This window comes from Ascaphus truei, chromosome 8 (assembly GCF_040206685.1).
Source record: "Ascaphus truei isolate aAscTru1 chromosome 8, aAscTru1.hap1, whole genome shotgun sequence".
NCBI lineage: Eukaryota > Metazoa > Chordata > Amphibia > Anura > Ascaphidae > Ascaphus > Ascaphus truei.
The window spans coordinates 70080752-70657467 of NC_134490.1; the positions used below are offsets into that span (position 1 = coordinate 70080752).

The following is a 576716-nucleotide window of genomic DNA, read 5'->3' on the forward strand; positions in this document are numbered from 1 at the left end:
CTTTGTGTCTGAGCATCCTGAGTCCCCACTGTGCTGGAGGAACTATTCCCCTGGCTGCTAGAGGAATTAGTCTACCCCAGCCTTGCCATTTCTGCCCCAACATTCCCAATATCTTCACTCAACACGGCAAATCTATTGGGATGTGTCAGCTCAGAAACAACCTGCCTCTCCCTATTGCCCCTGCTTCCCCTTCTAACTGTCACCCAGCTGCCTACCTGCTCCTCACTAACGGCAACCAAGCTACCTATCTGCTCCTCACTAACAGCGCCACCATCTGCACCACTAATCGAAGCAAGGGCCTGCTCAGTGAGCTCTAATTCCCTTTCAAGATTTCCAATGTCCCTCAATATTGCAAGTTGCCTCTTCAGATCAGCAATCTCTGACTCTAAAGAGACCACCCGATCACACCTCTCACATCTCTCACAGCAGTTTGCTCCTTGGACCAGCTGCTCCAAGTGCACATACATGTGGCAAGATGTGTGTGTGTGTGTGTTTGCTAACTTTATTCAGGAAACCTTCCCAAAGGGTACTGTATATTCCAGAACATATTTTGAGTCAGTTTGCAGAGAGTGTCCCCATGCCAAGAGCCTAATAATGTTTTTTTTTTATCAAGTGTTGTTACCAGACATCAAACAAGCTGACCCATGACATGTTATACAATGGGAAACCGATCTGGGTCAGCCAACAGTCCCAGAAACATGGAACGACATATGGGAGGCCACAGATTCAGTATCTATAAATATTCCAATAAAAGAGAATAGTTATAAAGTATCATGTGTCTGGTACTTGACCCGAGAAAAACAAAATAAAATATTTGGGCAAACTATCCCTCTGTGCTACAGAGGCTGTGGTCAAATAGACAATTTCCTGCACATGTGTTCCAAGATTGTGAAGCTCTGGAGATCAGTGATATATATATATATATATATATATACACAAGAACAAACAATTATTATAATTATATGATAAATGCCACATTAGGACTTTCACTGATGCCTGATCCACCGGAGAGCGCTATTAAACAAACACATTCCAGGTATCCAAATAGAAAGTGTAAGCTCACCCTTCATACCTTCTCAGCCACGAGGTGTAAAAATAGCAACTGTGTGGAAAAAAATCAGCTCCCAGTATTCAGCCGATTATTGATCAAATATGGCAGATCCAAGGCTATGAGGAAATGACCACCGGAGAGATTCTTAGAAGTCTTTTACCCCTGGTTGAATGCAATGAGCACAACTGGTCCAAACACTAGTCTCCTCATATTATAAGCAAGGGGGCTAGCAGAAATATATATATTTATAGAAATACAGATAGCATTACACGAGATATTGTTACAAGAGTATACGCAGATCTGTTTGAATCACTTTAACCAACAAAGTCAATGAGGTCTGTATTAATGATGATGCCAAAAACAAAGTACCACCCCCTTCCCTTTATTTCCTTTCTGTATCCTACCGACCCCCTCCCCGTTTTATTTTCTGTACCCCCCAATGCAATAAAATAAACCGTGTTTACATTTTGTTAAAATAAATGAAAGAAGCTCAGAGAGAGCGCGAGAGAAAAATAATCTTCCACAAGAGCACAGCGTTAAAAGGGAGAAAGATTTTACTAGAGTACCCAGTGATTTGAATAGCTCCCTGAACACATCTTTATGCAATGTGGATAGGTACCTGTGCACAAAAAGGAGAACACTAGGGATACCTGGGATATATGCAAAGCATATTTAAATGGATTAAATTGGCAGGTATCTCAGGCATGCTTGTGCACAGGTATTTGTCTATGTATTGCATAAAGATGTGTTTTGGGAGCAATATATGTCACTGTCACTTGGTACAGTACTGTAGCAAAATTGTTTCTCTTTCTCCCTCTCCCTCTATCTTATTTGAAGCTAACTTAGGGCAGTGCTAATTTATCCTGATGTTAAGCTTGTGATAATGAGTTCCACAATAGCCATATTTTTCCATATAATTAACTTTGAGTATATGCGCTAAACTTCAGGGAAAATAACGCCTGTTACTAATTTAAGGCAACCTAACGTTATTTGGGCTGATTTAACGGGGCCTAGTGTATTTATCATCCAATTAACATATTATGTGCATGTCAACTTACCGTGCACCCCACAACTCTCACAGCCGCCACCAGGCTATGTTCTTTCAGAACTAAGGCTGTCTCACATTTTAATCTGGTCTGTAACTGTTACATACGCCTATAACATATGTTATCTTTAACAGTGCATGCAATGTCTTGTATATAATGTAAAACCCTTTACACTTAATGTAACTATGTATTTGTAATCATGTGCTTGTCATCATAACTCTATGCCCAGGACATACTTGAAAACGAGAGGTAACTCTCAATGTATTAATTCCTGGTAACACATTTTATAAAAAATAAATTAAAAAAAAATGTTTGTCCATTCTGACTATATATAACCAGGGACAAATACAAAACTCGTTTTCAAGTACAGTATGTCCTGGGTACAAAATAATCATTTGAAAACATTATTTACAGTAACAAATATGTTTAAAGTATGAAACAGTCAGTCTTAAAAGGACGTAGACTGGAGGCGGTTCTAAGAGACTCGGGTAAATTGTTCCAGATGTGAGTTATTTGGTAAGTAAAGGAAGAGCGAACCGATTCTTTATTGAACCATTAGCAGGTTTTTGGAGGTGGATCTAAGGAGATAAGTGCTGTGTACAGTAGGGATGAGAAGCCTGCTCAGATGGTTGGGGAACTTGTCTAGAAACTATTTGATCGCAAGACAGGAAAGATATTTGTTGTGCCTAGACACAAAGGGTGTCCAACCTAGTCTAATTAGCATATCACGATGGTGGGTATTAAAGTTATATAATAAGACAAAGCAGCATATTGAGTTGTAAAGAATGTCAAGTTTGCCAAGGTGAGTTTGGGGTGCTGTACCATACACTATGTCACTATAGTCAATAATTGGCATTAGTATCTGCTGTGCGATACACTTTCTGACCAATGGGCTTAGGCAGGATTTATTTCTATAAAGAACACACAGTTTGGAATAGATTTTGGATGTCGGATTTGGATCCTTCTCAGCTCGGCCAGTTCCTTTGAGCCGTGGATTTCTGTGAATCAGTATCAAAAAGGGCAATTCATCTTCTCTGGATTTTTTATATAACCAACAACCCAATCTGCAGATTCTGTAATCCGCAGGTGGATTTTAACAATGCAATCCACAGATCCGCTGGTGGATTTTAACAATCGAATCTATGGATTCAATCCGCAGATTGCATTATTACTATCCACTTGTGTATTGCTGAATCCGCAGATTGGATTGTTAAAATCCACCAGCGGATCCAGTGGCAGTTTTTAATTAATCCGCACGGATTGAAACTGGAACAATCCGTCATTGGATTTTACACCGCGGAACAGATTTTGAATGGAAAATTCGGGAAATTCTGCAAAACGGATTTTGACGGTTTTCGTCCATCTCTACTGTGCGTGTTCCAATTCCATACTGGATCTCATTGCAGATTCTTAGTAGGGTCAAGTTACGAGTTTCAAGTTAAGTTGAAGCACAATCTTTTTTTGAGGTCTTGACTCTTGCATGCCATTCCCGACTTATGTGTGTACTGTAATATTTGCATTTTCAATCCAATTTTTTTTGGGGGGGGGCGGGGAAGCTTGAAGAGACATCCCAACTGAACTAGTCTCAGTAGTGTTATATACAATTTACTTGCTTGTTTACCAATAACAAAAATGTCTACATTCATTTAAAAAAACTGACACATCCAGTGTTTGGGTTCATATGCTAGAAGGGTATAAAATGCAGTTTGGAGATAAATTGTAAGCACAGTGAGCATGTGACACAGATTAGCTCACCCTGATAACAAGAGGCCTATTCATTAAACTTTGATACTGACAATGCACAATCGCCTGAGACGGCGTGCACTTCTGTTCTATCCAGTAAGAATGATCTAAACATAGAAAATGCCCGATTTGCATACAGTATGAATGGAAATTGTCAGTACTACAAAATTGTTGTGCAACACAAAATCAATTAAAAATATGCGGCAACATCGTCCACCACCTTCAATTTGACGTAAACCCTAAAATGTTATACATTGAAAATATGCATAATTCTGTTTTCATTGATATTATATTAATCAGAGATTCTACCTCAGGGATGCATCAAAAATAATTTCAAATAATAAATTATGTGTCATATGTACTGTATGAAGTCTTCATACGTCATTATTTTATATAACATTTTTTTTGTGCATCAAAATTGTAGTGCTAAAAAGTAACACGAACCTTCAAACAAAATTGCTAATTTTTGAGGGTTTGCATTACTTTTTAGGTCTACAATTTTGATGCACAAAAAAAGTTAAATAAAACCTTAATATGTAGACCCCGAGGCTTTTGCACTTGATTTTTCTATAAAATGCGGAATATGGCAAAATACTTTAAAAACACAGTCATGTTATAACAAGACACAAGCCCATTCACACACACCACATGCAATATTTAATAGTAAAAAATTCTGTGTCTTTAGGCAACTTTATGTAGGAACAGTTTGTACATTTCTTTTGATGTCTTCTCATTTTGTGGCACAGTTTTGATGTTATCAGTGTCAGTGCTTCCAAAGAATGAACTGTCTCTCTTTTTTTGAAACAAGGAAATAGGAAATGTGAATCCGGCGTTTTGTTCTGCCTTTTTCATGTTTTGTAAAAGATTATATTGCTTGAATGCAGCTATTCTAAGTTATCTAGATTTAAATTTCAATGGAATATAATACAACAAAAAACCTTCACAAGTGTTCAGACAAATACAGTTGCAGATGTAATTATCACCTGTGCAACTCCGCTGCTACAAAGCACATTAAGTAACTACAGTTTGCAAGCTAAGCCATAAAAGTATCTCACTCCTGTAAATGTATGAATACACATAAATATACATTTTGTGGCTTAAAGTATTATAAACAAGTGATAAATTCACTCTAATTCCTTCTTCATTTTTATTTAGGTACTTTTGCTGTTGTGTCCTTGTGCTTGATACTGTCTCATTAAAGGAGCACTGATGGCAACACTATGCTTTTAAAACAAAAAAATAGGATTGCAGGGTCTCCGGAGCTGATCCGCGTTGATTTGAGCTCCGGAGACTCCGCGCTTCCCGAGATATGCACCTCTGTAGGGGCTGCTGGTATCTCTGTGCAGTTTAAAGCTTCTGGATACTTGGGCCAATAGGAAGTGACGAGGGATGACATTGTGGCTTCCTATTGCCCCGCAGGACCCGGGACTTTTAAACCGCCACATTGAGCGCCCAGCCGGGACTCCAACAGGCAGCACCAATGGAGGTAAGTATATCTGGAAGCAGGGGCCCCCCGAGCTGAATTCAATGCGGTTCAGCTCCGGAGATCCTACTTCATAACTATTTAAAAAAAAATGAAAAGCATAGTGTTGCATGAAGGGCCCCTTTAAATGCTGCCATATATCTAAACATCGGTATGTTTGTCGGTATTATCTTCCATATCATATCCATGATTTTTCTCCGGGAACAGTTTTGCTTTGACATGATGCCGCAGAGTGGGGTGATTCACGCAGAGTGGAGGTTTGCTTTGGTACCACGATTTTAAGAGGTTGTTCACCTGCTCGTGGTCAGTGATCCCGTGCAAATGATCTTCTTCATCCTCTTTCTTCTTGGTGTTAAAATGCCCTATCTTCATTTCATTGTGCATGCTCTCAAAGAAATGCAGGATGCACTTGTGGGCAAAGTCCCGGGCGTGCTCGCAGCAGGTCTCGTCAAAAATCTTTTGCTCGATATCAATATAGTTGCTCCAGTAGCGTGTCTGCAGGAAAGCGGTCTGGTCAAAGCAGGGCTTGAGGGTGCGGGCAAGAAAAGCTAGAACAATGAGAAATAACAGGATGCTCCATCCAATGGCCTAAACGAGAAAAACGGAAATAATTAGTAAAAACCTAGTATCTCGCATAAAAACTGAGATATATATATTGTAAGAGACATGTGTAGAGGTACAACCAAGGAGACAGATTTGGGCAAGTTAAACCATGGTTTTTATTCAGCCCATCACTTTAAGCAATACATTTTAAGGAAGCACACACATAAATAAACATCCTATCCCTTTGTAAGGGCTAACTCACTTTCCCAGTCCCTCTCTGCAGGGCTGGGAGGATAAGCCTCTTTCCAACCTATGACCCCAAAGTCCAAAGAGGTACCTGTAAGTTGGGAGCCCTTTATGTCAATGTCTGGGTTGGTGTCCGTTGGAGGGACACCCTCTGGGGGGCTCCAGAGCCCGCTGTGCCCTGGAAGAGATCTGGTTCCTGATGTCTTATGGGCAGCACAGTCCTTCTGTGCTCAAGACAATGTTTATGTGAGTCTCTTACTGGCAACACAGCCCATCTGTGCTCAGGAGATCCCATTCATTTCAAGCAGGAGGCTTTTCAACCTGTCTGATGAGCCAGGTGGTGACTGGTTAATTGTCTCTAGCTGCAATTAACCAGCTCCCTGATGGATTCCTCAGACCAATACAGGCTTTCTATTGAAGCCCCTTTAGACAGGATTAAGGCCAGTTACATATATATTTACTAAGTATTGTGTGTTCGAAATCTGAACTTAACGAACTTCGAAGTTAGTTCATTGGATATTAGACATTGGGGCCAGGACCTGAGAAAGACTCACCCTCGGATTTCTTTTTTTAATTTTTTTTTTAATAAACTGGGCAAATGTTAGAGTTCATGAATGACAAAACCCACACAAACTTTTGCAAACATTTTCAAATTTGGAAAGTTACACCCATTTTTTTTCAAAGTGTCGTGTTTATTTTGAGGGGTTTTTCCATCATTTTGAAAAAATATATAAACCAAAACCAATGAGTTTGAGCAAAATCAAAAAAGGTTTTTTTTTTTTTTTAGAACTAGAACCAAAATACCGGGAAGGTGCCCGCCATTAATATGCACATTGATCGGGCTGCCATTGCTTTGTCTACACCAGTGGTGCTCAACTCCAGTCCCCAAGAGCCCCCGACAGGTCAGGTTTAAAGAATATCCCAGCTTCAGCATAGGGATATTCAGTTAAAGACTGAGCCACTGATTGAGCCACCTGTGATGAAGCAGGGATATCCTGAAAATCTGACCTGTTGGGGAGTCTCGCGGGCTGGAGTTGAGAACCCCCGAAGGGTAGCTCAAGGGTGTGAGCAATTTGTTGCCGTTTGCTAATGTTTGGTAATGTTAACACTGCTCTATTTTAACTCACTAGCCCTTTTATTCCCTGTACCCAATTTTCCAATTTACCTGGCCTTATAGATTGTAAGCTCCATGAGACAGGGCCTCTTCTAACACATTGCAGGCGTATCCTACCTCTTCTAACACAATTTTAATCTTGTCTGTAACTGTTACATATGCCAATAATCATATCTCTGCAGCATTTGATACTGTGGACCACCCTCTCCTCCTTCACATTCTCCACGCTCTTGGTATTCGTAACAAAGCTCTTACCTGGATCTCCACTTACCTCTCCCATCGTACTTTCAGTGTCTCTTCTGCTAACACCTCCTTCTCCTCTATCGAGCTCTCTGTGGCGTACCCCAGGGCTCTGTCCTTGGACCCCTTCTCTTTTCTCTGTACACACTTTCTCTAGGTGACCTAATCACATCTCTTGGGTTCAAATATCACCTCCATGCTGACGACACACAAATGTACTTTTCAACCCCTGAACGTACACCTGCTGTACAGACCAAACTTTCTGAATGTCTCTCTGGAATATCATCCTGGATGTTCCTCTGCCGACTTAAACTCAACATGTCAAAAAAAGAACTCCTCATATTTCATCCCAAACCTGGCCCCACTACCTCCTTCCACATTATTGTTGGAAGTTCTGTCATACACCCAATAGCGCAAGCACGCTGCCTAGGGGTCAGGGTCACACTCGACCCCTCTCTCACGTTCAAAATGTATCTAAAATCTTTTTTCTCTGCAGTATTACCAAGATACGCCCTTTCCTCTGTTGCTCCACTGCTAAAACTCTGACTCAGACCCTCATTCTCTCCCGTCTCGATTACTGTAACCTCCTGCTTTCTGGCCTTCCTGCCTCTCACCTGTCTCCCCTACAATCTATCCTAAACGCTGCTGCCAGAATCACTCTGCTCTTTCCTAAATGTCTCAGCGTCTCCCCTGCTGAAATCCCTCTCCTGGCTTCCTATTAAATCCTGTATCACACATGCAATTCTCCTCCTCACTTTTAAAGCTTTACACTCTTCTGCTCCTCCTTACATCTCAGCCCTAATTTCTCACTATGCATCATCCCGACTCTTGCGTTCTGCTCAAGGATGTCTCCTCTCCTCTTTGTATCGAAAGCCCTGGCCGCCTTTAACCTTTCTCACTGACTGCCCCACACCCCTGGAATGCCCTTCAGCTCAATACCCGACTAGCACCCTCTCTATCCACCTTAAGACACACTTGCTTAACAAAGCATATGAGTAGCTCCATGGCTAATACTATACATGATACATAAAGCTTGGCCCCCTGCAGACGCACTTACCAGAACTCCCTCCTACTGTCTCTGTACGTTCTTCCTACCTACCAATTAGATTGTAAGCTCTTCGGAGCAGGGACTCCTCTTCCTAAATGTTAATTTTTATGTCTGAAGCACTTATTCCCATGACCTGTTATTTATATTATTTATTTATATGATTGTCACGTGTATTACAATAGTGAAGCGCTATGCATATTAATGGCGCTATATAAATAAAGACATAATACATACATGTCTCTAACTTACCATGAAATGTCTGTGAATTGAATGTATAACCTCTGTTCATTTAATGTAACCATGTAGTGTTAGCATAACTCTGTGCCTAGGACCTACTTGAAAGCAAGAGTTAACTCTCAGTGTATTACTTCCTGGTAAAACATTTTAGAAATAAATAAAAAACGGAAATGCATAACTATGCTTTGGCCCCAGGCGTATGTGGTCAATTCTTATGGAAAAACAGTAATTTTTTTATATACAATTTCTCTCGCCCTTCTACATTAATCCCTGAAACCTAGGTTATTGTATAACATCATACAGCACACGATGCCTCTATTTACATCAGTTTAGTTCACTTAGTTATTTCTTTGCCATATAGCAGCGGTGCGCAAACTGGGGGGCGTGGGATTTTCTAAGGGGGGCTTTTCCCCCAGGCATGTCATTTAAATGCCGGTGGGAGGCGCGAGGCCTCTGCAACTTCACTTACCTGTCTCAGCCGGCTCTTCCCTGACACGTCGCCATGACAACACGGGGGTCAAATGGCAACGCGTCACATGACGTTGTGCATGGAGCCCGAGAGCAGGTAAGGAGGGGGGGCGTAGGCAAGGGGGAGCGTGAAATTAAAAGTTTGCGCACCCCTGCCATATAGGATCAGCTAAATTATGGATTAGGGGTTCTCAACTCCAGTCCTTAAAACCGCCCCTCCTCCACAACAGGTCAGGTTTTCAGGATATCCCTACTTCAGCACAGGTGGCTCAATCAGTCCCTGCTTCAGCACAGGTAGCTCAATGAGAGCCACCTGTGCTGAAGCAGTGATATCCTGACCTGTTGGGGGAGTCTTTAGGACTGGAGTTGAGCACCGCTGACCTAAATAACTAACCTACCCTGAAGTATTCTCCTGTTTGCCACTGACCCCGGCTCTGACCCCGCAGGAGCTCCACGCCCCACCTTCCCCAGCCTGTTTATTTTACGCATGCTTATATTATTTAGATCCGTAAAAGAGAGCTACCGCAACCTATCTGTAACAATCCTTGCACGGTTTGGGAAGGTACAGTGAGCAATCTTAGCCTGATGAGCTAAATATTTCAACATGTCGGGCATATGTCACACAAAACTGATCACAGCATCTTAGTGAGCCTAAAGGTGTTATACATGAGGGGGTATGGGACTGTGTTGTTGAAGATGCATCAATTACCTGTGACCAGCATTTCAGGTATCTGGAAACTGCTTTTCTCGAAGTGTTATTTCTCATCAGTTCATCCTCCTTACAAGGCACCCTGTAGAGCAGGAGTTGCATTTCTGGAGAAGTATTATTTGCAAAGCCGGGGAATTTGTCTGAATCCACCGAGCCACTAAATGCACAGACAAAGCACTTCCCATCCAGGAGGGTGGTAAGAATCCAGACCACAGGAGCGATCATAGCCCTCTGGATGACAGAGGAGCACATGTACCTGTCATCAGTAACAAAAATACAAAGTAATCACCTGTGTGCATCGGTAACAGCATGTTCAACCCTAGTGTCAATAACACTACACATGGGTGACCAAGCAAGCTTACAACATCATACTAAAATACTGTAGCATAAAGCAACATATGGCTGCAAAATGAGATTGAAAGTGCAACGTGGTTACAAAATTACTATTTTACAACATGGCATGGCTGTGAAAATACAACTTGCGTTATTAGTGCATGTCTTGCCTCACACGCATAGGCCCAGATTTACTAAATGGTGCCAAGCTCTTAGAGACTGCATGCACCATTGAGATGCACATAAGGTGCGCAATGGCATAGCATGTCTAACAAATCTGGGCCATACAGAAGACGTCATGCCCACCTGTTCACTACCCTTTGATTGTGTCACCCTCTAAAGTGTCTGTTTTGTGTGACCCTCTTAGAATTTTTAATTCTGTTGTATAATAGATCACAGGTGTCTTTTTTTACATTTTTTACGATTTGATCTATGAAGATGATGGTTCATGAAAAGGTCCTACAGCAAACCTCCCTAATGTAAAAATATATATCTGTTTAAACAGCAAAAAAGTCTCGTTAAAGGTTAGTGTCAAAAGTAGAAGTGAACAGGATCTGAGATGCTATTGATGGGTTAATCAGGAATCTACATACTACATAAATATATCACACTTCAGCCAGTATACACATACACACATTGCACACATACAGTATATATATATATATATACACTGTATGTGTATTTTATTTATCAACTGTATATTAATAGTATATATATATACTCCCCTTGATAAAGATCTCTCTCCGGGATCGAAACGTTGTATTGTGCAAGTATACCTGTTTTACAATATATTTCTTTATTTTGAATTGCTGAGTGCTGTTGCCTTATTACCTATTGATGGTATTGATATATATATCAATACTATCTCAAGGTAATAAGGCAACAGCACTCAGCAATTCAAAATAAAGAAATATATTGTAAAACAGGTATACAGTACTTGCACAATACAACGTTTCGATCCCGGAGAGAGATCTTTATCAAGGGGAGTATATATATATACTATTAATATACAGTTGATAAATAAAATATATCAAACTCACTGCAATGTTTTTTGGGAGACTTTGCAACAAAGATACATCACATAAAGACACATTTAAAACACCTACTTGACTATAGCCAGATCTTTTTTTCTTCTGCCAGTCGGTCTTTTCCACTCTTCTATCATTATCACAGATTGTCTGTTTACAATGAGACCACAAAGGAAGAGAGCCACTGGTGGGACAAACATGATCCCCATGCCATATATCATGTTATACATGGGCAGACAGGGGCAGTTAAAGTCCAAAATATTGTAAATCTTTACACTAGCCAAGGCTAAGATTGCGCAAATCCCATTCGTTACTGACTCAGAGTTGGACTGAAAGTACTGAAATATCATTTTAAACCGATCCATGGTTTGCTGATTTGGTATCTATAAGCAAGAAGTCTCCGGAAACAGCCTGTTTCACTCTTCACTGGAGGCCAGGTGTCCCTTTGTAGTACGTTTTATTTCATGAACTAAATCTCCAACATCAGAAAGAAAATACAGTAATATTTAAGTGATGGTCCAAAGATTGAAATGTTTGATAATTCTTTATTAAATTCTTTAGCCAAAAGGTCTTGGTACGGTTGGAAGAGTCCTACGGCAAAGTAGGCACCTGTTTGCCGGAGATGGTACCATAAAGGTTTGCTGCAGATCTGTAAATAAAGTTTTGAAGGTAGAAGCACTTCTGCATCTACTGTGACCTTCTCTTATTACCAATGGGTTTTCTTTTCATTAAAGATGCCTGTTCCTTTGAGTTTGGGATTTGGTCTCGGGAGCATCTAAATTCTTGATTGTTCCTGTAGTCTCCTTCCTGGAGAAGGATGTTTCAGAGGATGATGCTGTGGATCACTTGCTTGTTCATTGTTATGTAAACTTCATGGGCTGCGCTAGGCTTTTGAAGGTAAATGAGCTAGTCAAATATAGTTGTTTGCTTATCTGCCTTTATTGGCAGCTGTCTTCAAAGGGTTATTATTATTATTATAACCAGCATCAGAATGAGTCTTTCCAGAACACAAATACACAAGTTCTAATTATTATTAGAACAATATTAGCTATTTAATGAAAGTATATGAAACTTCATATAGAAAACAAATGTATGCTTTCTGTAGTACAAAAATAATAATAATAATAATAGCATGTTCTTGTATAGCGCTGCTAGTTTTACAGAGACATTTTTGCAGACACAGGTTCCTGCCCCGTGGAGCTTACAATCTATGTTTTTGGTGCCTGAGGCACAGGGAGATAAAGTGACTTGCCCAAGGTCACAAGGAGCTGACACCAGGAATTGAACCAGGTTCCCCTGCTTGAAACTCAGTACCAGTCAGTGTCTTTACTCACTCCTACAAGAAAAATTGATCAAATAAAAAAAACACACAATTATAGAATGTATCTCCCATTAGTAAGCGGCTATTACTCATGTAAATGTATAGCAGTCACCAGCCCCTTCATATAGAAATCTATAATGTTCTGTACACATTGTTCAATAATAGACTTCCTAATGTTATCCATTGATGGCGTAGAATATTGTAATTATTATTACATGTCAAATGACCAAGTTAAATGAACTGACATGTAAATATTAATGTATAAAGAAGAGATTTTTTGCAAATCTCAGCCTGTGGGGAAAACTCAACCACACACACGCACACGCACACGCACACGCACACGCATACACACCAGATACATGCACCATTCACACACCATACAACAGAAAAGCACCATACTGGTGTAGGATATTTGGTCGTGGGCCGCTTCGCTGTGACCAAGTGACCGTCGGTGAACTTGCCCCCAGGACATTTACCCGTCGGCTGCTTCACCACCAAGGTAAGTCCCCAACGTTATCCCTTAGCCTAAAACGCCCTAATGTTAACCCCTAATACTGATGCTACCCCCTACCCTAAAAATCTTCATATACATATAGACACATCATACATGCACCATATAAACGTGCACACACCATACAGGCTACATGAATACGCATACATGATACATACACACGCACTATATACATGTACACAGATTTATCATATCACCGCTCTTCCCCCCACGTGTGTGTGTGTGTGTGTGTGTGTGTGTGTGTGTGTGTGTGTGTGTGTGTGTGTGTGTGTGTGTGTGTGTGTGTGTGTGTGTGTGTGTGTGTGTGTGTGTGTGTGTGTATACAGACACCAGTGAAAGTGCCCATCCATACTTTTGAGTATTTGTCATACATAACAAAAATACTTCTGTTTTTTTTTTTTTAACAATAACATGGGTCATAGCATAGTGTTGTGACAGTAAGCAGTACAATTGCTGGTAACTGGTGTTGAGTACATATTGATTTAGAACGCAAAAAAAATAAAAAGCATGTTTAAACCATAATAAGTACTGTATATACTTTTAATGAAAAGAGGTAACAAAAATAAATACGACGACTATTTTTACCATTAAGAATGTGTTTACCTTAGAATTCTCTTATACACAGTAATATTAAAGTTTGTTAAATTCTCTGCATTTATTACAATACATACAGTAGATTTGTTAGATTTCTAAGGAGAGAGCCCTCAACAGATTAGCATTATTTTCCGAATGAACGGAGTCTATCTAGGTAAATTTCCTATTTCTTGAAAAAAAATGTTGGAAAAACTCTGAATATCCCTCACACCATCTAATCTATCCAAAGAATAGTTTGCACTATTTCTAATTTCAGATCCTGCATAAGTGGCGGGTTAGGAGTTATCCAGTTTTCCAAGCTCAATTTCTTGGCCTGGGTTAAAGTATGACAAAATGTAAGTGGGGGTTTGGATGCAAAGTTAGGATTGTACCATGATTCAATGTTGCCATGCAGAATTGGTCTGTAATCCAAATGTAAGTTTAATGTCAGAGTTGAGTTCATTAATTGTTTTGCTTTATTCCAAAATGTTACCATTTTTCTACAGATCTAGAAGCAATGAATGAGATCAGTTTTGGAATGTATGCATTTGGGGCCTCGACCCTCCTCTGACTTAAGGTAAAGAGACCTTTGCCAAGGGGAGGTGTATGCTCTATTAAGCATTTTAAGTGTATTTATTGAAGAGTCACTGAAGACAAGAATTTCAATAAACTCCAAGGCTGCGTCCAGGGTGAGGAGACGCACACGTGCTCGCTCACGTTCGGCGAGTTTAAATAGCTTTTAATTGATGCAAGCGTCCAAAGTGCCGCTTGGTGCGCATGTGCACGTGTGCTCGGGCCGGAGCGGTGCTCGGGGAGACAGTTACATTGTTTTCCCAGCGATATGGCACGTCACGCGACCAGGTAAGAGCCAATGAGAGCACAGCAGTCACAATAACCAATCAGATGTATCTGAGGATGTGACGTCACGCTCCACTCCAGTCTGACACGCCCCCTCCCGTCTGTGGCACGCCCTGCCCTCGCTCGAGCACGCAGTGAGCAGGACAGCGAATCTCTCCTGCTCGGGCAGATGCTGACATCACGCCTCGTGCGCATCAGCACGCGTCTCCCCACCCTGGCCACAGCCCAATCATCTCCTACCCCAGTGGTGCTCAACTCCAGTACACAAGCCTCGCCCCACCCCCCAACAGGACTGGTTTTAAGGATATCCCAGCTTCAGTATAGGTGACTCAATCAGTCCCAGCTTCAGCACAGGTGGCTCGATCAGTTACTGCTTCCGCATAGGTGGCTCAATAAGAGGCTCAGTCAAAGACTGAGCCTCTGATTGTCACCTGTACTGAATCTGGGATATCCTGAAAACCTGAACTGTTAGGGGGGCTTTAGGACTGGAGCTGAACACCCCTGTCCTATAGGGTCAAAGGGAGGGGTGGGGGGCCATTGGGGAATTTCAGCTGAAAATGGCCCAATGGTCACTCAGTTAGTGTTAGGTTCTCCCAGCCAACCATGTCAAAAGCCTCTTCTGGGTCCAGGCTTAATATAAAAGAGGAAGAAAGACCATAACATACTAATTTAAGGACGACCTTATGTAGGTGTTTAGAAAGTTCAGTGTAACATGATTCAGATGCTTCTAACAGACATAAGATTACATGTCAGAATTAAATACCTCATGTCATAAAAAAAAGCAGCATGGAGCCCTTCGGCACCGGGGCACCTGACCACTGGGGCTAGGCTCCCCTCCCTTCTCTCTTCTCCCCCTCCCCTTTTTCCCCTCACCTTTGGTGCTAGATCACATGCCACATCCCCTCCCCCTGGGTGGGAAAGCAGTCTGTTCCCTGGGAAAGAAGTCCCGCCCGGCCCTTTGTGTGATAACATGACAGTGGTATTATTATATTGTATATTGTATTGTATTTGTTCCCTTTCAATACATATATATAATATATATATGTACATGGGAAGGAAAGACTTTGATGTCTGCCATGTTTGAGGTGGGCATTCCAAGGCATGTGTTATCTTCGTCGCCGCGGCTGTTGGGTGGGTAAGTGCACGGTAACCTTACCAGCAGGGGCTCTATGGTGTGGAAAATCCCTGTGGTGGATGGGGTTAGCGAGAGGGCAGGGCTCATTTGTGCGTGATTCTCTGGGACCAGTCTCGCTTAACGGCCGGGCCCGTGGGTGCCCGGCTTGGCGGGTCTTGTGGGCCATGGTTGGGGTGCCATCGGCCATTACCCGGGGGGGTACACGCTGGCAGGGTTTATTATTTGTGTAAATAAAGCTGCGGCCTTTGTGTTTTTATTTATTTATATGTGGGTTGGGGGTGGGAGGGGAGCTTTCTCTCAGGCTCTGAGGTCACGTTCCTTGTACATGGCATTTGTGACTTGGATATCAAAGACTTTCTCTTCTCACACACGAGGCAGGATGTGGTGACTCCACTGACTAACAATGACTAACGTCTTAGTATAAATATGGGTCTTAGATAACCAACAACGATCACTGATGATCATTCATCCGAATGGTCGACTTGTTAATGTCTGCCAATGGCTACAGAAAGTTTGTGAATGGAGTTTGGAATAAATACATACATTGAATTCTCCCCTGGCTACTAATAACTTTGATTACCTTCGACGTTTGAAATAGAAGCTTTGACAGTGCTGAGCAATTACAAATTCCCACATCTTTGATATTAACTATTTACATTTTTGGAATAGCGCAGGAGTGGCCAACTCCAATCCTCAAGGGTCTTCACCAGGTCAGGTTTTAAGGATATCCCTGCTTCAGCACAGGTGGCTCAATCAGTTGCTCAGTCAATGATTGAGCCACTGATTGCAACCTGTGCTGAAGCAGGGATATCCTTACCACTTGCCCAGTTGGTGGCCCTTGAGGATTGGAGTTGGCCACTCCTGATGTAGCGAGCTTTGCTTTTAACCTGTTGCGGGGCCCTCTGTGTATCATAGTGGCTGTTCAATCACAGCAAGATTCCAGAAGAAGCAGTAGCGAAACGCGTAGAATCGTTTGCACCCTGAGTGCTGGCAACCGGAGATACCCTTTCCAGCTTCATTCGCCCACACAGCTGACATCACAGGAAGTGACGTGGGAACCAGTAAGGAGCACAGATAGGACTGGGACCGGCTGAGAGACCAGGGTGTTTTCATACATCGAGATGTGCATTTTTTGTGTGCATGTGAGTGCACACTTGTTACCTGTTATGTGATTCCACATGATAAGTACAGGCATACAATACTATTGTGAGTCTCCCCTTTTCTTGAGGAACCCTGGAGAAATTGGCTTCATTTCTGGCTACCCACGAAGTTGCATCCCACCCTGCTCCAGTCAGAGAGAGACTGGGTCTCTGACATGCCAACTGTATAGAGGGAATTTGTGAGCGTAACACTTACCCTGTTTATAACACTTTTGAATTCATCCATCACTATTGTGCATTTTTTATTTGTTTTTACATATTATTCACGGGAACATCCACGCTCCCCTTATTTGGAAGAAATTGTTCAATCACAACTATGAATAATTTGCCAACTGGTCCAATAGAAGGGATCCCATATATTAATGCTGTAACCAGGGCCATCAACAGGGGGGACAAAGGGTACAGGCGTCCCGGGCCCCGTGAGTCAGGGGGGCCTGGCCGCTGGGTCCCCTGCACGGCCCTGCCCGTTTTTTTTTTTTTAAATGGTGGCGATCCCCAATGCGCGTGCGCTCAGGTACCGCAGGGCAAGCAGGGTGTCCGGCCTGCTGCCTGTGGGCCCGCTCCCCCCTCCCGCTCCCAATGTGGGACGGAGGGCAGAGAAGCGCCAACCCAGCATCCCCCGCGCACGTGCGCCAACCCAGAATGCCTTGCGCGCGCCTCCTGCCCCAGACAGCAGCCGCAGGGAATGCAGCAGCCGCCCGCAAGTCTCGCGCCCCGCCCCCCGTGCCCACCTCCTGCGCGCCAACCCAGCAGCAGCCACGGGGGATGCTGCAGCCGCCGCCAGTCTCGCCCCCCCCTCCACCCGCCCGCCAGTGTCACGCCCCCCCCCAGCCGCCCACCTCCCGTGCGCCCCTGTCACCCACCCAGTCACTGTCACTCACCCAGTCACTGTCACTCACCCAGTCACTGTCACTCACCCAGTCAATGTCACGCAGTTACGCACTGTTACTAACCCACCCAGTCACTCACCAAGTCACTAACCCACCCACTCACCCACCCAGTCACTAACCCACCCACTCACCCAGTCACTCACTAAGTCACTAACCCACCCACTCACCCACCCAGTCACTAACCCACCCACTCACCCAGTCACTAACCCACCCACTCACCCAGTCACTAACCCACCCACTCACCCAGTCACTAACCCACCTACTCACCCACTAACCCACTCACCAAGTCACTAACCCACCCACTCACCCAGTCACTAACCCACCCACTCACCCAGTCACTGTCACGCAGTTACGCACTGTTACTAGCCCACCCAGTCACTAAATGTCACTAACCCACACAGTCACTCACCAAGTCACTAACCCACCCACTCAGTCACTAACCCACCCACTCACTAACCCAGCCACTCACCCAGTCACTAACCCACCCACTCACCCAGTCACTAACCCACCTACTCACCCACTAACCAACCCACCCAGTCACTAAAGTCACAAAGTCACTAACCAAAGTCACTTACCCACCCACCCAGTCACTAACCAACCCACCCACCCACCCAGTCACTAACCCACCCACCCAGTCACTACAGTCATTAAAAGTCACTAACCAAAGTCACTAACCCACCCATCCAGTCACTAACCCGAGTCACTAACCCACTCACCCACCAACCCAGTCACTAACCCACCCACCACCCAGTCACTAACCCGCCACCCAGTCACTAACCCACCCATCACCCAGTCACTAACACAACCACCACTCAGTCACTGTCACCCACCACCCAGTCACTGTCACCCAGTCACTGTCACCCAGCCACTCTCACTCACCCAGTCACTGTCACCCACCCACCCCCCCCAGTCACTAAAAGTCACTAACCAAAGTCACTAACCCACCCACCCAGTCACTAACCCACCCAACAGTCACCCACCAAGTCACTAACCCGAGCCACTAACCCACTCACCCACCCAGTCACTAACCCCTCCACTCACCCACTAACCCACCCACCCACTCACTAACTCACCCACCCACTCACTAAAGTGTCACTAACCCGTCCACCCACCCAGTCACTCACCCATCAACTCCCTCACCCACCCAGTCACCCCCCAGTCACCCACCCAGTCACCCACTCACTCACCTACTCACTCACCCACCCAGTCACTCACCCACCCAGTCACTCACTCACCCACTGAGTCACTCACCCACCCAGTCACTCAAGTCACTCACCCACCAACTCCCTCATCCACCCAGTCACCCCCCAAGTCACCCACTCGCTCACCTACTCACTCACTCACCCAGTCACTCACTCACCCACCCAGTCACTCACCCACTCACTCACCCACCCACTTAGGCAGACAGTCACCTGTATTTTGTTGAAAATATAAAAATAAACAGGTTGCATTGTAATGTTTTTTTCTGTATCACAATAAGAAAACAGTTAAGTAAAAGTTGCACGCTAAAGAATATTTTTTCGTGGTAGGTGCGCTATGGGTTCGGGTGGGTTTCATTTGTCCTGGGCCCCATGATTTCTGTTGGCGGCCCTGGCTGTAACTCTGACTGACACCTAATATAAATTGGTGGCCTGCAATTGTACCATATGTCTAAGTAATCCATTAGCTGGTGTGGAAATGGGGCCTGGTGTCCTTCCCCCACATTCACGGCTTCATGGTGAGCCCCAGCATTTTCGAAGTGGTTCTTTAGGTACTTTTCAGCAAACATATGGTTGTACTGTACGCAGGTCACATGAACACACTTCTCTTCTATGTCAGAATACCGACTCCAGTAACGGCTTTGTATAGTTGCAGGACCACTGAACAAGGGAGCGATAACACGAGCTGCAGCGCCCAGCACAATCAGGGTCAGCACCGTAATCCAACCGATGACCTAAATGGGAAAGAGCAAATAGAAAGCACTGACACATGGGACGGCAGCGTTCTTCTTTACGTCGTTTTAATAGCATACGCTGTAGCGCTGAGATACTGTAAGGCTGAGTCCCCGCTGGCGCTGAGCGCGCTCATGCTTGGGAGAGCGATCCAAGCATGAGCACCGGATGTCCTGCATGTACGCGCGCGTGTGGGGGAGGGGAGGGGGGCGTTGCGGGTAGCTGAGCGCTGGTAAGTATAGTTTTTTTTGTTTACCTAAGCACCGAGCGAGGGTGAGCGTGTGTGCCCGTGCACGAGCACCGCGTGAGCGGGGACTTACATATATCTATTATGTAAGTAGCCGCCGCAAGCGCCGCCCGATCAGCACCAGCGGGGACTCAGCCTTATGCTGCGAATGTCAGCGATAGCTCTGTCATAGAGAAGCAGCTTCACAGCAGATTAAATGAGGTACTTAAAAGCCTCTAGTGGACCTTGGGTGCCCCAACTTATTTTTAGGACCTAATCCTACATACGCTGAAGCGGTGACCGGCCATTGTCACCGGAATATCCAAACAGACTTCAATGAGGATTTTCGTCGGAAAATGCACACGGCTACTCTAGCCAACACCCCTTTCTCCTGCGCAAGGTACTTTCAGTGAGTTAATATTAACCCCTTACTCAATAGCAATCATGTCTATCTGCAGCCACCATTATGTCCTGATTAGCAGTGTTCGACAAACCTATACATTTGCACGCCCTGGGCGAGTGGATTTAACATCGTGGTGAGCTCCTATTGGCCCAAGCAGCACACGTGTGGTACTAGGCGGTGAGTAGATTTTTTGGTGATTTGTCAACCACTGCTGATTAGTAATGACTCTCAGTGTGTTAAACTATCACAAGTGAAATCACAGAATGAACCAGGCCACCTCCTGACTCCGAATACAGGGTTAATCAATTGTTTCTTTTCTTTCTTTTTTACAGGTTCACTTTGTATGGCTCCTACAGTGTGCACATACAGGAAACGTGGTGTGGCTCCTACAGTGTGCACATACAGGAAACGTGGTGTGGCTCCTACAGTGTGCACATACAGGAAACGTGGTGTGGCTCCTACAGTGTGCACATACAGGAAACGTGGTGTGGCTCCTACAGTGTGCACATACAGGAAACGTGGTGTGGCTCCTACAGTGTGCACATATAGGAAACGTGGTGTGGCTGTATTTGACAATAAACTAGCCTCTAACAGGAGGCAACATGGATTGTGGCTTAAAAAAAAACAACCTACGCTTTAGTTGTGGCAAATGGATCCTAAAAGTCAAATCCTGTGATGGCAATTTACCTGTGACAGACATTTGAGGAACCTGGATATTGCTTTTCTGGTAGTGGACATACGCAGCAGGTCAAAGTGTTTACAAGGCACTTTGGCCAGTAATAATTCTGTGCTCATCCCTGAGAAGTTGGCGAAGCCACCAAACTGCTCGGCATCGACTCTCTCACTAAAGGCGCAGACAGCGGGCTTCCCGTCCAGAAGGCTAATGATGATCCACACGATCGGAGTCACCATCGCTCTCAGCATCAGTGACTGGAACATGTTCCTGATTTAGGGAGAACACACATGCACATGAGACAACTGAGTTTCTTCTATACATTAGAATCTGTCGCCTAATGTCTGTACTGTACATTGTGTTGAAAAGTGCCAGTGGTGGCTCGGTAAGATGAACTGTCTGATATTAACCGCACGCAGGCGTTGCAGGTTGACAATGAAGGGGCTGAGAATGGAATGGGCCACAACAATGGGCAAATATAATTGAACAGCTCAGCCAATTGCATTTATTGGCAGAAATCATTATTATTTCCTGAGTTAAGTAGAAATAGCCATGGTAGTCCAGTAGCTCTGCGTTATTATTTCCGCAATCTTTTTGTGTTTATTTTGACAATATTCTTACTAAAACGTTATTAAATCATTTTTATACTAGTGCACTAAAGCAATAGACCCAGTCCGGTATTAGAGACGCACCAGGTATTCGTCATGGAATGAGCATCAGGTTGGACTTGGGTCATTCAGGCGCTATAACCGTGGTCGATCCATAGCGCTGCACTTCATGGGCTCTGTCAGACAATATGCACAAGACTTGTAAAGATGTTATTCACTAGTTGCTTTGTCCCTGATGTCAATGCCAACCAGGGGAACCAAGATAGTGGGCCTTCCTCTCTGTGTTATAATAAAATCTATTTTATATTTAAGCTACTTTAGTTTTCGTTTGGACAGTGTAATCTTGAGTACATTGCTCTTCTGCTTTGTTGTAAACTTTACAGCGCAATGTACTCAAGATTACACTGTCCAAACGAAAACTAAAGTAACTTAAATATAAAATAGATTTTACAATGTTAAAGTATCTAGGAAGTTAAACAAACCAATTCATTGGACTGCAAACCTATGTAATTATTTGATAACATCATATATTTTGATCTCCAGAACCCCTTAATAGCTATAGACATTTTCAGACATTGAAAAATAATGTTCATTGTGTACTGTTTGTGTCATACAGGTATTTGTTGAATGTCAATGAAGGAATATACAGTTTAGTCAGATAGGACTTGGAATAACATTATGTTGAATAATGTATTTAATTCATTCTAATTGTTGTAGTCTCATATATGGATTCCTTGATATGGTGCAAATTAAGCAATTATTTCCTTCTATTGATGAAGCAATGATATTCAATTTTTTAGACACAGATCAGGTTCTGTTATGGAGAATGTATGCACTTGGCAATGAAATGAACGCTTTGATGTCAGATTAAACTGTGTGCATTTCTAATGATATTTGCTTAGTAAATAATCTTTAAGAGTATGTGAGTCATAGTGTGTTCTATTGATACCAATCTGAATCAAATTTGGCTTATGGATCTATATATTTAATATCCTTCTCATGGACACAAACACTCTGTTCTGCTAATAAACACTTACACTCTTGTTATGGCTCATTCTAAGCAAACTATAGAAGCAAATGCATTGATGTGGGTAATATGTATCTTAGTTATGAGACAGTTACAACCAAAACACATCAGTAGTACATACAGTATACTAATACTTTAGCAAATATATCTGTATAATCAGTCTATGATCTATTGTGTTTGGTAAAAATCCAACAACCTTGTATTAAGTTTTCTGAGCATCAGCAACCTTCAATCTAATTTTCATAAGCTCTGATGAATGAGCCTTAGGGGCCTATGCTATAAGCGTTCATAAGCCACTTATCGAGCACTTATCAGCCAAAATGCTTTCTACGATTCTGTAAGCGTCGATAAGTGGGCGATAAAAGACTGAATCAACAAAATTTTGAGCCTTCAATGAAAGAATTGCAGAGTGAGCAGCGATAAGCCAGTTATCGGCAGGTTCTGAAACTCGTGCAATTCTAGTAGCCGTGATTAGCTTATTGAGTCTTATCGCGGCTCTAGAATGGCGAGTTTCTCCCCAAATCCTCAAGCCAGGAAAAGTTGGCGTGAAGGTGGTGAGAGCCCGCTGAGAGCCCGCTGAGAGCCCGCTGAGAGCACGCTGAGAGCACGCTGAGAGCACGCTGAGAGGCCGCTGAGAGGCCGCTGAGAGGCCGCTGACAGCCCGCTGAGAGGCCGCTGAGAGGCCGCTGAGAGGCCGCTGAGAGGCGGCGAGACAGGACTTAGGGAAAAAATGCTTTTTTTATGCATTTGATGCTGATTGATGCTGGGGGTCTCCAGCGCTGATACCCATTAATATCAGCACTGGAGACCCCCGGCATGAATCCTATGCAATAAAAATGCATTTACAGGCAACTTTATTAGCTTAGCGGCTAACCACTAAGGTAATGAAGGGGTTAACCCCTCCGGCTACCCACCAAGGGCCAAATATCCCCTTCACCCACCCCCGCTATCCACAATAAACACTAATACCCACATGATTGATAAGAGAGGCCGCAGGTGTCCGGGTGTCCTCAGGTGGTCCCCACGGTGTCCGGGGGCCCTCAGGTGGTCCCCGCTGACCTGCGGTACCAATCCTGTTTCCAACATTTTTTTTCAATACTTTTAAATACATACCCCCCCCCCCTCCCACATCCCCCTATACATACAGTACAGTAATGGGCAAAATAACTATTATCCAGATATGGATAATAGCTCATTTGCCCATTATTAAATAAAACATAAGCCAGCCAGCATAAATAAAGTAAATAAACCTTTCTACATACCCCTGCCATCATGAATGGCGTCATCGTCATCATTTAAATGTCCCACGTCATGTGACCGTGGGAATAAAATGCATAGGAGATACCGGCACCCCATAACGGGGCCTGTATCTCGGGAAGCAAGGGGTCTCCGGACCTCAAATCAACGCAATTCTGCTCTGGAGACCCCCCGCTCATCTAAACTAGTAATACAATTTATATTAAAAAAAATAATTTCAGGTGAGATTTGTGCACGGAGAGGCGGCTCTCTCTGAGCAGCTCTCTCTCTCTCTGCCGCTGAAAGGAATCGCCAGGTGAGCCCTTTTCAGAGAGGTGATCATCACGCCGCCGACTACTCGCCCGTTTTATGAATTTTGCTATCACAGGTAATCGAGGCTTTCTGATACCGTGATAGCAACGCTAAAAAAAATGGCGATTTAAATGGCCCGGTGATTTTTTTTATGAATGCTTAGAGCATACAGTAGGCCCCTTAATCTTTTACTCGGTGAAAAAAATCTATCTTGATCCATGAGTATTCTTAATGAATTATACCTTCCAGAACCCAACATGGAATAGCGATATTGTACACAACTTACTCCAGAAGTACAATTCACTGTTACAGTGGCTACAATATTTCAGACATAGAATTTCATATAGCTCCTGATAATACAGTATGTGCATAGAGTAACTTCTCCTTAACCCCACCTACAACCACTCTCCCACTTGATACATTGACGCTTAGAGACACAGATGCTTCTCAAGAGCCAAATGGGCAGATAGGTATTTTGTTATGTATAGCCTCTCACTCCACACGTTGCCAATATGTCATAGCATAACAATATTGACAGAATGCTCTGTCCCGAGACGTCTTTATATGGGATTGTGAAATCTACTGTATGTACAGTGGCCAAGTATGCTGAAAATATCTTGTGTGCAGTGGGTGGCACACTTTGGGGTCACACTCAGTACATTGCATATAGGGGATGTCATGGGAACCAAATATAGGACTGAGCAGCGGACTCATGACTGGTTCCAACCATGTATACCTGAAAATGTGTTTTACTTTGTGCTGCTTGTTGATGGTGGTGTTAGCACTACAAAGTAGCCAATGGAAGCTCTTGCTTGTCAGTTGCCCACTTTGCCAGTTGGAAATGCAGAGAGAAGGAGGGGGATGTAGCACTGTATATTGCAGAAGCCTTAGCACCCAAAGTTCCAGCCCTATGATATTGCCTTACATCCTGCCGCTACTATATAAAAGTAACTTTTTATACCAGGGGACCACAGAAAATGCTAGAAGAATACAGATGTGGCAGTATATATACACCATGGTAGAAATCAGCACTCCTCCTGTAGACCGGAGAAAAAGTTTTGTATAGGTGCATGGAGCCCTATATACTTCACAATAACATATATACACTAGAAAGGGGGGAACCTGCACTCAAAAAAGAAAAAAACAAGACAAAAAATCAGAATAAGTCATTTACTGTATATACAGATGCAGTCAGCTTTACTGTTGCCCTGCCCCGAAACATGAGCTGGTGAACCGTGGACCACACGTGGTGTGATCACAGCCAAGTGCGGCTCAGGGGGGAATTGCATGCAACAAGCCAGCACCATATACTACGTGCAACCAAAGAGGTGCAACTATGAGAGCTAAGGACAAAACAAAATAACAATGGTAGCAACAAGACAAATGCAATGGATAGAATGATAGACAATGCTTATCTAAGCTCCCAGGCAAACAAAAAAACTAAAACATACATAACCAGCTACTTGTTACCGGACAGCCGGGAAATCAGCCAAAAACGTTGTTTCTCCTGTTTTGGTTGTGCACCTGGTACATGGTGTTGGCTTGTTGCATGTATACAGTACATTATTTATTATTTCTTAATAAAGTGTTTTTACCAGGAATTAATACATTGAGAGTTACCTCTCGTTTTCAAGTATGTCCTGGGCACAGAGTTATGATGACAAATACATGGTTACCTTTTAAATGAGCAGAGGTTATACATTATATTTAAAGACATTGCATGCACAGTTACAGATAATATATGTTATAGGCGTATGTAACAGTTACAGACCAGCTTAAAATGTGAGACGGCCTTAGTTTGGAAGGAACTTAGATTGGTGGCGGCTGTGAGAGTCTCCGGTAGACTGTGAGGTGCACGGTAAGAGAATGAGGAGCGGCCGGATACTTTGTTGAACCTTATTCTGATGTTTTCCTTTTTTCTCTATTTTGAGTGTGAGTTCCCCCCTTTCTAGTGTACCGATGTAGCAGTTATATTACCGGTTAATGCGTTAGGACAGGAAATTTCCATTCAAAGAATCGTAACGCACGCCAAACCTTATGAGGAAAATCATGTCATCCATAATCTGTATATAACTGTTACAAATGCAGAAACTATTTATTTTTTTAAATATGTTTAAAAAAAAATATTCGATCAGTCTAATCAAAAATATCAACAACAACAAAAAAAACATGTTAAATTGACTCTTACCTTAAAACTAACCTGTTCTTTTCTCTTTGGCCTTCAGGTCTAGAATACTCCAATGCCAATGAAACACAATACTGGTTTACAATGATCCCAACGAAGAAAAACACTAATGGTGGGACGAGCATGACACATAATCCATAGGGCATATTGTATCCTGGCAGGCATGGGCAGGTAAAGTTAAACATCTTATAGATCTGCATGCTGACAATGGCTAGGACCAGGCATATCCCATTCATTACGGACTCTGGGCCTGATTGAAAGTACTTTATAGCTTGTTCCATCGTGTCCTCTAGATTAAAATAAAAGAAACATCAGCAAATTAGGATTGTATTTAGTTTGACCATTTTTTTTATATACGGTTTAATGTACTTTATATTTTTCTTTCAAATGAAGACGGGGAAAAACAGAAAACAAAGCTAAGCTCACAACAGAGAATAATATTGTAACATTTGACCTTTATTCCTATTAGTTGGTGTTATGCCCTTTAACTCGTTGCTTCAGCCATGAAGGAGTTATTTAATTTTATAGTTACAAATAGATTGTTGACACAGTGCAGTACTAGTAAAAGATTGAAACGGATTAAATGTGTTCAATTCGCAGTGTCAGCAGCTTTGTCCTTGTGTAAATCACATCTAACTGTGTCTTAAAGGAGCAGCCCATACAATATTCAACATTTGTGTGTACTGTATTTTAGATCTGTTCTGTAGTATTAGATAACACTTAGTACCATTTTTTTCCAACGCATTACTATTTGTAATGAGTTTTAATCATCCTTTGATTTTTATAGCAGGCTTTAGCCCACCTCTCCAACAGATGCAAGATCTTTGCAACATCTTTGTTTCATTTTGTGATCATTTGTTGCCAATATCCCCAGCAGTTTGAGCTGCAAACTGTAACAATAGATAATGATACCTAAGTAATGTAAGAATACATTGTAGCTGCTGAGTTACACTGACTGAAGGATTGAGTGAAACAGAAAGGCAGCCATTTAGTGAACCCTGGGAAGCAAGATCTACGCTCATCGATCAGTTGAACTAGTTTTCAATAAAGGTAATCAAAGGATGCATATACTTAAACAAAAACAAATACTTTTTTAAAGTGCCGTTTGGAATGCCTGTTTAAACACCAAATTTAGATTGTAAACTCTTCCGTGGTCACAGACTATCTGTGACTGCAACATTCTACAGTACGCACTGCGCAATCTACACTGTCTATATACAGTATATATATATTATAATTATGAGCATTGCTGGTCCCACTGGCAGTCAGGTGGTCATTTCTATCGTCTATAATTATTTCAGACAAGACACAAAAAGAACCCACAGTACCTCACTTGCAGAAATTCTAAATAAATAGAGCCTCGGAAAGACCCTTCTCGGTTTTCTTATTCCGCCCACCGGTCCGAACGCACACGGCGAAGACCGGCTGGTTTCTTCATTATTTCTTGGCAACCGAAAATATTTTGAGATGTTCTGTATTTTTCTGTACTTGTCGAGGGAAAGAAACAAGAACGTATTTCGTCAAAACGACAGCAACCATATCACACCTTTCAGGCTGCTGGCGCAACTGGTTGTGTTTCTTCACCGCGACAAAAGAAGAAAAATGTCAAAAATGGTAATCCCGTGCAATATTATTTCAACACGTTTGAAATATGTGTGAGATGTTCTTACTTTGAAGATTAAGAATTAAGATATATATCATAGTAAAACATATTAAATGTGTGTTCATTGTAAAGCTTAGTTATATGGACAAATCAGCCAGTGAAACAGGTACACCATGTTACATAGTAATTGTGATAGAATTAGACACAAGTCTTTTCAGTCTTTAATGGCACAGAAAGGGTTAATCCTTTAACTGCGCTAGTACCAAGCAGGGCAACGGAAGTTTCTATGCACTACTGCCCCGATCTTCACTATTGCACTTAAATGAACAACCCCCGGTGAGTAACCTACTTATCTTCAGTGATGTTTGTGTAGTGAAAAAATGGGAAGGGACAATTTTCAAATAAAACCATGTTTATAGCAAAAGTACAATACTGTACACAATTATGCTCTCAATAAATAAATGTGGAAGATAAAACCTCTCTCTACTTCAATGTAGTGTCCTTAATCATTTTATAATCACTAAAAGGAGTTTCTTGTTGATCTCTAAAAACAAACAAGGGGTCCCCTTAGTGCAACCACAAAACTATCCCTGCTGATGTTTATTTATACATGTGGATAAGAAGTAAAGAGTGACTCACTGAGTGTGCTCACTTGCATGTCATTACCCAGAATCCCCGGCTGCAGCGGAAGCATTGTATGCCAAGAGATAATGAGGAAAGACAGGGCTGCAGACCTGTCTGAGACGTGCGAATGGGCTCACTAGTGGTATTTTTATTTGCTGTGCACTGGAGGGATTTTTGTCACTTTATTCTACACACCGGAACTTTTTTTTTTTTTTTACAACTTATATTTTTATTGTCATTTTGATATAAACATAACACATATAGGAGGGAAGGGAAAGGGGTACAAAAGAAAAAGCCTTTACATCACAGGAGAAGTACATTGTGCATAATACATTATACTTTTTGGTCAAATGTCAACCGTCTTGTTTGGGAGAGAGCTCTACCACTGGGTGTTAACTCTCTTTTCTGTTCGTCCTCTATCCTGGTCCTTATAGTGGAGGTTAGGGGGAAAGCCTGGATTAGGTGGGAGGCTTATAAGAGGATTGAGTTGGAATTTACATGTGAGGTTCCTGCGTACGAGAGACAGGGTTGCCATACTTTTTGGAACTTATGGCAGGTATCGTTTAGAACAGGGGGGCTCAACTCCAGTCCCAAAGACCCCAACAGGTCAGGTTTTCAGGCTATCCCTGCTTCAGCACAGGTGGCTCAATCAGTCACTGCTTCAGCACAGGTGGCTCCAAGTGACCTTGGGCAAGTCACTTTATCTCCTTGTGCCTCAGGCACCGAAAACATAGATTGTAAGCTCATCCAGCCAGGGACTGTGTCTGTAACATTCCTATGTGCTGTGCTGTACTGTCATTGTGACGCGCTTAGGAAAAAAGCGCTATATGAAATAAAGTTATTATTATTATTATTATGAGTAAGCTGGTGGTAATACACACGCCTGTGAGTTTTTATGACATATGCAGAGCTGTGTCAGCTCTTACTGATTTGGAATTAGTCTTGGCATCAGTGATCTTATAGGGGTAATTGAAGCCTAACTCAAATTACTTTACATGTCCATTAAAATACAATACAATTTTGTGGGCACAGAAAAAAGTTCCCCTCTGAGTATATGTGGAAAGACATTTGGCCTAATTACCTAATGTGCATCTCGAGTTAGATTTTAGAGCAGAAAATACAATATATTTGCAATTGTGAGTAATAAAAAACAAATCAGGTACTGGAGTAATAAGCATGAAAACTTATGTAATACAAGTTGAAAATGCTATACTCCGTGTTTAAGCAAATAACAGACATGCATGTGTAATTAGCCCCCTCTACTGTTCTGCACATGGCATTGCTGCTGTTACATTTTGTACACAGATGCACATGTGCTGATTGTGACACAACAGAACTAATTAAAGAAGTATTCACTTTTATCAAGAGCAGAGACAATGTCTTCATATCAAAATATTGAAAATCCTATCAATTTGCAATTTATTTACATGATGGCCATAGGTTTAATAACAGGCTTCTCTGACATGTGCCATCCGGCACGTTACATACTGTAGTTAAATAGTGATGAGGTTGAAAAAAGACATATGTCCATCAAGTTCAACCTATGTTGAATATTTTTTTTTAATTACGTTCTAATTCATTGTATCTGATATATAAAGATGTTCCCAGCTTAAAGCAGCAGTCCAGGCACCATTTTTTATTGTGTTTTTGCTTTTAATATGTGCATCAATACAATCCACACAATGATAATTAATTAGCTAAGTTGCCGATCAATCTGTTCTCCTGTGATCAATCAGTGAAGATTCGGCTCAGGGGTTCCCTAAATGGCTGTCAGTGCAGCAGAAGAGGACCAAAGATGCAAAGTTCTGTGGGGAAGATCATGTGACCAGGTGGTCACTAGATACAATTGGTGCACTGCTAGAGTGAGGACAGGGCTCAAAAAGGGTGTGCCAGAGCCTGTTTTATAAGAGGAAGGGAATGTGACTTTGTGAATGGTTGCTATAGAGACAAAAATGCTTGTTATATTATAATACATTAAAAATGTCATTCAGGGTTGTTTTAAACGGAAAAAAAGTCTACAAGTATTTTCTCATAGTACAGAACTGATTTATTAAAAAACACACTTGCAGTTTTGCAGCTTTAACATTGGTTTCTTTCAGGGGAGCCGTGGAGTCCCAGCAAAATACAAACCTAGAACCAAGAGGCTCATCTTATGATGGCTTTTCCTCCCCTATAAAGTGGGCCAATATGGAATTTTGCAAATTAAAAACTTATGAACATATTATAAACATAGAAAAGTTAAAAAAAAAAAAAAGTTTGCCCAAATGTTTAGAAATATTTTTTGATTTTTTCCATCATTTTTTCACAAATCCAAAACCAAAACACGAACCTTTTTCTGACCAAACCAAAAAAGAAAATGGCAGTGAAGGTGACCACCCTTAGGAGTTGTTTGCATCAGAGAACTCTGATAACATGGCAAACGTGCTACAAAACTGCTTCTTCCCGATCGGTCATGCTTCTGTTCAGAGAAACTGAGCGGTGGCTCAAAAATGCTCAAACGAATCGAGCTATTCAGGTAACTGAGATACACATCGCGGCTGCAACTCGCATGTTCTGATCTGTGGCGACATGGGATTTGCGATATGCATATGAAGCAGAAAATGTATTGTTACTACATCAGATTGAAGTCGGGGGTCTCCGGAGCTGACCCACATTAATATCAGCTCCGGGGACCCCCTACTTCAATCCTATGTAATAAAAATATGTTTACAGGCAGCTTCATTACCTTAGTGCCTAACCGTTAAGGTAATTAAGGGGTTAAATACCAGTGCCCAGTTTGATTTTGGTAGAGAGGGTGGGTGAAGCTTGTACTTGCCCCAGTGTGGGTGTTTAGGCCTACTGGGAGGGTTGCAGGAGCAGTTAACTCCTTCATTACCTTAGCAGCTCCTACTGCTAGGGTAATGAAGGGGTTAACCCCTCCTGCTAGCCACCCGGTAGGCCTAAACACCCACCACGGGCCAAATACCACCTTCATAGTTTCCAAGGGGTGTGTGTTTAGGCCTCAGGGGAGGGATTAACTCCTCCCTTACTTTAGCAGTTCCAAACGCTAAGGTAAGGGAGGAGTTAATTCTTCTTGGGAGACCTAAACACCCACCCGGGGGCAACTAACCCCTTCACCCACCCCCTCTACCACCAACACCACACAGGAATGGGTAAAACTGCTATTGGTGGTAGAGGAGGGGATAAAGGGATAGTTCCCCCGGGGAGGGTGGTTAGGGCTCGTGGTGGGGGTTAACCCCTTCCTTACCTTAGTGGTTGTATCCACTAAGGTAAGGAAGGAGTTAATCCCACCCGGGATGCCTAATCACCATCCCTGGAGCAACTATAACTTTCAGCTACCCCCTCTACCAACAACAAACCGTGTAGTGGTGGTTAACCCCTTCATTACCGTAGCAGTTAGCCGCTAAGGTAATGAAATTCTGTTTTTATTTTAATAACATATTACTGAAGCAGGGGGTCTCTGGACCTGAACTCCATTAATTTCAGGTCCGCGGACTCCCTGCTTCCCGAGGTACAGGACCCGGTATGGGGTGCTGGTATCTCCTGCAAGTTTAGTTCTCGCATGTTACGTGACATGGGACATTTAAACTTGCCGGAGATACCAGCACCCTGTACTGGGACCTGTAGCTCGGGAAACAGGGAGTCCCCGGACCTGAAATTAATGGGGTTCAGGATCAGAGACCCCCTGCTTCAGTAATATGTTAATAAAATTAAAATAAAAGCCGATCGCCTGTAAGAGCTGTGCAGGGAGCTGCAGCTCTCTCTGAGCAGCTCTTACTGACTGCAGGCAGATCGCACAGGCAGAACTCTGAAAAAGACACTACTAAACCAATCGGTGTGGCATATTCCTACCAAGCGGTATCTGACTTGCGATAACTCGTTACCGTGATAACACAAAAGTCAGACCGTGAGGTAGGAACATGCCAACCCGATCGATATGGCAGCGAGATTATCGGAGCGACCTGAATAGGTCCCTTAGTCTGCAGTTATTAGCTGAACATCCATGGACAGGCAAGTAGCAGAGGTGGTAATGTTTTATGTAATTAATGTTACATGGGTAACGTAGCATTCCATACTGGGGCCAAAAGGCAGGAAAACAAATCTGACCCTTTCAGTAGGATAGCACACAGGGGGTTATTCATTCAACTGCAATAGTGCCGATCGGGGCACTATCACAGAGACACTTCCGTTGAAGTTAGTATTTCCTTTTGTATAATGTCATTTTATCAAGTGGGATCTGGCATCCTCTTCCGCAGCACGGTCCTGACCCTCTTCTGCTTTGGATCAAAATGTCTATTTTCCAAAGAAACCAAACAAATAAAAATCTTCCTTTAGTTTTGTTAAATTAATCCAAATACATTGTTATATTATTCACAAAATATTTGTGTGACCTAAGGAAACATGTTCATCTAATATTTTCTGAAATGTCCCTACAGTTCCTCTTTTTAAAGTAAAACAATGTTGTGGCAAAAGGGGAAAAGAAAGTACAGAAAGTTAAATCACGATGGACTAGACATTTTAATGATCAAGATCTCATATGTACTTTATAATTTAATGTAGATTAGATGGCTCATTAATCTCATTAATCTATGTTGTTAAAAGATTATAACAATTTATAATAATCTGGTTCCCATGGGAAAAAATCTGTAGATCATGGGGGGCCAACCTTTTTCTCCAGCATGCTAATAAATGGGCACAATTTTTGGGGTGTGCCACTGTCCTACTGCCCCCCCCCCTAACCCTCCCCACATCACTCTCAACCCCTCCTCTCACTCACTCCCTCCTCTCTCACTCATCCCCCTTCTCTCTCGCCCACCAATCTCCTTGCTCAATCACCCTCTCTCTCACTCACTCGCTCTTCTCTCTCACCTACCTCCCTACTCTCTCACCCACCCCTACTCTCTCACTCACCCGCTACTCTCTTACTCACCCCCTCTCCTCTCTCACCCACCCCCTACTCTCTCACTCACACCACATCTCCTTTCTCACTCACCCCTCCCTCTATTACTCACCCCTCTCGCCCACCCCTTTTTCTTTCACTCACCAATCTCCTTGCTCAATCACCCTCTCTCTCACCCCTAATCTCTCACCCACCCCCTTACTCTCTCACCCACCCCCAACTCTCTTACTCACCCCCTACTCTCTCACTCATACCACATCTCCTCTCTCTCACCCCTCCCTCTCTTACTCACCCCTCTCATCTCTTATTCCCCCCTCTCCTCTCACTCTAATCTCTTTCACCCTCTCCTCTCTCACTCACCCACCTACTCTCTCACTTCCTCACCTACTCATCTCCTCCTCTCTCACTCAATCCCCCTCCTCCTGTCTCACTGTAAGGAATTGGGGAACCTGTCCTTTGCGACGTGTTCCCTCCTTACCTAGTGCTGCTGCTGCTCCACTCTCCGCGCATGCGCGCAACCCCGCTCTGATTTCAGAGTGCGCGCGCACCCGCAGCTCTTCAGCCCCTGCCACGGAGCTTGGCTCCGCCCCCCCGGACGTGCCGCACTGCTCTCGCGCACGGCACGCGCACATGACGACGTGCAACGATCCCCAGCTGCGTGTCAAGCATCATTTGTGCCTCTTGTCTCCTGCAGCCTATCCCAGCTTCTGCTGGGGCCGCGCCTCCGCTCCACCCCCTGCCCAGTGGTGGGATTCAACATTTTTAGCAAGAGGTTCTCTCTCCAGGGGGGGGGTAGGGGGGGGGGTAGGGGGGGAGAGGAGAGACCGCACCATCCTTTTATAGTGAAAAATGAAAAACAACAATATTTGATTGAAATAAATCATTTATTTGCCTTTCGTAAAATATTTACATATTGCTACTTGATTGTCATTATACTGTTTCTTTTGTCCAGGGCAGAGACAGACCAGGGAGGGCAGAGACAGGCCGGGGAGGGCAGAGACAGGCCGGGGAGGGCAGAGACAGACCGGGGAGAGCAGAGACAGACCAGGGAGGGCAGAGACAGGCCGGGGAGGGCAGAGACAGGCCGGGGAGGGCAGAGACAGACCAGGGAGGGCAGAGACAGGCTGGGGAGAGCAGAGACAGACCAGGGAGGGCAGAGACAGACCAGGGAGGGCAGAGACAGACCAGGGAGGGCAGAGACAGACCAGGGAGGGCAGAGAGAATCCTTCTCACATCTCCCCCAGTCCCTCTCACACCTCCCCCAGTCCCTCTCACATCTCCCCCAGTCCCTCTCACACCTCCCCCAGTCCCTCTCACATCTCCCCCAGTCCCTCTCACACCTCCCCCAGTCCCTCCCACACCTCCCCCAGTCCCTCTCACACCTCCCTCAGTCCCTCTCACACCTCCCCCAGTCCCTCTCACACCTCCCTCAGTCCCTCTCACACCTCCCTCAGTCCCTCTCACACCTCCCTCAGTCCCTCTCACACCTCCTCCAGTCCCCCTCACACCAACCCCAGTCCCTCTCACACAGACCCAGTCCCTCTCGCACAGACCCCAGTCCCTCTCACACAGACCCCAGTCCATCTCACACAGACCCCAGTCCATCTCACACAGACCCCAGTCCCTCTCACACAGACCCCAGTCCCTCTCACAAAGACCCCAGTCCCTCTCACATCTCCCTCAGATCTCTCCCTCCCCACCTCCATGCCTCCTGGCTAGGGTAACCATATTTGTGCCGACAAAAACTGGGACAAAATGTCACGCATGCGAAGTCGTTTAGTGGATGCTCATGCGCGATCGGAGCTTGCCAGTCGCATATGCGCACAAGCAGTCGGCAAATGTCAATTGTCGATCGCGCATGCGCCGTTGGCGCTCGCCAGGGGTCCAGAAAACCGGGACAGCAGCCGAAAAAGTCAGGACAGAGCCTTAAAAACTGTGACTGTCCAGGCTAAACTGGGACATCAGGTCAGCCTACCTGTCTTCTATCTCCCGGTTTTGCCGAATGCAGAGAGAAAAGCAGGGGCTGACAATTTCTCCTCCAGCCATTAGTTGGTGCTGCGCTGATAAATGGCTGTGTCCCTGCGGCGAGGCCGCGGTAAAACACCAGCGGAGTCAAAATGTCCCAGACTACCATCAGATTGCTATTTTCCAACTGCAGAGTCTGATCAGAGAAGATCAGAGAAAAGGTCCTCAAATGCTGCACTCAACCTATTAAAGTCTTAAACCTGGTATTGGTGTCTTATTCAGAAGGTAAATATCTACCATGGGCTATATTAGGACCAATAAGAGGGACCGGTCATGATAACTACTCTAAGGGGGGTAATAAAAAAAAAGAATCAAATTTGATTAACATATATACTTGATTCATAATGTGTACATTATTTACAGTGTGTGAATATTAAAACCCCGGTGGTGAGGACCGGACAAACTCATATAGAAAAAGAATAAAACAGCTAGCTAGGTGCTAGGTACCCCCTGTAGAGGGAGGGGGGGTTGGCCCGGTATTAAAGGGGTTGCACCCCATATGGCCACCCCCTGACCTCACCAGAGAGGCAAGGGGTTAACTGGACTGCGGTCCAGGAATGTGGTTTACACCTTGTCATGTCATGAAAATGTATGTTCCCCTGTTCCATTATAATCCTGTATTTTAATGTTTTAAAGTGAATTTCTGCATCTCCAGTTCTGGAAGTCGCAGAGAGTTGATATTTGGCCAATATGTGGAGTCACTGTAGGCATTAAGAACTGGCAAATTTCGACCCACTGAGCCCACCAGAATGGAACTTATTAATATGTGTAGATATTAAAGTGTATATGTATGGTATTTTGGATCTGCCCTGAAAATGCATACTCCATCTGCTATGCTAATAGGTCATGAAGGGCAGCCGGCTGATTGAGCCTAAGCACTGTAATCAAAAGTTAACTGCCTGATTGTTTACACTAAGTACTAATCAACAGATCAAGTACTAATCAACAGACTCTGCCACTCTAATTGTTACCTGAGGGTGGAGAATCATCAAACTGGAGTGGTTTGTAAGTGTTATGTCTACACCTACAAACAATGCAGATACTTCATTTGATAGACTGGTCGCCGCCCCTGATTTAATTATGGTGCTACCCATAGAGCCCCAGTACACATGGGCTAATTAGCTGGGGGGCATGGGTTAATCTGTGTCTCCACGTTAGGGATTGGATACAGATAATTGATCACCAATAGTCGATATTCAAAGTTAAGATTAGGGTTACACAGTTATATAAACTGTGTCAACCCTACAGTTTTTAGTTGTGCTTCTGATTCCACCTGGAATGTCACCGGATTGCTGGAGAATTGCTAGCTGATACTTCTCCATCCCCCAACCCTAAGTAAGTGTTACCTTCTTGTCTGTTAATTGTACTATATTGCTGTGTTCACCTTTTTTAAGGAATAAATATATTTTATTATATCTAAGCCTCGTTCAGTTCAACCCAGATATTTGGTGTTCATTATATCTTGTCATAAGCTACCGTGACACCCACTGCCGGCTGCCCCCCCCCCCCCCGCTGCCGGCACATTTCCCTCCCCCCCTACCCTCCCCCCCCCCGCTGCCGGCACATTTCCCGCCCCCTCCCCCCTGCTGCCGGCACATTTCTCCGCCCCCCCCCCACTCCCTCCGTTTTCTCCCCCCCCACTCCCTCCGTTTTCTCCCCCCTCCCTCCGTTTTCTCCCCCCCCACTCCCTCCGTTTTCTCCCCCCCCACTCCCTCCGTTTTCTCCCCCCTCCCTCCGTTTTCTCCCCCCCCCACTCCCTCCGTTTTCTCCCCCCTCTCTCCGTTTTCTCCCCCCCCACTCCCTCCGTTTTCTCCCCCCCTTGTTTGTCATGTAGGGGAGTCTTAATATTTGGGCAGTGCTTAAAGGTATCACCACCTCAAATACACTAAGGACAGTGTCCCCAATAATGACAGCATGATTAAATACCACAAAGTTATTTCAAACATATAAGGCAGTTCAATGCAAATGCAGTGCACATATCAGAGTAATCAGCGCTTACTGTAGCATTACTATTTCTGTTGACGAAAGGCCATATTCCGACTTGCCCTGAATGGTAGCAAAGTTGTTATAATCAGCATCCAAGTATTTAGATCGCCATAGATTGAATTCAATAAAACAGCCGTTCACAATCCGGTGCATATACCAGTGTACTCATAGCATCGCATCCATCAGTCTTTTAACTGGAGCCGACATCACACTGCACTAAATTATTGCAGTGTTGTTGTACTTCAAGCAGCAACCACATTTTCCAATAACAAAGAATTATAATAGATCATCGCGATATGACCAGTTTCCGATATGCCAGGCATGTACTCCGTCTGCCCCCGAATCGTAAGGGTCCGTCCTCTACTGCACATGCGCTAACTTCCTGCGCGTGCGCACTAGGTTCCATCCATTACCACACAAGCGCCGTAGAAGGCAGCCTTCTAATGCCTTAATCTTAATTCATTACACATGCAACCTACGTCCTTCTTCTACTGCGAGATTTATTCCTGCACATGCGCTACTTTTATTCCTGTATATGCGCACTAGACCGCGCCTTCTACGGCTTTTATTCCTCGGCAGTAGCATAGGCATACATGCGCAAAACGGATCCTATGCTACTGCGCATGCACGACTTTATATTCCCGCGCATGCGCAGCACGGACCATATGCTACTGTGCATGCACGGGTTTTTATTCCCGCGCATGCGCAGAATGACCCTATGCTATTGTGCATGCGCGACTTTATATTCCCGCGCATGCGCAGGACGGACCCTATACTACTGCGCATGCGCGACTTTTCATTCCCGCGCATGCGCATAACAGACCTTATACTACCGCGCATGCGCGGCTTTTTATTCCCGCGCATGCGCATAACGATCCATATGTTACTGCGCATGCGTAACTTTTTCCCCCGCGCATGCGCAGAACGGGCCCTGTGTTACTGCACATGCGTGACGTTTTATTCCCGCGCATGTGCCGAACGGGCCCTGTTCTACTGCGCATGTGTGAAATTTTAGTTTACTTGGTGTTGCCTTCTACTGCGCGTGCGTGAATTTTTTTAAAAATATTTTATTTTTTTATTTTTTCCCCCTCTCTTGCGTTTGCGCACTAGGCCCGTCCCTCTTTCTATTCATTTGTATGCGCACTGGAGAACTCCGTGCTGTCAAATCTCCAGCAAATGGATAGCCCACTCGTGATTTCAACTGCCCCATTAATGCAAGAAGCGGCAGCACATACTTCCGTTTTACACATATTATTCTCCCCTCCGCACCATGCACATGGAAATCTCAGGAACTCACCAGAACTTTAGGGAATATAAAAGCTGAGAAGCAACAAAGCAGAGGCAGACAAGCGGATTCTCCAGAATATAAAAGCTGAGAAGCAACAAAGCAGAGGCAGACAAGCGGATTCTCCACAGCTGAACTCTGACAAGAAGCTATACACACACCACACACACCACACACACCACACACACCACACACACCACACACACCACACACACCACACTCACCCCACACACCACACACACCACACACACGTCAACATTTTAAGCAACAGGTTCTCTCTAACGGGGGGGGGGAAGAGACAGGGGGGGGGGGAAGAGACAGGGGGGGGGGGAAAGAGACAGGGGGGGGGGGAAGAGACAGGGGGGGGGGAAGAGACAGAGGGGGGGGGGAAAGAGACAGGGGGGGGGAAAGAGACAGGGGGGGAAGAGACAGGGGGGGAAAGAGACGGGGGGAAAGAGATGGGGGAAAGAGACAGGGGGGGAAAGAGACAGGGGGGGAAAGAGACAGGGGGGGAAGAGACAGGGGGGGAAAGAGACAGGGGGGGAAAGAGACAGGGGGGGAAAGAGACAGGGGGGGGAAGAGACAGGGGGGGGAAGAGACAGGGGGGGAAAGAGACAGGGGGGGAAAGAAACAGGGGGGAAAGAGACAGGGGGGAAAGAGACAGGGGGGGAAAGAGACAGGGGGGGAAAGAGACAGGGGGGGAAAGAGACAGGGGGGGAAAGAGACAGGGGGAAAGAGACAGGGGGGGGAAGAGACGGGGGATAGAGACAGGGGGGGAAGAGACGGGGGGAAAGAGACAGGGGGGGAAAGAGACGGGGGGGAAGAGACAGGGAGGGGGGGAAAGAGACAGGGAGGGGGGGAAAGAGACAGGGGGGGAAGAGACAGGGAGGGGGGGAAAGAGACAGGGAGGGGGGGAAAGAGACAGGGGGGGAAGAGACAGGGGGGGAGGGACAGGGGGGGGGAGAGACAGGGGGGGGAGAAGAGACAGGGGGGGGGAAAGAGACAGGGGGGGAAGAGACAGGGGGGGGAAAGAGACGGGGGGAAAGAGACTGGGGGGGAAGAGACAGGGGGGTGGAAGAGACAGGGGGGTGGAAGAGACAGGGGGAAGAGACGGGGGGGGAGGGGACAGGGGGGGGGGAAGAGACAGGGGAAAGGGGGGGGAGCAGAGAAACCAGGGTAGGGGGGGGGAGCAGACAAATAAGGGCAGAGCAGAGAGACGGGGGGAGGGCAGAGAAACCAGGGGAGGGGGGGAGAGCAGTCAAATAAGGGGAGAGCAGAGAGACGGGTGGGGGAGAGCAGAGAAATCGGGGGAGAGCAGAGAAATCAGGGGAGGGGGGGAAGCAGAGAAACCAGAGGAGGGGGGGGGAGCAGAGAAACCAGGGGAGGGGGGGGGAGCAGACAAATAAGGGCAGATCAGAGAGACGGGGGGAGAGCAGAGAAATCGGGGGAGAGCAGAGAAATCAGGGGAGGGGGGGAAGCAGAGAAACCAGAGATGGGGGGGAGCAGAGAAACCAGGGGAGGGCAGAGAAACCAAGGGAGGGGAGCAGACAAATAAGGGCAGAGCAGAGAGACGGGGGGAGAGCAGAGAAATCAGGGGGGAGAGCAGAGAATTCAGGGGAGGGGTAGGGGGAGCAGAGAAACCAGAAGAGGGGGGGGGGAGCAGAGAAACCAGGGGAGGAGGGGAGCAGAGAAACCAGGGGAGCAGAGAAACCAGGGGAGGGGGGGAGCAGAGAAACCAGGGGAGGGGGGGAGCAGAGAAACCAGGGGAGGGGGAGGGGAGCAGAGAAACCAGGGGAGGGGGGGAGCAGAGAAACCAGGGGAGGGGGGGAGCAGACAAGGGGAGAGCAGAGAGACAGGGGGGAGAGCAGAGAAATCGGGGGGGAGCAGAGAGACCACGGTAGGGCAGCAGTGGGACCCAGTGCAATGCATTTTCCAAAGTGCAACTTGCAAGCAGACAGTGCAAGTATATATTTGATAAATTTTATGTTTTTCTCTCTCAGCTAAAACAGTGTGCCGGGAGGGGGGAGGGGGGTTGTGTGCCGGGAGGGGGGGTGTGTGCCGGGAGGGGGGGTGTGTGCCGGAAGGGGGGGAGAAGGGGTTGTGTGCCGGGAGGGGAGAGGGGGGGGGGGGTTGTGTGCCAGTTCAACTGAGCGGCTGCCTACAACACTTACCAGGTGTGAGACCGTTTTGGAGCAGCCAGCAGCAGCAGCAGGCAAGTTCTCTCCTTCAACTTCTTATTGGAGTGATGCCAGCTTGTTTAACTGGGCATACTCTGACCCCCTCTCCCCCTCACATGAGTGGCGCCGTGAAGGTGTTACAGGGAGAGCGGAGGCTGAGTGCTGCTCCACACGGGGTCTAAGCAGCAGCAGGGCACAGAGGGGGGAAGGCAGCCGGTTCTAAGAACTGAGAAAAGTTTAGGCACCAGTTCTCACGAACCGGTGCGAACCGGCAGAATCCCACCACTGCCCCATTGGTTCTGTCTGCCTACATATACCCTGTGCCTCTTCTCAGTCAGTGCTCAGCATAATTCGGTGTAGCCTCGTTGCTTCCTACAGTTGTGCCTTGCCTTGTTCCAGTCTCGTCTTTCAGATTAACCTCTTGTGTAGCGACCCGGCTTGTAAGTGAACCCCTCTGGATATTGACCTCGGCTTACCCTCGACTACGGCGACTTCTCCAACCCCTGATCACGGCTAACGGACCTGGACTATCCTACCATCTATAATCCCTGACCACGGCTAACGGACGTCTACGATTTTACTCTCTCCAATCCCAGGACCTGCAAGCATACCGCTTAACCCTCTCTCTCCAACCCAGACCCGGCAACGCTAGACAATCCGCCTTCCAGGCACGCTCCCGCTGCTGTGGGTGCGTGGCTTTGTACCTTCCCACCTTAGTACCGGGGTCTCGCCTTGTTTGTGGGTAGAGCGAGCGTTACACTCACTCAATGCCCCCCTCCTCCCTTCATATCTCACTCTATCCCCTACGCCTCTCTCACTAAATCCTTTTCCTCGTCTCTCACTCAATCCCTCTCCTCTTCTCGCTCAAATATTGGGTTGGGTGAGAAAGAGAAAGGGGAGGGGGTGTAAGAGAGAGGGGGGAAATGAGACAAGAACGAAAAAAGTATTACAAACTTGGATATAGCTGCCATGCCAATCTAGTCCCAAAACATGCTTAACTTAAAATTCCCAAAATTCCCTTTACCTCTGAGACTCCCTTCTCACCCCCTTATGCTGACTTGAATTCATGTTTGTTGTATTTATAGAGGCAATCCAAGCTGTTTTTTTCTTCATTTTTTTTTAAATACAGGAATAAAGCAGGGGGTCTCCAGGGCTGAACCCCATTCATTACTCCTCCGGCTGGACCCCTGCTTCTTGAGGCATTTATTTCCGTAGGGGTGTCGGTATCCACTCCAGGGTTCACTATATATCTCCTTTTCAAAGCTCCGGAGCCCTGCGGGCCAATAGGAAGAGGTGACATCATCGGGTTCGACTTCCTATTGGTCCATGTGACGAGGAAGCTGAAACTGCAGGAGATACAGGCACCCCTTCAGAGGACTGTGTCTCCAGAAGCAGGGGGTCCCGGACTGGAAAAGAATGAGGTCCAGCTCCGGAGACTCCCTGATGAAACCTGTATTAAAAAATGAAAGGGGGGGACAGGGACAGCTTGGATTGCTCCTTTAAGTGTAGCTTTGTCTTGTTATCTTGTGTTATAATAAAAAATGTTTCAAGAGTAATTCAAGATGCACACTTTTTTATAAATAGACCTGCTCCAATATACAAATGTAACCCCGCCCAAGCTCCTCCATACATTTCTCATATTGTCGCAGGCAGACGCACACATACCCAAATATTACACAACTAAGATTAATACATAGATGCTGCCTGACGCAGGTATACTTCAATATGAGTTGCACCTCCCAGTCCGACTGTTCAACTTTATGACCCATCTCCATAACGGAGCATATGAGTACCTCTGTGGCTGATACTTTACTCCTCATGCATAAAGCTTGGCCCCTTGCAGACACACTTACCAGAACGCCCTCCTACTGTCTCTGTACGTTCTTCCTACATACCAATTAGATTGTAAGCTCTTCGGGGCAGGGACTCCTTTTCCTAAATGTTACTTTTATGTCTGAAGCGCTTCTTCCCATTATGTGTTATTTGTATTATTTATTATTTATATGATTGTCACGTGTATTACTGCTGTGAAGCGCTATGTACATTAATGGCGCTATATAAATAAAGACATACATACTAATTCCTTCTATTCATGGGGGCTCAACTCCAGTCCTCAAGAGCTACCAACAGGTCAGGTTTTCAGGATATCCCAGTTTCAGCATACAGTAGGTGGCTCAATCAGAGGATGAGTCTTCGACTGAGCCTCTGATTGAGCCACTTGTGCTGAAGCAGGGACTGATTGATTCACCTGTGCTGATGCAGGGACTGATTGACCCACCTGATTGAGCCACCAGTGCTGAACCACAGACTGATTGAGCCACCTGTGCTGAAGCAGGCACTTATTGAGCCACCTGTGCTGAAGCAGGGATATACCTGACCTGCTGGTGGCCCTTGAGGACTGGAGTTGGCCACCCCTGAATAGAAGGAATTAGTATGACAGACTTGTCTGACTGGGAGACAGGAGATTAGTAATACATGGGAAGCACATGGGAGCTGAATAAAACTATTCTTGTTAAGCTCTTGCATATAAAATTAGTTTCACCGACCCATTGTATGATACAAAGCAGCAACCGTCTCTGGTATTAATCTTTGTGTGTACACACAACCCCATACAAGAGCCATACCTTGGCATGGTTACAAGCTTAGCATACTTTGGCCAAAGAATGTAACTAAAGGACCCTCACTTATGAGAAGCAAGACAGATAAGTATTTAACTGTATAATTTGTCACATTTGATGTTGCATTGGCGCGTTTTGTCTTTTGTCGTTCTTCTTAATTAATTGGGATCCCAGGGGTTTCTTGGAGCATGACCATGCTGGCCATGTACGTGTGCAAGACCCATTCCATCCAGGATATAAGCATTAAAGCCATCACCACCATCAGAGAAGCCTTGCAAAAGGTGGTCCATTCACTGGAAGCATGGTCATTGCACAGCTGTTGGGATGCATGAGCTTCTTTAGTGCTGTCACTGACCACCAATGATAAACAAGCATGCAATGACCTCCACATGAGCAGCTGTGCATGGCCAATGCAGACATGTACTTGATGACGCCCTCCTGCAGATGGCTGCTTTAATGGACATTTCATGGGGATCAAAGATATAGGAAATAGTCCTACAAAAACACATATTCAGAAAAGGACTTCATAACAGAAAGGATTAGAGCAGGGGTGGGCCACTCCAGCCCTCAAGGGCCACCAACATGTCAGGTTTTCAGGATATCCCTGCGTCAGCACAGTCTGAGCCAATGATTGAGACACCTGTGCTGAAGCAGGGATATCCTGAAACCCTGACATGTTGGTGGCACTTGAGGACTGGAGTTGGCCACTCCTAGATTAGTGTCCATAATGCCGGGATTAATCACCCAGACTCTTGTATACATTGGAAAAAAATAAGCAAAACGTAGTTCACAATCAAAAGCATGACAATATGGCCCATATTTACTAAGTGGTGCTATGTTATTAGACACCTTCTGACCTAATTACAGCTGTTCATCATGCCATGTAAAACATAGAAGTCGCCATATTTGTAGTTTTATGGTTGCATGATGAAGATTAATTCACACATGATAGCAAGATATCAATCTGTATATGAAGACAAAAAAGCAGCACTCAATGCAAAGAATATGATCATTAGACAGCTCAGTTTCATAGAAGTTACAGTATAAGAAGTCCGACCGAACATACATTATTGAAATGGTTTATCGTCTCAAACCATAGGGAACCAACACTAATTCTCAAGGAACCTTCACCAGGGCAAATAACAATATGCTTACAGTATATTATGTTACTATTATTTTAGTGCTGTTTTCTTCTTCCCTGCATGGGCTGTGATAAACTTCTCATACTGTATCTGTAAAACTGTAATATTGTCATCATTAGATCCCCTGGGGTGTCATCAATCTTTTAGAAATATTCACAGATTCTTTTGCAGGTAGTGCTATCTGTTAATAAGGCCTTATCATCGATCAAGAGATTGCAATACCTCTCAAGTCTGTTTTTTTTTTAGGTACTTTGGAAGATATTACCCGTTCTTGTGTCAATATGTAACATGCCATGGGATTCATTTTTACATTCTGTTGGACACGCACGTTTATGGTTCAAACAACAAATGCTGAAATACTTAGTGTATAATACCCAAAAGATTCAGTATGAGTCATTGGGGCCTATTCTAGTAGGTTTGATAACCAACTCATCGAGCTTTTTGACACTTCCCATACGATTTGGCAGATTTGCCATTTAGAAAGCTTTGATGACCTGCCAAACTCGTCCCTGCGCATTCTCGCTCCTGGCAAAACACACCGAGCGGGAGCTTCAAAAGCAAAATACAGCCATTTCGATAAGATCACGCTATTCTAGTAGCCTCGAGAATCTCATCGGGGCTCTGAAATAGCGAGCTTATCACAGATCTCATCTCACCACCCCAAGGCTGGCAAGAAAGAAAAAATAATGCTTTTTTCCTGCATCGGATTGATGCCGGGAGTCCCGGAGCTGATACACATTAATACCAGCTATGGAGACCCCCGACTTCTATCCAATGCAATAAAAATACATTTACAGGCAGCTTTATTACCATAGCAGCTAACCGCTAAGGTAATGAAGGGGTTAACTACCAGTGCCCGGCTTATTGTGTGTAGTGGGGGTTGGTGAGGTGGTATTTGACCCATGGCGGGTGGTTAAACCTTGCGGGGGGGGAGGGTTGCAGTAGGAGTTAACCCCTTCATTACCTTAGTGGTTACTACCCCTCCCGCTACCCACCCGGTAGGCATAAACACCCACCCCCGCTACCCACAATAAACATTAAAACAAAATACAAACACAATACTAAACAATACACCCATTAATTGCCAGTGTTGTCATCCATGCCCTCAATGGGAGCAAAGATAACCCCAATGGGAATGCATGGGCACCCCCTCTCCCCCCAACAACCATTACATTACAGTACAGTAATGGGCAAAATTACTATTATCCAGATTTGGATAATAACTAATTTGCCCATTAAAAATAAAACAGTATCCAGCTAGCATTAAGTAAATAAAGGTTCTACTTACCTCTACCAGGATGAAGGCTGTCCTCAGCACCGTCCTCCGTGTCCATGTCCTCCGCAGCAACAGTACAATAAAAATACAAACTAATGGCCACTAACCACTTAATCACCTTACCGGTTAGTAACCGTTATAGTAATCAAGGGGTTAACCGCATCCCCCGCTACCCACCCGGGAGGCCTAACCACCCTCCCCAGGGCAACTATCCCCACCCTCTACCCATTGATTGGCACAGTGGTACATTATGCCCATATAATATGGGCATGATTACCCCTATGGAAGTCAATGGGCAACTTTAAAAAAACAGCACCAAAAAGACACAACAATTTAAAAAACCAAGCACCTAAATAACACAACAATGAAATAAACCAAGCCCCTAAACAACACAACAATTAAATAAATCAAGCACCTAAACAACACAACAATTAAATAAATCAAGCACCTAAACAACACAACAATTAAATAAATTAAGCACCTATACAACATAACAATTAAATAAATCAAGCACCTAAACAACACAACAATTAAATAAACCAAGCACCTAAACAACACAACAATTAAATTAACCAAGTACCTAAACAACACAACAATTAAATTAAACAAGCACCTAAACGACACAACAATTACATAAAACAAGCACCTAAACAACACAAAAATTAAATAAAAACAAGCCCTACAAATACATAGCAATTTACTAAAAACAAGAAACAAAAATACAAAACGACAATTAATTAAAAATAAGCATTTGCCAAAAAATGCATTGTCTGTCAGTGTATTTATCTATTGCCCGAAATAGGCATAGACAAACAAATTGGCAGTCAATGGGCAACTCCAAAAAAACAGCATAAAAAAAACAATTAAACAAACCAAGAATAAAAAAACACATCAAAAAAACAGAATTCGAAAAAACAAGAATAAAAAAAGCACAGAAAAATGTTTTTCTTACTTTTGATGTCTTCACCCTCCGATTCTGAGTCCATCAGCAACAGCAGGAACCTTTTGAGAATTGACGCAATGATTCTCAACAGCTGGTAAATCCATCTTTATTTTTGTAATCCATTGTAATCCAAGAGGCGGATGTTGTCCCGTCGGCCTCTTAAAGTCAAATGAGATGGCACAGGCCTTATATAAGGCCTGCGACATCACATTTGAGTGTTAGATTGTACAGCTCCAATCCGATTGGATGCTGTACTATGTGACAGGGTTCTCACCAATATCACCAATATCACCAATATCCTACATGTGTTTTTTTTTTTTTTAGAATAAATCCGTTCTGTACTATGAGAAAATACTTGTAGCATTTTTTAACCACTCTGAATTACATTTTTTATGTATTGTAACAAGCATTTTTTGTTTCTATAGCAACCATTCAAAAATTCACATCCCCTTCCTCTTCTGAAACAGGCTCTGGCACACCCCTTTTTGAGCCATGCCCTCTCTCTATCAGTGCACTAATTGTATCTAGTGCCTGGTCACATGATCTTCCCCACAGAACTTTGCATCTTTGGTCCTCTTCTGCTGCACTGACAGCCATTTAGCGAACCCCCGAGCCGAATCTTCGCCGATTAATCACAGGAGAACGGATCGATCGCCAACTTCGCTAATTACTTATCATTGTGTGGATTGCACATATTAAAGGGGGGGGGAATGAAATAAAAACAGCAGCTTGGACTGCTGCTTTAAAGCTCCAATTCAATTTGATATGATATGATTTATTCACTACGATTTGCATTTACTTTCCTTTTCATCTTGATTACGTGCTGTACTTTAACAATCCCCATTTTAGAGATATTCATTTAAAAACATAGTTTGCCGTGGATTGCTAAACAATGCTTCCTACACTGCACTCACGGACTGACCCCTGTAGCATTGGAAATGCTACTGCATTCCTTGCAGCCAATCAATAACCCCTAATAAAAACAGTATGATTTGTACAGTATAATCATTGTCATACGTTGATATGGGTCTACATTTGCAGCACTGTTAAACATATTAAACTATTTAAGAGTTATTAGGAATCACAAAGAATAAGTTATCCATGTGACTGCTTTCATTGTCCAATATCCTTTGCTAAATGTTGTTTTTTTGTTTGCCTTCCTCTGGATCAATAAGTAAGTATAGATATAGGATAAAGTATCTGTCGTCGAAATTTAGCACAGGTTGAACTTGATGGACGTACTGTACGTCTTTTTTCACCCTCATCTACTATGTAACTATGTAAATGGAAAATTAATTTTTCGAATATTACCATGCGGTCTAGAAGAGGATTTTAAGAGAAAAGCATCATCCAGGCAAAATCACGTCACAAAACCTGTCCCATAATCCCCTTTCATTGTACCAATTGAAATGCTATCCCTAGTCTCACACACGCCACTGTCACACACAGCAGGATTTAATCATCATTTTCTTCCCTAAAGGAAATCGGGGTAAAAATGTAATTAGCTACCCAGAGGATAATGTGAGACATAATTGCAAGTAATGGAACGTAGGTAAACCACAAACCCCCCTGCGATACTTCAGGATTTGCAGCCTTTCCTCGCTGTGGGAATTTGATTGCCAATAGATAATCCTGTTTTTAAACAAGTGATTTGCCACAATATAATCCATAGGAATCACTTTCCAAAATATGCAGTCGGTGCTATAATCGCCCGTGTAGAATGATTGAAAGCTATATTGCAGAGGATCTAACCATTAGGGGCTTCCATTTACAGCTGCTACGTTGTTTTATTATGGATCAGAAATACAAAATAAAATGTTTTTTTTTTTCAACTTTCATTTTTATTCGTGGAAATCAGATCTACAGAAACGCACCACCCATGGGCGTACATTATGGTCAATCCACTTTTTGTGGAAAACAGCTGTCGACACTAACAGCACCAAACGGTCACTATGTAGGGATTTAAGACAAGACGTACACGACTTACAGGACTGGGGAGGGGACACATGTGGTGGAGGGGGAAGAGGGGGGGGGGGCGATCTTGCGAGGCTCTGGAGAAGGGTCGAAACGACCACGAGTGGCTGGATATTTACTCTACTAAACCTGCTGCTCGGTGTAGCTATTGGGTGGCTCTAATTAACGTTTCCCTACGTCCGTGTCCCGTCTATCCCATCCAAGGAGGACGCATTTTCATATTATTAGTGCAAAATTGAGGCGGCGTCCACCCCTGGGATGTTGGTTTGTTCCAGCCACGGGCCCCAGACTTTTAGAAATTTGGTGCCAGAGTCGTTGACCCAACTCGTCAACTGTTCCATCTGGCAAACGTGCCAAATTCGGTTCCTGATTTTGGGGATAATTGGGATCTCCTTCTGCTTCCACAATGCTGCGATCTCGCATCGGGTGGCGGTCGCGAAATGCATGACCAATTTGTGTGTCGTTCTAGACATGTCCTGGGGCCGCCTGCCCAAAAGGAACAGCCACGGGTCCAGGGGGATCTCTAACTCGAGAATCCCTTGCAGCCAGTCACGAATTTTTTCCCAAATCTGGGCCACCCTTGGGCACGACCACAGCATGTGTTTGAGGTCAGCTAATTCCCCGCACTGTTTGGGACAGAGCGGCGAATAACCCCTGACAAATTTGGATAATTTAGCTGGGGTATGGTACCACCGCATAAGGACCTTATATGCGTTCTCCTTCAATGTGACACATATTGAGCTTTTCGCAGCCGCTTGCAATATGTAGTCCCACTCTTTGTCCTCTAACGTGTCCCCTAACTCTGTCTCCCATTGTCGCATGTATCGTAGTCGGGGGTTGTCTACTTTAGCCGGACAGACTACCTCCCTGTACATTCGAGAAGTCAGTCCCCTTTTGTCCGTTGGATTAGAACACAGCTGTTCAAAATTAGTTCGTGCGGGACGAACGGGGAATTTGTTATAAAATGCCCTGACCTGGAGGAATCTAAATAACTCTACATTTGGTAGTTTTGATTCGTCTTTTAGCATATCGAACGTCTTGATAGATCTTTTACCCTCCAGATCCTTTAATCGATTGTACCCTGCTTGCGTCCATTTTATACATTTATCGCCTACCAGCCCCGGAGCAAAATCCGGATTGCCCCATAGGGGGGTCATTAGTGTTTGAGGTGAGGTTAGGTTAGCTTTCAGTTTGGAAGTCTCCCACACCGCTAAGGAGTTCGCCACAGCGCAGAGCGGTGTCCCAATGCCTTTTTTGCATTGTTTTGGTAGCCAGATCAGATCATGAAGCGCCACTGGAGCACAACATTCCCTTTCCAGCTCTGTCCATCTTCTGTTTGTGGGGTCCGCGTGCCATTGAATGATTTGGCCTAATTGTGCCGCTTTATAGTACGCCATCAAGCAAGGTACAGAGAGTCCTCCTTTTACTACTGGTTTTGTCAGTAGGCTTTTTGCAATTCGTGGGCGTTTTTTATTCCAAATAAATTGGATGATGTGAGCTTGAAGGGCTTGGATCTCAGATTTAACTAATGGTATTGGTAGGGTCTGAAACAGATATAACATTTTGGGCAGTAAATTCATCTTCACGCTATGAATTCTGCCGAACCATGATATCCCGTACCCCGCCCACACCCTGAGATCCTCCTTGAGCTTCTTCATCATCTTGGGGAAATTTGCCTTATATAAAGTATTATAATGCCTGGTGATATATACCCCTAAATATTTAATAGCGGAGGATTGCCACTTAAAATTGAAATTTAGTTCTAATAATTTTTCGATTGGTTTTGGTAGATTGATGTTGAGCGCCTCGGACTTGGCCTGGTTAATTTTGAACCCTGAAATCATGCCAAAGGTGCCCAAGATCTCAAAGACATTGGGCAGGGTTGTCAGCGGTTTAGAGATAGTCAGAATCACGTCGTCTGCATATAACGCAGCTTTGTGATGCTGTCCCCCCATTTGGATTCCTGATATATTAGGGCTTAATCTAATGTGGGCTGCGAGGGGTTCGATACAAAGGGCAAAAAGTAATGGGGACAGCGGGCAACCCTGACGAGTTCCACTTCGGATATTAAATAGCTCAGAAGGGAAGCCCTGATGCCGCACTTTCGCTGTGGGACCTGAGTATAGGGCCATTATTGCCTCTAGAAGGCGGCCTCCAAACCCAAACACCCCCAGCGTCTCTCGGAGGTAAGACCAATCGATACGATCGAATGCCTTCTCGGCATCCAGACTCAACACCATGGACGGAATGTGTTTTTGTTTTGCCAAATCTATCAGATCAATTATCCGTCTGGTGTTATCTGCCGCCTGTCTGCCTGCAATAAAGCCTACTTGATCCGGATGTATCAGGCCCGGAAGGACACTACCCACCCTGTTTGCTAATAGTTTGGAAAAGATTTTTATGTCCGAATTAATCAGGGAGATTGGCCGGTAGCTCTTGTAGTCTGCCGGGTCCATACCAGGCTTGTGGATCACCGAGATAGTCGCTGGAGCATCTGGGCTGGGAAGGGTTCCCCCTCCAGGATCCCGTTAAATAACTTCAGAAGATGAGGGGCTAGGGTCTTACAAATTTTTTTATAGTACAAATTAGAGTATCCATCAGGACCTGGGGCCTTGGCTGGTTTGAGGGACTTAATTACCTCTGTGATCTCTTCCAGGGTGAAATCACCCTGTAGGGCCTCCTTCTCTACCCTGCCCAGGGTCGGAAGCTGTGCCTCAGACAGAAACCTCTTTAAGGTAGCTGATGTTTTTTGGTTATGGGTAACCTTATCTCCATCGTATAGTGTAGCATAGTATTTCCAGAATGCTTCCACTATCTGTCTCAGATCGGAGGTAAGGTCACCCTGCTGGGTTTTAATTGCCGCTATCCGGAAGTTTGGAAGCTTGTTTCGGAGCTTGTTGGCTAGTAAGGTATCTGGCTTGTTGGCTTTTTCGTAGAATCTGCGTTTGGACCAAGCTAACTCCTTCTCGGCCTGGGATGATAACACTAAATTAAGGGCCGCCTTAGTGTCTAACAATTCTTGCCACGTGTTTTGATTTTTGTCTGCGGAATGTTGTGCAGTGAGAAGTGTTAATCTCGCCTGCAGCTCTTGTATTTTAGATGCTTTCTCTCGTTTCCGCTTACCAGCTATGTTCATAAGGAACCCCCTGAGAGTGGCCTTATGGGCTTCCCAGAGCATGGCCTGCGACTGTACGCTTCCCTTGTTTTCTCTAAAGAAATCTTTTATCCGGTCGCGTATCGCCCTTTCGGTAGCGGGGGCCTTAAGAAGAAGCTCATTGAGCTTCCAGTTTGCTCCGGGTCTGTCTAGCCCTACGATCGTGCACCTCAGCTCTATAGGCGCATGGTCGGACCACGAGATCTCGTGGATCTCTGTGTGGCCCACCACTGGAACCACTCTGTTTGATACTAGGAAGTAGTCTATTCGGCTATATCTGTCATGGGGGTGTGAGTAGAAAGTATATTCTCGAGTCACCGGGTGTTGTTCTCTCCAGATATCCGTCAACTGACAGTCCTGAAGGCCCTTGCGTAGGGTTAATATGTCCTGTCTGTGGGCTGTGTTAAGTTGGGTGCATCTGTCAAGGTCGGGGTCCAATGTGCGGTTCAGGTCTCCTGCGAGGAAGGTATTTCCCTTAGCCATTTTATGTAATATGGCAAAAAATTGTTCAAAAAAAGCGGGGTTTTGTTCACACGGGGCATATACTGACGCTAGTGTTACCTGTTGATTTTGTATTGTGCCCGTTAAGATTAAGAATCTACCTTGTAGGTCAGAGTATTATTTATCTATGGTCAGGGCAAGCCTGTTATGTGTGATTATTGCTACGCCCCTTTTTTTAACATTCGCAGATGCTAGGTGGAATGTTTTATAGCTTTTATCTAGAAATTTCGGGTGGTTTACGCGGGAAAAATGAGTTTCCTGTAGGAAAATAATGTCGGCCTTCCGACGGTTATATTCCCTAAAGGCAATTCTCCGTTTAACGGGACTGTTGAACCCCTTCACATTATGTGAAATCATAATAATCTCATTACTCATCTGAGCAGTATATCGTGAACCATCTACGTAACCGCCGTTGTTGGACGAGTTGGTATCTTGTCTCCTGTCGTCTTCTTCGCCGATCAATCTCCCGCCTCTCTCTCTCCGTGATCCAAGCGTTTGTCTCTGGGATTGAAATCCAGGGGGGGCTGACACAGAAGGGGGGTGGGGAGGGGAACATATAGACAAACAACAAAGAAAAAACAGATATCAAAACATTGGTCACGTGACATTGGCACCCTTACCGCAGTCCCGTGATCCTTGCCCCTGGGTATTCGGCGGGGGGGGGGGGGTTCCCGCACTCCCTCTTGGCGTCCCTCCCCCTCCCCTGCCGCCCAACCCATCCAAGGGACTTTGTCGGAATCCACTAGCCTAAACCCGGCCAGTCCCGACTCGGAGCACATGTGGAGATCAGGGCAGGTCTATACCCCCCCGCCCCTCTCCGGTTGCTTCCCGTTATCCCTAAATGAACGAACAACTACAACTTTAACTTTGACTAGTAACCCCGTGTTGCACCTCACCCCCAACCTCTTGTGCTGCCCTCTATCTGACCCTCCTCATTTCTCTCTCAACCTATGAGGACTTCCTGTCTCCGCTTGGCTAACTTCGCTCCCACTGGCTCGACCTGTCCCTTCTTTTTGTGCTAGCCTGCTCCAGCATGTGCCGTGCCTCAATCATCCTAAGTACTCTGCTCGTCTGCAGCTAACTTCCGTGAGCTCCCTGTTGTCCTCTAGCTACCCCTCTCTCCTCTTTTTTCCCTACGTCTATCTAAATACTCTGCCGCCATTAGGCTTCCCCTCACCTCTCCTCTTCTCTCGCCTCTCCTCCCTAACCTTCCCGCGTCCTACAACTTGCCTCCTCCCTGTACACTCGCCTATACCCATCTTATTATCACTTACTTTTCCTTCTTGCTCCCTTCCCTTGCGTCACCAACTCCTCCCCTTCTACGTACACTTCCCCCTGCTTTTCCTTTCGTGTATGCTCCTAGCTCTAACCTCTTCCTATCACTTACAATCCCTTCTCCCTATCAGCTCATTACTTCCGCTTCCTCAAACTCCTTTCTTCTAAACTTCCACTCGCTACCAGCTACTCTACCTACTCACCTTCCGGTTACTCCTACCTCTCTAACTGCCCTTGCTAATTTTCTACAAGAGCCCGTATTGTCCATAATTGTCTCTTCCCTCCCCCTCCCTCCTTCTAATTGCTGCTGTGCCGCTCTTCCCTGCGGCTCGTTACGGCTTTCTGCGCGGCCTCATCTCTCCGGCTGCGCTCCTCTCTCCGGTTCTCTCCCTTCTCATTGTGCCGCCAATCTCCGCTGCTGTGCGGCTGTCACCGCCGGAACCGCGTCGACTTCCGTGCGCTATGTCCTTCGATGCTCTTCCATGTTCCACCCCACTCAAGATGGCCGCCTTTGGGGACGCCCCTTCCTGTGACGTCTCGCCTCCTCCGCCATTTTGGAATAGGCGGTCGCACGAGGAAGACGCAGCCGAAGCCGCTCCTCTTGCCTGGTCTGTTTTCCCGCTTGGTGAGCTCTTCCCGCCCTCTCCTCTTCCGTGTCCTGCGTTCCAAGCTGGGGGGCCGCCATCGCAACCTCGGCCGCCATGACTGGACCACGAGGTAAGCGGAAATTTTTACAGTCTCCTTTTCCCTCCTTAGGGCTCAGCGCCATGTGGATGATTACAGGGACTGTCTTTTACCGGTCCCATGTCGTGGGGAGCCCCGGTATATGGAAAGTTTGTCAGCATATTCGCTGGGGCTGGTGCAACCTCAAACCAGAAACTTTAAAAACTTTTACAACTTGGGGGTTTTATTTTAACTGTGGCAGAAGAGTAGTTATCACCTTAGGCGACCCCTCCTCTGGCTGGGCTTCCAACTGTGTTCCACACTGGGCTCACCGCCGGAGCTTCAGGCTCCTCATTGACAGCGCCAGGTGCTGTTCCGAGTCCAAGTTTCTGGAGGAACTTGTTCCCTTCCTCTGGAGCTTTTAGATGGATAGGTCGCCCATTGCGGATCACCATGAGGCCGAAGGGGAACGTCCACCGGTACCGGACCGCTTTCTCCCTTAGCACCCTGGTAATAGGCCACAGGTCCCTCCGTCTGGCCAGTGTGATGGGTGACAGATCTTGGAACACCGCAATCTTAGCTTCCTCAAACGCCATGAAGGGGGTATTTCTTGATTTTTGCAGGATCTCTTCTCGTGTGCGGTAATGATGTAGACGCACTATAACGTCCCTGGGGAGCTCGCTGGGCTGGGGCCAAGAGCGCAATGCCTGATGGCACCGGTCCATCACGAGCCTATCTTTTGGGGACTCCGGGCAGATATGCTCCATCCAGCGCCCTACAAATTCCTCACAGTCCACTATGTCCTCAGGGATTCCGCGAAGGCGCATATTATTGCGGCGGTCTCTGTTTTCGGTGTCCTCTTGCCGGTCCCGTAATTCATTAATCTGGGACTGTAGATCCGCCGTTGTTTTAGCGCCCTTTTGAATTGCTTTGGCGTTTGTGTCGACCCTCACTTCTAACTCCTGCGTCCGGGCCCCCAGACCTCCCACCTCTTTGGCCAAGGCTCTTATCTCTGCTTGCAGAACATCTTTTAGATCTTGGAATAGCCGCTCAATATCCGGCAGCAGCCCCTGGTCATCTAGGTTCCCTTCCCCCTCTGACTCAGAGCCTGTTCTGGATGCGGGGGCCATTGCTGAGGCCGCTCTGCGGGATCTGCTCTCGCCGAAATATGCCGGTAAGCCCCGCTTTCCTGGGGTTTTCGCCGACTTCTTCGACATCCTGGAGTTATTGTGCAGCGTTTGTGCTTTTTTTGGTGTAATTTGGTGCAGTTATTCGTCCGTTGTGCTTATTTATGTTGGAGAGGGGCATAGAGCTACAGGATTATGCCTCCATGCTCTCCAACCTCGCGCATGCGCTCAATAAAATGTTTTTTAAGGTAAGCACTTTGGCAGGAGTGGCCAACTCCAGTCCTTAAGGGCCACCAACAGGTCAGGTTTGAAGGCTTTCCCTGCTTCAGCGCAGGGGGCTCCTGTGCTGAAGCAGGGATATCCTTAAAACCTGTCCTGTTGGTGGCCCTTGAGGACTGGAGTTGGCCACCACTACAGTATGAGGTTCTTGCACACGCCTGATTTGGGGTAAATGACTTTAACTCCTGTGCCTTACAAGAAATATTTAGCAATGGGCCCCCAGTAATGTGGTAAGAAGCTGTTAATGCAAATAATACATTCTAATTCGTCATCAATTGGGGCTAATGGCTTCTCACCGAACTAAAAGAGGGAATGCTAAAAGGATCTTATTAAAAATGCTGCACCTTGTTTAAGAAACAGTTTTACCTTCACCTTAAAATAGCTAAGTGTGCTTGTGGCATTGTAGCACAGTTTAATTTATTATAAGCTAGAAATACTTTACTCAACATCAGGCTCGATGAAGAAGATACCACGTTATAGTGATCAATAAATAATTGTGTTGGGACACGCAAAATAATCAACGTTTTGGTCCGCTGTGGGACCTTCCTGAATATTATTTAAAGCAGCAGTCCAAGCTCCTTCCCCCCCCCCCCCCTCCCTTTAATATGAGCATCGATACAATCCACACAATGATAAGTGATTAGCTAAGTTGCTGATCGATCCGTTCTCCTGTGATCAATCGGCGAAGATTCAGCTCGGGGGTTCTCTAAATGGGTAGAGAAGGGTTAAACACCCCAAAGTCCAGTGATCAGAAGGCCACATAATAGAAAAGGATGAACAGCATGACCGTTTCAAATGTCCTTAGTATTTCAGCAGTAGTCAACAAAGACAGAGGCGGACCCGTGGTGTTAATATATATATCTTAGTGTTGGAACCACTTCGCAAAGGAGGGAGACCGCTGAAGGCGTCCCGCAAGAACGGAACAACCACACCACACCGATGCAGAGAGGGTTGTATACACTGTAGAGATCAGCTGGCTTGTTCTAAAGCACAATAATGTTGATCATGCTGATAGTACTCACGGACCGCTTCGAACGACTCCTGTCAGGAGTGCTCCCAGGCAAGGGTAAGTAGCAGGAGGAGATCCAATCAGGAACAACCGGTGCACAGCCGAAAATGAAGCAACATAGGACGTGGTGCCTAAAAAAGGTATGTAATGGATAAAAAACATGTAGAAGAGTAGTGCTGGCAAACCTCTAACGCGTTTCACACATAGAGTGCTTTGTCAAAGGTTCACTAAATGGCTGTCAATGCAGCAAAAGAGGAACAAAGATGCAAAGTTCTGTGGGGAAGATCATGTGACCAAGTCAGTCACTAGATACACTGGTGCACTGCTAGAGAGAGGACAGGGCTCAAAAAGGGGTGCTCCAGAGCCTGTTTCATAAGAGGAAGGGGGTGTGACTTTGTAAATGGTTGCTATTGCAACAGAAATGCTTGTTACATTATAATACATTACATAATATAATTATAATGTCATGGGGGGAGGTGGGGGGGCCAAGACTCTGAGATGAGCAGTTGCATGCTACTGTAGCTCAGCTCCGTTAAAAAAAGGCGAAATAAAGAGCTAAACCCGCCAAATAAGAGCCCCTTCTAGATCTGGACCTTAGGGCACAGATCTACAAACAAGCCATCAACCCTGCAAACCGATCTGGAACCCCTCCTGTGACCAACCACAGCTGAAGAGACACCCGCACGGCCCAAGAGAATTATTTCATCGCTCCACAAGGAGCTCAAGATGGCCACCGGACACATGCAGTTTCCCTAACCTGTAGACCTGCCGTGGGGGTTGGATGGGACCCGATGTCGATACAGCAGATAGCGGGTAACGGGTAAGAGGTGGGGGCCTTCTAGCCGAGATCGCGATCAGCGGTGCGAGGGAGACGGCCTAACGCCTGTGGAGACTAAGGAGAGGCACAACACGGCGGAGGGGGGAGGCTTCACCCCAGAGCAGCAAGCATCAGACGACATTCGTAGGATCATTAATATCATACACAACAGCAACACAAACTAAAGACCCACACTGGTCCTGGGGTTAGATGCAGAAAAATAATTTGATAGGATGGCCTGGCCTTTTATGCTACAGATACTTAGGGATGTGGGCCTCCATGAAAATGTTATCAATGGTATTAGAGCAGGGTTTCCCAAAAAAAATTTTCCGTGACCCGGTTATTTTTGAACTTCTCCTTTGTGACCCACTAAAATTTTTATCGCCTATACTGGCCTATAGGGCCTGCACAGACACACACACAGCCACTGATACACACACACACAGCCACTGATACACACGCAGTGACTGACACACGCAGCCACTGACACACGCAGCCACTGACACACACACAGCCACTGATAAACACACACACGCAGCCACTGACACACGCAGCCACTGACACACACACAGCCACTGATAAACACACACACGCAGCCACTGACACACACACACGCAGCCACACAGACACTGCTACACACACACATACTGCTACACACACAGAGACACTGCTACACACACACACACAGACACTGCTACACACACACAGACACTGATACACACACACAGACACACACACACTGATACACACAGACACTGATACACACAGACACTGATACACAGACACTGATACACAGACACTGATACACAGACACTGATACACAGACACTGATACACAGACACTGATACACAGACACTGATACACAGACACTGATACACACACACACACTGATACTGATACACACACACACAAACACACACACTGATATACACACACACACACACACACACAGCCACTGATACAGATACACACGCACACAGCCCCTGAGACACACACACACACACACACTCACACTCGCTCTCCCCTATACGTACACAGACACAAACAGTGAATTACAGGCAATGACGGATGTGAGTGACTGGAGGGGGGGGGGGCAGGGACTGGGTGGGTGGGAGGAGGGGGGAACTGGGTGGGTGTGAGGGGGGCACTGGGTGGGTGGGAGGGGGGGGGACTGGGTGGGTGGGAGGGGGGGGACTGGGTGGGTGGGGGGGGTACTGGGTGGGAGGGGAGAGGGGGGACTGGGGGGAGGGGGGACTGGGACGGTGGGAGGGGGGACTGGGTGGGTGGGAGAGGGGACTGGGACTGGGTGGGTGGGAGAGGGGACTGGGACTGGGTGGGTGGGAGAGGGGACTGGGTGGGTGGGAGGGGGGACTGGGACTGGGTGGGTGGGAGGGGGGACTGGGACTGGGTGGGTGGGAGGGGGGACTGGGACTGGGTGGGTGGGAGTGGGGACTGGGTGGGTGGGAGGGGGGACTGGGACTGGGTGGGTGGGGGGACTGGGTGGGGGGACTGGGTGGGCGGGAACATGAGGGGGGACTGGGAGGGGGGACTGGGACACTTGGGTGGGAGGCAGTGACTGGGTGGGTGTGTGGGAGACGGTGGGTGAGTGACTGGGTGGGTGGGAGACGGTGGGTGGGTGACAGTGACTGGGTGGGTGACAGTGACAGTGACTGGGTGGGTGACAGTGACTTTGACAGTGACTGGGTGGGTGACAGTGACTGGGTGGGTGGGTGACAGTGACTGGGTGGGTGACAGTGACTGGGTGGGTGGGTGACAGTGACTGGGTGGGTGACAGTGACTTGACAGTGACTGGGTGGGTGGGTGACAGTGACTGGGTGGGTGACAGTGACTGGGTGGGTGACAGTGACTGGGTGGGTGACAGTGACTGGGTGGGTGACAGTGACTGGGTGGGTGACAGTGACTGGGTGGGTGACAGTGACTGGGTGGGGTGACTTACATTGAGGCCGGACGCTTTCCCCTGCTGCCCCCGATATCCCCTGCTGCCCGGGACGGGAGGTGGGCTTGGGGGCACGGGAGGTGGGCTCGGGAGGGGGTGCCCCGGGAGGTGGGCTCGGGAGGGGGTGCCACGGGAGGTGAGCTCTGGAAGCAGGTCGCGGGAGGAAGCGGGCCGCAGAGGCGATAGTACTTCCGCCTCCGTCCCACGTTGGGAGCGGGGGGGAGGAAGGGAGCGGTCCCTGCTTGCCCTAGTATTGGCCCCAAGAATAAGATCAAATCCAGAGATACAGGGAGTCCCCATAGGAGACAAAATATACAAAGTATCCCTTTTTGTGGATGACATTTTACTCTATATCACAAAATAGAGAGTATGGTGATTGGACCCCACTCTTTTGCTAGAAGCTCATTTTTGGATGCACTCCAGGACTACTAAAACATAACATTTAATGAATAATATTAAAAAAGGTTTACACACTGATAATTAATAATAAAAAAAAAACATGTGTGGTGTATTTAAAAATAGGGTGGGGATGGACCAGGATTGGTAACGTGAACCCAAAGGTGTATTGCCTAGTAGAGGTAGTTGCCACACTATAGTGGTAATTTGATGTGCAATGTAACCACCAGAGGGTACCTAACAATTAGTAGGATAATGTATCCGGCTGCATAACTCAACAACCAATGTCTAGAGTGTAGCTTGCTGGTGCTGTACTAGAAACAGTCACTTACACAGCATACCCATCAAGCCAACCTATGATTGCTATCTGGTGAAAACCATCCTGTTAGATGTAATGAGTAGTTGTCTTGGCCAGAGTCAATAGTAATGGGTACAGTATATATAGAGAAATCTTGTCATAATGAAGATCTGACCCATTAATAGATAAAGACACCTGACTACTAAGTGGCAAGGAATCAATGTGAACTCAGGTAGGGTAACACACAATCATAGGTTGGTGGTATGTGGATTGAGCATGTGTAGGACTGAATCTATATACTGCTGTATTGTGCAGTGTGATGTAAACATCGCTATCATGCCGACAATAAACTAATTGCCATATCAATTCCTTCTCTGCAATGTGTGGTATTATAATGTATCAAGTCTGTAGTGGGAATATCCCATATAAGTATGACAGCATAAGGGTACAGCCCATTCCTACAAATATGCAATAGTATATAAAGTATATCTGCTCAATTGATCACACAATACTGTTAATGAAGTGGTGACGAGATACCAATAATATACACAGACATCAATGCAGTGCTGGCTATATAATAACCTCTCCGTATATAGTGCAGTGTAACAAGATATACAGTGCACAGTAAATCAACAGAGAGGTGTAGCCACATATGGTATAATCTGCAATACTGTAACAGAGCCTGATGTAATATAACAAAGCCTGTTCAATAAGTCACAGAATAATATTGGTGTGTGAATGGCAGAAATCTAAAACCATTGCAAAGATAGTAATGTAATAGTGGAGTACTGGCTGTATAGTCTCCTGCTGCCACTATATTGAACCACAGAGGATGTAAAACGCAGAGCAATGGAATAGGAATCGATGACAATGTAACGCTCCAAATACAGCAGAGAGTATATATAGTGTTAGCACACGGCGGTGCTTAACAGGGAAATGCACTGAAGCACACAGAGAAAACCAGCAAACAGCAAGCTCGTAGCAGCCTCGTGGAGGATACAGTTACCACGGTACACAGTGCCTGGTCTCCTCCCAGATGACATCACTGCGTCGAACGCCCTACGCGTTTCCCTCCTCAACGGAGATTCGTCGACATTTTACTCTCCCTGACTAGCACAGAAACATCCCTAAAGAGCCTGTTCGACACATTAGATGCATTTGGTCAACTTTAAAATCAACCATACCAAATCAGAGGTCTTAAACCTCCATATACCCAAAGAAATAGAGATCGAACTGAGAGAAACTCCATATAAAATGGAAAATAGACAAGATAAAGTACCTAGGAGTGTTTATCACAAGGTCATACGAGGACACCTATGGTGCGAACTACCCAAACCTTATCAAAACTTTGAAAAAAGATCTAACGAGTTGGTCGGGGTTCCAGATTTCATGGTCAGGCAGAATCACTTCAGTTAAAATGAATTTATTATCCAGATTGTTATATCTATTTCAAGCACTACTAGTAACATTCCCAACACAAGTCACCAGGGATCTAGAGAGAGAGATAACTAAATGTATCTGGAATGGCAGGAAACACAGAATGAAGAAAAAGTTGATGGTGCTTCATCTGACCCAGGGGGATCTGGGACAGCCGAATTTAGTTAAATACTATGAAGCAGCTAGGCTGAGCTCGCTAATTTATTGGTCTACAACCCCGGACACTAAACCATGGGTGGATATTGAGAGGTCGGAAGCCCGGACAACAGATATGGCGACCCTCTTGTGGTTAAAAAGAGAAAAGAGGCTAACACTCTATAAGGAACACCCAGTCCTAACACACTCCCTACATATATGGGACAAAAACTGTAAATATAAACAGATCTCGTCTATCCCATCGCCTCTGACACAGATCAGGCTCAACCCTGATTTGCCCCCAACATACGCTCAACTGTTTTTAAGAGTTGGGACAAAAAAGGTCTATCTTCTATTGGAGACATGCAAAAAGGAGGCAAGATTAAGACATCCCCTGAACTAAAAGAGGAATATGGAATCTTGAATACGCAAATATTTCAATATATGCAGCTTAAACACTATGTCTCCTCGATACAACCAAACAATGTTTGGAATAGATCCCTTACCACTTTTGAGAACTTGTTCCAGTCAGGCGAATATCACAAGGGGACAATCGTCCAATTTTACCAGATTCTAATACATCAATATAGGGGGAAAACAAGCAAAAATATTTCAGACTGGGAAAGAGATATAGATAGCCCCTTAGAAGACGAGTATTGGGAGGACATATGAAAGAAGCCAGGGCCTCTCGTTGCTCAGCGGTTAGAGAAGCGAATCTGAAAATCCGGCACAGGGGGTACTGCACACCTGCGCACCTATATTAATTTTTCCCACTAACTTCCCCCATGTGTTGGCGTAACTGCGGCCAGCTGGGCACGTACAAACATATATGGTGGTCCTGCCCCAAGATAATCCTTTACTGGGGAACGTTCAGGAGAATGATAAAAGGAATACTAGGATTAGATCTGACATGGGACATGGAAACCGTGCTTTTTTTTTTAAACCAATAGAGGGTTTGGAGAGGAATACGGACCATTTAATAACACAAATTCTGTTGGCAGCCAAAGTAATGATCGCAAAGTACTGGAAACAGAACGACTCCCCACCCATTACATCAGTAAAGCACAAAGTGGACCTTAGAGACTCACTAGCCTAATCCATGACAGGCACGACAGATTTCTGACAATCTGGGACCGCTGGGAGACCTATGAATGGCAAAACCCAACCTGACTCTTGCTGGATAACCAGGCCTGGCCACTACCCGCACAGACTGAAAAGACACTATCATGGGTTTATGTATGTATAAAACTGACTGTAAGCTCCCTGCGCGGAGACCAAGTGGATGCAACCCCCTCACCTCCCCCCCCCCACACCTTTTTGTTTTCTGTACCACTCCCCCTTACTTTTATGTTTTGCAAAAATAATAAAATAGAAGTTGAAAAAAATGGCATTCAGAATTGTTTTTTTTTTAAATGCTGCAATGCTATTTCCTCATAGTACAGAACTGATTTATTAAAAAAAAAAAACACACACACACATGTAGGATATTGCTCGGTCTGTAGCTTTAACACAAAGTCCTAATGCGGTGGTATTACACCCCAATAAAATTAGCCAAATTTGTCAGAGGTTACTCCCTGCTTTGCCCGAAGCAATGCGGAGAACGAGCTGACTTACGCCATATGCTGTGGTCTTGCACGAGGGTGGCTCCGATTTGGGCGGAAATTAGAGATTGGCTTCAAAGATTGATTGGAGTGGAGATCCTCCTGGACCCGTGGCTGTTTCTGTTGGGCAGGCGGATCCAGGGGCTATGGAACGCCACTCATAAATTGATAGCACACTTAGCAACAGCCGCCAGGTGCGAGATCGCAGCATTGTGGAAGCAACAGGAAGTACCAATTTTACCCAAAATTAGGAACAGAATTTAGTTTGTGTGCCGGATGGAACAATTGACGAGTTTGGTCAATGACTCCGGCTCAAATTTTCTAAAAGTGTGGTCGCCCTGGCTGGCCCAAACAGACATCCCGGGGGTGGATGTCACCACAATCTTGCAATGATAACCATAAATGCGTTCTCCTCTGACCAAACGGATTCTCGGCCACACAATGACTAGGAAAACCCAAGGTTTAGGGGAGCTCAGGGAAGTAGGGCCACTCCGATAAACTGGCTGATGACGTGGCACACTAATACCAACAAGATACCGATGGAGCGAAAAGTGAAAAGAGCTGTATCCGCCCAGCTGTGATCTAGGTCGCGCTCTGGACCCCCCCCCTTCCCACCCCCCCCTCACCCCGTTACCCTGCCGTCATGTTCGTTGGTCTTTTAAGTCTGTCATGTGAGTCACGTTTAGTGTTTGGAAACAAAGAAATGGTGAAGTTACGATTGCTAATGGATTGTGTTATAATGTATGCAGCAAAACACCTAATAAAATCAAAGTTATAAAAAAAAAAAAAAACACAACTTGCATTTGTTACATTTTAAAGTATTATTTGTTTTTAATCGGACACCTTAATATACTTTAAAATAATTTTAATTTTTAATTAATTTGTAAGCAGGATGAGCTGAGACTTTGGGAGGGATTTAATTTCCTCTGGCTGCTCCCTTTTGTCTGATGTCATTGTGTATTTAATGTGAATTTGCACAGGTTTGTGCCTTCTCTTATTGCTCTCAGATAAGAAAAGTGTGTGATAAGGGTAAAGTAAACACCTAATTGAAAAACACTCCTCTCTTTGGGTGGTGGTGGTGGTGGAGAGGCGGGGGGTCCGGAGAAAAGGAAACTGTGCTTAATTGCCCAAGAAACCAAAGCAGCCAAATATTTGCTATACGCAAGGTTACATTTGTTTAAGGAAATCTGTTACATTTTTGCAAAATGTGGTTCTTTCTCAACTACTAGGGATTGCACCTTTCCCATGCCTAAATATTGGCAGATATCCTGTATATTGGCATTCATAAAACAACAAGAAAAGCATCAGAATTAATCAAAATTGCGCTCAGAACTAGAACTGCACACAATGTTCACACGAGGTCGCGCACTGAGCTAAATTTGCCATTTTTAAGTTGCAGGAAAAAATGGCAGCTCAGCCAGAGTTACTGTAGGGCTTTGTGCGAGAGAGAGATTTAAATAATGTTACTATACTTTGCAGATTCAAATGAACATATTTGCAGGTATATCAGGTGTGTTCACAGGAACGTCTCTCCCTCCTTCTTTGTCTCTCCCTACCTTTCTCTCCCTCTCTCTATTTCTCAATTAATCTCTCTGTTTCTCTCCCCATTAGGCCATGCGTAGCGCCGCCGCCCAAAAACAAATACATTGCCGTCGCGGCATGCGCTTATAGTAAGCGCGACGGCGGCAATGCGACGAAGCGATGTCGTGTTGCGGACTTTGGAAGCCGGGAATATTTGATTTTTCAAGGGCTGTCGCCTCATGTGACAGCCCCTGAACAAATCAAATGCCCAGAAGCCCACGACGCTGCCGCAAAGCAAAATATAACTTTCGCTGGCGGCAACGGGTGACGTCACCAGTCCCGTCACCGGTCGCGGGCACTATACGCGCGGCCTTATTCTCCCACTCCCTCTCTCTTCTTCCCCCTCCCTGCTTCTTCCCATCTCCCTGCTTCTTCCCCTGCTTCCTTCTTCTCCCCCTCTCCCTTCTTCTACCCCCCTCCTTTCTTCGCCCTTCCCTCCCATCTCCCCTATCCTCCCTTCTTCTCCCCTCTCCCTTCTTCTCTCTCCCTCCTTCTCCCCCTCCTCCTTTCTTCTTCCCCTCCTCCCTTCTTCTCCCTCCCTTCCTCTCCCTCCCTTCCTCTCCCTCCCCTTCCTTCTTCCCCCTCCCTTCTTCTCCCCTCTTCTTTTCCCTTCTCCCCCTCCCTTCTTCTTCTCCCCTTCCCTTCTTATCCCCTCCCTTGTCCTCCTTGTTTCTTCATCCCTCTCCCTTCTCCCCCTCTTCTTCCCCCTCCCTTCTTCTCCATTCCCTTCCTTCCCCCCCTTCTCCCTCCCCTCTCCCTTCTCCCCCTCCCTTCTTCCCAGCTCCCTTCTTCTTCTCCCCTCCCTTCTTCCCCCCTTCTTGTTTCCCCTCTCCTTTCTTCTCCTCCCTCTCCCTTCTTCTCCCCCTCCCTTCTCCCTCCCCTCCTGTCCCCTCCCTTCTTTCCTCCCTCTCTTCCCCCCTCGTTTCTTCTCCCCTCCCTCCCTTGTCTCCCCCTTTCTTCTTCTTCTCTCTCTCTCTCTCTCATCAACCCTTAATATTAACTAAGCAATAAGGCATTTGAGGTTTCGCCTTATTAAATTCCATGACCTTAAGTCCCACAATGATTAGTGGTGTAGTGGTAAAAACAAAACATTGACAACTAAATGCAGACGCCCAGATGTTTCTAATCCTATATACCTGGCCATTAATAATGTGCTCTCTTTCAAATTGCTACAATACAACCCCAGAAACAGAAACAGGACAGCACCTCTTCCAACTAGATGGAGTATCAGGGCAGACCTGTTTCTATCTCTCCCTATAAGAACTCTGGGATATGTAGTCCTGTTTAGCACAGAGCAGGTCACATTGGTACTGGCACATACTATCCCTGATGGATTAGGGTAATTAGGCAGGTGTAGGGGGGGGGAGCATGGGTTGTCCAGATCAGCATCTTATTATTTATTCATAGTGAGCTGAGACAAAGCTTGGTGACCAGCAGAGGCTTCTGACAGCCCCATACATTAAAAGCACAGGGGCCAGGCATGGATCAGCTCCTTCCAACAGAGGGATCTAAGCAACAAGCAGCATAGAGCGGAGGAGAGGGTGTCCCAGACAGGTCACAGCGGAGGAAGCAACAACCCAAAGGGGGGGGGGGAGGAGTGAGTGGGGGGGGGGGGGGGGGTGGAAGTCCCTCAGTGACATAAAGGAAGATAGTGCAGCAGGCTATGCTCTCATTCAATTAGATGCCATGGGTAACAGCTTCTCCAGCAGCATCCCTGCTCTCCCCCGAGGAAGCCAGACCAGACTCCACAGGGTCCAGCAGCAGCAGCAGCACGTCAAAGGTAGGACATCAGACATGACAAAACAGAGGACCCCCCCATGCCATGTTAATCCCCTTCACTGCCGGAGCCTCGCTGCCCCCTCCGGTGCTGACTTTCCCACTCCAGATGTTTGCCTTCCCCAGATGTGTACCATTCATTTCATTATGGGAACAGGGGCAGCTCCAATGGTTTCCCCCTTTCAGAAGATGTACTCCTGTTCTATATATAATTCGTGTAAATCTCCTGGGTATTTATCATGTATTTCTTATTTTATTATCTAATGACATAGTTGTGGGGTGATGGATTTAATAATGCAGTTATTTACATTAAGACAAACACTGACATACATACTATAACAGTCTTCTCATTATATATTATTATTAATTATTTTATCTTGTAATAAGTTACCCCTTTTAATGCCAAAGTAATGTTCTGCAGACCTCTCGGGCATTGAAAGTGTTAATAAAGTGACTATATTGAAAAACGCTTAGAGGCTATAGACTCCCTAACACATTTGTGATAAAAATGGCTTTATTTGTGTATGCTCCAATTCATAACAGGCTTTAATCATTAAAACTGTAACTGATTAAAGTTGTACTGGCGATTGGTTATCTGTGAAATAGTCTTTGTGACAACATTTCTATATATTCTAGAAAATGTGAGTGACAAATGAATTATTGGTATTTTTTCAAAGTCCATCAAATGTAAACCAACCAATCTTTCAAATTCTACTAAGAAAGTGTACAAAAAGTAAAATCTTTCATTCAACATTACATTCTTTCCACAGAGCAAGAAGTCTTGTCATTTTTGAGAAAATTTATGATTTACTCCTGTGAATGAATTAATAATTGATATTTCATTTGCTATTGTATTTCATTATATAGAGTATAGAATAAACTGTGCACATCTGTAAAAAAAAAACATATATATAAATATATATATATATATATATATATATACAGTATATATATATATATATATATATATATATGAATAGTCATGTTTTAATTATTCTAAACAAGTATTTGAATCATGCAATAGTATAAGTACTGTATAGTGCCATGTGTTACCATTAGGGATTTATAATGGGAATAATACCTTTGGCTAGAAATCTTTCTAGAGCATTGTTAAGTAGGTAAGAGTTTGATGTTAAAAGCCAGAAGGAACGCTGTCTTATCTATTAACATTCGCTTATTGGATTTGTAGATGCTATTTTTAAAACAATTAATTTTGTTTCTTTTTAAGTTTAGTTTAGTTTGGTTTAATCTATAAATAAAGGGCAACAAACTATTTTGTTTTAAGTGACGTGTGCTAAATAAAATATTTGCCTGTGTTATAAACCAATACTATTTAAAGAATTATATGTTTCTTTGCTGAAACCTTGAAATGCCGTAGGTTTTTACATTTACATACGGAATAAACGAAGCTGATCAGATCTGACAGGTTCCAGTAAAATGTTTGGAGGCTCAGCATGAATGTCAAAGTGAAATGGCTCATATTTCAATAAAAAAACAATATATTTTATAGCACAGTTTATAAACCTAATGATACGAACACACATTTATAATGCTTTTTTTAATTTTTTTTTATTCAACAGTACCATAAATCACTTTAAAGTCCTAGCAATTTAGAAACATATCTCTCATCCTTTTATTGATGAGGTGGGAATGATGTTGAAGGTAAATAAAAGCCAAGGTCTCTGTAGGAACATCCGGAGAATTAGGATTTAGTCATATGGACATAGCCTAACAGTTAGCTTAACTCTTAAGTGTGTGAGTCATCTTGGTTCATTCTTAACCTTATGTGTCCTTTATATCAGAGCTCCGTTCAGACAGTTAACACAACGTTAACCCAGGGATGGGCAACTCAAGTCCTCAAGGGCCACCAACAGGCCAGGGTTTTAGAATATCTCTGCTTCAGCATAGGTGGCTCAATTAGTGGCTTTCTTCGACTGAGCTACTGATCGAGCCACCTGTGCTGAAGGAGGGATATCCTGAAAATGTGACCTGTTAGTGGCCTTTAAGGACTGGAGTTGCCCACCCCCTGCGTTAACTTACGTAAAAGTGATGTCATGCCTTAACGGGACTCTTTAACGCTCAATAATGTAACATTAAGTCATGTTTTGGGCCAGAAAGAGTTTTGCATTAATTATAACGGACACGGGTCCGCCAACAGCTTGTATCGAGGCCCAGGACAGTGTTGATCTGGATCCCACGGTTGTTGAGCGGGGTGAGGTTAAGGAAGGGGGAAAGATCAATGTCCATTACTGACTTAGGTAATGTGATGTTATGAGCCCTCAGTTGACAGAGCTCTGTGGATTTGGTCCTGAGTGACTTACCTAGAACCGAGCACCTGGAGACAATGACTATAAGATGAATGTTTCTCACTGATTCTCCCCTATCAGTTTAATGGCAAGATTGCTGTTTTTACAGATAGTTAAAAAGGCCCAAAGTTGCTTTGTTCGTGTTCAGAATTTCTTCTTTAACCCCGTGCATTCCAAGCTCCTCTGACAGAGTTAAAGTTATCTTTTACATACCAAGTTCCTTCTTTCCTCCCTTCTTTCATCTCAGCGGCGTGTCCATGACCCAAGTGGCTGCACCACCATGTATGAATACCGACTATTTAGTGATTCTGTAGAAACCTGGAGTATGTATGAGTCACACAAATTGAATTCAGCGTGATGTCATTCACTCAGCTTCCTTCTTTTATCTTATTCTTCTCAACTCCCACGGTGTAATCCACTTTTCCATTTACAAATCTACATCTGCAAAGGTTGCCAATGCTTTCCTGTGTAACATGTGGACCTTGTACATCATGTAAAAGAAAAGGCATTAACTGCTATGCGTAGTGGGACCTAAACAGTTGTGACCACAGTGTATTTAATGGCTGAAGGAGCGGCTCAGAGAGTAAAGATGCTGACTCTGACAACATTGACACTGAGTTTGAAGCAGTGGAACTTGGTTCAAATCCTAGTGTCGGCTCCGTGTGACCTTGGGCAAGTCACTTTATCTCCCTGTGTGTCTGTCACCAAAAATAGATTGTAAGCTCAACAGGGCAGGAACTTGTGCCTCCAAAAAGTCTATGTATGGCGCGGTGTACACTGTCAGTGCTCTACGGTTTAAACACAGAAATCGCGCGAGACTGACTAATCTGTGAGCACCGACAGGTGTGTAACATGGAAGGTGTATGATCATTCTCATGTGACCATTTACAATAGGGTACTGCTCATGTTTTCACGTATGAAATAAGCATTAAAGAAAAGAGTGCGAAGATTTAAAATGTTCCTATGGGTCATCGGGTGCCAGTGTCGCCGCCGCCATCTTTATAGAGCCCACGTCGCATCTTGGACTCTATAAAGATGGCGGCGACATTGACCTCCGATGCCCCATACCGGGGCATGTAACTTGGGAAGCAGGGGGTCCCTGAGCCACAAATCAATGCGGTTCAGCTCAGGGGACCCCCTGCTCCCGCACAATATTATTAAAATACATTAATGCTGCTTCATTACCATAGCGGATAGCTGCTAAGGCAATGAAGGGGTTAAGGCATAATAGCATGTTTATTGGGGACAATTGCCCCCCAATAAACATTGCAATAAACAACATACACCCCCTGTGCCCCCAACAACCCCTATACCCCCATTACATATATTACATTTTTTGGATGCACAGCAATGATACTAGAGGCCGGCGGTGGCCCTCGGGTGTTCCCCACAAAAAAAATCCAACAACACAAATACTTTACAATAAATACACCCCCCCCCCCCTAACACATACAGCACAGTAAAGTGCAAAATTACTATTATCCAGTGAATGTGCCCATTTTAAATACATAAAGAACAATAAATGCATTAAATACATATTGCACTCACCCATGTCCGGCTGCCACGATGAAGGCCATCCTCATCTTCATAACCGTCCATGTCCCCTCCGATGCTGCAAAACATAAACAAGAATAAAAACATCCAGTGTAATGTCCCCTAACCCCTTAATCACCATAGCGGTTATTAATCGCTACAGTCATTAAGGGGTTAACCCACCCTCACCCACCACTCGGGAGGCCTAAATACCCTCCGCCACTACCCCCCCCCACCCCGTGAGGCCTAACCACCCTCACACACTACCCAGCCGGGAGGTCTACCCACATACCCTTGGGGCCAATACTCCCTTCCCCCACCCACAGTATCCACAATAAAAACAATACACAGCCCCACAATAAACATCATTATATTTATTACATACATAACCCACCCTCTGTGCCCCCCCATAAATACATGATTTATTATTTTACATACAGGGTTAATACCCCAGGCCCACGGGAGTCCCTGGTGGGCCTGACTGGTCACCCCACAGACCTACAGTAGCCCAGCACCTGGTTTCAAACAGGGTCTGGAGGGCTGCGGGTGGTCCCCGCCAGGCGCCATGGTCCACCAGGTGGTCTCCGCGGGTCACCGTGGGCCACAATGGGGTCCCCACGGGTAGGCCCGCGGCTGTCTGGTGGGCCCCAGGTCAGACCCACAGGTGTCTGAGGGGCCTCGGGTGCTTCACACGGGGGTCTGGGGGCCCTCGGGTCCGCGGTGCCCCCACAGATGTGGGGCCACCGGTTCTTCCCCGCAGGTGTCCCCAGTGGACCCGGCAGCCGTTTACCCGTGAGAAGTCCGAGGAGACCTCAGGTGGTCTCCAGAGGTCCCCCGCAGGCCTGAGGAAACAACCCTGTATGTAAAAATAAATAAACATGTCCTATACATTAAATACATCAATTCCCCTCCCCCCCCCCCCCAACACATACAGTACAATAATGTGCAAATTATCCCAGATAGGGATAATAGATTATTTGCCCATTATTAAACACATTAAGTAGCATAATAAAAGAAATCAAGTTCTACTGACCTGATCAATATGAAGCCCCCTCGACAGCAAAATCCGTGTCCTCCATTGCCAACAAAATACATAGCCAATACATTGCTATTACATTCTGATATCAATTAACCCCTTAATGACCTTATCAGATAATAACTGCAAAGATAATTAAGGGGTTCACCCACCCTTCACCCATTCATTTGTACAGTGGCTACATCATGCAACTATATATATATATATCTATATCTATATATATAGATATATATACATATATATATATATATATATATACACACACACACACACACACACACACACACACACACACACACGATGAACCAATATACAAAGAAATGTTTAAGGGTTTAGTAAAGCATGCATAAATAAAAATACCAGTTCTCCATATCTGCCACAGTAAAACAAAATCCTATTTCCTAATAAAATCATTCTCATGTGGCAATCAAAAGCATCAAATGCCAATCAAAAGATTGAATTGACATTGTATACATGATGCATAAAATCTGTGCACCAAGTGCACTCTGCCAATCAATGTTAACAATAAAATATTCAAAAGAAAATACAATGAAATCCAAACAAGTATACTATTTAAACCAAGCAAGGCAAGCCAAATAAATTACCATTAATTAATGACATCCCAAAACAATTAAAATACCATCCAAATCAATTACACAATTAACTCTTTTAATCGTTAAACAAACCCATTCTCCAAAAAAGTTAACATCTGACAAAATAGTAGTACCAAAATAAATCCACTATAACAAAGCAAGCCTCACCCTGACCTAAAGTATACCATAGAACACCAAAAATTACATATATCTAATTAAACATTACAATACACACATTTAACAATAGCAGCATATCAAAATACATTTAAATAGTGCAAAACAAGCATTTCCAACCAAATCATTTCTTACCCTGTATGTATATGTAGCCCTGATGTAAATTTTCTCTTTCTGGCCCCCCTCCGCGAGTGCCGTGCGGTAGCGGGTGCCGCCGGAGGCTTTGACGGACCCGCCGGCACTTCGCGAGGGTGGGGGCCAGAACAGGGAGCAGATCGGAGCTGTGGTTGCCGGGGACGCGATCGGGCCGTCGCTAGGGCCGCGATCGCGTTGCCACCGGCTGGGCGGCTTGTGAGGAGAGTGCGCCGCCATTGCGCGTAGGTTCGCGCATGCGCAGGAGGCGGCCAGCGCGCGATAGGACTCCAGGGCTAGGGAGAGATCGCGTGAGAGTAGGGAAGAGGACAGGAAGGTTGAGGCGGCCATTAGGGGTTCGCGCATGCGCGAGGGAAGCGCGCACGCGGCCCCAATGCATTAGGCAGCCCCTGGGAACTACAATTCCCAGGAGGCTTAGGGAGGCAGAGGTCAGGTGCTCCCTAGTGGCCAATAGGGCTGAAGGAAGCTCAGCCCGGGAAAAGAGATACATTTCCCGGGCTTTGCAACAGCAGTCAGGGAAGAAGCAGAGGAAGGAGTAGGAAGGGTGCAGGGAGCGCGTGGCTCCTGCATCAGGTAAGGGTCCTCCCTAGATTCCCAGGCAGGCCCCAATTCCCGGGTAAAGGGCAGGGGGTAACTGAAGAGGGACGCCTTAGCTAGGGAGGTGACCCTTGAGTGTGGAAGGTGCTGGTTTGGCAGTGTCGCAGCGGAGAGAGCTGTGGGCACTGTCAAAGAGGCACAGTGTGCTAGCAGTGTGTTTGCTGCGGGATCCAGGGGCTGTGTGTGATTGCAGCTGCCTGTGAGTAGTGTCGCTGTATGTGCTGGGCACAGTGCGTGCAGTGTGTGTGAAGTGTGGATCCCTGCAGGCTGACAGTGTGTGCAGTGTGTCAGCTGCAGGTGCTTTGGGAGTAGCTAGTTAATAGCTAGCAGCAGTTACAGTTAGGACTGGGTAGCTAGGGGAAGGGGGGGCAGGTTATTGTCCACAGGCCCTAGGAGTTTTCCCCAAGCCATCCCAGGTTGCGGTTCTTCAGGGACAGGCCCTAGGTTAGGGTTGCTGTCACTCTAAGTAGTAGTTAGTGATAGGAAGGCGGTTGCTGTTCCCATGCGGTTGGTGTTGCCGTGGTCCGGTTGCAGTTCCCGTGAAGCGGTGGGACCCTCGTTGGGGTCCACCGGCAGAGTACCTGGAAAGGATCAGACGGACGTCTGACCCTTTGAGAAGAAAGTTGCGGTCCCGAGCATCGGAGTGCTCGGAAGGTATCTTCAATATTATAAAGTGCACCAACTGGGCCCTAGCTTAACATAGTGACTGCGCAGTCACCCACGACCTCCGTAGGATTTACGAGACATTGGGTGTGGGGTGATCACAGGACACTTGGTTGGGGAACACCAGACATTGGGCTGAGGTGATGCGGGTAGAGCATCGGGTTATGTGATGTTATGTAATGTGTTATGTGTTCTTAAGTAAAGTGTTAGTTATTGTTTTATCATATACGAGTGTCATTGTATTTCTTACTCAGGGCTATCTTTCCTAACGGGGGATCCTGGGTAAGTGGAGGAGCTGCACCAAGTAAGGGTAAGGGTTTCCCCAGGCTCCCAGCTAGCGGAGGCTCAGATCTCCTGGAGCCGCAGGTGTGTTTCAGTACCAGTAACCCTTTAGGAGCAGGTGTGTTGCAGGGAAGGGACCGGTTAGACCACGAGGGGCCAATGTGAGATTGGGTGGGTCGGCCGGTTCACAAAAAGGGCTACATTTGGAGGCGCTGCTGAGATATCAGACCTGGGGTGCCCTGTACATGTTTTTCTAAATTTGTGTCCTATTTTTGTTCCGCCATGGGGAAGCCCTCAAGGCGGAGGAAGCCACGTGCTAAGTTCCCGGCCGCGCGGGAAAATGTTGCCAACAGTCATCCAGGACTGGCGGGAAAACCCGAGCCCCGCCCCCACACTGTGAGTGACTTAGTACAGAGCTCGCAACACTCCCTGGAAGAGAGTACTGGATACAGAGAGAATTGCTCGCCGTCGTATGGATCCTGGCAGACCAAGGCTGGGAGCGTATCCTTTTTGTTGTGTCCATGTACAATACAAACATTGAGTATCTGGGGTAGTATGGACCTTAATGTTTTGGCGTGCATGGTAAAAATGCGGTTGGAAGACGCGAACGAGGAGGGGTACCTAGACTGTTTTTGTAACCAAGGTGACTGCTCGTCTTGTAAGTTGGCTTGGGGGCGTATATGCGGCTACTGCAGGGTACCGACCCTGCAACCCAAACTGCCGCAGCCTACAGAACGGCCAGTGGGAGGGGACACTGTTGTAGAAATGGAGTGTCCTTCCCCTGAGGAAGAAATAGACTGCCAGGGGTTACACCGCAATGTGTATGTGTCCTGGCGAGCGCCAGGAATAGATGAAGTTGTGCTAGCGTGTCCCTGCCTGCAAAAAGCCTGTGCCTCGGGAGCAGCCCTGTCGCAGTTACCGCTCGACTTCAAGGACATTGAGTTGGATGGAGAACTGGGTATCCAGTGTTTTATGCCAAATTGTGACTGTCCTAGGGAGGCACTGGAGTGGGGGCCTCAATGTGAGTGTTGCGGGGCCTGGTTCCTACAGCCTATCCTGCCCCAGGCGGCGGAACCAGCCGATGAAGAAGAGGAGGAGCAGGACCTCTCTCCTGAAGTAAGTGATGCGTGTCCCCAGTCTGTTCTACTTCCAGAGGCCGCCGGGGACCCGTGTGTCCAGACCACCGTGGCAGACCCTCTCAAAGGGGACGTGCAAATGGAGGAGCAGGAACCTCTGATGGCGGAACCTGCGGAGTAAGAGGCGCCTGATGGTGCTACCGAGGTGGGTGAAGCCGCTACTGGTTTGTCCATTTCAGCCATGGAGGTGGTGGAGGGCCCGTGTGCCCAAATTAACTTTCTAGACGCTGAGCCAGAGCCGCTGAAGGCGGAGCTCCAGATGTCGGTTCCAGACCCGGTTCCCGAGCAGGAACCACCGAGACCAGAACCACAGATTCCGGAAGGCCAGGGTAAGGTACTTGTACCCCCGCCCATGTGTGATGATTCTAGCGACCCACCGAGCGTGGTGATGCGCCTGCCGGCGGACCACTCCAGTGAGGTCACCGAAGCGACCGTCTCAACTGATCCAGACCATGATGTGGGCCCGTGTGCCCTGCAACTGCCAGTCCGGCCTATCAACGAGGCACCAGCGGTCCCAGGCTTGGGATCAGTACCTGCCGACAACGACAGGGGTAAGTTGACTGCCCCAGGGGTGTCGGGTGTGAGCTCCCCGGTGATCGTGGGGCCTGGTGACTCCAAAGGTAGGGTCACCCGGGCGATGGGCTCACCCCGTCATCGCGTCCTGGTGGAGGTGTCTCCCCCAGAAGATCTCTGCGGATTATGGAACGAATCCGACCTCATGAAGGTATCCGGTGTAGCGGACCGGAGCGACACATACTCCTGCACGAGGAGTCTCCAAACTTGGCCTTCCCAAGACCCGGGCCTACCCGAAGAAGTTGTACAGTCCACAGAAGGTGTCACCGTTAAAGGGATGGTTGGAGCGGACAAAGACTCTGTTGAGACCGCTCTGGCAGTTGTGGCCTCTCCCAGGTGCGCAATGGAGCGCTATGTTCGCCATGTGGTGGACCGAGGAAAGAGACTGAGCCTCCCTGTCTCCCGTGAGACGAGACCGGAGGATCCGGAATGGGTCAATACCCCGGACCCCTTACTATTTTTTCTGCGAGGGGGAGAAGGTGGGTTGGTGCAAGGGACAGGTCTTGAGCTCCAAAAGACTCACAGGAGTCAAGGTGGGATACCCTCACCCAATCTGTTAGGGGCACTCCACTCTGAGACTCAGCTGGCCTCGGGTATCCATATGAGGATTGATGACAAAATGCATGTTACATGTGATGTGATTTATGCCATGTATTTTCCATTATATAATTCTCTGTACGGTTGCTACCCAAGCGAGGGCATTGGGATTCTGCGAAGGGGAGAATGTAGCCCTGATGTAAATTTTCTCTTTCTGGCCCCCCTCCGCGAGTGCCGTGCGGTAGCGGGTGCCGCCGGAGGCTTTGACGGACCCGCCGGCACTTCGCGAGGGTGGGGGCCAGAGCAGGGAGCAGATCGGAGCTGTGGTTGCCGGGGACGCGATCGGGCCGTCGCTAGGGCCGCGATCGCGTTGCCACCGGCTGGGCGGCTTGTGAGGAGAGTGCGCCGCCATTGCGCGTAGGTTCGCGCATGCGCAGGAGGCGGCCAGCGCGCGATAGGACTCCAGGGCTAGGGAGAGATCGCGCGAGAGTAGGGAAGAGGACAGGAAGGTTGAGGCGGCCATTAGGGGTTCGCGCATGCGCGAGGGAAGCGCGCACGCGGCCCCAATGCATTAGGCAGCCCCTGGGAACTACAATTCCCAGGAGGCTTAGGGAGGCAGAGGTCAGGTGCTCCCTAGTGGCCAATAGGGCTGAAGGAAGCTCAGCCCGGGAAAAGAGATACATTTCCCGAGCTTTGCAACAGCAGTCAGGGAAGAAGCAGAGGAAGGAGTAGGAAGGGTGCAGGGAGCGCGTGGCTCCTGCATCAGGTAAGGGTCCTCCCTAGATTCCCAGGCAGGCCCCAATTCCCGTGTAAAGGGCAGGGGGTAACTGAAGAGGGACGCCTTAGCTAGGGAGGTGACCCTTGAGTGTGGAAGGTGCTGGTTTGGCAGTGTCGCAGCGGAGAGAGCTGTGGGCACTGTCAAAGAGGCACAGTGTGCTAGCAGTGTGTTTGCTGCGGGATCCAGGGGCTGTGTGTGATTGCAGCTGCCTGTGAGTAGTGTCGCTGTATGTGCTGGGCACAGTGCGTGCAGTGTGTGTGAAGTGTGGATCCCTGCAGGCTGACAGTGTGTGCAGTGTGTCAGCTGCAGGTGCTTTGGGAGTAGCTAGTTAATAGCTAGCAGCAGTTACAGTTAGGACTGGGTAGCTAGGGGAAGGGGGGGCAGGTTATTGTCCACAGGCCCTAGGAGTTTTCCCCAAGCCATCCCAGGTTGCGGTTCTTCAGGGACAGGCCCTAGGTTAGGGTTGCTGTCACTCTAAGTAGTAGTTAGTGATAGGAAGGCGGTTGCTGTTCCCATGCGGTTGGTGTTGCCGTGGTCCGGTTGCAGTTCCCGTGAAGCGGTGGGACCCTCGTTGGGGTCCACCGGCAGAGTACCTGGAAAGGATCAGACAGACGTCTGACCCTTTGAGAAGAAAGTTGCGGTCCCGAGCATCGGAGTGCTCGGAAGGTATCTTCAATATTATAAAGTGCACTAACTGGGCCCTAGCTTAACATAGTGACTGCGCAGTCACCCACGACCTCCGTAGGATTTACGAGACATTGGGTGTGGGGTGATCACAGGACACTTGGTTGGGGAACACCAGACATTGGGCTGAGGTGATGCGGGTAGAGCATCGGGTTATGTGATGTTATGTAATGTGTTATGTGTTCTTAAGTAAAGTGTTAGTTATTGTTTTATCATATACGAGTGTCATTGTATTTCTTACTCAGGGCTATCTTTCCTAACGGGGGATCCTGGGTAAGTGGAGGAGCTGCACCAAGTAAGGGTAAGGGTTTCCCCAGGCTCCCAGCTAGCGGAGGCTCAGATCTCCTGGAGCCGCAGGTGTGTTTCAGTACCAGTAACCCTTTAGGAGCAGGTGTGTTGCAGGGAAGGGACCGGTTAGACCACGAGGGGCCAATGTGAGATTGGGTGGGTCGGCCGGTTCACAAAAAGGGCTACATTTGGAGGCGCTGCTGAGATATCAGACCTGGGGTGCCCTGTACATGTTTTTCTAAATTTGTGTCCTATTTTTGTTCCGCCATGGGGAAGCCCTCAAGGCGGAGGAAGCCACGTGCTAAGTTCCCGGCCGCGCGGGAAAATGTTGCCAACAGTCATCCAGGACTGGCGGGAAAACCCGAGCCCCGCCCCCACACTGTGAGTGACTTAGTACAGAGCTCGCAACACTCCCTGGAAGAGAGTACTGGATACAGAGAGAATTGCTCGCCGTCGTATGGATCCTGGCAGACCAAGGCTGGGAGCGTATCCTTTTTGTTGTGTCCATGTACAATACAAACATTGAGTATCTGGGGTAGTATGGACCTTAATGTTTTGGCGTGCATGGTAAAAATGCGGTTGGAAGACGCGAACGAGGAGGGGTACCTAGACTGTTTTTGTAACCAAGGTGACTGCTCGTCTTGTAAGTTGGCTTGGGGGCGTATATGCGGCTACTGCAGGGTACCGACCCTGCAACCCAAACTGCCGCAGCCTACAGAACGGCCAGTGGGAGGGGACACTGTTGTAGAAATGGAGTGTCCTTCCCCTGAGGAAGAAATAGACTGCCAGGGGTTACACCGCAATGTGTATGTGTCCTGGCGAGCGCCAGGAATAGATGAAGTTGTGCTAGCGTGTCCCTGCCTGCAAAAAGCCTGTGCCTCGGGAGCAGCCCTGTCGCAGTTACCGCTCGACTTCAAGGACATTGAGTTGGATGGAGAACTGGGTATCCAGTGTTTTATGCCAAATTGTGACTGTCCTAGGGAGGCACTGGAGTGGGGGCCTCAATGTGAGTGTTGCGGGGCCTGGTTCCTACAGCCTATCCTGCCCCAGGCGGCGGAACCAGCCGATGAAGAAGAGGAGGAGCAGGACCTCTCTCCTGAAGTAAGTGATGCGTGTCCCCAGTCTGTTCTACTTCCAGAGGCCGCCGGGGACCCGTGTGTCCAGACCACCGTGGCAGACCCTCTCAAAGGGGACGTGCAAATGGAGGAGCAGGAACCTCTGATGGCGGAACCTGCGGAGGAAGAGGCGCCTGATGGTGCTACCGAGGTGGGTGAAGCCGCTACTGGTTTGTCCATTTCAGCCATGGAGGTGGTGGAGGGCCCGTGTGCCCAAATGAACTTTCTAGACGCTGAGCCAGAGCCGCTGAAGGCGGAGCTCCAGATGTCGGTTCCAGACCCGGTTCCCGAGCAGGAACCACCGAGACCAGAACCACAGATTCCGGAAGGCCAGGGTAAGGTACTTGTACCCCCGCCCATGTGTGATGATTCTAGCGACCCACCGAGCGTGGTGATGCGCCTGCCGGCGGACCACTCCAGTGAGGTCACCGAAGCGACCGTCTCAACTGATCCAGACCATGATGTGGGCCCGTGTGCCCTGCAACTGCCAGTCCGGCCTATCAACGAGGCACCAGCGGTCCCAGGCTTGGGATCAGTACCTGCCGACAACGACAGGGGTAAGTTGACTGCCCCAGGGGTGTCGGGTGTGAGCTCCCCGGTGATCGTGGGGCCTGGTGACTCCAAAGGTAGGGTCACCCGGGCGATGGGCTCACCCCGTCATCGCGTCCTGGTGGAGGTGTCTCCCCCAGAAGATCTCTGCGGATTATGGAACGAATCCGACCTCATGAAGGTATCCGGTGTAGCGGACCGGAGCGACACATACTCCTGCACGAGGAGTCTCCAAACTTGGCCTTCCCAAGACCCGGGCCTACCCGAAGAAGTTGTACAGTCCACAGAAGGTGTCACCGTTAAAGGGATGGTTGGAGCGGACAAAGACTCTGTTGAGACCGCTCTGGCAGTTGTGGCCTCTCCCAGGTGCGCAATGGAGCGCTATGTTCGCCATGTGGTGGACCGAGGAAAGAGACTGAGCCTCCCTGTCTCCCGTGAGACGAGACCGGAGGATCCGGAAAGGGTCAATACCCCGGACCCCTTACTATTTTTTCTGCGAGGGGGAGAAGGTGGGTTGGTGCAAGGGACAGGTCTTGAGCTCCAAAAGACTCACAGGAGTCAAGGTGGGATACCCTCACCCAATCTGTTAGGGGCACTCCACTCTGAGACTCAGCTGGCCTCGGGTATCCATATGAGGATTGATGACAAAATGCATGTTACATGTGATGTGATTTATGCCATGTATTTTCCATTATATAATTCTCTGTACGGTTGCTACCCAAGCGAGGGCGTTGGGATTCTGCGAAGGGGAGAATGTAGCCCTGATGTAAATTTTCTCTTTCTGGCCCCCCTCCGCGAGTGCCGTGCGGTAGCGGGTGCCGCCGGAGGCTTTGACGGACCCGCCGGCACTTCGCGAGGGTGGGGGCCAGAGCAGGGAGCAGATCGGAGCTGTGGTTGCCGGGGACGCGATCGGGCCGTCGCTAGGGCCGCGATCGCGTTGCCACCGGCTGGGCGGCTTGTGAGGAGAGTGCGCCGCCATTGCGCGTAGGTTCGCGCATGCGCAGGAGGCGGCCAGCGCGCGATAGGACTCCAGGGCTAGGGAGAGATCGCGCGAGAGTAGGGAAGAGGACAGGAAGGTTGAGGCGGCCATTAGGGGTTCGCGCATGCGCGAGGGAAGCGCGCACGCGGCCCCAATGCATTAGGCAGCCCCTGGGAACTACAATTCCCAGGAGGCTTAGGGAGGCAGAGGTCAGGTGCTCCCTAGTGGCCAATAGGGCTGCAGGAAGCTCAGCCCGGGAAAAGAGATACATTTCCCGGGCTTTGCAACAGCAGTCAGGGAAGAAGCAGAGGAAGGAGTAGGAAGGGTGCAGGGAGCGCGTGGCTCCTGCATCAGGTAAGGGTCCTCCCTAGATTCCCAGGCAGGCCCCAATTCCCGGGTAAAGGGCAGGGGGTAACTGAAGAGGGACGCCTTAGCTAGGGAGGTGACCCTTGAGTGTGGAAGGTGCTGGTTTGGCAGTGTCGCAGCGGAGAGAGCTGTGGGCACTGTCAAAGAGGCACAGTGTGCTAGCAGTGTGTTTGCTGCGGGATCCAGGGGCTGTGTGTGATTGCAGCTGCCTGTGAGTAGTGTCGCTGTATGTGCTGGGCACAGTGCGTGCAGTGTGTGTGAAGTGTGGATCCCTGCAGGCTGACAGTGTGTGCGGTGTGTCAGCTGCAGGTGCTTTGGGAGTAGCTAGTTAATAGCTAGCAGCAGTTACAGTTAGGACTGGGTAGCTAGGGGAAGGGGGGGCAGGTTATTGTCCACAGGCCCTAGGAGTTTTCCCCAAGCCATCCCAGGTTGCGGTTCTTCAGGGACAGGCCCTAGGTTAGGGTTGCTGTCACTCTAAGTAGTAGTTAGTGATAGGAAGGCGGTTGCTGTTCCCATGCGGTTGGTGTTGCCGTGGTCCGGTTGCAGTTCCCGTGAAGCGGTGGGACCCTCGTTGGGGTCCACCGGCAGAGTACCTGGAAAGGATCAGACGGACGTCTGACCCTTTGAGAAGAAAGTTGCGGTCCCGAGCATCGGAGTGCTCGGAAGGTATCTTCAATATTATAAAGTGCACCAACTGGGCCCTAGCTTAACATAGTGACTGCGCAGTCACCCACGACCTCCGTAGGATTTACGAGACATTGGGTGTGGGGTGATCACAGGACACTTGGTTGGGGAACACCAGACATTGGGCTGAGGTGATGCGGGTAGAGCATCGGGTTATGTGATGTTATGTAATGTGTTATGTGTTCTTAAGTAAAGTGTTAGTTATTGTTTTATCATATACGAGTGTCATTGTATTTCTTACTCAGGGCTATCTTTCCTAACGGGGGATCCTGGGTAAGTGGAGGCGCTGCACCAAGTAAGGGTAAGGGTTTCCCCAGGCTCCCAGCTAGCGGAGGCTCAGGTGTGTTTCAGTACCAGTAACCCTTTAGGAGCAGGTGTGTTGCAGGGAAGGGACCGGTTAGACCACGAGGGGCCAATGTGAGATTGGGTGGGTCGGCCGGTTCACAAAAAGGGCTACATATATATCGATAGAGACATACATACATACATACATACATACAGTGGCAAGAAATGAGAATGGAAAAAAATTGTATCACATAGAATAAATGACAAAAAACAGTCATTTAATGGCAGTGACGCCAGCCAATCAGAATGGCTGTGCTTCAATTGCCTTTAAGACAACCGCTAAGGTCATGAAGGGGTTAAGTCCACCTGCAACCTCCCCGCAAGCCCTAAACACCCACCAAGGGCCAAATACCCCCTTCGCCCACCCCCGCTACCCACAATAAACCTGGCACGGCTGGTTAACCCCTTCATTGCCTTAGCGGTTAAATGCTAAGTTAATGAAGTGGGCTTTAAATGCATTTTTCCTGCCTCGGATGCATGCTGGGGGGCTCCGGTGCTGGTATTAATGGGTATCAGCTCCGGAGACCCCGGCATCAATCCCAGCCAGGAAAAAGGCCTGATTTTTTCTAAGTGTCGACCTTGCCGATGCTTCTCCACCACCAACTTGCCAACTTTAGTTGGCGGGCTGGATTGGCGTAAAAATCTCAAATCTAGAGTGCCGATCACCAGCGAAAAGCTGATCGGGGCTACTAGAATTCAGCCGACTTCAAAAAGTGCTGAAAAAGTGCTGAAAATTGGCTTATCGGCGCTTACTGAATCGGAAAGGCTATTTTGCCGAGAAAATGGCGAAAAAAGCCTTTTCGGCGCTTACTGCATAGAGCCCTAAGTGCCTAACCAGGCATTTGAAAAGGTATCAGAAAAAGCTATTTTTAAGTCTAGCTGCCTTTACCCCATGACTGTCAGAGGACCTGCAACCAAGGGGTTAAATAATAAGTCTTGTTCCAAAATGATAAGACGTACATTACATTATATGACTATATTACACAAGTTCCTGCCACACGCGTCCTGCTGTAATATGTACTATTCAGTGGGGTACTTTATCCGTAATGAATCGCCTTTAAACACTGCCATTTATCTTCTTTTTATCACTCTTACTCCATAAGCCAGGGAAGATGTGAGGCATCGTTACTGGTAATATGATTTCTGAATGATGCGCGGTTGCCGGAGCTTAGCTGCCTTGTCACTGTTACCATTTTAGCTCCACCATTTGCAAGTTAACTTTGCAGCTTCCGGGCATCGGTGCTTATCTTGGTAACACATTAAAAACGGCATTGAAAGGGGAAGAAGCAAGAAATGCACACACACATGATGAAAGGCTGATACTCTAAAGAGGAAACGCTAATATGTTATTCACGTATTTCATTTCACACTGACAGTGTATGTAGTGCTGCACATTACATTACCAGGCTCAATGAAATCCTAACCCACAGAGCGTACAATTATTTGGGTTCCTGGACAGAGACAGAAGGAACGACCCGGTGAAGATTACAAGGAGCTGGCACTGCAACCGATGTCTACTGTAATTGGAAGACAAAGGCATTCATTGATTAATCCTCCACTCTTTTTCTCTGTTAATTTTATTATCTTTACCATTCATTTATAAGCACCAACCTATTCTTTCTAATGCATGATACAATGGGGCATTAAGGGTCATGACATGGAAAATGCTGATGCAGTAAGAGTTTGAAACATCTTATAATCTAAGGCTAAGATTATACGGAGCGCATAGCCTCGCGCACGCCTGCAGCTCCAGCGATACGTGAACTGAGCTGCAGGCGATTGGGGAGGCGGGGTGAACGCATCACGAAGCTGGTTTGCCCTCATTGGCTGAACCACTCACGTGACGAGGACGTCACGCAGCCGCGCTTGCAAAGATAAACATTTTTGTCTCTTCAAAACGCAGTCGCGCCATCACGCTCTCTCGAGCGCGCACTAGGGGCGGCCCCATAGGCATTATGCAATTTGTGCTTGTCGCGCGCATGCGCTAGCACAATCGCGCTGATTGTATGTTCAGCCTAAGGCCGAGTCCATAGAAGGACAGGCCGTGCTGAGGCGTGCGGACGCTCCGCGCTGAGCCCCTGCATCCTCAATGAGGATGCCTTGAGAGGGGGCTCACGCGAGCGTCTGCAGGCGTGCTGACGAGATGGAGGTTTCAGCCGAGCGCCAAGCTGTTTTTCAGCGCGCTGTCGGCTGAAAACCTCCAATCCCAGCACAGCAGTGTTGACGTCACGTGGGCGATTGGCCCAGCGACGTCACTGCCCCGCCTCCAACCACCTCCCCCCGGCTCCGATCGCGCCCGCTGGCTCGCCTGTATGGGCATGAAATCGCCCAGATTTCAGCAGGCGAGCCTCAGCGTCAGCGCGGCTCGGATCGCCTCACCCCTCTATGGCCCGGGCCTAAGGGTGATATAAGGATTGCACCATAATGGTAAAAAGCTGATCTTCTGTTGAAACAAGTGAATATGTTGGGATGTCACTGACAGGGTCACTTTTGCCCACCTCCAATAAAAAATGGAGATGTAGTAACCAAAAAGTCCTTCTGCAAAAGTTTCAAACATTATATTACTTATTAAATATTTCACTGCAAAGGAACCAACGGGAGGAACTGTAACATTTATGAAATGGTACAATTTCATGCATATTGTTTTGCCATCGGATATTCAAAGGCTAAGAGGAAGTAGTTATTATTCCACGGGTGCTGTCTTTGGTCGTGCAAGCATTTCTGGAGTATTATAAACAAGGAACAGCACTACCTCTCACACTGCTTCCTTCTCACCTTATTATTAGGAATCTGAGATAAGTAGGGGTGAGATGATAACAGATTGGAAACAAATGGGAAGAAAACAGAGGAGAGAGAGGGAAAAGAAGTCATAAAACAAGGAATGGGTCAGTAGGGTTTGTTGTTAGATGGGAGATAGACTGACACAAAGGAATTAACATGTAAAGGTTTGGAAACTTGGAAAATAGGCGTTGGAATGGATAAAAGATTGAGAGGAAATATAGAGGAATGGGAGTATGTAAAAAGGGCCAGAAATTGACTGACAAGACAAGGGGGGGATGTACACGTACGGAAGGATGAGCGGAGATAGAAGAGAAGAAGCAAAAGATACAAGCAATAGAACTACAAAAACTATTACACATCGTGACTCACTCTTAGCAAAACGTGCACAGCTCATGTTAATAATGTGCTCTGTGCCATTTCTAAAGAACATATTATGAATAAGTGATATATTAACGCAGAGTTGTTCTCTTGGTTGAAGATGACTAGAATCAGAGTCTAGTGATTAGAGCCATTCTGCCTGTATCCAGTACTGTGGGAAAAGAGCCAAACTAATGTCAACAAGTATCGTATATAATGCGTAATGACATGCCAAGTGAGAATAGTGGGGTGTTACCAAAGCTCATTTGACACCTTTCTTAAGAAAATGAGTGTCTTCAGTGTGTACAATTCTATTGAAAAACAGGAGAAAAAAAATTTGTACTGGAGTAACCATTTCCCAAAAGCATCGCAGGCAGAAGGGGTTTTGTGAAGTCATGATTTCTTTCAGAAATACCTTTGTAATTTGCACACGTGGAGCATTATACTATGGGATATATGGTGAAATGATGTGGTAGAGGAATGGAAAGACACATCGCTTAAGTGTCATCACAAAAATATACTATGGGGGTTGGTCACCAAGGTCCATTGTGGGACAACACACCCGATCCGGTGTTAACTGCCAGTGATGTGAATAGCAGCCAATGCCAGATCGGGTGCGGTAACCCACACCGGACCATAGTGAGTAACCCCCTATGTGTACTGTGCTCTCTGGAGCAATATAGGAAACAATGTAAGAACAATTGTGGAGTCTACAAGTATTAATTGTATAAACGAGCCTTTTGCACTTATTCTTATTGTACATTGGCTTGTCACAGGTCTCTTATTTGGATATATGAAGGTGCGTAAAGTCAAGATAAAGGGCTGTTACATGTACAGTACGACTGTATGACAGTCTGACTAGGTCCTTTGCGGATGAAATCATTGTGCAAATATACAGTACAGTAGTTATTAATAATTACTAACACTGTATTAATGTAACATACTGTCATTTGCATCTTTTGCTTTGTATATACCCAGCCTTTTCCGTTTATAAGTGCTAAAGTATGGTTTATTTGTTTCTTTGTAATAGAGGTCATGCTTATGGATTTTATTTCAGAACAGTCTCAGTGTTCTGGAAAAACACACACTTCTGTTTCTTTGCTTTCAATGACAAATATCTTACTTGCTGTGCTGTAAAAACCTTCCTAAATTACCATCAGAAGCTACTGGAGGGAAGTTCAAGATAAATAGTGTTTTTCACACCACTTTTCTTCCTAGGAGTCCTAATGTCTGCATGTAACATGCAGTATTTTTCCACACTTTCACCTTGACTTTAATCTCTGCCTTTTTTCCCACGTAGGAGGTAATTGCTGTACTTCTGTTTGACCTTACCCCAGGCGCTGCATTTTTGTATATACTGTATCTGAGCTAACTTTTAAGCACACATTTAGTTGCCACTATGTTCAACGCACTGTCATTCCTGGGCGGCAAGCATCAGTAACACAAAGCTTTCCACTACACTAGTGGTGTTCAAATAGTGGTGTTTTTTTGTTAATAAACCTTTTAATTACATTGTGAAATTCTGAGGAACCCCAACCCTCTCTAATAGCGCGTCTGAGATCAGATGCATTGTAAGGAACCCCAACCCTCTCTAATAGCGCGTCTGAGATCAGATGCATTGTAAGGAACCCCAACCCTCTCTAATAGCGCGTCTGAGATCAGATGCATTGTAAGGAACCCCAACCCTCTCTAATAGCGCGTCTGAGAGCAGATGCATTGTAAGGAACCCCAACCCTCTCTAATAGCGTGTCTGAGAGCAGATGCAATGTAAGGAACCCCAACCCTCTCTAATAGCGCGTCTGAGATCAGAAGCTTTGTAAATTCTTCTGTATTTGGAACAATTTTCAAATTACCTGCACATTTCAGGGAACCCTTTAGGAATACCCGTAGAATAGGGTTGCCAGTTGGCTTCTCTAAAAATACTGGACGCAATGGTGAAAGGTGCGAGACACGCACACACACATGCTCGACACACACCTCTCTCCACTCTATGCTGTTTCCTCCTCTCCTTGGCCCCACCCCAAGGCTCCAGACACCTCCTCCTGATTGGCTGCATTACCCAGCAGTAGCTAACCAGGATGGAGGAAGCTACCTAGCCCTCTAGCAACATCTCTGCTCTCTCCCTGCTCCGGGAAATCCCGCGCCCCCCCAAGCCGGTCAGGTCACTATGTCCAGAGAGGTAATACCGGGCACATACATGTCCAGTAATACCTCTAATTATTTTACTGTACAGTGTCCAAATACAGGACAGTCCAGTTCAATACTGGACACCTGGCAAGCCTACCGGGAACCCAAGGGAACCCATTCATCCAAGGTTTCTTAGGAGACACTGTTGAAAAACACTGCCTTACACACTGAAAGGGTTAACAGAATTTGCGGTTCCTATTAATTTAGAAGCAATGAACATTTTGAAGGACTAATGCTATATTTACACGTATGTCTGTAACCTGTGCATGTGAGATCATATCCCAATGTAAGAGAAGGTCATCGTCTTTGTTTTAAGGTGTATTGATGGCCCTCCAGGCGCAGCGGGAGTGAGTGACCTGAAGTCCTGTGACATTTAGCGTACATCATAATGGCCCCACCTGTGCCAGTCTGTAAAAGAACTCAGCGCTCCCGAGGAGTCAGCAAAGCGTGACTGGCTGCATCGCGTCCGAAGCAGCCATATCCCCATTGACTTTAATAGCCGGTGTGATGACTCTGGGGCAATGTGTTAAAGCAACAGTATCCTCCAGAAACCTATACAAATGTAGCGGTCATGTAAAATGCCTACAGTCATCTCTCCTGTTGGCAGTAAGGCCTGGTAAGTGTGGGCATGCCAGCAGTAATTATGGAGGTTTCCCCTCACACCCTGGTGGGGTGCTCTGTGTATGGCTGGGACTGGTCACATGCTCTGACTCCATGGTTAGTGATGTCAGAGATGTGTCAGCCTCAGAAGCTTACATAAGGCACGGCACTGTGTCTAAAAGTTGTGTTGCTGGAAAGTTGCTGTCTAGTTAGTTGTTCTGCTGAGAAAGGAGTTCCAGCTCTTGTCAGAGCTGAGGAAGGAGTTCAAGTTCTATCAGAGTGTCAGTTATGTTATAGTAACTCCATGGGAGGCTGTGTCCAGGGACCTGGCACAGGACAGTGATTCCTGCGGGAATAAGTGAATCCCTGATCTAGGTGACATACCTAACTAAAGGGAGCACTGGCGAGATGAGTGGCTGAAGATACTCCTTGTGGAGGGCAGTTGCCCTGCCGTGTCAATAAAGATGAGTTCAGCCAGAAACCCTCTCGTGTATCTATCTGGAATGAGTGTACAGAGAGGAGCACCACGGAGGAGTTCCTCGCCAGGATCATCCCCTTGCGGACGCAGGGACCCTGGTGAGGTGGAGGCGCTGCACTGGAACTAGGTGAGACTCAGCACACTACCTCAGCTGCCTGTCTGACGGGTCCTCCCCACACACCATCATGCGGGAGACTCAGGAGTCCTGTAGCCAGCAGGTGCACCATCAGGCATATTCACACTGTAATGGGGTCCGGTTAGACCACAGGGGCCAATGTGAGATTGGGTGGGTCAGGCCGGGCCAGAAAGACCGTTACATTTGGAGGCGCTGCTGAGAGCAGATCCGTCAACAGGACAGGCTTTTAGCTAGGTCACTGGGAAACAGGGAGAGTGTCTGCTGCCACTTTGTGCTGCGTAGGGACGGACCTAGGGGTGGTCAGGGGGCTGACGGGATATTGTCAGTTTGCAGGGACAACCTAGGGGCCTGAAGGGAGTGAGGGGTCTGGAGCGGGCTATAGCTGACCGAGTCACCTTGAGGCAGTGCTAGTTGGTAGGATGCCAGAAGGGACAGCCTGTTAACTTGGTCAGGAGTCCTGGAGAGGGTCTGCGCTAGGCTGACCAAGACAGGTAGACGCCCCAAGTACTGCATGGCAGAGCCAGCCAGAGTACCTAGCCATTCCAGACACTCACCGTAGGGAGCACAGACTGGGAGGAAGGAGTCACAGCAGACACTGAGAGAGTGAGCCTAGCCTGAGGTAGTGCAACACTGAGTCACACCTAGATAAGGTACACATGTGGTGGTGCATCTGAGCTAATCTTTATTGTACCGGTGTGGTGGCTGCCCCGCAGAGTGGAGCCTCATGTACGACAACTGTTATGAGAGAGTGGAGGAGCCGCGTGGCGCGGAGAACGTAAAATGGCGGACAGAGGCTGATGGGGAGGGCACCCGTGGCGTGCAACCCACTGAAGAGCAGACTGTCGCCGAGTTGTCATTGACCAGGCTGCTCTGGAGCGGAGCGAAGGCTATGGCTGCCCCGTTTTTATCCTGTATGGGACAGCGAGGGGCCACCCTTGAAGAGTGTGAAGAAATTGTTATAATTGGGGGAGAACCCCGTGAGGAGAGCGAACGAATGGACTTTTTGGGCGCAAAAACCAACCAAAATGGCGGTTCCCGCTTGCTAGGGAAACCGCATGGGCCAGGCGCCGAAAAAATGGCTGCTGCAGGACTTGCACAGAGCTGGCCGGGAATGGCGCGAACAGCAGAGCCCCGCCCTGAAGGGGGGCATGGCGCGAAAGCTATGGCTGCGCCGGAATGGACAGTGACTAATTCAGCCCCTGTGCTGAGTCAACCGTTGAGTCTATGGGACCCTCCCCTGATTTCTACCAGGGGGAGTGACTTTCAACTATGGCCTGTGGGAATGCACCCACTGGGCCCAGGGACTGATATCCAGACGGCGCCACTACAAAAAGTAGTTCCGGCCGCGGAGGTGATTTACAAAAAAGAAGGGTACCTTGCACAACAAGCTGCTGCAAGGAGAAGGCGGGAACTAGCCGCGGGAAAAGACTCCAGCTCTGAGGAGGAAACTGGCGCGAAAACGCAGACCGCGCCCACCAGGATTGTATTAAGGCCACTGAGGTGGAGGTGTACTATTGTGATCGAGTTGTCTGAGGGAGGAGCTGGGTGTGAGCTTCCTGTCCCACAGTTGCGAGCTGGTGAACAGGAGAGACCACTGTGCAAAGTGTCTCCCGTAACCAGCACAACAAAGAGCGAGATGGACATTGGGGTATATCCCTATTTATTGCCAGGAGGCTCCCTGGTAGTCAAGGCGGGAGCGGACACAGCCATGCTGACGGCTGAAGCCCCGCGTGCGGCCTGCACCGAACCAGTTGATCCCGGAGAATGGGGATCGCTCCTAATGACCAGAACGGAGCCTGAAGAGAGAGGGGTCTACAACCGCGGTGAGAACCCGGAACCTCACCGTCGGTCCCCTGCGGCAGTGCCACTCCCCGAGTCGGAGTTCGGCTCCTCGAAAGAGGAACAAGCGATCCTAACGACGGTGGTGATGCGCCTACCGGCGGACCACTTCAGCGGTGCTGGAAAAGAACCGGCACTTACCTGTGTCGCGGCGGAGCGGAGTCTCGTGTCGCCGGTGCAGAACCAACCCGAGAGGCGGAGTCCCACGGCCGTGGTGACTTACAGTGCGGAAGGAGGAGAGGATTCCATCCCGAGCCGACGGAGCGGTGAGATACATCCTTACCCTCCCCAGGCGCCGGTGGTGGCAACGGCGGAGGAAGGCCTAGCCCAGGCCCGAGCGGAGCGGAGAGCAGACCCATCACTTCCGGCGGCGGATGTCGTTGTGGAGGAAGAGATCCCGCTTGGGGATCCATCGCAAGATGGCGGAGTATCCGGTTCCGGTGATGACGTCACTTCCGGCGGAGGTAGCGGAACGACCAGAGAGAGAACCACAACGCCTCGGCGATCGGGCAGTGCTTCCCGATCACCTGTGTCAACACAGAGCTGGCAGGCTGCGAGGAGAGCTGAGACGGGTGAGGCCCAACCAGCGGCACGTCCGCACAATGATACGGGACTATCCGAAGGCAGAGAGCGGGTCGGAACCCCGCGGGTGCCCATTCCCTGTCCCTATGCCCAACCCCACGCCCTAGCTAATGCCCCTGTCCCAGTCACCTGTTCCCGGGGATCATCATCCAGTTTGGGGGTGTCGGAAGGATCTTTGGGGGTTGGTGAGAACCGGACTGGGGAAAGACTGAGCAGTTTTGATTCCGGGGTATGCTCCTGGGGGAATACAGAGGAGGGGGACTCACTAGAGCGGGGGCCTGGGATATTATCTGACCCCGTGGACACAGACGAGCCCCTGTCATGGGTGTTGCCAGGGAGGGCAGGGAACGCAGAGCTGACTAGGAGCAGCCGGGCCGAGAGGGCTATTATAGCTAAGTACAAAGCGCCCCACAGGTTGGAGTACCTGTATGTCCCTGAACCCCTCATGGAAGGAGAAATTGAGTTTAAAATGGGTTCCACTGGTGAGGATAGGGGATATGGCACTGATGAGGAGGCAGGATCAGGGGAGAAAGATTGGGATCCTGGCGGGTTACATGAGAAGTGTCGCACAGAGGGTTACAGCATTGCTGCTTTAAGCCCCGTGGACCATGCTGTGCGCAAGCCACCGTAAGAGGGTATGGTAGTACCACTAATGGATACTCCATAAGGGAGTAACCCTGGTTGTTATACATCTATGTTAGGATGTATCTGTAATGTTTATGATGGAGAAATGTACTGAAGTCATGTTTACAATATGCTGAAAATTTGTATGGATGTTAACCTAATTATGTTTTCCGTTACAGTGCTTCCTGGAAAGAGGTATACAAATTTAGGTCCCAGCGAGGATGATGGGATTCACCAGGGGGAGAATGTAGCGGTCATGTAAAATGCCTACAGTCATCTCTCCTGTTGGCAGTAAGGCCTGGTAAGTGTGGGCATGCCAGCAGTAATTATGGAGGTTTCCCCTCACACCCTGGTGGGGTGCTCTGTGTATGGCTGGGACTGGTCACATGCTCTGACTCCATGGTTAGTGATGTCAGAGATGTGTCAGCCTCAGAAGCTTACATAAGGCACGGCACTGTGTCTAAAAGTTGTGTTGCTGGAAAGTTGCTGTCTAGTTAGTTGTTCTGCTGAGAAAGGAGTTCCAGCTCTTGTCAGAGCTGAGGAAGGAGTTCAAGTTCTATCAGAGTGTCAGTTATGTTATAGTAACTCCATGGGAGGCTGTGTCCAGGGACCTGGCACAGGACAGTGATTCCTGCGGGAATAAGTGAATCCCTGATCTAGGTGACATACCTAACTAAAGGGAGCACTGGCGAGATGAGTGGCTGAAGATACTCCTTGTGGAGGGCAGTTGCCCTGCCGTGTCAATAAAGATGAGTTCAGCCAGAAACCCTCTCGTATATCTATCTGGAATGAGTGTACAGAGAGGAGCACCACGGAGGAGTTCCTCGCCAGGATCATCCCCTTGCGGACGCAGGGACCCTGGTGAGGTGGAGGCGCTGCACTGGAACTAGGTGAGACTCAGCACACTACCTCAGCTGCCTGTCTGACGGGTCCTCCCCACACACCATCATGCGGGAGACTCAGGAGTCCTGTAGCCAGCAGGTGCACCATCAGGCATATTCACACTGTAATGGGGTCCGGTTAGACCACAGGGGCCAATGTGAGATTGGGTGGGTCAGGCCGGGCCAGAAAGACCGTTACACAGGCATACCACGGTTTAAGGACACTCACGTTAAGTACACTCACGAGTAAGGACATAAATCGCCCAATAGGCAAACGGCAGCTCGCGCATGCGCCTGTCAGCACGTCCTGAACAGCAATACCGGCTCCCTACCTGTACCGAAGCTGTGCGCAAGCGGGGAGACTATAGAGCCTGTTACACATGTTATTTACATCAGTTATGCACGTATATGACGATTGCAGTACAGTACATGCATCGATAAGTGGGGAAAAAGGCAGTGCTTCACTTTAAGTACATTTTCACTTTACATACATGCTCCGATCCCATTGCGTACATTAATGCGGGTTATGCCTATATATATACATTTGACTCATATAATGTTAGTATCCTGCCCCCTAAGCATTTTCTGCTCTTTTAAAGGAAAAGAAAATGTATTGTTAAAAATCATTGTTTTCTTAATGTCTAGCATCTGAGGTTACCATGGTAACCTCAGGCTGCTCTGCCAAGACATCCATTTTGACGTTCTGTGGACACCTAATATTTAAACTGCTCCTATCTCCTGAATGAAGTGTAACCCGTGTTACCCCACCCTAAGGGAGATTTCCTGCGGTTACCTGGTGACGGTGCTACCTGTATGGCTCACAGGAGGTTCTGGGCATCCGCCGGTGTTGTTTGGGGATAATCAGGACAGGCTTTTAGGGATCTTCACAGCTTCTTACTCGCTGTTGCAGTGCCTCCATTCCCACAGGGCCTATAGGAATAGGTGCAGTCCCCTGTGGAAAACACTAACTCCCTCCCTGAAGAAACTGCAGCCTCGGGCAGGAGTATAAAACAAGTAATGGTTCTTTATTGCAGCAAGTACACAGCCACACCTCCCAGCATACGCTTTACTTTGGTCCCTGGACTCAACCCCCAGGGCTTGAGGCCCCAGAGGTCTATCCCTGACTCCCATACTCCCTGGTGGAGTATGGGGTAGTTGATCCCACTCCACTGAGGGAAGGGAAGTGAACCAGAGCCCTGGCTGCACACTTCCAAGAACCCTCTAAATTTGGATCTGAAGCCCCTTTTGTACCCAGGGGAGGGTCCTAGGTCTGAGCCCCTGATAGGACAGTACCCAGGCCTTAGGCCCACCCCCCCTGTCACTCAAGGGAGTTGTTTACTGCAGGAGCAAGGAGCATGGATTTAACCCTAACACTGCCTACGCTAGTACCAGGGCTTACGTGTTAGGTAGGGCAGATTAATAGCCATGGGGTTCCTGGCTACAAAAGCATCAGATTTTTTTTTAATGTAAAAACATCCCTGAAAGGGCAAGAATAGATTTGATAAAGTAAATATAAAAGACATATGCAAAAAGAAAAACCAGAGATGATTGCAGACTGCAGCTTTAAGTAGCTGAGAAGGGGAACTGTAGGACGTGGGCCTGTTAATAAACATCAGCCTATTTAAGGACTATATTATAACCCTGAGGAGGGAAGCCATTTCATTTTATTGCAGCTGGGGGCAACTTTAAAATGGGGTTTTGAGGCCAGTTACAGAGAGGCCTGGACCTTTATATATTAGAATGTAAACATGAAGCTATTGTAACAGCAGGTAATGTGATTAACTTGCCATCCTAACAATTACAAGGGAAACAAAGTAATCCTCTTGCATCTTGTAAAGGTAGAAACAAATCTGTCCAATGATCCAGTGGCATTGCTGCTTTAAAGGCGCCTTTTCCTTTATAAAAATAATAATCTATGAAGGGGAAAATGGGGACAGCCTTACAGATACCCTGATTATGACTTCGGGCATATTTTGTTTAGGCCAGGAAATATTTAAAAGTAGGCCAGTATACTGTAAGTGGAAAAAAAACAATTATTATAAAATGAGGATTAAGGTAGCAATGCATAAAAGTGACCAAAACAGAATGCAGAACTGAGACCATATTGCAATCATCTTCTTCTATACCGCTCCACAATGATTCATGTCCATCTTAGAATAACAAATCCGAGCGAGGGTGAGAGAGACCGCGAGGCACATGTCCATTATCATAATTAAATCTATTCATGAGGAATACATCTGTCTGACCCCAAAATAAAATGAATGCAGAACACTCAGTTGCATTTGTGTGCAGTGTGCTAGGTTATAGCTGCAGACATTCCTCCCTGGAGGGGGTTCTTGAATTCGGAGCGCAGCTTAGTACTAAGTGGAGCCATTATTTGACATTCAAGCAAGAAAATACAGGGTCCTAATGTTTTCTCCTATTGTCGGTATTCTGGCCTAAGCACACTGAGGCAAGTGAGTAAGGTCAGGTAGCTAAACTGATCTCCTTTAAATGCACACAGAGTCCTTCTATTTTCTGACACTTTTATTGGAGGGGGTATGCAGAGTAGCAGGCAGGTAACATTTGTGGGGAGAAGGTGAAAAGGGTTTTTTTTCTGGGGGAGCAGTGGAAGGTGTATCTACTCACTGTGTCTGCTGATGGTAAAAGAAAGCATGCTTTCCTGTCTAAACAGGAACAAGCCATGGGGCATACCAATAAACAGAGGGGGAGAAAAATAAACCAACAGCTGAACCAACTCACTGGGAAAAAAGGGGCGTTGCCATGGCAACTGGGAAACCACAAGGGGTAGCAACATTGTTGCAACTACACTGAGGATATATGGCTGCCTCAGAACAGAGAAACCAAACATGCATAGAGGTCTATTGGGAAGATCGTTGTGTATATAAATCATTGTCCTAGCTGTTTCAGTTACGTAGAGGACTGTGTTGTTAGCTATTTGTTTACATAAGGGACTAAATAAACACTCTATGAAATCATACCCTTATGTAGTTGGTGGGGTGGAGTACCCCAAAGTTTACTAATGACATGGATGTCTATTTCCTTAACACTGTACCAACTCAGATTGACTGTGGCAGAGTCCACCACCATTGGATGCCTTATTAGCATAAGATTTACGACAAGGATAAACTAATTGTATTCATCACGATGGTCAGGGCTGCCGACAGGGGGGGGGGGGAGAGCCAGGACAAGTGTCCCGGGCCTGGCAGCTGTGGACCTCTGGCCGGGCCCAACTTCCAGCATCGGCCGGCCAAGAGGCCTGGCGCGGGAGGAGATTGAGAGAGGCTCGGCACAGCTGGGGAGAGAGACCATCCCCAAGGTAAGTGTAAGAATGTATCTGGGGGTGGGTGTGGGGTAGTGTAAGAATGTATGTGGAGGCGGGGGGTAATGTACAAATTTATCTGGGAGTGGGGGGGGTAGTGTAAGAATGTATCTGGGGTGGGCAGTGTAAGCATGTATTTGGGGGAGGGGGGTAGTGTAAGAATGTATTTGGGGTAGTGTAAGAATGTATTGGGGGTAGTGTAAGAATGTATTTGGGGTAGTGTAGGAATGTATTTGGGGGTAGTTTAGGAATGTATTTGGGGGTAGTGTAGGAATGTATTTGGGGGTACTGTAAGAATGTATTTGGGGGTAGTGTAAGAATGTATTTGGGGGTAGTGTAAGAATGTGATTGGGGGGTAGTGTAGGAATGTATTTGGGGGTAGTGTAAGAATGTGATTGGGGGGTAGTGTAAGAATGTATTTGGGGAGTAGTGTAGGAATGTATTTGGGGGGTGATGTAAGAATGTATTTGGGGGGGGGGTAGTGTAATAATGTATTTGGGGGGTAGTGTAAGAATGTATTTGGGGGGTAGTGTAAGAATGTATTTGGGGGGGTAGTGTAAGAATGTATTTGGGTGGTAGTGTACGAATGTATTTGGGGATGTAGCGTAAGAATATATTTGGGGGGGTAGTGTAAGAATGTATTGGGGGGTAGTGTAAGAATGTATTGGGGGGGTAGCGTAAGAATGTATTTGGGGGGGTAGTGTAAGAATGTATTTGGGGGTAGTGTAAGAATGCATTTGGGGGTAGTGTAAGAATGTATTTGGAGGTTAGTGTAAGAATGTATTTGGGGGGTAGTGTAAGAATGTATTTGGGGGTTAGTGTAAGAATATATTGGGGGTAGTGCAAGAATGTATTTGGGGGGTAGCGCAAGAATGTATTTGGGGGATAGTGTAAGAATGTATTTGGGTGTTAGTGTAAGAATGCATTTGGGGGGTTTGGGGTAATGTAAGAATGTATTTGGGGCTGTAGTGTAAGAATGTGTATTTGGGGGGTGGTAGTGCAAGAATGTATTGGGGGTAGTGCAAGAATGTATTTGGGGGGTAGCGTAAGAATGTATTTGGGGGATAGTGTAAGAATGTATTTGGGGGATTGCTTAAGAATGTATGTGGGGGGTAGTGTAAGAATGTATTTGGGGGGGGGGTAGTGTAAGATTGTATTTGGGGTAGTGTAAGAATGTATTTGGGGTAGTGTAAGAATGTATTTGGGGTAGTGTAAGAATGTATTTGGGGGGGGGTAGTGTAAGACTGTATTTGGGGGGTAGTGCAACAAATGTTAATTATCAGTTCAAAACATCTTGAATTTCAGCCTTCTAAAAAAAAGTTCTTGAAAGTGACCAAAGCTTCAGCTTAATTTATCAACAATACATAGGCCCACATTTACTCAGGGTTGCTACTCCAGAGCCGAAAGATCACATACAGCCTATTCAGTTGAATGGGCCATAAGGTGTGTTATAGAATAGCACCGCTTAGTAAATATGGGCCACAGAGCTGACCAGGCTCAAGAACACATTGAACTCTTTTGATCAGTCAGGTGCTATTTCAGTGACCAGTTGGACGACAGAAGAAGAGCTTTTCCAATTACCCACTAGGTGGCATTTTTTGATAACTTCTTCCCAGGTTGGTCTAATTCAATCTTGAATCTTGAAATACGTGATGGAGGCGCCACCTTTTAATGGCGTGACGATTACACCGTGAAATGCGCGAGGGGTATGTATAGTTGTAAGCTTGTTTCCGCCCACACCATGCTGTACATTTTTGAATGTTGGAATGAGGAATGTTTTTTAATGAAGATTTTGTGGACACTGTCTCACGTATTTCGCGTGTGAATATTACAGAAGGGGAGGGTGTTAAAGGATTTGATCTTCACTCGGAGCCCTTTGGAATCTGCCATTTTCCTAAAGGGGACCTCATTTAATGACTGCCTCTCCGTCCATTGACAAAGCAGCTAAGAATTCCGAAATGAGATCAAAGTGTGACAATGATATGGCCGTGCTAAGAGCCCACTGTCCCCCCTCCCCCTCCAAATAACGGCAGACACTATGTGGGGAAAAACAAGGACACAGCTTTATTTTTCTGATTTACCTACTCTTTTCCATTACCTCCCAGGCAGCCTGACTGTAGTTCAGAGCCCACCCGCCATGAGACCCCCTGCCTGAATACAGACACCGGCTTTATGTGCAGGCCACAGTAGCTAAATAATGAAAATTATTTGCATATTCATATTGTAAAGCCAAATCTTTGCATTAGGCATAGTTACATTTAAGGAAAATAATTAGATCCCTCCCCCTCGCCCCCCAATTTTTTAAAATCCGCTCTCTAAGATTGTCCCTTTTCCATCTTCTCCTTATTTAGAAAGTTGGAAGCCTAGCAAGGAGAAGATGGATATTTAGCCTATTGGTTAGGGACCAACGAGAGACACAGTTGTCAACTCCTTTACAATTTCCAACAGTAAGTCAATCGCTTCACCCTCCTGTCCCATTCGATCAATATAGCAATATTTGAGCTTGGTATGATCAAATGTGAAGTTATTCTCTTTCTATAACATATCCAAAGGTTAAAGGATCCTTATCAATATTATCGATGCTGTTTTCCAACAAAAGAACTATTTTACTTATAGTTTCAATGAAGTAATCAGGGGTGGGCTCCACTAATTTCCCATTTCTAATCTTGGGGGGGGGGGTGAGGGGGGTTTAACCCTTCCCCTTTGTGAAAGGTGCAGCATCAGAGAGCTTTAGTTTAATAGTTAAGCAATAGTCTCATTAAAACAGGATGGAATTATCCTTGCAGATTCTCGGCCAGATGTGTTTGCTAAAGCTCCGTGCCTTACAGTATATACTGTATTTGTAGTATGGGTTTTTTCAGCAGACCGAAGTACTGTATATATGTCTAGTATTTATGTTTTCCGTGATATATTATTACTCACATTTGGACCAAATCTGTCAGGCGATTACAATTCCCAGTGTCTTAGAAATAGTAAGAGAACCCTGTCTGATTTTTAAAAAGATTCAAAATGTATGAAACATTAGAGCAACACTCTTCGAACCTTACTTTACAAACATTATTTATACAATGAACACAGAAAAGGAGAAATAACTCCTTCTTTCAATAAAGTAGCATCACATACAGTAAAAGCAGCACCTTTCCCAAAGTAATGTGACAAATTCTGTAACAACTCCACCATCCAGTTAGCATCCAGCCTCCGTGTACTGCAGTCTGCATGACACGCGGCTCGCAGACTGACCCAGTAAGATCAGTCTTCACATTATACTAATCTTTTCTCATTGATGCTGTCTCCCCATGTCAGCGGAAGGCTCTTATTCACTAGGCATATTCAGTGCTGCCTGGTAGTTTTATAAAGCTTTATTGTTGTTGTTATTGTTACTATAGCTGGACTATATGTTGCATAGTATTTGATAGCATTTATCCACTCACCCGAATTTTGCCCGGATAAATATCATGGAGCAGGGGGCTTCCTGATTTACCCTTTAATGAGAACGGCTGTGACGCAGTCATGTCCTACTTAATATCTAGATTCCAGCACTATTTCCCAAGATCACTTCGAAGCTTATTCAAATCTGATTAATTTAGCATTATGTCCTTTTAATCTGGGTTTTACGTATTTAAGCAGCTGATATCACTTTATTTTATGGGATTGTTGTGTAAAAAATAGAGTGACAGTTGCTGCTATTAATTGTGCACTTTATTGTTGCCGGTGTCTTTTTAAGGCTTTTTAAAGATGTAACCCCTTTTGAGAAAGTACGATTCTACCTGTTAAGCTCCCTGTGCTGTGGCGACAATGCTAGCCATATTTTGCCACCATTATAAAAATGAAAAATGACATCTCTTATATAATAATTATATTTTATTTTACATCATGCTGACAATGTATGCAGCCAGGGTCGGTTTTAGCACTGGGCGACCTAGGTGGTCGTCCAGAGTGGCGCATTTTGGGCGGCGGCAGAGGGTGAGGGAGACGACAGGGAGGGCAGCGGGAGCAGAGGTAGAAGCGTGTGGTGGAGGTGGGAGGCTGTGGTGGAGGACAGCGGGGGCAGAACCCGCCACGGAAGTTGTCTTCCGCCAGGGAGGACCTCCCAGGGAGGACCTCCACCGCTCCACTCCACAGCCAGGTATGGAATTTTAACTGGGGGGGGGGGAGGGGGGGGGTAGAGAATTGATGGAGGGTGAATGTTTTTAGAATTTGTTCCCCTGAATATCGATTGAGGGGGAGGCTGCAGGACTGAAGGTTCGCCTAGAGTGCCAAATACTTTTGCACCGGCCCTGTATGCAGCTCTGTACATAGAGAAATCTGCCAGCTCTCCGATGTCCTAAACTTTCCTGGCTAACAATTTGCGTCAAATGTATGAAACACTTTCTTAATGTTGATACACTGACTCCCCCCATTGTGTTTTCAACCCTTTGGGACTGTACCAGGGGCTAATCCTTTAAAAATCTAATTAGGGATACTCTATGTCAGAAAACAACTTATTTTTGTAACCCTTTGGGTGCCAAAAGGTTTGCGATCTGCCTCAGACAACAGGAACGGAAGAGGATGTCCTTCTCTTTCCCTCCAGTGCCAGCTGAGAATCGAGGTCCTGATCTTCCCTAGAAAGAGCTAAATGTCAATGATGGTAGGCCCCCTTGGTCATAAGGCTCCCTTGGTGCCAGGTTAAAAGAAGTTACCCCAACTTCCTCAGGCACTGAAACAGTGGATATCCTCCCCTTCCTGAGTTATATATATATATTGTGACAGAAACCAGGGGTTGGTAATAAACTCCATATACAGGGCTCCCAGGATACTGAACAGTTTCTGTCCTGTCTAAGCTGAACAGGGCAGCCTCGTGGTACAGGCACTCAATTCCACAGTTTGTCTGCTGCCTGTTTTCTGTCACCTGTCATGCTGATTAGAGTTCAGGTATATAAGACCTGTTTCCTGTTTCCTCTGGGCCCCGCCCAAGAGCCTGGAAGGCTGCTGAACTGCAGAGGGGTGAGAAAGCCTCTTTCCCAAATCGCTTCATTCATTCTGTTAGTTTGTCTAAAGACTGCAAAGGTACTTATTTTGTTGGTGGAAGTGGACAAGCCACTTCCAACTCTGAGTCAGGGACATCTAAGTTTAAGTTATCGCTCAGACGAGCAGCTTTTTGTTTGGCTTTGTTTTCTGTTTAAACTGTGGCAGTCTCAGTGCCTGGGACTGAATAAACCAGGCATAGCCTGTTTAAAGGAACAGTACGTGACGTCTCATCATTTAACCTACCCTAAAAGACCATGTTCTAACAGTCCCGGACAGACGGCGGAGCCCCGGAGTAAGCCGTTTGTCACATATGGTGGAGAATGCGGGCAGAACACTAAAAGGTCTGGGGGTTAAAGAACTTTAAAGAAAAAAAAAAAAAAAAAAAAAGGTTTTTTTCTCTCTCTCTCCAAACAAGATGGAAGACGTGGTGAGTGCGCTGGTACGCAATGTCGCTGTCCAGAGAGACGCGAATGAAGCCCTGCAACAGGCGAATGCAAACCAGCAAGAGACAAACCGCTTGCTGAAAGAGGAGCAACAGCGGTTCGCTCAGGGCTTACAGCAGGAACTCGAGATCCTGAGGGAGACTATCAGTAACCTTCCACTGGCAGCGGCAGCCCCAGTTCCGAAAATGACCAGGGCAAGCCACTACCTTCAGAAGATGGGACCCTCGGATGATGTGGAAGCCTATCTTCTCACGTTTGAACGCACGGCACAGAGAGAGGGATGGCCAGAAGCTGAGTGGGCTGGTCTAATCGCACCCTTCCTAAGCGGCGAACCCCAGAAGGCTTACTTTGATCTAGAGCCAGCCGAAGCTAACGTCTATGCAAAATTGAAGTTCGAGATCCTCGCCCGCCTCGGCGTAACCACGGCTGTTCGCGCCCAAAGGTTTCACGCATGGTCCTTCACGATGGATAAAGCCACCCGAAGCCAGATGTATGACCTCATCCACCTCGCCCGGAAGTGGCTACAACCCGAGATCAACTCAGCAAGCCACATCGTGGAACGGTTGGTCATGGACCAGTTCTTGAGGAAACTTCCCTCTGCCTTACGCCATTGGGTCAGTCGGAGTGACCCCCACAATGCGGATGAGCTTGTGGCCCTCGTAGAAAGGTACAATGCAGCAGGAGAGCACCCGCAACCCACAGTCGTGGAGCAACCCCACTACCCGAGGTTCCAGGACTCTTCCAGAGACGGTAAAAGGGTACCGGGGTTAAGGGGAGCTGAAGAGCGGCGACCACCTTCACGCAGCACCAGCAACAGTGGTTCGCACACTAAGGGCAATAGCCAACATGGGGAGCCGGGAAAAGGCTCTAAGTGGGACACAGACTATGTACCTAAATGTGTAAATTGTCATGAGAGGGGCCACACAGAAAAAATCTGCCCACTAAATGATGAGCCCATGCAATGCAACAGCGTGGAACCTTATTCGCTGTTGTCCCAATGTATGGGCCCTAGCCCAGAGGACCCCTTGAATAACCATCTGTGGGCATTTGTAAAGGTTAATGGTAAGAGGGTTCGGGCACTTCTTGACTCTGGGAGTATGGTCACACTAGTGTCCGAATACCTATTGCCCATTAAGAAGAAACAGGTAAACAGTTCACAAAGAGTGGCAATTTGTTGTATACATGGGGATAATCATGAATATTCCACTGTTGATGTTTTTTTTTAAACAGAATTTGGTTCTTTAGATTTCAAGGTGGGTGTTGTACCCAAACTGGCACATGATGTGTTAATAGGGACCGACTTTCCCCATTTTCTAAAAATGTGGTCCCCAGCTCAGAATAGCGCCCAGAGTTCAATAGCAGACCATAACGAAGTGTTAGAAGAAACAAATCCTTTCCCTTTTTCAGAAATGGAGGTTGACGAGGGCCCAAATAAGAAAGGGGAAAAGGAGGAGTGCTGTGAAATTCCCTTCCCCATCACTACTTTGGTAGGGAATACCCCAAATCAAGATGTTGATCAGGCACTTACCACCCCAGTACAGGATAAGACCCTCGCTGACCTAGAGGTCAGTCCTGGGAGTTTTAAGAAGGCCCAGTGGGAGGACCCCACATTAGCGGTAGCAAGGGGAAATATACGGGACCAGAATAGTACTCATGGCCAACCAGATAGGTCACTTGCTTACCCCTACTTCGAGGTAGAGAACGACCTAGTATATCGGGTTGATAAAAGAAAATCAGTTACAACTAAACAATTGTTGGTACCACGGACATTCCGTAACGTAGTATTACACCTCGCACATAGTCATCCATTGGGGGGACACCTAGGGGTGGAAAAGACAAAAGAAAAGGTTCTCCGAAGCTTTTATTGGCCTGGGGTTCTGGCAGAAATTACAAACTATTGTTCCTCATGCCCAGAATGTCAGATCACCGCCCCGTTCAAAGCATACCGCAGCCCATTGGTACCCCTTCCCATAATAGAGGTACCATTTGACCGGATTGCTATGGATCTAGTAGGACCCCTAATAAAGTCTGCTAGGGGACATCAGCATATATTGGTAATATTAGATTATGCTACCCGATATCCGGAGGCAGTTCCCCTACGTAGCACCTCTGCTAAAAACATAGCAAAAGAGTTAGTACTTCTGTTTTCCCGGGTCGGAATTCCTAAAGAGATCTTATCTGACCAGGGAACACCATTTATGTCCCAAGTAACAAAAGAGCTATGTAAACTCCTAAAAATCAAGCATCTCAGAACCTCAGTCTATCATCCACAAACAGATGGTTTAGTGGAAAGGTTCAATAAAACCTTAAAGAGCATGTTACGCCGGGCGGTCGATAAGGATGGGAAAAACTGGGACTGTTTGTTACCATACCTGTTATTTGCCATTAGGGAAGTTCCCCAGTCATCCACAGGCTTCTCCCCATTTGAACTATTGTATGGCCGACATCCAAGGGGCTTACTGGATATAGCCAAAGAAACTTGGGAACACGAGGTTACCCCTTACAGAAGTGTAATAGAGCATGTTGCCCAAATGCAGGACCGCATTGCTGCAGTCCTACCCATAGTGAGGGAACACATGGAGAAAGCTCAAGAAGCACAAAGGAATACGTATAATAAGGGTGCTAGGGTCAGAATTTTTTTTCCAGGTGATAGGGTACTAGTTCTGGTTCCCACTGTGGAGAGTAAATTCCTTGCTAAATGGCATGGGCCATATGAGGTCTTGGAAAGAGTGGGAGAAGTAAATTATAGGGTAAGGCAGCCAGGTAGGAGGAAACCTGAGCAAATTTACCATATAAACCTACTCAAGCCCTGGAAAGATAGAGAGGTCTTGTTAACCCTAGTACCCCCAGGTCCGTCAGAGAATCAAGAAACTGACCCAGAGGTTAGCATAGCTGAAACACTGTCCGTGCATCAGAAACGAGAGGTCCAGAGTTTAGTGAGAAGGAACAAAGAAATCTTCTCTACACAGCCAGGTAAAACTAACGTAATTAAACATGACATAGTCTCTGAACCGGGGGTCCGAGTTAACCTTAAACCGTACCGAATCCCAGAGGCCAAGAGAGAGGCTATAAGTTTAGAGGTTAAAAAAATGCTAAAACTAGGCGTAATTGAGGAATCCCAAAGTGGGTGGAACAGCCCTATAGTTTTAGTCCCAAAGCCAGACGGTACAACAAGGTTTTGTAATGACTACCGGAAACTAAACGCGGTGTCAAAATTTGATACTTATCCTATGCCCAGGGTGGATGAAAAGGGTACTGGCAGGTTCCCCTCACAGAAAGGGCAAAAGAAAAAACAGCCTTCTCAACCCCAGACGGCCTCTTTCAATATAAGGTGCTGCCTTTTGGCTTACATGGAGCTCCCGCCACATTCCAAAGAATGATGGATAAAATTTTAAAACCACATGTTCGGTACGCTGCCGCCTACCTGGATGATGTGGTAATCCATAGTGAAGATTGGCAGTCCCACCTTCCAAAGGTCCAAGCTGTGCTCGACGCAGTTCGGTCTGCTGGACTAACTGCTAACCCCGCTAAATGCACTATTGGTCTGGAGGAGGCCAAGTATCTGGGGTATTCTATTGGTAGAGGGTTACTCAAACCACAAACACTCAAAGTAGAGGCGATACAAAATTGGCCAAGGCCAGTCACAAAAAAACAAGTAAGGACCTTTTTGGGGTTAATTGGCTACTATAGGAGGTTTATTCCCAATTTTGCAACTAAGGCAACCCCACTAACCGACCTCACAAAAGCAAGAGGACCGCTAATGGTAAAGTGGTCCCCCGAAGCCGAACAGGCCTTTAGAAGCCTGAAAGAAGCTCTCTGTGCCCAACCAGTGTTGGTCACACCTGACTTCTCCAAAGAGTTCGTAGTCCAAACCGACGCATCTGAGGTAGGGCTGGGGGCGGTACTCTCCCAGGAGTCTCAAGGGGAGGAGCACCCCATCCTTTATTTAAGTAGGAAACTAAATCCCCAGGAGAAAAATTACTCCATAGTCGAGAAAGAGTGTCTCGCAATAAAGTGGGCTGTAGAGACACTCAAGTATTATCTGTTGGGGAGAAAGTTCCGATTGGTCACAGATCATGCACCCCTTACCTGGATGTGTCAAAATAGGGAGAAGAACGCTAGGGTGACCAGGTGGTTCCTAAGCCTACAGCCCTTTAAATTTTCTGTGGAACACAGGTCGGGGCACAAACATGGCAATGCCGACGGGTTGTCAAGGATGCACTCCCTAATATCCATGGTCGCTCACCCCTCGAGGTCTGAGCTGGGGGGGAGGATATGTGACAGAAACCAGGGGTTGGTAATAAACTCCATATACAGGGCTCCCAGGATACTGAACAGTTTCTGTCCTGTCTAAGCTGAACAGGGCAGCCTCGTGGTACAGGCACTCCATTCCACAGTTTGTCTGCTGCCTGTTTTCTGTCACCTGTCATGCTGATTAGAGTTCAGGTATATAAGACCTGTTTCCTGTTTCCTCTGGGCCCCGCCCAAGAGCCTGGAAGGCTGCTGAACTGCAGAGGGGTGAGAAAGCCTCTTTCCCAAATCGCTTCATTCATTCTGTTAGTTTGTCTAAAGACTGCAAAGGTACTTATTTTGTTGGTGGAAGTGGACAAGCCACTTCCAACTCTGAGTCAGGGACATCTAAGTTTAAGTTATCGCTCAGACGAGCAGCTTTTTGTTTGGCTTTGTTTTCTGTTTAAACTGTGGCAGTCTCAGTGCCTGGGACTGAATAAACCAGGCATAGCCTGTTTAAAGGAACATTACGTGACGTCTCATCATTTAACCTACCCTAAAAGACCGTGTTCTAACAGTCCCGGACAGACGGCGGAGCCCCGGAGTAAGCCGTTTGTCACAATATATACACACACACACACACACACACACACACACACGTAAATACAACTGTATGCTCATCTGCATGTCTTAGGCAGGTCTGCAACCCCGCCTTTCACCATTATCACCCAGCACACAGCACTTCCACTGCAGCAAGGGATTCTGGGAAATGACATGCAAATGAGCACACAGTGCCACTTTTTGCTACAAAAACCATTTTTAACATGGTTCCCTTTAGGCTTAAGCTTGCTGCATGGTCACAGCTTTGAACACAGCCAGGGTTAAGGTGCATATATATATATATATATATATATATATATATATATATATATATTATAGTATCATATCAGTTGAATTCAGCAAATCTAACATGAGCAAACAATGCTTCATGTGACACTGCTAAGAGTAAAGAAGATTTATTGCGACCTTTATGTTAATCTGTCGGTAGTTAAAAAAAAAAAGATTTACAATTATTTTTTTACCCCTGGGAAAATGTTTGTAATACACAAAGAACTGAATTGTTTTCTTTGGGGAGATAAACAGAGTCAGCGGGAAAAGAGAATATAGTTCTCCTTTGAAAGGGTAAATCCATTTGAAAAAGTCCAATAGCAGGTTAGCATTTTCTTGAATTTGAAATTTAAATGTAAATGAATTTCAAATGATAAATGCTGTCCTTCTAGAGCTTCAAATTTGATCTTAAAGAAGCAATCCCCCATAATTAATCCCCATTTTTTTTTGGCAGGCTTGGAACTGCGGCATCCTTTAGAAATTAACGACGCCATTTTCAACTCTATTTTCGACCACAAAAGGGCATTGCATTGACTATAGAGTTAGTGCTAATGATATGCACACAAAAAGGCGTTCCCCCTAGCAATGCATATCCACAGAGGTCTGTTAAACCATGGGTGCGCAAACTTTTTATTCTGCGCCCCTCTGCCTGCTCTTCGCCCCCTGCTCGCGCCCCCTCCTTACCTTTTCTCCGGCATCTTCTGACATCATGTGACTTCATTTGACGCCACGTTGCCATGGCAACGTGTCACCAGAAGCCGCCGCAGACCAGGTAACTGAGTTACAGAGGCCTCACGCGCACTCCCCCGGCATTTGAATTAAATGCTTTGGGGAAGAGCGCGGGACCTCTGTAACCGTCGCATCCCCCCCCCCCAGTTTGCGCACCCCTGGTTTAGTGCAACTGCTAAGCCATTGATTGAGCCACCTGTCCTGAAGCAGGGATATCCTGAAAACCTGACCCGTTGGTGGCCCTTGAGGACTGGAGTTGGCCACTCCTGATGTAGGGCAAAAAAAGATAAATCAGAACAAACAAATGACCTGTATGGCCCCTGAAATTGATATTATGGAGATATTATGGAGATAAAGAAAACAAGCTCAGAATGGCCCCTGGGTTCACAGACAGGCCACAGAAGATGGGTTGTGTGGAGCTGTGCCAGTGAGGTACTAAAGGAAAATGCTGAGTGTTTTTACTCTATACCCTCACCTTCAATAAACTTATTTTAGAAAATGACCTCTGTCAGCTTCACAATTTCAGCGGAAATTCCCTCCACCTAACTTGGTTATTTTAAAGAGAAACACATCCAGATTGTGCCTGATGGCTGGTGACAGAGAATCTGGTAGGGGCAACATCGGGTGAAACGCATAGGGTTGGAGAGCCTGTCATTATCTGGAGACGTAGAAGAGAGGTGTTTTGGAGATCCGCAGTGAAGCCACAGCAAATCAGCCCCAAGTATCGCGAGACGCGAGCTCCGTGACATCACCAACCAGGAAGTAACTGCCTACTGAGCAAGCCGGCGCTCCTAGGCGTCCATCCGAGCAACGGAGCAGGGGAAAGCTAAAACGGACACTGAGGGACCACCAACGCCAAAGAAACCCATACAAAGCCTGTATTCTGAGTTTTAAATGTGAGTTTACATTCTAAAACTCTGTTTGACCCAATATACTTTTATAATCTGCACCATTGGATTTGTTTCTCTTCTATTTTCCTTTGATCCTGGGAGGAAGACTGAAGCTCCCTGCAGGCACATGAGAGAGAGAATTTTTTAAGCGGCTTAATATAATCTTTATTCGCATATAACTTGAATTTATGCATTTTTAGAGTATTCTGTCAGTTTGGGAGCTCCATCACAGACCTCTGTAATGCAGTTGACGCACCCTGTCCTACCTGGCACTGAAGAGTTAATACGATCTGGTACTAGGTGTATGTACTGCTTCTCCTCAAAATACAGCAACTCTATCAGGCCGGCCATAGTGCGTGTGACCACACATGAGGAAGCATGACGACGTGACAGTTTTTTGAGGAGACAACGAAATTAGATTTTTCACGAGACGGCCGCATCACGTGAGCGCTTGAACCAATCGGGGTGAACCAGCCTTGTGACGTCACGGCCACGCCTCCCAGGTCGAGAGCGCATCTGAGTCAACAGATCGCTCAGGCGACAGGCACGCGCGGCTCCATGCGCTCCGTCGCGCACGCCTGCACTATATCCAATGCCTAATGGTCCTCATTAGCGTTATGGAAATGGCTTCACATTTTTTGCAACATTTTACATGATTTTCTCCTTAATTTTTCCGAAAGGTCACATTGCTTGCGCACTTAGTGCAAAATATTGTGTCTTCCGCCATCATTTATCTAAACTGGTAGTATAAAAAGGACTAAAGGCTGATCCCACGGCCCAAGACGGGCAAATGTTTTGAAATGTGCTTTGCAACATTTTTCTTGAAAGATTATCAACACATTTCACCTGGTTCGCAAACGAGTGAAAAAATTGCACATCTCGGCTTGCGGGGCATTCTCTAGCTTCCCTTTGTTGGACATTAATTGACTTTGACCACAAAATTTAATTATTTTTATTTCAGATGAAAATAGATTTTGTCAGTGTAATGGTTTGTCTGGTTATTACATGTGCAAAGTTGTAATTCTGAATAAAAATAAAATAAATAGCAAAGTTGTTGGCAAAGTAAACAGCATAGTCTCTCACATCTTTAGCGTATATGTTTATAAGTCTCCTGCAGGATCAAGAAGGAGAAAGGGCACTGTGAGAGGGCGAATTCAGTATCACAGACCTATGCCGGGCAGACAGTCCAACAGTGACCTGGTTAAATCCCAGATTTAAAAAGTCTGGGTTAATTAACCAGGTCTCAGCTGCCTCGTTAAGGGGTAAACAAGACCGTTTACTTGTGTTTGATTCTGTCCAAACCAGGAAGACACGCTCTGGACCTCTGGAAGGAAAGCGCTTGACTCAAGGTCCGTTTCTTTGGGGCATTTATCCTTGCTTTGGGTTTATATTCGGGACTTGACCCGCCCTTGCTGGGAAAAGGGCAAAGCTCTGCTCAGGAGTTATCTTTCTGTTTATATCTGCTGAAGAAAAGCTGTGTTATTTTGTGTGCTATATTTTGAGGCTAAATACACAAGCCACCTCAGAACCCCCAAGTATCGTTCCATTGTCCCTGTACCATATGGTGTTTGAAGTGGGATTCTGAGCGGCCCCTGCAATTGAATCCGAAGGGCAACACAAAATAAAAAATGGAACTATTTTTAAAAGCGTTTCTGTGCGAGCAGGCCAAACAGAGGTATTAATGCCGGAGCAGGCCAGGAAAAATTAATGACTACTGCAGCAGCAAGCCCAGCTCCAAACCCAGCAGCAGGCAGTGCAGGATGAACGGATGGCCAAACTACTGGCTCTGTCCCCTTGGTTTGCCGGTCCAGCACTTCTGAACAACTCCCCAGTTCTCTGTTTATATCTGCTGAAGAAAAGCTGTGTTATTTTGGGTGCCATATTGTTTAGGCTAAATAAACAAGCCAACTCGGAACACCTGTGTTGTTGCATTGTCCCTAAGACAGGCACATATAAAAAAACCTCGCGCCGAAAACAAGGGGCAGAAAGGCAATGCTCATGTCCATAGACCGCGCACACGAGAGTGCCGAGGCGGGCGATGCGTGGCAAGACAAATTTGTTTGAATTTGCCGCGCAACGGCCGAGTCACTTGCGCGGTTCAGCCAATGAGGGCAAACCAGTCATGGGCACGCCCCCCGGCACGCCCTCACCACGCCCCCCTGTGCAACCCTGCAGGCCACAGATCGCTTCAAGTACAGGCGCGTATGATGTCGCACGCTCAGTCGCGAGCATGCACGCACCTACTATGGACCTGGCCTTATGGAGAACTGTGAATAAATAAGGGGCGCTAAAGTGAAATACCTAACAATAATAAAAAAGTGATTATTAAATTATAATCTGTAAAGGTTACCCGAAACAAAAAGATTTGAGGGTCCTTGAAGAAAATTGGTGTTCTGCATCCGGAGTAATAGGGGATCTCGATTCCCCTATAAACAAATTGGCAAATAAGAAAAAACTATGGTGCATAAACCCAATTATCTCTAACGACTGCAGAGATACTTTGCCGAGGCGCCTAAGGATGAAGCATTCAAAACAAGTACAGTATATAAAGTATGAAATACACACTTATTAAAAAATACACAAACAATAAAAATATCTAGAAATGTACTTGAGATACCTGAACCTTACATGAGCTGAATGATATATAGCAATATTATGATCTAATTTACATCCTACTTAATATATGTCCATATATCCTTAATCCATAGTGATAAGAGGTTAATGTTGTGTAGACAAGTAGGTATGGTCTTGAGACTCTAACAGGGGATCCCTGAATAACTTCAATGGTTGGTCGAATAAAGCGCTTTATTATAATTCCGGAAACTGAAGCAAACAGAGTGTCCTCTATCTCTCTGATTAGAGTTGGGTTCCCCTAGTTGGTGTACAACTACACAAAGTTGCATCACTGAACTTTCAACAGGTATATGCCCTAATCAATTTTTAAAGGGATATCGTAAAAAATACTTAAACACCCTGTAGGTGTAATACATAGGAAGATATATATGCACGTACAGTAGCTCGCTGGATATTCTAGCACATGAAAAATTCCTCTTAGCACAAATATGTCCTTGTATTTACCTTGGCTTCTATGCAGTGTGTTATCCCAGCGTGTAGGTTTTTCCTTTACTTAATGTAACACCGCTGTTGCCTGTCAGGCGTGTGCGCTTCACGGCTTGCCCGGTCTAACGTGGGTTAGATCTGTGGGGTGGGTGTTAATGATGGAAAATGGAGGGTTCCTGTGCCACGCTGGCAGAGGTGATTCTCCACAGTATCCGTGTTGCAACTGGAACCTAGTGCACCGGATCTCTCCTCCCTGCTCTGCCGCCCTGATCGTCCGTCCGGGTCCGAGCACACGTAGCTTGCATGATTATATTTGCTCTAGGGAACAAACACTGCTGTGGGAAGCCAAGGATACCTGTGCATTTGTATATAGGGCGTTCCTCCTTTGGGTTCTTCACTCCAGTAATACGGTGCAGCGAGAACCGCTGTTCCATGTCCCAGTCAGCCTCTGTCCATCCGGGTTACTCTTCCTCCAACTCTGTATCCACAGGTGATGTTCGGCAGGATCAAAGTTTGGCGCCAAGACAGAGGATGTGTATCTGATTAGGACTTGAGCTCAGTGGTTCAGGATCTTTACCCTACGCGTTTCACCTGTATGCAGGATTCCTCCTCCTTATGGAGGACAATAACCACTATTCAATTTGCTGTAAAGCTGTATTTCTCGGGAGAAGATTTTAGTCCCATTCATTTGAGCAGAGCTGAGCTCTTCTGTGCAGTGAAGCAATCTAACAGCGTACAGAATAGCGTCCTATGCCTCTGATCCATAAGGAATTACCAAGGGTCAGAAACAGATCTGTCAACTGTCCGTGAATCTCACTAATCTTCAGTGGAGCCTCGCTGATTAAAATCCGTACTTTTTCATTAAAATTAATTTTTTTTTAAAGTCCATAAACCCCAAATCGTGATGATTTTGGTCTTGGAAGCTGGGACTCTATACACAATCCCTGAAAACTCTAACTGCAACACCCACCACACCATATCATATATATTTATGTCAAAGGCGTGCTATTGCGTGTGACCAAATGTATACATATAGCATTCCTTTGAACATCAATATATATGATATGGTGTTGTGGATGTTAGGGTTTGAGCTTGCAGGGATTGTGTGTTTGTAAATTGTCAACTGGTAACAGTTGTTTGGAGGTTAGTGACCCCTCCTCTCTGGGTTTAAGCGCACTCCTCCCCACTTTTTAAGTAGTAAGATTTTTTCATGCACCTGTGGAAGACTATTGACTATTGAGACATTTCTCCCTCCATTACAGAGGTAAATGAGAATACTCACCGCTAGTGTTAGGACCTGCAAATGGGCCATGCCTTTGCTGGGCTGCAGGATTATAACGCTTTGGCCAAAGAGTTTACCTAAATGACCCTTACTTATAAGAAGACATATAGTTAAGGATCTAACTATATATTTTGTCCTATTGGATGAAGGCTGACATCTCTGCATATCAACGTATCATTATCTTCAGTAGATCAAGTTGTATTCTGTATTCAGACAAACCGCTAAACAAAGCCAGGTAGGCGGTGCTACTGTTCTACGTACTTTAACATACAAGGCGTTAATCTATTATTGACAAGTCTTATCTATTCTTAGTTAATCACGTTATTTATGTGCTCATTTTGCCATCGATACAGCGTCAATGTTTTCCATGACATTCTGTCATTTTAAGTTTCCAATAAAATCATATTTGGCCATCTAGTTTTACAGCCAAAGGTGATCCATGTTTATCAGTAGTACCTTAAAACAGCGGTGAGGTCTCTGATTTTATCTACTGTAGTTCAGACCATATTGTCTATTTAATTGAATGCCCCTGTGGCCTACATTATGTGGGGCGCACTAAGCGTCCACTTAAGGTACGCATTCAAGAACATATACGCAACATTAAAACTGGTTTTATTAAACATAGTCTCTCCAAACACTATGCTCTGCATCACGATAGGGACCCCTCCTCCTTGCTCTTTAAGGGCATTAAATATGTCCCTAGAAACAGAAGGGGCGGTGATAGGGTAAAGGAATTATCTGTCCAAGAGACCTTCTGGATACATAAATTGAGAACTTTGTATCCAGGAGGTTTAAATGAGAACATTGATATTTGGTCCCTTTACTAACCAAATAGGGTTCATTATCATGATCCTCTAATCTAGGGTTAAATCCCTTGTTATTTACCTGTTTCTTTTCAGTACTGAGTTGTCATTTGTTCTTTTAAACTTATGATTTTTAAATTAATATGTGCTTCGTGCTTCTTTTTCTAAGATCTAAATGCCCTGTATACTGTAAGCTCAGTTAAGTCTGCAGGTGCTTACAATACTATATTTGTATATTCTATTACTTTTTTCTCTTTATTTTAGAGCCGTCTTTTTCCTATGTGTATTAATGCATTATTGTCTGTTTAATGAAAGTTTATTTTGCTGTCAATTGTTGCCTATAGCAAGCTCCTTTGTTGTTACCCATGGAGCCATTTGACTCCTCCCCGCTTCCTCTGTATTGGCTGAAACATCCGATTGATGGGCAAATCAGATGTAAGCGTGGATATATTTCAATGTTGTACTGATTAACCATCCATTAATCCCTGATGAAGAGACCGTACTGTAAGGTTTCGAAACGCGTTGGATTAAAGGTTCTAATTGTTTTAGCCTATTGGACTCTCTACTACACTATTGCGGGCTCACTCGGTGATTGAAAAGATCGCGACGTGCTGTCGCTTCCGAGTGACGTCACAAACCCGGAAGTGCCGGATCGGTGGGTTGAGAAGCGTGTATCCAGCTATTGCAGGAACTGACTGATACCACGACATTACTCGTGTACACCACGAGCTCGTTGGACTCTCCACCATTGCGAGTGGGACTATCCAGGCTCTACCTTGGGACCGAGAGGCCGAGACACGGGGAACTGCATGTATCTTCGTTGATGACATCTGAATTGGCGTTCTGTCTGGTGCATGGGTAACATTAACCCCTGACATGCCTGTTTAATTTTGTTTTGATGTACGCACAATACTTACCCTTATTTGTTGGTTATTTTTAATATATCTTTTAATACACTATGAGCGTTGTGCGCTGTGTTTTTTGTGTATTTTATTTAAATTAAATACTGGAGGATCACGTGAGGCCTCTGCAACTCAACTTACCTTGATTCTGAAGGCTGCTATGACATGTCGCCATGGCAACGCGGCATCAAATGACGCCACAATGCCATGTGATGTCACATGACCGTCGCCATGGCAACGCAGCTGCAAATGATGCCGCAGGGTCACTTGACGTCACGTGACCCCGGGCGTCATTTGACGCCGACACGAGGAGAGGGGGGCGCGAGCACAGATGGGAGAAGGCAAGGGGGGCGCAACTCTAATAGTTTCTGCAACTTATACATACAGATGTTCATTTTAATGTATTTCTTATCACACAACAACACATGAACAACTAAATTTAGAACAAATACATTTCAAGAAATACATTAAAATGACTGTGTGTATTAAGGTACTACTAATAAACCTGGATCACCTTTGGCTGTAAAACTAGACGGTCAAATATGATTTTCTTGTTTATGTATTAAACTGCTTTATTTTTAGGATCAGTAATAATCTTATTTCCTAAGAAATGCAAATTTGCAACCACAGCCCAAAAGCTGCATCTCATTTAACACTGTTGCTTTGGCAACAGACTGCTGAATACATACAGTTTCCCTGGTAACGCATCCCAGAGGTCTGGCATAAAGGACTATATTACAGGTGGAAGCAGATCACAATAAGTACCAATTACAGTTTCCTTTCATAGAGCTACACGCTGATTAGAGAAATAATTGGAGAAGAGAGTGCTTCTTTTAAATGTGCTTGGCAATACAAATATTTATCGTGTATTCATTGGAGCCCGAAGATATCACAATTGTGTTAATTGTCCAAACAGGAAATGGATTAGCAGAACCAAAGTGGTCAACGGAGGAATACAATATAAGTATCAGCGTATATAAAAAGACATGTTATGTTTGTTAGAGATATCTCATCATGATCTTAGAAACAGCATGCAAAATCCATTGCTGTCTACTTTGGCAAAGACCCTAAGGTACCTCCAGAGTTGGACCTGCAGATTGTGCATGGGCATGCCTCATCCGATTTAGTCCCAGATTCACAAAAGGGTGCTATGCTTCAGCACGCCTTTACTCCCATGCCTGTGAAGCTGAAGCTTAGCGCCCTTTTATGGATCTCGGACTTCAGTGACTACCTGTAAGATGACACATCAAGAGGCATCGGTGACGTGTGCACTGCAAGGCTCGCTGTCATGACTGGAAGTGCACAGTAAGTGCTACCACATATTCGTAAATACCCCCAAACTCAGAGATGAGAAATGACAGGTGGCTGCTGGGGAAGAGAGGATTTGCCATTACTCTCAGCCTATAGATTCACCTGTGTGGGAGATTTTTTAGAAGGTCTAGACTAGAGGGTGATCGTATTAATATATATCTTTCTCTCCCTACCTCTCTCCCTTCCCTATCTCTCTTCCTACCTCTCTCCCTTCCCTACCTCTCTCCATTCCCTATCTCTCTCCCTTCCCTATCTCTCTCCCTTCCCTATCTCCCTTCCTATCCTATCTCTATATATATCCCTGTGTTTACCAATCGGTGCTGTTCCATAAGACATTTTCCAGCGCTACTTAAAAGGGCCTAAAGTGTCTTGTGGAATAGCACTGCCTAGTAATGATGGATCATGATGTATGCAAGATGGTAATACTGACTTAAGAGGGTGATATTTCTCTCTAAAAGAATAACCACACTGGAATAGTCTTGCTCAACCAAAGTATAGAGGTATGGGTGCTACCTCGGATACATGTCATTGGTAACCACTAGGTTTGTGCAGGCACAGCAGAGAAAGCAATCCTATAGTGGCACACACCTCACAAATGGTAATGACATGAAATAAAAAGTTACTTTTAATATTAATAAATAAATTTGAGACGGATTGTTATATTTGAAGTGCTCTATTTATAAGTGATGCCAGACAAGCAAACACATAACACACACACACACACACACACACACACACACACACACACACACACACACACACACACACACACACACGTATTGAGACCCCACAGTTTGAGTGAACATATAGTGAGATTAAAAATAATAAAATCTGAGCTGCCTCTGATGTGTGTTAGGCCCAGATGGCTTGTCCAAAAATACTGGACACAATGGTAAAAGATGCGACCCCCCCAATACATATAAAACATACCCCCCACCCCCCGAATACATATAAAACATACCCCCGCCCCCAAATACATATAAAAAATGTCCCTACGCCCCCGAATACATATAAAAAAATGCCCCCACCTCCCCAATACATATTAAACATACCCCCACACCCCACGAATACATATAAAACATACCCCCACACCCCCCGAATACATATAAAACATAGCCCCCGCCCCCGAATACATATTTAAAATGCCCCAACCTCCCCAATACATATACAATATACCCCAACCTCCCCAATACATATACAAAATACCCCCACCTCCCCAATACATATACAATATACCCCCACCTCCCCAATACATATAAAAAAAATACCCCCACCTTCCCAATACATATACAAAATACCCCACCTCCCCAATACATATACAATATACCTCCACCTCCCCAATACATATAAAAAAAATACCCCCACCTTCCCAATACATATACAAAATACCCCCACCTCCCCAATCAAATCAGACTTACCTTGGGGATGGTGTCAGGTCGGGCACAGTGGCTGCGGGGGGGGGGGGGCTGGCTGCGGAGGGGGGCAGTGGATACACAGGGGGGGCAGTGGATACACGGGGGGCAGTGGATGCGGAGAGAGGGCAGTGGATGCTGGGGGGGGCGGTGGTTGGTCAGAGCAGTTGCGGGGCGGTGGTCGGTCAGAGCAGTTGCAGCCATGTCTGGCTCTCCCTCGCTGCAGGCTTCTCTCTCCCTGTCTGTCCGACGCCGAGGTGTCTGAGGCTGACGCACAACGAGCCTCCCTCACACCGGCGCGCACCAGAAGCCAAGCTGACTTCCAGCGCTTATGTCAGAGGACCCGGCGTGCGTCAGACACCTCGGCGTGGGACAGACAGGGAGAGAGAAGCCTGCAGAGGTGGAGAGCCAGGCATGACGGCAACTGCTCTGACCAGCCGCCGGCCACCCCGCATTTGGAGAGCGGTAATACCGGACACATACATGTCCGGTATTCCCTTTCATCTCATACCGGACGCAGGGGCAAAATACCGGGCTGTCCGGTCCAAAACCGGATACCTGGCAGCCCTAGTTAGGCCGTGCCTGCAATGGGGCGACTCGCTCACGTGATGTCACGGCCCCACCTCCCGATGCCTCTAGCCGGCAGTGCAGGGTTCGTGTGCACCGCTCGAGTGACGTCATGCGGGCACGCTCACTGCCGGCTGTACTATAAACGAGGCCTCAAAGTGTGATTCCAATTAATTGCTATACACTTAAAGCAAGAAACTGAACATGTTTACATCCAGAGCTGTCTAAGTATAGTTCTCATGGGTATTGCGTTATAGCAGTCTTTAACCTCCCTGTTGTACTTATTTAGTAAGTTGATGCTGTATTAGCACAGTTATAAAGTGTACAGCGGAGAGAAATTACTAAGGAATAAGGTGGATGTATAAAATGGAGGACACTCCACTCCAGGACACTGGAGGAGAGAGTTCCTGACAGGAGGAGAGATATCTACGCTAGTAGTATAAATAAGTAAAGTCCCACAATATACTGTAATATCACAGTGATTTATTTTATTTATTACTATTAAAAGTTACTTTTTTTTCCATGTCATTTGAGAGGTGTGCGCCACTATAGGGTTTTTTTCCTCTGTGCCTGCACAAACCAAGCATTCGATATTACTCTCTACAGCAGGGGTGCGCAAACTGGGGGGGCGAGATTTTCCAGGGGAGCGCGGTGGTTACAGAGGTCCTGCTCTCTCCCCCCCCCCAGGCATTTAAATTAAAAGCCGCGCGAGGCCTCTGTAACTTTCTCCTACCTTGTCTTCGGCGACGTGTCGCCATGGTAACCTGGAGTCAAATGACACAGCGGGGTGATGTCATATTGCCATGGCAACGTGACGTCACATGACCTTGCGGCATCACGCCAGAGCCGAGCAAGGGAGGAGAGAAGGCAGAGGGGCACAGGGAAAAAACTTTGCGTACCCCTGATTTTAAACCTTCTAAGAACTGTGGAACCCTTTTAAAATATATTGTGACTCCATGGAACCCCAGAATTCTTATCCTATGTACATAAAAATACTTGTAACCCCTCTTTATTTCCCTAGATATGTTAGAGGCAGTCCCAGGGGATTATTTATTTTAATCGTTATGAAGCAGGGGGTCTCCGGTGCTGAACCCCATTAATTTCAGCTCCCAGGACCCCCTGCTTCTGGAGATACTTACCTGCGAATTAAGTTCTCTCCTCAGCAAGCGGGGATCTCGTAATGGCCGCTGTTCATATATATCCCGCCCTGCGCACCAATAGGAAGCTTTGACGTCATCGGTGCGGCTTCCTATTGGCCCATGTGACTCAGGAGCGCCAAACCCGAAATCTCTGCTACAAGAACTTTACAATGCAATTGCCGCACTTACACAAATGTAATCAGACTCAAAGCATATATTTCACTGTTCTAATTTCTTTAGAAATGAAAAATAATTGCATTTTCATCTGGGCCCCAAAATAGGGCAGTTCTTGTCAATCAAGTGTTTACTGAACTGCTAGTCTCACCCTGTCCTGAGCCTGTGAGAGAGGGGGCTATTCTCTGCAAAGTCCTTTTCAGCACCAAGAGGGTTATTCGTTAAACTGCGATAGTGCAAATCAGAGCGCTGGAAACGCCAAATGAAGTCAATGGGAGTTTCTGTGCATTACAGCCCCGATCGGCACAATTGCAGTTTACTGACTAACCCTCATAGTGAGATTACAGAAAAAGGAGTAGCTAGTAGAGGCAGTCAAACCCCATCCCATGTCTCGTCTCACCAGGTTTACAAGATCACCTTAAAAGTATTTACAAATACTGGTCTGATTTTTTTTTTTTTTGTGGGGGGTAATAACCTAAATGTATCTCCTTACACATATCACCCCATATCATTTTGGTCCTAAGAGAGACTAGACCAATGGTGGGCAACTGCAGTCCTCAAGGGCCACCAACCGGTCAGATTTTGAGGATACCCCTGCTTCAGCAGAGGTGGCTCAATCAGTTGAGCCACCTGTGCTGAAGCAGGGATAGCCTGAAAACCTGACCTGTTGGTGGCCCTTGAGGACTGGAGTTGCCCACCCCTGGACTACACATTCAGGTTTCATTGCTTCCTTTGTGGTATCTTCCATCGTTAATTAAGTAGACTCTCGAAAGCTGGCCTTATAATATCTAGTCTAAATAAAAAAGGGTATCTCCTAATATTGAGGTATTCACTCCCTTGCTGGCAATCTTACAAACAATTCCAATGATAATTATCACTTGTCTCAAACTCTTAATTATTATTCTTTACACAACATTCTTTATAACCAACAAAACATGACTCATACAAAGACATCTCCAATTTTCATCATTTTTGTCCCGTGAGATTTGTGTTGTTAATCTAGGGGGGAAAAAAATAACAAATATTTCAACGAGCAGCCTTCGACGGGAATTCTTTCCAATGCAATTAATGTTATCAGTAGATGGCATATCACCTGTGTGACGTAACCTTCTGAGAAGTTTGGGTCGGGGCCAGCAGCGTTCAATGGGATTTCAGCAACAAATAATTAGCTGGGAATGTGTCCGCTGTTATCTTTTCCCCGTATCCTTTCCATTATTTTTCATGTCAGCAGCGACTTGTTTAAATCTGACCTTCACGGTAGCGAGAGAACAACACTGCGGATGCAAGAGGGGCACTTTCTTGGCATAATGCATTTGGTTACTTGGCTGCCTGGGAACATTTTTAACCCCTTCACTGCTGGAAGTGCCTGCCAAGAAATTGTTGCGGGGGCCATCTGGCAGCAAAGGGTTAACGAAAAAACTTTGAAGGGTTAAAGGAAGTGTGAGGTTTAAATGAATACTTGTGGAATCCCTCTACCTGTGGTTACTCATTTATACAGGCTATTAATGGGTTACTCTAAGTGTGGACTATGTCCCTCCCTATAGCCTAGTGTCGGTGAAGGGGAGGGAGGAGTTACTGTATGTCCCTGGGTATAAAAAGCCCAGTTCCCTTTCTTAGGCTTGTTCTTAAGTTCTAGTTTGCTTTCTAAAGCTCTCTCCCACCTAAAACCTCTCTAACTCACTGTCCCACACCTCTGGGACGTCCTCTCTCCCCACCTTAAAGCTGCAGTTCAGTCTTTTTTTTTAAATTTTTTTTTTTACTTCAATAGTTTCATGTGGGCAATAAAGAACTGTGTAGCTGCAGGTCAATTCGTTCTCCATGTATTGATAGGCGAAATTTGGTGACATAATTAGTGAAGGGATCTGTTTTTCTTCTGCTTTTGTCTCTCAGTGGAAGCTCATAAATATTCATGAGCACTCCTGCACTGACATGTGCTAGAGGGAGGGCAGGGCTGACAAAGGGGTGTGCCAGGGCTTGTGACAGGACATGAAGGGGCAGTGCCTTAGCAAATGGCTGTTAAAATAGAATACAAGAAAATTGGTCTTTCAAAGTTGTTTTTTTAAAAACAGAAAATGCTAAAAGTATTTTTTCTTACTACAGAACTGGTTTATTAAAAAAACCACACATGCAGGATATTGACTGAACTGCAGCTTTAAGACCTTTCTTAACACACACATCTTTAACGAACATCTGGGTAGCTCAGTGGCTGATACTGTACACCTCATACATCGACCATGGCCCCTTGCAGACACGTTTACGAGAACACCATCCTACTGTCTCTATATGTTCTCCCTACTTAGCAATTAGATTGTAAGCTCTGAGGGGCAGGGACTCCCTTTTCCTAATGTTACTTTTATATGTCAAATGCTTCTTCCCATTATGTGTTATATTATTATGTGTTATATTATTATGTCACGTGTGTTACTGATGTAAAGCGCTATGTACATGGATGGTGCTATATAAATAAAGATATACATACATTTACTGTTCTTAGATGATCCTGTAACTGTCCTATGGGAGTTCTAAAGACCGTGGGAGGTAGTCCCAGCAGCATCCAAGCAGTGCCCACATGGTTTACTCAGGACAAGAGGTTCCAGGGGTGACCAGGTTATCTGGAGAATGGAACTGACGGGCTTAGATAAGGTACACCCTAGTTCTCAACTTTACTAGAAGACTCCTTCCTATGTGATGTCCCCCCCTTCACTCCTTAGAGTAAAGTGCCCCCTGAGGTTGAGGTCGGGAGTTCACCTGCTGGTAGAAGTTTGGTGTGGAAGTAAGTGGCCCATTATTACTACTGCGGCTGCTGTTCTGAGGCGAGCGGACGCTGAGGCGAGCCTGCAGAAGCTGGGCGATTTCATGCCCATACAGGCGAGCCAGCGTCCGCGGTCGGAGGTGGGGGGAGACTGTAGGGAGGCGGGGCAGTGACGTCGCTGGGCCAATCGCCCGCGACGCACTGACGTCGACGTCACGGCGCCGACGTCACGGCGCCGTGACGTTGACGCAGCCCCACTCTCATTGGAGGGTTTCAGCCGACAGCGCGCTGAAAAACAGCTTGGCGCTCGGCTGAAACCTCCAACTCCTCCGCACGCCTGCGGACGCTCGCGTGAGCCCCCTCTCAAGGCATCCTCATTGAGGATGCAGGGGCTCAGCGCGGAGCGTCCGCACGCCTCAGCACGGCCTGTCCATCTATGGACACGGCCTTAGGCTGCGGTCCCAGTGACTGCTACAGCGCACGTCTCGGCGTGCGCTGTGCGTATAAGCACCGCACCCTCAATGGGGCTGGGCCCAGTCCGCACCTTCCCGCTGAAGGTGCAGCCGCGACGTACTGCCAGGTTTTTTTAAACTAAATGAAATTGAGTTTAGAACTTGCGACGGAGGCATGGCCACGCCCCCGCCGCCGGTTCACCCAATGAGGGCAAACCAGCCACGTGAGGTCATGACCACGCCCCCACAAAACCCCCATCACGCCCCCTCCTGTTGCAATCTCCCTCCTTCTCTGGAAGATCGCGGTTAGCGCTTTGCACGCACCGCCCCCCCGCATGCCACAGTGCTGACTGGGACCGCAGCCTTAGCATACAATGCATCCACTGCAGCCAGGGATTCTGGGAAATGACATGCAAATGAGCACACAGTGTCACCTTTTACTTCTAATACATTTTAACATGGAGCCTTCTAAGCTTATGCCTGCCGTATAAAACTCCCTGGTGCCCATTTCTTGCCACCATCTGCTCACTGCCACTTCAAGAGCTTGATTGCCATCTCCCCTGAGATAAGATCTAGCCATGTGAAGGCTGTGAGCAGCTAATAAAGGACCACTTTTACATGAACCCCCTGCCGGTTGGGTAACATCTGTATGACACTTCCATTATTAAGGTAACAAGGCAGATGTTAGTCAGTAAGGATAGATTATCCGTGGCAGCAATCTTGCTGAATGATAACATGGCATTCTTTTGAGGTTTATGTGGCTATATGATTTGAAGAGCTGAAAATAAAAAAAGGTCCCAGATGAAACATTTTAGGATTGCTTTGATTTTTGAAGATTTACCAAATAACTTCTGGAGAAGACTGGTATTGTAATACACAGGTCAGTGACATATTTGGATTGATTCTTTATAGCACTGTTCCACATAACTAGGAAAACCACAGCTGAAGACGTGACTTGATTGCTGTTTGGATATCCATGTCCTTCTCACAATAGCACAAGTTTGTTCTGTATAGCGGCTCCCTATAAATAAATGGCAACTTTAATCAAATATCCCTGTTAGTTTTCCTTTAATGCTTTTACAAAAGGAATTTGTTTGCTGCCTCCTACCTGAAAATAAACGTGCTGCCGTATACAGCGGTACTGAGTGTGCTTATATATTTTGAGCTACTTAAAAAATCTTCTTGGAGAAAGGAAAATGCAGTATTCTCTAACTTCCTTATACTGTAGTTGGGTGAGATGACCATCCAAGAATCATTGAGGTTAGGTGGGTGGTCATGAATGAAATCATGGTACTAATGTGAATGTGATGACTTTTGTCAGTGAGACTCCACTGAACAGAGACTTCTGATACAAAAAATCAGTGAGACTGAACCCAGATCAGTGAGACCCACAGAAAATAAGTGACGTCTGTCATGAATTATACAGCAGCACCGGGCTAGAGAGTATCCAGAGCAGATGTACAATACAGAAGGGTGAGCTGGCAATGGCATTAGCAAGTAAGTGGGGCCTTCTTCAAAGTCATGTTTTCTATATAGGTGTAGTCACGCTTCGCTCACACAACTAAACATTTGGCAGACAATAGGATCAATGCCATTGACTTCCTCTCTAACTAACCATTGTTTTCCTTACCTGTTTGTAGCCCTCTTTCCTGCTTATCTAGAGCGACTACTAGTGCTGCATGTACCTCCTGGCTCAGCGAGATCTGAGCCTCCGCTAACTGGGAGCCTGGGGTAATATTAGAGTCTTGGCAGCGCCTCCACTTACCCAGGATCCCCAATAAGTGAGATTCCCCTAGGCAAGAATAATAATAATAACACACTTCAACTTGGTAACCGTTTACTGATACGTAATGGCAGAACCTTATCTTATATCTATTAAAGATAACACACATATAATGATGCCTATAAATGGCCGTTAGGCAATAGATATCTCGGTGGCTCGGCCACTCTCCTATAGAGTAATGTCACTTCCCACCACCGCGTGCACCCCACACCGTGTCCAGTATATATATATATATATATATATATATATATATGTTTATATATGCGCAGCCTTTTGGTCACTCAACCCAGTGTCCCCAAAAAGTCCTCCCCCAAGGCGGGATCAGCGCCTGGGTACCGGTGTTGGTGCACTTATTAAATACCTTCCGGCTACTCCTGCAGCCGGTAACTGACTTCGAAAAGGATCCGCCGATTCAGCGTAGTCTCTCACGAGTTGGTGATGTTCAGCAGCTTTAGCCCGAACCACTGTTCACACACACCGCAGCTCCGCGACACTGTGTCCCTATCTGTTGCTACAGTAAGGGAATAAGGGCCTCTCTCTATAGGGCGTCCCTGCAGCACCACAAGCTTATGGTGACTCAGGGTATACACTTGGGCCTGAGGGGGAATCTGGCCTGCGCAGGTGGGTCACTGACCCCCTTGCTCCTCCGGTGCCCTCTGCTAGCGTGGTCTCTCCCCCTCGCTTCCCTTTCCTGCCTGCCAGCAATTCCTGCACTCCTATTGGTTCCCTGGTGTCAGGTGGCTCTGCTGAGGCTCCTGGGAGTTGTAGTTTACTGCGGGGCATCCTGGCGATTGGCCAGCCATCCGCACGCTTTGCACTGCGCATGCCTAACTCTCTCCGCTTCTGACAGTCGCGCCTGACTACAGCGCAACAACATGGCGGCGCCCTGTGCTACCGGGCCGCCGCGGAACCTCCGAACGCTCCCTCAAGAGGCACCCTGCAGCGGAGGTAGAGAGGCAAACCAGGACACCCCTACATGTTCATAAACTGTCCTATTTTCCTTGGTCCTTTCTGAGTCCCTCTGGAAATCCTGAGGATAAAACATTATGGTAGAGAGAATCTGATTTCATTTCTGCTAATGTCAATAGACTGCAAAACGGAACAAATCAGTGCAAACATATTGCACCAGATTTGGTAAAGGAAAAAAAAATCTAATTGCTGTCAACTGGATTCCTTTACTTTGAAAATCTGGTGCTGTTTTTATTTTTTAACTAGACTTGCCCGGATTCGCTTTTTATCTTCCTATTTATTGTATACTAGCTGAGAAACCCGGCGTTGCCCGGGTGGGTCGCTGCTGCAGTTTGCAACTTGCACAACAAAATCCCGGGTTAAGAAAGTACATTTGGTCATAAAAGCTGAAATAGACAATATATGTCTATCAAGTGATTTCTCTACTTGAAACATACTTTGCCCCTGTCAGATAAGAAGGGGACGCAGACAATGACACCAAATAAAAGACAGAAGGTAATGGGAGTGAAGCCCTGCTAAGTTTGAGTTTATCATGTTTACAAATTAACTTTAAAATACTATTTAAAAATACCTGCAGGTATGTGATTTTCGCGAAGCAGAGGAAAGGACCTCCCAGCCCGACGCTACAAGCCTGGTAGACAGCGTGTATCACGCGCAGGCTAAATTAACCCTTAGCACAACGGAGACCAACCATATAGGGATAAGCACTGTAGCCGTAATGAATACTTGATCACATTGAACGGGAAAACCCTGGACACGATGGGCCCTTTGTCCCCCTAAGGGAACCGACGGGTCTTCGCCTGAACCAGGTAAACCTTTAGTGATGCAGGTAACAGCAAACAAAATCCAGACGGCGTACTCACATCCAGAATCCAGGTGGGTTGAAGTCTCCGGTGCAGGCAGCATGCGTCCAGGGATAGCAGGGACAAGTAAGCAGGAGGAAAAGACTTGGAGCACAACTATTAAAGAACGAGAACTGGAGGCTAATAGAAAAATAACAAATTATTTATTGGGACATATCTAATTAAAAAGAGAAACCTCTAACGCGTTTCTCGCATGGTGCGCTTTATCAAAGAGGTATGTGATTTTTGTAAAAAGATGTAAACCACAGCACTCAGATATCATTCATCATGTTTCATATTTCTATCTGGGCGTTTGCACTTTTAAGGCCTCGTTCAGGGTGGCAGAGACAGGAGGTGGAGGGCGCGCGTCCGCGCGTCAGTCTGCTGGGCGATGTGTGCTCATCATCCCCAGCAGACCTTTTCAAGCGTTCAGGAGGCGGGGGTAGAGACCTGAGGTTAGGGATGGGTGTTGCTCTTCTCACTACACTTGCCCGAATGATTTGATTGGCTGCCGAGGTCCCAGTGACGCTGCTGCAGGTTCAAAAAACGACTTGGGCTGTTTATTGAAACTGTAGCCAGCGTCAACTCCGGGCTTCGGAGACAGGGCAGCTGCTACCCTGACAACTGATATTTACTTTAAACACTTTGTTTCGAACGTGCGCGCGCACGTAAGCACACGAACGTCGCGAAGCAGGCACCCTGAACAAGGCTTAAGGAGGGGAACTACAGTATAGTGAGGCCTAAATGATCTTAATACTCATCGTCAGCCACTCCGCTGTGTTGTTCTCCATAGATCATTTGTATCCAGAATTTGAACTCGTGCAATAAAATTTACAATGTAGAATAATTTATCTATCATCATTTGAAAATAATACATACGGGAGTGTTTAGTCTGGATAACACAAAGTGATAAAGGAATGGCTGAAACTGATACATGCAGCAGAGTACAGTGAATAATTAATATACTTGTCACTGTTAAGATTAGTTACAGACTGTTGGATAAGCTATATGAATCCGTCTTCGGCAGCTCATAAACGGAGACAGTTTGGGCCTCTTTGACAAGAACAAATAAATTGTCATCATTGTTAAAGGAGCAAGCCAAGCGCTGCTTATAAAAACAAAATTATTTTCTTTTTACGTGGGATTGAAGCAAGGGGTCTTCGGAGCTGCACCCCATTCATTTCAGCTCTGGGGGCCCCCTGCTCCCCGAGACACTTACCTCCGTAGGGGCTGCCTGTATCACTCTTCTGTTTAAAGGTCCTGGTCACGTGGGCCAATAGGAAGCCGCACTGGACGATGTTATTACCCAGCAGCAGCCAATCAGGATGGAGGAAGCTGCCCAGCCCCCTTAGCAACAGCCCTGCTCATTCCCTGCTCTGGGGAATCCCGTGCCCCCCCCCCCCCCCACCCTCCTCCCACACCCCGCCCCCCACCCCCCAAGTCGATCAGGTCACTATAACTAGAGAGGTAATACCAGACGTACATGTCCAGTATTACCTCATTTTTTTACTGGACAGAGTGTCGAAATACAGGACAGTCTGGTTCAATACTGAACACCAGGCGTAACCAGGCCTAGATGTAATAGATTGTAATAAAAAAATGAGCCTGTTTTTTTTTTTATTACATATTGCAGACAATAAAATCTGCTACTCATTTAATTGGATTAATAATACAGTTAAATTATATTTTGGGGTCCGATTCTCATGCCCCCCAACCTGGATGCTTTGGCACTAGATTAATAATAAAACAGGTCATTTTAAATATGTTTCCTTTTACCATCAATGCATTGAATTATCTGTCATCAGTTATACTCCAGCCAATAATATGAGGAGTGGTTACATGGAGGAAGAGGAGGATTAGGGAAGAATTGTATGACACACGTAGGGTTGCCAGGTGGCTTCTCCAAAAATACTGGACACAATTGTAAAAGATGCGACCCCCCCCCCCCCACAATACATATAAAAATATTGGACATACATTCTTAACAAATCCACTGGACTACAGTTACCTTATGTAAGTTACTCTTTGCATTTATTTGTTCTGTACATATCTTTTACACCCGGTGCGCTTTGTGCTCTGTTTTTCTCTTATGACTGGTTCACCTGTGGCGTTGGACATTTGTGTAGGAGGGTAACACCTCCACGCACAGGAGCTGCAAGAGGGGGGAGTTGATCAACTGAAAGATCCTTAGGAAACATGAGCGCAGATCATATACAATTCAGACTTATCTTGGGGATGGTCTCAGGCCCGGTGGCTGCGGGGGGGGCCCGGTGGCCGGACAAAGCAGTTACCACCGGCCTCGGCTCTCCCGCAGTTGCGGGCCTCTCCCACACTTTGTCCCACGCCAAGCGCCGGAAGCGGATCCCAGCTTTCTTCTGGTGTGCGCCGACGTCAGAGGCCCGGCGTTCGCCAGCATCAGACGCTCGGCGTGGGACAAAGTGAGGGAGGTCCGCAGCTGGGGGAGAGCTGGGGTGACTACTTTGTCCGGCCACCGGGCCCTGCGCAGCCACCAGGACACTTGTCCCGGCTCTGCCGCCGCACGTTCAGAGAGGTAATACCGGACACATACATGTCCGGTATTACCGCTCATTTTTTACCGGACGCAGAGGCAAAATACCGCTCTGCATGGTTCAAAACCAGACTCCTGGCAACCGTACAATATATATATATATATACATCTAATTTTAATATGTGTATCTTGTAACTCATATTTTTACCATATCTTGCCATGAATGTCCTCCACGTTGTATGTGTCAATTAAGCCACAAAGTCTGTTGTGATGTTGCAGGCGGTAGCACTTGGTGGGCCACTGGATGTGAAATTGAGTTGCAGCATTTGGTCAACACACTCACCACAAGTTTAAAGACTAAAAGATCCTGCTTTATTGTTGCACTCTTGTATGTTTTTTTTTACCCGTGGTCATTACATATGAAAATGGTGAATGTTAATCTCCCGGTAGGTCAATCTTACCGTTTCATTCTCCGTGTTCAGTAGGACATTTTAACAGTTATTTACTAGGTTGCTGATTAATTGCAGCGGAAGCTGTGGGGCTGTTTGCGTGAAATTGATCCCACTAAGGTAGAAAAGATCACAAGAAGATGCCCTATTGTTATTCAATAGAAAAGCGTCCTTCCCCCATCCCTCCCTTTCTTACTTTTTGTAACCCTCACCCTTACCCCTCAACCCACACAACAACAAAAAATCAATAAACTTTGAGTTATTAAAAAAAATAATAAGAAAAGTGCAAACTTTGTTCATTTATTCATTTGCAGTGTTGCACTTTGGAAAAAAGACAGCATTTTATTGACTTCCCTTCCATCAACGTATGTTATCTAGCAAGAGAAGCACTTACACACACATCTTCTTTAAGAGGTTGGTAGAGCTGTGTGCCAACTGGCAAAGCAAAGGCTGGACTCTAGTAGGAAAAAAAATGTCTTTAGACTATATTGTGAGTGAGTAGCATTGATAAAATACGATGTATGTATGCAAGTGGTTTCAATGTGACTGTCTACTCAGTCACTTATCTAAATGCTGTCCTGATGTATAATGTACGTTGTATGATGGACTACATAAGTAGTGTTTAGAAACACTGTGCTTGTTCAAGTAGAGCCATCAATTGACAACAACCAAAGACTCTCTGAGGTTCCTGTATAAACATTCCCAAAAGTACCATGTGGAGGATGACATGAACCCCACATAAACAGTGCACCGGATTTCCCATTATTTTATGAAACTGCATCTGTATTGTATGTTTTGTAACCTTTCGTTTCTGTATCGAAAACTGCACACTTTTGTAACATTAACTCTAAGTTTTAATATGTTCTGCCTTTGAGCTCAAAATGTCACTTATTACCTTCTTGAAGAGATTAACCGCATTTTTGGACACGTTTTGCAAAATAGTTTTTTTGTGTTAATTACATATTTTTCTAGCATCAGGGAGAGAGAGGACTCCTGAGGTTTTAAGACCTTAAATTATTCTTGGTGGTGCTGGCAGCGCAATTGAGGTGTAGTATGATGATTTTTGGGATGTTAGTGTTCAGTGTTGTGCAGGGATATATATGATTGAGCTGGGTGTTATAAACGCCTTACACACACACAAACACAGTGCCACAGACAGCTGTCCGGGGGCGCAGGACTAGAGTTATGAACGGCCCCTCCATCCCCCGTGTCGGCGGTCTTGCGAGCCTCCCCATTTCACACATCACGAGCCCCCTCCTCCCATGTATTTCTCTCCCCTCCGTCTCACCTCTCACTCTCCCCCCTCCATCAATTACCCCACTCTCACACAATTCCTGCCCCCCGCCTCACATGTATTTCTCTCCCCTGCGTCTTTCTCTTACTCCCTCTTTTCCTCCATCACTCCCTCACCCCCTCTCTTACACCTCCTCTCTTCTATCACTCTACCCCCACTCCGTCAATTACCCCACTCTCACTCAATCCCCCAACAAAAACCACTCCCCCAAATACAAAAAACCTTCCCAGTTTCTCCCGGGAAGGATGCAGGCTTCTTTTCAGATATGGAGAGACACGCGGATTAGCACTCTGGGCCAATTGGTGGTTGGGAACAATGGTAGGTTTTTGACGTTCCAAGAACTGAAAGAACAAATTGGACTGCCTCAGACACATCACTTCGCTTATATACAAATAATGCATTATTGCAAGAGTGTGGAATGCTATAAATCAGATCTATTGGGAATAGATATTTTTGAGGCTTTATTTTAAGGATGCTTATACAGCTCAACCCCGTTATAACGCGATCCGTTACAACGCGAATCTGCTTGTAACGCGATGCCAGAGTGGCTCCCAATTTTCGTATTTATGAATACTTTACAACACCATTATTGGTATCTTAAATACTGTATTGTACAACGCATACAATTGCACATTATTTTTAACGCGATCCGCTTATAGCGCGATGTGATTCTTTGGACCCCAAGCACAGCGTTATAAGGGGGTTGAGCTGTATGACCAAATATTCTATCTCATATTTATATGATTGGATTAGGTACAAGGACTGAGAAGGATCTAAGAAAAATGTTCACTGGGTGGGAAATAGATTTCCCAGGAATTGAAGGATTTGATCTGTTACTGGAAGGGTTAACTTGGGTTAGGAAAATGATCATTTCTGAGGAGGGGAGAGACATGCAATATAAGATACTGCATAGGGCTTATTATGCTTTCGATATCAATTATAAGGGGATTGAAAAATCTAAAAAGGGCCCCACGTGCACCCAGGAAAGAGCAGATTTAAAACACTATTAGTGGGATTGTCTGGTTATTTCTGATGTTTGGGATACAGTTCTGCGGTATGTACAAGAGGTTATTGGGGTAACTACAATAGAAGAGCCCTTAGTCTTGCTCTTTGGAAATTTGGACATTTGGAAAGAGGTTAATGTAAGGAGCAATGTCCCAAGGCTAGCAGAGATCGACTTGCTTGCAGCAAGGAAAACAGTGATGGTGAAATGGATAAAGCCTGAACCCCCCACTTCAGATATTTTAAACGATTATCTGAATAAATTGATGATGAGACGAATTAAGAACCGAGAAATGGTTTTTAAAAAATGGGAAAAGTTTATTGATACTACTGTGTCTCGCAACAGGATAGGGATTCAATCATACAGACATTTGAGCATACCTCTTGGGGTCTCTTCAGACTGATTGCGATGGGACACAGGAAATATGATAGTATTTTGTTGGTGGGGGAGATAGTGAAAGGGGAATCGTATGCCAGATTATGTTAGGAGGATGTGTGGTGATAGCTGTGATGTTAATCTTTGCTATTATCTGTTTATTCTTTTTATTATTATTTGTGTTAATGTGTTGAATTTTGAAATTATGAGTATGATGAGCAATACTAAAAACAATTTTGTGTAAAAGTATATTTTTTCTGTGTTTCTTATTATATTTTTTTCTGTATTGTATTGTTATAATGTTGTTCTTTAATGTTTATGAGCCCAATAAAAAAAACTATTATAAATATAAAAAAAACCTTCCCTCCCCCCAAATACATACAAAATAACTCCACACCCCCTCAAATACATACAACCCCCAACCCCCCCAAATACATACAAAATAAATCCCCACCCCCCAAATACATACAACCCCCACCCCCCAAATACATACAAAATAAATCCCCACCCCCCAAATACATACAAAAAACCTGCCCCCCAAATACATACAAGCTACTCTCACCCCCAAATATATATATATATATATATATATATATATATATATATATATATATATATATATATATATATACAGTGTTCGACAAACCTATACATTTGCACGCCCCGAGCGAGTGGATTTAACATTGTGGCGAGCTCCTATTGGCCCAAGCAGCACACGTGTGGTACTAGGTGGCGAGTAGATTTTTTTGTTCGGTGAGTAGATTTTTGGGTGATTTGTCGACCACTGTATATATATATACACACCTCAAATACATACCAAACTTCCTCCACCTCCCAAATACATATTTAAAAAAAAAAATACATATTAAAAAAAAACACCTCAAATAAATATAAAATATAGACTTACCTTGGGGATGGTGTCAGGCCGGGCCCGGTGTCTGCAGTGAGGGCTCAGTTGCCGGTCCCCAGCAGCGGTGCCTCCCTCACTGACTGTCCCACGCTAAGCTTCTGATGCCGGCGTGTGCTGGGCCTAGTTCTCATGCCGGTGCGTGCCGGAAGCTGACCCCAGCTTGCTTCCGACACACGCCGATGTCAGAGACCCGGCGCGCACCAGCATCAGAAGCTCGGTGTGGGACAGTCAGTGAGGGAGGCCCCGCAGCTGGGGAGAGTCGGGCCCGGCGGCAACGAGAGGACCGGCAGCCACCAGGCCTGGGACACTTGTCCCGGCTCTCCCCCCGGCGGCCCGGCACACATACACACAAGGGTAGCGGTGTACGTGGCAGAAGAATTAAATAAATAGTCTCCTTAGAAGTTATTCTACTGTATATAGTCTGAAGCTCTGATCAACCGAAAACTCCCTCTGATTTAAATGGTGCGAGTGGCTGATTCCATCTATACAGAGTAAGCCTCATAGCTTTGTGATGCTTTGTTGTGTGTTTATGGTGTGATGCTCTGTTGTGTGTTTATGATGTGATGCTCTGTTGTGTGTTTATGGTGTGATGCTCTGTTGTGTGTTTATGGTGTGATGCTCTGTTGTGTGTTTATGGTGTGATGCTCTGTTGTGTGTTTATGGTGTGATGCTCGGTTGTGTGTTTATGGTGTGATGCTCGGTTGTGTGTTTATGGTGTGTGGCTCTGTTTCTGCTGTGCTATCAGGTCCCCTCTCCTCACTTCTTTAACATACAATACAATTCTAAAAACATGATTAAACATGATTTTACATTTGCTTCGTTGTAACTCCAGGTACCATTACATGTGACAGTGCCATTCACCTTTGCTGTAGCAGCCCCTAGGGGAAACCCAGAGATATAGCACTACAGACAGCTCCTTTAGATTCTATGACAGTTTCTGTAATAATGAGAAAATAAGATTATTTTTTTTTTTTTAAAGAAAATGCTAATGGTTGAGTGCAAGTTCTTTCTTTGTCTTTAATACATCTGGTTCATGTCCTTTGCAGGGGTTTTGTTACAGTTTTAGTTTTAGTAAATAAGCCTCTTAATGTCATAAAGAATCATTGTAAGTATAGTATATAAGTTTGTGTAACATCTCGTGAAAGGAGGAGGAGAGGTTTTTAAACCTCTCCGGAGGCCTGATAATAACAAGTCTTCATTTATATCTGGAAACTGTCTAAGCCAAGTGCTTATCTGGCCCTTTTTATACTGTATGAGTGTCTGAGTTTCGGAGAGCATATTTTATAGAAGGAGGATGTAGAGGGGCCTGAAGATTTTCATGCTATGAAGTGTGTGTCTAACTCTGTACGAGGTAGGTTCAAAGGGGTATTCTTGAGAATCTCCATGGTATAAAGTCTAGCCTGTATGTACAGTACATTAAAAAAGATCTTAATTGGGGGCATTACATTTATCCTTGAAGATCTGGAATGAGTGTATCTCTCCTGTTAATATATTTATCATATTTTTTGTTCCCAAAGTTGACATGATTTATCAGCCCTACCATGTTGCATGTGAAAGTTCCCCCCTAAAGGGTTTACTATTCAACCCCTGACCTCACACCTGCTGTACAGACCAAAGTCTCTGACTGTCTCTCCGCTATATTATCCTGGATGGCCCTCCGCCGACTCAAACTTAACATGTCAGAGACGTAGCGCTTCATACTTCCTCCCAAGCGCATTTACCCCCTTTGTATCTGAAGCCCTCTCCCGCTTAAAACCTTTCTCACTGACTGCCCCACACCTCTGGTATGCCCTTCCCCTCAATATCTGACTGGCATCCTCTCTAACCATTTTAAAACACACCTCTTTAATGAAGCATACGGGTAGCTCCTTTGGCTGATACTATACATCTCATACAACGACCTTGGCCCCCTGCAGACGCACTTACCATAACACCTTCCTACTGTCTCTGTACGTTCTTCCTACGCACCACTTAAATTGTAAGCTCTTCAGGGCAGGACCTTTTCACTAATGTTACTTCTTAATTATGTGTTATATTATCATGTCATGTGTACTACTGCTGGGAAGCGCTATGTACATGGATGGCGCTATATAAAGATATACGTACATTAATAGATTTATAACTGGGTGCTAGTATAGTGCATCTAGATTATTGCCAGGCTTTACACGCCTTTAAGAGCAAGGGATTTATTTTACAATGTTTGGGTATTTTTGGGATTGTCATATGTAACAAGTACCATCTAAGCCTGATTATAAGGTGATGGTTTTTAAAAAAATAAAGTTAAGTTGAAAAATCCGTACTCGTCTTATAATCGGGCCCCGCACATTTCGGAGCTTACTACCAAGACAGCAGCAGTCTGCGCATGCGCTCCACGTGATCAAAGACATCAATGTTTTGTCCGATTGATCCTGGTGAGAAAGAAAAAAAAGGAGTGACCACATTGAAAGACGGAGAACAAGAAAGGGCCAAATGAACAGAACTGCGAAGGAGTTATGATGCTGGTCCGTGTGGCAGAAAACACAAAACTTTGGACGTTGCCATAAGAGAGGATAATGTGATGCGATGGCGGAAACAAAAGAAGGAACTCCTAAATGCACAAAAAAATGCATTTCGATGGCCTAAAAAAGGCCGTTATGAAGAACTTGATGGACATGTTGTTCAGTACATTAAGAAGATGCGTGATGAAAGATTTCTCGTAACGAGAGAAGTTATCCAGTTCAAAGGATGTGAAATTGCGAGAGATTTAAAGATACCAGAAATGGAATTTATAGCAAGCGTGGGATGGTGTAGGAAGATAATGGGTTAACTCTGAAGCAACGTACATGTTAGGCACAGAACAAAAAAGAGGTGCAAGCGCAAATAACACAACTTAATAATACGATATATAAAAAGTGCCTATAATATATTTACCACACAGTGTCAAATATGAGTATAAACCAACGATAAAGGTCAGGTGAGAGTGCAAATAAAAATATATGTAATCACTGTCCTTGGAGATGATGCTGCTTCCAAACAGGATTCAGACCCAGTCCAGATACAAGTACTGTATGGCGAAAAGATACGGGGAGCAAAATACATCCAGGGACATGGAATAAAATAAGGAGAAATAGTGCAGCACAGTATACACAATGGCAATGTGGGAATCCCCTCCCCCTTTTTTCTGACCCATATGGAATTCGTTATGGATGTATGAAGAGGATATCAGGGTGTCCTTTTGAGTTGGTTACTTTGTATAAGGGTTGCACAAAGTTTTTGACCTGCGCCCCCCTTGCCTGCTCCCCCCCCACCCATGCTTGCGCCCCCCTTACCTCTTTTGCCGGGGTCTTGTGACGGCACGTCGCCACGTCACATGACCCAGCGGCGTAATTTCATGCCACGGCAACGCGTCACTACGAGCTTCTGAATCCCGGTAAGGGAAGTTACAGAGACTTCACGCGGTCCCCCAGCATTTAATTTAAATGCCTTGGGTAAGGGCGCGGGCCCCCCCACCCTAGAAACTCTCGCACCCCCCAGTTTGCGCACCCCTGCTCTTTATAACTTCCCTGCTTGATCTTCATGTGGAATATTCACAGCGTCTCCTGTTCACATTACCATTGTGTATACTGTGCTGCACTATTTCTCTTTATTTTATTCTATGTCCCTGGACGTATTTTGCGCCACGTATCTCTTCGCCAGGTTTGGCACAGAGCCTGACACAGGATTTCAGTGAAAAACTGATTTAATTTCAATGCCATGTTACAGCCCTAAGGAAAAAGCATGACTATCCTCTACGGTTCATGGGTAATGCAGATCAAACGCCCGTGTTTTTTTATAAGCCTGTGAATGTTACTGCTCACAATAAAGGAGAAAAATGAGTATTGATAAAAATCTACTGGAAACGATAAATCTAGTGTAGCACTTGTAACGGGTATTCCACCCCACCCAATCTCATATGTAGTGTGGGTGAGTAGAACATGTATTGTTACCGGTGTGGTGCGTATACCTGCAGGCTCACAGGCAGTCTGAGCCTCCGCTAATGAGAGCCTGGGGTGAATCCTCTGGAACGGATCTTCGTTCAGCGCCTCCACCTATGTAGGATTCTATGGACGTGTAGAATGACCCTAACATAGGAACCCACTCAGAAACCACATACACAGTATTATGGATAACAGGTTTACTGAATGAACAATGACAACACCTTACTTCAAAACACTATATCAATAACAGTGCATCAATACAACTGTGTACCATCCCCCACCCACATGTCCATCATCACATTCCCCTCAGTCTCTTGAGTGTCCATAGCAATAAAGACCAGTGTGAGTGTGAGGGATAGCGCTTCCCTGTGTTGGGGCCCGGTGGTGCACTTAATATATATAATACCTCCCTGACCAGTCCTGGTCAGGAAAATCCTTGGAGCTCTGCAACACCGCACAGTGATCCCACGGCGTGCTGCACTGCTCTCTGCAGGAGTGGGTACACCTCTGCATCCACAGGAAAGGAATCTCCAGCCGGAGTGCTTCTTTAACACAGTCTCTGAACACGCGATCAGACAGCAACCCTCTTGCTGCTCTAACTATGGTGAAGGATTCCCTGTCCTAAGGCCAACCCTATACCATACAGCTTCCTCTGGTGTCATAGGGGACTAACTGGGCCCTGGGGTGTACCTCTACCCTAGTCCCTAATCCTCCCTATAACTAGCTACCTGCACTACGCACAGCCACTTACTTGGTCCGTGCAGCACACGTGCTGCACAAACACAGTGCCTGCCTGTCAGACCTCACAGCACTAATAGCTGTGACTCTGACAAGACAGCACTCACACTAAGGGCAGAGTCCCTAACTGGGGCCGTCCCTTATCAGTTACCCACTAACCTGGTGGGGAGTTGGGGCCTACCTGGAGGGTGAGGGTACCTATCTGGATGCAGGAGTTGCACTCACTCCCTGCATCCTTCCTTCCCCTTCTGCTCCGCTGCTCCAACTGACGTGACTCATGCAAAGCCCGGGAAATGTATCTATTTTCCCTCCAGGGCAGTCCTACAGCCCTATTGGCTCCTATCAAGCACCTGGTGCCTGCCTCGCTATGCCTCATGGGAATTGTAGTCCCAGGGCACTTACAATAACATTGAGGCCGCGTGCGTGCCTTCCCTCTGCCTACACAAACCTGTAATGGCCGCCGCAACCTCTCACTAACTTCCCCTACTCTCGCGCGACTCTCCTGCGCCTTCCCTGCCCTCACGCAACTGCTCCCTGCCTCTCGCAGCCTCCCTGCGCATGCGCGACTCTGCCCTGTCTCTCGCAGCCTCCCTGCGCATGCGCGAGCTAACTGGGCCGTCGGGGACTCACTGCGCATGCGTGAGTTGAAGCGCAATGGCGGCGCCCTATCCGCCCGGCTCCGGGAGCGCTGAGATGCGCGTGCGGCCTTGGCAACCGGCCGCACGCGTCCCCGGCAACCCCCGAGCCGGGACCTGACCGCCCTCTCCCCTGCCACTGCCGAACGGAGCCGCCATTGGACGCGGCGGCCCCCGCGATCGGCAGTCAGGTGAGGGGGGTGCGGTAGCGCTGGGGAGACCTGGCTACACACTTATAGCAGGGATCATGTAATGGCCGCTTTTAAGAGCTGCCGCGCTCTGCGGGCCAGTAGGAAGCTATGACATCTAGGGTTGCCAGGTGTCCGGTTTTGCACCTGCCGGGCAGCCCGGTATTTTGCCCCTGCGTCACCGGCACACCGGTCCCCCCCACCCCGCAGCCACTGGCCTCCCCGCAGCAATGGCCCTCCCCGCAGCAATGGCCCCCGGGTGGATAGTGTGGGACGGGGCTTAACCCCTTAATTACTATAGCGGTTATTAACTGCTACAGTGATTAAGGGGGTAGGGGTCATTAGATTGTATTTTTTCATGTACTCTTGCTGCCAACGGAGGACATAGACCTGCAGTATGCTGATGAGGATGCCCTTCATGATCGCAGGGGTAAGTTGTTTTATTTACATTATTTATGCTGACTGGCTAATGTTTGATTTTATAATGGGTAAATGCACTATTATTCATATCTAGATAATAGTAATTTTGCCCATTACTGTACTGTCTGTATTAGAGGGGGGGAGTATTTATTGCAATGTTTAAAAAAAAATTGCCACAGGATTGGAACCGCAGGCCAGCTGAGACGACTCGATGACCCCCGGACACCCACGGTGACCACCTGAGGACCCGCGGGGACCACCTGAGGGCCCCTAGACACCCGCAGGACCACCCGAGGGCCCCCAGACAACCACAGGGACCACCTGTGGGGCCCCAGACACCCGCAGGGTCCACCTGGAGGCCCACAGACACTCGCGGGGACAACCTGTGGACCCCCGCCGGCCTCTGGCATCAATCCTGTGCAGAAAAAATTACAAATGTTTTTATGTGGGGGCACAGGGGGTGGGTGGGTTGTGAATTGGTGCTTAGTACATATTGTAATGTTTTTTGGGGGCATAAATGTCTCACGTCACGTGACTGTGGGAATAAAATGCATAGGAGATATCTGCATCCCATAATGGGGTCTGTATCTTGGGAAGCAGGGGGACAACGGACCTCAAATCAACGCAGTTCTGCTCCGGAGACCCCCTGCTAAAATACACTAGTATTAAAACCCAAATTAAAAAATGAACAAATTTGTTACCGTAGCGGCTATCTGCTATGGTAATGAAGCTGCTTTAATGTAATTAAAACTAATATTACATTTTATATTTAAAAAGATGTTGATCTCTAACGAGATTTGCGCAGGGAGAGACGGCTCTCTCTCTGCAGCAGAAAAAAATCGCCGGGCGAACCCTTTTCAAAGAGACGATCATCAAGTCGCCGGCTACTCGCCAGTTTAGCAAATGTTGCTATCACAGGTTTTCTGGGCTTTCTGAATATCGTGATAGCAACGCTGTCAAAACTGGCGATTTAAACAGCCCGACGATTTTTTTTCCCTAAGCTTAGTGCATAGGCCCCATAATGTCTAATGGTATCATGACAGGTATCATGCTACAATGTTTAATTATTATTACAGAAACTAGTAGGATTACAGTAGATTGGTTAAGGATTGTAAAGATGGGTATAGCTGTACAAGATATGAGCCTGTGTAATAATAACATCATCATCAATATATCATGTTCGTCTAGATTCCAGAAAAAGTGTGTTATCACTTAAAATATTAGGGTCTATATTGTTGTTGGCATTAAATTGATGCTTTTGGAGTAATTTAGGACTTACGCCTTTTAGTATTAATGTATCATTTATAATACTTTAAAACGGTGTACAAGGGAAGGGGCGATGGGGGGGAAGGGAACCCTCGCTATAGCTAGGTTTGTAATGTGATGGGAGGTGCTTGAAGAGGGAAAGGTAATGTTACACGTACTAAAGAGAGAAAGTGTTCCCACAAACAGAAGCAGTCACTTCTCACTGTGACTGGGTGGTAAATAGGTGGGAATAAAAATGTCAACGTGGTATGAACCCTTTACCACTCACTATAAGACGTTATCGTTGCCTTGTGTATAATATATTTTATTTCTTTGAGTTAATCTCTTTGAACTTTGACATTTTTTTATTACACCTATTTAACATCCAGTCACAGAGAGAACAGAGTGCCTCTGTTTGTGGGAATACTGTTTCTATTTAGTTCATGTATTCATAATGAATACAAAATAGACCTGTATGACGCCAAAGATGACAGTCCCTTTGAACAATTGGTTAGAGGTAAAGCAGTCCTGTTGATCGCCAACCAATTGGTCAAAGATAATGCACTATTGGAGCTTTGTTTCTGTCTTTTTCATTCACATGTTCGAGAACCGTGAGAATCTTCAGAAGCCACACGTCAGCATAACCGACCTGGAGGAATCCACGGAGGGACAATTTGTCTGCAGTCTACTAATATTGGGACTACCATCCGTGGCGCTATGCAGGTCTAATTTGTATTCATTTCCATTCTGGTTGTGGAGACGATCAGCTAGACTGGTTACGCAGCCTATTGGACTTCTAGGAATATTGGAATTGTCACATAATGGTATATATTGCACATGTATAATACTAGCGCTTTTTATTCACTAATTTTTCACAGCATGTATTCATAATACTTTGCATGAAAATCAGCCACTTGACGTGTTAATGGGAGGAATAAAGCTGAACATATAATAAGATGGTTAAAATGTGTGCGTCTCCTATTGTTTTATTCTCTTTTCTTAGTGTTACAAACCTGCCACGTCTGAGATGGTGTAAATCGGTGTTACACAGCAGTGCGCAAAGTGGGGGCGTGAGACTTACTGCGGGGGGCGCTGGGTTTGCAGAGGCCCCGCGCGCTTCCCGGAGGCACTTAAATTAAGTGCCGGGGGAGCTGCAGGGTCTCTGTAAACCTGACTTACTTTGGCTCCGGTGGCTCCTTAGACGGCAACGCGGCGTCAAATGACGCAGTGAGGTCACGTTGCTACGGCAACGTGACGTCATGCCGCCGGAGCCGAGGTAAGTGGCGGGGGGGGGGGGGCGGGGGCCCGGAGAGAGGGGAACCGCTGGCAGGGGGGCGCAGGGAAAAAAGTTGGCGCCCCCTGTTGTAACAGATAAACATCAAATTTAAGAAGCAAGCGTCTTGAATTTGACAATAGAAACTAATGGACAAAATGGAAATTCCCTGGCCAGGCTCACATCTCCGCATCTCAATAAATAGTTTGGTTATTTACTTCGTTTTCTTCCCTCTCTGAATCTCAATGTTAAATTCCTGATGGCAACTTTATTGCTGCAAGGCAGACGATACTGAAAACATTGTGTTGCCATCACCGTGTCCAAGCCAGTATTGATTAAGTGTCCAAGAAAGAAAGTACGGGTTGCTCTTTTTTTTTTAACCCCCTGAGATTTAGAGAGTCTTTTCTAATAACATAGGAATGGGCAGCTCCACAGAAAGTCTTGAGTGGTCATGTTCTGATAACATATCCCGGTTCAGTTAGAGTTAGGACAATATATGAACAGCACCAGTTACTGATTTGTGTAGTTAACAGTATTTAGGCGTAGAAAATATGATGACGTATCACTGAAAAACAAGACTGTGGCCTTGTATAAATGACAAGTTCCTCATTCTGCTCCCTGGGTGGCATCCCTGCATAAGGGTAGTTAAACATCATCACCAGCATAGAGACATTTTGCCAGACAAGTACTATGGAACATGAGAAACTAAACTGCCATTGTATCATGAAGAAAATAATTTTACCTCCTCAAGCACCAAAAAGGAGATGGTTAATCTATCACTTAAAGACAAGTACATGACCCAAATTATTGAGGAACCAACCAGGATTGGGGCAACACTGGATTTGGCAATATCAAACAATGTAGAAGTAAAAACAAATATTCAAGTCCTGGAACATTTGGGTAACAGTGATTATAACATGGTCCCATTTCAAATAAATTGTCAAAAAACGTATTACTTGGGTTCAACAAAGACTTTCAACTTTAGAAAGGCAGCTTTGAATAAACCGAGGACTAATCTACAAGTAATACATTGGGATGATGCTTTTGCAGGTAAAAATGTGGAAGATAGATGGGCAGTCTTTAAAACATTGTCAGAAAAGTACCTCAAAAGAAGAAAGAGGGGCGCAACATACCAAAAAGTACATTCTTTATATATTAAAAACAATAATATTGCATCAGTGCATGAAAATCAAATCAAAGATATTGCCTGATTGGACTACTGCTGGTCTGCCTGATGTGGGGATTAAACTCCTTCCTTCTGATAGTCTCTTGGGTCCTTTGGTCGAGGGAGGGGGGGAGGCAATGTTGTCCACCAGATGTAACTGCTGTGGCCGGAGTGGCCGTCCCCTGAGGTTCTACCAGCAAGTGGCTTCCTCAGGCTCCCTGAAGCCATTTGCTGGTGAAAAGCGTAGGTAGGTAGGTAGAAGATTTTCAATCTATCATTACATCTATCCCCACACACCTCCCTGAACTTCCGTCCCCCCTGTCCTCCCATTCCCACTCACCTTTTCCCTAAGACTATGGAGCCTATTCTATAAGCCTTAATAGCTTTCTTAAGCCTTGATAAGCCTTCTTAATAATCGAGGCCTTTTCTGCCAAAATGCCTACTGCTATACAGTAAGCCTCGATAAGTGAGCGATAAAGGCATGAATCGACAATTTTTTCAGCAGTCAAAAAAAAAATCGCCGGGTGCTTGGCGATAAACCACTTATCGCCAGGTTCTGAAACTCGTGCAATTCTAGTAGCTTCGATTAGCTTTTCGAGGGTAATCGCGGCTCTAGAATGGCGAGTTTCTCCCAAAATCCTCACGCCAGGAAAAGTTGGCGTGAGGCTGGTGAGAAGCTGCTGAGAGGCGGCGAGACAGGACTTAGAATTTTTTTTTCTGATATCAAATTCATGCCATTAATATCAGCACCAGAGGCATGAATCCCATGCAATAAAAATGCATTTACAGGCAACTTCATTACCTTAGCGGCAATGAAGGGGTTAACTACCACTGCCATGTTTATTGTGGGTAGCGGGGGTGGGTGAAGGTGGTATTTGGCCCTTGGTGGATGCTTAGGGCTTGCTGGGGGGTTGCAGGTGGAGTTAATAGAGTTACCTTAGGTGTAGTGGAGGTTACCTTAGGTGGAGTTACCTTAGGTGTTAATAGAAAAAGGCAATGAAGGGGTTAACCTCTCCCGCTACTCACCCGGTAGGTATAAACACCCACCAAGGGCCAAATGCCAACTTAACCCATCCTCGCTACCCACAATAAATATTTAAGAACACAACAACCCTACTACCCACCTCCTCTACCCCAACCCCTCCCCCCCCCCCCAAACACATACAGTACAGTAATGGGAAAAATTACTATTATCCAGAAATGGAAAATAGTGCATTTGCCAATTATAAAATCAAACATTAGCCAGCCAGCATTAATAAAGTAAATAAAACGTTCAACTTACCCCTGCCATCATGAAGGGCATCCTCGATAGCATACTGCAGGTCCATGTCCTCCGATGCCAGCAAGAATACAAGAAAAAATACAATCTAATGGCCCCTAACCCCTTAATCACCTTAACGGTTAATAACCGCTATAGTAATTAAGGGGTTAACCCTCATCCCACGCTACCCACCTGGGAGTCCTAACCACCCACCCCGGCCCCACTATACCCACCCTGTACCCATTGATTGGCACAGTGGTATATCATACCCATATAATATGGGTATGACAAGCCACTATATCACTCAAGGTTCAACCTAATAAAAATAATTAAGGCCAAAAATACACAATAATCAAAGAAATACACAAGCACCCAAACACCCCAACAATAAAATAACTAAAAAGCCTCAACTACACATCATTTACATTAATCTATCACCAAAACAGCAAAATAATTACAATTATGTTATTCCAAAACATAAGAATACAAATAAAAACATCTATCCAACCAATCAATTAATTAAATAAAACCAGTAGCCAATCAATTAATAAATAAATAAATAAATAAAACCAGTAGCCAACAAATCAATAAATTAATTAAAACCAGTAGCCAACAAAACAAATAATTAATTAAAAACGCTAACCAATCCTAAAATGTACTAAAAACAAGCTATCCAAATTCAAAACAAATTTAATCCAAACAATAAACAGAAATCGAAAAAATAACAATCAATAGAAAACAAGCATTTGCCAAAAATGCATTGGCTGTCAATGTATTAATCTGTGCCCAGAAAAATACAGTATCAGTCAATGGGCAATCCCAAACATAAAAATAAATAAATACAATAAAAAACCCTGAAAAAAGACATTTACATATATTCAATATTTTACTTGCCTTTAGAAGTCTTCACCCTCCGACTCTTGTCTTATCTGGAAGCTCTGGACCCGGGACTAATACAGTCCTACCCCACCAGGGGATCTTTCTCGTGTTTATTACAAAGGTGTTACTAGCTTAGCACACTCATTTATCTGTTTGCACTTGTATTGTTAGACAAGCACACTTATCAGTGTATACCCTTGAGTAATAAATATAAAAGAAACAGGTCTAAACCAATGTGGCTAAATAAACAGGTAGGGGATGAAATGGAAAAGAAGAGGCCGGCATTTAGATTCTTAAAGTCCGACGGGACGGAGGCATCACATCAGAATTATAAGGGATGTAACAAAAGTTGCAGAAGGGCAATTAAATTAGCAACACTGGGTAATGAAAAAAGGATTGCAATAGAAAGTAAGGTCAACCCTAAAAAGTTCTTTAAATACCTTAATAACAAAAAAAATGAGAAAAGAAAATATAGGACCCTTTCAGTGTGAGATGGGAAGGCAATAATTGGAGATAAGGAAAAAGCTGAGGTATTAAACAAATTCTTTGCCTCTGTGTTTACCAGGGAAGAATCAATGTCAATTGTAGTGCCGCAGGAGGAAGCCACAACCTCCATATTAATGAACAATTGGTTAACTGAGGAAGAAGTTAATAGGTGGCTTGATAAAATTAAAGTAAATAAGGCACCTGGCCCCGATGGCATACATCCAAGAGTTCTTAAGGAGTTAAGCTCAGTAATAGCCAAACCATCACATTTAATATTCAAGGACTCCATTTCCACAGGCTCAATACCACAAAATTGGAGTAAAGCAGACGTGGTGCCTATATTTAAAAAGGGAGCTAGATCACAACCAGGGAATTACACACCTGTAAGCCTGACAACAATAGTGGGAATACCTAATGGAAAACAAGATTATTAGTAATAGTCAGCATGGATTTATGAAGGATAGGTCATGCCAAACTAACCTTATTTGTTTCTTTCAGGAGGTAAGTAGGAATTTAGACCAGGGTAATGCAGTTGATGTGGTCTACTTACTGTAGATTTTGCTAAGGCTTTTGATACGGTTCCACACGAGGTTAGTGTACAAAATAAAGCAAATTGGACTCGGTAAAAATATTTGCACCTGGATTTAAAACTGATTGAAGGATAGACTACAGAGAGTTGTAATAAATGGAACTTTTTCAGGTACATTGTGTAAATTGTGTAAATTGTGTAAGGTAATAGAATCAGAGCAGGATGTAATTTCTCTCCAGAAGGACTTGGATAGACTGGAAACTTGGTCAGGTAAATGGCAGATACATGTAAGGCAGGCCTGCACAACATACGGCCCGCGGATGTGAGGTGCATTGAGGTGAGGTGCATTGAGGTGAGGTGCAGGGGGGTGAGGTGCAGGGGGGTGAGGTGCAGGGGAGGTGAGGTGCAGGGGAGGTGAGGTGCAGGGGTGATTGGAGGTGCAGGGAGGGGGTGATTGGAGGTGCAGGGGGGGTGATTGGAGGTGCAGGGGGGGGTGATTGGAGGTGCAGGGGGGGGTGATTGGAGGTGCAGGGGGGGTGATTGGAGGTGCAGGGGGGGGTCATTGGAGGTGCAGGGGGGTCATTGGAGGTGCAGGGGGGGGTGATTGGAGGTGCAGGGGGGGTGATTGGAGGTGCAGGGGGGGTCATTGGAGGTGCAGGGGGGGTCATTGGAGGTGCAGGGGGGGTGGTTGGAGGTGCAGGGGGGATGATTGGAGGTGCAGGGGGGAGAATGATGTGAGGTGCAGGGGGGGAGAGATGTGAGGTGCAGGGGGGAGAGTGATGTGAGGTGCAGGGGGGAGAGTGGTGTGAGGTGCAGGGGGGAGAGTGATGTGAGGTGCAGGGGGGGAGAGTGGTGTGAAGTGCAGGGGGGGAGAATGATGTGAGGTGCAGGGGGGGAGAATGATGTGAGGTGCAGGGGGGGGAGAATGATGTGAGGTGCAGGGGGGAGACGGATCTGAGGTGCAGGGGGGGTGGGATGTGTGTGGTGTGCAGTGGGGTTTTGTGTGTTTGTGGAGAGGGAGTATTATGTGAGGGGGAGAGATGGGGGTATGAGAGATAGATGGGGAGTATCGCAAAGGTTGATAGTGAGGGGTTCTGGGGGAGATATGAGGATGATGATGAGAGGTGCTGGAGGAGAGATGATGATGATGATGATGATGATTTTACCCGTGCGGCCCAAATTTTTTTTCCTTGGAGCATTTCGACCCTTTTCGCTTTACGAGTTGTGCAGGCCTGATGTAAGGTTATGCATTTGGGAAACAAGAAATTAAATGGGGATAAATTAGGAGAATCCTTGATGGAGAAGGATTTAGGAGTGCTAGTAGACAACAGGCTTAGCAATAGTGCCAAAAGTCATGCAGTAGCTGCAAAGGCAAACAAGATCTTATCTTGCATCAAACGAGCAATGGATGGAAGGGAAGTAAACATAATTATGCCCCTTTATAAAGCATTAGTAAGGCTACACTTTGAATATGAAGTACAATTGTGGGCACCAATCCTTAGAAAGTCCAGTATGGAAATAGAGAGTGCAGAGAAAAGCCACCAAATTAATAAAGGAGATGGATAATCTGATTTACGTGGCGAGGCTAGCTAAATTAGATTTGTTTACATTAGAAAAGAGGCATCAAAGAGGGGATATGATAACTATATACAAATATATTCAGGGACAATACAAGGAGCTTTAAAAATAACTTCATCCAAAGGGCAGCACAAAGGACACAGGGTCATCCCTTAAGGCAGGGGCGTGCAAAGTGGGGGCGCGGGGTTTACAGAGGCTCCACGTGCTTCCTGAAGGCATTTAAATTAATGCCGGGGGAGCTGCCAGGTCCCCCTTAAACTTCTCCTTACCTTGGTTCAGATGCTCCTGGTGACACGTCACCATGGCAATGCAGCGTCAAATGATGCCGCGGGGTCATGTGGTGCAGTGGCAACATCACGCCAGGACATCAGAACCAAGGTAAGGGGGGGGGGGGGGCAGCCGGCAAGGGAGCCCAGAGAAAAAAAGACTGCGCTCCCCTGCCTTAAGGTTGGAGGAAAGGAGATTTCACCAGCAACAAAGGAAAGGATTCTTTACAGTAAGGGCAGTTACAATGTGGAATTCATTACCCATGGAGACTGTGATGGCAGATACAGTAGATATCTTTTTAAAAAAAAGTTGGACATCTTTTTGAAAGGAAAGGTATATAGGGATATACCAAATAAGTAACCATGTTGATCAAGGGAGTAATCTGAGTAAGAATGTTGATCAAGGGAGTAATCTGATTGACAATTCTTGGAGTCATAAAGGAATTTATTTTCCCCTTATGAGATATTATTAGATGATATTTCACTTGAGTTTTTGTTTGCCGTCCTCTGGATCAATACACTGTAAGTACAAATATAGGATAGAGTATGTCGTCTAAATTTAGCATAGTTTGAACTTGATGGACGTATGTCTTTTTTCACCCTCATCTATTATGTAACTATACAGTAGAGCTGGGAATTCCAGTATGTCTACAAATGTTATATATAGAGTTGGGAGAATTGTTTTTGCGGATGTGGATCTGCCTTTTTCTGGGGGGAAGGGCTATCGCTGACAACCCACACGGAGGATTAATAATCCTTCCGCATTGTATCCAATGTCGGTTTTGGATTCATCCGTACGGATTGAAGCTGGAACAATCAGTCAACGGATTTTACACAGTGGAACGGATTTTGAATGGAAATTCCGGGAAACGGATTTTGACCGTTCCGCCCATCCCTATATACTGCATGTTATGTTTTGCAGTATAACAGTGCGGTTATTTATTAAAGTATCTGGTTGCAAAACTAGTGCAAAAACAGCACAGGATCAACGATAAAATGCTATGTGTGTAGTCTATTTTAGCCCAGCTTTGCAGCAGCGAGAGTTTGATAATTAAACCCCAGTGTATCTTGCTTGTATCATAGTTCATTTTTCTGTCTTGGTTGTTTATGCAAAAGATATAAAATCTACTATGCCCCTTGGTATTGTAAAAATATAGCAGCTGCGGAGAAACGGCTGTAGCTATGGGAAAGAAAAACAGATAAGATGCAAAAGGTGACTTTGTAACATGGTTTCTTCAAGTAGCTGCTGAATGTCACATACCTTTCTCTCTCATATGAGAGCAAGCAATCCATTTGTCATTTTTAGTAGTTAATACTGAAAATATGAAGGTCTGTTTAGTCTCTGTCTTACTAACATAAAACAGTTCAAACGAGGCAGGCTAAGGGAACTTTGCTATAAGTTTCCTTTTTTGGAATAATGTTCATTGTTTTCATTTCATCTGAGCAGTTATTTTTCTGCAATTGTTATGACTGTATAAATCTTCCCTTTTCCTTTAATGATATGTCGTGTAATACAAAAATGTTTATTAACCGCCCAGCTGCCAGATGGGATTGCAATGCTCTCAAGGTCTGAGATAAAGCTGCCTACCTAACAATCTGCATCCAATGGCAGGAACTGGGTTACTAAGCACCTTACGTTTTACTTACGTTGCCGCAAGCATAAAATGTTACTGCGCGTCAGATACATCTCTTTTGCACTTTGACACATGAATCCTTTTGACTGTGTGACCACAACCGCTGGATGTCCACAACACTTTCTTTAGGATATTTGTTTTCAGATATTTTATATTAAAATTGTTGCCAATAAGAATATTTATAGCCCAATGTATTTTTAGGTGGTAACTGTAAAATGTATTGAAGATCTTATATGGAAAAATAAAATTTGGGAGAGATCCCTGGTGAAATAAAATAAATACATTCAATACAGTCAATGTCAATTCCAATAAGAAAACATTACACAGTGGCAACATTGTTCCATTGCGTTGGCCGCGCATGCGTGATCAGCACTTGCCGGCTGCTTGTGCGCATGCTTGATCGGCACTTGCCGGCTGCTTGTGCGCATGCGTGATCGGCACTTGCTGGCCCCCCATGTGCATGGGTGGCCGGCAATCTCTGATGGAGCATGCCCATGAGCGACTGACAAATACTGATCGCGCATGCGCGGTTGGCAAGTGGCGATCGCGCAAGAGCAGCCGGCAAGTGCCGCTCGCGCATGCACGGTCGGCAAAGGCTCTTTGCGCACGCGCAGTCGGTGAGTTCCGGGACAAATTTTAATTGGTCACCCTGGAGAGCAGGCTATAGCTACGGCCCTGAAAACATATCAAGACAGTGTAAAAGAATAGCCAGGGACGATAAGGATATATACCTTCCTCTCTAGGATCTCTCTTGATGATTGTCCATGAGCCGCAAATAAAAACACATTGCTCCGTTCATGCGTGAGTGTTAGTGCAACATCTGGCAAATGAATAAATTACGACCACAAATGAAAGCAATTTAATATAGAGTGCATTTGTTGGTTGATAAATGCTTTTATCATACACTAGCAATATACTGTATATATTTTTAAAAAGTATTCTAATTTCCTAGCCTTCGAATTGTTTGTCGCTAGTTATGCTTTGCAGCCATAATTGCTATCACGTATGTCACACCTGTGGGCATGTGACCTGCATACGGGACAAGAGTTAATACACAGCAGGAAAGCTAGTCCACTTTTCACCATCCGCAAAGATACTTCAAATGAACAATATCCCTCCTTAATCCGTCCCCATATACCATCTGTCACGAACCGCACCATATGCAACTAGGGTTAATACACATACCTACTCTAGCCAACTCACCTTTCTCCTGCGCAAGGTACTTTCAATTAGTTAATATTAACCCCTTACTCAATTGCAATCATGTCTATCCACTCCACCACCCAACAAATATGCAAAATATGTAAATTAATATATCTGCCAGGGTCCGTTGACTATTGTTAGGTTGTGCTCGCCACAAACCGGGGCCGGACCGCATGGCTGAGGCTGGGTTATGAAATCACCGACCTTAGACCGCGCAGACTGGTCCGGAGTGCGGAATTCATCGTCAAACAGGCTAGGTTCAGGATAGGAGAGGACAGCGTAATCGTTGGACGAGCCAGAGTCAGGATAGGAGATATCCGGGTAGTCGTAGTCCAAGCAGGGAGTCGGTAACAGGAAATCAAGTAGGTCCTCCTGATTCAGCTTAATCGCTGCAGGTCGGGAACGGGGTTTGCGCGAGTGGCGTCCACGTCCCATGGCGCCGGTCTAGGAGAGGGAAGGCAGACCGGAGTGGGGACACCGCCAGGCAGCACGGGTAAACCACTGCTTCAGCGCAAGAGTTCAAGCTGGCCTCTGTGAAGGGAGAAAGAACAGCAGGCCACGGGGTCCCAACGGCAACCTCTGCTAAGGGTAGAAGCAGTAGGTTGCGGCTCCAGGGAGATAGCGCACAGCAGCTCTCCGGGGTGCTTCAGCGCGAGAGTTAAAGCTGACCTCTGGAAAGGGAGAAAGAGCAGCAGGCCACAGGGTCCAAACAGCAACCTCTGCTAAGGATAGAAGTAGCAGGTTGCAGGGAAAGCAGGAACTAATGCTGGAATACTTCCACAGGATTAGTCACGAGGAAAACAAGCAAGGGCTTGTGGCTGAACACAGTAACGTCCAAGAAGTTTTATGCTCGGCAGAGAAGCATTGTGTGAATGTAGTATTTAAAGGCCAACGGGCCAATCCCAGGAGGAGGGTGTGAGGACACTGCTCCAATGACAGAGTACAAGGTGTGGTTGCAGTGATAGCCCGCACAGCTGCTGTTGATCGCAAAGAGGGAATTAGTGAGAACAACAACAGCACCCTGCAAGGCTACGAGAAAAACCAGGAGTGGATTCCTCACAACTATAGAAAAAACTATGCACTTCACACAAATATCTGTTGTACGAAATTGTAAATACTCTCTCCAGAGCGTGCAACAGTTCATTCAGAGCCCCAAAACATTACTTATTAAAGAATGTTGTAATAGATATAAAAATACAGTGCTGCAGATTACAGAAAAAGATAATTACAAGAACATACAATTACAGTAAATGCACAACAATTTCTTAAAATAACAGAATAAAACATAAAATAGAAATCCTTATACATTACCATACATCAGGATTCCCCCCAGAGAGGTCACTGGCATAGAAATATGAAAATTCAAGTGTTTGGTCAAAACACGTGTCTGTTGTATTCTGATTTTTATAATACCTTGCTAAGACTTATGTACTATGTTTCCCCCCATTGAAACTGAGGAAAAAGAAGGGATCCAGCGCTCCATGGATTTCTGAATAAAGAACATTTATTGTGCCACACTTAAATTAAATTAAACTTAAATTTTCTTTATTCAGAAATCCGTGGAGCGCTGGATCCCTTCTTTTTCCTCAGTGTACTTTGGATTTTATGGCAGGTACTTCCTTGAACCAGCAGCACCGGTAAATTGTACGCATTATTTCTATTTGTGGAGTGCAGCCTTAACCCCTTTTACAGTGTGATTGTTTCCCCCATTGAAACAACATAAGCCCGTCCTTGTTGTAAATCCGCTGCTAGGTTGATAGTTTTACGACAGAGTAAAAAAACTTTTAGCAAATGACGTTTAAGTTCTTGCCTCAATATATAAACGTACTCATAAGTTCTTTTCTCTGATACTTAGACACATGTGACTCATATGAATAGATTCAGGTGATCATGACTAATGTATCAAGACTAATTATCACCCTCTTGCTCCTAAATTTGAGTGACAAATGGATATCTGTCCTTGTCACCTCTTACCCATGTTGTGTGTGATCTCATTGCATGCGTCACCAATTACACATATCTGCACATTATACACTAGAATCGAGGTTATCTCCAGATAGTCTTATTTTTACTAAATTCACCCAACTAAGGTGTGACCTGTGTCACCTCACTCAGGGATGTAGCAGTAATCATTCAAGAACGTTTAGCTTTCTTTGAGGATGACAGAATAGTACCTGGCTATCGTTTCTCGTCTTCTAAACGACACATATGTCACTTTTAGTGGGCCATTAGTGATAGACCCCCAAGTAAGTCCTCTTTGTGGGGCTGCACAGACCCAGGAAAAGTCTTGACCAGTCAGAATCCCAATTTATTGTATTTTTTAAATCAAACTGTAGCTACATTAACCATTGAAGCACCAGATTGATTAAAAACGGAATATCTCATAATATTATTATGACAGATGTTCACGATGTAAGGGCCATTACAATGACCCTAAAGAGGTTTTGTAATCAAAGACATCTCGACTGTGTCACACGTTGTTATGATTATTAAGTACAAATATATAGTGGCGATCTAAAGGACATTTGTGGAAACTACAGGAATATGAAGCAGTTTAGCTAAACTGTACTAATGGTGGAATCCCAACTAATCAACATTTTTCATATGACAGATTGTATGTTAAAAGAGGGAAAAACAAGGGTTCCTTTTTAAGACATTATTTTGCAAAGAAAAATAAATGGGCATTTGACCTGGATTTCTTCCAGTTTTGGCAGCTAGGAACAAATCTGGCTCTTGACCCAGGCATTCACCTACCCACCCAGGCAGTCAGTCACCCACCCAGTCAGTCAGTCAATGCAGTCACTGACCCACCCAGGTAGTCACCAACTCAGACAGTCACCCCCACAGGCAGTCACCCACCCAGGCAATCACCCACCCAGGCAGTCACCCACCCAGGCAGTCACCCACCCAGGCAGTCAGTCACCCACCCAGGCCGTCACCCACCCAGGCAGTCACCTACCCACCCAGGCAGTCAGTCACCCATGCAGTCACCCACCCACCCACGCAGTCACCGACCCACCAAGGCAGTCACCCACCCAGGCAATCACCCACCCAGTCAAGGCAGTCAAGGGCAGTCAAACCCAGGCAGTCAGTCATCCACCCACCAAGGCAGTCAAGGCAGTCAGTCAGTCAGTCACCCACCCATGCAGTCACCCACCAAGGCAGTCAAGGCCATCAGTCACCAACCCAGGCAATCAACCACCCAGTCAGTCACCCACCCAGTCAGTCACCCACCCAGTCAGTCAAGGCAGTCACCCACCCAGGCAGTCAAACCCAGGCTGTCAGTCACCCACCCAGGCAGTCATTCACCCAGGCAGTCAAGGCCATCAGTCACCAACCCAGGCAATCACCCACCCAGGCAGTCACCCAGTCAGTCACCCACCCAGTCAGTCACCCACCCACCCAGTCAGTCACCCACCCAGTCAGTCACCCACCCACCCAGGCAGTCACCAACCCACCCAGGCAGTCAAACCCAGGCAGTCAGTCACCCACCCAGGCAGTCAAGGCAGTCACCCACCCAGGCAGTCAGTCTGTCAGTCACCCACCCAGGCAGTCATTCACCCAGACAGTCAAGGCCATCGGTCACCCACCCACCCACCCAGGCAGTCAGTCAATCACCCACCCACCCAGGCAGTCAAGGGGCAGTCAAACCCAGGCAGTCAGTCAGCCACCCAGGCAGTCAGTCACCCACCCAGGCAGTCATTCACCCAGGAAGTCAAGGCCATCAGTCACCCACCCACCCACCCAGGCAGTCAGTCAGTCACCCACCCTGGCAGTCACCCACCCACGCAGGCAGTCAAGGGGCAGTCAAACCCAGGCAGTCAGTCAGCCACCCAGGCAGTCAGTCACCCACCGAGGCAGTCAGTCAGTCACCCACCCAGGCAGTCACCCACCCAGGCAGTCACTCACCCAGGCATTTACCCACCCAGGCAGTCAGTCAGCCACCCAGGCAGTCAGTCACCCACCCAGGCAGTCAGTCAGTCACCCACCCAGGCAGTCACCCACCCAGGCCGTCATTCACCCACCCAGGCAGTCACTCACCCATGCATTTACCCACCCTGGCAGTCACCCACCCACCCAGTTTGCATTGTAATGTTTTTTTCCGTATTACAATAAGAAGAAAACAGTTAAGTAAAAGTTGCGCGATAAAAAAAAAAATGTTTTCGTGGTAGGTGCGCTATGGATTGGGGGGAGATGGGGTGACTGCCTGGTCACATGATCTTCCCCACACAACTTTGCATCTTTGGTCCTCTTCTGCTGCACTGACAGCCATTTAGTGAACCCCCGATCCAAATCTTCACAGATCGATCACAGGAGAACGAATTGATCAACAACTTAGCTAATTACTTATCATTGTGTGGATTGTATTGATGCCCATATTAAATGTGGAAAAAATAAAATGTAAAAAAAAAGCGGCACTTTGGACTGCTGCTTTACACATGTAGGTACTGTTGCACATTAAACTGCGTTTCACTATGAATTTGTTATACCGCCTGTGTGGTGAGAAAATAAATTATTTGCCAAGTGAGAAAATAGCATTAAAATAACTTTCACTGCTTCCTTAACCATGGGTTATAAAGTAAGGACAGAATATATTTACCTATAAAAAACAGTTTATAATCGGTACAGAGAGCCTCTAATCCAGGAGTGGCCAAGTCCAGCACTGAAGGGCCAGCAACAGGTTAGGTTTTAAGGATATCCTTGCTTCAGCACAGGTGGCTCAACGTCTTTGATATGCAGGGAAAGGAGGAAGCAGGTCGCCGGACTGGTTTTAAGATTTAAAAGTGGTGAGTGCAGGAGCCGTGTGCTAGTCACCCACCACCATGACATTAGCCCTGGTTAGCGGTTGCCTCAGACGGAACTGCAGCAGTAATAATAATGTCTTGCTACTCTTGTCTGAACACTAGTAACTTTTAACTTTTCTTTGGGGGGGGGGGGATGGAGGAAATACGGTAGTATTTGTAACCACTTTCTCTTTTATGTGATGTTTTTAGTTCCAAGATGAGTTTGGAGTGAACTCCATCTCTAAAGCAGCAATCCTCCAGAACCTTATGTAAATTTAGCTCATACAGTATAATATTAGTATCATGCCCCGAAGATCCTGCTCCTTTAAAAAAAAAAAATTCAGGTGATTTTCTTATTGTCAAGTTTCTTAGGTCACCATGGTAACCTTTAGACTTCAATGGTCCCAGAGAGAACTTCATTTTAACCTCCCGGATACTTAATATTTCAAACGCTTACAGCTCCTGAACGGAGCATCAGTTTTTAAAAAGAAAGCCCGCTTTGGAAAGGGCAGGAAGAGACGTCTATAAATAAGTAAAAAATGTAATGCAAAAAATGGTGATCAGCACAGACTGCTGTTTTAAGCAGCAAATAGACTCAAAGGGTACCTGTCAGAAAACGCTGGGATGTTATAATGGGGAATATTATAGGGAGATGTTACAATGGGGGAGATGCTATAGTAGAGAAACTTTGATCAACAGGAATGAGATCCACACTTTGTGAGCACTGTACAGTACTTAAAAGTGCAAGTTAACCTGGGAGACATCGGACCAGTGTTTCCCAAACCTCTCCTCAGGGACCCCGGGCCACACCAGGCTTAACCAATGCACCTGCACACAGGTGAATGCACTACATTTGCATAAGAATAGAATGTTGGATGGTGGCCTTAGGAAGCTGGTATGGCCGGGGGTACTTGATGGTGTGTGGGAACCACCGAATCACACTGAAAACAGAAGTCTGTCTGCAAAAAAAAAAATCCAGATATACTGTAGCCTGCAGCTCTTCCTGATAATGCAATGACCAATTATTTCAATGATAGAGGCCCCTTGTGAAAGCCAATAATGCAGCATTGTTGATCATTTAAAAAAAAAAAAAAAAAAAAAAGCTTATTGCTTGAGCTTTAACAATAGTTCTTTATTCCATTGCTACCAGAAACAGGACATTCACCTGCATCTTACTGTACTTTTTGTTTATAAGTACAATTTGTGTGGTATGCATTTCAGCTTTGGGTAGTTGTTTATTAATCTCTCTTTGCTACAAAAGAGGTGAAAAAAACAGTCACCAGATTGATGAAAGAAATTAACTCCATTGAACACATTGGGAATTTGTGGTTTTTGTTTCATAAACTGGATGTGGCTTCTTGCATTAGTAATGCACCAGTTTTTCCAGCTTTCATATATTCTCTACAGTTCATCCAAGTTGTCCAGCTGCAGAATCTTTTTTACTACATATAATAACTGTGACGGCACGGGCAACGTGGCATTCCCAAATAAAGGTTATGCCTGCTTGCTGCCTTTGCCCGTCTAGATGGCGACCCACTGAACTGGTTAATGTGCCATCTCACGGTTGTAAAATAGCCTCCAAATCTCATAGTTGCTTGTGTTGCTGGGTGAATTGTACAGTTTTGCATGTTATCTATGTGACTCATTGTGTGCCTGGGCTAGCAACAACGGCTAAGTACCAAACATACAGTGAGTCAAAGGGCTAGCCTTTGTGTGGGACCAGCTGCCATGGTCCGGAATAATGGGAAACTTGGCAAGGATGTGCCCACCTGCTGGGAGAGTACACCATCCAAGGCCAGAGTATTTTCTTCTCCCCGACAGTGAGGCGTCCAACCCTGCGGGAGGTACGGATCTGAATTTGGGGACTGGGGTTTGGGTTCTAGACCCGTTGGTGTAGTTCCCATTGGTCAGTTCCAATTTCCCAAGCCCCTCAGGACCATCCGCTGATTGGTTGACCCTCGGGTCTTCATGACAGTTTTCAACTGTGATTCGTAATTTATGATGCATCGCTTTGCAGGTACAAGTTCAAAAGTCACAATTTAATTACATTTATAGCACAGATATACTATTTCCAAAGGAACCAGCCTTGTACAGCCTAATAAGTATATGTAGGTATGGAGGAAAGGTAGGTGCTAACAGGGTATAGGAAAAGAACAGGGTACACAAAAGAACAAAGAAAACGTAAATATTTTGCACACTACACAGTCAAGTGAGATGGGATGGGACTCATGAGGAAGTGTGTTGTAACACACGAAACGGCCATCAGTAGATAGTTAATACCACTGGCATCACATTTACTAGGGGAATTCTGTCGAATGATGCCGCTTTAAAAATCTGCACGGTCGACACCAGAGTGTGTTGCCTGCACCTGCACAGGCAAGAAGGGCCCTCCCCTTCCCAAGGGCCCCCCTTGCAGGGCCCACACCTTCCCCATCCCCCCCCCTGCATGGACCTCCCCTTCCCCAGGCCCCCCCCATCTGAGGACCCCAGGTAAGCCCACTATGCTCCCTGACCCATTAACCCTTTATGCCCCCATCCCCAGGCGCAGTACCCCTTTATGACTCCCTTCCTCAGGCCCAGTACCCACTTATACTCCCCACCCCAGGCCAACAATCCCCTTATACTCCCCTCCCCCAAGGCCAGTACCCCTTTGTCCCCCGTCTCTCCAGGCTCAGTACCCACTACATACCCAGTACCCCATTTTACCCCTCTCCTCCGGCCCAGTACCCCCTTACAATCACAACCCAGTACCCCTTATATCCCCCAGGCCCAGTCCCCCCTTATATCCTCCTGCACAGGCCCAGTACCCCCTTAACTCTCCCTTCCCAGGCCCAGTACCCCATATTACCCCCCCCTACCTAAGCCCAGTACCACCTTACCTCCCCCCCTCCCCAGCCTAAGTACCACCTAAACTCTCCCATGACCTCCTCATCCCCCCTCCTCCAGGTCCATTACCATCAAACATCCTCCCCCAGGTCCATTACCTCCTTACAACCCCCTTCCCCAGGTCCATTAACCCCTTATATACCCCCGCTGCCCATACCCACCGCCCAGTGCGTCGGGGGGAGGGGGGAGCTCTATTTAATATGTTTCTCCTGGTCCTGTTGGTGACGATTTACTGTATATGACTAACTTATATTGCTGATCTGACTGTCTCTTTAGGCAGCGGTGGTACCAATTGTGTAATCATCTGCCTCTTTAGCTGCCTACAGGGCTGGGTATCTTTTAATCTGCATAGCTATTTCTAATTACTGTCTACCTATTACTCCCTGTGGCTCTTCACAATTGCTATATTGTGGAGTACTAGAGTATGGCACACTATGTAAACTGCCATCTTATTAAATTATCTTACAGCAGTGTGACCTTTCTGCGTTCTCATCACACAACATTATCCTTTTTCACCCATGAATAGGCTTGACACAGATTTTGCTTGGTATTCATTTTCAATTAGTATTATATCTGTGTTGTATTATTTTAGGGCACACATCAGGCTGACCTGTTTAATCTTGCTACTTAATAAAAGTCAATATTTAGATTTATAATAGACCCATCTCACTTGACTGCACAGTGTGCAACGCAGTAGGGTTTTCTTTGTTCTTTTGTATACACAATTACAGTTATATCATAGACAACACAACGGCGCTTTTCAATGTCTTTTCTGCATTGCAGAAATGATGCAATAACTTAGCCTTTCTACAAAGTTACATCACATTAGATCCTGGGTAATAAAGAGTTAACCAGCAAAGCAGAACGGTGCAGAAGAGGATTAGGAATTTGTATTCTGCATTTTCTACTTAAGCCAAACATGGTCAGGCCGGCTAAGGCCATCTGTCACAAGGGAGGCAATTCTGGCCATCTACTTCCTATTAGAAGAATCTCTTGTGTATCTCTGTTTACATAAGCAGCACAAGCCTTCGGCACATGGATAAGCCATGCGAGAACCGACATCATTGGTTGGGGAACACCCTTTATTATAATCGGTTTGATTGAAATTACAATAGAAGCTTTATCTTCAGTTGCACACAAAACACATGCAATATTGTAGTGTGCTGTATATCATTAAAGCTGTAAATTCAGTTGATCTTGGCTAAAATTAGAACAGAACCAAGAATGATGCTCTTTTAAATGTCTGTAAACCACAGCCAAATATGTGCTCTACCAAGCTTGTTATTTTAACTTGCCATGGACCAGCAATATGTGAAATTGCTAACATTGCAGGATTTGCATATTACATGTAACATAGTTATTGAGCGTCCCTGGTAAATACGAGAGAGGGATATTATTACCGTTTATTTGTAAAGTGGCAACATATTCCGCAGCGCGGCACACAGTGACATTAATTACATAAACAGAATAACATAGAAATAAGGACAGACAAGCTCAAACAGATACAGAAGGTAATGAGGCCTGAGAGCTTACACTCTACAGGGAATACGGTGGAATGTTGAAACAAATTGTAAAGTGGCTGCTCGTTGTGGAGTGGAGTATGTCTCAGGGTGGAGTTTGGTGCAGCGTACAAAGCTGATCCCATTAAGGTTTGGGGGTGAGGATGTTGGGGGGTATTAGCGTGGAGTTTGGTCCAGCCACACAGCTGGTCCCAATTCCAAGTGGATGTTAGGAATATGCCAGACAGGCTTCCTTTAAAAGGTGAGTTTATCAGGGAGTTTTTAAATGTCTAAAAGCTGGGGCAGTGTCTGATGGTGCGGGGTAGGGAATCAGGGAATTCCAGAGAGAAGGTGCTTGGGAGAAGTCTTGTAGGCGGGAGTGAGAGGAGTTTATAAGGCAGGAGGAACGGCGGATGTTGTGGGCAGAACATATGGGTCGTTCAGGGATATATTTGGGGATAAGGGCTGCTAGGTAAGAGATCTGATATAATTCCAGTGCCCCACCTTCACATTATAGATGTCTGTAGCAAATAGATTGCAGCTCTATTCATATTACCCACTGAAACTGGATTACATTTGTTAAACCATTTGTATGTTCCTAATTAACACCAATTAATGTATTCCTAATTAATATTATCAATCTTCCATATTTATGAAAAAATGTATTGTGGGTTTAGCACAGGCATAAACTGTCAATATAAGGAGATATTGCCCTGGGTTTATAAAATAATTTGAATTTTTTTCCAAGTCGTCATTGAAAAATATAGAAAAGGGCTCACTCTTCTGATCATTGAATCATTTGAAGAGACAAAAAAAAAAACCAATCTCCAAAGAGAGGGCCAAGCTGTACAGAAGAAGGCTGATGGACTCATGCTGGCTGCATCATACTGTATCCCAGTAAGTGCAGGGTACTGAACAGCATGTCAGCAACTTTAATTTATACACCCAGTGATCAGTTTTGTAACAATACTAACTATAACAGGGTGTTACAGTGCATTTCTCTTGAATAGGATAAAGGTCTTTTTTTGTGTGGTGATTAATGGAGTTAAATACATTATATTCCCCTCCATCGTGTATTCTGGCTACGATCTTAGGTCCTCAGCGAGGGTCGGCCTCTCTGTGCCGAGGGTATGGCACCCTACGCTGGGTGGGCCTTCTCGTGTGCAGCTTCAGAGGTCTGGAACTCGAAAGACTTACCTCTTCCTTCTGGCTTTTCCTGTCTAAGAAAACAATTGTATATCATTTTAATTTGTCTAACTGTATAGTATTGCGACGCCCCCTTAAGTGGAGGCGTGTTTTTACTCAAAAAAATAAATGATCACGATGATTCTTTCGTTGCTGCTATTCATTTGTTGTAATTTAAGTTGTTTTTCTTCCACGTCCTCTGTGGCAGCCAAGAACTGCCGGGATAACTTCTTCTTCCAGCAAGGATAGGACAATAACTTCCGAGAAAAGTATAAAGGTGGCGTGGCCCATCCCTGGTCAGTTATTCCTGTCCTACCATAGCTGGAGGGATGAAAATCCATGTTAGCAACCGCATGTATTCCTCTCCCATTTTTTCCACCAAAGTGTCCCACTGTCATTAGGTGTTGCTTATGTGCAGGTGATGCTCAGCGTCTCTTATTTACCTATCTCAGGGTGCTGGAACTCAGGCAGGGCTGATATCGTAAGTACTGGAAGAAACAGATAGAGGTCGCCAGGAACTTTTCTTTAACTTTATTCACAGGCACAAAATACATAACTTCTTCCATGATGTGTATGTATGTATATTGTGATACCATCACTGTCTCTAGGTGCTGGAAAAGGGCAGCTATGGGACTTTCCAGCATACAGGGAGTTAATTTCAACTAGAGTAGCTAGTTCAGCTGCAGATAATCAGGATGAACAAAAAACAAAACTGTGCGCTACTACCTAACTACCTATAAAGTTTAAATGTATAAATATATACAGTGCAGTGACTATACCATCAATTTAGTGATAAAAAAATTATAAAAAATTAAACCACAACTCCCACAGTGAGATAATTATACATTAAATAATAAGTGCCACATAACCGTGTTGGGGATAATGGCGTCTGCAGCTGTAAACGCAGGGGTGGCTCAGCACCCCACACACACTAAGAGAATGGAAACAAAAGAAAACAGCGCACAACGCCAAATAGTGAAGCAAATTCAACAATATATTATAGAATTAAAAAGGGGGTAATATATCTGCGTACATGAAAAAAGTTGGTAAAAGGCATGTAGTGTGTATCACACTGTTTACCACTCGGCAGCTGTTAACTGTAGAATCGGGTGCTTGCTTCCCTCTGCTGCTGCAGCTCAGTTGATTCTGGGGCAGGACGTCAGTCTTTTCACTCCCAAGGGGATTTCCCTTCATGCAGCCAGGTTCAGCAGCTGGTTCTGGGGCTCGGTGAAATCGCTCCTGCTTCCTGGCCGATATGAAGCTGCTCCTGTACCTCGGCAGGTGTATCCTCTGCACAGAGGTTAAAACGCAGCTTGCTGGGGTGCCCTCAGCGTGCCACGATGCCGCTCCGTCGCGGGACGCTGTGTAATGACGTCACTGTCTACACAGCAGTGGTGGATTCAATAGGGAAGTTTGAACAGTCTTACAAAGTCTCTCACAAGTGTCCAAAACAGCACACAGGATGAAATAAAAACAGGACAGGCCAATACATAGACAAAGGCCAATGTAAGCAGATATAAAGCAATAGAATATTACATCCAACTAGTTTCGTAGAATTAACTTCCCTGAAGTCAATACAGTACAGGCAATTATAATAATACAATAAGCACAGCAAAGTCAAACACTAGGAAAGGAAATCTCTGCCCCGGACAGCTTACAATCTAAGTGGTATTTCGGGAGATTTACAGAGACTGCAGGTGAAGGAATAAGTGCAGTAGATTGCAGTGACATTAATGAAGATATTACTTTGTTCTGCCAAAGAGCACACAACCAAAACTATGAAATCCGCAATCCTCCCTTCACCCCCCTCCCCCCCAGAAGGCTATGTGAGTTTAACTCGTATAATGTTTGTATCTTACGTGACATTATTTCCATAGCGGAACACTCTAGGGTGTCTCACTATACAACTTAGCAGACTGCTCCAAATTATGGACAGCGTGGCGCTTTTTGTCTTTGAGGGGTGGGGGACGTCTTTCTGCCTGTCCCCATACAATTAGCTAGTAAGAGACTGGGTTTATTAGAAAGTTAGGACTGGTAACCCTTTTATGGTGCAGGGTCATCATGACTGGTATTCTGCCATTAAGATCCCATATTTAGGTAGTTTAATATATGCAGGAGATTTGTTCCGTGCTCCGAGACTGCTATCATAAACAGCTCTCAGTCAATATAGACCTAATTATACTAATTATCAGGGCATCTAAGGTTTTGTTTATACTCTCTGAAGTGGCAATCTATAGCCAGTGAGTACACTATATACTGCCAACCAGCCCAAACTTTCCTCTACCTATTAACCCACAGCTGGAACAAAGGGGTCAAAAAGTGTTATGATCCTACTTCAACACCCGTGACCAGGGCCAGCTGGGATGTTTGCAGGGCTTGGTGCAGGGACAAGTGTGGCATCATCTGGCGGCATCTCCTCCACCGAGCATCTCCTCCTGCATGGTCCTGTTATCACTGCTGCACGATGTAACGTTGTTGTGGCAATTTTGCCAAAACATGATTTGTTTGGTTTTCAAATTTTTATTTATGGAAAATGTTCAAAATAATCAGGCAAATGGTAAAATAGTGTAATTAAGCATGATAAAATAATTAATAAAGTCAGAAAAAACTGTTAGTAAACTCATATAACAGAAAAACAAGATATGGTGAACGTCTAGAGATGGGACGTAGCCTCATGTTCTAGAAATCTTACAGGTTTTGGTTTCCCACTTGTTTTGTATTTGTTTTTGTCATTTCACACACCCAGTTTTGTCCATCTCTAGTATATAATACAAAATCATTTATTTACCTGTACTTGGAAAATGTGATTTCTACAAGGCATAGCTTTAGAAACATTGCGAAGAGTACATCTCCTCTCCCTGATCTTCACATTTCCCCACTTGCTCTATTTACTGCCCAAATCAGAAGTTAGATTTTGCTCTTTTACCTTCCAGCTGAGCGCATGTTGATATCTTCACTTCTTCCGCTTGAAAGATGACAGCTAAGAGCCAAAATTGGAATGCGTCTATTTTCTTGAAGATGGCCACAGAACGGTCAATAAAACAACTAGCACCTTAAGGCAAAACATTAAGATCAACACAGCATTATATGTATGTGAAAATAACTTAATAAGCACCTTCTCTCTACTTAATGACCCAATCCCTTCTTTTATAGTGCTGTTTTATTTAAGCTTTCTCTTTGTTCATGAGAGTAATTAGATTGCCAGCAATGTTTTAATCACATTCTTTTTGCTGATATTGGAATTCTAAAATGCAGTAACATAGCTTGTGAAAAGCACGGGGAGACATGTAACTGATACCTGCTTTAACTGGTACATAAGTCCTATTAAGTATCTCTTGATCAAGTGACTATAGTATTATGAGCCAAGATCTCTCTGACAGGTGGTCTTCAGCCGGCCTTACGCCACCTACTTTGTGGCTTTGCATTCCGTGAAATTCCAGACATGGTCCAGGACCTCATTGAACAACATGAATCCAGGTGTACTGGAAAAATACAGGAAATCTGAGAAGTTTAAGAGATTAAAGATTCGAGAAGGGTATCTCACGGAGGTTGAATAAATTCTTTGCAATAGGATGGGTGGATTTATTTTCTAACCTGTACCCTTGATGCCAAAGCTTCAGAAACACATTTTATGATTCTACTATCCATTGTATATAGGTACTATTTCTAGAAAGTAGTTGCAGTGCACATTGGCATTGTGCACTCACTATAATCTTATAATACAGATCCAAAAGTAAAATGCATGTTCCAAATACATTCTTAAAGCACTTTATTAAAAGTGAAATGTATACTTACTGCATGTTTTAGTGCGTGAAAGTCATATAAATCTATTTCCAAAGACAATCATTTTTCCAGATCTGGATAAAAGTATAGCGTTTTTTTATACAACTAAAATAGAAAGACTTAAAAAAAAAAAAAAAGATATATATATCAAAGCACTTTATGTACGTCAAACATTACATTTTAAAACCATGTACATATATTAGTCACCAGAGTGACCTTAATTTAAAATATTCTGTTTTTAAGTCCAGTGCCAGCTCTATTTGATATTTAGAGCTACTTCATCTACCTGTGCTTAATGAACCTACTCTTTGGCGTAGCCACTCATATATTTGTACAAATGTGCAACAAATGAATAGTGTTATTATTGTAAGGCGGAAATTTGGCCTGGAACCTTTATTTTCTTTCAATTTTTTTTTAGCTTACTAGATTCTGGGGAAGACCAGAGCGGATCAGAGGTCCCCCAGCAACCGATGACCCCCCGTCTCCCCATATATGTGTACAGTAGAGTCTCGGTTATCCAACCTAAACGGGACCAATACTGTGTCAAATAATCGAAAATGATAGATAATACGGAAAGTATTATCCGATATTTGCGCTGCACCCCCCGTCCCCTTCTCACTTACCAGGCTTACCGGCACCGGCAGAAGACGAGGACTGAAGACCACGGAAGCGGAACAGGAGGAAGGCAGCTGGCGGCAGGAGAAGAGTATCATGTCAGCGGAGGGAAGAAGTTGAAACAGCGGGCGGCGGCGGCGGCAAGAGAAGACGTAATCTGAGCAGTAGCAGAGCAGCACAGGAGAACGGCAGGGGAGAAACGCACTGTAACACCGGCAGACACCGAAAGTCAGACGCCTGTCAACTTCCGGTGTTACAGTGCGTTCCTCCCCTGCCATTCTCCTGTGCTGCTCTGCTCCTGCTCAGATTACATGTCTTCCGCTTCCGCCGCCCAACTTCTTCCCTCCGCTGACATGGTCCTCTTCTCCCGCTGCCAGCTGTCTTCCTCCAGTTCCGCTCCTGTGGTCTTCATCATTTGACGCCGGGTTACTAGGACGACGCGGCATGGGAAGGTAAGTGTATTATAGAGGCCTCACGCGGTCCCCCGGCATATAATTTAAATGCCTGGGGGGAGAGCACGGAGATCTCTATAACTGCCGCGTGCTGCTCCTGGGGGGCGCGCCCCCCAGTTTGCGCATCGCTGTGTTAACCCAAAGTCGGATAACCGAGACTTTACTGTATTTTTTGTTTTACTGGTTTTGACACTAAAATGGCATGACCGCGAAGTCACAAATAGAAAGCTGAGAAGGAGCGGCTCAGTGAGTAAAGACACTGACTGGCACCAAGCGTTTGAAGCTAGGGGAGCCTGGTTCTATTCCCGGTGTCGGCTCCTTGTGACCTTGGGCAAGTCACTTTATCACCCTGTGCCTCGGGCACCAAAACATAGATTGTAAGCTCCACGGGGCAGGGCCCTGTGCCTGCAAAATGTCTCTGTAAAGTGCTACGTAAAACTAGCAGCGCTATACAAGAACATGCTTAAAAAAAAGGGTTATCTCCTCGATGACATCACAGCTGGTCCATTAGCCGTGGGAGCGAGCCGTAACCATGAGCCCTTTCTGGATCTTCCATTCCAACCAGTGGACCCTGGGCTCCCTACTCCGGAAATAGTGGTCCCCGGAGGTCGTGGGAGCAGCGATCAGCACTATTAGACCCAGTTCAGTGTTCCTCACCATATAGAAATTGATACTTTTGATTACAATTATGAAACATTTCACACTGAGTTTGCAGCCTATAACCAATATAACCGCAGGTTTCCGAGACCACAGTGAGAAGTCATTATTACATCTATGAACGCTGTTTCTGGCTCAGAGTATTACAGCCTACGACAGAGCCACACTTTTCCAGAAGCAGTTTAACTACTGGAACTCTGTACTACAAACATATAACATCTACTTGGTTATCTCTAAAGATGAATTATATATTTTAAATATTTGTATCTGTGTATATAGGAGGCACTGTTGTTTTTACAAAGCAGCAAAATGATTCAACATTAGCATTGATTAAGGTTTTAGGGAGAAATTACACTTATCTATTGTTGATAGTAGAGGTGAGAAATCTGTTTTTTTGTTGTAAAGTTTGCAACACAATTTAAAAAAATTATGTTAAAAGTCAACGAGAAAGGTCACATGGCCCTTTCTTGTTAAAGTAGGGAAAGTGGTGACATTTAGCAAAATTGGTGGAAATTTTGCAACATTTTCAATATTGTCAACATTTTGAGAGATGTGAACTTCCGCCAAAAATTGTGACAAGGGGAAAAAAACGCAAAATAACCGCAAAGCCTATTTGAAGACATTCACACATCTTTATTTGATTGTCAAGCATACCGTGTGCTTACTGTATGTCTGGGTTCATTGCTTTTGCATATGGATTTGCTTCTGTGTGGATTACACACGACCTACAAGCTCCTGTCTTTTCCTCTCCACTGCATACTGTAGCTTCATATATTTTTGGATGAAAATATTTTCGATTTACTTTATCCTTTCACTTTAACTTTATCTCTCTCCTGCCATAAAAAGAATATAATATTGTCTGCAAGATAGTGCAAAGTAAACTTGGAATTACAGCTTTGCAACATTATTTAGGACAGTTCACTGGGAGTTCAGCGTGTTAACATATAAATATTTAATTTAAAAAGGCATGATCTCCTATCAGACAAAAATGTTAACTTATTAGAGGCCCATGAAACGGGACGAAATATTCCATGTTGTTCATTAAAAATGACTGAAATGTACTTCATCTGGAACTGATTTGTTTTAAATTGAATCCAATATTTTTTTTCTTCCAACTCTGTGTTTTATTTTGTATGACTGCTTTATAACCCTTGTAATATTTTGCATATGGTTAGAGGCCCGAGGCCAATTTTCAAATTCTGAAACACGTCCGTTAATGACAGGAATAAGGATCCTGTTTCGCTCTAGCACAGTAGTTGTCAAAATGGCGGTAGCATGAATGCATTACTAAGAAGATAAAAATTAGATGGGCCTCTATATGAAGTGCTATAAAGATACACACAGCCAAGAAATCTCACAAGGTGCAGATTGTCACGGTCGCTTGTTTTGGGAGACTTCATCTAATATTGAAATTATTTGTATTATATTTTTAAAGCAATATATATTTTTTTTTTAAAAAAGCAGTTCAAGAAGAAAATATAGATCTTTATTTGCTGTGACAATGGATATAGTGACTGTTCAGAATTGTGTACAGTACTTGTTAAAGCTGCAGTCCAAGCTGCCGTTCCTCCCCGCCCCCCTTTAATATGGGCATGAATACAATCCACATAATGATGGGTATTGGCTAAGTTGCCGATCGATCTGTTCTCCTGTGATAGATCGTCGAAGATTTGGCTCGGGGGTTCACTAAATGGCTGTCAGTGCAGCAGAAGAGGACCAAAGATGCATTGTTCTGTGGGGAAGATCATGTTACCAGGCAGTCACTAGATACAATTGGTGCATTGCTAGAGAGAGGGCAGGGCTCAAAAAAGGGGTGTGCCAGACCCTGTTTCAGAAGAGGAAGGGGGTGTGACTTTGTAAACGGTTGCTATAGAAATGAAAAATGCTTGTTACATTATAATACATTAAATGTAATTCAGAGTTGTTGTTTTTTTAAATGATACAAGTATTTTCTCATAGTACAGAACGTATTTATTTAAAAAAAACCACGTAGGATATTGCTGGGTCTGCAGCTTTAATGGTTGATGGCTCTTGGCACTTTCATGGGCAGTCACCTTTGTTTTTGGCCCTCTGCACATTCCCACTGTCCTTTAATTACTCTAAATGCCGATCAAATAGCATCTCACATACATTCCTATTGCTTACAACGTTGGCCATGTGGAAGAAAGGGGCATATTTGTGAACTTCAATGATCCTGTATTTTCGCTTCCTGTGCATTGATCTGTCCCCAGTGGTGGATTTCCCATTATGCCTGGGCCTAAGACGGCAACATTTTGGGGTGGCAAATTCCCCCCCTCTCCCCCCAAATATAAAGAGGTCCCGCTCTCTTCCCCACTGATTGCCGGGGGAGAGCGTGGGACCTCTGCAAAGTTTTTACCTTCTCGTTCGGGCCGCCCTCCTCCTTCAGCGCTAAATGACGCCGCAATGTTGCATTACCATAGCAACATAATACTGTGTGACATCACGTTGTCATGGCAAAGCAGCGCCATGTGACATCGCAGCATCATTTGACACTGAAGGAGGAGCGCGGCACAAAGGAGGAGCACGGCACCAGCTAAGTGCCTAAGGGCGGCAGTTTTGTAAATCTGCCACGGTCTGTCCTGCTGCAATATCGCTGCTCTCTACTTGCGCTATTCACAGAAAATGACCACGGGGCTTAATTTAGTAGCTGCGAAGTTTTCATTGCCAAACCGCACGGGTTTGGCATGTTCACAAGAAGCGGAATGAAATGTGAGAAAAAACAGTATTCTCTATTGCAAATCACTTCTAAACCGCTTCTAAATAAAAGTGACAAACGGCCCGGTGTAACAGCGAATCCTCCCGGATTGCACTTGCTTTAGAAGCGGAATGACCTGAGCTGGTGCTAACTCCGTCCCCAGTCTGACTTAGGCCTTGGCCATGTTTAGCGCTTGGTGGCGGAAGCGTGCTGACGCGCGCTCCCGCTCAGCACTGAGCCCCTACAGCCGCAATTAGAGCGGCTTTAGTAGGGGCTCACCTGCGCTTCCGCAAGCGCGCGGAAGCGTAGGTCTTAGGGGAATTTAAAATTCCCCCGCTTGCCGGCGCGACAGGCCGGTCACGTGAGCGGTTCGCCCAATGAGGGCGAACCAGCTCCGTGACGTCACTGGCCCGCCCCCAGCCAGTAACACGGCCGCCCCCGGCCCGCCCCCGGACGGCCCGCTGACAGCGCGTGCGGTAAGCAACCGCAAGGCCAGGGAAAGCACCCGCTTTCCCCGCGCCTCAGCACGCCAGCAGAGAGCATGGACGAGGCCTTATGGGTTTCGCTCTCTCAGCCAAACCCATATTGCAGGCTCTGGATGTAACTTGCAATACCAGTCTTGTCAGCCTTTCGGTCGCGGTAATTTTTTTCCGTTTTTAGAAGCGGTTTGCGTAGCAGAGCTAATAGAATAACAGTTGTGGGCAAAAAATGCGAGTTTGAGGCTTTTTTGACAAACCGATCGGATTGGCAGAGCCGGAGTGAAACCGCTTCTAAAAAAGCCGCTTTAACGCGGTTTGAACATGCAAGAAGGGCTTACAGAATAGCAAAGCGCGCCAATCTGCTCCTAAAGCGCACTTTACAAGCGGTTTGTCAAACATCGGAGATACTAGAATAGGCGCATTAGTCTTTCATAGTTAAACACATGTTGTCCTCAGTCTAACCTGCGTTTCTAATTGTTTGAGTATTCTACCCTTGCAACAGGTGTACGAGGAATCACAAATACCCAAGTGTATATATATGAAGGATATAAACAACAAATGCAATAACAGAAAAGGGTAATAAATGCCAGAAAATCTGGCTGTAAGGGGACATATGCAATTGAAAGATTCTTTAAGAAAATAATGGTCCAAAGATCTGCGGAACCTGGAAATGAAAAAGAGATTCCAATATGGTGAAGTACGTTTGTATTAGTGTGTACAGTGCAGTGTTCAGCGGAGAGGATGGCTGCAGCCAATCTCACAGTCTCTGCTGTATATCCAAGAACTTGCACAGGAAGGATGGACAGTCCGTTTTATCAGATATTAGAGCATAAGGTTATCACAAAAAGCCTCCACCCTACGCGTGTCGTCTCATGAAGAGACTTCCTCAGGGGTAGGAGGGGTATATATATATATATATATATATATATATATATATATATATATATATATATATAAAAAAATATATATATATATATATTTCAGGGGTAGCCAACTCCAGTCCTCAAGGGTCACCTTTGAAGAATGTGTGGAGAAATGGTGCTCAAATATAAGTGTGTATTCTGATCATACAGAAATAATCCAAGCGAAGATGGCCAAACTGGAACCAATCATATTATTTTACAGTCCATAGAGAAAAAATAAAATAAATTCAGGGCAACTCAAAGTAAAAGGTATTTAATTAATTAATCTAATTAATACAATTGTGAATGAGACACTGCTGCTGTAATATTGTAAGGGCGCCGCGTCTCCTACCTCCCGCAGCGTTCCGTCCCTCTGCTCCGACGTCCGCCTCCTCCACTGCCGAGGCGCGCAGGATCCGGCCCCGCATCACCTCCTCCCTCCGCCCGTCACCTTCTGGACGTGCGCGCCGCCGGGGCAGACCCCCGTGCGCGCCGACCTCTCGCAACTGTCTTTGCGGCGTGGTCCCGCTCCTCCTTCCTCCGCGGGTGTCGCACGTGCTCGCATGTATGTCCACCCCCACTGCTTCCAATGATCTTGATCCTTCCACACCTGCCCTACATCCAGCCTCAGCCTACCAGCGATCCACCTACATCTGACCTCACTGTTTGTAGCTTCCCATCGGCTCCTCTCTGTATATAGTGCCACCAGCCCTGAGCTGATTGCTGAGCATAGTCAGTCTCTGGTTGTGCTTGCTACAAGCCACTTTGCAGTCTGCTCTTGTTGTTCTGTTACAGACCCTTGCTTTGTATCCGGACTCCCGACTTCTGGCACCCTTGAACCCCGGCTCGCCCTACGGACTTCTACCCTCTCCTCGACCCTGGCTTTGGACTTCGACTACTCTTGACCTTTCCGACCCTGACTCCGGCAAGTACCTCTACGTTCCTACACTCTCCTGCCCGACCCAGGCTATCCATAACTACTCTGCTTACCGGACCCGCCCACGCGGCTGTAGGGCGGTGGTTTACCTGTGTCCCCACCTCGGCCTTGCAGTCCGGTCCGGTTTGTGGTGAGCACCCGTGATTTCCCGTGACAAATATCTCCTCCCGGCACCCCTGACCATGCGCAAGGTACAGGGGAGTAGCAGGGGTGCAGTGTCCCCCCTCAAGGAAATCGGAGGTGGCAGGCGCAGCGAACACACAGCAGACGGGGACCGTGGACTCTACCATGTGTGAGCAACATTACCATCAAAGCAAAGAGTTACTACAGTACCACACGCTGGGAAGCTGTCCAAAAACGCTGTTTTTGATTATACTGGCTGTAAGTGCAATATTGTTCTTAATCTAGTCTTTTGTAATAAATGTATTGTGCCATGATCTTTTCTCTCTTCTATTTCCATTGCAACTCTATATGCATTGGAGACCTAGCCTGTCTAGATTAACCTCTGACACTCCGGATAGGAAAAGAATTCCAACACAAGCTATGCAAAATTGTAGTGCATGAATCCAAATGTATGAACTTTAAGGGTTAATTAACCTGTATTGATACATTGCTATCTTCCCTTATTTTTATTTTGGACTAAAACGAATATACTTGAGACAACGCGCCGGAGGATATCTTTTCTTCTATGAACAGTTTAGAAACTGGGAAATACAGTATAATAAACTTTTTAAGTGTTACCAGCTGTAACTCACTCGCACCCACTCACGTTGCTACCTATGCACTAGTTTATCAAGGTCTCCAGATACCTAATTACACTGATGGATATAAAGGGCTAAGAGTGGGTGTATGGAAAGGACCCGTGTGGGAAGTAACGTGTATTAGCTTCACCCAGCAGTGAACTTCAGTCATATACAGTATGTGACATATGGATATCTTATTTTTGCAAACCCATTACTTTCTCATGCATATTTTGTTGTATTGTATTTATTTACATACAAATATAGTACATCAAAGTCTTATGGCTGCAGAATTTGGCTAATTAACAGCACTAGATTTATCAAAGATGGAAAATCCCAGAATCCTACGTGTCCTTTTTTTCTCTGATAAACGTGAAGCTGTATTTATCACCAGTTGTGTGGCTGGAACAAGACAATGATATATACAAATGCCCTACTGTTTTTAGGGCAGACTTTTTCGGGTTGTAATTAATATAATGACAGCAAGAACTTTAGTGACCAACATGGGAAATCTCTTTTCAGGGACATTTACTGTATTTGGAGAGAAAATAGACATTTTCACAGAGAAATTACAATATGCCATATTTTCAGCCTCTTTGATAAACAAGAGAGTTTATCTGTCAGCATGGTCAGAATAAACAACATGAGTTATTACAATAAGAAAAAAATGTATTCCAATTGTTAACATTTATTTGTGGCTAGTAAAGTGGCTCTGAGATGCACATGCAAATGTTTAACAATTACACCTACAAACAAATGCATTTTTGGGAAACCGCTTTCAAGCACAGAAATATTACATCTTTTAAGAATTGTCTTTTTTAAGGCAGTCCATGCGGCACTTAATTTTTTTTTGATTACCTTTATTGTAAACTAATTACTTAAGCTGCTGATCGATTCGTTCTCCTGTGATCGATCAGCAGAGATCCTTCTTACCAGGGTTCGCTGCCTTTCAGTTTCAATCAATCCTTCAGTCAGTGTAACTCTTCAGCTACAATAAAGCATGCTATAGAAATCAAATGATGCTCAGTATATTAAAACTCATTAAAAATGACATTAAGAGTTGAACTAAAAAAAATGTAAGTATTATCTAATTCAACAGAACTGATTTATTTTTAAAAAAAACATGTAGGATATTGCACAGATTGCTCCTTTCAAAAATGTATTGTGACTCTGTGGAACTCGGATCTATATGCATAAAATAACCATCTCTTCAGTTAGGTATATATATATATGGTTGGTTTGGGCTGTCAATCATTATGCAGATGTGCTTGGGGCAGGCCCTTTAAGATTTTCCAACCAATTACAGTTTGCATTCAGTTATAAGTACCCAGCTCTTCTTGTTCGTGTCATTCCCTTTGATAAAGTTACATCGTTGTGACGAAACGCGTCAGGGACGCCAATTACGACACTACGTCACTACGCACGGGCGTGCTTTACGGCCGAAGCGCGCATGTTGTTTTACTGAGGCCAGCTCGTTTGCTAACAGAAAGCAGATATATGGAACATCTTCTGCGGCAACCTATGGAGGATGAACTGTTCCTGGTAACCGGTTGTTAATCCCTTGGACCGTCTACGTGACACAGGACGGTGCTTGCCTCGTGGTGGTGATTATTATAACAAATTGCGTGTTTTTATACTAATTTTGTAAGTGTTTTTAATCCCTCTCCTTTTCCCTATTTGTTATAAAATGTACAATATTACGCTATGGGGCGTGCGCTCTCTGTTTTCTTTTTGTGTGTGTGTGTGTATATGTATATATATATTTGAATTAATTGAACTATATGAAATAAAACATGAATATTTAAATATCTGCGTCAGTGTCCTCACAGTGTTCCTTGAACATCCCAAGTGCTGGGACATGGCGGCTGTTATGACGGTAAAGGAATACGACGAGACTGTTTCACTGCTCTCCATTTCTGTTTGCCTGTGGGTGGCGTGGTAGTAAGGGGGCAGGAGGGCAAAAACACATCATTGCTACCCCAAGCGATCACATGGTTGTGGTCCTGGAAGTTCGGTGGGATCTCTGGTGACAGTGAAAGATTGAAAGAATCAAACAAAATGCTGGTGTTATTAAAAGTAAAATAAAATGAACACACTTTTTGTGAGGAACCCCTCGCTGAACACCAAGGTTACATGGGACACAAGTGGAAAATCACAGGTGTATAATACTTGCAACAAGATTTCCATAACGTCCATCATTGTAATTAGACATTTTGCAGCACAATTTGTGCTTGTTTAGCCACAATTTAGGTTGATAACCATCGCAAAGCTTGTCGGACTTTGCAATCTTTTGCTTTATAATAGGACTTTACTTGATTTCATGATCATGATCCTGCTTTTTGAAAGCTGTTTAACCACTAGGGTTGCCAGGTGGCTTCTCCAAAAATACTGGACACAATGGTGAAAGGTGCGACGTGCTCGAGATACACACACCCCTCTCACCGCTCCATGCTGTTTCCTCCTCCTTGGCCACACCCTCAGGCTCCTGGCGCCTCCTCCTGATTGGCTGCATACCCAGCAGCAGCCAATCCGGATGGAGGAAGCTGCCCAGCCTCATAGCAACAGCCCTGCTCTCCCCCTACTTGGGGAAATCCCACAGCCCCCAATCCAGTCAGGTCACTGTGTCCAGAGGTGTCATTTATTTATTTATAACATGTTTTACCAGAAAGTAATACATTGAGAGTTACCTCTCGTTTTCAGGTATGTCCTGGGCACAGAGTTATGATGACAAAACATAGTTACATTAAGTGAGCTGGGTTATACATTTATATACAAGACATTGCATGCACAGTTAGAGATAATATATATGATATGCGTATGTAACAGTTACAGACCAGATTAAAATGTGACAATGTTTTGAAAGAATTTAGACTGGTGGCGGCTGTGAGAGTCTCCGGTAGATTGTTCCAGTTGTGAGGTGCATACATGTCCAGTATTACCTCTCATTTTATAGTGGACAGTGTGTCCAAATACAGGACGGTCCGGTTCAATACTGGACACCTGGCAACCCTATAAATAACCACAGAGTACAGTACGTCCAACTACACAACATTTTTTGTTTTAACAGGCCTCTTTATTTCTTCATTGCACAGTTAAACGTAGCAGATACACAATTAATTCCTACACTGCTCGCATGCAACATTACGTGACCTCTGCTTTGATTTCTGCTCAGTTAGGATGCCACATCAAATCAGATAAAGAAATGGAATGCACTTGGCAAAAATTAACCGTATTATATGCAGCGTTAGATTTAAAAAGAACATGTGAACGCTTTCAGCAAGAATATATATCTTACATTCCATGTGTATTGTGTTTCATGTTATTCACTTTGCGGAGCAGTGAGTATATAGCGTATACAGAGCATACAGCAAGATGTGCAATTTTCTCCCAGATCTCCGGGGGTTTTCACTTTTTGAAACTGATAATAAACAACATGCTGCGCGATGTATGTGTCATTAGTAGATTTCCTAAAATGCAATATAATTTTTTGGGGAAATTTACCAAAAAGTACAAGAGAACATTGAAATGCTGGTTGCATAAATTCTGCAACTTTTAAACTGTTGTATACGAGTAACTGTCTTTTCTTTTGATTGCTTGTGCACCTGGACAGTACAAAGATCCCCGTCATTTGTATATTGCACTTTAAATGATAGTGTAGTATGTGCAGCCCTCCTTGCCCAGCTCTAAAGGAGTTTATATTGAGTTGGATATTTACATGGTTGGGCTCAGGCGCTCAAACTTTTTTCAGGGTGCTGGGTCCGTGCACGCTGGGTGTAGATTTGTGCAGCCACTGCAGTTGGTATTGCAGCACATGCATGGGTTTGTCGGGATAGGTCCCAGACCCCTGAATGGTGCCTGACCTCTTGCAGTCTTGAGGCCTTGTGCTCTGCGCAGATCTTGGGCTGCATGTCTCTACCCCAGGAGGGGAAGAGCTCAACTCCACATCTCAACCCCAGGAGAGGAAGACCTTGACTGAATACAATTTGGAACAATTCCTCCCTAAGGCACATAGGGGGAGGACACAGAGTCTGCACCATGATTGGCTGTACACGGGCTCAGTTCACCTCCCCCTGTCACTCAGAGAGGCAGCATGAGGGGGGGCAAACCCACAGGATAGCCGGTCACTGTCTGTAGCTATCAGAACTCATGTGACAGGAAGGCAGAAAGATAGTCTGGACAAGCCATGGCTATAGAAATATATGACTATCATATGATGGAATATAATATAGTATAATACCTGGCTGTTTTAAATCAATAAACTGTGGGTATCACAGTACAGTACTATTTATATATTGATATTGTCTGACCCTCCTTGCCTCTTTTTCTGTTTCATTGTTTCTTTCCCTTTTCTTTTTGTTTTATTCCCTCTGTTTCCTTATTTACTATATATGTTTGTTTCACGTTGTGTCTATTATCACTTTTGTTATTATCCAGGGTCATCCGCTACCCCCCCCCCACCCCCCTCACCCTTACTCTCCCTCCCTCCCTCCCTCCTTGTCATTCAGCTTCAAAGCAATCCTGGCCGAACTGGTTGTTAAACCGTGCGGTTTGTCACTTTTTATAGATGCGGTTTAAACGATGAGATTTGGAATACAGAATATGGATTGTTGGCTACAGTAGGTTTAATCCGCTAAGTATGACCATGTCAAACTGCACGGCTGGACGAGAACAACTCGCTGCTACTAGAATATACCCCTTAAAGTTTTGCTGCAAAGTAATTCAATGTAGGCATGATACTTGAACTGTACATTTAAAAGCACCAGAATGTCAATAGTAAGACAATATTTTAATAAAGTACATGATTTGCCAGCAGCACTGACCGTGGTAACCCCTGCACTATGCGCTGCAGAATATTATAAAACCTTGCTTTGTACAGGGAGTTGTTTCCCGTTCTCAGCGGTACTGTTACAGTCTTAGAATTACAATAAATAATTCTAATTATTCATGATTTATACATCCTGCTTCGATACCCAATACTTCTAGTGCTTTGTTTTCTTTGATTGGACAAGATTTTCGCAACACAAATGAGCAGTCACTCTTGGGCGATTGCTAATGTCTTTACTTGGCAGACGCTGACGTTTCATACCTCTCATGTGCCTTTCACTGGTCTTCAAGCTCATTTAAAGGATAAAATCCATATTGTTCCAATCTCCATTGTATATCCAGCATGTTTACACTGACGTTATAGTATTACCCTGTAATTTCTCACACATGGCTAGAAGGAAACCATTCCAATTACTTCATGAATAGATGTTTGTCTTCTTACAGAATGTTCTACAACAGCCCTGCTCAATGTGCGCTTGCAAATAACTCTCCCGTAGTGCCGTCCATTAATATAAATTATACGTAGAGAGAGCAGATATTGATCTACTGGAGGGACATCTTAACCTGGGAAGAAAAACTCAGTAAAGTTGCAAAAGAAAAGCATGACTCACAAGCTTCAGTCTCTTTATAATGTTTCTCAGAATAAATAGACTTTTATGCGTCCGCTAACGGTCTTCTTAAGTTTTTATTTGGCACAATCTATGGCGTTTCTTTTTTTTTTTGTTGCTTTTAATCCCCCGAGTACTAGAGGCTCCTCTGAGACTCGAGGGATTAGCGCCTTCAAAATAAGGACCGAGGGCCATATTTACTAAGTAGTGGTATTCCATAGGACACCTTCTGGCACTGGAAGTCACTTTATGGCCCATTCCCTTCATTGGGCTGTAAAGTGTATTCTGGCGCTGGAATGTATTTTATGGAATAGCACCATTTTGTCAACATTGGCCTGAGTAAGGAGCATACATAGTAGCCATCTGAGTCTGCAAACTGTTACTGTCGATTTACTAAGGGTCATCAATAAAGCCACTGTAAATCTGAGGCAATAGTTGCCAGGTTGCACATATTGATAATATCTGGTCCTAACTAACAATGGTAGACTTCATAAACACCTCCGTTTGCTTTTCAGTGCAACGGTTTATTGCATACATTTGTAGTTGTCTCCTTTTAGGTTCCACAAACACATTATGGTTACACAAGCAGCATGCATAGTGTTATTTATACAGCATGGTCATGCATAGTGTTATTCATACAGTATGGTCATGCATAGTGTTATTCATACAGTATGGTCATGCATAGTGTTATTTATACAGCATGGTCATGCATAGTGTTATTCATACAGTATGGTCATGCATAGTGTTATTCATACAGTATGGTCATGCATAGTGTTATTCATACGGCATGGTCATGCATAGGGTTATTCATACGGTATGGTCATGCATAGTGTTATTCATACAGTATGGTCATGCATAGTTTTATTCATACAGTATGGTCATGCATAGTGTTATTCATACGGCATGGTCATGCATAGTGTTATTCATACAGTATGGTCATGCATAGTGTTATTTATATGGTCATGCATAGTGTTATTCATACGGCATGGTCATGCATAGTGTTATTCATACAGTATGGTCATGCATAGTGCTATTTATATGGTCATGCATAGTGTTATTCATACAGCATGGTCATGCATAGTGTTATTCATACAGTATGGTCATGCATAGTGTTATTCATACAGTATGGTCATGCATAGTGTTATTCATACAGTATGGTCATGCATAGTGTTATTCATACAGTATGGTCATGCATAGTGTTATTCATACAGTATGGTCATGCATAGTGTTATTCATACAGCATGGTCATGCATAGTGTTATTCATACAGTATGGTCATGCATAGTGTTATTCATACAGTATGGTCATGCATAGTGCTATTTATATGGTCATGCATAGTGTTATTCATACAGCATGGTCATGCATAGTGTTATTCATACAGTATGGTCATGCATAATGTTATTTATATGGTCATGCATAGTGTTATTCATACAGCATGGTCATGCATAGTGTTATTCATACAGTATGGTCATGCACAGTGTTATTCATACAGTATGGTCATGCATAGTGTTATTCATACAGTATGGTCATGCATAGTGTTATTTGTATGGTCATGCATAGTGTTATTCATACAGTATGGTCATGCATAGTGTTATTCATACAGTATGGTCATGCATAGTGTTATTTATATGGTCATGCATAGTGTTATTCATACAGCATGCTCATGCATAGTGTTATTCATACAGTATGGTCATGCACAGTGTTATTCATAAGGCATGGTCATGCATAGTGTTATTCATACAGTATGGTCATGCATAGTGTTATTTATATGGTCATGCATAGTTGTATTCATACGGCATGGTCATGCATAGTGTTATTCATACAGCATGGTCATGCATAGTGTTATTCATACAGTATGGTCATGCACAGTGTTATTCATACAGTATGGTCATGCTTAGTGTTATTCATACAGTATGGTCATGCATAGTGTTATTCATACAGTATGGTCATGCATAGTGTTATTCATACGGTATGGTCATGCATAGTGTTATTTATACAGTATTGTCATGCATAGTGTTATTCATACAGTATGGTCATGCATAGTGTTATTCATACAGTATGGTCATGCATAGTGTTATTTATATGGTCATGCATAGTGTTATTCATACAGTATGGTCATGCATAGTGTTATTCATACAGTATGGTCATGCATAGTGTTATTCATACAGTATGGTCATGCATAGTGTTATTTATATGGTCATGCATAGTTGTATTCATACGGCATGGTCATGCATAGTGTTATTCATACAGTATGGTCATGCATAGTGTTATTCATACAGTATGGTCATGCATAGTGTTATTCATACAGTATGGTCATGCATAGTGTTATTCATACGGTATGGTCATGCATAGTGTTATTCATACAGTATGGTCATGCATAGTGTTATTCATACAGTATTGTCATGCATAGTGTTATTCATACAGTATGGTCATGCATAGTGTTATTCATACACTGGCGACACACTTTATTCGAGCTCGGCTAGTCCCACGAATTCGGGTATACCCGGGTGTATTGAGGTTTGTGACTGTTTTCTGCCCGAGTGCATTGGGTTATTTTCCAGGCAGGGATTGAAGCATTTTATTCCCGCTGGCTGCAATACTGCACAGTATATATATATATACTGCATTACAATTCATGAATTTATGCCATTTGGTAGACACGCGAAGCATTGCAGCCTATTAAATCCTAATCATTATTATTTAACAGATCAGCCGCCCATCAGCCAGGCATGAACCCAGGCTGGGAAGGCAAACGCAACGGGGCTTGTCAGAGGTGAGGAGCGGCGCATTCCAGGTATCTGCCAGGTACATACTGGGTATTTGCTCGAATAAAGTGTGTCGGTGCAGTACAGTATGGTCATGCATAGTGTTATTCATACAGTATGGTCATGCATAGTGTTATTCATACAGTATGGTCATGCATAGTGTTATTCATACAGTATGGTCATGCATAGTGTTATTCATACAGCATGGTCATGCATAGGGTTATTCATACGGTATGGTCATGCATAGTGTTCTTCATACGGTATGGTCATGCATAGTGTTCTTCATACAGCATGGTCATGCATAGTGTTATTCATACAGTATGGTCATGCATAGTGTTATTCATACAGTATGGTCATGCATAGTGTTCTTCATACAGTATGGTCATGCATAGTGTTATTCATACAGTATGGTCATGCATAGTGTTATTCATACAGCATGGTCATGCATAGTGTTATTCATACAGTATGGTCATGCATAGTGTTATTCATACAGTATGGTCATGCATAGTGTTATTCATACAGTATTGTCATGCATAGTGTTATTCATACAGCATGGTCATGCATAGTGTTATTCATACAGTATGGTCATGCATAGTGTTATTCATACAGTATGGTCATGCATAGTGTTATTCATACAGCATGGTCATGCATAGTGTTATTCATACAGTATGGTCATGCATAGTGTTATTCATACAGCATGGTCATGCATAGTGTTATTCATACAGTATGGTCATGCATAGTGTTATTCATACAGCATGGTCATGCATAGTGTTATTCATACAGTATGGTCATGCATAGTGTTATTCATACAGATTAGTCATGGATAGTGTTATTCATACAGTATGGTCATGCATAGTGTTATTCATACAGCATGGTCATGCATAGTGTTATTCATACAGTATGGTCATGCATAGTGTTATTCATACAGCATGGTCATGCATAGTGTTATTCATACAGTATGGTCATGCATAGTGTTATTCATACAGCATGGTCATGCATAGTGTTATTCATACAGTATGGTCATGCATAGTGTTATTCATACAGTATGGTCATGCATAGTGTTATTCATACAGTATGGTCATGCATAGTGTTATTCATACAGTATGGTCATGCATAGTGTTATTCATACAGTATGGTCATGCATAGTGCTATTTATATGGTCATGCATAGTGTTATTCATACAGTATGGTCATGCATAGTGTTATTCATACAGCATGGTCATGCATAGTGCTATTTATATGGTCATGCATAGTGTTATTCATACAGTATGGTCATGCATAGTGTTATTCATACAGTATGGTCATGCATAGTGTTATTCATACAGTATGGTCATGCATAGTGTTATTCATACAGTATGGTCATGCATAGTGTTATTCATACAGTATGGTCATGCATAGTGTTATTCATACAGTATGGTCATGCATAGGGTTATTCCTATGGTTGTGTTACTTTGAGGCAATTCATGCGGTTTGTCTTATTTTTTTCATCTTTATTTTAATTATTAATACAGGATTGAAGCAGGGGGTCATCGGAGCTGAACCCCATTAATTTCAGCTCCAGAGACCCCCTGTTTCTGGAGCTACTTACCCCCATAGAAGGTGCCAGTAGCCACTCCAGGGTTCATGTTATGGTGGATTTCAAAGCTCCCGAGCCCTGCCGGCCAATATGAAGCTGTGACGTCATCCGATGTGGCTTCCTATTGGCCAACGTGACACGAGAGCTTTAAACTGCAGGAGATACCAGCACCCGATGAAGGACCCCGAGCGGTTCGAAAGCTTGTAACGTTTCAACTACTTGTTAGTCCAACAAAAGGTATCATACCCCTACTCGCTCTCCCTCCTCTATTACTACATGAAAGAAAGGACCAACACGGCTCCCCATCCCTCTTTGCTTTAATAGACCATGATCCTTATCCATGTAAACTGCTATTGTGTAGTTCATGTTTAAAGTAGCAGCCCCCTTGAGCTGAAAGCCCTATTTGCAGCTCCGGGAACTCCCTGGTCCCCACGATACCTACCGTTTTAGAGGACTGTGTTTTTTCTCCCATTAGGACACTGGCAACTAAAAATGTAACCATCTTAGAAAGTGGACGTCTACAGAGCTAAAAATGTCACGGTTCAACTTTGGAGGAGCGCACCAGAAAATGAAGGGAGTCGTCGCCTTACCGTTCCCATGTATAGTGCTATTTGTAACACTGATCAAGTAGGGGCCCTTTCCCTGTAGAGGCTTGGAATACATTTCTCTGCTGCAGACCCTTTCAATACCAAATGAATGAAAGATTGCTGAGGTGTCACAGCTTAAAGCAGCTGTGATCCACGAGGCATAGAGTTCATGTTTAAGTTAATCCCTATGTTGTTTTGTACAGTGCTCATAGTCATTTTAAATCTAGATTTTTCAGATACATTGAACAGTAGCCAATTGGCAACGTTTGCCATCGTGGTCCTTAGTGAATGAATTAGCAAAGCTACACATGCACATACAGTAGCTACACATGACTCATGAGTTAGATCACTAAAACATGTAGGTCAATAGGCCTCATCCTGTGACACTTTTATAATACATTCATACTAAATTGAAGGTTTGCTCTTAGATGAGCGATCTGAAGAGTTTTGTGGCACCTTTCTGAGTTGATAGTTGTATTGTTGCCGTGAGATAATGTCATGAAATGAAGGTGTGTGGTTGCCCTCGTTATTGTACTGCCAGCCTGTGTACGACAAAAGTGCGCTCAACGGTAACCGTGATTATATTAAACCAATATGGGTGAAGAGTAGCAATGGGAGTAATCAAAAATGGGGAAAAAGGAGCACTAATTATGTGAAAAGTGACAGAACTTAGGTGGGTATAAAAATATCAAGCATGACACCAAGCTCCAAGCATGACACCAAGCTCCAAGCATGACACCAAGCTCCAAGCATGATACCAAGCATGATACCAAGCTCCAAGCATGACACCAAGCTCCAAGCATGACACCAAGCTCCAAGCATGACACCAAGCTCCAAGCATGATACCAAGCATGATACCAAGCTCCAAGCATGACACCAAGCTCCAAGCATGATACCAAGCTCCAAGCATGACACCAAGCTCCAAGCATGACACCAAGCTCCAAGCATGACACCAAGCTCCAAGCATGATACCAAGCATGATACCAAGCTCCAAGCATGACACCAAGCTCCAAGCATGATACCAAGCTCCAAGCATGATACCAAGCATGATACCAAGCTCCAAGCATGACACCAAGCTCCAAGCATGACACCAAGCTCCAAGCATGACACCAAGCTCCAAGCATGATACCAAGCATGATACCAAGCTCCAAGCATGACACCAAGCTCCAAGCATGATACCAAGCTCCAAGCATGACACCAAGCTCCAAGCATGACACCAAGCTCCAAGCATGACACCAAGCTCCAAGCATGACACCAAGCTCCAAGCATGACACCAAGCTCCAAGCATGACTCCAAGCTCCAAGCATGACTCCAAGCATGATACCAAGCTCCAAGCATGACACCAAGCTCCAAGCATGACACCAAGCTCCATGCATGACACCAAGCTCCAAGCATGACACCAAGCTCCAAGCATGACACCAAGCTCCAAGCATGACACCAAGCTCCAAGCATGATACCAAGCATGATACCAAGCTCCAAGCATGACAGCAAGCTCCAAGCATGATACCAAGCTCCAAGCATGACACCAAGCTCCAAGCATGACTCCAAGCTCCAAGCATGACTCCAAGCATGACACCAAGCTCCAAGCATGACTCCAAGCATGATACCAAGCTCCAAGCATGACACCAAGCTCCAAGCATGACACCAAGCTCCAAGCATGACAGCAAGCTCCAAGCATGACACCAAGCTCCAAGCATAACACCAAGCTCCAAGCATGACACCATGCTCCAAGCATGACACCAAGCTCCAAGCATGACACCAAGCTCCAAGCATGACACCAAGCTCCAAGCATGACTCCAAGCATGACACCAAGCTCCAAGCATGACACCAAGCTCCAAGCATGACACCAAGCTCCAAGCATGACACCAAGCTCCAAGTATGACACCAAGCTCCAAGCATAACTCCAAGCTCCAAGCATGATACCAAGCATGATACCAAGCTCCAAGCATGATACCAAGCTCCAAGCATGATACCAAGCTCCAAGCATGACACCAAGCTCCAAGCATGACTCCAAGCTCCAAGCATGATACCAAACTCCAAGCATGATACCAAGCTCCAAGCATGACACCAAGCATGACACCAAGCATGACACCAAGCTCCAAGCATGACACCAAGCTCCAAGCATGACACCAAGCTCCAAGCATGACACCAAGCATGACACCAAGCTCCAAGCATGATACCAAGCTCCAAGCATGACACCAAGCTCCAAGCATGACACCAAGCATGATACCAAGCTCCAAGCATGACACCAAGCATGATACCAAGCATGATACCAAGCTCCAAGCATGACATTGTGCGGCTAGTTGAAATATGGCTCAAAGCATTAGGAGAAGATGATGGATAAAACAAAACCACCGCAAAATTGACATGCAAAATTATTTTAGTAAAACATATGTACTAGGATGAAAGATGCACAAAACGAAAACATAACAATTTGAACAATAATGGAGATCGATGATACATTGTTACCAGAGCCCCCATGATCATGAAAGGGTTAATGCTGGTCTCGAGTGGAATCCCGCCAGGCGGTGAGTGAGGAGACTTGAGTGTCCAGGTTTAAACACACATGGGATCCGGCAGGGAAGGCACCCGCCCCCGGTTGTGATGTTGAAAATCGTCCCGTGTGAGGAGAGGGGAAGAAGCCGGCTCCGCTGGACACGAAACATACTCTCCTGGTTTCTGTAATAAGCGCCCACAGCACGGCAAGGAAAGCCAAATCCGGTAGGGAATGCGCCCGCTCCCGGCACCAAGGGTAAATGCCCCACGCCTCGGGCGACTAGGTGTAGCTGGACATAAAATTGCCTCCATCAATGCAGCAAAGGCAGCACAGGTGCTTGGTAGTGACGTCACCGTTACTGTCAGCCTGCGTCTTTGTAAAGTATATGGTTTAACTTTTCATGGAGAATACTATTTGTCATTTGAGGTCACAAAGGCGTGTTTCTAAATAACTGTTCTTTAGCGTCATTTATTTCCCTTTGATATTTCTGTGTCATTGACATTTGTAACCACTATCAAGAGCCAGGAGCGATGCCATTCATCTTCACATTGGTTGTGTGACCAAAGCAAACCACACACATAATGGCATTCTTGCAAGCCTGGTACAGTAACTGGTCACACACAGAAGTACCATAGGGATGCTTAAGGCTTTACAGAGTATTCCTTTTAGACGTGTGCATATAATGTGCACATACAAACAGTAGTATAAATGTGCAGTGACTTTACAATCTTAGTTTTGCAAAGAACTTCCAAAAACCCAAATCACTGAGATTTGGGTTTCAAGACAAAAACCTGACATTTTAATGGAAAAAATGCTGACTTTTATCAGTGAGATTCCAGACTGCTGGTAATATACTTAGTGTGAAGGAGTTTATACTGGGTCTTAAACTGTGGTCAGTCATTTAAGAGGCCAAACTCTGTTTCCTATATGGAGAAGTTGGACTATGACAGAGATCCCCTTACAGGCTTTCATTCCTCTGTGTCCTGGGATCAATAGCCCTGGACAGCTTAATGATAATATGGGGTGGGAACACCAGAACAGTAAATCATACAGATCAAAAATAAGGACAAGTTAAAGGTATAATTAGAATTAGTGTCTCATGCTATTCTTAAAAAATACAGTATTTCACAGAGGCCTAGAGTCATCAGTCTTCGTTAGGCCAATGATGCTGTAATATAGGCAAAACAAAGTGCGGTATTTTTATGATGCAAGTTATCATTGTACCACTAAAAAGGACGCTTTTACTACCGTGGCTGATAAAAATATTGGGACCAGCACCAAAATGACTAAATACTGTAGCACAAATTGAATCCTTTTGATGCCAGTCATCACATCCTGATATTTAGCTGAACCTGGGCCAAAAATAATGCATTCTTTTTATCCCCTAATCCAGGCTGACGTTAGCCCTGTCTTGCCAACATATATAATGGAGAATATATTGGCCATTATATACGTATATATGTAAATCCTTATTTATATAGCACCATCCATGTACATAGCACACATTATAAATAATAATATAACACATAATGGGAATAAGTGCCTGAGACATAAAAGTAACATTTGGAAAAGGGGGTCCCTGCCCCACAGAGCTTACAATCTAAGTGGAAAGTTGGAAGAACGTACAGAGACAGTAGGAGGGTGTTCTGGTAAGTGCGTCTGCAAGGGGTCAAGGTCGATGTATGAGATGTAAAATATCAGCCATGGAGCTACCCATATGTTCTTCGTTAAAGAAGTGTGTTTTAAGATGGGTCTTAAAAGGTGGAGAGAGAGGCAAGATAAGGTAAATCAACATGGAATAGGTAATACAATATTAACTACAACACGTTTAACTACATATTAACCCCTTAGTAGCCTAAGTGGTCAGCTAGTCATGGGTTTCCATGAGTAGCTGACCACTATGGGCTATAAAAGGGGTTAATACACAAAAACATTACACTAGCTACTCCCCTTGGCTAGCTTAGTGGCTAGTAATGCCTTCCCATGCAATGCCTTACTAACCGATGAGGCAAACAAGGGGTTAACCCCTACCACCATTTATATTACAAAAGTCTATGGTAGAAATATGACAGTACCCTCCCCCATGATTGTGATGTGTTAATTAAGACGTTACCCATAGAAGTGGATACACACTCGACCTTGTTTTCCAGACCGGTTTAGAAATTCAACAATAGACCAAGCTGCCTGGTCAGACCACCACTCAATGTTGTTCTCAATCACAGTCCTCCTCCCCCCTCCTAAATAGGCCCTCTCCCATTGAGGTGATCAGGTACCATTTAGGGGTGTGACCCTCCAGGCCCTGATGGCAAACCTGAATTTCTCCGACATATTGAGTGCCTGCGTGGATCCCAGTTCTCTTGTCCATTACTACAATAGAGATTTGGGGGCCGCAATGGATACTATCGCTCCTGTTCGCATACGGCCCGTCACCTTACACTCCCACACCCCATTGTTTGACCGTTCTATTAAGGAATTAAAAAAGAAGGGTCTCAGGCTTGAACGGTGCTGGTGGAAGTCTTGCGTGGTTCAGGACAAGCGGAAACTGATTGACCACATCACAAAATTACCAGTCCACAATTACTAGTGAGAAGTCAGAGTTCCTGACACGTGAGATCATGGCAGCGGACAATAGACCAGCTCAACTTTTCCGCACCGTGGAGAGTCTCTGCAAACCAGCATATCTACAGACTGGTGAAGCCTTTTCACAGTCCTGTTGTGATGATTTTTCTCTCTTCTTCTCTGATAAAGTAACCTCCATCCGGGCTGGAGACCCGACTGTGCTATTTAATAAGTGTCAAGGTTCCAGGCATCAAAATGCAGGTTCTCTGGTTTTATGGTCTAGCTTTGACCATCTGGATGTAGAAGACTTTCTGTAAACAATCCAGGGGTTACATCCCACTACCTGTGATTTGGACACAGTCTCAACAAGCCTTCTTAGGCGGTGTTAATGTAATTGGCTCAGTGTTTGACAAAATAGTCCTGTGCTCTTTACAGACGGGGATCTTTCCCAAACCGCTCAAGGAAGCAGTCATCAGAACTCTTCTAAAAAAGCTTTCATTACATTACAGGCCTGTATCAAGCCTAACTTTCCTAGGCAAGGTTATTGAGAAAATGGTGCCAACCGAACTGTAAAACTGTCTATCAACCCATGACATTTATGACCCATTCCAGTCAGGATTCAGTACTATGTCGTCTTCTTAAACAGCCCTGGTATGTGTCCTAAATGATCTCCTAATGGCGAGGGATCTTAGTACTCCTTGACCTCTCTGCAGCATTTGATACTGTGGACCATGGGATCTTAATGGAGCGCCTGAACGATTTCTGTGGATGGGGTTTGGCAGTTCTCAGTTGGTTCAGATCCTCTCATTGGCAGGTCACATAGAGTATCTCAGGAGTGTGCTCCTCTGCACCAATGCCCCTGTCATGTGGAGTGCCACAGGGTTATATTCTATCACATGTTGTTCACAGTGTACATTGTGCCACTAGGAGACATAATCAGACAGCATGGCCTGGGTTATCCCTGCTATGCAGATGACTGAACTCTACTTGTCCTTTGCACCAGGCACTAAGGACCCATTATTAGTCTTCAGTAGATATTTATCTGAGCTCATAGAGTGGATGAGTGCCTGTTGATTGAGGTTGAAGACTGCAGTTAGGTCAACACACTGGCCTTAAGCTTGGGGGCTCCCAGCTGCTAAACTCTGTCCATGTGCGGAATCTTGGTGTTGTCCTTGACTGTGATTTGATCTTACACATCAGTGCAATTCATCCTTTCACCTAAAGAACTGCAATCCAATGCACTCTACCTGAGTCTTGCAAAAAAAAGCTGTGCCGCCTGCAGCTGGTTGTTAACTAACCAGACCCGTTCTTGCCACATGACACCTGTTCTCTATCCTCTGCACTGGCTGTCTGTAAAATGGCAAATTTATTTAACGATTTAGCTTGTTGACATTCAAAGCACTACATGTACCAGAGTCATAGGCATAGCTATAGCCCGGGCAAAGCCGGGGACCTGCGCTCTTGGGGGCCTGCTCTGTTGGTAACCTTTGGAATAGAGTTAAAAGGCTCTTTATATACAGTTGAGAACTGTCACTTTACCTCAATCTCTGGGACATAACATCCAAGTCGCCCCAAGGACGGCAGCCGAGGTGCACCCAAAGGGTGTCAGTCGTTTGCTGCCGCCCCCTGTTACAGCTGCTCTGGTATTGGTCTTGGGTAGAATATTTCTGATGTATATTGAAGCATGTCCATCTGCACACATTGCCCTGGTCTCAGTACTACCTCCGCACTATCCCACTTCTTCCCCAACGCAAACTCCTTCAACTAACACGCAGCTATCGGAAACACACCAACCTTCTTATCCCCCCGCACCTCATGTCTCCACTTACCCTTCCTAAGGCTGAGTCCCCAGTCTTCACTGTGACACGCGCGCCCGGCGGGGGGGGGGGGCGTCGCGTGCACAGCGCTACACCGCGATCTGCGGTCTGGGGGGAGAGGGAAGGTTTACGACGGGAGGGGGCGTGGCTGTGGGTTTGCGGGGGCGTGGCCATGACGTCCCGCGGCTGGTTCGCCCTTATTGGCTGAACCGCCGGCGGGGGCATGGCCACGCCCCAGTCGCAGATGTCGAGGTCAAATTCCCCTGCCTCCTGAAAACCTGTCGCGCACCGCTGGGGAAAGGTGCGCGACAAGGTAGGGACTGGGACCGGCCGGACTGGGGGGGCGGGGCTTGATAGCACAGCGCACGCCGAGCCGTGCGCTGTGGCGGTGACTAGGACCGCAGCCTAATAGATTGTAAGCTCCTTGGGACAGGGCCCTCCTTACTACTGTATGTTAATGTTTGTTATTTTATTGTTTACGTCCTCCAACCCTATTTACAGCGCTACGGAATATGCTGGCATTTTATAATTAAATGATAACAGTAATAATACAGTGAATTAACATTGCTGAATCTCTGGTGCTTATCTAGTATTCTTTTGTCAGATATCTGTGATGAAAGTGGTTCACTACTAACTTACGAACTTTCACATGTAATGTACCATAAGAAAAACATAGGCAATTAACATGTAGTAATCTATTTTTCACATTTAAAAAGCAAACACCCCCTGTGTATTCCTTTGAAATGCCCCTTTATTTGCAGTTATTTTTGTCTCTTTTTTTGATGGGGCTCTTTTTTAAATCAAATGATTTTTGCAATAGTTGTGTTACTGTCATAAGTGCACAAGTGTGTAACACCATCGGTGGACATCAGAACCATTGTACCCTTATCTCTGCCACCATCACCGAGCATGGAACAGGCTGTAGGCATGTTGCTTCTCTGCATGTTATGAGTGGTCCATGTGAGAGCGTGCAGAGAATTTACAGTATGTCCCAGGGCAGGATAATGACATTAAGCACATGGGGTCTGATTAAGTTAAAATAGAGGGATAGATGATGTCCTGCTGCTTTACGTGCAGTACTGTGGGTAAGATTATTGTTTCTCTTCCAATTGTTGTCTGACTGATCTTAAGGGGAGGCTCTAACTTTCTTCTGTTCTATGAGAAACAAAGCAGCACAAACAGCGGAGTGACCTTCCCAGCGTCTGAATTCAACTTCTTGTAAGATTCTAGAAAAGATAGAAGGCCACCCAGAGTCTGGACGCTGAAACTATTACATTAGGAGCTGAAATCCTGAACACCTGGTGTGTGCTGCTTTACAGAGCTTTTAACTATTACAAAAAGGGGTTACCAGCCTACCAGGGGCCAAACAAAGATCAGCATTGCAGATAAAACGAACGGTGTGTCAGATCGCATGCAGTAACATAATAATCCTAATAATAAGAGAGATAATAATAATGCCTAATGGGATACACCAGGGGTGGCTAACCCCGGCTTCAGCACAGGTGGCTCAACCCGTGGCTCAGTCAACGACCGAGCCACTGATTAAGCCACCTGTGCTGAAGCTGGGGTATCCTGAAAACCTGACCTATTGGTGGCCCTTCAGGACTGGAGTTAGCTGCCCCTGGGATGCACACGAAACAACGAACATAGCGATGCGAATGATTATTTTCATTTCCTTGTGGTGGATAAGCAATGGCTGTGTATGGGTTTTTAAAATCTGAATTCTGGGGTTTGATACACCATAAAGTAACCATATAGTAACATTACACACTGACTCCCAAGCAGACACTGCCCATTCTCTGCCCATCAGCCTACTTGACGATGTCCCAGTGGTTACCTCCGTTGTGGCGAAGGACTTCCAGTCATCAAACCCATGCATTTAATCCGGTTCTAGAATCTGACAAACCCATGCATTTTTATCATCTATAGAAGCTATTAGAATCATAGTGCTTTTAATTATTTTGACGTCAGAAGACCTACAATTCATAAACTCTCACAATCCATCGATGCCCAACTGGAAGCAAATGGGGTAGTGAATAAAGGAAGTCATGCTTTCCCTTGCCGGACATGAGGCAGACTGTGGGTGTAGCACGTCATTGTCATCACACCTTGGCCACTATGCACGTCACTGTTACATGCACCACTGGCTGCTAAGGGGTTAAATGAAGAACGAAGGCTTCATGCCGTTCCTGCATAATATCCCATATAAGTGTCTCGGAGCAAAGTCCTCTTCAGTTTTACCATAAAAACCGTGTAAACATCATAAAAAGCTCAGTAAACACAATCATAGATATAGCATCTGTCAGGGAGAGTAATGAGGAACAGCGTTATCTCGGTACACAGATTAAATTATGGGGAACTATGGACATGGATTTCCTCTTTCTGACAGATTAGTTACAGTCGGCTCACAAAGTTCCAAACGTCACTGATATGGGCTGCGGTTTACGTTGAAATCACTTAACCCTGTGCCGGCCAAAGAGGCTCGAAACACGTGCATCCCCCTTCAGTATGGTGTGGGGCCATCTTCCATTTGCTTGGGAAGATGTAAGTGCCATTCATTTGCAATATTACTGGTGCAGTTTATCTCTCGGTGCGACAATGTTTAGTTTATAAAAACGTTTTTGATGTGTCGTGTGGCACACTGCTATTTTTTTCCACTAAGCAAAAAAATGACGCTGGCGTTAGAGGCGGAGTTTGGGAGTTGTTGGTTGGTGGCACTGTCCTGGAACAGGACTGCTTATTTTTCTGTTTTCCTTTGCAGCTCTGACTGCCAGCCTTCTCTATTTGGTTTTATGCTTTACCTGCATCTGTAACTCCCAGTGCTTGTGGAAATTGCTACATTTTAGATACATTCCCCTCTCCAGACTGCCAGAAGTTGGTTGCCCTGACAACCTCTCAAGTCCTCCTAGCTAAGTGGATTTTCCCATACTCCCCTGTCTGTGTTCACAGTTAGCACGGTCCAGTCGCATTTCCTGTGTGACAAAGATTACACACTTCCTTTTCATCCATGCAGGCTGAGTGAGTACTTCTATTCTCACCTACTCCCTTGCAATAGCAATTAGTTTTGACCTTCCCTCTACTACGAAGCACCTTCACTTAGAGAAGCACTCTCTACCTACACTACAACATTTAAAAGCACCTTTTATTTCTGTGACTCCCCCAATAAAGTTAAGAAAAGACAAAAGGACTTGTGCTTTCAAAAAGGGATGAGTTCAGCTATCTGGCTTCATTTATATCCTGCATATAACCCTGGGGCCTCAGAATAGGCACACATACACAAAGGATATGTAAAAGAAAAAATGTAAGTATGCGTCAGGGTCCGCCAGGTTTTTCTTGGCATAAAAGATAAATGCAATGAAATGCAAATAATTCTTAATGCATTGATATATATGAGAAACTGTACACTGGCGACACACTTTATTCGAGCTCGGCTAGTCCCACGAATTCGGGTATACCCGGGTGTATTGAGGTTTGTGACTGTTTTCTGCCCGAGTGCATTGAGGTATTTTCCAGGCAGGGATTGAAGCATTTGATTCCCGCTGGCTGCTATATATATATATATATATATATATATATATATATATATATATACATACATACACTGCATTACAATTCATGAATTTATGCCATCTGGTAGACACGCGAAGCATTGCAGCCTATTAAATCCTAATCATTATCATTTAACAGATCAGCCGCCCGTCAGCCAGGCATGAACCCAGGCTGGGAAGGCAAACGCAACGGGGCTTGTCAGAGGTGAGGAGCGGCGCATTCCCGGTATCTGCCAGGTACATACTGGGTATTTGCTCGAATAAAGTGTGTCGGTGCAGTACATAATACCGCGCTCCCCCTATAGAAGTTTGCTGCAGGTAAAAAGATAGGCCTTACATATAGAAAACAAAAGGGCTTTAACACTTTTTTCACCAGTCCATGGGACAATTGGTACATGTACAGTATATACAGTATAGTGTAGGTACCTGCATTAACGGGTTGCCTTGACGTGGCATGCAGGCTTACAAATGCTTTGGCCAAAGGGTTTAACCAAATACCCTTTTTCATGAGATCACTATTTTATTTTAGCCTAATTGGTAGGAGCGCAGGAATCGTTCTTTTTGTTTTTCTATATGTAAGGTCTATCTTTTTACCTGCAGCAACTTCATTAGGGAGGAGCGCGGTATTATGTACAGTTTCTCACTAATATTAGGCAATCCTTTTCCTTGCTGCATACTCCCATAGGGCATTTTAAATTTAGTATCTCTGAAACTTCATAGGGGTAGGTTTATTGGCTCATCTGCTTTACATAGCAGGTACTGAGCCCCTATCAATCTTCCAATTAGTGCAGGAATAATACACCCCAGTGTCAGTCTGGACATCACCCTCCATTGAATGGTGGGTGAATGTGTAAGGCTGATAGAGAGATGTATACTGTATGTGTAAGTTGTATTATAGTCACACCAGGGAAAGTGTGCACCCTGTTTACCTTTATAGCAAAGGTAAGTATGATACTGGCTTTATCCAGATTTTAATTGCACTACTCACATAAGCTCATGCTTTATTTAACCCCTTCAGGGCTTTAACACTTTTTTCACCAGTCAATGGGACAATTATTACGTGTATATACAGTATAGTGTAGGTACCTGCATTAATGGGTTGCCTTGACGTGGCATGCAGGCTTACAAATGCTTTGGCCAAAGGGTTTAACCAAATGCCCCTTTTCACGAGAATATTATTTTATCTTAGCCTAATTGGTAGGAGCGCAGGAATCGTTCTTTTTATTGATATATATGAATATGACGCGCATGCACAAACATTAAGAAACCGTACAAACATGAATAATGATGCCAACATGTGCTGCTAGTGGTCGCAGGGTTTTTTTGACGTGATGCAGTCTTTCAATTTGTTTTTAAAAAACTATTCTTTAAAATGCGTTAAGCTCTGCATCCAATGCATATCCATATGTCGCTGAGGCAAATTGCTCAATTTTTATAAATATTCCCCTTTGCTTCAGCATCCCGCGTTTCTTTGAGTGATTTGGGTAACGGGTTACAGGGGTTAGAGTGATAGGTGTTACAGGGGTTAGAGTGATAGGCATTACAGGGGTTAGAGTGATGTAGATAGGGGTTACAGGGTTAGTTATGTGGGTTTGGGTTACAGGGGTTAGAGTAATGGTGGTAGGAGATATAGGGTTTTAGAGTGATGGGGTGGGGGTTTACAGGGTTAGAGTGATGCGGGTAGGAGTAACAGGGTTAGTGATGTGGGTTTTGGTTAGAGGGATGTGGGTGAGAGTTACATGGGGTTAGAGTGATGTGGGTGATGTTACAGGGGTTAGGGTGATGTGGGTGGCGGGTAAAGTGATTAGAGGGATGGGGTAGAGGTTACACAGGAGGTAGAGTGATGTACAGTAAGTAGGGGTTACAGTTGTTTGGTTAGAGTGATGTCAGTAGGGGTTACAGTTGTTTGGTTAGAGTGATGTGAGTAGGGGTTACAGTTGTTTGGTTAAAGTGATGTGAGTAGGGGTTACAGTTGTTTGGTTAAAGTGATGTGAGTAGGGGTTACAGTTGTTTGGTTAGAGTGATGTGAGTAGGGGTTACAGTTGTTTGGTTAGAGTGATGTGAGTAGGGGTTACAGTTGTTTGGTTAGAGTGATGTGAGTAGGGGTTACAGTTGTTTGGTTAGAGTGATGTGAGTAGGGGTTACAGTTGTTTGGTTAGAGTGATGTGAGTAGGGGTTACAGTTGTTTGGTTAGAGTGATGTGAGTAGGGGTTACAGTTTGGTTAGAGTGATGCGAGTAGGGGTTACAGTTGTTTGGTTAGAGTGATGTGAGTAGGGGTTACAGTTGTTTGGTTAGAGTGATGTGAGTAGGGGTTACAGTTGTTTGGTTAGAGTGATGTGAGTAGGGGTTACAGTTGTTTGGTTAGAGGGATGTGGGTGAGAGTTACATGGGGTTAGAGTGATGTGGGTGACGTTACAGGGGTTAGGGTGATGTGGGTGGCGGGTAAAGTGATTAGAGGGATGGGGTAGAGGTTACACAGGAGGTAGAGTGATGTAAGTAGGGGTTACAGTTGTTTGGTTAGAGTGATGTCAGTAGGGGTTACAGTTGTTTGGTTAGAGTGATGTGAGTAGGGGTTACAGTTGTTTGGTTAAAGTGATGTGAGTAGGGGTTACAGTTGTTTGGTTAAAGTGATGTGAGTAGGGGTTACAGTTGTTTGGTTAGAGTGATGTGAGTAGGGGTTACAGTTGTTTGGTTAGAGTGATGTGAGTAGGGGTTACAGTTGTTTGGTTAGAGTGATGTGAGTAGGGGTTACAGTTGTTTGGTTAGAGTGATGTGAGTAGGGGTTACAGTTGTTTGGTTAGAGTGATGTGAGTAGGGGTTACAGTTGTTTGGTTAGAGTGATGTGAGTAGGGGTTACAGTTTGGTTAGAGTGATGCGAGTAGGGGTTACAGTTGTTTGGTTAGAGTGATGTGAGTAGGGGTTACAGTTGTTTGGTTAGAGTGATGTGAGTAGGGGTTACAGTTGTTTGGTTAGAGTGATGTGAGTAGGGGTTACAGTTGTTTGGTTAGAGGGATGTAAGTAGGGGTTACAGTTGTTTGGTTAGAGGGATGTGAGTAGGGGTTACAGTTGTTTGGTTAGAGGGATGTGAGTAGGGGTTACAGTTGTTTGGTTAGAGGGATGTGAGAAGGGGTTACAGTTGTTTGGTTAGAGGGATGTGAGTAGGGGTTACAGTTGTTTGGTTAGAGGGATGTGAGTAGGGGTTACAGTTGTTTGGTTAGTGATGTGAGTAGGGGTTACAGTTGTTTGGTTAGAGTGATGTGAGAAGGGGTTACAGTTGTTTGGTTAGAGTGATGTGAGAAGGGGTTACAGTTGTTTGGTTAGAGTGATGTGAGAAGGGGTTACAGTTGTTTGGTTAGAGTGATGTGAGTAGGGGTTACAGTTGTTTGGTTAGAGAGATGTGAGAAGGGGTTACAGTTGTTTGGTTAGAGTGATAATAGTGAAGGTTACAGGGTTAGGGTTTATTTAAAAAATATTCCGTTCTACCACGGTCTTTTTCTTTTCACTTCTCCATATGTGAACATTTCTGGAAGTTTGTTTAGTTATAAATGTCTGTGCTCAAAAATCTGCATCAAATATAGAAACATTGCTTAAAAGTTTATTTTCTCTCACACAGATACCAGCAGATAATGGTAGTATATTCTGGGGGTTTGTGTTCGAATTCTCCATATGAATCATGATGAAAGCATTTAATTATTTAGAAGACATTGCTATTCCTTGACAAGCAAAGACCGGTCACTGCAGCGTGTCCCTGTTATAAGATGAAGATGTCCATCAGGATACGTCATAAAGGGAAAAAATATTAACCAGGTCTTTTTGCGCTGTGCTGCTGTCCCAACCGTTTATCTTTCGAGATTTACTACCAAAGAAGTGGTTATTTTAAAGTATTATGTACATAATTATATCGTTATATTTCTGGGTACGATGGAGCACCAAGATCCTGGTACGGTCGCCAATTAATGTTTTTATTCAATATCCACTTCTGCTCTCACACCACTCCCCACTATTTGTTAAACGGAGGTCATAAATACACATACGAATATCAAATATATATATATATATATATATATATATATATATATATATATATATACACACTGAATATCTACTGTATCTATATATATATATATATATACACTGAATATCTACTGTATCTATATATATTTTTATGTGTTGTGCTATAGGAGTACCTTCTTTTAGGACCAACTCTGCCTCCACACAGACCATTCTGCACTGTATAATTATAGTGTGCACAGATCCTTGCCTGGTCTGCCACTATGGATTTTATTTGCTGTTGGTCTCAAACCACTGTAACCCCCCCCCCCCCCTTGCAGCAGTGTCCTTCCTCGCCATAAAGTGTTCCGCAGAAGTGGGCTTTGGGGATTTTTGGGGTTGGCCGGCGTAAATATTAGTAGATATACAAAGTTGTAAACAGCACCACTGAAAACACAATATATACAAAATCTCTGAGCATGTGGTGCAGGGGAACAAGGGGGAATCCCTGCAAATTCCTATAAATACAGTGATGTTCCCCGCACTTTAAAGATAAAGTATATCGACGCTATATTTGAAGTATTAAATAATTTTTACTTCATTGAAATGTATGTAAATATTAGTGGGAGACCACAATATTTGTCATGGTCTCCTATGTAAATCTGCAGATGAGACGTTTTGCGTGTTTTAATGGTGTCGCCGTGTTCCTTTATAATGCAACACGCTCATTTAACCCCTGTAGTGCCTAGCGGGCCAGCACTGAAGGGGTTACTGATCCTGACCAGCTTGGCAGGGCTTCTGAAACAAAAGGGATAGTACATCTTTAAAATACTCTTGCTGTTCCCCTGGCTATTTCAGGAGGTTGATGTCTCCTCCCTGTTATGTAAATAAACATGACACAAGAGAAGGTAGGCTGTGAAGGGGGTGGTACAGTATCTGCCTAGGAGACCAGCCGCTGTGCCATGGTTTGCCTAGTGCTAGTAATCACTCAGCTGGTGTATGTGCAAGATGATACTGCCTGTGTATGTGTGAGAGAGGCAGGGAAGGGTGTCCACCTTCTGCTCTACCATGGGAGGACAGATAGCCAGGCACACGCTGTATGGTAAGGAGCTAGCCAGCAGTATTCTCTAATCATGTATTGCAGTCAGCGTGTCACTACTTTTCGCTTGTAAATTAATGATGGCTTCCAAAGGTAAGACAGGTCAGATTCCCTGGTGTCGTATGAGATCGCTATAATTACATTTGCATTACAGGTTTGGAAGTATAGTCTGTGTTTTTATCATCTGCGGTGTCTTCTGGTTCATTTAATGCTATGAATGAAAGAGTTGAGTGAGTGTTGTATCAGGGGTTGCTCTTTTTTCCTTTGTGAACCTTCTATCGCACAGACTGGCATAAATAATATCTCGTATAGCTGGATAGTAATTGCAATGACTTTCCGCGCAGCATTCTTGCATTGCTGGGTTTTTGATCTGTGAGGTGCTTCTCCCATCAGGGAATTGATCTCTGCTTCTCAGCTGAGCCTGCGATGTATGAAAGATGTGGATTACAAAAGGTTTTAATGCAAAGAGCATTTCAAGTTAAAAACGTATATGCCTAGATATACAGTACGCAGAATTTGTAGATTTTGCTAAAGCTGTGCTCAACTCACGGTTAAATTCTGTACTATATCATGTTCGGGTTCATACCTTTTGGCTAGATGAGCACATATCAAAAACATGAATTGCAGTGTATACCCTGACACTTGTGTAGCAAATAATTGTACATCTTTGTGCTGAATGTACCAGTAATGTATATCCACTCTATGGGTAAAATATGGGTAATTTGTGATAAATGCACTTTTTTCCTAATGTTAATTTAGTGCACGTTACAGGTATATTGTATATTATAAGGGAATGCACACACAAACCCGCTGAGTGATTCGCTGGTACTAATGTTGCTGAATACGGGAGTCATTTTATCAAAATATCCTGTTTGCAAATTATAGTGCAATAATCTGGCAGCGAAAGGGGAACTCTTTACTGCCAGGAATCTTTGATAAAAAGACACTGCAGGTGTCACGCAGGTACAGAGACACTGCGGCTGTCACGCAGGTACAGACACTGCAGGTGTCGCGCAGGTACAGAGACACTGCAGGTGTCGCGCAGGTACAGAGACGCTGCGGCTGTCACGCAGGTACAGAGACACTGCAGGTGTCACGCAGGTACAGAGACACTGCGGCTGTCGCGCAGGTACAGAGACACTGCGGCTGTCGCGCAGGTACAGAGACACCGCGGCTGTCGCGCAGGTAAAGAGACACTGCGGCTGTCACGCAGGTACAGAGACACTGCGGCTGTCGCGCAGGTACAGAGACGCTGCGGCTGTCGCGCAGGTACAGAGACGCTGCGGCTGTCGCGCAGGTACAGAGACACTGCGGCTGTTGCGCAGGTACAGAGACACTGCGGCTGTCACGCAGGTACAAAGACACTGCGGCTGTCACGCAGGTACAGAGACACGCGGCTGTCACGCAGGTACAGAGACACTGCGGCTGTCACGCAGGTACAGAGACACCGCGGCTGTCACGCAGGTACAGAGACACCGCGGCTGTCGCGCAGGTACAGAGACACTGCCGCTGCCGCGCAGGTACAGAGACACCGCGGCTGTCGCGCAGGTACAGAGACACTGCAGGTGTCACGCAGGTACAGAGACACTGCAGGTGTCGCGCAGGTACAGAGACACTGCGGCTGTCACGCAGGTACAGAGACACTGCGGCTGTCGCGCAGGTACAGAGACACGCGGCTGTCACACAGGTACAGAGACACTGCGGCTGTCGCGCAGGTACAGAGACACGCGGCTGTCACACAGGTACAGAGACGCTGCGGCTGTCGCGCAGGTACAGAGACACTGCGGCTGTCGCGCAGGTACAGAGACACTGCGGCTGTCACGCAGGTACAGAGACACCGCGGCTGTCGCGCAGGTACAGAGACACCGCCGCTGTCGCGCAGGTACAGAGACACCGCGGCTGTCGCGCAGGTACAGAGACACCGCGGCTGTCGCGCAGGTACAGAGACACCGCGGCTGTCGCGCAGGTACAGAGACACTGCGGCTGTCGCGCAGGTACAGAGACACTGCCGCTGTCGCGCAGGTACAGAGACACTGCCGCTGTCGCGCAGGTACAGAGACACCGCGGCTGTCGCGCAGGTACAGAGACACCGCGGCTGTCACGCAGGTACAGAGACACCGCGGCTGTCACGCAGGTACAGAGACACTGCGGCTGCAGGTACAGAGACACTGCCGCTGTCGCGCAGGTACAGAGACACTGCGGCTGTCGCGCAGGTAAAGAGACACTGCGGCTGTCACGCAGGTACAGAGACACTGCGGCTGTCGCGCAGGTACAGAGACACTGCGGCTGTCGCGCAGGTACAGAGACACGCGGCTGTCACGCAGGTACAGAGACGCTGCGGCTGTCGCGCAGGTACAGAGACGCTGCGGCTGTCACGCAGGTACAGAGACACCGCGGCTGTCGCGCAGGTACAGAGACACCGCGGCTGTCGCGCAGGTACAGAGACACTGCGGCTGTCGCGCAGGTACAGAGACACTGCCGCTGTCACGCAGGTACAGAGACACGCGGCTGTCGCGCAGGTACAGAGACACTGCGGCTGTCGCGCAGTTACAGAGACACTGCCGCTGTCTCGCAGGTACAGAGACACGCGGCTGTCGCGCAGGTACAGAGACACTGCGGCTGTCGCGCAGGTACAGAGACACTGCGGCTGTCGCGCAGGTACAGAGACACTGCCGCTGTCTCGCAGGTACAGAGACACGCGGCTGTCGCGCAGGTACAGAGACACTGCCGCTGTCTCGCAGGTACAGAGACACGCGGCTGTCGCGCAGGTACAGAGACACCGCGGCTGTCGCGCAGGTACAGAGACACTGCGGCTGTCGCGCAGGTACAGAGACACTGCCGCTGTCACGCAGGTACAGAGACACGCGGCTGTCGCGCAGGTACAGAGACACTGCGGCTGTCGCGCAGTTACAGAGACACTGCCGCTGTCTCGCAGGTACAGAGACACGCGGCTGTCGCGCAGGTACAGAGACACTGCGGCTGTCGCGCAGGTACAGAGACACTGCCGCTGTCTCGCAGGTACAGAGACACGCGGCTGTCGCGCAGGTACAGAGACACTGCCGCTGTCTCGCAGGTACAGAGACACGCGGCTGTCGCGCAGGTACAGAGACACCGCGGCTGTCACGCAGGTACAGAGACACTGCGGCTGTCACGCAGGTACAGAGACACTGCGGCTGTCACGCAGGTACAGAGACGGCCCCACAGCCATACAAAAGTAGTCTGATCTTATAATATAAAGAGATGTGACTGACCCTAGAATAAAGATAAGTGACCGTTCCAGTTAACCATTTGTGGCTGGAGGGTGAGATAAAAGAAACCTGTTGTCTTACCATTTACTACGTGTCCCTGTGAATGATCCATTCCTGTGCCAGAAATGTTTAGCAGTGATTTAAATGAACAGTGTATTATTGTAATGTACTATAATATATCATGAAAACTCGCACAGAACCCTCCTAGCTTTCCTGCTGCTCACTGCACTTTCCTCTCTCCCTCTCATAATTCATGATGATATGTATACAGCACACAATCAGATTTGTAGAGGATTCCTTTGGCTGAGTGCAACCATCACATGCATCTCATTGGGGAGGAGAGAAAGGGAGAGGACCCTGTGCGTGGACGTGGAGAGATTAATTTAGACAATGTTCAAATCTCCTCAGGGGGCTTTGTGCTCGCTGGAGAATAGAGACAGTATTTAATTTAGGTTGGGAGCAAGGCAGCAAAACCAGAGCTCTATATCCTCATACGAAGCGCACAGAGCAGTTTGCCCCAAATAAATAATTGTATGTCCTTATCGCTGGTTGCGTTTGCATCCCGAGACACGAAGGGTGTTAAACAGATGCATAAAAGGATGGTAAGCACTGTTACAAGCACTTAGCTTTAAAATAACACCCAATTTGACGCTGCATACATCCATAAAGAGGCTATTGTACTGTAACTGATGGCAAATTAATGTTATATTTCCAAGTAACTGTATTTTTGTGCATGATCAGATGATAAAGTGCTCTAAAAGGTGCCGCCTAATACCTCACATCGTCATGGACCTGTCGGAGCTTATTCAGGCTGATTTAGAGCCTAAAAGACACATTAGCACTGCTCTCTCAGGACATACTTGAAAACAAGAAGCGTAGAGACATCAAACTCCATTAGAACAGCGTTTATCCGTAGTCACAATATGGGAATAAACGTGACCATAACGCATTAATTCTTGCATCATGGTTGCATTACTAATATTTCTATGATCGGCTACCAAGGTATGCCATCAAAGGGGTTAATACACAATAAAACTACTTGGCTACCTTAGAAGCTAGTAAAGCATAGCCATGCCATGATTTACTAACGGCTAAGGCTGACAATGGGTTAATCCTACAACCAACGCCCCCCCCATGTCAATTACACCCATCACCCCTCCCCCCTCTATACTAATGGTCAGTAGTCCTATTAGTCAAATGGGGTGTTAAAAAAACCATTACAAATTAAAAAAAAAATACATTTAAAAGATAAACCCATTGATTGTCACTGTGGCTACTAGGCCCTTTCAATATTGGCCTAGATTGCCAATGTGGCTATCGATGGTGACCTGTAATAAAAAAGGGACTACTTACCCCACGCTGGATGAAGGCCATCCTCATCTTCAGGGCGTAAGCCCTCCAGAACCAATCCAATAAAGGGCTGATACCCAGCCATAAAAACATAGCAAGGTCCTGATGGTCAATTCCCCCCCAAAAACTATAAAAAATAATCCAAGGCCCAATGGCCTAAACAAAAGCCAAAGCCATAAAAATAATCGAACATCTGATGGCCTAAACAAAACCCCAAAAAGCAACCATTAAAAATGATCCAAAACCTTATGACCTTTTTGTACCCAAGGCCATGCATGGCCTGCGATGTGGGATTCTCAACTTGACCCAAAGCCCCTCGATCCATTATCTAAAGTCAGACTTAGTGTGAATAGGATCTGAATAAAACTACTGTGGCAAGTTGAATGCAGTTTCTTAGATTGCAGAATATGCACATGTATGTTATACAGTACAGGCATACCCCGGTTTAAGGACACTCACTTTAAGTACACTCGCGAGTAAGTACATCTCGCCCGATTGCAGAACAGTACATGCATCGATAAGTGGGAAAAAGGGAGTGCTTCACTTTAACTACATTTTCGCTTTACATACATGCTCCGGTCCCATTGCGTACGTTAATGTGGGGTATGCCTGTATGTAGGAATTCTGGTTTTAGGTGTTTATTGTTTTGTAAAATCTGTGTTTATTTTTTGTTTTTCCAGTGTTTGAATTGCATTTAATAATCAATGTGTATCGGTGTTAACAATGAAGAACAATTGATACTTTTGAACTTTGGTGTTTATCGGTGCACTCATTTTAGTTTAATTCGCTCATTATTTTGCATTTGTGTCCTACTTGTGACTGGGCTGCTACAAGAGGTGGAATTCAGTTGGAACTGATACTTAACCCAGGAATTTTGATCGGTTTTAACCAGAAGTGTGCGATGATCAACTGGTTGTGTTTTGCAGTTAAAACTTAAAACAGGAATCCCTAGTTATGTGTATATTTTGCATATATAAACACACACCGCCCCTGTAAACACAAAACCCAATCCATCACATTATATATATTTGTCAAAAGGAGCGCTACTGGGATTGTGTATAGAACAAAAGATAAAAAGCCCCAATGCTACATCCAATGTGACAAATTATATAGTTAAAGACTTATCTGTATACCTTCTCATAAGCAAGGCTCATATTGTTCAATTCTTTGGCCAAAGTATTTTACGCCTGCAACCACATCACTGCCCCATCTGTAGGTTCTAACACTGCAAAAAGCTCTCATAACCTCTGTAACGGGGGAGAGCTGTCTTTAATAGACTGGTCACTCACAGGTGCTTGGGAAGAACGGCAATTAAAAAGGTGGGATGAGTGAGTTTGAAACCAGGGAGGAGGGCTCACAAACATCCAAGTTGCTTTACAACCACACACAGCACCTGCAAGCTCCGAACCCAAACCCACCACATCATATATATTTCTGTCCAAAAGAAGTGCTGCTGGGATTATGGGATTGTGACCTCGGGTATAGAACAAAAAGTCTCCGTGTTACATCCAATTTGACCAACCGGTAGTGTTTTCCGGTAAAAACCTAGAACAGGAGTCCCTTGTTATGTGTTTATTTTGTATACATATGTGTACTTACTTAGAAGAATAACAAGCTGAGTGCCGTTTAATATTTCAGCAAACATAATAGCCACATAGTTAACCCTTTCACGAGAAAAGCAACATATACAGGCTGTGTATTGCAGCCTACTCTCCTGTTGGTTGAATACAATGATACGCAGGTAACAGCTGACGGCGCATTAGTTACACTCACTTGAATAGACAATAATGCATTGTTAATATTGCATTATCCTGCATCTCACAATATTAATTAGGAGTCCGTGAAGGCAAAACAGTTAATAGGGAATTCCACGGTGAGATTACACACTACACTTCTATCCTGTAATACACGTAGTTACTAAATAGCAGCCGTGCTCAGCGATGTCAGACTTGCAAAATGTTTCTGAAAATAAACGTTCCAAGTGTGTACGGGTGAGTCTCGCAACTCCTTTCTCAACAAAGTTGAAAGTACGTGGTACTTACCGTGTAAGATAAGTGGTCTCAAACTCAGTCCTCAAAGGCCACCAACAGGCCAGGTTTTATGGATATCCCTGCTTCAGCACAGGTGGCTCAATCAGGGATATCCATCAAACCTGGCCTGCTGCTGTCTTCGATTGAGCCACCTGTGCTGAAGCAGGGATATCCATAAAACCTGGCCTGTTGGTGGCCCTTGAGGACTGAGTTTGAGACCCCCTTGTCTAGATCAAAGCAATGGCGAGCCCCAATCGAATCGGAGACACACTGTACTTACGTCGGGGGAGTACAGGGTGTGTCCCGGGTCTGAGGACTGAGTATTTAAATCGCTTCTCAACAAAATTGTAAGTACGTGGTCTAGATCAGGGGTGCACAAACTGGGGGGGGGGGCGTGAGATTTTTCAGGGGGCGGCGGTTGCAGAGGCCCCGCGCTCTTCCCCAAGGCATTTCAATTAAATGCCGGAGGATTGCGTGAGCCCTCTGCAACTTCCTTTACCTGGTCTCTGGCGACGCATCGCCATGGCAACTCGGCATCAAATGACGCCGTGGGGTCCCGTAACCCCGCTGCATCATTTGACACCGGAGACATGGTAAGGAGGGGGGCAGTGCAGACAGGGGGGCACAGGGGGGAGAGTTTGGGCACCCCTGGTCTAGATCACAGAATCGGAAGAAGAAGATTTAACACACTTGGGACGTTTATTTTCAGTCTCCCTATTGGCGTATTGAAATGTAGTTACTCCAATAAGGGCTATTTATTTGGGGATATTTCTGAATACATCACAACCATGTATTACTAGATTCCTAACTCTTGCATGGTCAAAAAAACCTCAAACTGGGGGAATACTGTGGCACCCTGTTTGTTTTCCTACTCACAATGTAATTATTAATTCACGAAATTGATGAAGGTATCATTTATTTGTTCATTAAATGATTAAATATTGAGTGAAACTATGCTCCCGTTGCTCAGGAATATTTCAGACCAATTAAAATGAATGGAGCTTAATTCTTCCCAAACAAATGGAAGACACTTTGACGGAAAATAAGGAGGATTTTTAGTGAAACGATCCACTAAAAATGGTCAAATACAAATAGACACAGAGCTCCAGATATAAATGTAAAACAATATTGCAAGGACTTCCTCAAAGAGCTGAGTAATACATGGATGTGGGACAATAACACTATGACTGAGTGAGTAAGGGTCTAAAGAAAAGCAGAAGCGGTGGCCACAGTAATGTTAGGTGCACTGTTCAGTGAAAATGCAATAGGTATGTCAGTCACATGGAGCAAGCTTGTGTTAATGGGACAGCTTGTGGGATTCTTCCTGGAGGAGGCGAGTCTTCAACTGAGACATAAATAGAGAGTAAAGATAAGAGCGATTGCAGGCCTATGCAGAGGAGGTAATAGGAGGGATGTAGGATGAGATGCAGAGGAGGAAATAGGAGGGATGTAGGATGAGATGCAGAGGAGGGAATAGGAGGGATGTAGGATGAGATGCAGAGGAGGGATGTAGGATGAGATGCAGAGGAGGGATGTAGGATGAGATGCAGAGGAGGGAATAGGAGGGATGTAGGATGAGATGCAGAAGAGGGAATAGGAGGGATGTAGGATGAGATGCCGAGGAGGGAATAGGAGGGATGTAGGATGAGATGCAGAGGAGGGAATAGGAGGGATGTAGGATGAGATGCAGAGGAGGGAATAGGAGGGATGTAGGGTGAGATGCAGAGGAGGGAATAGGAGGGATGTAGGATGAGATGCAGAGGATGTAATAGGAGGGATGTAGGATGAGATGCAGAGGAGGTAATAGGAGGGATGTAGGATGAGATGTAGAGGAGGGAATAGGAGGGATGTAGGATGAGATGCAGAGGATGTAATAGGAGGGATGTAGGATGAGATGCAGAGGAGGTAATAGGAGGGATGTAGGATGAGATGCAGAGGAGGGAATAGGAGGGATGTAGGATGAGATGCAGAGGAGGAAATAGGAGGGATGTAGGATGAGATGCCGAGGAGGGAATAGGAGGGATGTAGGATGAGATGCAGAGGAGGGATGTAGGATGAGATGCAGAGGAGGGAATAGGAGGGATGTAGGATGAGATGCAGAGGAGGAAATAGGAGGGATGTAGGATGAGATGCCGAGGAGGGAATAGGAGCGATGTAGGATGAGATGCAGAGGAGGGATGTAGGATGAGATGTAGAGGAGGGAATAGGAGGGATGTAGGATGAGATGCAGAGGAGGGATGTAGGATGAGATGCAGAGGAGGTAATTGGAGGGATGTAGGATGAGATGTAGAGGAGGGAATAGGAGGGATGTAGGATGAGATGCAGAGGAGGGATGTAGGATGAGATGCAGAGGAGGGAATAGGAGGGATGTAGGATGAGATGCGAGGAGGGAATAGGAGGGATGTAGGATGAGATGCAGAGGAGGGAATAGGAGGGATGTAGGATGAGATGCAGAGGAGGGAATAGGAGGGATGTAGGATGAGATGCAGAGGAGGGAATAGGAGGGATGTAGGAAGAGATGCAGAGGAGGGAATAGGAGGGATGTAGGATGAGATGCAGAGGAGGGAATAGGAGGGATGTAGGGTGAGATGCAGAGGAGGGAATAGGAGGGATGTAGGATGAGATGTAGAGGAGGGAATAGGAGGGATGTAGGATGAGATGCCGAGGAGGGAATAGGAGGGATGTAGGATGAGATGTAGAGGAGGGAATAGGAGGGATGTAGGATGAGATGCAGAGGAGGGAATAGGAGGGATGTAGGGTGAGATGCAGAGGAGGGAATAGGAGGGATGTAGGATGAGATGCAGAGGAGGGAATAGGAGGGATGTAGGATGAGATGCAGAGGAGGTAATTGGAGGGATGTAGGATGAGATGCAGAGGAGGGAATAGGAGGGATGTAGGATGAGATGCAGAGGAGGGAATAGGAGGGATGTAGGAAGAGATGCAGAGGAGGGAATAGGAGGGATGTAGGGTGAGATGCAGAGGGGGTAATTGGAGGGATGTAGGATGAGATGCAGAGGAGGGAATAGGAGGGATGTAGGATGAGATGCAGAGGAGGGAATAGGAGGGATGTAGGAAGAGTTGCAGAGGAGGGAATAGGAGGGATGTAGGATGAGATGCAGAGGAGGTAATAGGAGGGATGTAGGATGAGATGCAGAGGAGGGAATAGGAGGGATGTAGGATGAGATGCAGAGGAGGGAATAGGAGGGATGTAGGATGAGATGCAGAGGAGGGATGTAGGATGAGATGCAGAGGAGGGAATAGGAGGGATGTAGGATGAGATGCAGAGGAGGGAATAGGAGGGATGTAGGATGAGATGCAGAGGAGGGAATAGGAGGGATGTAGGATGAGATGCAGAGGAGGGATGTAGGATGAGATGCAGAGGAGGGAATAGGAGGGATGTAGGATGAGATGCAGAGGAGGGAATAGGAGGGATGTAGGATGAGATGCAGAGGAGGGATGTAGGATGAGATGCAGAGGAGGGAATAGGAGGGATGTTGGATGAGATGCAGAGGAGGGAATAGGAGGGATGTAGGATGAGATGCAGAGGAGGGAATAGGAGGGATGTAGGATGAGATGCCGAGGAGGGAATAGGAGGGATGTAGGATGAGATGCAGAGGAGGGAATAGGAGGGATGTAGGATGAGATGCAGAGGAGGGAATAGGAGGGATGTAGGAAGAGATGCAGAGGAGGTAATAGGAGGGATGTAGGATGAGATGCCGAGGAGGTAATAGGAGGGATGTAGGATGAGATGCAGAGGAGGGAATAGGAGGGATGTAGGATGAGATGCAGAGGATGTAATAGGAGGGATGTAGGATGAGATGCAGAGGAGGGAATAGGAGGGATGTAGGATGAGATGCAGAGGAGGGAATAGGAGGGATGTAGGGTGAGATGCAGAGGAGGGAATAGGAGGGATGTAGGATGAGATGCAGAGGAGGGAATAGGAGGGATGTAGGATGAGATGCAGAGGAGGGAATAGGAGGGATGTAGGGTGAGATGCAGAGGAGGGAATAGGAGGGATGTAGGATGAGATGCAGAGGAGGGAATAGGAGGGATGTAGGATGAGATGCCGAGGAGGGAATAGGAGGGATGTAGGATGAGATGCAGAGGAGGGAATAGGAGGGATGTAGGATGAGATGCAGAGGAGGGAATAGGAGGGATGTAGGATGAGATGCAGAGGAGGGATGTAGGATGAGATGCAGAGGAGGGAATAGGAGGGATGTAGGATGAGATGCAGAGGAGGGAATAGGAGGGATGTAGGATGAGATGCAGAGGAGGGAATAGGAGGGATGTAGGATGAGATGCAGAGGAGGGATGTAGGATGAGATGCAGAGGAGGGAATAGGAGGGATGTAGGATGAGATGCAGAGGAGGGAATAGGAGGGATGTAGGATGAGATGCAGAGGAGGGAATAGGAGGGATGTAGGATGAGATGCAGAGGAGGGAATAGGAGGGATGTAGGATGAGATGCAGAGGAGGGATGTAGGATGAGATGCAGAGGAGGAAATAGGAGGGATGTAGGATGAGATGCAGAGGAGGGAATAGGAGGGATGTAGGATGAGATGCAGAGGAGGGATGTAGGATGAGATGCAGAGGAGGGAATAGGAGGGATGTAGGATGAGATGCAGAGGAGGGAATAGGAGGGATGTAGGATGAGATGCAGAGGAGGGAATAGGAGGGATGTAGGATGAGATGCCGAGGAGGGAATAGGAGGGATGTAGGATGAGATGCAGAGGAGGGAATAGGAGGGATGTAGGATGAGATGCAGAGGAGGGAATAGGAGGGATGTAGGAAGAGATGCAGAGGAGGTAATAGGAGGGATGTAGGATGAGATGCCGAGGAGGTAATAGGAGGGATGTAGGATGAGATGCAGAGGAGGGAATAGGAGGGATGTAGGATGAGATGCAGAGGATGTAATAGGAGGGATGTAGGATGAGATGCAGAGGAGGGAATAGGAGGGATGTAGGATGAGATGCAGAGGAGGGAATAGGAGGGATGTAGGGTGAGATGCAGAGGAGGGAATAGGAGGGATGTAGGATGAGATGCAGAGGAGGGAATAGGAGGGATGTAGGGTGAGATGCAGAGGAGGGAATAGGAGGGATGTAGGATGAGATGCAGAGGAGGGAATAGGAGGGATGTAGGATGAGATGCCGAGGAGGGAATAGGAGGGATGTAGGATGAGATGCAGAGGAGGGAATAGGAGGGATGTAGGATGAGATGCAGAGGAGGGAATAGGAGGGATGTAGGATGAGATGCAGAGGAGGGAATAGGAGGGATGTAGGGTGAGATGCAGAGGAGGGAATAGGAGGGATGTAGGATGAGATGCAGAGGAGGTAATAGGAGGGATGTAGGATGAGATGCAGAGGAGGTAATAGGAGGGATGTAGGATGAGATGCCGAGGAGGGAATAGGAGGGATGTAGGGTGAGATGCAGAGGAGGGAATAGGAGGGATGTAGGATGAGATGCAGAGGAGGGAATAGGAGGGATGTAGGATGAGATGCAGAGGAGGGAATAGGAGGGATGTAGGATGAGATGCAGAGGAGGGAATAGGAGGGATGTAGGATGAGATGCAGAGGAGGTAATAGGAGGGATGTAGGATGAGATGCAGAGGAGGGAATAGGAGGGATGTAGGATGAGATGCAGAGGAGGTAATAGGAGGGATGTAGGATGAGATGCCGAGGAGGGAATAGGAGGGATGTAGGATGAGATGCAGAGGAGGGAATAGGAGGGATGTAGGGTGAGATGCAGAGGAGGGAATAGGAGGGATGTAGGATGAGATGCAGAGGAGGGAATAGGAGGGATGTAGGGTGAGATGCAGAGGAGGGAATAGGAGGGATGTAGGATGAGATGCAGAGGAGGGAATAGGAGGGATGTAGGATGAGATGCAGAGGAGGTAATAGGATGGATGTAGGATGAGATGCAGAGGAGGGTTGAGGTTTGTTGCTTTGAAGAAAAAAAATAATTAGGAGGAATCCTAGGAGTTATCTCGGAAGAGGAGGCGTTTAAATGCTGGGGTGGAAAGAGTGAGTTGTGATTCTGACTTGAGTGCTTTGGAAATGAACAGACGGTTACAAGAAGCATAATATTAGAATGAGTGGTTTTAACTGCACAAACAGAAAAGGGAACATACCATATCCCTGCTATATTTTAGAACATGTGAAACAATGGAATTAGGAGAAGTAAAGTGAAGTCCGTATGATGCATTTTGCAGCATTATGTGAAAGATTCTGATCCAGATCCCTTTGTGTGTCTGTCACCCATACACGGCACTCTATACTCTGTAAGGCAGGGGTTCTTGATTCAAGTCCCCAAGACCCCCCAACAGGTCAGGATATCCCTTCAGCACAGGTGGCTCAGTCAAAGACTGACCTTTGGCACTGATGCTGAAACAGGGACAGATTGAGCAACCAGTGCTGAAGCAGGGATATCCTGAAAACCTGACCTGTTGGGGGACGGGGGGGAGGGGTTGAGGACTGGAGTTGAGAAACCCTGTTGTAAGGTATAAAGAAGCTGTTCAGTAAAATGACAATGAACCCAATTTGGAACCATTCTGTGCTCTTGGGGTTTGCGATATATTCTATTATTTTCATAATAAATGAGTATTAATCATAACAAAATAAAGAGCAGCTTTAACAAATAACTGTTTATGGATACCAGATCAGCAGCTGCTACACACTGTATGCCCCCATTTCACCTCGTCAATTTGCATACATCTCATTTCGACACGAAAGCAGCTGAACATCTGGTATTTAGAAGTGTTTCATGTGTAAAAAAAATGAGCATCGAATACTCTTTGAAATCCACCAATCCCAGTGGCCAGCAGGATGGTTGTACTTTTCAATGCCAAGAGGGAGCGTACGGTATGTTTTCGGGATCCAGTTTCATACTGTATGAATGCACTGCATGTGGGAAGAAGGGCCATGAATCTAGATACACACACTGTGTAGTTAATAGTAAAAGTAGGGCAACTGCTGGATTTGGTCATATGTAATTTATCAATAAACCTCATCATTTTTCAACCACACATGATATAAGTTATGGTGGGTAATAAAAGTGACACAAAGCCTCCACTGTACAGTACACAGCAAATACAAATATCGCTTGTGAGCACATTCACATCTCAGACAGGTCTGCAACCCTGTCTTTCCCTCATTATAACCCAGCATACAGTGCTTCCAGGCAGGGATTCTGGGAAATGACATGTAAATAAGCACACAGTGTCACATTTTACACACACACACACACACACACACACACACACACACACACACACACACACACACACACACACACACACACACACACACACACTACATTGAGTACTTCTTAATTATATGCAAATGAGGCAAAATAACTACTGTAGTTGATTGGCTTTTGATCACCAGTTAATGCCTTTCCTGGCAGTAATTATTACTTAATTTAAGTATTGATACAAACCCGTTATTAATGCTCATATTTTACATGAAGAAATAGCTGTAATCTCTGATTTTCAAATGCGGTATAGGGATTACTCACGTGCTGGCTTGCGACAAGTATTGGATGCAGTACCTTATACTGTAGCAAGCAGGTATCTCGGAGCCTTAGCATGAATGCCAGATTGGATCATCACAACTGTCCCATACAGTAGAAGCATCACAGGCAGACACTTTTAGGGTTGAGCAATTTAATATGGTTTATTAATATTGTCAACACAACTACTGTTGATTCCTTTAGTGGTGAATGTGTCTATTATATATTGGCCTCTTCATCTGTTGGGGCACTATTCACTAAATTACTCTAGATCAGTGATCCCCAACTCCAGTCCTGAAGGTACGCTAACAGTCCAGTTTTTAAGGATTTCTTGTGTTTTCATCCTAAATTTCCTGCTTTTTCTCCACTGTTGCTGAACATTGAGTGGCTTCCCATGTAGTCACTAAACTTGGTTACTGGCTGGCCCTGAGGCAGTGAGTCTCAGAGGAGCATCAGGAGTTACAGGCTCCCCAAATGAGTCAGTGGGGAATCCCATTTCCCTATGTTGGCCACTATGGACCGTTTATTCCCTTGGGAGGCAAGGTTTTCACCTTTTATCAAACTAATGTATGTAAAAACAAGTAGAAGGAATGTTATGTTTTCGTGAACAAGACCTTTTGCAGGACCACAGACTCCAGGCAAAAGCCAACCCAATTAAAATGGTTCAAGTAGTAGACTACCCCTTTCTCAAATCCTTTAGTTTGATTCCAGTTTGTATATAAATATGAATAATGAAACCATGTTCTGCATGTATAATATTCCTAAATTAAGGATGGATAAGTTATGTGCTAATAGCCCCTATTCAGTATAATATTTGTGTGTGTATATATATATATATATATATATATATATATATATATATATATATAATCAATAAAAAGATCACTTGTGAGCACATTCACATGTCTTAGGCAGGTCTACAACCCTGCCTTTCACCATTATCCCCAGCATACAGCGCTTCCACTGCAGCAAGGGATTCTGGGAAATGACATGCAAATGAGCACACAATGTGTCACCTTTTGTCTGAAAATCCATTGTTACACAGAGCCCATATAACCTAATGCTCGCTTTTAACACAGATTTAAAAGCAAAGCCAGAGAAACCATTCACAAACATGTTTCAACCTTTATTTTTATTTCCTATATTGTTGCCTTTTTCACCCACAATAACTTAAAACGTGTGTGTATATATATATATATATATATATATATATATATATATATGAAGCGCAGGGAATCTCCAGAGCTGAACCCCGTTAATTTCAGCTCCGGGGACCCCCTGCTTCCAGAGATACTTACCACCAAAGTAGGTGCCGGTAGCTGCTCTTGCTCAGCAAGCTGGGCTTTAAAGTTCAAAGGTCCCGCGTCACATGGGCCAGTAGGAAGCCGCACTGATGAGGTCACGGCTTCCTATTGGCCCGCAGGGCGGGAAATCTTTGAAGAGCAGACATATTGTGAACCCTGGTAAATGAGCAGAGCAGCTTCTGCCACCTTGTTCAGAAGTAAGTATCTCCAGAAGCAGGGGGCCCCCCATAGCTGATATTAACGGGGTTCAGCTCCGGAGACACCCGGCTTAAAACATGTAGAAAATTAAAAAAAACTATTGGCAAAAAAACCCCACCGGTTTGGATTGCCGCTGTAAATGAATAGGACTAATATCTTCTCAAGCGTTGGGAGGCTGCTTCAATGTTCAATACTGTAAGTGTTTCTAACATACAGTATGATCTGATATAGTTAGTCGCACACGTAGCTATTGTGCATTACTTATTGTTGCACGCTTGCGATCACTATTGCTGTGTGCTACATAATTCACAATGGCTTCTTTTCCATGGCATTATTTTGCATGCTTACATTGGGCTTTGTTCTTTCCTATCACACGCAGGGTTTGTTTAGTAAATACTGTAATGCTTATTTATAGGATGCACTCGCCGGCTGCATGTGTGACCCTCCCGTGTGCTTTCTCTACGGGCGCTGTTCTTGTTTTGGAAAGGTATCGAGTATTTCCATGTGTTAAATTGAAACATCGCATGCTTGGATTGCCAAGCTTCTCCAAAAATATTGGGCACAATTGTGAAAGGTGCTCGAGACACACGCACCCCTCTTACTGCTCCATGCTGTTTCCTCTCCTTGGCTCCGCCACCAGGCTCCTAACACCTCATCCTGATTGCCTGCTGCTGGGTAATGCAGCCAATCAGGATGGAGGAAGCTGCCTAGCAATAGCCCTGCCCTCTCCCGCTCAGGGAAATCCCCCCCCCCCCCCCCCAAGCCAGGTCACATATCCGGAGAGGTAATACTGGACACATACAGTAGAGGCAACGTTTATTCTAACATTTGCCGTAAACTAGCCGGGTTACATTCTGGGTATGTGCTGGGTATGTGCTGGGTATGTGCTGGGTATGTGCTGGGCTAGTTTGAGGCACGTTTAAGGCATTTCTGCATTGACTAACGACCCATAGGATTAACACAGCAGGGATCCCTGGCAGTCCAATCCAGTTTGAATGGGACTGCCAGGGACCCCCCGCTGTTAATCTGATAGGCCATTAATCAATGCAGAAATGCTGGGGCTAGTTTAAGGAAAGTTTAAGGCATGTATTCAGAATGTACCTGGGTGTACCTGGGTCTTTTGGGGAATTGCCACTGGTTTTTGTTAGAATAAGAGTTGCCTCTACTGTACATGTCCAGTATTGCCTCCATTTTTTTTTACTGGACAGAGTGTCTAAATTTAGGACAGTCCAGTTCAATACCGGACACCTGGCAACCGTTGATGTTTTTCTCCTCTCGTTTGGCTGGTGGATTGCTTGTTCCACAATTCTGGCAATTTGTGGGGTGGGTCTGAATCCACAAGCAGAAGCAGATATATCGAAATGCTTGGGTCAAAGAAACTGGTAGGAGAAGCAAAAACATAAATGAATATGCTTAAACTTGAAGCAGCAATCCCCCCCAACCCCCAGGAGCTGATATGAGTTTAATGCCTATAATGTTAGTATGTTGTCCCCCCTGCTTCTGTACATCATCAAAATAATATAATCCTTTAGATCAGTGGTGCTCAACTCCAGTCCTCATCCCCCCCCTCCCTCCCTCCCTCTCCCCCTCCCTCCCTCTCCCCCCCCCCCTCCCTCCCTCTCCCCCCCCCCTCCCTCCCTCTCCCCCCCCCTCCCTCCCTCTCCCCCCCCTTCCTCCCTCTCCCCCCCCCTCCCTCCCCCTCCTTCCCACTCCCCCCCCGTCCCCCTCCCTCCCCCCTCTCCCCCTTCCTCCCCCTCTTCCCTCCCCCCCTCCCCCTCTTCCCTCCCCCCGCCCCTCCCTCCCCCTCTCTCTCCCCCCCTCCCCCCTCTTCCCTCCCCCTCTTCCCTCCCCCTCCCCCCGCCTTCCCCTCTCTCTCTCCCCCCCTCTCTCTCCACCTCCCCCCCCCTCTCTCTCCCCCTCCCCCCCCTCCCCCTCTTGAAATGTTGGCAGATGGTGGAATAATATACTTTAGCAAGCAAATTCGAAGTGCTCGCTCCTTTCTCTGTTGACTACTCCTGTACATAACTTACACATTTTTGTGAAATGTATCAAAAAGTCTCTCTAGTATTGTTCATGTAAGTACTATAGTTTTATTGAATGCAAGAACAGACAAATCCCTTAATAAATGTGGACAGCTATCATAGTGTTGAATTCCTTGGGTAAAAAACATTTATTGTGCATTTTCCTCTTCAGAAAGCACTGAATTGGCAATAAAATAATTGGGTAGCTGAATGCATGATGACTGTAAATGTTAATTCATTAATGTGGACTTAATCACTGACACAGAAAGCAACAAGCAATTATTGGGGAAATGACCGTCTGCTCTGAAATGCTTCTCCGTGTGCTGCAATGCCCTGTGACCTTGAAGGGGTTAACATGAGAAGCATTAATAATACATTGAGCATCGATGATTCACGGTATAGAGCAGCTCATAGGAAAGCTAAGAAAATCTTCAAGCAGCAAACACTATGGGTGGGGAGGGGGGGGTTATTCATGAAGCTGCAATAGTGCCCCTGTGGGCATCATCACAGTGTAATGACTACCCCCCTGTGACATGCGGAAAGGAAAATAATTCCTATTGGAAAAGTTGTTCTGTATATTCTTTGCAGTCACACTGGCGGAAGCTGACAGTCTCTCTGTTGGAAGCTGTCACTGTTTCCAGTGAAGTCCCACTCGTAGTAAGGGGGTTTTGAGCCATTTTATAAATCATCAATATATCCCACATACTAATCGCACACATTGGGAGTTATTCATGAAAGTGCAATGGTGTCAATCAGGGCTCTACTGCATGGAAACTAGGATTGACGTTATTGAAGGCGATATTGCCCCAATTGGTACTATTGTAGTTTAATGAATAACGTAGATAGTAAGCTCTTTGGGGTAAGAACTCCTTTTCCTAATGTCTACATCTTTTATGTTGAAGCACTTATACTTATGGCAGGTGTATTACTGTTCTAAAGCACTATGTGCAAGTACATTGATGGCACTATATAAATAAAAATATACATACACAACCCCATGATATTAACTCTGGGGGGTGGGGGTGGGGGGGGAGCAGGCTAAATGTATCTGAGTCATTGGAGAGCAGGAGTATGTACGTATGTATGTCTTTATTCATATAGCGCCATTAATGTACATAGCGCTTCACAGCAGTAATACACGTCACAATCATATAAATAACAAATAACACATGAAGGGAAGAAGTGCTTCAGACATAAAAGTAACATTTAGGAAAATGAGTCCCTGTTCTGAAGAGCTTACTATCTAGGATGATTCAGGCTCTATAACCTCCCAGGCAATTAACAGTTTTCTACAACAGGTGTGCGCAAAATGGGGGACGGATGATTTTCTGGGGGGGGGGGGGGGGGGGAGGGGCACGTCTGTTACAGAGGCCCTGCGCTTCCCTGAAAGCAGATAAAATAAATGCCGGGGATTGCATGAGGCCTCTGTAACTTTTTTACTTGCCTTCCCTTCCAGCGACGTGTCTCCATGGCGTCAGTGGGGTGATGTCACGTTGCCATGGCATTTGTGACGTCACATGACCCCGCTACGTCGTTTGACGCCGGAGCTGTGTAGGGAGGGGGGGGGGGCACAAGACGGAGGGTAGAGGAGACGGGGACGCATGTAAGAAACTTTGCACACCCCTGTGCTACACAAATAGATGAACCTGTGTAGTATCCTTCTTCTTATCAGTATAATCAATGGGTCATTAGAAGGCCTGGGTGTATGAGCAGTACATGCAGACAGTACACATACAGGATGTCACTGTTTTAATGATATCTATTCATTAGCTTTGGATTTCAACTAAACACCAGCTAAAATATCTAGGAGGGTTTAGCAGAATGTGGTTGTACATTATGACGCTGGTTGAAGTTTGCTAAACATTTACACGTTTTGCAAAGGGTTAATGCATAAGCCATGCATCAGTAGAGGCCAGCACTTGTCTTTCAAATATATCTCACGTTGGGTTTTCTAAACAGCGCAGCAGGTTTATTTTCAGGGGATACATGAAATGCTGGTTTTAATGTTATTATTCCTGCCTCTGTAGCACTGATAGTATTATTATTATTATTATTATGTTACAAAATGATATAACGTTGTGGTTAAACAGAACTATTAAAAGTTAATAGAAGGTTACAGCCATAAATGGAAACAATGTGAGAGGTGAGGACCTGTATATATAGTGCAAGGGTGGGCAACTCCAGTCTTCAAGGGCCACCAACAGGTCAGGTTTTAAGAATGAGCCACGGAGTGAGCCACCTGTGCTGAAGCATGGATATCCTTAAAACCTGACCCGTTGGTGGCCCTTGAGGACTAGAGTTGCCCACCCCTGCTACAGAGCTTATTTAATTTAAATGGACTGTTGATATATTTGTCTATACATGATACTGCATAAGGCTACGGCCCCGCTGCCTGCGCTGCACGTGCGCCTGCGAGGCTGGCGGCGCGTGCTGCCGAGTTCTCCGGTCTGCAGTGAGCTGCAGGGGAAAGACGGGGGGGCGTGATGGGGGGGTGATGGGGGCGCGGCCATGACATCACCCGGCAGGTTTGCCCTCATTGGCTGAACTGCCGAGGGGGCGTGGCCTAGCGCTCCGTCGCTAGTTCTTAATTCAATTTTTATGTATCCCTGAAAAACTGTCGGCTCAGCGCGGCGGCCGCCCCTCGCACCGGCACCGGCCCCGGCCCCATTGAGGGGCGGCTCTTGTCCCCACAGCGCCCGCCATAGCGAGCGCTGCAGCAGCCAGCGGGGACCAAGCCTTAGATCTTTCTTCTTTTTGTAGCAGACATTAGCTGAACATAACAGGATATTCACAACCTTAATTTTTACCCTGCTCTCTAAACCTGTAAGTACCATGCTATTCCGGGGGACTGGCCTGTATTGTGCTCTATTGATTTTCCCATCTCAGTGATTGTGTTAGGACACAGCTGGGACTTCCTTTCATATCTTCTTGCTCTGTTGATGAAGAACTAAACGCTCAGGTCTGGTTTCTCTACCGCAAACTAGGTATACATTTTTGTTCAATGACTGTCCCTAGAAAAAGAGAACAGACAGCATACAAGTGAAGTAAAGGCCTGGATGGTAAGTAAAACCAGTGCTCCAAGGCACACATGCACGTGCAGTCCTTCAGTTCACCTAACTTTTCTATTTGGTATTGTTATCACTGTTTTGTTTTTAATAGCTCCAGCCATAAATACACCACCCTGACAAATGGAAGTTCTTAGGAAATTATAGATGACTAAAATAAAATCATCAGATGTTAAAAGTAGAAATAGGGGAGGTGCCAGTCCCAATTTGCTTGTCTTTGTAGTGGCATGCATAAGATGAATCAGTAAGAAGGAATGTGAGCAGTCTATTCATATCTTTCATGGGGCCCTTTATTCTTCTCTTCAGTCAACACGGGGTTAAAGAAATTGCCAGGAGCTGTGTGCTTGTTATTTGTCTTGGGCATTGAACACTTGGCATTGCCTTTGCCTATTATAAAGCATGACAATGAGGAATGAGGGGCAGATCTTTAAAAACAAGCAGATGTTGTACTGTATTTTGGGAATCTGCAGTGGTGAGGCCCTGCCTGAAAGCATGGAATGATGTAGTGTGTGCATTATGTGTGCATTATGTATGCATTCTCTTCATACCACAATAAAACCTATGGTCACCGTGTTGTTCATCAAGCCGTGTCTCCAGTGTTTAGAAACACATATACAAGATCTTTCTTAGCCACAGCCAAGTTACTAACTATCCAGGTCCATTTCCCTTTGTAAGTGTAACTACTAGTTCCTCATTCCCCTAAATGTGTATTGGTTTATACAAGTCAAAGTTTTTCTTATTATAATAATAATAATAATAATAATAATAAAACCTTTATTTCATACAGCGCTTTTTTTTTAAAATAAAAATTTGTATAATTACAGTACGCAGCATATAGGATCTTTTACAGACACAGTCGCTGCCCAGATGAGATTACAGTCTATGTTTTAGTGCCTAAGGCCCAGGGAAATAAATGACTAACCCAAGTTCACAAGAAGCTGACAGCGGCAATTGAACCAGGTTCATTGTTTCCAGAGTCAGTGTCTTTGCTCACTGAGCCACTGCTTCTCCTTTTATATTGGGAAGCTAACATTCCACCTACTGTAGTTATCCTCTTTAAAACAAGTAGTCTTAATTTACGCTCTCTGAACCTCAACATGGAAATCCTGGAACTTAGTTCTTGCAGAAGCAGTCAGAAAAATCCATTTTCGGAGAATCCGGCCTTCCAATACAAATATGAGGAAATCCAAATATATTAGGATAGGGGAGCGCAAACGTTTTTAGCTGCGCCCCCCTGTCTGTTCCTCCTCAGTCTCGCGCCCCCCTGCACTTGTTTGGCGGCGTCAAATGACGCCACGGGGTCAAGTGACGTCACGTGGCCCTGTTGCCATGGAGACGGACATGTGACGTCACTCCGCAATGTCATTTGACGCTGTGTTGCCATGGCGACGGCCACAGAAAATCTCCGGAATAATGGTAAGTGAGTTGCAGAGGTCTCACGCGATCCCCCAGCATTTCATTTAAATGCTTTGTGGAAGAGTGCGGGGCCTCTGCAAGCGCCCCCAAAAAATATCCAGTGTCCCCCCAGGGTGGCTTGCGCTCCACTTTGCACACCGCTGTATTAGGGGGTGAGGACTTCTCATCCCATATACGTAACTTTCAGGTGGCCAGTCTCAGATCCGGCCACAGCATTGTTGGATTGTGTTGGATAAAGGCTTCCACTACACATGAATAGTCGTAGAGCAGGAGCGGCCAACTCCAGTCCTAAGGTGCCACCAACAGGCCAGGTTTTATGGATATCCGTGCTTCAGCACAAGTGGTACATGCTGTGCTGAAGCAGGCATATCCTTAAAACCTGACCTGTTGGTGGCCCTTGAGTAACGGAGTTTGCCACCCATGTCTTCGAGGTTATCACTTTCAATTAATTAGAGGAGCAAGAACCTGTGCTGGTTATAGAAGAATAAACAATACAGCTCATTGAAAACCCTGTCTTATAAACAAACATTGCAGGACAGTCTTATTAATTCATCATGCAACCTGGCTCCTTAACTGATGCAAACAAATTACTTCATTCTCAAAGACTTTGTGTTGAGTTATAATGTCCTTTAGAAGTGAAGGACAATTATACAGACAATGAAGGTTGTTATCATTTTTATTGGAACAGCATGAGAGTTGGCTATGGTTATTATGTACATGATTTTTATGAGCCTTAAAGGTCTCTTCATCATATCTGCAGTTGTATAACACCCCAAGGAGACACGGGCCCCTGAGCTCTTAATAAACCTGCTCGCTCCTCCACTCGAATACATGAAGTTTTTTCATTTATTATTTTTGTAATCTTTGGTGGGTTTTAAAAATGTCTGCTGCCACCGTCCTTGTTTGTGAGCCACATAGCAGCAGTGATGTCGTTAGGTATGTGCTCGTAACACATGTATGTTCCACTAGGATGTGTCTGATCACTTTGTTGATTAAGCTTCTTTGCCCCTTTCATTCTCCAAACACACTGTAATGGAAATGGTAGAAAGTATTAAGTGTTTTAATCAATCTGACACACCAGAGGTTCATTTTACTTGCAAATTATTTAAAAAAATACAAGAATTGTTTTTATGGCAGGTTGAACCGCTGACATGGCTTAGTTTTACGTGTTTTATAAGGCAGATGGTATATGGGGTCAGCACCTGGGTTTGCAAGTGGAGTAACTGAAATATGGTGTCCCAATTATTAATCACACAGTATGATCAAGAACAACTTATTAAATGTACCTTGACAGGCATTCTTTGGGTGATCTGTGGAATACCAGGGGGCGTGGCCAAGAGGACAGCCCAAAGGTTTGGGTAAATTTCCTAAATCTGAAATCCTGGGTCGGACAGCAATTCGTAAGAATGACGAATAGATATTTGTAAGTTGCAATGAGCCAAATCAAATGATACTAAGAATGACAGGGTGGTGTATTTATAATCTCTATCTGTTCTCATGCAAAAGTAGATGTTAAGATGTCATGTTTCATATCTAGGCGAGTATATTACGTACACAGACGCAACAGTGAAGATGGTGTTTGTCTAAGTATTATAGAAACAAAGTTATAAAGCCTTTTATATATTGAGGCAAAGTTTAAAAGTCAAAATAAAGTTTATTTTTTTCAGTTGTAAAACTGTCATGCTGATTGATGAAAAGGGGTGGGTTGGGAACACACCCAGAAGGGGAGTTATGCTGTTTGCCAGGACAGGGTTTAGAATATAAACTCTGCATTTGAATCATGAAATCAGAAACAGAGGGCAGTCTGACAAGATACTTGAATTCTCATCGAGTGACCTCTCTGGGAAGAATGTGGCAAAGTAGAGGGATCTCTGCCTATTGTAACCTTATTTTAAGAAACTGTCTGCATTTTATACTGTGTTCTTGTAATAATCTTTTTTTCTGTAACCTAAGCACTGTGATTTTTGTATATTAAATCTAAACTTTAAGAAGTAATGACTTTGGGCTTTGATTGAACTGTTGCACACTTTGTAGAGTCATTTACATTTTCAGACACCTTTTACTACAACAAATTTGTGTGCTTAGTTTTCTTAATAAACAGGAACGATAGACTGCAAATTAATATTTGATTTTTTTTTGGTGGTGGCAGTGATTAAAGATTTATATTTTGACGGATTGATGGTAGATATAATTCATTTGAGGCACCCTGCGGGGTAACGAGTGGATCAGCTAGTTAGCTGTGTGTATTAACCCGTGTCACATATACAAGTCACGTGCTCACAGGTGCGCCATTCTTGACATACACTAACCGTAAACATGTCATTATCTCCCAGTACTAAATAAACTGCAAATTCCAAGTAGTGAAGACAGTGGTTCAATGGGGCATTGAAAGATGAGAATATGTTGGTCACATTGATTTTTTTAGCTCATGGAAATAGCATCCAGTCATAAAGTATTTACAATTAACCCATAAACATTTTTGTCAATGTATCACACAGTCTAATCTTACTGAGCGTGCGTATCCTGATAAAAGCAGGAAACGTACATTTGTGCATTTGATGTGTGAATTGTATTTGCTACTCTAAACATACTAGTATAAGATGTCAGAAGAGGCTTACAGTAACACTTACAGATACAGGAATTTAGTTACAATGCAGAATTGGTACACAAACAATGTCTTCTAAATGAATGGTTGTTTACATTTGTATACTGTAAATATTTATTTAAATCCCCATTTTAAAAAAATACCTAAAATATTGTATGAATAACTTACCCTTGTAAGTAACTTGGCATTGTGCAATGTGCATTGTGCAATGTGCAATGTTGCCGTTACTTTGCTTGTGTCGTGTTTATACAATAGTAGCCTTGAGTGCAAATCTTGATGAAACACATTGGTTCAGGGGTGGCCGACTCCAGTCCTCAAGGGCCATCAATAGATGGCAGACTGAGCCACTGATTGAGCCACCCTGTGCTGAAGCAGGGATAACCTGAAAACCTGACGTGTTGCTGGCCCTTGAGTACTGGAGTTGGCCACCCATGTATTATATATATATATATATATTGGTCGACAAATCACCAAAAAATCTACTCGCCAAACAAAAAAATCTACTCGCCACCTAGTACCACACGTGTGCTGCTTGGGCCAATAGGAGCTCGTCACGATGTTAAATCCACTCGCCCGGGGCGTGCAAATGTATAGGTTTGTCGAACACTGTATATTTATATATAGCACATGATTGATGCAGGGGGTCTCCGGAGCTGAACCCCATTAATTTCGGCTCTCGGGACCCCCTGCTACTAGAGATACTTACTTCTGCAAGGGGTGCCGGTAGCCGCTCGGGAACCAGGGTTCATGTAACGGTGCAGTTTCAAAGCTCCTGCGCCGGGCGGACCAATAGAAAGCTGTAACATCAGGTTCGGCTTCCTACTGGCCTACGTGACGCGGGAGCTTTAAACCCCAGCTAGCTCCGCAAGTAGGCAGGCAAGTATCTCCAGAGGCAAGTATCTCCAGAAGCAAGTATCTCCAGAACCAGGGTGTCACCTGAGCGAAAACGCATGGGGTTGGACTCCAGACCCCCTGCTTCAATCCTCTGTAAAAAATGTCAAATGTTAACAAGAAAAGCGCTTGGATTGTCCGTTCACGTTCCCGTACCGTAAAGGTGCAAGATGGTTTACTGTTAAATCGCAGTCAGAACGATGGCACTAGCCACTATCATCCGAATGCTAACGTCACCTCAGCCTGAAAATGTGGCTTCCTGAGGCCATTCTTCTTCTAGCATGGCCACAAAGTCATTCATTTAGTAGGTCGCAAAACAGGTTTATGTTTAAACATCTCCTGAAAAAATGACTGCTACCTCATAATAATGGGATTTTAATAACTCAGAGATTAGGACCGGGGGAGTAATTGGGGTCTATTGTATGAGATGCATGTCATCTATATATCCTGCAGGTTGTTATGCTTCGGTCCTGGACAGGTTACGAACCCATGTAATGGTGGCTTTATTCGTTCGCATTTCTGTAGCTAGGATCACTTCTCGGAAACATTTTTATTGGGATTTGAATTATTTCTCTGGCATTCCTGTGTAAAACACAATTTAAAAGGGAAGTATGATAACTTAACAATAGAATATATGTACTGTAATTAGGGTGACCAGATGACCCGATTTAGTCGGGACAGTCCCGTTTTTTTGTTATTTGTCCCAATGGGCCAAAATTGTAGCAAATTTCCCGTTTTTTTAATATTGCCACTCACGCATGCGCAATTGGCAACCGCCAGCTGTGCATGCGCAAATAGCCCGCATGGACTGCGCATGCGCAAATGGCCTGGTTGTCCCGTGAAAAATATGGTCACCCTAAAATAAGCAGAGTATGTGCTGCTGGGATGCCTACCTCACACATTTGGGGACATCTAAAATGTTTTGGTTGTTATCAGTGTATTTTTGTAAAGGAGAAGAGTAAAATGTTAGACATGTACGGTGGGTCCTGGAACAAACGTGAATGAATAGCTTATGAAGCGATCTTTTCTCCCCAAGCGGAAGGGTGAAGATGTATCTGTGTGCTGCTACAGGTATGGGAGGTATATATATGTTTTTTTGCACCCTTTTTTTTAGACTTTTATTCATTATAATTATTGACGTACGTCTTGTTTTTAACCAGTGTTAAGTGGACAGTAGCTCATACACAGCACATTGAAATTCAATGTTGATCATTCAGGCACCACATGTGTTACGCACCCCATGCTGTAGGCCAGGGGTGCTCAACACTAGTCCTCAAGCCCCCTCCCCACCCCCACAACAGGTCAGGTTTTCAGGGTATCCTAGCCTCAGCACAGGTGGCTCAATCAGAGGCTCTGTCGAAGACGGGGCCTCTGATTAAGCCACCTGTGCTGAGGCAGGGACTGATTGAGCCACCTGTGCTGAAGCAGGGATATCCTGAAAACCTGATGAGTTGGGAGGGGGGGGGGGGCTTGAGGACTGGAGTTGAGCACCAACCGCTGTAGGCTACAGCATTCCCCCCCCCCCCCCCCACTCTTCTCTCTATGCAGCGGAAGAGATGTATAAGGCCTCGGACATGGTGCCTCGGGCCGCGCTGATCCACGCTCCTGCTCTGCCTAGCCTGCTCAAACTGGAGCTTTTTTGTGTCCTGGCAGGCGAGGCAGTGAGCGCGCTTTGGGGGCAGGGCGGAGGCGTGGTGGAGGCGGGGCTAGTCCCTCGCTCCCATTGGATGTGAGTGGTCACGTGACCGCTCATCCGCTCCCCTGAGCGGCAAATTTTAAATTTGCCTGTCTCCTCAAAATATCTGAGCCTCCGCACGCATGCGGAAGCGGCTGCTAAAGCCGCGCTGATGACAGATGCAGGGGGTAAGTGTATCTGCTCAGCGCGGCTCAGCACGGCCTACTGTACTATGTCCCAGGCCTAAGACAATATATTGGTAGTGTAGGACCTACTGAATGGATCTAGCATGACGTGGTTGTAGGATTAAAATATTTTGGCCAAAGTACTGAACTAAAGGGCCCATATTTATGAAGCATATAGATAAAATACATAGTAATGTACTAAATGATTTGCCGAGCTGGATGCAGCCCTGGGGCCGTGTTGTCGCTTGTTGTATACCTTTGTCCTGTGCATTATTCCTGTTGTGTCACCACAATGAATGGCTATTTTCTCAACTCCAAGATTAGTGCCCAGCCTTCTTCGTTTAGCAAATGAAGAGTGACGTTCGTTCTTGCTTTGTATTCGACGTCTGTACATGTTGTTATTCCCACATAATGAACGTCTCCATGACATCAGGCAGCAGAGGTAAGGCTGAATGATTATTGTTTTTAAGAGAGGGACCCCTGATAAAAATAGCCCTGAATATAACTATGAAATACGGTAACTGTTTATTCAATATACATTGGCGTGAAAGGGAAATTACTTGATATACAGTAGTGCAGGGGTGGCTAACTCCAGTCCTCAAGGGTCGCCAACAGGTCAGGTTTTCAGGATATCCCTGCTTCAGCATAGATGGCTCAGAATGACTGAGCCACCTGTGCTGAATCAGGGATATCCTGTAAACCTGACCTGTTGGTGGCCCTTGGGGACTGGAGTTGGCCACTCCTGCAGTAGGGCTTTGCTCAAATATGAATTCTCTGTGGCTCTTTCACCAACAATTACCCTTTGTGGCTAGATCCACAAAACCCGGACTCATAACATGACCTTATCTAAAACAAGAACGGACGATATGTTCCCTTAAAGCAGCAATCCTGTTTCCCCCCTCCCCCCCCATAGTTATAGGATTGAAGCAGGAGGTCTCTGGAGCTAAACTGTGTTAATTTCAGCCCTGGGTAACCCCTACATCCTGAGATATTTACCTCCAATGGGGGTGCTGGTAGCAACTCCGACTGGGCTATGTGGGGTTATCGAAATGGTGGATTTAAAACTCCCAAATCACGTGGTCAAATAGGAATCCATGACATCATCCCTTGCAGCCTCCTATTGGCCCACGTGACCAGAACATTTAAACTTGTGGAGCAGCTACCGACATCACCTACGGTATAGGGTTGTCAGGTGGCCAGTATTGTACTGGACTGTCCGGTAATTGGACACTCTGTCCAGTAAAATATTAGAGGTATTACTGGACATGTATGTGTCCGATATTACCTCTCTGGACACAGTGACCAGACCGGCTTGGGGGGGGGGGGGGGGGCACGGGATTTCTCCGAGCAGGGTGAGAGCAGGGCTGTTGCTAGAGGGCTGGGCAGCTTCCTCATCCTGATTGGCTGCTGCTGGGTAATGCAGCCAATCAGAAGAAGGTGTCAGTAGCCTGGGGGTGTGGCCAAGGAGAGGAGGAAACAGCATGGAGCGGAGAGAGGTGTGTGTGTTTGTGCGCATGCGTGTGTGTTTCACGTAAGGACATTATGGAACTAGAGAGAGTGCAGAGAAGAGCCACCAAATTAATAAAGGGGATGGACAATCTGACTTATGAGGAGAGGCTAGCTAAATTAGATTTATTTACATTAGAAAAGAGGTGTCTTAGAGGGGATATGATAACTATATACAAATATGTTCTGGGACAGTACAAGGAGCTTTCAAAAGAACTATTCATCCCAAGGGCAGTACAAAGGACACAGGGTCGGAAGAAAGGAGATTTCACCAGCAACAAAGGAAAAGGTTCTTTACAGTAAGGGCAGTTACAATGTGGAATTCATTACCCATGGAGACTGTGATAGCAGATACAATAGATTTGTGAAAAAAAGGGTTGGACATCTTTATAAAAAGGAAAGGTATACAGGGATATACCAAATAAGTATACATGGGAAGGATGTTGATCCAGGGATTAATCCGATTGCCAATTCTTGGAGTCAGGAATGTATTTTTTCCCCTTATGAGATATCATAGGATATGTCACTGGGGTTTTTTGTTTGCCTTCCTCTGGATAAATTTACTGCAAGTATAGATATAGGATAAAGTATCTGTTGTCTAAATTTAGCATAGGTTGAACTTGTGGACGTATGTCTTTTTTCAACCTCATCTACTATGTAACTATGTAAAATCACACCTTTCACCATTGTGTCCGGTATTTTTGTACAAGCCTACTGACAACCCTACCTATGGAGGGAAATATCTCGGGAAGCAGGTGGCTCAAAATTGGGGGGAGCATCTGCTCCTTTGTCACTGCAGTGAATATGTAGCCTAAGGATTAACGTCATCTTAAATTAGGTGTTAGATTAACATCACGTTAAGTCACTTATTACAGCTCTGCGGATCTGGGCTAAAGTCCTGCAAATGCTGAAGTTACATTATTTTCTATTTGTAACATTTCTGGGTTTTATTCACTAAAGTGCACATTTAGAAACCAAGCGTTTGCTTGAAATGCCCGTTAGTGACTGTTAACCCCTCCACTGCCAGAAGGGCTGGTTTGAAACATATTGCATTGCATGTCGCTCTGGCAGGGATTAATGACTAGCGCCTTGTAATGAACAGATACCTGCATCTATTGGGCAAACATATTCAAATTTAAAAGGAAGTATATCAGATATGTATTGTCTGTGATAACCTTTTAATGAAATAACAAAATGTTACATAGACAAGTTTCAGGAGCGAACCTTCTCCCTTACACAGGTCAGAGAAAGGCGTAATTAAGTACAATTGTGCCACACTTGAGTTACTTTATTCATGTAAAGCCTGTGTCATGGATAAATTAAATGACACAAAGCCTTTTTGTGTGAGGGCTTTTACCATGTTAAAATGGATAAGCAGTAAAGAGTGACTCACTGTGAGTGCTTAATTGCATGTCATTACCCAGAATCCCTGGCTGCAGTGTAAGCACTGTATGCTAAGTGATAATGAGGGAAAGCAGGGTTGCAGACCTGTCTGAGACGTGCGAATGGGATCACAAGGGATATTTTTATTTGCTGTACACTGTACGCTGGAGGGTTTTTGTCCCTTTTTACCCACCATAACTTTTGTAATGTCTGGTTATACTTTGATCAGTGCTCCCTGATGAAAGTCATTGGTACATGTAACCTCTCTGCCTGGTTCCTAGGGAGGTTACAGCATTGTCTATGTTGTGGGTACTCGGGGTGCATTACTTTGTTCGGGTGCAGGCGTCGTGCGGCTGGGCGTTGGTAGCAATTATGAAAAGGATTGGGCGCCAGTACAACAACATTCTTTATTTGTGGCCCCTGGGAGCTGGGTGCTCCATTCAGGTACGTGACATATTACCACAGCTGTTGACTGTTTTATTTGTACAGACTGCACTCTTAGTAAACATGCATCATCAAACACCCACTCTTCATATTCTGAGAAAGTGCAGGCACTTTGCGGACTTGTACTCCACTGATCCATCCCCATTCTGCATAACTTCTGTCATGCACTGTCTCTAAGGCTCCCTCCTTAGGTCCTGACTGACTCAATACTTTAGGGGGGACTGCTCACACTGCTTGTGACCCTATCTAAAACATAATAAATGGGGACTGGCCTATCCTATACACTTACATTGTAAATATATATTATATATATATATTATATATATATTATATATATATTATATATATAAAATAAATATATATATATATATATATATATATATAAAATAAATATATATATATATATATATATATATATAAAATATATATATATATATATATATATATATAAAATAAATATATATATATATATATATATATATAAAATAAATATATATATATTTATTTTATATATATATATATTTATTTTATATATATATATATATATATATTTATTTTATATATATATATATATATATAAAATAAATATATATATATAATAAATATATATATATATATCTCATATATATACAGTGTATATATATATATATATATATATATATATCAAATATATATATATATATGATGCAGAAAGAAGGGGGAGCACAGTTAGTGGTATTTTCGATATATTGATAATCAGTTCTGTGGAGGACACCTCTATTGCGGGTGCCAGTCTACGTAGTAGACTCCATATAGTAATGGTGTGGAGACAGTAATATGTGTAGGTGGGTGGGATGAAAATGAAAATAAATATAAATAGAAAACTTACACGGCCTTGTGTAAGTTCTATCCCATCAAGGTTTCTTTAGGTCGATTTTCTTCTCGGTAGAATTTTCTTCCCGTCTTCTGTCGTCTCTTTGCTAGGTGTTTCCTCCTCTGTCTTTTCTTCGTTCGATGGGGGTTTTTATCCTCGTGGAAATGGAAAGGTAAGATGGTCAATACACATATGTGTGTGACAGTGGTGGTGTAAACGGGGGGTGATGGACTAGTGCAACAAAATACCGTTGCAATGCAATGTTATGAACCAACACTCACACGGGCCAATGTGAGGGATCTTTTATCAAGGTATCTTGATCTTCCCACCTCAGGGATTGGATCAGGCAAATATTTGAGGTTAATGCAACCTTGTGATCGGGGTGGATAGTGATGAAAGAGAAAAATAGCTCAATACTCACACGGGCCAGTGTGAGTACACACTTGTAGTGGTTTCTTGTTCTCTTCTGATGTTTTTCTTGGGTTCTTCCTGCAACGCTCCAAAGTGTAAATGTCCCGGAGCTGGCACTAACGGGGTTCAGCTCCTCGGACCCCCTGCTTCAAACCTCAGGGAGTGCTGAGCACAGGGAGTGCTGTGAGCAGGGAGCACTGTGAGGAGGTACGTAGAAACCTATATCAAATATATATATATATATATATATATATATATATATATATATATATATATATATATATATATATATATATATATATATATAGCAACTGTAAATATTACTGTATGTTCATTTGCATGTCTTAGACAGGTCTGCAACCCTGTCTTTCCCCATTGTCACCCAGCATACAGCGCTTCCACTGCAGCAAGGGATTCTGGGAAATGACATGCAAATGAGCACTCAGTGCCACCTTTTGTCTCAAGCTCGTATTACACAAGCCAATCCTCAAGCCAATGCATGCTGTTTTAAACACAGCTTTTAAACAGAGGCTGGGATGAGATGCAAAGCCATTAGACCTACTCACATACATGTTTCAACCTTGATGGGTATCATCAGTGTGAGGCTGGTCTTAATGGCAAAGCAGGTTTGAGACTAGACTAGGTAATCACCACTGTCATTAAGGTTATGGTGGGTAAAAAAAGTGACAAAAACCCTCCACAGTAAAGCATAAAGCAACTGTAAATATTACTGTATGTTCATTTGCATGTCTTAGACAGGTCTGCAACCCTGTCTTTCCCCATTGTCACCCAGCATACAGCGCTTCCACTGCAGCAAGGGATTCTGGGAAATGACATGCAATACTGAGGCTCCTCTCCACTTGGCCTCCTGGATCCTGAATCTAGAATCTTCTACAGCTCTAGATATGCCCACTGCTGACATCACAGGTCACAATGCCTACAATGGGAGTGGCTAGAATAATACTTACTATCCTAAACCAGGGGGCAGGATAAGCACCTTCCAGAAGGTGGGCATGGTTAAGGTTTTCTGCCCCGTACCTTCCTGCATGCGATGAGAAACAGTTACAATGTAGTTACCCACACAGTTAACCCCTTTAGAGTCTATTAATCCAGTAAGTGAATATAGTAAATCCCACAAGGGGGTTACATACAACTAACGCTAATGTGCATCTTGTCTAATCACTGAATAGTGCAAGGAGCGGGTGTTGTGTGGCTCAGGCAATGCGATTGTATATTATAGTTACAATTATTTTAAAAAAAATCTTGTGCATATTTTTCCCCAGACTGATGTCTTTCAATTGATTAATACGACCTTCGTCTTCGTCTTCTTCTTCTTCTTCTTTTCAAAATCTACACACTATTATCTCTAAGTTGAATTCTCCTGTAGGTCGATTAAAAGATTGCAAATTGAAACAAATGTACACTTGTGCAGGATAAATGTATATACTGGTACTTTGCACTGTTAAACAAAATCATGAAAATAGACTATTGTAAAATCTAATTCTTGAGTCAAGGTTTTTTTTTTTTTAATTAGTCTGTGTTTTAATTAAATAATTTAACAACTAACGCATGTATGTCTCCAAAACCCTTTATGTGGTTTCTTTGATATGTTAACTGCCACTAAAACATTGATACAGATGCCAAGTGAGTCACTGTATATACGGCCAGACGGCCAACCCCAGTCCTCAAGATCCACCAATTGGTCAAGTATTAGGCATATCCCTGCTTCAGCACAGGTGGCTCAAATCAGTGGCTCAGTCATTTTGTATTCACTGTAATTTTGTGATGGTGAACATTCAACAATGTACTGCCCATTGATGTGAATAAACGACACAATGATGATGAATTGCAGCATTAGAGAAGCATACCGTATGTTTCATCTGTCTCTGTGTCATTCATTATGAATGCTACAGATACTTAAAGCCACAACTACGCTTTAATGTGAAACAATGTATGTAAATGCTTTATAAATCAATGTGGTCTCCCATGACTCCCTGTTAACACCGCTAAATATCAAAGGCTAGATGTTGTCCCATTGTCATTACTGTTATTGGATATGTGTTCAGTCATTAAAGGCATACAAGTGAATAGCAAGGGGCATATCTATGGGGAAAGTTTAATTCAATCTAAAATAAGAGGTCTTTGCATGAAGCTCCCAAAAGTGCACCTTGATGCAGTGAAGATTACACCTCTTCTGGAACTGCCCCTTTGCGCAGGCCTTGCTGCGCGCGCTGGACACTGACTTAAAGGATTATATACCGAGGAAGTGCGTCACGTACTACTCGGTGTTCCACGGACTTTTCACAGGAACACACACAGAGGACGCAATCGAAGCCGGTTGGCGTCTAATGTGCTGTTTCAAGGACGTTTTACTATTCGCCAGGGAACGTTTGATCAAGGGGAAGAAGAGGATGTCGGTACAGGACTGTCGCAGGCTGCTCCACAGCCTGCTCAAGGACTATTCCATCTTTGACGGCCCTGAGGAGGAGGTCTAAACACCCCCATCCCCATCCCCCCCCCCTTACTCCTCCGCCCCAAAAGTTTTTCTGTGCAATAAAGTTAGAGATAATGTGTGTATGATATGTCATGTCTGTGGTGCGGTGCATACGTATAAATGCACTGCACCGCCGTGTTCGTCACAGTTTTTTTACTTTTGGGGAAACCATTAATAAAAATGTATGTGAGTTGTGTGGGATATGCACTGCGCCGTTGTTAACGTTGCGGTTTTTTTTCCGTTTGGAAAATGATTTATGTACTGTTATAATCTTGTTGTAAAGATTCGCTGCATAATAAAAGAATTTTCAAAACAAAAAAAAAACCTTGATGCAGTGAAGATTAGTTTTCCCATTTTGTTTCTTTATTTTTACTGCTTGAAGCTGCGGGAAATGAAAGAAAAGTATTGATCAAGGTTTCTATGTGGAGCAGGTTTGGTAAGTTGAGAAGTTCATACAATCTGACACCTGGAGGTTTTTTTCTGATGGGAAGCAATGCTTGTCCCATATTCAGAATATATTACATCCCATTCCATTATTTTTATGTCGTGCATCATGTCTGATCTCACTCTGTACAGGGGAAGCCAGACTTATCTGCCCCGTGACCATGGTTTGCCATGGTCCAGTTTATCCGGCAAACCGTGGTAAGAGAAAATATGCCAATACACAATCCGCGGCAATGTATTCACATTTCTTTGCCCATGACTCGGAATCTACGTTGCTCTTCATTCTTATCAAGGCGCATTTGGAACAAAACTGAATCAAAGAGCAGCATTTTCTGTTTATATCTCTACCTCACTGTATCAAGGCACTTTGGTCCAGATACATCAAGCAATGGTAAGGAAAACTGGAGATCTTATCTTGCACGCACGTTGACCAAAAATGTGCTAATTTTTGGAGAGAATATTTCCAGTTTTCCTTAACACTGCTTAATGTATCTGGTCCTTTGTTCCATATTGTTGGGCTGAGGACCATTTTGCTGTTTTGGGAATGTCAATTGAATTGATCTAATGGAAATGTTATAATGGGATGTACCGAATAAGGTGTGTGCGTGTGCATCATTTTTACCTAAAATATTTTCCAAGTTCGCTGGTCCTGGTGGGGCCGCAGGAGCCCCCCCTCCCCTTCTTCTCCCTTCTAGTCATCTCTTTTCCCTTTTGTCCCCCCTTCTTGACCCGCTTTCTTTTCTCTCCTTTTATTAATGGGGGAAACTAAGGACGAGGGCCTCGGGTGCCCGCCCTCCCGGTTGGGGGGGTGCGTGGCTTGAGGACACATCCATTAGTCCAGGGGATGAGAACGAAACGTCTGAACTACTTGAGATGCATGTATTTCCCATGTAGTAGAACCAGCGGCTATAGATGTCTATTTCTATCTCCCTGAGTATATGCTATATTATGTTGTTTGTTTCTACCTGTAAAATTTAAATAACATTTTTGAAAAAAAATAATATTTTCCAAGTTAGAAGCGGTGTGAACCTGTTTGCCATACAGTTTGCTCTAGATTTAAGAAACTTTATTGGCATCTTACTTACATTTCATACAACCGTGAGCAAAGAAACGGTACAGTGCATAGCAGTATACATTTTATACTGTACATGAACCCTAAATCATTCTCTAACGTGAGTAGTGCTAAATCTGCAAAAAGCCTACAAAACGTGCAGTGGAATTAATATATGAAATGGATTTTTCTACGTGCTTTCACAGTGAGATAAGCTGCTGGTGTCTGAATGTTGTTGAATTAAGGGCAGCCTAGTTTGTTTCCAACTGGGCCACCATTTTTTAATTCTACAGATTAGCGCACAGCCTTTTCAATTCAGCAAATGTACAGGATTACATGAACTCTTTCTGTGCTTTTAAAGACCAGTGTTATGTGTGTGCATGATTTTATTTGTTTGTTCGTGATATAAAATATACAAACCATAAAGAAACTCGTCCAAACAAAAACATTTGCTCCCGACATTGTATGGAAGAATATAAATAACTGCTTCTGTTAAGAGTCTGGCTTCCATGCTCAGTTTATTTCATTGTAAAACATCTGTGGCTGACATTTTTGTATGTGTTGTGCTGTGTGAGCATCAACATCTTTTCGTACCGGGGTGGAGTTGGACTTGGAGTTTGGATGTTGTCTCTGGCGCACACGTGTAGATGGAATTTAATATGAAACTGTAAGCATGCTCCATAAATGGTCAACATTGTCCATTACGTTTATCTTGGCATAAAGACAAATGTTAGTTGACGCAAACAATCATTAAGGCATTATGTATAAACATGACACACACCATACAATACTATGAAAATGTCAGCACATGAATAATGACACCAACATATGCTGCTAATCATTTTAGGGGAGTAATTCATTTTTTAATGCAATGTACCAATGCCTCTCTCTCTCTCATCTCTCTCTTGTCTCTCGTCTCTTTCGCACTCTCTCGCACTCAGTGCTTATCTCTCTCTCTGTCCCCCTGACACGATCTCTCACACTCTCCCCCTCACCTCACTCTCTCAACCCCTCCTCCCTCACTCTCCCACTAACCTCATCTCTCCCACTAACCTCTCTCCCCCTCCTCTCTCACTCTCCGCCCACCTGTCTCACACTCCCCCTCCTCCCAGCTCTCACTCCCCCACCTCTCATTCTCCCCCTCCCCCACACCTCTCACTCTCCCCCTCCTTTCTCACTCTCCCCCCACCTCTCTCTCCCCTTCCAACACCTCTCACTGACCCCTCCCCCTTCCACCACCTCTCACTCCCCCTCCTCACCACACTTCTTTCTCTCCCCCTCCCCTCTCACTCTCCCCCACCTCTCTCCCCCTTCCATCACCTCTCATTCTCCATCTCCCCCTTCCTCTACCTCTCTCACTCCCCCTCCTCACCCCATCTCTCTCTCTCCCCTCACCCCTCCTCTCTCTCTCCCCCTCATCTCTCTCCCCTCCCCTTTCACTCTACCCCCACCTCTCTCCCCCTCACCCCACCTTTCTCACCCTCCCCCTCACCCCACCTCTCACTCCCCCTCACCCCACCTCTCACTCTCCCCCTCACCCCACCTTTCTCCCCCTCCCCCTCACCCCACCTCTCACTCCCCCTCACCCCACCTCTCACTCTCCCCCTCACCCCACCTCTCTCTCTCTCCCCCTCACCCCACCTCTCTCACTCACCCCACCTTTCCACCTCACCCTCACCTCATCTCTCTCGCTCTCCCCTTCACCCCTTCTCTCTCACCCCCAACCCCATCTATCTCTTCCCCCTCTCTCCCCCTCACCCCCTTTCTCTATTCTCCCCTTCCCCATCTCTCTCTCTTTCCCAATCTCTCTCTCTCACCCCCTCACCCTCCTCCCTCATGCCATCTCTCACTCACCCCATCTCATCCAGGGCCCTTCCTGTGATGTAGGGTCCGTCTAGGACTCCGGGCCATACTCGGCACCAGAGGGGGGTGGGGGTGGGGGAACCCAGATGGCCAATACCTGCATGCAGCCCAGCCCACCAGTGGTCTAGATCCACCATGTGTATAAATGGTTGTAGTCATAAAATGGCAGTCATTAAGCCACTCTATAATCCTGCAGATCACTGTTAATTTCTGTCAGTACAGGGATTAGGGCCATATTTACTAAGCAATGCTCTTGCCAAACAGCTAAGCGAATAGAACTAGCTGTTAATTTAGTAGAAGAGTCGTTTTTCATTAAACCCATATTGATGTTAATGAGTGTTCTGTGGGATCGTGCTTTAGTTTGAGTTCAAGTTGGATTTTCCAAAGCGGATCCATAAACTATTTGTTGAAGAGACAGAAACAATTTAGGAAGAGGAGGGAGGAAAGGAGAGGAAGGGAGGGGGGTGATGTTTAAATTGTGAAGGCTGCAAACTGGAATTAACAGCATTTTTTACCAAACAGTTGTAATCACATTGCCTAGTTCTTCCCATGCATACTGTGTTTTTTTTTTGCTTTTTGAAGCTTGCAACTTCTGTTTCTGCCCTTTAGTTGGGGTTTATAGTATCTGGATTTTACAGTAGATACTTAATCTGTACACATGCTGTAAAAGGCAGAAAACTTTAAAAAAAAAGCAAACATTCAGTGGTAACGTTCACAGTACTTCTAATAAAAGGTTTTCTTAACCTATTGCCAGGGTGCTTAAGGAGGTATTAAGAGAGAATAGGGACTCTGGTGCAGGACTATACTTCAGATCCCCAGTCCAAGAGATATTCACCTTCCCATTAAATGACCATTATCCTGATAGGCTCACAGACAGACAGAATACTGCCCTGTTGGCAAATACCCTCTACTTAAAAGCCGCAATTTATCTGAACAGGAAGGTCCCTCTGAGATGTGTTTTCTTCGTGAAGCTTCTCATTTCCTTCACTCACTTGATCAGTCAGATCCAAAACCTCCTCTGTCAGGTTTCTGTTCTCTCTTTTTTACAGTCTATAATATTCAGGACTTTTCTGTAGTCATCCTTCAATTTACACGCCTCTGTGCTGAGACTTTGGATTTCCTGGTGCGAGACTTTTACCTCTGTATTGAGTGTGGAGCTCCTTCTGAGAGACTTGCAGCTCTGTATAGAGACTGCATATCTGCTTTTGGGAGAATCCCAGTTCTGCACCGGGACTGTGAAACTTATTTTGAGAGCTTTCCAGTTTTGTGCTTAGAACGCTGACCTCTTGACGAGAAACATCCAGCGCTATGCTGAAAATGTGAATCTCTTCCTGAGAGACTCCAAGGTCTGCACTGAGACTACAAAACTCCTGTTGAGAGATTCCCAACTCTGTGCTGAGACTGTGAGACTCCATATGAGAGCGTTCCATCTCTATACGGAGACTGAGGGCCTTCTTCTGAGCCTCCTCATACCTCTGCTTCTCATCAGCAATAACTTCATCAGAGCATATGTTTCTTGACCATGTCAGTAATAATTGCGTTCGCTGTCTTCAGCTCAGTCATCAGGTCCTCGAAGTCACTATGCAAGCGTCGCTCCATGTTCATCATAGTAAAAGGCAAGTATGAACAGACCACTCGGTAGCTCCTCATTAGCTTCTATCTCCTTTTCCAATCACTCATGCAGGAGATCAGTCATGGCTGGCAGTTTGCAGTGCATCTTCAGAGCAAGGGATCGCCACTTATTGGTTCTGGCTCTGCTTCCCTGGTATTGTTTGTTGAGGTTTCTCACTGTCAGAACGGTACAAACACTTCTTCGGGGAACACAACTTCTTCCTTGGGCCCTCTGGAGGATCCACCATTCCCAGAATGAATCTTCCATTCATTCTAGGCTGCAGAACATCTCAGCCCTCTTCTGATGTTGCAGGGTCATCTGTGGACGTGCCTACATCTTCCACGATAAGCTGAGAACCTCTTTTCTTCTTCTTTACTTTGAAAGACTCTGGCGTAACAGGGATACTGAGGACCCTTTCTTTGCTTGAAATTTCTGTAGTTTCGCTGCACCCACCATGTTTTTCGTGCAGTTGCAGTAGCAGGTGGAAATATTCAGCATTCAGCAGGTCCTACACTTGCTGTCGGTGTTCATGTTCAAGGACGTCGGACGCGATTCTTCCGTATGCCTAGGGTCCAGGCACCTCCAACATCCTTGGGGTGGTTAAGTGGTGCGCCTTGTTTTTGGGAGCATATGAGACATCCTCATCCAAAGGTCTGAGGGACACTTTCATGTGGCTGTGTTCATGATGGAAAAAACGAAATTTGCCGTCCATTGTGGCACTTTCAGGTGTATTCTTCGCACTGACCTCGGGAGGCGCTATTGCTTCAATATTCTCTTGGACCACCTTTAGGAGTTATACAGGTGGGGCAGACTTCACTTGCAGAGTTCGTAGCTCTCGCAGGCGTCTCTATAGACTTAGATTTTTAAAACCCAGGTTTTTTTTAACCTCTTTTCGCAAATGTAACGGGGTAAACTTTGGTCACAGAATCAATACCTTGTGTGGGTTACCATCTGTAGCAGTCCCCCAGACAGACCTTGGCTTCATCCAACGCAGTGTAGCTTTTTCTGCCTGGATCTGTAGCTAGGGGTGCCAGGTGGCTTCTCCAAAAATACTGGACACAATGGAATAAGATGCAACCCCCCCCCCCCAATACACATTAAAAAAAATCCCCCCAATACATATAAAAAAAAATACCACCCCAATAGATATAAAATACCCCTCCAATACATATTAAAAAATACCCCCCCAATACATATAAAAAATAACCCCATCTCCAATACATATAAAAATACCCCACCCCCCAATACATTTAAAAATTCCACCTTCCACCCCCAATACATATAAAAAATTACTCCCAATACATATAAAAATAACCCCCTTATACATATAAAAATACACCCACCCCCATAGATATAAAAATACACCCACCCCCCAATACATATAAAAATAAATACCCCCCAATACATATTAAAAATACCCCCAAATACATATTAAAAATACCCCCAAAATACATATAAAAATATCCCCACCCAATACAGTACATATAAAATTCAGATTTACCTTGTGCGGATGGTCTCATACACATGTATGTGTCCGGTATTACCTCTCTGAACATGCAGCAGAGCTGGGACAAGCATCTTAGTGGTCGGACAAAGTAGTTGGCGCTTGGCCCCGGCTCTCCCCCTGATGCAGGCCTCTCCTTAGTATCTTAACTGTCTGCCCTGTCGTCTTCTGTCTCAACTGGTTTGTCAGAGGAGAATGCTCTTACACCTATTACTGCCAAATAGTAGTAGCATCTACCCCAGGGATATCTGATTTGTCTAACCAAGGGGACCATATTTTGAGAAATTTTGTGCCGGTGTCGTTGACCAGACTTGTCAACTGTTCCATCCGGCAAACGTACCAAATTCTGTTTCTAATCTTAGGAATTGTGGGTATTTCTGGTTGCTTCCATAGTGCTGCGAGCTCACACCGTGTGGCTGTTGCAAAGTGTGCAACTAATTTGTGCTCTGATCTGTTTAGCCCCTGCGTGCGTCTACTGAGCAGGAACAGCCAGAGACCAAAGGGAACCGAGATGCCGAGTATACTCTGTAGCCAGATCCGAATTTCTTCCCAAAGCGGGGCCACTATGGTGCAGCTCTACAGCATATGCAACAAGTTTGCCTGTACTCCACATTGTTTAGGGCACAATGGGGAGTATCCCTTGACAAACTTAGCTAATCTTGTTGGGGTCAGATACCACCTCATAAGGACCTTATATGCATTCTCCCGTAATGTGGTGCATATGGAACTCTCTGCTACCGCCAGTAAAATATAGTCCCAGTCTTCGTCTTCTAATGTCTCGTCCAAGTCTATTTCCCAGCGTCTTTGGTAACCAAGTCTGGTGTCGTTGTCATGTGCTGCACATACTACCTCTCTGTATATCCTAGATGTGAGTCCCGCTGTTTCTGTTCTTCTAGAACAGAGCTGTTCAAAATTGGTTCTTTTAGGTCGATTTTTTGTGTAGAATGCTCTGATCTGGAGGTATTTAAAAAAAACTCAGAATTCGGTATTTCTTTTTCAGATTTAATTTGTTCGAAGGTTTTTATCGATTTTCTGCCCTCCAGATGTAATAGCCTAGTGAGGCCTTTTTGTTTCCAGATTTCAACGTTTTTGCTTGTCAGGCCCGGAGCGAAGTCAGGGTTACCCACAAAGGGGGTCATAAGAGTATGCCTGTTTGTCAGCACATATCAGTACTTGGTGGCCTCCCAGGTAGACAGGGAGCTAGTCACCGCGGAAAGCGGCAGCTTGGTATTTTTACGCACCCGTGTTGGAAGCCAAATTAAGTCCTGCAAGGTGACTGGGGCACAGCAGTCTTCCTCTAATTCAACCCACCTTCTGAGGCTGGGATGACTGTGCCATTGTACAATTTGACATAATTGTGCCGCTCAAAAATACGATAACAAGCAAGGTACCGCTAATCCTCCTCGTGGGGTTGGGTGTTTGAGGATACTATTCTTAATCCGTGGTTTCTTATTACCCCAAACAAATTTCACCATAGCAGACTGTAAAAGAAGAATGTCCTCTCTGACTACCTGAGCCGGGATCGCCTGGAACAGGCATAATATTCTAGGGAGGAGATTCATTTTAATGCTATGTATTCTGCCAATCCATGAAATTCCAAATCCTGCCCAAATCCTGAGCTCATCCTTTAGAGTCCGTATCAGTCTGGGGTAATTTGCCTTATATAGGACCTTATACAGTAATGTTTGGTGATATTAACACCTAGGTATTTAATTTCGGAGGCTTGCCATTTAAAACTAAAGTTTAGTTCTATCAGTTTTTCGGCAGCCTTGGGCAGATTAATGCTTAAGGCTTCTGACTTAGTTTGATTAATTTTGAATCCTGATATCTTATTAAATTCTCCTAATAGACTAAAAACATTCGGCAGAGAGATAAGAGGTTTAGACAATGTTAAGATGACGTCATCCGCATACAGGGCCACTTTGTGTGACTGCTTCTGTGTTTGAATCCCTGTTATAGCTGGATTGAGGCGAATGTGTGCCGCTAATGGTTCTATGCATAATGCGAATAACAGGGGCGACAGGGGGCAACCCTGTCTGGTGCCACTCTTTATCTGGAATTGCTCCGACGGGAAGCCCTTGTCAGGAGGCATTTTTTAAGAGAAAAGATAGGCTTTTTATTTGCTACAACTTCAAAACAGAAGAAGCTTATTACCAGCAAAAACAGGATCTAACAGAAAACAAAAACAGCCTAACTCCTGTTCCGAGCACTCCCTACACTTCCACATACACCCTATCTAGGGTTTTGGAGGCTAGGCCCCTTTCCAGCAACTACTCGGTAACATTGTAGAAGTCAGTTATCTTCTGCTGGGTTAGGATTCTGCAAGTCCTTGTGCAGGGTTTCTCTCCTCAGCGGTCCAGTACCTTCCCAGCCAGAGAGATCCAGTTCCCCTGTAGTCCCTTGAGCAGTCCAAGGTGTCTGCCTGCACTAGAGATCCTCTCTGCCGTGAATGCTGTAGGGTTTTTAAAGGAGCTAAGGAGGCTGAACAGGTTAATTAGGAGTCTCCTCTGTCAGCTCAGTGCTGGGCTCAAGCTTTTCACACAGGTTTTCCTGAAAAACTGCTTCAACAGTGAAGGTAAATTGTTACAGACCAGAAAGGTTCTACTTTTCTCCTGGATCCATAAGGCTCAGCAGTTCTGTCATTACATGCACATCCAGACAGCAGGTGACAGAGAACCATGTGGAGTCAAGATGTGAAAGCAATGTGCTGTCTGCAAACTTATTTTACTCACACAATGCAAACCGTATTTCTGGGTGCAACATCCCTTTGTAAGGATCTACCGCCGGGGTAGGCAACTCCCGTCCTCAAGGATGGCATTAGGTATTGCATTAGGTATCCCTCAGGTATTAGTGATATCCCTGCTTCAGCACAGGTGGCTCTATCAGCCGCTGATGGAGCCACCTGTGCTGAAGCAGTGATAGCCTTAAATCCTGACCTGTTGGGGGCCCTAGTGGACATGAGTTAGCCACCCCTGATCTAAAGCTTACAGTTCAGGAAAGTGCTGAGTGTGCAGATCAGAAACATAATCATTGATTTCTTTACCGGATCGACGCTATACAAACTAATTCATGTTTTAGATTTGTATTATTGTGACGTAATTTTCACACATACATATATATATTGTAAAGAAAGAGGTGCCGGTCCTCAAGGCCACAGAGAGCTTTCCTGGGCCCCAGAACCAGAGTGGCTGCGGTGGTTCCGCCCAGTGTCATCAGCCTTGCGAGACCCCCCTTCCATCTCCATATTTCTCTCTCTCTCTTGTCTGTTTTTCTGTCTCTCTCTGTCTCTCTCTGTCTCTCTCTCTGTCTCTCTGTCTCTGGCTGTCTCTCTCTGTCTCTGGCTGTCTCTCTCTTTCTCTCCAAACATACCCATCCAGCAAGCAAGGGAACATCCTGCAGCAGGGGAAACAGAGGCGCCGGTACAGAGTTCCAGACAGTACCATCACAAAAAAAGAGAAAAGGAACAACAACAAAAGACTTTGTGCAGTGAGAATGCTGGTCCAATAGAAAAATGGGAAATTAAGATATATGTAATATATTACATTGGTCTAATATAGCAAATTAGAGACTGAATGACCTGAGAGTGAGAACATCATAAACTTGTGATCTGAAATTGGGTTAACATTTTTGTGATTTGTCATAATGTAGCCAATCGTTTAATTAGTGGCTTTACAATCTTGTGACTCGCTAACACCCTGCCACAGAACATAGTGCATACTGATTTTAACCCTGTGATGGTTAAGAGGGTAAACAGGATGGGTTAGGGGTACATTAAAACACTGGGTGTTGAAGTCAGAGATCCAAAATTTCAAGGTCTGAAGCTCAGCTCAGTGAGACCTTTTGGCAAGTTAAGAGATCTCTTCTTGCCTTCTGATGTTTTTATTTTTAAAATCTGATTCTCCATTCAGAAGATAGAAGCGTTTGAAATATTATATGTCTGGGAGGTTAAAATAGAGCTCTCCCAGACCCCAGTGCTGTGTAAAGTTTACTATGGTAACCCCAGAAGATAGAGATTAATAAAACCATTATTAAATTATTATTATTATTATTAATTTCTTTTAACAGCAGGACAAGATGCTAACATTATGGCTTCTGGGGGATTGCTGAGTTAATATGGCTTTGAGTTGCATTAGAGATTCAGAGGATGTCTTTGTTTTAGCATTTTGTAGCTTTTTTTTGCAAGTGATTTGCAGAATTTACAATGAAAGTATCAGTTGCTCATAACGGATTTTGCAATTTGCGAGAGTATTTGGCGTGTATTTGGGCCGCAATTGTTTGGGAACTTGTCTTTTCTCAATGCAAACTTTCCTCTTGTTTTAGATTCTATAGGTGGGACATTTCCAGCATCCTCTCATCGATGTCACCACAAGCAGAAGCACTGCATGCCAATGCCACAGTGTGCGGGCTTAGTTACCAGCCCTCTGCTCTTCCACCCCCATGCCAAAGGATCACAGATCATCATGGACGGCACACAGAAAGCCGTGAAGAGGCAGGCCAGCTTCTGTAATGCCATCACCTTCAGTAACAGACATGTGGTCATCCACGAACAAGTCAGGCTTAAGGTAAAGTGTGAATCTGAATTCTTACCTACAGAAATATAATTATATCTGTCCCGCTACAATCATTTATTAGAGAGGTCCCTTCATCTACCGGGGCTCCAGGAGCTAAACCTTTCCATTGCATGTACAGGATAAAACATCTTTATTATTAAAAAATATTACACTGGAGACCATTGTGATCATTTTTTTTTCTTGGTTGTGGTTTAAAAGCTTGTTTCTAATACAAAATTCTTAGAATGTAAAATAACCATAAGAAAATGTTCTTTGTAAACGGTGCACTAAACTAGAGGTTTTCTTACCTACACGATCAGTAGGAGGCTTTCTTGGGTAATGGGTGGAAGCATTTTGGGAGCTTGTACAAATAGGGATGAAAGGTGGCTTCTCCAAACATACTGGACACAATAGTGAAAGGTGCGACACGCTCGAGACACGGACACACCCCTCAACTCTCTCCGCTCCCTGTGTTTTCCTCCTCTCATTTGCCCCACCCCATGACTTCTGACACCTCCTCCTGATTGGCTGCTTCTGGGTAATGCAGCCAATCAGGATGGAGGAAGCTTCCCAGCCCACTAGCAACAGCTCTGCTCTCTCCCTGCTCAGGGAAATCCCACGGCCCCCCAAGCCGGTCAGGTGTGTATGTCCAGAAAGGTAATACCGGACACATATGTCCAGTATTACATCTCATTTTTTACTGGACCGAGTGTCCACATACAGGACAGTCCGGTTCAATACTGGACACCTGGCAACCCTATGTACAAATGTAGAATATGACATAGAACCCCCAGATAACACAACATATCACAATATAACTCCAAATGCCACAGAATTCATAGGATTCAATGGAAGTGTTGCCACAGAATATCACAACATTGGAGCAATGATGCCTGCTACATCTGCATCTGTTTGAAACACTATTTGGGTTACAGTACTAGTGATAACATTCTTCTCAATAGTGATTCTGTCTCCTTGGTCACTCATCTAAAATTGGTGCTTTGGATGGCAATGCTACATTCATTTTTTTCAGAGCTGGAGAAGCTTGCAAAGAATTAAATGCCATTGCAGTGCAAGCTTCCCCAGCACTAACAGAGTATTACCTCATGCAGCAATAACATCAGGACCAAAGCCATTACCAAGCCTTGAGGTGAATTATAATTTGCGGTAAAAATATTCTGGCAGTGTTCTCTCGTCAATATGGTTACCAGAATGACTTTGGATATGTTAATTTTCTTTTCTAAATTGGCATGAAAAAAAGAAAACACATCTGGCTTCGCTATTTTAAAATCTGCAAGTGAGGGTGAGGGGGTGGAAAGAATGTACACAATTTATTTTGTGAGATAAAACTCCACTTTTAGACAGCTCACAGTTCTGAAACTTCACGCCTGGCCTACTTCATTTAAATGGAGAGAAAGGTTACATATCGAACAAGCAGATTTGAACCAGCCAGTATCGCTGGGGCTATATCCTGTCAAGTCTAATTAGATATAAAATCTTGGTCTTGGCTGGTTATCTTAAAAAAAATATTCTCTGTTTGGATGGGAGAGGCTGGTTTATATGTGATGTATTGGATGTTCTAAATATCCCATGTGAAAGGGACAAGCATTAATGGGGCAGTCCCACTTGTTTTAGAGCTTGTAACAAAAGGAAATAACTCAATCATGTCACCGTCCCCACCATTTGGCATTTTTGTTTATTAACTTTTAACCGTTCCATTCATCACCTTAATTCTAAACACCTAACACCTTGTGTTGGCGGCTACGCGTCAGTGTAATCCTAACTGAGGACAGAACACCACAGGTCCTTTAGCAGTCAAACCCCACTATTTTATCTTGCACCAATAATTATCCAAAAGTTAGTTACTGGAGGGCTTTCACAATGAAATATGTGACCAGAATGAAAAAAGAAAATGAGCGTAGAAAGCGGGCGTTCCAGCATATTCTTTTTGTAGATGATTGCGTATATAACCATAAAAATACTGTACAGTATGAACCATCATGGAAACTTAAAACGGGCAAATATCTAGCTTAGAAAATACTAGATGAAAATATAAAGAGTAGGCTGAGCACATGGTCCGTATTTACAGTACAATCATTTTCTAGGTTTCTATGACATTTTTTATTTTGACTGTCTCTTCATGTCAAATAATTGTCTGCTGTCATACCTTTACATGGAGCATTGTGAGAGTTCTTTAGAGATTAAATTACAGATCTTTTTAATTCTCACCGGTCAAACTCATGTTTCCCTATGAAAAGGTGTAGCAACCTGCAATGAACCTCCCCATAACCAATACGGCTGCTAAACTTTGAACTGCTTTTAATAGTCATTGAGTTCTGTTATCGTTTTTGCAGATCACTAAAAAACAATGTTGCTGGAGTGGGGCTCTCAGACTTGGTTTCACCTCCAAGGATCCATCAAGGATTAACCCGGACAACTTGCCCAAGTACGCTTGCCCCGACCTGGTTTCCCAGAGTGGATTCTGGGCCAAAGCACTGCCAGAAGAGTTTGCAAATGAAGGAAACATTATAGCATTCTGGGTAGATAAAAAGGGTCGAGTATTTTATCGAGTCAACGACTCTGGTGCAATGTTGTTCTTCAGCGGAGTACGGACCACAGAACCACTTTGGGCTTTGGTTGATGTGTATGGGCTGACGCGGGGTGTGGAATTACTGGGTAAGTGGCTTTAATATTACTTTTAATTTGATGTCCTGCAAAAACACAGGTCGTTGAAAAGATGTGTGTAAATGCACACATAAAACAGTGAAGAAGAAAAAAAAAATCAGCCTCACTCGGGGTTGTCCAGCCTGTTGCAATCTCAAATATCACACAGAGTATAAAATGCAAATAGTAACATTTCAGATGAGAACATGCAAACGTGGGACATCTTTAGCTTACTTTGTTTCCAGGAAGGGCGGCCAACTCCAGTCCTCAAGAGCTACCAACAGTTTAGGTTTTCGGGATATCCCTGCTTCCACACAGGTGGGTCAGTCAGTGGACTGAGCCACTGATTGACCCACCTGTGCTGAAACAGGGATATTCCGAAAACCTGACCAGTTGGTAGCTCTTGAGGACTGGAGTTGGCTAGCCCTGGTTTTCAGGGATTGCCATGAAGCTTTAACTTTCTACATTGGCAATTTGTACTGCCACATTTTAGTTCTGAGTGGATAGAGCCTGCAATACATGAAAGAGAAGCTGTGACACCTACATTTCGCAAATTCTTGCCTGAAAAAACTCTTGGAGGTTGGAGGAGAGGTTGATGAAACCTTGCAGATTTATTTTGAAGGGCATCTGTAGTAACCACCCGATCCTGGGCATGTTGGCATGTGATGGTGCCAGCACACCGTGGAGCTCGTGTTGTACTGAACCTGCTGCAGACATGTTCCTCAAAATGGTGCTTCGGTACCACTGTGTCTTTACAGCATTGAGGGTCCCTCCAGTGAGGCGTCATCTCTTTTCCACCCTGGAACTGAAACTCTCAGCTCCGGTCACCACGTGGACTCTCTCTGCAGACCGCTCACTAACGTGCTGAGCTCAGGTCCACACAGACTTAATCTAACATGGCTACCTTTCCTTTCTTTAAAGGCTCCCCTCCCACATAGTCCCTCCACTTCCGCAGCCATTATTATTGGATGTTTTCATGTCCATCACGTTGGAGAGGAACCTGCCAGGGGACAGTATGACAGAGTGTGAGCTCCCAGACACAGGGGCTTACAATGGTCTTGTTGTTTTTCGTCTATAATTTGATGCTGGTGACAGGCCATAAACCAGACACAGGGAGGCTTTAAGACTGGTCACACATTAGATTTGCCATGCAAATGTGTTTCTGACCTGTCTTTGCAGCAAAGGGGTTAACACTTTGAGTGACGGTACATTGTAGGGCGACCATATTTTCACTGGCACAAACTTTGCATTTGCGTGAACGGAGCACCAACCACGCACGCTTGAACGGTGAGGCCGATCGCGACACGCTCTAATTGCGCATAAGTGAATGGCAAGAGCCCATCATGCCCACGAGCATCTGGAAGCTTGCGGGCCACACATGCGCAATGGACGCTTACGCGACTGGCACTTGGCAGCTGCTCGTGCACATTCACAATTGGCACTTTTGCAGGTGCACGAGCGTCCGGCAAGCGCCGGAAAAAAAAGGGACTTAAAAAATGTTTGTTTTTTAAATCGGGACCCGGGACAAAGTCCAAAAAATTGGGACTCCCCCTGCTAAGTGGAGTTACCGTGTATGGATTTCCTGGGATGGGCACTTTCAGAACCCACACACTGTTGCTGGGGTATTTTTCTGTTATTGAGTTGTTCCAGGTCACATATATGATATGTCTTTTCCATTCACCTCTGAGAAATTCAGCCATGAAGTCTCATGCACTCTTGCTAATTTGGCATCCTGATTTGGTCACAAAAACTATGTGCACCTATATTTATAAGGTGTCCCCAAACTCAGGAGAAACTGGATGATATGATTCTGTTTTTCCTTTATTATTAATTTATTCACCAAGTTGCAAAGTATATTTTAGCACTTTTTCAACAGTCGAAAGATCACGAGTTTTTACCGACACTTGTGAAATCGCTCAACAGAGGTATTGTGTCTGTCTGATCTTGTTTCCTGCAATACACCAGGGGTGCGCAAAGTTTTGACCATGCGCCCTCCCTGCCTTCTCACCTCCCGGCTCGCACCCCCCACCCCTCCTGCAAGGCTCCGGCGTCAAGTGACGTCGTGGGGTCATGTGATGTCACATTGCCATGGCAATGACCCCGCGGTGGCATTTGATGCCGGTTACCATGGCGACGTGTAGGAGAAGCTGCAGAGACCTCTCGCGGTCCCCCCGGCACTTAATTTAAGTGCCTTGGGGGAGAGCGTGGGACTTCTGTAGCTGCCGCGCTCCCCATGGAAATTCTCCTGCCCCTCCCCCTGAGGGGCACGCCCCCCCCACTTTGCGCACCCCAGCAATACACGGTCATCTGAAACCTGACCTACTTTGTGTTTTTCGTTTAAAAGGGAATATGCAAATGTCAAATCAACATACAGTATAGCTTTCAATCATGTATTTTTAAATAATTGGGACAAGACCGATGCGAACATGAATACTTTTTTATTCTGATGACATCATATCTTGGTCGGATAATACCTGATCCATCCGTAACACCAATGAAAAGATCAACTAGTGCAAAAAAAAAAAAAATTGTATAAAGTTTTCATAACCACATGAAAAGACTCACAAAGGGAAGATGGATTAACAAATCCACTGCAAACGTTTGCACCTTTCTGTGGCCTTGAAAGTGGCAACAGCCCTTGGCACGCTAGGGGTTAAAGTGGCCGTTTGTAAGCCTCTTCCATAATGACTGCAATAGCTGCAACTAAGATAGATAAGAACACTACGGTTTTAGGGGGCGGAAACAATAAATTTTTATGAAACGTTCAATAAAATATCCTAGTAATAAAAAGGAAAGTCATAAATTAAACCAATGTGGTTGTTATGGACTGGAGTGTGTCTTGTACAAATACGGTGCTTCTTGCACGACGGAATATCTATTGCATGTTAACTAAAACATTTCATCTCTTAATGTTTTAAATGTTATCTTTAACAATTTTACTCTCTTGAGCTCATCTCTTGCCTTTCTCACGGAGTGTATCATGTTCGTCTTTTAATATATGTATTTATTCACATTTGGTTTTCTATGGTATCAAGTAATATAACACACATGAGTAAGAATGGACAGTAGTCACCTCATATGTCATGTTTCACTTCATAAAACGACCGCAAATTATTATTATTTTTTTAATCAATAGGATATTTTCTTTGATACAACATCTGGTGCAGTTTTATTGCTCAGAATTGCCCCACCTTTGCATTGATACATAAGGGCTAGACTTTCGGAATGGAATGAAAGAGAGCATTGCATTAGGAATTCATGTAATCACCGCAAGCATGTGACATATGTTGGCATGTCATGTTCCATGTTCTTACCTTCCTCACACGTCTTCTTTTAGAGTGTGCATGGGGTGCATCATGTTTAATTATATGTTCATAATGAAATCCAATTAAAAAGTACATGAATTATGCCGCTAATCCATTGCATGAGTTGTTCACTGATGAAGCGTCAACAGTGCGATTTATGTTCATGATATGGTCGCACTAAGAAATGTTTGTCAGCTTCCATTCTGTGTACGTATTGGAAACCTTACTGATCATTTTGATGACACACACATGGCACATGCGTGTACTTTAATATTTCATATAATTGACATATGTGCGCCACAGGCAACATCAAAATATTTGTAACTTCACCCCCTAGTGACATTTTTTTGTGTGTGAAGAAGTTGACACACACGGCACAACACATGAAAATCGGGTTGATACACTGACTTTCAGTTGCTATCCTTCTGTGCATCTGCTTCATGACAGTATCACTTATAGCCACGCTTGGTCTCTGAGCTGGCTTGGTGTCCTCTGCACCGAGCCCTGCGCTTACAGAGGCCGTGCTCATCCCCACAACAATGACATTGATTGTCCGGCAGCATCTCCTCCTGTGGCGTCTCTTTGTCATGGTGCTGTGACATCACATGGCGTCACGCTGGAAGAGGAGATGCCGTGCCGGACAAGGCAAGAGGCCCCGAAAAAGCCTCCCGCTCCGCGTCCCGCAAAATTTCCAGCCTAGCCCTGCTCCTCCCCCCACTGGCCTCATCTGGTTAAGTAAAAACCCTCAGTTTATAACAATACTTACCTGACAAATAGATTCACTCGGGTTGCTATCGATCAAATGTGCGAAACTGGTGCAATTTGGATATTTGAATAGTTCAATTTCCAAATATGCTTCCTATCAATTGTGACTCATTGTGTATTAGAAATTCCCCAGAAAAATCTCTGCCCTTTAAAAATTCACTTGAGTTTAGGTTAGTGCAGAGAATAGCACCGGGACACCTAACCCTTTAAGTCACTGACTTTCAAGTACATTTCAGCGAATCATGTGAAAATATTGTCTGGTGACTTTCTGCCAGAGCAAAGAGATGTTTTGCAAAACTTTAGCAAAAATGTGAAAATCAAGAAGAAAAAAAAGTTTGTAAACTGAACTGCAGGAGATGTTCACATCTTATTTATACGTAAATAGCCCTTCATGTTGCTTCACACTCAGGATTACCCCTAAATTTCCGAGCATGGAGAAATGTGTTATTGTAAAGTTTCTGGGAAATGTCAAATAACTCAGCCCAAATAACGGCAACATTGAGTTCACTCAAAGATTCCCACATCCTTCAGGTAATATAACATATACCAGGGGTGCGCAAACTTTTGCAGCTGCGCCCCACCTGCCTGCTGTCCCCGGTGCTCGTGCCCCCCTTACCTCCGTTCCCCGTGTCAAATAACGCAGCGGGATCATGTGACGTCACGTGACCCCGTGGCGTCGTTTCATGCCACGTTGCCATGGCGACACGTCAGCAGCCGTTGAATCTCAGTAAGTAAGAGAGCGGGACCTCTGCAACCACTGCGCCTCCCTACAAAAATCTCCGCCCCCTTGCGGGGTGTGCCCCCCAGTTTGTGCAACGCTGACATATACCACTAGAAACCGTGTTCGCCCACTAAGGTTTTCCATCAAGAATATGATACTGATCTTATGTATATAGTATAAGAATAAACTGTTGAAATTAGCTCAGAAAAGTAGGAAGCTAGTACGTAAACATGCAGTGATGATGTGTAAATTCATTGACATTGTAAAGCTGTTTTATGCATGGAAAATATGTAATATAAGTGGTGTAAAAAGCATGCTTTTAAAATAAAAACCTTTAATAAAATAGCTTATACACATCATATATTTAGCATTTCTCATGGCAGAAATATTTTAGGCTTCATGTCAAGTTTTATTGTCCATTTGCTTCTTGTCACTATAGCAGCGTAAAGGGAGTTCAAACATGGTGCAAGTTTAATAAATAACTGATCTGTTTACTTGTTCATCAAGCTTTGCTTTGCATTTCAACAGCCCTAAAAAGAATGGATTATCTCTACATCCTTCTGTCTGCCTAATGCACCATATGCTATAGTACAGTATGTGCAGTTCTTTCACAATGAAGCAGAGATAGCAAGTAACAAATGCTGACAAACCCCAACCAAGAAACAAGATGCTTTGTGCTGTAATTTTAGAGAGACACATTTTCATTACAATCCTTAATCGAGGCTTTAGGGATCTTGTGCGTAAAGTATCTAGTGCAGGTGTGTCCAACATGCGGCGCACCGACCGCTTTCGTCCGGCCCGCAGACTATAGCTGCCGGGACCGGGATTGCAGCACGGTGGGGAGAGGGGTGTGTCCTGTTCTGGGAGCCAGCAAAAGTGGCCCGTCTGACCTTGCCATGAGGTGATGGGAGGGGTGGCCACACCCCATCTATCCTTGTGGTGAGGGGACGGGAGGTGCAGTCCGCTTGTTTGTTGGGACACGTGGCGCTGGCCCTGCTAGTGAAGGTATGTAGTATTGTTTGGGGAAAATGTGATCTTAGACGGCTCTCTGTGAAATTAAATAGTTTAAAAAAAGAGAGAGAGTAAGACTGAGAGATGGGAGTGTTAGTCCGCGCGTATAGTCCTTGCTACGGCGACACGACGTCGATGCTCATGTCATGCTGCGGTCGCTGAAAAATCTAATTTAATTGACTTCCAGCGATCACGTCCAAGCCGATTCAACACATTTGTTTTGACGTGATGTCGCTGTCACTATAGGCGCGGCCTAAGAGATTGAGGGGGGCGACGTAAGAGTGACTAGGTGCAGTAAGAGTACGAAGGGGCTTTAAGAGAGCGGGTAAGAGAGTGCATGGGTGTGAGTGAGGTGGGGGGAAGTGTAAGAGTGAGGGGGAAGAGTTTAAAATAGTGAGGGGGTGAGAGTGAGGGGGGAGAGTGTGAGGTGAGGTGGGAAGGATGTGGGGGAAAAGCTGGGGAGGAATGGAGCATTTGTGGAGAACCTTGAGGAGGGTTGCATGTGGGGGAGAAGCTGGAGAGGAGGGTAGCATGTGGGGGAGAAGCTGGAGTATGTTGATAATTGATGGTACATATGGCCCGAATTAAGAACAATGAAATCTGATCAGGCGCCTCATATGAAGCAAGTATGACACCCATGATTAGTGCTTCCCTATGTCCATAGTTAAGAATCGCTGCACAGTCATAAGGAAACAATACTCAGAGATAATAAAAATGAAATTGAATGGTGCCTCAAGGTATTGTGGGGCGTGACTTTGGCAAACATAATAGTGGTTGACAGCTCTGCTTCTGAAGTGGTTCTTCAGCAGCCACTGTGTTTTCAGCGCTGGTCCCCATGGTTGATGATTTCCCTCCTGCTGTGGACCAGTGCAGATACGTAATAACTGAATAATTTTGTCATTTTGCAAGCACTGTACATATAATCATCAGCAGCAGCAGTGCTTGGTATTGCACTACTGGATGAAGAGCGCCCCAAAATCTTGACTGCAAGCCTCTCCTCCACGCTGCTCCAACAAATTTTCTGATTTCATCCTCCCTTCTTAGTTTTTATTGTCTCCTTGGTCTTTTAATCGCTCTTGGAATCATTTCTTCTTGTGATATGTCCATGAAACTGCCATTTTAATTTCTTCACTTTTTTTTGATGTTGCAGACTTTTGTTTGGTTTTGAACCCATTCATTAGTTTTCCTATCGCGTCGGGTAATACCCAGCATCCCGCTCTCCATACTTCTTTGGATTGTCTGAAACTTCTGAATTATCTTCACATTTAAGGTTCAAGTTTCACATCCAAATGTGAACACAGGCCCAATACACGGTCAAAAACATTCTTCTTGAGGCAAAGCAGAAGGTTCCCTTGAAATATTGCCTTGTTTCTTCCAAATGTGCTCCATCCCATCTTCATTCTCCTATTCATTTCAGTCAAAAGGTTCCCAACCATTGTTATTTTTCGGCCAAGGTATACAGTCTTTGACTTCTAGTTCTATTCCATTTATTCTGGTATGTGTAGACTTGACATATGTTCAAGATTTGCATTGAAATGTCCCATAGCAATCTTGAGGTGACAGTTTCCTTTGTTGTTTAGTTGGTTGATTTCATTCTAGAAGTCTTTCACTTCATTGACTATGTGAGTTGATGTTGGAGCATACACTTGGATTATTTGAAGCCTGTGTCTGAAGCCTGTATCTCTTTGTCAACTGAATGACAATTGTTGCTGCTGTTTCTGAGCTTTCATACTTAATGTGCTGTTTCTCCATCTCTTAACAATGAAGCCTACTCCACTAATTGTTCTATTATCTGTAACTCTGTAATATATTATGGGTGCCTGCTTTTGTGCTCAATGAGGCCTTCATCTTTTCTTCTAACTTCACTAAGGCTAACAATATTCTATTTCATTTTCCAGTTCTTACAGTGTTGCTTCACTTCAAGTGTACGAGAGCCCAGCAGTTGTACAGTAGGGAGCCAGATTTAGGTTTGAATGACAGCTTTTGTTTAACCTGCAAGGATTCTAAACACCCTCTGCCTTCATGCTGCCTTCCTGAACAATGCCAAGCCCAGGGACGTTCCAGCCTCCGGAGTGCCATTGAGTTTGTGTATTCCATTTTTGAGGGTTGGGGCCTTACTTGCCAGGCCAGACTCATTAGCATGTTGGCATGTACCTTTTCCACTTTAGCTGGGTACAGTATATTGTTCAAGCTTTCATAGCATGGTTAAACCTACCAGCACAAGTGCCACTATACATCTTGCTGAACACCCATTGCCACCATCTCACCCGTTTGAGGCAGTGGGATAAGGATTTGAGGGAAGGATTATATATATATATATATATATATATATCACATCAATTACAAGTCATTTGAAATCCACCCTTTTGACCTATCCATCCCATCCCTAGCTAAGTATTATAATGACTTCTCTTTTGTGGTTTCTAATTACTCCCATGCTGTGAGCAAAGAGACTCCTAGTGTAGTACAGTACTGTTTAGAAAGCTGGACTGTTTGGGTATCATCGCTGGGTTAATTGTCTAGCTGCTTCAAGAAGGCGCTTGTCCTTCGCAAATTAAAATGCTAAGTAGTCATTGAGCAGATAGCTAACATGTCAGCCATATGTCAATGATAAGAGATATACTCCATAACTTAAGTATTTGAGGCAGGCAAGAGATTGGCTCCATTACATAAATCTGTTTCTCAGCAGCCAGACTGTCATTATCAAATGAGAAGTGATTTTTGTAAGATACTTCATATTTAGCCAAACAGCACCTGGAAATCTCGGCTTCCATTTGACTGATTTGCATTTAACTTCCAAGTCGGACATGAAGTGCCTCCCTTATTAAGCCCTTTGTTGTCAGAAGAGGCAGCAGCATGTCGCAGATTGGCAGTTTACTACCAAATTAGGCAGGAATTGGCTTCCTAATGCAAACTGAGTGTGCAAAGTTACAAACTCACCATGTGTGTCAAGAGATCAAGACCAAGATCACTGTGCTTGAAGAAAGAAAACACAACGGTCTGTTTGCATTGAAAGAGAATTGCCTAGGTTTATGCTGTAACAGGGATGTTGTTTCTCTGATGGGGCACAAGAATTCAGAGGAGGATAAGGAGTTTGCGGTTCCAGGGTTTAGCTGACACCCCCTCTCCCTAGTACCTCAGAGCAGGCACTGTTACTGTACCTCACAATTCATTCTGTGCCCAAGCGGCAGTTTAAAGAAATATATATTTTTTTGTTTTAATATAGGCAGCCTTTGATGAATTTTATTGAGAGCTAATTACCTGAGCTGCTGATTGATTTGCTTTCCCGTGAATGATCAGCTAATATCCTGTTTCCCAGGGTTCACTAAATGGCTGCCTTTCAGTTTCAATCCCTCGTCAGTGTAACTCAGCAGCTACAATGCATCCTGATGTTACTATGGTAACATTATCTATTGTTACAGTTTTTACAGCTCAAACTGCTGGGAACATTTGCAACAAATGATCACAAACAGGAAAGTGTTACAAAGATCTTGCACGGCTGGGGAGGTGGGCTTAAGCCTGTTATACAAACCAAAGGATGCTCAGTATATTACAACTCATTAAATATGGCATTAAGAGTTGAATAGTTAAAAAAATAGATATCATCTAATACTACAGAAGGGATTTATTTAAAAAAATACATATATGTAGGATATTGCACGGATTGCTCTTGTCTTTAAGACCCAGGAGACATCACACAGAAAATATATCGACACGATCTCGGAGAGACTTTAGAATACAGATGTAGCAGACTTTATTAGTAAAGACTTGCATACATACATACATACATACATAACCCCCTGTTAACTCGAGGTGTTGCGGTACCACAGCGGAAAATATTACGTGTGCGCCAGCATTGCCATTCTGTTTAAGCGCATACATCTGACATTTAAAAAAATGTATTTCTCCTTTCAAGAAACTTTGGTGAACCCATAGCAAGTTTACAAAAGATTAAGAGATCTTCTGTATATTCCTATCAAATTTCACTGAAAATAGTTTTCATGTTGATCGGCATGCCCAAAGAACGTTGCAGTATTTAATCACAGGGTGGTGGTTGGGAGGCAATAGAACTTTGTTCGGTAAAAAGGATGTTGGAATTTTTTTTATACTTGACTTATTAGCAAAAAAACGAGCACGCTTCATGAAAATATAATCCACAAAGGATATGCTTAACAAATACCCCTCACTAGGGGTAACAGCCATTCCCACGACCGACCCTTTCTCCAGTGACCTGTTTACCGTTTCTTTACAGAATAGTTTTGTGTAAACATGTCCTGCCCTTTCTCATTCCGAGGCAGACACAGAGTGGTAGATGGCTCCTGTTTACTATATCAAGCATCTGGTCTCGGTTGGCGTGCACCGGTTTCAAGCTCATAAAAAGTGTTTTCAGTTCTTATGTGCGGCAGAATCGTACCATCCCCTGTGTTGGCAAAATAGATTGTCATTTTCCAATACGGTTACTAACTATTGATAGTCTTCAAATAAGAGCACGGACGTTGCTGCACGTACAATTTGACTTCTAACCTATTTCTGTTGTATCTCAAATATTTGCTAATATTTATATTTTTAATTGCAAAAGAATGACCCAGGCGCAGAAAAAAGAGAAAAGAAAGGGAGGGGAAAACAAACATAGAGTAGTATGTCTGATAATGTGTCACGTATAGATGGTAAGAGGGTATATTCATCACTATTGGATGAATATATAAGGGCCTGTATCCAAATACAATGCAATGGATCTGGAACTCTGTTCTTGTAATCTGGCGTTCTGGGACTGGTTTTCTCTCCAACACTTGTCTCTTTATTGCAGGAATCACTCCATCTCGGATGGGCTGGTTCTCAGTGTCAGGCATCATATAGGAATGGAGATTGGAAAACAGATATAGTGTAATACTGATTTATTAAAAACCATAAAACCCTATAAACATATAGGTTATGAACTCACACTAGGTAAATTAAAAAAGGGCAGTTGGAGAGATTATAATCACGCGGAGTCTCTCACTCTCAGCTTGTGCCCCCAATCAACAGATGTCCGCTTAAGGTGATGGATTTGAACCTTGTTTGAAGTCTGCTGCAGGTTTATACTCGGTGCACTGCTCCGTGTACCGGCGTCTGCTCTCCCTGACAGCCGAACACTTCCGCGTCACGTGTCCTCCTTCCGATCTCGCGAGATCTCGCCTGCACGCTCGCACACTTCCAAAACTTCTTGGTCTCACTGGGGGGATCTCTCTTTTTATTTATTTATTTATAACAATGTTTTACCAGGGAGTAATACATTGAGAGTTATCTCTCGTTTTCAGGTATGTCCTGGGCACAGAGTTATAAAAAATACATGGCTACATTAAAAGAACAGGGGGATACAGTGAATTCACAGACATTTATTTCATGCACAGAGAGAGTTGGAAAATTTGGCCGACAAGGCTTCTAATATTATTATTTTGTAATATTACCTGTAGAAGCCTTGTCGGTGAAACGTCGGGTGATTAGTGACTGGCAGCCGTGCAGTAGGAGCACTGAGGAGGAGAGAGAGGCCCCACTGAAACCAAGAAGTTTTGGAAGTGTGTGCGAGCGTGCAGGCGAGATCTCGCGAAATCGGAAGGAAGACACGTGACGCGGAAGTGGATTTGGATTTGGATACAGGCCCTTATACAGATGCAGCGGCCGTTATTGAAACAAATCACGGCGCAGTTTTCGTGTGGGCTGCTGTACTCCACGCGGCTCAACCCCAGCCAATCACCCCAGGCACACGTGTTTATCGCGGTTGCTTTGTTTGAATTTTCTGGATTGTGTGCAATTTAAATGCAATGAAATAAATGAACTGTAATGTGTACAGTACTGTGCTACTGTGCCAATTACAGGTGTTTAAAAACCAGAACACTAAAATGCCATTTTCTGCTCCCGCCTGAACTCGCGTCTTAAGGCGGTACGGTTGGAAGGAATCCCGCGCCATGACATAGGTATTCCGAGGTATACGCCGCGAGATTTGTTAAAATAATGGCCGCTGCATCTGTATATTCATCCAATAGTGAGTGTATCTCTTACCATCTACACGTGGCACATTATCAGACATACTACTCTGTTTGTTTTCCCCTCCCTTTCTTTTCTCTTTTTTCTGCGCCTAGGTCATTCTTTTGCAATTCTACTTCTCGGCTTATGTGGGGTCATGGCTGCATTTAATAGGGAAAGGTAGACACGGTTAATCACCTCCTTATACATATTGTGTATATACACATTGATGTAATTGCATTGTGGTTTCTAATCACGTCTATTTGATATTATTTATTGTAGCGCTTATAAGTTATTTTTCACATGTATATTTTTAAGTCCGTTTTCGTAATTTCACTTTATTCCCATGCTTCCACTGTGTCAGAGTTGTAACAGGTTTTTTTTATTAATAAAGTTAAACACCTATTTTCAAAAATAATGTTTGTGTACAGACAGTCCTCGGTTATCCAACGGAATCCGTTCTGGGAGTAGCGTTGGATAGTGAAACCGTTGTAAAGTGAGTCCCATGTTAATCAGTGGCGGTGAGCGTTGGATAACGCATTCCGGTGTTGAAAAACGGCCCATAGGGTTGCATTGTAAAGTGTTGGATATGCCATTCGTTGTAAAGTGAAACGTTGGATAGCAAGGACTACCTGTATCTGGGTATTTACTAAACTCGTAGACTAGTTAAAACTGGCTACACTGCAGTTTTAGTCACTCATCCTTATAAGCTACCATTAAAGCAGCAGAACAGCCTGCATTGTGTTTATTTTTTATTACACTCTCACACACACACAAAACACACTTACCTTGGGGCGGAGGCCTTTAGTGCTACGCCGGTCCCGCTCGCGGATATGGAAGTTTGGCCTGACTTCCAGGCAGGCCCGCAGCAGGTGTCGGCGATTCTGTGGCGAGCTACTCACTGGCAGCCGGCAAATTACTGGTAGCTCGCAATCGACGTGTTGGAGAGCCCTGAACTACACCTTATCAACTGGTTGGACAGTCACTCACAGGCACCCACAAAAGGCTTGGCAGGCGGAGTGTTGGGGACCCCTGCTGTATGGTGAGGCCTTCAAATACTTTCCAAACCTCCATGTATGGCAGCATCCTCAGATATTGTTAGAGGATCAATAACAACATTTAGATTATTTAAAATAGACAGTGATAAAAATAAGAAATCCATTCTAGAATATGATTTGTGTGCTGCCCAAAATAAAGAAACATCTCTATCAGTATGATGTAGAATTCTCCATGAATCTATTAAATGCTTGTATGATAGATGTAAATCTTCTGTGTTTTAGATGTAATAAATTAGTGTTTAGACTGTCTTTCTAATATACCATTAAATATAGTGTTAAAATCACTTCTTATTAAAAAAATGCCATGTTCCATAACTAAAGATGATCCAGGGCGCCACGGATTTTCAGCAAAAGAATTTATTCATAATACACAACATACAATACAGTGTATTATGAATAAATTCTTTTGCTGAAAATCCGTGGAGCCCTGGATCATCTCTATTTTTGCTGTATACTTGGATTGCTGCAGATACTGTAGACCAGTGGTGCACAAACTGGGGGGCGCGACCGACGGGGGGGCGCGGGGTTTACAGAGGCCCCGCGCGCTTCCCGAAGGCACTTAAATTAAGTGCCGGGGGAGCTGCAGGGCCTATGTAAACCTAACTTACCGTGGCTCCGGCGGCTTCCTCCCTGCGTCGCCATGGCAACGCGGCATCAAAATGACGCCGGAGCGCGGGTAAGTGGGGGTTGGGGTGGGGGGGGGCGCTGGAGTGAGGGGACCGCCGGCAGGGGGGGCGCAGGGAAAAAAGTTTATGCCCCCCTGCTGTAGACCATCCCTGAACCAGGAGCTCCGGCATTGTGTGCAAGTATCGCATTTGTTTGTATTATTTTGGTGTGCTACACACCCATATATCTTTGTATGTTCCATAACTAGCCATTTTATTTGCTAAATTGTAAAAACAAAACAAAAATAAACCTGAATATTTTCCCCAATGGGGGCATAGATATTAAGAATTGTGAGATCTGCATTATTAATATTTAATCTGATTTCCACCTGCATGCCTCCAGGGTCCTTATCTGTGGTAATGATGGAACAATTCACTGATTTATTTATTAGGATAGCCTCACCATTCCTTTTCTTAGAACCCTCAGAAAATTAAACATGTGAGAAACCTTTGTTACTTAATTTGCTTGGTTCACCATCATTAAGATGAGCTTCTTGTATTAGGGTAATATCGGAATGGTGTTTTTGAAGGTAGCTTCAAACTTTCTTGCCTTAAGCAGCTCTATTAAACCCCTTTGCATTCTAAGATATATTCAATTTAGACTGCATCATAATGCATGGTATTTGATAATATCAAAACATACCATAACCCCCAAAGAATAGGGAAAGCTTTAGTTTTGTAAAATGGGGATCCATTTCTTCAAAGTGCAGGTCTCCTCTAAGACACAGATACAAAGCAGAGCTCTACTCACAAGTTCACACTGCCATTCTCCATTTAATGCCACGGCCAAGAACAGGGGAAAGACAACGTTTCAGGTCCCACGTGGCCCTTTCCTCAGGACCTGAAACTTTGTCTTTTCCACTGTTCTTGGTTGTTACATTAATGATTGAATTGAACTTGTGAGTAGAGATCTACTTTGTATCTGTCTTAGGCCTGGGACATAGTGTAGTGAAGAGCGCTGGGCAGCGCTGACGCTCATGCTCACCTGCTCATGCAGGAGATTTTTCTTGTCCCTGCATGAGCGTCAGCGAGCGCGCTTGTGTGCAGGGTGGGAGGCGGGCTGGGAGGCGGGGCTAGGGCGCCACGTCACTGCGCCGACGTCATGGACTGCCATTGGCTTCTGGCAGTCACGTGACTGGCCCTGCGCTTGCATGAGCGGCAAAATTTAAACTTGCCTGTCTCCTGAATTTTCATATGCCTCCGCACGCCTGCGGAAGCGCCGTCTAAAGCCGCGCTGATAGGGATAATGTTTCCCCTCAGCGCGGCTCAGTGCGCCTCAGCACGGACTTTTTGACCATGTCCGAGGCCTTAGAGCAGGGGGGCGCAAACTTTTTTCCCTGCGCCCCCCTACCGGCGGTCCCCTCACTCCCGCGCCCCCCTAACCCCCACTTACCTGCGCTCCGGCGTCATGACGTCACGTTGCCATAGCAACGTGACGTCACATGACCTCGCGGCGTCATTTTGATGCCGTGTTGCCATGGCGACGCAGGAAGGAAGCCCTGGAGCCTAGGTAAGTAAAGGTTTACAGAGGCCCTGCAGCTCCCCCGGCACTTAATTTAAGTGCCTTCGGGAAGCGCGCGGCAGTCGCCCCCGTCGGCAGTCTCGCGCCCACCCTGGGGGTCGCGCCTACCAGTTTGCGCACAGCTGCCTTAGGCCTCGGCCATGCTCCCTGCTGGCGTGCTGAGGCGCGGGGAAAGCGGGTGCTTTCCCTGGCCTTGCGGTTGCTTACCGCACACGCTGTCAGCGGGCCGTCAGGGGGCGAGCCGGGGGCGGGCGCGTCACTGGCCGGGGGGGGCCGGTGACGTCATGGAGCTAGTTCGCCCTCATTGGGCGAACCGCTCACGTGACCAGCCTGTCGCGCCGGCAAGCGGGGGATTTTAAATTCCCCTAAGACCTGCGCTTCCGCAAGCACGCGGAAGCGCAGGTGAGCCCCTACTAAAGCCGCTCTAATTGCGGCTGTAGGGGCTCAGTGCTGAGCGGGAGCGCGCATCAGCACGCTTCCGCCAGCAAGCGCTAAACATGGCCAAGGCCTTAGAGGAGACCTGCGCTTTGAGGAAATTGTTTGTCCTCACCTGAAACCGTTTCCCTGCACGTTGGAGGGATCGGCACACGAACTGGTACTGAAAAGTTGTAACACTAAGTGGCAGATTCCCATAAAAAAAAAAAAATGAAATTGTGATAAAAAACAGACGGATAAAAAAATCTGGTTAACTCCCGCACGTCTAAAGAAAACATAACAATTGCAACATGTTATTACTGAACCATATGCAATTCAAATAAAATATTATTCGTACCTCTGTTTTATTCAGTCAAGCTAGACGTAACAAATATAAACAACTGTATGAATTGTGTTATTCTATATAACCCATCCAAATCAATTATATTGTGTCCAATCACTCTTTTTTTTGTTTTTAATTTTTATTAAGATTTTTCAGGGAAAAACAACACATTCAAAAATAATATGGGGAAGGGGGACGCAACGGTACAAAAAAAAAGGGGGGATGGGGGGACGGGGAGGTGCCATTATTACACGGTTTATTGTTCGTATTCAGAACTGCAACGTATCTCGCTTGTTACAGTATCCCATGCGGTATAGTCTATAGTTCACACCCGGGTAAAACAATCTAACCAAGAGGTACTCCATATGAACCTTTCCTATCTTACTCATTTTAAGTTAACCACTAACAGATTGGGTTTTGACGACCGGGGAGAGCATTTTCCTAGCCTCTGAATCCCTATCTCCCCATCCAGGGGTCCCCGGTCCTGTAGAATATTTTTGTCGTGTGCCTCAGGAAAGACAATTCTCCGGGATGGGGCCAAGTGCCACTTCCAGGCCTCTGCCGTTGCGCATCTAACAGCAGTTAATATATGAGTAGAACCGCGTTCATTTTCGCTCCGGGACTTCCTGCTTCCCGAGATAATCACATGTAAAGGGTGCTGCTGGTAACTCAGTTAATGTTAAAGCTCCCGCCTCACACGGACCAATAAGAATCCGCAAGGGATGACATTTCAGCTTCCTATTGGTCCGTGGGACACGGAAACTTTAAACTGCCATATTGGGTGCCTGGCCGGAGCTGCTACCAGCGGCTTCTCGGGTATATATATCTCGGGAAGCAGGACGACCCCAGAGCTGAAATAAATGTGGTTCAGCTCAGGAAACCACCTGCTTCCCATCTTGTTAAAGGAAAAACCCAAGAAGTCTCGCTCCTTTTGAAGGATATAAAAAAACAGAAATAAATGTTGTTGATGGTCAGCTTCAGTTTTGCTGGATGCAGTATTCGATTTTAAAATACCTAAAGATTGCAATTCTTCTCTCATGGCCAAGGACTTTGCTTTTTTGCAAGTTTCCTTTGCATGGTCTTCAGGTGATTGTAATTTTCATGCCCTCACATCTAAGCCGGGCTTTGATTTTTAGCATATTTTAATATCTGCAGTTATTGTGGGTGTCTTTGATATTGGATGAGGTCTGTTTTCTTGGTCAGATCTGCCATGGTAAATACTCTTTCCATTTAAAATGTTTTACTAAACTGTATATCCAACAGGTTTTAGGTATTAGATTTTCACTAAATTAAATAATAATGGGGGGGGGGGGGGGATTTGTATAGCGCCGACAGTGGGAATAGAAGTTTTACAGGCACGGATCCCTGCCCCGAAGAGCTTACAATCTATTTTTGGTGCACGAGGCACAGGGAGATAGTGACTTTCACAAGGTACAAGTCACACGGAGCTGACACTGGGAATTTAACCAGGCTCCCTGTTTCAAACTCGGTGTCATTGTTTACACAGTCAGTGTCTTTACTCACTGAGCCGCTCCTTCAGCCCTCAGCCACTACCTTCAAGGCATTCTGTGATGCCCAAATTAATGTTAGACCGCCTTTCTTTCTTTCTATCATCTTCTCTGACATCCGCAAACATTTTACAGTCTTTAACAGCTTTAGGCCAGCTGGGTATTGTGTCCTCCAATTTGCTGATTCTGCTTCACTCATCCTGTTGTTGAAAGAGTTAACCACTGATCTTAACTTGGATAGATCCTCTTTACTTTTCAGGAAGGGAGGAAAAGAGAGATTCATTGTGAATGTTTTCAAGCAGTGCAGCTCCTACAAGACTTGGAAAAGATCAGAGAAGATTGTAAACTAGACCTTTTCGGGCCTGGTTTATCCATGCTTGTGCCATCTGACCTGTATTGCTTGACTGAAGTCATCTTCAGAAACAAGTTTTAAATATTTATCCGCAGAAACAATATTTGTAGCACTTTTGTGACATGCTTAGCTGGAGACCTGTCTCTAGACATACATCCTGGAAGCTGGCTCATTATCGCCCCCTTTCTTCCAATGTATTAACACTGTTTTAATCTATCAAGTAAAACTAATTGCTAATGGCAACTGCTAACGGGGTAATGTATTTTTAATACTGTTTTAATGCACTTATTACACAGGACATTTTTGCAGCGTTGGAGGTCAATTATACATACAGTATAGTCTGCCAATCGCTCCTTCTGGGTATATACAATGCATCTCTTAATTTTTTTATGACTTTTCCGAGTTTGGTTTTCCTCTCTCTTCATGTTTCGGTGATTTGGAGACATCTGTTTAGTTTTGAGAGCTATTTATAAAATAACTGACATTTTCAAATAATGTCTGGGATGTGTATGTTTATTAATTGCCCATTGTACAGTATGTTTATAATAACAACACAAAATATACCCCAGAACAACATTTTGTAGGGAAAATAGTGAATTCTAATAAAGGCAAATAATGAGATCCCCTAGACCAGGGCGGGCAAACTCTAGTCCTCAAGGGCCAACAGGTCAGGTATTAGGGATATCACTGCTTCAGCACAGGTGTCTCAATCCGTGGCTCCGTCAGAATGACGGAGCCACGGATTGAGACACCTGTGCTGAAGCAGTGATATCCTTAATACCTGACCTGTTGGTGACCCTTGAGGACTAGAGTTGCCCGCCCTTGTGCTAGACAGACAGTTATCCAAAACGTATATATAAATATAATTCTAACCATAGTAGTAACCTGGGCCGTTAACAGGGGGCCGGGGGGAGTGCCAAGACAAACGTCGCGAGCCCGGCCACATGGGGGGTCCACCTGGGTGATCCAAGAAGTGCAGCATAACTTTTTATCTGCCAGCTGGCCCTTTCCTCTGCGGGGCTCCACAGAAGGCCTGCCGCTGCTTCAGAACCATGACCCCCGATCAACTACGTGAGTAAACCAAGGCCCGCCCCCCAACACTTTTAGGGTCCAACTCACTCACCCCTGCTCAACAAATTTAGGGCCCATAATCATTACCCCCCCCAGCTCAACCAATTTAGGACTCCAGTCCCATGTATCCCTTGGGCCCAGGTCAAAAGTTCAATCCTGGGCCCTGGGAAAACCATCGACTGCCCAATATGTAAAATGTGTCACTACCTGACTTCTAGACACATAGCCCTTTGTCAAATAGATTTAATATTGTGCTTACTTACCAAAAGCAGCTACTTGGCTTCAGTGTTGGAAGAACCAGCAATTGGATGTGGATGTCAGGTCTGCAGATGGGTAGCAGTCGGTCGGCTTGCCACGAATGTGTAATTATGGAACATATTAAAGTTGGCTCAACCAAGGTGTTATACGCCTCCTCTGACGAGAATGGTTGATCACCACTGAAATATTGAAGAAATAATCTATTTCTTTTACTTTCTAGGCTAGGATTAATGTGTTGCTCTGTTTGGTAGGGTTGGCAGTTACAATGCAGCCTGCAGTGTTTGACAACATGAACAGATAGTGTGCTCAGTTGCAATCACTTCATATGTATGTTCAACTGCTGTCAATTGACTAAACATAACATTTGCATTTGGATCTGTGAAGCTCAAGAGCAAAAGAACGAGATCATGGGCACTATATCAAGCTCATCTAAAAATAAGAGAATACAATCAGAGACTTTGAGGTGAAATGAGTCACACATCGGAATCTGTCTGCAGAAGGTCTGAGTGACTGGTTTTAATATTGAAGATTAAAGCAATGGGGAAAGCCAGCTGGATATTAGGTTTATAGGGAGAGGTATGGTATTAGCAGAGAGAGGGGATGGTGTTGCCACTTTTTAGATCATTGGTGAGACCTCACTTAGAATACGGTGTTCAATTCTGGAGACCAGATCTCCGGAAGAATGTAAATAAATGGGAGATTGTGCAAAGAAGGCCTACTGCGATGGTGCATGTTCTACACTGCTACAGCATAAGGCCGGTTCTATACGACGTGCGCGCGCTACACTATGCGTGCGCGGCAGTTTTAGTTGGCTGAGGTTAGTCAGCCTTTCTATAATGGTGCCGCGCGTGCGGCAGTTAGCGTGGAACCGGCCAACAGGGGAGAGGATGAAGAAAATAAAGAATTTGCACTGCTACCGCCGCTGAAAATGTGTGTGTGTGGTGTGTGGTGTGTGGTGTGTGGTGTGTGGTGTGTGGTGTGTGGTGTGTGGTGTGTGGTGTGTGGTGTGTGGTGGTACAATGTTAATAAACAATTTATTAAAGTATTTATTTCAAAACTTATTTAAACACACACACACACACAGTACCTCACTCGTGCACAGCATACACACAAAAAGCGTGCGGCACGTGCACGCACGTTCGCGCAGGCCACACAGTATAGAATGGCCCTAAGACTTGTCAGGAAAGACTTAAAGCAGCAGTTCAAGCTGTCATTTAAAAAAAATTAAATAAATGTGCATTAATACAATCTGCACACTGGCAAGTGATTACCTAAGTTGCCGATCGATCAATGAAGATTCGGCTCTAGGGTTCACGAAATATCTGTCAGTGCAGCAGAAGAGGACCCAAGATGCAAAGTTATGTGGGGTGTGCCAGAGCCTGTTTCAGAAGAGGAAGGGGATGTGACTATAAATAGTTGCTATAGAAACAAAAAATGCTTGTTACATTATAATACATTAAAAATGTCATTCAGAGTTGTTGTTTTAAAACAAATGCTATAAGTATTCTTTCACAGTACAGAACTGATTTATTAAAAACACACATGTAGGATATTGCTTGGCCTGCAGCTTTAAGTACAGGATAGAAGGGATATAATAAAAACTTTCAAATACATAAACGGTTTCAACAAAGTGCAAGAGGGAAACATATTTCAGAGAAAGAGGAGTGCTAGAACGAGAGGTCACGCTCTGAAGTTGTAGGGTGGCCGGATAAGGGGAAATGTGAGGAAGTACAGTACTCGTTCAGAAAGAGAGGTGGATTTGTGGAAACGCCTCCCAGCAGAGGTGGTAGGGCTAATACAGTGCAATGGAACATTTGATCACAGCCGCTTCCCCGTGACCAAATGACCGCCCGCATTCGACTGCAAATGGACCGGCCGTTTCTAAGGTAAGTTTTACCGGTTGGGGTAGGGGTTAATTTAAAGGGTTTTAGTGGCTTGAGGTAGGGGGCTTCAGGGTAAGGGCTTGGGGTAGGGGGCTTCAGGGTAAGGGTGTTTTAGGGTAAGGGTTTAGGGTAAGGGGTTAAGGTTAGGGACTTACCTTAGCGGCAAAGCAGCAGGCGGCAGGGTGAGTCACGCCGACAGTCATTTCGCTGCAACCAAATGTCCTAGACAATAATACATTAATGAAATCAACCCTGCTTGAGATAGACACCAGGCCAAATATAAATGAAATAGGGTGTGAGGCTATAACACGCAGATAAGAATCCCCTGGCCCACCTAGTCTGCCTATTCTCCTATCTGCCATCAAACTTTGCTTCTATATTTGAATCCACTGCTGAGTAGTATTATGTCTTGTGTTATCTTTAGTAGTTACAATTTAAGGATGGAAGATTGCAACATTGGCAAACACACACAGTTTTACCGTATAAAAGTGGAAGAAAGTGCTGTGCAAAAAAGTTTTAATACCACCAATAAATCATCCTATTTTTTAATCTGCTATATCTAAACAACATTATCCTTGATGTCATGTTCTTTTACAATTAATCTTGGTAAAGTTGACATTTTGTTCCAACAGCGGAAAATAACTACAGTATCCATATAAAAGTTTTATTGAAAGCAAATAAATCCACTGAGGTCTAATTTTGGTTTTATTGTTGTATGGAACTTTTTAATATTTAGGGGCCTATTCTCTAAGCCTTCATAAAAAACATCGCCAGGTCGGTTACGCCGCCAGTTTTTTGAGCGTTGCTATCACGGTATCAGAAAGCCCCGATTACCTGTGATAGCAAAATTCCCCAAACGGGCGAGTAGCCGGCGGCGTGAGGATCGCCCCTCTGAAAAAGGCTTACCCGGCGTTTTCTTTCAGCGGCAGAGAGAGCTGCACAGAGAGCCGCCTCTCCCTGTGCATGTCTCGCCAGCGATCAAAAGTTTTAATATACATTTTAATACTAGTGTAGATGAGCAGGGGGTCTCCGGAGCAGAACCGCGTTGATATCAGGTTCGGGGACCCCTGCTTCCCGATATACAGGACCCGTTATGGGGTGCTGGTATCTCCTATGCATTTTATTCCCACGGTCACGTGACGCAAGACATTTAAATGCTTAGGAGATACCAGCACCCCATAACGGGGCCTGTATCTCGGGAAGCAGGGGGTCCCCGGACCTGAAATCAACGCAGTTCTGCTCCAGAGACCCCCTGCTCATCTACACTAGTATTAACATTTATATTAAAATAGCTTCATTACCTTAGCGGCCAGCATACCTAATAAAAATAATTAAGGTCAAAAATGCACATTAATCAAAGAAATACACAAGCGCCTAAACACCCCAACAGTAAAAGAACAAAAAAGCCTCAACTACACATATCGATCAGTAAAACAGCAAAAGAATTGCAATTATGTTATTCCAAAACATAAGAATACAAATAAAGAAACATCTATCCAACCAATCAATTAAATAAATAAATAAAACCAGTAGCCAACAAAACAAATAATTCATTTAAACCAGTAGCCAGCCAATCAATTAATTTAAACCAGTAGCCAACAAATTAAATATTTTAAAACGCTAACCAATCCTAAAAAGTTCTAAAACAAGCCATCCAAATTCAAAACAATTTAATCCAAAGAATAAACAGAAATCAAAAAATAACAATCAATAGAAAACAAGCATTTGCTAAAAAATGCATTGGCCTTCACTGTATTTATCTGTACCCTAAAGGGGCACAGATTAATACAGTATCATTCAATGGGCAATCACAAACATAAAAATAAATAAATACAATGAAAAACCCTGAAAAAAGACATTTACATACATTCAATATTTTACTTACCTTTAGAAGCCTTCACCCTCCGAATCCCGGCATATCAGGAAGCTCTCGTAACGCGACGTCATCACACGTAATCCAACACCATTCACCTCATTATCACGTCCTACAGTGGTTAATCTGCAGACAAGGATTCTGGGTAGTAATATGTAATGAGCACCCACTGGGCATGTCACTTTTACCTTCATATCCAGTTACTGTATTGCATGAATTCCCCTTCTGTAACAATTTAAACATCTAAGCCGGGGTCAGACATACAGTAATAGAGAACCCACTCAGAGACAGATTCTTGGTTCTTTTGTACGTGTCATGTCATCATGTCTCTGTCTGCATGGTTAAGCTGACACATTTAGCTTATTGTGGCACCAAAGCAAAGATAAATTACCCATGGGTATAGCCCCTGTAACTACACAATGAATCAAAGACAGTGGTTGTGCTGTTTTGAGCTAGAAAGTGAGGATTTTTGCTTTAACAAAGTGCTTAGTTATTGTTGTCAGATGAATAAGCATAAACTTAGATTGCAAGCTCTTCAGGGCAGGAACTCCTTTTCCTATTGTTACCTTTATATCAGAAGCGCGTATTCCCGGTATGTGTTATATTATTATGTCACATGTATTACTGCTGTGTGTCCCCTATGTACAAATGGTTTCTCCCTTTAACTTTTGATCCAAGTACTGCAAACCTTAAAGTGGTTTCCGTACCTGACCTCAAGCAGTTTCGTTATCTAACCGTTTTTATTGCAACTTCTTAGTGCATTTAAAAAATAGACTTTATTTGCACTATATTTTAAAACAGACATAAAAAGTGCATGAATGAGCAAAAAACATCTTGCGAACACAGATTGTTCTGTTTTCTTTGTTGTACCAGTGGGTGACTTAAGCCTGGGGTGCTCAAATCCAGCCCAACCTCCTCAACAGGTCTGGTTTTCAGGATATCCCAGTGTCATTGGAGACAAGGCCATTTACACCTTTTTACCAGGATCATGCATTGGAGCAAAAACGAGTTCTTGAAATAAATTGTAAATTTATTCACAGGAAAAGGCAAACACACAATGTTACACAAACTACAGCAAAAAGACACTTACTTGGGAATTGGGGTAGAAAAACTATACTTTCCTTGGTGTAGGAGCTTATCAATCCAAAGCTTACCCTAAAAAGTCTTGGAACTGAAATCAACCTGCAGTTCCAAACGCCACAGTTCCCCTCTCTCTCCAAAGGGCTGGAATACACTTGGTGCTTAGAATCTTAGAAAACTTTCAGACCACCGAGAACACTGGAAACCCCTCTATCTAATGGGCACAAGGGGTTATAATACCTCTGACTTTCATTCAAAAAATACTATAGCCCAATCCAAAGCGTGAGAAATTTCTCCGCCGCCAAGAGACAAGCTGATAGACACAACAGGGTTACCTGGAAATCTACACGTAAAGAAAACCCGCACTGCTGGTGTTGACCCTGGTGAGGTGCTAACTGGGTGAAGACATAATAGTGTAAATAAAGAGAAAAAGAACCCAGTTTACTACCACTCCTTCACAACAATTGTATAATGATAATATTAAAATACTTTATTAATAACTAATGAATAAAAAATAGGGTGTTAAAACGTAATTAAATACTCTATAGAACAGCACGTGACTGTATCTGTTGGTAACCCACCCGGATCTAGGTGGGTAGATATGGTATGATCCCTGATAAATACTAGGGGTCAATTGCTATATGTTATAGCTACCTGTGATGCTACCCCCTACGTGCCCTGAAGAAGCGTTTTTACACGTGAAACGCGCGCGTCGGCAGTTCTCTCTCTGCACACGCGGGAAGCTTGTTTATTCAAACATTAGAGTCTAAGGATATTGATCCGCCTTACCGCAATTCAGCTTCCCCAGCTGTGCATGTTTGACACGGGATCGCGCTGTATACCAGTATCGCGTGACTCTCTATGCTTTCAAGGAGTCTTTGCTAAACCCACCTTACAGACAGGCATGTCCTCGAGCACATCGGCACTGATATAACCAGGATCAGTGCTGATGTAGGGGACTATGCGATCACCAGTTAGACCGGCTCCCCACGCTATCATTGAGTGCATATATATTGCTCAATACTCTGAGGGGAAGGGGGGAGGGGTGTTTTGGGGTATTGACCTCATCCTATATTAACCCCTTGTGTACCCCACTCCAGTTGGCTGTATTTGCTGGCAAGTGTATCTCCTCATTGATGAGTAGCCTCCCAGCTGCTCATGTGCATGTAATTAGCCCTAGTAGTCAGTGCTACCACCATACCTACCCTCTCTATACTGTGGGGGGGTGTCTTCACACTAGCCCCCACCACCTACGCAGTATACCACTCTGCCTAGTGTAAGGGTGACTACAAATGTGCTGAGAGTGTGCTATGTGGCATTTTAGATATTATTCTGTCTGAACTATTAGATGCAATGCACAAACATCTTACAATTACCCACACCATACTGACAGTAGTGAGGGAGTGCCTATTTGGGCTCACATCACCTCCAAGGTGTATGGGTAATTACATGTAGATACCTTAGCTTGCTGATACTGCATTACCACACTTTAGTGCTTGACTATTAGTCTGCGCAGAAGAGTATGGGCAATCTGTGTCCTCTGTAGAGATTTAACCTTGTCAACGCTGGTGAGAATATATATAGCAACCAGTGCAATCTCTATTTGGGGTAGATACATTTAGGTCTAACCTAACGCATTATATACCAGATATATAGAGTGTATCCAGTAGAGCGCACTACACGCCGCGATACACTCACATACTGTAGAGACAGTCTCTTAGGTGGGCTTTCTCTGACTCCTTTCCTGCATTACAGGTAGCTATAACATATAGCAATTGATCCCGAGTATCTATCAGGGATCAGACCATATCTACCCACCTAGATCCGGGTGGGTTACCAACAGATACAGTCACGTGCTGTTCTATAGAGTGTTTAATTAAGTTTTAACACCCTATTTTTTATTCATTAGTTATTAATAAAGTATTTTAATATTATCATTATACAATTGTTGTGAAGGAGTGCTAGTAAACTGGTTTCTTTTTCTCTTTATTTACATTACCTGGAAATCTGAATGAACCAAGGGGAATGGGCAATTTGGCACCTCTGGCCCTGGTTGACAGGCTCCTGCCAGTCTGGTGGGATCAATGGAAATGCAAAGGGCGTCCATTGATCTCAGGACGTGGATACTTGTCCTTCCTTCCTGTCCAAATGGTCTTGACACCTCAGACAGATCCTCTGTGCACCAAGCGATATGTTTTAAAACACACTGTTCCATAAAATATACACTTTAAAAAATATCAAAAAGTCTTTTGGTTATGGGAAATAGAATAAGAAGCTGCACTTTATTCCTTACTAGCCACATTCCCCGCACTATACAATAATCTTAGGACTGGACTTTTAAAAGTCCCCTCACAACCATGTAGATGATTGGTGTACACTGGCGACACACTTTATTCGAGCTTGGCTAGTCCCACGAATTCGGGTATACCCGGGTGTATTGAGGTTTGTGACTGTTTTCTGCCCGAGTGCATTGAGTTATTTTCCAAGCAGGGATTGAAGCATTTTATTCTAGCTGGCTGCAATACTGCACAGTATATATATATAAACTGCATTACAATTCATGAATTTATGCCATCTGGTAGACACGCGAAGCATTGCAGCCTATTAAATCCTAATCATTATCATTTAACAGATCAGCCGCCCATCAGCCAGGCATGAACCCAGGCTGGGAAGGCAAATGCAACGGGGCTTGTCAGAGGCTAGGAGTGGCGCATTCCAGGTATCTGCCAGGTACATACCGGGTATTTGCTCGAATAAAGTGTGTCGGTGCAGTACCCCCAGAACCCCTATACCGGTTCTGGGTGACCTGGGCATTTACTGGGTATCCCCATTAACCTAGGGACACCTTGACTGTTTCAGGGACACCTCACATCCCTATGCCCCATTTACCTTTCTGGTCTGTGCTGAAGCATGGTTGGAGCACTTCAGAACCCCTATACAGGTTCTGGTTGATCTGGGTATCCCCATTAACCTAAGGACCCCTTGACTTTTTCAGAGACACCTCACATCCCTATGCCCCATTTACCTTTCTTGGCTGTGCAGAAGCAGGGACCCCTAGTGGTGAGTCGCGCAAGTGTTTTCAAGGGGAGATATTACAGAGAGAATGTGCCTACATGCACCCAGGCATCCTACCTGATTCCTGGGTACATTTTTAGGGGATCCAGCAACTCTGGGCCCTGACACAATCCGACAACACTTTCTCTGCAACCCCCCTGCCCCCCCTCACTCCCCCCCCCCCTGAAACTCATACCACAGCAATCCCTGCTTGCTGGCATCCCTGGAAATGTAAAAACACATTCTTTATTGTCGCATAATTACAGGTAATTCTTTTACTACAGTTGTGTCCAAGAGCTGACACTCCTGAACCCCAAAACATGGACCAGAGGTAACCAAATGGGCTTAACCTTTATTAGTGAGCCTGGCTACCTCTTCACCGTCACACCCAGCTTCAGCAAAGAGGAAGAAGAAAAACGGAGCACCATCCACAGCAAAAAAAGATCCAGAGGGGGGTCACATATAAAAAATAGATGACTTTAATAGATCATACAGGGGACCCCTAAAGAAGCAGCAGCAACTCACAACGCGTTTCGTGCGTATAGCACTTCATCACGGTGATCACCATGCTTCCTATCCCAGCTTCAGCATGGATGTCGAAGACGGAACCTCTGATTGAGCCATCTGGGCAGCAGACAGATTTCCCGGGGCCCAGGACTAAAATTACATCTGCCAACCCCCACCCCCCGTGTCGGTGGTATTGCGAGCCTGCCCCCATCCCCACTTCACTCCTCACGAGCCCCCTCTATCCCCCCCCCCTCTTCCCATGTATTTTTCTCCCCTCCGTCTAATTCCCTCTTCCTCAACCTCACATGTATTTATCTCCCCTGAGTCTCACTCTTACTCCCTCTTTTCCTCCCTCCCTCACCCCCCTCTCTCTTCTCACTCACCCCCACCTTCCGTCAATTACCCCACTCTCACTCAATCCCCCCAACAAAATACATACCAAAAAACCCCACCCACCTAAATACATAATAAAAAGGCACCCACTCCCCCAATACATATTAAAAAGACACCCCACTCTCCCCCAATACATATAAAAGATGCCCACTCCCCCAGAATACATTTAAACAGACCCCACTCCCCCCCAATATATATTAAAAGACCCCCACTCCCCCCAATATATATTAAACAGACCCCCACTCCCCCCATATATATTAAAAGACCCCCACTCCCCCCAATATATATTAAACAGACCCCCACTCCCCCCAATCTTATACTATATTAGTGAAAGCACTGTATGTTTGCCTGCCTGTCTGCCTGCCTGGATGCCTGGATGTCCGGTGTCCCTAGGGGAAATCTCATTGGTCCCTTGGGCCGCCCCCGCACACCTCTCATTGGCCTGAGGCGGAGTGACGGCCCAAAGGAGACACACACACCTCTCTGTCCTCTCCCCCCCCCATCACACTCACCTCCCTCCACCTCCTGCTCCACTCACCTCCCTCCCGCTCAACTCCCTCCACCTCCCGCTCCACTCACCTCCCTCCCGCTCAACTCCCTCCACCTCCCGCTCCATTCACCTCCCTCTCCATTCACCTCCCTCTCCATTCACCTCCCTCCCGCTCAACTCCCTCCCCGGCGCAGGGACAGGCAGTGGGCAGGGCAGCCTGCCGCTGCCTCCACTCACCTCCCGCTCCCTCCACCCACCTCCCGCTCCCTCCACTCACCTCCCCTCACCTCCCGCTCACCTCCCTGGCGCGGGGACAGGCATTGGCCAGGGCAGCCTACCGCTGCCACGCGGCACCTAACCTCCCTCCCGCTCAACTCCCTCCCCGGCGCGGGGTCAGGCAGTGGGCAGGGCAGCCTGCCGCTGCCTCCACTCACCTCCCGCTGCCTCCACTCACCTCCCGCTCCCTCCACCCACCTCCCGCTCCCTCCACCCACCTCCCGCTTCCTCCACTCACCTCCCCTCACCTCCCGCTCACCTCCCGCTCACCTCCCTGGCGCGGGGACAGGCATTGGCCAGGGCAGCCTACCGCTGCCACGCGGCACCTAAGATGGCGGCGGAAGGAAGGACCCCTTCCTCCCTCGCGGACTAACTAACATGGCGGCGGCCAGAAGGAGAGGTGAGTGTGTGTGAGTGTGTGAGTGAGTGAGTGTGTGTCTGTGTCTGTGTGTGTGTGTCACAGCGTGACAGTGTGTGTGTGGGACACTGTGTGTGTGTCTGTGTGCGTGTGTGTGTGTGTCTGTTACACTGTGTCTCAGACACTGTAGAGTGGGGACCGGAGCTACACATGGGGGGTGGGGGGGGGGGTCAGGAGCGGAGAAAGATACAGGGGGAGTGGAGAGGAGGGACCCGTCAATTTAAACCAAACCAACCCCCCTCCTGTCCACTGCCCCCCCCTCCTGTCCACTGTCACCCCCCTCCTGTCCACTCTCCCCCCCCTCCTGTCCACTCTCCCCCCCCCTCCTTTCCACTCTCCCCCCCTCCTGGCCACTGTCACCCCCCCTCCTGTCCACTCTCCCCCCCCTGTCCACTCTCCCCCCCCTCCTGTCCACTGTCACCCCCCCTCCTGTCCACTCTCCCCCCCCCGTCCACTCTCCCCCCCCGTCCACTCTCCCCCCCCTCCTGTCCACTCTCCCCCCTGTCCACTCTCCCCCCCTCCTGTCCACTCTCCCTCCCTCCCATCCCCTCCAAATAGTCACCTATTGTTCCACCATTTATAAATAATACTACCTATTACGCATTTACATCCCGGGCAACGCCGGGTCTCTCAGCTAGTATATATATAAAAAGACCCCCACTCCCCCAATACATATAAAAAGACCCCCACTCCCCCAGTACATATAAAAAGACCCCCACTCCCCAATACATATAAAAAGACCCCCACTCCCCCAGTACATATAAAAAGACCCCCACTCCCCCAGTACATATAAAAAGAACCCCACTCCCCCCAATACATATAAAAAGACCCCCACTCCCCCAGTACATATAAAAAGACCCCCACTCTCCCCCCCCCCATACATATAAAAAGTCCCCTACACCCACACCAAATACCCTACACCCCCACCGGACCCGGGACACCTGTTCTGGCTGTCCCCCCATGTCGGCGGCCCTGGTCATCTGTGCTGAAGCTGGGATATCCTGAAAACCTGGACCTGTAGTTTTATTTATTTATTATTTATTTATAAAAAGTTTTACCAGGAAGTAATACACTGAGAGTTACCTCTCGTTTTCAAGTATGTCCTGGGCACAGAGTTATGATGATAAATAATACATGGCTACAATACATAGTTACATAAGTGTACAGGGTATACATTATATACAAGACATTGCATGCACATGTAACCCTGCTTCCCCCCCCCCCCCGAGTCTACGGTGGTATCTAGGGTACATGGGGGGCTGATTACATGCGGTGTGGTGCGTACCTGTTAGGAACAGGAGGGCCTGAGCTTCCCGCGGTGTTGTTGGGGCACCAGGACCGGGCTTCTGGGGTGATAGCCTCCATGATCTCTCAGTGGTGCAGCGCCTCCATCTTCTATACTCCCAGGGTAATGGGATAGGACCGGTATAGAAGAACCCCTTCAGGTCCCAGGGTTATACTCTCCAAATCACTCACAGTCTTTACGGGTTAACAGAATAGTCTCTTTATTTGACAGAGCAACGATATCCCAACGATAATGCTTCCAGCCGCCGCAATACAATCGACCGGTCGGGGTATACACCTCTCACCTCCGCCCCAAAGACTCCCTCCTCTCCTTCCCCCCAAGTCACTCTTCCGGCAGGATGGTCTGAGCTAGGGCTTCAATACCCCGTGGCCCACCTCCGAGGTTAGCCTCGAGGTGGGTCTTGAATTCTCCCCCCATCACCCCTGGCAGTGGGGTGAGGGCATTGATCCACCAGTCTATATTTCTATCAGCTCTACTTATAGACGCTGATCGGTTTGGTTCCTCTCTCTCTCTCTTCCGGCACGCTGCGCCGGGGATCCCGCAGCCTCCTGATACTCCTCGGACCGTTCCGCAGGATTCGTTGCTCATGGCATAATAAGCAGCAACGCTAGACTCTCGATATCACTGTTCACTCGAACTCTTCCTAAGCTACTCTCTCTTCCGAAGACATATCAAAAGAGAGGAACACGGCAAAAAGAACAGGAACTACTACTACTCTCCACTCGCCGGAGTTGGCTGCTAAATATAGAGCTAGCCCCTCCCCTCCTGGTGTCAGCAAAACCTCCCCTCTTGCTCACGCCTGCAGCAGAGTCCAGGCCTGCGTCTACCACTCAGGTTAGGGCTATGAAAACCCATGATGATTACTGGCGCCTGATCTTAACAGGGCTTATCACAGTAGAAGGAAGATAGGTATAGCCTGAGCTATTTACAGGGGGCTACAGACAGTTAAAGATAATATATATTATAGACGTATGTAACAGTTACAGACCAGATTAAAATGTGAGACAGCTTTAGTTTTGAAAGAACTTAAACTTGTGGTGGGTGTGAGAGTTTTGGGTGGCACGGTTGTTGGGGGGTGTGACGGGGAGCTTGAAGACTGGAGTTTAGCACCTCTGACTTAAGGAATATTTCTTTACTCATTTTCATTCTAAAAGTCAAAGGAGATACAGTATAGTCACGTTGGTAGATGGCCAATACAACTTGCTGAATATATTTCACTTCAGTGGGTTGATGTAAATGTATTGACGTATTTAAAAGGAATACGAGACAATTAGAATTCTTCTTCTGTTGAATATTATAGCCATCAATTTTAAGGAAAGCACCCGCTCATCACTACTCACATTAAATATAGTATAATATATACAGTGTGTATATATATATATATATATATATATATATATATATATATATATATATATATATATATATATATATATATATATATATATATATACATACATACACACACACACACAGTGTATATATCTATCTACTTTATATAGCAAATAAAAATATCACTTGTGAGCATATTCACATGTCTTAGACAGTTCTGCAACCCTGCTTTTCACCATTTTCACCTAGCATACAGTGCTCCCACTGCAGCAAGTAACTCTGGGAAATGACATGCAAATGAGCACACAGTGTCACCTTTTGCTTCAAATAAATATATATATATATATATTTATATCAGGATTACAAAATGATTTTGTTATAAGACTGTGACAGGGTGAAGTCAACCCCTATCAGTTATGCCTGGGAAACATATGTCTGAGTGCTGCATCCAGCACTCAGAAGGTTAACTCAGAAGGTAAGCTGACACCTGATAGCCAGCAAGGTAGAAAAGGATCTTGTTACTGGCAGTAGCTGCCTGCCTTAGACCAGAGTACACTGCTATGTGAGCTGTTAGCCAGAGGGATTTCACCAAAGTCACTACTTCAACCAAAGTAAGGATTGTTCTTTTGTTTTCCTGACTGCTTAAAGTACACTTATGGTTTGGTTATGGTCTAGCCAGCCAGCCTGCTAGATAGGCCTGGTGTGTTAGTCAGATCTCCCAATGTGGAGCAGGTTTTGTTTTGTTTTGAAGGGACAGTGTACCCACACGTTATGTTATGGAGAAATAAAGCCACTGAACGTTTTCATTAACCTGAAACTACACATGTGGACTGTTCCCTGACCTCGGCTACAGGCCGTCCTGCCACAGGTGGTGTCAGAAGTGGGATATCGGACGGCCCCTGTATCTGAAGGGCCACACACACAAAAAAAAAATGGAGAAATTTTTTTCTCAGTTCCTTGAGCAACAGCTCCAGCTAGCAGAGAAGCAAGCTGAGCGACAAGCCCAGCAAGATGAGCAACAGGCCCGGCGAGAGGAAAAGCTACTCCAACTGCTGGTCGAAGGCCCAACCCCAGGCAGACCAGAGATTCCAAATAACCCACCAGTGATGCTACCTAAAATGAAGGCAACCGACGACCCAGAGGCATTTCTCCTCACTTTTGAAAGGGTAGCCACGGCCCACGGCTGGACAGTTGATCGCTGGGTAACGACTCTGGCTCCACTCCTCATAGGAGAAGCTCAGGCAGCCTACCAGGCTCTTCCAGCAGACGAGGTCATGGACTATCAGCAACTAAAGACTGCTATTCTGGATCGCCTAGGCCTCACTCCAGAGACCTACCGACAGCGATTCCGGACAGTCAAATATACAAACAGAGACAGACCCCGGGTCGTAACCCACCGCTTAGTAGACTTATGTACCAGGTGGATACAACCGGAGAAGCATACCAAGGCAGAGATCCTTGAACAGTTTGTGCTCGAGCAGTTCATACAGATACTGCCCCCCTCCTCCCGCTCCTGGGTAAAAAGACACGCTGCATTTTCCTGGATTCAGCGGTCCGCTTGGTGGAAAACTTCCTTGGTGACGACACCCAACAGGATAGCTGGAAACGGTCCGTGCAAACAACAGTTGCTTCCGGTGATGCCAGAGGCAGGAGAGCAGACAATCGAGGGGTCTACAACCCGCCAGCTCGGGAGATCCAGTCAACCCGATCGGAAGACCCTTTCCCATCTCGGAGGGTTCCTAGTACAAACTCCCGCAGAGACGCCCGTCCCGGGTCCGAGGCCATTGGATCACTCAAGGGAGGCCGCCACCCACAGCATTCCCCGAGAACCTGGACTCCCGTCACCCATCCAGTGGAGAGTATACCACCACCAACCAGAAGGGAGGATCCCATCCAACAGTGGAGAGGTCCAAACACCGAACTCCGTCGAGAGCTTCCGCTGACGACCGAGTTTGCGGACTCAGGAGATGATGAGATGGACTGTTCATATAGCAGAACCACTGCCACAGCTTCTCTCCAAGGGGACCACAATCCGTGGTTAGTCCCAGCATCTCTGGAGGGGAAAATAGTAAAAGCCATGCTGGACTCGGGATCTGGAAAAACCCTGATCCTAGAGGGCCTAATTCCAAGCAACAGACTATCCTATGACTCTCCTTGGAATATCGAATGTATCCATGGGGATACAAAGAGATACCCGACGACGAACGTTCTACTGCGTATCAAGGATCAAGAGGCTAGCCTACTAGTGGGAGTTGCCCCCTGGCTTCCTGCTCCTGTTCTACTTGGCCGAGACTGGCCCTACTTTGAAACATTGTTGGCCCCTACTCCTACGGGGCCTACTTCTCTGGTACCAGAGAAGCCCGGAGACTTGTTTCCTTTTTCCCCAGACATTTTCCCCGTAGGCACCACGTCCCAAAGACACGTAAACAGAGACGTGCGGAAAAAGAGGACTGGTTAAGAAAGGCTGGCCCAAAGGACTGCAGGTCATGGCCGGAGATGACCAGGGTGGGGAACAGATAGATACGGGAATTTTGCCAGACCTGGATCTTCCTGACTTCCGTCAGAGGCAGAGGAAAGACCCAGCTCTGGCTAGACAATATGAGAAGGTGGTACGGGTCAACAACAAGATAATGGATGATCAAGATGTAAGAGTGTTTCCACATTTTGAACTATTGAATGACATCATATATCGTGTAAATAAGGTTACACAAACAGGGGAGGTTATTCGACAGATGCTAGTCCCTAAAGGGTTGATTAAAACAGTGTTCACCCTAGCCCATTCTCCCATGGGGTGGGCATTTGGGCAGAGATAAGACCACGGACCGCATCTCGTCCCGGTTTTACTTGCCAGGCATACATGGTGACATCATGAAACTATGTGAGACATGTCCTGAATGCCAGTTAACTAGCCAAAAAGGACAGAAGCCAGCTCCCTCGGTCCCTCTGCCCTTGGTAGCCGTCCCATTCGAGAGAATTGGGGTAGATCTGGTCGGACCTTTAGAACCCTCTGCGAAGGGACATAAATTTATACTCGTTGTTGTAGATTATGCCACCAGATATCCTGAGGCTTTCCCTCTGAGATCAGCCACTGCTAAACAGGTTGCTAACAGGCTATTAGAACTGTTCTTTAGGGTAGGACTTCCCCAAGTAATGTTAACTGACCAGGGAACAAATGTCATGGCAAAGTTAATGCAGGATGTCCTGAAGTTATTGGAGGTAAAATCCGTCCGGACCTCAGTCTACCATCCTCAGACTGATGGATTGGTAGAAAGGTTTAACCGTACTTTAAAAACCATGCTTAGGAAGTTTGTGGACACTGAAAAGCGAACTTGGGATGAACTTCTCCCTTTCCTGTTTGCGGTACCAGAAGTTCCCCAATCGTCCACAGGCTTCTCCCCGTTTGAGCTCCTATATGGACGCCAACCTCGGGGTATTCTCAACCTACTGAAGGTATCCTGGGAGGAGGAGCCCTCCCCCTCCAAGAATACCCTTCAGTATGTCATAGACCTTAGAAACCGCCTAGACATGATAGGTCAGTTTGCTAAGTAAACCCTCAAATCTGCTCAAGAACGTCAAGAGAGGCAGTACAACCAAAATGCCCGCTTGAGGGTCTTCCAACCTGGGGACCAAGTGATGCTACTACTACCGACATCAGAGATGAAACTCCTTGCGAAGTGGCAGGGTCCTTTCCAAGTTCTCCGCCGCACCGGGGAGGTGAACTATGATATCTCTCAACCAGGGTCCAGGAAGGGTAAACAAATCTACCACGTAAACCTCCTGGAAAACGATGAGATCGCTGTTCATCCACCCTCGGGAAGGAGAGACGGATTTGGGTCCACAGCCTCCAAAGGGTAGTATGTACAATGACCATCAGGTTCCCATGGGAGGGCAGTTAACAACTGAACAAAGGTCAGACCTACTAGAATTATGTGACCAGTTCCCAGATGTTTTTTCGGAGCTGCCAGGGCAGACTGATTTAGTGTCCCCTAGGATTGAGACAGAACCTGGCATAAAAGTACGGTTCCGTCCCTATAGATTGCCAGAGGGCCGAAAAGACCTGGTAGAGAGGGAGATAGTAGACATGTTGGAATTGGGCGTGATCGAGGAGTCCCACAGCGAATGGTGTAGTCCTATAGTGTTGGTCCCTAAACCAGATGGGAAGGTGAGGTTTTGCGTGGATCTGCGAAAGGTAAATGCTGTATCCAGATTCGATGCATCCTAATGCACCCTAATGCCTAGGGTGGATGAATTGCTTGACTCTCTTGGTAAAGCAGAGTATATCTCCACCCTAGATCTCACGAAAGGATATTGGCAGATACCTCTAGCGGAAGAATCCAAATGCAAAAGTGCCTTCGCCACCCCTCTTGGTTTATACCAATTCGTTACTATGCCATTTGGGTTACATGTGGCTCCAGGCACGTTCCAAAGGTTAATGGACAAGGTACTATGACCCCATAGGAAATATGCCGCGGCCTACTTGGATGACATTGTCATCTATAGCAGACACTGGCAGTCTCATATAAAAATGTTAAGGGCAGTCCTAACGTCCTTAAGAGAAGCAGGGCTCACTGCAAATCCAAAAAAATGTGCCCTGGGTAAATCCACTACAAAATACTTGGGCTATGCCATTGGGGGAGGGATAGTAAGGCCACTAGCTAGCAAGGTGGCCGCCATAAAGGAAGTCCCCACCCCACAGACAAAGACACAGGTCTGCTCCCTTTTGGGGTTAGCAGGGTATTACAGGCGGTTTATCCCCAATTTTTCAGAAATATCTGCACCCCTAACAGATCTGACAAAAAACAGTGCCCCGACCCAAGTTAAATGGTCTTGGGAGTGCCAAGACGCCTTTGACATGCTAAAAAAGTGCCTGTCAGAGGGCCCCGCTCTTCAGAGCCCAGATTTTAAAGAGCCCTTCATCATCCAGACGGATGCCTCAGAGGGAGGACTGGGAGCAGTTCTGTCCCAGCAATTTGATGGTGTTGAACACCCCATACTGTTCATCAGCCGGAAGCTGTTCCCAAGGGAAGTGAGGTATTCCGTCATTGAGAAGGAGTGCCACGCTGTAAAATGGGCAATTGAGGCCTTGTGACATTATGTCGCCGGAGTACACTTCACCCTGGTCACTGACCATGCGCCCGTGAAATGGTTAAACACCATGAAGGACACAAACTCAAGGTTGACCAGGTGGTATATGGCCCTCCAACCCTTCTCTTTTTATATACAGCATAGACCTGGAAAGGACCATGGAAATGCTGATTTTTTGTCAAGAGAAGTAGTGGAGGGTCGGGCTTCAGCCGTGTGGGACCCTAGCCACACACAAACAGGGGAGGTATGTGACAGGGTGAAGTCAACCCCTATCAGTTATGCCTGGGAAACATATGTCTGAGTGCTGCATCCAGCACTCAGAAGGTTAACTCAGAAGGTTCAATCAGGAGGTAAGCTGACACCTGATAGCCAGCAAGGTAGAAAAGGATCTTGTTACTGGCAGTAGCTGCCTGCCTTAGACCAGAGTACCCTGCTATGTGAGCTGTTAGCCAGAGGGATTCACCAAAGTCACTACTTCAACCAAAGTAAGGATTGTTCTTTTGTTTTCCTGACTGCTTAAAGTACACTTATGGTTTGGTTATGGTCTAGCCAGCCAGCCTGCTAGATAGGCCTGGTGTGTTAGTCAGATCTCCCAATGTGGAGCAGGTTTTGTTTTGGTTTGAAGGGACAGTGTACCCACATGTTATGTTATGTTATGGAGAAATAAAGCCACTGAACGTTTTCATTAACCTGAAACTACACGTGTGGACTGTTCCCTGACCTCGGCTACAGGCCGTCCTGCCACAAAGACGTATCAAAGAAACCAAGGAATTGATTTAATATCAATATTTCAGGTGTTACAAGAATGACCACTGCAATATATATTGATTTCAATTGGGACGTTTTCCCTTTATGTGCTTATACATGGATGTAACTCAATCTCTGTTTAAATGTGCAGTGTTTCTACAGTTAATATTTTATTTGCATGGCATAATACAATTCTGTTGTATGCTATGCAAACTATGTTACTAGTTTTCTTTCTGTGTTGAAAGTAGCATTCAATTGGGGAAGGAAAAATTCTGAATGCTTTGATGCCAGTTGCATCTACATCTCACAGGAGTAGTTTGTACTTTCTAGTCCGTGCTCCACAGTAACAAATTCGCAGAAAATTCAACAACAGACATGTTTGTACGAAGTGTCCTAATTAAACATGCAAATTGGTGGCGTAACCGCTCAAAGGTATCAAATTATGCCACATGGACCGGTGCTACATTTAGGGAATAAAATAATATTGAGATCAAGAGAGAGAGGAAGTTACCCTTTCATAAAGTAAAACAGTCAGTCAGCATACCAATGTAATCATCCTAAAATATAGTGATAATGGTGAACCCAGGTAAGAGGAACTTCCTAAATTATCAAAAGATATACCATATAAGGGATACCCACAGCACTCATAGTAGAAAAAACTATCACACACAATTGTTGTAGCAGAAACACACTCTAATTGTACTAGGTGAAAATGCACCAAACAATGGTAGCAAAATATAGGGCATCACATACGACACACCTGTGAGCACGTGAACTGCGTACGGGACAAGGTACAACACACAGCTCTCTAGCTGACTCACTTTTCACCTTCGCAAAGGTCCCTCCTTGATCCATCCCCATATACCGTCTGTCATGAACAGCACACAAGTGAGCACATGATTTAGATATACAGTGGCGGCCGCCTTTAGCCTCGTGCGGCCGTTTCAGCGCGACTTTTAAAACCGCGGGCAGATGCAGTGTTTGATGCGGCATGTTCCGGTATTTAAAGCCGCGGCCGCGTGCATTGTATACGCGCTGTGCTTATGTAATTGTTTTCAACATTAGTCTCAGTTATGTGAGGTGTGAGGTCTGTATTAGAGGTACACAAGCAAGCTAGAGTGGGAACAACTAACTCACTATACTAAGTGCAACATTATGGGCTGCGTGCTGATATATACAAACTTTCATTGATAACTAGTATTAGCGCTGTCTCGGCATGAATGCGGCATGAACGCGGTGAAGTGCGTGGCATTCGAAAAAAATACCCAAACATATCGGAGATGTTGGAGAATAAAAGGGGCTATGACAGTATGTAGCGCACTTTCCACCACCCCATGGGAGATGTGTGGCTACGGTATATGTGTGGTGCTATACCTGTGGCGTATAGGAGATTTGAGTCTCCACTACTGGGAACCTGGGGTGCACCTGAGTAATCGTTCGGTAGCGCCTCCACCTGTAATGGGATTCTACTGAGTGGAATGACCCAGCTACAGGATAATAAAGAATACAAACGTGTAAAGCATAACAATTTTATTATACCCCTCATAGAACCAATAATAAGAATAGGATACACACTCACAGACCTCGCAGGGCCATAACTCCTCACCGTGCCTCCCTAACACCGTGTCCAAACTCGTGTGGGGTTTACCACAAGGTACTGAGGTGCTCCGGTCACCGGACTGTCCCAGTATCCCCCAAGAGCCAACCCACCCAAATGTGTGAGACAGCGCTGCCCCACTAAAGTGTTGTTGGTGCACGTGATGCGTTGGGTACCTGCCGGGTGTGTCCACACCCAGGCGCGCAGATGCTGCAGAGGATGATGGGATCCATGGATCCGTTGCCGTAACCCGCGGAGCCTCCGCCTCTACGTTGGGTGGTATCCCACCTGGACTGTACCACCATTGATGAGTCTCTATGTGAAGGGTGATCTGGTTCCAAACCACCTATGAACAGGATGCAGCCACTTCTGTCTGTATCCCTCACTCTGAAGCTAAAGGGGCTGTATCCCTATACTATAGGCCTGTCCCTGCAGCAGCCACAAGCTGAGGTGAGTCAGGGCCTAGCTGGGGCTTAATGGGGGTCTCTGGCCTAGTGCAGGTGCCACAGACACCTGCACACTCACACCCTACCTTGATGGCATCTCCTCTGCGCCAAATGTATCTAAAACTGTGCAGGGACATCGGGAAGCCCTATTGGCTGATGCGCGACACGTGGTATCAGCCCTGCTGCATTCTGGGGCCTGTAGTCCCTTGCGGAGCCCTCTATGCTAATGACCGTTTTGCACATCTACACGGCGCATGCGTGGCATCTTGCGCATACGCTATCGCAGCCACGATGGCGGCGCTCTGCAAGGAGATCCGCCGGAGTCTCTGGCGATGTGATCGCACTGCTGCAGCCACACAACTTCCCCGACACTTTCGGGACCTGTCCTCGGAGCGGAGACGCGGCAGCACCTCGAGGCTACTCCTGTATATGAGTATAAACTTATACAATGCTGTTTTATATCGTACTCTTGTGAGTTTTGAATTGTCTTCACAAATGTTTTATAATTTTTTTTTATACGTTATCACATGAAGATCGGGCACTTTTTTCTTCTCTTTTTTCTTAGGTTCGTCAAGGGAGTTTGTTGCACCCAAGAAGAAAGCTGCCAGCATCTTTGTTTTATTTGAGATCAACACAGGTCTTATTTTTTTTATTAGATTCACTCACATAGTATACATACATATATTTGGACAATAATATACACATATATATTTTTCACATATATATTTTTTTTTCACTCATGATTTTAATTTTTTCCATTTTTGTATTTTTAATCTTTACACTGTATATTTTTTTAATTATATATTATTTTTGTTCAATTATATTTGCATTAAGCCAGCATTGTATTTACATTATTGATCATTGTATGGGCACATGATTTTTGTTCATTATTACCTTATTAGCTAAGTTAGTGGTATTTACATCAATTTATTATAATTTCATTTTCAACTTAATTTTTCTGGTTATATCCTTGCATTTAGGCGCAGTCTTTTATATATATATATATATATATATATATATATATATATATTATTAATATTAAAAAATACAGTGCTATGGTTACAGAAAACGATTATTACAAGGGCATATAGTTACACTAAATGCAGAATAGTTTTTTTTAAATAAAAGGATAAAACAAATAGAAATCCCTATACAGTATGTTACCATATGTCAGAGGTCTTTCCCAGAGAGGTCACTGGAGTAGAAGAGAATTCACATGTTCTGATCCAAAACACACCTTTGTTGAATTCTGATTTTCATATTATCTTGTTGAGACTTTTGTACTATTTCTTCCCCATTGAAACAACATAAGCCCAGCCCCGCCATAAATCAGCTACTGGGTTGACAGTTTTATGACTTAGAAGAAAAGGCAACCTTTCTTGACATTTAAAGTCTGCCTAAATATATTAAAGACCTCATATCTTAATTTCTCTAATACTTAGACAGGCGCCAACTTCACCGTTATGTCTGTGTAAGTCATATGCACGCCTCTAACATTTGACAGACTATCGTCTATTTTTGCAGGAGAATTATGTTAATGATGAAGAGTGTGGTTTAATTAATTTTATTGCAACAATGCCAAATATGTACCTGTTCAGAATAGGTGTCATCATATGATTAGCCTCTTTTTTTAAGAAAATCCTCCAATTTAGTGGCGACTTGTTTGTCACCTCTCTCTGGGATGCCCAAGTGATAATCCAAGAGGTGTTACAATTTCCTTTAAGGCTGAAAGCCCAGGATCTGGCTATCATCCCCAGCCTTCTAAACTACACATATTTAACTTTTAGTAGGCTATCCGTGACACCACCACCACTCCCCCCCCCCTCCACCCCCAACCAAGCTCTCTTTGTAGAACAGCACAGACACAGGAAAGGTCTTGACCTGTCATAAACACAATTTCTTGTATTTTGAACACAATTTCTAACCAACGTTAACCCCTGAAGTACCAGATTGATTAAAATACTTAATATTCCCCGCCATTTTTATGACACAGGGTAACATGAACAAACCGCTTCCCCCAACCCCCCCCCCCACCCCCACTAAAAGCATGAGGTCCAGGTACTAGGATAGGGCTCGGGAGAAAAGGGAGGACACATAAACATACATATAGGGAACAAAAGCACAATTCCAAGCCATAAATCAGGCTAAATACAGTGAGGTTTCCAGGGCCACCGGCAATAGGAGACAGGAGAAATAGAGCAAATGTAAAGTGCACTCTGAGCGTTATATTACGCAGTGTCTATGGGTCTGATGTAACGTAGAGTTACCTAGTAGTACGGGTTATTTCTAGTTAGCATGGAGGAGTTATGCGACCCTCAGGGATTGTTACTTTCAGATACATTGCTCATTAATATGCAATTCTCATCTAAGTCAGACTATTGGATTTAACCATTTGCTTTCCTCTCCCCCTCCCCCCGCTATTTTTAGCTTGTCTATTGTTAGTGTGTTTATCTGATTAAAAGTTTTATATGTTCATGTCATAACCATTACTATTAGGTAACTCTACGTTACATCAGACCCTTAGACACTGTGTAATTGGACACCCAGAGTGCACTTGCAAAAATGTCCGCCCCCATATACATTTCCTGCCCCCTGGTTCAATTGGACCTAATGGTACATAATGGGAGGGCACACTGTGGTGGCCGCCTCCTTGCTGATGGCCTCCTTCTCCAAATGATGCCGCGGATGTCACCGTGACGTCACATGGCGTCTCGTTGCCATGGCGTCACGTTGGTGATGTCCACGGCATAATTTCGTGCTGCAATTCAGAAGGAGGGCGGCGGCAAGGAGGCGGCCACACCAGCTAAGTGGCATGGGGCGGGGGATTTTCAAAAATGCCGCAGTTTGCAGGGCCAGCTTAATGGCGGTGCCATTGGTGTGACTACACCGGGCCCCATGCTCTCCCCCCGGGACCCCACCGTGGAGCGGGAGCCCACCCAGGCGGCAATCACAGAAGCTGGGTCCAACTTCTGGTGGGCTCCCTCCAGTGTTGCCGCTGCCGTAACCACCCCACAGGTAGGGTTCTGGGGAACATAAGTGGCCCCACGCTCAGTTTGCACCGGCCCCCGCTACTTTCTAAGCCAGTCGTGCTGCTTCTTTATGGTGTGGAGTCCATACAATGGTCACATGCTGCTTTTGCTTTAAATCCACAATACTTAAAGATAGTGTCATTGTGGTAAGGTTCATGTAGAGCTCATTTCCAAGCTAAATAAATCAATTGACCTCAAAATGAATACAACTGTAAACTATGAAATTAAGAACAGAATCTGAAAATATATATGCGAAACATTGAAGGAATAGCTCATTTATACAAACAAGCAGAACGTCTGTTTCTGCGGTAAGCACATAACTTAATGTAGGGCATGGGTGGACAACTCTAGACCTCAAGTGCTACCAACAGGTCAGGTTATCAGGATATCCCTGCTTCGCACAGGTGGCTCAGTCTTTGACTGAGCTGCTGATTGAAGCAGGGATATCCTAAAAACCTGACATGTTGTTGACCCTTAAGGACTGGAGTTGGCCTCTTTTCTGAAGCCAGGGTCACGTTTGATGTGTGAATGGCTCCCGATAGCATTAACACAGTTCCCTTTTAAATCACTCCAAGTCCTGTAATATTTCCTCCACTTTATTGGGAAAAGCAGCAGAACACAGATACTTGTGGATGGTATGTAGTGGTGATTATTAGTTAGAAACCGGTAAAAAGAGATGGCCTCACCATGGGGGATGAACAGAGAAGGGTCTTGTACTCGCTGTCTCCAGGGTGGAAAAGGAAGTGAGGGGCAGTGTGGGTAAAGGGAATAGTCTAGGGGCAGACTATCTCTGAACAAACAGGAGGGGGGGCAGACTAGCCCATTCTGGTGAGGATCTCAGAAACTGCAGAAGCAGCTCACTGATTCCATGCCCAGAGGCAAGAAATGCAACATTGTTGCAAGTTACACAGGCACAGTATGTGTGTGCAAACTCAATGCAGCTGGGAATGAGATCTGACAGGCAGAAGCTGCAAAGGAGAGAGGGGGGTGAGTCAGAAATATAGTTCTTGTTCCATGACACTCCCCATCTGGTATCTGTAGATACCACTATATAACAGACTATGTGGAACATATGTGCAATGCATAACAAAGATAACATCACATTCTCAAATGATGCAAGAGTCCATGTCCACATAGCGATGTGACAACGACTGGTATCAAGGTACCTTGGTCAAGGTTCTTTGGCAAAGGATGCAGGGTGGATGCACAGCTCCAGGTTTGCTGGTTGCACCACAATGTCTTTGTGTAAAGGTCTCTGGCACTGTTTCCTTTTAGCCTTGTGAGAGAACAGTCTTTTTGTCTCTGTAGTTTTACCCACAGAATGCATCCCCTTGTAGGTATGCCAGTCGTGGTAGCCTGTCGCTCTATCACCTGGCGTTTGGCAGAAGGGGATGGCTTTTGGCTCCTTGCGGAATGGGAACAACACTCCTGGAAGACTGGTTGTCGAATCTAGTCCAGTAAAGAGGGCGTCGTTCAGGGAGACTCCCTGAAGCTGAGTGCTGGGGCTGAACACTACCCAGATTTGATCGGGTTCCTGAAGGTGGTAGGCCCCAGATGATTGGAGGTACCAGCATTCTTCACCTTCCTTCATTAGAGGTGCTGGCTTTGCGTGGCCGGTAAGGAATATCTTCTGGATGAAGGCCACAAAGTTGTTTTTGGTCTCTGGTTCCCTTTGTAGGTCGCAGAGGTGCGAAGTGAACCTAGAGATGGCATGTTCTCCATTGTTTGTAAAGCGCCTTCTTGGTGAACGGAATGGTAGCGGGTTCACCCAACTGCCTGGTCCGTCTTTGGAGAACTCCTTGGTTGTTAACCTCAGGAATCCTCTATCTTCCCTCGATGGTGTTTGCTTGTCGTTGTCCTTTGTGGTCTGGAACGCTGTGCACCCTAAGTCATTGGTGCATTTCTCTTGCAAGAGAATGTTTCCACGTATTTTGGTGATACGCCGTTGTATCTCTTTGTTGACTGCCCTCAGGAGGTTGTTCTCTCCTTGGACATGATGAAAAACAGTCTCTTTTTCCCTAGTAAATCCCTTTATGAGATGTCTCTGAGATTGTCTTTTTTTAGACGTGTGAGAGGACAGTCTTTTTGACACTGTGGCTTCACCTGTAGGGCGCAATCTTTTGCGGTTATGCCAGCCGTGACAGCTGGCTGCTTTATCGCTGGATACTCTGTGGAGAGGAACGACTGTACGTCCTAGCCGTGCCATTGCTCGCGAGAGGATCGTCCGATTGTTTATTGTCTTTTGGATGACCCCTTTGTCGGTCACCTTTGGGAGGTTACTTTCTTCCTTCAGTGGAGTCGACTCGTCATCCTTGGTTATCTGAACCGCTAAGCATCCTAGGCCATTGTCCCATCCCCCCGATGTGAGGATGTTTTTGTTGACCTCAGGGCTATGACCTTGTCTTTTCTCTTCACTTGGCCCTTCGGTCGCTTGGAGATGGCCAAGACATGGTTCAGGGAGAGATGTGTGTCCACATTCTGTTACTACCGTCCTGCGGGCGTCAACATTGTCTTGTCCGTGCTCTGTGTCAGTGCACGCGTTGCACACTATCACCCATCCTAGGTCGTCTTTGGGCGTATGGTGCGTTGTGGGGTCCGTTATGCTGTTTACGGACTTTATGTACCCTCAGCAGCAAGATCTTGGTGCCTTGTTCTACCGGCAGGATGTAGTTGGCTATTCCTTTGAGGTGCGGGTAATGGCGTGCCATGTCTGGTGTGGGAATCTCGTCCCTGTTTGTGGCCATGTGGTTGCACTCGATGAGTGTGGGAAGGGGCATGTTCACTTTGCCGTCTATTGAGCATATGGTGTAGCCATTCACTCTTCTCCCTGTGGTCTCCATTCGCCCTGCACACGTTCTGAGAGTGTAAGGAGAAGCACCGTCTTGTATGTTAAACATATCGAAGAACTCTGACCTGATCAGCGATCGGTTGCTCTGGTCGTCGAGGACTGCGTACATCCGAATAGCCTTCTCAGGTTGTCCCTGGAGGTGCACTGCGACAAGGCATATTTTGGAGCAGGATATTTTGTCACCTTCTTTTCCGCAAACCTCAGTGCGCTGAGATGTGACGGATGTTGACTCTCCTTCTTCTTTCTCCCCGCCATGCTCCGCCACGGAGGATGGGTTCTGGAGTTGGTGGAGTGTCAGCGCCTCTGGGTGTAACGCTGTCACGTGCTTGTCACTTTTGCACACTGTGCATTTGATCTCTTCTTTACAGTCCCTGGCTAGGTGAGTCGTGGAACCGCAGCACCTGAAGCAAACTCTGAATTCTCCAAGTAACCTCTTGCGTTCCTCTAGGGACTTCATCCTGAACCCAAAGCACTTGTTGAGTGGGTGTGGCTTCTTGTGTATGGGACATTCCCTATTTGGGTCCCTTGGTTCCTTGTCTCCGGCGACCGACTGATCGGGAGTAGTTTGGGTCGTGGGAGGCACGTCCGTCCTACGGGCCGAGATGGGTGTTTGGGTGTTACCATATCTCGTCGCTGGTCTCTCGTTCCTCAGGCTGCTTGCACTGTATGTGGTTTGCGCACCCAAGATGAAACTGGGATCGTTCCTTGTCCTTGCCGCTTCGTGAATGAAGCTCAAGAAAACAGAGAATGGGGGGTAGACGACTTGCTTCTCCCTTTTGTATTTGGAGCCTTGTGAGATCCATTTCTCTTGGAGGTTGAAGGGTAGCTTCTCCAGGATGGGTCTCACTCCACGGGCTGAGTCTAGGACGTTGAGACCTATTAAGGAATGGTCTTTCCTTGCAAACTCCAGTTCTTGCAGCAGGTCCCCGAGCTCTCGTAACTTCGAGTAGTCTTTAGTTGTGATCTTGGGGAAGCTGTCTCTTTTGAAGAGCGAATCCTCGACTGCTTCGGGGCTGCCGTAGGACTCTTCTAGCCTTTCCCACACTAGGTCAAGACCTACTTGGGGTTGGTGTGCGTTTGCCGCCCGCAGTCTATTTGCGTGCTCTCTGGATTCGTTCCCCAGGAACTTGAATAGCAGGTTGAGCTCTTCCCTTGCTGAGAAGTCCAAGCTGTTGATTGCGTCTTTGAACGTGAACTTCCACGTCCGGTAGTTCTCAGGGCGGTCGTCGAAGCTGGTGAGTCCTGCTTGCACCAGGTCACGCCGGATCATGTACTTGACTATGTCTGTCAGGCCTGAGGCCTCGGCGTGTTTGTCTCGTTCTGAGGTAGTTGCTGGGAGGGTCTGTGCGGTCACCTCTTCCTTGGCGTGGACGCGTGATGGCTGCTGAGGGGCTGTTTTCTCCCACGTGGGTGTACCTGGATTGCGAGCCTGTTGTGGTGCATCCGTGCGCGCGCTGGCGTGTGGATCACTGTTGCGGCTGTGGCTATCCCAGGCAGCATGTACCCTTGAAGGAACAGCATCTTCTCCTCGTGGGCCTAGCATGTCTTCCGTGTCTGTGGAGTCACTCCATCCGTGTTGCGATGGTGCGCTGGTGTTTACACTGAAAAGGCTCCTTACGTAGTCTTCAGTGCGTTGGGCTGGATCCTCTGAGGCTATCCGTCTGTACGGTTGCTCCCCGCCGTCCTGTCTCGCGGCTGCTTCTAAGACTTCAGCTTGGGCTATGGCGGCGGCGGCAGCTTCCTTCTCTTGGTTTAGGGCCTCTAGGTTGACGTCCACCTCTGCCTTCTTCCGTGCAGCTGCTGCAGTTGCTGCAGCGGCGGTGGCAGTGGCTGCAGCGGCGGTGGCAGCGGCGGTGGCAGTGGCTGCAGCGGCGGTGGCAGTGGCTGTCTGCTCCTCCTCTTCCAAGCGGGCCCTTTCTAGTTTCATAACTGCCTCTTTCTGAGCGTATGAGGCCTCTGCGGTGGCTCGCGCCTTTGTGGCGTTTGCGCTTGACGCGTGAGATTGCGCTGATCTTGCTGACCTTGATGAGTGCCTTGATGTGCTGGAGCGCTGCGATGCGGTCTCCAGGAGGAGCTCTTTTCTCACGCTTTGCGCGTCTGTGATAGCGGTCCCTACGCGGCTGTCACGTGCAAGATCAATGTTATTTTGTAAGTCTCTTTCTTGCAGGCTTTTGCCGGTGTTGGCTCTGGTCAAGTAGGTGATGTATGTCTCTGACAGCCCTTAGTAGCACGAGTGGTTGGACTTTATTTGAATAATTGCCTGCGCGAGCTGTTGTGCGTTATCGCCAATGCTAACAACATTGCGTAACTCTAGTGCGGTTCTTTCCCAGGCCTTTTCTAATTTAGCGCGGTGTGCTCCAATGTCAATCTCATATTTTTCGCGGGCCTTTTGTGTCAGTGTGACTGTCCGTTTAGGCCTTGCGCCTGCCTGCGCCTGTTGCAGTTGCGCAGCGGTCTCTGTGTCTGAGTGCCCACTCTCCTGCGTGATATCTGGTGAGGCTCTGAGTTCTGCCATGCTGTAGGTGTGTGTAGGCCTTTAGCCAGTGCGTGTGGCGTGCGGTCTTTTACCTGTGTCAGCGATGGGCGACTGTCTCAGATGATGCCGAGCGGTGTCCTGCGGCGTGCAGCGTAGGGGTAGCTGTACTCACAGGTGTCCGGTGGCTCTGACCCGTGTCCTGGCGGGTGTCCGGTAGCGTGGCCCTTGATGGCTCTAGCCGTGGGGACGTGCGCAGGGGTAGGTGAGATGGTGGCTCCTCACTATGGGGCTGTGCAGGGGGTGAACTCAGACAGAGAAAGGCATTAGGTTTGTGCAAGAAGCACTGTATGTTTGCAAAGCTGCTGCGCAGTTTGAGCTACTTCTTGTCTGTTAAGGCTGTGTGCAGTTTGCTGTACAAAGCTTGCTGCCCTGTCTGGCAGAGTGAAGCTGCTGCTTGTGCAGAGACTATTCTGTATTCTTATTAGCAAAGTAAGGCTGCTCACTTGTCTTTGCATAAAGCTGTAGTTGTTTGCTGTGTCGTGGCTGGTGGCTCTGTGTAACAACGTGGAGCAGTATGCTTGTACAGTGTGGTGAGAGACTGCTGTTTATTTGCTGTGTAAGCTGCTTGCTTGTTTCTTTAGCATAAAGGCTGTGGGTAGCAGCTCCTCTGTGAGTGTCCCCAAGGCACACGGTCCTCTTTTTACTTTTCTGAAGCCAGGGTCACGTTTGATGTGTGAATGGCTCCCGATAGCATTAACACAGTTCCCTTTTAAATCACTCCAAGCCCTGTAATATTTCCTCCACTTTATTGGGAAAAGCAGCAGAACACAGATACTTGTGGACGGTATGTAGTGGTGATTATTAGTTAGAAACCGGTAAAAAGAGATGGCCTCACCATGGGGGATGAACAGAGAAGGGTCTTGTACTCACTGTCTCCAGGGTGGAAAAGGAAGAGAGGGGCAGTGTGGGTAAAGGGAATAGTCTAGGGGCAGACTACCTCTGAACAAACAGGAGGAGGGGGCAGACTAGCCCATTCTGGTGAGGATCTCAGAAACTGCAGTAGCAGCTCACTGATTCCATGCCCAGAGGCAAGAAATGCAACATTGTTGCAAGTTACACAGGCACAGTATGTGTGTGCAAACTCCATGCAGCTGGGAATGAGATCTGACAGGCAGAAGCTGCAAAGGAGAGAGGGGGTGAGTCAGAAATGTAGTTCTTGTTCCATGACAGCCACCCATGCTTTAGGGGACTTATTTAGCTGCTTAGTGAGCACTGCACAGTATATACTTGTGCACCGTCTAGTTTTTCATACTGGAGAGCGGGGAAGTACAATAACAAGGTAAAGCTAGGTGTGACCGCTGCTAATCTGGAGAGAGAGCGAGAGAGACTTAAACCTAGAAGAAGTCACAAATTCATACCTGAATGTCACATATTATTATGTAAAGCACCAAAATATTTTGGAGCATGGAATAGTCACTGCTCGTGGGATGAGGTATACCCCAGGATGGACCATGATGCAGCCGCATAGCTGGTCCTATTAAGGTTGGGGGTGGATGTGAGGGGTGTTAGATCGCATGGAGTTTGGTCCAGCCTCACAGCTGGTAGCAATAGGGTTGGGGTGGTGTGGGAGGGGGATGTTTGGGATATGCCAGATAGGCTTCCTTAAGTAGGTGAGAATGAATACAACTTTCCTTCATTGGTCCATTTTGTCTCTATTTGTTACTAAATGGAAGGACCAACATGGCTTCCCACCCTTCTTTACCCTTTGATAAATAATAAATAAACCTGAATACTAGTGTCTGGATAATCACCTAAATTCTACTCATTGTATCTATTTGACCTTACCACGTATGTATCAGGAATATGGCTAATTTCTTACAATAATTCTATTGTTCGTAGCGGCCGCCTGGGATTTTTGCGTCTTTGTAGGGTAACCAGACCCGTTTTTTTTGTTTTTTATCCCAGTGGCAGAAATTGTAGTAAATTTCCCATTTATTTATTTGTAATCATGAAAGGGAAGGGGAGGGTTAATTCCCACTTGTGATGCTAACCGGGAGTAGGCAATGTTTGATCATGATATAAAAATATAAACATCTTCATAGCATAGGACAGTTCATAAGACTCAGGATTCCAGAAAGTCCAATGTTAAACACACTCCCATAGATTATGCCACTAGCCATGTAGGTAAGTCTTATGTGGTGGTCTAGGTAACCGTGTGTGGGACTGATCACATAAATGAAGTAAATGGATTACTCACTGCTGACCTTGGGGATATCCTGGTCCTGTCCTGCGTGCTCCTACCAAGGAACAATTGAAGAGAGTACAGGGAAAACGGCGGTGCATCTGCTGCAGATGCACCGCCGTTTTCCCTGTACTCTCTTCATTTATTTGTAATCGTCAGCTGTGCATGGGCCCGTGTTGACTGCGCATGCGCAAACAGTCCAGTTCGTCCCGGGAAAAATATGGTCACTGTACATCTTGGGATTCTCACAGCTACTTCGGTATATATAGAATATACAGACATAAGTTTGAAATAAATATATTTTGTGTTTTTACTGTTTTCTAGATTTGCTATAACTGTTTGTTTTTGGGGAAGGTATTGCTAATAAGTTACTAGGTTTATATATTTGTATATTATTCTTCTGGGGAAGGTATTTCTAATAAGTTACTAGGTCTATATATTTGTGTAGTGTTCAAACACTTGATCAACCTATGACAGTAAAAGATCTATAAGGAAACCGGAAAGTACACAGATAGCATGAACATCTGTCAGAGGTTGGTGCAGATTGGGACTCAAAGACTGAGCCTCTGATTGAGCCATCTGCGCTGAAGCTGGGATATCCTGAAACCTGACCTGTTGGGGGGTCTTGAGGTCTGGAGTTGAGCCCCCCTGTCTGTACATCATATGCAAATCATTAGTTTAATTATTTATGAAATACTACAGTGGTGGTTAATGCCCCATGCTGAAAAAGTTTTCACCTATTTATAAAAAGGTCCAAAAATTGATCTATACTATGGGTCCTAGTAACAATACCATGAAGAGGCGGCTTCACCAATTTTGCTGCAAAGATATGGCGAAAAAATGCCAAAGCCCCTTCTCCTAACTCAATAAAGATGGATACCAGAAGCCACCCCGATAAAGAAAATTAATGTTTTGTTTGGCTCAATGGCAAATAACCATTGGAAGGGTTTGGCTGCTATTAATCTGTACTCCATAAAGGAGAGTGTACCGGGTAAATGATCATTTTAGGCCAAAGCCTCTGAATTTGGCAATCTACTGTATGGGGCATTTGTGATATAGAAAACCTAATTGTAAACCCTGGACTAGTGAAATACATTATATTGCACTATTAGTAACGATAGTATCTCCGCCATACTAACTGGCTAATAGTAAGTATGCAATGGGGGACTGTATGTGGTTTAGTAGTACAGTAGGTATCTATGAATATATTAATCCCTTTGTAGCCTTTAGTCACCAGCTAGTCCCTTTGGCTACTGAAGGGTTAATATTGTAAAAGGTTCATAAAGCCTGGGTAGGTGTATTGTTGGTGAAGGGGTCATTTACCACTTTCATTTATATTAAAATATATGTATGAAAGTGTATATATTGATACATTAGTGCGATGGCCTACTGAGATACTAGACATTTGTCTTGTAGACTAGTAACCATTGTTAGATGGACGGTGTGTTATTGGATCAGAGGGGGTAAGTGATGGGGGTATGTGCCTTGGGGATGGAGCTTAACCAACCCCCCCCCCCCACCCCCCAAGAGGGTGGTGGTACAGGTTAATCCATTGCATGCCTGGGTGAGTATTAGAGCATTGCATGGCAAAAACGTTACTAGCCTTTATCACATGCAATACAGTAGGTAGTTAGGTAGGTAGTAAGGAGTATTAACTTTCTAGTTAGCATAGTGGACATGATGCATGCCTTTATGTGCAGCATGATTATTAGGGGCTAATGTTTCATTAATCTAGGTATTTATCGCAATTCTATTTATACCTGGCATCTTTGGTCATCTAAATTGGTGAAAACTAATGAACTCGGCTTCCTTTCATGTTTATTATTAGCAGGGATAGTGTAAGACCCACTTCTAGGCAGCTGTTAAACAATTATGTATTCTGCCAAAATGTTATTATTAGGAAGAATTATTACATGTTTTGTTTTTCTATAGGAGAGCGAGAGAGATATGAGAGCGAGAGAGAGGTAGATATGAGAGAGAGGGAGAGAGGTAGAGGTAGAGAGAGAGATATGAGAGAGAGAGATATGAGAGAGATATGAGAGAGAGTGAGAGAGAGATATGAGTGAGAGAGAGATATGAGTGAGAGAGAGATATGAGTGAGAGAGAGATATGAGTGAGAGAGAGATATGAGTGAGAGAGAGATATGAGTGAGAGAGGGATATGAGAGGGAGAGGGAGAGGGATATGAGAGGGAGAGGGAGAGGGATATGAGAGGGAGAGGGATATGAGAGGGAGAGGGATATGAGAGGGAGAGGGATATGAGAGGGGGAGGGATATGAGAGGGGGAGGGATATGAGAGGGGGAGGGATATGAGAGGGAGAGGGATATGAGAGGGAGAGGGATATGAGAGGGAGAGGGATATGAGAGGGAGAGGGATATGAGAGGGAGAGGGATATGAGAGGGAGAGGGATATGAGAGGGAGAGGGATATGAGAGGGAGAGGGAGAGGGATATGAGAGGGAGAGGGAGAGGGATATGAGAGGGAGAGGGAGAGGGATATGAGAGGGATATGAGAGGGAGAGGGAGAGGGATATGAGAGGGAGAGGGAGAGGGATATGAGAGGGAGAGGGAGAGGGATATGAGAGGGAGAGGGAGAGGGATATGAGAGGGAGAGGGATATGAGAGGGAGAGGGATATGAGAGGGAGAGGGATATGAGAGGGAGAGGGATATGAGAGGGAGAGGGAGAGGGATATGAGAGGGAGAGGGAGAGGGATATGAGAGGGAGAGGGAGAGGGATATGAGAGGGAGAGGGATATGAGAGGGAGAGGGAGAGGGATATGAGAGGGAGAGGGAGAGGGATATGAGAGGGAGAGGGATATGAGAGGGAGAGGGAGAGGGAGAGGGATATGAGAGGGAGAGGGAGAGGGATATGAGAGGGAGAGGGAGAGGGATATGAGAGGGAGAGGGAGAGGGAGAGGGATATGAGAGGGAGAGGGAGAGGGATATGAGAGGGAGAGGGATATGAGAGGGATATGAGAGGGAGAGGGATATGAGAGGGATAGGGATATGAGAGGGATATGAGAGGGAGAGGGATATGAGAGGGAGAGGGATATGAGAGGGAGAGGGATATGAGAGGGAGAGGGATATGAGAGGGAGAGGGATATGAGAGGGAGAGGGAGAGGGATATGAGTGGGAGAGGGAGAGGGATATGAGAGGGAGAGGGAGAGGGATATGAGTGGGAGAGGGAGAGGGATATGAGAGGGAGAGGGAGAGGGATATGAGTGGGAGAGGGAGAGGGATATGAGAGGGAGAGGGAGAGGGATATGAGAGGGAGAGGGATATGAGAGGGAGAGGGATATGAGAGGGAGAGGGAGAGGGATATGAGAGGGAGAGGGAGAGGGATATGAGAGGGAGAGGGATATGAGAGGGAGAGGGAGAGGGAGAGGGATATGAGAGGGAGAGGGAGAGGGATATGAGAGGGAGAGGGAGAGGGATATGACAGGGAGAGGGATATGACAGGGAGAGGGAGAGGGATATGAGAGGGAGAGGGATATGAGAGGGAGAGGGATATGAGAGGGAGAGGGAGAGGGATATGAGAGGGAGAGGGATATGAGAGGGAGAGGGAGAGGGATATGAGAGGGAGGGGGATATGAGAGGGAGAGGGATATGAGAGGGAGAGGGAGAGGGATATGAGAGGGGAGGGAGAGGGATATGAGAGGGAGAGGGATATGAGAGGGAGAGGGGAGGGAGAGGGATATGAGAGGGAGAGGGAGAGGGATATGAGAGGGAGAGGGAGAGGGATATGAGAGGGAGAGGGATATGAGAGGGAGAGGGATATGAGAGGGAGAGGGATATGAGAGGGAGAGGGATATGAGAGGGAGAGGGATATGAGAGGGAGAGGGATATGAGAGGGAGAGGGATATGAGAGGGAGAGGGATATGAGAGGGAGAGGGATATGAGAGGGAGAGGGATATGAGAGGGAGAGGGATATGAGAGGGAGAGGGATATGAGAGGGAGGGGGATATGAGAGGGAGGGGGATATGAGAGGGAGAGGGATATGAGAGGGAGAGGGATATGAGAGGGAGAGGGATATGAGAGGGAGAGGGATATGAGAGGGAGAGGGATATGAGAGGGAGAGGGATATGAGAGGGAGAGGGATATGAGAGGGAGAGGGATATGAGAGGGAGAGGGATAGGGATATGAGAGGAGAGGGAGAGGGATATGAGAGGAGAGGGAGAGGGATATGAGGGGAGAGGGATATGAGGGGATAGGAATATGAGAGGGAGAGGGAGAGGGATATATGAGAGGGAGAGGGATATATGAGAGGGAGAGGGATATATGAGAGGGAGAGGGATATATGAGAGGGAGAGGGATATATGAGAGGGAGAAGGGATATATGAGAGGGAGAGGGATATGAGAGGGAGAGGGAGAGGGATATGAGAGAGAGAGAGAGAGAGAGATATATGAGAGAGAGAGATAAGAGAGATATATGTGAGAGAGAGATAAGAGAGATATGAGGGAGGGAGATAGAGAGAGATTGTAGTGCTGGATTTAAAAGTTTTCCATCCACATAAGTTAAACAGAAGTCATTACGGCAATACTGTACTTATATGTGAATGACGTCCAATCTCACAGTGCAAAAATGTAGAGAGGTAGTACAGGATGGAAATGTGAACATCAGGATGTACGTGCATAGCCATGGTAACAGCTATCCGAGTGTGTGTTTCATAGCGACAAATCTGGTAGGATTTCGTCCCTTAGAAACAGCTGAAATCACAACAAAAGGTACATGTTTATCTCAGTAATAGCCTTCAGCAGCTTCTGTTTTTGTGCGTTTTCATTTCAATAAATCTCTCTCCTCCATCTTTGTTGCTGCTCTCTCTTTAGAAGGTTGCCTGTTTTTTCCCATTTTCAGGAATACTAACTCTTCTACATAAAATAGATCACCAGATCCATGCCATACAACAAACAGCTTGTTAATTCAGTTCCAACTATAGATGCATCCATAAATAGAATTAAACACAGAGTATGGTCTAACCCAGGGGTCCTCAACTCCAGTCCTCAAGGCCCTCCAACAGGTCAGGTTTTCAGGATATCCCGGCTTCAGCACAGCTGGCTCAACCAGCGGCTCAGTCAATGACTGAGCCACTGATTGAGCCACCTGTGCTGAAGCAAGGATATCCTGAAAACCTGACCTGTTGGAGGGCCTTGAGGACTGGAGTTGAGGACCCCTGGTCTAACCATTTTATAATTCCCATGACTGATTTGCAACCATATTATAAGTAACCAAGCCCATGTTTTGGCATCACTAAACCACTAATAGTATTGTATTCTTATATAAACTAGGTTAATTCACATGTATTTGTTAATTCATTGATTACTTCTAAAATCTGGCGTTGCTTGAGAACCAGTTCTCTTCACCAGATACTTTGGCCGGGAAATATCAAGCCACGATTTCCCACCATCTCCATCAGTAACTGCCAGTAAATGCTGGTTACTGCCACATCGGGGTGCGATACCCAGCATCGCGGCATGATGAATCCAAGCCTGTGCCATTTGTTCGCTGAAATGTAATGTAGGTTCTGCGGTGGGGTATTGATGTTTCAGAAACTTTCTATGAAAGTGGCAAGAAAAATCAGACTGAAGCACTTCAATGAATATCAAAATCCCCAATCATTTTCAGGTCAAGTTGGGTCACTTCCATAATAGGGCTGTGAATTGCACACACATACTCAATATTATTATTTCTCAGTACAGGGACTGTTAACTAATGAAACTATTGATTCAAAGTTAGTGCAGTCTTAAAATGGCATTTAATAGGAAGCTTCCTGAGGTGAAATACTCATGTAATAATAATAGCATGCTCTTGTATAGCGCTGCTAGTTTTATGTAGCGATTTACAGAGACATTTTGCAGACACAGGTCCCTGCCCCGTGGAGTTTACAATCTATGTTTTTGGTGCCTGAAGCACAGGGAGATAAAGTGACTTGCCCAAGGTCACAAGGAATTGAACCAGGTTCCCCTGCTTCAAACTCAGTGCCAGTCAGTGTCTTTACTCACTGAGCCATTAAAAAGTCTATTAATGCCATGCTGCAAATAATTTTAATATGTTCCTGTTAAATAGGACAGACAACCTCTTTGGGTTCAGTTCAAAATATTTATTTTAACATACAGGAAGAAAGAGATTCTTTTTAAAATAGATCACTGTAATTTCTATAGATGTGTAGCAGTGGATACATGCAACATGTTATTTCATGCTAAAGTTATACAATTCCTTTTTGTATTGTAATACAATACGTCCCTGACGAGTTTACTATCAAATAGGTGCCTGAAATAAACTGACGTACCCAAATACACTCAGATGATCTGGATTTCCCATTGAGTCTTCTAAATTCAGAGGCCTTAACCTTAAGGGCACTCTTTAGTAACATAACAATTTGACCGATTACGTATGTGACCTGTGTGAGGTGCTGAATAAAGCAGCTTCAGCGTCTATTTTCACCCTCCGGGTAATCCATGCAATATATCTTCGCGTAGATCAACTCCTTCTTTGTACCAGAGGTGAGATTGTCACCATATGCTGTCATGATAAGAAACCAAATCAGAGACTATAAGATTTGTATCTAGTAATAGGCAACATTAAAATGTCACAGTGACATCATACAGGATGTCCAGGCTCCTTCATTTGTTATTGGGAAAGGATTATTTATGAATCTGAAAGCTAATGTACGATATCATCTGTATCTAAACGTACCTGTTTCCTGCTGCAGTGTCTTACATTGTAACCTCTTTGGGACAATGACTCAGTCTCGCATTGTTTCAATCTCTCTAGCACTTACAGTACCAGTGTATTTTCTTTTTGACCTGCAGATAATGTATATCTGCCCTGTTTAATTACTTTGATCGCTTTCTCATGCAGTACTGTACATTTTATTACGTACTTGGAACCAGGGGGCTCCATAGCTTAATCTCTCTATTATCAGCAGTTCACAAGATACTTGCTCACTATTATCAGCAGTTCACAAGATACTTACTCTCTATTATCAGCAGTTCACAAGATACTTACTGGTGAAGGTACTGGTACTCCCTCATGGAGAATTCAATATGGCCACCAGTATCATCCAATAGGAAGTTACAGCCGATGACATTGTGGATTCCTTGTGACCTGCAGATCCTGTGCAGTATCTCAGGAACCAAAGATCAGAAGGGACCTCTTGCTGCCAGCATCTCCTTGCAGCCACCCGACACTGCCATTAAGCCGCCGGTGTTAAGTGCATTAGAATATATTAGTATTAGGGGTTAACTTTAGGGATAGTAGGGAGTTAGGTTTTTAGGGTAAGGGGACCAGAGTAAAGTTTCTAGGGTAAGGGGTTTTTAGGCTAAGGTTGGGGACTTTCCTTGGTGGAGACTCAGCCAGCGGTGAGAAATATAGAAAACCCTGACGTGACAGAGTCTTAACTAAAGAAGAGGAATTTCTCAAAATCACTAGGCTCCCTTATTATTACAAGCTCGGTTGTTCTTGTTCAATTCGTATGCATTTTATTTTGTTCAATGCGGACTACATTTTTAGGAATAATCATAACAATCGGTATTAAAAGGTTGTGCTGAATCTTACAAGAAACTGAATAGACTTATTTGGATACAAAGGAATATGGCAATCGTGTATCACGTGTGTAAGTGAATTGTGCTGAAATTATACATACAAAGTACACAAACAAGTTATGGTAAAATAAAACTTGCAATGATAAAGAACACTTATAAACTCATTCACATGTTTCAGACGGGTCCACAAATTTCAATTGGTAAACCATTGTTCTGGAGGTTTGTGACCCATCCTCCCTGGTTTTAAGCGTTCCATCCCACTTTTAAATAACAGATTTTGTTATACACCTGTGAATGACCAGTCTATTGAGACATTTCTCCCCCCATCAGAGAGGTTAAGAACGCGGGTGTGCTAGGATATGTGGAAGGGGTATACCTTGGCATGGTTACAGGCTTGAAATACATTGGCCAAAGAATTTAACTAAATGACTCTTACTTATGAGAAGACAGACAGATAAGAATTTAACTATATAATTTGTCACATTGGATGTGGAACTGGGAGTTTGTCTTTTGTTGTATACATTAGGTCACACTCCCAGTAGCACTCCTTTTGACACAGATGAGATGTGAATGTGCTTATAGGTGGTGAAATGATTGTAATGGCTTTACTGCAGTAAGACGTTGCTCTTTTATATACCGTTGTCTGGGTTCAGTTGGTAGGTCGCTAACACAGTGTGATCTTGAGAAACTCATTCTGACTTGGCCTTCTCAGACACTGAGATTCATGGCTTCATTTCCAAGTATCATACCAGATTTACTCATCTCCAATAAGGATACAAATGTGATAAAAAAAATGAGGATTTCTTTTTAACCAGGCAATTCATTAACATGTTATTGAATAAGATAATGCATATTTATGGACAAACATGGAAAAGCGCGTGGACAGGAGTAATTATTACTAATCTGCACTTAAGTCCTTACTTCTACTTGAATTATTTTTAAGAGCGAAGGAGGAATTCAGCTCCGGACATGTTAAGCCAAACTCTATGGGTTGGGGGGCTAGGGCCCCTTACTAACAGCAATCAGAGAAACAGTTCACAGGTGGAGGTCAGTTAACTCCTGGGTCAGAGAGAAATAGTCCCTGTGTGTTCTCTCCAGCCGTCCAGGGTGTTTTCATGGACTAGAGATCCTAAGACTGCTTTCAAGCAGACTATGTTAATGATCCAAGTGGGAGCTGGTTAATTGCCTCATGCTGAAATTAACCAGCTCCCTCGCTGGACTCAACAGCTTGAGAGACAGGCATTTCTTGTCCAACCTTTAGACAGAGAAAAGACCGTGTCACAGTCACCAAGACGGAGTTGCCAGAAAGATCTTGAACGCAGCGCGGAAGTAATATTAACGTGGTGGAGTTTTTGAAAGTTTCAGCTTATAGGATGCAGCTACAGATTTTAGAAGAAAGAAATGTTCGCAAATAAAGCACTATTTGTGAGTATATTTGTGTATTTGTGAGAAATATATACAATTTATAATATAAAAATAAACAGATGGCACACACATATGTGGTAAAAAGGTGCTTGTCCCATACAGGTAATGTATAGATAGGTTCCTTACCGAGTAGATCCAGGATCCCAAGATCACGAGGCATAAGGAGACAGCACACTCAAAGGTACAAAAAGCAGCGTGTATTCAGTAGAAAAACCGGCACATAAACCGTTTATGTGCCGGTTTTTCTACTGAATACACGCTGCTTTTTGTACCTTTAAGTGTGCTGTCTCCTTCTTGCCTCGTGATCTTGGGATCCTGGATCTACTCGGTAAGGAACCTATCTATACAATTTATAATAAATATATATATAGATTAATTTATTATATAAATGTCAAATGTCAAAATGTGAAAGATCTAGTATCTTATTAGGTGTAAATTAATGTTAATAATGATAAAATTATAAATGTGAAAAGAAGCCAAAAAGTACAAACAACACAAAACAGAGAAAAACCAGTCCCTTGTAAATCCAAAAGGGTACGCTTCAGTTGGAGGGGTAGATGGCAGCTTTCAAAAGGATGAACCACCTCCAAAGGTAAACCCAAGAGGGAGAGAGAAAAGAAAGCGCACGCCCAATTGCGTAAAAAATAAACATTTAATGGTGGGAATGGGGAAGGGAGGGAAAAGGCTCGCAAGGGTAGGTAAAATATAGGCAGTTGTGAAAATCAATATCACCGCCAGACATGCGATCCCGCAATAGAAGTCCTCCCCGAAAAGGGCAGCAACAGCTGAGACTGAGTAGTGCCACTGATCGGCTCTCAGGAAGCTCCAGGCTCTGCTCTTCACAGGATTATTAGAACACGGCCTCCAAGGTGCTCAGAGCGCGACACGGCCAAGTCGCGCTCACTGCGTGATGACGACGACGTCATATGCAAATCCTGACGCGTTTCGTCACTAGAAGCGACTTTTTCAATGGCGTATGGAAAGGCTCTGAAATAGGTGGTATAAATACCAAACGGGTTGTCTAGCAAGCCGTATGCAAGCGGGTTCTGCTGCTAGCGATTGGATAAAGTCCCAGCGAGGAACAGACAGAAGCCAGTAAATGCATGGAAGGCAATAAACATACTAAAATATACACTACAACAAAATACCAATGCAGTTCCTAACACGTGCAGGTAATTTTAACCTCTATTAGAGCTATAACAGAACATAAACAACAAACAATAAATGCGATAGATACACATAAAAAAACAACTATAAATAAAACTAGAAGTATATATTTGATAATTCATAATATACATATAATAGAAATGCAGATGAAAATCTAAAAAATGGGAAATAATAATAATAAAAATACATGAAGGGGCACCAAGGGAAATCGGGAGACACCCCATGAATATGATGTCAAGGGGAGTGCTAAACAGAATTCCATAACTATCTGTTACCCAATGGGACGGATGTATAACTGGAGGACCAGTGACCAGATAATCTAGTCAAAACGTCCTGAGCTCTGTATACAGTAGCTGCAGCTCCTCAAATGAAGGTCTTGGCCTCCTGACCATCAGGAGCCCCTCCTCGGATGCCTGCCCACTTACCTAGAGAAGGGGTCCATGTTGTAGCTCCATCTAGCGGGAACCCCGGTCCTCAAGATCCCACAAGGTCCCCTATGGAAACTACACCCATGGGCCCTCTAATTTTCCATAACAGGAGAGTACCTCCTTTCTCTTACTGCAAATGCCTGTCCTGATTATAATCTCGGAAGTGCCTCCAAATGTAACAGGTGTTCCACCAACCTCTGGGAGATGTCACTGTTACCTGTACTCTCGTTGTGCTGTACCTATGAGGCTTACAGGATTGCTGAGTGTCTGCCGATGGTAGTGGGGAAGACGGGACAGGCTTTTGGATATAGAGCTCTCATCTCGTTCTGGGTGCAGCGCCTCCATTCCCAGCAGACCCCATCAGTGCTGGGTGCAGTACCTGCAGGAAATCCATCTTGCACTCCCCCTGATAAACTGCAGTCACAGGCAGGAGTATAAAAGCAGCAACTGGTCTTTGAGTACAGCCGTACACATCAACAATGCCTTTTCTTCTGGTCCCTGGACTCAACCCCCAGGGTTTGAGGCCCCAGAGGTCTATCCCTGGCTCCCATGCTCCCAGGTGGAGTATGGGGTAGTTGTTCCCACTCCCCTGTGGGAGGGATCTCTCTTTCTCTTCCCTGAGGAAGGAGAACCCTCTAAATTTGGATCTGCAGCCCCTTTTGTACCCAGGGGAGGGTCCTAGGTGTGAGCCTCTGATAGGGCAGTACCCAGTACCCAGGCCTTAGACCCACCCCCCTGTCACTCATGGGAGTTGTTTACTGCTGCAGCACAAGGGCATAGATTTAACCCTAACACTGCCTGCACTGGTACAGGGCTTATGTGTTAGGTAGGGCAGATTAGTAGCCAAAAGGATACATGGCTACATCTTACTATATATTTCTGAAAGCGTCATATGTGTCCGTGTCTGTATGTGTCTCCCTGTGTCCCTCCCTGTGTCCCTAGCAGCAATCCCATTGGACCTTGGGCCAGGCCAATGAGATTGCTCCCTTGACCCGCCCGCCCCCGCACACCTCTCATTGGCCTGAGGCGGAGTGACAGGCGAAAGGAGAGACGGAGAGACACACACACACACACCCCTCCCCCACGCTCTCTGCGGCTCTCACCTCACATAGGCCGCTCCCCCAGCTGACCATCCCCGAGAGCGCTCCCCACGGCTCTCACCACTCATAGGCCACTCCCTCACCCGGCGCTCTCCCTCACCCCCCACCCGCTCACCCCCCCCCCCCCCCCCGCTCTCCAAGCTCACCCCCCTCTCACCCCTCCTGGCTTATCCCCCCCCCCCACCCACACACACAGAGCACGCGGCTCTCCCCTCACACAGGCCGCTCCCCGTCCCCGAGGGCGCTCCTCCGGCTGTCTCCGCTTCTCCCCGCGAAAGGCACAGCACCTCCTCACCGGAGCGTCTCAGCCTCTCCGCTGAGGAGCCCGAGGTGGAGGAGGAGGGCGGCCTGTACCCGGACGAACAGGAGGGCGGCCGTGTGCAAGGTGAGGAAACGCAGGGGAATGGGTTATTAAATGTGTCCCTGACTCCCCCTGCCCTTTTACCCCCCCTACCCTCCCTGCCCCCCCTACCCTCCCTGCCCCCCTGCCCACCTGCCCCTTGCCCCCCCTGCCCTCCCTGCCCTTTGCCCCCTGCCCTCCCTCCCCCTGCCCTTTGCCCCCTGCCCTCCCTCCTCGTGCCCTTTCCCCCTGCCCTTTGCCCCCTGCCATCCCGCCCCCTGCCCTCCTGCCCTTTGCCCCCTGCCCTCCCCCTGCCCTTTGTCCCCTGCCACCCTCCACCTGCCCCCCCAGCCCTTTGCCCCCTGCCCCCCCAGCACTTTGCCCCCCGCCCCCCCAGCCCTTTGCCCCTCCCTGCCCTTTGCCCCTCCCTGCCCTTTGCCCTGCCCCTCCCTGCCCAACCCGCCCCTCCCTGCACTCCCTGCCACCCCTCCCTGCCCTTTGCCCCCACCGCCCCTCCCTGCCCTTTGCCCCCCCCCCCCGCCCCCCCCTGCCCTTTGCCCCCCTGCCCCCCCTGCCCTTTGCCCCCTGCCCTTTGCCCTCCCCATCCTTCTACGCCCCTTGGTCCCCCCCCCCCGCCCTTTGATGCCCCTCCCCCCCCGCCCTTCCACTCCATGCCCCCTGCCCTTCCACGCCCGGGCAACGCCGGGTATATCAGCTAGTATATATATAATTTAGGGCCATAGTTTGTTTGAATGCATAAAATGGATGGCCTTAAATTAGACGAAAAGGATATGAGTCATGTTAAGAACATTTAATATGTTATCATTTTTCAAGAAAGAATCCAATGGCTAGTAACTAGTATTATTGCTAAAGCATTGAATTGATAACCTAAAATCATATGCAATCAAAATATACTGTCCCTGCTTAAATAAAGCAGCCTCAGAGTTCTGAGAATCCAGCAGAGAGAGAGTTAATTGCAGCCACTCAATTAAAAGTCTCCACCTGCGCTAATGAGAGGTCTGTAAAAAGCCTCATGTAAAACACAGGACAGAGATTCCGTAGCTCACATTTGGGCTGACAGAAGGAGAGCACAGAAGCCTGCACGTAGCCACTGTCTTAAGCGCAAAGGCTGTGCTGAGATCAAGACACCCAGACACCTATATTTCCTGGACACAGAGGACCCAGGAACCTGCCAGAGACTGACATGGAGGGCCACCTGCTTATGGTACCTCCTGAGACTTTTGGGGTGATAGGCGGTAATGCGAATATCCCTCCAGTCCTGCAGATACTGTATGGTCTGGGGAAGTAAGTTAGCCCTTACAAAGGGATAGGGGTTTGTTATTTTGTTGTTTTGCCTGGATACAGGAACAGACTCAATAAAACCAAGATATAATTTTCACCCAAATCGGTCTCCATTATATGAACTTCTGCACACATCTCTTACAGTCCCATTTTATCCAACAGAAATATAAACATGAGCATGTGATTTATTCCACTTGTCTATTCTTTAATAGTCACAGTATAACATTTCTTTGGCAATTCTAAGGACTTTGTTAAAATATATATTTTTATTACAACATCAGCAGATTTATCTATATATTTCACCAGCAGATATATCTGCATGTATGGTAACTTTGATTAGTTTTTCATGTTTTATTTTTTATGACAATGTTTTATTCTGTGTTTAATGACCCTCGATAAATTAAGTGAACATTTAAGGACTACGGACATTATAAAAGAAATCCTGAGCATTGATATGAACTGTATCAGGGAATTTCCCAGAATCAGAAGGCTCCCTGGAGAGGCCAGCATTAACATTACAAGTTTGGTGCTTATCTAGTCTTGCGCTAACAGACCGTATGATGCTGTCTGTAATTACATTTTCAAAAGCCCACTGCGTGATCTTAGATTTCTGTTAACGGCCTAAGTGCCGGTGGTAGTCTGCAGTACATTGCAGGGCAAATCATTGCGTAGCAAATCATTGCAGAAGGCCCATTTAGCACTGAAAGTGTTTATGCGCCTAGCAAACCACACCACGCTTATTTTCCGTGCAATGTGGCTATTCTTGCAGCTGTTAGTAACTAGGCATATACAGGAGTGCGATTCCATTTTATAGCAAGCAGTTAAGGCAGAGGTGGGCACCTCCAGTCCTCAAAGGCCACCTCCAGGTTATGTTTTAAGGACATCCCTGCTTCAGCAGAGGTGGCTCAGTTGAGACACCTGTGTTGAAGCAGGGATATCCTTAAAACCTGACCTGGTGGTGGCCTTTGAGGACTGGAGTTGCCCATCCCTGAGTTAAGCATTACAATTTTGTACCCACCTAAAAAAATATTTCCCTTCCTTGTTAAATTACCTCTTGTGTTATTTTAGACAGCAGTCACTGAGGAGAAAGTGGCCATTTCATAGTACATTACCCCATGCTATTTAGTAAACTTGGTTGAACTAATTTACAAGGCCGGAATTGTAAATATTCTTATAGCTGTGAGCTTATTTCTCAGTGCCTGCAATTTGTCTGTGGGTTTCATGGTTCACTGGATATAGTTGGCGATACCTGCAGTGCATACTTACAATGTCATGTTAAGGGTAATTATGAACATCTTTGCCCTTACATTCATTACCTTCTGAAAAAATGTGTAACCCCTTTGGGATTACTAGAGCCTTAAGAGGTTAATGGTGTGTGCCCTCACAGAGTAATGCCCCTTCCCCATCTGGGTGCTGCGTGACTAGGCAGAATCATAGCCCCGCCCACTTCTGCCCAGTGATAGGGACATCATGGGAAGATATAGGGGGAGGCTTCTAGAAGGTTAGATTCCAAAGAGGCGACAAGTGGAGGAACCTCAAGTGTACATATGTGTAAATAGGTTCACCATCATGTAATAGCCCCTGAAGTTAGTACAGGCCCTTGGTTAGTATTTTTGAGTTATGGAAGGGCCCCTTGTAGATAGGGTCAGTGTGCCAACGCAACAAAAGAAGAGTACAGGTTCCCACATTGGGAAACCTGTATCTTATAGGGGGTGGCCCAGAAGTATCCCTGGAACTCCAAGAGAGATCAGTATCAGAGAGCCCACTAGCTGCACATGGATCCTGAGGGAAGGAGGTGTATAGGTTGGTGGCTAATGGATACCCCTGTTACCTCAGCACCAGAGTCCTATAAACGTGGTAAGTAGGCCAGTGAAGTTGGATGGCGATCCCTGGTATATATTAGTGAGGATAGCCCAAGAGGGACCTGTGGAAATGACAGAAGCACGGACCCTATACAGAGGGAGCCCATTACAGACCCTGAACCCAGTAGCAAGTAGCAGCACCTCCCTAGGAGCATTAACTGAGGGTATGCCCTAGGGAAGTAATGGTTGGTACGAACCCACGGAAGATTACACTCCTTTATATACGGTGTGGATGCTGTCAAATAAAGGAGAATGTTTGTACTATAAAAGTTCCTGGTGTCCATCATGCTTGCCAACGGCCGGCCTGCACGCATCCAGCACCCTGATAAAGGTAACCGCGGCTGAGCACTGCCATGTACATAGACTATTGTTTTAAACTCATTAAGAGCCAGGCAGGGGGGGAGGGTCACAAGCGATTTACCAGTCAATATTATATGATGTTAACAACATTGCCATAATTACTGTGCTTTTATACACCACTCTGGATGTATTGATCTTTTAGGCACAGTATTGACATATTACATTTGTAAAAACCTAGCAAGGTCAACCCATGTACAGAAAAAGGAGAACCAGTTTTCATTGAACAGTAATACGATTTAACTTGATATGATTTCAGATAAAACTGCTAGAATCATTCTTCACTCTTAATGGTGGAACATGTGGAGTTCATATTAAACAGACAGTTCTCACTTGTCTCTGTGGTGTATCTGTTTGCTTTGTAGCTATAGGGGGGGCTCTGCTTCTAGTTTCAGGCTCTGGCTGCCAAGTTGTTATTCTGTTATTAAACCTTCGCTGTACAATGAGGCAGCTACTCGGCATTCACATTAACAACAGAGGACAAATCAGAAATAGCCAGAACTAATATTAACGGGCGTGAAATGTGTTTTTTTTTAAATGACCCACCAGTTATGTGGCTGGTTTACAGTTTTACATCCCGCCGTTTTATTTTATTTTTGCTGATCGATGACGGGAGAACTAATCAATCGGCAGCTTAGGTAATTAGTTATCAATAAAGGTAATCAAAAGCTGCATATATTAAAAGATGTGACAGATATGAAGGAACAGTAGTGAAAAGGGGATATTACGGCCCTAAATTAGTGCAGGGTTTCTGCTCCACTCCACGGTTTGGAGATTTACCAAGGGGAATCCAGAACGGGACTTCTAGCTCTCCCAGCTTTCACAGGACTGGAGCAGCTGATTGAGCAGGGAGATGATTAAAAGGTTGCTCTAAACAGAGCAAGACAGGGCTGTTTTACTCTCAAGAGGAGGGTGTGCTGGAAAAGCTGTGTTATGCTTGGAAAAAGACTTTTGTTTTGTTTGTTTGATTTACTCCTGTTATCTGCTGTAGCATTTGTATGGCAAAATAAACAGGCCAAGCTTTTCACCTCTGTGTCAGAAGACTGTCTCCTCTACCTGGAAGGCTGTGTGAAAGTGCTGATCCTTGGACAAAAGGTACAGAGCAAGAAGGTACTTTGTCACATATGGTGGAGTTTATTGCGGGCAGCAGACTGACAAGCCTGTAAGATGCAAAAGGGAATAGAGGAAGTAGTCACAGCCCTGATCCAAACCGCATCTACACAGCAAAAAACTAATGCTACACAGCAAGAAACTAATGCCACACAACAAGAAAGCAACAGAAGGGCTGCTGAGGGTTATGCCTTACAGCAAGAAACCATCAGCAGGCTGGCTGAGGGTCATGCCACACAGCAGGAAAACATGGCAATATTGCAGAGACTGGTGCTGGCCCAGGCTGAAGCTCATCAACTGCTCAGAGAGGAGCAGCAAAATACCGCCCATGCCTTACAGCAGGAGATCCATGGCCTATCTGAGAGGCTTACCGGGGATGCCGCGGAAGCACGTCCAAAGGTGGTTAGAGTAACTACCTGCAAAAGATGGTGGCTGCAGATGATGTAGAGGCCTACCTGATGGCGTTTGAGAGGACAGCTGAGAGAGAAAAATGGCCTGTGGCTGAATGGGCAAGCCTGCTAGCACCGTTCCTGTGTGGGGAGGCCCAGAAAGCATACTTTGATCTGGAACCGGCTCAAGCCAGTGATTACAGCGAGCTGAAAAAGGAGATCCTGACGCGCCTAGGGGTGACAATGGTGGTCCGTGCCCAGAAGTTTCACTCCTGGACCTACAACCTGGATAAAGCCACAAGATCACCGGTGTTTGACTTAATACATCTTGCTAGAAAGTGGTTACAACCGGAAATCAACACATCCAGCCACATTGTGGAGCAACTAGTGATGGACCGATTTCTGAGAGGCTTACCTGTTGCCCTTCGTCGCTGGGTCAACCGGAGTGATCCCCAAACAGCTGACCAGTTAGTCGCGTTGGTAGAACGGTACAGTGCAGCTGGAGAATGGCTTCAACCCCCTATCCAAGGTCAGCCTCAGAACCGGAAGGTCCAGAGCCCCAGCAAAATTGGTAAGACTGTTCCAGGGAAAAGGGGGAATTTTGATGAACAGGTTGGGGTCTATAACCCCAGGGACATAACCACAAGAGAAAGGAACTTTGTTAAGCGGGAAGAAACTATAAGGGACTATGCTGTAAAATGTTTTAAATGTCGAGAGTTTGGACATATGGCAAAGGACTGTCCCAGAATGGTTGAACCCATGGAATATAATGTGGGTAGTAATAATGAGGATGATTACTCACTGTATGCCCAAACTGTGTGTTCTGCAAACAAAAATGGTTGTCTGAATAGTTACCCTTGGTGTTCCGTGCAGGTAGAGGGGAAAAGGGTTCAGGTATTACTTGACTCAGGGAGTATGGTTACCCTCATAGACCCAGATTTGGTAAATGGTATTCAGGTAGATGACTCCCAACAGATTGATATTTCCTGCATACATGGGGATGTACATAACTACTCCACTGCTGAAGTACAGGTTGAGTCACAGTGTGGCTCTGTAAATTGGCGAGTTGGTCTTGTACCAAAATTAGCCCATGACTTGATTATTGGTATAGATTTTCCCCATTTTCTAAATTTATGGCCAACTGCTGAAAAACTTGCCACTAGTTCGTCAGGTGAATGTAATGATGATTTCCCATTTGCTGACATTTTGGGAGACGAACTAGACAGCACAAATGAGTCTGGGAGTAAACAGCCATACCCTGTAAAAGCACTAGTGGGCGACAACTCAGAACAAAGTGGTGCCGGACCATCTAATAGACCGGAACCAGACATTGACTTTATTGATTTAGAGGTTAGCCCACGTAACTTTGAGTCCCCAGTGGTCTGATCCCACTTAATCAGTAGCCCGAAATTCCATTTCAGTAAGGAATGGAACCCCAACTAATCCAGACAGACCCTTGTCTTGTCCTTACTTTGAGGTGATAACGATCTGTTGTATCGGCTTGAGGAAAAACAGTCTGTTAGAGTAAAACAGTTGTTAGTGCCAAAAGCGTATCAGGGCACTGTGTTAAGTCTCGCGCATAGCCATGTACTAGGTGGTCACCTAGGGGTTGAAAAGACTAAAGAGCGTATTCTCAGGAGTTTTTACTGGCCGGGGTTGATGGCAGCAATAATAGATTATTGTTCATCGTGTCCTGAATGTCAGCTCACTGCCCCTTTGCCAGCGTACCGTAGTCCGTTGGAACCCCTACCCATAATTGGAGTCCCATTTGAACGCATTGCTATGGATTTTGTTGGCCCTTTAGTGAAGTCAGCCAGGGGGCATCAGTACATACTGGTGATATTAGACTATGCGACCCGATATCCTGAGGCAATCCCTCTACGCACGGCCTCAGCAAAATCTATTGCTAAAGAGTTAGTGATGACGTGTAGTCGGGTGGGGATTCCCAAAGAGATCCTATCAGATCAGGGTGCTCCATTCATGTCTCGGGTAACCAAGGAGTTATGCAAACTTCACATAAAACAGTTAAAAACCTCTGTGTACTACCCACAAACTTATGGTTTGGTGGAGCGGTTCAATAAAACCCTAAAGGCAATGCTGCAGAAAGTAATTGATAAGGATGGAAAGAACTGGGATTTTCTGTTACCTTATTTAATGTTTGCTACTAGAGAAGTGCCCCAACATCTACTGGGTTTTCACCATTTGAATTGTTGTATGGTAGACACCTTAGGGGGTTACTTGACATAGCCAAGGAGACATGGGAACAGGAGACTACACCCCAGTGTAATTGAGCATATAAGCCAAATGCAGGAACGCATGCAGCCATTATGCCTATAGTGCGGGAACATATGGAAAAGGCCCAACGTAACCAGCGGAATAGCTATAATAGGAATGCTAGGGTCCGTAGGTTTCAACCTGGAGACAGAGTCCTAGTGTTAATCTCCACAGTAGAAAGTAAATTTCTGGCAAAATGGCATGGGCCATATGAGGTTATTGAAAAAATGGGTGAGGTAAATTATAAAGTGAGGCAGCCAGGCAGACAAAAGCCTGAACAAATATACCATGTGAACCTACTCAAGCCCTGGAAAGAAAGGGAGGTTCTAATTACTGTGGAAACCACTGCCTTCCCCGCTAGGAAAAACCCAGATCCAGAAATGAACATATCAAAGGCCCTGTCTATACACCAGGCACGGGAAGCCAAAGAATTTGTTAAATTAAATAAAAGGGTATTCTCCGCAGTTCCAGGAAGGACTAGGGTTATTAGGCATGACATTATAACCGAACCAGGAAAAAGGGTCAATCTTAAGCCTTATAGAATACCTGCAGCTCGTAGAGAGGCCATTAGAGCAGAGGTTAAGAAAATGCTAGAGCTTGGGGTGATTGAGGAGTCACAAAGTGACTGGAGCAGCCCTATTGTGCTTGTACCAAAGCCTGATGGGACTGTAAGGTTTTGTAACGATTATCGCAAGCTGAATGATATCTCAAAATTTGATTCCTACCCCATGCCAAGGGCTGATGAGCTAGTGGAGAGACTTGGGAAAGCCCGTTACCTCACCACACTAGATTTAACCGAGGGTTACTGGCAGGTTCCACTCACAGAGCAGGCAAAGGAAAAGACTGCCTTTTCTACTCCTGATGGCCTGTTCCAATACAAGGTGTTGCCGTTTGGTCTGCATGGGGCTCCTGCCACCTTTCAAAGGATGATGGACAGAATATTAAGGCCACATACATTATATGCAGCTGAATATTTAGACGATGTAGTGATACATACGGAAGATTGGGAATCCCACCTTCCAAATGTACAAGCAGTGTTAAACTCGATTTACTCTGCAGGGTTAACGGCTAACTCAAGGAAGTGTACAATTGGCTTAGAGGAAGTCAAATATTTAGGATATTCTATTGGTAGAGGGTTAGTGAAACCTCAAATGGCTAAAGTGGAAGCCATAAGGAGAACTTTCCTTGGCCTAGTTGGATATTACCGGAGGTTTATCTATAACTTTGCTACCCTTGCATGTCCTTTAACTGATCTGACAAAGGCAAGAGATCCAGTAATGGTAAAATGGTTTCCAGAACTAGAACAAGCATTCAGGTCGTTGAAAGAAGCCATATGTGCCCAACCAGTGTTAGTAACCCCCGATTTTGCTAGGGAATTTATTTTGCAAACCGATGCGTCGGACGTAGGGCTTGGTGCGGTCCTCTCACAAGAGAACCAGAATGAAGAACATCCTATCTTGTACCTAAGCAGAAAACTTAACCCACACGAAAGAAACTACTCCATAGTTGAAAAAGAGTGTCTTGCAATAAAGTGGGCAGTAGACAGTCTTAAGTACTACCTGTTAGGCAGAAAATTCAGGCTGGTGACAGACCACGCACCCCTAACCTGGATGAGTCAGAATAGGGAGAAAAATAGCAGAGTGACACGCTGGTTTCTCAGTCTGCAACCCTACAAATTCTCGGTGGAACACAGGGCAGGTAGTAGACAGGGGAATGCAGATGGCTTGTCAAGAATGCATTCACTGGTGTTCACAGTCGCTCACCCCACTAGGTCTGAGCTGGAGGGGAGGATATGTGACAGATATGAGGGAACAGTAGTGAAAAGAGGATATTACAGCCCTAAATTAGTGCAGGGTTTCTGCTCCACTCCACGCTTTGGAGATTTACCAAGGGGAATCCAGACCGGGACTTCTAGCTCTCCCAGCTTTCACAGGACTGGAGCAGCTGATTGAGCAGGGAGATGATTAAAAGGTTGCTCTAAACAGCGCAAGACAGGGCTGTTTTACTCTCAAGAGGAGGGTGTGCTGGAAAAGCTGTGTTATGCTTGGAAAAAGACTTTTGTTTTGTTTGTTTGATTTACTCCTGTTATCTGCTGTAGCATTTGTATGGCAAAATAAACAGGCCAAGCTTTTCACCTCTGTGTCAGAAGACTGTCTCCTCTACCTGGAAGGCTGTGTGAAAGTGCTGATCCTTGGACAAAAGGTACACAGCAAGAAGGTACTTTGTCACAAAGAATAAAAGTTGTTTTTATTTTTAAGTGCCTCTTGGATTGCTTCTTAAAGATCTACGGAATGTACATTACAGTGTAATTGTCGAAATCTATACAATTTGACTTAAACAAACATGACAGCATATAACATCACATGTACATGTGGAATCAGTACCGCACTGCTTGCCACATTTGATTACAAAGGATACAGTATTTCACATAGAGATGTTGGCAAGTTACAGGCTGTAAAATTGACCTTGAGCCACAAAATGTTAAAACCTTGGGAGTAAATTCTCAGAATGGGTTAGTAATGTACAAGGAAGCAATGAAGGCAGAAGTTTTGTTATGACTGCTGAGATAACTTATTAGGAGTTAAAATATGTTATGACAGTGCTAGAGTAAGGGACACATGTTGTCTCCCTTCCATCTGGTATTATTTAAAAAAAACGAAACTTAAATATAACTTGGGATTTCATAAAATGTATATTTTTATACATTTATGGGTAATGTGTAGTTATCACAAGGAGTAAACCTTCCACAAAGTTTAATCTAAATCAGGGGTGGGCAATTCCAGTCCTCAAGGGCCATAAACAGGTCAGGTTTTAAGGCTATCCCTGCTTCAGCACAGGTGTCTCAATCAGTCCCTGCTTCGGCACAGGTAGCTCAGAGGTTGAGCCACCTGTGCTGAAGCAGGGATATCCTTTAAACCTGACCTGTTGGTGGCCCTTGAGGACTGGAGTTGCCCACCCCTGCTCTAAATGCACATAACTTATATTGATTTTGTTACTTTTGTCTGTTAATCACATTATTTATATGTTGCACAGGTCTGTTAGCCCTGCAGGCTAGGTAAAGTTTATAGATGCAAGAAATCTAGACAAGATAGCATTTCCAGATGGCAATGTTGATTCTTGCCATCATCACATACTGTATGTGTCATGTAACTCTTATTGCTCACTGCAACCACTTCTTAAATCACAAGTTTGTGTAAGTGAGGAACAATAAGGACAAAATAGTGTTACTAAGAGACACAAGAGTAGATACTCCTATTTTATTCAATGCTGTGAAGTCGCTACTCCAGTCTAGGAAAAAGATTTTGGTTCCAATCATTTGACTGTAGTTGATCTCTATTCAAATAGTAGATTCACAAAAGTGTGATGGCGTGAAGGTAACACAATTTCAGTTTTTTATTTTGAAAAAGAAATAAAACATAGTGGGTAAGCGCTCCAAAAATAAATAGAACATGATGGACTCACGTTTTCTTTGGGTCTCACCAAGTTTCTTCTCTAATGCAGGGGGGGGGATTTTTCTGGGGGGGCGTGGGCGGTTGCAGAGGCCCCCCCGCTCTTCCCCCAAGGCATTTAAATGAAATCGCTGGGGATCGCGTGAGGCCTCTGCAACTCTCAACTTAACGTGATTCAGACAGGCTGTGTGACCCGTCGCCATGGCAAAGTGGCGTCAAATGACCCCCGCAGGGTCAGGTGACATCAGACGCACCGGGTGACGCAGCTCCAAGGTAGGGGGAGCACGAGCACTGGGGCAGGCAAGACGGGGGGGAGCAGCAGCAAAAGTTTGTGCTCCCCGTGCTCTAATGTATCCACACAAAAAGCAATACAAAAAAGATCAGAACACACAAGGAACGGAAAAGTTAGCAGACACAATGTTAAATGTGCAACGGCTGAAGGCCTCCTGGCCCCTTTGCCAGGCTTAATTTTAATCAACTCTGACTATGGGGCCAGGAGGCCTTGAGATTTTTCCTTTCCTTATGTGTTCAGACTTGTTTTGTATTTCTGCTGGGGTTTTTTTTTTTTTTATACATTAAAGCAGAAACCTGGTGAGACCAAAAGGAAAATGTGAGTATCACTTTCTCTTATTTATTTTTTGGGTGCTGATCAGTATGGTTTTTTTTTTACACAGTAGTTGTCTGCACCAAGCGGTAAAGATGTAGGATCCTAGCACCCCCAGCTGAGATATATAAGGCAGGGTGAGTGCTAGTTCGTTGTATATTTTTTATGTTGATACACAACTGCCATGGTAGTGGCGCAGGGCTAAATATTCTTTTTAAAGCATTAGTAAAATAGTTACATCTTATGTCACAGTGCAATAAAAGTTCAAAGCGATGGCTGAGTATGATTTAAAGGATCCGGTGCCTTATTGCTTATGCGAAGTTAACTGAACGTCAATTAGGTTTTGTAACTGAATATTAGGATGTAAAAAAAAGAACCCAACAAAAAACAGAATATTTCTCTAGCATGAAATCTACACTTCATTTTTCTCATTGTTCTCTAGCCAGTTAACAAGAATTTATACCTGATTTAGTGATCCTTCCCTTTGTTTTGTAGTGTGGAATATTAGATATATCTCTATTCCATGTGTGTGTGTCTGTGTGTACTGTGTGTCTGTGTGTCTGTGTGTCCTGTGTATATATACAGGTTTATAGGGGTTTACACTACACCTTTTGCAGAAGATCATGACCCAGATCCACAGAGGTAGATTATATCAGGGCTCTTAACCGGACATTATTAACATTATCAAAGTTGGTAATGGCCATCATTTTGTCTGAGGTTAACTCATATCCACAAAGCTAATTATGTGTAAAAGGGCCATTGTTTGACTCATTAGCATGGGCTTAGAGCCTTGTTAAGCTAATGCCTTGTTATGTTAGCGCTGCCTTTCGTTAACTTCAAATAACATAGCGTTACGCGGGTCTTACCTAAATGTGCCGTTACTCCCATCGAGACCCTGAAATATGGGGTTTGTAGAAGAGATACTGCATATGCTAATTTGGATATGCCAAATATATCCAAATGATCCAAATTAGCACTTATCTCAGGTGTGTTACTTTTTATGCACAGGTATCTTCCCACGTGTTATATAAAGGCATGCTTGGGGAGGTACTTCACAAAACTCTCTGTCGCATTGAGGCTTTGGAAGACACCTTCATGGCCCATTCATTTGAACTGAACCTCAGTTGTCACCAACAAAGTAATTAAGCCTTTTTCGAAATGTAAATTGCATGACTAAAAAATTGATAAAGTAGAGTTATTTCATTTTAAAGCAGCAGTTCCCCTCTCCCCTTCCCTTCCTCCTCCCAAAAAAGGTTTGTTTATTTAAAATCCTATCGGAAACAGGGGTTTCCCTGGAGTTCATCCATGGTCTCCTGGCTCCCCTGATATTTGTATGTTTTTTTTGTGCCGATTTGGACTAAGTAGGGTAGCCCGGGGAATCCCTGGTTGTTGGAAGACCATAGAAAATTCCATGGTTCAAGTGAGAAAGCCAAGCAGCGTGGAATATTGGGTTAGATAACTCCCCTTTCTAATTCTCTGATTTATACATGGATTATACCTATCCTATCCACTGCCAGATGGGTCTGCAACTCTTTGGCAGTGGAAGAGTTTATCTGAATATTTTGTCCTAGAGATATATTAAAAAAATCATAATGGAATTTGGTACAAGTTTCATTCCCTTCTGACTTATCTACTGTATTGTAATATGCCAAACATCTCAAATGGAATGGCACTCGCAAAGTGGAGACTCCATTGGCACAACGGATGTACCTCCTTGTTTGGCTGCTAAATTGGCCTGCACTATGTCTTAAAACAAGACATTTATTATGTGCTACTGTATATGAAAAGTGTGTCCCAGGATATTGAGGTGCTTTGTAAAAGTCCTGGCACCTTTATTACACAGTAGGTTTCACATCTTTTAAGAATAAAACATCATAACATCACGTGGCAGCATAATTAATCGGGTGGGGGGGGGGGGGGGGGGCAATTTAAATGTCTATATCTGAATTTAAATAAATATGTTGCGAGTTTTTTCCCCCCTTTAAATCCTTGATAGTTACTTGGATATACATAAAATGCAGACATTCTGGCATCCATTGAAAAGTCTGTGACTGTTTATATCATTATATGAAACTTGGCTAGATGCATTCAGTTGTGTAATATCACTAGATAAATCTGTGAAAGAAGCGGCACAGTATGTACAACACCTGTTCACTGTACAAAGCTAAAAAAAAAACCACAAGAACTTGGCAGTTACAAATAATTCAATTTAGATTCCTTAAATACCTTAATCGGGGAAGAATTAAAATAGAAGGCAAGATTTTCTATGTGCAGAGGTGGAAAAACTCAAATTGGGCAGAATTCATGTTAGTCCAACTCCAATGCCACATTTAGGGCACTTCTGATTTCTTTAAAGCCATCAAATCTGACTAAGAGAGTATTGCTGACATGATGGGATGTAAACATGCACAGCAACTGCTGAAGCAGTGAAAAGAAAACTGCTGTGTCTCAGTAACAGTTGTGGGGTATTATTTTAGATTGAATTGGGTAATAAACTGTAAACCCAACTTGGGATAAAATCTTGGACATTTTATACGCCAAGTATACTTTATCCAGGGGATGTAGAACAAGGGAATGAGTGACAAACCAATAGGAAGTACTATACTGAGAGTATCAAATGTTAAGTACTTTTAGTGCTATATTGTAAGAGAACCTGAAGCTAGTGTACATCTGGGGGCAGAATCGCTTAACATTCATGCACGATGCCATAGCCTACTTGTTGATTTCTGATTGCTGTTATTCTTTGTTGTATTCTACAGATAGTGAAATTATCCCTCCTGACTGTGTACGTCCAAGATCTTTCACTGCCATCCCTCGACCGTCCCTGCGAAGAGAAACCGAAGACACACGCTTGTCTGTCAGCTTATGTGATTTAAACTTACAGGATGAAAACTTCCAAACAATGACAACAATGTGTCCCATCCCACAGAACTCCCTGAATTCACAGCATTCCCACCTACTCCCAACCCAGCTGGAAAGTGATCTCCGCTTCCATCAGCTCAGAGGAGCCCATATCAAGACTTTGGATGACCAAACGGTTGCAAGGTTGGAACATGCACGTGAAGAACGGACTTTGGTGTTCACAAATAGATCCCTTAGAATTAATGAAACCATCTTTGTCAAAATCAACAAATCAAATTCTTCACGTTCTGGAACACTGTCATATGGCGTGACCTCTTGTGATCCCAGTACATTGAGGCCTAGTGACCTTCCATATAACCCAGAGTCGCTGGTTGACAGGAAAGAATTTTGGGCAGTATGTAGAGTGCTTGTGCCCCTCCAGAGTGGAGATATTTTAGGGTTTGTGATAAATGCAGATGGTGAACTACATTTAAGTCATAACGGTGCCAGCACTGGCATGCAAGTCTGCGTGGACTGTTCACAACCCCTTTGGATGTTCTTTGGTCTACATGGGGCCATCATGCAAATACGCATACTGGGTATGTTTTCATCTTACTTCCCTAAAGTACTTTCTTACATTAAAGTGGAGGCACTTTTTTATTTTTATTTAGTAAAATACATTTTCAGTTTGTTATTTACCCTTATTATCCAATGGGATAGATTTGCCCATGGTTGTAGGATTTTGTGCATGTTCAAATAAATTCGTCCACACCAGCTTTTAAAGAGGTTGCAACAAACGCCTTGTAATCCGTAAAACATGGAAACATCATAGTATGTAGTTAATAATGCAGTTACCAGCTTATGTTTTATTTAGCTTATTTATTAAAGGAAGTACTTCACTGGGCATTAATAATCCATGAATGCTGAAAACATTAGACTGTGCAATGTACTGTAACTGAAAGAGGCAGAGGGGCCTATTCTATAAGCCTTCATTAAAAAAAATCGCTGGACCGTTTACGCCGCCAGTTTTTTGAGCGTTGCTATCACGCTATCAGAAAGCCTCGATTTCTTGTGATAGCAAAATTCCCCAAACGGGCGAGTAGCCGGCGGCGTGATGATCGCCCCTCTCAAAAGGGCTCACCCGGCGATTTGTTCCAGCTGCAGAGAGAGCTGCACAGAGAGAGCTGCCTCTCCCTGCGCATATATCGCCCGCGATCACAAGATTTTAATATAAATTGTAATACTAGTGTAGACGGGCAGGGGGTCTCCGGATCAGAACCGCATTGATTTCAGGTCCGGGGACACCCTGCTTCCCGAGATACAAGCCCCGTTATGGGGGTGCCGGAATCTCCTATGCATTTAAATGTCTCGCGTCACGTGACAGTGGGAATAAAATTCATAGGCGATACCAGCACCCCACAACAGGGCCTGTATCACGGGAAGCAGGGGGTCCCGGGACCTCAAAACAATGCGGTTCCGCTCCAGAGACCAATAGGTGGTTAGGCCTGCCTGGAAGGTTGCAGGAGTAGTTAACCCCTTCAATACCACAGCGGTGGGAACCGCTATGGTAATGATGGGGTTAACCAGTCCCGCTATCCCGCGGAAGGCCTAAACACCCACCCTTGGGGCTACTACCCCCTTAACCCAATCCCTCTACCCCCAAGAAACAAAAATACACACAACAACCCTACTACCCACCTCCTCTACCCACAACAATCCCCCCAAACACATACAGTACATTAATGGGCAAAATAACTATTATCCAGATAGGGATAATAGCTCATTTGTCCATTATAAAATAAAACATTAGCCAGCCAGCATAAAGTAAATAAAACTTTCTAATTACCCCTGCCATCATGAAGGGCGTCCTCATCAGCATTCTCCAGGTCAATGTCCTCCGTATCCAGCAATAGTAAAAATACAATCTAATAGCCCCTAACCCCTTAATCACCTTAGCAATTAATAACCGCTCTAGTAATGGCTGGCTAATGTTTGATTTTATAATGGGCAAATGAGCTATTATCCATATCTGGATAATAATTAGTTTGCCCATTAATGTAATGTATGTGTTGTGGGGGGTTGTTGTGGGTAGAGGAGGTGGGCAGTAGGGTTATTGTGTGTATTTTGTTTTATTGTGGGTAGAGGGATTGGGTGAAGGGGGTAGTAGCCCCAAGGATGGATGTTTAGGCCTACTGGGTGGTAACGGGAGGGGTTAACCCCTTCATTACCTTAGCGGTATTAACCAATAAGGTAATGAAGGGGTTAACTCCACCTGCAACCCCCCCGAACAGCCTAAACAGCCACCAAGGGACAAATACCACTCGTGCTACCCACAATAAACATAGCACTGGTGGTTAACCCCTTCATTGCCTTAGCGGTCAGCTAAGGGGGCCTCCAGTGCTGAAATTAATGGGCGGGATTCATGCTGGGGGCCTCCAGTGCTGAAATTATGGGTATCAGCTTTGGAGACTCCCGGCATCAATCCGATGCAGGAAAAAAAATTTTTTTTTTCTGTCCTCTCTCCCCGCCTTCTCTGCAGGTTCTACCCAGCGTCACACCAACTTTTCCTGGCGTGAGAATTTTGGGAGAAACTCGCCATTCTAGAGCCATGATTAGCCTCGATAAACTAATCGAGGTTACTAGAATTGAACGAGTTTCAGAACCTGCCGATAAGTGGCTTATCGCCGCTCACCCGGCGATCTGTTTTTGATGGATAAAAAAATTGGCGATTCATGTCTTTATCGCCCACTTATCGAGGCTTAAAGAATAGCAGTAGGCATTTTGGCCGAAAAGGCCTCGATGAGTGGCTTATCTAGCCTTCTAGAATAGGCCCCAGAGAGTGCTAGAACATAGTGTTGAAAATGTGTGCAACGGTCTCATTAACAGATTATAATTCACCATGAGAAGCGGGAGCAAAGTGTGAGACTAAGTACCATGTGACATTGTTCACCGGGATACATGACGCATCCAAACTATTACCGAGTTTCCACAGGATCGGCAGTGTTGGAGCAGTATATCTCAATATCTCAACATATCACACCAAAGAGAACAATGAAGCCTGCTACATCTCCAGTCACATCTTTTCAGGGCCTAAGGGGACAAGTATGACACACCAATGATCAATCATCATACTCCTAGTGACAACCAGCCATAGCAGCAGTACCATTATTAACAGGTGTCTTCACATATTACCTTCTGAGTTTAATACAATAGATTGGGGATGCATTGGCTCTGATTACATAGACATCAGAATCTACTGTAGTAGTGAGGATGTAACAGTGACACACAGCGATAGTACTTCAACTCCATTCTGTTATGCCTATGCCAGCCACTGGGTTGGAGGCACAGCAAGATGGCTCGGAGGGGAGGAGGCAGCGTCTGCAGAGAAGCTAGCGGTAGTCTGATTTTTCTGATGCAGTGGTGAGGGGAGGCATTCCCTCCTCCTGCCTGGCTGCATATGTTCTCGCTTGGACTAACACTCTTTCTCTTGTCTGCTAGAGAGAGAGCAAATAGGAATATTCTACATTACTGCCAGTTAAATACATTTCATGCAAATCCAGATAAGGTTACCAAGACATCAGCTTGGCATAATAACTACACTATTAATTATTTAGAGGCCAGTCACTTTTACCCTTCATACACCACCAGGTAGGAGAGAACAGCTGCTTTTTTGCTCACTTTCCTGCTTGGCTGTACTCTGACCTTTAAAAGATGGATATTGGTGTTAATTACGAGGCCTTATTGTACTGGCGCTGGTGCAAAGCAACTTATTCCATAGTGATGAACTGTAGTATAAATGAGGCACGGTTCTATTCAGTAATGCTTTCATTTCAATCCCTGACCTCATTCAATATGGTGAATTGGTCAAACGTGAAAGTACAGTGCTTCCCTTTATATCAAGTTTGGGTATTTACAATGTAGCTCCTTAATCAATATGCTGGGAAGAAGAGTTTTAAATAGTTTATTTGAATGGAGCTAAAATCTTCCCTAATAAGAATACAGCTACACTTAGACTGTAAGCTCTTCGGGGCAGGGACTCTTTTCCCTAATGTTTCCTTTTATGCCTGAAGCGCTTATTCCCATTATGTCTCCTATTATTATGTCACATGTATTACTGCTGTAAAGAGCTATGTACATGAATGGAGCTATACAGATAAAGATATACAGTACATACAGACATGCATACATACAAAGCATATAGGAGATACCACAATGCCCTGTACACTGTGGCAGTTCTTTTATCTATATTTCAGATCAATATTTTATGAAGAATAGTGATCTATCTGCTAACACTGGTAGTACAGTAGGCCTAAGAATAGCAGCGGCTTGTTTTATTACACATCCACACCAAGCAAATTTGCACCAACAATGATACATTTGTATTTTTGATTATGAACTAAACCAGTATTTGTTTCTCATGCCCCATGAGGAAAACATCCACCTTTTCCTACAGAAATTCATTATGGGCATGTGGCATTGTCTGTGCTTTTATATCCAACATAATCTGTCAGTACGTTTTCATTTCTAACCCTTTGCCCCTGGGAGTCACTTTAATGGCGAGATTTATACATGAACAGTGATCTTATATACGCTAAGTTTGGAGTCAACATTGGCAGACATAACTTGAGGCATCTATTACACACGGAGGTAAGAGAAGAAAACCAGCCCAAAAACTGGGAAAAAAACAAATAAAGGATACGAGAAAGTCCCGAAATGAGGATCTCTTTGATGGGTGCCGCACAGGATGGCAAGTGGGTCCGTTCTAAACCACTCGAGTCGTTGAGGAAAAGGGGGTTCCAAGTGCGCATAATCTCATCAGAGTATATAGAGAAGGGGAAGAAAAGAACACACAATCGTGTAATACTGTATAATACAGTTAATTTAAAGAAGGTAATTGTGACAGAGTGAAGTCAACTCCTATCAGTTACGCCTGGGAGACATATGTATGAGTGCTTCATCCAGCACTCATAGGGGTTAACTTAGGTAGTCAGGAAGTAAGCTGACACCTGAGAGCCAGAAAGGTAGAAAAGTATCTTGTTACCAGCAGTAGCTGGCTCTCTCAGACAAGAGCACATGGATAGATGTGCTGCTAGCCAGAAGGATACAGCACACTACTTACTGCAGCCAAAGTAAGATTTGTTTCATTTGTTTTCATGACTGCATAAAAGACTCTGAAGGTTTGGTTATGGTTTAGCCAGCCAGCCTGCTAGATAGGTCTGCTGTGTTAGTCAGTTTTTCTCCCATCACGGAGCAGGATTTATTTTTGTTAAAGGGACAGTGTACCCGCATGTTATGTTACTGTGGAGAAATAAAGCCATTGAACATTTTTCATTATCCTGAAACTACACGTGTGGACTGTTCCCTGACCTCGGCTACAGGCCGTCCTGCCACAGTAATGCACTCACATTGTATGCAGTTAAACGGGCATTTCGGTTACTAAGTTTAACCACACTGATCAGTGTGGTTAAACTTAGTAACCGAAATGCCCGTTTGACTGCATACAATGTGAGTGCATTACCTTCTCTAAATTAACTGTATTATACAGTATTACACTATTGTGTGTTCTTTTTTTTCACCTTCTCTATATACTCTGATGAGATTGTGCGCACTTGGAACCCCCTTTTCCTCATCTATTACACACGGCTTCCTTGTTGATTCAATGTAAAAGTTTGTTCTAGACGAAGGAGTCTCTGGGTTGAATAATCTGGGTGCGATATCAGCATTTTCATTAGGTGGACAATTGCTTACCCCCAATAATAAGTTGGGTGCCATGATGGCTAAGATATATACCTAAATAAGGATACACGCTATCAACGTTTAAATAACATTGCGTAGAGCTGCGTCGGGCTATCAACTCTTCCCCCCACACCCTCTGTTTTAATTGCATTGGGGTGTCTGTCCCCTGCTCCGCTTCAATAAATTGATATATCTGGTTATCATACCTTCTGGATACAAGATACTGGCCTAGAGTCATCGAAATTCATTAGGGAACAAATGGGGTATTATCGGGCAAAAAATTAAGTACTTTTTTTAGGAAAGTTATCAATGTTGTACCGATAAAAAGAATAAAATATTTTTACCGCGTCCGATAAAAATATCGGGAGTAGCAACAAAATTACTACATACCGCAAATGTAGACTTTTTCATGCCATTTATGAACTCCCGATATTTATCGGAATCGGCTTTACGGCAAAAAAATACTACATTGTTTTATCACCTACTCTAGGGTGATGTTATTCCTGTCTTGGCGATATATATAGTGGGCAATATAATGGTCATTAAACACATAGGCAAGATAAGCTAAACCAACATGAAATAGATGATAAAACATTATACACAACACATTTACCCATATACAGCTGAATCCTGTTATAGCGCGGTGCTTGGGGTCCACAGAATGCGATCATGTTATATGCGTATTGCAGAAAAATAAATTTGGGCCGCGAACATTGACCCGCTCGGGTTCCACGGCAGCCGGAGGGGGAAAGCTGGGATAAGGCTAAGGCCCCGCTCCCTCAGTCAGCGCGCCCGCACTGCAGACAGGCGGGGCGCTGACAGACACAGACCGCGATATGCGGTCTGTAGGGAGCGGGAGCCGGGGCTGGAGTGGGAGGGGCGTGGTTTAAGCGGAGGGGGCGTGGTTTAAGCGGAGGGACCCGCTACCCCCCCACTTCCACGGGCTCGGGCTCCCGGGCTGCAGGAGGGAGCTGCTGCGGGCTGCCCTACTCACACGCTGACACTCAGGCACACACACACAGGCAGGCACTCACGCACTCAGGCACACACACACACACAGACAGGCACTCATGCACACACACACACAGGCAGGCACTCACGCACTCAGGCACACACACACACACACAGGCACACACAGACACACACACAGACAGGCACTCACGCACTCAGGCACACACACACACACACAGGCACACACAGACACACACACAGACAGGCACTCATGCACACACACACACAGGCAGGCACTCACGCACTCAGGCACACACACACACACACACAGGCACACACACAGACAGGCACTCACGCACTCAGGCACACACACACACAGGCACACACAGACACACACACAGACAGGCACTCATGCACACACACACACAGGCAGGCACTCACGCACTCAGGCACACACACACACACACACAGACAGGCACTCACGCTGCTTTCCCTCCACACTCTCCTCCCCGCTCCCCGAAGCCCCCCCCTCCACCCGAAGCCCCCCTCCTCCCGAAGCCTCCCCTCCTCATTGGCTCACAGCCACACCACGTGACGCGTCGCCGCTTGGGATTACTATTCTCTTGAATCCCCTAGCGGCTGACACGTCGCAGCGTGAGGGGGGACTGGGACCGGCTCGGGAGGATTCCCCTGCTGGTGGGGAACGCTCGTGCGGCCGCCCGCGCCGCCGGGCGCAGCGGGTCCCAGGCCTAACTCTCCCAGTTGTGCCAGACACGGCGGCGCAGCAGCACCCCACGCAGGATTTACCCGGCACCTGCACCTGCAGCTCTCAGCTCTCAGCTCTCTCCTCTCCCTGCTTCTGCGTTCAGCTTCCGGCAGACAGGAAGAGAGAGGAAACTCACGGCCAGCTCCCTTAAAGAGACAGTGTGTCTCTGTGTGTGTGCCTAAATGTAGACATTTCCCCCCCCCCCCACATTTTCTTTCTGTCCCTCACTTAAGAGTGCAGGCAATGGATTAACAATTGTGAGGACTCGGGAGTCTCGCGGCCCTCCGCACGCTCCCGCAAGACGCCGACGCACGCGCAGTCTCTCACCTTCTGCTCCGGCACCCGTTGCCGTGTCCCTGGAATCCCGCGCACTCACGCGCGCCTCCTCACGCATGCGCAGGGCTTCCCCCGCTGGAGCGGCGCCCTCTACCCACACGGCGCTCATGCGCGGTGGGTCGGTCCCCGGTCGCGACGCACGCGCAACGCTCCCAAGCGACCTGTCAAGCAAAAATCAGTTTTTAAACAGCCTCACCTGCCATAACATCTCCTAGCCTATTGCTCCTCCTGCGGAGGCCGCACCTCCGCTCCACCCCCCCTGGGGGATTGGTTCCTTCTGCACATACATGCTCAGCTGTGCCACTGGCACTTTGGCTGAGCATAGTTCTTGTTCCCTGTGCTTACCTCTCCTGTCTGCTAGATTCCTGCCTTGCCTTGCCTTGCCCTGCCTTTTGATTTCCCGTGTACCGATCCGGCTTGCCTTTGGACTACCGCTTCTGTGGACTACTGATCTCGGCTTCCCTCGACCATCCGTCACTCTCCTACCCTGACCTTGGCTTGCCTCCTTCTACGATCCGGACCTCTCCTGCACAGACCTCGGCAAGTATACGACAACTCTGATCTCTCCTATCCTGACCTGGCTGCCAAGACCACTCTGCATTCCGGACGCGACCCCTGTGTCTGTGGCTGGTGTTTACCCATTCCCATCTCAGTACCGGGGTCTCGTCTAGTCTGTGGTAAGCACGGCGTAACAGTATGCTCAGCCCCACAAGCATAGACCCCGCTGAGGTGGGAGTGATGGTGGCATCTCATGCCGCTATGTTCCTCAAACTGGAGAAGTACTTCGAGCAGTCTGACCGTCATATGGACTCCCTACGGAAGGACCTTCAGACCCTTTCAGGTTAGGTTCAACAGGTTAACTCCTTGGCTTCTGAACCACTACTCCCCACTCCAAACTGGTACTCTGGAGATCCCATAGAATGTCATGGGTTCCTCAACCAATGCCTTATCCAGTTTGAGATGACGCCCTCCAGATTCCTTACGCCTAGGTCCAGGGTAGCCTAAATACTCTCATTACTCACCGACGACGCTTTGGCCTGGGCCTCCCCATCTGGGAACAGAGAAGGGACCTCACACAAGACATTGGACAATTCACTAAAGAGTTCAGACGTGTCTTTTATACCTCAGCTCGCAAAACCACTGCCGCTTCCTCCCTCTTTCTCATTTCTCAGGGGAATCGATCCGTGGCCAGGTATGCAGTGGAATTCCGGACAATCGCCTTTGAGACAGGATGGAACAACGGGGCCCTTTCTTCTGACTTCTGGCGGGGTCTCTCGGAACCACTGAAGGATGAACTCGCCACGCAAGAGCGTCCAGCCGACCTGGAGGAGCTCATCGCCGTCTGCATCCGGGTGGACCAGCGCCTGCAGGAAAGAGCAGCTGAGCGTTCTCGTAATCGTCAGGTACCCAGTAAATCTTCCTTTGTCCTCCCTTCTTTCTCGGAGGTTCCTGCTGCCGATGTTCTGGAATCTATGCTGTTAGGAGGCAACAAGCTGTCCGTCTCGGAGAAGCAGTGCCGCCGCGCATCCGGCCTTTGCCTCTATTGCGGCAATCCTGGTCATCTGGCTCTTCGCTGTCCGCTCAAATCTGGAGGTGGTCGAACACCACTGGGTTCCAGAGGAGTCACCGTGGGTACACTCTAACTCCTCTATTTCCAAGGAATCTTTACCCAACAGAATCCTGATCCCGGTATCCCTTCAGGGCCCGGGTTTTGCGGTTACCACTTCGGCCTTCATCGACTCCGGTTCAGGAGGTAACTTTGTCGATCAAGACTTTGGTACTAGGAACAACATTCCACTTAGAAAAAGAACCCCGGTGGGATAGCAGGCCATAGATGGACGTCCGCTGCAACCGGCCTTTATCATCCTACAAACTGTTGACCTTTCTCTCGTGTGCGGACAGACCCACAGGGAGGTGATTTCCCTGGACGTCATCCACTCCCCGTCTGCGGAGGTCATCCTGGGTCTTCCTTGGCTGCAGCGTCACAACCCACACATCAATTGGGATAAACTAAGGCCTATCTCATGGAATACCAAATGCTCCACGACCTGTGTTACACCACCTCAGAAAATCTGCAGCATGGAAATGCCAGTACAGGTACTGTGCCCTTTACCGAACTACTATTCAGAATTCAGAGATGTTTTCGATAAAGCCAAGTCGGAGACACTTCCCCCCCACCGTCCCTTTGACTGTCCCATAGACCTCTTGCCAGGTTCCGTCCTCCCCAGGGGACGCACCTATCCCCTCTCTCTCCCTGAGACCAAGGCCATGTCTGATTACATCCAGGGGAATCTTCAGAAGGGTTTCATTAGAAAATCCTCTTTGCCGGCAGGGGCATGGTTCTTTTTCGTCAAAAAGAAAGATGGCACCCTTCGTCCGTGTATTGACTATCGGGGCCTAAACAAGATTACCATAAAAAAACGATACCCCCTACCGCTAATATCTGAATTGTTTGACCGTCTTCAAGGTTCTACCATTTTCACCAAATTAGACCTACGTGGAGGATATAATTTAGTGAGGATACGTCAGGGCGACGAGTGGAAGACCGCCTTCAACACAAGGGATGGCCATTATGAATATTTAGTTACGCCATTTGGCCTGTGTAATGCTCCCGCGGTCTTTCAGGACTTTGTAAACGAAATATTCAGAGATCTTCTCAACAACTTCCTTATTGTCTACCTCGACGACATTTTGATTTTTTCCAAATCTCTTCCGGAACATATTGAACAGGTCAAGCAGGTACTACTACGTCTCCGACAGAACCACCTCTATGCCAAACTGGAGAAATGCCACTTCCACCAAACCTCTACTACTTTTTTAGGATACATTATCTCCGATGCTGGTTTTTCCATGGACCCCTCCAAACGGAAAGCTGTCATGGAGTGGCCCCTTCCTAATTCTCTCAAGGGCATTCAGAGATTTCTAGGCTTTGCCAATTACTATAGAAGATTTATCCACAAATTTTCTTCCATTGTTGTTCCTATCACGGCTCTTACCAAGAAAGGAGCCGACGTCGTGTCTTGGCCCCCTGCAGCAATCCTGGCGTTCGACGTCTTGAAGAAAGCCTTTAGTTCTGCTCCGATTTTGATTCATCCCAATCCTAAACTCCCTTTCACCCTAGAGGTGGATGCTTCTGACATTGGAGCCGGCGCCATCCTATCCCAAAAAAAGTCTCCCGCAGCCAAGTTGCACCCTTGTGCTTTCTTTTCAAAAAAAATGTCTTCTGCACAACAGAACTATGACGTGGGCAACAGAGAGCTACTAGCTATCAAACTTGCCTTGGAGGAATGTAGGCATCTATTAGAGGGCACAGAGAGTCCAATCACCATTTTGATGGATCATGAAAATCTCATGTATCTGGAGAGTGCTCAACGCCTAGGTGCCCATCAGGCTCGCTGGTCTCTTTTCTTTTCACGTTTCAATTATATCATCTCCTTCATACCCGGTTCCAAGAATCTTAAGGCTGATGCCCTTTCCCGCCAATTTCTAGCCGAGGACAGAATCGAAGCCAGATCAGAGACCATTCTCCCCTCTAAGCTCATCATATCCGCCAACTCATTCGACATACTAGACGACATTCTTCGAGATCAGACCAACATCCCCAAGGGTCTGGAGGTTCCGGACGGTTGTCTCTTTGCCGCACCACCCTTTCGCAGAAGGATTTTGGAGTGGGGTCACTCTTCAAAGACTGCCGACCATCCTGGTTCTAGGAGAACTTCTAATCTTATCTCACGGACGTTCTGGTGGCCCAACATTCAAGCAGACATGAGGGAGTTTGTCAAGGCATGCACCACATGTGCTCGGAACAAGGTCCTTCGCAGCAAACCCCCAGGACTCTTACACCCCCTTCCCATCCCAGACTGCCCCTGGAACCATTTGTCAATGGACTTCATTGTGGAACTACCCATTTCCAGGGGCATGAACACTATCCTCGTGGTCATCGACCGCTTTTCAAAACAGGCACACTTTGTCCCTCTCAAAGGGCTCCCAACCTCACCCACACTGGCAGATATTTTTTTGCAGAGAGATCTTCCGCCTTCACGGAGTTCCCTTGACCATCGTTTCTGACAGGGGTTCCCAGTTTGTTTCAAAATTTTGGCGAGTGTTTTCAAAAAAATTGGGCATTTCCTTGCATTTCTCTTCTGGGTACCACCCCCATACAAATGGTCAAACAGAGAGGACCAACCAGTCGCTGGAGCAGTACCTGCGCTGCTTCGTCACGGATACCCAGGACGACTGGACAGACCTTCTTCCCTGGGCAGAATTCGCCCACAATTCCTTACGGAATGAATCCACACAGTCCTCTCCTTTCTTCGTGAACTATGGATTCCATCCTGCACGGCTACCCATCACCCCTTCCTCTTCAGGGGTTCCGGCAGCAGACAACCGGATCCACATCTTGCAAGATTCATGGATCAAGATTCAGGAGCATTTGAGGAAAGCTTCCTCTAGACAGAAATTACAAGCAGATCGCCACCGTAGAGAAACTCCAGAGCTATGGCCAGGAGATAAGGTATGGCTGTCTTCAAAAAACATATATTTAAAGGTTCCCACTCTCAAACTAGCACCAAGGTTTTTGGGTCCATTTCAAATCTTGGAGAGAATCAACCCGGTGGCATACCACCTACAACTCCCTTCCTCGATGAAGATACCATCGGTTTTCCACATTTCCTTGTTGAAACCCGCCTACCGCAGCCAACGTTTTCCGGATCTCTTCAACTGGTGCAGGGGCAGCAGGAGTATTAAGTCCAGGCAATCATCGATTCTAGGATCTCAAGGAGAACCCTCCAGTATCTTATCCACTGGAAAGGATATAGCCCAGAGGAGCGCTCTTGGATTCCTCACCACCAAGTTCATGCACCCGAGCTCATCAGGAGGTTCCACCAGAAATACCCCCTTAAACCCTGCTGGAATCGCCCAGAGGTCTCTCTTGAAGAGGGGGGTACTGTGAGGACTCGGGAGTCTCGCGGCCATCCACGCGCTCCCGCAAGACGCTGACGCACGCGCAGTCTCTCACCCTCTGCTCCGGCACCCGTTGCCGTGTCCCTGGAATCCCGCGCACTCACGCGCACCTCCTCACACATGCACAGGGCTTCCCCCACTGGAGCGCCGCCCTCTACCCGCACGGCGCACATGCGCGGTGGGTCGCGACGCACGCGCAACGCTCCCAAGCGACCTGTCAAGCAAAAATCAATTTTTAAACAGCCTCACCTGCCATAACATCTCCTAGCCTATTGCTCCTCCTGCGGAGGCCGCACCTCCGCTCCACCCCCCTGGGGGATTGGTTCCTTCTGCACATATATGCTCAGCTGTGCCACTGGCACTTTGGCTGAGCATAGTTCTTGTTCTCTGTGCTTACCGGTCCTGTCTGCTATATTCCTGCCTCGCTTTGCCTTGCCCTGCCTTTTGATTTCCCGTGTACCGATCTGGCTTGCCTTTGGACTACCGCTTCTGTGGACTACTGATCTCGGCTTCCCTCGACCATCCGTCACTCTCCTACCCTGACCTTAGCTTGCCTCCTTCTACGATCCGGACCTCTCCTGCACAGACCTCGGCAAGTATACGACAACTCTGATCTCTCCTATCCTGACCTGGCTGCCAAGACCACTCTGCATTCCGGACGCGACCCCTGTGTCTGTGGCTGGTGTTTACCCATTCCCATCTCAGTACCGGGGTCTCGTCTAGTCTGTGGTGAGCACGGCGTAACAACAATGCTTGTGCAAAGCCTTATGCTTTCTTTGTTTGAAGCCAGCGGGCACCACTCACTGTTGGGGAATATGGGTATTTTCATGTCAGGGCTGACAGGGAGGGGGGGAGGGGAAGCGGTGGGCATGTGAGGCACTGCAGGGCAATTATATAATAAAGGGAAAGTTATACAATAAAGGTTTACCTCAGATCTGATGCTCCAAGGAGCACACAGGGAGATTGTATAACCACTAGGACCATGGAGGTCTAGGGAGCATGCAGTGGCAAGAGAGAAGGCATTATAGGAGGGAAATACATGGCAGGGTAGAGGCATTATAGAAGGGAAATAAGTGGCAGGGCAGAAGGCATTATTGGTAGGAATGAGTGGTATACAGGGTACATGCAAAGGCAGTAGTGGACCAGCAACTGTAAATACTATGGGACAGCAGTAATTTGAGGCGTCATGTTCCGCAAGTTGCTTCACTATGTAGTCATACTAATGTGACTTTACAATGCAGCATATCCACCTTCAGAGCGAGGGGAGACATCATGCATGAAATGCTGCATTAACTATTCCATACTGCTGGTGGTTTTATCTTATCTCATGTCTGAACCAAAATCCCACTCGATAAACCCAATCCTTCCTTTTCATCATCTGTCTCAGCAGATCACCACGCAGCTCCCATTAATGGTAACCGGCGTCAAATGAAGCTGTGGGGTTACGTGACATGTTGCCATGGCAACGTAATGTCATTTGATGCCCGGAGCCGATGAGGGGGGGGGGGCGGTGGGGGCGCAGGCAGCAAGCTCCCTGCCACCTGAAAAGCAGGGAAGAAACAAAACCGCATGGTAGGAGATCTGCTGCTTATTTTATTGGGAGCCACGCTCAAACCGCGTTATAAGCGGATCTGCGTTCTATCGGAGCGCGCTATAACGGGGTTGAGCTGTATTATCTTCATTTATTACAGGTTGCCATTGATTGACAATGTGGCTATCTACGCTTCCATTGAGAGGTCATAGGTGGCTACAGTGACAAACAATGGGTTTATGTTTAGCCCCCGAAAGGCCTCTTTGGTGTGTATAAAATGAGACCCTTCGTTCCATTATGGTTATATAAGGGAGTAGTTTGATGGTTGATTATTTGACTTCTTTACTGCTCGAAGGTGTGTATTTATACTGTACTTTGTTTTCCAATTTGTAACACTTTTTTCACACATCACAAAATACTTTTTTTTTTTAATTAAAAAATTGATGTCAAAGTCATAATCTAAACAGCATAATGACAAATCAATAGAATACAAAATCAATCCTGCTCTATTCAAGAGCCAGGCATATTCATTTAAATAATACATAGGTGTTTTTTATTGTGATGGCCTAAAAATAGCCTGTAACATGAATTAAATAAGAGGCTCCACTGCTACTGTGATATATATTTACCTGCCTTCTTTTCCAGGTTCCACCATATCATCTGATCTCCGAGATCCATCCGCACCAGATTCCCCGAACTCCACTCCCAATACCCCCACTGTACTGTGCAGTGGGAGCGCTGATCCAATAATAAATGCATGTGTTCCAGGACCACTGTGTGTCTCCATTAATGGTAAGTATTTCCTGAAAGAAGACAATAGGCTACATTGACTAAGCAAACTGTTGCCTTAAGAAACCTTCTCTATTTGCTAGAGAGAACTGACTTAAACACACCCATCACAAATCACTGTGCAATGAATGCTATACACAAGTCATTTTTTTTAGTCTCCCATATATTCTGTTTTTCCAAAGTAAAAACAAAAAAAGGCACACATACTGTAATGGGTTAATTTTCATCACTATACGTTAGTGTTGCATGGCCGTTAAGTCCCAAATTTAAGCACATTTCCCTGTCTCTTTAGCTTTCATATTTTGTTGATAACGTGGTAACTTTTTTACGTTTCACTCTGTGGTTCACAAGAACATTGTACAGTACTATTGGACAACACGACACTGCACCCAGACACCCACACACCGACCGCTAGTGCTGAAACCAGGCCCGCTAACAGGGGGGGGAAATGCAGGGACATCTGCCCAGGCTCGCCACGGTAGTCCTAACCTGGTAATTAGGGCCTGGAAAGACCCCCCACCCCTGTGAGAGAGGGGAGGAAGTGAGAGAGGGGTGGGGGGGGGGGGGAGAGAGTGAGAGTGACTGGGAGAAGGAAAGAGTGAGAGACGGGGGGAAGAGTGCAAGAGACTGGGTCGGAATGAGTTAGAGAGAGGGTGTGAAAGAGTTCGAGACGGGGGGAGGAAAGAGTGAGAGTGACAGGGAGGGGGAAAGAGCGAGAGATGGGGGGAGTTAGAGGGTGGGAAAGAGTTAGAGAGAGTGTGGGGAAAGAGTGAGAAACAGAGGGGAGGGGAAAGTGAGAGAAGAAGGGAAAGGTGAGTGGGAAAGGGGGGACTTGTAGTGTGACACCCCCCCCCCCCCCAGGCATGCCCCTGTTTATCACCCTGTGACCCCGGTGGGAGACTGTAGCCTGGGCCATGTCAAAGCTGTGGCTGCCCTGCCTGAAACTGTAAGACAGATTTTTAGGATAGGTAAAGCCCTATAGAACAATGACCTTGACAAAATCCATATTTCCTTACAGGTACAGCTCCAAACTCCCCGGGGAGCATGCCCGAGTCTCCAATTTCTCCATCTGTCTCAGGGTCCTGGAGCGACGAGTGTACAATCTGCTATGAAAACTTGGTGGACACAGTCATTTACTCTTGTGGGCATATGTGCCTGTGCTACACCTGTGGCCTGAAACTCAAGAAGATGAACAGTGCCTGCTGCCCTATCTGTAGGCGTCTCATCAAAGACATCATTAAAACATATCGTAGCAGTTAAAACTCTGGTCTCGAATGAGGAAAGAAGCCTTTCTTTTAAGAGGATTCTTTCTGTCAGTTGGTACTCAACATTTTTTTTGTCAGGATCTCGAAGAAGTCAGAGGTACAAGTAGTGTCTGTATGTTTCAGCTCGGAAGTCAATGATTCTGGATAACAAGATATCAGGGAAGCATAGTCTTGTCATCATCTACCTTTATTTGAAATTAATGTTAGGTCGCTAGATACCCGTGTGCACCACTTGCGAAAGCTCCATTTTCTGTGGCTTTTATAACTCGATGATGATATACTGTAAAGGATGATTCTTGTAAGTGTTGCACTTGATGTTCGGGGCTACTGACAATACCCATTGTAGCAAATAAAACAATACTGAATATAACTACCCAATAACATTTTCTACTCAGAGAAATATAAACAGAGGGCTCTTTGGATGCTACTGATAACGTTTTCAGAAAGTATTTCTAGATAGACATTAGACTTTTTGTTTTGCATGCAAATGTAAGTAATTTGTTCAGAAATGTTCCGACATTTGTTGCAGATCATTGGACAGAAAAGTTGAAGCCACAATGGATTTGGCAAAGCTTTTTGATACTGGGGAAAAGAAGAAAAATGGCAGCAAGACACATAGAATGCTCATAGATCCAGCCTATTAAATTAGGAGTATCTTGTAACCTAGGGGTGCTCAACTCCAGTCCTCAAGCACCCCCCACACCCCACAACATGTCAGCTTTGTAGAATATCTCAGCTTCAGCACAGACGGCTCAATCAGAGGCTTAGTCAAAGACTGAGAAACCTGTGCTGAAGCTAGAACTATTTGAGCTACATGTGCTGAAGCTGGGATAAACTGACTTGTTTGGGGGGCTTGAGGACTGTAGCAGCACCCCTGTTGTAACCCATCCCTAACTCCTTCTGCGCCCACGTAACCACTTCAGAATTGCTCACTGACACAGTCAGAGCCGGCATTGATGTAAAATTACTTGATCACTGGCACTGGGCGTGTACTAAAACTTTCTGGTCAACAATATTTTTTCCCCAGTTGATATACAGTAGTGTTTCCTTTGTCTCTTGGTCATTTATTTCGATTAAAGCGCATCGCTACACATTATATTACATAATGACCCCGCGGCCAGAGGGACCCACAACAACATTGTGTTGATGTGTTCACCACCAACAAATTGTTAAAGCATCTCACCGTGACTTGTTTGACAGCACAAGCTCAGCGAAAAGAAGATGGCGCCAGTGAGACGATGTCAGCGCCTCTTCCACACGGCTATGGATAGGGTTGTTGTGTAATGGTATAACTAGCAAAGTCAACAAACCCCACGTGTAAACGTTATTTACATGAAGTACTAACACGTTATGCAGCAAACATCACTCAATTCGGAACGAATATATTTATTAAGCACTTACAATTTTTTTCTATGTTGTATTTTTTGCTCCTGCTTGTTCACTAAAGAAGAACATATGCCAATAGCCCAGAGCCAACCGTGGAGCCGCAATAATGTCATGTGTTTTTATTTTCATTACAAGATGCTTTTGAGCTTAGCTTTTATTTCACCCAAAACAACATTTATTAATATATTTTATATTGCCGGCATTTCTGAAAGGCATAAAGTAAACTGTAATCTACTGTCCCACGGATGTACTATTTACATTCAGTACTCAATACGTTAATAAATCGGGTGCATTGTCGTTCAGGACATCGTTTTGCCCTCAACATTTGCTAAACTGCCATTAATATTAAACGGTCTTCAGAGACATTGTTCTTCCTAACGAGTCCTTGGTTTTCACACTTTGAGAGAATAAATACAGCCCTAATTTGATTTGCTAAATCATTTAAATAAAGTACAGCACATAAAAATACCACTTGTGGATACTTTCATTTGCTGTACAATGGAGGGTTCTTGTCACTTTTTTTTTTTACCCACCATGACTTTTTTAATGTCTGGTTAAATAAAGTAAAAACTTAATTCAAAAATTTGAATGTGAAAAATGCTATTCGTCCAGTTGTGGCATTAGTCATTTGAAAACGATGCTACAGTACGTGCATATCACCTGAACTTGGAGAACAGCCAGGAAAGGAAGACTTTTCATACTTTGTGTTACTGTGGTAGTCAACCAGAAATGCAGATTAAAACGAATCTTCCATCTGTTCTGTCTTGTTAGAAGAAGGCTTTCTCTGCCTGTAGTGGCTATAAGCAGAGAAATCCTAAACCACAGTGAGGAGCGTGGGGTATCTCTCTTGTACAAACAAACAGATTTAGCATGAGGTTAATTATAAAGAAAGAAAGCAGTGGTGGAGTTATAATAGGAGACGGAAGGGCAGGTAGACTCTAATACAAAGTAGCACAGTCATTTGATATATTTTAAACAACCAGAAAGAAACAATCCTTAACCATTATTGCAAACATCGATAAATGGCATTAAACATAAAAGTAAATATTCAATCAATAAATGAAGTGGTCAAGGAATATTGCTTTGCAAGGACACATACAGCAGTTTTTTTTTTGATACCCATAGTTTATTCATGAGGTAATCCTTCAAATTAATGTGACAATCATTTCTTAAATCTACAGTAAAACGGGGGGAAAAAAAAAAAAGAATTGTGCGCAGAAAATGTTTATTTTGTATTTTTGTTTTAAATTTTAATTGCTGGACAAATTCAGCTGGTAGCAACCCCAAACGGGTTTATTAAACCCGTCTTTTTTTGTTAGTGCTTACTTTTGTGTTTGAAAATAAATGTGCAATTATAGGTATTGGCTATTGCAACGTGTCGGCAAGAAATGGACAGTTCTGTACGGAGCCGCGTTGTGCAAGAAAAAAGTGACTTGACGTGTTCGTGTTCTGGTTCTAGTAACAATAGATTGAAGTGTCAGTACCAACTTGTGAAATGCCGTAAGTGTGATTGCCATGTTAAGTGATTTCTCTGTGTACAGTACACTATGTGATTTGTTAGACTTTGACATACAGTAGTATGACAGTGTATCACTGTGCATTATCCAGACTACTGCTATATTTTGTGCTTGGCTGGAACCCTCCAAAATCATCTCATTGTATACAGATACGCTACCAGCCAGCTATATCCATGCATGATGTCAGACATTATTTACAGTACATTGTTACTTTTCACAGCCCCCACTCTTTCATGGATTTTGAAAGCGTCAGCCCCGCCGCAAAATAAAATGACGCACATGATAATGTTATATTTGTTTGCGAGTATTTAATGTCCCAATGTTGTGCAGCATTTGGGTTCGACATACTGTATGTCTATTGTAAAGAAGGGGCCTTAAAATAGCCAACTCCGGTCCACAAGCGCCACCAACAGGTCAGGTTTTCAGGATATCCCTTCTTCAGCACAGGTGGCTGAAGCAGGCTCTTCGGTTGAACCACTGATTGAGCCACCTGTGCTGAAGCAGGGATATACGGAAAACCTGACCTGTTGGTAGCCCTTGAGGACTGGAGTTGGCTGCCATTGATATATATTCAGTGTCGGAATTGTGCAAAGCTTTGAATCAGAGGCCATGTCAGTAATGAAGGCTAAGCTTGTTCTTTTTAAATAGTGCAGGTCAAGAACTTTTACCTCCCTATTCAATATATTTCCTTGCAACCCCTGGGAAGTTCAGCTCCTATCCCGCACAGGGAAGACATGACTACATTTCAAATAGGGTCTAAGGAACGTATTCATTTAACTGCAAAGAGACTGATCATCCCTGCTTGTTTCGCTGAGGAATATACTGTAGGTGTTATTCATTACACTGTGATAGTGCCGATCAGGGCATAATCGTATGGAAACTCCCATGCAAGCCAATAGTATTTTCTGTGTGATTACTCCCCGATCATAGATACATAGTTAAATAGTTACATGGCTACATAGTAGATGAGGTTGAAAAAAGTAGCTAAATGTAGACGACAGATTCTCTATCCTACACTACCGACACACTTTATTAAAGTGTGGCCGGTACCGCAAGCCGGGAGATTTCCCGGCTTGCTAGTGGCCGCCCCTCGGCGTGACGCGCGGTCACGCGTCATCGGGAGCCTGCGCCCCCTGCACGCGCGTCCAAGGCTCCCCGAGGGAGCCCTGGTGTCCCGCGATGTGGGGGACGGCGGCAGGGGGTTCCGGGGGACCCGGCGGACCCGGCAGCGGTAGGGAGAGCGCCCCGATCGGAGGGCGCTCTTCCGCTGCTTCGGCGCGCGCCCGTCACCCTCCGGCGCGCGCCAGGCTACTGCTGCGGCCAAGAACGGGCAAATGCTCGAATAAACTTGGCCGCAGCAGTATATCCGTACTTACAGTATATTGGTCCAGAGGAAGGCAAACAAAAAACCCAGTGACATATCATTCAATGATATCTCATAAGGGGTAAATACATTCCTTCCTGACTCCAAGAATTGGCAATCAGATTACTCCCTGGATCAACATCCTTCCCTTGGTTACTTATTAGGTATACTGTATCCCTGTATACCTTTCCTTTCTAAAAAGACGTCCAACTTTTTTTGAACATATCTATTGTATCTGCCATCACAGTCTCCATGGGTAATGAATTCCACATTATAACTGCCCTTACTGTAAAGAACCGAGTCCTTTGTACCATGCCCGTGGGATGGATAGTTCTTTTGCAGTTTAATGACTAAAGAGAGCAAAGCAAAAAACATGTTTGTGTTTAGGGGAAGTTTGACAGGGCACTCTGTTTCTTGCATCAAAAAACGCCTGCTTTACATACGTAGCACAGTCAATTTTACATCTAAATAGTCTGCTTAACCATCTTAGCTGCTATGTTTAAAATCACAAGACCCTTTCAACCGTTTCTCATCTCGTCAGTTCCAATCCTTGCAGCATCTTCTTGAAATAGATCCCGGATGCAGCATCTCAGTGCTGTGCGAGAGTAACACTGATCTTGGTTTTTAAAGGTTCTGGAATGCTTCCATGTAATGGATTGCTTTGTTGTTTCTTTTCATACTGGAAAGTTATAATTGTTGTGTTGTTCTTTCATTGACAGGAACATTCACTTAGCCCGTAGTTGCCGCAGCAGCGAGTTACCTTGAAATGAAGGCAGCATAATGTATATTGTGATTCACAGCTGTGCTACACCGAGAGATGCGCGAATCCGCCCAGATCTTCTCGCATTTTACCCCCAAAATCCATTTTGCGGTACAAAATCCACTGACGGATTTGGTCAGTTTTAATCCGCGCGGATTCATCAAAATCCGCCATTGGATACAACCCGTAGACGAATTTGTAGAATCCAAACCGCGGATTGTCAGTGGATTGCGGAATCCGCAGATTATACAGATCTGTCAGTGGATTGCGGAATCCGTGGGTTGAATTATAAAGATCTGTCAGTGGATTGCGGAATCTGTGGGTTGGATTATACAGATGTCAGTGGATTGCGGAATCCGTGGGTTGGATTATACAGATCTGTCAGTGGATTGCAGAATCCGTGGATTATACAGATGTCAGTGTATTGCGGAATCCGCGGGTTGGGTTATACAGATTGGCAATAATAATAAAAATCCGCAAAACGTGAATTGCCCTTTTTTGAGGTTGATCTGTGGAAATCCGCAGACCAAAGGATCCGACCGATCCACTTCGGATCCAGAACCGCCCATTTCTAGCTACATCTTCCCAGCAAAACTACCCTGAAATAAACTAATACGCAGAAAGTCTATTAGTGGTTGTTAGGCAGAAAAGAAGGAGGATTCAATCATATCTTCAGTGTAGTTGAGGTCAATGGTTGTAGCTTCTACACATAAACACATTTTTTATTTTCTACATGAAATTATAGAAATAGATCCCTGGCTGCTAAAGGTTATTCACTTAATCCAAGGGCGGGCAACTTCAGTCCTCAAGGGCCACCAAAAGTCAGTTTTTCAGGATATCCGTGCTTCAGCACAGGTGGCTCAGTCGAAGACTGAAGCAGGGGTATCCTGAAAACCTGGCCTGTTGGTGGCCCTTGAGGACCGGAACTGCCCACCACTGACTACTACTCCAAACTGTTTTGGAGACATGAAGTTGGAGAACTGGAGTAGATATGAGATGTTAGTTTGGGGGTGGTCCCATTTTCTGATACAGGAGATACTTACTTCTATTGTTATTATTAGTTGTGCGCATGCCAACTTTGCAACATTTGTCGCCATCGACCTGATGCAATTTGCAATGTACGTTCACTTTTAATGCTTAGTGAATGTTTTACCGAGGTTGTCGTTTTTCGCAATTTTTGGGGCCATTTGGTTTGCGAAAGTCATCACGGACAAATCGCTCATCTCGAGTCATTACGGGTACGAGGGCAGCAAATAGAATTCCGATTGTAGGCAAAGAGCGAGGAAATGACAATCAACAGATACAATGAGGCCAATTAGAAGTATAGATCAGCACAAAGGAGGCCCCTCCATGGGTTCATTGCTAGATAGAAGGTAAAACGATACAAAATGGCGACAGACACAACCTTAGGAGATATCAGAAGATGTGTACGAAGGAATGGATACGGACCTGGAAACAACCTTAAGCAGAATTCCCTTCTAATAATCTGAATCTTTCTGTCGTCTAAGTTCTCAGTACTATTTTACTTATATATTATAATAATAGAAAGATTGTTCTGCTTCATCTCATATCCTGTATGTATTCAGAAGAAATATAATGAGCCATGTATGACGACATTTCAGAAGTACTTTAGTTGCCTTCTTACATCTGGTTTCACTTGCGTTCTACCGTCTCACTCATACCGACAATCTAGGGCTAAGCTGAGAAAACAGCTCAAAAACAAAGGGTAAAACACCGAAATACCATTATACTGCACAAAGAAACCAAGTTACGCCCATCTGTCGTCAACCCGAGTTTATTTTTACAGGATGATGAATTGAAGTACATTTTAAATAATCACGTAACCTGCTAATGAAACTCGATTCTATAGAATCTGACGGCAAAAATTGTGCTTGTTCTTCACATTGCATTCTCTAACTGCCCAGGGAACCTTGCCCAATAATCACCAAATTACATCATTCTTGGAGTCCTGGATTTTGTGTAAGGGACGGTACTGTAGCGAATATTTGTTGTGATCAGGACAAATCGTTAGTTGTCTGGTTGTTTGATTTCATAACAATGCATTGATTATGTCATGTAAATATGTTCCTACCTTGTTTCTAGATGTGGACCAATCTTTAGACGTTTCCCAGTGCTCAGACCTCTTTTTTCCACGTGGACTGGAGATACATTTTGTGGTGTAACATTTAAAGTGCAGATTATAGCCATACAACACTGTCCCTTTTTTGTTCCATCTCTATTTATTACTATTTCGTGTTTTTGTTTTAAATTACAATTCATTGTGAGGATTTAGATAAAAATGTGATTGTGAATAAAGATGATTTAAATGATTCATATTTCGATATGTATTTCTTCATTAAGATTTCAGGGAATCCAGTGTGAATATCAACGTGCATTCAACTGCATCAGTCATTTCCTTTTCCCCTTTTAATGATAATGGGTGGCTGATCAATCGCCAGAAATACTGGTTGACCAACATTATACAGACATGTCCTGCATTGTCTGGCCACAGGTAATTCCAATCCTGAGATACACTTCTGTTCATTGCTCTGTGTTCAATATTCCACTGACTCACAAGAGAAAAATCCCTTGTCAACAAATGGATCTGTTCTAATATGTCAAAGTGAATCCACTTTCTAATTGAATTGTAATGCAAACAATTACAATATGCAAATGTGCCCTTTTTAGGAGAAATTGGGATTTCCTGTCTAAGTAGAGGCCGCCATTTTTCAAACTATGACAAATGTGCAGAAAGAAACGCCGTTTTCACAGCGGATTCAAACTTCCGCAGAAAGTTCGCCCACCTCTACATTTGAAATAAAGACTACTCATGATCACTTGAATTGTGTTAGCCAGTCTAGGTTTTTAACGTGTTGGGTACCAGCAAATGGGTTAAATTACAACATGGCGTTGAAAGCCCCAACTAGCAGCTTATGTTTTTGGATACATCCTACCACTTAAAATAACAGCCGCCTCCAGTTCAGAATTTAAAAACTGCATCTTTTCATTTTTTTGAGTGCTTGACGGCAGCCAGATTAGAACCTATGCACTTGTTCTTTAGCCCATGCTGTGCTGAAAAGCTGTGTTATACGGCAGACATAAGCTTGGAGGGGTCCCATGTTAAAGTGGACATGAAGCAAAAGGTGCCACACTGTTTAATAATTTGCATGTCATTACCCAGAATCCCTGGCTGCAGTGGAAGCACTGTATGCAAAGAGATAACAGAGAAAAGCAGGGTTGCAGACCTGTCTGAAACATGAATTTGCTCGCTAGTGGTATTTGTATTTGCTGAACCTTATTTTCAAACATCACATTTTCAGGCATGTTTAGTAAATGCAGATGTCTTCGTTGTATATTTGTGAAGTCTCAAAGTTAGGTAATAGCTTGAAATATGCCCAGCAACAAACCACAAGAAATACGTTTTCCTTGGCTCCCGCTTCTGTTATCGGACTCCCAGGTTTTAGCATCACCGGTCCTGCTGCTGGGTTTGTGTTGGGGAACAGACACTGAGCCATGTTTGGAGGAGACAGAGATGAGGTTACCATGGCGATGCTTCAATAAAGTCTTCAGAGCCTACTTTTAAAAACATGAATTATTAAAAAAGTACAGGAATGTAAGCTAAAAAGTAAAGTATTACGTGATTACAAGTGCTGAAGGATGTACTTAAGATGTGTTGCTTGCAGTTTTTTTTTAAGTGAATGCACATTTAAAATGCAACCGTTACAAAAATGTGCCAGAATAACAGTGCGGCAGTGGCTGTTTTATCCGTTTCACACAACAATTCCTTACATCCTGGTAACATTGGTCTGTCTGCATTATAAAGCCGTAACGCTATTATTGTTCTATGGTATATTTCAAACCTCACTATTGAACCTTGTTTTCAGTATCTTTTCTTACAACAGGATGATAATGTTACTGTTTTATATAAAGCTGTAAGAATAAGAGACCAGGGAGGATATTCTAGCAGTTGCGAGTTTGCCCTGGGCAAACCGCGCGGTTTGATGGCGTCATAAGCAGCGGAATAAAATGTGACAACTAGCCGTATTCTGCACCACAAATTGCATTGTTTACATTGCTTCTATTAACATTGACATTCCGCGCGCTTAAACAGCCAATCCGCGTGGATTGTACTTTGTTTTGTTTTAAAACAAATATTTCTAAAAAATAAAAAAAATAATAACTTGAGTTTGTATTATATTTAGAGAAAAAAAGTGTAATAAAAAAATTAAACTAATCCACAACCTAAAGTGCTTCATATTTTGAGCTAACAAATAGGCTCATAAAATCTAAATCATATTGATTCCTAAAATATGTCAAATAAAATTAACAGGCCAAACACAATGAGATAGGTCATTGAAGTCATTAGTTATTGGCACCCTCTTGTCCCAAAAATGACATTACATAAGAAAAAGTGCTTCTTTCATCAATAACATGAAATAATAACATATACAGTATGAAGTGAAATAGCAATACTTTTTCTGAAGCTTACGTTTAAACGGAGCGGGCAAACTGATCATCAGGTGGCGTGTTGCGTCTTCACAGCCAAGACGCAACGTTCAATATATAATACCTTTATATCCATGTATGCTACATATTTTGACAAATAGTATAGCTCAGTATATGTTTGGATTGCATTATTAGCTGTAGAAGTAAGAAAGACTCCTAAACATTGCATTATTTTCCAAAGAGAGAGCGTTCCCAGTGATGTCCATTACTACTCCATGAGACCATTGAAGTAGCGAGGAAAAATTAGCTGCTGGTTATTTGAAGAGTTTTTGCCTTTTTTTTTATTTAATGGAGCTACTAGAATTGTAGTGAGTTGCAAAAAGTGTGGTCACATTGCTGGAATTTGCAGAAGCGGAATGGTCCCAGTGGGATTCTGCTTTAAATTGTGCCCATGAATACGTTTCCCAGTGTTAGAAGGACCTCTGCTGGAGATGTGTAGTGTATTTTATATTGTGCTACTGACACGGCATCACTCCCATTCACGAGTGGAACCACATCAGGGAATTGTGTGCAAGGGCGTTGTAAAATTCTACAGCTGGCAAACAAAAGGGATCAATTTAAAACAGTACCAAAGCACCAAGTACAGTACGTCAAATCTGCCTTACTTCCCGGGGGTCTGGATGATTTTTGTTTTCTGTCTGGTTGACGTTTATCTTAAGCAGTCTCACAGACAAAAGAAGTGGCACTTTCATTGCATATTTAATTTTTGGTTGACAACACACAAACCTCACTGATTGCACTCTTAACAGCAGGGGTGCTCAACGCCTGTCCTCAAGCCTCCCCCCCTAACCCCCCAACAGGTCAGGTTTTCAGGACATCCCAGCTTCAGTACAGGTGGCTCAATCAGTCCCTGCTTCCGCACCGGACTGAGCCTGTGAATGAACCACCTGAGCTGAATCTGGGATATCCTGAAAACATGACCTGTTGGGGGAGGGGGTGATGTATGCATGTACAACATAAACATTCAATATAGGCATTCTCCAATGTAGCCGGACCCTCGCATGGATACCCGGTTGGGCTGGTGGCAATGGTGTAGGTAGGCAACGGCACAACCGCTGTGGCAGTATAGACATCAATTCCGGCAAGAAAACCCTCAGCTCCCGATCTGAGGAGCACACACCCTCACACTCCACTCGACCAGGTACAAAGTGTCCCAGAATTACTCCAAGGAATGACTAATGCTGCCAAAATTGTGCACATATAGGTTCTACAGATATCCAAGAGAAATCCAAATGGATCAATAATCCTATAACAGCACTCCCGTTCAGTGTCTCACTGATAGATGGTATGTTGAATGTGAAACCCTTATATTGATAAATGCCGTGTATACATGACTCTGCCACGGGATGGGGTAATACTGTGGTAGGGAGAATAATGCAAACGGTGAAGCCGGGTCTCCAGCCAGGAGACTATAACCGGCCCCTAGCTCACCGCGATCCTCCGCCACTGCCCTCACAAACCCTGTGTCACTCACGGCAAAAATAGGGAATGAATTACTCACACGCTTGACACGCCGATTTACTCACACGCTTGACACGCCGACCAGGTAGGTGTAGATGGAATCACCTTCCATTGGAAAGTGACTGTCTGAAGCACCTGTGAGTGACGTCAGCGCCCCAAAAACAGCCGAAAACACCAAGCAATCTCAAGCAGGGTTGGATTATTAAGTCCAATTGCAAGCCTTCAACCCTATAGATATAAGGGTATAATAGGGGTAAGGCAAGTACACAATAGTTTATCCAACGCATTTTGCAGCTGTCGCTACTTCATCAGGGTGCGATTTAATTTTAATAATGTGTACTATTTAAATCCCTCTGAGCAGGGCGTGGTTAGTATTACAGGTGCAATTGATAAGGTTGTTGCTACATACAATTAATTGTTTAATACAAACACCAGAAAATACATACTGTACATTATTTATTCAGAGAATAATTGGTCATAGTAGTATATATTATTCATTAACCCTCTGCAGGTATGGACGCAGTTAAAAATAATTGTAATGCTAAATCTACAATTAGTAAAATTGTTGCTACATGCAACTACTTATTTAATACAACCATGTTTAAAAAACATATTAGAAACGATCCAATATAGATAATGGTCCTAGAAGGAGAGAGAACAGACAAGAATGGGCAGGGATGATCTCAATAGGGGACTAAGCCATCCACATATAACAAACTATATTAATTACCATCTAATAAACCTCAAAAAAGAGGAAAAGAGCAGATCTGCTAGGATGCAAAAATAGGTGGTGGGGAAAAAGAGGGTCTTGAAGGGGGAGGGGAAAGAGAGGGATGGAAGGGGGCCCATCTCAATTGATAGTTCCCTGACTTTTCTATTTCATAATCCATCGATTCATATCTGGGTAACACCTATTGGTCAACATTGATTTTCTGTGCACACATCCCCTCTGAATTTGGAATTTTTTCAATTTCCATGATTATGTAAATGAATTAACTGTACACTGGACATTAGAGGTTTTTGTTAACATATTGTTGGTCACCCTTTTTTGGGAACCATGGTTGTGTCCCCCTCTCCCTTCCTCTCCCCCTTCCTCCCCTCCACTCCCTCCTCCTCTTTCTTTCCCTTCTCTCCCCCTTTTTTTTTTGCATCCAAGCAGATCTGCTCCTTTTCTCTTTTTTTGAGGTTTATTAGACGGTAATCAACATTGTTTGTTATATGTGGATGGCTTAGTCCCCTAAGCTATTTTGAGTTACACACGGGTAAGGTAAAATGAAACTCGGCTCTGAACTATGATCGCCGCCACGAAGAGCTTTCTCATCCTGGCCAGTCAATTAATCCCCTCCCCTTACGCTCTGAGGCTTGCTGACATGAAACGCATTGACTGGCCAGGACGAGAACACTTAAGTGGCAGGGATCATAGATCTGAGCAGAGTTTATTTGACCTTTCCTACTGTATATGTAAGTGACAAGATATTGCTTGTCTATTTTAATAGGAAATAGATACTGAATTTGCTATTTATCTCCTCTCTGTTTTGCCCCCAAGTTAAAGATGTCACAACGTGCCGACGTACGTTTCGCTTACACACTTTATCAAGCCACCATTGCCCCACGCCCACAGCATCCCACAACTTATTTTCTGTGACTAAGCCACAATCCAGTGTTAACTGTTAGTCAAGTCAATTTCAGTTAACAGCGGATTGGAGTTCATTGCAAAAAATATCCAAGCTGAAAAACTGAGGCAAAACCAGTGCACAAAAACTACATCAGATTTATCAAAAGAAAAAACTTCAATTGCTTTCCGTGGGATTCCGTTTCTTTGATACTGGTTGTGCTAGTTTTAAAACCGGGAAACTTTAGTACATATACCACTTAGATCTTTTAAACATTTCCAATTGTTTCCACCACTGAGATTGTTAGTGTGCTAGAAAATATTACTTGGGACAGAAACCATGTGAAGTGCAATTTCTGTGTATGGAAGTACAGTAGCGAGCAGTGTGGGAGCAGTGTGGGAGCTTGTTGATAATTGTAGATCAAAGAACATCTTTGCAAAAGACGTCAACTTTAAAAGCAGTGGGAAAAGTTTTAGTTCTTGAAAGACCAATTTCACTTGGAGTTTTCTGTATGATTCATTGTTGATCAAAGACATGGGGAGGCTAATAACCTAGTTCATCATACGGTACTAAGCTCTTATCACCATGCCCTCAGACTATGTTATTAGCACCAAATACCTACAGCAGAAAGCAGGGGACACTGCCCATGAACTCTTGAAACCCAGAATGGAATTCCTGGGGGTGGGGAGGGAGATTTATCAAATGTGGCCATGTGCAATCTGTCTTGAGCTCTGTATTTGAATCCCTTTCACACGTACGCACTGTGTGAGATCCCCTCTTTTATAGAGCTACATATAAGGCTACTTAGGTAAACATGATCATTTGGGTGGCAGTGCTGCTTCATTTATGAACTCGTTGCTTTAAGTGGTCTTGGGTATGAAACTGTTACAACATGTACAGTAGATGACAGGGTTTTTTTCCCTGTAGGATGCTGTCCCTACACATTTGAGGGGCTGTATAAAAGCAAGGTATGGTGCAGTACTGCAAGTACCTGGGGTATGGGTACAATATTTTAGAAGCCCTTGGAAAATAGCCATCCTTGTGTATCAAAGGTTTACCACAGCCTTTACCAGACCCTCAACCATAATGCTGTAAAGCAGGGGAGGTCAACTCCAGCCCTCAAAGCCCACCAACAGGTCAGGGTTTAAGGATATCCCTGCTTCAGCACAGGTGTGACACAATCAATGACTGTCATTATGACTGAGCCACTCTAATAGGTAAAAAATAGGTGTGTGATCAGCGCTTATGCAAAACAATAAAAAACCTTAGATATATTGTCCGATTGGTAGTCCTGGAGCTGCCTTGAAAAGATTATTCTGGTATCTTCTACCCAGAGTTGGATTGAAGGCTGGAGATTATCTTTTCTGGCGCTGAGGTTAGGTATAGAAGATGGTGCTTGAATTTACTTCTGTTGAGCTGTGACCTCAGGAAAAGGAGAGAAAAAACAAAACATGCAGGGAACCTGCAATGGTGTATTACCCACTCTGAAATTGCTCCTTCATTGTATTTATGTTATCCCTTGGGTAATACACCATTGCAGGTTCCCTGCATGTTTTGTTTTTTCTCTCCTTTTCCTGAGGTCACAGCTCAACAGAAGTAAATTCAAGCACCATCTTCTATACCTAACCTCAGCGCCAGAAAAGATAATCTCCATGACTGAGCCACTCCTTGATTGAACCACCTGTGCTGAAGCAGGGATATCCTTAAAACCTGACCTGTCGGTGGGCCTTGAGGGCTGGAGTTGGCCACCCCTGCTTTAAATAATAGGTACATGAATACATGTGAGCACACTTAGGAGGGGTAATTTAGTAGTATTAGGCATCATCTACAACCCCACAAGGGTTAAGGAAGTACAGATGAAGTAACCCTTTCAAAGACGGCCTTTGGTTGTATTGTGAATATGGATGCAGGCTTCTGACCTACTCAAAGGAATATTGGCAGCTGAAGTCAGTTATCATGTAAATACAAGTTCATTTCTACAGATAGGATCAAAAACGGAATACTGTCCAGCTTGTACAAGCCACACATCTCTGAGCCACATTGCAAAGTATTCTCCATAGCAGAGTTAATATAATATGTAGGCTTAATACATTCCTCACAGCACTGGGAAAACATGGCCACTACACAAATTACTGCCGTGGAACTAAGGCTACGGTCCCGGTGTTTACTGCTGCACGTGCGCCTGGCGACCAGGCGGCGCATGCACAGATAAAAGCCGCGTGCTGCAGTCTGTAGGGGAGCAATGGGATGCGTGGGGGGCACAGCCATGATGGCGGTGGCGTGGCCATGAGGGGGCCATTGGCTGCCCGCCGACCACGTGATCACGTTGCGGCACGGAAAACACAATCCTTGTCTACTCTGCCAGCGTACGCATCCTCGCACTTTGCGCACCCACACACACACACACACACCCACACACACACACCCACGGCTACTGGAGCCTGCCCCATAGACGGCGGTGCTCTGGTGTGTGGCGCGCATGCCGCAGCCACCGGGGACACAGCCTAATGTGCAATCGCACATAGTCAACCAGTTGAATTTCTTAGGGAACTCTGAATGGGAAACTGTTTGTCAAACCCCTCCTAAATCTAAATTAACACACACATTCCCAGCACACTCTAACTCCAACACCCATCACACCTAACTTTTTTTATTTATTTTTGCTTTATTGGTATCACAAAGTAAAACACAATAGCAGAAACATTTGGAACGAAGTTATGGGCACATGACTAAATTATACAGTTATTGAGTCCAACAAAGCATTTTCCTTTTTTTTTTTTTTTTACAGTATAGAGTGGGGTAAGCACCATATCTAACTTTAAAAAAAATAATTAAGTGGGAAGTAGAGGTGGGTTGATCTGGGGGCAAGGGGGGAAATTAACCCCTGGGCTGGTCAGATTTAGAATAATTGTGCCGGCTGCAGGAGGAGAGAACCAGTGTCACATAGCAGCTCTTCCTCTCCCAAGCCGGCTCCTCTCTGCAGTGTGCTGATAATGGTAAGTGGTGCGTGTGGGCGCGTGTGCGCGTGTGTGCGTGTGGGCGCGGGCGTGTGGGCGTGTGGGCGTGTGTGCGTGCCCGCTGTAACAGGCTCGGAAACAATGGGGAACCTCCACTAAACCATAGGAGAAAATCACTGAAGCTGCTCATCCCTTCCCCTCTGTGATAGGCTGAGCAGCCTGTCACTCAACCAGGGACAGCCAGTGAGGCTGCACATTCCTTCCCGTGCCTACTACTATAGGAGGAAGCAGCAGGACAGGGCAAGGGCCGCCATACTCTCTGGTCCAATGGTTTCCTCCCTGCTTCAACCTCTGCGGCTCTGGGCAAGAGCTGAATAAGCAGCAACCTCCCTCATCTCCTTCACTCTCTCCCCCACTCACCTGTCTGAGGCTGCGGTCCCAGTGCGTTCTACATGTGCTGCTAGGGCTGCCAGGTGTCCGGGATTGAACTGGACTGTCCTGTATTTGGATCCTCTGTCCAGTAAAAAATGAGAGGTTCTGTAATACTGGACATGTATGTGTCCGGTATTTTCCTCCCTGGACATAGTGACCTGACGCACCTTTCACCATTCAGTCCAGTATTTTTGGAGAAGCCACCTGGCAATCCCATATGCTGTGCATACAAGCACCGCCCCCCAATCAGACCGGGCCCAGTACCTACCTCGGCGCGCATTTGGCAGCCGCGCTGTACTGCAAGTTTTCTCAAATGCAAAAAAATTGTATTTGTAACTTGCGACAGAGGCGTGGCCACGCCCCCCGCTGAGGTTCAGCCAATGAGGGTGAACCTGCTGCGTGAGGTCATGACCACGCCCCTGCAAATCCCCCGCCACACCCCCTCCCGTCACAATCCCTCCCTCTCTCCCAAGACCGCAGGTCGCGGTGAAGCGCTGTGCATGTGCCGCTCCCCTGCCGGCTGCGCGTGCTACAGTGCACACTGGGACCGCAGCCTGGGACAGGAAACAACTCGCCACCCCCTCACGGATCCTCCAGGCACAGTAAGTACAAGCAGTGTGGGTGTGCGGGGGTTATCGGCAGTGTGGTGGGGAAGGGGTTAACAAACAAGTGCACTGCAAGTGGGATTCTCAGGAACTAACCAGGGAGGAGGGGTCCTCTGATGGTCCCAGCAGGGTGAGCAATCCGGGGGCCCAGTCAACAGGATGTCCCCAGAGTTGAAATTAACACAGTTCATACAGACCCCCTTCTTCCCACCTACTAAAGAAAAATCAGTTATACACCTTCTAGAAGAAATTTCCCCCACAAACAAATGCGTTTGTTTTTTTAGTCCAGCCATCTTCCTCCACACACAGTTCACCCCTCCCTTTACACGCAGCCCCCATTCAAACATCCCGCCCTCCTCCCTACACACACTCCTCACTTTCTCTAACCCTCAGTGGTATTTCCTTCTCTCCGCAGCGATCTCACACAGATTGGAAGCATCAGGATGCAGCGCGGCCTCCCCTTCTCTCTGGGGGAGGGCACCTGCGCCATCCCTGTCCATCCTGAAGATGCCCCTGACCCGGGGCCTGTGAGAGAGCGCCTGCCGAAAACAACCTGTGTGTCAAAAATCCGCCCGGACGGTGTGCGACACATTGTGTGGATAAAAGCGGACATCTGGTAACCCTACTCTCTGGTGCAGCCACATCTGATCCATATGAGCTGGGTGTGGGAGGAGCCGCTGCCAGAACCGGCAGAATCTATAGAGAAGGAGCTTTCTCCAGAAGAAGTGGGAAGGTGCTGCAGGGATGATATAGTTATAGTGTTACAAATATCATTGTAATCCTTACATATGTGTGGTCAGCTTCCTATTAAATACTATAAAGGTCCTTTCAAGTACAATGCACTTTACAATGATGTCAGCAGCAGAAGTAGCCACCTCTGGGGTGGAATCGCAACAGCGCATATATCAAACTTATCTTTCTCTAATTACTAGGAGAGATAAGCCAAACATAAAAACAATGGGTTTTATATATCAATCTTGTTTTGTAGAGATTTTAATTAACCTAATTGCTCAGAAATGTATAGGGTGCTTCAGTAATTGAAGGATATCCTTAGGGTGGGAGGGAGTCCCAAGAAATAATATTTATCAAACCAGCACCAGGCATATAAATAAAAGTCATTCAGTTGAAAGCAGAAGGATGTATTGCTTTGATAAATATATCGCTGTTTATTTCACCAATTGTGCCCAAGTTTTGTAGCCAGAAGACTGATACTGATGATACCATTATCACAACGATTAAAAATCTATGCCTCAAGTTTCATGGGTGGGGGGTGTGTATTTGGTGGGATGTATGTAGCTTGGTGGGAGATGATTAGGAATGATGGGAAGATCATGGGGGATGCTTATGAATAATGGGGAGATCATGGGGGATGATTAGGAATGATGAGAAGATCATGGGGGATGATTAGGAATTTTGGGAAGATCATAGGGGATGATTAGGAATGATGGTAAGATAATGGGGAATGATGGGAAGATTACGGGGGATGATTAGGAATTAAGGGAAGATCATGGGGGATGATTGGTAATGATGGGACGATCATGGGGGATGATTAGGAATGATGGGGAAATCATGGTGGATGATTAGGAATGATGGGAAGATCATGGTGGATGATTAGGAATGATGGGACGATCATGGTGGACGATTAGGAATGATGGGACGATCATGGGGGGATGATTAGGAATGATGGGAAGATCATGGGGGGATGATTAGGAATGATGGGGAAATCATGGGGGATGCTTAGGAATGATGGGAAGATCATGGGGGGATGATTAGGAATGATGGTAAGATCATGGGGATGGTTAGGAATTATGGGAAGATCATGGGGGGTGATTAGGAATGATGGGAAGATCATGGTGGATGATTAGGAATGATGGGGAAATCATTGGGGATGATGGGGAATGCTGGGAAGATCATGGGGATGATTAGGAATGATGGGAAGTTCATAGGGGATGATTAGAAATTATGGGAAAATCATGGGGAATGATGGGGAATGATGGGAAGATCATGGGGGATGATTAGAAATTATGGGGAAATCATGGGGAATGATGGGAAGATCATGGGGGATGATTAGGAATGATAGGAAGATCATGCTTCATGAATAGGAATGATGGGAAGATCATGGGGGATGAATAGGAATTAAGGGAAACTCATGGGGGATGATTAGGAATGATTGGAAGATCATGGGGGATGATTAGGAATGATGGGAAGATCATGGTTGATGATTAGGAATGATGGGAAGATCATGGAGGATGATTAGGAATGATGGGAAGATCATGGAGGATGATTAGGAATGATGGGAAGATCATGGAGGATGATTAGGAATGATGGGAAGATCATGGGGTATGATTAGGAATGATGGGAAGATCATGGGGAATGATGGGGAATGATGGGAAGATCACGGGGGATGAATAGGAATTAAGGGAAACTCATGGGGGATGATTAGGAATGATGGGAAGATCATGGTGGATGATTAGGAATGATGGGAAGATCATGGAGGATGATTAGGAATGATGGGAAGATCATGGGGTATGATTAGGAATGATGGGAAGATCATGGGGAATGATGGGGAATGATGGGAAGATCACGGGGGATGATTAGGAATGATGGAAGATCATGAGGGATGAGGGGGAATGATGGGAAGTGTGAGGATTAGGGGCTCACGGCGGCCGCCGCATGACCTCCCCTTACCTTCTGCTGCTCCTGCTGCAGTGGGACGTCCCCGTCTCCATAAACCCCCCGTTGTCCTGGGGCGTCTCCGCCGGGCCGCCTCTGCTCCGCAGGTGCTCTCCTTTTGCGCGGCTGCTGTTAGTCCCGGGCATGCGCTTGGAAAGCGGGCGCCTGGTGAAGATAATTTATTTACTGCACTAGCAGTGAAACCACGCCCCCAACTAACGCGCAGGCTACTACTCCAGACCAAACCTGCTCACCTGCCTACCAATCAAGGGGACCTATCCAGGACAGCACGCGCTCCTCCACGTCTGCCTCCGCTCCCTATTGGTCGGCCGCACTATATATTGCCTGTCTTGCCACTTCCACATTGCTCGACATAGTCTCTACTTGTGGATGTCTATTCTGGCTCTCTCTTAACTTCACTTATTCACACTACGACCCTGTCGTGGATTTCTCAATCAATGCGAGATCCAGTTTGAGATGGCCCTGCAGCAGTATTCCACTGGCCGTTAGAAGGTGGCGTACGTCTACAGCCTACTCACGGCTAATGCCCTGGCATGGGCCTCACCGATTTGGGAACTACGTCCCGAGATCACTCGAGATTATGCTGCGTTTAGACGAGACGTTCGACAGGTCTTCGATACCCTCACACGCCAAGAGACTGCCTCTGATTCCTCTGTGGCCCAGTATGCTTTGGAGTTCAGGACCCTAGCAGCTGAGACGCGATGGGACCAGGAGGCCTTAGTCGCAGTCTTCTGGCGAGGTTTAACGGATGCCGTGAAGGACGAACTCGCCTCACAACCCCGGCTAGGACTTCTGGAGGAACTCCTCATTCAGGCCTTTCGGGTGGATCAACGTCTTCAACTACGCCTGTCATGATTGGAGGCTATGCCATGCCTGAATAAAGGGGTCACCCCCCCCCCCGCTAGTCACCCCCCCCCCCCGCTGGCAGCCTTTCCAATCATGCGTGGGACACAAGGGGTTAATGTGTGTTGAGTAATAACTTGCATTCCCCTGTCACATCTGTTTTGTCCCCAGAATAAGGCTGCAACTCCCTGCAGCTCTGTGTTATATTCCTGTGTGTGTATAAATCATGTCGGGCAGGAAAGGGTGGTCCCCCATGATCTTCCCATCATTCCCCATTTTCCCCCATGATCTTCCCATCGTTCCCCATTTTCCCCAGCGTCCCCCATGATCTTCCCATTGTTTCCCATTTTCCCCAGTGTCCCCCATGATCTTCCCATCGTTCCCCATTGTCCCCCATGATCTTCCTATCATTCCCCATTTTCCCCAGCGTCCCCCATGATCTTCCCATCGTTTGCCATTTTCCCCAGTGTCCCCATGATCTTCCCATCATTTACCATATTCCACACCATCCCCCATGATCTTCCCATCGTTCCCCATTTTCCCCAGCATCCCCCATGATCTTCCCATTGTTCCCCATTTTCCCCAGCGTCCCCCATGATCTTCCCATCTTTTCCCATTTCCCCAGCGTCCCCCATGACCTTCCCATTGTTCCCCATTTTCCTCCCATGATCTTCCCATTGTTCACCATTTTTGACAGCGTCCCCCATGATCTTCAGATTGTTCCCCATTTTCCCCAGCATCCCCCATGATCTTCCTATCATTTCCCATTTCCCCCAGCGTCTCCCAAGATCTTCCCATTGTTCCCCATTTTCCCCCATGATCTTCCCATCGTTCCCATTTTCCCCAGCGTCCCCCATGATCTTCCCATCGTTTCCCATTTTCCCCAGTGTCCCCCATGATCTTCCCATCATTCCCCATTTTCCCCAGCGTCCCTCATGATCTTCCCATCGTTTCCCAATTTTCCCCATTGTCCCCATTCCGATCGTGCCCCATTTCCCCATTGTCCCCATGATCTTCCCATTGTTCCCCATTTTCCCCAGCGTCCCCCATGATCTTCCCATCGTTCCCCATTTCCCCCAGCATCCCCCATGATATTCCCATCGTTCCCCATTTTCCCCATCGTCCTCCATGATCTTCCCATCGTTTCCCATTTTCCCCAGCATCCCCTATGATCTTCCCATCGTTCCCCATTTTCCCCAGCATCCCCCATGATCTTCCCGTTGTTTCCCATTTTCCCCAGCGTCCCCCATGATCTTCCCATCATTTCCCATTTCCCCCAGCGTCCCCCATGATCTTCCCATTGTTCCCCATTTTCCCCATTGTCCCCCATGATCTTCCCATCGTTCCCATTTTCCCCAGCGTCCCCCATGATCTTCCCATCGTTTCCCATTTTCCCCAGTGTCCCACATGATCTTCCCATCGTTCCCCATGATCTTCCCATCGTTCCCCATTTTCCCCAGTGTCTCCCACGATCTTCCCATCGTTTCCCATTTTCCCCAGCATCCCTCATGATCTTCCCATCGTTTCCCAATTTTCCCCATTGTCCACTATGATCTTCCGATCGTGCCCCATTTTCCCCATTGTCCCCATGATCTTCCCATCATTCCCCATTTCCCCCAGCATCCCCCATGATCTTCCCATTGTTCCCCATTTTCCCCAGCGTCCCCCATGATCTTCCCATCATTTCCCATTTTCCCCAGCGTCCCCTATGATCTTCCCATCGTTCCCCATTTTCCCCAGCATCCCCCATGATCTTCCCATTGTTTCCCATTTTCCCCAGCATCCCCTATTACTGTATCTTCCCATTGTTCCCCATTTTCCCCAGTGTCCCCCATGATCTTCCCATCGTTCCCCATCTTCCCCATGATCTTCTCATTGTTCCCAATTTTCCCCAGCGTCTCCCATGATCTTCCCATTGTTTCCCCAGTGTCCCCTATTATCTTCCCATCGTTCCCCCCTTTATCCCCAGCAACCCCCATGATCTTCCCATCATTCCCCATTTTCCCCAGCGTCCCCCATGATCTGCCCATCGTTTCCCATTTTCCCCATTGTCCCCCATGATATTCCCATCGTTCCCCATTTTCCCCAGCATCCCCCATGATCTTTCCCATCGTTCCCCATTTTCCCCAGCGTCCCCCAAGATCTTCCCATCGTTCCCCATTTTCCCCAGCGTCCCACATGATCTTCCCATCGTTCCCCATTTCCCCAGGGTCCCCCATGATCTTTCCATCGTTTCCCATTTTTCCCACCGTCCCCCATGATCTTCCCATCGTTTCCCATTTCCCCAGCGTCCCCCATGATCTTTCCATCGTTTACCATTTTCCACATTGTCCCCCATGATCTTCCCATCGTTCCCCATTTTCCCCAGCGTCCCCCATGATCTTTCCCATCGTTCCCCATTTTCCCCAGCATCCCCATGATCTTCCCATCGTTCCCCAATTTCCCCAGCATCCCCCATGATCTTTCCATCGTTTCCCATTTTCCCCATTGTCCCCCATGATCTTCCCATTGTTCTCCATTTTCCCCATCGTCCCCCATTATCTTCCCATCATTCCCCATTTTCCCCATCGTCCCCCATGATCTTCCCATCGTTCCCCATTGTCACCATGATCTTCCCATGTTCCCCATGATCTTCCCATCATTCCATATTTTCCCCATTGTCCCCCATGAACCCCCCATGAACTTCCCATTGTTCCCCATTTTCCCCATTGTCCCCCATAATGTTCCCATCGTTCCCCATTTTCCCCATCGTCCTCCATGATCTTCCCATCGTTCCCCATTTTCCCCAGCATCCCCCACGATCTTCCCATTGTTTTCCATTTTCCCCAGCGTCCCCTATTACTGTATCTTCCCATTGTTCCCCATTTTCCCCAGCGTCCCCCATGATCTTCCCATCGTTCCCCATCTTCCCCATGATCTTCCCATTGTTCCCAATTTCCCCCATGATCTTCCCATCGTTTCCCATTTTCCCCAGTGTCCCCTATTATCTTCCCATCGTTCCCCTTTATCTTCAAGCATCCCCCATGATCTTCCCATCATTCCTCATTTTCCCCAGCGTCCCCCATGGTGTTCCCATCGTTTCCCATTTTCCCCAGCGTCCCCCATGATCTTCCCATCGTTCCCTATTTTCCCCATCATCCCCCATGATCTTCCCATTGTTCCCCATTTTTCACCATCATCTTCCCATCGTTCCCCATTTTCCCCATCGCTCCCCATGATCTTCCCATCGTTCCCCATTTTCCCCATCATCCCCCATGATCTTCCCATCATTCCCCATTTCCCCATCATCCCCCATGATCTTCCCATCGTTCCCCATTTTCCCCCATCGTCCCCCATGATTTTCCCATTTTTCCCCATGATCTTCCCATGGTTCCCTATTTTTCCCCATCGTCCCCATGATCTTCCCTTTGTTCCCCATTTTCCCCATCGTACCCCATGATCTTCCCATCATTCCCCATCGTCCCCTATGATCTTCCCATCGTTCCCCATATTCCCCATGATCTTCCCATCGTTCCCCATGATCTTCTCATCGTTCCCCATTTTCCCCATCGCGGTGTATGTAGCCGGGGTGGGAGGTGTGTTGCCCGGTGGGAGGTGTGTCACCCGGTGCGAGGTGTGTGGCTGGGTGGGAGGTGTGTAGCCTGGTGGGAGGTGTGTGGCTGAGAGGTGTGTAACTGGGTATCTGGGCTCTTCTCCAACCCATTGTGATGTTATTTGGCTAAGGCTGGGAGGATGAAACTTTAAGCAGTGAAACACCAATGTCCTGGGTGGGGGGTTGGTAGCTGGGTTCCCTAGAGAGACAGAGAAGGAGGGTGAGAGAATGTGAGTAGAAAAATGACAGCTCTCTCTTATTTCTTTATGTGCTCCACTAGTTCTTTTAAAGAAAAAGTTATTTATTGTAGAAAGTCTGTCCCTTTGCCCGGTGTTATAAATAAATGTTACAGTATGTGTCCATAGCAGTGATTCCCAGGGGAACCCTTAGAGGTTCACAAGGGGTCTCGAAGGCGTTTACCAAAAGAAATATCTAATGTGGGTCCCAGACAGTACAGTAGGTTCTGAGCCAGTGTGAGTATCCCCCACCCCCAGGTCCATAACTACCCCCCACCACTCCAGTCTATAACGTCTACCCTCCCAACCAGCCACATATCTCCCCTCCCCCCTCTTGGACCCCCAGTGCACCATAGAGTGGGGGGTGGGGGAAGTCCGGTTTCTTTCATTTGTCCTGGGCCTCAATATTTCTGTTGGTGGCCCTGTGTATATGTATGGTGTGTGTGTGTGTGTGTGTGTGTGTGTCTGTGTGTGTGTGTGTATTATACAGAGCCATCTTGAGGCATGGGATAACTGGGCTGTGGATCAGGATCAGAACCTTTCAGAGGCTCCACAAGTACTATGGCCCAAAATTACATTTTAAATTCATAGTTCTAACTGAATGCACCAAATGTTATATTATTTGTAATTATTTTTTTTTGGTGTGATTACAACAATATATTGCTTTTCATTTTATCTAGCCTAACTTTATTTGAAAAAAAAAAATATATTGAAAGCTATGTTTTCTAAAAATGTTTATGGAATAGGCAGTTTAATTGTTTTGTCGGAAATCTAGTTAAAAAATAACACATAAGAAAAAAAAGTTACAGCGCGACAAAATGGAGTCAACATTTCCTAACACTGAAATTGCTTTAGGAATCTTCCTCTGAATGTCGACCACAGACTGCGAAGGTGAGAGATCTTAGAGGTGAAACTTAGTAAGAATCAGATTCCGCAGCTGCTGCTTCAAGCGAGATTGAACGCTCTTTCCTTGATGCCAATTGAATCAGGCATTCTTCTTAATGTGATGTTGTTATTTGTGACTTTGCAAATAAAAAAAACAGACCCGTAGAAACAAAGGGTTTGGTGACTGTAGTGATATTTGCAGAATTTCAATAAAAGTTTTGAATGTTGTTCAATAAAACCATACTGTATTTCTGTTTAAATGTGACTTTTGTGGGAGGGAACTCCAATTTACACTTAGCCCAGGGCTCCAACAGTCTTAAGACAGTTCTGTGTATATATATTATACACACACACACACACACATATATATATATATATATATACACACATATATACTATACACATATATATATATATACTATACATATATATACACACACACACACACACACACACACACACACACACACACACACACACACACACACACACACACACCGCAACTGTAAATATTCCTGTATATTCATGTGCATGTCTTAGACAGGTCTGCAACCCTGTCTATCACCATTATCACCAAGCACACAGCCCTTCCACTGCAGCAAGGGATTCTGGGAAATGACATGCAAATGAGCACACAGTGCCACCTTTTATCTCAAGCTCACATTACATGAGCAACCCTTTGCCAATGCATGCTGCTTTAGACACAGCTTTTAAGCAAGGGCTTGGGAGATGCAAAGTCAGTAAACACACTGGCAAGACATGCAAATGAATATACAGGAATATTTACAGTTGCTTTATGCTTTACTGTGGAGGGTTTTTGTCACTTTTTTTACCCACCATAAGCTTAATAAGTGTGGTGATTACCGACTCTTATCTCATTTGAGCAAATGCCAGCAACCAACCTCACACTGATGATACCCATCAAGGTTGAAACATGTCTGTGAGTGGGTTTACTGGCTTTGCATCTCCTTACCTACCGGCCCACAAACGTGTATCCAGTCTATCATAATATTCTTTAATGTCTATTTTGTCCGTGACCAATAAAGAATTGAATTGAATAGAAGAAAAACGCGACGCTGCTACAGGGTCAGTCACGTGTGTCAGAGGAGCTGGGTCACGTCCTCAGCCGCGTGTAGGCCCCCACACCTACCGGCCCTCCACGGCATAGCCCACGCGGCCCTCCGAGTCACAGCCTGCTCCTCACTCACCCCCCTCCTCCCGACACCCCCCCCCCTCATCCCGACACCCCCCCTCGTCCCAACACCCCCCCTCCTCCCGACACCCCCCTCCTCCCGACACCCCCCCTCCTCCCGACACCCCCCCTCCTCCCGACACCCCCCCTCCTCCCGACACCCCCCCACCTCCCGACACCCCCCCTCCTCCCGACACCCCCCTCCTCCCGTGCTGTGTGGTGTGAGAGCTGAGTGCTGTGTGAGCTGAGTGCTGTGTGAGCTGAGTGCTGTGTGAGCTGTGTGCTGTGAGAGCTGTGTGCTGTGTGAGAGTGTGTGCTGTGAGAGTGTGTACATTGAGAGTGTGTGCAGTGGTGCAGTGAGAGTGAGTGCTGGGAGTGTGTGCAGTGTGCTGTGAGCAGTGTGCAGTGTAGAGTGTGTGCAGTGTAGAGTGTGTGCAGTGAGTGCTGGGAGTGTGTGCAGTGTAGAGTGTGTGCAGTGAGTGCTGAGAGTGTGTGCAGTGTGCTGTGTGCAGTGTGCTGTGTGCAGTGTGCTGTGAGCAGTGTGCTGTGAGCAGTGTGCAGTGTAGAGTGTGTGCAGTGTAGAGTGTGTGCAGTGAGTGCAGTGTAGAGTGTGAGCAGTGTAGAGTGTGTGCAGTGAGTGCTGGGAGTGCGTGCAGTGTGCTGTGTGCAGTGTAGATTGTGTGCAGTGTGTGTAGTGTAGAGTGTGTGCAGTGAGAGTGTGCAGTGGTGCAGTGAGAGTGAGTGCTGGGAGTGTGTGCAGTGTGATGTGAGCAGTGTGCTGGGAGCAGTGTGCAGTGTAGAGTGTGTGCAGTGTAGAGTGTGTGCAGTGTAGAGTGTGTGCAGTGGTGCAGTGAGAGTGCTGGGAGTGTGCAGTGTGCTGTGAGCAGTGTAGAGTGTGAGCAGTGTAGAGTGTGTGCAGTGTGTGCAGTGTAGAGTGTGTGCAGTGAGAGTGTGTGCAGTGGTGCAGTGAGAGTGAGTGCTGGGAGTGTGTGCAGTGTGCTGTGAGCAGTGTGCAGTGTAGTGTGTGCAGTGTAGAGTGTGTGCAGTGGTGCAGTGAGAGTGAGTGCTGGCAGTGTGCAGTGTAGAGTGTGTGCAGTGTGAGCAGTGTAGAGTGTGTGCAGTGTGAGCAGTGTAGAGTGTGTGCAGTGTAGAGTGTGTGCAGTGGTGCAGTAAGAGTGAGTGCTGGGAGTGTGCAGTGTGCTGTGAGCAGTGTGCAGTGTAGAGTGTGTGCAGTGTAGAGTGTGTGCAGTGTAGAGTGTGTGCAGTGTAGAGTGTGTGCAGTGAGTGCTGGGAGTGTGTGCAGTTTTTTTTTTTTTAACGGGAGCCACGTGAAAACAGCGTTATAACCGATTTCGCGGTATAACGGGGCGCGCTATAACGGGGTTTACCTGTATATATATATATATATATAATGTGTATTTGTGCTGTATATATGGTGTGTGTGTGTGTGTGTGTATATATATATACACACACACATATACATACACACACACACACACTATGTAAATAATAATGCATATATTGTGTGTGTGTGTGCATATATATGTACAGTATGTGTTGGTGTGTAAATGATGCATGTATGGTGTGTGTGTTTTAACTGCACTGTAGCTCACACATACTGTAGCATATATAGTGCTGCTAAATTGTAACCCTTTAGACCCCGCATACATGTCACGTATCCCATGCTATTGACTATATCACTGTTTTCTTGTCTCTGTTCTCTATGCAGTGGAGGAAATACAGTACAAAGGACGCTATAAATTGGTACTGTACAAACCTTGACGTGGTTGCAGTTTAACATGTTTTGGACAAAAGATTGAACTAAATGACCCATTCTTATGAGAAAAAACACATCGAAATTAACCAAATCCATATTGCTGTGCATTGGGGCTTCTTTCTTTACTGTTCTAAGTTACAAATACCAATACTGTAGGTGTCAGATCTGGGTAAAAAATGGCATCAGTTCCCCCAATGAGAACCCTTCAATATGTCACTAGAATGAGTTCCCTTTGATCCTAGCAAGGATCGCCCCTTTAAGTGGTCATTTGTATAAACCCACGCAGCTGCAATTAATAACACAATTAAACAGGATTTGTTTTAATGGTTGCAATTTGTGTTTGCAAGAAGTTGCACGAGGCAAAGGAAAGCCAAAGTAAATGTTACACTATTAATCAACACACCTTTTCTCAAAAAAAATTCCAAAACTTTATTTTTAGAGAAATATAAGATGCAATGTAAACATAAACAAAATATAAAAAATGATACGAATCATATCTTACAGTTTCCAAGCGTTGAATTACATAGCATCCTTTCCTCCCTCTGCAAACAAGAGGAAGATCAGCTAGATTGGCCAATACATCTAACCCTTGTTTAAAGAGTTTAGAAACAGAAATGGACTTTTTAAGGATATGGAATCTTCCTTGTACTTTTGTTAACATAAATATTACAAAACATAAGATACTTAGCACCACTTTGGTCCAACAAAGTAACAAACCGGGAGATGATCACAAATATTCTGACTGAGCAAACTTCGAAGTGTTATGGTGCAAGAACTGTTGTACTGCTCACATTGGCCGGGAGACATCAAAGCGCGTTTTGCATTATCGTGCCTGAATCTGCAACCCCTGCCATCAAGTCAATGGCAGACATCGCCGATGCGGATCGCGCTTCGATGACTCCCAGTCAATATGTTTTATTGTGATACTTGAAGTTCTTGAAAAATTGTTTGATACTCTATGTTCTGGAACTATTGTTTGTGCAAAAGATAAAATCTGAAATCAGAATATACAGAGATTAGACGTTTTACCAGATTCTCTGTTGGCTTACATGCCATCATAACAGATAGCTGGTGGTACTATGCACTTGGCAATGTTTGCAATAAAAAAACAACAGGTATCAGCCTTTTAGGTATTATGTTAGCACACTCTAACATCTTAAAAAATAGTAAAGAAGTTGGTTCATACAAATCTTATCTGGCTTTTGGTAAATTACATGTATTTGTGTTTTAAAATCACTCGACTTCTTCCCAATTGGATGCTATATTGAGGTGTATTCTCTCTTCTCGTTACTGTTCCTAGTTATAAATACAGTACCTGCCTTTATTACCTGTACTGAAACAAACTGACTTGAATTCCTCCTTCATCTTTCTCTTGTAACATATCGCAGTCCTTCTAACAAACACGTACCACAAACCATCCAATGCAAAATTCAGACAATCAAGTGAAATGCATCTACACCCTGCAAACCCACATCCACTTACAACAACCTTTTACACTTATCCACCTCTATTCTCTCACCTTCAACAAACTCTCTAACCATTTCCTCTCATTCATTGACTGACCATCGTATTAGAATATTAATCAGAAATCTATGAGTACATTCTGTCTGTTACATAATCAATTGAAAAAACGCTGAAATATTTAAAATAGTGTTAAATATTTATCTGACGTTATGAATTCCACACTGGAGCAGCGGTGTTAAGAGGCATGCGTTACAATGTACTGTAAGTATACTTAAGAGCTAACTCACATACTGCCTACAGTCACCTGGATATCACAGTGTATAACAAAGAAATCTGGGTATATGAACAGCTTTCATAGGAATACCATTAAAAAAAAGCAGCCTGCTGTACTGCACAGACATCTTGAAAATGCTGGCCTCTGCAGTCTGCTTAACATGGTCCACAGAGTTGGTACATGTAGCAAAATATTGTGCAAGCAAAATGGCTTTTCTAGTTATTGCTGGCCTTTTCCCTTCCATGCCGATTACGGTGGCACAGATAAACAGGAAGCTGAATAGAATGCAGGAAGGCCTGTATACAGTACAAAGCGTCTACTCGGTGCAACAACTCGTTATGCTCGGTTGAATACGATCAATTCTTACGTCATGTTAACATTTCTTTGCAAAGAAACAAGACAAAACATACTACACTAGTTATTCTGAATAATACAAACCAATACACTGACAACACTCTGCAGTGTACGTATTTATTTTTGCTTTCCTCCACAAAGGAAAAGTCTAAGCACAGATAAGAGAGATGAGAATATCCCCACCAGATTGCATTGCTAGTTAAACAGCAATATTTCTGCAGACACGTTGCAAATGCAGCTGCATTTCCCGAAGAGTACAGTATTCATTTCTCATACATTAATGTCATAATCTTGTAACGGCAACTGTCAGTTTTATATTTCCAATGTGTTATATGCATGCAGAAAATTGGTGCAAATGCATTGAAAGTCACAAGTGAGGGGAAATCTTTTCAAGTACCTCACTTACTGTAACCCATCATTTTATCTTTGAAAAAATAAAATTTCTCAAATATAACGGAATGTCATCCACTTTCCTTTTGTGTAAAGATAAGATTTGTCTACTTAAATAACAAGGCACTAGAATGCCAGGTTGGGTATCCTCGATAATAACAGATTCCCCCCCCCCCCCCCCCCCCCCCCACCCCTAAGGCTGCCGACAGGAACACTCGCCAAACCACCACTACATCCCTACTAAGGATGAAGACCTGGGTCCTGGGAAACCCCAAACCATACCTTCTGCCCCCCAAACCCTCTGGTTAGCTATATATAGCATGAAGGAAAACCTTTGTGGCAGGATCTTTTTGTTGGCATAGAAGCCATTGTTAAACTCACCATGACCAACAACCAGGCAAAGGTATAAATGGTGGGAATCATTCAAGTTAATTTGTCTCGAAGCAAAAATAGCTTGAGAGTACGTGAGATCCCCTTTAAGTGGTGACTGTATGTTTCTCCTCCTTGTTAAGAAGATGCTGCTCTATGCTTCTAGCCTGCAATGCTTTACTCTGCAGGCTCCTTCAGCAACAAAGCAGGTAATGCTATATAAAACAAATATGTTCCTGGCCAATCTGGCATAATTGCCCTAGTGTTGAACTTTTGTGTATTCTTCTCCCAGCTGTAAAGATGGAAAGATTCTTGATCAGAACTAATGGGACCCAGGCGGGTTTATATTTTACCTCTGAGTTCTGATCTTGCAGATTTGTCTCATTTTTGTATTGTGTAAAACATAATTAATTTAAATTTATTCCAGTTTAACAATGTTTTTTTGTCTGCATGTTAACCAATTATCTTTATTTGGTTGATAAAAAACCCTTTAGTGTTGGAGGGTCCTGAATGCATTTAACCTCCAGCACAGACATGTTCAAAGCAGCAGTGACTTGTTCACTTTTAGATACTGGGCCAGGATAAGCAGCACGGGACATCCGCTTATCGTGGCTGCTGTTGGTATTGGAACTAAGAACACTTTGGTTCTCCTGGCCTTCCCCAATTCTATTTAGCCACTTTTAATGATGTGCACATGTACTCATCACTGCTGCTTTAAATTAACAGGAGTCTCAACTCAGGACCGTGGTGGCTTGTGCTGTTAAAGATAGATTTGTTAATGCCAGTGTGAAGCTACTAAAAAATTAATTGCACTCTTAGGGGGTTACTTTGTTAAGCTGTTATACTGGTAACCGGGGCATTATTAAACGGAAACTCTCATTGACCTCAATGGTACATTCCATGCGATATTGCCTCCATCAGCACTATCACAGTTTAACGAATAGCCCCCTGAAATTAGGACCTGCTAGACTGAATGGAAAACAATAAGTAAAAAACAACTTGGGACCAGCCCAGCACTGAATCTGAAATGGAAAAGTATATGCTCGCGCTGACTGTAGACTGGTTATCGCCATAGCTACTTACTGTAGGATCGTAGCATCGTGCGGAATCTCTACTGAGCTACTTACTGTAGCACTGAAAATATTTTTTTCCTCAGTTCTGACCAAATATTGCTCACGTTGGAGATTTATCGTTTATATATAGACTTTCTAACTAAATTAATTAACAAAAAAACAGGGAAAAATGTTTGTAAGTATCTGTACAAAAACTCCACTTTACAACAGCTACTGTATCTAACGACTATTAATATAACAGCTGTTAAAACAATAATGTGATCCCTCCAATACCAGATTCTTGCATGGGATCAGCTCAAATATGTAAGCTTACAATTTTGTAAAAGCCAAAATATCTTCTGGCCAACAGATTTAGGGAGTTAACATACCAGCTATTGAAATATGTCCAATATAACTCTTTTAGTGAAGGATGGCATGGTAATGCCATGCAAAGCAGAGCCCCCCTGACTGGAAACCCCATCTCGCTGCTCTCTTTATTTTCCCTACAAACGCTCATTTAAAAAAACGAGCGCCTTACAATTACATTGTGCAACTTGTACTGCTGCTATTCCTTTGTAATTAGTGACATCACTTTGAAGTCTTATTAAAGCTATAGTGAACACATCATGGAGGGAGGATCACTTACTACAGGGCTGGCCAGCTCCAGTCCTCAAGGGCAACCAACAGGTCAGGTTTTCAGGAAATCCCTGCTTCAGCACAGGTGGCTCAATCAGTGATTGAGCCACTTGTGCTGAAGCAGGGATATCCTGAAAACCTGACCTGTTGGTAGCCCTTGAGGACTGGAGTTGGCCAGCCCTGACTTACTACAGCCTCCGAACATTCCTTGAACTGAGGTAACTTTGTTGAAGCTACTATACTTTATCAAGTGTTTCTCAGTGTGGTAACATGATAGGAAAACTGCCGGCTGAGCTCGGCCTCCTTTAGTGCACGTGTGCAGAAGTGCTTAAGATTTTGCTCTTCTCTTGAGAGGACAGTGTCAGCAATGGTTTACATTCAAGACCTCTCCAGCAAATGTTTTAACACCATTGACCAGTTGATTATTTGTTGAATTCAGATTCTGATGTCTTTTTAGGGGTTACTTATCCATTTCTCAAGTGCTTTCACCGCTGTAATGATGCTATTTGTGCAGTTGCAATGTGCATTTAATTTGTTTCTACCAATGCCTCGTTCCATGTATATACCTCGCTGCGCTGGGAGTCTCTGCAATGCATTGCAATGTCATGCAGTCCACTCCTGCATGGTACGTGTTAAATGTGATGCAATTAGTCTCCTAAATTGAACTGATATGTGCAACATATTGCAGTGTAATGGTTGCAGCACTTTAATCCCTCTGCTTGAACCTTCAGATTTAACCCAAGTCCCTTCCGCCTCCTCAACCTTGTCCATCAACTGTATTGCTGTCTTGTCCATTCTATCCTGAGTGCATTAGTACAATATAACTTTAACACTGCGCACACCACTTTTAAGATCCTGGATGAGGGAGCCTGTACTTTTAATTTAAATACTTTAATATTGCACTTATCCTTTAACTGGGCTATTTTTTTTTGTTTGCATTGATATTAGAAATTTAAAATATGAATTACAAAAAGCATTAAGTAATATAACACATGACATATATTGTTATTAAAAGCTACCTACAAATTAAAAAGTGTCTAATATTCCTACTTTATTAAGTATGTGGCTACTGTACGCCCTACCAAAATCCCTTGTGATTCATAAATGATAACAAGCCATAGCAGTCCTTTACTGTACTTCAGAAAGCAACAGATATATATTTACTAAAAATATGTAGCATTAAAATCTGAAAGTGATCGCACATGTTATAAAAATGCCGTCGTCTTTTTACGATCTACTAAGTGATCGAGAGGGATAGTGGGGGATTAAAACCGCAATGAATAACTACAGTATGTCTCCATCTTCAAACCTGCCATCTAGGCACACTAAGATACGCCCGAGTAGCAAGATACCCTGATAGAATGCTGATTGTACAAGAGACAGTGGGTAAACTGTGATGGTACCAAGTGCAACTTCGTCTTTCTTTACATGCCAGGAGTTCTGCTAATAGCTTTGTTTACAACCCACTTTCTGATTTCAGAGCATAGACATTATATAATTATTTCTAACAATGTCCAGCATGGCCCCGGAATGTAACATAACAATTCCGTAGCAGCAGGTCCAGTATCTCAGCTTTAAAAAAAATAATAAAAATTAAGGCACTTTGACCACTGGCAAGATTTGTGGTAGAGGGCGAGGGTTAAAATATTCTCATGTACAGAGGAGAGCCTTCTCAAATATGAAGCGTTGCTGAGTTACTAAAAGCCTATGCTTTATTCTTTCGTACTACTGACAATTTCTTCCGGCAACTGCATCTATGTACAGTGTAAAGCAGGGGATCTCAATTTTAGTCCTCCAAGACCACCCAACAGATCAGGTTTTCAGGATATCCCAACTTCGGCACAGTCTTTGACTGAGCCCCTGATTGAGCCCACTGTGCTCAAGCAGGGACCGATTGAGCCACCTGTGCTGAAGCAGGAATATCCCAAAAACCTTATATGTTGGGGGGGGGGGGGGAGGGGGGATCTTGGGGACTGGAGTTGAGAACCCCTGGGGTAAAGTATTTATTAACCAATAATAGATTGTTCTTTCCCAAGCATTTTTCCATTTCCTTCTCCAATAGCCCAAACGTTCTGCTTTTTCCAGTAATTTTACATGGAGACCACTGATTGGACTGCACAAATTATTGTGGATATCCCATCACGAGAGAAACAAATAGTGTTAAAAGTGTTATCAATGTTATATTGTTGTTACGTCTATTCACTTTCTCCTCCTACTCGTCTCCGCGGACTCTCAGAACAGCAGAGCACACCGGAGTTTACCTTTGTTGTACTGCTTTGGTTGACGATAAACAGATATATCTATAATCAGAAAGCAAATGGTCTTCACATGCCGGCGGTGATCGATTTAGGCCTAGGTTATAGTAAGCGCAATGGCGCTGCGCGTGCAAACAAACTGCAGCAGCTCTATCGGACCGGCCATAGTGTGCGCACACGCTCACGCGCTGAAGAGCGACAGCACGTTAGAAAATGATTCTGGGTTGTTTTGGCGGCGCCGGCCGTGTCACGTGAGCGGTTCAGCCAATGAGGGTGAACCAGCTTGGTGACGCCTCCGCCACGCCACACCTCCCCATCGCCTCAATCCTAAGAGCACACATCGCTCGGACGACAGGCGCGTGCGCCTACTATAATCTCCACTTTAGGCAGAGCGACAACTCTCATCGCTTGATACTAACTTTAATAATTACCCATATTACTATGTGAACAACCTGTTGCCAGCCTGTAAAACATGCAGCATTCAAATGTAAAAAAACAACAACTATGTAATGGAAACCAAAACCCTCATTGAACTTCCCTCCTCCCCAGAAAAAGAAAGAGGAGACAAGAGAAAGATTAGTACGAAATGTAGAAAGAGATATTTCAGGCATTGTATAACAGTGAATAACGAACTCAGAAGTGCTCAGTATTATAAAAGTTGCAGTATACAGCAAAAACTAACATTCACATTTCCAATTTGGATTTTTTTTGTTGTTGTTTTTTGGCATGATCTTTAATTTCTGTTCCATAGAACGATAATGCAGGTAGCTCAGTTAAATTGCAACAGCTTAAACCTACCACCTGAGGGCCTCCTTTAATCTCACTAGACCAGGGGAAGCCAACTCCAGTCCTCGTGAGCTAACTACAGGTCAGGTTTTCAGGATATCCCTGCTTCAGCACAGGTGGCTCAGTCTAACTCAGCCTCTAATTGATCCACCTGTGCTGAAGCAGTGACAGAATGAGCTACTTGTGCTAAAGCAGAAATATCCTGAAAACCTGACCAGTTGGGAGCTTTTGAGGACCTCCCTCCCCCCCCACACTAGATGTTCCTCACCTATTTTCTCCACAGAATTCACTCAAACTCAACAATAGATCTATGAAGACAGTACTGCTGATTTCTAGCTTAGCTATTATTTAACTTATCATTGAAACTACAATATTATTCTATAATCACAGTGTCAGTTTTGAAAAAAAAATGTAAAAAAAAAAAAATCTATTATTTCAAGTATTAGGCTTTTTTTTTTTAGAATTCACCTTGAGAACTTTGGCAACTGGAGGTTCCTGTTAATGTTTACATGTGAATATCTAAGATTTAAAAACAGTTAAAAAATAAAAAATAAAGCCACAATTCATAATGCACACCTAGAATTTCTGTGCTGAATGCGGATCATTGAGTATTTGCACGGATAGTCTTTCGTAACTCATTTGCTATCGGGGCTAAAATACGCCAATTAGAATACTGTATCGTGCTGCTGTTATGCAATTGGGAAATACTGTATATATGATTTTATCCCATATTCAATGTTACAAATCTTTCTTCCTCTTGCTTGGGAAGATTTAAGCTCAATGTATTCGAAAAGAGCTAAAAGCTTCCCTAACCAAGGGAAAGATTAATTTGCAGCATGTTGTATAGGGGGTGTTGCTGGGGAGAATTTGCAACACATTGAAAATTATTCTATTGCTTAAACTACCCAGCAATGACGGATCAATTTCTGTCTCAATATAAGGACATTGGAAAATGCATTGCGATACATAGCTTTATAATATATTGGTCAAACAGACATAACTACGTTTAAATAATTATAAATATCTTTTTTTTTTGTATAAATATGTGCTGCTTTAAGTACTGTATACACTGCAATTCTTCATAATGCACTTGAGTGTAAATTGTTATTGGTAAAGTGCATTGGTTTTCAAATAATGAACCACTTCTTTATCATTATTGGTAAAATAATCATAGTTACAATATTAATAATAACAATAACTAACTTACTACTATTAGTACTGCAGTCTAGCAGATAACTCTTCTATGTATTACTCTTTTTAATACTGTCCAGCAGAACTATATAGTGCTTCTATTAGAAAATCCAACAGCCCAAAGGTAGAAGCTTCAAACTCCAATTCCAGCAACTAGGTATATAAACCAAGTATGTCATGAAAATGGTGACAGAAAGGACGCGTTAATAATGTATATAATGCATGTTTTTTCTTTGAATTTTTTTTTTTTTTTTTAAGCAGCAGCCCGTTTATACGACTTGAACACATATTTGTGTTCATATAACCCTTTAAGATGCCTGGTTATAGCTTTGACAGAGTGTTATCCAAAACCCTAATATATGTTTGAATTATACGACTTTAACCCAAGGCTGACCATCCCTCTTCTACAAGCGATTGCTTTGTAGCCTGAATTACTAAATTACTTTCTGGGAGGTTAGACTTTCTTTGAGCTATTTTGAAGGGACTGATGATTTAATCAAGGGCTATATGGAAGGGGTGTTGTAGATACGTGTAGCAGATTCCATCATAACTGCCACAGAATGCTTACCAGCACCACTCTTGGTGACATGAGATTTAGTACTGACACAAAGCAGAGTCACCCTGAAGGATACACAGGAGAAGGGTGTTAAATGTTAACCATGAATCAATGTAGCCACGTTAGCCCTAAGGCTGCACTTATAGTGCCGGCGACGGCAACAGCGACGCGATGTCGCGTCAAAACAAATGCATTATAGTAAGCGCGGAGCGACGGCTTGGTCACGATCACTGTAAGTCATCACGATTTGACTTTTTCCAGCGACCGCAGCCGAACGTCACCGTCGCCGGTACTATAAGCGCAGCATTAGTCTTGGCAACAATTCTTGCACAGTGATTATAGTCATTACAACAAAGAAATAACAGACATACATAACATGAACCAACATAAGAAATTTGTATTTTTGTCCTATTAATTAGTTCCAAGTGCGCCCAACTTGGACATGGAGGGAGATATATATATATATATATATATATATATATATATACACATACACACGTGTGTCTATGTATGTGTATATATGTGTATATATATATATATATATATATATATATATATATATGACATTGGCTTTCTCCACAATATGGTGTCAAGGGGAACTGCGCAATATGTCACTGCTCCACTGCTGTGGGATTACATATATGAAGCCCGAATCAGCCTTATAATAATGGACATGAGAACTGTGCTGCCTTTCCCCACACATGTCCACATGCTTTGCATTGTTCAGTTTCCTTTCAACCATGTTTAATTCACGTTTTCCTGATAAACCAAAACATTCAAAATGTTAAAAAAAAAATTAAAAAAAAATCAATATATACAAATTAAAATTCTGCAGAGTGTGAATTATTGGCTTATTCTGTAAACAATAAGGCTGTGAACAACGGTGCACATCCCCTAACAGCAAATCTGGTTTTATAACAGTCATGCTCATCAATAATGTGCTGGACATGGCAGGTTAGTGCTATTTAAAATATGAATAGTACAGACTACTTAAAGCAAACTGGTATCCAAATTGGGTTTTACGGAGGGGTTTCAATGTCGCAAAGGGCTCCCTTTAATGCTTGAAGACGCCTGTGGCACTGAAATGGTTACGGCAACTCTTTCACATCCAGCATGTTTCTCTTTAATCTGGGGCTGTTTAATGGTCCCAAGCGGCATAAACTGTTTGATCAAGCACTGTTTTTTTCACACTTTTTTCTCAAAGGATTTGTAATCCAGTTTTGGTTGAAAACGTAGACAGGATCAAGGTAATCCAGATAATGTTGGTAACAATAAACAAACCCTTTAAGCATTGTGACACAGGACCCTAGCACTAAATGGATTTTTGTACTTAAACAGTCTTAAAACCATAGACAAACCTGTATAAAAAAAAACCATAAATACACATGCAGTGAGCAGACACAAAGATCAAAAGGGCATGTTAACTCAGATGTCAAACAGGAGCGATTAAAGAGCATCTCTTGCACTCCTCGTTTTATTCATATAAATCACCTGAGCCATCATCTGTAGTCATTATTCCTGTTCTTGGTTTGGAAACAAGCGTGTTTAATTCCTCGTATGCGGTGATAGAAAGAAAAACGCAGAAAAGATAAGCCAGAGAGTGTCGTACTGAAGCGTTTGCCACAAAGCTCCCTGCATATTACAGAACATCGGCTCAGGGTGATTCGGATGCTGTAGTGAAGGCACATATACACATTTTGGCGATGGAGACAGGATGTGAGACCCTGTGTTACGTACTAACATGGTCTCATGTTCATTACATGCCTTTGCTTCATTTTACAAAACATACAGATTTTCTTCTAACTGACCCCTCCAGTAATGGAGACAATAACACTGCTATGTTACTGCAGTACCGCTAGTGCTGTATTCAACATACCTTACCACTCAGCAGTCCCATTTTCCAACTGTGAAACTAAGATCTTAATCATGTCTTTAGTGTTACATAATGTTTCCCTAAATGGATATATATATATATATACATATATATATATATATGTATATATAGATATGTGTGTGTGTGTTTGTGTGTGTGTGTGTGTGTGTGTGTGTGTGTGTGTGTGTGTGTGTGTGTGTGTGTGTGTGTGTGTGTAAACGAATGGGACGCTGTATGCCATTAGTTCTTTTTCTCTAAATAGTTTGAGGGCACCCATCCTTTAAATGGTTTTCCTCCATCAAGGATATGGCAGTACCACCAGCCATTTGCGTTTTTTTCCACAACTTCCATTGAAACCCCTTCTTCAAACGCTACAGTCTCATCATCTCCTTCATAGTCAGCAATGGCAACATAAATATCTTTCAGGTTGTTGTGGATAAACTGGGACTTCTCAATGGGCTTTGGTCGTACAGTGGACACTGGTATTCCATTTATTTGAGGTGGACTAATGGACATTTCCAATTCTGAGGCATCTGCTTCTGACTTATCAGCAGACTTTACCTTTGTTTCATTTGTCTGGGAACGGATGGTATTAAAAGATGAGTTTCGACGAACTGTCCTTAAATGGTCTGTAGCAGATAACGATTCATTCCTTCGCAAATGGCAAGACATATTATTATCCTTGGGTGGTTGGGAAACAAACACAGACTGAGGTCTTACAACTACTTGTTTCACCCCATTTCTCAGCTTTACAATATTGCTTCCTGGTCCCGGAGGTTTGGAGAATCCTCCTGGTGGCCTGGAGGGAACTGGAGGTGTTGCTCTCTTGCTTTGGTTAATAGTATTTAAAGCCTGTACTCGTTTCTCTATCTTCTCTAGACTATTTGACTTATTTTCATTTTGCTTAGATTTGGCAGATTCTGGCTCAGTTGTTGAGGTTTCATGTTGTTTGTTATCCACTTGTTCTAAGTAGTGTGAAGGTGCCCAGCCCTCCGAATCTTTGTATTTTATAAACCACCACCCACTGTCTTGTTTTTCCAGTACTTCTACTTTTGCTCCTGCTGGGAAACTAATTTCCGAATCCAGAACCTTCTGATAGGTGCTTGTGGCTGTATAGAAGCTCTTTAGTCCAATGCGTTCCTCAGCTTTGTCTTGATTACTTGGGCAAATGATAGAATGGGGAGAACTGGCAGTAAGATCTACTGAATTTCTTCTTGGAGGGCTCTCAATATTCTCAGATGCTGTCCGTGGTGGATTTTCAGACTCTTCACTTTTAGAACCCTTAAGTCCACTTCTGAGCTGCCCTGTTGGTCTCAGTTGACGGCGTAAGCTGCTAATGTCCATTTTATCTTGGCTTTGGGAGTCAGCTTTATTTAAGAAGGGTTTTGGTCTCACTGTTGGCTTTGCTCTGGTTGAAGGGACCACTCCGGTTTTTTGTTCAGAATCTTTTTTTGCACCAACCTTTGGCACAGCACGTAAACCCACATCAGAAGCTGACCTGGGCTTGATTTCTGCACTTGTTGAGAAGGACACATTTTTTCCTGTCTCTTGTTGGACATTTCTTTCTGATTTATACTTTAAAAGGGGTGGCTTGGAAGAGGATATAGTAGGGGAGTTTCTACGTATTATCAAAGAGCTTTTTTGTGAATCCGAATCTCCACTTGACTCTTTATTTGATACAGAGTCTTCCACATAAGGACGGAATCCATCATTTTCATAAATAGTCTCTTCTTCATTAGTAACATCTTCAGAAGACTCGCCAACTTTAAATTTTGCTCTCTGAAGAGAAGAGACAGGAGAAGGCTTGGATGGCTGGAACATATTTTCTAATAGAACATCATCACTATAACTTTGAGATGACAAATGATTTAGTTCAACTTCCAATTCAAAACCAAATGCAGGAACATCATATTCTGGCTCCTCATATTTTTGGTGTAATGGAGAGTCCTTGGCATCACCTGAGCAGCCAGTTCCAGGAGCTGCTCCTTCCTCTGTATCTTTTGGTTTGATAGGTGGTGCAGGAGGAGGAACTTTAGGTCTTGTCAGAGTGCTTGTCCTTCTATTTAAATTGGGTTTCTTTCTTTTGTCAATATACGATGATGGTGCCCATCCCTCTTTTTCTCCAATCTGAACATACCACCAGCCTCCTGAATTCTTTTCAATAACCTAAAAACGAATCAGCATACAAGATACATGTTGTAAATTGTGACTTTTAATGCTGCTTCTTTTGCATAGAAACCCCCACATAGCTATAATATTAGTGTTTTATAACTACTTCTTTCAATTAAAATATGACATTTTAACTTGTGAATACTGGTAAGTAGGCACATGGGATCTGGGGACATGTCAGGACAGCACACACGGCCCTCTTATTAGATGTGGTTGCTCATCAGTGGTTAAGGGCATGGGGTTTCGTTTAAATGAAAGAACAGTGATCTTTGCTTACATCAGCCTTTTGTCCTCCATGGAAACTTATTCCATCAGAAATGCAGGACTGGAACTCTGCAATAGTGTAATACTCCACTTCCACTGACGGAGGTTCAGGGGGCTTTGGTAACTGGAATCCCTACAGAACAAAAAACAACATGGCTGATATTTCAGGATATGGCTTTCAATGGTAGAATGCAGAAAATACAAATCTATCTATATATCCAAACATAATGTGTACAAGCACACATATAGTTACATAGTAGATGAGGTTGAAAAAAGACATATGCTCATCAAGTTCAACCTACGGTATGTCAAATTTAGACAGATACTTTTTCTATATTTGTATTTACAGTGTTTTGATCCAGAGGAAGGCAAACAACCCCCCCCCCCCCCCAGTAACACATCATCCATTCCTGTCGCATAAGAGAAAAATTAAATTCCTTCCTGATTCCAAATAATGTCAAACGGATTATTCCCAGGATCAGCATCCATCCCTTGTTTACTTCTTTGGTACATCCCTGTATACTTTTCCTTTCTGAAAAGATGCCCAACCTTTTTTTGGAAGGGTAATGAATTCCGCATTTAAAGAACCCTTTCCTTTACTGCTGGTGAAATCTCCTTTCCTCCAACCTTAAGGGATGACCCTGTGTCTTTGTGCTGCCCTTGGGATGAATAGGTCTTTTGAAAGCTCTTAATATTGTCCTCGAACATATTTGTATATAGTTATCATATCCCTTCTTATGCGCCTCTTTTCTAATGTAAACAAATGTAATTTAGCTAGCCTCTCCTCATAAGTCAGATTTTCCATCCCCTTTATTGATTTGATGGCTCTTCTCTGAACTTTTTCTATTTTCATAATGTCTTTTTTAATGGAATGGTGCGCAAAACTGTACTCCATATTCAAGAGGTGGTCTTACTAATACTTTATACAACAGCATAGTTATGTTTACTTCCCTTCCATCCATTGCCCGTTTAATGCAAGATAAGATCTTATTTGCCTTTGCAGCTACTGCATGACATTGGGCACTATTGCCAAGGCTGCTGTCTACAACCACTCCTAAATGCTTCTCCATCAAAGATTTACCTAATTTTGCCCCATTTAATTTGTAAATCGTCTGTTTATTCTTGTTTCCCAAATGCATAACATTACATTTATGTATATTAAATCTCATCTGCCATTTACCTGTCAAAGTTTACAGTCTATCTCAGTGCTTCTGGCGAGAAATTACATCCTTCTCCAATTTTACTACCTGACACAATTTAGTGTCATCAGCAAAGATGGAGACTTTGCTCTCTATGCTAACCGCAGGGTCACTAATGAACAAGCTAAAAACAAGGGTCCCAGTACCGATCCTTGAGGTACTCCATTCACAACTTTAGCCTAACCTGAAGTTTTCAATCCACGTGCAATACAAACACAATTATATACATATATATATATTATATATATATAAATATATATACATATACATATACATATATATATAGAGAGAGAGAGAGAGCGAGAGAGAGAGCGAGAGAGCGAGAGAGAGAGCGAGAGAGAGCGAGAGAGAGAGACAGAGACACACACAGAGAGACAGACCATTGAATTCATCAATGTAATGTAATAAACATTTGAGTCACTTAAAATGCACTTCTGTATTGCATTCATTTTCTTTTCCTTGTACTAGGTCCGTGCATAAATTGACAGTAAATTTGCACTAGCTCTGCAGTATTTTCACTGCACACAGTACAGTATTTAATTAATTATAATAAATTGCTTCCAGGTTTCCCTAACAAAGAGGCCAGCCTTGTATTTTCATAAGCATTTCTCTCATTGCAACTAAATGTCCATCACAGTGGATCAATCCATTAAAATGAGTTCCTGAATGAGTATATGGATTATTTAGATGACCTATTGATGCCAATCTAATTTTACCAGTGACTGACAATGTGACAACCCCAACTAATATAAACAAAAAATATATAATGAGAAGTACAAACCAGACTAGATTCCCTTCGAGGTGGAGGTTTCATTCTTAAATTTGGGGAACCTATATAAACAAAGAAAGAAGAGAAGAGAAAAAAGGGAATATTTGATAGAAAATGTTATTTAATGTGGAATGGGTGGAATAACGGAAAATTGGTGAGAAGCAATTGGGCATGTACTCATATTTACTAAGCGGTGCTCTGGCCATATGACACGCTCCAGCGCCAGAAGAATCCTTGTATGGCTCGTTCAAGTGAGTGGGCAGTAAGGTGTCTTGAGGTCATGGACGGTATTTTATGGAGTAGCATCACTTAGTAAATATGACCCTTAAACCCTTTGCTGCCTGGAGTAATCAACGCACTGTGAACAGTTATGAGTTGGAAGTCAAAGTCACAATAATAGAATTAAATAGTAATAAAGTATTAGTACAGTACTTTAGTGTAGAACAGTGGACACCGTGGCAAGTTACTCTATCTCCTTGTGTCCCAGGCACTAATATTAGATTGTAAGCTCTTTAGGGACTATTGGTGCCTGCAAAATTCTATGTTCCGCATTGCATACACTGTCAGCACTATTTAAGAGAATATATATTTCTGTGATATCTGAACAAGTGTCTAGTTTACATTTTGAAGAGAGTAAAGATCAGTCACACAACACAGCTATAAAATGGGACACTACAGTATATGAATGCAGCATTTGGACCTGATTCTGCTTAGCACTGTGACAGTGTATTCAATCCTGAAATCTAAAAGCTATGCCTATGCATCCCTTGTTTCCTCAGACACTGCACCTAAGCTGTGGAGATACCGAATATTGTTCCAATGCTGAACCAATATATCTCATTTCTATAATGTTGGCCATTTGTCACTGTGAAAACAATTTAAAAAAAAACAACGTTTTCAGCTCTTACTTATTTCAGATCTTTGAGGAGCGATTCTTGCCACAGCTGGGGATTCTGGGATCACCTTAGAAGTTTTCTTCTCTGATGTCATCATGGAGTTACCATTGGAGTCATTACATAGGATAGGCAAGCTGATCTCTTTCTTGGTTATATGGGATTCCTCCGCTTCGTTTCCTCCTTGGCTCTCTTTGTCGTTGGATGTTTTCTTGTTTAGGAGATTACTGATTTCCATGATATTTCCTATAATTTCTACAGGCCCTGCCAGATTCTTCTTTCTGCATGGAAGGTCATCTTTGGCTTTTTTCAGGTAGGATGCTGGAGCCCAGCCTTCTTTACCTTGGTACCTTTAACAATATACAATTTTATTTTAGCCAATGTAATTTAAATAAAGCATGCGCATTATGAGCATCATGGATATGTGCAATAAGGCTTAGACCAGGGGTGGCTAACTCCAGTCCTCAATGGCCACCAACAGGTCAGGGTTAAGAATTTTTCTGCTTCAGCACCGGTGACTCAGTCATTATGACTCAGCCACAGATTGAGCCACCTGTGCTGAAGCAGGGATAATCTGAAAACCTGGCATATTGGTAGCCCTTGGGGACTAGAGTTGGCCACCCCTAGCTTAGACATTTCTGCTGTTCTCTTTGTCTTTGCAGTGACAAAAATAATATGGGTTTAATGTGACATGGGTTTAATACAAAAATAAATTAGACTTCAACCATTGGAATGTCCAAGAATCAAGACTGCCTCTGTATCTCAAAACCAGCTCCCGACATCTGCTTTCCAGAATGGGGCGTTGGAATAAATCCAGAGGGAAGTTATGAGACAAAAAAAAAAAAAAATACAGGAAATGAGTATCAACACATGGGCAGGAATGTTAGGATATTACATGTTTAAGGTGGAGTCTGTCATAGTGTTTAAGGTGGATTACAGTTTTATCATTAGAACACCACTCTTCCCTCTTAATTAAATGTAACAATATTTTTTTACAATGTGTTTTTGTGGAGGACTCTGGAGAAGCTTTATGAAAAAGTCTCATCGGAATAAGGAAATCTCTGAACCTATTATAATATTATTCTCCAATAACACTTTCTCCTGATCTCTAGTGAAAGAAGTAGTAGCTTCCCTGTAGCTTATAATGCATAAAGATATTGGCAGGCATACACAATCAGAATGTGGGATAAGATGCCAGCACATTAATCCTGCCAGTGAAAAAGATTATCTCAACCACAAAATGCTGCATTGCTCATACTGTCTGATATTGTGTATACAGTAGTTGAAGTAATTGGGGAAAGGACATTGGAGGAAAAGAGGGAGGATTCCTTAGAAACCCTCAAATGCCTCAGCATTGGGGACTATATTTAGGAGCATTCTAACTGCATAATGTTCAAACGACTTTCAAGAAGTGTGCAAAACTGAATGTGAAATATGGAATGTGCAGAAAACATTTCAAAATACAATACCACATCACATCATTTAAAGCTGCAGTCCAAGCTGTCGGGTTTTTTTTAAAACTTTTTTTTTCCATTCAATATGTGCATCAATACAATCTACACACTGACAAGTGACTAGTTAAGTTGCTGATCGATCCGTTCTCCTGTAATCGATCGCTGAAATTCGGCTGGGGGTTAACTAAATGCATCTTGGGTAATCGTCTGCTGCACTGACAGCCAAAGTTCTGTGAGGAAGATCATGTGACCAGGCAGGCACTAGATTCAATTGGTTCACTGCTAGAGAGAGGGCAGGGCTCAAAAAGGTGATGCAGTTTCAGAAGGGGAAGGGGATGTGACTTTGTATATGGTTGCTATAGGAACAAAAATGCCTGTTATATTAGAATACATTAAAAATGTCTTTAAAATAGTTTTTTATTTAAATGCTACAAGTATTTTCTCATAGTACAGAACTGATTTATGAAAAAAAAAACACACATGTAGGATATTGCTTGAACTGCAGCTTTAATATACTGTAAATTCCTGTTGTATATCACGATTTGCACCTACCCAGTAATCACTCTGTGCAGTATACAGTTAGAACCATGCCCCAATAAATGATAGTACAGTTAAAGTACAGTATGTGGCCTTTTAAAGCTAAACCAGGTTCAGTGAAGTTCCTGATATGCCTTCTATAAACTCAGATCTTTACAATCTATACTAGCAAGAGACTAAGCTAAACAAGAACCCCCCCCAACTATAGAGGAACAGTGTTAACAGAATATCTCAAACATCTGGATGTCACATGTACATAGAAGATTCACTTTGAAGGACAATTAACACAAGTTTGATATAAATGAATCAGAAAACCAAAAACTGAATTTTTAAAAGTTATATGGACCTGTTCTATATACTCTGAAGCAGCCATTAAAGTCTGTTGGGAATTTTTGCCTGAAAACGGCATGTATGGAATTACCCCTATAAACTGTGGGTAGCGAAACCATGTTACCTAATTACTTGCTGCTAGTCTTCATACAGTCTTTATTTCTGTACTGAAATAAGCGTGATTTGTGACACTAAAGAGTTCATAAGCATTATCTACTGTTAAAAGCAAATGTGTTTGGGCCACAGCATGTAAATGAGGTTAATTCATTTACTCTCACAAAACTACACTGAATACTTATTACCAGCTGAATTACTGTAGAACAGACATTATATATATATATATATATATATATATATATATATATATATATATATATATATATATAATCCAAAAATAAATAGATGATACCGTTCTGTGGCTAACGAAATGCTTTTATTTGTGCGAGCTTTCGCACAAATAAAAGCATTTAGTTAGCCACAGAACTATCATCTATTTATTTTTTGATTATTGAAGCTCGGCCAACACGGTACTGATACATATATATATATATATATATATATATATATATATATATATATATATATATATATATATATATATATATATATATATATATACCATATCAATTTAGTTGCAAACACAAAACATGGTAACATTTGCTAAGTTATCATCAGTGCAGCAGATAACACATACAAGCTGTGCACCTGGCCCAATGTGTATCTCTATTACTTTGCTCCCCTTTTTCTCTCTTGCACTGAGATTTGGGGAGAGGGTACAGACAGCAGTAAGAGGACTCAGGAAAAAGTTACACCGCACATATTACATGAAGAGTGTCAATTTCTGCGTGTGTTGCAATCACTTTTCCCCTTTGCCTGCAAGCAAAATTCTCTGAGCTGCTAAAATATCTGTCAATCAGATTTATATCTGTCAAACTAGAAGATGAATTTTGATGCATGTGAGATGCACTTTGGACAAGCTCGATGCTCAACACTCATCTTCAAAACGAAGTGTAGGGCTCGGATGCACAAAGCTCTGTTAAGTGACCTAACATAATGTTAACGTAACTTATCATCATGTTAAGACTAACGGTGTAGCTTCAAAGGACAATAGCGCAACGCTAAGTCATGTTTTGTCCCGTAAAGTAGGAGTGCTCAACTCCAGTCGTCAAGAACCCCCTTCACCCCCAAACGGGTCAGGTTTTAAGGATATCCCTGCTTCAGCACAGTGGCTCAGTCAAAGACTGGGCCACCTGTGCTGAAGCAGAGATATCCTGAAAACCTGACCTGTTGGGGGATCTTGAGGACTGCAGTTTAGAACCCCTGCCGTAAAGAGAATTGTGTTAATAATGATGTCCATTAGTAATAATGACATACACGATAGTCAAATGAGGCATTACCCTAACATTGCATATCCACAAACGTGCATTAAGGTTAACACAGGGACGTCCTAAACTTGGCATTACTCACATACAGGCTCTGAAAATAAAGCTTTTACAGTGTCTGGATGGGTGTGCTGTCCCAGTTAAGCATGAATGAACTAACAAGGCATTATTTCCATCATTAAGTCCAACAATACGAAGCATGTCCGGGAAAGAAACATGCTGCAATACAGACTATTACTACTGTACATACTATAATGGAGACTAACTACAACTACAACTACTAACTAAAGCATCTCGATCCAACACCCAGAGCACCTAATAATTTAGCAGGGGGTAACATTGGCTATTCTATGTGTTCTCCCAATGGAAGTAGTTTATTGGTGCATTTTCAGTTTGAGGGAGTAATTTTTCTCCAAAACATGCTTGCTTCTTTGCATCAACTCCAGTCCTCAAGCATCCCCAACAGGTCAGGTTTCAAGGATACCCCTGCTTCAGCATAGGTGGCTCAATCCATCCCTGCTTCAGCACAGGTGCCTCAATAAGTCTTCAATTGAGCCTCTGATTGAGCCAGCTGTGCTGAAGCAGGGATATCCTGAAAACCTGACCGGTTGGGGGGGGGGGGGGGGGGTCTCGAGGATTGGAGTTGAGCGCCCCTGCTTTACATGATACAATGTTATAATCTCTTACCTTATATACCACCATCCCTCCAGGTTCTTCTGAATGACCTCCACGGTGACTCCCTTCTCGAACCCAATCTCATCCTTCCCTTGGCTGGTATAGGGCTGTATGGTAGCATATTTTTCTTCTAATGGCAACAAAAGTCATAATCAATACATTGCTTCAATGTTTCCATAAGTTGTTATGCATCAATTATGCAGCGACTACAAAAAGCTTGCTATATGCGGAGCACTCAAACCCCCGTTACAAAAGAGCGCAAGCCTCAGCACTGTATGTGTTCATCGGCAATCACTGACGTTCAATGGGGCGTTTGCCTGCTGGCCACAAATAACGGAAGCAGTAGATTTAACTTGCAGTATGATATTGTACTAATAGTTGCCAGCAAGTACAATATTACTGATATTGTCTTGTGGCCAGATGGCTCCTGTAACTGCACACACATGGGTAAAAGATTACTATGTACTTACACGGCGGCGAGATGCTCCCATCAGTAACAGAACGTTTTTACTCTTTATAAATTTATTACTGGGATAATTAAAGTGTTTTGCAATAGTAATATGAACAAGGGATGAAGGTTATACCCCAGTAGTACACTTACATATGAAATATAATCATTAAGTGAAACTGCTATCATTCAGAATACAGAAAAGTACTGAGTCCCTCTGCTAAGGCTGTGTCCATAGAAGGACAGACAGCGCTGAGCCGTGCGGACGCTCCGCGATGAGCCCCGTCATCCTCAATGAGGATGTCTTGAGAGGGGGCTCCCGCGAGCGTCCGCAGGCGTGCTGAGGCGCAGGGATTTTCAGCCACAGCAGAACCTGTTTCTGAGCGTGCTGTCGGCTGAAAACCTCCAATCAGAGCGAAGCAGCGTCAACGTCGGCGCTTCGCGGGCTATTGGCCCAGTGACGTCAGTGCCCCGCCTCCCCCCACCTCCCAATCGTGCACGTTGGCTCGTTTGCTAGTTCATGCAATCGCTCCTGATCGCGCTGACGCTGAGGCTCGTCTGTGCAGAGGAGCGCGGTTCCTCCCTCTATGGACGCAGCCTAAGAAACAATGTATCAAAGTATTCCAGCTTCACAACTTAGCAAATAAAAACTCCCATTGCTTTAAACGCGGATTTTTTTGGTAAATATTGTGCGGTTGCTTTCCTCCCACCAGTTTTGAGAGTTTCACATATGGACTCCCGTTTATTGCGTTTCCATGTTTTATCATGCACACGAGGCTTTATTTATAAGATCAATTAAAAAAATAAATGTTATCTATGGGTGCTTCAACGCTCAGCGATAAAGAGATGGGTGTAGCTTGTATCTACTATAATATTATATTTTGGTATATATTTATATTACATGTGTGCTATCAGACTGAGCCTTTGATTGAGCCAACCTATGCTGAAGCTGGGATATCCTGAAAACCTGACCTGTTGGGGAGGCTGGAGGACTGGAGTTCAGCCCCCCTTGTATTAGAGTATCTTCTTGGTGGAAAGCAAAATAACAAGCAAACTAGTGCTGTCCAGGGGCTAACATGTGCTTAGCAAGGAGTATAGTTGTATTATTTACTTCTAGTTGGAATATCTCATTTCTGATACCTGATACTGAAAAGGTTATTCTAGGTATAAATCAAAGGGGCTTATTCCATAACCAATGGGGTCGTTTTGGGCTGATAAGAGTACACAGTTAGAGACGTTTAGTGACAAAGATGCATGCTTGAGTACTGCAAAGCAACTAACATTTACTACGTGATTTATGGTCGCCAATGAAGCATTGGCCATTCCCGGCAATATCAACATTTTAATGAAACTTAGTGGACAAAAAAGGAACAGATAACGTTTCCGGGCAGCGGCCCGTTCTTCAGATCAACCCTCAGTGATGGAAGAGCCGCTGCCCTGAAACATTATCTGTTCCTTTTTTGTCCACTAAGTTTCATTAAAAGCCAACATATTTTGAGGCAGCTGGTGCACGGTAAAGTAAGGTATCAATATAAATACTACAACACACGGTGATCGGAAAACCAGCACGACACAAGGGTAAAGAAAAAATGGAACTTATTGATCAATCATATCCAGCTAGGGATGTTTGCATGATGGATCAATACTGTACATCTCACTTTTTCTTCTTCCATGTGATCTAGTGTATATATATATGTATGCATATGTGTATATATATACTATGTATGTATGTATGTACATATGTACATATGTACATACATATGTACATATGTACATATGTACATATGTACATATATACATATACACATGTACACCCACACTTTGTTCCACTTTCTTTTTTGAAGTCTCTGTCTGCAGCCCTATGTCCCTGTGTTTCCTGGTAAGATCAGCCACAGCACATGTAATCATTTTTGGTATGGAACAGCATCAAGGACATATTTAGCAGGGTTCAACATGTGGCAATAATATTATGGGGCATTTGTTTAAAGAGCAGCCCATTCTAATAAGAAATAAGCAAATTCCTCTGCTTTAATAAATTCATTAAAACAATGGAAGCCAAGGAGGTAAACAAAGAAAGCATATATAAACACACAATATGTGGTCTTGTCATTAAGAAGCACTTAGATTCTCATAAAATTGGCTTGTGCGTGACATATTTTTGTTGTCCGAGTGCTATTTTTATTGTGTAACAGAAATAAAGCACTAAATCACAGCTAAATTATTATAATCATGAAAAGTAAAAGAAGGCACATTTCTTTAGTGGTCAGTGTTTAACCACATATATCAAGAATTCTAGTATTTCAAAGGAACCGTGGTGTTTAGATCTCATGTGTGATGCCAAAACAAATGTTCACCATACTCTGGTAAATACACTCTCCTATTCTATGTAACAGTCACAGTTAGGAGATAAAAGAAATGGGACATCCTCCTAGGGGGCGCTCTGCTCCTTCAAACGTAATATGGCTTAAACTAAGCTCCTCCTGTTTCCTCTTAAACCTGGCCCAATCACTATCTGTCATGTCACCAACGCATGTTGCCTGGTGACATTTGACTCCTCCCTCTACTTCTCCAGTCACAGTCGTGCTCTGGCTAAAACTTGACACTAGTTACTCTGTGACATTGCCAAGATCGACCCTTTCCTCTGTCACTTTTACTGCTAAAACTCCCAGTCATGCCCCGACCCTCTCCCGTTTGGATTATTGTAACCTAATACTAACGGGGTCTCCCGCCTGGCAACTTTCTCCCTTCTAATCTATCCAAAATTTAGCAGCTACACTCATTTCCCTTTCTCCCAGAGCAGTGTCTGCTCATCTCCTCCTTAAATTACTCTCCTGGCTTCCTATTAAGTTCCAAATCACCTACAAAGTTTTCCTTCTTCCAAAGCTCTCTACACGCCCGCTCCTCCATGCATATCAACTTTGATCTCTCATTATGTCCCTGTTCGTCGCCAGCGCTCTGCCCATAACCATTGCCTTTCCACCCCTTCCACCTCTACTGCTTCCTCTTACCTTAGACCAAAACTTTTTTCCCTGCGCCCCCTTGCCGGCAGTTCCCCTCTCTCCGCGCCCCCCTCACCCCCCTCTTACCTCGGCTCCGGCGGCATGACATCACATGACCTCGCGGTGTCATTTGACGCCGTGTTGCCATGGTGACACGTCTTAGAAGCCGCTGGAGCCAAGGTAAGTCTGGTTTACAGAGGCCCTGCAGCTCCCCCGGCACTTAATTTAAGTGCCTTCGGGAAGCGTGCGGAGCCTCTGTAAACCCCGCGCCCCCCGCAGTCAGTCTCACGCCCCCCTGGGGGTCGCACCCCCCACTTTGTGCACCACTGCCTTAGACCTTTTTCCCTCACTGTCCCATACCTGCGTAACTCCCTCACACTTGGGGAACTGCAAGCACCTTCTCTCCCCAACCTAAAAAATACACCTTCTGAATGAAGCATTTCGATAGCCTGGACTCACGGCCATTACTCCACACCACATACTTTCCAATCCGTATGGCCAAGCACTGCCATTTACTGCACTTACTCCCTCTCTGTCAGTTTCCTAGGCATAATATTTTAAAACAAGTAGCACTCCAAAGTTGTATTTAAAGCGAAAAACACTTTATTTTTATAGTGTAAACAAAATATTAAAAGATAACTTATTGTACAGTAATAATAGTGAAATACAAAACAATTTAAAATATGTAGGAAGGTTATCATTTAAAAATTAGGTAGGGGTTTATTTGTTTTGTTTGGTGAGCCTGAGAGCAGTTATAAATAATTTGTTCAATAGGACAAACACATATATATTTATATGATGGAGCTGTTGCCAAACCTAGTAACACTGGTTTCTTCTAGTCTTACGTATGGCAGTAACTTCTGCCACTTGTTACTTAAAACAACAATACATTCAATGTTTAATAAATCAGTTGTGTAGTATTGGATACTTAATGATTTTTTAATTCTCCCCACTCTTTATGCCCTTTTTAATGAGTTGTAATGTATTAAGCTTCCTTTGGGTTGCTATAGCAACCATTTACAAAGGCACACCTCTTCCTCTTTTGATATAGGCGGCCATAATGTGAACCCTGGGAAGCAGGATCTTTGCTGATCAATCACGGGAGAACAGATCAATCGGCAGCTTAGGTAATTCCATTTCCTTGAAACTGAGCAACTGCTGCATCAATTAAAGCAGAAATACTATTTCCCCCCCCCCCCTTTTCTTCTTATTTGTATATGTAAAGCTTGCGGCAATGTATAATTCTACATTCGGACCTACGCTGGCAATCATTTGGTGCTCCTGTTATAAATCTGTCAAAATCCTGATTGTGTGCCTAAGTAAATGGCCACCTTTCAGTTCCACTCAATCCTTCAGTCAGTGTAACTCAGCAGCTACAATGTATCCGGATACGGTAACATTATCTATTACAGCGGTGTGCAAACTGGGGGGCGCGCCCCCCAGGGGGGGCGGGAGATTTTTGTAGGGATGCGCAGTGGTTGCAGAGGCCCTGCGCAGTTTTCCACTGCATTTAATTTAAATGTTGGGGGATCACACGAGGACTCTGCAACCTATTACTTACCAAGATTCAGACGGCTGCTGACGCGTCGCCATGGCAACACGGCGTCAAATGACACAGCGGAGTCATGCGACTTGACGTCACATGACCGCGGCGTCTTTTGATGCAGGGAACGGAGGTAAGGGGAGGCGCGAGCACCGGGGGCAGCAGGCAGGAGGGGGGGGGGGGCGCAGTTCAAAAGTTTTTGCACCTCTGATTTATTGTTACAGTTTGCAGCTCAAACTGCTGGTAATATTGGCAACAAATTATCAAACAGGAAGGTGTTGCAAAGATCTTTCACTGCTTGGGAGGTGGGCTGATGGGCTATCAAAGGATGCTTTAAAACTAATTAAAAAATGGCATTGAGTTGAATAATAAAAATAATAATAGTTTTTTAAAAAAAAGTCACTAGTATCGAATACTACAGAACTGATTTATTTAAAAAATAATTTTTTTTACAGGTCTTGCTGTATGCAAACTGTATTGCCATTTTAAATAGTAAGTAATGACAATACATTGTCTGGTTCTGCAGACGATACTAGTGTAAGTCATATGTTAATATATGTCAACCTCGGTGACTGTTGAAATCTGGATTCCTCACATTGATAAAACTACCTCCAATCCATTGCTTTCATCTATACTAAGGGGGGGGTGGGGGGTGTCTGATCAAGTTCTAAAAACCGGCATCCACCGCCTCCATTAGTCAGTTGCCTACATTGACTCTCTGAATCCAATAAATGTATTAACTTCAGACTCATAATCCAAATAATGTACAGCCACTGAAACCGAACCTTAACCACTCGCATGCTTTTCGTTTCAACTCCTCACTTTCTAAAAACAAACCCTGTCCCTGCAAATGGCGTCCCTAACGTCACCCGAAGAACGTCCGTCCGTCCGTCCCCCGCCCCCCCCCCCCCCGGGCAATAGCTCTATCTATAGTTGTCATATCTGTGTGTGTTATTGAGCAAATTGGATATAACTGTTATTTTGCTCTTAATTGTACAAAATATGCACAATAAAAGTTATATTTTGATACTTTGTTTATACTATAAGTAGTTATTATTGAGTGTCTATATATTAGTAGTTCCTCCATGAGAGAGCTCGTTAAGCGATCTTGTGTTCTAGTAATAGAATATCTCAGCATGGGGGTCCAACAACCTCCCCAACACATTGACCACGTCAGAAGAGCTCTATTCACCTCGGCTCTGTTGTCTGTTGACTATGCCGCCCAGCGTCCATCGCCGGTCCAGGCGCCGTAGATGAGCCTTGCGTCTCTTAGTTACTAGTACGGAAGATGGATGGAAACATGCGGATACAAATGGAAATAAAAAGATGACAGGAGGATATGAATAACAAAATAATACATGAGAATTTTTAAAAAATGACACGTTAACTATATAAAACATGAGACACATTGTAAAGTCAAGGGGACATGTTAACCTCTTGAGCTCCTGATGCCGTTATGGTGAGAATAATGGAAGACAATGAGATTTAGTTATGTTTTCCTGTTTGTAACAGGAATGTACAGTTACATTTTTGGAAAAGGTGCATGCGTTTCAGAGAGACACGTGGCTAGAAAAGTGGCACAAGAATGATATCGCATTAACAGCTATTTACACTGCAGTACTATGGTCGCCTACACCCCTACATAAATAAAGAAGAATGCTACCCAGACTCCAACGTCTTGTTTTGCCTCCTTACACACTTCTGCAATAAAAATGAGTTTTAGCTTCTTAACCCTTCCAGAGTGGCGCTTTGGTCATGAAGGGATACTTTCTCTCTTTTGTAGACCTTAAAAGGTTAACATGATCAAAAAAAGAAGCATTCTGTGCTACACATACAATTATCTCAAATAATTCCTTATGGAGGACACACCAATAAATACGGTTTAAGAGGACCCGCACACGAGGAAATAAGTTTACAAACCATGAAAAAAAATACATTATTCTTCACCGCCATTTCTTACCTAAAGCATTGGAAAGGTATATGTATGTCTTTAAAAAGGTGAAAAGAATATACAAGAAAATAATGATGGGAATCCAATTTATTTGCAAGTGACTTACGCAGTTCTAAGTGTAATTATGGTTCATTTAGACAGTTACATCTACATTAAACGAGGAGTTTATGTTGGGTAGTAGAAGGGTAATTGATCCCCTATAAAAGCGCACAAGCAATATTTCTAAACAATTTAAAGTATATCTGCAAACTTCTTATTGAAGAAACTATAGAACTTTGCATGCTGACCATGACTACAATGGTAATTCTCTGACGTGCCTGTAATAATAACTAACAGGACAGGCCATCCCCATAGCAGTGTTCTTATTGTTGATGTCCATATTGAGGTTTGCGGCAAGAAAGGCAGGAAGTAGGGGAGAGGATCTGCAATTATTGTTAGGAGCACACGCTGTTCTCCAGACAGAGGAGATTTCAATGGTTCACAATGTATCGGGATATTGCTTTATACATCTGTTTCTGCTCAGTAAAAAGGACTGAAGTCCGTGCAAGATACACCTAGCCTATTAAAATCTTCATTTGCTAATATATTGCTAGATATATATTGCAGAGAAGGTGAGCTCACTGGTGCGGTTTCTTTTAACTGCCTGGGTACGGACGCAGGTTTAAAAATGGACCGGCACTTATAGGACTTATTGCAAATAAAAATGTTTGTTGACTAGAGGTCAACATTTCACTTTGCATTAGCACCTCCATCAAGACAAAAACAACCGACTTAGTGAATCCCAGACAATAACCACGTTTAATAAAGCCTTCTACACTTGGCTCCATTCAAATGAAAAGTACGATAATCTTCTCCAGCACAGGGAAGACGGCTTCACCACGTATTTGAGGAATACTGTATATATTCGAGATAGACACAGTTAATTCAGTGAAAGAACCTAAATAAATTGGTCCGATTGTCCTTTTTTTTTTTTTTTTTTTTTTTACTTTGGGTATGTTTTGTAATTAAATTATTATACCACCCAAAGGTTATCTTAAACACGCTTCTAAGGACTGATAATGAAATACATCAGTAAGAAAATACATTTTGTATAATGAACGGGAGTAAAGGCACGCTAACGCTTAGAACCCGTTTGTAATTCTGGGCCTATGAGTCCAGTTAATCTGTCTTGTTAATACCAACGGGTTCTTTTCATTAAGCAAAAAAACACGAGGAAGGCAAAAACAAGCCCGATATTGAAGTAAACGCTTTCAGTGCCAGAAAGCCCTGCGGCCAGGCCCGTATTTAGGCATAGGCCTACTGGGCCTGGGGAGGCAACTTTCAGGTGGGGTTATAGAGGCACCACTCTCTTCCCCACAACAATGAAACTGAACAAGCATTCAATGATTTGTAAGCTGTAAAACATATAAGAGGGACTGAACTAAGATTTCAAACTTAAAAACATGACAATTTTTGTTATATACTGTAGGTTCACTCCTTAAATAACATAAAAGACAATTTAACACAGGTTTACTTGAATTATTACAAATGAAATGTTTGATTAAATGCACCAATTAAACTATCCTATTATTGGCGAACACATGAAGTCAATTTGTGCTAAAGTAAAACTTTCGTTTTATATTTTATAGCGTTTTGAGATCTCACATCATTGGTATCTAAAATCTAAAGTCAAGATTAAATAATTGTTTTAAAGGTTCGTATTTAACGGTGGCCCATTGTCCCAACACTAAAAAAGTGTTGAGGCTCTTGTGTTTTTGCAAAAACCACTTTATTAGCCAAATTAATTATTTTAATTTGATTTTATTGGTGAGCAGGGGCACCCCTGAAGGATTTTCTAAACATCTCGGGGGACCCAGGCTCTTCAGACCTCCCCGCTAACATGCATACACACTTACCCTCCCTTTCCCAAGTGCACACTCACTTACCCTCTTCTCATACACTCCACATAGCACACTCACCCACTTTCTTAATTAGCCCCCTTCTCTTACTTACACCACCCCACAAAAAGCACTAGCCTTAGCCTCCCTCACCCCCACACAAAGCCATCACACTCCCCTCCCAACACCAAGCCATCACTCCTTTCCTCACACCTTCCCACACTCATGAAACATGTCAGCAGACTCTTCTATTAGTGCATTTTTTAATTAAAAAAAAGCGCATTACTGTATGTAACACCCTGTTTAAATAAGTTTACAATATCTGCTAGTAATCTTCTTAATGTAACATATCCTAAAAAAACACGTTTATACTTCTACAAGATATTCACGATTTTTTTTTTTATGTAGATGCATCATTTCGTATGGTACTTAACCTTATGACTTGGAGCAGTGGTTTAAATTCACAAATCTAGAATAGTGAGAGACTTCCACATACATATATACCCGCATTTCTCTCCATATTCCTTCAACAGTTTATCCCATACCTAAACTATACAAGAAAGGAATTTTAGGAAGCGTTATGGTTTCGGTGGTGCAAATCCGTGTGTTGGGCAAATGGAAAAAGCTCACAAAATGAAGATCCTATTACTTAAGATGTGAGTTTGTGTTTCAAAGGGAAAATCTCACCTCAAGCCTGCGAGATTGTGGATTTCACAGAGAACGAAAATCCAGAATCTTGCGTGCATGGCGGAGATTAAAGACATACAGTACTGCGTCAGAAACAACACATTTGGTGCATGCAAATCAGATGTTTTTTTACACAGCAAAATTGCGGCATAGAAAATTTCGAATGAATGTCAAGAATTATGGATTTTTATTGCATCAAATCGCATTCCCCCCCCTGGGAATTTCACACATTTTTAACAAATATGTCTGTACGGTTTTTCCTATAACATTGAACCTCAGTAAACTTACCATCTCCAGATTTGGATGTATTGATTTCAGAATCATCTTTGGTTCCACTCTGAGAATCTAAGTAGGTAGCTGGTACCCAACCTTGTTCTTCTGCTGTGCTAACAAACCACCAACCTGAGAATGAAACAAGAATAAACATTATTTAATCATAATTATCATTAGGTATTATAACAACCATCTTACAAAATATTCTACACGCTACCCGACTTTGAAACATAAAAACATTCAGCTACAAGACTTCCTGCTTTATGATGAATGTTTATTAATTGGTCACACATACTGGAGCTCCTTCCCGTCCCCCACGTAACCACAATAGTAAGCCAAGTAATGTTTCCAAGATATTTCACATAGTTGATAATGTTTTAATAGCCACAATGCAAAAGAGCGGATCTTTTATTTTAGAACATGAATGATGGAGGGCCAGGGGTTGGGTTGGAGGGTGTTTTGTTGAATACAGACTAAAAAGTAAGTCTAAAAGGAAAACTTTGAAACGTGTGCTAACACGCATGTGTAGACAACTGTTCAACCAGCCGTGATATGCATACATCCATTCCATGGTTTAACACTTACAGTACGTGCAGTGCGTAAAGCACGCAAAGTACGAACGCATCTGTTTCACGTACAAACAGTACAGTATGCATTTCACATAAGAACAATGGGTTTTTTTTTTTTTTTTTATAAATGAAACCATTGTGAACTTTATAGTTGTAAAAGGTTCTTATGGCGTAACAGATTTGTAGTCTCCCTTAAGAAAAGTTGTATGATGTTAGAGTGAACCATATAACTGCCACATAACATTAGATATGTGTGTAAAATCATATTAATATTAAAATACTATTATTTGTACTGATAAGTACTTGTGCCGTTAAATAGCCATACCGCAGCCATTGGCAATGATATTCACTGTGCCATCTGGTGTACAGATACTGAAATGGCAACAGTGGGATGTCATTTTGCTGTCCCGCGGCTAGCTCGCGGTAAACAAAGTCTTCCTGCACGAGGAATCCTGCACCTTTCCCCGGTACCGTGAACAGTAAGCTTGGCTACATCTGTAACTGTGCTCAAGACTGGGTGGACTACAGAGCTGCAATGGAGAGCACTACAAGTACTGTATTACAATGGCCCATCATATTAAGATGGGTGGTAGCTGTTACCACTAATATTAAAAGCCTGAATTTGAGTAGCCAGAAGGTGCGCTATGGCATAGCAATACTTAGTAAATATGGGTCTTCATCTCATCTCTATCACACCAAGGATTTGTTTTTCTGATCCTGAGGCTAATTTGGAAAGATGCTTCGTTGCTGACAGCTGGCCAAGCCTAAGTTATCGAAAACAGATCCTTATTGTTATTTCCTATTTGTAAGCATCAAGCTACTAACATAGCGCTTAACATCCATTTAAAATGATGGGTAGAAGTAAACAGGACACAGTCTGACATTCAGCTGATGCTGCATTAACAAAGCCTTTATGTTTCCTTCTCACAAGAATCCATGTGATAAGCAATTCTAACTACTTCTGAACAAGTTCTGCTCATATAAAGAATCAGAGTTTCAACATACTTGTTACTTTTAGTAATATATACCCCAAATGGAGGCCTAAAACGATACTCTATTCTTGTCCATGACTTGCTCTCTACAGGAACTACAAATGACAAATTCCCAGCTACAAATACAAGACTGCTAAGGGTGATGGAGATGTCACATATTAGGAGAGGTTGGTCATTGTCTTTCTAGTGACAGGCATGTCTAGAATCTCACTGATACATTTTGGGCTACAACTGGACATGTGACAATTGGGATTGTAGAGATGTAACCTTACAAAGCCTGTTACTGATACTTAAATCAGCAATCACCGTTACATTATTTTGTTATCTTGCCTGAACTGAAGGATTCCCTGGAGCTTATATGTGGTTCTCTGGTGCAGGAGCAATGGAGTCCGGAGGGGAGGGGGGGGGGGGAGAGATACCAGCTAGCCACTGGAAAACAAGACATACTCCGTCAGGCAAATAGTAAAGTGGGGGTCATTGGCAGATGGCATAACTTTCTATTGGTGACCCTGGCAGCAATGTTTGTAGTTTTTTTTAGTGTCAAACCCGGCACAAACAATATCCTACAAATATCCCGGGAAACTGAGGGTGGTAGGAGTCACGAACTGCATCAGTCCACCAATGAACTCAGTTCAGGTAATATTTTTTTTAAGCCTATATGAGTTTAAGTCGTATAATGCTAGTATCATACCCCCTACATATTTCTCGCTTTAAAAAAAATGCAATTTTATTTGTGTTAAAAAATATATTGATTTCTTAATTTATAGAGTCTGATGTTACCATGGGGACGCCATACTGCATTGGACTCTGGGGAGACATCCATGTTGACCTCTTGGGCACTTAATATTTAAACTGCTTATTTCTCCTGAACGAAGCATGGTAACGAGAGCAGACTGCTGTTTAACTACGTATTCAACATTGACTCATGTGATTGACCTTCAATCAAATTCCTTGTTTATAGGAATTTGCCAATGCTTGCGGCTCTGTCATCACATTTACAACCTAGAAGCACCATTCAACCCATAAACACCGGTCATTTCTCACATGGAAATATGTTTCTAAATGATCAGCTAATTTACTACTGTAGGGCCTGTAAACCTATGTACAGACATTTATCTATATCCATTTACCGATACATATAGGCAAAACAATACAAAAACCATCGAGACTGACACAGAGGCCTTGATGACGGATACATAGATTGTAATGGAAGTAGGAATCTGTCACCCCATTGCAAGCACAGTTACAGCATGTGACAGTGTATACCAGCACTGACCCACAACATGTGGGTACCAATAAAAGTTCTTCCTCAAACTGCCTGTCATTGTATGGAAGCATCAATGACTATACAGTGTGTAGTGCACATTTTTACAAATATGAAATCATGCATCCTTTATTGCTTCAGTCACACTGGCCCGCAGCTGGGGCCAATGTGAAACCCATATAGCTCCGTGCATACACCTTATTGCTAGAGAATGTAGTTCTGTTCTCTATTTGGGAATTCCTGATGGGCCTGAATTACATGTGTGTTTAATACTGCTCTGCCTCGTTTTCTGTTAACAGATGGGTTCTGCGCACTGTGTACAAGACGCAATAAGGATATTAGACAGTCAATATATTAAAATATTAGATCACTGAAGCATTACCTCAACATATATACCAAGACTGCTACCCGGATGATATATACGTCTAAAAAAAAATCTGTTGTTTCAATGATTTTCCAAATTACAAGTAACGAGTTTTTCCGACATCCTCTCCGTAGGAAATTTCTGATGAATGGCTCAACCCCCTCCCCCCCTGCCTAATGCTTTCAAGATCCTTTCCTTCAACATCGGCACAACCCTTCATTATCTATGCACAAGGAGCGGGTCCTGTGTGAGGGACTTGCATTTGCACAACTACTGTGCAGAGATTAAGCAGTATGTCATGTAATGTATATGTTATGGCTGATAATGAAATACAATACAATATGTTTCTTACTGTAAGTGAAGAGATGTACTGAAAAATATCTAGTCCCACTTAATTTCAGCTGTGTGAACCCCCTGCTCCTCGAGATACTTACAGTACCTCCGTAGGTGATGCCGGTATCTCTGCAGGTTTAAATGTCCCGGTCACGCTGGCCAATAGGAAGCCGCATGGGGTGACGTCACGGCTTCCTATTGGCCCGCATGACATTTAAGCCACCATTTCGATAGCCCCACATAGCCCAGCTGGAGCTGCTACCGGCACCCCCTGCGGTGGTAACTATCTCAGGAAGCAGGGGGTCCCCGGAGTCCAAAATGCATGCGGTTCAACTACGGAGACCCGCCTGCTTCAAACCGATAACTATAAAAAAATGAATAAAAGGAAAGCAGGATCCCCGCTTTAAAAATTGGTTTAATAAATATTTTCACCCAATCTCTTTTAAACTATACAAATGAGAAGAAATCAAATCAGCACAATTTCAGTAAATCTATGGTTACAATTTGAAATGCTGCAAGTAATTTGCAGTATAATGTGGAGGGAGTTTTGTTAGATTATAATAATATAGAGTAGAATATTCAACAATTGGGGGTAATTTAAAACTTATACTCTCTACAGAACTGGCTGTTAACATGAATAACCAATGAATTAGCCAACACATGCACTGTGATTACATAAACGAGTCGGTAGGGGTTCATGGATAACAGGGTTACAAACCAAAAACAGGGGGATTGTATCATAAAGTATTAACAGATGAAATGTGAAAAAACATAATCTCCCTTTACTGATAAATGCATGGTGGTGGAAAGGCTGGATCAGGGCACACGTACTACCAGATGTATCTTTCAATATTGCCAAACTGGAGTCAAATGTGCAACAGAATTAGCAAATGCAACCAATGTTGTATAACTACACAATAAAACACAACATACAGTATATCACACAGCACACACTAAAACTACTGCTGGTAAAATAGACAACATTTTGAAACCTCCATCTGAATACTTTTGTAAGATATACAGCAGGAGTGGCCAACTCCAGTCCTCAAGGACCACCAACAGGTCCGGTTTTCAGGATCTCTCTGCTTCAGCACAGGTGGCTCAATCAGTGGCTCAGTCTTTGACCAAGCCACTGATTGAGCCACCTGTGCTGAAGCAGGGATATCCTGAAAACCTTACCAGCTGGTGGTCCTTGAGGACTGGAGTTGGCCACCCCTGATATAGTGGGTCAAGAGAATGTGGGCTGCAATACAGCATCGGAACCTCTGTGATTGTGAGCCTCAAATTCAGTGCAGTCCAGCTGAGGACAGCTGAGTTTTGTGGCTGTGCTGCTCTGTTATAAATAACCCCCATAACTGAACAGCTTCTTATGTTTTCTCTCATTGTCAGCTGGGGTTTCATAGAATTCCAATGACCTAAGTCGTTTACAATTCACCATGCTGCTAGAACAGTTGTACCGAGTTAGCCAAATGATGAACTCATGTTGATTTACACCGACCCGCTGCACTTTTAGAGGGACGCTGTACGCACAGTACAGACTGCCTTCATTTGAAGTAGGTCCTGCAGAAATGAACTCCGGGGCTGTCACATAGCACAGAACTGGGATTATCACGTGCCCTTTAATGAAACATGTGGGGTCATTTATCAAGGCTCCGGGAGTGACGCAAATACTAAATTGACTTTGCGGTTCTGCATCTGTTTATGTAGGAAGAATGTATCAAGTTGAAAAGCAGGGAATAACTTTGGCTGCGATTTCGAGATTTGGTGGCAAATACAACAAGCGTTACAGAAAAATACTAAAGAAATAGATGCAATACACAGAAATCATAATATAAGATATAAAATGTAGGCCATAGTAAATAAATGTAAAAAGCACAACACATACAATGCAATCCATATAGCATATTGCATCTTTATGGGTTCATTTGGGTGATACATCCTAGCCAGTAAAGAAAGCAGCTACATTACACATTGTATCAACCTGTTGTTGCCTGGACAATTCTAAGGGCTTTTAGGAAACCATGTTGACATTTTTTTATGACTTCCAAGAAGAAAACAAAACGGAATAGATACTCTCTTAACAAGAATACTTCTGAATAGAAAGATTTTAGGATTTTATAATGATATAGGTTTCAGGTTTATTAAAGGAGATCTGTACATTTTGTTGAATGGCTAATTGGGGCCCTACCTTCCACCGCCCTGGTTTATAATTTTTATAGTGTCTGTGTAGCCTAAGCGCGATTCCTTTTGTGATAGTTACACAACTTATCTGCTAGACTTTGGCATTTAAGAATGAAAATGCAGACAGCATAGTCATATTCTGCAACTTTAGTCCTAAAGTCTGGAAGGAAGAGCAAAACACGATATACCCCACACAGAGAAATTCAAAACAGCCATATATTTTTAGCATTACATCATTTGGAAAAAAACAAAACCTCTTTCTTTATTCCGTTATGTTCATTACTTGCTTGCTGCAGTGCCTTGAATGGTATACTACACTCAATAAAGCAGTGCCTTGAATGGTATACTACACTCAATAAAGCTGTTGGCCCAGGGACAAGTGGATATAGAAGATACAGACCTAAACTACATTAAGCATAACTCCAATGATGATGTCACTTAGTTACTAGCCAACGAGGTAATGCGAGTCTCATGAAACCCTTCAGTAAGCAAGGTAAATATATTAACAGGTCTTCTATCAGTAAACCTAAATACGGTATAAGTCACGCAGGAGAAAGTCCCAATGGTGTTCCTGTGGTATTAACATGCATTTACTTATTTATCTACCTCCACTCATGTTGAGTTTGTTACGTAGTCAGGTTGACATCGATAAAAAATAACTGTTACTCGGCTTGTTTCCATCATGGTAAAAAAACAGCAAAGAATGAGAAATGAATCTCTAAATGGTGCTTCCAACATCCAAGTTTAAGTGGTAGCACTATAGCTGAGGAGTCCAGGGCACTGTAGATAAGCAATGTGGAACTAGTGACAGGGTATATGGCTCACAATAAAAGCCTGACATGGACAAGCAAATGAGAGACAAACCTCAAAATGAATGCAGAGGGGAGCCCATGAATGAAGGAACTCTCCGTGCATACACCATAAAGAGGGGCAGTCTGCTCACCCAATGGCTGGAGCCCTGCAAATACCCATATGATCACAATGACATGAATGTCCAATCCTGGGAAATGAGCATAATGTATCTCACAGTGATGTATCCCTGCTGCTCCTGACGATCGCGTGCATCCGTCCAGTGAGAACTAAATAGGATGTAGAAAAAATGGTGGTGCACTGCTGAAAAGATTGGGCTGGAGGCTAATAACAAGAAAATAAAAATGCTTTATTAAAGATGCATAGTAGCAGATGCTACAAAGGAGGTCCTCTAACGCGCCATTTTGGCGTGAAACGCGTTAGAGGACCTCCTTTGTAGCATCTGCTACTATGCATCTTTAATAAAGCATTTTTATTTTCTTGTTATTAGCCTCCAGCCCTATCTTTTCAGCAGTGCACCACCATTTTTTCTACATCATGGTAAAAAAGGCAGTGTGTTAAGATTAGGCTCATAAGGAGAGCGCGGAGCCTTAAGCAAAGCGTGGCATGACCGCAAGGCCCAGGCTCCCCCAGCCTTCCACCTGCCCCCTCCCTCCCCTCATGGTTACCGGCGACACCCCGGAGGGGGGGAGAAGGGGCCGGTTGGAGGAGTTAATGGCAGGAAGTGAAGGCGGGGAGATCATGCCGCACCCCTCACTGTGTTTTTCCTCCCTCCCTTGGTTAAATTCTGTTTGTTATACTTGTATTGAATATATTTATATTTGAGGTGTCTGTTGGGGTTATGTTGCCCCTGTCGCCGTGTGGCTGTTTGGGGGGTAAGTGCAGGGTAACTTTGCCAGACGGGGCTCAGTTACGGTAATGCCTGGTGGTGGCGGCATGGTGGGTGAGTGGGCGGGGCTCATTGTGCATTGAGTACCTGGGGCCCATCTCGTAGGTTACATAGGTCAGTGGAACAGCTGGGACTTGGGACGGTCCCAGTTTACAGGCCATAATTTAAACGTCATTGGCCTTAAACTGGGATTATAGTGGTTGCGCACGTGTGCGTCACACCGCGCGCTGCCAAAACAAATGAATGTTTTCCATTGAGCGCACACATAGACCAACACGTCCAAGTGCGCGATTTTTCACATTGTTCTTGCAGCGTGATGACCGCGTCACGTGAGCGGTTCAGCCAACGAGGGTGAACCGCTCACGTGACGTCACGGCCACACCTCCCTGTCGCCTCCAGTGCAGATTTTGCTAGCGTGCAACGGCGCGAGTGCACCGACGCCGCAACTATAAACTAGGCCTTACCTGGCGGCCATGATTTAGAAGTTATTGGCCTTACAGATGAGATGGGTGGAGCACTCTGGCAAGGTTAGCACCTCGCCTTTTGCAGTATTTCAATAAAGGCTGCAGTCATTGTACCCCCAGACCTGTGTGCTTTATTTGCTGGATGTTGCAGGGGAGTGGGGGGGGGGGGGGGGAAGCAGCATTGCAGGCTCAGGGCAGAGAAATGCTAAGAGATTGTGGAGAAAGCATTGACTCCCTTTTTACAAGAGGAAAGACAGAGCTACGCCACACATAATGAATACAGGCGGCCTTATAATTATGTTGGGCGTATGCATCAATGTAACAATTTGCTCAGTAACACGGAACCAAAATTTTCTGTTATGCCAATTTGGGGGAATTCCCAAACGTGGGGTAGCTGTAAATGTGTGTTGAATTGCAGAAGACGAGTTCTCATGGCTGTCACGCTTTCGGGCCGGTACTGGACTTTCCGAGATCTGATGCTCACACCTTAAGAAAGGAAGTTTATGTCACCTCAGACCTAGAGGATTTATATGATGCAGCGAAAAGGAAAACTGCCCCACTCACAGATGCAAACTTTAAGAATACTGTGCCAGGTACAGATGTGTTCGCCTGCGGTTGTGAACCATGCAAAATGTGCCCTTTTTGAGCTTGCGAAAAATGCTGCGGCTGCATTCACATGCGATTCACGAAGCATCAATGTGCATTGCAATTTTAGTATGTTGATTTGCAAATAAAATAAAATCCATAAACAGGGCACGCACCACGCTTCACTTACTGACTGGCGATACTTTGCTGAAAGCTTTCACATTTGGCGACATTATTGGCCCTTTCAGGCTTGGCAAAATGTTTGTCAGGGAATCGAATGAAAGGAAAAATATTCTTATAATTTTGCATGTGCATTTTTGACAGTTTTGCACATCTCAAATACCGAATAATCTTCTCGGTCCAACAATCTGTGACAAATGCGCTCTTCTCCAGGGACACGGCGGCTTCTAGAATTAGAACTTGTCTTCCAACAAATCATTCTGCTGTTATCTAACTCCTATGTTAGAATGGCCTGCAATGCATTTTAAAATCAATGATTTGTAGGGCGTTTGGGCACGGTTAAGAAAAAGAACCAGGGTCCCTACTCAAGAGGTGGGACATTCTAGTATAGGGGTGGCCAACACGATTCCTCATGGGCCACCAACAGGTCAGGTTTTAAGGATATCCCTGCTTCAGCACAGGTGGCTTAATCAGTCCCTGCTTCAGCATAGGTGACTCAATCAGTGGCTCAGTCCTCAACTGAGCCACCTGTGCTGAAGCAGGGATATCCTTAAAACCTGACCTGTTGGTAGCCCTTGAGGACTGGAGTTGGCCACCCCTGAATTAGTATATGTACATTATGTTAACTGACAGTGGATCTGCTATTTCCTACTGACACCCACCCATTTATGTCTATTTATCTGTGCTCCCAACTCTGAAACATTCTGAGCTGCAGCCCGCTGAATGTAATTGTTTTTCCAGATGTGCCACAAAAATGTTACTATTATGGCTGTGATAAATCACGGAGCGCTTCTGTCTGCATTGGAACGGCTCCCCCATGATCCGAGAGTGGACTTATCTAATAATGCTGGATGAAGTTTAAATAGGTGACAGTGTTTGAAGTACAAACTTAGTGGAGCACTATTGAGATTGTGTTTCAAAACGGATCTAAATAATTAATGACGACTGCGGCCCTCAGGCTTGGAGCTAAACCGCTTGAACCCATTAACCCGCGCAATGGTGCAGTGGCGACCAATGACCTAAAACGGATAACTGCAACGGCAGCGCTCTTTGCTTTCTCTGCATTGCCAGCGACGTAGTTACGGCACATTCACCAATTCTAGAAGGTTTTAGGGTTTCTATTTTTTTAGCCAACAAATAGATAATGTCCTCTGCAATTTGTTATTGTTATTGTTGGATGGGAACATAGATATACAATATGGTATCAGGAGTTCAGTGGGTCCCTCGGACCCTGAAGAGCCTGACAGGGATGAGCAGCTCCTCCTACCCAGTCTATTTTTTTTTTATTTTTACAGGGCGGATCCCCCCTTGTGCTACATGGCACTATTTTTAGATACATACCAATCAAGTTACTGGGCTCAAATCTCCCTCAGGGGAAACAAAATGGCTGCCAGATATCAGGATGGCCATGTAAATAACCTTTAAAAACCATGAAGTAGTACTGGTAACTTCTCCAGTAAGTATCTCTGAAACTCTGGGGGGGAAAGGGAGGGGGGGGGGGTTACCCTGGATTTGAAAATAGTGCGATTCAGCTCAGGAGACCTCACCCGCCCCGGGATCTAATTCTGTAAAAAAATGGAGGTTAGTTAGGGTGGATTGCTCCTTTAAAGGATTAAAGCATCCGAAATACTGTAAATAATAGATGACCAATAAGTACACTAGTTTAGAAAAAAATATATATATATATATATATATATATATATATATATATATATATTACAGTATAATTATCACCCAGCATACAGTGTTTCCACTACAGCAAGGGATTCTGGGACATGACATGCAAATGAGCACACCATGTCAGCTTTTGCTGAAAAACCTAATTTGTATGTAATTTCCCAGAATCCCTTGCTGCACTGGGAGCACTGTATGCTGGGTGATAATGATGAAAGGCAGGGTTGCAGACCTGCCTAAGACATGTGAATGTGCTCACAAGTGATCTTTTTATTATATAAATACTGTATATATATATATATATATATATACACATATACATATACATAATACTAAGTAATTAATCACTTACACAAATAACATTGAATGACACAAATATATATACCCCTCACAAATATGAGTACAGAAAACTTACATAGGCCGACACACCCGCTCAAGTAGACTTGACGTTTCGGGTATCCGCCTTTTGTCAAGAGTCTAATTAATGAATTACTTATTGTGAATCTAATCTGTTTTTATTTTTTGAAGCTGGTATCCTCCTGATTTCTCATATATTATTTATTTAGGGATTGAGGATTTTCCTATTTCTTACTTGTAGCCAACATTTTATTTATAGCACAAAAAGTATGAAGTGCCTTGGAAAGGGTATCTGTTCACTTTTGGCAAGGATGTGAGTCAGTGGTAAATGCGACGTCCCACAAGTAACTTGCCAAAGACCTTAAGTGGGGTCTCCAATTCCATACACTAGTGCTGTAATCACAAGGCTACTGCTACTTTTCTATAAATGTATTTAGATGTACTCAATAGTAAATGACATATTATGCATTAAAAACCAATGCTATAATAAAAAGGACTGTTGGCCTGGTAATAGCATTTTTATTACAAAATATAAAAAAATTACTTTAAAGTTAAATCATGTGTGCTGTAGGGCAGGGGGGCTCAACTCCAGTCCTCCAACCCCCCACTTTCCCCCAACAGGTCAGGTTTTCAGGATATCACAGCTTTAGCACAGGTGGCTCAATCAGTCCCTGCTTCAGCACAGGTGGCTCAATCAGAGGCGCAAGTCAAAGATTGAGACTCTTTGACTGAGCCTCTGATTGAGCCATCTGTGCTGAAGCAGGGATATCCTGAACACCTGACCTGTTGGGGGGCTTGAGGACTGGAGTTGACCCCCCTGGTGTAGGGTATAGCTCCCAAGCACAGAATATACATCACTCGTCTCTATGCATTGATGTAAGATGTATAAAGCATATGCATTTGTGTGAGAGTAATCTAATCTTTTCAGAGATTGTCTCCTGCCATATATTTTGTTTGGAAAGTTATCTGTGTGCTTGGAGCAGGATTATTTCTTGGCAGCGGAAAATCACTGTGACAGAATTTTCTGAACACATACAAGTCAAATCAGTTCACTTCATACTTTTGCTCCTTAAATACAGTTTGTAGGATTTGGTTACAGGCTGACTGGAGCTTTTTTATCACTATGTTCAATCTTACTGTGAGAACTATGTATGAAATGCATTATCATTAAAAGCCACTATAAAGGTGATGTAGAAAATGTGTGCCAAAATCAATTTAACATGCTACATTGTGAGGTAACTTAATAGTGTTTTAGTGTAATTTGTGTCAACAAGCAATCGGTGAGCTGTTGTGTAGGAAGGAAACAGAAGTTTAATAAGAATGACTTGACACATTAAAAACGTATATATCATCTACTTTTCTTTGAACTCGGTTGTCTTTCTCCTCATTTGTTAATGGTCGTTAATACCATCTGGTCTTTTAACCCTTGAAAGAGATATATAAGAAATGTAACAAACGTGAAATAAAGCGTTACATTTCACGCATTTGCCAAAACGAGATAATCTGAAGACGCCGACGGACTACACGTTTCTGTCTGTTAGATTTATGCTTTGTTGTGGTTTTAAGGCGTTCCTATAGCTAACAATATTCAGGGGGTGACTCACTAAGCTTCGTTAGAGGTCAGCGTGGCTGATCCCACGTTATCTTCCATTAACTATAATGGGAGTTAACGTTGAATCAGCCACGTTAACCCCTAACGGAGGTGCAGTAAGCAGCTTCCATATGGTTGCATTTGAACTAAAGGCTACACTATATAAATGATGGATTTATTTAACCTAAAGCACATTGCTGCTATTCGCCTACACAAGGAGTAACCCGATGGGCAGGATGTCGGCCTAAGAATTTGACAAATAGCAGACAAAATGTTCTTAACCAGTTTATAACATGAGGCCACAACATGAGTAAAACAATATACCAGTGACTGAAAGGTCTAAAAGCCAAGTGATTGCTTCCCAGAGAGGAACCTCGTTCTTTACCATTATATTTAATATACTTTAAAAAAAACTCCACGACTTAACTTCATTATCTTATTTTTACCAATGGTGGAAAAGAATAGTTACATTATTGGTCATGCTGGATGGCCTTGAGCTGCCAATCTGATCAACCTCTTCGCCATGCACAGTATACTCAATTATAATTACAATATATAATTAAGAAAAAGTGGAGAGCTGTGATATTTAACAATCTCTGTACATTACTCATCTAGCTATGAAAATTGTGTGTGTTGGTCCATTAGAAGGTATTACAACCTATGACAAAGCTATTTATTCAATAAAATAAACTGATACATATGTTCTGCTGTTCTTACATACTGTAATACTGAAAATTCATCCTTGTGGTCAAAAACTAAAATAAGTATCTTTGATAGGGCAATAATACTTGGTCAATAGTTGGGTGGCGAGAGCAAATTCTTCTTGCAAACCGGTGAATCAAACAAACATTTAAAATGCAGTCCCAAGAAAGTGGCTATATCTGGTAATAGATAAAGACAAGGAAAGATGACCACACATGGTGTCAATTGGACTAAAGAGTGGCACGAAGCCAGTGGAGAAGGCGGAATTGACTGGGATTCCGTCGTCATCCTCTTAAAGATACAACCCAATCACTTAACAGTAAAGACACAGCTCCATAAATCCTCTCAACAGCTTCAAATACATTTTGCTATGTCCACCCAAAGGTTCAAAGGTAGAATCATTATCTTTAAATGGCTTGTACCAATGGTCTTACTCAACAATCACCGTTTTACTAGCCAAAAAAGTTTGAATACCTTGCTCTCCAGCCTGCCGGGAACTGTAAAATATACTTCTTTTGAATCGTTAGTATGCGATTTTACGATTTCATAACATATGACTTCAGTTAATATGAAACTCTCACTTGAAACTTGGAGAGGAAAGTATAATCTCTGCCAGTGTCTAGTAACGGCTCTGGAAAAGCCAAAGTTTACAATTTTCCAATCCACGGAGGGAAGATTACTATTAGCAGAAACCATTAGTTTGCCAGGCAGAAGAGAAAAAAAGGCCATCTATTTAGGTGGGATTACCCACTAATGCACTTCAGCACTGCTAACCTTGCAATCCAGTGGTCATTCTGCATAGCTCACAATCTCAGGAAGCCAGTGTTGCTCTTTTCTTAGGCCACAGAGTGCGCGCCACACACCACAGCCCTCTATGGGGAAGGCCCCAGTCGTCGTGAGTGTGTGGGCGTCCGCTGCAGGGAAGACAAGAATGTTGTCTTTTCTTGCCGTGATCACATGGTCGGCGGGCAGCCAATAGAAGGGCAGATAGTGTAGACCAATGGGAGTGCAGGTAGTGTAGTCCAATGGCATGCTGCTTTGTGCTGTGCTTTGACGTCATGGCCGCGCCTCCCACCCATCATGGCCGCACACCCCATCGCGCCTCCTAGACCGCACAGTGCGGCTTTTATGCGCACGCGCTGCCAGATGCTCCGGCACACGCGCAGCCGTGACCACTGGGCCGTAGCTTTAGGCCCTGTTATGATCTGTAATATTGACCTACCTTTATAGACACCGCCTTTTACTTACTCATAGGAATGTACGTGGCACCTGATACTTTTAAACCAGACTAATCGTTTGATAAATGCTTTATATAGATAAAAGCAATTGACATTTATTTTCTATTTAGTACAGTATGTAATCCTAAAGCCTTTGACAAATGCCCACAATTGGGTCAATTTATAAAGCTAGGCAGCTTTCTCTTATGAGATTGATACATATATGACCTGGACTTCCGAAACAAAGACAACACACTTAATTTTTGCTTTGAGAAGCGTCTTGGGTATTTATGTTAGCACATAGATTTAATTTGGGCTGGGCTGATTCAATTTGCTCATGTCAGTTTGAGAAATAATTTTGGAAATACATTAGTTTAACAATGTATTTATATTATCATACATTATCTAGATCAGGGGGGCTCAACTCCAGACCTCAAGATCCCCCAATAGGTCAGGTTTTAAGGATATCCTTGCTTCAGCACAGGTGGCTCAATCAGTGGCTCAGTCAAAGCGCTTGCTTCAATCAGAGCCACCTGTGCTGAATCTGGGATATCCTGAGACACTGACCTGTTTGGGGGGGTGGTGGGTCTGGGTTTTGAGGACGGAGGTGAGCACCTCTGATCTAGATCATGCACTTAATTAATGTAAACATGCTTTAACTAGCATGAGATTATAAACGTATTTCCTTTTGTTTACAGAAGGTGTGATAGCTGAAAAGTTTCTATGTGTTGTAAGCGTTTGGGCACCTATTTGTATAATACATTTTTTATGTATACAATTAGACTATATAAAGAATCACTGAAAATGTTACTTTCCCAAAATATCCAATGGTTACTTTTAGTAGTACCCCGTTAAAGCTGCAGACCAAGCAATATCCTATGTGTGTGTGTTTTTAATAAATCAGTTCTGTTCTATGAAAAAATACTTGTAGCATTTTTTTTTAAACTCTGAATGACATTTGTAATGTATTATAATGCAACAAGCCTTTTTTTTCTATTGCAACCATTTACAAAGTCACAAAATACTGAGTCAATACTCAGCCATTTAGTGAACCCCCGAGCCGAATTTTCACCAATCACAGGAGAATGGATCGATGGGCAATGTAGGTAATTACTTATCATTGTGCTGATTGTACTGATGCACATATTAAAGGGGATAAAAATAAAATGTTTAAAAACGGCAGCTTGGACTGCTGCTTTATCATAGAAATTAGATCATTTGGGCTCTTCAAGACCGGCAAGTAAACAGTTGGATAAGGAATGTCAGTCTACTGGGCCTTCACCGTTCTGCCGGGCCTTCACCGTTCTGCCGGGCCTTCACCGTTCTGCCGGGCCTTCACCGTTCTGCCGGGCCTTCACCGTTCTGACGGGCCTTCACCGTTCTGCTGGGCCTTCACCCTTCACCGTTCTGCTGGGCCTTCACCGTTCTGATGGGCCTTCACCGTTCTGCCGGGCCTTCACCGTTCTGCCGGGCCTTCACCGTTCTGCCGGGCCTTCACCGTTCTGCCGGGCCTTCACCGTTCTGCTGGGCCTTCACCCTTCACCGTTCTGCTGGGCCTTCACCGTTCTGCTGGGCCTTCACCGTTCTGCTGGGCCTTCACCGTTCTGCTGGGCCTTCACCCATCACCGTTCTGGTGTGCCTTCATCGTTCTGCTGGGCCTTCACCGTTCTGGTGTGCCTTCACCCATCACCGTTCTGGTGTGCCTTCACCCATCACCGTTCTGGTGTGCCTTCATCGTTCTGGGTATTAATGTGAATTTATCTCTGACAGCCACTCAGACAGCATGAGGTAATCGTCTTAATGATCTCAGCAGCAGGTTTGTTTGGAATTTAGTGAACAGTAAAAGTAAAATCCTAAACCGAAATGTGCCAGTCAGTATTATTTTATTTGCTCCACTATTTTAATGGTGAACTCATTCAAAAGTATAAAAAAAAATCGATTTTCTCTTTTATGTTGTTTATTTACAATTGCGAATTTTTTTTTGTATGTCTAAATACTGTACTTACATGCGATAACATTTTTATGCCACACAAGAAGGACCTGTAACACTTATCAAGGGGTCTGCCTTTCTTCCAGTGATGTTATCTGCGTTTATCTCTCTCTCATCTTCCCAAACTTGCGTCTACTGGAGCAGGGACTTTAAAGCAGCAAAATACTACATTCCCCACCTTTTATTTTTGTATATCTAAAGTATGTTACAATATATACAATTCTACATTCTTACCTAAACTGGCAAGCGTTTGGTGCTCCTGTTATAAATCAGTCACAATCCTGATTGTGTGTCTAACATAATGGCCGCCTTTCAATTCAATCAATCCTTCAATCAGTGTAACTCAGCAGCTACAATGTATCCTGATAGTACTAAAGTAACATTATCTAGTGTTACAGTTTACAGCTTAAACTGCTGGTAACATTGGCAACAAATTGTCACAAACAGGAAACCGTTACAAAGATCTTGCACTGCTGGGGGAAGTGTCCTAAAATCTGCTGAGTAAAGCAAAGGATGATCAGTATATTTTAAAAAAAAACTCATTAAAAATGGCATTAAGAGTTTAATTTTTTTTAAAAATCACCATTATCCAATACTACAGAACTGGTTGATTTAAAAAAATTTTTTTTTACAATTCCACATGTTTTGCCCCTTTAATTGAGCGTTTTTGCGGTGAACAAAAAGGAAGACATTGTGAAGCCAGCCACGGGCAAATGCAACGTTCCACATTTTATTTTACTACTCTTGTAAAAACACATGTACCTGGAAAATATATTTGTGTCAAATGAATCTTCTACCAATAATAAGATACAGTGAATGTGCAGTTCAAAGAACATTTTAACTTGCAATGTTTTGAGCATGTTCCTGTGGTCTGCTGATGCTTAAAACAAGGTATTTACATCTACCAGAGATTAGGTTACAAAATGAGTGTCTGTAAAAGAAAACTATTCCTCAGAGAGGTAATACAAGGAGTGGGATTGATTGGGCCTTCGATGAGGTAACACCAGTAACTAAGTGGTAAGGAAAATGTCTGTCATTGAGGAGAGTGGCTCTACAGCCAGATCAAAAGTTTGATTCTTCTGATACAGTAGTGACGTCTTTTGGTGGAGCCTCTAGCCATGAATGTCACGGGGACGCGCTTAATAACACATTTATATTTTGTGGGTCCTGATTGAGCAGAACAGGTTGAGCAAAATAAACTGAGATTTATTCCCTTGATAGGCAAACACACGACAACTGCAGAATAAACTTAATAATTACACTCACGGGTAGAGAAACAGAGGATAATGTCCAGAAAGGTGCCAAAGCAGCAGAAGATTGTCCTTTAAAATGTAGTCCATTTGCAAACTGCCAAATACATAGCCCCAGTCCAATCCTTCTGTGAATGTGCAAAGTCCTTTCTGGTTCTCTGGGATTTGCTGGATACCCAGGGCTAACGAAATCCTGAAGCAGGGCAAGTTTCCTTGTTGCGATGTTTTTAACCCCTTGCGTTCTGGAATCGTAGCCGCTGTACTTAGGTCTTATCCACTTGAAGAAATCAGGTTACAGCAACAACACAGGAATGAGGGGTACAGGCCTTTTTAAGGATAAGGGCCTGTGGGGTTTACATTAGCCTCATCCCATTGGCAACGAATTATCTTGATCCTATCAGAACCTGCCATGTCACAGGGGCAAATCCTACAGCCAGCTCAGGTAACTCTGAGCATGCTCAGTGAGCAGCTTGGTAGCACTGCTAAGTAAAAAGGGCCCACTCATTTCTGGGGACGCAATGTCTGAAGTTTGGGTCCCGAGGTGTGAAATATCCAGGAGGAGTAACAGGATCTGCTACTCAGAAACATCCTGATTAAGTGACACTTTACGAATCTGGGGTCTTTCATCCCAACAGGGGGCTCCTGTATGCATAACATTTGTTCCTACTGCTTCACAAAGGCAGGCAGACAAAAAAATAGCATCCTGCCGGTACATTTTAAAACAGTAACAGAAAGGCACTTCACTGCAGGTAGAGATTAGCCTGCAAAATGGGGACAGCCATGCATATAGAATTAACCCCTTCATCCCCAACGCGAAATAGGGGTAACCCGCTGAGCCCACTGCCTTTATTAATGCGCTGATTACCCCCATTTTCGCCACATCTCCCCCACTCAAAGCCCAAGGTTTGCCCTGGCCACCTCCTCTGGTGGTTGGGCTGACCTGAGGGTTTTTGACGTCATTAGGTCTTGGGGATTGTCCTGCCGGGAGAGGCCATCAGCGTTCCCATGCTCACTGCCTTTCTTGTGCTGAATGGTGAAGTCACATTCTTGCAAGGCCAGGTTCCAGCGCAAGAGCTTGGCATTCTCTCCCGACACCCTCTGCAACCAACTTAGGGGGTTATGGTCAATGATAACAGTGAAGTGTCTGCCATACCGAGAGGGCTGTAGCTTTTTTAGCGCCCATACTATGGCCAGACACTCCTTCTCAATAGTGGCATATGCTCCTTCTCTGGGCAGCCGCTTGCGACCCAGAAACATCATTGGAGGTTCCCTGACCTCCTCCCCCACCTGGCTGAGCACAGCACCAATGCCAAAGTCTGAGGCATCAGTCTGCTCCAGAAACTTTTTGGAATAATCTGGAGTGGCCAGTATAGGAGCGCCGGCTAGTGCAGTCTTCAAAGCCTGAAATGCATCTTCACAGGCAGGAGACCAGACTACCAGCACAGACTGTCGCTTCTGGGTCAAGTCAGTCAGGGGTTTGGCAATGGCACTATACTGGGGAACAGACTTCCTATAGTAGCCTGCAGTGCCTAGAAACGCCATGCCCTGCTTCTTGGTTTTGGGAGTGGGCCACTGCACTACTGCCTCTACCCTAACTGGTTCTGGCTTGAGGAGCCCTCCACCCACACTATGCCCTAGGTATAAGACTTCAGCCATCCCTACTAAGCACTTGGTGGGTTTTAAGGTGAGACCTGCCTCCCTATTCCTGGCTAGCACCGCAGCTACATGAAGTAAGTGTGATTCCCAGAAGTTACTGAACACAGCAATATCATCCAGATAAGCCCTTGCAAACCCTTGCATGCCCTCTAGCAAACGATTGACCAGGCGTTGGAAGGTAGCCGGTGCATTCCTCATCCCAAATGGCATCACTAAGAACTCATAGAGGCCACTTGGGGTGATGAAAGCCGACTTCTCCCTAGCCTCCTGGGTCAAAGGGATCAGCCAGTACCCTTTACTGTGATCCCTGGTGGTCAGATACCTTGCCCCCGCGAGTTCATCCAGCAACTCATCCATGCGGGGCATGGGGTAGGCATCTGAGACCATGCCCGCATTGAGCTGCCGGTAGTCCACACAGAACCGGGTGGTCCCATCCTTCTTAGGCACTAGGACTACCGGACAAGCCCAAGGGCTCTGGGATGGTACAATTACCCCTAGGGCCAGCATCTCCTCCATCTCCCTCTCTATACTGCCCTTCACCTCTGCTGACACTCTATAAGCGTGCTTATGCAGAGGTCTCAGATCCCCTGTAAGCACTGGGTGCTCAGTGATGTGTGTCCTCCCTGGCTTGTCCGTGAACAGAGCCCTATACTGCTCTAGCATAGCCCTGGCATCTGCTCTCTGCCTGACACTCAGCTGAGACCCTATCTCAACCTGCTCTATGGTACCTCCCTGCCTAGCCTCCCCTAGGAGATCTGGCAGAGCTATGTCCTCCTTGAGCATATTGATGTGATAGACTTTGGTCCTCCCTGTCTCCCTAACCCTGGCTAGCACTGCTGCTACCTGTCCTGGAGACAAACCACAGATCTGCCTGAAGCCAACTATCCTCTCCCTGTATGTCCCCACATACCTCTGCACGCTCTCTGGTGACCTCCTGACCAGGCGGTGGGAGGTAGCCAGAGCATTCCTCATCCTGAATGGCACCCTGAAAAACTCACAGAGGCCATTCTGAAGGCTGAAGACTGACTCCCCCTTTGCCTTCCTCTCTACACTGTCTGCCACCTCTGCTGATACTCCATAGATATTCTTATGCAGAGGATGCAGATCACCTGGGAGCACAGGCTGATCTGTACTATGTGCCCTGCCCAGCTTGTCTGAGAACAGGACCCTAGGCTGCTCTACCCTAGCCCCGGCTTCTGCCCCTGCCTGCCTACCTCCCAGGGCCCCTAGCTCAACTAGGACCCCCCTAGGAAACCATATCCTACCTAAGAGGCCTGGCACTGCCTGAGCTACTTCCTGAAACATGTTCCCCATTCCTGGTAACAGGTTCAGGAGCATCTGCACATAATCACCCGCTTTACCCTCTGGCTGGCAGGCGTCCCAGGGGTGGCCAAAGTCTGCCACTGCCCCTGCTGCCTCCGGCCAGAGGTAAGGCTGCAACAGCTGGGTTCTCATGTGAGTGACCCCCTGATGCCCCACTAGTGGACTGGGGAAGGCTACCTGCAACACTTGCTGCCGACCCTCCCTGGGTCCCACTAACAGTCTTCTACCTGTCCAGCCCCTGGCTAACCCGGTAGAACCTGGCTCCCTACCCCAGAGCCCGCGGTGCCACAGCCTGTGGTCTGACCCCCCGCTTTCCCAGGACTCGGACGCCCGCAGTCCCATACCTTCTAAGCTGGGGTCAGCTTTCACCGCATCCCTATCTGCTGTCCCTAATTCTAACCCCCCACCCTTAGTCTCTAAGTCAGGGGTAACAGGAACAGGTAAAGGGAACAGTAAGTCAGTCACTGGTCGCGACTCAGTAGTCTGGCTTACCTGTCTGGTCTCCGCAGAGGCCACTGGAACCGTTGGTCCCAAATGCAGGGGGACAGAGGTTGATTCTGCTGTGATTCCTGATGACAGGCTCTTAGGAATCGCCGCAACAGCAGGCAATTCCGCAGCAACCACACAGATCACAGGCTCCAGGTTATTGCTAAGGCGCACCTCAGCAGTTTCCCTGGACAAAACCCCCACCTCCCTCATGCCATGATTGGCACCCCCATCCAAAATGATCTGGGCACCCTGTAAGGACCGCAGCCCTCCATCAGGCATGGTTCTTTGCATCCCGGTGCCCGGGAGCAAATCTTCTGGCTGCCCCAGAATAACAGCAGCACCCAAATCTGGCAAGCTCCCCGCTTGCCGGTCACCAAAGGTAACCCTCCGTGGGTGCCTGCTCAGGACATCAGCAGGCTGCATCTCGACTGATGCACTTGGACATCCTCTGCTCACTGCTGCTGGCTCTGAGGTGACAAAAGCAGCATCTGCCTGGGACATCCCTCTTGGTTGTGGATCCCTGGCTGTGCTCTGTTCCTCTGTGTGGGCCAGCCCAATCTGGGTTACTGGCCCTGCAGCTTGTGAACGTTGCCCCTGATGGGGTCCCCCAGACCGCTCACGGTCCGGGCAATGTGGCCGGATGTGGCCCACCTTGTGGCAATGATAGCACCGTCTCTCAAGCTTGAACTCCCCAGTATAGGACGTGTCACTGCCCACTGTATGTTTGGGAGTCCGCTGAGGTGCAGACTGGTCCCCCCTAGCCGGAATGGCTGCCTCTCTGGGGACTGCTGCGTGGCTCACCAAGGCTCTGCTGGTTACATCTTCATTTGCTGGCTCTGCGGCTTCCACAGCAGTTACTCTGGGAACGTCCTGTTCCCCGCTGACAAGGTGGGAGTGAGGGGGCCTTCCAAGCGCTGTCGACAGGAGCTCGAGTCGCTGTTCATAGCTAAGCCCTTCTCCCCAGACAGTGAGGAGTGCAATGAGTCCAGAGGTAGCAAGTCCGGCCGCCGCAGCGACTGATCCATCTGCACCCCCTGGCACAACGCCACCCTCTTCCAGGCGGTCACTGACATCCTTCGCTCCGGGCTGAGTACTGTCTGCTGGCGGGGCCATCCTGTCCTCATATTCTTCTAAATCCTCCTCTAGCTGACTCTTGGAACGACCGTCTGTTGTGAACCCGTACCCCACACATCTCTCCACTATCTGCGCCCGGTTCCAGGTACAAAACCTTCCTGAGCGTGGACTCATGGTGCCACTGGGGTATAGGTCCAGAGACCAGTGAATTATCTCGTGCTTCTTTGGAAGTGTGTGTAAGTTGCCACTTGTCTGAGGAGCTTGCAATCTACAAGGTCCTCACTATATTACAGAACACTGCAATATAGGCTCAATCAGTATCTCACCAGCTGCCACCAGTTTTAAACGCCTGTCACGGGGACGCGCTTAATAACACATTTATATTTTGTGGGTCCTGATTGAGCAGAACAGGTTGAGCAAAATAAACTGAGATTTATTCCCTTGATAGGCAAACACACGACAACTGCAGAATAAACTTAATAATTACACTCACGGGTAGAGAAACAGAGGATAATGTCCAGAAAGGTGCCAAAGCAGCAGAAGATTGTCCTTTAAAATGTAGTCCATTTGCAAACTGCCAAATACATAGCCCCAGTCCAATCCTTCTGTGAATGTGCAAAGTCCTTTCTGGTTCTCTGGGATTTGCTGGATACCCAGGGCTAACGAAATCCTGAAGCAGGGCAAGTTTCCTTGTTGCGATGTTTTTAACCCCTTGCGTTCTGGAATCGTAGCCGCTGTACTTAGGTCTTATCCACTTGAAGAAATCAGGTTACAGCAACAACACAGGAATGAGGGGTACAGGCCTTTTTAAGGATAAGGGCCTGTGGGGTTTACATTAGCCTCATCCCATTGGCAACGAATTATCTTGATCCTATCAGAACCTGCCATGTCACAGGGGCAAATCCTACAGCCAGCTCAGGTAACTCTGAGCATGCTCAGTGAGCAGCTTGGTAGCACTGCTAAGTAAAAAGGGCCCACTCATTTCTGGGGACGCAATGTCTGAAGTTTGGGTCCCGAGGTGTGAAATATCCAGGAGGAGTAACAGGATCTGCTACTCAGAAACATCCTGATTAAGTGACACTTTACGAATCTGGGGTCTTTCATCCCAACAGGGGGCTCCTGTATGCATAACATTTGTTCCTACTGCTTCACAAAGGCAGGCAGACAAAAAAATAGCATCCTGCCGGTACATTTTAAAACAGTAACAGAAAGGCACTTCACTGCAGGTAGAGATTAGCCTGCAAAATGGGGACAGCCATGCATATAGAATTAACCCCTTCATCCCCAACGCGAAATAGGGGTAACCCGCTGAGCCCACTGCCTTTATTAATGCGCTGATTACCCCCATTTTCGCCACAATGAACATAGCAGAAAGTAATAAAATAACATACCCAGTAATATTTAAAGCAGTAATAAACAATTGGTGAAACCAAGAAGATCCCACAAACGTCAACCTAAGGAACTTTGTTCACTTAGTGCCGAGTTTCTCAACCATCCTCAAGAGTATGGGGGACCCGTAGTGATGAGCCAAGGATTAAATAGGGTCAGGGGTATTACAGCAGGTAGGAGATCGGGCCCAGTGGTTTTTATCTGCCGCACCATCTAGATTTATGATTACGGGCATGTATTCGCATGCCCCGCTCCTTAACAATAATCAATAGGTCTTAAAACTCATGATTTTCTACATCTATAGCTTCTCAGGTTACCATGGTAACTTCAGATGTCACTGGGCTCTGGGTAGAGCTACATTTTGACCTCTCTGACACGTAATAATTATATCTCCCGAATAGAGCTGCAGTTTTTAATAATAAAAAGTGTTGGAGAAGGCAAGAAGATATCCCCTAAAGTGAGGTTAAAAAAAAATGCAACAAAAAACCATGGACAGCATGAACTCCTCCCACTTTAATACCTTCAATATGACAAGCTCAGGGTTTATACCATTTATTTTTAGTCCATGCTTACTTATTTTCCTCTGATTTTAATTTGTATATCTTGCAGCCAAAACCTACCATGTAGAGCCTGTGGTTCATCAACAGAACTCATGCTTTGGAGCTTTAAAAATGCTGAATATGACCAATCCCTTACAAATGCAGGCCAGGAAAGCGGAGAACTCTGCATGCAATCAAAATAGTGTTCATGTCAAATCTTAATTTCATTCTTATTTATATTTTCCTTGAGAGAGACTTTGGCAGATATAAGACTCGGTGAAATAAAGTTCTGGTATTTTTCCATCATAGACATCAGCAACCAATTATTTTAGACTGTGAACAATTAATGCATCTAGATCAGGGGTGCTCGACTCCAGTCCTTAACCCCCCCCCCCCCAACAGGTCAGGTTTTCAGGATATCCCTGCTTCAGCACAGTTGGAGGTGGCTCAGAGTTTGGTATGCTGAAGCTGGGATATCCTGAAAAGCTGACCTTTGGGGGGGGGGGGGGGGAGCTTGAGGACTGGAGTTGAGCCGCCCTGATCTAGTGTATAAAGGACAATTAGTGTGTGCAGAAGATCCGCAGTAACAGTTTAGCTTAAAAAAACCTTATTAAATTCCCACTCTTTACCATGAAAGTGTAAGTATTTATTTGCAGTACCTTGTCTGATAATGATTACTGCTTCTAAGTTGCTGCCAAAAATATACTGGGACGGCTTACTTTCTGTACGGCTCAGGGAAAATTCGTACCTGACTGTGCTAATAATATTGTCCTCGTTTGACACAACATACACACAAGCATGAAATTTCTGCCTTGCTATTTTTCGGTACAATATCTTTAAATGGTCTCCACATATACCGTCAATTGGATTGATCTGGATACTGACAATAAAAAGAAACATTTGCAGTGGTGTTAGAAGTGCTAAACAACCATCCACTACATTGATTGTGGTGAGAAGATGGCTTCGTCACGCTTAGTAGGTAAACAAATACAAAAAATGAAAGCGAAACAGCACAGGTCCTGTTTTCTGACTTCAATTCCGGAAGGGTCCGCAATGCATTGCAAAGCAACATTACGTGTCCCTGATGCCCTGTAACCCCCTGTGTCTGCTATCAACACAGGACACAAAATTGCATTCCACTGGACCATGTGCCTGTGATTAGCCAGTGGAATGACAGTTGGTGACAGTTGGAAAGGGAGCTGAGGGAGTGAGGGTGTGCAGGCCCATCCTGCACAGAGAGTCCATGTAGGACCCCTAAGAGAGAGTTGCCCCACTGGACCAGTCCATGCATCAGGGCCCAGCAGAGACCAGGACCTGACAGTGCAGAGGGAAGCAGGCAGACAGAGGCTACTACAGAGTGAGATTAGGGAGCCAAGCTGTGCAGGAATTACACCAGGTTGGAGTGGGTGAGCTAACCCACAAAGAATATAAGCTGCAGTTATATTGTCATCACAGTTTGATCTTTGTGAAGCACCAGGCCTGCAACACACACACAGTTTATGTGCTCCAACGATTGTGCTAGCACACCAGGATCTACAGGCCAGTACCCCATGATTGAGAGGCTGGACAGAGATAAAAGTTATTATATGTTTGCGCAGCATTCGCACTGTTGGTATAATTTAAATATATATATATATATATATATATATATATATATATATATATATATATATATATAAAAAACAAAAAAGTGTGGCGCCAAAAAATAAAAATATATTAGTGATGTAATAAATTAAATATGACTATAGTTAATGAATAAAAAGTTGTGTAAAGTGAATGATGTATGAAAGGGTTAATATCTCAATTAACTAATGTGACCTTAGTGCATATGGATACAACACAACCAATAAAAGTATACAAAACAGTGCATGAACGTGCTCAAAAAAGAGAAAAAGAAAGACACAAAAATCAAAAAACTCCAACCAGTCCTTCCATAATTAGTCCATGATGATAGGATGTCTGATGTTGAAAGGGGTCTTTAGGCTGCTCTCACACAGGGTAAACCAACTCCACAGATATCTACAGACAAAAAAAGAGAGAGAGCGCACGCCCCATAGCATAATACTGCATAAAATTTATTAAAACAAGGAAGGGGATGGGAAATGGGGGGGGGTAGGAATCGCACTCACAAGATGCAAATGGTTAAAAGGCAATTTGTGATTATATCACCACCATCCGGTTCTGGATACTGCAACACGTCTCCGTGGACTCCTTCAGGGCTGCCAGACACGATCACCAGGGACCAGATGTTAAAGGCTCCGTTCGCTGTCTGTATAGAGTCCAAAATTCCAGCTCACACTTCCAATGGCCGCAGATCGGATTCCCGCGCTTGGTGTAGGCTGCTGCGCGTGCGCGGCGTCGTCGTGATGACGTAATCGCGCTCTCAGTACCCTAACGCGTTTCGTCACCTGACCGGTAACTTTCTCAAAGGGCTGATGTAGAAAGTAATCAAGTCCTGCCCTTAAATAACCAGTCCGTTGCCAGGCAACCCGTGATCGGGTGATTAATACAACCTGTGGTGGTATTAAATGAAGCTAATACAAAACATATATGCTAATTATATAAAGGACTAGTTTTCTAAGGGCTGATAGGGACTAATGCACTTCAGGAATGAGCATAAAATAATTACAAATGTGCAATTACAACACAATAATATACAATAATGAACAATAATATGGGAACAGAAAGGATATCATGACATTATTTTTTAACACTAACAATAAAATTCAAATATTTTGACATCATATATATTCATCAATCATTGTACTGCAATGTATATTTCCAAACATTATTCTCAAAATATATTTGATGGTTTCCCATTAGGAAAATCCACAAGATAAATGTTTCACAAGATGTATTAAAAATTTATTTTTCACACTCTCCATAGGTGTGAATAACTATACCATACATTGCACTACATGATCAACATATAAAAGCAAGATTACATTAATTAAAACAATAAATTCAGATCTAACTGATCTACATCATAAACAGAACAAAATTACCCATATATTCCAATTCCATATCCATATATATATAGAGGAGGATTTAAGACCCATAGTCTATATAAGGCATGAATGTATATAGAGAAAAAATTGATGTATATTAAAAAGTGATATATTCCCTTTTGGGTTAATAGATTATATCTGTATATCCCTTATATATCTCTGTATACTAAAAATACAAACATATTATATTTGTTCCTTAGTATTCAATTTATTACACTTAGTGCCTCAAATACTATAGGATATAGAAATTGGATTAACTAATTTCCACAGAGACAGGGAAAGAATGACCTTTAATAGTCACAATTAAACCCCTGTAAAAATACAATAGGTTGATAGAGAGCTGAAGAGAGGGAGGACAAGGTTTGGATATTAATAATTGTGGACTAAATTTATGTATAGTGCATAGGAACTCCTACTATAAAGAATATTCTATATAAACAAATATATATAAAATTTATATTTTAGTTGGGAAAACTAAATTAAAAATTAAAAATAGAAAATATAAATATGAAAATGAAATGAAGAATGGGGAAAAATAATTTTAAACGCCTCTTCAAATATAATAGGAAGTGAATAAAAAGATAAGAATGAATAGATGGGTATTGTGAAAAAATGAGGGATGATGAAGGGATGGGAAGGAGGGCTCAGGGGAGGGAAATGTGGGAATGGGAAGGGAGGGAAGGAAAGTGAACTATTGAGGAGTGTGGAAAAAAGAGGACCGCAGGTGGGAACCATACCTAGGTTCCTATGAGGAGAGCGAGGAGAGTCCAAGAGGTCAGGAGATCAAACCAGTGTACTGGCATCCAGACACTCATTGAGTCCACCAGGGGTGAGAGTCCCCAACTGGTGGATCCAATAAGTCTCCTGTCTGCACAAGATCTTGTATCGATCGCCCCCCAGAGCACAGGGAGAGATGAACTCCAGGCCCATGATTGACATACATTTTGGGTCCTGGTAGTTCACTTTCCTTCCCTCCCTTCCCATTCCCACATTTCCCTCCCCTGAGCCCTCCTTCCCATCCCTTCATCATCCCTCATTTTTTCACAATACCCATCTATTCATTCTTATCTTTTTATTCACTTCCTATTATATTTGAAGAGGCGTTTAAAATTATTTTTCCCCATTCTTCATTTCATTTTCATATTTATATTTTCTATTTTTAATTTTTAATTTAGTTTTCCCAACTAAAATATAAATTTTATATATATTTGTTTATATAGAATATTCTTTATAGTAGGAGTTCCTATGCACTATACATAAATTTAGTCCACAATTATTAATATCCAAACCTTGTCCTCCCTCTCTTCAGCTCTCTATCAACCTATTGTATTTTTACAGGGGTTTAATTGTGACTATTAAAGGTCATTCTTTCCCTGTCTCTGTGGAAATTAGTTAATCCAATTTCTATATCCTATAGTATTTGAGGCACTAAGTGTAATAAATTGAATACTAAGGAACAACTATAATATGTTTGTATTTTTAGTATACAGAGATATATAAGGGATATACAGATATAATTTATTAACCCAAAAGGGAATATATCACTTTTTAATATACATCAATTTTTTCTCTATATACATTCATGCCTTATATAGACTATGGGTCTTAAATCCTCCTCTATGTATATATGGATATGGAATTGGAATATATGGGTAATTTTGTTCTGTTTATGATGTAGATCAGTTAGATCTGAATTTATTGTTTTAATTAATGTAATCTTGCTTTTATATGTTGATCATGTAGTGCAATGTATGGTATAGTTATTCACACCTATGGAGAGTGTGAAAAATAAATTTTGAATACATCTTGTGAAACATTTATCTTGTGGATTTTCCTAATGGGAAACCATCAAATATATTTTGAGAATAATGTTTGGAAATATACATTGCAGTACAATGATTGATGAATATATATGATGTCAAAATATTTGAATTTTATTGTTAGTGTTAAAAAATAATGTCATGATATCCTTTCTGTTCCCATATTATTGTTCATTATTGTATATTATTGTGTTGTAATTGCACATTTGTAATTATTTTATGCTCATTCCTGAAGTGCATTAGTCCCTATCAGCCCTTAGAAAACTAGTCCTTTATATAATTAGCATATATGTTTTGTATTAGCTTCATTTAATACCACCACAGGTTGTATTAATCACCCGATCACGGGTTGCCTGGCAACGGACTGGTTATTTAAGGGCAGGACTTGATTACTTTCTACATCAGCCCTTTGAGAAAGTTACCGGTCAGGTGACGAAACGCGTTAGGGTACTGAGAGCGCGATTACGTCATCACGACAACGCCGCGCACGCGCAGCAGCCTACACCAAGCGCGGGAATCCGATCTGCGGCCATTGGAAGTGTGAGCTGGAATTTTGGACTCTATACAGACAGCGAACGGAGCCTTTAACATCTGGTCCCTGGTGATCGTGTCTGGCAGCCCTGAAGGAGTCCACGGAGACGTGTTGCAGTATCCAGAACCGGATGGTGGTGATATAATCACAAATTGCCTTTTAACCATTTGCATCTTGTGAGTGCGATTCCTACCCCCCCCCATTTCCCATCCCCTTCCTTGTTTTAATAAATTTTATGCAGTATTATGCTATGGGGCGTGCGCTCTCTCTCTTTTTTTGTCTATATATATATATATATATATATATACATTGCAATGCATTGTGGACCCTTCCGGGAACTGAAGTCAGAAAACAGGACCTGTGCTGTGTCGCTTTCATTTTTTGTATTTGTTTACCTACTAAGAGAGACGAAGCCATCTTCTCACCACAATCAATGTAGCGGAAGGTTGTTTAGCACTTCTAACACAGTCTCACACAACATGTAGCACACACTATAAGAATTAAAGAGTAACCCATAGAGGCTCCCACCTCAGTGATAGGTCATATAATCTGAGGTAAAATAAAGAGGGGTTACATTAGAGGCGCTGCTGAGATTTTCACCATAAGTGGGACACAAGCGCAGGGATATCTCCCCCTTTCCTGATTGGCTGCCTGTGCTGTCACTCTGCCAATTTTTTTTTTGGCCCGCCTCTTCCTACAGCACTGCCCCTTCCCTTCTCTTCTCCAGTAATGCCGGGCTCCTTAGGCTCCGCCCCTCCCTTTAGGCTCTGTGGGCCTGCCAGTCTCTCAGCTGCACTGGCTACCTAGGCAGCTCCAGCAGCCCATCCACGGGCCCCAGGTAACCCACATGCCCCTTATACCCCCTCCCAGGCACCTTACCCACCCCAAGGGGAGAGAGGCCTTATTTTTGTGTGTTTGCAGAGGTGGGCTTATTGTGTGTGTGTGTCACTGTGTGTGTCATTGTGTGTGTGTCTGTCTCTGTCATTGTGTGTGTGTGTGTGTGTGTGTGTGTGTGTGTGTGTGTGTGTGTGTGTGTGTGTGTGTGTGTGTGTGTGTGTGTGTGTGTGTGTGTGTGTAAATGTCAATGTCACTGTGTGTGTGTGTGTGTGTGTGTGTGTGTGTAAATGTCAATGTCACTGTGTGTGTGTGTGTCTCAATGTCACTGTGTGTGTGTGTGTGTGTGTGTGTCAATGTCACTGTGTGTGTGTGTGTGTGTGTCAATGTCACTGTGTGTGTGTGTGTGTGTCAATGTCACTGTGTGTGTGTGTGTGTGTGTGTGTGTGTGTCAATGTCACTGTGTGTGTGTGTGTGTGTCACTGTCTCTGTGTGTGTATGTGTGTCACTGTCTCTGTGTGTGTGTGTGTGTCACTGTCTCTCTGTATGTGTGTGTCACTGTCTCTGTGTGTGTGTGTGTGTGTGTGTGTCACTGTCTCTCTGTGTGTGTGTGTGTGTGTCACTGTCTCTCTGTGTGTGTGTCACTGTCTCTGTGTGTGTGTGTGTGTGTGTGTGTGTGTGTCACTGTCTCTGTGTGTGTGTGTGTGTGTGTGTCACTGTCTCTGTGTGTGTGTGTGTCACTGTCTCTGTGTGTGTGTGTGTGTGTGTGTGTCACTGTCTCTCTGTGTATGTGTGTGTGTGTGTCACTGTCTCTGTGTGTGTGTCACTGTCTCTGTGTGTGTGTGTGTGTCACTGTCTCTGTGTGTGTGTGTGTGTGTGTGTGTCACTGTCTCTCTGTGTATGTGTGTGTGTGTGTCACTGTCTCTGTGTGTGTGTCACTGTCTCTGTGTGTGTGTGTGTGTCACTGTCTCTGTGTGTGTGTGTCACTGTCTCTGTGTGTGTGTGTGTGTGTCACGGTCTCTGTGTTTGTGTCTCTGTGTGTCTCACGGTCTCTGTGTGTCTCACGGTCTCTGTGTGTGTGTGTGTGTGTGTATCTCACTTTCACTGTGTGTGTGTGTCACTGTCTGTGTCACGGTCACTGTGTTTGTGTGTCGCTGTCTGTGTGTGGCAGCAGCCGCCTGAGGTGATTAAGGACCTGAGTATCACCAGGGCGGCATGGGTAAGCAGCGCTCCGGGGGGAGAGGGTATAAGAGGAGTGGGGGAGAGGGTATAAGAGGAGTGTGGGATGGGGGGATGTGCGGGGGGCAGGGGGTATAAGAGGCTTGGGGGATAGAACGAGTCTGCGGTGGGACAGACACCTCACTACCGCCTCTCCTCCTCCCCACACTGGGCAGCAGTTGTGGAGGGTACTTGCTCCGATTCCCCCTCTCCGCCCCCCCCCGTGCACTTACACGGCCCTCCTCCCCACACCGGGTAGCAGTTGCGGAGGAGGGCACCTGCTCTGATCCCCCCCCCCCTTGCGCACTTACATGGTCCTCCTTCTCCCCACACCGAGCAGCAGTTGCGGAGGGCACCTGCTCCGATCCCCCCCCCCCGATCAGATTTCCCTCCCCCTGTGTGTGTCTGAGAGAGAGTGTGTGTGTGTGTGTCTGAGAGAGTGAGAGTGTGTGCCTGAGAGAGTGTGTGTGTGCCTGAGAGAGTGTGTGTGTGTCTGAGAGAGTGTGTGTGTGTCTGAGAGAGTGTGTGTGTGTCTGAGAGAGTGTGTGAGAGTGTGTGTCAGAGAGTGTGTGAGAGTGTGTGTCAGAGAGAGTGAGAGAGTGTGTCTGAGAGAGAGTGAGAGAGTGTGTCTGAGAGAGAGTGAGAGAGTGTGTCAGAGAGAGAGCGAGAGAGTGTGTCAGAGAGAGAGAGTGTGTCAGAGAGAGAGTGTGTCAGAGAGAGAGAGTGTCAGAGAGAGAGAGTGTCAGAGAGAGAGAGTGTCAGAGAGAGAGAGTGTGTCAGAGAGAGAGAGTGTGTCAGAGAGAGAGAGTGTGTCAGAGAGAGAGAGAGTGTGTCAGAGAGAGAGAGTGTGTCAGAGAGAGAGAGTGTGTCAGAGAGAGAGAGAGTGTGTCAGAGAGAGAGAGTGTGTCAGAGAGAGAGAGAGTGTGTCAGAGAGAGAGAGAGAGTCTGTGAGTCTGAGAGTCTGAGAGAGTGGGTCTGAGAGTCTGAGAGAGAGAGTGGGTCTGAGAGAGAGAGTGGGTCTGAGAGAGAGAGTAGGTCTGAGAGAAAGAGTGGGTCTGAGAGAGAGAGTGGGTCTGAGAGAGAGAGAGTGGGTCTGAGAGTCTGAGAGAGAGAGAGTGGGTCTGAGAGTCTGAGAGAGAGAGTGGGTCTGAGAGTCTGAGAGAGAGAGAGTGGGTCTGAGAGTCTGAGAGAGAGAGTGGGTCTGAGAGTCTGAGAGAGTCTGAGAGAGAGTGGGTCTGAGAGAGAGAGTGGGTCTGAGAGAGAGAGTGGGTCTGAGAGAGAGAGTGGGTCTGAGAGAGAGAGTGGGTCTGAGAGAGAGAGTGGGTCTGAGAGAGAGAGTGGGTCTGAGAGAGAGAGAGAGTGGGTCTGAGAGAGAGAGAGAGTGGGTCTGAGAGAGAGAGAGTGGGTCTGAGAGAGAGAGAGTGGGTCTGAGAGAGAGAGAGTGGGTCTGAGAGAGAGAGAGTGGGTCTGAGAGAGAGAGAGAGAGAGTGGGTCTGAGAGAGAGAGTGGGTCTGAGAGAGAGAGAAAGTGGGTCTGAGAGAGAGAGAGAGAGAGAGAGAGTGGGTCTGAGAGTCTGAGAGAGAGAGAGTGAGTCTGAGAGAGAGAGTGGGTCTGAGAGTCTGAGAGAGAGTGAGTCTGAGAGAGAGAGAGTGGGTCTGAGAGTCTGATTTCCCTCCCCCCTGCCCGATTTGTGTGCGTGTGTGTGTGCGCACAGACACCAACCCGCAGTCAGTCATAGTCACCCACCACCCAAGAGTCAGTCAGTCACCCAAAGAGAAGCAGTTCCAGCCATCACATTAGCAGTGAGTTCATTAAATGTTTGACCAAATACAGCAGGCTAATTTTTAAGTTGATAATTTTGTATGGCCCTCGAATGATTTTATAAATATCAAAATGGCCCTTGGCAGAAAAAAGGTTCCCCACCCCTGCTCTAGACGAACTTGTGAGTGAGATGGGTGCAGTCATCCCAAAACCCTTGAACATAATTTCTGCCCCTTCCTCCAAGGCCCTATTACAAGCGGTGGGACAAGTACTAGACAAGTCATGAAACCCATCAGTGAGAATAGCCCCAACCAATGATTAAGGACATTCTCCGGGGGGAAGCCTATCCCTGTACGGGAGGATGATTTTGAAAATTGTATGGACACTGCTACCCAAATGGTGCGTGACTGGCTGTGTTCTGATGGGGAGAAGCGAAAAAGGATTACAGAGAGTCTGAGAGGCTAAGCATTACGCGTGCGATCCTCAGAGGCGACAGTAACCAATTATCTGGATGTACGGGAAAGTACTTATGGGACACGGAGAGTGTTGATGATCTGTACTATAAGTTTAGGAATTCTCTACAACAGGATGGGGAAAAGTTCTCTGAGTACTTACATAAATAGAGAAGCTACTATACGCGTGATATTAAGGGGAATAATTGAAGCTGGTCAGGCCGACAAGGAGAGACTAGAACAAGTTGATCGGGGAGCATTTTTGGACGATTTAACAGTGATACGACTACGGATTAGAGACAGGAAAGAGGATCCTCCTACGTTTGAACAGCTTATCTGGGCGGCACTTAGAACTACAACTATCCAAGCCAGGGTAGCTGTCGCCCGTGCAGGAGGCTGTGAGGAGAACGGTGCTAGCACGCAGAGCTTAGAAAACAAATTCAAGAGCTAACAGCACAAATGAACACATTGATGGCTGTGTCACCCAAAAAGAAGGCCTCAGCGGATACTTTTCCGGATACGCTCCGGATCTATGACTGGGAGCGGTTCCCTAGAAATCGGGGTATGGGTTGTTTCTAGTGTGGGGATCATGGATATCGGGCTGCTTACTGCAAGGCACCAAAGGCAAGAGAAGCCTTCAAGAAGCAGGGAAACGACAGAGGACCTGGTAAGTGAGCATGCCAGGCCCCACGTGAAGAGAAGCTCCGTGACTAACAGACCCACGAGCATCTGCGGGTACCCCAATCGGCCAATTGGGATTCTTGGCCCTTCTGCCCAAGTGATGGCATCTATTGAGCTGGTCTGCGGTCAAAAAAAGTGCCTCCCCACCATGTATGTCAAATTGAAGGGAAGGTGACCCTCCTTCAAGAAGTAAAAGGTTCCAACGTAATTATAGAAGACCCTGCCCACGGACAATTTCCTGGGGGACTATTAGTAAAGGCCAGAGTGCTGTCCATACAGAAAGGAAAAACAGATACTATAGTAGGCCAGAGGTTTTCTCCACTCAAGAATGGGATGTAGGACAAGTCCATGGAGTGGAATACCAGATTCGTCTTCATGATGCTCGCCCTTTTAGAGAAAGGTCACGGAGATTGACCCCGGCTGTTGTGGAGGCTGTGAGGAGACACCTCCAGGAACTAATGAGAGCTGGCATGATTTCTGAATCCAGAAGCCCATATGAATCAAAGTATCCGGCCGCTCCTTCTTCTCTTATCGTGCACCCCAAAACTGGAAAAACCTACCTCTCACATCCACCACCAGTTTAAGTTCTTTCAAAATTAAGGCTGTCTCACATTTTAATCTGGTCTGTAACTGTTACATACGCCTATAATATATATCATCATTAACTGTGCATGCAATGTCTTGTATATAATGTATACCCTGTTCACTTATGCAACTGTATTTGTAACCATGTATTATTTGTCATCTTAACTCTATGCCCAGGACATACTTGAAAACGACAGGTAACTCTCAATGTATTACTTCCTGATAAAATATTTTATAAATAAAATAAATTAGAGTCAGATAGCAAGAACACCAGTAATATTTTAGTGCGAGCTGACGAGCTGCAACAGTCGTCAAAGTGTTATGGGACAAGTATTTCATCCATTATGGATTGCCAGCCAGGATACACTCCGACGAAGGACAGGACGTTAAAGCCGACTTATCAAGGAATTACTGTGCATCGGTGGGATAAAAAAAAAACCAGAACCACGCCTTACCACCCACAATGAGATCCGCAACCTGAGAGATTCAATAGGACCCTATTACACATGATGGGTACCATAAATAATCAAGGAAAGGAAAGATGGAGTCAGCATGTACACCACATAGTGCATGATTATAACTGCACCAAGAATTAATCCACTGGGTATTCACCCTATTACCTAATGTTTGGATGGAAAGCCTAATTGCCCATTTACCTATGTTATGGAGTGTCGGGAGATGGCACATCCCCAACCACGTACATGCAATATGTACAGAAACTCAGAGACCAGTTACGAGAAGCGTACAAGCTAGCCACTTCTGTAGCTGACACAAATAATCATGGAAACAAAAGCCGTTACGATAAAAGAGTACACGGGCAAGAGCTACAACTGCAGGACAGAGTCCTTATCCGGAATCTGGGGATACCAGGAAAACACAAAATAGCAAATCGCTGGAAAACTGAGCTTTATGCGGTAGTAGAGAAGCTACAAGGACTCTCTGTCTATCGAGTGAGGCCTGAAAAGGGAAATGGGCCCACAAAGAATCTACATAGAAACCAACTCCTGCCAATAGGTCAGTTAGTGCGCTGCCCTGAGAGAGAAAACATAAGCCCACGATAGCCCCATAGGTCAAGGAGAAGTGATCGACTGAACAGAGGACAGGGTTCTGGTACACATCCAGTTAGCCAGGGTAGGCAAGACAGTGATGAGGAGTCCGAAAAAGAGGAGGGGTACCCCGGGAAAGGAATGTTAGGGCACTTGGCAAATATTTTGAACAGGGAAGAACTGCCTGCCCCTCAGCTGGGTCCCCAAATACAGGGTCCCCAAGCTGTAGGGTCTCAGGATTTAGAAAAAAATGTTACTCTTCAACTGGATCCCGGAGCAGAGGAATTTCCCCATAGGTCGTGATGAATACGTGATAGATGACTGTGGGTCTTCCCCTAGTGCAGAGCCTGCAATATCTGAGTCACCTGTACCGTATGAGTCCCCTAAGGTGGAAAGGGAAGTAGAAGTCATACCTCCGGCATTAGCCTCACAAGACCCCCTATGAGACTGACCTATGACTTACTAGGAGTTTCGACTGAGGTCCTCATGGTTAGTACTGTTCGATGGCTAGTACCCATGACTCTGGAAATAGGAGATGTTGGGGAATGTAGAACATTCTGGGGTAACAAGAATGCTATCTGTCAAAACTGTTTGAGTGTCAGATCTACTGTACCTATGATGTTATGTACCTAGAGAGGAGTTCATTGTTAGATTAGATAAATGTATCTGGCCAAACTGAATGGTTCCCTGCGCATTTCTAATCAACTAGGTATGTTGGAAGTATGCTACACATAATAGTGGGTTGCTAATCCCGGAGCCCAAAGAGTATGCCTGAAAGGCCCATTTGATAAGTGGCGAGGCGTTACTAACGCTATGCAAGAGACTGACATATGGGGCCTTTACTACGGGTAACAAGTTCAGTACCTCCTCAGCATAGGAGTGAGAGCTACCAGGGGATAAAGTCCACAATGCTATTGTTTGTCACGAGTTTTGTCAAGTACCATGTATGTCAGTATCTGTGGAGTATTATTGACGGCTGTCAAATAAAATACCTTTTAAGTTTTATCAAAGTTGCTGTCGCCCATCTTTTTCTGTCTGCTTATTCATGCCCAGCCTGCACCTACCCAGCCCCCTGCACAGGCCTGAGAGACAGAGACTGGGAGGCAATGTGCATACAGTAGTTAATCTGATGTAACCTCCTTTAGAGATAGGTAAGGAGGGTTACACATAAGTAATCCAAGAGGCGCTAGCATTTAAAGGAGCAATCCAAGCAATTTCCTACATGTGTGTTTTTGTAAATAAATCAGTTATGTAGTATTAGATACTTGCTACCTCTTTTTTTATTTTAAAATACAATTCTTAATGGCATTTTTTGTGAGTTTTAATATACTCAGTATCCTTTGATTTCTATAGAAGGCTTTAGCCCACCTCCCCAGCAGTGCAAGATATTTGTAACACTTTCCTGTTTGGGATCATTTATTGCCAATATTCCCAGCAGTTTGAGCTGTAAACTGTAACATTAGATAATGTTACCTTAGTAACATGAGGATACATTGTAGCTGCTGAGTTACACTGACTGAAGGATTGATTTGAAACTAGAAGGCAGCCATTTAGTGAACCCTGGGAATCAAGATTTTGCTGATCCATCAAGATATGGAAAGTTGTACAATCCACTCATTGAATCTCCATTAAGATTCTTCAAGGTGTTGCAAAACATCGATTGAAAATGTGAAATGAGACTTAAATGGCATTCCAGGGTGAACAATTTGGGTTAAGTCTTTGCTGTTGGAGACCAAACACGTTCTGTGGATAACGCAAGGATTGCTTCCCATGGCCTCTTATTCAGCACTATTCCCAATTAGAATATTTATTGTGTTGTGCAACACATAATAGCAGGGGAGTGGGAGTTTCCCATGTACAGTGGTGGGCTCCTACTGTAGCATGCATTGGCTTTCGTCTATGTCTCCAAGGCACAGCCATTGAATTGCCTATATGTCTATGTTCTTTCTTTCCAATTTTCTGTTAAAACTGGCAACTATAAGCAGCTGTTATGAGGTTATAATGGGAAGCATGTAATGCTGTTAGTGCTGGAGGCCGCCAGAATTGGCTTTCCAGAGAGAGAATAAAATATGGACGAGGGGGTGTGGCTGTGGCACTGGTGGTTGGGGAAGCAGGGAATAAGAGGGGCAGATGGCAGTGGCTGGAAGTGTAGAATGTGACAGCAGCAGCAGCGTTGGAGGAGAAAGAATATGGCCAGAATAAGGAGTGGTAGGAACATTTCCACTGACAGCAGCAGCAGTTGCAAATAAAGTTAAGACTTGGAGAAATTAAAGCTGCAGACCAAGGAATATCCTACATCTGTTTTTTCTTTTTAATAAATCAGTTCTGAACTATGAGAAAATACTTTTAAAAAATCACTCTGAATGACATTTTTCATGTATTATTATGTAACAAGCCTTTTTTGTTTGTATAGGAACCATTTACAAAGTCACATCCCCTTCCTCTTCTGAAACAGGCTTTGGCACACCACTTTTTGAGCCCTGACCTCTCTCTAGCAGTGCATGAGCTCAATTGTATCTACTGTAGTGACTGCCTGGTCACATGATCTTCCCCACAGAACTTTGTCATATTAATATGCAAATAGGTTCCACTGACTGCAGAATACTTCAGTCATTTAGTGAACCCTCGAGCTGAATCTTCGCCGATCGATCACAGGAGAACGGATCAATTGGAAACTTAGCTAATTACTTATCACTGTGTGGATTGTATTGATGCTTAAAGGGAAAATAAATACTAAAAAAACGACAGCTTGGACTGCTGCTTTAAAACACATTTGGTGATTTAGAGGCCTGCAAAACATTGCTTTGTGGTAGATGATCACGTGGCAAGAAAAGACGCAAGGCAGTACCAGTCCCAGAAGCTGCGTTAAGGCAGCCCCATATACTCGTTAGCTCAACTCAATTGCCAAATAAGTGGTAACACTTTGTATTTGGCTGAATACCTCCTGAACAATTTAGAATCTCACTGAATTGTTAGACCCGCACCTATCCTTTAGTAACTGAACAGCCAATACATTGAAATGCTAAATGTGGCATTCCCTCTTAAAGCAGCAGTCCAAGCTGTCGGTTTTTTATAATTCTATTTTTTTCCCTTTAATGTGTGCATCACTAAAGTCCACACAATGATAAGTAATCCGCTAAGTTGCCGATCGATCCATTTTTCTGTGATTGATCGGCGAAGATTCGGCTCAGGGGTTCACTAAATGGCTGTCAGTGCAGCAGAAGAGAACAAAGATGCAAAGTTCTGTGGGGAAGATCATGTGACCAGGCAGTCACTAGATACAATTGGTGCACTGCTAGAGAGAGGGCAGGGTTCAAAAAGGGGTGTGCCAGAGCCTGTTTCAGAAGAGGAAGGAGATGTGACTTTGTAAATTGTTGCTAGAGAAACATAAAATGTGTGTTACATTATAATACATTAAAAATGTCATTTAGAGTTGTTAAAAAAAATGCTACAAGTATTTCTCATAGTACAGAACTAATTTAAAAGCAGCCGTCAGCGATGGTTGACAGGTTTTCTTTCTTTGTATTTCTGTTCTTAACAAATCTGTTTTTATTTTGGAAATGTGATGCTTCATTCCGGAGATAGGTGTTTGAAATATTAAGGGGCTTATCCTAGCAGCTCCAAAGTGGTCATTGCCAAACCGCACGGGTTTGGCATTTTCATAAGAAGCGGAATGAAATGTGAAAAAAAAAACGGTATTCTCTATTGCAAATCACTTCTAAACCGCTTCTATAAAAAGTGACAAACCGCCCGGTGTAACAGTGAAACCGCCCGGTGTAACAGTGAAACCGCCCGGTGTAACAGTGAAACCGCCCGGTGTAACAGTGAAACCGACCGGTGTAACAGTGAAACCGCCCGGTGTAACAGTGAAACCGCCTGGATTGCACTTGCTTTAGAAGCGGAATGACCTGAGTTGGTGCTAACTCCGTCCCCAGTCTGACTTATGGGTTTTGTTCTGTCAGCCAAACCCAGATTTCAGGCTGTGGATATAACCACACTCCTGACGAAGCTGACGGTATCACGTGGCGAAACGCGTTGAGTGGGAGTCCTTTCACTATACGGAGCATTCTTAGAGAGGAGCCGCAGGCCGCGAGGTTGCTACCTGAGAAAAACCGGGTCAGACGCCCAGACCTGCGGAGACGCAATGGAGTAAAGGCTGGAGACAGAGATCTTATAGTGGCTGCAGGACGCTTTTTCCTCTATATTGGGGCTACATCTTCTTGAGTACTGGAGTTGCTTCTCCCTCAATTCGTGCTGAGCTGACACTCACCTTGGATAGACTGCCTAAAGCCTTGATTACACACTGCTGTTGATATTCTTACAGTTTGTAAGTAGGCCTTTCATAAGAGCCAAGATTGGAGCTGACATTTGTTTCACTTTGTATTTCTCCCACACTTAGATTTTCTGTGCTTTTGTGTGTTTTTCCCTCTATGCTCCCCCTGGAATCTGTGAATCTACTACAACTCGCAGTACCAGTCTCGCCACCCTAGAGGTGGTGTTAAAAAAAAAATGTGAGTTTTGCAAACAAAGCTTCGAAAATAGCAGTTGTGGACAAAAAAAGGAGAGTTTGAGGCCTTTTTGACAAAACCGATCAGATTGGCAAGAGCCGGAGTTAACTTGCTTCTAAAAAAAGCCGTTTAGACGCAGTTTGGACATGCGAGAAGCGCTTACATAATATCAAAGCATGCCAATCTGCTTCTAAAGTGCACTTTACAAGCGGTTTGTCACACTTCGGAGCTACTAGAATAGGCCTTGATGTGTCTGGGAGGTAAAAATGAAGCTTTCTCCAGAGCCCAGTGCAGTCTAAAAATGACCATGCTAACCTGAGAAGCTAGAAATTTAAAAAAGATACCATGATTTTCTTTAACTAGAAAAACATTAAAGGACAAACTCATGGGGGTGAGATACTAACATTATACGAGTTAAACACATATAGGCTTCTGGGGGGGACAGGACTGCTGCTTTCACATTTACAGTAGGAGTAGATTTATTTAGCAGTCTTCTGCTGTGAAGCACCTTCCAGTGATAGAACACACCTCACAGCCCATTCAAGCCAATAGTTATTTATAAACTGAATTCATTCCTATGTGTCATTAAAACCACTGGCCCAGGGGTCCTCAACTCCAGTCCTCAAGACGCCCCACCATGCCAGTTTTTACAGATATCCCTGCTTCAGCACAAGTGGCTCAATCAAAGACTGAGCCTCGGGTTGAGCCATGCTGAAGCAGGGACTGATTGAGCCACTTGTGGTGAAGCAGGGACTGATTGCGCCACCTGTGCTGAAGCAGGGATATCCTGAAAACCCGACCTGTTGGTAGCTCTTGAGGACCGGAGTTGGCTATCCCTGCACGTTTTTTTTTTAAAGTCACAAAGTATACAATTTTTCCAAGACCGGCCCCAAACACCCCTCTGCTATAAATGATCGGCACAGCTTGAAGACCGGCTCACTTCAGGAAAGAAGGGAGGATCCCTGATTTCTAAGAATTTAGAGAGGGTGGTTATTATTCAACTTTTCTGTTTTTGTTTTCATGAAACCCCAGAAACGTGTTCTTAATTTATACTCTCCTGTTTGTGTTGGGGGGGGGGGGGGGGGGGGGAGGGGAGGGGAGATGCAACTCAGCACATGACTATTGCAAAATGCTGGAACAACAAGGACGCGGAGTTTTAACTACAGTATGTCAACAGCATTCTCCAAATAAAAGAAAACAAGCACACTCAAGTTGAAACATGAAGAGTGCATTAGGTGTGCACCAAAGTAGCCAAACTGGAATGTATAATGTGTCCCATATATGCAAATGAGGGAAGGGGGAATGACACTCATCAGCCTAGTAGAATCTATTAGAGAAGGGGAGAACAAAATTTTCCAGCTGCTGCCCTCCCCCCCCCCACCGTCTTGCCTGCGTCGGTGCTTGCGCCCCCCTCCCTCTCCCCCTTCCCCACCTTGCAGCTGCATCAAATGATGATGCGGGGTCATGTGATGTCACATAACATCACTTGACCCGCAGTGTCATTTGACGGGTGTGACTTCACATGACCCTGTGGTGTCATTTGACGCTGTATTGCCATGGTGACAATCATAGTAGGTTTAGTGTTGCAGAGGCCTCACGTGATCCCCTGGCATTTAATTTAAATGCCTTGGGGAAGAGCGCAGGACCTCTGCAACCGCCCCCGCCCCCAGCTTGCGCACCCCTGTATTAGAGTGTAGTAACATGGTGCAATAGGGATATGGATAATAGTACACAGAAAAGAAACAGAATCCCTGCAGAATGCACTCCGTGAGACTGTGCGTGATTGATGAAAATTTAAAACCCTTTATTGGAATCTAACAACATACTGTAATTTACTTTTTTATTTGTTCCAGTAAAGGGTTTAACATTTTCATCAATCACACACAGTCTCACCGAGTGCATTCTGCGGGGATTCTGTGTCTTTTCTGTGTACATGTGTCCCACATACATACAAACTGGAAGTAGCTGACAGTCCCATATAAAACAATATTGTTTGGGAGGTGGTTAGGAAATACATGTTTTATGGTCGTGAATGCCTATGGAAAACAAAACAAGGAGCCACATGCTGGAATATTCCAGCTTGTAAAAGATGCCCGGAGCTCTGCCAGGAAATATTAACTCTTTAATGCTGTGCAGTCTCTTCAGCCTATAGATAAATCAAAGGTGTACAATCTCAGATAACAGGTACTGGAGCTTGATCTGTGCTAATTGCGTATTAAAAAGGCAATCCAAGCCGCTTAAAAAAATACATAAAATAAAGCTTTTTTTTGTTTGTTTTAATGTACAGATGCAGTCACCAGTATGCGAGGACTTGCCTGGGATAATACTGATTCTGCAGCCAGACTAATCCGATGGGCCATTAGTCTGGCTGCAGAAATCTCACAGAAATGCTGCAGCATTACTGTGTGATCGCCCCAGTATTTTCCCAGGCAAGTCCTCGGATACTGGTGGCTGCATCTGTATGCAACATTTGATTACCTTTATTGAAAGCTAATTACCTAAGCTGCCGATTGATTGGTTTTCCCATGAGTGATCAGCCAAATGCTGTTTCCAAGGGATCACTAAATGGCCACCTTTCAGTCAGTGTAACTCAGCAGCTACAATGTATTCTTAAATTACTAAGGTAACTATCTATTGTTGCAGTTTTACAACTCAAACTGCTGGGAATATTGGCAACAAATGATCCCAAACAGGAAAGTGTTACGAAGATCTTGCACTGCTGGGGAGGTGGCTAAATCCTGCTGTAGAAATCAGATCATATTTCAATATATTAAAACTCATTAAAAATGGCATTAACATTTGAATGTTAAAATACAAAAAGGTAGTCAGTATTATCTAATACTACAGAACTGATTTTTTTTGTTTCAAACACACGTCGGGTATTGCTTGGATTGCTCCTTTAAGTCAATGGTAGTTAACGGTTATCAGTTTCCTGAATCCCCCAAAGAATCCTCTATTCCTTAGCAAGCGTTCCCCAGTAATCTCCATGCAGTCTCATTATTTTTGTACACACTGCTTTTACTTTTCTATTTCCACTGATAGATCAACAACAGTCATTTCTGATTTTCTTTTGTAATCTGCTTGATAAATCTGTCTGATCGTTGCACTTGTGAATGTGCTGCATTGCTTACTCGGTTTGATAGCTAGTCCAAACAATAGTAATATATATTTGCTGCATTTACTAAGCAGTGCTACACTATATGACTCTTTAGAGGGGCCCTGGGATGCCAGCAGTTTTGAGCTCCTGAGAACGTATATACTGTAGATGGACAGCACCAACAAGTTAAATCTGTTAGAAAAAACGTTTTTAAGGCAGTAATCGGTTTTTGTCTCCCGGAGCAGAAATCCCGTGACCTTTTTTATGTTATTGCCAGAGAGCAAATCAATAACAAAATGATCACTGTCTTGTGCAATGCTCTTGTTGCTGGTTGGCTACTACTGAACTAACCTCCTTGTTCTGCGAGCTCAGAGAAAGGTACCTCAGCTGCAGGACCAAGTGTCTCCCTCAAGACCGAGGTGGTTCTGCTCTAGGAGGCAACTGGATTTAGATACTGTAACTTATATGACTTCTGGGGAGATTGTGCTACTTTAAATGGTATAGATCAGGGGTGGCCAACTCGGTGCTCAAGAGCCACCAGCAAGTCAAGTATTCAGGACTATTTTCTTTGCGTTTCCACTGGTTTAAACCTTCAATGTAACCATCGCTGTTTACACAGCACCATCGCTACAAGCAGATATAAAGTCAATATCCTAGCAGTTAAAGTCTTAGTATAAACAGGGGGGGAGGGGGGGGTGGACACTTCCTGCTTTAAAGATAAGATTCTGAGAGAATAAATCTTGATCAACTTTCTGTACTTTCAGAATAAATAGAAGAGGGACGGTTCTTTCTTTAATTATTTTGACCAGCATAAAGAAGAAGTGTCATCTCAGACACGGAAGGTATGTCAGGAGAAATGATATCGTTCTTGGCTTCACTCTTGTTTAGACTGGTAGGTTCTATACCTCCATACCAAGTATAAAAATGAACGTGTTGTTGGTTTTACTGGGAGAATTACATGGGTGCGGCCAACAAGCTTTCCAGTAACAAGGCCCACTAAACATTGTGGAATGTGCTTTGTGTATAATTTTGATGAAGTGGCTGATGAAACATACAATTAGTTAAGTGTGAATGTCTTCAAATGTGCTTTTCGCAATTCTCTAAAAGCAGCAATCCGTGCTGCCTACTCTTTCATTTGGAAAAAAGGCTGCAAAGTCCTCCCTGAGGAAGGTGTAAGCTTTGTATTGGGGGCGCCAGCGGCCATACTTGAGATGGGTCTCTGGAGCTAGAAGAATTGTGGTTGAGCTTCGCGGATTTTTTAATGCCAAATAAATAAAGGAATCATAGCCACCACATCAAAACACCCAGATACTTGTATTCACTGTAATGTGCAAACTCTCGGTGTATATGTGCAATCAGTCTGCACCTGATGCAGAAGTTAGTGACCTGAAACAGTATATAGTGTAGTGTAGATCCGCCCTTTTTGGGGGATATCAGTGTTTCTAAATGTGTATTTTAAATAGTTAAGTTGCTGACTGAAAATGATGTCTTTTGCCATTAGATATTCAGCCATCATAACACCAAAACAGATAAGGTTATTTGATATAGCCCCAGAAACCTGAGGCATGACATCAGCAACATTCAGAAGTTCCTAAATGGTGCAATTTTGCCCCAAATCAGCTTTACGCCAATCTAAACTCAAGATCTATTGCTTTACAAACCACTTAAGTTATAAGAATCTGCACTGCATCAAGAACTTGGTGCCTGCTATTTCATCTCCCAGAATCCTCTGCTCAGCTCATCCTTACTGTATATTGGCTTCCTCTCCCAAGTGAGCACAGTGACATGTTCAAACTGAAACACAGGCTTCCTCTGCCATATTGTTATATCCCAAGCAGCAAGGGACTGTCTCCCATTTAGAACATGCCAGGAAAGATTTTATGAGATGCTATCAGGAATATGGAGGGATGTCCATTCAAAGGGTGAGAAAAACATTTGTTTTTGTAACGTAGAAGAGATTGTCCCTTTAACCTACGTACCAATATAAGGCTGTCTGAGCAAATTCTCATTGATTCTATTAAAGCAGCAAAACATGAAAAATCATATATATTTTTTAAATAAATCAGTTCTGTAGCATTAGATAATACTGATGCCTTTTTTAATGATTTTTTTAAATGTACTGCTCATGCTACAGCAACCATTTAGAAAGTCATATCCACTTCCTCTTTTGAAACAGGCTCTTACAAATTCTTTTTTCAGCTCTGCCCTTTGGCAACAAAGTATCACAAACAGATCTGTTACTGTGTTCCAAACAGTAGACTGTCTATTGCTGTGAAAGCTGTAACAATAATGTGTTACACATAGTAATGTAATGTTACATATCAGCTGCAGCATTTAACTGACTGCAGCACAGAGTTAGAAGATGGCCATGTAGTTAGGCACACAATCAATATTTTTACAGATGTAAAACAGGAGCACCAAACAATTGCCAACTTAGGTAAGAATGTAAAATTATACATTGTCACATGCTTTACATATATAAAAAGAATGGCTAATGTAGTATTGCTGTTTTAAAGAAACCCTGTAAGGGAGAAGGAGCGACTCAGTGAGTAAAGACACTGACTGGCACGGAATTTGAAGCAAGGGAACCTGGTTCAATTCCCAGTGTCAGCTCCTTGTGACCTTGAGCAAGTCACTTTATCTCCCTGTGCCTCAGGCACCAAAACATTGGTTGTAACTTCAACGTAAGCAGGGACTGTGTCTGCAAAAGTCTCTGTAAAGCGCTACGTAAAACTAGCAGCGCTATACAAGAACAAACAATTATTATTATTAAGGCTGAGGTAAGTTATGAAGGCCAATACAATAAGTGCGACAGACAAAATTACACAATAGCAAATGAAATCCCTGCCCCGGAGAGCTTACAATCTAAGGATTGCTGCTTTAATGGAGATTTGGGTGGTCTGATTCTTAGGGTGTTGCAGGCACCTTAAGTATTGAAGAGGTTAACCCTTTTGATGGAGGAATTATCATGCCAGCCAGTCCTCTGCGGGTAACATTGTTAAAGGAAAACCTTCATGAATAACACTTTGCTTAAAAATAAAAGTTTAAGCAAGCCTCATTTTTAGTATGAATATCACAATGTCTCCTGCACTTACTCCCTCACCTGCTGTGTCTGTAACCTCCCCAACATAGCACTTAGATTGTAAGCTCTCCGGGCAGGGATTTCCTTTCCTATTGTCTGACTTTGCTGCGCTTATTGTATTATAATTCCCTGCACTGTGTTGTCTTTGTAAGGCGCTGAGTACACTGTGGGCACTATATAAAGGAAGATATACACATACATACATACATTTGTATAGCACCATACATACACACAGCACTTTACAGCAGTAATCCATGGCACATAATAATAGGACTGAAAAATGGGAATAAGCGCTTCAGTCAAAAAAGTAAACATTAGGAAAGGAAATCCCTGCCCCAGAGAGCTTACAATCTAAGTGGTAAATCGGGATAACTTACAGAGACAGTCATAGTATGAATAAAGGTGCGATGGAAGAGTTCTGCAGTTAAAGTATCCCATGTTTCACGCTACTCCCAGTAACTTCAAATCAGGAGTCCAGGTGGGTATCAGCAATCCAAGTAAGGATTGTACAACATTTACAGTTACCAGCAGGAGAAATGAAATGTGAATTAGACAGTATTAAGTCCACACTAACAGCTCCATGCAAACTACTGAGGCGCAAGATAACTGTACAAATAATAGAACATTCATTTAATGAGGTTTATCAATACGTTCTCATGCTAGTGATCTTTTCAGCGGTTTGTCCATATACAGTACAAAGCATTCCTAATAATTTCCAACTGCTTTCTCCCTAACATTTTAGCTTGGAAGCCAGACAGATGAAACTTTTGCTGACACTCGGATTTAAAGCTCCACCCACTGCTTCTACCCAAACCACAAAACAGAAAATCTGAATGCAAAAATAAACTCAGACAGACGGCCTCAATTGTGGGCGTTCTGGAAACAGCTGTAAAATATGTAACTTCAACAGCAAAACTGCAGAGCGTTGCCTAACACAGACGTGCTCAACTCGAATCGACAAGCCCCTCCCCCCCGGTCAGGTTTTCAGGATATCCCTGCTTCAGCACAGGTGGCTCAATTGAGCCACCTGTGCTGAAGCAGGGATATTCTAAAAACCTGACATGTTGGTGGGACTGGAGTTGAGCACCTCTGGTAAAAGCACAAAGCAGTAACAACACTGTACGTAACATAAAACAAACAAAGCAAATGTAAATACACATGCTTTCTCTAACTAAAGGCAGTGCCTACACATAGCATTGCTGTATTTGCTTTATGAAAGTATGTAGGGAAGCGCACAATAGCTTACAACTTCTGTGAACCTGACTCTGGTCTTAGATTCAATTACTTTTAGACGGCATCAACAGAAAAACATGCTTTGTTCCTGCCATGTAATGCCTGCATGTCTGTTCCAGGGCCCTGTGCAAGCGACGGAAGCCAAGCATCTATACATTTATATGAGAAAAACCTGCACTTAACCACATTTCCTTGTCCTGTAGCAATCGCATTCAGCACACGTAGATGGAATATTTTCCACCGCGTATTTGTACAGTAAAAAGAAACTCAGACGATGTCCTGCCGTTTGTACTGTTACTCGTGCAAGGAATGAGTAACAATAACCGCCACAAGTGCCTGCGAGACGCAAAGTAACATTTTCGAAATGTTGCTGCAATTTAAACATGTACCTTTGTTGTCTCAGCTGAAGACCTACACAGACATATAGGCCTCGTCTGTTAAACAGATGCAATTTTATTAATGCATGTGTAATACATGAGAGACATTCTTATAGCACACAGCATTTTTTTTTTGGCATTGAGCCCAAGCCAACTGGGAAAACTTTATACCTCCTCAGCCAAGTTCAGTACCAGAGGCAGCTTTATATATGGGAGGGGAGCAGACAACAGTACCAGAACGTGAGCTCGGTGAGAAACAGAGAGGGAGAAAGTGCTTACCGCTTTCGTTTTTTTCTATGACATCCACCACCTCTCCGGCTTGTAGGCTTATCTCGGAGTTCTCTTGTTTCTCGTAGTTGGACACCACAACGTATTGCTCCAGGATCATCGGATCAGAGTTGCCGTCAGCACCTGGGGAAGGGAAAAAGCAAGCCGTGAGCCAGCTCCCAGCCATCGCTCCTCGAGGACGACCGGCGTCCATCCGACTCATGATAGGCCAACTTGTCCGCGGATCTCAGCCAATCAGAACGCAATCTGGGGTCGCGGCATATTTCCAAAAAGCTGGCCATAAAGATATATCCCCTACTGACCCTCGCAAAGGAACAACAAGGGACATTTGAAGGGTGGGGGAAAAAATAAGAAAGAAAGCATGAGACATCAACCAAAGAGCCTCATGTTTTAGCTGGTTCCCTCATGGTTTCCAAATCTTGATGGCAGACAGGGAGAAAAATCTTTTTTGCGGAAAAATAAAAAGGTGTAAATTTGTGACTAAATCCCCACGTAAACTAATAGAGAAAGTAAGCAGCTCTGCGCGGAGAAGCAAAGCTCTTTCTGCTCTCTTTACGACTCCAGCTGGAAGTCAAGAGGGGACTGTGGACGCCAATCATATTCGTCTGCACTGCAGTTCTTAAATAGAAACACATGAGTAAAGTTGAGTAAGGAGGGAGGGAGGGAAGGAGGGAAGGAGGTAGGAGGAGGGGTGGAGGAGAGAAAGAAAGGAAGGCGTGCTGGATACTGTTTACATCCAGCAGAAGACAAAAGTCGCTGTGCCAGATACTTTCTAGTAGGGAATCGCAGAGGTTCCCCTAAAAACAACTTCTACTGTATTAACCCTTTCGTAACAGGATGGCCCGAAACACATGGCAATGCAGTTAACTTCCAGTTCAAATCAAAGCTGTTTGGAAACCAACTGTTTTCCAGCACAAACCACAGACAACATGTTGCATTTATTTTGCCCGTCTGTATTTTCTGCGAGTTCTGGCTTGGCAATGTAGACGTCAGCTTTCTTTTCACAGAGCACTATGGCCCCCATTCATTAGTTTTGTGATCTGAAGACCAACCTCGAAATCATGCACTTTAAGGAACTTTAATGATGCCTCCCGTGGTTCAATGTTAGAGATACTGTTCATCGGGTTGCGATTTGGGGTATGGTTACATTAAGCAATAGGAGGAGTTCAATCAATACACGCACGGTAATGAGCTGAGACATCTTGAGAATCAAAAAATCAGCCGTCTAATACCGAATGTAACAGTGAAAAACGTGATTAGTTAATTTCTTATTAGTTGTTAACATAAGCATGCTGAATAACACCAGTATGATGCCCATCAAGGTGCCCTTTCCATTCTTTTTATTTAGGGAATGGTACTGCTCCCCTGCCCTACATGTCGATAATGCAAACAACAAACTAACTAAATATAACAGTTGTTTCCAACCAATAATAAATGTGTCACATGTATTTTTTTAGACCCCTTACATCAGGGGTGGCCAATTCTAGTCCTCAAAACCCTCCAAACAGGTCAGGTGTTCATGATATCCCTGCGTCAGCACAGGTGGCTCCATCAGAGCTGAAGCAGGTACTGATTGAGCCACTTGTGCTGAAGCTTGGATATCCTAAAAACCTGACCTGTTGGAGGGTCTTGAGGACTGGAGTTGATCACCCCTGCCTTACATCTCCAATATCTGTAAACAGAAGGTTCTTAGAATGTCCCATAAAGGTCGAGAATAGAATTAAGGGGGACATTACGTTACAATGTGTCGCAATCCACATTTTTATAAACTATGGCATCCCAATGGGTTTCTGCTTAGAATACAGGCATTTGGCTTCATGCATCAGCTCTTCTTATGCACAAACATAGGTTAGCCATTGGGAATTCAACTTAAAGGCGATAGTGAGGACATGGGATCCTGTTCATTGTAGTGCAACAATGCAAAAGTGAGGGAGAAAATACATCTCGCTGTATTCATTAAACAATTCTCATGTCCAGACCATATGCTCATATTTTATTCAAATTAGGAAATTATGTATTTGCCCCCGGTATTCTATAGCATTTGCGTAATTGGATTTGACAGCAATAATCTCATACACTTCTCTCCTACTCCCTGGGCCCTCTCAAAAGCCAGATGGCATCAAATAGAAGACTCTGGATGCAAAAACAGCACACAGTTGTTGTAGTCATCTTTTTGTCATAGTATCATTCGAATTTAGTGTCTCTGGTGTCTTGCGTTTTGTGCACAGGTACAGATCTAGTAAGACTCACTGTCCTCGGCCAGTCGCGGAAGAACAAGCAGAGGTCCGTGGTGCTGGGGACAGTGTCTGTTGCGATGGAGCTCCGGGGTCCATGCATCTGAATGGAACTCCCAGCATCATTAATCCTTTGGTGTTGCGGATGCGCATGGCAAAGGCGGGAGACAGTAAGTCTTACTACATCTTACTACATCTGTATCTCTCCATGGATTGTATATAAGCTGTGTTTGGGGGCGTATAAGTAACTTTGGACTTTATAAAATGTGTTAAACCAGTATAGCAATGAAGTGGTTTGTTAGTGTTTTTTGCCATCACAATGGGATATTCTTCTGCTTCAGCTGCAAGATTTGATTTAAAAAAAAGTCTTTTGAACCCACTAGTTTTAGCATTTATTGGCTTAATATTTTATTTACCATGGGGACTCAAAAGGATATGATAGATTATTCACTTAGTTTATATAGATGTTCGTGGATATATCGCCAACCACCTCAAGTGACTCAAGTGACCAGGAACAGTCACCAACAAAATGGGGCTGTACACAACCAACAGTTGCATTTTTCTTGGTATATATTTATACTTAAATATTCCATTCTTTTCATCAAAAAAAAGGATAATTAATATAACGCTGGATGGATATGATCTCAGCACATCTGTGTACAGTACACTTATCAAATTCACAGAAACCCTAAAAGATTGATTTAAATCAGTTTATTTTTAACTTATCAGTGCCCAGGTATTTCTTTTCATGCCCATATATAAAGACACAGGAAGGTCACATGTTTAATGGCTTACAATGGAATGAAGAGAATTGTATGGATACTCAGATAAACTAATCATTTCTATGTAACAAAAAAGTGAATGTTTGTTTGAACTCAGGAAGTCGGTGTAAAATCAATTGTGAGCTGGACATGCAAAGAAAATAAACAGGGAGTGCCACTTACATATACTGTAATTACTATGCCCAAAATAATGCTAAATCGCATTTCGTTGGGTTGTTAGTCAGAAGCTAACGCGATTCAGCTCAAAGGAAGAGAAAAACAATTCAGATCACGGCACACTTTTATTCGGTAAATGCAGACATAAACGGCAAGTTAGGACACACTTCCAGATCTTGTCACCCAAAACACAAAACCATAAATTAAAGGTAATTTACTTTCAATGGCATGCTGAACACAGTCACTTGATTTACAGCACACGCACAAATGTACCTTTGGGTTCGGCCTTGGGAAGCTCACACAAACTGGACATCCAAACTTCCGAGTTTCCAAATAAAAGGGCAGCATTAAAATAAATCACAAAAGCAAGATCTCCATTAGAAAGACGACATTGGGTGAAGCTAAGACATACAAGGCCAGACAGTGACCCTTATTACCTATTACACCCGGAAACCAATGCACTTACCTTGGCTGCATCTGTAACCCTTTAGATGCCAGAGGTGTCTGAAAAGCCTCGCTGGGCAACACATTGCAGGCATGTCCGGTAACCAAAGGGTTTAAGATGATGTATATGCAGAAGAAACAGCATAGCGTTGTCACAGCAGTATTACCACATGCTGACTGACTTCTAGGTAAGATACTGAGGCTGGGAGACATTGCCAAGAAATCCCTCATTGTTTGGGGAAGGGGAGTGGAAGAAGTAAACAAATAGCTTACATTTGCTGTACTTTCTCATATACAATCTTAGAATAAAACTACTGTATATGTTTTCGAAAAAGAATTACTTTGGATGTTATATGCTTTTGCTCCAGCGCACGACTTCTGTGCTACTGAACACCACACGGACAGTGGGAGATATATATATATATGCAGAAGGAGCAGCTCAGTGAGTAAAGGCACGTAGTCTGTAAACAACGACACCCAGTTTGAAGTAGGGGAACCTGGTTCAAATCCTTGTGACCTTGGGCAAGTCACTTTATCTCCCTGTGCCTCAGGCCTACGGAGCAGGGACTGTGACTGTAACAATGCTATGTGCTGCGTACTGAGCATACTGTAGTTGTGAAGTGCTTTGAGTCCCATTGGGAGAAAAGCGTTAAAGTTATCATTATGTGGATACACTTGATAGATTGTGGTCACAGTTTTAGATCTATCTATCTCTTACATGAATCAAACGGAAATAGCTGTGTTAGTCCAGTTGCGATAGTGCACTCTCTCTTCAATGTTATATCCCTACTCAACCTCTTCAGAGGGCTCAAACCAAGGTGAAAAACAAAGAATACAAACAAGCCAGCAAGTGTTCCAGCTGCTGTGCCACATCTGCTTTACATTTGACTTTTCCTTTTCAAAACTTTACCCACACATTGTTCCCGGTGTTAGAAGGGGAAAAAAAGAGATTTATCCGTGACACGTGATGTATGTTACTTCCCAGAAGCACGCATGCACTCCAAAAAATAAATACAACAACAAGCAAAATAGAGCACAAGACATTTTTATTCCTGTGCTATATTCAGGACCAGCCTCTCCTAAGAATGAGCTCTGTGGAACCTCAGTGGGGGGAGGGTAGTGCTGGCTTCTGTTATACTGGAATCCACAAAGCCTTCCAAGTATATGTGAAAATGGGATTGGTAGAGCAAATGAAGAAACCCCAACTTCCTGTTTTTCCCTATTATGTTGCAGTAACCTCCAAGGGTTTAAACAGAAAGGTCTGTCGTGCTAAAGCTGTGCTGTTGGTTCACGGTCTAAATGATGGCTACAGTATTTTATATTCATGTACGGCGTTGATTATTTATTTAGAAAATGTTTTACCAGGAAGTAATACATTGAGAGTTACCGCTCGTTTTCAGGTATGTCCTGGGCACGTTGATGCTGAGCTCTACAAATACAGATACCAAGTCAACTAAAGCCAGGCTGGAATGGGTTAAACGTGGGTAATCGGCACCTATTTGTAAGCCAAAATATCAGGAATATATAATTATTTCAGTAATCATTTTTTTTAAATGTTTAATGTTGCCATAGTAACCAAACGCTTGGAGTGTTTTTACACTCTGTACCTAATCTCTTTCGTGATAATGGTTTAAAAACTGTTGTGTATATTGGTAAATTGCAGATGTAGACTTTTCTTTTGATGCTTGGCTTTATCTAAATATATTGCCACAATTAGCCACAAAAGATAAAAGTGAAGAACAATAATGACCAAATAATGTTAAACCCCAAGAAAAAAATTAATATACAGTTCAACCCCGTTATAGCACGATCTGCTACAACGCGGATCAGCTTATTACGTGGTTTGAGTGTGGCTCCCGATTTATAAACATCTCCAAGGGTTTTAAAAAAAATAATAACATTCAATGCTTTATTGACTTACGTGACATCTGCAGCTCTCTCCTCTCTTCATCAGGCTAAGTCCACGTGCACGGCTTTCAATTTGACCTTTGAGCACAGAGGAGGGTCACTTGACCTTTCTCTGACCAATAACAGCCCAACAGTGAATACATTTTATATAATACACATGCAGGAATCGAACCCATGACCCTTCATATGCTGGTAGCAATTCTCTTGCTGCTACACCACAGCTAGTGTGTTTATAGAGGCATGTTCATCACACTAACCCTGTAGTGTAGCAGCTAGAGAATTGCTACAAGCATATGAAGGGTCATGGGTTTGATTCCTGCATGTGTATTATATAAAATGTATTCACTGTTGGGCTGTCATTGGTCAGAGAAGTCAAATTGAAAGCCGCGCACGTGGATGCAGCCTGAGGGAGAGGTAAGTCCTCGCTGATCGTGGCGGCTATTTCACGATCCCGGTTATAACGCGGTCTCATTATGTGGACCCTGAGCACCGCATTATAACAGGGTTGAGATGTATTCATTTTTTCATAGCAAGCATATTAGTGAAAGGGTGATTTAATCTTTCTACGAAGCTAATCACATTAAGAATTAGTTTAAAGGAAACATGGAAGTATCCCATTTAATGGGTGTACACCATCAATACTTGGACATTGTGGCAGTGAGCTCACAATTGTGTGTATGACAATCAGTAATCATATACTGTACTGAAGAAGACAAAGCTGCTGGCTGGAAAGGGTCCTTTGGAATAATATTCAACTATGTAAGGCAAATCATTTCTAAAATATGTAAATGTTCATCTTTGTATCTAGGATATTAAGGGTCATTTATTACGTGTCAATGTGTGATGCAAATGTAGCGCCTGTAAGAAATAGTGGGCTACCTATCCTTCTCCTACTGGAGTAAGCCCTGGTAAGGGCAGGCGCCAGTAGTAAACATGGGTTTTCCCCCCACCAAGCCCTGCTTTGAATGATAGAGGTAGGCCCCTGACTCTGTGGCAGGCCTGAGACAGAGGGGAGGTCCTGCTGACATCATAAGGGGCAGGGCTGTATCTATTTAGTGGGCTGCTTCTGTGTGTGTCTGGGTCAGTCTGTTGGAGAGTGGAGGCTGTTGGAGTTGTGAGAGTGGAGAGTGCTGGAACAGAGAGCATGGTCTGGGAGTTCAAGGAAACAGGAGAGAAGACACTCAGCCATACTGATTAGAGCTGATAGCACTGTAGTGCTGTGGACCAATGCCCCTCACCCTGCTGAGGGGGTGAGGGGGAGATCTACCCTCACCCCGAGAGTATATCCTGGAGGTGGGGGTTGGGGTATTGAAGCCCCAACCAGCCCATCCTGCTAGGGTACAGCCTGGAGGAGAGGAGTGGAGGAATATACCTGTACATTTGGAAGCACTGCTGTACATGAACTGCTGCTGCTGTGTGCTGTATCATTGTAAAAAGGACAATAAAGACATTGCTGCTATTTTACATAAAGACTGTGTGTGAGTTTAAGATCGCTCGCCCTGGGACCATGGCTTCTTCTGGGAGGATCTTAACCTATCCTTATAGGTCTCGTCAGAAGATGGAGGCGCTGCACCGTTGCTAAAGAATATGGAGGCATATACCCCAGAAGCCTGTCCCTGTTATTCCCCATACCAACGCAGGAGACTCAGGCCCTCCTGTTCCAAGAAGGTATGCACCACCATAGTACATGCAGCCAGCCCTCAATACACCTTAGAGGTCCAATCTGCGACCAGGGGGGGGGGGGACATGGGCTACACAAATATATAACTGGCCAATCAGTATTATTTCGTATTGCCGCAATTATTATTACAGAACTGAATGAAATATGATATATATATATATATATATATATTATATATATATTAATGAGCACATGGTGTCACCTTTTGTTTCAAATCCATTTGACATGGACCCTATAATCTCACAAGTGATATTTTCATTTGCTATATGCTTTACGGTGGAGGTTTTTTTGTCACTTTTTTACCCACCATAACTTAACTAATGCGTGGTGAAACCTATCCAAGCTTCAGATTGCAAAGCCAGTATAACCAGCCTCACACTGATGAGGCCCAAAAGGTTGAAACAGCTGTCTGTGAGTAGGGTTTACTGGCTATGCATCTTAACCCAGGTTGTGCTGAAAAGCTGCGTAATGCAGCAAACATAAGCTTATAGGGTCCATGTCAAAATGGATTTGAAGCAAAAGGTGGCACTGTGTGCTCATTTGCATGTCATTTCCCAGAATCCCTTGCTGCGGTGGAAACACTGTATGCTAGGTGATAATGGTGAAGGGCAAGGTTACAGACCTGTCTCAGACAGTCACTTTTTAACCCACCATATATATATATATATATATACACACACACACACATTTTAAGTTATGGTGGGTGAAAAAGGCGACAGAAAACCTCCACCGTTAGCATTGGCTATATGCTAACGGTGGAGGTTTTCTGTCGCCTTTTTCACCCACCATAACTTAAAATGTATGGTAAACCTACCCAGCCTAGAAATATTTCAAAGCAAGTTTATACCAACCTCACACTGATGATACCCATCAAGGTTGAAACATGTCTGTGAGTGGTTTAAACTTGCTTTGCTAGTCCCATGCTGTGTTTAAAAGCTGTGTGAACAGTGATACATCAGCTTAAATAGGCTCCATGTGAATGGATATTCCAGGCAAAAGGTGACACATCGTGTGCTCATTTGCATGTCATCTCCCAGAATCCCTTGCTGCAGTGGGAGCACTGTATGCGAGGTAATAATGGTTGAAAGGCAGGGTTGCAGACCTGTGTATGACATGTGAATGTGTATATATATATATATATATATATATGTAGCCATGCTGTAAAATGGACTGCAGTTTCCTCTCCTGCTGGCAGTAAGGCCTGGTAAGTAACAGGGATGCCAGCAGTAATCATGGAGGTTTGCCCTCACACCCTGGTGAGGTGCCCTATGTATGGATGGGAGTGGCTACATACTCTGAGTCCACCATTAGTGACATCAGAGATGTGCCCGCCCCCTGGAAATATAAGGCACAGCACTGTTCAAAGTTAGTGTGTTGAAGTAAGGAGCAGGTCTGTGTTGAGACCTGGGGACAGAGGGCGCTAGTGCTGTAACTAGTGGCCCTAAACTGATAAATCAGAAGCAAGTTGTGTACGCCATACTGTGTCCAGGGACCTGGCACAGGGGTGATCTCCCTGAGGGGAGAGGGGATCCCACTCCATTGGGAGGGTGTACTTTTGAAAGGAGCACACAGTTCAATGTGTGGCTAAGTGACTTACTGCGAGGGGCAGCTAGCCCACATCAAGCAATAAAGATGACCTTGAATAAAGACACTTCACTGTGTGAGTCTGGAATTACTTAGCAGGGGAAGGCATCACCAAGAAGGAGTTCCTCATCAGAACCATCTTCCTGCGGACGCAGAGATCCTGATGAGGTGGAGGCGTTGCACTGGATATAGGTAGGACTCATGCACACTACCTCAGCTGCCTGTCTGGGTTGGCATTCCCCACACAACATCATGCGGGAGACTCAGGAGTCCTGTTGCCAACAGGTGCACCACCAGACACGACCATGTAATGGGGACTGGTTTGACCACAGGGGCCAATGTGAGATTGGGTGGGTCAGGCTAGGCCAGAAAATCCATTACATTTGGAGGCGCTGCTGAGATACCTGTCAACAGGACAGGCTTTTGCTAGGCACACTAGGAAACAGGGAGAGTGTATGCTGCCACTTTGTGCTGTGTTGGGACGGACCTAGGAGTAGTCGGGGCTGATGGAGTATAGTCAGCTCGCAGGGACGACCTAGGGGCCTGAAAGGAGTTGGAGGTTTGGAGAGGGGCTATAGCTGTTCTAGTCACCTTGAGGCAGTGCTAGTTGGTAGGATGCCTGGAGGGATAGCCTGTTAACGAGGTCAGGAATTCTGGAAAGGATCTGCGCTAGGCTAGCCAACAGTAGGTAGACGCCCAAGTACTGCATGGAAGAGCCAGAGTACTCTAGCCCATTCCAGACCACTTACCGAAGGGAGCACAGACAGGGAGGAAGGAGATACAGCAGACACTGAGAGAGTGAGCCTAGCCTGAGGTAATGCAACACGAGTCCAGCCTACATTAGGTACACAAGGTGGTGCATTAAGGCAATCTTTATTGTACCGGTGTGGTGGCTGCCCTGCAGAGAGGAGCTCCATGTACAATAACCGCAAGTACAGCAACGAAATGGCGACCGCAAGAGTGGAGGATCCGCGCGGTGCGGAAGGTCCAAAATGGCGGACGGAAGCAGATGGAGGGAGCGCACGTGGTGTGCGTTCCGCTGAAGAGCAAGCGGGAGAAGGAACTTTTGCAAGCATGTTGTGGAGTGGCGCGAAAGCTGTGGCCGCACCGTTTTGGTCCTGCCTGGGACCTAGGGGTATTGCCCCTGAGGACACTGAGGAGGACATTACCGTGACCTGTGGAGAACATTATGATATTGACTGTCAGTCGGCATACAAACAGTTAATTGCTACCTCACCGCTCAAAGAGACTGACAGGGCAGCCCAAAATGGCGGCTCCCGCTTCCCTGGGAGACCGCGTGGAGCAAGTGCAGAGAATTCTGCAGATTCTGGACTTACAGAAAGTTGGCCAGGAGTGGCGCCAACGGGAAAACCCCACCCTGCTGGGGGGTATGGCGCGAAACCTGAGGCCGTGCCCTCATGGACAATGACTAACTCAGCCCCAGTGCTGAGCCAACCGATCAACCTGTGGGACCTCCCCCTAATCTCAACCAGGGAGAGTGGTTTCCAACTGTGCCCAGTGGGAACGGATCCTGCCGAGCGAGGAACTGGTGAGCCGGCCGCACCTTTGCAGAATGTAACCCCTGTAATTGGTGCTGCCTGTGAAAGAAAGGATAAAGAGGCTGAGAAAACTTGGCCGGGAATGGCGCCAAATAAGGAGTGGTGCTCGGGTGTTGGCGCGAAACCTGAAGCCGCCCCCCCCGGACTGTGAAAAGTACAGCCCTAATTCCGGGACATCCTATAAGACTGTGGGACCCTCCCATAATCTCTACAAGTGGGGGTGGTTTCCAGCTTTGTCAGATGAGGGTGGAGCTAGTCAAGGGAGTGGTTGGCAATCCAACCCCTGCTCGTCAGTCACGAGGAGCCAGTACGCTGAACAGACCGTTGCTGCGAGTACCTCCTATCGTGACTATGGCCTGTAAGCCGGAAGAAAATACCATGGTCTCCACCCAACCCTATTCGGCACCAGGAGGCTTCCTGGTGATTCGGGTGGCGGGCACTGAGACAGTGGCGTGTCTCTGCTTGCAGTGCAGACTACCCGGTGGTACCGTGGGTACAGCGGCACGCTGCCCGCACTGTGGCCTCCAGTACATGTGGCCCATGCCTACTTTCGTGCCCTACCAGGCCGTCGAAGCAGTGAGCGATGCGGCTACGCTGTCAGCCGAGCTTCCCGGTGCGCTATGTAGGGAAGGTGCGGATCCCAGAGAATGGGGATCGGGGCCGGTTGCCAAAACCGAGCCCGTGGAGAGAGAAGCTAGCGGTCAGTGTATCGGCCGAGAGACTAAGCGACGGTCACCCTGACCGGTGACCTCGAGCAAGGCGGAAGTGGATTCCTCGGACGAGGAACCCATGGTGTCGTCCGGTGTGGTGGTTCGCCAACCATCAACCTCCTGTGGCGGTAACGGGAGAAAGGTGCCACTTACCGGAGCTGTCGATGAGCGGAGCCGGGTGTCACCAGTACCGCGAAAGACCGAGAGACGGAGTCTTTCGATTCCAGGGACCGGCGGGTCCAGTGGTGAGGGTCGATCCACCCCCACACCACGAAGCGGTAAGAGCAGTCCTTGTTCTTACCTGACGCTGACGGCGACCTCGGCGGAGGAAAGGCGTTACCAGGTCCAGGCGGGGCGGCAGAACCAAGCGGAACTTCCGGATGTCGTGGTGGAGGAAGAGGTCCCGCTTGGGGACCCATCCCAAGATGGCGGAACATCCAGCCTTGTAGATGATGTCACTTCCGGCGGGCGTGGCAGACCGGCTGGAGAGACGACTACGTATCGTGGATCGGGCAGTGCTTCCCGATCGCCTGGTCCCAAGAGGAGTTGGCAGGCGGCGAGAAAGGAGAGCGGTGAGACCCGACCAGGGGAGAGCCCTTGCGGTAACTCTGGACACTGTAGTGGGAGTGAGCGGGTCGGAACCCCGCAGATTCCCATAGTCCACCCCTATGCCCAACCCCACACCTTAGCTAAAGCCCCAGTCCGGGTCACTTTTTCCCGAGGGTCCTCGTCAAATCTGGGAGTGTCCGGAGGGTCCCAGTGCAATGTGTGGCTAAGTGACTTACTGCGAGGGGCAGCTAGCCCACGTCAAGCAATAAAGATGACCTTGAATAAAGACACTTCAATGTGTGAGTCTGGAATTACTCAGCAGGGGAAAGCATCACTAAGAAGGAGTTCCTCATCAGAACCATCTTCCTGCGGACGCAGAGATCCTGATGAGGTGGAGGCGCTGCACTGGATATAGGTAGGACTCATGCACACTACCTCAGCTGCCTGTCTGGGTTGGCATTCCCCACACAACATCATGCGGGAGACTCAGGAGTCCTGTTGCCAACAGGTGCACCACCAGACACGACCATGTAATGGGGACTGGTTAGACCACAGGGGCCAATGTGAGATTGGGTGGGTCAGGCTAGGCCAGAAAATCCGTTACATATATATGTATTCTTCTGGGCCTTTCCTCTGTCAGTCCTGTTAGAACAGGCAGTGGAACGGTTAATTCCTTCAGTAGGCCTGTTTTGCATTTCAGCTCTGAGTATGTAGCAATATTCAGGGGCAGGCCTATGCAACATTTGAATGTGTTAATCCAAAGGGTGGATATGGGTTGGAACACCCCCTGATGTGTGTGTGAGCCAATCGGTATCCAGCTTTGAGTTGTAATGATTCAAAGCTAGAGACACTCCCTGAGGATATTCAAATTGAGACATATTTCCAAATTCAGTTAGCGTGAGTTTGTCTAGAGAGAGAGCTGAGAGAGATAAGAAGCCAAGAAGAGTTCTCCCCCTCTTGCCCCACCTGGGTAAGGAGGGGGGGAATTCAAGCTGCCACGAGCAGAGAGGCAGAGATTACACCATGCCTGTGATATCATGCTGTATGCTGTCTGCACACCTATGCGGAATAAAGATCCACAGAAAAGAAGCTGCTATATAAGCCCTATAAACTTATTCCTGCTGCATTAGACCGCGTCCACGGTAAGCGTGACCGCACGTGCGGCGCGATCAAAATGCCGTAAGGCAACGAGTACGGCCATAGCAAGCGCGTGCACGATGGGGCGCGCGGCACGTGAGGAATCAAATCAGTTTGATTTTGCAGCGCGACGGCCAGGTCACGTGCACGGCTCAACCAATGAGGGCGTACCGCTCACGTGACATCATGGGAACACCTCCCAGCACGCCCTCGTCACGCCCCCCATCGCGCAATCTTACATGCTGTGTATCGTTCCAGCTACTGGCCAGTGTGACGTGACGCGCGGGCCCCATGGACACAACTTTTCAGCACAGCCTGGGTTAAAGAAGCGCATAGCCAGTAACCCTGCTCACAGACAGCTGTTTCACTCTTTTGGGTCTCACCAGTGCGAGAATGGTTACTGGCTATGCAACGTGAAGCTGGTACGTGGGTATAACCAGACGCAAAATAAGTTATGGTCGGTTAAAAAAGTGACAAAAACCCTGCGCTTGTTTGTCCTTATTTGGTATGTCATTCTGTTTATGCAACTGATGTCCCCCATTGTACTGCGCCACGGAATATGTTGGCAATTTAGAAATAAATTATAATAATAACAACTCACCATCACTTATTTGGAAGTGAGTAAAGACACTGAGTGGCACTGAGAGTTCAAAGCAGGGGAGCCTGTTCAATTCCCGGTGTCAGCTCCTTGTGACCTTGGGCAAGTCACTTTATCTCCCTGTGCCTCAGGCACCAAAAAACATAGATTGTAAGCTCCACGGGGCAGGGACCTGTGCCTGCAAAATGTCTCTGTAAAGTGCTACGTAAAAAACTAGCAGCGCTACACAAGAACATGCTATTATTATTTCGTTTCATATTTTTTTTTTACTCAAAGTGGCCGCTGAGTGGAAAATAACAGTAAATACAAAACTTAGCAGCAGATTTGGAAGCAAATAATCATTTTGTTCCCGTTTTGTGCCTATTTGTTTGCCAACCACAATACTTTCGGAAGGAGTCCGACAGTGTGTGGGAATACAGCACTTTGCGATACAGCTGTAACCGCCGGAAGCATGTACCTGTAGTTACAAATCAATGTATATACTCACTAGGTAGAGATATTTGGTTTTGACAGAACTTATTTGATACTATTCTGATCTAATGGATTTTACGGACCTGTCCTTGGTTTGAACTAAAGTGAAAGATTTTTTTGTGCGATGTTGTTAACTTGGTACAGTATGGCTCAGGAGTGGCCAACTCCAGTCCTCAAGGGCCACCAACAGGTCAGGTTTTAAGGATATCGCAGCTTCAGCACAGGTGGCTCAGTCAAAGACTGAGTCACTGATTGAGCCACCTGTGCTGAAGCAGGGATAGCCTGAAAACCTGACTTCTTGGTGGCCCTTGAGGACTGGAGTTGGCCACGTCGGGTATAAAATCTCCAAAAGTATTCTTCACTGTTTTCTGCAATCAAGCGGTTTTAAATGTTTGCAAGAGTTATTTGGAAAACAATGATGCCTCCCAAGAGCTGAAATATGTCTTATTCTCATTAAAAAAAACAACGCCTATACTTACTATGCAGAGATTACACGCTGCAATGTATAAGGCTAGTAATGTGTGTTAGAAAAGTTTGCTCTTTTTTTTAACTTTATGGTAAAATAATTTTCTTTAAATACTTTTTCAACACATTTATAGATTTTGATAGATTAAGGGCCTCATGCAGAGAGCATAGAATTTTAAAATTGGCGAATTTCATAAAAAGTAGCTTTTTTGGAGAGTTTTATTCTCCATATGCAGAAAAGTGCGAATTCTGCTATGTTTAACATGGATGCGTGTGGCGAGTTTAAATTGGCGAGATGCGCGCTTCAGAAACGTGTAAAAACAAATTCGCGCCTTTTTTTTCCCCTTTACTATAGGCGGCGAGCGCCATCTTGCCATCTTTTCCTGGCGCGGCAAAAATGCGAGAATCGCGCCATTTTCTTGGCGCGAACAGCCGCTACATGCCGTTCGCACCTCTCTGTATTCGGAGTGTTTTAAAAATGGCAAGATGGAGGTTCTCGCCAGCCGCGAGGCGAGTTTTAGCAATAGAAAAAACAAAATGGCGCGTTTTTCGTAACTCGCCATTTTCTGCCGGTTTCTGCGCGAAATTGTACAAAAAATGGCGAATTTCGAAATAACGATGCTCTCTGCATGAGGCCCTAAGTGTGCAAAGTATTTATAAGGAACTCAAGTGAAATTAATTGGGAATACTGTTTCACAAAAGCTATTACAGAAATGACCATGGTTTAACCACACAGGAACTTAAAGGTTCTATTTGTAACAGTCTGATCAATAATGCACGTGGCAAATTAGAGAAAAGAGCCTGTGAATCAAGACAGAAGTGGTGCAAAAAAAATAACTAGACCATATGTATAAAAGAAAAATGTCCCATCGTAATCAGCAGGATTTGATCTAGTAAAGTTTTTTCTCCCCAGAATAGCAATTTGTCCGTGTTACTTAGCCCTGTATGTTTATTTTTCAATTTTAGGGACTCACGAAATGTCACAAGAATGTAAATTAAAGAAAGGCTCACAAGGATGTCACCAAATGCTAAGGTTGCCAGGTTCTGTCATTACCATTTATGTTTTGAGATGTTAAATACATTCTGTGGAGCAGCTGACACTACCAGGCATGGGAGCTATAAAGGGGACGCTGTAAATATGCGCATCTCGGAGTCATCATTCACGCTGCAGAATAACAGGTGTTATTGTTTGGAAGGGGGTGGAAGATTTTACATTGGCTAGCAAGGCTCATGTGTCAGGAACAGCTGTATATAAACAGTGCTAGTACTGTTATTGCTACACAACAAAATACATGACTGTTTGCACAATAGGCACACAGTATATCCGGTAATTATTATCCGCATTCAAAATGTTATTAATTCATATATTAAGGCTGTTCATAAAAGTGGCAATTCTGCCATTTACAATCCTTTAGAAGGGCTTTGCTGAGGAGTGTCTGATTTAGTGTTACAGTATGTAGCGCAATGCTATCTGGCTTTGCCACATTCAGTGACTCATCTCTTAATTCATTCAGAGCTCTTACATGCCCGTACATGGGCTATTGCTCATTCTGCTCCCCAGTAATATCTCCAGCATAGTCCTCGTTCAGTTTTTCGACTGATGAGTTGCAAATGTGATCCAGTCCAAGGTGGAAATCACGATGCGTTCTGTGCTTAGAATATGAGTCTGCAATTGGCACAGAGGCCGAAGGATGACTGCATTACAGAATCAATCCGGAGTTACTATGCCAACGGACGTCTTTCAACAGTTAATAGTGTATAATATAACTGCAACTAGTGATAACATAGGGTAAACCACGGCTTTACAAAAAGCCTACAAATATTGCCACTTCTTTGGCCAGATGCCCCTAAACCAAAGTTATATAAAACATTTGGACATTGGGAGAGCTGGTCTTGATGTCTCTGGCTCAGAGAAGCCGGGGGTCCGGCCAACTGCATTCAAGCGTATGTGGTCACTCCGGGCAGCAGTAGTGTGTCAATTGATATGTTATTTTGAGGTTCACGATTTAGATGCAATGGTATTAAAATACCAGTCTATTTAATAATTTCCTAGCATTTTGGGGAGGGGGTGGGGGGGGGGGGGGGGAGATTTGGATGGCGTGGAGTTGCATTTTAACTAATATCCTCTTTCCTAAATGTATACAGTATGTGGTGAGTTAGGAGGAACTTCCCAAACACAATTATCCAAAATGACTCAATTAACATACTGTACACAATTAACAGGAAACATCTGCAAGATGATTTTCGATTGATGTATTTAACACTCAAACAAGTGCTTTTCAAAAATAGATTGTACCATTAAAAACTAATTCTGGGAGTTGAGATCTTAATCTGTAGCATCTGGTTGGGCTGCGTTCTTACTTTTTACAACAGTAGCGATGTTGGCTTATACTGTGTTAGAGGAATATCTTCTTGTTCCATTTGCCACGAGAGCAGCTTGATATGCAGCATCTTATACCAATACTAGTGCCTGGAAATTCACATCTGGCTTTCACCCAACCACAAGCAGAGCACAAAAGTGGGAAAGCAAACTGGGGGCTCCAGTAATCTCATAAAAATCTGTTCAATACAAATTGGATATGGCTTTACTTTCACGCAGAGCAGATCAATGGTTTTAAACCTTTGAAGAACTGAATAGCTCTTTTAAGTCTTTTTTTCTGACACCAAAGGACTTCAACTTCTATCCTATGTACCTAAAAGTACTACAGATGTAGCGGGGCATGTATATACAGTACTAGTTTAATATATTATACATGATGTATGTGTGATTTACGTACAATAGATGAGGTGTGTTCGCCATTGTAAGGCTTAGTCCCCACTGGATGCTGCAGCGCCCGCCATATCGAGCGCTGCAGGGGCAAAAGCCGCCCTCAATGGGGCCGGGCCCGCTGTCCCCGCGGTGCGTTTTTCCAGGAGACTGGAAAATTGAGATTGGAACTAGCGATAAAGCACTAGGCCACGCCCCCGGCGGTTCAGCCAATGAGGGTGAACCTGCGGGTGACGTCATGGCCGCGCCCCCATCACTCCGTCTCCCCCCCGTCTTTCCCCTGCAGCTTACTGCAGACTGGGGGACACAGCTGCACGTGCCGCCAGCCTGACAGGCGCTCGTGCAGCGCAGGCAGCGGGGCCGTAGCCTACGGAAAGTGCAGGAGGTAAAGAAAGGGGGTGGATCCAAAACACTTTCCCAATGTAGCAGGTAAAATAAGCCGGGAGGAGAGATTTATTACCTGTGTGGGAAAGAGGAGCCATCTGCACCTCCCTAATTGTTATGGGAATTAGAACTATAGTATAACATATGCCATGGTATAAAAAAAACAAACATTACAAAAACAAACATTTTGTTGTAAAGTTAAAAAAAACATTATGGATAAAGAAAAATTGTATCAAGAGAAGTAACATATTTATTATTTCACTATTAACAATGTTATTTGTGGAACTCCCTGACGCGGGTGCCAGGGAACAAAGGCCGAAAAGGGGACTGAATATAACATTTTTCTGCATTACAATTCTTACAACTTGATAAAAAGTTGAACACCACATACAATAAACGGAGAATTGCGCACAGATCTGGTCCTTCTATCCTTAGGGTGCTGTGCAACGTTGTTCATTTCATTGTAGCTGTTGCAATGAACCATTTTAAACTGGGAGTGTATGATAACATTTCCTGACAGTTTTATAGGAAAATAATTCAGTGTTATATGACTTATGTCATAAACCGCAGCACTTAACCCTCTTCATTACCGAAGCCAGTTATGCATTGAATATCTATGTATCCTCCTTTTATTTATATAGTGGCACACAGTAATCAGCGCTTTACACTATTACAATAAAAGTACAAACAATGGGGATAAGTGCAACAAGTAAATGACAACATAGGGCAAAGGGAGGCCCTGGTCTGAACAGCTTACAATCTTAATCAATGATTGCTCTTTGTGGTTTATTATCTAGAACGCGGGCGGCCAACTGCAGTCCTTAAGGGCCAACAACAGGTCAGGTTTTAAGGATATCCCTGCTTCAGCACAGGTGGCTCAGTCAGTGACTGAGCCACGGATAGAGCCACCTCCTGCTGAAGCAGGGATATCCCCAGTGCATGGCCTGGTGGTGGCCCTTGGGGACTGGAGTTGGCCCCTTATGATCTAGAACATATAACAAATGTTCTTTTAACAAACAAAGATTATGCTTAGAACAAATGCTACACGGGAAATATTACATGTGGCCGCTTAAGTTACGGGTTTCCAATTTGACTAATCTACATGAAAGCAGCACTTTGTGCTACTCGAGTTTTGTTGTTCTTTTCATGTTAAATCCAAGGTCCCCGACATGCTCCCTGTTCTGGGGACCACCTAGCTGCCAAGAAATGACATTGCAAATCAAGATATGAATACTTGTCCGAGAAAGCAGTGTGTCTGCCGGGCTCAGTCTCACTCCAGTGCCCAACAGAAAGTCATTCCTATTGGTGGCACCAAGGCCATCTTTGGTGCGGTCTTCTTTTTATTTTTTAGAGAACGGACATAAATAAGACGTATATGTTCTCAACAGCTGGGGGGATCCTAGGGCTGGGAGAACTGCGGAAGAGAATTGGATCTAACCAGGTTAAAAATGATATCTGGAGGGTATTGCTGTTTTAACTATGAATCCAGGTAGTGCACCACACTCGCTTGTATTCAGGTAAGTATTAACATTCTCCTTAGTGGTACCAGACAAGGTCGTGCTTATACCGGAGGCGGCCGGGTGTGGGACTCCGGAACAAATCAATATAATGTAATGTACTTGCCTATACAGCGAGCGCTGCAGAGCGACCGCACGTGCTTCTCCCAAACAGATTTTCATTTTTGATATTGCCGCACAGCGGCCGCGTCACGTGAGCGGTTCAGCCAATGAGGGCGAACCGCTCACGGCCACGCCTCCGCCACGCCTCCCGCCTGCAGTGCAGGTCGCGTGTGCGGATCGCCCTGATTGAACACACGCACCCGCCGCAGCCGGTATAATCAAGGCCTAAGTGAACAACGCCATCCTAGTCTCTGTTTAAAATGGCGAACATCTGTCTACAGGATACACTGCTGTACACATCCTTGAACAACGTAGTCCCAAATGGGCATTGAGATATTTAATTTGGCAATTAAAAGCCACGTTTCATGGGGTATCCCAAATGTCAGGAGTATTTTGCACCTGATAAAAGGGATAACCCTTGAAACAGGTTTTTTTCCTCCTTTAGATCTCCAAATAAAATATATAAAAATGTCCCCATAAGACTTTGTTGCTCACGGATGTATACAGAAATGAGTCCTAAAGATCAGGGAAGGACAACTCCAGTCCTCAAGGTCAGGTTTTCAGGCTATCCCTGCTTCAGCACAGGTGGCTCAATCAGTGGTTCAGTCAAAGATTGAGCCACCTGTGCTCAAACAGAGCTATCCCGAAAACCTGACATGTTGGTGGACCTTGAGGACTTGAGTTGCCACCACCGGTTATAGACAGATTGCTACTTTACTTTAACTAGAAGCACAGATCCCTCTGCTGCTAGGAGAGGGTGCAAAGCTTAGAGCAGTGGTTTTCAACCGAGGTTCCGCGGAACCCTGGATTCCGCAAGCACCCCTCAGGGGTTCCGTGGCCACCAGGGGGTGGGGAGGGGAGCTGAGTCAACTCTCCCAACTGTCCCAGGACCGGGGGTGCAGAGCAGTGACTTTGCATCTCCCGAGCTCAGCAACAGCAGCGGGCAGCTCACTGCTATCCTATCTGCCTGCTCCAGTCGGCGCGCACTCTCGCAGGGAAAGGGGGAGAAGGGGGGAACACATTCAAAGAGCTTCACTCCTGAACTGGTCTGGACAGGAGGTCAGAGTGTGTGTGTGTGTAAGTGGGAGAGTGTGTGTGTATAAGTGGGAGAGTGGGTTTATGTGGGAGAGTGTAGGAGTGTGTGTTAGTTTGTGTGTGTGTGTGTGTGTGTGTGTGTGTGTGTGTGTGTGTGTGTGTGTGTGTGTGTGTGTATAAGTGGGAGTGTGTGGGGGAATGTGTTGTAAGTGGGAGTGTGTGTGTAAGTGGGAGAGTCTGTGTTTAAGTGGGAGTGTGTGTGTGTGTGTGTGTGTGTGTGTGTGTGTGTGTGTGTGTGTGTGTGTGTGTGTGTAAGTGGGAGTGTGTGTGTGTGGGGGGGAGTGCGTGTGTGTTTGTGTGTGTTATTGGGAGTGTGTGTGTGTAAGTGGGAGTGTGTGTGTGTAAGTGGGAGTGTGTGTGCAAGTGGGAGAGTATGTGATTGTAAGTGAAAGTGGGTGTATGGGTGTAAATGGGAGAGTGCACGTGCGCAAGAGCGAGAAGGGGGGGCGAGAGACTGGGCAAGATTTGGGGTTCCCCAGAATTTCAAAATCTAATTCTGGGGTTCCCTAAACAAAAAAAAGGTTGAAAACCACTGCCTTAGAGAAGTGACATCTTCAACCCCCTTTTATCGAATCCTGAAAGATTACCTTATTCGATCACACCTTCAACTGAATCAAACTATAAAGAGAAAAACCACTACTAGGGTGAGGAGTCTTATATTGGATGTAACGGTTGCTTAAAGCCCATCCGGGGTAGCACCACATAAAATTATACACTGCGGAGCTTTGGTTCAGATGACCTAATACAAAAATGAACTTCGGGGATGGGATTATATACAAGTGCGTAAAATTAAAAAATAATATAGGTCACTAATACATGCTCATTTTTAGGGGTGGAAAATTTGACCCATACTGAAAACACCAAATACTTATTTAACAGAAAGTGTAGTGGGCTGAAGGAGAAGCGTAGAGCAGCCTACAAAGAGGGTAAACCCAATTTGAATCTTAGGGGCAGCTCTTTGTCATCTCCCTTTCTCTCTCGGTGATACAGGTACATTATTGGAGATAAGGAAAAGGCAGAGGTATTAAATAAATGATTTGCCTTTGCATTTACTAAGGGGAAACCAAGGGCAAACATATTGCACAAGGACGCAGCCACAACCTTTATATTAACAAACAATTGGTTAACTGAGGAAGAAGCGCATAGGTGGCTTGATAAAATAAAAGGTAAATAAAGCACCCGGCCCTGATGGCATACACTCAAGAGTTCTTAAGGAGCTTTGATATGGTGTCACACAAGACGTTAGTGTACAAAATAAAGGAAATTGGTCTCTAAAAATATTTGCACCTGGATTGAAAACTGATTGAAGGATAAGCAACAGAGAGTTGTCATAAATGGAACCTTTTCAGTTGGGCTAAAGTTGTAAGTGGAGTCTCTCAAGGGTCGGTACTGGGACCCCTGTTTTTTAACTTGTTTAGTAATTACCTTAAGGTTGGCATAGAGAGCAAAGTCTCCATCTTTACTGATGACACTAAATTATGTAAGGTACTGTAGTAAAATCAGAGCAGGATGTATTTTCAACTTTAATAGAGTGAAACCTTGGGCAGGGAGATGGCAGATTAGGTTTAATACAGATAAATATAAGGTTATGCATTTGGAAAACAAGAATAAACAAGCTACTTATAAATTAAATGGGGCAAAATTAGGTTAATCCTTGATGGAGAACGATTTAGGAGTGCTTGTAGACAGTAGGCTTAGCAATAGTGCCCAATGTCATGCAGTAGCTGCAAAGGCAAAAAAAGATCGCATCTTGCATTAAATGAGGTATGAATGGAAGGCAATAAAGAATAATTATGCCTTTATTGTAAAATTAAGTATTTCAATTCAGTATGTATCTGGCACAGTGGCAGATGGCTCAAAAGTAGGACGTGACAGCGATACTACCCATCAACTGGTTTAGCTCACACTGCTTATTATCAACTCTATATAGTTGGGATGGAAATCCTTTTAGGAAGTGTGGGACGGGACTAATTTAAATATACTTTGCATAGTCATTAGCTTATCTCTCAGGTGTGCTCCTTTTACAGCACAGGCGTGTCTCACTAATTTATTTGGAGGGACGCTTGAAGGGAGATATATATATATATATATATATATATATATATATATATATATATATATATATATATATATATATATATATATATATATATATATAGCGACTGCTAATTAAATGAGAAAAGTCTCTCTCTCCTTCTCATTGCTGATTGCTCTTTTGGAGAGTGATCTGCGCATCAAAGGAACCGGCCAAGCAGATTTTTAAAAAAAATCACTTATCTCTAATTGTCAGTATTGTAAAAATGGGTGGGTTTTTACATTTTAAACTACAGTGTTTGTAACTGACCACTATTATCTGATTAGCTCCTTATCCATTTTCTTTTATTTTGCAGGGGAAAATTAGATCTTAAAGACTCAGCCATAGCTATAGCACTTTATATATATTTATTTTTGAATGTGCCAGTTAACAATTGATTATATTAATATGCACATTTCCTTTTAAATCCTGCAACCCCGATATCTCCTGACACCCCTACTCACCTTACGCTCAACCAAAGGTCGTCTCATCCGTGCGCTTTGTACCTCACAGCCCTCCCCAGCTTAGACCCAGATCCACAGAACGTCATTATTTACTTAACGATGCGCTACCTGAAGTCAACCACTGTGTATATATATATATATATATATATATATATATATATATATATATATATATATATATATATATATATATATATATATATATATATATATATATATATATCACTTAGCCACAGATACCAGGACAGTTACCCGCTAGGACAGTGTGCCGCCGCAGGTAACCCTAACCTTAACCCTAAACACCCCTAATCCTACCTCAGGGGCGAAACAGCCGGTCTAGGACATCTAGTCACGACCGTTTCGCTGGCGTTTAGCCGCGGCTCACCGCTCACCAGGACAATCAGCCGCCGGCCACTTCGCCGCTAAGGTAAGTCTCTAACCTTACCCTAAAACCACCTAACCTTAACCCTAATACTAACGCTTCCCCCTACCCTAAAAACCTTAACCCCTTACCCTAAGACCCCTCACCCTAACACCTGAAACCTCTTAAATGAACCCCCTCCCCTAACCGCCAAACTTCCTAAAGTTAATCCCCTACCCTAACCGCCAAACCCCCTAAAGTTAATCCCCTACCCTAACCGCCAAACCCCCTAAAGTTAATCCCCTACCCACTAAAACCCCTAAAGTGAATCCCCTACCCTAACCACCAAACCCCCTAAAGTGAATCCCCTACCCACTAAAACCCCTAAAGTGAATCCCCTACCCTAACTGCCAAACACCCTAAAGTTAATCCCCTACCCTAACCGCCAAACCCCCTAAAGTTAATTCCCTACCCAAACCCCTAAAATTAATCTCCTACCCTACCTGCCAAAACCCCTAAAACGTACATTCTCTAGAAGCGGCCGGCGGCAGCAGAGGATCCAGTGGCTGCGGGTCCCCCTGTGGCTAAATGCCGGTGGAAGTTGGTTGCGGTGGGTCAGTCGCAGCCAAATGTACCAATCCGAAAACAGCTAATGGTCCCTTTCCACCGGGGTCTCCGACAATTAGCAGTGGCCATTTTACTGTGAGACAGTTGGCCACCAGGACAATTCACCACTGCAGGTAATCCTAACCCTAAACCGCTAACCTGAAACATCATAGCCCCTAATCCTATCTCAGGGGCAAAATGGCCATGGCCAACTTTCCATTAGGGGAAAATTGAGGCGCACTGACTTGCAAATCAACGGAAATTTATTGTGCCAAAATGACCATGGTTTCCCGTTGATTTGTGAGTCCGTGTGCCTGTTTCACTTCTATCTCCATGGCCAACTGTCCCTCAGTGGCTGAACTGCAGCTAATTGTCCCTTTCCAATATATATCCCCTCAATCCTCTCTCCAAATCACATATGGAGAGGAAACTGTGCTAAAAAAAAGGAGCCCACCCTCGATACCTGGGAGATATGCAAAGTATATTTAAATGACTAACCCCACACCACCTAAAAGATTTCCATAAGACATATACTGACAAGCCTAAGGCCAGGTCCCTGCTGCAGCGCCCGTCAGACAAGAGCCGCCCCACAATGGGGCCGGGCCCACTACAAGGGGTAGCCGCCGTGCTGCGCGGCCAGTTTTTCCTGAAGACAGGAAAATTGAGCTCAATACTCACGACGAGCGCGGTGGCCACGCCCCCAGCGGCTCAGCCAATGACGACGAACCTGCTGGGTGACACCATTGCTGCGCCCTCCGCCACGCCTCCGTCACATCCCCCCCATCTTTCCCCCTGCAGCTCACTGCAGACCGGGGATCAGAGCTGCACGTGCCGCCAGCCTGCCAGGGGCGCGTACAGCGCAGACAGCGGAGCCGCAGCCTAAGGCTCCTTTGTGATGAAAGGGGATAGTAGTGTCGGGCCCAACAGGGACAGAACCCACAGCCTCTGCTGTATAGGATAACAGCTTTAACATTGAACTATCTCACAGCCACTATCACAGCAAAGTTTAAGCTCTACTGCTCCCACCTGTGGCTAATCATACTTGTTGTGGACACTCCCCCCGGCTTCCTTCCTATACTTTGCATATCCTATTAGCATCTCTCCAAGGTGTCTCAGGTGTGTCCTTTTTGTGCACAGAGCACATTGAACTGGCAACCAGGAAGTGGAATTGGTCGGCTTTCAAAGGAAGCCAGGAGAGTATTCACAAGTGGCCCTTTTCAATCCCTCCCTACCTATGGAGCGTTCTTCCACTCAATATTCGTCAAACACCTTCACTTTCTGGATTCAAAGCCAAGCTAAAAATTTACCTTTTAAAAGAAGCATTTTTAATCATGCACTTTCATTTCTACCGTGTCTGCAAGTCTCTCAAAATTCATTTAGATTGTAAGCTCTTCGGGGCAGGGTCTCGCTTTGCCGTATGTTGCCATGTATCTGTTGCGCTTATCCCCATTGTTTGTAATTTATTTACCTTGTATTGTAATTTTGTAAAGCGCCACGTACACTGTTGGTGCCATAAAACGATACATACTGTACATTGTTGCTAAAGTAACAAGAGAGCATAACCTCTGTGGTGCAGTAGTTAAAAGAAATAATAATACTGTAATAATAATAAAAAGTAATGGCATATGCTGACTGTGAAAACTTAATTATTTGGAGAATAGAAGAAAATGTTAAACCTTTAACATAAAATATTTTATCATGTAACTAGCAAACTAAAACCACGTTACTGCTCCCCCGTCTATCGTGTGCAATGATTGAGACTATCAGTTAGAACAAGAAATGCATTTTACTCCCAAACGTTCTCCGTGACTTCTGTGTTTAATGCAAGAAAACAAGGCTGCATTAAGACTGTTTTTTAGGTGAAATAGTTTGCATCTTATTTCACATTCGCCTTGAATATAAATTCTTGTCATGGGACACAGGCTGTGAAGGACAATACAATCCTTTGCATTCAGCTGCTCAATGAAATCACCATCCAAGGCAAACATGTCAAAACATCATGAATCAATACGTCCTTTATGTCGAGTTCTCTCTCCCTTTGGTGTTGTATTGTAATGCTAAATGTAACAGGCAAAATGCAATGTTCAGATAAATGTCAAAGAGGACGAAGGGACATAGTGTGTAAAGAAACAAGGTAACTGAACGAAATAATGTTGCATACAAAAAAACATAACTCCCTGTGGTCATTAGCAGGATTATTATGCATTGTTCATGCACTGGTCACCCAAGGACAAAGTGGTTCCTGACCATTCACTAGTTATAGTGTGTCAATACCAGTGCCACAATTGAGCCTACAGTTTGTACATGTTACATACAAGACCTAGAGGGGGGGGGGGGGAGGGGGGGAGACATAACTTATTACACTTATGATTTCATAACTCAGGGCACCAGCCATGTATGAGCAATACATCCCATATCATGTTGGCAGTGGATTTAAAGCTGCAGTTCAAGCAATTTCCTATGTGTTTTTTGTTGTTGTTTTTTTTAAATAAATCAGTTCTGTACTATGAGAAAATACTTGAAGCATTAAAAAATAAAAAATACACAATTTTAAAGACATTTTTAATGTATTCTAATGTAACAAGCATTTTTGTTCCTATAGAAACCATTTACAAAGTCCCACCCCCTTCTGAAACAGCGCCACCTTTTGAGCCCTGCCCTCTCTATCAGTGAACCAATTTAATCTAGGGCCTGCCTGGGGTCACATGATCTTCCTCACAGAACTTTGGCCGAAGAGGACCCAAGATGCATTTATTGACCCCGAGCCGAATCTTCAGCGATCGATGACAGGAGAACGGATCGATCGGCAACTTAGCTAATCACTTGTCAGTGTGCAGATTGTATTGATGCACATACTGAATTGAAAAGAAACATAAATAAACGACCGCTTGGACTGCAGCTTTAAGGAACATTACTGCACTGTTTCCTCCTCCTATGTCATTTTTGGGACACTAGTTAATTTACAATGCTGCAATGTATTGACTTCAGTGATACCAATACATTCATTGTACCCGGTATTAGATGGATGTTGGAGGCACATTCTCATTCTGCTATGAAGCTCTTCCTCACGGTGGGGAATATGCGAGTCCTATTCCTTTGAATGGAGCTGAACTCTTTACCAGCGCTGGGAAGCAGCTCTACAGCACATTGAATAAGGGCCTGAGACTGAAGGCTGGTGGACTTTTAACTTCATTAGACAAACTCTATTTCCTCCAGCTGGTAACAATAATGACACGTTAACTGCATTTCTCTGTGTTATCTCATAAAATAATAACCCTTTCATTTCAGTGCCTGCCACGTTTGATCAAATTGAACAATTTATTATTATTATTATTAGGGGCCAAACCTGAGTGTAACGACCACTATTCTCGCCTTTGAATCTTTCTTTTTTCGCACTACAGAGCACAGGAAAAGTTTAGGTTTTAATGGCATAGCTGCCACTATAAAGCTTGTATGTTCAAGTAACCGTTTAGAAAAACAACATACATATCTGCCGCCCTCCTTCTGCATCAAGATGTAAGTAAGACTACTGTAACTTCTCAGTTGAGCGGGCCTTTTCTTCAGGAAATACACGTGTAGCTTATGGCCAGGGTCGCCACCTTCAACTGATGGCGAACCCGGGGGGGGGGGGGGGAAATAATTCCCTTACTTGGCAGCGTGCTGCAGCGGCGTCTCCCGACATCCTGCGGCAAATCCCCCTCCAACTGCAGTGAACATGGCTGCGCGGCGTCATATGGCGCGTTGTCATGGCAATGGGATGCTACGTGACATCATGACGCTATGCGGCGTCACGTGGCCATGGCAACGCGGCGTCATATGACACCGCGCAGCCATGTTCAGTGCAGTTGGAGGGGGAACTGCAGAAGAATACCGGAGAATGCCGGAGACGCGGCCGCCGCAGCAGCACACCGCCACCTGGAGATTGACGGGCTAAACCCGTAGCGCATGGGAAAGTACCTGAAACCCGGAGTCTCCGGGTCAAACCCGGAGAGGTGGCAACCCTGCTTATGGCACATGGCATTATGGCCCATGGCATTATGGCACACGGCAACCCTGCTTATGGCACCCTTTGGATTTCAATGGATTAGCCCATTATGGGATTTTTTAATTAAGGAATGCAAAAGACAATGTTCTGTCTCATTCTATTGATGCTAATGGGATTATCAATCTCGTGCATGTTGCACTGATATAAAGGAGCAGCTCAGTGAGCAGCGACACGGACTCGCTAAACACTGACACTGAGTTTGAATCAGGGGAACCTGGTTTAATTCCTGCTGGCTAAATAAGCATCTATAGTACTATATACTATAGCATCTATAGTAGCCATATAGACAAGACTACGATTAAAAATAACTATACAGGATATCCGAGCCTGATCCAGGATTGCTATAAAAGATCTGCTTTATACCCAGTCATGTATGTACAGTGTGTGCAGTGTGTGCAGTGTGTGCAGTGTGTACAGTCTAAGACGTGTGGCTGCCACCAAATCGACACCAGCGCTCCGCTGCCAGGACAACTTGCCGCCATCCACCATTTCTAAATGTCCTCGGAGGATCTCCCCATCTCCGCCGCCGGCATTTGTGAGTGCAGCCGCAGATCTCTCCAGCCGCAGATCTCCCCCAGCCGCAGATCTCCCCCAGCCGCAGATCTCCCCAGCCGCAGATCTCTCCAGCCGCAGATCTCCCCAGCCGCAGATCTCCCCAGCTGCAGATCTCCCCAGCCGCAGGGCCGTCTCTCCAGCATCAGGGCCGTCTCCCCAGCATCAGGGCCGTCTCCCCAGCATCAGGGCCGTCTCTCAAGCATCAGGGCCGTCTCTCCAGCATCAGGGCCGTCTCTCCAGCATCAGGGCCGTCTCCCCAGCATCAGGGCCGTCTCTCCAGCATCAGGGCCGTCTCCCCAGCATCAGGGCCGTCTCCCCAGCATCAGGGCCGTCTCCCCAGCATCAGGGCCGTCTCTCCAGCATCAGGGCCGTCTCCCCAGCCGCAGGGCCGTCTCCCCAGCATCAGGGCCGTCTCCCCAGCCGCAGGGCCGTCTCCCCAGCCGCAGGGCCGTCTCCCCAGCCGCAGGGCCGTCTCCCCAGCATCAGGGCCGTCTCCCCAGCATCAGGTCCGTCTCCCCAGCCGCAGGGCCGTCTCCCCAGCATCAGGGCCGTCTCTCCAGCATCAGGGCCGTCTCTCCAGCATCAGGGCCGTCTCTCCAGCATCAGGGCCGTCTCCCCAGCATCAGGGCCGTCTCCCCAGCATCAGGGCCGTCTCCCCAGCATCAGGGCCGTCTCTCCAGCATCAGGGCCGTCTCCCCAGCATCAGGGCCGTCTCCCCAGCATCAGGGCCGTCTCCCCAGCCGCAGGGCCGTCTCCCCAGCCGCAGGGCCGTCTCCCCAGCCGCAGGGCCGTCTCCCCAGCCGCAGGGCCGTCTCCCCAGTCGCCACCGCTCTGCTGGCATTTGTGAGCGCGCCCGTGCGTGCGCCCAGCCGGGACGATATTTTTCATTTCCTGCGGGAAATGTAAAAATGTATCCTGGTTGGGCGCATGCACGGGCGCGCTCACAAATGCCGGTTGAGCGGCGGAGGCTGGAGAGATCCCACAAGTCCAATCCGAGGATGGCGGAGAGTTGTCCTGGTGGCGGAATGCTTGTGGCAATTTGGTTGCGACCAAGAGGCCGCAGCCAAACGTCCTATTCCGTGGTATGTATGTTCTGTATATTTTTCGTTATATAGCACCCACAATGTACTCAGCACCTTAACAAAAAAAAGAACGTGTAGTACAGGAAATGATAATACAATAAGTACAGCTCAACCCCGTTATAACGCAAATCCGCTTATAATGCGATGTAACCGTGGCTCCCAATTTTTCGTATTTATGAATACTTTACAACACGATTATTGGTATCTTAAATACTTTATTGTACAACGCATACAATTGTACATTATTTCTAATGCGATTTGCTTATAACGCGATGTGATTCTTTGGACCCCAAGCACAGCTTTATAGGGGGGTTGGGCTGTACCAACAAAATCCGGCAATAGGAAAGGAAATCCGTGCCACAGAGAGCTTACAATCTAAGCGGTATGCTGGGAGACTTACAGAGACGGCAGGTGGGGGAATAAGTGCTGTAGATGGCAGTGCTTTGTAGGCGTGACTATGGGTGTGGTACAGTAGCCATTAGTCTGGGCCATTGAAATGCTTCATTTAGGAGGGGAGTGTTAAGGTTTGACTTAAAGGGGAAGAGAGAAGGTGCTTGTCAACAGTGCAATCATGTCATAAGGCCAACTTCTGACAATAACCATTTGACTGGGAATTATTTCAGTGTGAAGGCACCTTCAGGAAAGAATATTCTTTCTTACATTGATTGTGAGTATCCTAGTTTTAATGCCTCCTATTTTTGTAGAAAACAGTACATTCTAGAAACATGGCAATTACACAACTATCTATATCAGTTCTCACGCAAATAGGACAAGTGTGCTACATTAGGACCAAAGAACTTAAAATTGTACACGCAGGTGTCTTTCAAATGCCACAACATCACATGACCTCAGTTAGCGAACATAGAAATGGATCAAGAATGATAGCAAATCCACTAAATCAGTGGTGGGCAACTCCAGTCCTGAAGACCCATCCAAGGTTAGATTTTAAGGATATCCCTGCGTCAGCACAGGTGGCTCAATCAGTGGCTCAGTCTTCCACTGAAGCTGGGATATCCTTAAAACCAGACCGATAGAAGGGGTCTTGAGGACCGGAGTTGAGCCCCCTGCGCTAAATCCCATCCAGATCCAATGCACTAAGTAGGTCAGTAATCACTAAGATTTTCACAAGTCGCTCCAATCTGCACGATGCAGAGAACGAACTGCTGGTGCTTTCTTGCAGTTTATAACTGGGTGGGATGACCACAGCGTTATTACAATTGCGCTTTTATTGCAAGGCTGCAACCCAAGCTGCACATTAAATAACCAATCCATGCAAATCTGTTCCCCTGCAGCAGGGACCGGGGAACCATGCAACACATTAAGCATTCTGATCCCCGGGGAATACCAGTCTTTTCACAGGGCACTGGGCAGATGGATCAAAGTGCAGCAACAGGAGAGTGAAATGTTCCATAAACATGGCAAAGTGGCACGAGTCAGTAACCCCTCACTATTTACTGTCAGGAAAAGCCCCCCATTGGGTCATAAGACATCATCTCCTAGTTTGAAGCACATGATGCGGCTCCATTTCAGGAATATGCCGACCAAAACGGATTTCTCAAAAAGATCCTCAGTGTTTACAGGCTAGAACATCACAGAGATTAGAGCAGGGGGGCTCAACTGTGGCCCTCAAGCCCCCCTCCCCAAGTCAGGTTTTCAAGATAATCTTTCGCTCAGTCTCTGCTTCAGCACAGGTGGCTCAACCAGTCCCTGCATCAGCACAGGTCGCTCAATCAGAGGCTCAGTCGGAGACTGATTGAACCAGCTGTGCTGCTGAAGCTGGGATACCCTGAAAACCTGGCTTGAAGGGGGGCGGGGGCTTGAGGACTGGAGTTGCGCCCCCCTGATTTAGAAGACAGACAGCTGCATCCTTGAATGCTATCGTTATATTGAGGACAGGGATTAAAAGTGTCAAATACATTCAGGACAGACAAGAGTTCTGCACGGAAATCCCCACTGTTTCCAATGCCACATACAGTATGCACGTGTGAGATTTAGTTTTTCTTTTGGGAATGGGGATCAAAGGAATCTCATGCAACAGGAGACAGGAGAAAGGCACAGACTAGAAAATAAAAAGGTTCTGGTTTCTCTTACCTGATTTTCGCTTTGATGATTCATAATCCCTAAAAAAGAAACAGCAGCAGATAGACATGGTTAGTGAAGGGATATTGGGGGGCAGGAAAAAGGAAGTGCCCCACCCATACAGTGCAAAGTCCCCTCTGTGTCAGCTCTCCCTGCTTTAGCTAGAGGCTGTGGTGACGGAGATTGCATTGACAGGACCACATCAGCATCTTGTTGCTACAGGCAGCTGCGGCTCCAGTACTATGGGACCGAGAGAGCCATGTGATCATCTCAAGACAGAATGAACCATCCCTAATTATACGGGGGAGCTTTGCCTGGTTTTAAAAGACGTTTTGACGGATTGTTACGTACACAGAGGTGCTGAGCCCTGCTGCAGGGAACCACTGCCGTTCTAGTGCCTGGGCTTCTGTTTAAATAGCATTGTATGCTCCATGATAAAAAATATTGTCTAGTGTTTGATAAATGGTGGCATACTTCAGTGTAGAAAGGAATATTTCTATTCGGTGCTTCACAGAAATACAATGAAACAATGTGTTGATCCCAAGCATTCATCATCCAGCAGCATTACTTAGGGAGGGTCGGAAAGGCTCTGTATACATAAGCAGAGCAACTCCAAGCAGAAAACTGGAATCCAAAAGAAAATAGGCTTTGTTTTATTAACCAGTGTGTTCATGATAACATCTCATCGAATAGGAAGATTTGTCTATGCAAAAGAGGCCAATGACATATAGTGTTACACATGTATGATAATAAAGCAGAGGCCCCTTCCCCCCCAGATGCCTATATAAATGTAATTCATATACTGTATGTATGTACTGTATGTCTTTATTTATATAGCGCCATTAATGTACATCGCGCGTTACAGCAGTAATAAGCGTGACAATCATATAAATAACAAATAACAAACAGTGGGAAGAAGAGCTTCAGACATAAAAGGTAACATTAAGGAAAAGGAGTCCCTGCCCCAAAGAGCTTACAGTCTAATTGTAACTGTTAGTATCCTGCCCCCTGACCATGTCCTGATCTTTCTTTTGCGGTAAGAAACCATGATATTGAGCTCCAGCTTCTGAGGTTACCATGGTAACTTTAGCCTGCACGGGGCTCTGGGAGAGCTCCATTTTGACCTCCCGGGCACTTAATATTCCACATCCTTATCTCCTAAACAGAGCGTTAGATTGAAGTGATTTATGGAGGTTTTATTTTACATACTAGACCTGTAAGAAACGTGTTCCATCGTAACACAGAATTTAGGATTTGCAGCTAAACGGAAACACGTTTCTATAATTCTATATAATTGTTCTGCTACATCGCCTCCAAAGGGTTAAGATATTCTGTACTGCAAAATGGGTCACAAGAGCCCATGAATTCACTGAGCAAATACTTGGTGTGCTACCTCAGTACAGTGAAAGTAAAGAATAACTGCAGAGAGAGTAAGAAGGGTCACTAAAGCACTACATTGAAGGGGAGAAAAAATGGGGTTTCAAAGTCCGGCAGTGCAGAGGTTTCCTATTTAATTAGACTTCTAAATACCTTAACTATCAAAAAGATCAACTTTCAATATGCTGTACTCGTCGCCACTAACATACTTCCTTTCCGACCCCATGATAAATGAAAATAGTCTGAAAAAACATGGCTTATAAAAGGAATATGAAGTGCAGCGTCCCGGGTCTGTTTGCATCAGACCAAGATTTAGGAGAATGCTGAGCCACCTCTCTTCAAACCATTTACTAACCAAACGTGATGTGGAAGTACTTAACCTTAATGTCACGTAGTGCACAGTGCTCTAACGGGGATGGTTTGCCTTTAGAAGGGGGGGGGGGGGGGGGGGAGAACTCTATAGCATGGGCCCCTAAAAGCTACCCCTAACGCCAGCGGGGCACCCGCCCGAAGAGAACAACCTCATCAAACTTGTTTTATGTTCTAAAACACGGAGAGCTGGCCAAGAAAAACGTTGCTATTTGATGAGGAAAGAAAAAGATAATAAAACACTTTAAGCAATATGCCATTTATTTTGCTTCATCGGCTGGGGGGTGACTTGTGCTTTCAACAGCAGATGTCAGTCATAGCGCACACAGGCTCCCAGTGGGTTACATACTCAACGTGAGAAAGCGAGAAGCTTGGAATGTAACCTCATAATGTTGTGATAATAATCCAAAGCATGTGATACACCCCCCTACCCCGGAGCCACTTTACAGTATCGCAGTCATTGTCTGCTTTCCCAAATACAGTATCAGTCTGTTTGCTGCTGGAAATAAAAAAGATAAACTCAACCATCAATTCAGACATCTGCGTTTCATTTTTTTCTGTTTATCCTTTTCTTCATTTTCTTTTTTTTAACCTAACCCTTCCGGGCCCAGGTGGTGTTCATGAGATGGCACAAGAGCTAAAATGCACCCAAAAATCAGACGTGGTTTTAAAGCTGCAGACCAAGCAATATCCTACTTGTAGCGTTTTTAAAAAAAAAAATGTGTGTGTGCCAAGCACGCACATTTTAAGTGAAACTTCCTTGTCTTTTGTCACTGTTTTGTCGCAGATATTGTATTTGTGATGGTGATGTTTTTAATTAAAAATCATAATACAATTTCAGTGCCAAAGCGCAAAGACGTTTGACTTAGAACGCATGTTTTAGCTATTTGCACTTCTATATTTATAGTAACTATGACTTCCTTGTGTGTGTGAGTCAGTGTGTGTCAGTCAGTGTATGTGTGTGTGTCGGTCAGTGTGTGTGTGTGTCAGTGTGTGTGTGTGTCAGTGTGTGTCAGTGTGTGTCAGTCAGTGTGTGTGTGTGTGTGTGTGTGTGTGTGTGTGTGTCCGTGAGTATGCGTCAGTCAGTGTGTGTGTGTGTGTGTGTGTGTGTGTGTCAGTCAGTGTGTGTGTGTGTGTGTGTGTGTGTCAGTCAGAGTGTGTGTGTCACAAACTCAGTCAGTGTCTCTTCCTCTCCCTCCCCTGACGTCACTGATGGTCTCTTCTGCAAGCAGTGACGTCACTTCCGTCATGGAATTTTGTTACAACACAAGAGATTTTTCCTATCAAAACTCTGTAGGCTCCAGCAAAGTAGTTTCACTTAAAAAAAAAAAAAAAACAATTTTAAATTACAGTTTTAATGTATTATAATGTAACAAGCCTTTTTTTGTTTCTATAGCAACAGTTTACAAAGTCACATCCCCTTCCTCTTCTGAAACAGGCTCTGGCAAACCCCTTTTTGAGCTCTGCCCTCTCTCTAGCAGTGCACCAATTGTATCTAGTGACTGCCTGGTCACATGATCTTCCCCACAGAACTTTGCATCTTTGGTCGTCTTCTGCTGCACTGACAGCAATTTAGTGAACCCGAGCCAAATTTTCGCCCATCGATCACAGGGGAACGGATCAATCGACAACTTAGCTAATTACTTATCAGTGTGTGGATTGTATTGATGCACATTATAAATGGGCAAAATACATTAAAAAAAACACAGATCGGACTGCTGCTTTAAAAAAATGTTATTAAAAATTGGAAAAATGTATTTAACACTGTTGTGAAACTCTAACTATGTATTTCAGACAGATATAAAGAATATTTCTGCAGTCCAAGTAGGAAGTGCGGAAGTCTGCACAATAAATCCCACTTCTTTAATAAGCAAGTGGAATAATATGTTTCGAAATAAAAAAAAGTAGAGGTTGTCTGGGTGTCATTTTTTTTTAAAGTATTGGTACTTTCGGTGGAAAATTAAATAGTAGCGGTACTTTTCACCCCCTAGTGCCAGCAGTTTTACCACTGCCCTAGTGTTGCTGCAGCCGACTTTCTCTGTAATTCAGTGCAGCGTGTGGAGGGATCTCTGAGCGTGTAATACTAGTGATCACATGACTACGTGGCCAAATTATCTGTGGCATCTTGTTCCGCTTCTGGCACCAAATGAGTTAAACCAATACGGGGATTTAATTTTTTTTTAAATGAAACCTTGACAGAAAACAGATAATCTATTACTGATTGGATGAAAGTGCTGCTTTTCCCCACCAGAATGGCACCATTGTGTATACGCGGCAGTACTGTACATCATTCTCCTAATATCCACCTCTTAGGTTGCACCATCCGGAATGTATCATGGGTACGAGGTCCTCAGTGAAGTATAATATTTAGCTCCCACTTGCTCGTGGCAGGAGATTGAACTGCTCACAGTATATAGATCACCCCAGCTGCACAATTCATTAGCAAATTGTCCCCTATTGACCTATTCGTAGAAACATTTGACAGTAAAACCTGATTTTGCAGACCCCAATAAAAATGCCCATTCTCAGGAGTTTCCCTCAGAGCGTGCTTTCTAAATCTATCCTAAATCAATGTAATTGTTGTGCTACTTAGGCCGTGCCTATAGAGCCGTCGATAGCGACGGCGACACGATGGGTGACGTCAACCGTTGCCACCGGCGAAAGTTATATTTCGCCGTGCGGCGGCGTCGCGTAATTTCGGCAATTTGATTGGTTCAAGGGCCGTCACGTGACGCGACAGCCCTTGAAAAATCAAATTTGGCCGTCTACCAGTTTTTGCGACGTCGCTCCGACGCTTTGTCGCCGTCGCGCGCACGTGGCGACGGAAATGCTTTTGTTTTCGGGCGACGTCGCGTCGCCGTCACTATAAGCACGGCCTTACTCTTTTAAATGGTCATTTTAACATTCATGTCTACATTCATAATAATAGCATGTTCTTGTATTGCTCTGCTAGGTACATAGCGCTTTACAGAGACATTTTGCAGGCACAGGTCCCTGCCCCGTGGAGCTTACAATCTATGTTTGTGGTGCCTGAGGCACAGGGAGATAAAGGGACTTGCCCAAGGTCACAAGGAGCTGACACCGGGAATTGAACCAGGCTCTACTCACTGAGCCGCTCCTTCTCCATTCAACCAAGCCCACATATTTACAATAAAATGAATCAAATGTCAACAAGATCACATTATTTGGTACAGTAGTTGGTTGGGTGCTTTGTCTTTTCTGCCAACTGGGTCAAATTCTCTAAGTGGGTCTTTGAAAACAAAGAGATGTTTAACCTCCTGAACATACATAATACTGATAGAGGGAGGTGCTCTCCTGGTGGGATGAAGGAGCAGATGCCCGTGCAATCTCTGTGATCGTTCAATGTGCTGGCTTCAATTCTATGTTCTTGTACAAGTTGTACTGTTTTTTTGGGGGATATCCCATTGCTTTGAATAAACTTTCATGCACCAAGTCATGAGGATCTGTGGAAAACCTCAGTTCTGTGCATAATGAGCTTTGGAAGGAAGCGGTGTGCTTTTATTTTTACCATATGAACATATTATGCTTTCTATTGAACAGCACAGATGGGACAATCCATTCTTAGAGGCCCCTCCCCATTCTGTAAGGACAAAGAGCATTAGGAGACTGAAAAGCAGTATCTCAGTATTGTTATACACAGGTAAAACACCGATCTTACGCAACAGTTTGCAACAAATTATTTTTTTAATTATTGAAGAGATTTGATAAGTTTTTTTTGTTTTTTTTTTTAAATATTAGCAAAAAGATTAAAATGAATAAAAAGCAAGAATGTAGCAAGGAGAACACGAGACACAAGGTACATGGAAACGGAGACTTGCTAAGTGATGCCTACAAAGCAGAGATCCTGTCACTGAATTAGGTTTGCAAAATCATTTAGTTTGGTTTCAGAGCAGTATGATATGGGATTTCGCCTTAAAGAACTCAAAGTGAATTACTGTTAATATAATTTATGCTTCTGCTCTTTTATATAGTTACTCTATATTTCCAACGGTGCAGCATTTCTTAACTCATGCAATGCTGAAGGGGAATGTTCCACATTGTTCCATTAGTAAAAAGATGATTTACATATAAAAAAAAAATCACATACACATTTTGTGATAGTGGATAGTTCCTAAAGATAATTACACTGTACAATTGTAGACACATTGTACCAGTCAAAGATACTTTGCTGAATGATTGAGCTTAAAACTTCAAAGCTGTCTAAATCTGTCCCACCTTATTACAGCTCAACCCCGTTATAACGCGAACCCGCTTATAACGCGATGCAAGCGTGCCTCCCAATTTTCGTATTTATGAATACTTTACAACACGATTATTGGTATCTTAAATAATTTATTGTACAACGCATACAATTGTACATTATTTCTAATGCGATCCGCTTATAACGCGATGCAAGCGTGCCTCCCAATTTTCGTATTTATGAATACTTTACAACAGGGGAGCGAAAACTTTTTTCCCTGCGCCCCCCTGCCGGCGGTCCACTCACCTCCGTGCCCCCGTTCACCCCGCTCCGGCGTCATGACATCACGTTGCCATAGCATTGTGACGTCACATGACCTTGCTGAGTCATTTGACGCCGCATTGCCATGGCGACACGTGTGACAAGCTGCCAGAGCCAAGGTATGTTAGGTTTACAGAGGCCCTGCAACTCCCCCGGCACTTAATTTAAGTGCCTTCGGGAAGCACACGGGGCCTCTGCAAACCCTGCGCACCCCCGCACTCAGTCTCGCGCCCCCCCGCACTCAGTCTCGCGCCCCCCAGTTTGCGCACCGCTGCTTTACAACACGACTATTGGCATCTTAAATACTGTATTGTACAACGCATACAATTGTACATTATTTCTAACGCGATCCGCTTATAACGCGATGTGATTCTTTGGACCCCAAGCACCGCGTTATAAGGGGGTTGAGCTGTACTTGGTATCGGGTAATAGCCAAACATTTTTCATAATAAATATTATCCCGGTAATATTGTTATCATTACAAATATCTGTTAAATAGGAAAAAAGACTAACGTTTTTAATGAATGTTTTAAAAATACATTATTAGGAAGGGAGTGTAGTTCATTGTAATATTTCTTAATAATTTTTTATTATTATATAATATATATAATATTTCCGCTTATCATTTCGCATCAGAGATGAGGTATGGAAGGGATAAATAGGAGGGGAAGCGATCCTCCAGAGGAGGGTACAGCTGTCACTGAGGGGTGGAGAGTTAAGAATGGGTGACGAATAGAGTTAAGAACGGGTGACGGATCCCCTTTACGTTGGCAGATCTACCTTTTATGCATCTTAACCATGTGGGTGCCCTAGGACAGTCAATATGTCATGGGGACTGCCACTCCGGGGGTCCCATGATGTAGTGACGCCCAAAGAGTGTCCTGAGTTGTCATGGAGCCCAGGAGGCGATCTGCCCAGCAGTGAAACGGAGGAGGACTCTTCCGTTACTTGGACAATGACTGCCATGGTCACGTGACTGCTATTGCCGCACTGTGTCGGAGGGGCAGTGACACTCAGGTAGCACAACCCCTCTGACACTCAAAGGATTAAACTGCATGTCACTACCTGTCCCTAAAACATCTATGAATCTCATGGATGACTGACGGTAGTTTCACAATAACACAAAATGTCAATATGGACTTATTTTTTATTATCGCGATATCACTATCATATGTTGCCCAACTCTACATAGCACAACTGGAAATAGGCTTGGCTGCCCCAGTAACTTTGCCCTCTTTTTCTGCTGCAATTTTATGTAACTTGCAGAAGGGCTGTGTGTGATTGCATGCTTATCACCCCATGCTACTTACACCTGGCACAGACAGGAGCCGAGATAAAATAATAATAATAATAATAATAATGTGCAAATTGACAGAATTTGCATGGTAACTCATAGACCAAACCACAGCAATAAGATGTATAGTTTATAATCGGGCACGGCTTTTCAACTAGCTTTCGAAAGGGGCTCCATTATAAACAAATGTATGAGTACGAGGGCCAGAAGTTTAGTATAGTGTCATTTTAGCTTCTGTGTACCATTATACTTTAATAAAAGAATACCCCTGATCTATAGTATGAGCATTGCATTTAAAAATATTCTTCAGGGGTGCACTGTGAATATAAACTACATGTGAATAAATACTGTGAATAAACTTCATTTTAAACACCATATTGTGCATATTTTGTAGCCGCAAAAAGTGAAAAAGAAGCGACTTAATGAACAAATTCCAAATCCAGTCGCCTCTAGAGCTTAGTTACATTACTACTATGTGACTTCAGAATGGGTAATAAAAATGTAATGGAACTCTTAATATTGAAATAAAGTCAAGATTCCGTGTAAATTGGTGCCAAGTAAAGGATTTATCTGTGCTTTTTACTAAATTGATAAAATGATCAAATACTTTGCCAGGAATATCATTGGAGATGAAACCAAACACTTGGCTGGCGAGTGCATGTCACCGAGATTCATGTGCTCTGTAATCCAAGCATAGTAAAATACAAACAAAGTAACACTTCCAGTCTCTCTGTATTGTGTACACTGGCTAGTGTCCTCAATGCTGCGCTCGTCTCTACTATTCACTCATACCTGAAAGCTTTCTTCTTTGTAACCGCTCTCTGGACATATGCAAGACATCATATGCAATACATCTTTCTTTATGGGTGTGCTGTCTCCAGCTCTGTGTTTTTGCTCCTGCTGTGGCCTGGTAACCCTTTTTTCAGTTCCTCCCCTTCTTGGGCTCCTCTATTACTACGTAGCTCAGTACCAGAGCTGTCTTTCTGCCAGTTGCCATCAGCAACTACTCTTCCCCCTCCTCATGGCTTTTGTTTGTGTCTCTTCCTGCTTCTAGGGAGAGCTTTCTGTTTTTCACTCATGGTCAGCTAAGTACTTTTGCTCTTGCAGTCTGTGGCCTTGTCTCACCCTCTGCAATCCTAGGGTTAGCATTGTTTTTTTTTTTTTACCATACTCCGTATTTTGTGCATTCTGTGACGTATTCATTTCTGTTTGTTCCTGCACTTAAAGTTAATCAGAGATTCAAAGAAGACTCCATCTTTGTATGAAAGAAGGGGATGAGTTAACTGCATGTCAAGGCTTACTGAGCCCCAAGTAGGCCCAAGAAAGAATGAGAGTGTTTCAGAACTTTCACTCCAAATCAGGGGTCTCAAACTCATTCCTCAAGGGCCACCAACAGGCCAGGTTTTATGGATATCCCTGATTTAGCACAGGTGGCTCAATCAGTGGCTGAGTCTTTGACAAATAGCGAGCCACTGATTGAGCCACCTGTGCTGAAGTATGGATATCCATAAAACCTGGCCTGTTTGTGGCCCTTGAGGACGGAGTTTGACACCCCCTGTTCTAGATCATCTAAATACTTGATCACAATTCTATAGCATGCCCCTTGCAATGTCAAATATGTTCACCCTACTATCAATTGTGACTCAGAGACATCATACACTGCTTAGGTTTCAATGGTTTTAGGGATTCACTACTATCTAACTCAGTGATTTCCAACCTTTTTTGTTTGGAGGAACCCTTGAAGTATTTAAAAAAATCTCGGGGAACCCCTATCTGGCTGACACATATTAGGTTCGACAGGGGTCAGTCACAACATTTCACACCTCACGAGCCCCCTCTATTTCCCACAATCTACCCATGTATTTCTCTCCCATCCGTCTCACTAACTCTCCCCCCCTCCCGCCTTGCATGTATTTATCCTTGCATCTCACTCTTACTCTTTTCCTCACTCAGTCCCTCCCGTCCCCCTCCCTTTTCTCACTCGACCCTACCTTCTGTCAATTACCCCACTCTCACTCAATCCACCCTACAAAATACATACCAAAAAACCCCACCTCACGATGTGCGAAAAGGAAATGTGCAGACAAAGCTTCCACCTCTTCCCTCTTCTCATCTGCATTGGTCTTCTAACAGGGACTGGGTGGGCTAGAGGTTCAGTAATACCTGAATGACAAACCCTCCCTCAGTATGAGGCCTCTGTGAAAAAAGCATTGTGATCAACTTCCAAGGAAACCAAACCTGCCAAATGTTTGCTCTTACATTTCCAGCGATCGGCATTACATTAAAGCAGCAAAACACCATAGACTACATCTTGTTTTCTTCTTCTAGGATGGAAGCAGGGCGTCTCCAGAGCCGAACCCCGTTCATTTCAGCTCTGGGGACCCCCTGCTTCCAGAGATACTTACCTCCATAATAGAAATCCTCCCAGGGGAGGTCTGTACGCCGCACAGCCGTGGAGTAAAAACTTCAGAGAAGGCTGATCAGTGATTCATGAGAAACTTTAATGAAACAAAGTGCAAACGGACCCTCTTGACGCGTTTCGGCCCGTCAGGCCTTTGTCAAAACACTCTTTTGTGTACGAAACGCGTTGGGCAGTTTGTGAGAGTTTATTTGGACTAAGGCAGAGTACCCACAGGAGTGATCGAGGTAAAGCAGTAGGAGAAGGGGGTTTTGGCATTTTGACCCGCCCCCGGTGACGTATTTCTGGCAGACAGCGTTTGGAGAGTCTGAGACCCACCCCCGGTGACGCACATCCAGTTGCGGAGCTAGGGACAGTGTTTGGAGCAACTCCTGGACGCCACGCATCCATCAGACGCCGCGGCTGTGCATCACTCACCATACACCCCTGTCTGTATTAAACGAACGTCCTGTAAATAGGATTCCGGTTTTACCACCGGATCCGTCATCTGCCTTGTTCATTTTATATTTTTTGTGTATTAAATTAACTCTTGTATTATTTGTCAGCCTTGCTTGTGTTTGTCTAGTATTGTCTTGTCCTGTTTGTCTTATGTGTTTATACTGTAGCATTGTTGCCCTATGATTTTTCTCTCTTTCCTCTCTCTTTGCATCACATGCTTCTGGTAACATCTTGCTGTGGAGCGTGAAGTGCAAGATTGGACATTTCTGGACACTTCTTTACCATTGGACTGAACTTTTTTCCTATATGGGACTCTGTAGGTGCCGGTTTGTATTGTTGTTTTTTGCTTTGTACTAACTGTGTTTTGGGTTAGTTTCACTCGGCAGCCTAGCCTTACATTATTAAGGTATAGTGTGTAAGGTCACACACATTTTTTATCACCTTATATATTTATATACAGTATACTGTTTATTATATATTCACAGCCTTTTAGCGCTATATACACCATTCTTTTTTTACCATACAGGGATGACGTCACGGCTTCCCATCGGTCCGCATGACAAGGGACATTTACATGCCGCCATTTTGTTAGGCACACATGTTCCCTGGCTGCAAGGATACTGGCACCCCTACGAAGGTAAGTATCTCTGGAATCAGGGGATCCCCAGACCTAAAATAAATGGGGTTCAGTTCTGGAGACCCCCTGCTTCAAACATTTTACAAAAAAAGATGTAGTGTAAGGTGTTTAGCTGCTTTAAGTTTCTTTTGAATGTTTTTTTGTTGCAAACTAACAGAGATTGCACGTTTAAAGCAGCAGTAGGTGAATATATACGTAGCCCCTGTAAGTAAGAGCGGGCTTCTTATCCTTCTCCTACTGGAGTAAGCCCTGGTAAGGGCAGGCGTCAGTAGTAACCATGGGTTTTTCCCCCCTTCAAGCCCTGCCTGGAGTGATGGAGACGGGCCCCCTGACTCTGTGCAGGCCTAGACAGAGGGGAGGTCCTGCTGACATCATGAGGGGCAGGGCTGACTCTATTTAGTGGCCAGTTCCTGTTAGTGACAGTTGGTTCTTGTCTGTCCTGGGAGTTGGAGGAGAGGAGTGATGTTCTGTCCTACGTACAGAAGAGAGAGTAAGGAGACCAACATATGAGTTTGGAGAGTGAGCAGCAGCAGAGTGGACCAATACCCCTCACCCAGCTAAGGGGGTGAGGGGGAGAATCAATCCCCACCCAGAGGATACCCTCTGAGGTGGGCATAGGGGTATTGAGGCCCCCACAGACCATCCGGCTGGGAAGCCTACTTGGAGGGAAGGAGAGGAGAGAACAGGCCTGTACATTAGGGAGAGCTGCTTCCTATGAACTATTGACTTTGCATGAACTGCTGTGGGCTACCTCACCGTGTTACAAGACAATAAAGACCTTGCTGATATTTTACCCAGAGACTGTGTGTGAGTTAAGGAGCATTCCCCCTGGGACCAGGGTTTTCTCTGTAAGGGTCCTATCCCACATCCCTGGGACTTATGAAGATGGAGGCGCTGCACCGTTGCTAGAAAGATGGAGGCATATACCCCTGAAGCCTGGTCCTGTTGTCCCCAATACCAACGTGGGAGACTCAGGCCCTCCTGTGCCAAACAGGCACGCACCACCAAGTAAATGTGGCCAGCCCTCACTACACCCTGCTACCTGTGTCTGGGGGGGACGGGACATGGGTTACATATACAACCACTATCTGATATACCAGCTAGCTGTGCCACACCAACCGACCGTAAAGTACATCATGGACTTGCCCATTGTTAAGTTTATTTTCTTTAACAAGAAGGCGCTTTGGGGTACTGGAAGTGCATAGAGAAATAATCCTTATTCAGTACAGAATGATAATTCCATGTCTTTATTTATACAGAATAATGATGTATATTATAGCTTAGAGAGTTGGAGACACATGGTCATGGATTCAATCTGAAGTCTGTGTCTCTGGGTGACAATTTTCCAGAGCGGAACATTCTTCAGTATTGTACAGATTGGCGCAAACCCTTATAATTAGGAGAGAAGGAAACTTACAAGCTTCCTCCTCTTTGAAGCAAGGACAAATCCAGCTGCTTTGGCCACTGATAGAACACAAGAAGCCCATTGACTGGCTTCATCATGCTCAATGGAAATATGCAATCTGTAATCGTGATAATTGCTCATATTAGTATATCTCTAGTCTATGCAGATGAAGCAATGAATGTTCCAATTGTCAGGCATCTGGGGAATTTTCGCCACAAGTTTTTATATGCATTTTTTGACTAGATGACACACAGAGAACTGTTGTGGACAGCATGTGGCCCAAGGGTCACTGACACAAAACCAGCAGTCACCTCATACTCAATAAAAAAAAGTAGGCCACACGATAAAGAGCTGCTAGTGACCTGTGATTCCATGTTTTCTGTTTCCTTATTTAACTATGAACTGTAAATGGGAGGAATATGCGCTAACAAATGAAAAATGTCACTTGTCCCCAGTTGCTCTTAATCAACATCGATTGTTTCACTTAATTGGAAAACATGTGTAATACACAGTTACATAGTAGATGAGGTTGAAAAAAGACATATGTCCATCAAGCTCAAACTATGTTAAATTTAGACGACAGGTACTTGATCCCAGGGGTGCGCAAACTGGGGGGCACGCCCACCAGGGGGTGCGTGAGATTAGTTTGGGGGTGCGCGGCGGTTACAGAGGCCCGCGCTCTTCCCCAAAGCATTTAAATGAAATGCTGGGGAGCACGCAAGGTCTCTGTTACTCACTTACCTTGTCTCACACGGTTTCGGACGGCCGCCGCTTTGGCGTCAAATGATGCTGCGGGGTCACCTGACGTCACATGACCCCACTGCGTCATTGGACGCCGGCACAAAGGTAAGGGGGCGCAAGCACTGGGGGAGAGCAGGCAGTGGGGCGCAGCACTAAATGTTTGCGCACCCCTGCTTTATCCTATACTAGTATTTACGGTATATTGATCCAGAGAAAGGCAAGCAAAAAAGCAAAGTGAAGCATCATCCAATGATGTCTCACAAGGGGAAAAATACATTCCTTCCCGACTCCATTAATGACGAAGCAGCAAAGCATGTGAAATCTTATATGTTTTTTTCAAATAAAATCAGTTCTGTAGTATTAGGCTGTGCTTATAGTGCCGGCGACAGCAACGTGACGTCGCTCCAAAACAAAACAATGGACTCGCTTGTAGTAAGCGCGACGGGTGATGGAGCGACGGAGCGACGAAAAATTTGGCAACCGGGTAAATTTGCCACATGGGACTGTCTCTGAACCAATCAATGACCCTGTCGCTAGCAACGTCGCTGAAAGTTAAATTCTAACTTTCGCGGGTGGCGACGGCATCGGTCGCCGTCGCCAGCACTATAAGCGCGGCCTTAGATTAGTGACTGTTTTTTTTTAAAATCCAATTCTTAATGCCATTTGTAATGAATATTAAAACATCCCTTGATTTCGATATCAGGTTTTATCCCACCTCCTAAGCAGATCAAGATCTGTGCAACACTTTCCTGTTTGTGATAATCTGTTGTCAAGGTTTCCAGCGGTTTGAGTTGCAAACTGTAACAATAGATAATGTTACCATAGTAATATAACGATAGTGTAGCTGCTGAGTTACACTGATTGAAGGATTGATTGAACTGACAGGCGGCCATTATGTTAGGCACACAATCAGGATTTTGTCAGATTTATAACAGGAGCACCAAACGATTGCCAGCTTAGGTAAGAATGTAGAATTATACATTGTCACACGCTTTACATATACAAATAAGAAGCCGAAAAGAGGAAAGTCGTATTGCTGCTTGAAGCTGCCTCTGTGAAAGTTCCCAGGTTTAATGCAGTGTGGAAGCGTGTACATTCCAAGCAGAGAACTATTCATGTGATTCAAATCTACCAGTCCCCTTGAAAGCTCTTTCCTTTCTGCATCTCACGGAGGCTGGCGGCAAACATATTGTATGCTTGCATGTAAAAAACATTTCTTGTTTCCACTTACCCACCCAGCACTAGCTTATTATTTTGCTTCATATTTATTAAACATTTAATCCACAAGACCTACATAAAAAAAAAACCATCAACTTTACCATATGTTGCTAATCTTTCCGGCAATTACAGTGTTAAAGAAAGGAGCACTCTACGGATACCTTGTCTGCTAACCCCCCCCCCCCCCCCACAATTTATAAATGTATGTATATCTTTATTTATATAGTGCCATCCATGTACATAGCGCTTTACAGCATTAACACACGTGACATAATAATAGGAATAAGCGATTCATATATAAAAGTAGATATTAGGAAAGTAGTCCCTGCCCCGAAGAGCTCACAATCTAATATTTTGGGAAGTCCTTCTCTATGGGCGGACCCGTCCATAAGGAGTGTGATTGTGATTGTGTGGAAGTGGAAATGTGCAGAATGCCAAAACATACCAGCGCTCACAGTGTCGTTACTTTCATGTGAAACTATGGATTCAAACTCAAAATGCTGGTGTATGGCGCCTGCTGCTTAAAAGAGCAATTTATGCTTTAAGAAAAAGTAATGATTATTATTTTTTTAGCACAGTATTGAAGCAGGGGGTCTTCAGAGCTGACCCCATTCATTTCAGCTCCCGGGACGCCCTGCTTCCCGAGATATTTACCCACAAAGGGGGCGCCGGTATGTCGGCAAAGTTTAAAGCTCCCGCATCACATGGGCCAATAGGATGCCGCACCTGATGACGTCACAGCTTCCTATTGGCCCGCAGGGTGCAGGAGCTTTGAAACTGCCATTACGTGAACCCTGCTAGCCAAGGGGAGCGGCTGACAGCACCCCATATGCAGGTCTGTATCTGGGGAAGCAGGGGGTCCCCGGTAATGAAATCCGTAGGTCCCCTGCTTCAATCCTATGTAAAAAAAAAATACAGAAAAAAAATCGCTGGCGTCAAATGCTGCTTTGTGTGTTTTATAACACAAAGTGGGCATTGCAGGTGCAGAGGTTTCTCTAACACGCCGTTTGCCAAGACTGACTGCTACTCTGTGATACATCTCATGAGATTCACTCACACCTATCTTCTCACCATACTATCTGCCCCAATCAGAGTTACAAAGTAAAGGGTTTCAAAAAGAACAGTACATTGTACAAAACAGTGTACAGTATATGCACAGCGCAGAGAAATCCATCACATCTCTGTGCAGCTCAATTCTCAAAACAGCCCCCATGTGCATTGTATCTGTGAAAGACGTCCGGTGCGGTCAATGTGGATATTCCCCTCTATTAGGTAAAAGCTTTTCAGTCCTTGGAATTACCATCTATAATAAAGCCGAGGTGTGGAACTGTGACAGGGCAAACATTACCTTGAATAATGTCATTAGGAGGAATTGTGAGGCCACAAACGCATGACTTGCACTCGCTGAGAGAAAGCGGCACTGATTGAACTTTTACTGTAACAAATGAATGGAAGATGGCATATTACTGGCTTCTGCTTAGACAGCTAAATGACCACATCACCATTTCACAACGGAGCAGGAAAGAATGATCTGCCATCACTGATTTTATATTATATACAGCAGCCTAATTGTTCATAAAATGCAGCTTTCCTAAACAAACCAAAGCCCAGATCCACAGAAGTTTGTTACTAACTAAATGAGATGTTAACGTGCATCTTCATAGCGCATCTTCATGCAGCGTTAAGTGCTGTGCGTCAGGAAGAGCATGGAGTTCATTATAAGCAACTGTTTCTTAATTACCACTACTTTTCACTCCAAGATGGACTCCAGTGATGCAGGTAGCCACGCCCACATCTCCGACTTCGCGGTGCAACCCAGAGCATTACGTAAAGCAGGGGTGCTCAATGCCAGTCCGCAATCCTGCCCCCTCCCCCAACAGCCCAGGTTTTCAGGATATTCCAGCTTCAGCACAGGTGGCTCAATCAGAATGACTGAGCCATCCGTGCTGAAAGCAGGGATATCCCAAAAACCTGGGCTGTTGGCCAGCCCTGTTTTATGTCATATGACAACCACTTTGTATCATTGTATTTAACCAACCAATGTAACTATCAAAAGGAAACACGGTGGGCCATGAAACAATAGGATTTGAACTCCAAGCTGTTTAAGATATTAATACAATCTTTCACCACTAGATGTCACTACATGTTAGTATATAAAGTGATACATTCAGGGCCAGATCCACAAAACGCTGTTAACTCAGGGATTGTCATTATTATCATTCATTTGTGAAGCGCCAGCATATGCCACAGCGCGGTACAATGGGGGGTACAGAGATTTGATCATTACATAAAACAGAGTTATCTACAAATAAGGACAGACATGCACAAACAGATACAGAGGGTAACAAGGGCCCTGCTCCTGAGAGCTTACACTCCTGGGGGAATAAGGGGGAATGTTGAAACAAAAAGTAAAGTGACTGCTCGTTGCAGGACGGAGTATTTTATTTATTTATAAAATGTTTTACCAGGAAGTAATACACTGAGAGTTAGCGCTCGTTTCCAAGTATGTCCTTGGCACAGGGTTATGATAATACACAGTGACATTAAATGAACAGTATGGTTGTATGTATGTCTTTATTTATGTAGCGCCATTAATGTACATAGCGCTTCACAGTAGTAATCATATAAATAATACAAATAACAGGTCATGGGAATAAGGGCATCAGACATAAAAGTAACATTAAGGAAGAGGAGTCCCTGCTCCGAGGAGCTTACAGTCTAATTGGTAGGTAGGGAGAACGTACAGAGACAGTAGGAGGGAGTTCTGGTAAGTGCGTCTGCAGGGGGCCAAGCTTTATGCATCAGGTGTATAGTATTAGCCACGGTGCTACTCATATGCTTGGTTAAGCAAGTGGGTCTTAAAGGTGGATAGAGAGGGTGCTAGTCGGTAACGGCGATAAAACATTCCATTTACAGACATTTCATGGACAGTTAGAGATAGTATATGATTATGGGCGTATGTAACAGTTACAGACACGGTTAAAATTGTGTTAGAAGAGGTAGGATAAGCCTGCAATGTATGCCTCAGGGTGGAGTATGGTCCAGCTGCACAGCTGATCCCATCAATGTTTGGGAGTGGGGAAGTGAGGGGGCGTTGGCGTGGTGATTGATCCAGCTGCACAGCTGGCCACAGTGGAATTGGAGGGGGGGGGGGGTGGAGGAGGTGATGTTAGAGGGATGCAGACAGGCTTCCTTGAAAAGGTGAGTTTTCAGGGAGTTTTTAAATGTCTGAATGTTGGGGGAGAGTCTGATGGTGGTTGGGAATTCCAGAGAGCGGGGGAAACATGGGAGAAGTCATGCAGACGGGAGTGAGAGGAGTTGATAAGGCAGGAGGAGAGGCGGATGTTCTGGGCAGAACATACGGGGTGATGAGGTATATACGTGGGACTGAGGGGGGTCAGCATCGTTGAGAGCTTTGTAAGTAAGACGAAGGGTTATAAATTTGATCCTAGAAGATATAGAAAGCCAGTGTAGGGATGTGTGTAGTGGAGCAGCAGAAGTGGAGTGGTGAGTGGGGTAGATAAGTGTGGCATCAGAATTTTGGACGATTCGAGTTCAGACAGGCGGACATGGGAATGCCAACTAGGAGAAAGTTGCAGTAGTCAACGCGGGACATGATGAGTGAGAGGATTGTTTATCATGAGTTAGAAAGGGGAGTATCCTAGCGATATTTCAGAGATGGAAGGACTTTGTGAGGGATTGAATGTGAGGAGTAAAGCAGAGACCAGAGTCAAAGATGACCCCTAGACCAGGGGTGCGCAAACTTCCTGCCTGGCAGCTGCCGCGTTCGCGCTCCTCTTCTCCAAAGACCCAGCGTCAAATGACGCCACGGGCCATGTGACATCACGTGACCCCGCCGCGTCATTTGATGCGCATTGCCATGGCGACGCATCGCTGAAGAGCCGGCAGAGATCAGGTAAGGGAATTACAGAAGCCTCATGCCTCCCCCGGCATTTAATTTAAATGCCGTGGGGAAGAGCGCGGGGCCTCTGTAACCGCCGCGCCCCCCCCTAGAAATTCTTGCACCCCCAGTTTGCGCACCCCTGCCCTAGACAGTGGGCTTGAGGTGTTGATGGGATTGTGGTGTTGACAGTTGATGGAGAGTTTGGGTGTAGGGTTGCAGTGGAAGGGGGAAAGAGTATTAGTTCTGTTCTCTTTTGGACATGTTAAGCTTCAGGTAATGGTGGGACATCCAGGAGGGGATTGCAGAGAGATAGTTAGTGGCATGGGACAGGAGAGAGGGGAGAGGTCAGGGGGGGACAGATAAATGTGGGTGTGATCGGCATAGAGATTATACTGAAAACCAAAAGATTGTATTAGTTCACCAAGAGAAGAGGTGTAGCGTGAGAATAGCAGAGGACCAAGGAGAGCCTTGTGGGATCCAAACAGAGAGGGGGAGTGAAGAAGAGGAGCCACCAGAGAAGGAAACATTGAAGGAGTGGATAGATGGGTAGGACGTAAACCAGGGGAAGGCTGCATCACGGAGGCCAATGGAGTGGAGAGTGTTCTGCAAAAGGGGATAACCAACAGCGCCGAAGACAGCAGAGAGAGCCAGGAGAATTAGTAAGGAGACATGACCCTTCGATGTAGCTGTGAGTAGGTCGCTGGCCACTTTTGTTCATGCTGTCTCAGTAGAGTGTAGAAGACGGAACCCAGATTGCAAAGAGTCAAACAGGGAGTTAGAGGAGAGAAAGTGAGTGATCATAACGTCACGTTACCTAAAACAGTCATTTTCATATAGGTTACAGCGTATTCATAAAGCTAATCATATGTAATAGACAAGGTCTGTTAAGTAACTCATTAGCATAGGTTTAGCATGTTAAGATAGCAAAGTATTGCATTATCTGCCAATATTGTCATGTGACGTCATAACTACAGTAAATGTGACATTACTTCCATCAAGACCCTGACATATAAGTTTTGCTGGATACGAGAGATATATATTTCCCAGCTATCTGTCCATGTGTAAAGGAATGTTTGAGTAGGTATAAAAGTCAATGACGCCAGTAAAATAGTAAGGACTGTCTCGGTCTCTCTCTTGTTAACGCAGTAGATCTCTCTCTCTTGCCGAAAACATGTCTTTAGATGATGTTATTGGGCTCTGAAGATACACGTTAAAGCATTACGTGACGGTAAGTCAATCTGTGGATCTGACCCTTTGGTTGTCTCGTGTATGCTCACCACAAACTGGACTAGACCGCGGGGCTGAGGTGGGGATGTACGGTATATAACGGTTGCCCTACAACCACCGGACCAGGTCCGGAGTGCAGAGTCGTGTAGCCGGGACAGGGTAGGAGATTTCGGGTACGTTGTGGTACTTGCAATGGTCCGGGGTTGTAGCGAGAAGAGTAGTCGGTATCCGTAAGCTGTGGGCGAGTAGAGAGCGGGGGTCCAATAACAAGATGAAGTCCAGGGGTACAGAAGAGACAGGTCCAGGTACGAGCAGGAGTCACAGCACAGGTCAGGCAAGGCACAAGAACAAGCAAAACACAGGAAGCAGTGAGCACAGCACATAAACATAAGTTTATGCTCAGCAACTTGCACAGGAACAGCCAGGGTAAATGAAGGAGGTGGGAACCAATCAGAAGGCGGCAGTGGAGTGACCTCAAACATATTCTACGAGCCGATAGGAGGAAGAGAGATTCGCTGCAGGTGAGAGACAGCTGATACCTTTCTTGGGATTACCCGCCGCGCTGTGTGCACGTGTAGGGGGAGGGCGGCGTGGGGCGGGCGCTGCGGTGACGAGCCAGATGCGCGCCTCCGCGGGTGCACTATTAGGTAGGCGCGCACGTGCAGACAGGGGTCTGCGTGCGCCACCGGCACTGTTGCGCAACGCGTCAGAGGGATGGAGCCTAGCAGCGATCCTCACAGGTTGATTGTAATGGGTTATTCCTGCAGGAACTCCAGCCCATTTCCTCCTAAATAATAGTGGGCACTTTCATTGGAGTTTTGGTTTTGCCAGAACTTGATTAATTTTAGTTTAGTAAAAGAATATGGGAGCAACACATAAGCATTCTTTGAAAGCAAATTTCCACACCTTTTGTAGCTCACTATTTTTTTCATTTGCTAATTTTTGACTAATTTATAAAAACATTTAAAAAAAAAATGTAAGTTGAGGATGAGACTCTCGCGGCTTATCTCCAATTTCACCCGTATTTGAAAGTTCATTAACAAGTTTAAAACTTGAACTTGAGAACAAACTTTGAAGTCTGTGACGTTCACATTTCAAACTTCCAAAACTGCCCCTACTTAATTATAAACCTCTTTTTTTGTTGTCTGGGGTTTTTATTATTATTATTATTATTATTATTAACCATTTATTCTGATTTGTCTTTTTTAATGGAATTTCCCAACTCAAAATAGTGCCTCGTGTGCCTGTGGAAGATCAAAACTTTCTTGAGTTAGTGTTACCAATGTGCGGTACATGGAAGTCCCTCATTCATGTTTCTTCCAAGACCTTCCAGGGAACTGCTTCAGTGCATTCTGTTTATCACGAGACTCCCCAACACTTAGCTGACAATATATTCCTATACTGTATATCTGTTTGCTTTCTCTCTGATCAAACAGTACACAATCTCACTGTGTGCACTTGGTAAGGGGATCATCATCTGATAAAATGTTGTTCTTCATAATACTCCAATTTAAACTCAGCAAAGATTGAGCACCAATAATAATCAGTTTGCATGTAACTCTTTGAGCTCACGGAGTCCGGCTTTGAATACCTTGGGCAGAAATGAGTGTTCACAACAGTGTAGCAGCAGTTACTCAATAATACCAACGTGCTCTAAGTGTATTAAACCTTTGTTTCCAGTTTTATAAACACTGCTCATTTAGCCGTTTCTGCCAGCGCTGGTCATGTCACAGCATTGCCTCTTCTTGACTACACCTATTAAAACAAGAGCATCAGGTACATTTGCGGTCTCTTAGGAATTCATCAATGTGATCTCATATGGGTAGGTGGGGCTGGCTCATTGCTGGCCAGTTAATCACACTGTGCTGTTAAGAGCATGCAGGTTTCTACTGGTTATGTTTTAACCTGCTGGGAGATACCAACCCGCCAGTGACAAGAGACAGAATTCCCACAACTGCATTTTTGTAAAGCAGACTGATGGGAAAATTCTCTCTTTTCACCTCTGAGAAGTCACATATTAATGTGCTACTGTATAGCACCATCATTAATTACATAACGTTTTATTTGGTCCCCTTCCATGCTATATTGGTCTAGCTCAGGGGTAGGCAAATCCAGTCCTTAAGGGCCACCGACAGGTCATGTTTTAAGGATATCCCTGCTTCAGCACAGGTAGCTCAGTGGTTGACTGATTGGGCCACCTGTGCTGAAGCTGGGCTATCCTTAAAACCTGACCTGTTGGTGGCCCTTTTGGACAGAAGTTGGTCACTCCAGATCTAGCTGAATACTGACAGTTAAACAGCTGCAATGTCAGCAATGTACTAAATATCGAGCTGCAAAGCACAAATGACTCCAGTTTCACAACTCATAGAACATTGATACTGTAACTGCTGAAGTGCTCCAGGTTATTTCAGTATTCCCTACCTGGACAGCGGTGCGCAAACTAGGGGCGCAGGGTTTACAGAGGCCCAGTGTGCTTCCTGAAGGCACTTAAATTAAGTGCCGGGGAAGCAGTGAAGGCCTCTGTAAACCTTGCTTACTTTGGCTCCGGCGGCTTCTTAGACATGTCGCCATGACAACGTGGCGGCAAGGTCATGTGACGTGACGTCATGGTGCGGGAGCCGAGGTAACAGGGGGAGGGGCGCGGAGAGAGGGGAACTGCCGGCAAGGTGGCGCAGGGGAAAAGTTTGCACTCCCCTGCCCTACAAGACTCCATTTCATCTTGAGAGTTTATTCCAGTTTTGCTTTTCTAACTGTAATATCACTGAATCCTATTCTCAATATCCATGTATTCCAATGGAAAATAGAGAATAGACATGTAACAGTACCAGCTGCACATTGCGAAGCCCGTATAACCGCACACTGAGGAGACCCAAAAGGTCGAAAGCGCGGTCTGTGAGTACGGTTAATGGCTATGCGCTTCTTTAACCCAGGCTGTGCTGGAAACGCAGTGTAATGCCACAGGCATACGCTTATAGGGGTCCATGTTAAAATGTATTAGAAGCAAAAGGTGACACACTGTGAGTGCTGATTCGCATGTCATTACCCAGAATCCCTGGCTGCAGCGGAAGCATTGTATGCTAGGAGATAATTGGGAAAAGCCGGGTTGCAGACCTGTCTGAGACATGGGAGTGTGCTCACCAATGATATTTGTATTTGCTGTACAATAGTACCAATCACAAACAGCTTTATAGAAATAGTATAGACAGGGTTGACCCTCCTTTTTTCTGCGTGCCAATATATGGACACAAATATTTTGGCGGGTCGTTGACCTACTGGCCCCTTTCCCCTCCCCCATTTTTGTATTATTGTTTATTTGTAGAGCGCCAACATATTCCGCAGCGTGGTACAATGGGGGTACAGAGATCTGGTAATTACATAGTTACAAACAAATACAATAAGGATAGACATGCACAAACAGATACAGAGAGGCAATGAGGGCCCTGCCCGTGAGAGCTTACACTCTAGAGGGAATGCGAGACAATGATGAAACAAAAGATTAAGTGTCTGCCCATTGTGGGAGAGAGTAAGCCTCAGGGTGGCGTATGACAAACAGCCGGTCCCATTAAGGTTTGAAGGTGGGGATATTAGGGTGTGTTACACTTTCTCACTCAATCCCCCCACTCTCCCCTCACTCGATTCTCACCCTCCTCCTCCCAATCAATCCCCCCGATCTCTCTCTCTCACTCACTCAATTCCCCCACCCCTTCTCCTCTTTCAACCCCCCACGCCCTTCTCCTCCTCTCACTCAATCCCCCCTAACCCCAAGAATTTAACTTTGAGGGGTGGCCCGGTCGTGCGGCGGAGGGGAGCTGGGGCTCCACAGCGCACAGGAAATCGGTGGAGCTCCCGCAACTGATCACCGAGTATCACCCAATTGCTGTCGCGGGCCACGGATCGGCCACCCCTGGTATAGAGGGTATAATACCATGGAATTTATACAAAACCGGAAGAAGTGCACACTGTAAAAACAAACATTGGGAGAAAGGAGCACTGGCTCCAAAGAGCTTACAGTCTAAGGGGGAATATATGAAAGTCGTGAGAAAATTGTAGCCAAAACAATGCACCATATTTACAAAAGCGGATATGAAGGAAAAAGGGGGAAAAGTTTGCGCCAAAAAAAAGGAATTTTTCCTACTGTTCAATATGTGGTTCCAGTCCTTTCCACAGAGTGATTTCGCTGCCTGAGTCTTTACAGAGGTTATTCACCAACCTCTGTGTGGATTTGAATAGAATATAGGGTGGAATGTCCTCGGGCGCGTCACTCTGCTTGCGGCTCCACGGCGTGTATTATATGCAGGGCAAAGGAGAGAGAGAAGGGCCACAGTGAAAAAAGACAGCTCAAAGTTTTGCACACTTTTTCAACAGGGTAGAGGGAAGGGGGGGGGGGTTTGGGAGGGGTGAGAGATGAAGACAAGGGAGCTGTTATTGATTCAAGCTTGTTGACTGGGGACACACTCACATTAAAAACTCTCAAAACTTGAATTGATGTCTCCTCCTCTTCTTGTGCTTGGTGTCTTCAACAGATGTCTTCTCTTCTATGTGCAGGTGGATGGATTGAGGCCGAGGAGATGCCTCCTGAGATCTTCCTGACGCAGTGACCCTGCATACAGCTGCACCGGAGATAGAGAAACTGCATGCAGTTTCTCTATCTCCGGTGCAGCTGTATGCAGGGTCACTGCGTCAGGAAGATCTCAGGAGGCATCTCCTCGGCCTCAATCCATCCACCTGCACATAGAAGAGAAGACATCTGTTGAAGACACCAAGCACAAGAAGAGGAGGAGACATCAATTCAAGTTTTGAGCGTTTTTAATGTGAGTGTGTCCCCAGTCAACAAGCTTGAATCAATAACAGCTCCCTTGTCTTCATCTCTCACCCCTCCCAAACCCCCCCCCCCCCCCCTTCCCTCTACCCTGTTGAAAAAGTGTGCAAAACTTTGAGCTGTCTTTTTTCACTGTGGCCCTTCTCTCTCTCCTTTGCCCTGCATATAATACACGCCGTGGAGCCGCAAGCAGAGTGACGCGCCCGAGGACATTCCACCCTATATTTACAAAAGCAACAAAAAATCCCATATCTTCCAATGGGACCTTTTTCCTTTGGTAAATCTTCAGGGGTTTTTGCTCCTGTTTTAAAGACTTTGATACATACACCTTGGTGGTAATTGGGAGACTTACAGGAACAGTAGGAGTACTAGTGAGTGTGTTGATTAATAGAGACAGTGGGGTTATGAATGAAACTATTTGTGTCGATTGGGAAACTTTTGTCCAGAATCTACCATTGAACTTGATGGGAGTTCCCATACAATACTGCCTAATTGGCACTATTGCAGTGTAATAAACCCCAGGCTACAGGACGGAGGTGCATTTGGTGTGAAGAGTCTATGAAAATACTCCTGTCTTATCATAACATGGACTCAGGCAGGTAGTATGATATTTAAGACATTTATTTTAATTGAATAAATAAATATGATCTATTCCAGGTGTGCGCAAACTGGGGGTCGCGAGATTTTTGTTGGGGGGGGGGGGGTGGGCGGGGCACGGCAGTTATAGAGGTCACGCACGCTTCGCCAAAGCATTTAAATTAAATGCCGGGGAGCGCTCAAGGCCTCTCTAACTTACTTCCCTTGGCGTCGGGCGACACGTCGCCATGGCAACACAGCAGGATGACGTCACATGACCCCGTGGCGTCATTTGACGCCGGTTCTTAGGTAAGGAAGCACTGGGGCTGAGTAGGTAGGGGGGCGCAGGGCAGAAAGGTTGTGCACCCGTGATCTATGCCACGTTTTCCTGATGACGTTTTACAGTTTGTTTGAACAAATTTAATTTCTTGAGGCTGCGGCATTTTCCGCAACTAACAGGTGTTCGCAGATCACAGACAGGCAATCAAAGCTAATCGGCTTATAATTAGGAAAAAGGAGTGACTCATGGGTTTTTAACATTTTCCTGAAAGGGAAACCCTAGGCCAAAAAGCCTCATTTATACTTCTGTAAAGATAAGAGGAAAAAGGGCACAGGAAAGGAAATGACATAACAGGAACTCATTTCCTCGACTGCAGACAAAAATAAAGCTGGTCTTAATTGAACGAAACACGGGGCAGGATAAATGAGGACATTTCACTGGCCCAGCGACTTTATTCTAACTTGGGGCCCAAAATTTCCATTAGTCAATGGCATGCCGCTTCCTACTATATAGAATTGCATCCTTAGTCACCTGCAAATGCTTTGCAAACGAAAATGCTGAGTCCTTGAGCTATAATAGTCAGTGAGAGATATTATGTTATAGCAGGGGTGGACAATGCCAGTCCTCAAAGGCCACCAACAGGTCAGTCTTCCAGGTTATCCCTGCTCCAGCACAGGTGGCTCAGAGACAGTCGAAAACTGAACCTCTGATTGAGCCACCTGTGCTGAAGCAGGGACTGATTGAACCACCTGTGCTGAAGCAGGGATATCCTGATAACCTGACCTCATGGTGGCCCTTGGAGACTGGAGTTGCCCACCCCTGTGTTATAGGATGTAGTTACTCATCGAAGACCACATAGATGTCTGTTTAATAAGATGTTGGGAAACGTGAATAGGTTTACATTTCATGCAAGAAAAGTACATCATATTATTTCATGTTGCATGTCATGTTCAGGGAAAATCCTCTCCCAATACTGAACAGGCAACTACATACCAACACATATGCCTCTGCACCGCTAGATCAGTGTCATCCAGAACATGTAAATTACACACATGATCCCATTTAGGCTCATACACTGTAGGATCCCATTTAGGATCATACACTGTAGGATCCCATTTAGGATCATACACTGTAGGATCGCATTTAGGATCATACCCGTTTTAATGTTTGTTTGCTTGTTTAAGGCGCATTTAATAGCTTTTCAGTATAAAACGCAAAGTTTTTCAAATGAAAAGGTATTAAAAAAAAACATGGTTGAAGTGAAACTGGGGATGATAAAGGTCTAAATTAATAGATTATATTTTAATTATTCATTATATTCACACCTGTTGTAATCAAACCCAAACCAGAAACACAAAAAGAGTCCTTCCGATAGTCCTTATTTCTCATGTTAGAGGGTGAAAGGGACTAGCATAAGGAGATATTAGTGCACAGTATTGCAGACGAGCATCATCATTGCTATTTATTGTTCTTCTCTAATATTGATATTCTATGACTGTGATTAATCTCAATTCCATTTGAAATTGTGTTTCAATCTATGAAACCTCATATAGTCGCCACCAGTCTAAGTTCTTTCAAAACTAAAGCACTCTCACATTTTAATCTGGTCTGTAACTGTTACATACGCCTATAACATATACGGTATTATCTTTAACTGTTCATGCAATGTCTTGCATATAATGCATAACCCTGCTCATTTAATGTAACCATGCATTTGTAACCATGTATTTGTCATCATAACGCTGTGCCCAGGGAATACCAGAAAACGAGAGGTAACGCAATGTATTACTTCCTGGGAAAACATTTTATAAATAAATGATTGTTTTTACTACTGGATCAAAGTAATACGTTTAATCCGAAATCGGTTATGGAAATAGATCAGCCTTGGTCCTGTGCATTGCTTGCTGCCAGATGTGCCTGTGACACAGTGCTTGTGATCACCTTGAAATTGGACTTAGAACCGTATTTCTTTTGGTGTTGATTTGAAATGCGACCAAATCCTATAAGGGTAAAGATCTAAACAGGCTAAGGCCAATGAGGTTAATTGCAAAGATGAGCATTCGACATGTTGTCTAAAGGTAATTTATTGAGCAGAGCATAAGGAAGCAATGACTGACCAGCTTTTATTTTAACCTATTGTCTGCAATGTACTTCTATACAGCCACAGATCAAAGCCTTGGTGCCCAGGGATGCTCAACTCCAATCCTCAAGGCCCCCCTTCAACAGGTCAGGTTTTAAGGAGATCCCTGCTTCAGCACAGATGTCTCGCTCAGAGGCTCACCTCACCTTATGACTCACAATCTCTCAAAGCACTTCTGCGTGCATCATCAGGCAGATCCTTCAGGCCTCAAATATCAAGGCATAGAAAAAGTGATGAGACATTGGAGAGGTGGGAACATGGACGTGGATCTCACAGCAAAGGAAACATATTGGATACATAAATTAAGGACACGGATACCCAAAGGTCTCAATGTGGATATTGAACTGAGATCTCCGTCCTGATTTGACTGTCCTCATCAATGGTTTTAATGCCTAAAAGAGTGGCCTTCTAGTAAACCCACACATCTACATACAGTAGTATGCAGGGCCACAGCGTGGATTCTGCGGTTGTTTACTCCCCAGAATGTGACTGGAGTTGAGAACCCCTGCTCTAGCCTATCCCTTAAGGCAAAGATCGGAGTCGGAAGCACATTCTATCATTGCAAACTCCTTTAGCACTGAACAGTTTCAATGCATGATATTATATTACTACATAGTATAAATCATTTGGCCTCCTATATTACCTGAAAGCACTACAAGTTCTCCTCTTAACGAGCCAAACACAGATGCATCATTAATGTGATGGTGTCGCAGACATCACTAAAACCAGATGAAGGGCCCCGCGGACTGAAACACTATCTTTTGTGTATGTATTTTTACCCACATCCCTCTTCAAGCTCCTGTTGCAAATAGGAAAAAAAGATTGATCAGTGTTTAATAGGTTAAAACTACATGACTGACACCTTTATAAAAAATTATTTTAAAATATACATATAAAAAAAATAATTCTGCGTTTTAATACATTCGTGGAAAATGTATTACATGTTTGCTAGCTCTTCGGGGCAGTTCCTCCCTTTGACTTCGTCATTTACCTGTCGATCTTATCCCCACTGTTGCCCCCGGTATGGATTATTGTAAAGCGTTGCGCACACTGTTGGCGCTATTAAAATATAACTGTACATATCGGCAGCAGTGAAAAGATGCATCATTTGTTAGTAGATGGGAAAATTATCGAGAAGCGAGCTACTAGCGTATTTGCTCGATTATAGGGCAACCCAGAATATAAGGCGACCCCCTAATTTCAGTAGTAGCTGGACAAAAAAAGTGTACACACACACACACACACACACACACACACACACACACACACACACACACACACACACACACACACACACACACACACACACACACACACACACCACACACACACACACACACAGTGTCTCTCTCTGTCTGAGTTTCCTGCCACACGCAACATGGCTGCTTCAGGCCGCCACGGTGGAGCTTCCTCTGTATTACCTCCCACCTCATACATCCGACTGCTGAATCCGATACACGATTATAAGGCGAGTACAGCAGGGCCCCTGGTATACAGCGGGTTCAGTTCCAGAGGCCCGCCTTATACTGAAAATCGCCGGAAAGCGGATCCGGCGATTTTCACTTCTGCGCATGTGCAAACCGGCATTTTTGCCATTCTGCGCATGTGCAACCTATGGTATGCGCGCGCAACCTGCGGTCTGCGCATGCGCGCCGGGCGCACCCGCCCATTCTGCGCATGCGCGAGTTAGAAATCAAGATGGCGGCCCCCTTCTCAGTGCCGCCGTATGAGCGGATCGCCAAGAAGCGAAGCGCCGAGAAGCGGGGCCCTGCTGTATGTACTTTTCAACATAACCTTATTGAAAAAAACGTAGCCTTATAAATCGGGCAAAACCGGTATTTAATAAGGATAATAAATGTATGCAGGGCCGGCTTGATGGCGGTACTATCGGTGTGACTGCACCGAGCCCCGCGCTCTTCCCCACAACATTTAAACTGATTGCCGGGGAGAGCGCGAGGCCTCTAAGTGCCGGCATCTCCTCCTGCTACTAGGCAACGACGCATCGCCATGCCAACGTGATATCACATGACGCCGCATCGCCATGACAACGTGACATAGCAGAAGGAGATGTTGGCTCCATAGAAGGTAAGGTCCCGCCATACTCCCACTGCACCAGGCCCTGCCAAACTCCCAGCTGGAGCAAAAGAATAAGCAAGGCGCTCCTCTAAGAGAACAATAAAGTGATATTAAATCATTAAACAAAAATTAGCAATGAAACTTATAAAGGTGCTTATATGTATTGGTGATAAGATATAGTGACCGTCGCAGCTCAACCCTATAAAGAGAAGATCCCAATTCTCGCAGGTTTCACGAGAGGCGTGAAATGTGAAATTATTCAAAATAATAATAATATAGTGTAGTAATTTCTACATAAATGACAACTAGGTAATCATAGAAATGGGGACTCACACTTTCCCAATTGGGTATCAGCAGTGGGTATATCAATGTGGTCTAAGTTCTTCCCACATTGATATACCCACTGCTGATACCCAATTGGGAAAGTGTTACTACACTATATTATTATTATTTCCACATATGGTGAAACCTGCGCTCCCCAAAAGCTATTTTCTACAAACGCCCAGCTGGCCCTGAATATGTGTGTGTGTGTGTGTGTGTGTGTGTGTGTGTGTGTGTGTGTGTGTGTGTGTGTGTGTGTGTGTGTGTGTGTGTGTGTGTGTGTGTGTATACATATATATATATATAATATATAGTCCTGCCAATGCATGCAGCGCTTTACAGAGTTATAATACAGGGAAATAATATACAAAGTTACACAAGTGCGGTAAATAAAGGGAATGATGGAGTCCCTGCCATACAGAGCTTACAAACTGAGTGAGCTTGAAGGTTAAGTGTTTATAGGCTAAATTAGGCTCTTGGTCTGTTGCTTCTTTGTTCATCCTTCTGCTGCCCCACATGGAACAACAAAGACATGTATCAAATACTTTGCCGGGTACGGAGATGATAAAACACATTTAGGCATCAAGTGACTCTCACTCCCACCGGTGGTTACGTGATCCCTCTTAGGCGCATGAACTGTATCAGCTCTGAAATGTAATGGATCTTTAGACATTTATTTTAACCACATGGCAATTGCAAGTGCAATAAAAGCTGAACTAGCACAGTAAACATTTGGAAACGTACAGTGCCAAAGATTTATAACACTTGAGCACTGGCCAGCCTGACCCACCAGGATTAGATATATAATGGCTTTGATGTGCGAAGCTGGAGTGGAAAAGAATGATCCAGCACATATGATTTCCCTGTGTGCTATTTATTTCCACACACACTGCAGCTCTTGGCAAGAGAGGGCTCTCGTAGCACCCAGGAATATAGGAGTGTGTTATCCCGGAACACAATGGGAGGACATTTACCATTTAACAACCCAGGAGAAATGATTTCATACAGCCGGGTGTGCAACTTCTTACTGAAATCTCTGGTAAGGCCGCCATTATAGTAACCGCAATGGTGCGCACGACATCACGCACCGCGAGAACAAATCCGTGGAAGTCAATGAGGGCGGCCACAGTGCGCGAGAGCGCTCTGCATAGCGACTGCTCGGCAACATTTCCAAGCTACGTCAGCCAATGAGGGCAAACCAGCCTGGTGACGCGTCTGCCACGCCTCCCCATCGCTGGAAACTCAGTTCACCCATCGTTCGGGCGAGACACGCGGTGATGCCATGCGCTCCGTCTACTATAAACGCAGCCTATGAATACACAAGTCTATTTTACTGCAAGAAGTCAATGCATTCATTCTTACTAAGAGAATATACAGTTAAGAAACAAATACATCTGCTGAAGCAAATGATCACTCTATTATAATTTGGAATAAATAATACCACCGATCAAAAAAATGTTTCATTTCATATGAAAATCCTACTTGCATTAATTAAGAGTAGGCACTTTAATAATTTGCTTTTTAAAAATGTTTGTGTTTTGGTTCTGCCCAAACTCCATTTGGTTTTGGCTTTATAAAAATATATAGAAAAAAGCCTGAAAATACACATTTGAAAAAAAAAATTGTTGTTGAACTTTTTTGAGTTTTTTTACAAAAGTTTTTTTTTTTATTTCTAAACGCAAAAGTTTGCAAAGTTTATTATTGGGTTTTAGCTTAAAATTTGCTCTTAATCAAAAGTTTGTTCCGAAGTTTGACTTCCGAACGAACTTCGTAGTTCTGGTACGAACCCGCAAACCTGTGTTTTTAACGTGCATATAATATTAATTTTGAAGATATATATACATATACTAAGAAACATACATAGAAATATATATATATATATTAATTATACGCTGCATAAATATTACATTACAGAAAGAGTGCATTTTAGGAAATGGACTATACTGTATGACAACTTATGACAAATTCTCTGATTGGAGGAAGTATTGACCACGGACAGTATGACACAATGTGCACTTGTCAGCCACACAGGCAATTGGCTAATAACACCAAAAAAAACAAGAAAACCCCTATGTATGGATTACACATTATATAGTCTTATTCCTCTAGGCTCTTGCCACTTGATGTAGTTTACGAGTGAGGACGTGTCAGAATAGATCATTCTTACAATGACTCTCAACTGTCCATTCTACACATTTTTCATTTAAACAATGAAAAACGTTAATTCTTTAGAAAAGCTGATAAACTCTTCCCCATGCCTCAAAGTCTCAGAAAGAGAACAAACAGAATGACAGACCTCACCTCCCCTGTCTCTGCCAGGGAGGCCAGCTACTACGGTTAAGGGAAATAGTTTGCAAGGGCAGCAAAGCATGGTTCACTTACATTTGGTTGTCTGCATGTGGTTGTCTGATGGTTTAGTAACAGCTCAGAAGCCGTGTCTGCTTCATCTCTACACAAAGCTGCTATGCAGATTTATCCCTGACTGTGTTTTCCGTAGGACGAACTTGTTTTCACTTACATGAACAAAGAGCATTATGATGTATTCAGTTTACCCTCCCAGATTTGCAGAGGAGCTGGGAGCGTGTCCATTTAACAATCTTCAATGTTAGTGCTGACGGCGGCAAAGGCATGGATCCAGGCCTGTGCAGTGTCGCCCATCTGGAGAGATTCAAACTAATCTTAAGTGTATCCTAGAGGTTTCCCCAAAATTCATCTCTTTCCGCTGACATGTTCACCGGCGCCAATTCTCAGTAACATTTGTTCTTGAAACTCGGCAACTACAACCGCAATGCGTTGCAGGCCCCTCTGGTAGAGAAAGAGTTAAAGCAGCAGCTGAGTTTCCAGGAGGGGGGGTTCCAGGGATTTACAGCCATAAATGACCAAACCAAGTTGACCTCTGGTATGCCTGGACATTCTTAGGCCGCGCTTATAGTCCCTGCTACGGCGACATCACGCTGCGGACGCTGAAAAATCAAATGTAATTGACTTCCAGCGATTGCGACCAAGCCGTCGCTCCTACTATAAGCACACGTGAGGGATTCAATACATTTGTTTTGACGTGAAGTCGCGTCGCCGTGACAATAAGCGCGGCCGTACACGTCAAAACATATTTGTTTATTCACTGCTCTATTTTCCAATAAAGGCCTGTATGAATCTCAGTTGACTTCACATAGAAAAAAAAGCTTTTTTAAGATGCAAGTTAACCCCTTGGTTGCTGCATTGTTCCCACCACTGAACACGTTAAGGCACATTGCCCATGAAATGTAGTATCAAGTCAGAGAAGGAGTTGATCTTTAAAAATAAAACGATGTTGTTTTTTTTTAACCAAGTGAGCAAATGAGTGTCCTTGGTGATTAATTAAACATGTCGGTGACTTTATTCCTTTAGACCAGGGGTGGCAAACTCCAGTCCTCAAGAGCCAACAGGTCAGGATGTCCCTGCTTCAGCACAGGTGGCTCAATGTGTGGCTCAGTCAATGACAGCCATCTGTGCTGAAGCAGGGATGTCCTGAAAACCTGACCTATTGGTGGCCCTTGAGGACTGGAGTAGCCCACCCCTGCTTCAAACACTTCAAACGGCATGACTCTGACTGGAACAACTTACAAGGCATTTTTTTAAGTCACCAAGGAATTGTGGTTTCTTTGGTGTTTTATTTTTGTAATGTATGGTGGCCTCTCTATTTTTTTCTTTAAGAATTGCACATACTAATTATACTACATGCATGTGGGTTAGTGCTGACCATCCTTTATTAGATCCCAGTTATACAAAATCTCCACCTTCTCGCATGAATCATAAAGCAAGCAATCCTAGAGTTCAAATACTCTTGTCCCAGCCCCATAAAGCGTTGTAGCAATATAACTAAGCTTGACTTCTCTTTAAAGCCCGTTTATTACACTAAACCTTTGTGAGGAGACGGCTATGGACTACATGGGAACATAGGTCAGGAAGCATGTATTTATGGGCTTACTGAAGTCCCTTTGACTTCAGGCCAACCCCCCCCCCCCCCATGGCTAGTACTGGGATGAGAAAGTTCAAGATTAGCCCTTCCTACCTCCCCGTTATTAGTGCTGAAGTTACATGGGGCTCTCACGCTATAAATGTTCTTGGAAAGTAGTAGAAAAGATGCCCGGGGTGAAGGAATTATCTGTCAGAGGCAGAATAATAGTACAGATGCACTCGTGAGATTAACTTTAAAGAGGGACAAGGACAAAGACCTGGCAATTCTTCCTCTTGCTCTCAGGGACAATTTTCGCACGCCCACGTATGTGCACACACATGTATATAGTAAAACCATCCCTGCTGATTCATTTCTTATCAGAATGTACGATATAAGATGGACAAACCACAAACAGAACAGATGTTACCACCAGCAGGTCCTACTACTTATCTTATATGTATACATGCTGCGTTAACGCACTCATTCACTAAATGCTGATTCACTTACTTAATTCACTAAAGCTTGGCATTAGATTAAAACCAGACAGTAACATTCTCAACATCTTAATGAATGAATGCCTATGGCAAGGAGGTATCCCCAGAAGGATGGTACAAACATCTGAGGCCTGTTTCTTCCAAGAACATATAGGGGCCTATTCTAGTACCTCCGAAGTGGTCATTGCCAAACCGCACGGGTTGCCATGTTCAAAAGTACCGAATTTGAGAAGAAAAAAAACGTATTCTCTATTGCAAATCACTTCTTCTAAACCGCTTCTTTAAAAAGTGACAAACCGCCCGGTGTAACAGCCAGAACGCCAGGATAGTACTTGCTTAGAAGTGGAATGACCTCAGCTGGTGCTAACTCTGTCCCCTGTCTGACTTATGGGCTAATCTCTCCCAGCCAAACCCATATTTCAGGTTCTGGATGCGAGTTTTTAGAAGCGGTTTGCCTAACGGAGCTACGAGAATAGAAGTTTTAGTCAAACAATGTGAGTTGGAGGCTTTTTTGACAAACTGAACGGATTGGCAGAGCTGGAGTGAAACCGCTTCTATAAAGCTTTTTAGACACGGATTGAACATACGAGAAAGGCTCAGAATAGCACAGAATGCCAATCCAATCAGAAAGGGCTCTTTGGAAGCACAATTCAGAGCTACAAGAATAAGACACCGTGTCTTAATCTCTGATGGTACAATACCAGGCCTCATCATTTAATCCCGTTATATAAAAGTTAACATTTAAACTGCACCACTGATCAGCATGCATCTTAAAGGGCAGTCCCTCCTAGGATCAAAGTTAACTGATTCCAGTGACATGTTTAAGGGCTCTCATCTGGGTAATTGATACCTTTTTATCCAAATCTGACCCGTAAAAGGTATTTTTTCTATAATTGTTTTAAAAGTAAGACAAGGGAGGGGTTTGAGTTCCTCTGGCTGCTCCCTTTTGTGTGATGTCACTTTGTGATCAGCAAGTGCTTGTACAGCCAGGGACCCACCTCCCCATATCTTTATTGGTTCTCTGATAAGGACAAGGTGGGATATGGGGAAAGAAACCACTTGGATTGACGAACACTCCCCCATTCAGAGGCTTCTAAGAAATACAAATGATAATCTATTTGGGATTGCATCTTTAAGCAAAAGTAGGACTGAAAATCTATTCAAAATTAGGGGTACACACAGAATCTCAATCCCACACAAACACACATCAGACATTGGCGTCACCTACAATATACAGTATATCTAGAGAGAGAATCATGGATGTGTTAATGTTGCAAATGCAGCTCAAACGTTAGACGTCTTATAAAAAAATGATACATTTATTTTCTATTGGTTCACCATCTCAAACCAGAAGACAACCAAATAATTTAGTGGCCAGTAGAAAATTATATTATTCTCAATTGGTAATATCTCGAACAGAAACAATAAGAATATAAATGACACAGTTGCACTTAATGCCGTCTTTAGATTTGAAGGTAACAGAAGGTTCGGCTCTGGCTAACTCCCTCCTTGCGTTCTACATGCTTGGAGATCAACATTACATATCAAAATGAATCACTTCAAATAAAGCGCCCAGGTTACAAGAGGTAATACAAGAAGAATGATCCCATCTGTAATGAAAATACAAAAACATTTTTGGACGTGTTTATTTACCCTGCCCCAATAACCTAAAGGCACCTAAGGGTATCATATTTTTATTCTTTGGAAGCATTACAAAGCATCCTTCATGGGCTACGCACTTTGGCAGCTCTCCGCCTCCAAATTCAAATGCCACATCTGGAAAATGCCTCTCTCGCTCCTGCCTGAAAGCTTCTCTTCATCGCCTTTATTCTGCACAACTCCCACTTGTTTTGACCTCGCTCCCCTACACACTGCACTGGATTGATTCAGGCATTCTGTTAACCTACTTAACATCTGCCATTTGAAGCTGAAATGTGTCTTTTGTTTACTGGTCATTATTACGCTTTATTTTCAAAATCATAAAGCAAATAATTCAGTAGAGGCATTAGTCATTATAAAGCGATAAAAAAAAAAAACCAGGGAGATATGTAAATGTGCCCTTAAACATTAGTAGCTGATATACTTGCTTATATGGTTAACTAATGAGGACATCATAATTACTACGAAAACAATGGACAAAACAAAAACAACAGTTGACCTTTAGTTTTTATGACTGACCCCCCTTATCCCTCGCCTTTCCGTCAGAAAGCGTTCCGCAAACCCGCGTCGGATGCAGAACAGTCGGAAAGCGGGACCCATGTTAACCGTCGGCGGTTTCCGTCAGATACGCGAAAACGGCGGCGAACAACGAGTTTTTGGACTGCGTTACGCGCCGTCGGAAAACGCATCCGACGGAAAGCGGAACGTCGTAAAGCGAGGGCTACCTGTACATTTGATAAAGATTGCAAAAACTAGTGTTTACCATGGAAAAGTTAAAAAAAAATACTTACAATCAGCTACATTTAACCTATTAAACATACAACTGTCCTTATTTTACTTTCATCCTAGAAGGGATGGGCCTCCTTAAAACTAGAGGGGAGTTGTTTCTTTTTAATGTGGTTCATGGTTTGCAAAAGTAATGATGCCATCCCTACTCAAACAGATTAACAGAAGCAGCTGGTAGGTCTGAATTCAGTGTTCCCAGAGAAAATAAAAAACATTTATTTTTAACAGAATAGAAATAAGTAAAACAGTAACTTTGATTAAATCTTTCTAAGGAAATCAACTACTTTGATAGGTTGTTTAAAAAAAAAAAACGTTTTAACCTGCTACGTGCGAGTTCCCCTTTTAGTAAAGGTAACCCTAGATTTAATTACATTATTGCTGACATTTGAGCATTAACTTGTAAGCAGGTTTGGATTGATCTGTCAAATTTCAATGAAAGCCAAAGCTTGGATAACTTGATAAGTTAGCCAGAGATGGATTGGGAGTCTAAATAAGCCGTTATCTGATATCGGGGCCCTTTCAAGAGACACCAAGCACGAGAAACAGATGATGCAAAGAAGCTTCAAGACTGATAGTCCTGCTGTAATTCTCATGATCTATCTCCATGTCAAGAGCCCTGGTTAGTTATCTACCAAATGATTCAGCTTTTTATCTCTGTATATTCTCCAGATGAGTCTCCTTATCTTTAGCTGGTTGAAGAGCATGTCATAGAGAAAGCCAGGCAAGGTTTAGCTGTGTGTCACTGGGCTTGTCTGGATAATCTTCGTGTTTGCATTCAGTTTGCCAAGAGATAATGGGGAGAGACAGGGCTGCAGACCTGACTGACACATGCAAATGCACCGCAAGTGGTATTTTTATTTATTGTACACTGTACGGGGGAGGGTTTTTAATGTCTGGTTATACCCACGTACCAGCTTCACGTTGCAAAGCCAGCAACCAACCTCACACTGATGAGACTCAAAAGGTCAAAAGCTTTCTGTGAGTAGGGTTTTATTTATTATTATTTATTTATAAAATATTTTACCAGGAAGTAATACATTGAGAGTTACCTCTCGTTTTCAAGTATGTCCTGGGCACAGAGTTAAGACAAATAATACATGTTTACAAATACAGTTACATAAATGAACAGGGTATACATTATATACAAGACATTGCGTGCACAGTTAAAGATAATATATATATTATGGGTGTATGAAACAGTTACAGACCAGATTAAAATGTGAGACAGCCTTAGATTTGAAAGAACCTAAACTGGTGGTGGATGTAAGAGTCTCTGGTAGGTTGTTCCAGTTTTTGGGTGCACGGTAAGAGAAGGAGGAACGGCCGGATACTTTGTTGAGCCTTGGGACCATGAACAGTCTTTTGGAGTCTGATCTCAGGTGATAAGTGCTGCATGTGGTAGGGGTGAGGAGCTTGTTCAGATAGCTGGGTAGCTTGCCCATAAAGAATTTGAAGGCAAGACAGGAAAGGTCAACTTTGCGCCTATACTCTAGTGATGACCAATCTAGTTCTTTGAGCATTTCGCAGTGATGTGTGTTGTAGTTGCATTGGAGAACAAAACGACAAATTGAATTGTAGAGGGTGTCAAGTTTGCTAAGGTGGGTTTGAGGTGCTGAGCCATATACTATGTCTCCATAGTCAATAATTGGCATTAGCATCTTCTGTGCGATACGCTTTCTGACCAGGAGACTTAGGGAGGATTTGTTCCTGTAAAGTACCCCTAGTTTGGCATAGGTCTTGGTTGTCAGGGTATCAATGTGCATCCCGAATGTTAAGTGGGAGTCAAACCATATGCTCAGGTATTTAAAACTAGTAACAGGAGTTAAGGTGGTGTTAGCGTTGGTTCTGATCTGGAGCTCAGTCACTGGAAGCTTTAGAAATTTAGTCTTGGTCCAAAATACCATTGTCACAGTCTTTTCAGTGTTTAAAAACAGTTTGTTTTGGGAAATCCAGTTTTCGCGTCTAAAAAAGTCAGACTGGAGTATGTGTTGAAGGTCAGAGAGGCTACGGCTGTGTGCCTATAGGATTGTGTCATCTGCATACATGTGTATTGAGGCTTCCTGACAAGCTGTGGGGAGATCATTGATGAACACTGAGAAGAGTAGGGGCCCCAGAACAGAGCCTTGCGGGACGCCACAGGTTATCTAGGGGGTTAGAGTTAGAGCCAGAGATGGACACATGTTGGGATCTACCTGATAGGTAGGACTGAAACCAGTTTAAAGCATGCTTCCCTATTCCAGAGCTCTGGAGTTTGTTAAGCAGGATAGCATGATCAACAATATCAAAAGCCTTTGCAAAATCAAGGAATACTGCACCATTGAGTTGACCCCGTTCCATTCCACACTGGATTTCATTGCAAACTTTTAGCAGGGTAGTTACGGTAGAGTGTTTGGGGCGAAAGCCAGATTGGAATTGGCTAGGGAAATTTGTCTTGTTATAGTAATCGCTTAATTGGGAGTGGACACATTTTTCCATGACTTTGGATAGGATTGGGAGAAGGAAAATTGGCCTGTAGTTTGAGACAGTGTTTTTATCCCCACTTAAGAAGATGGCGACAACCCTGGCAGCTTTCCAGGTCTTAGGGATACAGCCTGCAGACAGGATAGAGTTGACTATGGAAGCAATTGGTTTGGCAATTGCTGGGGCACCAAGTCTTAGAAACCTAGATTGTAGTAAGCCAGGTCCACATTGGCTGCTTAGTTTTAATTTGAGAAGCGCTTGTGTAATCTCCTCTTCGGATACTGGGCCAAATTGAAAATTGTGGGCAGTGTTGGGAGGGGGTGGGGCTATAGGGGTACTCCCAGGATGAGATTCAGGTTTGTGGTTTGGGCTGTGTTTCGCTAATAAGTTAGTAGCACACCCCACAAAGTAATCATTAAATGCATTTGCAATGTCGGTGGGGTTTGTCAGAGTAATATCGCCCTTAGTGATATTACTTGGCTGTTGATGGTTAGAAGGCTGGAATATGTTGTTGATAACCTTCCAGAAGTTACAGTAGCTGGGTTTGATGTGTTCTGTAGGAGATTGTCAGAGTGATACTGTGCTTTTGCATGCCTTGTTTGCCTTGTGCACATGTTCCGCAGGCATCTGTAATGATTGAGATCCTTGGTAGTGCCAGTTACTTTGTGGCTTTTCCACAGGGCATCCCTGAACTAGTAGAGTGCTATAAGGTCAGGTGTAAACCATGGAAGGTGGGCACCCCTTACCCTTATTCTGCGTAGTGGAGCATGGGTATCACAGAGTTTTAAGAACTCGGATTGAATATACTCGAGCGCAGAATCAGGGTCAGGAATTAAATCGATTCTGTGCCAAGGGCAGTTGGTAATGTCAGCCAGAAACTGTTGTGGGTTAAAGTTTCTAAATGTTCTAGTGAGGAAAACGTTAGGGCTTGATTGGGGCGTTTTAATTTTCCTTACACAGTACACTATTGCATGGTCACTGAAAATGTCAGGAAGGATGCCAGAGGATTGGATTCTGCTGGGATTTGAGGAGAGAATCCAGTCAAGCAAGGAATGGTTGTGCGATTTCAGGTTTGTCCGTGTGGGTTGGGAAATGAGTTGCGATAGGTTAAGCGATTTGATTTGTGTGTGGATTTTGTGGTTTTTAGGGTCAAGCCAATTGAAGTTGAAATCCCCAAGAACTAGCAGCTCACTCTTCTCATTCAGAGAGGAAATTGAGCCAAGAAACTGGGTGATATCAGTCAGGGATTGTAGAGGGGCTTTAGGGGGGCGGTAGATGCCAGCGAGCAAGATGGGCTTAGAAAAGGGGAGGCAGATTCTGCCAACTAGGATTTCAAAAGAGGTTGGGCTTGGGGGGCAATGTAACAGTGTAAATTGTAATGTGTCTGCAATATAAAATAACACCCCTCCTCCTCTCTTTGACCTATCTCTCCTAGAAATGGAGTATCCCTGAATGGCGATATTTGCATCAGAGGTTTCTGTTTCTGTAAGAACGATGGCTTTTGGTTTATGCATAAGGCACCATGCCCTTAGTTCATCCAGTTTGGGCAGCAGACTCCGGATATTTATATGGGCGACAGATAGTTACTGGCTCTGCACTTCTTAACCCCAGGCTGTGCTGAAAAGCTGTGTAATACGGCAGGTATAAGTATATAAGGGTCCATGATAAAAGGGATAAGAAATAAAGAGTAACACCCTGTGCTCATTTGCATGTCATTGCCCAGAATCCCTGGCTGCACTGCATGCTAAGAGATAATGGGGAAAGGCAGGGTTGCAGACCTGTCTGACACACGCAAATGCACCACGAGCGGTATTTGTATTTACTGGACGGTGGAGGTTTTCGGTCACTTTTTTACCCTCCATAACGTCCAGTTACATTCACAGTTAAAAGTAAAAACCTTTGTGAAAGGATTTCCATCCTGTTTGGGATACACACAGCCACATGAAACTGGTGGTAACATGCAAATGTGTGTAAGGAATTGTTATCATGTGTGGGAACATTTTCTGACACAGGAAATGATAACAATCACAATAAGCTCTGAGTCCCTGTGAGAGGCTCAATGTAACTACATCGGTGTTTATTGCACCATCGGGCTATATTTAAACATCCCACGGCCATTAGTTCACTTTGCTCTTAGGAGGGACTGTCCCTTGAAGCAGGGGGGCTCAACGCCAGTCCTCAAGCCCCGCCTCCACGCCAACAGGTCAGGTTTTCAGGATATCCCAGCTTCAACAAAGGTGGCTCAATCAGTCCCAGCTTCCGCACAGGTGGATCAATCAGGTACCTGTGAGCCACCTGTGCTGAACCTGGTATATCCTGAAAACCTGACCTGTTTGGGGTGGGGTGGAGGGCTTGAGGACTGGAGTTGTGCTCCCCTGCCTTGAAGTATTACGCCAGGGGAGGGACAGGCTTTATGCTTGGGAAGATTGCCATTTGGACTGCTTTTACCAACAAACTAAACCGAAACAATTATTGAAAGGATAAGTAGTTTAACTACTGCCTTAGGCCGCGGATATAGTAGGCGTTGCGCGCCTGTCGCTTGAGCGATCCGTGGCCTTTGGGATGGGGGAGGTGCAACGGGGAGGTGTGGCGGGGGCAGGGCCGTGACGTCACGAGGCTGGTTCACCCCCATTGGCTGAACTGCCCACGTGATCCGGCCAGCATGGGACAAACACACAATCGTTTGTCTGCTCGAACATCGCGTGCGAGGTCGCGCTTCATTGCGCGCGCTCTATGGCCTGCCTCACATAGGGACTGCCTTTCGTTCACGCGGCCTTAGTAAATATACCCATAAGTTACGTGAACCCCAGAGTACGTATTCACGATAAGTCTCCCATTAATTTTCTCCTGTGGAGTTTCTCTGTATGGAGCACAGAGACTGACAGTGAAACAAAGAGCTGCAGGGCATCTAGTAGGGAAATGTTTAACATATGAGGTTTGTAAAGACAAAGAAGTACCAATTAGCATGTTTTTTAATTCAATTTAAAAAAAGGTACATAGATGACCAGATGAATTTCTTAGAAGCCTCTAAAAACAGGTAAGTGTTTGTCAATAAAGTATCAGAGAACCAATAAGATAAGGGGAGGTGGGGAGAGGGTCTCTGGCTGTATGAGCACACAGTGACATCACACTGTGACCTCACACAAAAGGGAGCAGCCAGAAGAAATCAAACCCCTCCCAAGTCTCACTAGAAAATAAATAAAAAATACTTAGAGGTGTCAGATTTGGGTAAACAAATTGCATGAATTACCCAGATGAGCCCCTTAAACATGTCACTGGAATTAATTCACTTTGCTCCTAGGAGGGACTGTCCCTTTAAGTTAGTATTGCATCCAGTGACTGATTAGCATCCAGTAGCCATTGGGTAGCTAGAGATCCTGGGACTGAGGGATACAAATGTAATCAGAGTTTAGTGGAAGTGCAGCTTCCTTCCATGTGAAATGTTAAACACATCTTTGGAGAAACAGGCAGGAAAAAAAAAAAAATCAAATGTATAATAATGCTGTACCCTACTGAAATATTGTTTTCCTCACTCAGCTTCCTAGAAAAGTGCTTACAACAGACACTTTCGCCAAAATGCGCGTATTGTAGCCAAAGAGTACCTATTTTTGTCTCTCTTGTATGATACTGTGGGGTCGACGTACTAAACGGTGCTAAGGTTTAGTGCACCTCAGGGACATGTGTGATATTTAGGAGAATGGAACAAGATTTAAAAAGCTTTATACTTCATATACCAATTTATATGGGGCGTTTTTATCTGGGCCATGTACTGTGAAGAGTTGCAGCCACTATTTTGCCCCCTTATTGCATTGTCCTTCATTTACAATAAAGCCCCTTTGTGTAAAGAAGATACAATGCAGAACCAGATCAGACTGATCAGCTCACAAGACCGAGGGGGGGATGTATTAATGTGGCACAATTTGCTCCATAAAGCAGCATTTTGTATTTGCGCCAATTTCCGCCAGTGGCCCATGCACGCGGCTTGTTATTTGACTTGATACGATCTGATCTCTGAAGCAAAAGCGTTCATGGCACCTCGGACCTGGGAGACTTAAATAATGCAAGGAAAGGTGAAAAACCCCAACGTTTTCACACGCAAACCTTAATAAATTGTATATATTTCTGCACAGGCCAGTATAACCAGTCACTGGTGAGACGCAAAGGGTCGAAACAGCCGCCTGTGAGTACGGTTACTGGCTATGCGCTGCTTTAACCCATGGTGTACTGAAACGCTGTGTAATGCGGCAGGCATAAGCTTATAGGGGTCCATGTTAAAATGGATTTGAAGCAAAAGGTGACACTGTGTTCTCATTTGCATGTCATTTCCCAGAATCCCTGGCTGCAGTGGAAGCACTGTATGCTAACAGATAGTGGAAAAAGCAGGGGTGCAGACCTGTCTGAGACGTGTAAATGTGCTCACTAGGGATATTTTTATTTGCTGTATAATACTGCTATTCCTCCATCAACTACTAAAGAAGCCAGTTCCCAAACTGCTCATTGACGCAAGTGGAGCAAATCTCCAAATGAGAGCACCCCAACACATCGATGCCAATGAGCATCACTGAAAACGGACACCCCTACAGTTAAGCGTTATCCTTTTGCTGTCAGAAGCATTTTCTGGCAGCAAAACAGTTAATGTTCATTATCGACTTCTTGTGAGTCCCTGAAACAGCTCTCTCTGGAGGGGTAACTTGGCTCTTGGTAAAGCTATACAAAACAGTATGCCGATGAATCCAGGGAGTCCTTGTAAAGAGGCCAGGAGTACAAACGCTTGCACATGCCGTGCTTTGTGTTGCAATGATGTTGACTTTACATTTTCAAAATGCCTACTCTTTACTCTTTACTTTAAAAAAATCTTTATTATAAAAGCAATAGCCTACAAGTGTATTTAAAAAAAGCAAAATCAGTTCTGTATTATTAGATAATACTTACTACAGTTTTTTATTTTAAATTTCAACTTTTAAGGCCATTTTTAATGAGGTTTAATATACTGAGCATCCTTTGATCTTTATAGTATGCTTTAGCCACCTCCCCAGCAGTGCAAGATCTCTGCAACACTTTCCTGTTTCTGATAATTTGTTGCCAATATTCCCAGCAGTTTGGGCTGCAAACTGTAACAATAGATAAAGTTACCTTAGTAATATAGAATACATTGTAGCTGCTGAGTTACACTAACTGAGTAATTGATTGAAACTTAAAGGTGGCCATTTAGTGAACCCTGGGAAACAGGATTTTGCTGATCGATCACGGGAGAACTAATTGATCGGCAGCTTAGGTAATTCGTTTTCAATAAAATGTAATCAAAGGCTGCATATAGTAAAACAAACAAAAAAGATGTATTTAAAAACAAATTAAGCTGCTTGGATTGCCTCTTCAACCCTACCAATGTACCACTGAAATCAAACCTCCCGCTCTGTGTCCACACTTCTCCAGCAAGGAAAAAACACATTTGCCATTTCCCATTTTGTGCTTGATAAACTTTGGACCTGCCACTATCCCCCCTTCCTGCCTGCAGTAGTGACATGCAGCTATTGTTTGGTTTCTGTCAGATACAAATAATGGCAGGACACACTCCCTTGTGAACCTTTTAAATACAATGAATTACTCTGGTCCACAGAAAGATGGCTCTAGATTTGACATGGTAAAACTCATTAGTGTTAACCTGCCAATGTTGGGGCGCCCTAATCCAGACACAACATACACTCGCACAAGAGATAAAACAACATAGACTCGCACTGTCTTTCTCAAGGTCATATCCTCTATATTTAAATAATTGCTGTAAAACAGGGGTGGCCAACTCAAGGGCCAACTGCAGGTCAGGGTTTCAGGATATCCCTGCTTCAGCACAGGTGGCAGAATCAGTCCCTGCTTCAGCACAGGTTGCTCAGTCTTCGGCTGAGCCACTTATTGTCTGCTGAAGCAGATATGCTTAAAACCTGACCTGTTGGTGGCCCTTGAGAACTGAAGTTAGATGCCGCTGCTTTAAAAACATATGTTTAAATTATATTGAACCTATTTAAACAAACTAGAATACAAAATGAATATGATTTTGAAATTAGATACATCTACAAGAAGAATGATGTGAGACATTTACATCAACCATTCATTTATTTATCTGACTTGAGCTCTTCGTCCCACTGCTTTGATCGGGCAGTGAAAGGGTTAAAAAAAATGGTGTCTTGGATCATTTTAGGAGCAGTTCAATGTATGAGGCCAAAAAATGTCTATTATTCAAATAATCAATTAAATCAGCTTTCTTTAAAAAAAAAAATGATATTGTACCTACTTACGCCCAGTGACAAGAAAATATGATTTTAGTTGTCTTGTAAAATTAATTGCCTTATCAAATACGTTATGGCTTATCCTTTCCCTGTTTGTCTTATGGTAAGAGAGCAATTAATGCAATTAGTACCATCAGTTCACCTTGCTCATAGACTGGGCTGCATATCTCAGGGTGCAATTTGGATAATACCAACAACAATTATATTGATAACTTTTATTATAATGCTCTACTGATCTCATTTTCCCATATGAAAATGAGAAACTTTGGAAGTATGTCAAGAGGAGACTGGCTGCTAACATTTCCAGATTAGAGCCCTTTTAGAAGCCGGAACACTGTATGTCTCAGAGATAATTGAACCTCTTACGTTGGGAGACGTGTGGCGGCCTGAACAGTAACATTACAACGTGTAACATGATACACTGAATGTTAATGTGCAGACATTGTATAGCTTTAAATAGTCATCGTGTAGAAACGTTACTGCCACACAATGATATATTGTTACTCTCTGTCTTTGTTCTTCCCATAACAAACAATGTCACGGACAAAGGGAATATTGTATAATGTCTGGCTCCAGCTCTGGGTGTTTTCCCCTCTCTGAGCCAGAGACGTGTGTTGCACATGCAACATGCGATCAGCACTTACTCCTTTGGAGGATCCAGATCTTCTGGGCGAGCCTCGAAGAACCTCAGGACTTCTTCACACTGCGATATATGGGGCGGTAACTTAACCAGTGCCTGGAAAGCAAACAGAACAGGACACCTTATTAAAAAAAAGCCTGCCAAGGCACTGAGCAAAAATCAATGAACTTCAGGAAATCATTTCCAACGTTACGGCTGAAGCACTATGAAAGTATTACACGAAGGTGCATATTCACTATGAAAGTATTACACGAAGGTGCATATTCACTATGAAAGTATTACACGAAGGTGCATATTCACTATGAAAGTATTACATGAAGGTGCATATTCACTATGAAAGTATTACACGAAGGTGCATATTCACTATGAAAGTATTACACGAAGGTGCATATTCACTATGAAAGTATTACATGAAGGTGCATATTCACTATGAAAGTATTACATGAAGGTGCATATTCACTATGAAAGTATTACATGAAGGTGCATATTCACTATGAAAGTATTACACGAAGGTGCATATTCACTATGAAAGTATTACACGAAGGTGCATATTCACTATGAAAGTATTACACGACGGTGCATATTCACTATGAAAGTATTACACGACGGTGCATATTCACTATGAAAGTATTACACGAAGGTGCATATTCACTATGAAAGTATTACATGAAGGTGCATATTCACTATGAAAGTATTACATGAAGGTGCATATTCACTATGAAAGTATTACACGAAGGTGCATATTCACTATGAAAGTATTACATGACACTGCACAGCACTGGGATACATTTCACAAACCATTCACTTGAACAGCCTGTAAGAGGTTTTATGGAAAAGAACTGCTTAGTAAATACAGGCCTAAATGCAATGACATGTAATCAGTAATACAGCCGGCGCTTGCTAAGGAGAACATACTTAAAATTAAAAGACGTATTTTATTACACCTTTTTGCATTGTTGTTATATCACAAATTACATTAAAAAGGAAGATTATCACTGATGTATTGCACTTAATCACAAACAATGACACGAGATAAGTAAGTCAGGGATGTATTACTGTTAGCTTCACATATTAGTATGTGAAATTGTATCTCTTTATAGCATTGTGCTACTTTACTACTAACAGAGGATTCCCTGCTAATACCTTTACATATCTAGTTTTGCTTTTATTTTGATGAAAACATTACTAGAGCGAGGAGACCTTCTGGCTTGTGTTCCCTGTGTTCTTTGTGTGCTACAGGTGCCTGTACTAAATACAGTATATCCTGCAATTAGTCTAACAAGCCCAGTGTTAGCCTATGCAGTGACCGCACTCACCTGCTTGTTACCCACTAATTAATCAGGGACAGACAAAAACCTTATACACTTAGGAGCCCGCTAGAATCTTTAGGAGCCAACGTTGTTGAGTGACAGAGGGGCTGTTCTTGCAACTTCTTATCACCCCTCCCACTTCGGTGCCACTGTATGTAAGAGTGTGTCAGTGTGCCTCTGTGACACATTGACACACACACACACACACACACACACACACACTCACTGACTGACTGACACACAGGCTGCACGTCAACACACAATCACAGGCAGCACGTCGACACACAATCACGCACTCACAGTCAGCACACCAACACACAATCGCAGGCAGCACGCTGACACACAATCACGCACTCACAGTCAGCGCCCTGACACATAATCGCAGACGGCACACTGACACACACACTGAAACTCCTCCCCGGACACTTTCCTCAGTGAGAGCAGCCCGCTTGCGTCTCTGCCTCTGCTCTCCCTTTCCCCCACTTCAGACTAAGCTACGTGGTGATGACAACCCCGTGGTCGGTCCCAGTGCCCGATTTGATGTCGCTCTAGTGAAGCAGGACCAGCATCTTTGTGGCTGGTCATATTGGTGGTGACTGGCAGGTCAAGCCACCACCACAACACAGTTGCCAGAGGGTACATTTTAGGCCCTCAGGCTTTTATCAACCCCTGCTCACGTTAATGGCAGACAATGACCAATGAGTAATGACGCTATCGCACTTTCGTGTATTTCCTCCTCCTTCCTTTCAGTTACAGGAAATAACTCAGCCTGGGTATCCGAAACTGGGGGACCCCGGAGCTCTGGAGGACCCGCTGGTTCCCATTGTGTCAAAAAATAAAAAATAAATGGGAGAGATAAAATAAAATGAGCAGCTGGGATTTGTGCTTTAAATAAGCTTGGTGTGTGATCCGTCACGCAGAGCACACTTGGCTTAAACCCCTTGAACTATAGATCCCTCTGGAGGTCAAGAGGTTAATTGTGGAGGAGGTTCTGAATTTCAATTGCATGATCAGCTATAGAAAATGGCTGATAATAATATAAGATAATATGGTTCAAAATTGAGTTATCTTAACAATATAGTGCCGGAGAAGATTTTGCACAGAGTTGATCTTTTCTCCAGCAATGAGAAGCAGCTTCACCGCAAATGGACTATGGGTCAAAATGTCATTTGAATTCTTCAAAAGAACATTAACGTTTAGTACAGAAATACCATATTCATTTGACAATTATTATCATACAGATCATTAGCCTTTTCCAGGCCTGTCTGGTAAGAAGACAGAAAAATGATCTTCGTTGGAAAAAAACCCTATTCATGAGATCTAATTACTGTAGCAAAACTAAATTAAGAAGACCCTGGTTACTTTTTTTGCGACACCGTCTAGTTCTTAGACAATCTCATTTGCAAGCAGGCGATTTCCAGTTCAGAGGGGAAAGGTTTTATCTTCACTCCATGGAATAAATTACTGGATTCTAGACAGTTGTCGGTATAATTATATGGCAGATGAGGTTGAAAAATGACATATGTTCATCGAGTTCAACCTATTTTATGACATTACAGCCCACTGCACTCACCCTGTAGACTTCCTGTTTTATATGGCCACGCTGAAGCACAGATGTATAGTAATATTCTACATATAGTATACATATTATTTGGTGCTCTGCAAAGATTATTTTCTTCTGTATGGCTTGGCTCTCCAGAAAGAGAGATGTTTTACAAATCTTAAAAACAGATACGTAAATAATGCCAAACTTTTATTTGCCAGCAAATCCCAAAATGAAATAAATGTCGGCATAGAGCAGAATGGACTATGTGCAAATTAATGAGAATTAAGCAGTGGGAATGCAAACAGCAACCCCAGATCCATTAGGAAACTGAAAGCAATTCACCAGGACTGGAAGCCTTTGATAAATGACTTCCAAAGTGCTCATCTGGATATGTGTATAACATCTACTGGGAAGAACTGTATATAGCTTGTTCACTTCTGGATTTGCTACACTTATATCGGCAGGTATGAAGCTTAAAGAGAGTAGTCTTGTAACAAATATAAAATGGCCAGGGGGTTGCAAGAAGAATTTAACCAACTGCTATGATGCTAGACACTTGTACACACGTTCTTACAGCGATAATATGATCTCACAACTACAACCCTCAAAGGAAAGGTGTATTGTACACAAAGGCGAAATATGTTGAAACAATGTAATTATGAGATTAAACACCACAAAAAGGGGACTTAATCGTGATATTTACTTTACGATAAACTATCACTTATATCTGTAACTTTGTATTATTCCACAACCCAAAAACCCATTAAATAACTACTAATCTAAAGTACTTCATTTAAGGCTTGCGCAAGTATTGTGTAAATCAATTCGATTCTACTAGAGAAATCAGCGCAAAAATCTCTGGTGGGCAAATAAATGTGCGTATAAACCATCCGTTTATTTGTAATTCCCTGCTGTCCGGGTCATTAAAAATAGTCATTCTCTGCCGGGCTTCAAGCCATGGTAAACCTGTAAAACACCGCACCACATAGTAACACAATATTTGTGCTTTTAAAATAGAAACATAGTTTTGTGAATAAAAATCAATGCGTTTTATCCTGCAGCCAGTGAAACTGTACAGTAACTTTGTGAGTGTAAAGGTGGTGGCTGGTACTCTCTTTGTAAAGAAAAGGCTATTTTACTCCACACCTCCTGGTACCCTCATTCTTTGACCACGGCTTGTTGTGGACAATACATTGGCAGGTACGGCATGCATATACTGCCACTGAGATAGCTTTTAAAGAGAGTTCTTACTCTGCAATACTCGTCAATAGGCTTCAGTCTCCTCACAGCTACATCACGAATATGGCTTCTCCGGAATAAGATTTTACCTTTAAGAAACAGAAAGAGAGAAAAAAAAAAAAAGGTTAAGGAGCTTTACCTTTAAAAAAAAATATATATATATATATTTATTATACCGTATATATATTTCCCTCCCCCTCCCAGGTTGGAAGCAGGTTGTCTCCGGAGCTCTGAGGACCCCGCATTGCCTGAAATACGTACCTCTGAAGGGGTTGCCGGTGTCTCACATATGTTTAAAGCTCCTCTAACACGTGGGCCAATAGGAAGCCACAAGGGATGATGTCGCCGCTTCCTATTTGCTCGCGGGAAATTTAAACAGACATTTTCTGTGCCCAGCCGGGGCTGCTACTGGCAAAGTAGGTAAGTATCTCTGAGAGCAGGGGGTCCCCGGAGCTGAAATGAACGTGGTTCAGCTCCGGGGACCCCTGCTTTCCACCCCCCCCCCAAAAAAACAAGAGGTTGAAGGAGACCAGACCGTAATTTTTTAATGAAAAACTAAAAATGCATCAGGTTTCATTGTTTATCACGTTACAATGTTTTAAGTGTGCACCACTGTAAGCTTGGGGCAGGGCCCTCCTTACCTACTGTAACAATGTGTGTTAATGTTTCTTATTTTATTGTTTGTCCTTCAACCCTATTGTACTGCGCTACGGAATATGTTGGTGTGTTATTAATAAAGGATAATAATAACACCACACGCAATGGACTAAAAACTCTATTAGGAAAGCCTCCTGGACTGGTGCACAGCAAAAACTATATTGAGCAGTAAATATCCTTAAAAAAAAAAAAAAGTAAATATCCAATAATAACAGTGAATAATAGTACAGATTTATCTCAGGTTGTATAACTGAACTGGGAATCGCCTATTTATTGGGCATGACTGTAATATTATTAAAATATTACAAGCCATGTGTTTGTCATGTATAATGTGTATATATATATATATATATATATATATATATATATATATATATATATATATATATATATATATATATACATATATATATACCAAAAAGAGAAAAAGGTGCCCCACTAAAAGCACTGAAGCAAAAAGTAATAATAAATTGATTTATTCAAAGAAAAACATGGATAACACGAAAAAGATAAAACAGTCCCCAAGGAACCCCTACAGCATAACCTAAACATAGGATAGAAGGAACTAAGATGTAATATGGTCAAAAAGACGACACAAAAAACATAAATAATACAGAGCAGAAAAAACAATAAAGTAACCTGCTCCTATGGTTTAAGACCGGCCGGTCAGTAAATAAGTCTCTAAAAGACTGCTGAATGCTGAGACCTAAATACAGCTAAAATTATGCTAAATAACCACTAATGCAATACCACTCCAATCACCAACAATGAGGCATATAATGCATATGGTAACCCAAGATAGATACCAATGAACAATATACTTGCAGGTCACCATGGAAAAAGGGTCCTGAAGTGGCATGAAATGCAAAAGGTCACAAAGTGAAATGTCCAGCAGAGGTCCACAGCGAGAATAGGGGGGAGGGGGGTCCCTGGGGAGTGCAAACAGACACAACCCTGACGTACGTTTCACACCCTTTGCTTAGTCCGGACTTTGTGACCTTTTGCATCCAGATACATAGTGCTTTACAATACGTGACAATATTACGACACAATGGGAATAAGCGTTTCAGACATAAACAATAGGAAAAGGAGTAATTCATTCATAAAAGCAGCACCGCCATACTCAACTGTCAGATAAATGGACAATATTGTGGTTTGGAAGTAATATGCATGGATATTCAGAAATACTGCTGTGATATGACCAGGCACAAAACAAGTTATGGGGAGTAAAAAAGGGACAAAAACCCTCCCTCGTACAGTGTACAGCAAACAAAAAATACCACTTGTGAGCCCATTCGCACGTCTCAGACAGGTCTGCAGCCTGCTTTTCCCCATTATCTCTTGGCATACAGTGCTTACACTGCAGCCAGGGATTCTGGGTAATGATGTGATATGAAAGATCTCCATGTCTGTTTTCACAGGGATGGTTTTCACACGTTTGCAGACCGCTTTTTCCCAGTAGAGGAGGATAAACCATGTAATCGTGTGCTGTTTAAAAGATCCCATAAACACGTGTTGCTGGTGTTTGGTCCAGCAATAGATCACAGGAGAGCTAGTCTCCCTATCAGTGTGAAAGTAACTGCAGAGCATCGCTTATCACTGCCTGCTCTGGGATGGAGAGGGTTAAATACAGACTGTATTCTGTTTACAGCAAGGTCTTTCCTGCCAGTGGAGACAATATAAACACAATAAAAGAAGATTATATTAGGAATCGGCCAAAAAGGTATCTGGTACATGTTCTAACTTAATCCAACCCATAAATGGAAGTCCTACCTAGAAATAAACTCTAGCTAAAATATAACTGTTTCCAAGCATACAGATGCTGAAATTCTCCTTAACCTCTTTGCTCCCAAATAGGTAAGTTGTGCGTTTCTAAGCAAAGCAGCGCTAGCCTCTGTTTTACCTCTCACTGAAGTTCACTGGGTACAAAAATATGGATGTAAATATATCTTTATCTAAATATATTTAACCTGGAAATACACAGTGAAGCATGTCTCCTTCTCAAGTATATCCAGAAAGGGAGTACAAAGGAACAGTCACTGTGATAGTTAGCCGCTACGTACACGTGAGACGGGAAAGTGTTGTATGTTCTAAGAAAGAACAGGGCTAGATAAGACATCACTAACGCAAGGGTTCTCCACCGCAGTCCCCCCTCCCCCCAACTGGTCAGGTTATTAGGATATCCCTGCTTCAGCACAGGTGGCTCAATCAGTGGCTCAGTCTTCGACATCATAGGTAATCACTATATTCAGCACTAGCATACATGTGGACATCCATAGCATGTATATATAGTGGGTGATTGATATACATAAATTATAACATGAAGAGCATATGATACATTCATATTAGTAATAATTCATATTCAACCAAATCCAGAGAGAACTCAACGCATGATCACTGATGTAACCGGTTTTGCAATATTATCCATTCTATCGCCTCTACACTTCTTGTACCAGGTACTATAAGATACAAAATAACAAGTTCTAGTTAAGAAACAACAATGTAACACATGTAGGTGGTGTAATTGAAACAGTTACTGTGCAGAATACACACCCGATACTTCATATCAGATAGCCCGTTACAATCATTACAGCACTAGCATAATGTTATTGTATGGACAAGGTGGTAATTCATAAATGTACCCTTGATGTACACACCTTAGTAAACTGTGATTAAACATCAAAATAAAATGACTGTTAATGATGGAATTGAAGTGGGCAATTTTTGTTTTGTTTTTTTTACTACATGTGATTGAAGCAGGGGGTCTCAGGAGCTGAACGCCGCTGATTTCAGGTGCAGGGAGCCCCATGCTTCCAGAGATCCTTCACTCCGAAGGGGGTGACAATATCTGCTGCAAGTTTAAAGCTTCAGTGTCACATAGGCCAATATGAGGCCGCACCGGATGACATCACGGCTTCCTATTGGCCCACAGGAGCTTTGAAAAGCGGCCATTACCGGCAACCCCTACAGAGGTAGTAAGTATCTCCAGAACAGGGGCTCTCCCCAGAGCTGAAATTAATGGGGTTCAGCTCATGACACCCTCTGCTTGAATCTTACTGTATGTTAAAACAATTTTTTTTAAAAGAGTGTGCGCTGAGCATGCGCATTGTAAGTGAAACTTCTGTGTGTTTTGTCACAGAATTTGTATTTGTGATGGTGATGTCTTGTATTCAATGAAAGAGATTTGAGAGTATCATTTATTTCTGTGTTGAAATTTGCATACTATCACTTGGAATACATGATATAATTGACTTCTGATAACTAAAGTAAGGTACATATATTTTGGATAGTAAAGTATCTAAATGCCGTTACTCTCAAAAGTCTTTCATTCAATGTCAATCATAAAAATCAAAACACAATTTCAGTGACAAAACCCAAAGAAGTTTGACTCAGAACGAGCGTGCTCGGCACAGACCGCCTGTATTTTTTATTATTTTTATAATCATTACAGTTACCATATTATATAAATCTATATACAAATCATGTGTTATATGTTTACACACCTTGCATGTGGCTCCCCTTCTGCCATTTTTATTATAAATGGTACATTTCTAAAAATCTTGCTATTTCCACTTCTATATTTATTCTCACTTGGAATTCCTCTAGTAACAGTGGTGTGCGTGTGTGTGTGTCCTAGAACGGACGCTTCTGCGCATGGGCACAAGATCTCTACGCATGCGCAGATGCGATGTAAACTAGTGTATTTATATATGCGCATGTGGACTGGGCCTCGGCACATGCGCACACACCGACGGCCGCATACGCCAATGGTCACATCAACATGAATGCCATACTACCAGCTGATGTAATTAATGGACAAGGACACAGATTTCAATCATAAATAATTTATTGTGTCATATAAACAGAGCAACAACACATTCTTTACAGCCCGATCTTACCGCTCAGACTGAAAATTGGCATACAATTCATGCTTATCAAATGCCAAAAATATAATAGAAGACTTGAAAAAGATATTCTAATGCACAAATACAGTATGTACACTACTCTCATAATATAAAGCATTGTCAAAGTTGAAGTGAGGGATTATGAATAGGATAATTGTTTCAGACATAGCATAATGATATACAGCACAAACCAAAGGAAGCTAGTGCGGATATTGTTGCAACTGGTGCAAAAAAATTAAATAAGTATGGATAACACAAGTGTTCAGTCACATCATGGAAATCACATCACGAATGACTACACCTCTACTTTGCACTTCAATGTCTGCGAATAAACCTGATGTAAAGTTGGCCTTACAGAGCTGTAAGTACAGTAGCTCCAGCGTCACCAATCTTCATGGGACCCTTTACCTACCCAACTTGTGTAGGCGGAACACCATTACCTACTATGATGCTGATACGGAAATTCCACAGTTAAGCATGCTTATCCCTTACTCTATGGTCCCTCCGGCCTTCCTAACACACAAATCTTACGGATAGCGCCACTACATAGTGGAAGTAAAGTTACAAGAGGAGTACACAGCTTTAAGGAGCGACAGAAGATTTGCTGTCGAAAGTTTCCCATTAAACAGAAATAGAACAAAATACAGGTTCCCATGACAGCTGGATACAAGTTTGTGAAAAGCCTGCAATTTATTTCAACCACATCTGCTTTAACATCTTGGCTGGGTTGCACTTATGCTTCTGGCAGTGAAGAGTAAGGGCAGTCCCTACTATCATCAAGTGAACTTGCAGTAGTGGCATATTTAACCCTTCAAGTGCATGACGGGCCGCTGCACCAGAGTGTCACCACCCCTCATGATCACGTGACCGCATCTCCGAAGCAATCATGTGATCCCTTGGTCACTGATGACGGATGGAAGGGGAGGAGTCCTCCTTTCGTTCTACTTCCTCATAGATCCTGTGGAGAGCAGAACCCGCAGGAAGATACTATGTTATGGGATTCCTGGAGTGTCAGACCCTGGGACGCCGATATGGGGGGACAGCTGGGGCAAGTGTCACGGGCTCAGTGGCTGTGGGGGGCCCGGCGGCCAGACAAAGCAGTTGCCGATGGGCCATCGTTCTTTCCAGCTGTGGGCCTCCCTCCATAGTGACTGTCCCACACTTCTGGTGTCGGCGCAATACCGTGAAAATATATATATTGGGATTTTTTTATATGTATTTGTTTTTTATATGCATTGTTTTTTTATATGTATTTTTTTTTTATTATGTATTTAGGTGGATTTTACATGTATTTGGGTGGGTTTTATATGTATTTGGGTTTTTTAATATGTACAGCTCAACCCCGTTATAACGTGATGCAAGCGTGGCTCCCAATTTTCCTATTTATGAATACTTTACAACACGATTATTGGTATCTTAAATACTTTATTGTACAATGCATACAATTGCACATTATTTCTAACGCGATCCGCTTATAGCGCGATGTGATACTTTGGAACCCAAAGCACAGCGTTATAAGGGGGTTGAGCTGCATATGTATTTGTTTTTTTATATGTAATTTTTTTATATGTATTGGGGAGGTGGGGCTTTTTTGTGTGTTTTTTTGGGGTATATATTTTGTGGGGGGGGGTTGTGTGAGGGGGAGGGAATGAGTGAGAGGGGGGGATTAAGTGGGGTAATTTATGGAGGGAGGGGGGGAGAGGAAAAGAGGGAGTAAGAGTGAGACGCAGGGGAGAGAAATAAATGTGAAGTGGGGTCAGAAATAGAGTGAGAGTGGGGTAATTGATGGTGGGAGGGAGAGTGAGAAGTGAGACGGAGGGGAGATAAATACATGGGAAGAGGGAGGGAAATAGAGGGAGCTCGCAAGGTGGGAAATGGGGGGGCTCATAACTCCGCCGACGGGGCCCGGTCATAACTCTAGTTCTGGGCCCAAGGAAGTCTGTGGCCCTGGTCAGACCCCATGATGTAGCTACGTCTATAGGGCACCCAAAAAGGTTAACCCTCAGGATACCCTTATGGTGTTCCCTGAGAATCATGCTTTCTAGGAGCCCTCGCCCCGCGCGTCACTGCGGAACGGTCGCCAACACCATAAAACACACATTACGGAACTAGAAAAAGTGCAGAGAAGAGCCATCCCATTAATAAAGGGGATGGAAAAATGTGACTTATGAAGAGACGCTATCTAATTTAGACTTGTCTACATTAGAAAAGGAGGTGTCTAAGAGTGAATATGATAACCAAGTACGAATATATTCATGGTCAATACAACAAGATTTCAAAAGAATTATTCATCCCAAGGGCAGTACAAAGGACTCGGGGGCATCCCTTAAGGTTGGAGGAAAGAAGATTTCACCAGCAACAGAGGAAAGGGTTCTTTACAGTAAGGGCAGTTACAATGTGGGATTCATTACCCATGGAGACTGTGATGGCAGATACAATTAATATGATATACAAAATAAAATGAAAAAAAGGTTGGCCATATTTTTAGAAAGCTATACAGGGATATACCAAATAAGTAAACATGGGAAGGATGCAAGAAGACATTTTATTGTATGGCTGATTTACCATTTACAAACTGCATTTTGAGGTAATTTATATTATGATTAATTTATACATTTTCGTTTTAAAAAATACTAGCTTGATGGACACGTCTTTTTCAACCACATCTACTATGCAACTATGTAACCAAGGTGTTCTTGGTATCTTTTTTTTGGTTTTGGCTTCTGTGGTTTCTAGAACAATCCCTTTTGACCATTTCAATCCATCCAATGCATCTTTTTCGAGGGGAACTTAATACAGTACTGTATGTCACAAATGGAAAACAGCACAAAGATAACAACATAAGACTGAAGAGTACTCCACAATAAATTGAAATTCCCATTGCTTAGCATTACACATATCTCCATCATTACAATCAATATTTTGTTTTATATTAAGCAAAATGTTCTTAAATACCCTGCCAGTATTGAAAGCCAAAGCATATAGGACATGAAGCCGCCAGCTAAGTTCTTAATACACGCGTTCTTCTTGCTCGTATCCCAAAGGTAACCGATTGCTTTTATTATTCCTACCTGCTGGGTGGTAAAAAGAAAAAACACACTATAAAAGGTTCTTTTTTTCTTACTCTGTGACCCATGCTCACAAAGTAGAATGACCAGGAAAAAAAAAAAAAGAGGTCCAGTTTCTGTCAACCTTGTTAAAATCTATGGGAATTAGAGCTAAGTTGCACAACAGTACCCACGCACCCCTGTAGAGCAAACACTGACCCTCTTTGTGTAGGTTCCAACAGAAAGTTCCATCCAACTGGCAACCACAAGGAGTGTCCAGTTCACCAAGTACCAACAAGAAGCCACTCACTGTTCTTCTATGAGCAATGGGAACCAGAAGGGTACTATCGACTGCAAAGCCTCCTGTGGGGAGACAGCAGTTCCTTCAACATTCAAAAACCACAAGTCTGAGGGGTGTGCAAAGCCAAATCTTCTTTGCTGAAAATAACTTTGTGCCTTTAACTCAACAGTGTCAGCCAAAAACATAATATAAATGGTTAAACTTTTTGAATCGCATAATAAATAATTCTATAAGTCAAATAGTTAAAGTGCATTGAACAATCTTTAAAGTCTGTTATCATCAATGAACCCATAAATCAACTTTCAGATTGTTACCTCTAGAACAGTGATTTTCAACAGGGGTTCGGCAGGAACCCAGGGTTCTATGGGCCCCCCTCAGAGGTTCTGCGGCTGCCAGGGGGGGGGGGGGGAGAGCTGGGACAACTCTCCAAGCTGTCACAGGCTGGCGGCGTGGCAGCATCCCATGCAGCACTGATCCGGCGGTTCCGGAGCTCAGCAGCCGCCTGGTCACTGTGATCCTTCCTCTCCCTCCTGTCTGCGCCAGAAGTCACATTCAACTTCCATCTGACAGGAGGAGAGAGCTGCGGACCAGCGCAGGCTCAAAGAGTAGTGAGGGGATGAGAGAGAGAGTGTGTGTGTGTGAATTTCAGGCTCAAAGAGAGATAGAGAGGAGGTGTGTGTGTGGAGTGGAAGAGTGTAAGGGAGCAAGGGGGAGGGAAGAAAATGTAAGTGGGCAAGAGAGAGGGGGGAGAGTGCAAGGGGGCAAGAGAGAGGGGGAGAGTGTAAGGGGCGAAGAGGTAAAGAGATAAAGTAGGTGCGCAACGGAGTGCATGGCGTCGCGCGCGCCTGTAGCTTGAGCGATCCACGGGCTTTCGTATTTCTTTGACATGTGCGACGGGGAGGCGTGGCGGAGGCAGGGCCGTGATGTCACAAAGCTGGTTCACCCTCATTGGCTGAACCGCCCCCGTGACCTGGCCGCGGTGCTTCATGGCATGTGCGGCCACGCGCTCTATGGGCTGCCTCATTGAGGTGCGGCCTTTTGTTCGCGCCGTGTGTGCAGTCGCACGCGTCTTAAGGGAGAAGAGGAGTAAAGAGCGAAGGAAAAAGTGTAAGGGGGAGAGGGAGAGAGCGTAAGGAGGGAGAGCCTATCGGGGAGGGAGAGGGCGTAAAGGGGGAGGGAGAGAGCGTAAGGGGGAGGGAGAGAGGGGGAAGAGAGAGATGACAAATAGAGGGGAGAAAGGGACAGGAGAATTGAATGGGGGGGGGGAGGGGCGTATTTCCCAGAATTCCACAATGTAATTCTAGGGTTCCTTAACAAAAAAAAGGTTGAAAAACACTGCTCTCGAAGCTTAAAAAAGAGATAACACAAAATATGTGGGCATAAGATCTCTTTTAAGCTATTAAAAATATTGCTCATTCAACATTTCTGCAAGGCTCTAATAAAGAAATGTGGATACATGTGCTCATTTGCATGTAATTTCCCAGAATCCCTTGCTGCAGTGGAAGCGCTGTATGCTAGGTGATAATGGTGAAAGGCAGGGTTGCAGACCTGTCTAAGGCTAAGTCCCCGCTAGCGCTGAGTGGGTGGCGCTTGCGGAGGAGACTTACATATATAGATATATGTAAGTCCCCGCTCACGCGGTGCGCGCGGCGCTTACATAAACAAAAAACCTATACTTCCCCGCGCGCTCAGCTGGCCCGCAATGCCGCTCCCCCCTCCCCGTTGCGCCTGCTTAATCGGAAGACACCCGGCGCTCATGCTTGGAGCGCTCTCCAAGCATGAGCGCGCTCAGCGCCAGCGGGGACTTAGCCTAAGGCTGCGTCCATAGAGGGGGGGAGCAGTGCTGAACAGCGCTGATGCTGAGGCTCACCTCGATTTCATGCACATGCAGGCGAGCCAGCGGGCGCAATCGGGAGGCGGGGGGAGGTGGGGCAGTGACGTCGCTGTGCCAATCGCCCACGACGCACTGACATCGACGTCACGGCACCGTGACGTTGATGCTGCTTTGCGCTGATTGGATGTTTTCATCCGACAGCGCGCTGAAAAACAGCTTGGCTGTCGGCTGAAAAATCCAACTCCTCAGCACGCCTGCGGACGCTCGCGTGAGCCCCCTCTAAAGACATCCTCATTGAGGATGCAGGGGCTCAGCGCAGAGCGTTCGCACGGCTCAGCGCTGCTTGTCCTTCTATGGACGCAGCCTAAGACGTGTGAATGTGCTCGCTAGTGCTATTCTTTATTGGCTGTATGCGAACGGTGGAGGTTTATTGACGCCTTTTTCACCCACCATAATTTAAAGTGTGTGTGTGTGGTGAGGAAGTGAAGGGTTAACTCCCTCACTATGGAGGCAGGCAGACCACACCCTTAGTTGTATGCTGTGCTAGGATGTGGACAATTACCTCCAGAGCAGGGCTTTAAAAGGCAGGAAGTGGGTCCCGGTCAGTGCTATGTGTTCCAGATAGAAAAAATAGGGATTGATTCCCAAAGAACGATGTTTCAAAAAGATGCAGGCAAAGCTATATCGTCAAGCAATAAACTCTGCCACTGATTAAGCGTGTTTAAGTATTAAAGCGTTAGAACGCCCTGTGTGTATGACGGACTGTCCACAATAGTGGACAATACATTTTTTATTTTTCTATTAATTGTGCTTAATGTTTTCTTAAACACCCATCGGGCGGCTGTGAACCGCCAATACAGTAATTTTTTCCCTCTACTATGTTTTCCAGAACCTGGAAAGACGGGTCAAGAGGCGGTGGGGACTGCCCAGGAGGGTGTACCAGGGAGCTGCAGGACCCTACGGCCGTAAACCAAGTTAGCCAGGAGAAAGTCAATCTGCCCAGAGGTTATGCCTGGCACAGGAGATGGACTCACCTCAGGACCCTTACCCCAACCAGCAAGGATGCAGGTTGGAACCGTTCCCAGGTCTGCTGGACGTAGGGCCTGTTGTTTGGACCAAACTTGCAGCCTGAGAGGGTCAGAGAGAGACTTCAGGTGTTGTCGCTTACAGAGGTAAAAGGGCTAAGAATTAGTAAAGAGTTTAGTTCTCCAATCTGTAGTTAGGCAACCGATAAATATTTAAGTTAGTGCTCCAGAGGGAGCTAGGTTTTGTTTTTGTTCCTGTTCTGTTTGGTGCCCTTTTGTTAATAAACCTGATAAGCGAACCCTACGTTTCCTGCCTGAATGTGAGCGAAAAGACCCTGCAAAGTGACAATCTATATCTATATCTATATATATATCTATAACGCCGGGTCTCTCAGCGTATATATATTATATATATATATCTATAACGCCGGGTCTCTCAGTATATATATTATATATATATATATATATATATATATATATATATATATATATATATATATATATATATATATATATATATATATATATATATATATACACACAAACACTATGTAAATAATGCTCTGTTAAAATGGAATAAACGTGTGGACACCTCGGCTACTGTTTGTCAGCTCTGAATATCCTAAATAAAGAAACAAGAATTGCAGCTATAAATTACAATGGCACGATGTCAAATACTTGGCCAGATGCTGAAGACTCAGTTAAGCCCTTAGTGTGACATTAACCTAATGTCATGTTTACAGTAATGCTGTATCCTGGGGAGAATAACCTGCAGCCATGATTTCTCCAGTAAAGAGCACAGCATTAACTATAACGTTGGTGACACTGGGATAATCATAGCATTGCCTATTCCAGGGGTGCACAAACTGGGGCGCACACCCCATTGGGGGGGGTGGTGCGAATTTTTTGAAGGAGCGCAACGAATCGCACCCCGCATTTACAGAGGCCCCGTCCTCTTCCCCTCAACATTTAAATTGATTGTTGGGGGAGAGCTTGGAGCCTCTGTAACTATCTCTTACCTTCTCCATCTTCTGATAGCCATGGCGTGTCGCCATGACGTCAAATAGCGATGCGTTGCCCTGACAACGTGACGTCACATGATGCCGCAGAGTGAGGAGATGCCGTAAAGCAGGTAAGAGGTGGTGGTGGGGGGAGGGGAGGTCGACTTAAAAAGTTTGCACACCCCTGGCCTATCCACTAAAGTCTGTTAAGGTTAACAATATGCTGTGAAGCTACCTCCTCCTGGCTTCAAATGAATGGAGGTATAGAAGGGGTGAAGGCGGTCACAGCAAAAGAAGTCCAGCCCAGGAACAAGTGAAATTAAAATCAGCTTTAATACTACATGCTGTACATCACAGAAGGGGCACTCTGACGCGTTTCGTCCTTCTCCAGACGCTGCAGCCATCCGTATCACGGGGAAAGCCAAGACAGAGGAAAATCTTCAGCAGTGCGGAACAGCTCACCGCAACCGCACGCAGGATACCGAAGACACCGGGCAGGGTAAGGGCAGCAGCTAGTGGCCTCAGGAGGTTCAAGAGTGAGGTGTCCCTGGACACTTCATTTCCTGCACCCGGCCACTATCGGCACAACGGGCCCCCCGCCCTGGGTGAGTCAAAAATTTATAATCTGAAGATTTCATTGTGTCCTAATGGTGAATTGCCACATACTTTTAGTGGATTGAGTTTCTTTCTTTACACTTAATATACTTGACTTTGGCAGCATCAGTTATTTTGGGTTCACTCCCATATTTTTTAGTTCAAATGAATGGAGCTTAAATCTTCCTGATCAAGGAGAAGTTGTCCTCACAAGGGATTGAACAGAGCCATAAAAGAGGTCACCTAGTTCCAGTCTTTGATTAGAACGGTGTTTCTCGACCTTTTCTCCCCACAGCCCCCCTCTATTGAGAGGCTCCAATTGCTGGGTACCCCATCATCTTATCAATTGTCATCATTTGTTTACATTCAAATAAAACTGGATAAAAAACAGAAAAATCAGTATTACAATCTAATTTTACACTTCGTGTTCTCATAATGGACTGCAAATGTCATAGTAATATTCAGTTTTTGCCATTTGTAATCTAATGCAAAATCTTTCATCTGCAATAAATTCATAAAATATCGCTGTATTTGGGTTTTTACACTAGAAGCCCGCATTGTTTTTCCCCACAAGGCTCCCTTCCGGTTGGTCTGAGACACCCCTGGGTGACATGGCACCCTGGATGAGAACCACTGGATTAGAATGATCAGGAAAGATGGCACAGAGATTCCCAAACACTTCATTTATTTGGGACCAAATTGGTGGGATTGCATTGGTACACGTCACGCGTTAGCAATGTTTTTTTTAGCTTGCACAAAATCAGCTGGAGGATATTGTTGAAAATTGTGGTAGCCAAGAACAGCACAAGAGGAAGGCCTTACAAATAAACCCGTAACTAGATGTGGCATGAAGACGCACTTCCACTTCTCCACTATTGTCTTCACAACTGCTCCGAGATAAGAAAATAATTAGGAAGTGTGCAAGAAAATAAGAGCGTTGTTTTCATAGGCACGATATCCCAGTCTTATCACGGGAAAAAGGGATCGTTCGCTAAGACTTCTCTTTATATTCCAGAAACATTTCATCTACTGTACACACATCATGTTACTTATTCTACAAATAAATCCTGCTGTTAAAGATGCATTTTTATTAACCAACCCCCCCAAATATCTGTGTGCAAATTGCCTGTAATCCCACTTTTTGAATTTCCCAGTAGTCTCTTGCATTTGCAAAATATCGATGTCAACTTTTTGCAAGGGCTCTTAAAAATGACTGTGACTTTGGAATCATTAAAGCATTATTTTCCCAGTTGTGCATGGCTCCCTAAGTAACAAAAAGCAGTAAGTAATTCTGTGATATTTGGTATTGTGCTTTTGAATTTACAATGCTGCCAACCATGTCTTCAATTGAGAAATAAGCAGTGTTAAGTTACCTGGCTGACTGCTTTCCCTTTATTTAAACAACTCATCATAGAGTTGTGGGGGATTGCCCTGCAAAGCACAACATACCGTGTTATAACTAGCGCGGGAAGCCACTTGTCCACGCGGGTGGGCGGAGGCAATGCAGGAAAGACCGCGGTTGCTGCAGAACGTATTGAGAAGCAGGGCTGTCAATCACCGCTCTGCTTCCTGAAGTCATACCCCACAATGCCTTGCGTAGCGCAAAGCATTATGGGACACAACTTCAGGAATAGAACGTTGATTGACTGCTCTGTTTTAGAAGATTCTGCAGTAGCCGTGGTCCTTCAGCACATGTCTGTAAATAGTAACACAGCACTTGCTACATATGCTTAACCCTTTGCTGTCCTCTGTGCTGCACGTCCATATTTAATAGGGTACAAAGCAGCTTACTGCACTGCAATCAAATGAAAACTGACAATGATTTGAACAAGGCCCACCGTGAGATAAAGTGACAAGCGCAAGATCACATGCTATTAACCAGGAAGCAAACACTCCTTACCTATTGTATCTGTCGGGACGAATGTTGAATACATTTTGCACAGCATATTATCACTATATCTTTCACGCCCAATGTGCTGCATTATGGAATATGTTGGCGCCTTCTAAATAAAAGCTAATAATCAGAATAATCTTGATCCGAGGTCTGCGACTTCCCAGTCTACTAGATCAGGGGTGCTCAACTCCAGTCCTCGAACCCCTTCCAACAGGTCAGGTTTTCAGGATGTCACTGCTTCAGCACAGGTGGCGCAATCTGTCCCTGCTTCAGCACAGGTGGCGCAATCTGTCCCTGCTTCAGCACAGGTGGCTCAGAGGCTCACCTGTGCTGAAGCAGAGATATTCTGAAAGCCTGACCTGTTAGGGGGGCGGGGGGGACTTGAGGACTGGAGTTGAGAACAACTGTAGTAGATCACTTCTCCTAGACACTAGACCTTTTGGGCACATGACAGTAACCTCATCATACATACAATATTACCTTTAAACTTCAGCGCTGTCATATGGGAGCAACATCTCACAAACAGCACAACCCAAAGTGCTCTCAAAAACTGAACATACCTTGTACAAATAATCTACTTAACCCCTTCACAGCCAGCATTGCCTGGAAAGCGTTCCGAAGGGGTCTTATGTGACACATGGTTTATCTGTATATATTTACTCATCGGGCAAAAAGGAAGTAAAAATAGCTCATTCCGCTCCCAGAGCAGAAGGAAAGAAACTTCTGCTGGAGTCAGAGCATTCCGCTCGAGGCCGCGGTGAATGATAAGCGAGGGCTATCTTGAGATATGCAAGGGACGTACTCCGTGTACGTAAACAAAACAAAGCCCAACAGTTTCCCATCACCCAGCCCAGCCACTCATCTAAATTGATGAACAGAACGTTTTATTTCTTTTTCTAATATACAGGATTGAAGCAAGGGGTCTGTGGAGCTGAACCCCATTCATTGGGGACCCCCTGCTTCCAGAGATACTTAACTCGGAAGGGAGTGCCGGTATCTCCTGCAGTTTAAAGACCCCAGTCACATCGGCCTATAGGAAGCCGCAGCGGGTGACGTCACAGTTTCCAATTGGCACACAGGGCGCGGGAGCTTTGACAATCCACCATAATGTGAACCCTGGTGTTGCTACCAGCACCCACAATGGGGGTAAGCATCCCTGGAAGCCGGGGGTCCCTGGAGCCATGGCGAGGGCCGTGTCCATGGCAGGGCATATCTGCCCTTCCATTGGTGCGCGCCGAGCATGTGGCGTAGCACGGAAAGACAAAATTCTTGTCTTCCCTGCCAGCGTACGCATCACAGCGCTTTGCTCGCCCACACACACATGGCCACTGGGGCCTGCCCCATAGCACGCACCGCAGCGGCCACTGGAGACCTGGCCTAATAATCTGCTGAAAACTGAGATTTGGCTGAATTCATTTACATACAAGTGAATAGAAGGGGTTCCCAACTCCAGTCCTCAAGACTCCCAACAGGTCACGTTTTAAGAATATCCCTACTTCAGCATAGGTGACTCAATCAGTGGCTCAGTTGAAGACCGAGCCATTGATTGAGCACCTGTGCTGAAGCAGAGATATCCTTAAAACCGGACCTGTTGGAAGTCTTGAGGACTGGAGTTGAGAGCCCCCGCATTAAGAGTACATGACCTTAAGGAGGGGGAGCTCTTCCTATTGACACTATCCAGATCACATGTTGATGCGAGGGAAAATAGGTGCAAAGTGACATGTTGGTAACAGGATTAAAAGTCACAGGTAGTGTCAATTTAACATTTAAAAAAAAAACTTATTTCTCCTTGGGGAACCCCAACCATAGCAGATTTTGGGAATAACTAAGGACATAGCAACTATGAAAATGAATGTAGATTGCATACAAAAGGACGATTTATCAAGCTCCGTTACAGGAGTTAATGTCCATTCAGGTACGTTAACCCGTACAGACGTTTTCATGAATCTGGGGGTTATATAAAACATGGCCTGATGGGTTATCCAAAGAGAGGGTTAAAACATCGGCCCTTTGGAATGAAACATGATCAAGTTAGCCATTTAGGCCCGGATCCACAACGGGTGCTAAACTTTAGCACGGCTCAGCTCACTTTCAAATAAAGCTAAAGTGAAGCACCCTTTTGTGGATCTGGGTCTTAGTATGATGCGTTTCCAGCAGGCTTTGAAATAGTAGCAGCTCTTTTCCATCTCTTTTGATCACAATAACACGTATTGCTTTTCTTGCTGGTAATCCTTGCAATCTCTTGCTGGCCGCTGATAGCACATGCAACATACTGTACAACAATGCAACGGAAATCACTGCAGGCAACATGGGGATTATTCGGATTATTCAGCACAGTGAGCCAGGGTGGCAAGTACAACATAGTGTCCAGGCAGTTTTATGGATTGCTACAGAAGCGTCCTCCTGTGGTTGGAACAGCCTGGCTGATGGAGTCAGAGATGTTTCAGTGTGTCCTTGTCAGGGAGAACTGACCTATATTATTATCACTTGCAAATTCATGCCAAAAAGGTTAATGTGCAGTAAATGCACTGACCAATTACTTCACTAGAAGAAAAGAAAGGAGATGCCCAAGGCAAACATGACAGCAGTTTCCACAGACTCCCTGTGTTCACTCCTATTCCTCATGTCATGGTTAAAGAGTCTCTTTGTCTTCAAAGGGAAAATAAAGTGAATGGAGCTCTTGAGTTTATCAGACATATTTTGTCATTCATTTGCACTATGCTACACAAAAAAAACATTTCACAGATCATGTGTGATGTACAATAAGCAATATAGACATTGCTACTACTAGTATTAATACCATTCAGAGCATATCAGAAATCAACATTATTATAAATCAAATGTGTTTCTCAAATAATTAAATTCTAAAGCAAGTAAATTAAAAGGTTACAGAAAAACATCATACTATTATATATACAGGTATATATATATATAGGTTACAGAAAAACATCATACTATTATATATAATATATATATATATATATATATATATATATATATATATATATATATATATATATATATACCTGTATATATAATAGTATGATGTTTTTCCTTTTAATTTACTTGCTTTAGAATTTAATTATTTGAGAAACACATTTGATTTATAATAATGTTGATTTCTGATATGCTCTGAACGAATGGTATTCATATATATATATATATATATATATATATATATATATATATATATATATATATATACACACACACACACGCACACACACGTATATATAATAAACCTACATTTTAATTTTAGAAACAAATGTATACAATTTTTATTTAAGACCAATAAAACATAACATGAGTAGTGTTCAGCTGATTACACACCTGATTTGACTATCTAAGGAAGTGGTTTCTATACATATTGTGAACTGGTACTTCTGGAAACCAAAACAGTGTGAGACATATACACATATACACTGTGGTACTTAAATAAATCCGAGACCAGGTACATGCAGACATCTTAATGTGATCAAGATTCTGGCATGTTACCACTATCTAACTTAAAATTGTAAATATCCTTCTATCCATCTATCATGAATATCACGATTTTAGCTAAACAGGTTCTAAGAAGGTGTCTGAAGACCTCTAAAGCCAATGTGTAGAATATTTACTAGAAAACTGGGTTATAAAAAAAAGAAACTCTTCCATCAGTGTGACCGCACAAGAATTTCCCTAACTCAATAGGATGTATTCTCTACCTTAGGCTGGGTGTAATACAGTAAGTCATCTCGCTTACAATTGCAATTGTGGGCATCTCTCATTAATAAACCCGGGGGTGGTCAGATGGAAAGCCTGAGGTCTGAGGCTTTCAGAAATGGCTGAGTGCCATTGGCATGAACAACTTACATTAGATGAAAAATACTCGTTGGGATGTAAGATTTCCTCAGCCTGTCCAAAATAAATATGCACTGATAAAATAGACACCAGTGTGCATCACATTTAATACCTGCCTGCGTCAACTGGAGATACATTTCCAACCACTATTTTAAAGTACAGTGGACAGCTTCCAATATTAATGAGTAGCTCCTGTGAAAGGCATGGTGTTCAGGGTAACAGGCAGTAGAAACATGTTGTCATTTCTTTTTCTATTATAAAATGGACATTCAGCATGAGTGAAATTAGGTTTTCTGTGAGGTCTAAAATGTTTACACGAGGAGGTTGCGATGTCTTCACACCAACACTGGATCTCAGAAAACACTCTTAACCACAGAGTCCAACCAAGGACACTCTGGAATTATCAGAGAAGCTAAAGTATGTTCAGAGTCGTAAATGAAAGCCCGACTCCTCCAGCCGGCATTTAAAGATTTGCGTTTTGGTTTGCTCTTAACGTATTACTGTACATGTATAGTTTTAACACAGTTTAAAAAAGGTTGTAGTCAGTCTGCCAGTTGAGATGTAGTTGCTTTGCTTAAATGGATTGAGATGATGGGAGATGATAACTTCTCTTGTGTGGTGGTTGTGTCCAGTATGTGAATCTCTCCTCTAACCACCAACCAGATCATTCTTCATGCAGCTCTTTGATATGTGTTGTGGGCAAATATCCTGGCTGCGAATACAAGATTTAGTTTTGACAAGGGGTTCGTTCACACCTTATTTGGTCTATTTTGCCAAAATATGATCATATTTTAATGGCACTTGAATCCCTACATTTTAAGTGGCATCATTAAAAGTTTCCATATGTCAAGGTCGCTGTGTGTACAAAATGATTTTTGTTCTGCTTCGCCTATCCTTAATGTAGCAACGTGCTTTGCCTCTAATCTATCCTGTGTCTGTACATTTGGGATTATCCACTGGTAATAGAAGGAAGTGAATTAATATGTTACAATGAAATGTGTCACGTTTTAGGTCAAGCTTGTCTGTTTTTCATAGTCAAATAACTTAACCATGTGGTATTAATCTTCTTTACCAAATTATGCTCATCAAATGTACGTCAATAAAAAGAAACGTATTGTACAGTATTTGGTGAAGTTCTCAGAAAAATATTGCTAACAAAATGAGGTGCGTGAAAGCAAACTCTTAGGCCGCGCTTATAGTGCTGGCAACAGCGACGCGACAGATGACGTCACCGTCGCCATCAGCGAAAGTTATAATTAGATTTTCTGCGACTGTCGCCAGTGACGTCACGAAAGGGGGCGGACCGCGGTCTCTGATTGGTTTAGAGACAGTCACATGTGGCGACTGTCTCTAAAAAATCAAATAGACCCAGCTACAAAAAAAAATTGCCGCTCCGTCGTATAAGCGCTTGCGACAGAGTCAATGTATTTGATTCGGAGCAACATTGCCGTCGCCAGGCACTATAAGCTCAGCCTTATTTGCACTGATACATAGACAGCAATGGGTTTTGTGTTATTTCTACATCTATTTATGGATCTTTGCAAGAAGCTGCCATGGTTATGTAACGGGTATTCCCCCCCCCCCCAATCGCAGATTACACTGTGGGAGCGGAGAAACATACGTGTTACCAGGTGTGTGAGGTGGCTGTTGGCTCACAGGAGGGCTGAGCTTCCGCCACGGGGAACCTGGGGCAATTACAACACTATGGACAACCTCTTACAATAGGTGCAGCGCCTCCACCTGCGATGGCTCCCACCAGAGGGGGAGTGGATCCTCGCAGGACAAACACAATGATCACATACACAATGGGGTATAATAACTAAGGACTTTACTAACATGTAATACGACACATCACATTCATAACATAACCTGTGTCCCTCTCAGGAGGAGACACTAACCGTGACGTCTCGCAGGACGATTCCCCAACACTAGGTGATCCCACCCAGTGTCCAAAGAACCCCACCCAATGTCCCACACTCTTGCAGAGAGTCAATGGGTGACTGCGCAGTCACTATTAAGCTAAGGGCCCGGTGGTGCACTTAGAACTGTAGATACCTGCCGAGCACTCCAGTGCTCGGATCAGCAACGCTTCACAAAGGGTCAGACGCGTGATGAATCCGTCTGATCCTATCCTGCCGATATTCTCTGTGACCCCAACGTGGGTCCGAACTCCGTCACTGGAACCGCAGCATCCGCTGAGTCCCTAACTGATGGTATAGCAACGTGACACACACTGCACTATAGGCTGTCCCTATAACACAGCATCCTTAAGTGGCTTAAGGGTCAATCTCCTAGGGCATTCGGGGTTGCCTATCCTATATAGGTAGGTCTTGTACCCACCCTACTCATAATACGGGCCCTGGGCCATGGCTCCCCGGATTGGTTACCGCTATGAACCCCCCCAGTTGCCTCGTACTACGCGCAACGCCGACGTGGGCTATGGCTCCCCGGATTGGTTACCGCTATGAACCCCCCCAGCTGTCTCGTGCCACTAATTCACCGAAAGCCTGCCGCAATGCGTCTGCAGACTAACCTCAGCCCCCTTATCCCTTGCTATTCCCCAGCTCTGACTACCATGAGTGACAGGGTCCCTAACCTGAGACTATCCCTGGCAACACCCACACTACTGGGGACTACAGGGCTAACTAGGGCCTTACCTGGGGCCAAGGGGGTGCTGGCCTAGTACAGGGTCCCTCTCTCTGGTACCCTACCTCCTTCCCTTGTCTGCCCCTTCCTCTGACTGACTAGCGTGGTGCAAGCCCGCGAAATGTATCCTTTCCTCCAGCGCAAGCCTGCAGCCCTATTGGCTCCTGTGAGGCACCTGGTGCCTGTCTCGCTATGCTCCATGGGAATTGTAGTCCCATGGAGCCTAGAAACACATTGGGCCCGCGTGCGCACCTCTCCTGCGCATGCGCGAACATCTAAGGGCCGCCTCACTGTTTCCTGAGCTGTCCCTGCCTCTGGGGTTCCTCCCGCGCCTGCGCGAACTACTCGGGGGCCTCTTGCGCTAGCTGACCCCTGCGCATGCGCAACGCGCAGAGCAATGGCGGCGCCAGGATTACCAGGCCGCCGGGACCTTAGCGACGAGACCGGGGCCATGGCAACGGCCCGATCGCGTCCCCGGCAACCGGCAACCTGCAGGGGAAGACGCGCTGCTCCCTCCTCAGCCCCCACCCTCCGGAATGGCCGTCGGGTCTGCCGCTGGCCTCCGGCAGCACCCGACATCTCTCCTGGCCACGGAGGCTCAGAGGGGGGTCGTATGGGGCAAAGGGTGACATGGCTACAGTTACTTTATAGAATCTACTACATTTACCCAATTTAACCCATAATCCAGATTAGACAGGAGCCTCACAAGAAAAAAGCTCATGATTTCACCCTGTACTGGGGAGGAAAAGAGGGGAAACAATGTGTTTTGCTTATAAAAAGCAGAGGAAAAGTCTTTATCAAAAAAAATATAGACATGGGATTATTGCTATAATAACAACCAATCTTATTTTTTTTTTCTCTCCATATTTTAATTAATAAAATAATTTCAGTTGTTAATTCAAATCATTTATTTCTTACAAGTCTCCAAGGTTGCAAGGGACAAAATGATACAAATTACTATTCCCAGTCCCATTTTATATTAAAGAATCAGGGATTGAAAAATACATTTCAAAATTGGTCAAAAAAACTAAACTCTGAGTAATTGCAAAATTACCCTCCAAGTGGAAGTTTTATTTTTCAAACTTTGAATCATTCACAAATTTTTTTAATATCCTAAGAAATGAAAAACAAAGGGTCATTTTCAAGGTGACAAATTAATAATGCAAGCATGTAAAGCGGATTGGTCTATATTAACTAAACCGTGCTATTTCATACTGTAAGAGCTTCCATTGCTGGAAGACACCTCATGGTCCATTCAAGTCTTATGAAATATCACCACATTAAATATAGGCCATTATCTTTGACCTTTTGCCATTGAACTTTTCAACGCCATATAGAAAAGATGTATGGGGAAAATGATATCAAAGATGCAATCCAAGCTGTGATTACCCCCCTTCTTTTTTTTAAATACAGGTTGAAGCAGGGTGTCTTCGGAGCTGAACCCTTTTACTTCAGCTCCGGGACCACCTGCTTCCAGGGACACAGTCCTCTGAAGGGGGTGCCAGTATCTCCTGCAGTTTTCCGCTTCCTCGTCACATCGGCCAATAGGAATCCGAACCGGATGACGTCACTGCTTCTTATTGGCCCGCAGGGCTCCGGAGCTTTGAAAGAAGATTATATAGTGAACCCTGGAGGAGCTAACGGCACCCCTATAGGAGGTAAGTGCCTCCAGAAGCAGGGGGTCCCAGAGCTGACATTAATAGGATTCAGCTCTGGAGGCCCCCTGCTTTATTCCTGTATTAAAAAAAGGAAGAAAAGACAAAAACGGATTGGATTCCCTCTATGTATCCCAAATGTATGTGTTGATTGTGTAATTACATGACAGCTCGTACCATGATAAATTAAAGCACTAGACATAATATCCTCTAAAGGAAGAAAAAAAAAAGTATATTATGATGACTTGATTTAGTGCAATCCTGACCACAGCGGGTAAAACATTTACACAGCAGACAGTGGGTATATATACAGACATAGAGACATTCTGATTAAATGAACCACTGTGCTCTCAACACCTACTAAACAAACCAGTCTTGAGGGGGGAAAAAATGAAAATATAATTTCTGCCAAGGTTTCACTTAGAAGTTACATCAAATGCCTACAACATATGCAATAAAAAAAAAGATGGTTTGTACTGGAGAGTAATTAAATGGTAACTAAGCTAAGTATTTAACGCGTTAGTTTTGAGCAGGGATATCTTAACCAATTATTTTAGTGCTTAAAACTATTTTCAGTATGAAGATTAGTCCTCTCAGCTACTGTGGAGCAGCCTATTCCTGTAGTAAACAGGTGATATAGGGCGGACTAGTAACGCACCCCTCCCTCCCACTCCATCCAGGGCCCAACCTGTAGAGCTGGGTCTCACTTGGTGGTGACAGGGAGCCCACCCAGGCAGTGATTGCGGAAGTTGGGCCAGACTTGTGGTGGACCGTGTTGTGACCACTTGGTTGGGCTTCTGCCACAGGTAGGGCGCAGGGAGGGGGTGTGGAAAGAAAGAAGGAGGGGGGCTTTATAAATGCCGTAAAGTTGTTCCAGTTGCTAAAATAAGTGCCGGCGCATGATGGGTGGGTCCTAAAGGTGGTGGGTTGCTTAAAGGCAACAGCTGCACGTATGGTAGCTCCACTACTGCTTAGATCAGGGGTGACCAACTCCAGGCCCGGAGAGCTACCAACAGGTCAAGGTTTCGGGATATCCCTGCTTCAGCACAGGAGGAGGTTCAATCAGTGGCTCAAAGACTGAGCCATATGTGCTGAAGCAGGGATATCCTAAAAACTTGACTTGTTGGTAGCTCTTCAGGACTGGAGTTGGCTACCCCTACCTTAGATCATCTGGGTCATTTCTACATTCAGAATCTAATCTGATACTTTCTCCTGAAACTTAGAGAGAGCTGGAGTACTGAAATTAGAAACATAATTAAACACCCAATTTCACGGCAACAAGACTGAACAAGAACGGCCATCCCTGAATTGGTTTATCTTGGCAGCTGCCTCGATGAGATCTTTTGCCTCCAATCTTCTGCATATAACATATATATTTATATTGTTCAGGAAACAAGTTACCAGGCTGATTAAAAGCTTAAAGCTGCAGACCAAGCAATATCCTACGTGTGTTTAAAAAAAATAAAAAATAAATTGTTCTGTACTGTAAGAAAATACTTGTAGTATTTTTAAAAAAACAACAACTCTGAATTACATTTTTAATGTATTATAATGTAAAAAGCATTTTTTGTTTCTATAGCAACCATTTACAAAGTCACATCCCCTTCCCCTTATGAAACAGGCTCTGGCGCACCCCTTTTTGAGCCCTGCCCTCTCTCTAGCAGTGCACCAATTGTATCTAGTGACTGCCTGGTTACATGGATCTTCCCCACAGAACTTTGCATCTTTGGTCCTCTTCTGCTGCACTTTTGTGAACCCCCGAGCTGAATCTTCGCCGATCACTCACAGGAGAACGGATCAAATGGCAACTTAACTAATTGCTTATTGTGTGGATTGTATTGATGCACAAATTAAAGGGAAAAAATAAAATGTAAAAAAAAATAAACTGGCAGTTTGGACTGCTGCTTTAACGTAATTAAACCACATCTCATTCCAAATGTGACTGCAAATGTCCATGTCCTGTATTGGGGGAAATTCACTGCGAGGGAAGTCATTAAAGGCAGTTTCTAAGAAATATTTAGGCAATGGCACTGAAGTGATACAGGTGAATGGAGAACAGACCACCAGTAATGAAAAGCAGAGAGGCTGACTATTTATTATGAAATACCCAGGTAGGCGCTATCTTCTAGACACAAGCTACAGTATATTATTGAATTTCTAAAGGTCATTTAATAAGGGACCTCTCATCATCATCATTATTATATATATATATATATATATATATATATATATATATATATATGTAACCCTTATTCCCCCCCCCCCCCCCAGACTCATCTGTGGTGTCTAGGGTGCGAGAGGGCAGATTACATGTGTAGTGGTGGTGCATACCTGCGTGGATCAGGAGGGCCTGAGCTTCCCGCATTGTTATTGGGGAGACAGGACCAGGCTTCTGGGGTGGTAGCCTCCATGCTTTCTTAGTGGTGCAGCGCCTCCATCTTCTATACTCCCAGGAATATGGGATAGGACCCGTACAGAAGAACCTCCCCGGTCCAGGGGTTGAATGCTCCAAACTCACAACACAGTCTTTGTATAAAAGTATAGTCTCTTTATTGGTCAGATCAGCGACTCCAAATGTAGTGGCGATCAGCAGCCACAACAACAACAGCAAAGCCCCGTTATTCACTCTCCTCCTCTCCTTCCCTCCAAGTCTCTCCTCCGACAGAATGGTCTGGGCTGGGGCGTCAATACCCCGCAGCCCACCTCAGAGGTTAGCCTCTGGGTGGAGACTGGATTCTCCCCATCACCCCCAGCAGCGGGGTGAGGGGCCTTGGTCCACCGGGTCTATTGTGCTATCAGCTTCTACTTAAAGTGGCTGAGTCTCTCCGCTCCTCTCTCTGCTCCTGTATGGCTGCACAGATGAGACCGCACTGTCTCCTCCAACTCCTCGGACAGCACTGGACTCGAACTTGCCCAGAACTAACAGAACTGTCACTTACAGGAGCGGCTGCTAAATATAGAGTCAGCCCTACCCCTAATGATGTCAGCAGAGCCTCCCCTCTGTCTCGTGCCTGCAGCAGAGTCAGGGGCCTGCGTCTACCACTCAGGGCAGGGCTAGGAAGGGGGAAAACCCATGATAACTACTGGTGCCTGCTCTTAACAGGACTTACCACAGTAGGAGGAAGATAGGTATAGCCCGTGCTGTTTACAGGGGGCTACACTTTATATATATATATATATATATATATATATATATACTTTCCTGTGGAGGGTTTTTGTCACTTTTTTTACTCACCATAACTTAACTCAGTATTATGGTTTTTTATATATATATATATATATATATATATATATATATATATATATATATATATATATATATATATATCAATCACAGCTCAACCCCCTTATAACGCTGTGCTTGGGGTCCAAAGAATCACATTGTGTTATAAGCGGATCGCATTAGAAATAATGTACAATTGTATGCATTGTACAATAAAGTATTTAAGATACCAATAATCGTGTTGTAAAGTATTCATAAATACGAAAATTGGGAGTCACGCTTGCATCGCGTTATAAGCGGATCCGCGTTGTAACAGATCGCGTTATAACGGGGTTGAGCTGTATGATGAAGAATCAGTATATGTCTCTTATCCTCTGGTAGAGCACCATATTCCTTTCCTGGATTACTTCTAGAGAACAGACCAAGACAGGCTGACCTACAGTACAAACGTACACTCTGCAATGCCTTGTTTTTATAGTACTCGAACAAATAAAGCAGAAATAGCACAGTCTCTTCGGTGGTACTGGCAAGGGATGTTGTGGTTGTGGGTTTCAGTAATCTGGGTTTGCTGGTTTATGTATTTTTCATGTTTGTTTGATCTTACTATTTCTACAGACATATGTGCCCACCAAATTATAACACATAAATATACCCTTATCTCACCTAATTATCAGTTGGGAATAATTTAGATGCTGCAATATGTTATGTAATTCATATCTGGAGGAATATGAACGGTGTGTGCGAGCTTTCCATCTCACCACTTATAATGCTACAGACTATTTATTAGAGGCACCTTGGGATACCAACATTTAAATTTTCCAACACAGATGTGTTCCACACATCATCAAGTAAACAATTAGCTTACAATGTAATACAATAAACATATACAGGCAGTCCTCGTTTTACAACGATTCGCTTTACAACGAATGGCTTATCCAACGCTGTGCAATGCATACCTATATTCATTTTTACAATGCCAAAATGGCTTATCTAACGCTCCAAACAATGCTTTGCAACGTTGTGTATGTGTGTATATATATATACACATTCACATAAACAACGTTGCAAAGCGTCGTAAGAGCGTATATATATAATTTTATACTATATAATATTATATTATACTATATAATATATTATTTATTATGTTATATTATATATATAATACAGTATATACACTATATAATTTATGTGTGTGCTGCATATCTTGTTGCCGGCATAAAATATTTGGTGTATTTTAGTGTTAAAGATGCCTTCAGGAACGGAACCTTTCATTTAAACAGTGTTTCTATGGGAAAGCGTGTTTCGCTTTACAACGTTTCGCTTTACAACGCCATTTTGAGTAACGCATTGTGTCGGATAACCGAGGACTGCCTGTATCACATATGCATTTACAGAATTGCGCATCAAACACTTTCTGGTGCAATAAAAATGTTTTATTAAAAATATTAACATCGGAAGCTGAATCAATTAATAACAGAAGTCATCCCAGTGAAAGTTGCATTATTTTTTCATTTGATACATTTGGTGCTATTTTTGCCTCACAGCTGTATCACGTTTGCACTAGGGAATTGTTGATACAAGGGCCCACATTTACCCAATATGCTGAAACAATGTGAGTTTTATTCCTACCTGAGACAGGGAGTACCCTGGCGCTGATGCATGATCCCTAGAACCTCACGGTTCCTAAGTGAATAAGGTTTTTTTTTCCCACTGAGCAGGAATACTTCCCCCAATGGCCAAAAAGTAATTGCTTGCTTTGGCAGCCAATAGAAAGCTGTGACATCATCCGGAGATTACATTGCAGCTTTCCATTGGTGACCTGGGCAGCCATGTTTGTAGTTTTTTTCCAGAAACTACAAAAAAAAATCCCTTTTTATCAGAAACCAGAGAGTCCCCCAGAGACAAGAGTATGTAAAATTAACTCAGACGGACCCCCTGTTTGGGGGGGGGGGGTTCTGCTTTGAGATGTGAAGCACCTTATGACCTTTTCAGATGTGTGATAAGGTTAAAAAGTTAAAATACAGGCAATTCAAAAAAAATATAGATATTGTCACTACAGAGGTTTTGAAACGTATTCTTCTACATGGTAGTGGGGGGGGGGGGGTAGTGAGAAGGTCAAATAATTATGGTGGCAGTAAATAGCATACTGGGTCCTTGAGATTGAGGTTTAAAGGGTAACAAAGTAAAAGGATCATTAGTATTTTGATACATGTAGGTATGCCCATTCTCAAGGAAAGAGGACGTTCCCTATTTAGAACTCACTATTATTTTAGGTTCAAGTAAAGAACTCACACACTATTCTAATGATTATCACAGGGTCATGGTGTTCCTAAATGTTCTGTGATTCAGGCACTCTCCTGGCCATGGCCATCCATAGTAGTCAGAGATGGAGATTCGCCAACCTCTGGTATGGTTTAACACACTGTGCTGAGGGCCATGGGAGGGCTTTAATAACTCTTCTGGCTACAGGCAGTGAAATGGTTTATTTATTAAAATATTATTTGAATTAAGGGAATACAAATAAACCTTATTATATATACTTGCCCGTGCAAAAATCATTCCACACAACCAACCACGTACACTAGATAAATGGTTTGAAAGTAATATTTACCTATAATTACTGCAATTAAGGAGCCCAGTTGTCTGGAGGAAAAAGACAAACTTGTCAGCAGTTTGTGTTGAGCGAAAATGAATCTCCTCATCCCTCAGTACAATGTACAAGCTTCAATTTCCATATACTGAGAGCTCCACAGCGCTTCTTCTCCTTAGAGAAGATAGGACTTCAAGATGTCCAAATGCACAGAACCTTCACCGGTCTGCGTGTTGATTTTGCATGGTGCCAGTTCCTGATGCTCTCGAACCCACTATAATAACACGAAAGCCCTTACCCTCAGTATTGGTTTCTTTACAAGTGTTTGGAAAGAATTCGCGACTATTAGGGATAGGATCTGAAATGACCAATTTGCTTACATCACGTGGGGCTGAATGCTTCAGTTCAGTACTTCTGAAACCTGTCCTCATGGTATTCAAGCCTGGCCGTGTTATGCATATAACCAAACTTGTACGCCACTGGAGCATGGGAAAGGTTAATCAACTCTTCAACCCTCTCAAACCTTCTATTAACACATTCGAATCCTATGAGTTTGAATTATATTAAGGTAAAATGAATGTTTGGATCATCATCAGCTATTTGAAAATCACTGTAGTCATTAAAAAAACCCACAGATCCTCTTGTTTCTCCTTTGCCAGAATTCCAATATGGACTTATTATGGACTCCTACAGGAGAAGGAGCGGCTCAGTGAGTAAAGACACTGACTAGCTCTGAGTTTGAAGCAGGGGAACCTTGTTCATTTCCCGGTGTCTGCTCCTTGTGACCTTGGGCAAGTCACTTTATCTCCCTGTGCCTCAGGCACCATAATCATAGATTGTAAGCTGTACGGGGCAGGGACGGTGTCTGCAAAATGTCTTTGTAAAGCGCTACGTAAAACTAGCAGCGCTATACAAGAACATGCTAAAAAAAACAAAAAAAAAAACCATCACAAAGTCTGCAGCCTGTAACAGGCTGAAAACAGATATTATTGTTCACCAATATTGCTGTGCCAAAGTCTTCCACAGTTCTTTGATGTTGCATCCTGTCTATTGGATGTCAACACTGACGACAGTATTCCCCATCCGACATGATGCAATTATTTGGCAAACCGAGCTCCTTTGTACTGTATGTATAAATCTGAGGCGAAGCAGGGGGGTGGAAAAATGGAAAGTCACGGCACTTATCTCCTTCTGTTTTGCAACAATATACGGCATGAGATTGAAACCTTTTTAATCGCTTGTTTGTTTCACATTATCGTTCACATCCTTTTGCTACACTTATATCCTTTCCATTTAACATTAGGGCAAGAAATAGGACTTTTAATGAGTTTAAGCTGTGCTAACAAGTTTCATATATTTGAAACAAGTGAAGAAGTCAATAGAAGCAAAATGTGTGATTTGCAAATGAGCATACAGTATATATATATATATATATATATATATATATATATATATATATATATATATATATATATATATATATATATATATATATATATATATACATATACAGTGGTTGACAAATCACCAAAAAAACTACTCGCCACACAAAAAAATCTACTCGCCACCTAGTACCAAACGTGTGCTGCTTGGGCCAATATTTACTCGCCCGGGGGTTAAATCCACTCGCCCGGGGCGAGCAAATGTATAGGTTTGTCGAACACTGTATATATATATATATATATATATATATATATATATATAAATATATATATATATACACACTGTATGCTCATTTGCACGCCTTAGACATGGAAATGAGCATATAGTATATTTACATTTGCTATATGCTTTGCAGTGGAGGGTTTTTGTCACTTTTTTTACTCACCATAACTTAACTAAGTATGGTAAACCCCATCCTCATTGCTTCATTGCATAGCCAGTTAACCAACCCCACACTGATGAGATCCATTAAGGTCGAAACAGCTGTCTGTGGGTGGGTTTTCTGGCTATGCATCTTAACCCTGGCTGTGCTCAAAGCTGTGGCCATGCAGCAAGCTTAAGCCTATAGGGAACCATGTATAAAATGGTTTTTGAAGCAAAAAGTGGCACTGTGTGCTCATTTGCATGTCATTTTCCAGAATCCCTTGCTGCAGTGGAAGTGCTGTGTGCTGGGTGATAATGGTGAAAGGCGGGGTTGCAGCCCTACCTAAGACATGCAAATGAGCATACAGTATATTTACATTTGCTATATGCTTTGCTGTGGAGGGTTTTATATATATATATATATATATATATATATATATATATATATATATATATATATATATATATATATATATATATATATATATATATATATATATATATATATATATATATATATATATATACATATATATATACACATACCATTAAAATATGTACCATTAGACCCCGTAGCTCTATGCAACCACAATCCATAACATTTGATGATACTTACTACTTGGGCACAATTTGTGTTAAAGGATTAGTTCCACCCTGAACTATAGAGATACACACTACTGCTTCTTTATCACCGGGGACCATCTGCATCATAAGATATCCCAAAGGGAGGCCCCACTGGGGGTTCCCAGTGACAACAACTTAGCAGGTTTGCTCCAGGGGAACATCTTGTTTAGGTGAGAAAAATAAAGAATACTGAATATAAGGGTCAAATTTAATCAAGACTTACAGGCCGGAAGTCATCAAACTCTGTTAAAATGGAGTGAATATCAGACCCGACCCAAAAAATGCATCACTTATTACCACAATTTTATGACACAAGTCATACAATTTGCGATAATAATTTAACCGGTGCGATTTTGTTTTTACCTGACGCAATGCGGGAATTAACGCGACCGCATTACTACAGCTACCATATGCTCCTGTAATATCAATCAATACAGAACACTAGGGTAGACATTACATTAACCCCTTTGATGCCTGTGGTTACCAAGGTATACCACAGGCATCAAAACGGTTTACACAAATAAACAACACTATCTACACCCTTTGGCTACCTTAGTGGCTAGTAAATCACTACGGCACACAAAGGCTAATCCCTACCACGCCCCAGGGGCCCAACTACCCTCGTCAGGACAACTACACCCATCACCCCACTCCCTAGCCCCCCACAACAAACCTAAGCCCCCCTCCCACACCCCTCGTGACTAATGGCCAATAGCCCGACTAGCCAAATGTAGCTAATATGTAGTAGGGGTTAACCCCTTATTTGCCTCAGCAAGTTAGTCCTCAAGTCCTTCTATTCATGCTTTACTATCATCATAATGAGTGAAGTTATTTACTCTTTTTCATGCTGGTCCCGATTAAAAAAAAAAAAGGTTATTTTAAGCGCTACATGGTTGATGACTTGCAACAATAATACATTTTTCTTGGCGGTAACACCGCGCTGTCCCCGTATCGAACATTGATGACTCTAAAACAGGGGTTCTCAACTCCAGTCCTCAATATCCCCCCCAACTGGTCAGGTTTTCTGGGTATCCCTGCTTCAGCACAGGTGACTCAATCAGTGGCTCCGTTAAAGACTGATCCACATGTGCTGAAGCAGGGATATCCTGACAACCTGACCTGTTGGGGGGGGGGGCTTGAGGACTGGAGTCGAGAACCCCTGTTCTAGGTCATGTGTACTGATTTCCTAAACATTTTTTATTTGATAGAAACAGCACCTATCTGCATATTTTCTGTTGTCAGATCATTTATTGCATTATGTTAAACAATGCATTTGCTTTAAGCCATCTATACAGAGGCAGATTTTAGGGTGGTGCACAAGGGAAGGGTATTATGCACATCCTTATGTAAAATCACTCACACCTAGTTCTACTCTGCGTCATAATCAGGGAGCTTATGATTCAGATCCTGCAACATGTAGTTCATTCACTTTTCAACCTGTCAGTTTATTGGAATACATCACTATGCAAAAGACAAAACACAGTACGGCTATGCTACATGTAGAATAATATGGGGTCACATAAATATAACATCAGGCATTTCATGAACTAAACATACAATCAGTAAGATCACATCTGGCCATTTTAACCTTTACCTAGTGAGACAAAAAACATCTATTAAACAGGCATATCGTCTATTACTCACCCACACTTTTAGGTTGGGTCAAATAGTTACATTCCCAGTTGATAACTTTCTCTATCTAATTACTATTTCAATATACACTAATGAATCCGCATTTTAAATAGGTGTCCAAGTTAAAAATCAGGTTGTATGCTACTATTTCCATGGATCTTCCTGTGCCAACAATTGTAGTGTGTGCATTTTCTTTCAAAAGAGACATGTTTTGCCAGTTTTACAGATGCAAAGATGAACTGAAAAGCAATAACTGATGGCACTTTATATCTGACATGCTATGACCATTAGTCAGTGCTTGCCGGGGCATATGAAAGACAGCAAGGCAAGCTTCAACTTGTATGTTCCAGCAAAACAAAGAAGGTCTAATTATATTTACTCAGATTTCAGTGGGTTCCCCTGGGGTTTAACCCTCGGGTGTTGGACGTCGAAAAGGACAAGACATTCGTTTCTGATCCCTCCAGCCACACAAATGATGAAAGGTGGGATCAGAAGGTTGCTATGATTGAAAGGGACAATTTGATAACAGTTTGCTTAGTGCAAATAGGACTCACATTTCAATCCATTTTCAAACGTTGAGGTTATCAATCTAAGAAATGCAATCGTTCCCTTAATACAGCACTGCCACATACATGAACATATTTATATGGAGGTGCATTGAGCCGTTTTAGAAGTGTATATTTGGAGATGCTAATCTAATGCCTGGTACATTGTGCTTGCACCGTTTGGATACAAGAAGCCAGTCATTCTGCAGGGAGTACAAGGCTTCCTGATAGCCTGCTATTGTTAGACTGAGCAGGTGGTAATGTGACCTTAACCTCACGCTAACTACATTGCTGAAAGATTAAACAGGTTTACACGAGCCAGCAATATATTTGGGATAGCTCTAAAATGTTATCTGTGACATCCTATGTAAAAGAAAACATTGTTTTAGTTATTTAATGCTCCCTACAGTTATTGCAGACCTATGTTTGCTTTTGTACAGACCTATGGAAACAGGGACTGCCCTGGTTAACCTTAACTCCGCAGACTTCACTGTTCCAGTGTATCTTTGCTAAACTACACACTCCCCATATTCTTATTTAGCACTGTAAAAGTCTTCACACAATGTACACCTACTTTATTATTGAGCAAAACAGGAGAGTAGGATACAGAGACAACCTTGTTTGGGATCACAATAAAATGTATCCTACTCACTTACAAACTGAAGCTGGTTAAATGTTATTCCCCCACATTATCGTGGAGTTTGTGCAGCTGCAAGCTTACGTCAGCATACATAACATAAGCAAAGTGGTACATTTAGAGGTACAGTACCAGAATACGTACGTGGATCCCAGCAGCTACAATTACTATCACTCCTGTCTTAGAATGCATTGAAGCATCGCTATAAATAAGACTTTGAACAGTACCAGCGTCAGGGGCATCTTACATACTGTACACTCATTAGTTAGTCTGAGCTGTGAAGTTTATGTGCATCTGCAGGGGATCCATTTGATGTATGCGACTTGCTGCCTGCGGTTTTATAGGCAGCTAACAAGGAAAAACAAAGCCAACAGGATATTTTTCCCACGGGGGAAGAGTCCAACCAGGAAACCAGACAACATGTTGCAAACAGAATAACACTACAATCATGTTGATTTCTCCCCTCCCCCCCCCCAACCAATCCCCACCAATATATGCTGATGAGTTATTTTTTTCATTTTCTTTGCATCAGAGATCAAGCTTTATGTGCCTCAATAATGTATCTGTCCAATTTGACCCAGTAAAATGCAGACGCTGGACACAGGCCCCTATTTCAAGAACCAAGCGTCTTGTGTATCAGTGACTAATGAAATATTTATCCATATATAGCTACTGGCTCTTCAGCAATGTCTTTCTGGGGTCCAAAATGTCACGCAATGCACGTGGTGTTAAGATAATAAATCACACTGACCTTGACCCCTTGCAAACGCACTTCCCATAACACCTTCCTACTCTCTCTGCAAGTTCTCCCTATTTACCACGTAATCTGTAAGATCTTCCGGGCAGGGGCTCCTTTTCCTATGGTTACTTTCATGTCTGAAGCGCTTATTCCCATTATGGGTTATTATTATAGTGATAGTTTGTTCTTGTATAGCGCTGCAAGTTTTACGTAGCGCTTTACAGAGACATTTTGCAGACACAGGTCCCTGCCCCGTGGAGCTTACAATCTATGTTTTTGGTGCCTGAGGCACAGGGAGATAAAGTGACTTGCCCAAGGTCACCAGGAGCCAACACTGGGAATTTAACCGGGTTCCCCTGAGTCAATGTCTTTACTCACTGAGCCGCTCCCTCTCCCTATAATTTCACGTGTATTACGGCTGTGCAGCGCTATGTACATGAACGGTGCTATATAAATAGAGATATACATACAATCTTTCTATTATCATGTTGACTTCAATTCTTGTTAATCTTGACAAAGGTATTTTTAGGAATAAGTAGAACTCCCCTTTATCATGGCAGAGAGTTCTTTCATTTCCTCGCTGACATTACAATATACAGGACATTTTTAACCCCCTATGGGAGTCGAGATGACCACTTTCTTTTTGACCTTCCCAGAACACTGAACACTAGATATTACCTGGGAGGAATGGAATTATTCTCTGCTTTGGGTCTTTTTGCCCTCCTTCAATAGGAAACTTGTCCAAAACCTGCATCTACAACAGAATGAGAAAAACAGATTAGAAAATTACAGAACTAGACTCAAATGTATTTGCTTTTCAATTCAAGTGAATAGTAAAATATATACACAATTGATATAAAATGTATCCTTGTACATATTGCAATGATTGTGATAGTCATTTAGTAACAAACAAGGCACTAACTTAAGATGATAGTATAATACCCAAGTCACTTTGAGCTATATTTACTAATGGATGCTATTCTAGAAGACCCCTTATGGCCCATATAAAATGAGTCTTCAGGTGTCTTGTGGTGCTGCAAGGTGATTTACAGGTTTGCACCACTTAGTAAATATTGCCCTTTGTTTAATTTCTGATAATTTCCTCTTGAAAGCTCTGAAGGCCACTGTGCTTTGTAGTATGTAAAGGAAATCATACAGAAAAACAGGACTTGCGTGGGGGGTAAGCCAGTCCAGTCTAGGCTTTCAGTTCTGCCTTACTTCAGCAGATCGATCAATCACAGCCACTCTCTGCATCTAAATATCAAACACTTCCTAACCTCCTTAGCTGGCTAGAAAATCAGAATCCTCTTATACGCTCTTCTCCTTGGTATGGGTTTTCTGCACCTGCCGATGGTTAATTCCGAAACGTTGGGCGTCTGTCTTTGTACCAAATATAGATCACTCTGCACCATAAAAATATTTATTGGTGACCATATCTTTTCCTTGACATTTTCTTCTGAGTTCTACAGGCTATTGTTGTCTGTAGGTTATTGTTTGGGTTTAAAGATTACCCTTTTTTCCAGTATTAGTGCTCACCGCTACTCTTTTTCATAAGCCAGGTAGGAAAAGGCTACGCTTCTAATCTAATATTCTGCCAACCAAATCGTCATTTACTCACCTATGTGCGCACACATGTTCTCATATTAATGACGTTACCGAACCCTTCCTATTCCTCCCTCCCTTGCTTTTCCCCCCTTTGAGGTTCACACAGTCCAGATCTTCTCTCCTCTCCCTGTCCACGTGGCGGTCATCTATCGCCCACCTACCGCTACTCATCCCGCTTCTGCCTTTATCTCTCTCACTTTGAATCCTGGCTCTCTTTCTTTCTCTCCTCAGACTCCCCTGTTCTTCTCCTTGGGGACTTCAATTGCCACATTGATGACCCCTCTCTCCCTTGGGCTTCCCGCTTTCTTTCTCTAACCTCTTCTTTTGGCCTTCAACAGTGGACTGAAGCCAGCACCCACAAGGATAGCCACTACCTAGACCTGGTTTTCACTAAAAACTTCTCTCTCTCCGATTTCTCCATTTCCCCTTTTGCTCTCTCTGACCATCACCTCATCTCATTTTCTCTCTCTCGCTTCTCTCCATCTCCATCTAGCCCTCGTTTTTTCAGAAACCTGTGCTCTATTAACCTTCCAGCTTTTGATTCCACTTTACGCTCCTCCCTCTCCTCTCTCAGTTCTGCTTCTGGTCAGGACCTGCAACTCTGCCTTATCTTCCTCTCTTGATCTTCATGCCCCGCTTTCTCTCTGCCGTCTTCGCCCTTCTAACCCCAGACCCTGGCTAAACTCCCACACACGCATGCTGCGTTCCTCCACTCGTTCCTCTGAACGCCTCTGGAGGAAATCTCATACGCCGACCTCACACCTGCTATAGAGACCAAAGTTTCTGAATGCCTCTCTGGAATATCATCCTGGATGGCCCTCCACCGACTGAAACTTAACATGGCAAAAACAGAGCTCCTTATACTTCCTCCCAAACCTGGCCCTACTACCTCCTTCCACATTACTGATGGAAATACGATCATTCACCCAGTAGCCCAAGCACTCTGCCTAGGGGTCACACTCGATTCCTCTCTCTCATTCTCCTCTCATATTCAAAAAGTTTCTAAAACTTGTCGCTTTTTCCTCCGCAATATCACAAAGATACGCCCTTTCCTCTGTTACTCGACTGCTAAAACTCTCTCAGGTCCTCATTCTCTCCCGTCTCGATTACTGCAACCTCCTGCTGTCCGGCCTTCCTGCCTCTCACCTGTCTCCCCTACAATCTATCCTAAACGCTGCTGCCAGAATCACTCTACTCTTTCCTAAATCTGTCTCCGCGTCTCCCCTCCTGAAATCCCTCTCCTGGCTTCCGATCAAATCTCGTATCTCACACTCAATTCTCCTCCTCACTTTTAAAGCTTTACACTCTTCTGCCCCTCCTTACATCTCAGCCCTAATTTCTCGCTATGCACCATCCCGACTCTTGCGTTCTTCTCAAGGATGTCTTCTTTCTACCCCCTTTGTATCTAAAGCTCTCTCCCACCTTAAACCTGTCTCACTTTCTGCCCCACACCTCTGGAATGCCCTTCCCCTCAATACCCGACTAGCACCCTCTCTATCCACCTTTAAGACCCACCTTAAGACACGTCTGCTTAAAGAAGCATATGAATAGCACTGGATAATCCTGGACAAATGATACATAAAGCTTGGCCCCCTGCAGACGCACTTACTAGAATTCCCTCCTACCGTCTTTATATGTTCCCCTACCTACCAATTAGATTGTAAGCTTCTCGGAGCAGGGACTCCTTTTCCTTAATGTTACTTTTATGTCTGAAGCACTTATTCCCATGACCTGTTATTTATATTATTTGTTATTTATATGATATGTATTACTACTGTGAAGCGCTATGTACATTTATGGCGCTATATAAATAAAGACATACAATACAATGACGTGACACTTCAGTGGCTTATTTTCTAATGGTTAATTCTTATGCAGGTTTCCGAACGATTAAAGGTTGACAAGATTATGTACAATGACCGGGGAAAGATGCTGGGTTATTACACGTTTATTTCATATCATCCTGTCAGTATTTGGGTCACAATACATCTGACAAGATTTCTAAAAATATGCTTTAGACTGGACAGAAGTTGGTATTTTTGGCGTTCCTTTGTGACTCCCGCCTGAATCCCTACTCTGATCATCAGAGCAGCCAAAACAAAGCAGCATTCGTGGCTATAAAGACATCCGTGCACCCGGCAGTTCAGAAGTAGCGAGCCCCACATGGAAGGCCACCAGTCATACAGGGGAAACAATGGCCGTCAGGGTCAGGGCTCAATCCAGCAGCCGAGAAAGAGAAAAGAGAGAGAGCGAGAAAGAACGAAAAAAGAGTGAGAGAGCGCGCGAGAGAGAGAGTGAGAGAGAGAGAGAGAGCGTGAGAGATATGCTAGCAGCTTTTCATGTTTTCCCCACCCAGAAAATATAACTTGTTTTAAACAAAGATGTGCAAACCTTACTTTAAAAAAAAAGTGTGATTACATTACACAGTCTCCCACTTCCTGCCTCCCAGACCTTGGATTCAGCTTATTTACCATATGGTACGATCAACCACCGCACATATCACAACCACTCACATGAGCATCTGTGCACGGGGGGAAAAAAGTTAAATAAATGATCAAATAAAAACAAAACCCTCGAGTGAACCAGGTGAAAAAATAGATGTTGGCGGAGATTGGCTCAATATTTGACTCGCTCCTGCCACAGTTGGAACTCATTTGGGACATTATTAGGTATTTTACATTTTCTTGCCAGTTTGGGTTAAACTGCTTTCTATCAAGAAAATATTTCAATCCATATTAAATGAGCAGTGAGAATTTAGTTTGCCTGTATTTGGGGGATGTCGTTTGGAGTTGGGCATTTGGAGCATGCTGCATTTGGAGGCTGTCTAATGGAAATACTTTAGGATGCTGATTCAAGAACATTACTGTCATAGGCCAAGAACTAATAGGAACATGACAAGAGCTTCCAAGTAAAGACTCAAAAAATAATACTCCTTGTATCTATTTAAAAGGTTTGTATAAAGACATTTCTTAGCATCCACTCCCTTCTCAAGTGCTTCATTTTAAATTCCTATGGAGTTAAACTGGAGATATCTCCATGTCCACATATGAACGTACCAACCATTGTGGCAAAGCACTGTCTTCTACTGCACTTACTAGTCCCATAGTCTCTCTGTAAGTCTTGCAACTACCACCTACATTGTAAGATCTCTGGTGAAAGGACTTCCTTTCCCATCATGTTCTTTTATATTATTGTATTATAATTTCCTGTATTCTATTGTCCCCTTTGCAAGGGACGGCATACATTGTTGGTGCTATATAAATACACACATTTGAAATATAAACAAAATCATTGGTAGTGTTTAACGTAACCAATCTTTTACGGGCGGTCATGGAATATTGGTTTTAGGACGTTTTATTGTCAGGCTGTATAAGTAATTGAATTAAAAGGTCTATGCGACTGTAGTTCTTCTGTATACTTTTTAGAGCTGCAGACCAAGCAATATCCTACATGTGTGTTTTCTAATAAATGTTCTGTACTATGAGAAAATACTTGTAGCATTTTTCTTTTCAAAACAGCTCTAAATTACATTTTTAATGTACTAATGTACTGTAACACATATTTTTTGTTTCTACAGCAACCATTTACAAAATCACATCCCCTTTCTCTTCTGAAACAGGCTCTGCACTCCCTTTTTGAGCCCTGCCCTCTCTCTCGCAGTGCACCAATTGTATCTAGTGACTGCCTGGTCACATGATCTTCCCCACAGAACTTTGCATCTTTGGTCCTCTTCTGCTGCACTGACGGCATTTAGCGAACTCCCGAGCCTAATTTTCACCAATCGATCACAGGAGACCGGATTGATTGGCAACTTGGCTAATTACTTATCATTATGTGGATTGGATTGATGCACGTATTAAAGGGAAAATAAAAATAAAATAGCTCTCAATAGTCATTAATAATTATAATAATGCTGGCAAGTCTCATACTGTTTGTAATTTGTGGATTTTCATTATTTTGCATAATGTAACCAATCAACCACAGCAAAGACAGAAGTCATTTCATTTTTAGAGTCTGTAGTAAAAAAGGTAGGAATACGCCAAATTAACCAACGCAATGCAAAGTCCATGTTTGGTATAGTTTTAAATATCCAGGTAGAGATCAGTAACCTAATTTTTTAGCTGCAGACAACCTATTATCCTCTGAAGGAGCAATTGTGGGGTTCCCCTCCCTTTTACTCTCTCCCCTGTTATTGTTTTCATCAATAAATTGTTTATTTTCACTGGTAACTCGAGTGTTTCCCATTGGGAATCTTTTTGTTGTTGTTACATTATCCTCATCCCTGGAGTACCACCAGCAGGTGCTGATCAGCTGGCCTTTGGGTACCTTATATTTTTGGCGTGCATGCGGTATCTTCTGTGTGTGTTATACATACATACATTTCCACCACTAAAATGTTACGGTATCCTTAAAACTGGCTGAATTCCAAGGCAAATTTCCCTTCAACTTATAAGAGTTATGGGTTGTCAAATGGATGGTATTACACTGGAAAAATCTGGAGCTGGAAAACTCATTCTGCTCTATAATATACGGAGGGAGTTCTTCTCACAAGTCACTTGCTGCCAAGGACCTGACAAAGGCATTTCAACTTCCAAAACATGGTCCAAAAATTAAAGCTGCCCAATAAAAAGCCATCACCTACATCTTGACTGCTTGTGTTTCTATGAATGGAATTGGAGTGACTGGCTAGCATGCTGGTCTCATTTGCACAGTATCAAATATTCTATCTGGCAAAATTCACGCTGTTGAAAAATAGCCACTATCAATGGATCAATCTGTTTCAAGGTGGGTATGCAATCACACAACATGATGGGCGACGGTCCATATTTACTAAGCAGTGGTATGATATAAGGTAACTTCTGGTGTTTTATGGAATAGCACTACTTAGTAAATATGGCTCTATGAGTTTTAGAAAGCAACTACTGCAATGGTGAGACAAAATCTGATTGTAGGTGGCAGCACCTTTGCTCTGTAGCACAGTTGCTTAGCATTGAAACTGGGCAGCAGTCTCTATGTGGTCATCAAAGCCACAAAACTGTCTGTCACTGAGTGTCGTTAGTTGCTATTGTTTTTACATCTTTACTAATGTAACATTTGTATTATAATCTCATTGTTTTATTCTATGCACTTCACGCACTGGTATATAAATAGGACCAGCTCTTGCATTTTTTTTTTTTATCACGATGTCCCTTATGATAGAAATCGTTATTTTGTAACGATGGTTACAAATGATGGTCGTGGCGCCGACTTTCAGAGTCCCACCCCGTGCTCCCACACGTGATGTGGAGTGATTCCCCTTCCGTCCCCCAACACGTGGCGTCTCGATTCTACAAGTAGCAACACTGTACCATTCATTTCTAATCTTGAAAACAGTCCAAAGTGGGACCGAGACGTTGAAAGCTTATGGATTAAGAAATCTTTTGTATTTTCGATATAAGATCAGACGGATGCTGTTTGATTTTCAATCTTTGATGTAACTGCAAAAAGTATGACGCTGTTATTGATATACTGACTGTTACATTAATACACAATTCTTATGATAAGGTGTTCTTTTAATTTCTGTTTTATGGTGGGTCATATTAATTGCGACTGCTAATTGTGACCACGTTCAGAAACCACATTATTTTTGTAACTGTACTAATTGCTGAACTATGCCTAAACTGCCACATCTTTGTCTTGACCACTATTATCTCTTTGTTGCCTTTCACTGAGTCATTTGCCAAAACGTTACACTGTCCTGAGGGTTCTTTTAAGGAGAAGCAGTGGGTTCCTTGTGTCTATTTGAATGGATTACCAAGTGTGAGAAAGATTTACTTTGAACACAAAGAGATTGTTCACTTATACATCTTTTTAAGTTACCCCAGTAATCAATCTCGTCTTTGAGCTTCTGTCTTTCATTTAGTTAAAAACCTCAATTCGCTTTGTGACGTTCACAAGCATCAACTTTGACTGATAACTTACTCCTGCTCACAAAATACAGGAAAACAGCTGCGTGGGAAACAAATTTGGAAAAATCATGCCGTGATTAAACTGAGAAACTTCAATATGATGAAGTCAACCTCCCAAGAGGACATTCAACTAAAGTTTTCTGCTAGTTGTTTTGGAAGCAAATTGTGTAGCATACCAGAGAAGACCTACTGTATACCTATGTTTAATGTGCTTGCATGAAATACAGGTATTATGTACACAAAATACGTTATGGCGAGTAAAAAAGGTGACAAAAACCCTCCACTGTACACTGTATAGTAACCCAGGCTGTGCAATACAGCAGGCTTGTAGAGGTCTATGTTAATAGGACTAGAAGCTGTGCTCACTTGCATGTCATTACCCAGAATCCCTGGCTGCAGTGAATTGCATGCTAAGGCTAGGCCCTCTGTGCCTGCTGCAGCACGTGCTATGGCGGGTGCTGCAAGGACAAGAACCGTCCCTCAATGGGGCCGGGCCCATTACCTGTCTTGCCCGCCACGCTACGTGATCAGATTTGTCTGAAGACAGGAAAACTGTGTTTAGGACTTGCGACGAAATGCTGGCCACGCCCCCCAGCGGTTCAGCCAATGAGGATGAACCTGTCTGGTGACAACAGGGCTGCGCCCCCCCCCCCCGCCTTTCCCCCTGTAGCTCACCGCAGACCTGGGATCACAGCTGCATGCGCCGCCATCCTGCCAGGCGCGCGTGCAGCGTTGACACCGGGGCGTCAGCCTAGGGCTGCGGCCAGGCAGGGAGCGGGCATGCTGGAGCTCGTGTGCTGCACCGTGCTCAAACGGGCGATTCGTGGCCAGCTAGGTGCAGGGCGCGGTCAAGACATCATGGTGCTGGTTCGCCCTCATTGGGCAAACCGCTCACGTGGCGCGTGAGCGTCAAATTCAAATTTGCTTGCTCTGCAAGCAGGTAAGCGCCGAGCATGCTCAGGCGCTTGCTCACGCTGGCCACACACATTGCCATAATGTGTTTCATCGCGGCCAGCATGAGCGCGCCGGGAAAAGCAGGTTTGCAGACCTGCTGTTCGAGACGTGAACGTACTCATAAGAGGTATTCTGTACCAATTTACCACTTCTTTTCAGACGACGAATTCCTTATTCCAGAAACCCCCCAAACGTCATTTAGAATGTGTTTCTTTGGAATGACACACAAAGTTAAGAATATTTTAAATCAGGTAGGTGTCTAGTCCCTGGAAAATTAAGTTTGCTTTCTTGTATAGAAGTTAAGATTATTGACATGTAAAATTTTGTCACTTACATGTTCAATTGAAATAATAAATTAATGTAAAAAAAATTGCACATTCTAACTTTAAATTCATCTGTGCTGTATATGAGGGGCGGCGTTTACATTTCTAACCGTGGTCATCAAAAACAGAAGTGCAATTACAGAGCAGTAATATTAAGAAATAAGATATTGTAACAGACCTGCGTCTCTAATGCAAAAAAGGCCTCGGCCATAGTGCAAGATACGGAGCGAGCTACATAGCTCGTGCTACAAACAAGCGTGTGTATTCCAAAGCGCATGGCCATAGCGAGCGTGAGCTTGCACGTGAGATACCAGGATACCAAAAGCAGAGGAGACAAACTTGTTTGCCATTGCAGCGAGACAACTTGGTCATGTGAGCGGCTAACAGCCAATTAAAATTTAGTAAGCTATTCTGCCTGGGTACTGTTCAAATGGCTTTTTGTCAGTTGAGTTGTGCTTGCTGTGAGAATATGGACAACTCAAATATTGAAAATTAGATTTCTGAGGTTTACAAACGTGAAACTTTAATTCATACCATGACAGAAATATCAATGATAATTTATGGAGATACATTTCTGATGTATTGTCCATTACTTGTATATAGTTGTGAAAAAAACATTTTTTTGTAGTGTACAATGCTTATTTCAATGCATCACATTTAATATATATTTTTTAACAAGGCATGTTTTCATTTATGACATAGTGTGTGTGTGTATATATATATATATATATATATATATATATATATATATATATATATATATATATATATAAAGCAAGCAGTCAGCACTCTAATGTAAGGCAAAAGGCAGTTGCTAGTCCCATAGGAATCCACATAACATACGAACTAGCCCAAAGACCAGTAGAGAGACAGCAACCAACGAGGGATAATCCAAAATAATCTGTATTGAGATAAACAGATACACGAAAGCCAACGTTTCGGTCTCACACGGCCCTGAGGAAGGACTCCCTGTGAGACCGAAACGTTGGCTGTGGTGTATCTGTTTATCTCAATACAGATTATTTTGGATTATCCCTCGTTGGATGCTGTCTCTCTACTGGTCTTTGGGCTGGTTCGTATGTTATATATATATATATATATATATATATATATATATATATATATATATATTTGGATATCCCAGCTTCAGCACAGGTGGCTCAATCAGTAGTTCAGTAATTGACTAAGCCACCTGTGCTGAAGCAGGGATATCTTTAAAACCTGACCTGTTGTTGGCCCTTGAGGACTGGAGTTGGCCACCGCTGCTCTAACACTTAAACGTTTTCAAGTTACACTGATGAAACTCCTCCACAATCTGAGATGCCCATTGTATATAGCTAATGTAACACTGAAGGGGTTACAATTCCTTTCTCCTGATGAAATACAGATTGTTAGAAGACCTTTGCCATACATTTCTTTTATGGCATGGAGAAGCTTGTTGATTTACAGACGCACACAATACTCTACAGGCAGTATCGATTTGGTGAAACATGATCAAGCCAAACTCAAATCAACCTTCTCAGTTAAATACTTTAAGTGGATGTGATTAAAAACAGTTCAGAAATGGAACCCCATCAGTTGCAGCATACGGACACATACAGCTGTGCATGTAATCAGATAGCCTGTAATATTCACATGGGAGTTTTTGTACAGCAGTCAGCAAAATGAACATTGTAAATAGAATACGTTCCATCTGTAGGCGTCCATCGCAGAGCTGAGGCGTGTCCCTGGCATGTGTGTGGCGTTGTCATTTATAGCTAACGTGACGTCGCTCGGGAGATCTGGGAGGAGATTTAGATTTCAGCACACTGACAGAGGGATAGTGCAGGTCATATAAAGGTGCCGTCCTTCCTAGGAACAAGGCTGTATGAATAGCACTGGTACGTTTAATAGGACAAAACAAGGTGTCTGAAAGTGTATCCTGACAACGTTTGTATATTGAAGTTTAGGGTGGCTATTATTGCCGTTTTCATTGCATTGCTACGCCCATATCATCGACCCAAATGTTAATTCAGGGGGGGGCAACTCCAGTCCTCAAGGACCACCAACAGGCAAGGTTTTCAGGATATCCCAGATTCAGCATAGGTGGCTCAATCAGTGGCTCAGTCTTCGACTGATTGAGCCACCTGTGCTGAAGCAGGGATATCCTGAAAACGTGACTTGTTGGTGTTCCTTGAGGACTGGAGTTGCCCACCACTGCACTAATTGCTTCTGACTGATGACCTTATCAGTAGGATAGAGCAAAGATTGACACCCCCAAATCACATTCCTTGTAGTAAATAAAAAAAAAATGGCAAACTTTTATAAATGAAACTTTTTAAACATCGTATTGTATCAAACATATGAAACTAGACCTATAAAACCTATGCCTTCTATTAGTTTATTGCGACAGACATGACCTTTCTTTGGTATCCTGATTTGTAAGGATACCTACTAATAAAAATGCCATCATCCTACACATAAAAACACAACAGTATTTTGCAGCTAAGACCTGCTAAGCAAAGTAAACTAATAGTATTTAGTGTTTTATGGGTTAAATGCAAATGCCTTAACCCAGGGGTGCTCAACTTCAGTTCTCAACCTCTCTCCCCCCACAGGTCAGGTTTTCAGGATATCCCTGCTTCAGCACAGGTGGCTGTGTCACTCCCTGCTTCAGCACGGGTGGCTCAGTCTTCGACTGAGCCATTGATTGAGCCACCTGTTCTGAAGCTTGGTTAGCTATAAACCTGACCTGTTGTGGGGGCTTGAGGACGGGAGTTGAGCCCCCCCTGTTAAGGGTAACAAGCTGCACATCTGCCAGAAGGGAAGAGCAACACACACAGAGATGTGGAATAAGTGGCACCTATAGAACACATTCTGCAGAGTAGGAAAGAACCCAAAGAGAATTTATCCAAAGGCAGAATAATAACTTATTTTGCCAACAGCAAAGTTGCCAACCTCTTCTGTTTAATGAGCTTTACATGAATCTCCCTCGGCTCACCTAAAAAAAAAAGGTTACATTTTCTGCACTCCAGCTGTAAGTTATTGTTCCTCCAAAAGGCCAATTTTTCTTTATTTTGGCTGAGGCTGCAGCATTACCGCTCTCTCCTATTCCCATTATGCCAAATGCACTGGAACCCATCCAACTGGGTTGCTATTGAAAACAAAAAGCTCCCCCTCTTGTTGAACAGGTGCAGTGATTTGATCATGTCTGTTTCCACGCTGCAGGTTTCAGACATGCTCGAGTGGTATATCGCAGATCTCCCATGTGGCGGCAAAGCCTTTGAAGTTCTCCGTCCTCCAGATGAGGCTTAAACCATACCAAGAGAATATAAATATTAGCAATAGGATGGACGTGGGGGGCAGCAGTCAGGATCTTGGACTCCCATATATGTCACATCTGAAATATATTTCCCAAAGTGGTTTATAATGAAAAAGAATGAAGCAATTCCTATTTGCTTCAGGATCTGCTAATTAATATTTAGAAATGTATATGGTGAGGCAAAAAAAAAAAAAACCAGAATGAACAAATATAATTTAAGTCCACCTTTTCCTGGTGGGGGACTTGCTCTTCCAAGGCCTTACAGCCTCATAAAGCCGTGCAGGGGAGCCAATTAATATTATGGTACTCTAGCACAGGCTTTAAATCAAGGGGTGCTCAACTCCGGTCCTCACGCCTCCCCAACAGGTCTTCAGGATATCCCTGCTTCAGCACACGTGCTTCAATCAGTCCCTGTGACTGAGCCTCTGAGCCACCTGTGCTGAAGCAGGGATATCCTGAATACCTGACCTGGGGGTGCTTGAGGACTGGAGTTGTACGCCCCTGCTCTAAACGATGGGTTGAGATCAAAGCAACTATTATATTCTCCAAAAGACTGGCTGTGATTTTGTGGTACCCAACATAATATTAAGAGTTTCCTTTTTTATTAATCTTTCCCAAACATTGCCTGTTCTCTTAGACTAAAGCCTAATGAACAATACATCATCAATGAACCCAAATTTTAAACCTGGTCTATAGTTCAGTTGGATTTGAAATTGTGGTATGTGTGTGTATGTGTGTATGTGTGTATGTGTATGTATAATATATATATATAGTCCAAGAAAGTAGCAGTGCAGTTTTAGTAACAATACAAAAATATATAATTGCACTATCATTTATACAAGGTGTGGCAAAATGTACACCCTGCTTAATAATACCATTACGCTTATGGATAAGTCATATCAATATCTAATGTATGAATCATAAACATGACCTAATTAACAAAAACTAACAACTCCTGTTTCAGACAAGGGACTTTACAGCTAGTACGAAGAAGGTTGTCAAGCAACGAAGACTGAGCCACCTGTGTTGAAGCAGGGATATACTGAAATCCTGACCTGTTGGGCGTCGAGGACTGGAGTTATGCACCCTTTTTACAGACAACTGCAAAATGATCCCAAGTGCTAGAAGAGCCCACGCATGTTACTTGGCATGAAACTATAGCACTGAAGGTGTTAAATTAACTGTCAGGGAGGGCCGTCTGGCAGTGACATGGTGAATCTTCTGATCGTGTTCTGGGTTTGTAGTTAGATATATTCAACAAAGAGCTCTTCAAAGTTACTAAAACAGGCTCCTACATTTTCCGTAATAACTTCTGTTCCCCAGCTGCTAATAATGCTGGAAGCCCCATCAGACGGAAGCAATGTTTATTTCTGCAATACAATGAACCAACGACCATTTCTCGCTGAATGGACATTTCAGCTGATGTAAAAGTTCAACGGTGACCATTTGGGAGCGTTTACATTTATTGCTACTTTCTAATGTTTCGCAGAGGAAAGTACTGGTGAGCCATGAGAAGCCAATATTTAATAAATGTATACAAAATACTAAAGCAGTGCTTATGCATTTAGATCAGTGTTTTCCAACCAGGGCTCCTAGGAACCCTTGGGTTGCCCGGGCCTCCCTACAGAGTTCCCTCTAATTTTCAGGTCATTTTAAAATTGTACCAAATACAATATAATTTACAATGCATCTGATCTCCGACACGCTATTAGAGAGGGTTGGGGTTCCTTACAATGCATCTGATCTCAGACGCGCTATTAGAGAGGGTTTGGGGTTCCTTACAATGCATCTGATCACAGACGCGCTATTAGAGAGGGTTGGGGTTCCTTACAATGCATCAGATCTCAGACGTGCTATTAGAGAGGGCTGGGGTTCCTTACAATGCATCTGATCTCAGCCGCGCGCTATTAGAAGGGGCAGAGTTCCTCAGAATTTCACATATGGTTCCTTAGCAAAAAAAAAAGGTTGGAAACCACTGATTTATATGGTCAACTCCTCAGTGAGGATTCGTGGTCCCAAAATGGTAATGTTTTCCAAACGGCTCAATATACTTTTCCTACAAAGTAAGTGCTTACTGTTGCCTAAAACGTTTGCTGGTACTTGCCTATTCTGGATAACTGAAATGTAAACTTCACTACCTGCACTTATTGTGGCCAGTCCTTGCTGACTGTTACATTGTTTGAAGAACTAGCCCAAAAGCACAATAACATGTCTGGCTAACATGCACCTTCCTGTGCTTTGTAGCCCATATTATGTTTATGTCATGTAACCTCGGGGGTTCTCAACTCCAGTCCTCAATCCCCCCCCCCCCCCCATAGGTCAAGTTTTAAGGATATCCCAGCATCAGCACAGGTGGCTCAGTCAGTCCCTACTTCAGCACAGGTGGCTGAGCTATTGAATGAGCCACTTGTGCTGAAGCTGGGGTTTCCTTAAAACCTAAATAGGTTTAAATAGGTTTAAACAGAATAAAACATTACTCAATTATTTACATATCAGTATTTTGGCACCCATGGGACTTTCACCTGATAATGTTGCAAGCTGCGAATGAGCTGCTACAGATCTTGCAGGCTACACACGAGACCTCTTACAATTCCTTACCCAGGAAACACTTGACTGCCAGGTTAAGCACATGGGCAACGCAGGGACCAGGCTGCCCATATATACTGCCCCCAATCCCCCAAGCTGGATCAATCATCAACAGCCAATAACCCCACCTCAATCACTCACATAGACACTCTAATAACCCCTAAATAGTGCCTGATTGGCTTTATCGCGGCTCATTGACTCGTTACAGGTGAGTCACTCACCTTTGCTTTCCGTATAGATGTCTTTCTCCTCAGCACTTTTTTCACTTTCCACCTATTCATCTCAATCTTCCCTTTTCTGATCCGCTGTCCAATGTACTTTAGTTTTCCCTTCTGTATTTCTTTCCCTTTCTAATGTAGCTGAAATCTATATGTTGCTCACTTAATGTCCTATAACCAACTGAAGTTTAAGCCTCTGTGTGTCAACAATAGCTTCACAACCCAGAATTAGCAACACCCTGGCAATTCATATGTTTTCAAAATAGGTGAATGATAAAGAGACATTCATTCATCTGGGTGTTAGCTGGGATTAGAAATAGACAGCTAATTTATAAGACAGGTAGTATACTAGATACCTGCTACACATACTAGCAATGTGCACTCAATATAATAAAGAGGCATCCAAAATATACTAATTATTATTCCGTCTGATTAATGTAAAATAGCACAGTTACCCGCACACAGGACCTGCAGATTTAAAGGGTGCTGAAAAAGACAGGCTGTTTTTGTTTAGTTAAGCAGTGGAGATCGCTTCTTTAAGGCTCACATTTCAATGTGACCTTTTTAAATTTAGCCTCAAAGTAATAAAATATATGTATTTACAGTACTTTGCATAACACGTAAAATAAAATATATGTATTTACTTTGCATAACACGTAAAATAAAATATGTATTTACTTTGCATAACACGTAAAATAAAATATATGTATTTACTTTGCATAACACGTAAAATAAAATATATGTATTTACTTTGCATAACGCATGTAAAATAAAATATATGTATTTACTTTGCATAACACGTAAAATAAAATATATGTATTTACTTTGCATAACACGTAAAATAAAATATATGTATTTACTTTGCATAACACGTAAAATAAAATATATGTATTTACTTTGCATAACGCATGTAAAATAAAATATATGTATTTACTTTGCATAACGCATGTAAAATAAAATATATGTATTTACTTTGCATAACGCATGTAAAATAAAATATATGAGACATTCTTCATATCAGCAGGAATTTGGCATATTTGATTGGTGATGTCATTTATGACACAGAGTACAAAGAGCATTCAGGTCGATTAATATGCCCCCATAGTAATTCCCATAAATTACAT

At 44.4% G+C, this 576716-nt stretch overlaps 4 protein-coding genes and 2 long non-coding RNA genes across 18 annotated transcripts in view; 2 read left to right on the plus strand and 4 right to left on the minus strand.

Annotated features, from left to right (window-relative positions):
- Positions 1-4332: 4332 nt before the first annotated feature.
- Positions 4333-12135, minus strand: CALHM3 (calcium homeostasis modulator 3). The gene is made up of 3 exons (XM_075610222.1): positions 11368-12135; positions 9929-10184; positions 4333-5911 (listed from the first exon to the last, which is right to left on the minus strand). Exons 1-3 carry the CDS (start codon positions 11652-11654, stop codon positions 5465-5467), a joined length of 990 nt encoding a protein of 329 aa, XP_075466337.1. The 5' UTR covers positions 11655-12135; the 3' UTR covers positions 4333-5464.
- A 7058-nt stretch (positions 12136-19193) lies between these two features.
- LOC142500963 (calcium homeostasis modulator protein 3-like) lies at positions 19194-41220 on the minus strand. 3 transcript variants are annotated; one of them, XM_075610224.1, is made up of 4 exons: positions 40933-41220; positions 26342-26627; positions 20985-21240; positions 19194-19670 (listed from the first exon to the last, which is right to left on the minus strand). In XM_075610224.1, exons 2-4 carry the CDS (start codon positions 26617-26619, stop codon positions 19272-19274), a joined length of 933 nt encoding a protein of 310 aa, XP_075466339.1. In that variant the 5' UTR covers positions 26620-26627; positions 40933-41220; the 3' UTR covers positions 19194-19271. The 3 variants fall into 3 exon arrangements, with proteins under 3 accessions (XP_075466339.1, XP_075466340.1, XP_075466338.1); XM_075610225.1 differs by lacking the exon at positions 40933-41220 and adding an exon at positions 27667-27889 and having other exon boundaries at positions 26354-26627; XM_075610223.1 differs by lacking the exon at positions 40933-41220 and adding an exon at positions 27667-27889.
- A 25525-nt stretch (positions 41221-66745) lies between these two features.
- Positions 66746-345423, plus strand: NEURL1 (neuralized E3 ubiquitin protein ligase 1). Of its 4 annotated transcripts, XM_075612529.1 has the most exons (8): positions 66805-66901; positions 87910-88130; positions 95797-96052; positions 242569-242810; positions 245153-245474; positions 321648-322328; positions 336657-336803; positions 337819-345423. In XM_075612529.1, exons 4-8 carry the CDS (start codon positions 242631-242633, stop codon positions 338058-338060), a joined length of 1572 nt encoding a protein of 523 aa, XP_075468644.1. In that variant the 5' UTR covers positions 66805-66901; positions 87910-88130; positions 95797-96052; positions 242569-242630; the 3' UTR covers positions 338061-345423. The 4 variants fall into 4 exon arrangements, with proteins under 4 accessions (XP_075468641.1, XP_075468644.1, XP_075468642.1 ...); XM_075612526.1 differs by lacking the exons at positions 87910-88130; positions 95797-96052 and having other exon boundaries at positions 66746-66901; XM_075612527.1 differs by lacking the exons at positions 66805-66901; positions 87910-88130; positions 95797-96052 and adding an exon at positions 196908-197193.
- Positions 127704-134634, minus strand: LOC142500965 (uncharacterized). Its single transcript, XR_012803378.1, has 5 exons — positions 134531-134634; positions 133092-133167; positions 129043-129105; positions 128661-128763; positions 127704-127842 (listed from the first exon to the last, which is right to left on the minus strand). It is a non-coding gene; the product is annotated as an uncharacterized LOC142500965 (long non-coding RNA).
- Positions 345424-371268: 25845 nt separating the features above from the next.
- The window catches only part of SH3PXD2A (SH3 and PX domains 2A), a 279344-nt gene continuing 73896 nt past the window's right edge, over positions 371269-576716 (minus strand). The window contains exons 1-14 of one of the 6 annotated variants that reach the window (XM_075612534.1): positions 575596-575801; positions 561336-561411; positions 526475-526551; positions 522372-522463; positions 476360-476388; positions 448384-448428; positions 444930-445061; positions 396550-396663; positions 392939-393022; positions 386769-386886; positions 382394-382728; positions 381498-381547; positions 379531-379650; positions 371269-379250 (exon numbers count right to left, since the gene is read on the minus strand). In XM_075612534.1, coding sequence (XP_075468649.1) covers positions 377325-379250; positions 379531-379650; positions 381498-381547; positions 382394-382728; positions 386769-386886; positions 392939-393022; positions 396550-396663; positions 444930-445061; positions 448384-448428; positions 476360-476388; positions 522372-522463; positions 526475-526551; positions 561336-561411; positions 575596-575655 — 3258 coding nt within the window. In that variant the 5' untranslated portion in view covers positions 575656-575801 and the 3' untranslated portion in view covers positions 371269-377324. Of the gene's footprint in view, positions 379251-379530; positions 379651-381497; positions 381548-382393; positions 382729-386768; positions 386887-392938; positions 393023-396549; positions 396664-444929; positions 445062-448383; positions 448429-476359; positions 476433-522371; positions 522464-526474; positions 526552-561335; positions 561412-575595; positions 575802-576716 lie in introns of those variants that run through there. The other 5 variants (XM_075612530.1, XM_075612532.1, XM_075612531.1 and 2 more) reach the window with 5 other exon arrangements.
- Positions 421615-445274, plus strand: LOC142501932 (uncharacterized). 3 transcript variants are annotated; one of them, XR_012803601.1, is made up of 4 exons: positions 421615-421822; positions 440723-440850; positions 441460-441880; positions 443783-445274. It is a non-coding gene; the product is annotated as an uncharacterized LOC142501932 (long non-coding RNA). The 3 variants fall into 3 exon arrangements; XR_012803602.1 differs by having other exon boundaries at positions 440723-440800; XR_012803603.1 differs by lacking the exon at positions 441460-441880.

Bases quoted from the DNA above. Each gene is read 5' to 3' on its own strand.
- LOC142500963 (XM_075610224.1), bottom strand. From the start codon at position 26,619: ATGGAACAAGCTATAAAGTACTTTCAATCAGGCCCAGAGTCCGTAATG. The intron at 21,241-26,341 runs GTAAGAGTCAAT...TCCCTAAATCAG, and splicing joins AAGAACAGGTTAGTTTTAAG to GAACATGTTCCAGTCACTGA. The intron at 19,671-20,984 runs GTAAATTGCCAT...TTTCCCATTTAG, and splicing joins TCCTCAAATGTCTGTCACAG to GTCATCGGTTGGATTACGGT.
- NEURL1 (XM_075612526.1), top strand. From the start codon at position 66,808: ATGGGTAACAGCTTCTCCAGCAGCATCCCTGCTCTCCCCCGAGGAAGC. The intron at 245,475-321,647 runs GTAAGTGGCTTT...TGTATTCTACAG, and splicing joins GCGGGGTGTGGAATTACTGG to ATAGTGAAATTATCCCTCCT. The intron at 322,329-336,656 runs GTATGTTTTCAT...CTTCTTTTCCAG, and splicing joins CATGCAAATACGCATACTGG to GTTCCACCATATCATCTGAT.
- CALHM3 (XM_075610222.1), bottom strand. From the start codon at position 11,654: ATGGATCGGTTTAAAATGATATTTCAGTACTTTCAGTCCAACTCTGAG. The intron at 10,185-11,367 runs GTAGGTGTTTTA...TACTGATGACAG, and splicing joins AAAGATCTGGCTATAGTCAA to GTACATGTGCTCCTCTGTCA. The intron at 5,912-9,928 runs GTAATTGATGCA...TTTCTCGTTTAG, and splicing joins ACCTGAAATGCTGGTCACAG to GCCATTGGATGGAGCATCCT.